General features: G+C 38.4%; 3 protein-coding genes across 3 annotated transcripts; 1 reads left to right on the top strand and 2 right to left on the bottom strand.

Annotated features, from left to right (window-relative positions):
- Positions 1–63,837: 63,837 nt before the first annotated feature.
- Positions 63,838–127,116, bottom strand: LMBRD1 (LMBR1 domain containing 1). The gene is made up of 16 exons (XM_059468712.1): positions 127,047–127,116; positions 126,426–126,602; positions 118,304–118,364; positions 113,750–113,847; positions 112,712–112,779; positions 108,195–108,283; positions 104,182–104,255; positions 90,348–90,473; positions 87,806–87,958; positions 83,296–83,360; positions 82,429–82,531; positions 81,314–81,418; positions 80,730–80,879; positions 75,592–75,667; positions 64,992–65,083; positions 63,838–64,831 (listed from the first exon to the last, which is right to left on the bottom strand). Exons 1-16 carry the CDS (start codon positions 127,104–127,106, stop codon positions 64,712–64,714), a joined length of 1,617 nt encoding a protein of 538 aa, XP_059324695.1. The 5' UTR covers positions 127,107–127,116; the 3' UTR covers positions 63,838–64,711.
- Positions 127,117–149,874: 22,758 nt separating this feature from the next.
- On the top strand, positions 149,875–329,311 carry COL19A1 (collagen type XIX alpha 1 chain). Its single transcript, XM_059468666.1, has 50 exons — positions 149,875–149,956; positions 151,927–152,053; positions 160,474–160,548; positions 161,058–161,157; positions 181,106–181,229; positions 181,612–181,887; positions 183,631–183,711; positions 185,928–186,053; positions 186,531–186,593; positions 194,115–194,168; positions 216,895–216,939; positions 235,153–235,206; positions 242,344–242,397; positions 243,085–243,120; positions 255,144–255,191; positions 269,108–269,161; positions 276,370–276,423; positions 280,869–280,931; positions 281,707–281,751; positions 282,688–282,723; positions 283,623–283,658; positions 283,766–283,819; positions 285,770–285,823; positions 287,417–287,470; positions 288,689–288,778; positions 289,431–289,475; positions 289,601–289,678; positions 290,582–290,617; positions 290,719–290,772; positions 290,862–290,915; positions 293,176–293,217; positions 294,279–294,332; positions 295,166–295,219; positions 298,071–298,124; positions 299,046–299,099; positions 301,225–301,269; positions 301,878–301,928; positions 302,011–302,055; positions 302,893–302,919; positions 303,418–303,471; positions 306,635–306,679; positions 308,798–308,842; positions 308,952–309,014; positions 310,499–310,534; positions 310,682–310,726; positions 313,051–313,221; positions 314,154–314,220; positions 316,042–316,197; positions 322,341–322,418; positions 322,643–329,311. Exons 2-50 carry the CDS (start codon positions 151,963–151,965, stop codon positions 322,777–322,779), a joined length of 3,357 nt encoding a protein of 1,118 aa, XP_059324649.1. The 5' UTR covers positions 149,875–149,956; positions 151,927–151,962; the 3' UTR covers positions 322,780–329,311.
- Positions 329,312–332,693: 3,382 nt separating this feature from the next.
- On the bottom strand, positions 332,694–394,782 carry COL9A1 (collagen type IX alpha 1 chain). Its single transcript, XM_059468854.1, has 38 exons — positions 394,769–394,782; positions 394,364–394,437; positions 392,922–392,999; positions 392,655–392,787; positions 385,348–385,744; positions 380,303–380,380; positions 379,533–379,553; positions 378,465–378,539; positions 377,866–377,901; positions 377,694–377,756; positions 375,725–375,778; positions 374,461–374,496; positions 369,622–369,645; positions 369,253–369,306; positions 367,644–367,697; positions 366,045–366,077; positions 365,894–365,950; positions 365,124–365,177; positions 363,887–363,940; positions 361,665–361,718; positions 360,243–360,296; positions 359,520–359,573; positions 359,284–359,337; positions 359,123–359,176; positions 358,857–358,910; positions 357,715–357,759; positions 356,846–356,899; positions 356,697–356,750; positions 348,059–348,112; positions 347,239–347,310; positions 343,323–343,358; positions 343,175–343,219; positions 341,378–341,410; positions 338,589–338,735; positions 337,340–337,394; positions 336,203–336,391; positions 334,100–334,177; positions 332,694–332,878 (listed from the first exon to the last, which is right to left on the bottom strand). The coding sequence occupies exons 1-38, from the start codon at positions 394,780–394,782 to the stop codon at positions 332,694–332,696; spliced, it is 2,760 nt and encodes a 919-aa protein (XP_059324837.1).
- Positions 394,783–457,926: the final 63,144 nt, after the last annotated feature.

Below are 457,926 nucleotides of genomic sequence, written 5' to 3'. Positions count from 1 at the left end.
ACTGTGCTTTTGTTACAGTTGCCACATTGTCTTATATTATATTCCAATAAAATTGTACTCCTGAGATGATAATCTTTTAGGGGAAAAGAGAGCAGCCATGTGTTGTGTTGTGTTCTTGCACATCCAAAGCTATCAGCGCAGGCACAGCAGCTTACATCCTGTGGTGTAAATCTGGCACCACCATTAAAGTACACACAGTTATGAATTGGCATTAGAGTAAGCAGAATTTGGGCACAATGCATATTCATTTTTATTAAAACTCTAAAACATTTTGAAAGCCCTCAGGTAAGAAGTACTGAAAGAAATGCAAAGCATATTAACAGTTATCGATGTGCGCACTTTCACACATAGAAAGTCTGAGTACAAACTGCAAAGGACTATAGAAAGGGAATACTGGATCCTGTGAGAAACATAGCACAAGCCAGTTCAAATGCTCCAACATACACCTGGCTCAGCTCAGACACCCTCTGTGGCTCTATACATCTAAACTGGAGCTGAAAATCTGGTAGTCATCTATCAATTTAAAGCACGTGATGCCTGACTTGTGATCTCAAAGGTGCACACACTGGCAATGACTGATATGGCCTCTGTTTTTATGTTTATTCAAACAATATGAATATTCAAGCACATCGAATTTACAGAGCACAGAGGAACAATCCCCACACCTGCTATGCCCTTGCCATTGTAAGCAGTGGAGCTGGGATACAGGTCACTAAAGCACACCCAGCTCATGGCTCCCAGCTCCCTCTCCAGTCCACACAAGTGTGTGAGTGAGCAAGTGCACGGATCACTGCACTTTGGGTTGTGAAAATACCCAAATCTTCCTATTCATGTCACTTCACACTTACCACAGGGAATTATTTCCTGTAATTGTTTAGAGATGAACATTAATCATATTTTCTAGCCAGAGCAATTGCTTGAATGGAGTCCTAGTAATTTTTTTTACTCTATCTTGCTTTTCCCCCTCACTTTTTTTCCTTACATTCTACTGTTTCTTTTCTTTTCTTATATCACACTATGCCTCTCATCATGAAGTTCATTCCACCCTCTCCTATTAGTAAATTTGGGGGATTGTAATCCTTTTTTTTCCCAGCTGCTTCCCAGAGCTGCCAGCTAGGGTGGCTCCATCACTCACCTGCAGATCCCTTGTCAGTTCCAGTGGGCTCCAGCAGTCCCTTCAGCTCCATGTGTCATGCTAAGCAACATGCCTATTGGTAGAGCTTTTTATTATTGTTATTATTGTTGTTGCTGTTATTAGGAGAGGTAAAGTGTTTGTTATACTGCAACCATTTTAAACACACTTTCATTGCATAATTCACTTCAGTTCAAAATACAGGAAAATGCTGTTCAGGGGAGTGAAGGAGCAAAGCAGATGAATTCTGCTGTGGTACAGAGATAACGTGAAGTTTGTCTGCATGGGTACTGCTATACAAAAAAAGAAAAAAGATAGGTGTAACAACACAGCCTTATGTTTTGTCACTTGGAAAGCCCTGCAAAAAGAACCTCACCCTGATACTCTCATCACATTCTTTGCCAAGTGACTGGAGGGGGACAGATTGACATTAGCTTTAGAAGCTAAGGAAACAGTGGGAATATTAATGTTCTAATTAAAATAAAGGAATCTTGCATACCCAGTGAAGCTTCTCTGTAGACCAGGTCCTTGAAAGGAAGTTGCAACAGATGGGTACTAAAGAGACTTCTTTACTACTACTACTACTACTACTATTATTATTATTATTATTATTACTACATTTCCTAATATGATTAGAGCAAAGCAGTTAATTCCATTTCAAAAAAGGTTATTTTACTATAAGTAGTTATTTCTATTTATAGGGAAAGCAGTTATTTAAATTTATAGGGAAAGGCTAACAAGACAAAGACTTGTGAACCTGATTTTTAATCTGATCCATCAGTAGCTTTCTATGTAACATTAGGTAAGTGATTCATGCTCTTTTCTTGATTCTCCTCATCTAAACTTTAGGTGTTTCCTTCCTAGTTCTTAGGATTCACCACAGGAGAATCAACTAGCATTTCCAAAAATATAGAGTTCTTTCAGTGGGAAGTGCTACATAAATATAAATTGATATTTTAAAGGAACAGTAGTTCCTACAGAAATATTTTCTGACTCATACATGGTGCTTTTGCTCTCCACTTGAAAGATTATTTTTAGACTGTTTCAGCCCTCCTCCAGGTGTACAACTGAAAGAATCCAAGTATGTACATGGCTTTTATGTTTATGAGAAATTCTTGTTTGAAAGGTACAAAGATGGAAGCAATCTAACCACAGAGGGGATCCAAAGTCCATGTTAAAGAGGCATGAAGCCAGTGATTATGCCTAACAGACAATGCTGCTCCTAATCCCCACACAGTAGTTTTCCCCATGTTTGTATAATTATCCCTTTTAATCCAGACATTTAGACACTTGCTTCATTCAAATGTAAGGTCTTAGGCATCTCTAAGGGACTGTTTCTCTGCTTAGATTTAAGCATGTAAGGAGCAAGGATGAAGAAGATTACAGTCTGTCAAACAGGATTTATTTCTTCTATGAGAAAAATACATTTCAAGAAATATTAAAGGAATTCCCTTGCTGTCAAGAAGTTAAAGGATCAGAAAAAAAGAACAATGGCAAGTGATGCAGAAAATGTTTATATTCTGGGCTTCACTCCTCCCAAAATTAGTTTGTTGAAGCTTAATGAAATTAAATTTAACAACCAGCAGGAAACTAAGCCAAAAAAAGAGGTTCAATGTTTAGTAAATAAATTTATTCAATTCAGTAGGGTCTTATGATACTCACCAAAAGCACTAGGGAAAAGGAATTAGGACAAACCACTTTCATCCCTTTGGATTTAAGAACATTATCAGAAGTCTACCTAGTTTTAACCACAGAAGTCCCAAAGGACTAGAAATAGGAAACTTTGAAAATGGGAAGGTGTGGGGTATGTGGGCAGAGGGGTTAAGGGAAGGATCCAGAGAATTACAGAGCACTTGACTTCAATTCCCAGAAATATTCTGGAACAAACTCTTAACCAATCAATCCAAAAGCAGCAGTAGACAGTAAGATGATAAAAGACAGCTCACTTGAGTCTGTTAAGAACTGATGATGTCAAACCTACCTAATGTCCTTGTCTGCCAATATAATTGGCATAATGGATTAAAGGGAAGCACTAGATGTAATGTATCTTGCTTTAGCAAGGACTTAGCAACTGTCTGGAGACACATTGTTCTGGAAAGGCTGAAGAAATATGACCTGGATCGATTGTTCTCACACCATAAACACAAACAGCAGGGCTGCATGAGCCACTTCCAGGCTGCGCTCAGCAGCAGCTGCTCGGGCACCAAAGGCAGGAGGCTTCTGGGAGAAGAATCCTGGGCAAGATTTTTCAGAAAATATGACAATGACACCTAGTTTACTTCAGTGGCAACATACATAAACTTTTATCTAGTGGTTCAGAGACGTTGATTAATAAATAAAAGTCAATGCACCAGTGGAAACAATTTTCCTCTCCTTTCCCCAGCTTCAGCCCAAACTTCCCCTCCCTTCAGCAGCTCTCCTTCACCCTTACTTATCCCAGCTCCCACATTTTCAGTATGCTCGCACTCTGGCCCTCCTAAGCCCTTGGTTGAGGGGATGGATGGAGCAGGAGTTTGGAGTCTGGATGTGATGGCTCTCTCTGCCCCTCCTTTCTTCTTAGTCATTTTCTCCTGACTGCCCCTCTACTCATCCATGACTGGACCCTCAGGAGTTTCCCTGCTCTGGCATGGGCCACCCATGGCCACAGTCCCTCAGAGGCACCCTAGCTCGGTCACCGAGCACTCCTTTCCGTGAGGGAATCTCCAGCTGTGTCCCCATCTGCACCTCTCCTTGTGTGTCTCCCAGATGTGTCCTCATGTAACTCCTCAGGTGAGCTCACAGGTATCTCTCGCCTCTGTCAGCTCCCAGCCTTTCTTGGTCACCTCCAAGGATCATGCTGCTCCAACTGGCTGCAGTTTTGGGGTGCTGTGTGGTGTTTCAAGCTGCGGCCAAGCCATATGGAACTACCCATGACCTCCCCAGGCACACACTCCACCAGCTATGCTGAATGCAACCTCTAATAGGAAAATTAATGTTCAAGAAAAACCAACATGTCACAAGAAAAAAAGAAATGGGCTTCAGGAGACATCATGGGCTGTGAATTGACATAAAAACAGGAAAAGGGTCCCCTGTGTGGGCCCCCTGAGCTTGCTCTAAACATAGAAATCAAGTGGTTCCCAGACAAAATTGCATAGGATTCCAGTTCTGAAGCACTGAGGACTGAAAATGAGGTTAAGGGTGGTTAAGAGCAACAGAGCAAAGTTCCTTTAATAATCTGGAATTTATAATTTTTCTCTTTTTTGAAGTTTTGTGAAACATTCTACTGCTACAGTCCAGACTCTGAATTCTTTCTTCAAATATTGCAGATACTTGGCATGACGTTTTTTATTAGTCAGTCTTTATATACTGAGCAGAACAACCACTTGAAACTGGCATAGCATAGCTTATTTTTTGAAAAAAAAATCTGCTAATAATGCCCATATACATTCTTTAAAAGAAAATTAATCCTTTATAATAGCAAAAGTCTATATAATTAGGAGAAATGGAATCCAATTAGGTGGGAAAAAATCAAGGAACCAGCAAATATCTCTGACACTGACATCTATTTGGCTGGGAAATGACATCCAAAGGAAAATGTGTGCACTCCATCTTTATTCACTCTGAATTTAAATGACCAGAACCTGAATGACTGTTCAATATAAAACAACCCTGCACAGAGTGTGAGTTGCAGCCTTACTTCATCTAACCTGTGTTTGTATATCATATTTCTTGAATTCAGAAAAGAGAGGGTATCACATAAAGCATAAAAGTCATTATTTATATTCTCAATATAGATTAGACTTCAGTCAGAAAGAAATAGTTATAGCTATCTATAGTGATTTAGGGCCTTTTTTGTATTGATTTATTGATGGCTACTCAAGATTTCAACTGCATTAAAAGATGCAAATTTTCACCCAAGATTGCAGTTATTGCTTTCAAATCACCAGATATGTTCCATCAATGTTTGTGGATATTGCCTTCATAAAAATAAAAAAAAAAAATCACAATGTAGGCATTGAATCAAAAGCTACACTAGCTAATACCTTCCTTATGGCATACACTGAAATGATCATTTGTTGTTTCTATAAATTAAAGCTGTGTCAGTCAATCATTTTTTTTTAAATTACTGCCTCCAACCTGCTGGCAATTCTTTAGAAATGGGTGGTTTCAGCCGCTCTCAAGGGACAATCTGTGCTCACTATCTCACCAATTTATTCTCACCCACAGCCAATGAGGCAAATGATTTTCCTGCTGGGTTAATGACCTCTGATTGTGCTGTTCCTACAGTCCCACTAGCCTGGCCTCACAATAGGCTGTGGTCTGATGCAGATGCTGTCAAGATAAGGAATCCAGATTAGATTCAGCATTTGTTTTGACAAACAAAACCCAAGGATATTTAAAAGTGGAATAAAAAGAACAAACATACCACTCATAAAGTGTTGTTGAATAACAGAGGGTAATTTTTAAATTATATGAATAGACAATATGGTCTTCAAGGGTCAATTCCTTCATCTGTAGCTTTGTAGGGGGGAAGGGAAGGGAAGGGAAGGGAAGGGAAGGGAAGGGAAGGGAAGGGAAGGGAAGGGAAGGGAAGGGAAGGGAAGGGAAGGGAAGGGAAGGGAAGGGAAGGGAAGGGAAGGGAAGGGAAGGGAAGGGAAGGGAAGGGAAGGGAAGGGAAGGGAAGGGAAGGGAAGGGAAGGGAAGGGAAGGGAATCTATATAATGGATCAATTAGTCTGGTAAAATAGAATACTAACCATCAGAGTTTACAGCCATTTTATATTTCCCATAGCCTCATCTGAGCAGAGCAAGGACATTTTGGTTGAAAGATCATGGAGAAAAACAAAGTTATTTGAAAGACATTACCAGCAGTAAAATCCCTTCTTGGTCTGAAAATGAGGATTTATTTCCACTAAGAATACCCTTAATTTTATCTAAAGATCATTGTGCAGAATCTGGGGCAAATGTAACATATGTCTGTAAGAAAGACCTTGAAATCTGAAGACACATATATAAGTTAACAGGCTGCAGTTAGAAATCTGTTATAATTAAGAGATGGTTGAGGAACACAGCTCATGTTTATAGGCTGAGACTTATCTTGAAACACCTTGGAAAATATGCCATATGCATCAAATGGCAGTGGAAATAATGGTATGTTTACTTACAAAAAGTCCCTGGTTCTCAGGAACTTATTGGGCACTTTAGAAAAAGAGAACAGAACGTTTCTATATAACCACAGTAAATTATCATCTTTATTGTTCCACCAGCATTTTTCCCTCCTTTACCTGGTCTTATTCCACACTGTGCATTAATTAATCACCATTATATAAAACTTAAATCACATTGCAGAGTACTTAGGATTCGGCCCATTGGTTAGTAATTAACCTACCTTGCCTTTAGCCATAAACCTTTACATTGCAGCCCTGCTTTTGATATATGAATCAACAAGTCCGAAAGTCTTAAACTCTGTTCAGATTAATAGCTGACCAACTATAAGATAGATTTTTCCATTTAAAGACACCTTTTCATCTTTGAAACTCACTGCTTTCTCAAAGGTAGGTTAATGTGACACATAACTGTGACTTAAGGTACCATGAAATTTAAGATTTCACACACGAATGACAGTGATAGGATTCCTACTGATTTGCCACCACTTGCAAGTTGGTATGTTTGGTATATTCCTGCCAGGAAAGCTCTGCAGGTCTCTGCTGATCTGTTAGGGTAGCTCAAGGCAACCATCTGCATCTCCTATTTGCCTCTGTGGGTACAACTTCTCAGTGTAAGAAAGAACAGGGCACCAACCATGTGCATGACATCCTTTCATGGCAATGGGACTCATGTTCTCACTCATGTCTCAGCCATCCCCCTGCACTCTGAGCACCCCTGGGAGCACCTCTGGTCCTTTCAGGGTGTTGGTGTTACTGAGACCAAGTAAGGTTCAGTTCGGATCACTTCCATTCTGCCTTGCCTCAAATCTGGTAACTGCGTTTGCACCGTTCCTCCTTCCACTTCCTACCTGGCTCTTGCCTCTTACTTCCATTCCAGAAACCTCTCACTTCTGGTAGCACAAGAAGAAGTTCTTCCTTGCTTCCTTCTTCTCAACATGGGGCTGACCTTCCCTAGGAGAGGCTGAGCCATTTTTGCTGTTGAATTTTACTGACTCTCTATACTGGGCAGTGTGCATGCAGCACCTCACTGTTTTTCACAAGGCAGTGTTGATGGAAGCAGAGCTGCATATGGAATTACTGGCACCTGATTTCAGGAATAATCATACCTGTTTGGGCAGTAGGGGACAGAACTGGAATGAAAATTATATTTTTTCTGGGCCACTTGGTTTTTTTGTCCCCTCCCTTTGTTGCAAAATAGGATTCTGGTCTTCGGAAGCACTGGCTAAACTAAACAAGGTGAGGAGGAAAAGAGAGGGAAGGAGAGAGGAAGAGAGGGAGAGGGAAAAGAAGAGACAGGGAGAAAGGATTAGGGGAAAAAAGTGGAACTTCAGCTCAAAACATTAGGTAGATGTCACAGTAGCAATCCCTAAGAAAGGGAAAATCAAAGTATAATCACCAATCTTGTAATTATATTTCTGAAACAAGAAAGTTTGGGGACCTATGCAGATCTGGATGAAACGCCCCTCTCTTTCTTTATTAGTCAAACTTCAGAAAGAGATTTGTGGCCCATTTAAATTACTTAAATTTCAATTGCATTTAATTCCCAGTTGATTACAAGCAATTGATTTGGTTTCATCATAAGGAAATTACTAAGATTAATTGGGAAAAAAAAAGAATATGGAAAGACTTCTTGGCTCCTGCACAAAAACTGAGGGGAAATAAGGACATTACAGCCTGTAAACAGTTACTATCTTATCAGTTATTATCTTTCTCCTAAAGTGAAATATTTTAGGAAAAAAAATAACTGCTTGCATAACTAGGAATATTTCCACAAAATCAGAATGACCTTAAAACAAGATCACGCCTAAGATTATTTATTTAACTATGTCCCTTTAAAAGAAAAAATCTCATGCTATGAAATAGGAGCTCATTAGATCATTGCTTAAATCAGCTCTTTTGGACTCTTTATTGATATTTTTTACCTCCCACAGCATCATTAACAGACTGAAAAGGTTCTTGCTTATTTTTCTTATTCCTTGTGGAATACATAGATTTCAGATCATTTTTATCCTTATTTTCTATGCTGGAATTAATATTTTTTTTCACACACTTGAAAAGCTAGAAAAATGCACCACCTCAGATTTAATTTAAAATAATTACCTTCAGTATGATTAATAAAAGAGTGCATTACTGACATGTGGAGGTGGTTTTATTTATTTGATATTCTTTGTCTGACCAGCAGTAGCATAATAGCAGGAATATTAAAAAGCAACAGGGAACTGACATCATCCTACTTTCACAGGACAATATTCTTATGGAAAAAGAGGAAAGTTTCCCTGAAGGGAAAGCACGTTCTTGGCAAGGCCTTGAGCTGTGACTCAGGGTATCAAAAGTCATTTTCCCATTCTACCACAGATTTTCTCCGTTATCTTGCACAAGACTGCTTAAGCGGAGCAGAAGTTAAAAATATCTTCCTTCCTTTGACTGCTGTCATTACTATTTATCACATGCTCCTCTATTTCAATTTCCCCTCTCTGCGCATGTCTCTGCAGGGAGGGGCTGAGCTGCTGGGAAGCACACACAGCTTGTAGAGCTCCCTCTGCCCATCACAGGGGGAGCACAATATCCAGAATGCTCACTACAGTGGCTTATGGTAGATTTTGGAGATGAGTCCATACAGATTCCTGACTGTAGGAGCACTTAACCAGCAAACTGATGACACTTAACAGAGAAGTTATTGGTTTCTATATTGTGACACGTCAGTCTAATATATTTCTCCAAAATACTAATTGGAAAAAACAACAATGATTAGTTATTAGGAAACTATGCCTAATTATATAAAGATTTAGAGATAGGTATGTCTACATATATGCTTCTCAAATACAGGCTTATTATTGCTGTTAATTTCACAAGCTGAAATGAATTATTTCTTGCTTTAATAGTTAAGCTTAAATTCAGAATTTTCCAATTTGAGTTAAAGAATACAAACACACACAGTTAAACAAGTAGTTAGAAATACTACTTTTGCTTGGACTTCTTACGGTGCCCACTAAAGGACATGTCTTTCCAAACATATGGAATTTCACTGGACACAGGATATTCTAAATCTGAAACTGAAAAATAAGCTTAGGAAAAATAAAAGCCGAACTTAAAAGCCTTTATTTTTCTTGGTAAAGGTTAATGCCTGTTATACTCTCTGTACCGTAACAGTACATGAACCAAAAAGGCAAAGTGTGATTAGACATCAGACTAGAACACCTACCTTACACAGCTGTCTACAAGTACACAAGGTGTCCAAGTTCCTACTATGGCCAAGGAAGATCTATCCAGTAGAGTCAGTGGTGACTCAGGATTAGTTCAAATCAATTAGACATCTGAACTTGGTTAGATAAATTGCATTTTAAACTTTGTTAACTGTACTGATTTGATTTCCAATAATCTGGGCAGAATCCTGCCTTTTTTATCTCCAGTTGACTACTCACACACAGTGTGCGTTCTGTTAGAGAAAACTGATATCTTGCAATCCCCTGGAAACCACCAAACAGTTTTGGTAGCCTTGTAATAAGCAGCACTTCAAGGCTCTGCTTCATGGGTGAGCTGCACCTGTCATAGCTGTTTATGTTTTTGAGAAAGTTAAACTTGTAGTTACAGCTCCAGAGCTAAGGAAGCCTTGAAATGGTTGATTTAATTGTTGATGGCTCAGGGGCAAGTTCTACACACAGAAAACAGAATAGTGCCCATAAAATCCTATCCTGGGTGCTGCAAAATGATTATCCAAGAGAAAATAAGGATTCAGTATTGCAGCCACAATCAAACATGCAACATCAAATCACAAGTCTTGTCCAAAAGGTGTCAGAAGTATCATCTCAGCCTCTTCTCCCTGACTGATGCTTTATCCGAGCCGCTAGCATGAGCACAGTATGGTCCCTGCCTGGCTGGCTGCCAAAAGTGCCTCCATCATCCCTGGACAATGGCCTCAGCATTTATTCTCTTAGGTTGGCATGGTAATAGAAAGCTGAGTGTCAGTAGAACATCAAAATCACTGCAGTTTTTTCCATTGTTACCTGTTCTTGTGGCCCAACAGGGAGATGGAATGTTCAGCACACAGCTTGGTAGAAATGGATAAATTATAAATAAAACTGCTGGGGACATTAATAAACCGTGCTGTGAGAAAAGCCTCACCAGCCGTGTAAAATGACTTTAATATTGTCAGTAATAAACTGTCCATGCACTCTGCAACTCCCACATGAAATATCCCCAGCCAACCTCACAACAAGACAACGTAAGTTGAAATTCTTCAAGGATGTAGGAAATTGAGAGGTACTTCTCATTCTGGTGTGAGTTTTGCCACTGTTTTTTCATAAGAAAAGATCATGAAGGCCCAATAATCAGGTGGACATGAAGGAAAGCCCTGATTATCAAGTTTAAGGATTAAAGAGCCGAGAAGACAAATCTAATAATTGTTTCTTACAACTCGATGTTTTCCTTGGCATGCTTACAGAATTGCTGTGGTCTCCTACTGAACATTCAAAGCTTGAGCACTTCCCATCTGTTGCTGATAGCTGGGGTCCCAACTGTTCACATTTTCAGGAGTGTGCCAAAGCACTGAGTCACTCCTTTATTATCTCCAGCATACCGTTTTCAAAAGTGTTCAGGACACTCAGTCTCACAAAGTCATTGCTGAGGTAAATTTTTGATAGTGGTTGTTGTATTCATATTGTAGTGCATATTTCTCAAGTCCCATATTCTTGTGATGATATTCTTAAAGTCCATACCTTCTTGCTGGTCCTATTATGCAGCTCCTCTCTGCTGTGCAGTTCCTCATGGCTTCACAGGGGCTCCTCCTGGGCTCTCGGCCCACCCCTTTTATCCCAGAGGCCTTCATGAACTACAGCTGCTACCCAACCAAGGATCCCACAGCTGTAGCTCATCCAGAGCAACAGGACCCACCTATCTAATACATAGGACTCTCACTACATATATATATTCACAAGGACTCCTTTATAACAATACATATATTCAGGCCCCTACAAGTGGTGAGGATTTTAAAAAGGAAGTTTGTGGGGGGGGTTTTGTGGCTATTTATCTTTGTAGGAAGAGATAGGGCTATGTGTAAGTCATGTTCATAAAAGTTATGTTTCCATTCTTTACAATTAATTTATTTAATCTTGCCAAGCAACTAGTCATAAACTTACCTTCTCATTTTACTCATTTGTCCTCAGGAAATGGTCTTTTAGGACTATCATGGAATATTATGAATTGTAATTTATATTAATTATATGTTTATGATGCCAACAAATGTTCATTCTTCAGTACATTACTCAGCCTCTTACAGCATTTTTTGGGTCTGTTTATTATAGTACTCCTTAAAGTCTACTTTCTTGCAAACTGGCACTTAGTAATAGTAACTTAACACCTGAAGTGTACCTGCAAGATCAAATATGAAATACAGAGAAATACAATCCAAGTAAAAATATAAATATTTTCAATATTCAATATTTTAATATTCAATATCACCCATATTATTATACTTCATTAATACTTCAAAAATAATATGCATCAAAGTCGGTTATATATGATGGGATAAAACTAGAATCATCTTTCAGGAAATCTTTCTTCATTTTAAAGGAGATTGGAATCTATTCCCTTGTAATCCAGGTCAGGCTAACACTGCTCAATGCATAGACATAAAAAAAATTTCACTTGCTTTCATCTGTGAAGAGTGAGGCAAAGATCCCTGCACCAAGGAAGAAAAAGGCTGTCATCCTATATGGTACAATTGAAATATAATATGGACATCCAACCAAGATCTGAAGATAGAATAAACCATCTGACACTCGATCTAAATCAACAGGCAGTCTCAGCTTGGATGTCCATTCTGCATAAAAAGAGATACAGGATTTCTAGATCCCAGCCGGCTCTTGCAGTGCCAGTTTGGATTTGCCTTTACTGCACTTCACAAGGTTACTCTATACATATAAACTTGAATAGTGGGGTTGGAATACCTGATTTTGAGAATATTTATGTCTCATTACCATAGTATGGTATTTCAATCTTTAATTAAGCAAATACATTTGTGCCTTTTTGAAACTGAAGAACTGAGACAGTAGTACAGAAGATCTGAAGTTATTGCATAACTCGAGCTATTGGTCTATCACCATATAACTCATTTTTCTCACCATATATCTTTACAAGAAGAATTCAATTTTACATGAAAATGTGAAGCATTCTAGGTAGTCTGGTAAAGGCTATCAGGAATTATTTATTTTGACTGTGAAGTTTTTCCAATCATTACAGTCAAAGGAACTGTTTCATCCGTGTAACATGGTCCTCAGACCTTGAAATACTTACAAATCTATTATTTTATGAGACTAACGCATTATAGCCAAAAATGTTATCAGAAATATGGCATTATGCACATCTGTGGGATTGGTCACAAACCCTTCAAGCAATCCTACTCTCCTCCAAAATATTCTGCTGGCAATCAAGATTGGTGCCAAAAGCTTTGTGTCACAGGCCCACCTCAGTCCTTTCACCCAGTGTGCCACATGTCCTTGTTTGACAAGGTATCTGTCTAAAATGATATGATTGTGGCCTTCCTGTCTCCCATTTGCATCAAGACACATCTAGCCCATACGATCCACAAGAACTCATGTGACAGAAAAAAGAAAAAACCACAAACCAATGCTGAAAACATACGGGACTAGAATGGTAAAAATGTAACAATGTGGTGAGCAAAGACACAGTGGGCATGTGCTGTAAAGCAGTTACTGCCACATCATGAGGTGAACAGCTTATGGAGCAAGAAAGATTTCAAAATTAACACCTCTCCAGCCCCTCAAGTGTAGGACTTGGGAGGTCAAAGGCTGCTTCCATATGTTGCAGGGAAAATAATAATTTAACTTCTTGACATTACCATATTTATTTTGCATCTCTACCCCATCAACTAAAGTTGAGTGAAAACTACTGATGAGGCTGCACAAAATAGAGCATTAACCTGAATAACACACGATAATTTTGGTACTATCTGCCACTTCCCAATGCAAAAAACGTTTGGTCTATATTACCTTAGTTACTTTCATTGACTTAGTTTTCTAAATAAAATAGTAAAGAATACCCTTCTTCAGGTTCTTCTTTGTTTCTCAGCAGTGATGACAAAATAATTTTTGCTTTTAAATTTCCTTCACACATATTCGTAGCTCTGTAGACTACTGCTGTATAGTTATATAGCTACTAGCTACTCCAGTACTTTTCCTACCCTGACAGGCAGAAAAACCCAAAACACATTCCAAAAGCTCCTCTCCTATCTTGCCTCCTCTGGGAACCAAGGTAAAAACCAGCTTCTTGAGATATTTTTTCATAAACAAAGAACAACCAATACAGCTAGTAGCAAGAAAGGGGGAGTTCCAGAGGACGTGGAGCCAAGGAGAGGGTTTACCTCATTACTTGTGCTTCTAATTGGGAATTCTTGTCAATTATGCTAATTTGCTACACTCATAAAACAGTACTCACCCTATGTGGGGCAGGCACTTTTCCATATCTGGCCCCGGAAGCCTCCAATTAATGAACAGATTTTATATTATCTCCTATACTAATATTGTCTCAGAAGTGTGTTGTTTTATTTCTAGGTCATTATGGTCTTTAAGGCCTATTTCTATGCATGATTCAAAATCACATGGCAGGAAATTTTGCCTGGACTTTGCACTAAAATGCTGTTGGTCTTGACTCTTTGACCAAATAGGGACAGAGCCTAAATCAGGATGAGATGCCTTCCCAAGCAAAGAGAGGGAGCAGGGGAATGAGGAAACAGGGAAGTCTGCCATCCATAAATAAGAGAGAAGGGCTCCCAAGCAGCAGGAATGGGAGTCTCTGTTCTATAGCACAGGGGGCCACCACCCTGCATTTTAGGTAATCAGGTGCTTTCAATTGCCCATAATCCATCAAGACCTTCATCTGGTCTCTGTGAACATAGCGCCGTCAGATTCAGAGACAAGGCAATTCATCCAGCTAAAGATCTGGCTTAAATTCAACCAAAAGGGGGTTTTAAACATGTCCTCTGATGATATAACTGAATAGCACATTACTAGAAGAGCCAATTCCTTTGCTCTAAATTGAAATTGTGGTTCTGCATAGGGAAGAGAGAACATTGCCTTTGCTCCAGGACAAATGCAGACCTGAATGCAGCATTCTAATTCTAACTTGTTTCTTACAAATTTCTGGGTTTGGAGGTCATGTCTAATTGCCAGCCTCATGTGCATGTAAGGGAGAGGTATTTCAGCTATAATTAGTATAAATAATTATGGGTACACAAAAAGGCAAAACACAAAAACGTCTCATAAGAAAACATTCTTTGTGCCATGTGTTTCTGTGTACCAAATTGATTTTCAGTCCACACAACCTCTTTCATTTTTCCAATTATGAACCTCAGCCTAATTTGGAGCAAACATAAACAGCAGGTGAAAATGCAAAAAGGGCACTTGCTTCTGACAAACATTGTGAATCTCCCTTTTATTTTTAATACTGAACCATAATCTGCACAGATGATAAGGTAATTAAAGCATAATGGATGTAGGATAAATTATAATGACTTATATGGCTTAGGATAAAGATGCTTCAGAGTAATGTATTAATGCCTGAGAACAGAAAATAGTCATTATGCATTACCAGGCCACTGACAGATGGCTACAAATTATAAACTGTTAAAGAATTTTTAAACTGAATCAGACATAGTGATCTTCATAAAAGAACCAAAAAGAAAACTTTTTATCATAAATAAAACAAAGGCAAACTTGTGACCTAAGCTGCAAGATGGGATTGTCTAGGTGTGGGGAAAATTTCATCTTCTATCAAAACACTGAATATCTTCCTAAATATGATCCTCAGTACACTCAAGAATATATCAGTTGCTTTATGTTAACCCCTGTCATGGTGGCCATTAAATTTCAAATGAGTTTGAAACAGCCATCCATTTCTTAAACTCCACAATGACTCAGAACCAACAGCCTGAGACAAACCAACAGTGCACGAGACAAAGCATGGGGACAGTGCATGTGTGTCATGCTGGCTCTGCTGCTGCTGTCTAAGCCCTTGTGCAGACTGAGAGGTGCCCACATCCAACTCTGAAGCCATCCTCTGAGTGGAGGCTTGTAGAACAAGCACAGAAGACTTCAGTTTAGCAAACCTAATGGTGGAATAAAGGCTTGGGAAGTGGACAAGGGAGTTAATGCATCTGTTCGATCTTACTCATTTAAAAACTGTGGCTAAATGAAGAGCTCCACAAAATGGTTTCAGATATGCATAATTGAGCCTAATAAATGTTTCAGTGTTTTATTAGTAATTCTTTGGGTAGAACTCCACTGAAATGTAATATTACAGTCTTCAATCTTGTCTAGTAAAATTTAGCTGACAATTCAATTTCACTTTTTCCTTTGGCACCTTGTTTAGATTTCCATCTTAAGTACAACTTTAGGATACACTTTGGCAGAAATCTTCTTCACACAGAACATCCCATTAAAAAATTAATACCTTGCAGGCTCGGCTAATCAAACCTGGAAGAATTTACATTAGTGTTTTAAAACCAGAGTTCATGGTTCATTAAAAATACCAGCTTCACCGAGCTTAAAAGAGAGGTGAAGGCAAATGGGTGCAAGGGAGATTGAGCTATTGCTTTTATTTCTTCTCTACTCCTGTAGAATCTGATTCATTTACACTGCAACCTATAAACCTGACCTTTTTAATTTGGCCTACAGCAAAGTTATCTCAGCTGGTGTATACGTTCCCATGCTAAAGGAGAATTCAAGAGACTCAAGGGCTTTTCTTTAAATTAATGCTATTCTGCTTTGATTGTGTCATGCCATTCTGCTAGACTCTAAAACTAGTGCAAGCCATGATCCAATATAAAAAATTATATAAAACAAGGTTGTAATATACCTAGCCTAAGAGATACAGATCATATACTAGAGAATATTATGAAGATATAAATTCCCCCACTTAAACTTTAGCAGATCATTTCTGAATTTGGCTCATAAGTCCAGAAATATCACTCCTAATGTACAGATCTATGATACTACTTTCACCACTGTAGATTATCATGTTTCTTCCATGTATTTCTAACTCACCACATGAAACTCCATTCTACATATATTAAAGCTGAAATAACTATTCTTTGCAAGCATCCTGTTGACATCAATAAAAGGCTCAGCTAAACTACCTCGAGATTGCCTCTGAAAACAAAATCAGCACAAACCACAACTATGTAGGACTCTGATTTACCTTTGTCAGTGCAGTTATCTACTACACAATCCTTGTCCATCCTGCAATAATTCCACCCCTTTAGGCAGCCTTCAATTTCCTAAACAAGGAGCATGGTTGGATCAAGTCACCTGCTCACTGTTCAGCCCTCAGAGCTGCCTCCACATTCAATCTGCCACCACCACCCTGTAGCTGCTTTGGCTATACAGATTTACTTACAAGACCTAGGATGCTCCTAGATTAGGAGGAGACTCTCCCTCTGCTGTGTTCCAACTAGAATGGGGTTAGACAGGGCTCACACAACATCAATTACACCAGATGGATTTGTCACTGACAGTGCAGAATAAAGTCATTGCAAGCACTGCAGGAATCAAGAACCTAATTTACTGCTCAGTGTCTGTTGTGGTGTGCTGTATTGTCCCATTTTGGCCTTCCAGGTCACTTTCCCAGGTGTGCCTATACTCTCTCCCTTCCCCCTTACCCCCATGCTGAGTGAGTCCTGTCACTCAGACTTAACATTCCAGCAAGGCGTCGTGTGGTTGGTCAAGTTCAAAGGATGCCCCTCAGGCCTGGAGGTCATTGGCCTGTCTGGGTGTCATCTTCCCCTGAGACCCTGCCCCTCTCACCTGGTTGGTGGCTCACCTGTCCCTCCCCTCCCCCTGTCCCTGAGCTTAAAAAGGTGATCAGACCATGCGGTCAGCGTTCTGTTGGAGCAGGTCCTCATGTTCAGACCTCTGTAACCATGGAATAAACCTCTGGACATTAAACCTTCCAGCAGAATCCTCTCCTTTTTCTCTTCACCATCGCCTGAAGCTATTCCTCTTGAGGTAACGGGGTTCCAACAAGCCTGGACTTGTTCAGTGCCCAGCTGCAACCACCAGCAAGCCAAGGTATCTCTGGGGTGATACACCGCAGTTGCTGCCTTTGGCCCAGCAGCGAGGGTCAGACTGGCCCAGGCACAATCCAACTGGTAATATTGGGAGCCTTTTTTTCCAATAAGTGTCTAGATCTGACTCCCTATTTTACCTTAACATGTTATAGCAGAAAGAATTCACAACAATCAGGAGCACTAATGGTAGAAGAACTCTTAAAAACCACTTCATTTTGCATAGTTTTTCATTTTAATTTGTCTACCTAATGTGTTAATATAAGAATTATATGATTAATTATGGAAATTGTCTTCACCAAGCTGGTGTCAACACATTAATTTGTTGCCATGTCAATATTCCCTTTGCAATTTCCCCATATGCAAACAATTTTTGCAAAATCAAACACAAATATAGGGGTTTTATTTGTCTTTAACTAAAGTTGCCAGCTTATTCTAGAAGACAAGGTGACTTATGTTTCAGCATACTTAGTATGCAACTCACATCAGGTGTGGTTCTCAGGTCTACATTTTTTCTGGCTGCATTTCTGTAAAGTTAAGACTTGAGTTTCTCATTAAAGCTCCCTGACTCAATTGGGCAAATTGTGATATAGACCCTTTGCCAGATGAACCTTTTATTCTTTTGGTAACCAGCATGAACAAAAACTACTTTATTATTCCAAAGGCAAAATAAGTGTCTTACAAAACTTTCTAAACCTTATCTAACTTTACTTCAAATGGGATTTGTGCTAGAGAAGGGGTTCCCTCTCCAGTGAAAACTGCCTCCTTTAATGCTCCAGCAGCCTTGATCCTCTTTCTTTCCATAAAAGAAGTGCCAATGGTTTGCGCTGCCATCCAGAAGGACCCAAACAGGCAGGAGAAATGGGCTAACAGAGCTCACCACGTGAAGAGCAAAGGGAGATACAAAATCCTCCAGCTGGGAAGAAACAATCCCTGGTACCACCATCAGGAAAACCACCTTGCAGGAAAGGCTCTGGAGGGCGTGGTGGACACCTCGCTGAGCACAGGCCAGCAATGCACCCTTGTGGCAAAGAAGGCTGGTGGCATCTGAGAGACATCAGGAGGAGTGCTACCAGCAGGTCCTTGGAGGTGATCCTTCCACTCCACTCAGCACAGGGGATGCAAGACCTGAGACACTGTGCGCAGGTGTGGGCTGCCCTTCACGTGGGAGATACAATGGAAAGTCTAGCAAGGGTTTGTAAAGATAATGAAGGGACTGGAGCATGTCCTCTGTGAGGAAGAGCAGGGAGCTGTGCATGTTTAGCCCGGAGAAGAGGAGCCTCAGCAGGGAATCTCATCAGTGAATATGAATGTCTGAAGGGAGAGTGTACAGAAGATGAGCCAGGCTCTTTTCTGTGGTGCTCAGAGACAGGACCAGAGGCAATAGGCACAAACTGAAACACAGGAGGTACTATCTGGACATAAGGAAAAAATTCTCCTGTGAGAGTGACCAAGCAGGCTGCCCAATGAGGTTGGGGCATCTCCTCCTACTTGGAGATGTTCAAAAGTTGTCTGCATACAGTTCTGGGCAAGCAGCTGTAGGGGAAGCTTCTTGAGCAGAGATGTTGGACCAGATGACCTCCAGAGGTCCCTTCCTACCTCAGCCATCCTATGATTCTGTGAAAAAAGTCTCAGTGACCTCTTCCCTCGCTGCTCAGAATTCAAACTGGATTTCCACACGCAGTCATGACAAACTGATGGAGAGGTAAGATTAACAGAGCTTTTGCAGGACATCAAGTTCTGACTCCAGCTACTAAAGGTAAGAAAGAATTATTAAAGCAGGTATGAAATTAAACTGTGTGGGGGATTAGCCTTGGCTAAGCCAAACCTCCACCCAGCTTCTCACCCTCCTGCTTCCCTTCCAGTCAGCAGAACGGAGGAAAAAATAAGGACATTAAAACAACACCCTTCACCTGGCCCCTTGCCCCCCATTCCCAGGCTGACTCCACATCTACAGTTACCTCCTTCCCTCTCAAATTTTACACCTTTCCTTTATCCTGAACCACACAGGAGAACAGGGAATGATGTTTGGGGTCAGACCCTAACATCTCCTCTTAGCTACTCCTTCCTTGTCTCTCTTTTCTCTGCTGCAGTTAGGGCTTTGCATGGCTTGCAGCTGATTTAGGTCATATCCCCCTGCTTTGGCAAAGGGCTGCAGCCTGGATAATGCTCTGCCATGAAGAACCTTCTCTTCCTCCCCCTTTCCCTGGGGCACTTTTTGCCCTTTCTTAGATATGTTTTCCTCAAGGCATCAACACCTCGGCTGCAGGCTTAGCTGTGCCCAGCAGCTCCAGCCTTTCCTCGCAGGGGCCCCGACACAGCCCCTACTGCTGGCAGTCTGGCCTCATTTACATAATTTTAGATTTTACCCCTTTTGACCTCCAACTTTTCAATTATTTTTTTTTCATAAGAATTACTCCTAAAATGTGACACACTGTTGAATCCAGACATCAAGGTTTGTAGTTGTCTGGTTCTATTGTTTCTTCTTTCTTTAAGAATAGTTCAAAAGCACAAAAGATAGAGTTATGGAATAGCTATAAGCAACTAGGGACAGAAATAACATTTACAAGGGGACAGTCTTGCTCAGACATCTGTCATGGTACTATCTTAAGAAGCTGGGACAGACCATCAGTGTGTAAGCCCAGAGCATCAGCGCTGTGAACAGAACACAGCAGAATGCTTTGGGAAGGGACCTCACAGACTGTCTGATCCCAACCCTCTACCATGGGCAGGGACACCTTCCACTACACTGGGTTGCTCAAAGCCCCATCCAACCTGGCCTTGAAGACTTTCAGGGATGAGGCATCCGCAACTTCTTCTCTGTTCTAGTGCCCCACGCTACTCCCAGTAAAGAATTTCTTCCTAATATCTCACCTAAACCTACCCTTGTTATTAGAATACTGTTCTAAGTTTACTTACTCTTCTAAGTTTTAAGTGAGTCAGAAACAATCCTTTGCAGAAAAACAACCCATTAGTAATGGATGTTATTTAACTGTATAACGCAGGGGGAGAAAGGAAGGTTCTCTGTTGCAGGAAGAGATTAATCCTTTAGAAATTGACAACTCTAATTACTAGTTTCACTTCATAGTAGTCTTGCAAAAGTCAATAGAACTATTTGCACAGGAAAATGAGAAAGTTTTGTTATTAAATCTCATTTGATTGTTCAGGTTTCACTCTTTTTTTTAATATCCATCAGTGTATTTTTTTCCACCCAAAATGCAGAATTCCGGGGCTCAGAACATTCTACCAGTTACCGCAGTGATTGATCTGCAATAGCAAGATTAACAATGAAGAGAAATCAGTAAATTAAATCATCTCTTTTCAGCTTAATCCCTATTTATTTGGTCACATAAAACTGTTGATTGAAGATGTACTTTATTACTTTATGAACTTAATATCAATGTAGACCAAGAAAAATGGATGGAGGTGGTTTTACACACCATATATATATATAGATAGATAGATAGATATCCCTATGACTGATTTCCATTGGTTCAGGTTTGTGATTTCTGATGTTTATTACATATTTCAAATAAGCATACAAAAAATAAAGACCTTTTTTTGTGTCTGTAGGTCTCTCTATTAATTTCATGGTGAATGTTCTATAAACATATTATCCACCCAGCTGCAGAGGTCAAAGCTAGAACTTCTCCCACACAGAGGGAGCTGTGCAAACCAGGTAGGATACACACTGTGCCACACTTGGAGGCACAAGGATTCGAGTACTTATGTCAGTGACAGAACTTCTAGGGCAGAGAATTGAATTCCTTTTCTCAGCCCCTAAAGTCCAGCAGTGAGACATTCTCCAACAAGGTGGGACTGAGAAGAGATGAAATTGAAATCCTTTTCCTTGAGAAAGTAGAACCAAGTCTTCTGCATCCTGGATGAGTGCCTTACATGCAACATGGAATACACGAAGGAGGAAACCTAGCTAGGTCTTTCTCTGCCATGAAGCAGAAAAATCTTTAAATTGTTTGATTTTCATTATTTGGAAGTAGTTAATTAAGTTTCTCTCTTCAGAACATGGTTTCCAAGTCAGTGAAGTTCCCAGGAGAGGCAATTTAAGATACATAGAGTTAGACTGAAAATCTTGAAGATAGAAGAAAATACACCCTCTATATGGAAATAAAAGTTTTTCCTTAGTCCAGAAGGCGCAAACAAGGAGATAATTTTGAACGTTAATATGGTATAAAGGACTGTGTCAATCCTATTGCAGAAAATAGATAGAAGGATAAGATCAGGTGATCACATTTGTTGTCAGGATCATCTGATAGTGTCCCTGGAGCCACCCTAGGGCAGACCCTCAGGGGCAGCCCTGGCCAGTGCTTCTCATCAGGCCCAGTGCTCTCAGCAGCACCTTGGTATCTCGCTTTCCTGCACTGTGACAGCACAGCTCAAAGATAACCATGGCCTTTCCCTCGTGTGACCTGCTGCAAGCACAGGTGAGGCTTCGAGGCTCTGCAGCTATTTCAGTGCCCTCCTGCCCAGCCTGACTCCCTGTGAGCACCCAGCTGTCAAATGAAAACTTCCTGATGAGTTCTGGATTCCACTGAAGTTGTTCCTAGAGGAAGGACACTATCACATACCTGTGATTAAAACTTTCATTTTGAGGTGACAGGCACTGAACTGTTCATGTTAGAAACATGATCTTTAGTTTTTATGTTATGGCTATCACTTGTCATATATTTTGAGCTACCTAAGCTGTGCTTGTGCTTTTCAAGCCAGTCTTGACAGCATTTAAATCATACAATGAAATAAACATTGCTGTTGCCAAACAAGAGACTGGCCAGAAGTATAAGCTTAGATCAGCAAAACTTGAATTAATCACAAATCTGTGGCTCACTTCCAAGTCTACTAGTAAAAAGCTAACTAGTGAATAACTTAAAGAGAAATGAGGAGAACCTGATCAGTGTTGCAGGTTTAAGCCCTGGCTGGGGGCAGGGACTGCTGCCTCCCCAGCCGCAGCCCTGGCGATGGCCCTGCTGGGGAGGAGGTGACACACACAGCCCCTGTCCCCAGCCACTGCCTGACAAACCACAGCCTCTTGTGTGTGCTGGGGGTGCTGCCAGGCTGCAGCTGGCAGCTCAGGAGAAGGAAACCACTGAGGAGAAGAAAGCCCCACCATGGCCATCACTCTCCTCCTGCTGAGGACAGCAGGATGCTGGCACTTTGTCACAACACGTTCTGCCCCTCTGCTCCAGGAGGCAGGAAGCTGTCAGCCTGCATTGGCCAAGCTGCATTGGAAGGATAAGCATGATACTCAAGCAAAAAGATCTACATTTCAAGCATTCCTTATGTAAGTGTGTTAGAAAAGCTTTTTTTTCAACTTTTTCAATGAATGTGGACAATGAGTGTTGGTATTCTGCAGCTGGACTAATAGTACATGCTTGGTGTATTTTGGTTAAACTTTAAAAGTATTCACCAGCATCACAATAAATTTTAAGTTCCATATACATATATATGCATGTATAATGTCTTCCCTTTTGGCAAAAAAGAAAATAAATTTGAGTGCATCATCTGCTGCTTCTTGCTTGGGGGAGTTTTCTGTAGCTTTTTGGCCTTTCTAAGGGATCTTATTTCATCTTCCTGACTACTTCTGTGAAAAACACCTTCATGAGGGCAGTGGTCTATTACAGGGACCAGACACAAAGACCTGAGTCTAAATAAATTACCTGTAACTACTTGGGAAGGGTCCAAAAGAAGCAGGAATTGGACTGAGATCATGTCTGCATTCAACATAAATTCACCCTAACTGTCAGAGTAGTACTTCTCCATAGCACTTTTCATCCCTGGGGTTTCCAAGGCACTTTACCTATGAAATCTGTGTGTTAATTATTCATTAAATTCTGGATTCATTTTCTTGATCTTTGATACACAGTATTTGTTCTACAGGGTACCCAGTCTGGGTACAGAAATTGTTAATTACACTGTAAGGGAATCATAAGGCAGAACATAGTTACCAGGCTGAATGTATTTTCCAGCTTAAAAAACATCACCTTCAGCAACATAATGCCTGTGAAATTGTCCCATATATCAATTTGTTAATAAAAAACTGTGTCCTAATGAATCACTGGGACTTCTTACAGTACATTGTACTTGATAGCCATAAAGCTCTTAAGGGCTGTGACCTACCAGTAAAACCCCACAATGAAAATAATCTTTCCCTTAGATAAATTCATAATGAAACTCTTCTATTTTGACATTTTGAAGTAATTTTGATACCTGGAATTGGGAACTAACTGAAACTTTCTCAGGGGCTACAAATTTCCATTACAGAGACAAACTTTCAAGAACAGTAATGAATCCTTGGCATTTAGTACAACTGCATTTCAGTATGATTGGACATGCTCTGGAAGAAGAAAAGTATCATTTTCCTCTCCTCAGCTGGAAGAAAAATGACAAAGGAGAAAGCTGCAGAAGAAGCCCACAATGCCAGCTTTGTCAGGGAAAATTTACATCTCTACAGAAAATTTACATCTTTTCCTTTTAAAGGAAAAGGCTTTCTGCATTCTTCCATTTCTGACTTTCATGTCTGAGTTGGCAATTTGCCTGAAGGACTGATCCTCTGACAGAACTATTGTCAGGGAGGTCAGCTGTAAATTTCAATCAGTCAGTACAGGGCATGAGGAAAACATTGTCAGGAGTATTTTTCTGCAACTTGGCATCAGATATAAACACTGAATGTATGGCTCTAAGCATAAATCTTCAAATAAAAATTTACCCTGAAAATCAATAATTTTTAATTCTAACCACAGTCTGCTAATTATGTACAAAATCTCCACTGATAGAGCTGCTTTTCTGGGCTGTGGAGAAAACTTTGGCTACATTTACTGGAGCAAATGAACATCCCAGAAAAGAGAAAGCAAACATTATTTTATTACAGATATTAAGGCCAGGAATTATTGGGATAATCACTTGCTAAACAGTAAATTAAGAGGAACCATTATTATAGACATAAGAATTATATTGGACATCCATATAATTTATATCTAAAGTAAGACTAAATTACAACGTTTGTATCCAATTTTTTGTGTTGACAGTACATAGATTTTAATCATGGGGTTTTATCTTAAAACTTTAGATTTGTTACTGTCTGAAGATACTAGAACATTACTACCAATTTAAATTAAGTTTTAAAAGAAATGCCAGGGGAAAAAGCAAAACAAAACAAAACAAAACAGACAAACCAAACCAAACAAAAACCAAAACAACAATGACAACAAACAAACCAAAACCAAAACAAATATAATCAAACAAAACAAAAAACCAAAACAAAACAAAAATCAACAAACACACTTTATATTCCTGACCCTTCTGCTTACAGGGAGAAGCTTGAAAATGGGCCACAAAGGCAGAAGTGCCAAAAGGATATTGTCAGAGAGCATGTATTCTGACACATCTAAATGTATCATCATAAGTTACTCAATACCAACCTCATGTCATAATTTTCTGAGTCCTGACAGGGTATTAAACAGGTGAGTCCTATTCTGCTTTCTGCAAGTTTTCAGTGCCAAACACTGTGAGTGCTGGCTGAGCTGGGACCTTGGTTCAACCGTGTAGTGTCATCTCTACGTGCCTTTGAGAAGACACAGCCTCAAACAGGAGAATTGGAATTGACAATTCTGGTTTAAGCTGGGTGAGAAATTGTTACCAAACTTCCTAGCAGAGGCCCCCGTTGCAGGCAGCAGTATATTCCTCTGACCCCTGTAACCCTGAGGTACAGCCATCATCTTTTAGCTGCTTATGCACATTCTCACTCAAAGACTGGAAGGACAGCAGCCAAAAGCAGCTCGGGCAGAAAGGCAAAGGCAGTGCATGTAAATCCTCACAGGTTCAAACACAGCCCTCCCAGGGCAAGGGAGCTCAGAATCAGGTTCACACAAGGTCTGGATGTCAGTGTTTGAAAGAAGTTCTCAGGGTTTTCATGTGGGTTCCCATGGTACTGTACAGTGAACTTCAGTCCTGCTCTGCTGACATAAACTCAAGTCTTCTGTTAGCAGGATAAGCAAAGTGTTTTCACTTCTACTTACCACTTGAGACAAAAATAACTTCTGTGGTTCATTCTGTCCTCTGGCTACAAAAAATCTTGTCTTACTTGGTGCTTTGAGGATTCAGAAAACACAAACTGAAACAGAAGGACTGTTGCTATTGCAATAAAAGAACTTTTACATCCTCTGCTGTTTTCTAAGAAATAATCAGTTATTACTGGATGTGTACAAGAGCTAGGACACAAGCTCCAAGCCTAAGTTTCTCTATACCAACAAAAAATGTGCAGACAGGATGGGAAAAAGGAGATACTTTCTTAAAGGATCATCTTCCTCCTTCAGGGCTGGGGACATAGAGGGGACTTTGCAGAATTGGGGCAGGGTCTTCAACAGGCCAAAGACTTGAAATTAAATTATGCCCTTTCTTCCACTGTGCGCCTCCTGGAGACACAAAACCTTATTAGGACACAATTAAAGTATAACTATTAGTAGTAAAAATTCATCTAGAGAAGGGAAAAAATATTTTACTAAGTCTGCCAACAATACATTTCTATGGAGAGCATTCACAGTAGGGTCCTCATGTTGGTTCTCCCAGCCCATCCTGCCCTACACTCCCAGCGTGTTCTCTGAGTGCTTGGCTCAAGCTGTTCAGGAGAAAGACACAGATTATTTCTTCCCTCCTTAGGATTCCCATTTTTAACAGCAGCAAAATACCTTTTTCTTCTCCAGTACATCAAGGTAGGGGAGGGCTGTTGTTGTTTTTATTTGTTTATTTCTCTTTTTTTTTTCCGTAAGAAAAATAAAAATTAGTTTTTGCAATTACCAGGAAACACAAAGGGGACGAGCTGGTACTTCTCACACCAGTGGGGAGACAGAGAGGTCCCAAATAATTAGTCTCATGCTGGATCCCAGCCTCAGGACAGCTTTTAAGTGGAACAGGGGTCCACTTTTTACAGCAGGGTGCCATGGATTGCTAGTGACAATATTGCTATATGCAGTACTTGAATTAAACAAATTAAACTGCTTCACCCTTTTGTGTGACTAAGTTCATGAAAAATCACTGAAAAAGCCATCACAAAGCAGGCAAATTTTTCTGAAGAATGCTTTCCCTGTGCTTTCAAGGTGAAAGCAAGCGTGGTAGCAAAATAATAGTTGTATTATTTTCTTATTGCTAAGGGGCTCAATCATTAAAGTTGTTCTAATAAAGTTCACTTCAAACATCTGATTAGCGTCCTAATAAATCTGTTAAGGGACTAATTTATCACAGTGCCATTTTTCCACTTAGCCAAGTGGCAACAGAAGACAAAAACATTTCAGTGAATAACAGGAAAAACCTGCAGCACTGACTCCTTTTTGTTTCCTTTGCATCACTATAAAGATGACTTCATGTATTTTAATTTTAAACAATTTTTTTCTCTTCTTCTTACCTTAAATGCTAAGTGATTGTGACAAGGTTAAGTCCTAGAGGACAAGGTGAGGTTTTGCTGTTAAACTTCTACCACAGTATTCAGGCAGTCAGGGGTGCACAGGCTGTGATTTACTCTTAAAAGGACACCTGAAAAATGGTTAGTTCTAATCAAATATGGCTTGGAGAAAGGAATCATGCCTCCTGTGTTCATTCCTCCTTTAACAGTAAGCAAACAAACCAGACAGAAACAGAGATTTGGCAGGATATATCTCCATTGAAAAGTAGCTCTGTGCAACAGGATGGATTTGTAGAATCCCTACAGTTCAAATTTGTAAAATTTTAATTATTTGGCACCTAAGAACATACTTGTTCCCAGTACCAGAATTTTGAAGATTTTGATTCAGTCTGCTTCTGATGTGGTCAACAGAGTGAACACTTCCTCATGGCTGAGACACACCTTGGATTCCATTTCTGTTAACACAGGCCAAAACTTCTCCACAGTGCAACTCCAAGCCTGGTAGGTAGGAACTTAACACATTTGGATTCACTTCCAAAGTCTGTTCTTTGTTTGAAGTCAAACATTAATATAGTTGCTGCCTTTGAGTCTCTTAACTAAGAGGTTCTGGCATGCATGGGAATTTCTCGGCCATCTCCATGGCATGGCCAAAGCTACTTTCCCTTTGCAATCTAGTCTTCCTACTGTGGTAGGATTGAGGGTTATTAAAAACTCATGCTTGCAGAGATTACAGGTGGGTGGGTTTCTGCATCTGTGCAACACATTATGTTCCTGAAAGAGAGAATTTACAGCCAAGTCTACAGGATTGCAATGCACAGGTGTGAAAAAATAGCTGCATCCAGGGTTATGGAAATCTAGGATGTTATTTAGACACTGAAATAAATAAATTGAATATTTAAATGTCCAGTGTTAATACCATTTTGGCAAAAGTATAAGTTGTGAAGTAGATATAGCTGAGAAGATTAGTCATTGCAAAGTTTAAAGAAGCAATTAGACTGTAAACACAATTTCAATGATTTTTTTAAATATAAGAAAACATAAAGACAAAAAAAAATTTAGAAATTAAGTGAAATGTTGCAAAGTTGGAAAAATAGTGTCATATGTAGTGTTTCTACACTGTATGTTCTGAAAAAAAAAGGACAGTAGGTATTTTTAAATACTACCTTAAGAAGAACTTTCAACCTGCCTTTTTTTTTTTTAATTTCTAAGATAATAGGGAAAAAATAATCACAAAAAAATATAAAAGGCTGTCCACACCCAGGGATTTAAGAATAAGGTATCTCTTTATTGGACCAAAGTGTGGACCAAAGTAAAAAAACAGATCAGAGTCCATTTCTACCTGAAATACTTTTTTTCTGCACCAAAGGCCTCAGCGTTCAGTGACAGGTTATTTAAATCACAAAAATTCAATTAAATATTTTTACTTCTACAATTTTACATTGCTTGTCATTTCCTATTTCTGTCCACACCACTCACCTCCTACATGCTGCACATCTTGCTTTTGAATCCTCCTGAAACGTTCCAATTAATTTATTCATTGTTGTTAGTACTGTATATATCTTCAAGTTTAAAATGCATAAAGACTCAAAATTTAATTTGAATTTGCCTTAATCTTGTCATCTTTGGATCTTATAATCAAGCTGCAGAGTAAGGATTTAATCAAATCATCTGTAGCTTCACTAGAGAAGTAGTCTTGACTGCAGGAGTATTGTCTTACAGAGAATATTACTTTACTCTGAGAGAAGACTCCTACACTTATGTCCATCAGTAATGCCCGTTCTTCCTTTCTCTTCTCCCTAATACTGTCACAAAAGTCATGGTGTCTCTGAGAACCTCTTTTCATGCACAGTTGCTACAGAAGTTGGGTTATATAGCACAGGATTTGTAGCAGAAATGTGCAATCAGTTTGACTTCCCGGACATGCCTGCAAAGATAAAGAATATAAATCCAAGGTCACCACATTTGAGTTTCAAGCACTTTTATGTACTTCATCCATTTCTTTTTACCCATGAGAAACTGTGATGTTTGGGCTACAGACCGTCAAGAATAAAAAGAGGAAACATCCCTAGGAAATAATCTGATCCTTGAAGCAGAAGACAGATAAGACAACCCCTCAAGTTTTCTTCCAGCATACATCCTGTGGTCATGCATTCAGTTTTGCACTGAATACTCAGCTCTGGAAAAATTGCCATTATTGTGATTTTATCAATACATGTCCATGGGAAGTTTAATTATTAGTCAATTATGATATTATGATTCACTAATCAACAACTTGTGTCCTTAGCAGTTGGAGAGGGATGGGTCAGAATTTCTTTTGTTCTTTAGAATGTATTTGAAAGAGGAAGCCAAAATCACAACATTTTATTATATTGCCTATTTTGGCACTTTTTTTAGAGATATATTGCCTAGGTCAATAGCTTAAAAAGAGGCTACTTACAAATACAAAAAAAGATACATCTGCAAATATTTCTTCTTGACCTCAATGATAAAGTATTTCAGTTGGAATTTATGAACATTTTATACATCAAGATTTTGTTCATGTAAAGGCTTAAGAAAAGTCTCGAAGCTTACATTTGCTCATCAAAGAATACAAGGGGAAAAGAACAAAGCTATATTAAAAAAATCTTATCACTATGGTAAACACAAGCTAATTTTGTAACCAAATTTAACTGTGAGGACAGAATAGATCATTACCTCTATATCATTTAATCAGCGATTAAGAAAACCCCTAATAAATGATTTCTCAATAAACAATAATTACCTGAATACAGAAATCTTAAAAAATTCATGAAAAGACAGTTTCAGGCACATTTATATGATATCATCAAACAAGTTTTCAGACAAGTCCCTTTGTTTTAAAACTTTTAGAGGTTATTGGCAAAGAAGAAAACATATTTACTTAATGTTTACTTTGCTTTCAAAGAAGAGTATAATGTCTAAAGGCTAACTACCTGTGCTATTGAATATATTCCCCCAAAGTTTTTTGGACAGGATCAAAATTGTACCCAGTGTTCTGCACTGAGAAAGAAGCAGGAGATGTGTTTGATGGGCAGAAGTGCACAATGAGTGATGAGCTGCTCACCTTACCCATGCACTGCCTACCCGAACTCCAATCGTAGGAGAATTTACAGGGGACATGAATCTTTTAAAATGCCACAGAGTTCAAACACCTCAGATCAGCAAAGGGACAAAATAGATCCATCAGACTAATTACTATCAGCAGGCAAGAAAGAAATGTCAGATTAATTTCTTTGTCCATTTAGGATTTGACCTTTCATCTGAAGCTACCAACAAAGGTTTCCATCTAATGGCAATTTTGGTGGCACTTTTTGTGACGTGCCCATCCATCTACAGCCTCCTACTACTTGCATCTTCCCAATAACTGAATACCCACTTCATTATTAGGACCTGGATTGTACTGAGGAACACATTTTTATGAGTTAACACCTATGCAGCCCTCACAGAAAGCCTGGACGTCTCTAGTTCACTATAATATATTGCCTGCTGTCCTGTACTTTATGGAGCAAAATATTAATGTGCAGTATAACAAGTTCCCCACCGAAATAACTTAGTTTAGTGATCATCACTTCAGAGCACACTGCAAATGTCCCTATTCCTTTTTGAAGATTTAATCTGCTATTTAATATGCAGAATCTCTTTACAGTGCTGGTATGGACAAAGCTATTCTAAATGAGAAGAGGGGGTTTTGTGAGGTTTTTTGTTTATTTTGTTTTGTTTTGTTTGTTTGCGGGGTTTCTGTCTGTTATTATATTGTTTTTAATAATTATTCTGGTTTAATATTATAATATTATATTAATTTATATAATTATATAAATATACATTATATATAATTTATAATATGTATAATTTATATAATTATATAAATTATATTATTATATTAAAAATATTATGGTTTTAATAATTTTTTGTATGGTCCCATCAGGCCTGATAGAACAGAAATAAGTTACATATCTTACATTATAACAATTATACATCACCTTCAACTCCTGATAAAAGCCCATTAAAACATTTCTCAATAGCACTGTCAGCAAGTTTTCTTTCAATACTTCCTAACAGCCAGCTAGTTATATGCTATGTCAGATGCTGGACATTTTTTTCCCTCAGGCTCATTGTAAGATTGCCTTAATTTAAACTTCATGTTACGTCTTATGTGGTCAGATACCATTTCCACTTACCAATGAATATTTCAGTATTTTACATTAAGTATTCATTGGAGCAGGCAATCAAATGATGCTGTTTTGCTTCCCTAGCAGGTAGCCTAACTACTGGCCTGGACAGCCCCAGCCTTTCCTGCTTTCTGTCTTTCACTTAATGAATTTTTAAGTAGTGTGTACAAAGTGGATTTATTACAAGACAATAAAACTTAAGGACTGGTAGAAAAACTTCACAGTCCCTGATTCTAAAATCAATGGTCTCTAAAAGAAGAAGGGGGTTGGGGAGATATGCACTTAATCTCGTTAAATGACATCTGAACGTGTATTGGGACATCTGTGTTCCAAAAGCAAATGTCTGTCTTGTCAATTCTGCCAGTACTGTTATATGATAGAAACTAAGTGATTTGAAGGTACCAGAGTTTAGGCAATGATGAGTCAAATTTAGTTGCAGAGTCAGGTTCAGTGGCTGCAAGCCTAATGGATATTCTGTGAACATTAGTGGGAGCTAAGTGCTACACTGAAGCACTTGGAGGAGCACGCAAGTACATCATTTTTGATGTATCCACAACTGGGTATCCAGACTCCACAGGATTTATCTGATTGCTACAGAGACAGCAAATAGTTTTCTGTTTCTTAAACAACCTCAGCATGAAAGTCATCCTTAGAAGCTCTGGGGAATTAATTTTCCACATTTCACTCATTCTTTCATGGGTGGTTTCCAACTCTAGATGAAGTACAAGTGAGTAAGAACTAAGGAAATATACAGAACTCTTGAATGAAAAGGAATTTTCTCTGGGTTTAATTATTTCTAATTTTGATGACAAAAATAATGTCAAGTGAAGCATGTTAAGAATTCAAAACCATTTACTGAGAAAGTGCTGTCATAATTCAAATCCATGCAATCCATGAAACAATGCCAGCATCATCTCACTTTACAATAGCAAGCCATTTTAGCTCAGCACTTCAGAGGTTCTATTACAATCTCCAAGAAGAAATAAACATCTTGAGTGACATTAAGAAAAGGAAGATTTGAATTGGTTCTCTCACTGCAGCCTCACCTCAGTGGATAAGGGTACAATGACACAGGCAGGATAGGAAACACTCCAATTTTCCTTACTGCACAACTGAAACATGGGGCTGGGAGAGAGAGACTATCCTGAATCAAACCCACCCTGCATATTATAAGGGACTGTTGATAAGAAGACAGTAGGTTGAGTAAACCTACTGGTTGGTTTTACAAACAGAAGAGGAAACACCCATGGATTCACCACACAAATCTACTAACACAGCACTCAGTAACTGATAGTTATTCCAAAAGCCTACTTGGTTGCCTAACTACCATAAGGATAACAAATATGGAGAGCTAAAACTTCGCGGACAGATGATTCTGGAAAAGCCTTCACATATTTGAAACAAGAGATCTGCAAGAAGTCAGTTCAGCCTTACCCTATTTATTGCCAAGAGGCAAGCCTCTTAAGAAGTGGAAGACTTCTTAAGAGACAATGAACACCTCATTCTCTATCTCTGCACAAAGCCAGACAGCCAGGAAGCATCTTTGCATCAACAGAAAAGATAGCACTAATGAAAGAGGTAAAAGATTACTAATGAAAGAGGTAAAAGAGCTCCAATAGAGTGCACTCACAGAGTACACAAGTTTAATAAAAAATTGACCTTATCCTGATTGAACAGAGAAAGCAAGGAAATGCATCCCAAATGCAGATATATGGCATTTAATGCCATTTATCTTTAAGAGGACAAGGGGAAAAAAAGACAACATGGCACACCATTTCTCCCTAGAAATCAAAAGAACTGGATCTGGAAAGGAAGCTGGAGGTCTAAGCAAGTGTAAGGGAAGTGAAGAGAGACAGCCATCAGGCAAGTTCAGTTCTCAACTGCTGTATGAAAAGGATTAAATGGTGTCTCTCCAGCTCAGGGCAGGCATGCCTGGAACACCTGACTAGCCTGGCTGAAACAAACAGCACCCAAAAAGAGAAGTGATGAGGAAGAAGTCTTGCAGAAAAGAACTTGACACTGCATGGTCTAGTCTTTCTTTTCTTGTATGCAGAGGTGTAGTAAACCCCTCAGGTTTAGCCAGGGCCCCTTGGAGAATAGAATGCTGACACAGCAGCAAAGAAGTTTCCTGTCTCCAGGGACATCCGCCTTGTACCCTATCCCTATAGCCATGTAAGGCAATACGTTGTTAACCCTACTGTTGGTCACTTATGGTCACTCTAACACCTTTGCCATTGGTCAGGATTGGATCCGGGCCAAGGGTATAAAAGTAGCATACTGTACCCCTACTAACTCAGAAGAAGAAGAGCTGAGACCCTTCACGGACCCTCCAATAAAGCCATACTCGTGGAACAGCCGGCGTCTTCTCCTTCTCCTCTCTCTACCGTCTGCTGGAGCCTTAGGCCAAGGGAAAAAGCTACCTAGCGAGCAAAGCTGAAATCACAAGAGCTGCCTAATCACTAAGAGCTGAATATTCCCTGCTTGCTAGAGGGCTGTCCTGCGGCCTTGGTCTGAGAGCGAGCTGGCTTCTGGCACCCAGTCCCCTTGGGGACTGAGCTCTGGAGCTGTAATAGCTTGCATAGGATAAGACCAAGTAAGGCTCATTTACAGAGGCAGACTCACCCTGTGAGAAACCTGACAAAAATATAAAGGGCAACCTCTCCATGCTCAGGTAAAAGTAAAACATTTACGATGCCATGAGTTTCTCTATTTCTGGCAGTCAAGGACTGGATACGTTCTCCTGGATCAATATCAGACTTCTATTGCACATTGTGAGTAGTACCAAGAATATGGCTTTTCTTTCAGAACACCATACATTTTCATTATAAAAATGCCACTTGTGGGTTATACCTGCTGTTTTAGCCTGAAAACATGAATGGATTCATAAAGCTAATACTGCTGTTAATCTAGCCCTACAAACTATTTAAAAAATGGTACAGACATCTTCTAAAATGTTCATCCAAGTAATGTCTTTATTTATTGCTGTTGGTTAAGTTCTGTAGTTCCTAAATTATTAAGTCCTACAGTTCTAAATTATTCCTTTGTCTAAATCACAGCCTAAAAGCCATTTTAATTTTCTCACTTAAGTCTTAGGTGGCCTTTCTCATTCCCTTTTGAAATAAACAAAGGCCAGGAGAATTCTTCTCCTTTTTAATGCCTTTCTTAAAAGTGATCAGCTCAGGATTGGGCGGCTCAACGAGTCTGCAGCGTCCGTCGTCTCTCCCAAAGTGACTCAGAGGAGGAGGATATGCACAGCTCTGTCTGCAAGGGGCACAGCTGGGGATCAGATCCTCTTGGGAGCCTTTAGGGCCTGCTGATCCCGTCAGATGGTGCCCCTCCCACTCAGTCGGCCTGGTCTCACCGCCGGGGTCAACTCCCGTGGTCAGGGCGAGAGGGTCCGAAGGTGTTCCGCGTCTCTGCAGGCTCAGCACTCGGCTCCTCACGTCCAGACATCACTCCAGTCTCTCAACTCTTAGGTGGCTCATTGTTTTTGGGGTTTCTCCATGAGTTTGGAGATGGGGGTCCCACAAAGCATTCTGGTCTTGGGAGTCACTTTGCATAACCCCCCCCACCTTCTCAGGTGTCTCCCCTATTCTGAGAAAGGTAAAACTTAGCCTCGGGCAAGGTTCCCACCCAGGAGAAGGGCCATTACCTCGCCCCAGCCAGGGCTTTTACTAATACAAAAACAACCATTAACGACAACGACCCGTGATTACAATAACAAAGGCAGCAGCCCAGCAGTAGTGGTAACTTTTTCTCACAGAAAAAAATATTAACCGAATTTTTGTTCATAACACCTTTCCTACTCAGATATATGGTCTAATAGAGCATCCAAAAAAGTAAGCAAACAGCCCTCACAGAAAAAAGTATTTAACACAGCTTTTTTTTATATTTCAGTACAGATAGGAAAAATTTCTATTTTACTTTTCAAAAAATATACTTAGCTGAAAGGAATTTTCTTTCTGGCACCTTCCTTATCTGCACTATCCAGGTATTCCTAAAAGCTTACACACATGCAGACAAGCAAAGAATTCTTTTTCTTTTGTATGTCAGTAAACAAAACGTTAAGACAGAAAGGGGAGATGAAGGAAGACTTATGACATGAGATAACAGGATGTGCAAACACTTCACATCTTTCTGCTTTTGTATCTGTGAATAGGAATTACTCCTACAAGTGCTGCAGTTAATGCTAGACTCTAAGTTGATGAGCTTAGGGGACAAAGAGGAAGCATTCCAAGGTTGATAGCTTATAGTGATGGCATTACCTTTCTTCCTCAAGATAACTCCAGTTGTGTGCCAGGGCTTGAATCTTCCCTCTAATTACTTCCTGACCCAGTGAACAAAACACATTGGTCACACATCCAAGTCTTTCATGCTGTGATTTACTCTTCTTTGCAGCACTGTGCTGGGCCATTAGACAAATCATCCATAGCACTTTCTAAGACCATGAGTCAATGAGTTGGATTGCTGCCAATTCACAAAAGTCCTGCTAAAACTAGCTGTTAAAAGTTACTCAGCAGAGGTCCCGAATTTCTAAAATTATCAGGACCAGAATTTAAAGGTCCACATAATTTGCAATGGCCTTTGGCACCTTTTTGGAAAGGAACAAAAAAAATTACACTTTAAATAACCCCTATAAGAAATCTTTGCTACATATAAGGTATCTCCCTTTTCATGGCCCCCCCTGGCAGCCAGGAGAGCCAACCCTGTCCTGGGGGCATCAGGCCCAGCATCACCACCTGGGCAAGGGAGGGGATTGTCCTGCTCTGCTCTGCACTGGGGCAGCCTCACCTCCAGTGCTGGGGGCAGCTCTGGGCACCACAATGTAAGAAAGACATTAAACTATCAGAGAGTGTCCAAGGAAGGCAACAAAGATGGGGAAGGGCCTTGAGGGGAAGCTGTGTGAGGAGCAGCTGAGGGCACTGGGTCTGTTCAGCCTGGAGGAGACTGAGGGGAGACCTCACTGCAGTGACAGCTTCCTTGTGAGGGGACAAGAAAGGGCAGGCACTGATCTCTGCTCTGTGTGACAGTGACAGGACCTGAGGGAATGGCCTGAAGCTGTGTCAGGGGAGGTTTAGGTTGGATATCAAGATAAGGTTCTTCACCCAGGGAGTGGGCACTGAACAGGCTCTGCAGGGAAGTGCTCCCAGCCCCAAGCCTGACAGAGTTCAAGTGTTTGGACAATGCACTCAGGCACGGGGTGTGGCTCTTGGGAATGGTCCTGTGCAGGGCCAGAAGCTGGAGTCAATAATCCTTGTGGGTACCTTCCAACTCAGCATATTCTGTGATTCATGACAAAAGTTACCATTTTTACTTGCAAACAAGACCATCTGCAACTCTAGATATAGCTAATCTTCACTTTTTTTGGCCTGTTTCATTGCCATTGGGGCAGAGAAGGAGACATGCCTGCATAAACTACTAAGGCTATAAAAGGAAATCGTGGTTCATTTACTGTGGCTTGATCCTTGCAAGTGCTCAAATAGTCTTTTGAAAAGAGAACTGATGAATTTATTATATACATACCACTTATTGCAATCAAAAAAAAAAAAAATCCAGGCCTCCTAAAGTCTCATGTGGCATTCAGTAAAAAGAAGGATTAATTCTCCAAAGTCAATACTATTCTTAACATTCAGAAGTTCTGCTGCAATGATGGAGATACAAAGTGTGGCTGTAGGCACAAAGAGCCAAACCTGTGATAGAAAAGCAAAGCTGGGCTATTCTTTTTTTTAATCTAGGCAGTAGTTTAGACTGAAATTATATTCTCAATAGAATTTAAATCAGTATTCATGTGAAGTTCTTCAGCATGACTATAGTGCTCTCACACATGGTTTCTAAGGAGCTGTTACAAATAGATTTTTGCAAGGTACCACATTTTTGTATCACTTCTTCTGAATACCTTAAATACCCAACTGTATCATTAATACCTCAGTGTAAAGCCTAGGATAATCTTTAACAATGAACGATATAAAAATGGGAAGAAAAAAGCATTTAAATAACAAATGTGTCATTTTGTAATGAGCAAATATATGAGGACTTCTGCTTAATTTCTGCTTGAAAATACAATTCCCCACAGTGTGAGACTGAGCAATATTGGAGCAGAAACCATCTGTCTGTGCTACAGGAATCCCAAGAGATGTAGATCATGATTGAACTCCATTATTGCTGACATTTAACAAAGCCATTAAAAGAGAGTGTTCTCATTCCTACCACTTACAGTCAACTATTGAGTAAATCTAGTTAAGGTGAAGAGGACAAATTTGAAAGGGGATGAGGGCAGGAAGGTTGTAAGGGCATTTGGGCCAACATGAAGCATGTGTAATGGCTAAGAGAAACATGAATGCATATATATGCCTGCATGTATGTGTAGATGCTACTATAGGCAAACAAAAGCATAATGGCACTTGTCATGATCCCTCCACAGCAAGCCGTGGGTTCCTCACTCATTCCATCAAGGTCAGCAAGGGAAGATTGACTTTGAGTGTGAAGACATTAGCACTTAAGGAGACTGTGTATCTCAAGTAGATGGCAAAACCTGAGACTGAACAGATAATGAATCAAGCTGAAAGTGAGAACTGACACAAAATGTGAGCAGACAAAAGAAAGGGATTTTCAAGAGCCTTACTGCAATGTAGAAAAGGGTGATACATTAAGAAAAGTAATTTCCAGCTTGTACCCACTGTCTCTGCTTTTGCCACTGGGCACCACTGGAAAGAGCCTCCCTTTGTCCTCTTTTGCAACCTTCCTTCAGGTATTTCTATACATTGATGAGATCCTCCTGAGCCTTCTCTTCTCCCAGCTCTGTCAGTCCTTTCTCACATGAAAAACATCCTTATCTTACACATTTCTGTGGGCTTTCAGCCATGTGGCCACTTCAATCATTAGTGTTTCACTTTTCCTGTACTCTTTTGCAAATACCGGGATTTTTGTCTCTATCTTTTTGAAAACTGAAGCTTTTCAGCCAGTGAAATTGCTACGCTATTTTCCTGTTAGACGATCAAGGAAAATTATCTTCATTACAGATGTTCTGATGATTCCTGGTCTTGTGATGTACAACATCCCTTCCCAAACAGATTTGAAATTCGCTAGAGAATACAATTATTCCACACTCTTCATACTTCAAAGCCTTGTCCAAAGCCCAGGGTATACATAGGAGCTCAAGCACATTTGATTTCCTGATTCTATGAGGAGGAGCTGGGGTTTACTTTTGCATCTAGAAACTAGAGCAGAAACAGCTGCTGGGAGTTGCATTTCATTTGCAGGACATTTCTGCACAAACTCTGTGTAGAATAATGCTGGATGACATTTTAAGATCAATGTGAATCTTTGAATCAGAGCAGTGCCTTCAGGAAAAGAACTGACACTCAGGAGACACAAAAGCCAGGCTTATTTTCTCTTTTCATAGTGATAATTTTGTATTGTCATTATACTTCTTGAAATAAACAAAGGGCCAGGAGACTTCTTCTCCTGTTTAATGCCTTTATTAAAAGTGATCAGCTCAGGATTGGGTAGCTCGGCGGGGCTGCAGTCTCCCGTCGTCTCTCCCAGGGCGACTCAGAGGAGGAGGATATGCACAGCTCTGTCCACCAGGGGCAGAGCTGGGGATCAGATCCTCTTGGGAGCCTTTAGGGCTTGATCCCATAAGATGTTGCTCGGTCCGGGTCTCCAGACCCCCCCAGTCCTGGCTCGGGGGATCTCGAGGACAGGGTGAGGAACGATGAAGGTTTCCCGCATCTCTGCAGGCTCAGCACTTGGTTCCTCACGTCCAGACATCACTCCAGTCTCTTAACTCTTAGGTGGCTCGTTGTTTTTGGGGTTTCTCCACGAGTTTGGAGATGGGGGTCCCACAAAGCATTCTGGTCTTGCGAGTCACTTTGCATAACCCCCCCCACCTTCTCAGGTATCTTCCCTATTCTGAGAAAGGTAAAACTTAGCCTTGGGCAAGGTCCCCACCCAGGAGAAGGGCCATTACCTCGCCCCAGCCAGGGCTTTTACCAATACAAAGACAACCATTAACGACAACGACCCGTGATTACAATAACAAAACACACAGAACTTGGGCAGGGCCAGTGGTCTGGCTGCCTTTTTGAAACTTTTTCTCATAAAAAATATTAACCGAGTTTTTGTTCATAACAGTCCCCCCTCTTTTTCTTTGATCGAGCTTAAACTCTAAGCTCGCATCAACTCTCGATTTTTGTTTTGAATCTACTATAAATCTCTTGTGCACTTTGGTAATCATGGTTACTTAACCTTGTTACTCCCCTTGGTTTCTTCAGGTTTGTCTTCATGGCAAACACTATTTTACTGAAACAGATAAATAAGCATAGTAAAAATAGCAATCCTCCAAGTACACACACAGCGAGAAAAACTACCTTTTCCCACACATCCTTTTTGAAAATCTCCAGGTTCTCTCACCCACTGGGATCAAGTGTAGGAGTTTGATCTTCATTATTTACACATGCTAACCTTTTTATTTCGTTTGAAATGTTCTTAATAATTGAATTCTTTATTTTTAATACTGCCTGGAGCCGAATAACTTTGTTTAACATAGATATTGGGATACGAATTTGGCTTTTACAATTTTGGATTTTCTCAATTTCTATTTCACTGTGCCTGTTCTGTTTAATTTCTCCCAAATCATTATATATAGGAACTCCCAAACTTGATCCAGTTTCTTTGGGTAATAAGAAAATTGGTTTTATCACTCCAGCGGTGCAGCTGCCAGACAAGATCAAATCTAGGGGTTTAAGGCTCCCCTGAAATGTGTTCTTAAAGGGGTTTATCTCTTTTCCAGTACACTCATATAAATACTTGTAACAAACAATTTTTCTTACCATTTTCACCATTTCTTTGCTTTTTACTAGATCTGCTGAGCTTGTTTCAGCAGTATCCCATTCAAAACACAACCAGGCTTCCTCTATAGGGCACTCTCCTAGGAGTGGCTGCCTAAAAGTGGCAGTATTGTATACTATCCAATACACTCTCTTATTTTTTTGATAAAAGACCAATTGGGAGAGGCTAACACAATGAGGGTTAGAACTGATGTGGACTCTCGACAAGGAGCTCACTTCCTCCTCACAGAGGGGTTGGTAGCATTCATTGCACGGCTCAGCTGGGCTCCCCTGAGCACCACCAGCAATCAGAGCCATCAGCACTACCCTTCCCAAGAGTCCGGTATGGGTCATCTTGCACAGCCTGCCCACCCGGCCTTGCCTCTTGGGGAACTTTACTGAAGAAAAGCTTCCAAGCTCTTTAGAGTCCCTTCTACCCGTTTCTCTGGTTAAACCTCTCTTGGTCTGTTCCCTACCAATTTTGGTTTCCCCTCCCAGGGGAGTGTTCTGTAGAGGATTAACCTGGAGTCTTTAGAAATAAATTGGGGAACTTAACTAGAATTACTTATTTACAGTCTTAAACTTTTTACCAACATAGTTTACACAGAACAGTCTTAAAACATTTTAAGCAATATTAGAACTCTTAAACAATTTTTTTCCCACACAGTTCAGTCTTTTTGACTCTTCCTTCTGAGAGTCAACTTTAAATCCTTTGGTCCTTTTACCACAGTGTACTCAGATGATTTAGCTTGTGAAGCAGATGAATCTCGTCCAGCGCCGGGGGGTGAGAGTGGTGTGGACTCTGGTCCAATGCCAGAGGGGGAAGCTGATGTTGGATCCAGTCCTGTACCTGGGGGTGAGACTGGCCCTTTTATTCTTGTGATATGAGTCCAACCTTTTTCTTTGGTCCGCACAGCTGAATTTGTGATCAGGAGCACCTGGAAGGGGCCTTCAAATTTAGGCATTAATGTTCTTGTAGTCCATGATTTTATCAAAACCCAATCTCCTGGACTAATGTTGTGAACTTTTGTGTCGAGAGGGGAAGTTTGAGGAAGGTATCCTTTCTTTCTAAGTCCCTCCAGAGTTCTTCCAATTATTTCTAAATACTTTCTGGTAGCTTCTTCCCCTTCCAGATAGTCTCCTGTGCTATAAGGTGTTAACAAGAATGGCAACCCAAACATCATTTCATAAGGTGAAATTCTTATGTCAGCCCGAGGTCTTGTTCTGATGCGCAACAGCGCTAGGGGCAAACACTTCAGCCAATTCATCTTTGTTTCTTCAATCAATTTAGTTAATACATTTTTGAGAGTTTTGTTCATTCGCTCCACCCTCCCAGAACTCTGGGGGTGCCACGGAGTATGCAACCTCCATTTCATTCCTAAAGCCTCAATTATATTTTGTAATGTTTGGGACACAAAATGTGGACCTCGGTCTGAGTCTATGGTGTTCACAATACCATATCTGGGGATAATATTCTCTAGGATTGCTTTTGCCACGACTTGAGCTGTTTCCCTCCTGGTCGGGAAGGCTTCTACCCAGTGCGTGAGATGATCAACTATAACCAGTAAATATCTGTATCCTTGCACTGGGGGCATTTCAGTGAAATCTATCTGTATGCTTTGGAAGGGTCTCAAGGCTAATTCCCTTCCTCCAGGTGCTACTTTTCTCATAACTTTTTGGTTCACTTTTTGACAAATGATACACCCTCTGGTAACAGCTTTAGCCAGGCTATATACCCCGATGCATAGGTTATTTCTTAGGAAATGATCACATAGTCCTTGGACTCCCCAGTGAGTTAATTTATGTAGTTCTGTTAGCACTGTCCGAGCCAGTGCTTTCCCTTTGAACTTAAATACCCACGTTCCTCCCATATTTTCCCAAATGTATGAACTGTCCCATATGCATATTGGGAGTCCGTATAAATGGTTCCCCGGTCCCCCTCCAGTAAGTCCAGTCCCCTTTTCAGGGCATATATTTCACAACTTTGGGCTGACCAGCTTGGGGATAGTTTCCCTTTTTCTGCAATTTGTAATGTTTCTCCATCTATAATGGCATAACCTGAAGCTCTTTTTCCATTTACTACCCTCGAAGAGCCATCTATGAATAAGCTTCTTCCAGTTGCTAGAGGCTGATCTTCCAAATCTTCTCTTACTTTTGTTTGGAGATAAACCAATTCTAGACAGTCATGTTCTAAATTCTCTATAGGCTCTCCCATTAGGAATTGTGCTGGATTGAGGGCATTTGATGTGATAAATTCTAAGTCTTCTGTATTCATTAGTATTATCTCATATTTTAATATTCTAGCATCGGTTAACCACTGCGGAGCTCTCTGTCTCAGTACTGCCTTAAGATCATGAGGAGTATGCACTTTAATTTTTCCTTGTAAGGTCAATTTTTGAGTCTCCTCTATCAGGATTGCAGTTGCTGCTACTGCCTGTATACAAACTGGCCAGCCTCTAGCCACTGGATCTAACAATTTGGAGATGTATGCCACAGGTTTCCTGCACCCTCCCCACTCCTGAGTTAATACTCCATAGGCTATACCTCCTTCTGCACTCACAAACAGGTCAAAGCCCTTTCTGAGATCTGGTAAGCTTAGGACCGGGGCAGAAGACAATTTGTCTTTTAAGTTTTCCAATTGTTGATCATCTTCAACTGTCCAAATTAGGGGTTCTGGATCTACTAGTTTATTATACAGAAATTTCACACTCTGTGTGTATTGATCCAACCATAACTTACAATATCCAAACAAGCCCAGGAGTTTTCTCACATCTCTTTTCGTTTTTGGGGCCGGGAGAGCTAAAATACCTGAAATCCTGTCAGGGCTTAGTTTCTTATACCCTCCCCCTATTATGTGCCCCAAGTATGTTACTTCTGATTGCACAAATTGTAGTTTCCCTTGGGAAACTTTTAGTCCTTTCTCCCCCAGAAAATTCAAAAGTTTAATACTAGTTTGTCTGACCTGATCTTTTTCCTTTCCTGATACCATCAGGTCATCAACATACTGCAAGATCTGCACTTCTTGTTCAGGGACAAATTGTTCCAACAAACTCTCTAAAGCTTGTCCAAAGAGATTGGGGGATTCAGTGAACCCCTGTGGTAATCGGGTCCACCTTAGCTGTTGCCTCCTTTTCGTACTCGGGTCCTCCCATTCAAAGGCAAACCAATCCCTACATTCTGTTGCCAGAGGACACGCCCAGAAAGCATCCTTCAAATCTATGACAGTGAACCAAGCATGTTCTCTTGGAATTCTGCTTAGGAGACTATATGGGTTGGGCACAACTGGATGTCTGGCAATGGTTCTTTTGTTGACTTCCCTCAAATCTTGTACCAGCCTATATTTCCCTTCAGCCTTTTTAACTGCCAGTATAGGGGTATTATGTGGTGACATGCAGGGTTCTAAAATTCCCTCCTGCAACAGTTGCTCGATGACTACAGCAAGCCCCTTCTTTCCTTCTAGGGAAATCGGATACTGTTTAACCCGTATGGGTGAGGTATCATCCTGCATTTTTATTGTTATCGGTGGAATGTCTAATAAGCCTCTCTTTCCCCCCTCAGCCCATACCTCAGGATTTATTTCTGCAACATCTCCTTGAGACAGCTTCATCACTTGTACTACCATTCTCCCTTCCCTTGGAACAATCCCAACCCCCAAATGGACTTGCAGATCCCTTCCTAACAAACTTTTTTCTAAGTTAGGCAGATAAAGAAAATTAGCTTTACATTGCCTTGAGTTTCCAATTATTTTCACTTCTTCAATCACAGATGCTCTAAATGGTCTCCCTTCTGCACCCAATACTTCACAAAATTGTCTCCCAATTTCCATACCTTGTGGTATTTTGTTGAGACAGGACTTATCTGCCCCTGTATCAACCAAAAATTCAAATTCTTCATTTAGGGGTCCCACTTCAAAATTTACCAAGGGCTCTTCTAGATGTTTCATCGGGTCCCCTATAGTAAAAAGCCCTTGACACCCCTAGTCCTCCCCCTTAAGAATTCTTCCTAAATTGTCCTGTTCCTTGGCTATTGCCTCATCGAGACTGAGCTTTTTACAAAACCTTCTGATGTGTCCTGCCTCCCCACAGTAATAACACTGTCGTACTCTCAAAGGGACTTCCTGAGGTCTCACCACCCTTCGTGCACCGGTCAGTACTGGCCTATCCTTGCCTCCTCCTGGTGGTGGACCTGCCCACCCTGCACTTTCTCTAGCTACAGCAACCATGATCTTAGCCTTGGCCTTTGCTTTATCTTCCTCTCTTCTTAAATACACCTTCAATGCCTCTTTTAATAACTCATTAATGTCCTTCTCTTGCCAATCTTCCATCTTTTCCAGTTTTCTCCGTATATCAGGCCAAGATTTGGTAACAAATTGGACTTTTAGTAGCATTTGACCTTCTGGGGTGTCTGGGTCTATTCTAGAGTACAACTGGAAATTCCGCCTTAGGCGATTAAGCCAGGCAGCAGGAGCTTCATCTTTCTCCTGTGTACCCTCAAATGCCAATTGGGTATTGGTTCCTTTGGGAACTGACTCTTTGATCCCCCGTATTATCAAAGACCTATATTCCCTCATGGCCTTCCTCCCCTCCTCCTGATTAGGGTTCCAGTTGGGCTCTGTTAGTGGCAACTTCTGTTCACCTGTTGGCACCTGGGGTCCTGGACTGTTATCTTTCTCCCAAATTTTTATGCCAGCCGCCCTAATCATCTGGACCTCTTCTGGGGAAAATAATATACTCAGGATGGAATTCATCTCCCCCCAAGTGTAGATATTCGGACCTAGAAATTGATCCACTTGCTTGGCTATGCCCACTGGGTCCTCAACTAAATGCCCCAACTCTTTCTTGAATCCTCTCACCTCAGAAGCAGTTAGGGGAGCATTCACAAAGCCAACACCTCCCGCTATTCCTCCCATAGGAACCTCTCTGAGGGGAAAGAGTTTCTCTGCCTTGGAGGTCTTGGATCTGGTGCTACAGTAAGGCCCATCTTCAGATGCCAAGCTACTTTGAGGGTTCTCTGGGTTACCCTGAATGTTCTGCCCATCAGCAGGTGTATTTGCTGATAGCTGTTTATCGGGTGAGGAGACATTTGTGTCCCAACTAGGAGGAGGTAAAGGGACAGCAATAGGAGGGGGAGAAGAGCCTGAGTAGATATTAAGCGGAGCTGGAGAAGGGGTGGAGAATGCAGCAGGTGGAGTATGCACTCGTGGTGGTGCAGAAGGAACTGGAGGAGATACTGAGTTTGTCATAGCTGAAGCTGAAGAGGTAGAAGAAGGAATTTGAGCAGGTGGTAATGAGATGGCAGCCGGGGGAGGAACCGGACCTGCCATTTGAGGTGCTTGAAGAAGAGGATTATAAGGTGGAGGGGCAGAAGGAGGCAAATAATCCAGGGGGTCCCATTTTTTACTAGTTCTATCATCCCCTCCTTCATTCCCCTCTTTCTTCCTCTGTACCTTACAAATTCGCACCCCTTCATCCTCAACAGCACTCTTTAACCAGCAAGCCACATACAGTAATTGCTCAGGATCAGTATCGCCTCGAGCTGTCAGATAATTATTTAATTGTTGGCACATCCACTTATCCTTTGTCCCACACCAAGGCCATCCTCCTTGCACCTCTAATTCTGGCCACACTTCCATACAATAATGGATCATTTTCACTTTATCTAATCCCTCCGTGGCCTCTATAAAATCCCATTTCACTAACAGTTCCCCTAAGGGACTACTAGGAGGTATATCTCTCAGTCTCTTGCCAGTCTTTTTACTACTACAACATCCCATTTTTCAGGTCTCAATAAAAAAATCCCAAAGGTGCCTCTACTGACCGAGAAACCCTTCTTTGAGGAGCCCCAGCCTCCTCCACTGAACTTCAAATTTCTGCCTGACGCTCAGGACTTTATAATGAAACAACTGCCCAATCTCTTGATTGCCCAACTTCCCAGCGTCAGGTCTTACATCTATCGGGACTTAAGCACACGAAGCCCCGGCCAAGAATCCGGGTCGTGCCTGACACCCTCAGTCAGGAAAAACAACTGCCTGATTTTTAGTTCGCCTAACCCGCCAATTTTTAGGCTTCACCGTATCAGGACTTAAAAGCAAACCGCAGCCTCCTTCGCTGGGGTTTGTGCCTGACTCCCTCTGTCAGGACTTACTTTGCCTGCAGGGCTTGTGAAACACCCGAATCCTTCTCGGGACTGACAAATCTTACTCAAATCCTTCTCGAGCCTTACAAAAGTGCCTGACCTCCCTTTGTCAGGACTTTGGGGTGCGTGCCACTCATACACAGTAATTCACTCCGCACGCCCGGAGTGGGGGGTCCCTTTATTCCCCCTTGGGAGACGACTCACTTGCGCTAATTCCACTCGCGTCCCCCTGTTCCTGGCCGCTTTTCTCGCGAAAAGCCGGAACCGCAGTACTGAGGGGTCCACTCTCGCTTCGAAGGTCCGGCTGCCGGCCCTCGTCTCACTCACACACACATGCGCACGTCTCCCACTCCCGCCACCGGATTTCTCACCAGTCCAGTGCTCCGGTGCTCCTCTGCGTCGCTGTCCTGAGCCGGTCCCTCTGGTCCTGGTAGCCAGCTGTCCTCTGAAGATCCAAGATGGCCAGTCCTGAGTCCTCTTGCGGCGTGGCTATCCCGGACGAGAGCCCCCAGCTGAAATAACCAAAGGGCCAGGAGACTTCTTCTCCTGTTTAATGCCTTTATTAAAAGTGATCAGCTCAGGATTGGGTAGCTCGGCGGGGCTGCAGTCTCCCGTCGTCTCTCCCAGGGCGACTCAGAGGAGGAGGATATGCACAGCTCTGTCCACCAGGGGCAGAGCTGGGGATCAGATCCTCTTGGGAGCCTTTAGGGCTTGATCCCATAAGATGTTGCTCGGTCCGGGTCTCCAGACCCCCCCAGTCCTGGCTCGGGGGATCTCGAGGACAGGGTGAGGAACGATGAAGGTTTCCCGCATCTCTGCAGGCTCAGCACTTGGTTCCTCACGTCCAGACATCACTCCAGTCTCTTAACTCTTAGGTGGCTCGTTGTTTTTGGGGTTTCTCCACGAGTTTGGAGATGGGGGTCCCACAAAGCATTCTGGTCTTGCGAGTCACTTTGCATAACCCCCCCCACCTTCTCAGGTATCTTCCCTATTCTGAGAAAGGTAAAACTTAGCCTTGGGCAAGGTCCCCACCCAGGAGAAGGGCCATTACCTCGCCCCAGCCAGGGCTTTTACCAATACAAAGACAACCATTAACGACAACGACCCGTGATTACAATAACAAAACACACAGAACTTGGGCAGGGCCAGTGGTCTGGCTGCCTTTTTGAAACTTTTTCTCATAAAAAATATTAACCGAGTTTTTGTTCATAACACTTCTTAGGAGAAATGAAGCTGGCCTGTTTTCCTGACCCTTCAGACAATATTTTCTGGAGTCAAAACATTAGCTCGCTTCCTCTTCAAATAAAATGGGATTACAAAAAGACATTAAAGGTTTTTAGAATTATAAAATAGTCTTCTGCTACTCATGAATTCCTACAGTAACAGGAACTGAGCGCATTTGACATCTTTTCAGTATAATGTATTTCACTTGAGAGCAAGAATTTTAGTTATAACATCCCTTGAAACAAAGCAACTAATACTAGTCTTCAGAGTGAATCTTCATAAAGCAATGAGGAAAACTTAATGAGAATTTTATTAGTCATCCTGCACAAATACTTCAAATGGCTCAAGGAAGAGAAATTATGAAGAAGGTGCTCTGTATATGCCACGGCTTTGAAAGGAATATTGGATCTTCATTTGCACTGATAAAATTCCATACAAATAGAAGAAATTATGACAAGTACTGTTTTTCACCCCTCATCACTTTAGCAGCTCAAAACAGAGTTAAATTGCTCTGCAGCACTGAGCAGCACTTGAGACACAGGAATGGTCAGGCTGCTAGCAAAACAGGCTTCATTTTGTCTGGTGCTTAATTTCTGCATTGTTGGTCCTGACCCTTCAGTAAATGATGCTCTGAAATTGTGCTGGGAGCTGCATCAAAAGGATGTGGCCACTCATCTGTTTCTTCACAAACTAGTAAAATCCTTGATGGTGCAGTCCAGAGAATGAAATCATTATATCCAAGCATTCCATCACCCAATACTCAGTGTGGGTTTATACAGGCTTGAATTACACACTTTAGACCCCTGCAAAGTGAATAGGGGCAGGAAGGTAGGAGTGGAACACACAGCTGGCTTGCTTTCTAATTAGGATCAAGGCAGGTATCCATAAGTAGTGACAAAGTCAGTCATATACAACATAGCATGTCTTCCTGAAATTTCAGGGTGCCTGTGGGAAACAGTTCCAGAACCTGACACACTTTAAGACATATAAAAAGATTTTAGCCACAGCAACCTAGGGCAAAAGAAAAAGTATTTGTGTCAGCATCATAAGGTAATAAATTAATTCAGGCAGGACACAGCAGACATGGTGTCAGTTCTTTCCTCAGACTTCTCCCACTTCCTCAGCAGTTCTCTAAGCCCAGCATCACTGTGTGACTGTGGAAGGGTAAAGGGAGAAGCACTTTTTGTCCATCCTGTTAGCAGTAAGACACCATGCAGAAAGTTACAATACAGAAAGGTAAAAAAAAAAAACAGTTAAAGGGCTCCTGTAAGCCTCACAAATTCTTGGAGCCTGACCCCAGAGAAGCTGGGAACAGTTCAAACACCAACTGTCTCACCCCACATGTGAAATGGTCAAGCAATGCTTTACTGCCAGCACAAGTTTTATCACACTGCCATTGCACAGGACATTCTATTGACAGCCAGGTAAATATGCTTGCACCAACACCAGCCCCTTTAAGTCTTTCATAGGTATCAGACCTCTCAGAAATGAACATGTCACTTTTATCATTAATTTCAGAAATAAATGATGCAAATAGTCTACTGTTCCAATTAGGACCTGAAGTACATGATCACTTGCATTTGTGACTTGGAGCCCAGATCACTGCCCCGTGCTGTGGCTGTGCTGTGCCATACTTGCAGAGCACCAAGGCTACCTCTGCTCCTCATGCTGCTCCCCACTCAGCAGGCTGGGGGTGAGCCAGGAATCTGGGAGGAGACAGGACAGCTGACCCCAACTGACCAAAGGGATATTCCATATGGTATGACATTGGAATTAACCCAAAAACTTGGGCAAAGAGGAGGAGGTAGCAGCAATCAGGACACTCCTGGTTATGGCTTTTGTCTTTCTAAGTAACCATTACACATGATGGAGCTGTGCTGTCTGGGAAGCATCTGAACATCTGCCTGCTGAGAGGAAGCAGTTAATAAATTCCTTATTTTGCTTTGCTTGGGTGCACAGATTGTTTGACTTATTAAACAAGCCACAAGTTCTCCTGGTTTTGCTCTTCTCTCCTCCATCCTGCTGTGGGGGAGAGGGGAAGAAAGTGGGCAGGCAGCTGGGTGGGAGCTCAGCTGCTGGCCCTGCTCAGCCCACTGAGGCCAGAAGAATGGTATTTTATCAGTGGCCATGGACACTACTGAAACAGGAGTGTGTACAGCTCTCCTTCAATAGCTACTGGCTTTGATACAGTTGAGTAACTTCAGAGAGCACAGGCTGAAATGCTGACTGAGACTGTCACCAGCCTGAAAGACAGAGCACACAGCTGGGATAGCTGAGGACAAGGCTACAGTGAAAGCAAGACCAAAGGAAAGCCAAACCCAAATCTTCCAGGTAAGGTCTTCACCTACAGTCATACCCAATCGATATCAGCATGCATCTCCCTCCAGTTACTATTACTCATGTCTAAGAAGTAGATGAATCTGTCTAGGCTGCAAACCAATTAAATATCAAACAGCTACATTGGATTGGCATTGTGTCCAAACCAATACAACTAGAGGACATGAAGGGAAGGAAAAGAAAAATCAAAAACCTGAGCCCTTCATGATGATATAGGGACTATTTTAGAGCACCAAACCATGAAGACCAGACAAGTCAAGGTTTTGGGTTTTTTTTAATACCTGTTGAAAAATTCTGAAGTGCTCAACATAGTGATACTCCAGTATCTAGATCTCCATTGTGGAAACAAGTACAATACAATACAGATTCTTCATCAATGTCTTAGAATAAAAAAATAGTGGACTACCTCTTCCAAGCTGGAGAAAAATATTTTCCTATAGTTTATTCATATAAATTAGAAAAGTTAGTTGAAAAGATAACAGTAAGAGGCAAATCTTGTACACAAGTGGCTGTGGAATGATACTAATGCATCTTTAGTTAGGCAACAAAGGAAGAGCAGAGATTTTAAGAACATAGTTTTCAAGACAAATTTGATGGCTAGGATAGCTAGGACACAAGGATAGGGTGGGGCAGAGGGAGATTTTTCCAATTACTACAGAATGATAGTAAAAACACAGGTAGAAAAAAAATAATTCTTTAGCAGACAAAGGACAAGAATTCATGAGCAGCCTGAAACTTGAAAAAAATCAGTACATGAAATAAAAATAGGTTCAAGTTACCAAATGTAGAAGACTCAAATGAGAAAGTCTAGGATAAAGTGAGAGACATGCTGTTTCTTGATAATTATCACAAAAAAATTTCAGTACATGAGAGTCACAAGAGGAAGCACAAAGAAAGGGAAAAGAAAAGGAAGGCAAGAATTCTGTGTGGAAAAGAAGAAAGGCAACACCCAACTGAATCAGTGGGTATTGAAATGTTTTAGAAAGCATCAGACATTATTATCATCATCTCTGAGTTTTCAAAATTCTGGCCTAGAAAAGTGTTTGGTGTGACCCACACTACAACTCTCACTGTGTTCTTTACCTTTCTTCTGCATTAGAACTGATGAAATTCAGGGGCCTGAAGAGAAGGAACTCCAGAAAAGATGGAAAGTGTCATTATCTGCCTTTCACAGGGGTACAACAGAGTCAAATCCCCCCCTAAAATACCTTGAAGTCAATTTCAAAGAAAAGACTGGAACATATAATCAAACCTATATTCAAGCAATGCACAGACAGTGAAGATGAATATTTAACCTGTCAAGAGTAAGTCATTGAATCAGTTGCATTTTCTTCCACAGCATTTTTCTGTACTTTTCTTGTACACTTGGTTCTGTGGATAACATCATCTTGGTATCTTAATTGAATAGCACTTAGGATCAGTGCTGTAATGTAAAAACAGGAACACGGCGCTAATTAACAGGGGGCTGGGGAGGGAGGGGGATGGGTACACCTCTTAAGTGTTGCACATTCTCACATTTTGACTTGCTCTACATTATTTTCTTAACTTTCAGAAATTCTGTCACAAAACAGCCTGTTTCCACGAGTGATTTTTTTGTCACTGAAATTGATTTACAGCTTTCGAAAGATTTATTTTTGCCCCAATTTATCTTGGCAGTCACCAGCAGTGGATATTCAGCCTTGCTTTTCCTTCTTAAAGAGAAATCAGTGGAAGTCACAGTTGCAATCTTTTCTTCATTTGCTCCTTGACAATATTTGAAAAAAAGATAAATTTCTTTTTGAATAAACCAGTAGAATGAGGCATTAATGTCAAATGGGCCACTTCTTTTTTCTATAAATGCTTTAAATCCCCATGAAAATACTTCTGTGCTATAAATTATAGCCCAACGCTTCTGGTTCCAATCTCCTTTTGTCGTGGTTTGTCACTGGCCCAGCACCAGGCACCCTCGAGAGTCGCCTGCTCACCCTCCCCTGCCACAGCTGGGCAACAGAGGGAAAGGAAAAGAGAAAAGTTAACAAAGGCTTATCTCACTTCATGAGTGAGATAAGGACCATGAGAAAAATTTCAAGGGGAAAACAGGTTCAGGTTAAGTTGCCAAGTGAAATTTATTACTAACAGAATCAGAGGAAGATAGGAAGTAAAATAAGCTCTTATAACACCTTTTTCCCCCCCAGCCCCTCTCTCCTTCCCACCGACATTGCAGGAAGACAGAGCATGGTTGTTTGGTCAGTTCATCACTGAAATTTTCTTCTGCTGCTCTGGGAGAGCAGTCCTTCCCCTGTGAGGCCGTGGTGTCTCTCCCATGAGAGGCAGTTCTCAGTGAACTCCTCCAGTGTGGGTCCAACCTCACGAGCAGCAGCCAGACCTCACCTGCTGTAAAAGTGAGTCCCTCCCACGGGCACACAGTCCTCCCAAACCTGCTGTGACCTGGGTCTCTCTTCCACAGGGTGCAGTCCTCCAAGGACAGGCTGCTCCAGCCTGGAACAAGGGCCCTCTCCCTCCACTGGGTCTGCCACTGGATCAGAGCCTCCTCCAGGCCTCCACCCGCTCCGGCATGGGCACCTTCCCTGTGGGCTGCAGGTGGGTCTCTGCATCCCCCATGGATCCCCACCGGCTGCAGGGGCACAGCTGCCTCAGCAAGGTCTCACCATGGCCTGCAGAGGAACCTGGGCTCTGGAGCCTGGAGCACCTCCTGCCCCTCCTTCTGCACTGACCTGGGTGTTGCCATGTAGTTATTCTCACATGTTCTCACCTCCTCCTCTTCTCTGACTAGAAGCAAAACCTATGACTTTTTTTTGTTTTGATTTTCTTCTTAAATATGTCATCACAGAGCCATTACCAACCTCTCTCATTGGCCCAGCTTTGGCCAGCAGCATGTCCATCCTCAGAGCCATCAGGGATTGGCTCTGCCTGACATGGTGGGAAGCTTCCAGCAGCTTCCCACAGGAGCCATCTTCGTTGCCCCCCTGCTACCAAAAACCAGGCCATGCCAAACTAATACACCTTTATACTATCACCTGTAAGGAGTAACAGAGACTACCAGAAAATTTTGAACACCAGGTTAGAAGCATTGTTCACAAAGAAGAGACCTTCACAGACATGTTAGTTAGAGATACAGGCTCTAATGTGTGCTGGGCAGCATGTTTGCAAGCCTGTCTTTAACAGCATGAGCATTTGGAAGCATAATACAGGATTTTGCAGTGCCTTGAGACCCCCACCTTCGTTCTAAAAAAAGCATAAGAACAGGTTAGACACAGGTCATCCATGACTTTCCTAAACAACATGTTCCAAAAGTTCACAGTTCTTGCTATTAGAACAGTTATTCTAGAAGTTCATCCGGCCTGTGTCTCCAAATCATGTCTTGACACCTAATCACTCCTGTTACCATCACACGAATTTTATCTGATTTGCTCTCAAGCTTCTTAAAGGCCGTACCCAGAGCAGCAGGATGTATTCCTCCTGGTCAAGTCTTAACATTTTTAAGTGGAAAAATGATTTCACAGTTCTTGAAGGTCAGCTACCCATTTATGTGTTCCCATAAATTTACTGAGGGCTGTAAAAACCTGTAGCCTCAAACTGTACTTGTTCATCTTGTAATGCACAGTAATTTTCAGAGAAATTTCTAAGCTAAACCCAGTAGCCATTTGTTCTTTATTTTGGCTTTGTCTGGTCACATCAACCATTCTTTTAATTTTTCAGAACACCTAAAAATTCATTCTTTTATTCTACAGTGCTTGTATTCCTCCTAAAACTTAAAATATTTGCAGGCTTATTAAATCTATTCTACATTTCATCATCCTGGTCCAATCATAATGTTACTATAGTATAACACTGAATACAAGGAAGACAAAAATACCCAACCTAACACATTTTTCTGGGTTTATTAACGATCAGTTAACACCTTTTGAGTGCAGTTCTCCAATCACTTCCACATTTAGGCTCCAGGAGGTTTCCCAAGATTGCTTATCAAAATACGATCAGGACTGTCAAAATGCCCTTCCCTGTCCACAGTGCCCATACCTTTCTCAGGGTAGGAAACTGATTTCACTAAATCTATGGCAATTATGACTTATCTGCTGGGAAGCTTACAGGTACCTACCAACGATTCAACCATTTTTTTCTTGGAAGCTGATGGAGCTGGCTTTTTCTGAATACTACTTTCAGCTCTACAAGTGAAAGAAACACTCACCTTGCCCTTTTTTTCAGTCTTGAAAAAAATCATCATCACTGACATACCCAAAAGAACTGAAAGAGTATGATATTTCATCAGCCTTTTTTGGGGCAGGATGGGGAGGTGGGACAGGTTTTGGGCAGGCAGCAGCAGAAGAATCTGGTCAATTTTAGGACAAAGTTCAACAGGCTTAACCCAACTGGTAGTATCTTACTGAAGTTCCTTTTTAGTATGTCTATCTTAATACAAAGCTAAATTTTACCTTTTCATCACTGGATTAAATGTTTCAGGCACCAGCTCACAGGAGTCTGCTAACTGACCTTTTCATTGAAGACTGGCTCAACAAAAATTTAGTAAATCCTCTGATGGCCTTAGGCAATGCATGTTGAGATTCCTGAGTCACCAGAGATTCTAGAGGAGTCCTTCCCTGTTTTCTGATGTTCACAGGATTCTTTTTTACTGTAAATAAAGCCCTTCTCTTTTAGTTTTGTCTCAAAGATGAGTCTAAGCTCCCCCTTTAGGCATGTAATTGAGCCTGACTTGCTCCATAAAGAATTCTGAGCCCATGTGCTCAAGCAGTGCAAACACACTCACATTCCAAGGAACTGGCAGGCATGACAAGTCAGTCACTTCACCTATCTCATCAGTTCCTTGTGGACCCTCAAGGATCAAATGTGCACTGCAGTGCTTCAGCACAACTCAAAAACCCCTTTGTGGTGACCTGTCAAAAAAACCTGGCTTTTCTCTCTGCAGGTGACAGCTGTTCCCTAGTCCATGCAAGTCTGTTGTTCTCTGGATACCTGAACAACATGGAAGGGATCTGGGCATAGCCAAGGCATTGCAGAGATCTGCTGCACCTTCAGCTGACAAATGTCATGTTATCAACTTGCCATTCATACCATTTTTATTTCAACTCACGGTACAGCAAAACATTCCAGAAAGATTTTTAAAAAAGGCCAAAAGGACACCATATATTAGCAGTATATAAATACAAATTATGTAAAATGACAAAATGATGACAGGCAGAGGTAGACAAAGAGAAGGGGCAAGAAAAGAAGCCCTTGGCAAACTAGGGCATAGATATCCCTTAGCTAACCAAGTGACCTCCAGCATGGCTAAGACAGCATCACATCCACCTTAATATCCAAGTCTGCTGTTCTGACACAGATATTTCTCTTTTTCTGGTAAAGCACCTTAGTTCTTACAGCTGTCTTTCTGGAGTCTTACACAGATGGAAAATCTTCTTTCAAGAGCCTTACAATGTGATCACTTGCTGGCTGACCTGAGATCAGTCACTATACTTTCCCAGTTCATCACCCCACTCCACTTATGCTTAGTGCTCCCTCCTTTCTGCTCTCTAGCTGCTGTTTATTTTTGCTATTACAGTAGCAGACTGAGTGAGCTCTCAAACAGATTAAGCAAGCACTACATGCTGCAGGAATATGCAGAGACAGTCCCTTTTGGCAGCAAGCTACTAAAGCAGTTCAGCATGACTCAATTTCATACTCATCCTATTGTTTCCTTACCTAAGGGACAATGTATGATTACTCTTAAGACAAACAGGCACTGTTTCACTCCTGAATATATACTTTTGTATTTCACTAGTTAAAAAATTGAGAGTGAGAACTCCCGTTTTTTATAACTGCCACTTCTGAGAATTCTGTATAAATACAACATAACTGACTAAGCTTTATATTCTACACCAAACAACACATTTTATTAATATTACAGAAGTGTCCACATTATGAAAATTATGCTTCACATTCCTATCTCTGGGGCAAGATGAGACATAATGGAAGTTATTTCAATACTTTGGCACAACCATTCCCACCCTAGGAACTTTTTAAAATTAAACTTCATTGCTGTGGAAGAGCATTTTTCATAACTAAGAACTAACCACATGAACACATAATATGCAAACAATATGACTCATTACTTCCTCTTGGAAGATAATAACTCCACAGCAAAGAACTAGAAGCGCTTTAAGGATAGTTAAAAACTGGCTATGGCTTGCTGGAACTAGGCAGATTCAGAGAGAATCTGACAAACTCCCGAGTGGAGCACATTAGAGAGTTTTATTTTTTCCTTCATATTGATCACTACCACTGTAGGTGCCTACAGAGCAGGATCCTCTTCAGCACAGCAGGAATGAGAGCAGCCAGCTGAATGCATTTTAGTATGGAGAACAGCTCTCATCCATGCAATTTAACACTCAAGGCCAACATGTAAATTTTTATAACTGCAATGTTGTAAAACTCACATAGGAGCACTACAGATTTAGGAGTACTGGCATATTTCGAAAAATAATGATGCTGTATGAGCTGTGATGAAATGTAAGGGAAATTTAAAAAGTACATCTGTCAACTAGCAGCATAATCTTTGCAGTTAAAGAGCTCAGCATCTGCAAAAGACTCATCAGGAATGGTTTTGGAAAGAGTCCAAACAATACACAGAGAGCAACAATGGGGCACAAGGTACAACCAGATCATATAGTTTATTTTATCCATGAGAAGATCATGACTTAGGAGAATTCAACTACACAACCAGATTATTTAAGTGGAGCTCCAACACTACTTGAGGATAAATTTCGCAATGTTATTACATTGAGTGGATTTCTCAAGGCACTTAAAGATCATTTGCCCACAGGATTGGATTAGAGTCCTGAAAAAGCATTTTAAAATATAGGCTGAAAAACAAATGGAAAATGTTATATGGAAAAGCTTAAAAAATTGTTATTGGAGAACAGTGAGTTAAGTCCTATATTTAATTTAAATGGAATAGATAAATCTAAATAAAACCTGTCAGAAACACATGGAATAAGATTAAATGTAACAGTACCAGGAGTAATACACTACATTTTTTTGAGATGAGCTCTTCAATTCAAAACATCCCCATCGTATGAGACAACTCAGAGTTGCTGCTACAAAGATTTTTTCAGGCACTGGCCTAAAACAGGACACTAATATGAAAACATTTCTATTTCAGTACATTCCTTAAGACAGAAATTCACATGCATGAAGAGCAGCCCTTCTCCACATTATTCATCCAGCCCAATGATAGATTTGCCAAATCTGAATGACGTTATTATCACCATGTCTTTGGCATGGGACCTGGGAGCCTTACTGGGAACTGTGAACACACATCCAGCAAGCCTGTCAAAACAGGGCCTGTTCACACATTGCTAAGAGGATGAGACAGAACCATCCTCACATGATTTCTACCGTGGCACCGGAAATCTGTGGAAGCAGTTTAAAGGCATTAAAACAGCTCCTTGCTCCACCGTAGGAGGATGCCAGCTTGTCAGGATGCTGATCTTGAGCTTTTCCAAAAACAAAAAATAGACATGCTTCATCTCCAGAAGACAGGAGTCCTGTTGGTAGGATGTGGATTTCTACTGTTACCACTTGGAACTGGCACCATTTGTCTGCTCAGCAAGCCTTGCACATCAGTGCTGGCTCCACACACCTCACGTGGTAGTACTGGTCCCACAGCATGAAAAACCTTTTGTTCAGCAGGACAAGATAGTCGGATGAGCAATGAATGTACTTTTAGGTTGAACTATGCCACAATACAGCTTTTTTTCAAGCCTGGAGGACCAATCTAGCTATTCTTGGAATGCCTCCAAGACCAGAAAAACTCTAATTTGCTGCCAGCCAGATGCACCACTTTCTGGTCAAACCACCACCACCACCACCACCCTTGCCTTGTGGACACGCCACAGAGCAATAGGTCATAGAAGCTGCTGTTTCTACTCTCCTTTTTGATGTCAAGAGATGTTTAGAAGTCTGTAATACATCCAATTGAACAGCAGGGACAAAGTTCTCCCTCAGAGCACAGTGATGAGGATTCTTTTGCAGGTGTGAAAACAAGTTTGCTTCACCCCAAATGTGGACAGTGTAATGATGTAGCAGTACTGAGTAAGTATTGCAGCCAGCCTGCACAAAATAGTCAGATGTCAGATAATATGATATCTGCAGAGAAAGACATCTCTGAATATACAAGGGACCTTAACTATAGAGATTATCTAGAAAGTTTGGTAACCCAAACCATGAACTAAGCTTTAAAAATACCTAGAATAAATTTGTTCAAATTAAATGGCTCAGTTTTCAGATAGGACTTGCTCAGACTAAATTCTGCCCACATGTTTTAATCTACTTTGCTATGAATGTGAAAGAACTAAAGTGGAAGGTCTAATCATCCAGGATCAACACCCACTCAGCTGCTACCAAATGTTCCTCTTTGCCACATTCCAAAAGAGGTGATACAGCTCTTGAGATCTAACTCATCAAGAATATGATTCTATGACTCCATGAAGAGAATCACAGAATGGTTTGGATCAGAAGGGAACTGAAAGGTCATCTAGTCTAACCTCCTTTGCAATGAGCAGGGACAACTTCAACCAGATCATCTGCCCAGTGATGGACTGGAGAAATCTGATTCTCTGTCAGCAATGAAAGCCTTCTTGTAAACCAAAATTTAGAAACGCACAGATCAGGTTGAGGTCCTGCACACCTGTAACAGCAAGCTCCTTTCTCAGCACTCAGCTTTGCTTTACACCACCCTGCAGCAAAAAGACTCTCCACAATGCAAATCAGCCTGGAGTGAAGCAGCACTGAGCTGTTAGATAGCAGACTGTCTGAAGTGTGGATTTCTGGGGTGCAAGCTTTAAATGCTGTGGATCTAGCACATGCAAGAGTCTTTTCTCTCAACCTTTGTCTTTTCTATGAACAATTGCTTCCTAGAGCTGTCAGTCCCTTCCAGAATACTGTCAGGTACCATTTGGACAAGCTGTGAAGCAGAACAGCACAGGACTAAGAGACAGACATTAAAAAGTCTCCACAAAAAACCCCATTCTCTATTATTAAGTCCCTTAACTTTATGCTCAAAGATAGTTCAGGAACGATTACAATTGATCTATAATCAATTCTGACAGTACCTTCTGCTGCCTCTCAGAACCAGGGACAAGACCAGGTAAGTCTGAAACCTGTTCTGCAGTGATTGAATTAGTCAAATATTACCTTTTCAGGAATGTAGTTTCAAATACCTAAAACTGATAGCATTTTAAACTCCATTCATTAGAACTATGTTTTTAATATATTTAATTACTTTATGAACAGACAGGAAAACAGTTGGGTTTATATTTTCCCTAAGTTCTACAAGCACAAAGCAGCATGTTCCAAAACCCCTTGATGTTTTCAGTAGGAGCTGCCCTCAACATTTTTGAAAATCATACCCTAGAATATTCTGATATCAGTCTCTACACAACTAAAAAGGCATTATCTTTCTACACAAGGAAATTAATAAAAATATTATTACTTTGATACAAATTTCTGAAAAGGTAAAGTAGTGTCTCCTAGCTGGGAAAATGAGGAATCCTCTAGAGTTCATATTTTCTAGTTATGATTTCTTTTTTCTCCATGCAAAGATACATCCATTGTTAAGAAATTAACTTCCAAGTTTAAAAAAAAGCTGTTCTAGATTCAGGACTTTGCACCACTTTTTTTTCAATAAACAGAAGTTTTCTTCTTTAGTCCATTCCAAAAGAACACTCCATGCAAATCAGATATACTTGCAAACAGCATCTTACCATTTTTATTTGGAAAGATTGTAAAGATACCATACAATAAGGATGTAGATTTGCACTTTCTAATTTAAAAGTTTAAAGAAGACTAAGTAAAACTCAGAGAATTCAAAAACATGTAGATGTGATGCTTAGGGATATGGTTTACTGGTGGACTTGGCAGCATTAAATTTACTGTTGGACCTGATATGGTATCTTTAACTTACATACTAAGTGTCAGAATCAAATATATTTATGTCCCAGGACACTCCTTCAAAAGCCTAATATAGTGATAAGTCCACAGGCTGTAAGTTTGGGAAGGGGCTTATGTGTGTGAGAAATTTCCTAGTCATTCACATCAAGTCCTTGCTGTCCTGACTCTGAAGTACTCTTGGCTGAAGAAATACTTTCCACAAGTGGTAATGTCATGATTAATGTTTAGGCAGCGTAGCAGAAGCAGAGGTATTAATCTGTATTTTACTTCCTTGCAGGAAGTTCCACACATTCTAGTGAAAAGCACCATATCCAGACTGGAATTTCAGTAGGAACTACGCACTTGTTCAGCTTAGCATTTACTTTGAATGTCCCACAATCTCCATTTTTATGCAAGACTTGGATTCTCATAATAAGGATTTTGAAATTGTCCTGCAAAAATGCTCAAAAAAAATTAAGCTGTTTTATTTCATAGGCAACCTACAATATTTTCTTTACGAAAAAACACAGATGTTTATAACATACAAAATAAGGACTCAACATCAATACAGAAGGATCACAAAACTTACATCTGTGGCTTACCACTATTACCAGTCCTCTACAAACCCAAATTCTTCTGTCTGACCTCCTGAATACACCACATTTCTAGAGGTAAATCTGGAAGACAGCTGTAAATACAGCTTGTTAAACGTGCTTAAACTGTCTGTTTATTTAAAAGAAATAACCCTCTTTATAGCTATAAATTTGACACAAGTGCTATCACTCATGCAACCTCTCTGAATAGAAGGAAGTTAAAAATAGCCCAGCTTCCAGATAATTCTTGTAATAACCACATCTCACTGAAGCTGAAGAATTTCTGATCCATTTAATTATCCAGAATTGGCAAGTGTCTTAATTTAGAAGCAGAATTTGGTTTAGAGTATTAATAGAAAATTGTATCTTGCCACAATCAAAACAAGGCTTTTATTTCTTTTGGGAAGTACATACAAAATACACATTTGCAGGAGAAGAGATAGTAATTCTCAATTTCATTTCTTTGCTTTATCTGCAAGAACAGTGACCTTGCAGAAGGTTAAAAGAGAACAGATCTACACAAATGGAAGAAGTACTTTCAATATGAACTATAATCTCTGCCCTGAGATTCTGAAAAATGTTACAGCTTGAGTATTTCAAATTATTTTGATAATTTTAGAAAGTGATATATATTTTTTCTTTTGCTTTATCACTGAAGCAAGGCTTTATTTTCCTGCCTGTGCCCAGAACTGTGTCAGTGCAGTCACAAGGGATGAATGAGTATCTGCTTAGTTATTGAAAAAGAAGTTACCTGGTACACCTCACCAGTTACCTTAAACACTTCAACCTTAAACACTTCAACAAACACTTCATTCCTCTGCTATGCATAACAGCACTTTGCATTATTTTAGGACAAACCACACAATAGTTTCTACAGGGGGGCAATGCTTTTCAAAACTCTGTTGTAGGCCAACTCAAACTGTCCAACTAACTTGTGTTGACAAAGCCAAATAACAGCTGACAATCCAAGAAATACAGTTTCTAAGCAGTAGAAGACATCTCAAAAAACTGCATAGTTATGTCTACACTGATTATTCAGAAGCAAATCATAAGCATTGAAAAGGTTCATTAGCTTTCAGCTTAAATAGTCAAATTTTCTGAGCATGCAATTACCATCCTTTGCAGCGTGGCTCTTGTACAGGTACACTCTACCCAGAAGTACATTAAAATATTCAGTGCAAAAATCTCATGCCTACCCTGCAATCATTTTCCTGAAATTAAAGCAGAAAATACAAAAAAGTTAGCAGGTATTTCTTTTCATCTTTACCAGGAAAGGCTTTTCACTTATTTCTGACAATCAGCAGGAAATCTGCAGCACACTCTCAGCTTCAGATATGAAACAAGCAAACAATTACAGGCTTTATCATACTTATGACCTGGAACTCTGAATAAACTAGCAGTCACTGCAGTCCAAATAGCAAAATGAGAAACTATTTGGCACATGTTGTTGAATTCTATCCAACATACTCTGAGTAATCTTGCTTTATTTGACATGTCTGCAAGATTTAAGGCTCTCTAGTTTGTAAATGGTCATGAACCTCCAACATGGTAGAATCTAACTAGAGAAGTGCAACAACAAAGGTAACTTAAGGCAGGTCTGACAACAGCACTACAGAAGTTTTGAAACCTCACATTTCAGAGGTGGACTTGAAATATCACTCATTTAAAGAAAGTAGTGAAAAATTTCTGATGTCTTTTAGTGACTTTAGTTCAGAAAACAGATCTCAGAAGACTCAGTTGAAGATATTAAATGTTTGCTTGCAAGGTAGAACACTATTGTAACATGACTGCAAAGTTCAAATTTGCTCCTAAAACTGCAGAAAACTGGATTATCATTTCATATTTAACAGCTAAATGAGTAGATGTGCTGCTATAGTAGCACTTTGTGGATGAAAAGTAATGAATTGTTCTAACTGCAAGTATTAAAGACCACACAAGAGACAACTAGAATGAAAACATACTGGAAGTTCTGTTTCTTGGAAGTATTGATCAAAGCCAAGTATTTTAGGTCACAGCTGTCTTAAACTTCACTGCTAGGTTTCTTGACTGGGTGATAATGGATGTAGAAAAACAGAGTTCACTCAGTAAACTTCAAAAACACCTCTAGTTCATTTTAAAGGCACAGCACAGCTAAAACATCAAGTTTCCATCACATGAAGTATTTAGAGATGAGTTCTTGAGTGGATATTCATTACAATTACATTAGTGCATGGAAAATCTTTTGAAACCTTGTCAGTCAAATGGTTCATTGAACTCCTGAAAAATTTAAGTGAGGAAGTGGCAGGTGACGAATAATTCTGATTATGAATGCTGGCAGTTATTTACTGCTTCTATGACTGAGGGTGACAGCAGATGTCTGAAGTAACTTTTGAACTCTCCTAGAGAAGCCTGCTTCTTGATAGCTGCAATTAACAAGGGGCTGCTTATAAATCTGATTAATATGTGGATAAAAAGATCTGATACTTAGTGAGTCTTCCAATTAAAAAGACAGTCACCATTTCAAAGGCAGATCACTGTATTACTGCATATAGATTATTTAGACAGGAAACAGAACTGGAGACTGGGGAGAATTTGCAGGAAATTAAGGAAATGCTAGAAACATAAGAGACCTATAACAAAATGTACCTAGGCAGTGGCCAGGCATCTTGGTCAGTGATCCCCTAGGCCTGCACACAGCAGGAAGCAGCTGCATGGCACAAAACCAACACCTTCCCAACAATCTTCCCCAAATGAGCAGTGATCTCCCCAGGGCAAAGTTAGGGCAGAATGGATATAACTCTGCAAAGCTGTGTTTCAAACAAACCTGTAAGTAGGAAGTGACAATTTTTGGTTAAAATGGAAGATGGCAAATTAATAAAACCCAGAAAGAAAGGAGGACATCTGAGCATTTAACTTTATTTAAATTGTCACATGTAAGCTTTCCACTAGGGCATCTACAAATAAGTATACTCCAGGTTCTTGCTATGCTCTTGATGCAGCTTCCAGACAGTCAACATCACATTCTATCTTCTGTTTGAATTACTTGAACTCCTTATAACTAATTCCTTGCAAGCTTCTCCAGTTGTCATGTTTAAATAATATTCAGCTAATTCTAGTCAGACAGCTCAGACTGCCTAGTCAAATTTCAGTACCTACTCTCAGTGTTTGAATACATTTCTGTCCTTTCAAATGTCACATTGATAGCAAACAGACTGATTGACATCAGTTGAGCAGACCTGACTATGTATTTTCAGCTTATGAGCCACCTGCAACACCAGGAGATGGACTCCAGATCCATGTGGGTCCCTTCCAACTCTGATTATTCTGTGTGTGATTCTTCCACATTGCCACATCAACATTTATATTACTGGAGCAGTTGGCACACAGGGCTTGTTAAAAGATATCAGGTTTTGTTGTTCCTATAGTTCAAACATCGGTTCCTTGTGTTCCTGCATGACCTACAAAACTCACCCAAAATCTTCTCCAATAGTGAAACTAAATTAGAATTCAGAAGTTCTTGAGAGCCTGCTGTTCTGAAATACTGCAGAAATAGGCAGATTGTTCTTGAGATAACTTTAGTGTTTGCAAACATGAAAGCAGGACATAATATTGATAACTACCCTACATTCTAATAACTATTTAACGATTAGTCTTACAAAAAAGACTAATAACCTTTCCATGTGCTTGCATAGACTGTAATGTCCCTCAGGTAGCATTAGAAGCTTAAAAGTCTGTCCTTGTAAACATTTTCTCTTTCAGGGTCCGTCAAAGGATATATGAAGATTTTTTTCATCCTTAGAAATATAGCTCAGTAACTATATAGCTAAAATAGGATTAATTTACAAAGACAACACAAATGACAAAAATATTTCTGAACTGTGTTTATATAAACATATTGGTTTGTAAACAAATTGACAACTTTTACTTTAAATATTGAAAGAACTTCAAACTAGACAATTTGCATTAAAGAGAAAAATAAGTTAAAAATTAATCACATCTTAATTATTCCATTGGTTATGACTAGATCAGGCACCTGGAAGTTTCAGAACTTAACCATACTAAAACAATGCATCAGTGCTGAATATTGTATTTTACACTATGATTTCCTTTGAGAGACCAAAAGCCACCTCATAGTTACCAGTGGATTTCCATGGTAACTCATTGGAAATCACAGCATGAAAATTACTTATTTTTCACAGATTGGAAACTCACCATTTAAACAATATTTTTGGCATACTTTAATGGAAAGTCTCTTGTTAGCTCTAGTTTTATACAGAAGTTACAGCAAAACTAATGTAGAAGTTAAGTCCTTCTGAAAATGTAAACTTCATCCAAATCTTTCCTGCACTATTTGTACTGTTTTGCAGGATTTTAGTTGTATTTATGAATAAAAAAGTCCTACAAGTTAAGCATGAAAGTATTTAAGAAAACCTAAGTGAACAGAAAAGCATTGTGAATTATGAAATAGTTACAACAGTTCATCAAATTATACATCAGAAGGTTACATATATGTTTCATCATAAAACAATATTTTCTATATATCACTCCAAGTCAGCTTCAACATTTGTTTTCATTTAACAGTGATACTCAAAGTGATATTCAGGTTTTTTATCCCTTTAAGTGAGTACAGTCATTTCATTTATTTTTACAGGTGCAAAGATGCTTATCTGGATACAAGTTCCACATGGGCATGACTCTCAACGTAATTTTACATTTTTTCATCTTGAAGGTAAATGGCTGTCAATGGTAATAAACAGACAGTTCATCATCACTCATATCTGAATCATCATCATCTACTTCACCTTCAATGACTGATTTCTTGCCTTTGCAGCATGAAACAATTAATCCAATTAAAAAGACCTGCAAATTGAAAATAAAAAGTGTTACTGTTATTGAGTTCAGGGGCATATAAATGCAATATAAGTAAAACAAATTGTAGTGTAGTGATGCAAATGATGCAATGGCAATTACTGTAAATTACCCAACTCGATTCAGAGGTCTCCAAATTCCAAGTACTTACTGCAATGAATGCCCAGTTCCCAAAGTAATAGGCTGCACTGAAGAACCAAAATTTATGAAGGAAGAGGTACGTCCGAGTGACAATACACTGATCTAAATTGAAAGGAAATAGTACTGATTAACACAGACCAACAAAACCAGCTTAATACCATATAATAGAGTAATATTTTAGCAATATTTAACTCTGCAGAACAATTACACTCTATTACATCTAATTCACTCTCCTACCAAGGAGGAGGAGCATTTACCACCAAGAATGTACACAAAAAGGACACTTGTTACAGGATAGTGACCATGACAGGTTACACAAAGCTACAAGTTACATAGGTAACCCTATTACTACTCGGGACAATTTCCCATGCAGATGTGTCAATTATTAATTAGAATTGGTCCAAAAGGGAACTCACTTTCCATTTTATATAAATCACAGCCATACAAAGTGGGTTCTGGATTAAAACACACATTTTAGGACTTTGAAAAACTGAGCTGCTACCAGGATTACATAAGCTTTGTAAAAAATCAAATATCAATTAATTACATGTACACAAAAAAACTCCAACATGAACTGGGCCTTTTGCAACCCAGATAACAGAAGTCTTATTTGTACACAAGACCTGATTGTACTGGTTAAACCTTACTTCTCTAATAACAAGAATATTAAAGTAGGATTTTCTGATGCGGGTGTATCATCCTTCATTTCTAACTGGGAGGTTTTAAAATTAAGAATCAAATTTCCAAGGAATTTTCATGACACAGATAGAGAGAGTAAAGGCTTCTACAGGACACTGAACCTATGGCATTCAAGGGGTCATGCTAGAGGATGGCCAGCAGCACATACAAGCCAGTTCATTCATCTCTCAAATGCAAGGAAGGGCATGCACTGAGTTCAGGCTAAGCTAAAATATCAATTCCTGGTTGGTCATCTTGTTTTTTTATACTGTGCTTACTATGCTTCAAACCCCACCTAAAGGTCATCTCAGAGCAGGAACTGGTGTGCAAACATGTTGAACACCAGAGAAAGTAAGCAACCCAGAAACTGCCTGTTTGTCCCTGAGTTCAGACCCCAGGTTGGGAAATATTCCTAAGGAGCAGCTGAAGTAAAGATTTCCTGCCTTCTAAAGCTCTGAGTGATACACTACTTTTATAATTACATAGCTCACTTCCCACAGCCATCTAAGGAAGAAATGCCAGTGAAGTGAAGATACTTCAGAATTAAAGATAATATTGTCAGTACCATCTGCAGCTCTCCAGCTGGTTGCTTGAATTAAAAAACAACTAAAAGATCTTCAGATGGCACTTCATAATAATTGGATTAAATAGATTATGATAAATATTTTGGAATAGTTTGACCTTGCAAGAATATTTCTGTGCAACATTACAAGAGACGATAACTAAATTTTAGCTATTGTTTCTGAACAACTGTTACTTAATAGGCTGACATGACATTTTTCATTAACTGATTCCTCCATATGACTCAATGTAGAATAAGTTATAATGAATAGCCTAAATTAAGATAGCTACTTACTATCCAGAATGATCAATGTGAGTATTAGATGTCTCTTGATCATGTGGAACAAAAGTGCACATGGAAAGCTACCAAGCCTCCACCAGATACTGTGGTTTTTTGTTTTTTTTTTGCATTTTTAAAATGTCACCATTTAAAAAATATAGTATCTTCTATGTACATATGTAGTGCTGATCAAGGAACAAAGCTAAACAGCCAGGATTCAAGACAAAAGAATTTTAAAATGAAGAATGACAACTACAAATAATCATTACTACTAGAAGAGTCAACTATTTTTTTGTTTTGAGTCCACTGATGAAGTTTTTCATTACAGTAAGAAATAGTTACATTTAATGTGCTATTTTCAAATTAAGGCTTCTTTCAGGAAGTGAATTAGCTAGCTTATGATGAATTACAATGATAATTCTGTTCAAAGCCAAATATTACAGTCTAAAACATGATTGTGTGCACAGAAAATTCAAATTGTGAGAACTTACTGCTGATGTCAGTCTTTTACACATCTCAAAATACAATAAGCTTTCACAAAAGTATGTAGTAGGAAATGGTTTCTTAGGGAAGAGTTAAAAATTGTTGTGAACAATGTAATTTATAAACATTGGCATTATGTGAAAGTCAATACTGTACACTTGTTTTACTTGTTTATTAATCAACTAGACAATGAAACAGATTATACCCTCTGTAAATCCATAGATCAAACTGGGGAGAAATAAAGAGCAGAGGTCCAACATACTAGATGGTCAGATTTAGGAAAGGGCTGTTTTCAAGCCCCTTGAAGCAGGTGTGTCTTACTGCTGTATCTGCTGCCTAGTAGAGACTTAATGTATTAAATGAGATTCCTCCTAGAGCTGCATAACAGTACAACAGATGACAGAGCTGCACCAAGAAATAGTAGGAGAGGCAATCAGCATAGGCAAACATTGAAGCAGGCAGTCCCTCAGAAATTCAAAGCTGGATGGATGTGAGCAACCTGCACTCCTTGCCCCTTGCTGGGAGGCTGGACCAGACGACCTCTTAGGTCATCCTGTGTGTATTCAAAGTCATCACATGAAGGTAGATATTGAGACATCACAAATCTAAATAACAATGGTATTTTTGGATGGAGAACCCCAGAGTGAGAACGTTATCCAAAGACAGATGAAGTCCATGTCCCCAGATTCAAGCAGAACTCAGTTTTACTTAAAACACACTCAAAACTACTTCCAAAGGACAAGCTGCATCCTTACTGTGCTTGAACATCTAAGCACTGCAAAATTTCAGACCCTAGAAGCATTGAAGGCATAGCTTCAGGTATCCAAGAATACTTATTTCATACAGCCTTGCTTCCAAAAAATCCAAACCTTCCTGTCAATAAATCAAGCTTTTTGCAAATCATAGCAAAAAGGAGCTGCTCTTTGAAGGTTCTAGGTATGGCTTTGTATTACAGATGAAATTGCTGAGACAAAGCAAGCTTCAGGAGTCTCTACAGGAGGATATTAACAGGTATATTAAGAATTTCCCCATTTCGTACCTATCATCTCACAACTAACATCTTGATTAATATTCATAGTATTCAGGTCACTCCAGTAATTCGAAAGTCCACAGAAATTTATGGTAAAGACTACTCACATATCACTTCCTCATTTCTCTGGAAATAGATTCATGGAATGACAGCAACAGCTCTCCCAGCCACAAATACGGGATTTTTTTTCTTTTTTTGTTGGCTAAACAGCAAAAAATTATTACTACATTCTTAATTGCCCCTTTGTCATTAGTTTCTACAAGTGTTTTTTTTAATATACTATTTGAGCATATCCCCACTTATTCCATATTCTTCTCTGATGTGATATATATGCCCACACACATATACACACAGAATTAATAGTAGCCTCATTCAGTTGCTGAGCCTGTGTTTGCACTTGGCAATCCAGCCCCTCCACTGTTGCTACTTCTCTGGTTTCACAAGCTAAAATTAATCACCTAAACAAAGCTTTCATAACTTTTGGGTTGTGGCATCCTATACCAGTTATCTTTCTCTCAGCTAACTTCTCCCAGAAACTGTTTAAATTTCAATTCATTGCTCATTCAGCTTTCACAATAATGCCAGTATTAAACAGCTTCTGCACCACTTGCTTCAAGGTTAACTTTGCAATAAAATTACACCTTTGATCCCTTATCAGACTGAAAAGCATATTGGAACACATACTACTCACATATAGCAGGGATTTGAAAATATTTCGCAACTGGTTGTAAGTAGCTACAATAAGTCCCCACTTAGGGATGTGAATCACTAAGCTTTGAACACTTCAAGCTGACAGCACTTTGAAGTACTACAGAGCACAACAGAAGCATGAGTATCAAATCACTCAGATGTTAAACAACAGTTTGCAGCTATCTAAAATCTTCTAAAATCTAGGTCTAACATACAAGCAAAAAAAGCTGCCTGCTGTTTCATCCCAGTTGTCTGGCTTTGGTGCAGCTTTTTCTTGTTCAGCTGGAAGTGGTAGTGAGATGGCACCTAAATGAGACCTGTAGAGACCAAAAGTCTAGCCAGATAAGCCTAGTCCAAAAAGCTCTTATTCGACAGAAGCTGCTCAGTAGGTCTGGAATCAAATCCTGACAAAGGAAAGTATTTAGCAGGCTAAGGAGGAGCCAGAAACCTGGAAACCAGGAACTAATAAGGAGCAGGAAAAAGCTATTTGGGACAAATTATTTAGAGAGCAAACTGTGTTTTTTCAGTGCTTCAAGCTACAGGTAAATTGTGTATGGTACTTCTCACGGTCTATCTGCAAATCAATCACAACCTCATATAAAACTAGACAGACAGAAAAAATGATGTAATCCATGTGAATCAGTCTGGTTTTATAACAAATAGATCTGATTTTGTAACAAAAGTTACAAGTCTGGATAACCAATAGCTATTTGGAGTTATTTTACAGTAAATGAACAACTGCAGCAGTCACAAAATTTCTTAATGATAATTACACATTATAAATGTTTACATTAAATGGCTCAAGAATTTTTAAGTCACATCAGTGCTATGGCAGGGCTTTACAGCATAAGGAGGCTTCCAGTAGGATCCTCCAAAATTCTGTGCTGAAAGAAGAAAAAAGTCACTAATCAAAGTAACTTAATGCTAAATAATAAAAATAATATCCTATTGAATGATCTGAGTGTCACATTTTTTCCCCAACAGTCAAATTTAAATGAAGTGACATGCAGGAACAGAATTTGCATTTATGTATGAATGAAGGATTTAGCTGTAGTAAGAAGGTTCTGCATCTTACGACCAAGCAGAAACAAACTTGATCCAAACATAGCAAGAGTTTTCACTACTTCCCTCTATACATTCAGAGAGTCTATCAGTCCTTTTTTGGCTGTTTTTGATTTGGAGTTCATCCTAGCACAGTTATGGCATTATAATGTTAAATTTCATCCAGGTATAAGGTTTCTATTTCACTTTGGTTACAGAGGATCTGTGAGGGTGCTAAGATTTGCATGTATTAACAGACTAGGTGAAAAACATTTAATGAGATTTGAAGAGCTAAACCTGTTAATCTCATTTTGCATAAGTTTAAAAGATGGCTTGATTTTAATGTTTATTAAGTACCCTCAAGTGAGGAAAATACTAATGCTACAAGTCCATGTATAAAGTGAAAAGGTACAGCATTTGCCAAAAGCTAAATCTGAAGTCACTTTAATTCCAAAGAGATAATACCCAGTTTCTACAGGGAAGCAATAAACCATTGGATCAGCCTGCTGATGCAAAGAGTATTCTCAGTACTTTTGTTGAAAGTAGAGATCCTTTGAAACATTGTGTACAACTGAGGTTAATTACAAGCACTGGCCACATGGGTTTTAATACAAGCCATAATTGTTACTTCACACCTATGAACTGCCACCTTAAACTTCAAGTTCTTCAAGAAGCATTTTCTGAGTCTCCCTTGAAAACCTTATTTTAAAGTAACTAGAGGCAAACAACTCTTATTATAAAGATGTAGCCAGTGATAAACATCAAAGCCAATACTCTAGGGATGAACACAGATGGAAAACTCTACAAAGGAAGCAGCAATCAGCCTAACCTACTTATGTTCATTCTTCCCAAAACCTCCTCCTTTAGGAAAAATAATTGTTGGAATTGACATATTTAGACCTCCATGTCAGTGAACAACCTACTGCAAAAAGATATTTATAGCAGTCTTAGCTGTTCATATTGTTTACAGGTGCCAAAAAGGGCTTTCTGTGTTTAGATATGCAACACTGTGCTTATCTATAAGGAGTTCTTATGGTAATAGAGGACTTAAAGTGTTAGGTTTAAGTAAAGATTCAGGATAAAGTACTAGGGAAGTCATTCACAAAGCAACAGGAAAATCTAAAGTAATCACTAAAATCCTAACTTTATGTTAAGCATTCCGTAACTTTTCAAATTAATTAATTTAGAACGACAGTTTGGAAGTGATAACCTATAGTCATACAACTCTTCATACAAAATTACTAATACAATAATAATAGAGGCTTCTAAGAAACTTGTTTGTGGTTTCCCTCTGCACATCTGCATTTCTCTAGAAGAGAAACAGAATATGCTCCTGTTTTGCCATTTGTATTTGGGCCTCCTTTCCAGCTTGAGTAATGTCTATATCCAGTCAAAATATTCTATATTCAGGCAAAAATAAAAGCCTGAGTTCCTGAGCACTTTGACTTCTACCAATAAGTGTGTCTAAAAAGGCAACACAGATCAAGTAATTTCAAAGCCTAAGAAATGAGATTTTTTTTTTTCTCACTTCACATGTAGCTCCAAATCAGCTTGGGTCTATGAAAAAGGCCAAGCAGATAGACTGCACCCAGCATGTAACAGGCCTTGGGCAGGGCTCACTGCCTCAATGAAAGAAGAGAATCCAAGGGGGATTCAGAGCAAGTTATACATTTAAAGTGAGTGATGCTTAAAAACTAGATCTTTTAATCTAGAAAGAGGAAGATAGTGTTTGTCAGATCTCATAGTTCAGGCTTCCAGCTGAGTCATTGCTCATTTACATTAAATCCCATTAACCTGTTAAGGCAAACCTATACCAAGTTTTCAACACATTAATCCTGCTGCCAAGAGGTTTAATCAAATAATTGAACTTCTTTGCTTTACCTTATATTCAAGTGAATTGTGGACCCAGCATTTCAGCTGTCATTAGCCTTGAGAACAGTCATCAAATGATATTTTTGCCCAACTGTATTGAACATGGAAAACTAAAGCTTGTTTTGCCTGTAACAAATATAACTTAGAACAAAAATAATTTGCTGCCCCCGAAAGACTACTTAAAGAGCCTTTTAAGTTAACCAAAACACAAACTTGTTGTGCAAGATGATGAACTAAAAAAAGGTACTTGACTTAAAAGATGTACCCTGCTCTATTATTTTTTGTCTTTATTCTGTTTCATGTAGTTACACTATTATGGCCCTTATCTGAGTATAAAACAGATTTACCTCCTGCATATCAGGAGTAAATAGAGACAAGCTTTGCTGAATGAAAGCAGATAACAATGCTAAAACATATATATAACTGTAAATACTCAAGAATGTGTTTTCTGTAAGATTGCATTTTAACTGCTTTGTGTTTCTCCAGGAAGTGAAATTGTCCTTTGGACCAAGCAAAACATTTGTTTGAAACAAATCTACAGGAAACACTGCCCAATACAGCCTGAAGTATTAGCTGTTACAACTTGATCAGGTCTCTTCTACCATCTCAGACAAAAACCAATAATTTACTTCGTAACAGTAAGTAGAGATCATATCTCCAACATCTGAGCGTTCAGTAAGACAGCAGATTGCTTTAAGCTTATCTATCAGCACAGCCATTAAAAGGTCATTGCTTGCTTTATGTTTAAGGAAAAACACCTGTTAGAATTAAATCAGGTAAAGTGGAACAAAATTGAGGAGACAAATGAATGTTTGCATGTAGTTATAGTTCACTGGTTTACACAAAACCCTAGTACCAAAGAAGGCAATTCAAACTGAAAGTACTTGACCAATCTTTCTTTATCTTAAAGTTATTGGCATCTATTTTTGCCCACATCTACTATCCTTAAAAATAAGAGAAATTGTATTTAAGTTTAGTTCCTACCTTTGAAATAAATCTGACTTGTCAAGATGCTCTGTCTGATCACAGAAAAGAGTAGCATCTACTTTTCACTAGTTTTGTTACCAGCTATTAAAAATTGCAGGTATTCCAAGGTAAGGATTATATCTTCAGTTTCTAAAACTGACTAGATTAAACAATCATTGAAGTGTTTTCACTGATGCAACTTTTTTAAAAAAGTTGATTGTTACAAAATAAACTTTTCTTTCAGTTATAAAAATACCTGAATGGCCTGAATGTATTACCTACAGTTAACACAACTCTACTTAAGCCTTTTGATCACATTGATATTCACATTTAAAAAATATCCACCCATTTTCTACTTATACCAGCTCAGCACAGAGCAGCATATCAACATGTTCAGCTCTCTTCTATTAAGAAAGGAGACCATGACTCAGAGATAGCCACTGCAACAACATGATGACAAACCAAAGCCATCATTTACACAAACCAACTTCTGTTCAGTACATCAGAAGATTAGTTTTAAGCATCAGCATATTGTTTCCATTGATGAAAGTAAACTAAGAAAGAAAATCATGTAAAATATTACAAATGTTCAAAAAAATTCAAGTATGGGTGGAATTGAGCAAGTTTATTTAAATCTAACCCCAGTTTCTATAATTAAGCAAAGTCTGAAGAAATCAGACTACTTTAATTTCTTTCACAAAGGTCAAGACTAACAAGCTTATCAATGCCAGTGAGTATATTCTGCTTTCAGCAGATACGGGCCAAGTCAAGAAGCTGCTTACAAGAAACAAACATCTGTACAATTTGGACAAAAGTGATCTCATTTTGAAAGGCAACAAATTTGTTCTTCTAAATTTTGCCAGAGTTTCCCTATTTAATCACAAAAACAGGACAGCTTAAACATTAATTGAACAATTATATTTGTCAAAGTATCTAAATACTTGAAACTGCATTACATCTAAAAACAGCCATTAAAAAAAAAAGAATGTTTTAATTAAGGGAAAAAAACAGGAAAACATCCTGCTATGAACCACCAGGAACATGACTAACATATGTATAAATTTGAAGATACACACAATAAATTGGAAGATTAATACAAGGGAATGCCTTGCAGAGGAGACCTGGCTTGACAGACTCAGAACAAAGAACTAATGGTCCAGTTACCTCTTCTAGAACAAAAATAAATTAAGTTCCATACTTTCCAATAACAAAAGTCGAGAAAAACTGAGTGGGTATTAAGAACTCCAAGAAGCAGTCAAAAAATCAGGTGTTACAGAATACTGATAATAAGAGGAGAACACAGTGCTACGGCACCTATTTACAATCAAACGGAGACGGGGCAGATCCAGACCAGTGACATGAGCCATTTATTCAGCACATCAGTCTCAGAACATTGTTAGGACAATGGAGACCGGATGTTAACAGCTTGCTGATCCACAGGAAATGCCAAGGGGGTGTGACATTACAGCATAGCATAAAACCATCTTGGCCTAGATTTCAGCTAATCACATATAGAGCAAAACACATTGACCAGAATTCTATCCAATCATATGAAACACACATAATGGTAGTTAAAACAAAGACTTGTTCATAAGAGACAAGGCACAGAGATCCATTCATACTAACCTTCTATAGATACACATTAAATAACCTTGTTGCAATCAATAAGGCCAGTTCTACAGAGGTCTATTGTGCTATTTGTCACATCCACTCTACTGCTCAGAAAACTTTTCGCTGTATTTGCAATGTTAACAAAACTTCTGCCTGAGGCCTGCCCTTTTTAACCATTCTCTCAAAACCCTTTAACTTTATGAATCCCAGGACAGCTATTTATCTTTTCTATTAAATAACCAACACTGTAAAGCATTTTCAGCTTTACATACAGATGACTTTCAGCTCCTCTGTATGAACAGCAATTGTATTATGAGTGCATAATACAATTGCTGTTCATACAGAGGAGCTGAAAGTTGGCCAGAGTAAGAACAATTGAAGGCTTGGGTTCAAAAAAGTCTGGACCATTCTGAAGGGTACAAATCTTATGCTGAGATCAGTGTTAGCAATCAACATGTTTGTGATCTTAAAGAGTACTATCAGTATTGCAATACCTTCTGCAATTCAAACTGTGAAAAAACCGTATATATGCAGAAGGAAAGGAAGTGTAAAGGAACACTGCAAAAAATAAAACCAGCATGATTTCAATTAGCTTGGTTTTTTAATAAAACCAGGCTAGAAGTCACTCACAACCTTACTCAAGTTCCACAGAGGAATAAGCACTAAATAAAATGTTACTAGTCTCAAAAAATAAAAATCAGCCACTAAGGTCTGCATAGATAGAAAGTCAAGGAACACTCCAGCACTATCCAGCTGCTTGCTAGTCATTACTTAACTCCAGAACAACCATAATACATCTTCTGCCCAAGTAACAGTCAAAAAGGGGGCATTTAGTAATACAGCTGAGAAAATTTATCATTCCCTATTATCCCCAGCATACCTCTAAGAGAATTAGAGAAAAATAGTCTAAGATTTCTAATTCTACTGCTATTGTTGCTCATGGAAGAGCCCACATTTACATCTCATTAAAAATTATGTAGTTCTCTTATCTGTAAGTTTCCACTGAGAATCTCAAGTTCCACTGAGAAGCTCAGACCTTTGTTTTTCTGAGTACCTTGAGAGACCAAATAGAATACTTGTCTGCATGTTTGTATGATAAACAGACTCAGTGAAGTGCACTTTCAATGCTAAGCTATTCACCAGCTGGGATTTATTTTTAAGATCTTCTACATACACATTAAAGCAAATGTGAGATTTTAAATTTAACTGGAATGCTTTGTTACCCATGGTTTCTACTAAAAATAGTCATTCCTTCAAATGAATAAAGTAAGCTTTAACTTAACTATACATCAAAGCTTCATGTTAGGCAAATGAAAGCCATCAAGACAGATTAAGCTGCTTATTACAGCTGAGCATGTACCTATCACAATAGAAATAAAAGCAACTAATTTATCTTACCTTCAGGTGCATCTGCATCACAGTCTTTAGACACAAGTGTCACATTCCTTGGCTGACCATCAATTGTCTTATTACTCTGCATTGTAAATATGGAAAATTAGTACATTAGTCTTCACGAAGTGGTCTTCCATAGACAATGATAACGCAGAAACCAAATATATTTTCCAGTGAATTAATTTAAAAAAACCCTAAGTCTTGTAGACTAATCAAAAGTATTATTTTTGAACAGCATAAGCACAGTAAGCTGTGAGCCGTAAAACAAGAACATTTTTAAGTATGACTTCATTAACAGAACAATTAATAGCTTGTGTTCTTTTTGAAGACTTGTAAAAAATATACTTGAGGTCTGAAAAGAAACCTTTTAACTGTGCATAAAATTAATCGGAAAATCAACTTTGGCGATGAAGACATCACAGAATTGTTAGAAATGATAGTGATAATGAATACAGTTTACTTCTGGTCTAAAAGGCAGATGGTAGCATGCAACATACTTGGACTGCCCGAGTGGAAGAAGAAAAATTATGCTTGAGTGAACTATTGAAAACCCAAATGTACCTGCTTAAATGTCCCAAATCTTTGGAAAACTGACCCTTTCAGGGAACATGAACTCTGTGTTCCACATTTTTGAACAATCAGTGAATAATTTTAGCAGAGTGCAATGTAAATCCTTTGCTCTACAATGATTTTTTATACCTTGATTCACTTTAAAGGGTCATATACCTACTTGTACTTCCTTGCACCCTCATGATTTCCCAAACAGAAAATCCTCTAAAGAAAGCAGTAAGACTCAACACCTTTTCTTCAGACTGAAAGAAGTTCCTTAAAACATATCAGCAATCAGTACAAGCTGGCACATAAAACTAAGCTCTAACTTCTCTGAGGAAGTCTATCAATATTAAGCAAATTCAGCTTTCACTTTGAACAGTCAAGAGAAACAACTCGGTGTCTGTACAAAAAAGTAGCAATTTGTACATGCAGCTAATTTTGTTTCATGCAAGGCCATGAAAGTGGGGAGACTGCCGTAAAAAATGGATCTAAATTGAATATGACTCAGTCACAGGGATCGGGAACACAAGAGAACGTGTAGACAAACAACAGGGTAAGAACAGAACACATGAAATTTCCATCATTAAGTGTGCATTTAGCAGTTTCCCATCTCCAGAATGTATTCCAGCTGACTGTCACTATTCCAGCTTACACTGCTGTCACAGCCAGCACTTCTTTCAGAAGAACAGTATCATATCTTGTAAAATTCCATGGACACACCAAAAGCACAAAACAACCAAAACATAGCCATTTCAAAGTTTTGCCTTCCTTATCCTCATTCACTTTACCATATTAACAGAACTTTAAATACAGCAATAGCTAGACCTATGGACTTTTTTAGACAACATCTATGCCTTTTTTCAGGTCTTATATCACTATCATCCATGAACACTCCTATAAGTTCAGACATTTTTAGTATAAGTATTGCCAGAGGAAAACTTTAGTGGTCAGTTATCCCATCTACTCCAAAGCAGAAAGCAGGATGCATCAAGGCCAAGCATGAGACAAAAACTAAGGACAATAACTCAGTATGTGCTTCAAGGGCTGACACATTTTGGACACCTCAGAAAATAGCAAGCTATTATATAAAGGGTTTGCATACAGCCTGTTACACCTACATGATTAGTTTCTGCTTATGTTAAGAACTTGAAAAGATCTGTTTCCATACTTAGCCATCCAAGGCATGATACTTCTGGATTCCTGCTGCTGACAATGGAGAGACTGAGTCCTGCAATTTAGCTCCACTCCTCCAAATTATCTATGTGATGACTGAAGAAAGAAAGTGATCATTGCTATTCTGGAAAAGTATCCACGTTGCTTATGGCAAGTACTGGCTTTTAAATTCCTGTCTGGGTCAATCAAGTCTTAAAAGGTCCACTGGCTACAAATATCAGCAAGCAGTGGTCTGTCTTTCAGACAAAGGCAAGTAACCCTTGGCCTTATTGAATAGAAATAGGAATAATACCTCAAGTATTTCCGGCTAGAAAGCTAAGGAGGTAACCTAGAAGTGGATACAATTCTTTCTTTGTGAAAGGTTATAAAGAGTCATTGCTGATTAACAGTTAAGACAAATTGCTTCAAGAGGTGAAACTAAGCTATTCTTGGTGTCTGAAGAGCTATGAAAGTTGAACAAATTCCTGCAGAGGGATTCAGTTGGTATGGGCACAACATCCAGAAGAAATTTTCAAAAGTTTCCTACAGACACCAGAGCTGAAGACACTTTTGATGAATTGGGGTCACATGCTTTGAACACACCAGTGCTCAGAGTTAATAAAGCAAGTAGCCCAGGTCTATTTAATGATAATTGCCTCACAAAAGCTCCACTTTCACATATATATATATATATTCAGTTAAAAGGAAAGTTACCAGCACTTCCAAATTAAAAATTAAAAGCTTTTGCCAAGAGTAACAGTCTCCAAAGGAAACAGTCCAAGATTCAAACAGGAACCTAACCTATCCTATGCATTACTATGGATTGTGATAACAACCTAGCTTTACGCATCACTAGATTTGGAATTACTGTAGAGCAAAGCAGAGGGGGGAAGTGCTCCTTTCACACAGTCTATGAGCCACCAGACTGTCATACACATGTTTGTCAGCCCATCCATCCACTAAGCTTTCCTGGAATAATGCTCATTTATTGCTTTGTTCTTACACACTGTTGGTTACCAGTGGTGAATTCTAAAGGATGAAATCAACTGTAGTGTGAGAGCACAATGAAAACCTGGACTGTCAAAGTGAGCTGGTGCATCGGGTTCTATGGTTCTCATCATCAGGAAGCCTGCTATGCCTAGTTCACATGCCCTGCTTCTGGTTGTGTTCCTGGACATTCCTAAATCCATAATCACCAATTCAATAACTCTTAAGAACCTCTTCATTACTACCTCCACAGAAAAATACCTTGCTTCTCTTCATTCCCAGACTCCATCTCTCCCCACTTCAAAATCTCACAATTTAACATCCAACTTTCCAAGGTAGTCAGACACAGAAAATGTTTCTGATACATTCTGAAATACTCTTGGAGAGGATGTTCTCAGAAAACCTTGTATCTATCTGGTATGCCAGAGAAGCCCAGGTGTAATTTACCAGCACATTCTTTATGTCTCAGGTTATTTTAACAATAAAACCAGTTTCTACTCAGATTATGTACTTAAAACACAGCTCTTTGAAATGAGACATAACCTGAATACTCAGGATGGCTACCTTGACCAGAACATTTTGTAATCCTTTAAACAGAAAGTTACAGCTCTTCTCAACCATTGCAGCTAATCCTTCTTGCAGTGCTGATCAGGATTATATTGCAATAGCTGCAAGAATGACAAGAGCCTGTCTACTGATGTGCTCTATTCTCTTGACCTTTTTTCCTCAGAAATTATGTATTTTTCTGCAGATACCTCTTGTCATAAACAGCTAACATGCAAGTGTTTAAATCTCAATCCTTCTGCCTCCTGTAATATACACACATTTTATTTTATTCATAAAGCAAAACAAACTGCAAGCTAACTGCCTTTATTATTTTCTCTTCAAATCTTCCATGCTATCTACAAACTTTATGATAAAGCTCTGTGTAAACACACCTAAACTGACTTTCATCTTAGTTTCATGCTACTACTACCCTAATTTAGACAAGTTGAGCCAATGCACATCTAAGCATGTTTATTTTGTGTTAGGTATATTTAGCATAAAATCTAATAAAATGAATTATGTTTCCTAAACACCAAATATTCACATTCGCTACAGTGATTCTATTACTGTGCTTGGATTGGTATCAGGATGACCAATTGCCCATTACCAGAGAATTCAAATGTAAAGACAGCAGTGAGTAGCATTTACTGAGACCTCCACTTCCTGCAGTGACAATCCTACCACACCAACACATTAAGTTGAGCAAGTTCCTCTTCTCTAGCCTATTTAACACTGTTCCAATTTCAATTTCTCTTGTAATCCTTTTGCCCCAAGAATTCTGTATCCACTGTTTAAACTAAGAGAATTGATAGTAATAAAGTACAAAAACTACTAATTTGTGGCAGCTGAAGGATGTCAGCAGGTGCTTGGTGTGTAAAGCAGGTGTGTTGTCCTCCCACAGGAACACCCTCCCAGAGAATTACAGAAATATTCCAAAAGCTCAAAGCAGCATCCAATCACTTCAATCTCATTTAAATCTTTTCTTTTGACCACTCCAGCTCAACTGTTTTGTCTTTGTGACACTTAAACATCAAACAGCACACCAAGGGATCTTGACTTCATTGTGTCTGAATAAGCAACCAGTTCATAACCTGGTTATTTGTCTACATTGGCAATATCAGATCTAATGAACTCTACCCCTGTAAGATACCAGACCTTAATAAACAGCCATCCATGAAACCTCTCAAGATGCTTCTGATATGCAACTTTGAACTTCCCCATAAATATGCAGGCTGCCACTCAAACTAAGACGTAATACAATAATTTAATTCTTCAGGTACAGAAGATGAAATACTTAAATCAAAACCTTGAAATACACAAAAGTACAATAACTAAGTCAGAGGTTTAAATTTTAATTGCTTAATTCTGTAGAATTTTTTACAGTGCAAGAACTGCTTGGAGTTTCATTAAGGTGGACAGTCCAAAGTGCCTGAAATGTGATGAATGTGCACACACTTAGCTCCACTCAGTTTATTATTTTCTACTGTACCAATTCTATTCTACTGTCATGATAAAAAATCATCAACCGTGGAACAGTATTGATTTCATTCTGTACACAGCTTTACACATTCAAAATAATCATCCCTGCAGTCACTCAGCAACCTAAGCAGACCAGCACAAGATCTAGTGGAAGTTATCAACTGTCTTATCAGAAGGAGTAAAACAAACCTCAGTTTCACACTAAGTCTTGAGATGACTAAGTCACAATTTCTTGGGAAATTAAGCTGTGTCATATATAGTGCAATCAGTTTCTGGCTTGTGTATTACCAAGAGCCCTTCTAGTATTTAAGAAAATGCCTACCAAAATCTCTTTGAAAATTGAAAATGCATCTGACTTTCAGAGTTTCTGTAAACAGTACATTCTTAATACACAAAATAAAAGTTAAACAAAAAAAAAGGCATCTCACCTGTACCAGGTATTTCTGGCTTCCATACATTACATACTGTGGGGCAAGACTGTAAATCATGTAACTTGTATGAAGAACTATCAACAGAAGTATCATACAGAGAAACAAGAGTGCTTGAGGTCGAGTTTTTCCTCGTCTGATTTTATAAAGCTAAAATCAGAAAAACAAATGTTAATACAATGAAATAGCTTTTTTTTTCTGAAGGCATTCAGAAAGCTCTTTAGTTCAAATAAGTTTTAAATCTACTGCCAGAAGTGGGAGGTTGCTAAAATTATCTTCTGGCAACTTAATTCCAGTGGTTCAAAGCAGGTTTTCAGGTGTATTTACCTAAATTGCAAAGCACAGCTACTCAACCAAATTAAGTTCTATTTGTATTAATGGCCCAGAAGTCTGATAACTTGGTAAAATGAAACACTTCCCAAAAGCAGTGCAAATGGTACAACAGGCTTTTAACACTCATTAGACATACAGACAATGCTATTGGAAACACCCCACATTCATGAAGCAATACAAAAATCTTAAATATATTCAAGAGCACATATTTTTTAAATATCTGAGTATTAGAAACAAACTCTTTAATTTACCCTTGTCCAGAAGAACCATATTCCCATATTTCGAATCCCTGCCATTGAAGTGAAGATAAAATACATAACAATGGTTGTGATAAGAATATAATCAAGCGGAAAAACCTAAAACAAGAACACAAGCAGTTAAAAAGGAAAAAAGCTCTTCTCCCACTCAAAACTAAGTAGCTTCTACTTCTATAGCTTATATCTGAGGTTGTCAGAGTCCTATTTTACATAGCTGACTCCAAATATAGCTAACACAGCTTGCTGCTAATAGAGCTTAGACAATCTGGAAAAGCATTAAGCATTTTTATTAATTTAAGACATGCCTTAATTTTGAAGTGTTATGCATTTTTAGACCAAGAAATACTTAATTATTTTAAATACACCCACAGAATGACACGTCCACAGTGGCAACAATTATTTTAGGACTGCATATTTGTGACTATTTTTCTGATCATATTTGCATACAAAACTTATATTTACATTAATAAAAGCTTGACATAATATTGCTGCTGAACACACTTTTCTCAGTGAACTACAAGCTTAGATGTTCAACAGTTTTAAAACCTATGAGGAAGCAATGCATTGTGCTGACCCATTACACCAACAATACAGGAATACCTCAACTGGAGGGGGAATAAAGCACTAGCTTAATACCAAAGCTTTTCTTTTCTCAGTTTACTCATGACAAACTCAAATTTGTACGTGTACTTGTTGCCATTCAACTCTACTAAAGTTAGCTGCTGCATGGTTTTACATTGGGTTTGCTTCCAAGACTAATGCCTCACTATAATATAGCCAATGTTGCATTTTTTTCAGTGTGCAATATATTAAAAAGTGAAAAGTAGCATTTACTTGACTAAAAAGGCCTAAGTGATAGCAGTTGTCATTCTCTGTTGCCACTGTAGTCTCATCACATTGATATCAGTTTCAAGCACCACCTTCCTTGCCCAAACTAGATTTCACTCACCCAAGATTTTCATATCAGTAGATAGTAACTAATAACAAGTTACCTTGCTTTTACTGAACACACATTTAGACAATATTGTTTTAATGAATTACTTGGGGAGAAGTTGAAAAGGAAATGGAAGAGCATCCCTACATATGCACATCACCACTTCTTTACTTACCCTTTGAAGAACTGGTAACAGCATATTCAATGGATTGGTCAGATTGGTTCCCAGAATTATAAATCCTGAGTCGAAGCCAGCTGAATGCAGAGCTTTGTCCAAACTGCAGTAATTAGAAAAACTGGTTAAGTACCGTGGCTCTCTCAGAGCTTTGTTTTTAGTTTTGCAAGGGCAACTCAAAAGAAAAAAAAAACAAAAACAAAACAACAAACTGAACTAATCCCAGAGATGACAGCTGTCTAACATCTATACAGACACATGCTTTGCTTTACCACACTCAGGGCACTTGTTCTGTGAAAGATATATGGATTTCTGCATCTCCTCAGCATTTTTGCTTTTCACTGGTTTGGGTCATAAAGCATATTTTCCCAGTCTAACAGATGAAAAATGCCAATATTTGAGACCTTTGGTTAGTGTCAATCCACACTGACATCTACCAGATTTGCAGCTGGGTATGTTGCTTTTGACACTCTAAAACTATTTCTGTGTGTAATGCACATCAAAATGGATTAAACATGTAATTTACTGCAAGATTTTAAGCAACTGTTAACTAGTCAAAGTAACTGCAATAAGACTCATACAAGCAAGCAAAATACTTCTGTCATCTGAATTCAAACTTCCTGAACATATATACTTAATTTCTCTGCTGAACCAGAACTGTTCCCCACCTAAAAAAATGTTCTTTCTTCAGTTTGCTTTGGTACATTTTGCTCCATTTCAATATAAACTATTATAATGAGAAGTGCAACTCTATTGACAGAAATGTAATATTGAAAAGAAGGGGGTTGAGGCAACCATCCAAATTTTTCTATTAGAGTAGAAACTAGGTAATTTAAATGGTCAAGGAAAATGCTGAAATGCACTTACTTTGACAAGAACAGGGAGACAGTGAAGAGCAAGGCCACAATGATGAAGAACACTCCCCACACAATCTACAAGTAAAAAATTTAGAACAATTTAACTGAAAGTGTCGGCAGTTGATGCAAGAAGTGAACACTTGCCTTTGTTTCAATAACAAACTAATGATCTTGGAGCACTTCACAGCTTAAATACACTTGAAACAGTAACTTTTTGGTAAATACTTGAGAGAAGTGCTCCATGTTAAACACAGTTTGTCAAGTACTGATATCACATGCTCTAGTGTAATACAAAAATCTACCCCAATGTCAAAAGTGACATTAAGAGAAGAGATGACACATTACATTTAACAAAAATAGCATTTAGTAGAATTCACAACCTGTATTCTCTTTATTATCTGGAAAGCCTTGACCACCCCATGCGTGCCCACCTTCCAACAGGAGGCAACCCGTGCACAGCTTACAAGGAACATCTCACCCTTCCTGAGTAACAGCTCCCTTCTGTAGCACTATTCTGAAATGCACAATGACCAAGACACTTGGGAGTGATGAAAAACTCAACCAATCCCAAATGCCAGGTCTTCATTAAAACAGAGAAGTGTTTTTGTTATGCCTAACAAATACAGCACTCCCCCCAAGAATTGATTCTCCAAGCCATCTCAACCAGAACACCACCGACTGTGTTTCCTGGATTAGCAGCTAGTTCAGGAAACTATTCTCCCTCCTGACAGGTTTTCTCCCTCACAATCTTCTCCCCTGAGTTTAGGGGATGATACACAGAAGAGAGCCCAGATAGGAAACTCATTCAGTTACAGTTCCAACAGTTTCACCGTATTTTCCTAGAAACCCTAGTCATGGAATACAATCAGGTAAGTGCACTGAACTTCCCAAAACAACATTTTCAGATTGCTAGACCTGAGACCTCAACAAAGTCATTTCAAAATTCTAAATGCAGGTGCACAATGCATGGTCTTCCACGTGAATGAGGGAGTTTCACAGTTTTATTAGCCTCAAAACTTGGCACACAACCATCATGAAAAGGTTAACAACTTTATTACAGCTACTCATTAAAGACTCTCAGAGATACAATACTATTATTGTTCATTAAATTCTGAAGATAAACTTCCATCTGCAAACTCTAACACAATATTAGAACATCACTTACAGAACCCCTCAAATTATGTAGGTCTTATTAGATATAGATTTAGAGATCAATATCAAGGTAAGTATGAAGTTTTGCATTTCCACATAATTAAATGTACTAAGATTTTACCTTTCCACAGCAAATCCTACTAGGTATTAGCTGTATGGGAAATAGATATTGAAAACCAATAGAGACCAAGAGTCTGAATCTCATAATTCTTCATTACCTTCTGCCAGCTATGCCCACTAGACAGGTATTTGTATCACCTCTGGAATATGCCTGTCTTATGAAGTGACATCTAACATTAAGAAATCCACAAACAGTTGGTACTTGTTTAAAAAGCCTCAAAAATAACTTCCAAAAATTGTTAATATTCATCCTGTATACAGACACCAAGCTCAGCAAAAGAGGTGCTGCTCCAGAGAATGGAGTAAGACATTTCTACTCCAGCCTGTTGAGAGGACTATGCAGGAGCAAATAGCCACACTTGGCCCATGGAGAGCCCCAGATCAGAACAAGAGGATATTTTCTAAAGGAAGCTGCAGCCTACAGAAATCCCACACGTGCTTCTGAGAGGAACTACAGTTCATGGAGTCCACTCACACTGGAATAGAAACAAAATGTGAAGAGGAAGCAAAGGCAGAGTAGAGTTTTATGGACTGATGGCAACTCCCTATTTCCCCTCTGTGCCACTCCAGAGTCAGGACAAAAGGAGTTGAGTCTTGGAAAGAGTGGGCATCTCTGCTCATGGAGATCTCAAAACAGAGCACTTGACTTCCTTATATTACCTTAGGCATTTCCAGTTTGCTCCAAACAGCTGTGAATTACACCATGAAAACACAGATGCAATACTGCAAACATTATTTTTGAGCAGACTTCCATGTTTCATATCCTATAGTTTTGTTCACATATTGAGCAAACATATCTACGTGCTCTGGAGGTTGTTTTCCCTAAAAACAATTTTAAAACTCCTGTAGAATAACACATTTCTCTTGTTGCTGAGAGTATCAGATGAAAGTGTAATAATCCATAAAAAAGGAAAGGACACATTTTGTAGAAAGAAATTAGACTGATTTAACATTACTCAACCACCTCATGTTGGCCAATACTCAATTCCCTGGGATCTTAAGATGTGAAGCTTTTGACTGAATTGAAAAACTAACAGCTTCATCTTTGAGTAAGCTTTGAATAAAATAATCCTCAAAAGAGGCTTTCTACTTAAAGAAAAAGTTTTGCCTTTAACAACAAATCACATGCTCATAGATATTTAGCAGTAGTAAAACAATTAAAGCAAGAACACTTGAGGACACAATACAAAGACATATGATAACAGAAGTTTGAATGTAGACACTATGCTAACATGGTAAAAGACCTTGAAGATTAAATGCAATTCCTGAACATGTTATTCTGTTTTGTCAGTCCCAATAAGAGCCAGTCATAAACTGACCATCCCAAATATAAAGCAGAAAAAGGATTCTCCATCTAGTACTTGCTTCACAGGAAACAGAATTTTTCTTGAAGTCTGAGAAGCAGTCACATAATTGAACAGTAATATCCAAATTGAAGGCACTGAAGGTAAAAATGTTGTAGAACAGTAAGCAAAGCTCCAAGATACTTTCTGCACTTCTACATTGAACAGAAGTACTACATATGGATATCAAACAGATTTTCACCTTTTCTTAAAGCCCAACTGAACAATTCAAAAGTTATATATCTGCAAAGACATCCCAAAGGCTCTTCAAGCAACACTAAAACAGCTCTGAAAGAGTTAACATGCAATTAAGTGATGGACATTACCACCTTCACAGGACAGCTCTAGTCAAAGTAAACAAGTTCTCTGACATGCTTCATAACACAACCATAGTCTAAGAAAAATCTGTCAGGAAAAATTATCCACCTGCAACTCTGCTTTAGACTGTGATTCATGAGTCAACAACTCACAGTGACTGTCACAGTTACTGAGTGAACACAAAGCTTTCAAACCATGAAAACAAGGAGACACTGGAATACCATCCAGACTGTAGGTGATAAGCTGTAACTAATGTTATTGTATGCTTTCCTGTGAGAACACAATGAAATGTTCAAGTCCCAGAGACAAAATATACGGCCAACATATTTCTCAAATTTGAGCTTTATGTGAAAAGTTGTAGAAGCTTAATACCTTATACACAAGCTGTATTAAGTATTTTTAAATCAAAAGGAAGTCTCCAAACTGTTAAGATGAATAGTTAGGGATATTTGTCCTTTCAATGAAAGACTCAGTCTATATTTGTAATGTATCATAGCAAGATAACTGCACTAAGAATTGCACACTGAAAGCTTTTGTTCAGTGGCAATTTCAGCCCAGCACTCAGCATTAACAGCAGCAATGACAGAAGAAATGGTTTACCCACCCCCCCCCCAGCTTTCCCAAAAGCAGCCTACAGTTGAAAGTAATGCTGAAATTTCTTCCTACATCTAGTTGGCAAGAAATACTTTATATGGGAATACTGTTCATAAAGATACTAGTCTTCAAAACCAGGTATCTACTGAAAATCAAAGTCCTAAGATCAAAGAGAGCAAGATAAAAGCTTTACCCCAGTAACCATCTCCTTTGCATCGGTTAAGTATCACGACATTACATTCTACTCAGGTAGCTTGCTATTTATCAAGTAATTCCTTGGCAAGATGCTTGTTCCAAATGCATATATTATCAAAGTGTCTCATTTCTGCTGGATACATGTAATTTAGATTAATCTAAACTAACTGACAGCCATAGAATTCTTCCTTCTTCCCATTTTCATATTTTTGATTAAAAAAGTAAGACATTCAGGTTTTCTATGGCAGAAGCACCAAAGTAAATCAGCTAAGATTTGTTAATTTTTAATCTTAATCAGAGCTGAGACAAAGTAGAAGGTTTTCCAACAGCTCAGAGTTCACTATTGTTGTAATAGGACACAAAATAAAACAAGACACATGCTGGAACATCTAAGGTAAAAAGAAGGGCAGTTTATTTTCGAACTCCAATACTGATAAACTTTCAAAAGTGACAGTGGATTGGAGGATGAAATTGCCACCTCTCCAATGACACTGGTCAAACAAACAGTTTGTCAACTTTCTCCTATTCAAGAAAAGAATGCAAAACCAATCATTATTTACATGAAAGTGTGTGAAAACTCCATTGCAAAAAATGTAAACATCAGAGGGCTTTGAAGAACTTAGAAGAACAGGGCAACACACTATAGGGCTACCATCGTGTAGTACTGGAGTAAATTTAAAAAACAAAAGTGTAGTTGATATTCAGGGTGGTAATTCATAAACTTCACCTGTGATTTATGTGGAAAAAAGGAAGTTGGAAGTTATTTCAATTTAAGTACCTAAAAGTGAGAAGTTTTACCTTTAGAGGTCGAATAGCTTCACAAGCTTTTGTCCACCAGCTTTTCTCAATAGATTCCAGATGCCTCTCTCTCCTTCGAAGTGTCCTTAACCTCTCTTCCAGTTGCTGCAATGTCCGTCTATCCCTTGATGACAGAGGACGTCCATCTCTGCACTGGTAACAAAAGAGTGCAAAAGATCAAGAGCCACCAAGGCAAGAAAATAGACTTGACAGCTACTTAAATTATTTACAACAACTCTTAAAGAATTACTAGTATATAATTCATGCATGTATAATTTCTATGACTATCAAGAGCATGAAGCACAAAAGTCAGAAGCTGCAACAGAGGGATTCCTATTAGGTGGCAGAAACTACTTTTCATAATAAAAGTTTTCAAAAACTTTAACAAGGTGGAGAGTCTCCATTGTTAGAAATAGTTTAAAAGCACAGTCATTATCTAAATAACCTGATCTAGCCTGAAAGAGATGCATATTTTGTGTGGAGGATTGAACAGGGGGATTTTCAGGTCACTTCCCATTAAATTCCACAATTAAGCCCATATATCCAACTCAGCACTTCTTATTTTCTTTCCAATACTCCACTTGATACTCAGTTATGTTTCTTGAGCAAGAAACATAGGTGAGATAAGAGGAAGCATCACCCCAAGAATTAGGTGAATGTACCAGATAGTTTGTTTGATTATTATGTTTAGGAAAGTACTTTAATTTTGAGCCTTTACACTGAACAGGAACCCTTACACTGCTGTGAAGTGAGTAGCACAGCCTCACATCTCAGTTATTTAGTATAAGCAAAAGCAACAAAATGGGCATTAGGGAGCTGAACCAAAATTGTTTCTAACATTGATGCTTGTGTATTACAAACTCATACTTGGCAAAAAAGATTCTTTTATAGTAGGAAGCGCACTAAAATGATATTTTCAAGTCGTGAAATTCCTTATCAATTTTATTCTTATTTTAAAGGATCATTCCTACAAATAATCTAACAGTTTGTAACACTGAAGAAAAAAAATGAAATAAATTCTTCAAAAAGATTATGACCACATCATAGCTGTACATAATACTTAAATTGGAGATTACAATGTACTTTTAACAGGAACACAATACTATACCCTGTATGGCACCTCTGTGACTTAAAAAGGACTTTCTGACAACAGTTCAATTTCCCAATCTACAAGTTCAAGCTTCAATTACTTAAGACTAATGAAATAAACCTACCAGATGCACTAACAATACAAGAACATACTACATATTGAATCTCAGTAGCATACCTTCATACTTCTAGTTTTTACTGTATAGTAGTCTCAGTAACACTTTATTCACAACTTAATGCATACATAACTGAAGATTTCCATTACAGAATGCAGAAGAATCCTGACAAGAATGCATAAACCAAGAAAAATTACTTTGCACTAAACGTCATGTTACAATACAGACAAACTAAGAACTTCCAAGTTGTTGAACCTGAAGTTTTGCCAGACCAAACAGTAAGACCAGTTCCATGCCAATTATCATGATCAACAAGGTCTTGTATAACAAGTAATGATCCATTTGTCACAGCTTTCTCATTTTTCTCATATTGATTCCAGTAAGGGATGCCTTTGTGCTGCAGTACTTTGTGCAAAACCAAAACACGATCATTTGAACAGACAAAGTGTCTAGAACACTGAAGATGCCCACACTGTAGAGGTAAGCCAAGTATCCAGGGAAGACTGTTGGAACTGCTTCAACATCTCTAAGGTCTACTATCACAGAGCATATAACAGCACAGATGGACTGCCAGGAGGGAAGGGAGGCACCTCAATGTCACTTTTCTCAATCAAGGCTGCAAAAACACTGGTCAATCTGAAATGGGTTGAAAAAAAGAGGTGCGAGATTCTCCCCCATCATCTTTTATGTAAAGAAATCTTACCCTCCTTTGGCTTGCACTCAGATTGTTAAAAGTGTCTTGCTTATATGAGGCACAGCATTCCCATTAGCTGCAAAACCATTATGGGTTTACAAATGGTGTTCACATCCTAGGGATATTTAGGACTCAGAACAGCTTTCCATCTGTATGCTTTTCCTAAAGAAATTATTTATAACAGCAAGGTACATTAACTGGGAAGCAAGAATATCTGGAGCTGTTATTTATTCATAAAGATGATTAATAGTTTGATGAATCTAAATCATGACAGCTCTTTGTAGCAAGTATCCAGTGTTAACTGTACTGCATTGAGTAAATCAACAAACTGGATGCTGTTTCTGGTAGCGGACTAAATGAGGTTAATATCTACAAAGCATCTCTTCCATCCAAGCAGGCCTGGAGAAGCTTGAGTTTAATTTGTTAACACTTATTAGCTAGACAGAAATAACTACTGCTGCAGGACTGACATGAAGAATGTAATCCCTGCTACACAAGCCACCACACGTGTTTCAAAGTAACTCAAATAACTGCAAGCTATTAACTTCTGACTTGCTATTCTTTCTGGAACAGACTCTACAGCATGCCCATAGTTAGCAAGGAAAAAAAATCATTAAGAAAGTGAGAACAATGAAGATCTTACCTTTGATTTAATCCTCAATAAATGTTGTTCCACTTCTTCAATATCTTCAGTGTTCTCCAAACGTTCATAAGATGCACTGGTAGTTCCTTTAATCAAGTTCAGAGGCAAAGCTGACATACCATAAGCCTTAAATAAAAAGGAAACACACAAACTCAAATTTTCTGCCATATATTTTCATCTGATAAGGCTGATCAATGTTGTACAGCTATGAGGCAGCACAAATGGGTGTTTTTTTCATCCCATCTCTTACGAAGGCATCCAATTTCCTTCCTCTTTTGCGCAAAACAAACATGCCATGCAAATTCCAGCATCCCACATCATTCCAGTGGTACTTAAGTGTCTCATGACTGCTCAGACATCTATTAAGATTTCATATAAGCACAGTACATTGATAATTTATTAAACTAGCCCTTGTTTTTTGTAAATCACATAGCTTCCAGAAATCTTAACCTTCCCACTTTAGATCAAAATCAACATTTTGTGCAATACAGAAACTTCTAGAAAATGAACATTAGTAGTTTTAGAAGCAAAGCATAAACAAATTCTTTGCAGCCAGGAGTGTTCAAGTTGCTTTTGAATAAAATTGAGTTGAAAGTACTGAATTTACTAAAACCAAAATTCTGCAGTTAAAAGGCAGTAAAAGCTATGTGAACATCTGAACTCAGCTATATTCCAAGACTGCTCAGACAACCATCCATAAATTTCCTCAGAATTTACTCGTCATTATAAATTCTATGTCATTCAATGTGTTTTGCCAGCTTCTACATCAACAGTACACCCAGATTTTTCCAATGCAAAGTCCATAAGCTTTCCTCTAACAAAAAGAAACATATTTGAGGCAAGGTAAACAAGAAAATGGCATTACTTTCTCTCTGTTACCCTACGATTCTTACACATCAAGGCCAAGATCAGAAGTTACTCCAGGCAGTTTAGAGACATTAGCCATAAGCTTGTAATTTGTTTATTGTGGATGATATGTTGCTCTTAGTGAAGAGCTCAGCAGGAAGGTTCTTCCCTCCCTCAGCAATTAACACACACAATTTTACTAGAGTCTTTGACATCTGAACACTTGCTAACTTCAGAGAATTGTTTAGGTTAAAAAAGACCTCTAAGATTATCCAGTTCAACCAGTAAGCTAACGCTGCAAAGTCCACCACTAAACCATGTCTCTAAGAGTCATGTCCACAAGTCTTTTCAATATTTCCGGAAGTTTGAAGAGCAGTTTTCTAGATATTCACAGAAATACCACTTCCTCCTTCAAGCACAGCTTTACATTTTCTACTGAGAACAGATCTAACACAAATGCTAGTGTGTTAAAAATGTCACCATACATGCTGTCACATCATGAGTTTTCTGTACACAAGACATGATTTGACCTGCTTAGAAACCTACTTCGACATACTAAAGTCTCATGCTGAGCCCAGAGCAAGGCACTGCCCATTTCTGATTGTATCTTTGAATATGCCATAACTTAGCCTGGGCTTGACAACTGTCAGTGTGCCAGCTCTCCCTTTAGACCATCTCCTCTGAAAGTATTTAAGTATATAAGATGTCTTGCCACCCACATGAGGCTGCAGATATTGTCTACCTAGACTTCAGCAAAGCCTTCAACACCATATCCCACTCTGCACTCTGTTGGAAAAGCCAGCAGCCCACAGCTTGGACAGAAGCACTCTGCTGGGTTAACAACTGGCTGGATGGCCAGGCCCAGAGAGTGGTGGTGAATGGTGCTGCATCCAGCTGGCAGCCATGGTGACCCCCCAGGAATTTGTGTTGTCCCCAGTTCTGTTTAATGTCTTTACTAATGATCTGGGTGAGGGGAGTTAGTCAACCATTAGCAAATTTGCAAGTGACAAGCTGGGGGAGAGTATTCATCTTCTGAAGGGTAGGAGAGCTCTGCAGAGGGACCTGGAAAGGCTGGATCAATGGGCTCAATCCAATGACAGGAGGTTTAACAACACCAGGTTCCAGGTCCTGCACTTTGGCCACAACAAACCCCTGCAGTGCTACAGGCTGGGGGAGTGATTGGACAGTGGCCAGGCAGAAAGGGACATGGAGATACTGATGGACAGCCAGCTGAACATGAGCCAGGGTGTGCCCAGGTGGCCAAGCAGGCCAACGGCATCCTGGCCTGTGCCACAAGAGTGTGGCCAGCAGGGCCAGGGCTGTGATTGTACCCCTGTACTCAGCAGTGGTGAGGCTGCACCTCCAGTGTTGTATCCAGTTCTGGGCACCCAATTTAGGAAGGCTGCTGAGATGCTGAAATGTGTCAGGGAAGGGCAACAAAGCTGTTGAAGGGTCTGGAACATACATCCTATGAGGAACATCTGAGGGAGCTGGGGCTGTTCAGCCTAGAGAGAAGGAGATTCAGGGGAGACCTTATCCCTCTCTACAACTCCCTGAAAGGAGGCTGTAGCCAGGCGAGGATCATCTCTCTTCTCCCTGACCAGCGTCAGGCCAAGAGGATACTGCACCAAGGAAGGTTTAGGACATAAGGAAGAAGTTCTTCACAGGAAGGGTGATTGGGCATTGGAATGGGCTGCCCAGGGAGGTGGAGTGACTGTACCCTGGAGGTGTTCAAGAAAGGACTTGATGTGGCGCTTGGTGCTATGGTCTAGTTGACAAGGTGGTATTAGGTCATGGGTTGGACTTGATCTCAAAGGTCTTTTCCAACCTAGCTGATTCTGTAAAAAGCCCTCTCCTACAATTCTCTTCTCTAGACCAAACAAATTCCTTCAGTTTTCATTTATGGGTTGCTTTCTACAACTTCGTAATCATGTCCATAAGTGTTCATTGGGGCCTCTGTTTCATAATCTAGGGGACCAAAACCAGACAATTTTCAGATGTGGCTTTGGAAGCGACAAGTACAATGACAATGTCTACTCTCTTGCTGAGGCAAGCTCTGGACACTATTTGTATTTCTGCTGCAAGGCACACTGCAGGATCATGCTCACCTTGCTGCCCACTAGGACTTCCAGGTCATTTCCAGCAGAACTATCTCCCAGCTGATCAGACCCAAGCACTAACTGCTGCTTGCAATAAACCCCCTTAAGATCTGCTAAACCTGATGTCATTCTTGTTGGCCCAATTCTCTTATCAGTCAACATCTCTATGGTGGCTCTTTGTTCTATCTACTTCTCCAAGTCTGGCATATTTCTCAAACTATATGATTACTCGACCCCATCACCCAGATCATTTGTGAGGACTCAACAGTATTGGGCCCATACTGACCCCAAGGAGCTCACTCAGGTCACTAGCAGTGTAACTACAGAATTCAGGGGACATGTGAACACTGTCAACTAAAAGGCAAGTCACAATTTACCTGAGGTCCCTCTCTGGAACACAAAACACTTCTAGCCAGTGCCAGTATGCAGAAACATGTAAGACATCACTATGAAAATGCACCTGAACAATTTTACAAACCTGAGCTTAGAAGTAAATAGATATGAACATCTGAGGTTTCTACCTGTTCTTCAAACAACTAACATATCAATTAACATAGCAAGTATTCACTCTATGAAATAGTTAAGAAATAAAATCCAGGGCTTTAAAGCTTAGTTTAAGTTTCTACAAGGAAAAATAGAACTCTCAAAGTGATGCATTGTTTTTGCTAATGTGAACTACATACTTGAACATCAAGTGTGCTCCAGTGATAAAGGCTGTCTAAGGTCCTTCCCTGCATACAGAAGATGCTAATAGTAACATGATTATGCAAGTAAGGCTCCCATCATCAGTGTGGGAAAAGAACACATTGGTCGTTCAAGATAACAATATATAGAATGAAGGACAGAAAAATGAGTAATCCCATGTGATGTGTCACAGGTCTGAACAGAAGCTGTATTAGCTCATTTTCAGGGCTGCATTTCCCTTCAGGCTGATAAAGAAGTTCAAAGTTGCCCTGGACAAAGTTTTAATCCCTTGGGTTAGTACAAGTGTCAAATTATTCAAGGGCTATTATGTTAGGCATCTGCAACTTAACCAGCAAACAATGTATTGAGGATAGCCAAGTAAAACAAACCAGAGATGCACACTCCAGCCAAGAGAGGTCTTAGTCCTGAAACAAACTGTGGGTTCAAAGTTTGAAATATGAATCAAAATATATCAAAATGAGCCTTTAAAGCAGTTAACACAAGTTAATCGATGTACATAAACTTACATAAAACAAATAATTAATTCTTGACATATTTATACCACTGAAACAACAGATTCCAGGACTTATTCTCAGACAATTTTTTGGTCTAGAATTGTTAAATCAAATGAGAGACACTACCAAAGAGTAAGTAACCAGACATCCAAATGTACAGTCATTTACAGTGTACATGTAGTTTTGTAACACAGGCTCTTAAAAATGAACTGAGTCTGGTACCAAACACCAAGTGTTCAAGCTGGTATCTGATAACACGCGTTGCAAGGGTTCATCTCTAAGGCCTAAGGCTCTATCTCTGCTCTTGCTTGAATGCCAGATCAGCTTCATTGAAACCACATTTTTGAGTAGAAAAATAATTTCAATTTATAGTTAAACCAATTTATTTTAGAGACATCGCCTGTCTCTCGAATTACCACAAGTGCTCAATGTAAGAGACCACCACTATCATTTAGCTTAAGGGCTGGAAAGCCAAATCCTTAGAGCTCACTACCTATTAACTACAAGTTAGAAGCATCATCCATGAGAAGCTGTCTTGTTCTCACTTGAGTTTCTGTCCACAGGCACCTCTGGATAGATGAGGTTTTTACTTATAGACCTTTTGAAGCATAAGGCCTTCTATGCTAAAGGATAAGAAGAAAAAGACAACAACATACTGCAACAGAAAACCCAGCTTCTCAACCCTATGAGAACAGTCTAAACAAAGCTTTTGAGATTCCTGTCTTATTTGTTACTCATGGAAGTAGTAGTTCAGTCAGACAGTAATCTGAAAATAAATCCATCTACAGGAAGAGCATGTCACTCCCATGAATGCCACAAATAGATCAGTACCTTCATGCAGTACCAGCTGGCACTGAAGAGCAGCAAGAAGCGTGCTCTACCTGTTCTCTGAACATGGCACTGAACCCAAATAAAATCCATGCTCCAGACAGAGTATTCAATACCTTATGAGAAACCACATAAGCATTGTGTCTAATTTGCTTAATCTCCACTTTTCCCAGGTCCCTTTCCTTCTCATCCTGCAGCAGATTCGGCCACTCTCGTGTCATTCACAGTTGGGATTTAGAAGGAAGAGTTACTGTTCTGATTCTTAGTCTTGCAGACTCAGCACATCACAACACTTGAGACTTGCCACACTCACATAACCCATGGGCAGATGAGGGAAGTCTTTCTTATTAGCTGCCTTCCATGCTGATAATAGTCACTCAGAAACAGAAAACAGAACATAAGTGAGGTTGCAAGAAGTTGCAAAATCATGTTTTACTGACACTGTTGCATCAAGCAACTACTTCAGGGATAAACTCTTGAGTATTAAAAAGATCCAGAAAGGTTTTCCACTGGAAACTATAACCTCTAGTGTAAGATTTCAAAATTGCACAAACTATGAAAGAATATCACTTAAAGGGTATGTTAAGGTGGGAACACCTAATTATCAGCCACATCAGCCATAAGCACATAGATCAGTTGAGAGGAAGACAGCAAACCACACTAAAATTAATATACTAAATCACTTTAAAATAGAGTTAAATGACTTAAAGCTGAACACCTACCACAAAAAAGCCTGAAGCCATCAGGGATTATAATTTAACTGGAAGCTGATTATGTTTCATTTTCTAATCTGCTATGTTCAGCTAGTAAGATATGGTCAAATGATTAACCTGTGGCCCAAACAGAATAATCACTCCTTGTTAGAGATCAAGCAGAACAAGTAAATATTTTCTCATCAGCTTGGTGCACAACCAGAACTAAAAATAAAGATAGCTTAACAGCTCTTTCTGGTTAAAGATATTTAAGAAATAAACTTGTGATTTCAGTAAATTATTGAAAAATGCTTGTGTAGCATATCAGAAAGACTTCCTACTACATTTATTATTAGGAAGTCTATATATCATGCAAGTGGTTTTAAAGTGGTTATTACTAAGGTTTTTAAAAGACATCTATCTAATCTTGGGCAAGAGGTGCAGAAATAAATATTGACAAACATTTCTTGCACAGCAGTGCCCTCTAGCGAAGTCACATAAAAAAGCCAAATTAAAAAGAGAATTCTTATAATCACCGTGTAAAAGACAACAAAAATGTTCTCAGCTTTAGACACAAATATTCATATTCCTATTTTCTTACAACAGCTTATTTCAATGCTTCACCTCAAAGTGTGCCCATGAAAGACAAAATGTTCAGTTCTACCAACTGGACTGACAAAAATGCATCTATTCAAGTTAGAACCACCTAAACTATTTTAATATACGCAGGACTTAGGAAATACAGTCAAGTATGAGCTAATTTTCTTTAATACAAATGCCCCAGTTAAAAACCCCCTCCATTTAAATTGTTATTTTGGTATAGAAGATGCTTTTATATACTAGTAGCCTAATCAGCTTTTTATTTCAATTATGCTAGCCACGAGGGAAGTCACAGGATACCTTTTACCCTTCACAACAACCAACACAATTCAGTTGCTTATGCTGAACAGTTTCCTATGGACACAAGGCATTCTTGCCAGCACTGCTTCTGACTGAGCACACTGCTCAGTCCAATTAAATAGCCTCAAGGGAGGTGCACTTTCAGGTGTCACACCAACCCAAGCAACACTGAGTTTGTGAAAGAGGAACTGGGACTCCACTTGGATTGAAACTGGACCTCCTCCGTGCAGCTTGATTGCACAGCTCTTCTGAAAAGTTACCTGACCTTGCAAGGATTCATCACCTGCTTTCTTCTAAAGCCACCTGTCCCATCTCTGACTACCAACTCATACTACCATTCAAAAATAAAAATTGGAATTTAACAACCTTACTTTCAGAACATCATTAAGCATGGCAAATAATAACAACAGTTTATATATCTTCCCTTAAATTATGAGGGCTAAAGGAGAAAGACTATTAAATGCATCTGAAGATGGCAAGCTCTCTCATGGACAGTTGGCTATTTGCTTCCTCTAAAAATTTCATGCCATGCATCTTCAAAAGTCATTCAACATGTTATCTGGTAAAAAATCAGTTTTTCATAAGAAGTTCTAGCATCCAGTCTTCAGTTGCTATTAGAGCACATAACTTTTGAATAACATTGTTGTAAAAAACATCTCAAAGGGTGGAACAGATTGACCAAACAGGTTCACTACGGCAATTCCTGCATGATCCGCAGTACTCAACATGAATATTGCACTGAGCACATTTCTCTATTCTTCATCCCGACCATATCCTGCTATACACTCACCTTCATTTCTCATAGTAGTGTTCTCTCTCCACTATACAGACTCATTGTTTGCCAGTGTTCAAGTGGACAAAAAGTGCTGTCAAAGTTTATAGGATACAGAAGCCAAATACAACAGCCTCTACATTACAGCTGTTCTACTACACATGGTGAACTTGTGCTTGCTGGACAAAACATCCGTGAAAGAATTAATTCTGCTTCAGTTACAATACTGATCAGAATTATTTTGCCTAGCAGTCACCTTCTATACTGCCCCATCAGGCTTAGAAAAGCATTAACAACCAAAAGATTAACCTACTTTCCAATTCTAAGATTTGCAAGTACAAAACAATTTACCCACCAGTTTCATATCTACAGTTCTCCAACAGTGTAGTAGGAATCAGGCTGTTAAAACAACCATCAAACTGGTTTGTTATTTTGGTTATTTACTACTTCACAGAGAAGTGAACATAATGAAAGAATTACATTTCTATTTCAGAATTGGCATTGAAGTTATTAAATAGTAGTGACGATGAATTGATGAATCTCAATTTCTCAATAGCTGTTTGACATCTGCTTAAAAGATCACTCATGAATGAGTGCTTTTAAGGTTAGGCAGATTCTAAAAGGTTTTAAGCTCTTTGATTGTTAATAACATCAACTGCAGAAAAGTAAATCATAATCCAGATAAAAATTAGGTGTGAAAAGGTCATCACATTTGTGAGTAGACAAGCTAAGCTTTCTAACATTTCCTCTTTCAGGATGGAGAAAAAAATGAGCACTTTATAGTTCCATAAGAAATCAAATAATGCTTATTAAATGTTCGGAAAAATTACAAAGCCAATTATAATCATCCTTCAAGGACATGCTAAGTGAGATGCACAAGATCACTCAAAAATTAATCTGCCTACTGTTGTATGAGCAACTCATTATTCTGTCTCAAATTCAAATAGCTACCTGGAGCTGACAACAACTATTGTTTTAATACCTAAGGCCATGTAGAACCATCTCAATGAAAAACACATTAATGAAAGAATAGATGCAAACTACATCATCTGTGAAACTGTTTCAAATTCTCCCCCAGCCAAAACCAGCATAGCACTGCAGGCCTAATTTATCATTTTCTTGTTACTATTCCATATTTATAGACATAGAAAGCTGTCAGTATAAATCATCAAGGTCATGGACTTGCAGAGCCCACTTGAAGATCACCTATTCACATGTCTTACAAAACAATTTTAAGTATCAAGCATTGTACATCAGTACTATACATTACATAATACCAAAAAAGTAGACTTGGGGATAAAGGTTGAAAACAGATAAGTGACTACCAATTAAGAATTGTGTTGAGAATTAAGACATATTAAGACATACCTAAATAATGTTGTTCATTTAAACATTGCATGTACTTGAGAAAATGAAATATGTTTATGCTCTTGCCAGTAATATTAATGTATCAAGTGAACATTTGTAGACTTCATCTACATTATTCACCTATGCTACTTTACTTTTTACCCCTTAAAAAGTTAAAAATCTAGCATACACAAGTTGCATCTTTTTTGTCCCTTCCTGATCTTCCAAACAGTCAATTAAAATCAAGAAAAGATTATTCTTTGGTATATTCAGCAGGGAAACCCAACTTGAAGTTTTAGTATTATATTCTAAAAAGACATACTAAAAAGTATCAGTCCAAAGTCAGTCAAAAGAAACATAACTGCAGCTTTTATATTTTTACATCCATTCACAGAAAGAAGCAACTTTGCTTTTCATCCAACCAAGTTGCAAAGTTACAAAACAAAGGAAAAAGAAATTTGTATTACTTGGATTAAGAACAGGTATTAAAAGTTTGGTTGTTCCCCTACTCTGAATTGGCAGTCTCCCTTTCATTTACCCAATGAGCTTCTGAAAATTGCCACCTATCAAAGTACTTCAAAGCTCTTACTATCTTCTGACAGAATCATCTTGCACAAACTAGCACTAGTTATTAACACGTAACTACTTATTTTCTGACACGGCGTAGTTTTACAAAGAGCCCAGCACAGTTTTTGAAACACTAGTTGTACTGAGGTGAATAAATCATAGTAAGAATCTCTAATAAATCTTTTATTTTTTCCACAAATTAACAGCTGTGATGGAATAAATAGCTGTCCAACACGAGCTAAATGAGGTTCTAACAGTAAAACCAGTATTGTAGAAAAAATTAATCCAATAAAGAACCAATCTTATTGCCAACCACTGTCACCTCAACCCTTTCATAGGCAAGACCCAAACTTAAAGAGAAGACACCTCACACCATGAGGTACAATGCGACCCATTGGTACCACTGTAAACTCTGCAAATTCACACAGCAGAATGCCTGAGGTTTGGATGGACTCTGGAGGTCATCCAGTCCAACACCTCTGCCCAAGCAGGGTCCCCTAGAGCTGCTTGTCCAGGACCATGTACGTATGGCTCCTGAGTATCTGCAAGGAGAAGACTCCACAATTCTGTTCTTCATTGCATTAACAGCTCACCATGTACTTCAGAGTAATGTAACAAACCAATCAGGGCCTTGAGAGGCCCCAAACACTGGACTTATGGCTAAAAAAATAGGTTTTAACTACATTAGTCCTTGGGGTAAATTTGTTAGTTCCATAATTGAAACTGAAGCCATTTACAGTCTCAGTAACACCACCCTGCTGTATCCCTGCTCCTGTGGAAGCAGGAGGATCTGCTTTCATAAAGGAAGCCTGGGCACATACACATGCTGAAGTGAGCTTTTGCTCTCTATTTCTACTCGAATTCAAAGCTACCTGCTGACAGTGCCAAAGCCTTTTCCCCCCAACTTCTCACATTATTGTATATTGCCACAACACAAATTCAATTTTAGAGTAGCCATAATCTAATTCTTCATGCTGAAGGCCACACAAAGCAGTACTCTTAACATACATTTAACTAATTGCAGAATGGATAAATTGCACTGCCAGAGACTTTAATAAAATCACTTGATTCATCTCTTTCATGGTTTCTTCCATAAATAACATTTTAAGATGAAATCAGTCAACTGCAGTCACAGCACTCCTATTTATTTTTAGTGTTTTCTGTTAAAGTAGGCATTCAATGTAAGGCCATTTTTAATTAGGTATGAAGGGATTTGCTATCATATTACAAAACAACCTTTATTAGGCAAGCATTTAGCATTAAGATTTTTTTCTTTACTGTGAATGAGTACATAGAAGACCAGATATACCTGTTCCTAATCTCCCTTTAAGAATGGAATAGCAAACTCTGGCACTGAAACAGGTTGAGGATATGCAGTAAGTCAGGGGAAAATAAAATTTCAGTTACATCTATACCACAAATCCTGAACTCTTCACTGTGTAAACCACAGATCTGAGATCACCTCTGTCCAGAGACACAGGAACTCAGACCACACATGGTGTCCCTATCCTTTTTTCCATCATCTACTAAGCATTTGTGGAAAATTTTGAAATAGGTGTCTTAATTCTTGTGTTCACACTTACATAACAATGTTCTCTTTCTGTGCTTAAAAACAACAACTAACACCAATGATCAAAGAGTGGTTTGATGACTAAGCACAAAGATCTCCCACCTTTGGAAACTAGCATAAATGATTTGATAGACAGCAGAAGGCTACCTGAAAAACAAAGACTTGTCTGTGCACTCATGTCTGTCTCACCTAGAGGTGATTTTTTTATACAAGGCTAATATGGCAAAAAAAGAAAAAAACACCCCACAACACAAAGACATGGGAAACTACCAAGAGAAAAGAGTCACTCCTTCCAGAATTGTGTTCTGCTCTGAAGTAGAGCAAGTGCAGTAATCCAAACTGGCAAAGACAGACTACACTCTGAGCCAACCACTCCCTGAAGTTCAGGCAAGTACAACAGCCCAGAAACTTTTCATTCCTAAAGCAATTTCTGCATTATGTCATACCACAGGGATAAGTCCAGCCCATGCTGCTGCAGGTGAAAAGAGCTTAAATATGGAAGCCTGATCATCACTGCTGGTGGGAAAGGTGCCATGAAAGCTCTAAAGCTTTCATAAAAAAAAACCAAAAAAAACCAAAGAAAACACTGTTCCAGGTAGGAAAACAGACCTTCTAATAGGTGTTTTTCACTGTCTGTGACACATTTGTACTTCAGTCCACCCATACATCAAAGCCAGCTCACTGCTAAGATTCTACAACTGCCTGCAAACAATGAAATAAACCTCACATCAGACATACACAACAACCCACTCCTGTGTGAGCTCATGCCCAAAACCTCTGTAAAATAACTCCTCCATTTCTCCCACTCTCCCTTAACACCTACTGTAAAACAGAACAGAGTTACAGAAGAACGAAATACAACAGTTAAAAATAAAGGAAATCAATTTCACACTCCAGACATTTGCATAAACAGCTCAGCTGAAGTTTACAAAGCAACAAATTAGCACAAAAGTCTTAGTAATTAAGGCATTCAGATAAGAGTTCTCATGCCTGATGTTTCACCTCATTTATCACTCAGTATTTATATAAGTTGTAAATACATTGACACTAAAGCAACAGTATTGAAGATTTAGGTATTTTCTTCATCTGAGAAAATACAGACAATACAGAACACTGGAATTATTGAACATGGATTTCCAGGTTCCACATATTTCCAGGTTCAGCTAGTGTTGAAGACAGAAGCATACTGTGATACTCAGCTGAATGGTGCCTACAACCAGTATGGGTTCAAAAATAAGTAGGCAATAACACTGGAAGTAGGAAATATTAGCAGTAAATTGAAAAAAAAATCCAAGAATCACATAATCATTAAGGTTGGAAAAGACCTCCCAAGATATTCAAGCCCAACTTTTGATGGAACACCACCATGCCCACTAAACCATACCACAAAGTGCCACATTTGCTAAGGTTTTTGTTGTACATTGTGAAAATAAAGCCACTTTATTCCTGACTGAAGTGTAAACAATCTCACATTTTAGATGTTTGCAGTTATAAAACCATACTTGGTTTTTGAACAAAACACTCATATTATTCTCTCAGCTAAGGTGTTTTTTTCTTTTGTTAGTATCATAGCTAAAATAATACAGTATGTGCTCTTCAGCAATTCAAACAAGAAATGGATCTTTTCTTCATAATTAAGGAAAACTAATTAAAATCTAGCACATTATTACAGACTAAGTGGAGGTCTAGATCTTTTTTGACCATTACATGATCCAGATGTCAGCAAGCTAGCTTGAATAATTTAATGACCCATGTCACTTTAAGAAAAGGCTTAAAGTAATAAAATTTATCATCTTGATCAGGTTAAAGGACTTCACCAATGGGGCTGAGAGTAATTCAGCTCACCTAAAATACCCACTAGTTCATCCACCCAGTTGCTCTCCTACCTACTGCACAGACCCTGATGGCCACTAAGCTGTCAGGGTTCTGACACATCTGTGAACCTGTACTGAACTGCCCTCCATAATTCTGCTGTAACTTACACCAGCTGGAGAGACAGAAAATCATTAGCTCCACTTTTTACTCATTTAACATTCTAAAGGTAGTATTTCACAAGCACTTACCCCCTTCCCTCTTTCTTAAATCCTTTTTCAAGTTTTATAGATTTATAGTTTGCCTGAAACAGACACCTTCTTGGGTACCAATGCTTCAAAATAATTTACTGCACAAGCTATGGCTACAAAGGCACTTAAAGTTCACTAGCAAACCTAGATAGGAACAACTATGTTAGAGTCAGCTTCCAATGGAAGAAAACATTATCCTAGCAAGGACATGAATCTAAAGATAAAAACCTGTCAGAAAAACAGTAATTTCTGAGAAACTTTAAAGCTTTGTCTGTTATCAGCCACTTATCTTAAGCTTTTAAGCTGCTTCATTGTTGCAAAATTTTACCTTGACAACAAATTAAAACATGTAGCATTACAAACATGCTGATTATTCACTGAATGAAGAAATAGAGTAAATTGGAAAAGCAAATGACCACATAAGCATTAAATGTTGACCAATGTCAGTAAGTTAAAACAGTTCCTTTTCTTTCTATGTAAAAGCAAGAGTCAAGCAGTTAAACTAACATAACCTTAATCATACCATTTACAATTGGTTACAGAATGAACCCTTCAAAATTCCTCTCATAAGGAACTGCAGTACCTTAGCTCCATATCAACTCTAGGTTATGCCACAGTTCAATGAATAAAAAAAGTGCAACATTTAATTCCTAATGTCAGAGTGGAGAAATAAAATAAAGTCAGTGACTGTTACAAGTCACAAGTGATGTGACACCCCCTTCCATAAACACATCAGAATTAAGTCTGATCTCTGCTCACTACCAAAACAGCAGTCCTTAAATTTGCAGCAAAAAATTTAGAACTTAGAATGACTACTACAAACCATGAAAATCCAGAGCTAAAGACACTGCTGAATCTTTTCAGTATGACAAGTTTTCCACACAGGTAGAGACTGTGATAACCACAAGTATCATGAAAGTAAAAATCTGAAAATGCTGCATAACAACTTACTGTGTAAGTGATGGCTGCCAACATTCCAATCACAGTCAAGGAGCTAATGGAAAATGAAAGTGCAGTCAAGCCATCTGCAAAAAAAAAAAACAAAAAAACCCCCAAAAACTTGTTGAAAATACAGTAGATGTGTAAGAACAGTTCTTCCTAAATTAGTTTCCAGAACAGATTTAAGCTCATGACAAAGATGAAAACATAGTTAGAAGTTATAACTCAGATGAAAAACTTACCTAAAAGAGCTTTTTTACCAGAACAGATCTTTATATGAAATTGCAGGATCCAGGAGACACTCTTGTCATTTTCACAAGCTCACAGAAGTTCCATTGACCCAATTGGTTGAAAACACACTAATGAACTTGCTCCCGTAAGTTTCTAATACCCCTTTCAAGACCTATTTCTGGCCTCCCAGGGTGCTGTGGTAACTTGCACAACTTTCATGTGCATTCTGGATAGTTCATCTTAGTTTTGTTTGCTACCACCTGATTCCTCCTACTAATAGTATTATCCAGAATCAGACAAGCATGGATCCTCTAACCAACCAAAAAAGCCTCAGCTTCACTCAATGTATATACAGACCAACAAACTGGACAAAGCTCAGAGGACTACAGAGTTAATGTAGCCTCATAACTCTAGTAATTTTGAGAGACAGTAAAAGAGTGACCAAATAAAAAGGCATTTAACTCACTAAAATCTTGTGCATAATTCTCCAGAACAGGTCTGTCCCTGACCTCACCACACAAGACATCACAAGTGGCTTTGGTCACTTAGTAACACTGAAACTTATAGTAAATTACAGAAATTGACTTTCAGCAAACAATTTCATGTTTATGCTGAGTCATAACCAGAGTTTACTGTTTTCCCCCATGCCCTCCCCTCTACTTAATTAAAAAATCTACAGTAACTTTTATTTCTACTCACAGATATACTAGCCTGTTTTCATTCATTGGCTACTTTCCATTCTTATTTACTGAACACAGCACTAAGCAGTTGCCAACTGAGAAATCATAACCTTACTCTATGGGAAACTGCACCCCTCTTCTGACCAACCCTACAGACCTCCTTCCAAAACCACCAAAAACTAATAGAATAGCACAACCAAATCCAACTTCACTGCTCAAATCTCTCCTTTACTGTTTTTGCTAGATAATATCAAACAACTTCCCCAGAGTTAAAAGCAATGTGTTCCTGTGTTTCAAACACTACAGCTAAGTTCAAAACTTATTAAAAAACCCAAAAACCTACCAAAAACCACCTAGCACTATTTTTCCTTCAGTAGCTGTGAAAATTTGAGTTGTTTTTGAAATTTAGGGGGCAAAAAATACCCCTCAAGTGGCCCCTATTTGTAACATATCACACAATGTATTTACACACTGTATTCAATGATCCTCCTGTATTTGAAGTATTTGAAACCAACATTTAATATCCACTTTAGAAGTCTGAACTGTGCTCAATGCAACATTAAGAAACTAACTGGCTGAAAAATTGTAATTGTATACCAGCAGTATCTTATCAGGCTGTGCCTCAGTGGATGAGTTTGCATCTCTTTCATAACTGCACAACCAACTACCAAGTGCTGACTGGATGTTTGTTCTATGTCTCAAGATCTTTGTATTTCTTGGGCCACTACAGACAGACAAAGGAAAGGGGTAAATTAATATAAAAACAGGACAACAGGCACAAGTAACAACAACAGACGAGCATTTTGTCCTTATTTCTGCAGCACCTGGAACACAAAAGAACCCTTTTCAGAGAGTTGCTGTCTGTGGAGTAGCTCAATGAAAACACAAGGGATCCCTGCATGGGGGTCTTGGGAGACAGCAAGCTGAAGGTAAGCCAGCAGCATGCCGTGCCAGCACGGAAGTCCCACAGCATCCCAGACTGCATCAACAGCAGCATGTCCATCTATTAAAGGAAGGGACCATACAGTGCAACCAGTTCTGAGGCCCCTGCTGCAGGTTAAGACTGATAAACGTGAGCAAGCTAAGGGAAGAATTACAGTGGCTGGAAGCTGGAGCACATGCTGTGCAAAGCAGCTGAGGGAGTCAGGCTTGTTTGGCCTGGAACAGAGACAGGTTTGGAGACCCCCAATACAGCCTGTCTGCTTAGCAAACAGGGGGAGCCCAGGTTCTTCAGTGGTGCACAGCTGTCAAGTGTGAGACAGCTGGGTGACAGCAAGTATATCCACAACAGGTGACAGATTTTTCCAGAATGAGTTCAGTCTACAAACTTGGGGGGTTTTGAAGAGCTAGGTGATGAAGCCCTGAGCAATCCAGTCTGATCTTACAACTTCCTTCTTGGTGCTATCTATTCCTATCTATTCCGATTTGAATAGATAACCTGAGGTCTATTCAATCTGAATTATCCTATGAAATTACACATCACAAGAGAATGCTGATAGAAAACAAAATCAGACTTTCACATCCCAACCCAGCATCTTAATCAGTTTACTTTCCTAGAAAAAAACATAGGCTATACTGTATTTCATAGCAAAAGCAGCCAAATACTTTGTTACAGTCATATCAAGGTCACCTGGAAACATTAGCTTACATCTCAGCTCAACCATTATCACAACCTGTACAAACACTTTAAGCAGCATTTTATCCTGAGCTGTTATAATCTTTGCAAAGCAAGAGGAACATCAGCAAGCAGACAGCCAAAACATTCAATAAGCTATGGATTTGTCCCCCCCATCTCCTACGTTTACAAGCACAGATTACAGCACAGAACATATTATGATTAAAGACCCTGCAAGGACGTTACAGCAAACAAGGGCCTTGAGTATTCAAGTGGCAAGAGGAAAAAGAGGCAAAATAGGGGCTTGTTGCTGAGTGGGGCAGGGGACCTGGTGAGACAGGACTTTTCAATGACAAGTCTGAGCTACTGAATGCTTTCTTTACCTCAGTCTTTTACTAGAAAGACTAGACTTCAGGAAATCCAGGCCAGGGAGCAGAGTGAGAAAAACTGGAAGAATATTTACCCTTGGTGGAAGAGGATCAGGTTGGAGAATACTTAAGCAAACTGTACATATAAAGTTGATGGGCCCTGTCAGTGCTTGGTATATGTCATTGCAGGGAACTTTATTCAGTACAGAACTCCTATACTAATGCAGAATATGACTTGATGAAGGCTTCTATGATTATAGCCTAAAACATTCACACAGACACCAATACTCTGATTGACATCAAGAATGAAACACAAAGTAATGGAGCACTTATGCACTGAGATGAATGTCTGTTAAACAACTTTTAGTTACCCTTTCTTGAATGTATTTGAAAAGTGACATCAAGTCTGTTTTAGCTCACCTATAAAACACTTCCCTCACACCTTTACCCTGAAAACATACCCTGACTAAGCACATGAACTACACCACAAGTGTTAAACACTATTCCATGGAGTTTGGTCTTCTCAACAGCTCTTTACAGCCCTACTGTAAAGTATAACAACTGCTAACAACAATTTTAGAAGAGGTCAGTACTGTAAGAGCAAAGGGAAGAAACTGTAACACCCACAAGACTTTCCCATCCAATTAGACAGAACAACTCATCTCATTTTTACAGTGAACAGCAGCACTGCATTTCATTGGGTAAATGAATGAAGGCCATCACAACCCAATGGTCTTCACAACCATCACACACTCACCATACCCTCAGAGTCAGTGAACTTCAGCATCCAAGCAGCATTTAAGAGCTAAGTGAAGTCTATGGAAGCAAGTATCCTCTCTCCCCACCATAAATATCAGTGGACACAACAGTGGAGTCCTTGCTGTCAAATGGGGACTTGTATTCAAAGAACAGAGACAAGATGCTGGCAGTGTCTGCTTTCACAACAGTCCTAATTTTTGTTTTTCTCTGAACAGGAAGTCTTATGGTAAAGACTTACTGTAGGTAAGCAGCCAGAGAAAACTTAGAAAACTGCCACCAAGGAAGTTAATTATCTCGTTCAGTCAATGAACAAGTGGCAGAGGTTAGTAGAGTACCAACTCATGCAAAGCTCAGAACAAATCTCAAACTTACGACTACTTCCAAATTCTTCAAACAGGAGCTTCACTTTCTCCCACTCTGTGGAATTCTTCTTGTTGGGAATATCCAAAGGAACAAAAGCACTGTAATACAGAAAAAAAAAATTTCTTACCCTAGTTATTGAAAAATAGGAAGAATTCTATTTCTAAATTAAGAAAATAGAAACCCATTCATTCCTGAAGAAAAGACAGTGTTCTATTTTATTCACATTCTCCTCTGCATTTAGATCAGCAGAGTACATGCATATGTGTGTACAGTCAGGTCTGCAGTCAATGAACAAGTGATTTTCTATTTACCCATCCTAAAAGAGGTAAGGACTCCACACTCAAGTAAAATTAAAAGACATATTAATGTGATTTACTATCCTGATTTGACTCATATGCAGAGAAGCAAATCAACTTTAAGCATCAATTGAGACAAATTCTCATATAAATATACACTTCTGAAAGCCAAAATAAAATAATGAATGATTCTTTAAACAAGCATTGAAATATAAAGGGACATGTATATCATCCATTATTACAACTAAACACATCTGCTCCATTCCATTCTTTGTTCTGTACTTGGCCCAGAGAACTGAGCTGCAGGGAACTTCACTAAGTTGTTTTGTACTTCCAATAAGCCCACTAGGAAAGAATGCTCAGAGTGCAATGTCAGGTAAAACAGTCCCCTAGCTGAAAGCTTCCTGTTGTCAGGCTCACCATCTAAAGTCAACTAATAAGAATAACTCTTCAGCACCTGTACAGACAAAACAGCTGAGTTTGTAATAGCTGCAAAAACAGTGCCTCCATACCAAAAACCACTGTGACTGTAGCTTTGAGACATGAAATAGAATGTCTACAAGTCACAGGGAAGACAGATTTAGAGGGAAACACTTTAGGCAAAGAATGAAAGAACTCACACATAAGTCCATCAAGAATGTTCTTAAGTATCATTTGGACTGGGGTGAGAAATTGCTATTATTTGTACGACATGATTAGACCCCACCTTGAAGTCCCAAACAAATACATATATTCCAGGAGCAGTCTCAAAATACAAAACATGCTTTTGCTTCCAAGGCTGGGGCTAAACCAACTGTGTGCACATATAATCAACACATCAAAACCAAACTGATACTTGGCCAAAAAAAAAGTTCACATTTTAAAAATCAACATTTTAATTTCTAAAGAAAGCTTCTTGGCTGCACAAGAGGCAGATTGAGGGCTAGCATTTGCTTAAGTTGACACATGCTTGTTGACTTAGGATTTAGCTCTTCTATCTGCCTCTTGTAGTAATGCTTTCTGTACAACAGCATCCAGACAAAATGAAGACAGGTATTAAAACCAAGTTAGGCAACATTTCTACTTATAAATAATAAAAATAAATAACTGGAGGTTTATTTGGTAAAAATGGTTAGAAGAGACCGAGAACATAGCTCAAGTTCTTTTTATTTTAACATGACTATGGATTTGCTATTTGTGGACCACATGCAGGAAACAAGCAAGATGGAAGAACATTTTAGGATATTTATAACTTGTGTGCTTTTTTTTTTCCCACTAAGAACAACAGGATTCCTTTTTTTTTTTTGGTTGAACCAGCATGTCAAAGGACACTAACCAGAGCAGGGGCTACTGAATACATTATACTCTTAAATCAGTACTCAGATAAACCTTGACTGAAGGAGATGGACATCTGACTCTGCTCCTGCTCAAGTTCCATGCACCAAAGGCCCCAGAAAGGAATACAGGAGTTATAAATTTAGGTAATGCAAGCAAACAAAACAGCTCAGCTGTGGTGTCTGATACTTGGAGTTTTGGACACAAATCAAATTATTAACTGTGGTAATTTTAAGAATAGAAGCAAATTGCTACACTGTTCAAAACACATCCTGGGTAAATTATGATTAAAATCTAGATCAATATCTAGGCTGCAGAACAAGGAAAGTAAATGCAAGACAAGCAGTTTAAAAGTATTCACTCTTGGCAGGGCTAATACACAAGTGTAGATGGATAAAGTTGATTCTTAAATCAGAGTGCCATTAACTGTCATCCTTAGAAAATTATTTTTCAACACACCAGATTTAGACTCATTTCCTTAAGTGTATTCTGCTGTCATATAATTTGCATAACTATTTATAGGATAATTAGATACATTCATAGCTTTTTTTTTAAGAGCTAATGGTTCTAAAAAATCTAAGGTAACCTGTTTAATTCTAAACACTGACAGCCAGAGAAGCATGCATTTTGGAACCAAATGTTCATTAGCCTCAAAACCAGCCTTTTTTTCATACTAGACTGCTTCAGTGTTCCTTAATGTAAATTGCAGTATGTCAAGCCCCTTGACAAGCACGTGACATTTAGAGACAGTAGAGGAAAAGTGCCTAACTTATGGGAAGGGAAAGTTATGATAAGTAAAAACTAGTTCTGAGCATCCCAGTATAAATTTGCCCTATACTTTGTTTTTCATGGTAGTCTGTATAAGGTTTTTTGTGTGCAGAGGATTTAAGTATTTCAGACATGCACATTTTTGCCAGACAACTGTTTTGTAACAGACAAGTAAAGTAAGTAGTACAAACACTGCTCCTGATAACAATGTGGACAACAACATCCTGCTCACTGAGCTGTGTTATCAAGTCAGAAAAACCTCCAATACTATGTGGCACTAAACACATTTGTTTCCCAAAAAAGTCACAATGATCTCTAGTGGAGCAAGGGCAACATCCCAGTAAGAAAAAGACACTCAAACTTTGAGCTTAATATAGCTTTTATAATTAATTTCAGGACAGCCAACCAGGGAAGAGGCAAAAAATTCCTTATGTAGACCTTAAACTATTTATTGACCTTTTTTAATCATACAGATTACTTCCTAAACCAATCAGAATGGAGGTTGTCTGGCCATGAGACACCAGCCATGTAAGCACAGGAAAAAGACTATTTGTTAGGCACTCAGCAGGAAATATTCCTATCCCACTCAGTCTCAACTTGTGTGCAGCAGCACTCTAGTTCATTAAGCCTAGACACCTAGCGTCAAACCCAGGACATAAAATTCCAGTCTATTTTAACATTACTCTGATCCTAACCACTAGTGAGAGAATCCCCCACTACTGCAAGACTGATCTTCACTACAGTCAAACCACTCAGATGGAAGCTTCAGCTCCAACATGTTTATCTCTTTCTGGTCACAATGCAACTCTGTGGCCACTTCCTTGCTATGAAAACAGCTGACTAAGACAGGTAACTTCTTCAGAAAAAACATATACATAAACACTGAGACATATGCTACTTAATCTAGAATAAAACTATACTGGAAACAGAGTTGACATTTTTCTTCAGCACAGACACCTCAGTTGCCTCCTGAAACAGCCTTTTCCCCTTGAAGGGAGTCTTGCAGCTTCTCTTAAACGGGAAATACAAGAATTACCACCTTCTGTCTTACTGGGAGGGAGGGAGGAAGAAACATGCCTTCAGTTACTGAGGATTCAGCTGACACCTACTAGAGACACTACCACGATTTCTCAACTGGATGTGTAATACATCTATGTATACCTATGATGTGAGCTAACTGTCAGAAACTGCTTTTGCCAGAAATTTTAGCAATATTTCTAGACAATGATTAAGGTAATAAACTCCTGCAATCTCTTATAAGAGCAAATACCTTACTTTCACTTAAAAGGACAAGAGACTTGATAGAAACATGCCTTTAATTTTTATCAAAACTAAAACAATATTCCAGTAAGATGGTGTACAACTGGAAGCATTAATTTCACTCTAGTTTCTACTTCACACCCAGTACTCTGATATGCATCATTTTAGCATACATTTTGCAATTTTTACCAACTTTATTGCTGAGGTCAAAATGCTAAAAAGCTTATGACACCAGGCATGAGAAAGATTCAGTATTGGTGTGCACATGTCATGCTTAATGGTGATCAGAAATCAATTTTCTGCTACTACTTGGAGTTTCAGAGCAACAGCACTTGCTGCAAACAGGTTACTCACTTCAGTAATATTTGCCTTCTAAACAAAGGCCAGCAAAAGCTTTATCATACAAGGCACAATTAAGTCAAGTATAACCTCATACTAACATTCTTCAGACAACATTTCTATTTAGCAAAGTATAAGCACATAACATCTAATTTTCCTAAGAAACTGTTTTGCAATGTCCATTTCAGAAAAATCACTTGAGAAAAGCAAAAAGCTATTTGATGAACATAGATTAGGACAAATTTTTTACTCCTGCTGTACTCTGAAGCATTAATGTAGTTGTGTCAAAGCCACCATGTCCTTGATACCAATTTGCACTGCACATTCAATCAGCTTGGAAGCACAAGCACCCCCATAATTAAGAAAACCATTTTATCTTCCAGTTAAACTCTTATTTTTCAGGTACATAATTCTCAGGATACTTAAGCCCTATTAGTGATTAAGCTGATGTTGATTATACAGATTGAGTGTATCATAATTTACCTCTTAGAAGCACAGAACTCTGATAAACAAATCTTGCATAGAACAGTGCTCAATACAAATACTTACCCAATTAACAGAAGAACTGCACAAACTGTGATGAATCCCAGAGTGTATTTGAGTGCAGTTTTAACCTGCTGAATATTAAAGAGAAAGTTGATACATTGACATAAAATGAATATAAAGGGATTTGTGCAAACGATGAAGTATTATACTTAGCATAAACAGGTATTGTACAAAAAACCTCCATAAAGAGCATGAGTAGTTTTATACATAACTCATAAGCATACATTCTTGAAACATCTCATAGCTTGAGAGCTGTGAACAATGACATAGAATTCTGCTTCCACCATAAGCAATGCATCCCAGCAGCTGTGGATGGAAGCCTGGATATATTCACTGCAAATGCACTAAAAGAAAATATATACTCCTAATACTCTATATTGTGGCTATTATTAGAAGTCTTCTTATGTTAAGGTTACAACTAAACAGAAGGGATAAAAATCATGATTAACTGATCAAAAGATTATTTAGAAAAGTATTTTCATTTGAAACATAGTACCTTACTGGCATGCAGTTACTGTATTCCCTGGCAGGTCTCAAACCAGAGCATTACAAAAGTAAACACCTTAGCTTCAGGTAAATTACTACCGCCTACTTCAAGAAAAAAAAGCAAACACTACAGTAGAAAGACAAAATTTGAGTACCTATTTCAGAATCAGAACCACCTTCTTATTCTCTGCTTTAAAAGCAGTCACTATATATGGTTTTTATTCTATGGAGTCTCACATAAGAAGTTTTAAATTCCTGTGCACGACATTCTCCTCAAAAGAATTTTTAGAAAGTTTAAAGACTTCACAAAAATACAGACATTAATTACTTATCTCACTAAAGTTTCATTTCATGTGAGACCACAGTGCTTAGACTAGACAATGCCAGACTATGTCTTACTAAGAACTGCTCCAGGATTTTTATGGAACTATAGTAATAGATTTAAATATCACAATGTTAATACCATTTGTAAATTAAAAATCATTGTTGCTTTCATGTTTTGGCAATAGTAATTTGCCTTTTCATTGCTTGGTGTATTTACTAGAGTAAACTTACTGAGCATGTGTTGCCATCATCTTCTTCCTTCTCCTCATAGTAGAAATAGACAAAGGGAATCCACAGAAAGACGCAGAACAGAATGATCGAGTACAGAGCTAGGAGGAAGAATTAAATTAAGAGACAGTTACATTGGCACTTCATTTACCACAGAGTAATTCAAAGGAAAGAGTAAAACATTCATTTCCTCTCATTGTAGCTCTTAATTTCAAGCATTGAAAAGTCAAAGTCACTAGCCAGCATACAAGCTATTACCGTTTTGTGAACTCCAAAGAACTTTAAAGTGAACCCTTTCAGACTAAGGATTTCAGATCTATCTTGAATTCAGCAATAACAAAAGACTAGAAATAATCAACTGCATGCAAGTGATATACAATACTAGCACATTAGCTTAAAGCATAGTGAATAAAAGCAAGCTAAGCCACCCAATTATTGTTCAAAAAACTGTATATCAAATGAAATTAATTTAAAGGTATTTTGATCACTGGACTCTGTACCAGATTCTCCTATTAACTAAGTACATCATGGATGAAAGACAAGGCTGTTACTGACCTCAATTAACAACACAAAACAAGCTGTAGCGGTGTAGTATCATCACTTCATGCTCCCTTTTTAAGAGGACTAATTGGAGATTGCAACAGATATTTAACTGTGTAGCCACTAAACCAACCAGTCCTTCTGTCATGTCACTTTGATGCTCAGGTGATCATAAGAAAGTAAAAGGCTTAACACGTCTTTACAAATACTGTCAAGTTTTGAAGACACTAAGACAGCTGGTCAAAATCAATTAGATTGATTAGCCAGTGGCTAAAAGACCAACTTCAAGTAGACAACTTGAAGTTTAAATCTTCAGCTGTCTGTATTATAAGCTGAACATGCTTTAGAACATGATTATTTAGGAAAACCTTTTAATACTCTACATTATCTTATACTATGAACATTGCAGAAGTCCATTAGGAAACTAAAAACTGTGAAAGCAGTATGTTACAGTATTTGCACCCCACAAGAAAAGTGTTCTAGAATAACTTACTAAGACTTAAAAACATCAGAACTGCTACACAACCAAGACTGCTTGTGCCAGCACATAATTGCACCTTTGAAGGAATAAATAAGAGTACTCAGGACTACACAAGTCCTGTAATGTTTGTCTATTTTTCATCTTTGCCCCATTTTGCATGACTAACACCTTTCCACATATACATAAAAATGTAATTAACACCTTTCTATGAATACATTAATTCCCAACTTCAGTTTGTGACCTCTTATCTTGGCTGGTGCACTCCTCACAGTGCCCACATGCCCCAAAGAAATCCACCTTAGCCTTTTTTCCTGAAGCTGGTATAGAAGCCAAATAAGTTTCAACATCTAGAATCTAAATATGAATCTCTAATTATATCTAAACAGAAATCATTCTTTGGAAAAATATTTCAAATTGTTAAAGGTATCTACTGCTTGTTGTATTTAGTATGGCAATGCAAGAAGAGAAACAAGTTCTCAGTTAGTTCATGAACTCCTACATTTGCCAAGAGCAAATTCAGTGCTATATAACACCTTGAAAACTCAAATTTGAAAAAGAAGCCTTCCTAGGCATTCTACAGCAGCAGTCATACTACTTCAATATTGTGAATAAGTGTGACTTTCCATTTATGTTCTAGCACATTGCTCTCAGAAACATTACCCTATTTAGGAAAGTGTTTCTGTAGATCAACTCCACAGTATTTGTCAACCACAGCTACAGATCTCTCAGAGTATTGAGAATGGCTTCTCCTAGAACCAGACCACAAAAATATGAAGTCATATTTGATTTGCACTTCATTCCCAGAAGTCCAAATTCTTGTGTCAATGACTTACCAAACACTTGCAGTAAGCAGAAAAAACTCCAAGTAAAAATCATCCAAGTAATACCACTTGCCCTTTTGGATAAATTCTTACTCAAATTTTAACCTAGGAATCATCAGACTTTAGCTGACTCAAAAAGAAAATGGAAAATCTCAATTTTAGCATACACCTCAAAGCACACAGGAAGACACCCCATAAAATTTAGCATACAGTCCTTGTCACACTGTAGCTGGGATTCACCTAACACATGTAGGTCAAGATCTTGGTCTATCTCACAAGCAGATTAGAATCTACCAATAATACCCTGTCACCATACACAAAATTTCATCAAAGGACACTGGACATTGAGGTGACTCCAACAGGTAGTATTTACTCACTACAGGAAGAGCTACACAACACATCTCCAGGCTACTGTTAGTTGTTTCAACCTCACTCTTTGTGATACAAAGCAAACTGTGTTGGACAGTTTTCAATTACAACACTTTCTGCAAGAGAGTTTTCCTTCCATACAAACTGACATGCTTTTTTAGAGCATTTGCCAACCATTGATCATTGTTCAATCACTAAAGTACTGTGAGGCATGTTCTATTACATTTGGGGTTAGAAATAGTAACACACTAAGCCACTATGGTTTCAAAGCAATTATTAGACTGATTTCCTAAGAAAAGCTTTTAGGCTGCTGAAATCCCACTTCAAGACACAGCTATTTCAAGCTTCGCTCTGAGAGGTACCTCACTTATCATTCTACAAATACAAACTCATTCTACTTTTGTATCAGTCTAGTCAAGAAACCAGGTGAGAATGAGAAACAGAACACTTTTCATGGGGGCTAACACCTACTCAAAAAACCAAAAAAGCTTTTCTATGTTTAGTTACAGCTTTATCAGTAAAAAGCAATGCAAGTAGCAAAGTAATGACTAATATTCTAAAACATCAGTTAAATCCCAGTCTCCACATTCTTGCTACAATTACAAGTGACTTGGATTGAAGGACCATGACCTAAGCCCACTAATTATTAATACCATAAATTGTCAATACAACTACACAAGTCAAGTAGGATATATATAGTTATTCTCCATTTTCAGGAGACACAAGAAAATACTGGTATTCATGTTCTAAGTACAAAAGAGTACTTCACTTCTGCTCATCCTGTCTGTTAAAAAAATCAAAAACAAAAACACTACCAAATACTTTCCTAAGAAGATAGCAAAAAAAAAGTGGAATAGTATTCCAATGGAAGAGTTCCTTAACTTTCTCCTTCTCAGCTGTTATGGCACTATGCCAGGCAACAGCAGCAGGGCACTAGATGTAGGAGAGGCATTGTGTTTTTATATATGATTTTTAGAGACCTCTGAAAAACAAGTTACTATTACTGTTCACTTCAACACAGCTCTAGTTATAAAACCAGTTTTGAAAAAGTATCTACTCAAATTAAGATAGCAAGAGAAAAAAGTTTTAAAGCCATGTTTAAATCTCTACCACCATCTGGAGGATATGCTATGAAATAAGACATTTTCCTATAGTATTTCAAGTAGATCTGTCCAGAAAGGCCAAAAACAACAGCAGTTTTCCCAATTTAAGTTTTTATCTTTTCCAAAAATTAGTTCAAGATTTACCAAAACATTCAGCTAGCCCAAAACACCTTACAGAAGTTCATCAATCAATCGGTCTCACAAATCTACAGCAAACAGACCACAGAAGAGCTTGAAGATTATTCCACCATTTGAGTTGTGAAATATTTCATCTATTAAACAAGACTTTGGTAAACTACAAAGAAAAGAAATCAAATACATATCAATTCCACTATTATAAAGTGAAGAATCTCTGTGTTAAAAGTTTTGTGAAAACAGAAGCCTTCTTACTCCTTTTGACTTTATTCATTTTTATGCTGAGTGAAGTCAATTCTAGTTTGTTACTATCACTGGTAGGCAATAATTAATTTAATTTAATGAACTAAGTCCACTATTTTAAATCATCTCCTGAACTAAAAAATATTTTCAAAAGAACACAATCTAAAAGAAAAAACTTCAAGTCTTTGGAAATGTGACCAAAAGCAGGCAACCACCTCAGAGCTTGCACCATTAACTGAAACAAGCATTTTATTCAAACTGTGCTGAGCACATTTCTACACCCACTACATACATCCAGTAGTAGTAAAACTTCTCATAAGTTTCATAAGGACTGCTAAAAAACTGATATAAGACTATGCAGAGCTTTGGTAAACAGTTATTTTATTTCAGTCACTTTTTAAAATATCAGTTCTATTTAGGATTAGCACTTTCAAATTAACTCCTTTATGCTCCTGCACAGTAACTGCTACTTGGAACACAGTAGTTGCTGAATCTGAACACTTAAAAGTGTTGCACTCATGGTTGCATGAACTTTATACATGGTAGATGAGTTTCACACTGCTGCATATGTTAAATGCCATAAAAGCTACAGCAAAACCACGTGTTCCCCTTAAGGGACCACTAAATACACACACAGGAAACATGTGAACCACAGATGACACAATAGCAACCATTAGCCTTTTCATGAACTGGCTTCAGTATATTTGCAGTTTTAGGGGGCTTTTGAAGATAAAAAATATTCTCTGAAGAGCACTGAATATAAGACTCATGTTTAACCAAAAAGGGATAACCCTATACGACCTCTAAAAACTTCAATACTTCACTTGAAGGTCCTATTACTTGAAAAAAAAGCTAAAATACTTACTGTAATATCCATAAAGTACAGTGTCTTCAATTTGCCTTGAAACATTAGCATCAGCCCAGACCTAGCAATAAAGGATAGAAGCATTTATTAGCAAATGCAATAAAAGAAGACTACATGAGAATCAACCACTAAACAAAAATAAAGAATTCCATGCTAGAGTGCTAGCAACAGTGAAAACCACTGGGCAAACAGGAATAAGCATAGGACAGTTTCACAAAAGGAGGGTTATAGACTCAAAGGATCATTAAGCAGTTTTGGCAGCTCCCACATATGTTCTGCTAATTTCCACAGTATCTTTATAAGAGTCTGGGAAGATAATCATAGAATGATCTGGGTTGAAAGGGACCATCAAACATCATCTAGTCCATCCATCCTGCCATGAGAGGAACACCAGGTTGCTCAAAGCCCCATTCAACCTGACCTTGGAATGTTTCTGGTGATGGGCATCCCCAACTCCTCTGGGAACGCTGTTCCAGAGAACCATCAACCTCACCATACATTTCTTCTTTATAGCTGAATCCACACCCTCAGTTTAAAGCTGTTACATTTTCTTCTGTGTCCACAGGCCCTGGTCAAAACTGTTTCTACATCTTTCTTATAAGCTCTCTCTATATTGAAAGGCTGCAACAACAGCCCCACAGAACCTTCTCCTCTCCACACTGAACAACCCCAACTCTTTCAGACTGTCTTCACAGGAGAGGTGTTCCACAACTCTGACCATTTTTGTGGCCTTGTTTCAATAGATTTCTTGTTAAAACAAGGCCACAAAAATGGGCCACACAGTTGGACAAAGTACACAATGTACACAATATCTCCATTATAGAATAGCTTTGTTTAAAATTTGCAGACACAGATGCAACAATACTTAGACATAAGAATACAAAAGAAGTTATTATTATGCTCAGTTATATATAATTCAATAACTTTTACTTTTGTTAGTTATTACATCAGTTTAAGCTATCATCTCCTTTTTCAGAAGTACAAGACTTCACTTTTTTGTTTCACAAAGACTTGAATTACATGAATATTCAACTTAGCAATATCTAATTTCACAAGTCAAATTCCAAGAGCACTTATATCCCTTATTTCAACAAGAGCAAAAGTAACTGCAGTACTCAGTCCCAGGGAATGGTGAGGAGAATAGAAACGAAGTGAAAATACAACTCTTAACTATGTTGGAAACTGCAGTCAGCCAGATGGATGAAATCAAGTTCTTGTGCCCACTCCCTCTCCTCCAAGAGAGAAACTATTGGTTTAACGAAGCTAAATGTTTTATGACAATCATTGACAGAAACTCAGGGGTTGAAAAAAATGGTCCAATGCTGCCCATACAGGTTAAACATATTTCAGAATTGTTTTAGTTTTGTGGGATCCAATCTACATGTGGTCAAGAGCAAGAAAGTAGTTATCCACAAGTACAATTCTTTAAAAGCTAGAGAACACACCAACATAACTGAATTGGTGACAAAAAAAATCCAGTACTGCCAAAGCCTGCATACAGAAGTGAAAAAGGGCTTTCTTCAAACCAGTAAGGTCAATCCCTTTCAGTTGTAAAGACATTAACAGGGAGACATGAAAATGCAAATGAGCACACTACTTAAATATTGCTCCCCTAAGACATAAAGACACTTTGGCATTTGGTTTTTCAGTTCCCTCAGAACTGCATAGAGTCATCTGGAATATGGGCTTGATGACATACCACGAACACTTTTTCAAATCTCTCAGAAAATCAGCACCAGCTTCCTTTTTCTTACTATACTAAGACTTCCAGTAGATCAGTTTACATTAAGCTTTTAAAATTCACTGTATGAACTGTATTAGATTATCATCCAGCTGGAATTTGAGCAGAAAAATACATATTCATTTTGACATCTAAGCAGCAAAAAAAAGGGATGAAAAATATTACAGCAGAAGGGGCAGAAGCAACACCTGAAGTATCTGTCAGGTACACAATAAGCTCAGTCTTTGAAGACTGCCAGGCTCACACCCAACAGCATTTTAAAAAAGAAATTTCTATGCATTTGTATTAAAATATACCACAAAAGAATTTGAATACAATAAGAACAGATACAGAACATTTAAATTGCCTCATGTTATATATTAAGAAAATGCTTACTTTAATCAAGGCTAAGGGAAAATCAAGACTGAACTGGACTGTTTGCATTACTTGATTCCAAGTAGCTATTAGAAAAAAGGTCTCTCCTATGAGCAATGGAGACATTTAAAACCACAAAAGCCAAGAACAAGCAAGAAAAGCAACAGTGAGACCCAAAGCTTAAGAGAGGTTAAGAGACACAGCCATTGTACAGAAGAGGTAGCTAGTAAAGGAAATACAAAATGGCTTAGCTGCCCAAGAACTGCTCTCCTTCAGCTACAGAGAAGCATTTTTAACACAATACAGATGAAGAACTTTAAACATTGCAATTGCTTTTCATTTTGTTTTCCAAATTAAGTTGCACACAGGACCAGAGTAGTATACTAGGAAACATACCCTACACCATAGTAAAATAGTGAGATGCTATATTACACCAAACAAACCCAAATTGCAAATGTGTGCATTTCACCATTACTTACCTGTGCCTCAGAATACAAACTTTGCATTACTCTGCACAAGAAGAATACATAATGCAAGCCAATTTAATGGTATATCATAATTATTATGTTAGCTTTCAGTCAGCTGCCAAAGCCCAAATTTAAACAAACCACAAAGCAAAATGCTTAATTGTAACGGGCAGATTATCCATATGCACACACCATCAGCAGCTCAAAGGCAGTAACCAGTCCATCTGAGCTGTTCCAAAGGCTACTGACAGCAGCACTGTCTTGTCAAAAGCAAGCACTGCTACCTAATGAGTATGAGAGCTCCAACAGCCTTAACATCTCTGGTGACACACTAAGCTGCTAGGTATAGCAATTAACTCAACTAGCATATCCAGGACTCAGCTGAGAACTCATCTGAGCAGCCTCCTAGATCTAGTCTTTTTCTTTTCCATTCATTACAACCCAAGCTTACAGTATATACAGTGAATGGCTTAGAAGCACAATAGATTAGGGAGCTGAAAATCCATACTGCCTTCAACAAACAGTTTAAGGTGGTCAAAATGGGACCACAAATTCTCTAAGGACCTGCAGAACTCAGGCAATCCACACTGTTGTGCTGTACCTCACTTCGTTCCATGCAGTCCAGCAAACACATATCACCTTTAAAACACCTGTACCAATGCATTGTACTGAGAGACAAGGGAAACTACAAATTGTAATATGTGCAATGAGCATAATGACCCATATTAAACTATTATGCTTAAGTATTTTGTAATGTAGGTCATGTTAAAAACTAGTGTAAAAAGTACATATGCTCATAACATGTTGCTATTTAAGTAAAGATATAAAATAAGCAGCTTAAGACACTAAGTTTACCTAAATGCTAAACCCAAAGCAAAGCTCCCTTAGAAGATTAATTTTATAATTATATTAATGGAAAATTAGTTACAAAGAACACTTGCTCCTGTGTTAATCACTGAGCAGAGTCTTTCTCCCAGCAACTCTGTTCAGGTAGTGACTCATGTTAACATATTTTAACAGAACAGTACTATTTGAACTCTACTGATAACTTCCACAGATAAAACCATTGCAAGTTAATCTGACTTTCCATCGTTTTTGATGAGGAACAGCCATGAATTTCATTCTTTTGTCCCCATTAATTTTGACATTTTTACTGTCACTGCTGCACCCTGTAAGACTTTCATGAGTACCCAGGGAAGCTAGCTCCCAATCTCTGCAAATGTCCCTTAACAGAGCTTAAAGTTATGCAACACTACAGGTCTCAGTATTTGTGATGTTTCATCAAATGCAGATGAAGCACTCACTCTTCTGATTAGCCTCTCCCAAAGCTTAGGCAACAAAAGGAAGATGCAGTATGAAAGACTGGAGACTGAGTCACAGCATGGTTAGATATGATTTCATACCCAGATCTCAGATTTTCCAGCCTGTTACCTCGAAAATGGGACAGTGCCAGGATTCTGACTGCCAGATGGAAAGCAGCATCCAGAAACATACACATCTAAGCCTCATCTGCCTAGCAACAAAATTCTGGCCAAGTATTATTGCTTCACAAGTAGTAATTGTTACTCGGGAAGGAGGCATGGTCTCAGTCAATAATAACTTCTCAGTTAGCATCTTTCTAAAAATAAAAACCCTGGACATTTCTAGTGGTTTTGTATTCTGAGCATCTACATAATGAGTTGTTCCCCTCTCACCCTAGTAAGATGCAAAAAACCTTAAATGGTCTACACCAAGTACCTCCCATCAAGCAGATGCTACTCTTTGAATCATTAAGAGGACCACTGGCTTTTAACAGCTCACAAAGACACCCAGGGCTTGCGACACATTCAGTCTTAATCAGACTGAAAGAAGCCACTGGCTTTTAACTTCATGCACTAGCAAGAATTCATACATTTCAAAAAGGAAATGAAAGGTTTCATTACCTTCTCTGCCTTCTGCAAGAACAGTGGGAAAAGAGACAGAAAAGGAAGCATCCTTGTTTCAAGCAGTCTTCCTGCTGCAAGACAGCATCAGCTATGCTTTAAATATTTATGAGACTTGTAGGTCAGACTCAGAGAACTTGGGTTCCAGCAAAAATATTATGTTTTTAAGCTATGGCAAGCTTTTCTGTTCCTGTGTGCTTGTTGTAAGCCCAACAAGTTTTCAGATCAAACAGATCAGATGAAACTGGATGCATTTGAAATCCTTTGAAACAATCCAAAGCACTGACAGTGCTCACAGTCAAAACCTTTGAGCTGAAATGCTGCTGCTGAGCATTATCAGGACTTCACTTGCAAGGTAATACTCAAGTTTTCATCAGTATTAAACCAAAATCCTCCTTTCCTACTTAACAGTACTAGGAATCAAAGTAATCCTACCCTCCAAAAAAGGTGTTACAGTGAATTCTACTGTGTATCTGCTGTGTAACTACTGTGCAAAACTTGCCAGTACCAAACCTGCTCAATTCAAACAGTATAAAAACTTTAAAATAATATTTGTTAAGTGTCAAAACGTGGTGAGATACACCATTATGTGCTAAATACTACAGGCCAATTTCACCATAAACCATTATTTGTAGTAACTGAAAGATGTAGAAACATTATCTTAACAGTCCTGTTGAAATGAACAAAACCTCAAGTTAACAAAGGCTGACCAAGGCACACCATACAGCCCTTGCCAAGGAAGGCACTTTAGAACACATGATGGAAAAGGGCTACACAACACTTTAAAGAGAATTCCTCCAGAAAGCAGCATAATATTCATAAATTTCAGAAAAAGATACTCTGCTTGGGTATTACAGTTCAGCCAATCTTTGTGGCCAGGACATACCACCTTCCCTTGTCACAGGACACACACACAATTCCCAATGAGAACTTTGAACCTTCAAAGCCTTCAATTTAACCTCTGCTGTTAGTGTAATGTGATTCTCCCTAGGTTTACAAGCTTATTCATCTTGTAAACCTTCAGCTATATCCACAAGTTGACAGTAGGGTCAGATACATCAAAAGTGAACTGGAAGTTCACATATAGTACCTCTTTCAAGTTGAGCACCCTTGTTTCTCATGACTCTCACCACTTATACCAGGAATTACAGCTGGGACATAGAGGAAAAGCATACACACAGAAGAAGAATTTTTTACTAAGAATCTGGATAACTGCCACTACTCTTTTGGCATCAGCTCTGAAATCATCCTGTTGGAGTTTTTTGATGAACTACTAATTTATCTATAGAGAATATTATCCACATCTGCTACCTGGATCTCCCTCAAAAAGTCACTGAGCAGATTAAAGACTTAACTCACTCTGCCCATCCAAAGCAATGAAGGTTTCTTGCCAGAGCCATAGCCCTTCAGACCCCAGCATCATTTACAGGGTCTTGGAAGTGTTGGATTTGAAAGAATGGTCCAGAGAAAGGCCAGTAATCTTCAGGAAATATTCCAAACACAAATCAGTCTATCCCACTTGAAAGCAATGGCAGGAAAGAAGCACATGTTACTGAGGGCCGTTTAAAAGCTTTAACAATTCATGAAGACCACAGAATCATAGAAATACTGAATTGGAAGGGACCATCAGGATCCATCAGAATCACCACTCCCAGTCCTGTGCAGGACACCATGTGCCTCATTTTAAGATGCTGTCAGCCTCCTACATCATTACCCCTTGAACTGGAATTACCAAATCAATAAAGCTGTGTTTACCTACGGGTTTGTAGGTTCTGACTGATTTCAGATTCACTCCACTTAGAAGGCCACATTAATATTTCTATACCATAATTTCAACACCTGTGTTTGGATGAAATGCAGTAACGTCAGTAAATCTCATGTTATTTCTGCAAAGCTAGAAACTCAATTCAGCTGAGACTTAAAAGACACAGAAGAATGCTTCTTTAAGGCAGTATGGAGCAATTGTATTTTAACAAGCCATAAGAAGTACCTACCAACATTAGGAACTAAGCAGAACAAATAAGCCTCAAAAGCACAGGCAAAAAAGTACTTTACAAAAAAAGTGTTCACCACAAGCATGAATGCTTGCTCTCAGTAGAATTTTTAAATAGCACCTATCCACCTCACCATATCACAACATGTGTCCATTAACAAGGAATTCTAGCCCACAAAAAACAGTATTATAAGTAGTTTTCCTTAAGTAACTGTATTTCCTTAAGTAAAAATTTGTAGCGACTGCATAATCACCTTTGATGACCTGTTCTCACAGGTTTGTTTCTAATCAAGCAAAGTACACATTAGCAAAATGTGTCCTTTGCAGCACAGAATTCTGCTTAGTCCCCATTAGATATGTATTTTTCAGCTGGACCTAGTTGCACCATGGTTATTTCTCTAGATAGTCAAGCTCAATGTATTTAAGACTACTGTTTTCATTGAATTGCTACAACCCTGACACGTGAAACATCTCTTCCATCATCTAGAATGTCTTTAATTCCAAACAAGCAAGGCCTGAAAACACAAACTTTTCTGAATAGCATTGAGTAACAACTTAATTTATTCTGTATTCACCATGAACAATAAAGATGACAAAAAACACATCACAGCTCAATTCTAAAGGCTTCTCATAACTTGCACCATACCAAAATCACTGTATGAGCTGCAAGCTAGTTTTGAAGCATTACACAGATCAGGCAAGCCCTATATGTTCCTTTGGAAGTAAGGCTGAAAAGCAGTACAATCTGGTGAGCAGGCATTTACCTTTCTCCCACTCTATCACTTGTTTCAGGATCATAACTTTTACAAGAGACCCAGTTAAGCTCCAAACCCAAGTAAGTTATTATTGAAGTTAGCTACATGCTCCAGTTCGACCTCTTGTTACTCACAATGTGCTCACAAAGACACTGGGTCAGTATCTTCAAGAACTCTGCTTGAAAATTCAAGCAATACTTGAAGCATTGGGAAGATCTGTTACAGAAATACTTAGAGCAGATGACAGCAAGTACTCATCTCATTAGGAACTCATTTTGCACAGCAACCCCCTACAGTTTATAAATGCAGGAGTTCAGTTAAGGCTTTATCAGCCAAAAAGAGATACTACAGCATTCCCCTCTGCCAAGGGTTCCTGCAGCTTTCAAAATGCTTAATTCAAGCTCTACATTGCAGGTAGATTACCACAGTAAATCTTTATAAATCTTTAAATGTTCCAGCACTAAATTTTTTTGCTGACTAAAAAGACAAATAAAACAATCCTAAGTTACAAAGGGGCTATACAGTCTATTTTTGACCAAAAGTGCAACAAGTTTTATTCTACAATGCCCCATCATGAAGCACTAAAAAGCAACCCTTAAGCAATTTATTTATATCTTCCGGACAGTACATTCACTCTAATGCACAACAGAAGGAACAAGCACTTGGAAATGAGCAGAGTATCTGAGAAAGCATAGAAGTCAAAATCGAAATCCAGTTCAAATACCAGATATGAGTGTTTAATCACAGTACTAGTACCCAGCTTTGAGAAAAGTCAAGTCACTAAAACAGGTATTAGCACTGGTTCCAAACACTTTCACAACCCAGGAGCATCCTTTTGCAACACAAGCGCTTGTTTTGAAGAGGCAATTAACATTTTTTAAAGTCCATACCTTAAATGTACCATTTTGGTTTTTCATATATGAGACCAAAAATATGTCCACTGGCAGGAGTGCAGATGTGATAAGAGCAACGGCCAAGGCAAAAATTGCTGTTATGGTAGAAACCACTTCGCTTTCCCGCCGACTCTGATACTTGCGCACATAAACCCAGCAGAAAATTAAAATCGCCTGAAACATATGGGAAAAACACTTATGAGTTGTATAGTAACAACGTCCGCAAGTAGGTACTGATGTTAGACCCTGTACGGACGGCTGGCATAGCATCAGCACACTTTTACCTGAACACTCAGCACCTGGGTTATACTGACCACACAAAAGTCATTCTTCCTTAAGAGCAGCTCGAGCAACGCCACCAGCGCTCACCCACGGAACCCGCGACAACACAAACAGCGCGGCTCGCCGGGCGGAGGGGCAGGGCAGCCCCCGCTCCAGCTCCGGGCTCTGCCCTGCGGCACCACCGCCGAGCACTCGCGGCCGGGGCAGCCCCAGGGGCACGGGCGAGGAGACCAAGCACTAGAACAGCGAGCGGCCGAAGAGGGAGCAGCAGCCGGCCCAGGGAAGGGGAGGGGATGTGTGAGGGGGCCGCGGCAGGGCGGGAGAGCCGCCTCTCACCAGCAGCGCCAGGCCGAAGAGGCACCATCCCGTCAGCAGGTCAGACGCCGCCGCCGCCATCTTCACTTCCGTCAGCGGCAGCGCGGCCGCCCCGCCGAGGCGGCGCTTAAAGCGGGGCGGGCTCGCGTCACCGCGGCAACGGCCCCACGCCGCGTGACGTCACGCGCCCCCGCCCGCCCCGCCCGCGCTGCTGACGGGAGAGCGGCGCTGCTCCGAGGGCTGAAGTGACCGGAGCCGGGAGTTCCCCGGCCCCGTCCCGTGGCAGAGCGCTACCGTCGGGGGGCAGGAAGGGGAAAGCGGGGTGATGAAGAGCTGTCCTCACCTCTTGCTCCCGAGAAGGGTTTCCTGTCTTCCCTCCTGGGGCCGGGAGTCTGACAGGGCAACGCTCGGTCCGAGCGGACTCTTGCCTGAGGGACGGCGGGAGGGTAGGAAGGGGTTTGAGGAAAGGTAAAAGGTGCGCTAGGAGGTATCAAGCACTTTCAATCCTTTTGGTTTTGTTTCTTGCTGTAAAAGTATCTAAACCATCTCCCTGCGTGCCCTGCCGCGCCCGTGTGCGGGCGGTGGCGGCGGGTCGGGGCCGCTCCGTCAGGGCAGTGCCGGGAGGGTGTGCGGGAGCCCCGCACCTCGGTGCCCTTGGCCCGGGCTCTGTTCAACCGCGATAGTGCCAAACTGCGGGCTCGATCCCGGCCTGGTGGGAAGCCACGCTTCGGGACGCCGTGCCCGCTGTGAGGGCAGCCGTGGGCCGGGAAGGGTGCGGGGTTAGGAGGTGCCTTGCGGAGCTCTCGTTCCCGAGAGTGTGGATTTGGTGGCACGGGGAGTGGGAGACCCTCATGTGCAAGGTGCTGCCGTGTGTCTTAGTCGCTACTTTGCTCTAAGTGCTGCACGCATACAATCATGGAATCATCAGGTTGGAAGAGATCTTTTAAACTCGTCCAGTCCGACCGTCCGCACGGCACTTGCCACTGTAGCCCCTAAACCACGAAACCGCATCACCCAGCACCAGACCCGGACACCTCGTGTTGCACTTCCAGGGATTGGGAGTCCACCACCTCCCTGGGCCACCTATTCCAATGCCTGACCGCCCTAACAGTGACTTTTTCCCCAATATCTAATCTGAACCTTCCCTTTCCCAGTTTAAGACTGTGAGGTTGGATTCAAAGGGCTCTGTCTGTCTGCAGGAGGGCCCAGGGATAGCCCGGAGCCCCGTCTGGAGCGTGGGCTGCTGTCCTGCATGGTGCACAGGCAGCTGAGGGATGGAAATGTTTAAGAGCCTTGCTCGATCTTCAGCCTTGGTACAAGGGGCTCGGAGACCTAAGCAGGCAGGCAGGGGTGGCCACATTCATGTCCTGAAACAATAGATACATTTTCTGTGTTTCCATTTGCTGTGAGAACAAATGTACTCGTGCCAAGCAAGAGGGAGTTGAAATTCAGACTGTTTTGTTTGTAGCCTTGAGAGAAGAGATTGATTTGAGCAAGGAGAGCTCAGCCTGGGAGGGATGAACTTTCAGGTGCTGTGAGGCCAGTGGGGTGATGGGAGCTCCTGATATCAACAGTGTTCATTTACCAAGTGTGAGGTCGGGTAAATGGAAGGACTTCTTGTGGGCTCATAACCTTGAGAAATCTGTTGATGAAAGGGCTGTGAGAGCCTTACCCAGACTGGTTTTTGACCCTGCTAAGACTTAATTGATATGGGGGACCATTTATGTGCGACAATAGTGTGTGGTGGTGCCTGTGAGCTATATCCAGGGCATCTGAGGTGTGTGCTCAGGTGGACCAGTTCTCGCGTGGTGGAGCAGCTTTGTTACAAAGTGGCTGATAAGTTTGCTGGGTTGACAGTGTTGTGACAGCGCTCACAGGCTATGTGTGGGGTGGTTTGGACCGCAGGAGTTGGGATAGGCTTGCAGCTTTGCAAGAAAGGGTCCTGCGCTTGGGAGGACAGGAGAATTGGAAGCTGTGCCCCAGAGCACAGATGCGTGCTGTAATTCTCAGTTTGTCGTCAGGGCAGTGTGGAATGCATGCCATGCATATGGCAGCATCCATTAAACCAGCGATAATGGAGCTGAGGAGGGTTCTGGAGAGCTTGCAAACCTTGCAGGGAGGTACCTGCAGGGGCTGTGCTGACTCATGGAGGGAAATGTTGCGTGCAGGGGCAAATACCTGTGCCAAAAGCTCCTGTGAGGACAGTGCAGGTGGGAGCACAGTGAGGTGAATATTCACAAGGTGCTTGGATGGTTGGTTATGGGTGCAGTTTTTAGGTGAGCTTGTAGCATTGCAATGAAGGGTCTGCTGGTGGAGAGGTATTTTTTGGGAGGCTCGTTCTGGAGGGGCAGGTGTTTGTGCTGTGTCTTGTAAGGTGTGAGGCAGGGCAGTAAGCAGGTGGCTGTGCAGTGGCTGTGCAGCTCACGAGCTGAATGGATAGTTCATGACAATCCAGGTGACCTTGTAGTCAGATAAGAAAAGCAGCAGGTACTATATAACTATAATTAGTTACAGGTCAGTAAGCATATTGTGTATGTCCTTTTGGTTGTTGGAGATTTAGGGGTTTTTCTTTGTATATTTTACTATTAATGCGTGTGTATTATCTCCACCACAGAAAATATTTCCCTGGATGTCATTACTATTAAATATGTATGTTGTAATTCAAAATTGCCTAAGAACCCATGAAGAATTAAAGCCCTCAAAGAACTACATTAAAAATAAACTACTCCCAAGAGGGAAGGGAAGTAATTTGCCCTTGGAGTATATAAAGTTTTTATGTTTTGTACAGCACACCTTTACCAATAAAATATTGATATACCAAACATCAGGGACCTGTAGCTGTTTAAGGCTGCTGTTAAAATAATAATAATAAAAAAAGAAATGCTATAGCTCTATGCTAGCAGAGTCCTTTTTGTTTTGAATCAAAAGGTAACATGAATATTTAACTTGCTACAGTAAATAAGCTTTAAGTGTACTTCAACATGATCAAAAAATCTTTTTTCATTCTAAACAGCTGAGTTCATATAGTTTAACAAGGACTAAAAAAAAAAAAATTTAAAAATCAACCACGCAGAATTATAGCATTTCCACTAACAGAAAATCCAATCTTTGAGTCTTTTGCTAAAATCTTCCCATATTTTATTCCCATACTGCAGCACCTTGCAGTAAATGGTAATATTAAATTCCCATCATTCTGTCAAATCTATTATTTTTTGGTAAATATGGTTGATAACCTAGGTTTAATTGGATAGTGGGCAAGGTTTTCAAGGTTTCAGTAAAAAATGCCATGTCCCTGTGTGTTAAATGGTTAGTGGTAATTCATAGTTTAAAGGAAGAACTCCGGTTTTTGTTGGAATGGAAGTAATGCTTTTAAGTACAGGAAGTGAAGAAGTGTACAGGCAAAATGGAAATTTTTCTTATGTTACCACTACGGTATCTGAATATGTTTGTGTTTTTCAATACCATGTTACCACTAGCATTCTGAATGTTTTTTTCTTATTCCATAAAGTTCAGGATTTATAAATTAAAATTATTTTATCCCTTATTTTAATAAAATTAGAAAATCTTTATCTCAGGGGTTATCTACAAATAAAATTTAGAGGATCAATTTACTTTGTTCCCCAGTTTAACGGCAAGGCTTGTGTTTTTTTTTTTTTAAATGTTCACATAATGACCTTTGTCTATACCCATTGTACGAACAAAAGTCCTAGAAACATAAGTCTTAAAAATGGTATTCAGTTGGTGTGTTGGCTCTAGTGAGGAGGTGGAAATTTCATCCATTGTCGCTGTTCCTGAGGAACCTAAGACTAGCATTTTTCATGCCTGCATTCACACAGCTCTTTATGTAAGAGGGTGTTCATGGATAAATTGGAGATCAGACTCCTGAGTACTCACATTGTCTATTGGCAGCACTACACTTGAGGGTAAATTGATTAGATGTTTCTTGGCATATCAGGGCTGTGTTTGTGTTTCTCAGTCACTGTAGACAGCTTCTAGGATGGCTGGATGTAGTGTCCCAAACCTACCTGCATTTTACTCAATAGCAGTGTTATGTCATGGGGTGAAAATGAGCAAGGGCAGAACAAAATTATATAAGGCAGTGGGTCAGTAAGACTAATCAATGTGAGACCATGGGTCAAGAAATAAGAAATGAGGCAACTGCTCACCAGCACAGAAGAAATATTTCCACTCTCTACAAATGGAAGAGGAGATGAGAAGAACAAATGTACTTTTTTCTGCAGAAGCTTAGTGCTTGAGAGAAGGTAGATGGTTGTGATGTGAGCCAGCCAGTGAAGCAGCATCATTAATACCAAAGTTTATTGATCACCTACAAGCTGAAAGCCAGTGTGGTGCCACATTGAGTGCCTGGGATCCTCACGATCAGCAGTGCTACTGTTGGCTGCAGTGCTGTTTCCAACAGCCAGGTTAAGCTCACATGGCTTGTAGTAAGACCTCAGTAGCAGCCCCTGTTGTGCTGTTCTCTCCTACACTTCAGTAGTGGATGTGCCTCTTTTTCTGCCCACACACAGAAATTTGTCTTGTGCTCTTTCATGCTTCTTTGCTCCTGCTAATGAAAGCTTTTCATCAGGATGCCATCATGTGCAGCAAGATCAGTGAATGCTCTAAAGAGTGATGGTGGATAGAAGTACTCGTGTAGGGAATCGTGTATGGAGTCAAGAGTGAGAAGAGTACAAAAAATTGTTTCTGTAAAGGTTTTCTGGGTATATTTGTAGCAGGGGTTGATAACTGCAAACTAATAATTAATTATCTCTTTAAAGATGTTCACTGTATGTAAAAAATGGGGAGGATTTAGTGAGTCATTGAGATAATGTGTGAATGAAAATAAAATAAGTCTGAAGAGAATGCTGTGTTCCTCAACAAAACCTTATAGGCATTGTGGTGGTAGTAGCCATAGTATGAAAAAATAAAGAATTATATCAGTGGACTTCCCTAAATACCATTCTCCTTTCTCACGCAATATGGTTGCACAATGCCAAAAAAAAGATTACAATTTTGTGTTATAATAAAAGCACATAGTTTTAAAAGAAACTTTAATTATATTGATTTCAAAATAAAATCTTTGTCTAAAAAGAACTGTTATAGTAATTCTTATGTATATTGGAAATAAATTCAAACTAGAGAAAATGTCTTAGGTGCTACTTAATAACTTGTGGAATTTACTTTTACTAAAGTATTCATGTGGTAAAAAGACAGAGAAAGAAGATGAATGGTATTATAGAAGTTAAAGTATATGAAACAAGACACCATCTTCACTTGGACCAGGACAAGGGATTAGAATCATGCTTGAACTGGATAGTGTACATACCAACAGGGAGCAGGTGCTGCTTCTCACTTGCCTGAGCTGCTCGTGTCACCACTTGATAATCCCCCAAGTTTCAAGGGGGCTGGAAGTGTGTGGGCTAATAGCAATGCCATAATTTAAAATTCTCTTATTAACTCTACTTGTTTTATTTTTTTCTCTCATGTTAAAAGAGAAGATAGTGAAACTGGGTTTAACAATATTTCACAAAATATGTCATAATCTTATACTTGAAGGTGTAATTCTTCTTTATGTTATGTGGCTGAATCCAGTAAAACCTGATGGCACAGAACACATTGGACCTGGTGCTCTCCAAGTACACACAATTAACCATTGGGAACAATAACAACTTTTTTTCAAGTGCTTCAAGTTCTATGAATAAAATTGACTATAACTTCTTGAAATGTCTTTTGTTTGATGTGATGCTGTAATTCATTTACTACTACTGCAGATCAAGCTAGATTTCAGATTTCTGGTGTGTCACGCATCTCTCTTCCATCACTGTACTTCAGTGCTTACTTAGTCTTATTTAACCAGTAGCACACCTTTAGGTTTCTTCATAAATGCCAGTAAAAGTTAATTTTCACTCTGTGAGTATGATTTTCTGCTGTACCCACAAACTTGGATGTTATTTATTGCTAGTTTAATACAGAAAGAACAACGTGATGCCACCTTCACATCTTTGCTGCTTGTATTTCCTTATCCTAAATTGTTCCTTGTTTCAAGATCCTCAGTCATACCTGTTTTCAGAGTGCTTGGATTTAGTGCAGTCTATCATTCTTTTTCACTAAGAGAAACCTCATTTTCTCTTTAAACCTTTTCAATATCAGTATTTTATAGTGATGTATCAGTGACTCAACATTTCATGAACATTTCAGTTTGACTTTATTTTGGTTTAAATCAACTCAATTCTTATTTTGGGTAAGAAGAGGGAAGAAAAGAGTTTTCAAAAGAAATAGTGATGTAATGATGAGGAAAAGAGATGGTTCCATTGGTTTGGGAATAAGGTTTTCTCAATATTTAGTAGAATTGAGGGAAAAAATGCATGTAGTGGGTAAGTATACAGTGGTGTTCTCCCCAGCATACACATCAGCACTGGACATTGGTTTTGGGTAGCCCAAGTCAAAGGTTGAGTCACCATTTTCAGAGCCTAAAGGCAGGCTGTCTGTGCCATCAGTTCACTTTTTGTGTCTATTTAGCATGGCCTTCTCAACAACAGTTTTATAATAAAGTCAATGAAATAACTTATATAAATAATTTCTATAACTTTGTATAATCAATATATATATTAGTTGAAGTACTTAAAATGGCAAAGTCCAGTCCCCAAAACACGTGACTTTCTAACATGTAAAGAAAATCTGGCATAGTTTGAGACTAGTAAACTCTTAATGAAAGCACAGAACTGTCACAAGGTGGAGAGGAATAGCTAATCTGCTATTAGCTATCTGCTAAGATGTGTGTGTATTTTCTTGCTTTGGTATTATTGAAGAAGGGTAAAAGAGTTTTTTCTTTAAGTTTTCATTTATTTTGGAGCAAAGGTCATCCTTCTAAAGGTCACAACATGCAAATAAAAATAAGAAGTTCAGCCAGAAATTTAGAATTAATCTATGGAAGACTTTAGAGTGATTTTCTTTTAATGAATTACCGACAACTGCATGTTAATGTTTATGGAGGTTCTTTTTTTTTATTCTTGGTTCCTTAGTTTGTTTACTGGAACAAAACCAGAATTTTAAAATAGGATTCTGAAGGCAGAAGAGGTGATTAATTTCTCCAGGACATAGAGAGTGTAGGTTATTTTCTTTAAGAAGGTCTGTAAAAACAATTGAAGCCTTCAAAGCTCATTTTTTTTCTCAATAATTAAAAGCTTTTCTGAATGTAAATTATAGTTCTTTATGAGGTGTTAAGAACAAAAGTAATGTGAACTTCCACTACAGAAGTGTGTGAACATTCTCACAACAAAAATGAGTGTGAATGTTGTCTTCCCATGAAACTTTCAGCCTGCAGTTTTCAGAGGAAAAAAGAGAATACCACAGAAGAGAATACCACAGTATTTTTATCATGGCACTAATCAAACAATGAACTGACTCCTTCATCATATTAGAACATCCAAAGTACTGTTTTCTGCATGTTTGTCTGAAATTATTAGATACTGCTAGTCTTTCACACATGGGAAAATTACAACCAAGGCATAAACTTGGAAGGAAAATATCTGGAGATCTTCCCAGGATACACTGAAGAAACAAGATAGAAGGTAAGCAAAACAATGCATTAAATTCTGAGCCCCTGAACTTAATGGAAAAGCTGCCACTAAGTTTAGCTAAGTATTGATAGTACTGGGAAGGGCACAGTGTAATTGTCAGTATGCTCCATGGACAGTGAGCTGCTTTGGTATCAGTGTCAAAAAGTTATCCAGAATTTTTGATAGTACAGGGGATGACAAGTGTGAGCAAAGTGAGGAGTACCTTCTTTTGTACAGAAAACAGTAAGTAATTTGGAATCACCATCTTGGAAAAGATGCTGCTCAAGGAGAAGTGATAGCATTTTTAAGGTTCTGACTGGCACGAGGAACAGAGAATAGAGAACAATTAGCCATACTCATATGAAAAGAAAATGGGCACAAAATAAATCAACAAGCAGCAGACTTAAAAAGAGAGTGCTTCATGAGATTTAAACCAAAAGATACTCTTAACATAGGATGATTTGAATGCCAAGTATGCATATATTAAAATTTAATAGAGAAATTCATGGATGAGAGGTCTGTCAAGCAGTGTTAAGCACTAGCACAGAGAAGCAGCCTCCAGCTCAGAAGGCCCCTAAGCAGGGGAGTGCCAGAACGGACAGGATTTGGAAGGGGAGATTGTTAAGCTTTCCCTGTGTTCCAAAGGGTTTGCTGTTGGCACTAAAAGTCAATATAAGAAGCTGTACAGTTTTTCAGTCATTTCACTTGCTATCTCTGAGATAGTTCAGCTCAGCATGCCTGTTCTAGGACATCAACAAAGGCTGGGGTTTGTCACTTTGATGGAGTTAGATGGTAATCTTCATGATAAAGGTGAACTTCTTCTGGCTCAGAAGACTGATTCAAAGCCTTCTACATTATTTAAACCCAACATATGGACTGCATAAAGAATCCTGGGCATCAAGGGCTGTCTAGCAGCATAGAAGTGGTTATTTTTATAATGAACAGTACAAACAGGTGAGCCTCCTCTCTCAAAATAGGCCTCAAGCCCATATCCAGGAGCACAAGAAGTTGCCTGTTATTTCAAAACAGGGGAAAAAACAGGCTTAATGCTTCCATGTGTAAAGAGACAGTTGATGAATCTAATTTTCTCAGTTCAAGAAACAGACAGATAAACTGGAGTGGGTTCAGGGGAGGGTCACCAGGGTGTTGGACTGTGTAGTACTTGTTTTGTGTGGAGAGGGGAGGAAGCTGGGCTTGTTCAGCCCACAGAAGAGATGGCTGTGGGACCTGAACAGCAGGCTGGCAGGGAGGCTGGCAGACAGTGCAGTCAGTGGGGCACAGTAGGAGAAGTGGCAGTAGACATACATTAAAATAGGAGGATCTGACTGAATATGCAGGGAAAAAAAGTAAGGATAATTAACCTTAAGGATTTGCAACATCTATTCTAGGTGGTTTATAAAATTTGACTGATAAAACCTTGAGCAATCTGGTCTGGATTAATTGTGACCCTGTTTTGGGTGTGAGGTTGGACAAGCAGTGTGCTGAGAGTCATTTCCAACCTGAACATTTCAGTGATTAATGCCACTGACACATCAACTGTATTTAGATAGAAGATAATGTTTTGGAGAATACAAAGGAAATCATTATTCTCAGTACTTGCACCAGGAATTGGATAGTAGGGCAGTAGTACAAAGCAATATCCTAGAGAGGAAGAAAGGCATGGGATTATAGCTACTGACTGAAGATTTATCATTTAAAACTTTTTGATCAGTAGTGGCATAGCAGTAGTTACCTCTGTAGTTTTGACTTCACAAAAGAGCAAATAATTCTACTTTCTGCCATTTCTGTCCTATCTGAAATGTATGCTCCATAATGATGTGGATCATTATCTGTTAGTTTTCAGTGAATATGGATGCAAGCATACATACTCTGCATATGCCTGTAACCTGACGCAAAAACTTCAAGCAGATGAGTCAAAATAGCTGATTCTGGCACTGGAAAAGGTTTCCTAGAGAAGTTGTGGATGCCACAATGCTGGCAGTGTTCAAGACCAGGCTGGATGGAGCTTTGAGCAGCCTGGTCTAGTGCAAGGTGTCCCTGTCCATGGCAGGATGATGGGAGCTAGATGACCTTTAATGTCCCTTTACACCCAAACCATTCTATGATTATAAATCAGCTTTGCAGAGACAGGCATGTGTATGTACATAGTGAGGAGCAATCTCAGAGTCTTGATTCAATATTGAAAGTTCTGGCTTGTATAATGTTTATTCTACAAGACCCAAAGGAATGCTGGGGCTTCAAGCTACCACTAAGGCTTAATCTTCCCTGTACCCGGTAAGGGAAACAGCAGAGATGGATGCATGTTATAGCAATATTTCTTCTTCTATGTTTTTGGCAAGGATTTAGTTTAAAGAACTCCTCCTGTTTCATTATTTCCTACAGGCGAACTGCTTTCCTCTTTGGGTTGCAGTTGAATAATCATAGAAGGATGTAAGGGAAACAGATGATATTAACAGAGGAAGAGTGATATCGAAACTCACATTTTTTTTAATCGGTGATTCAAATAAATATTTTTAATCAATTTACAGCCAGGAACCGCGGCGGTTCCAGGCGAGGATCCCGTGTGGGCGGCAGAAGCCTCGCGGGGCCGGCCGGGGCATCTCCGCTCTCCGCCAGCAGAGGGCGCGCGCGGCGCGGCTCCAGAGCCGCCTCGGGCACAGCCACAGCTCCCAAACATCGCTCGCAGAAAGTTCGCATTCCCGTCCAAATCTTAGCACAGCAAGAGCTTCGGGACTTGGTGCGTAATATGTGAATTATTTATCTTTTTAAAGCTAAGTATGTGTCAGTTTTAAATCAAGTTTTTCAAAACTAAAATGGATTGTTCCAAATCTTGCTTTTTTTGTCAAGCTCTGTCACTATTGATGGCACCATTGCTTTCTAAAGCATTCAAGCCTATGATTCAGTGCCATCATAAAAAATATCCAATTCTGTAGATATGCACAGCTAGAACTTACCTAAACTCTGCTATTTCTTCACTATATATTCAAGAAAGAATTCTTTTCTATCAATGTATGACTAACTTACCTAAAACATTCTTTCCAATACTGGCAGCCACAGCATTTTCATTCTGAACTCTGATGAACTTGGTAATTCAAGAACAGATAGAAAGTCATAATAAATATCATCCTGTTAATCTTTTCACCTTAATCTTCCAGTCTCTGTTGGTCTTTTATTTGAGCAACCTGACCTAGTGCAAGGTGTCCCTGTCCATGACAGACAAGGTGTCCCTTGTTACATGACAGACACACTAACAGGAGTTTGTACAATCCTGTATCTCTTCTACGTATTGACAGACCCCAGTGACTGTTCTCCTTCCCTTATTTCAGCAACTATCAACTATTCTGCTTTGTCACAGAGCACTCAGTTCATTTGCTGGATTTTGTCCCCATTTTTTGGCACAAAAACAAAGTGATATGGATAGTATTTTTCAGTGCAAAATACTAGAAATGCACATATTTTTTGTAAAATGACACATGGCAAGTTTTCACTTAAATTATTATGTGCTTGTATTTGTTTTGTGCATATATTTGTTTTGATGTTATAAACCTTTCCACTTCTATTTTTCACTGGGTTATTATTTGCTTTCTTATAGTCAACAAATTAAACAAGTCTACCAGAAATTTTGTCTATTTAAGGTAAGTGTTTGCTACAACGTCTCCAAAGTTTTAACCAGAGGAAAGACCAGTGCCCAAAAGAACCACGTGCACAAGCTGTACTTTCTGTAGAAACCGAGGACATCAAAATACCCCACAAAGCTTGTTTTTAGTCACTCCAAGAAGACAAACCCTGGGAATCTGGTATGAAGAAGAGTTGAAAATAAACCCAGATGTGTTGGTAGCCAAATTTTTTGACCTCCATTTTGTTGCTAACATTTTCCTGCTTTTTCCATGTTGGCTGCATAAGAGATTTAGAGCAGTACAGTCTGCAGGAAAGACACAGTTTGCTTTCTGTGTCAGCAAACTTGCTATTCTAGGAGGGTATTTTTTTTTGGCATGGGACTGATCTTTGATTAGCACAGAAAAGTCTTCAGGACACCTAATAGCAGCCTACACACAGGGCAAGGTCACTGAGAAAAATGAAGCTGAGAGGTTTGAAAGTACATGACAGGAGGATGCCAGCTGGGCACAAGTGGAAACAAGAGAGGTTCCAAGTGGATGTGAAGAGAAATTTCTTCACCATGAGGACAGTCAGACAGAGGAGCAGGATGTCTGCAGAGATGTAGCCTTCCCCCTTGGAGGCTTTCAAGCCCTGACTTGCTTCACTACCTGCTGCTGATTACTATTTTTGTAGCACTTCACACCAGTACTCTTACACTGGTAAAGTCATTCTGCTGTAGAAATTGCTTAAATTTCGCCCTGCCTTACCTGGTGTAATCAGTTAATTTCCAGTTTCTTTGTTACATTCAGTGTCAGTTCAACTTTGCCATGTTTGTGCACAGTCTCCATTGTGTAAACTCCATAATGTTACAATATAAATGTCATTCAGCAGGTATGTAAGTTTTGCCCTGTTTTCTACAATGACAACAACATAACTTATACTTGTTGGTCTTTCATGAATTAGTTCATTTGTATTTTTGTGCTCTTTTAAGTTCAGAGTGTGTGTGATATTCTCTAGCATTCTACAGGTTGATTTTCCAATGTGTAAGTATTTGTATTATGACTTTTAATATAGTCACCATCATCTTTGCTCATGTGTGGTTTCATGTTGATGACCTTTGAAGTTCTAGCCATTGCAGATGTTATCAGGTTTTATTCCATTTGGGTTTTACTTGTGTTGACTTTTGGTATCATTCAAAAAATAATACACTACATCAATTGAAAACATGAGCACTTTCTAAAACACACCTGGCATCCAAAGGATAGCTTTCTAAATTAATCATTCATTTTGGTTGTTACTATCTACTTTCTCCTCAACAACAGGGTTCTCTAGCAATATCTATATTGGTTTTTGAGAGAATTCCTATGCCTGCCACTGAACTTGGACTGGTTTTATAAGCAAAGCAGGTCTGCAAGCAAGGTCTCAATGCACATTTTTGTATGACAGAAAGCAGCTCTGAATGATAGTAGTATACTATCCTACTTGATAGTAGTGAGTAATCAAATATTTTTGAAAAACAAGCAGTTACAAGTTAGATCAGGCATTGCTAAGCAATTTCAAAATTTGTTTCAATCCTACTTTTCCTATTCCAGTTTTCCAGTTGTCAGAAAAATAATGTTCTCACATGTACTTAGAACATTCCCTTAAAATTTGGAGATTGCTCAGCTGGCTTGCTGCAAAACTATCGCATTACTGTGAGATAAACATCATTAAATTGAGTGCAAGGCTTTGCTTTCCCTGGCTAGAAAACATTGTGAACAGCTTGCTGTGGACACGAAAATGATTGAGTAGGAAATAATGGTACATCCATTATTGTAGGGCCGTTAAGATTGCCCAGGAAAAAGGTAATACAGTGAAATCAAATATCAGATTTTATTTGTGGGAGCAAATACTGCAGGGGTAACCTTACTGAGCAGCATACAGCATCTTGGAAAGTTGAAACTTTTTAAGAGAGGTAATAATAGCTTCACACACACTGGGATGGTTTTAAAAAAGTTGGGATCTAGCAGTAAGAAATGCTAAGTAGCAGTAATGTAGCTGTGTTGCTGCTTTATATGGTATTGATTGTGTGGCTCTGCCATTGTGTTAGCTTCCACTGTCCAAGCATTCTTCTTGCTAATTGATGTCAATGAGCAGGAATGGTTCCAGAAAAAGACTCAAACCAACCAAAGAAAAAACCTACCTACCACAAAACCACAGTGCTTCGTAGCAAAAAGCAGATGAAATAAAACAAAAGCTCCTCAGCCCATCTTTGTTATTCAGAAAGAGTTGAATGGCCTAAATTTGTACGTAGAAAAAAGACTTCTGATGCCATAACACTATTTAACAGAAAAAGGCTTATCATAATCCAAGCAAGCAGCCTCTTTCTGGTATATTTATTTCTTAATTGTGCTCTCTCTGAGGATGACAGCAAGCACTGGTCATACTTTGTGCTTAGAGTGAGATCCTGGTTTCACTGAGGTCTCCAACACTCCTAACTCACAGCAACAGCTGCTGAGGGGAGGTCACAGAAAGCAGGTGTGACATTCTGGCCCAAACTAAGTTTATGCCAGAGAATACTCTAACTTTGTGAATTCAAAATTTCACTTTAAGTAAAAAATCTACCAAACTTCCATGCTCAGCAGAAAAACAGAGGTGGTTTACTTGCACTGACGTTTTAGCTCTCTTTTTCTCATTTTTTCCAGTGATATCCTGGAGTGGAGCTATATAGCACTGGCATCCTGCAAGCAGCACAGGAGAGAACAAACATGTGCTAAATAAGCAAATCTCACAGCAGAAGGCAAGGTCATTAATGGAACTGGGGTCATTCCTGTGGGAGAAAGTTTATTTCAGGAAAAACAGTAAGAAAAGGAATTACAAAAATTTATTTCTACATGAGGATTTTTTAATATGTTTAAAAATGTTTCTGTTTTTAAATGAACCATGCTAAGATTTCTTTTTAAGTGTTATTTAAGCAGAAATTAAGTTAATGAAGCTATTTTCAGGAGGGTTTCTCATTGTGTTATTCTAATAGTGAAGGGTATTTTTTCTATTTTCATTTTTTCCTGACTTGTGGCGTTCTTGGTCTTAATGCTGATAAGTTTATATAGGTGAGCAGTGTTAGCCTCCCATGTGCTAAATGTCATCCTGCCTCCTGCCCCTTTTCCTTCTATGGTTTTCCTTGCCTTGTCTCTCCAGTCTAGAGACAGCTGTCATCATGCAGGAAGGCAGAGGACTGGGGAGTTTGATGGGACAATTTTTGAACTCAAAGTGATGGCAATGACATAGACTGAGAAGTATTTAAGACTTCTGAATTAACTTTTGACACGAGAAATTATAGTAAGGTAGGGATCTGAGAAGTTATGATTACCTCTCAGTACTGCCTGGATCTAAAATGCAAGTAGAGAATGCTCTTTTACAAATTTTAATGTTCATCTTGAATAAATCACAGGAGTGGAAGTCCTCCACTAAAAATACTACTTAAATTTTTATCATCTCCTACATAACAAAGTTAGATTATATTTAAAAAGGATATGCACACCTTTGCTACAGGCCAAGGTGAGTTTGTGTTAATGAAACTCTTGAGGAGACCTGGTCCAAGAGTAAATGGAAGGTCTTTATGTAGATGTAACTGAAAATTCTTATTCAACCATGTCTTCTGCAGGCAATGCTTGTGGAATATTCCTTTAAGTCCTCTGAACATAGAATTTGACTCATTTATTAATATCAGTCCAATTTACATTGTGAACAATTTACATAATTGTAAAATGTGTTGCAGTAGTGTAGCTCATTTTTGTAGTTAACTTTCAGCCATAAAAGGAGTATAAATATTTCTAAGTACACAAAACTACCTTATCTAAAGATATCTAAAAGCTGTGCTGGTCATAAAAGTCCACAGATTCTATAAAACCTTTAATCACACCCAGATTCAGTTCAGAAACTGAGGTGTCATGTTGAATTTAAGAACACTCTCACTCTAAAATCAAGAGACAGAACAGTTAACCCCAAATCTGTATTTTCCAAGGGAAATTACACCTTTAGACATCTCAGTAGCCTCACATGACTTGCATTCAGGTTTCAGCCCACTTGCTGTTTGCTTACACGTGTAGACAGAAGCACAGCTCCCTTCTATAATTCCTTTGGCCTGAACTAACAATGCTTAAATCTGGATTTAAACTTGTGATTAAACTACTTTTGCATTATTAACTCAGTGGTCTTCACACTGCAGGAACACAGAAAATCAAATGAAAGTGTGTGTAATCCTGTGTCTTGCTGTAATTCAGAAGTGTGCTTGGATATAGACCGCTTCTTTGTGCACTGGTAACCCTTCTCCAGAGGTTTGCTGGGATGTGCCCCAGGCAGACATGGGACACACTCAGATTCCCACTGATTTATGCAGTAAAGCTCAGTATGAGGGAGGACTCTGAAGGAGGCTTGCCAGATTTGTCATTTGGAACCAGGCTAGTCTAATTTGGCAGTCAAACCCAGGTTCTGATTGCAAGAAGTAATTCTGTGGGAATGATAAACCCTGTGTAACAGCAAATGTGTGCCTCATTTTTGGTCATGTATTCTCCTTACAGGCCTTCTGTGGTTAGGAGTTTTTTTGGTTTTGTTTATTTGATTTGGTTTGGGGTTTTTTTCCCACTCCTGCCCAACAGGCTTAGTGTATTCTGTTTCAACCTATTCTTTTTTTCTAATTTTATTCTCCAGGCTTCAAATCATCCATTGAAGTAAACTTTAAAGTTCCCTAAAGACCAGTGAAATATCTGTAACATATTAACAGTTCCTTAAAGAAGTAACCTCTATTCTAAGTCCTAGGAAATGGAGCAATATTCAAAGAGGAGAGATAGGCTCAATGTCACTGATGAATCTTTGAGCAACTCAGTCCTAGAACAGTTTGCAAGTTCTTATTTTTAAACAAATTTGACCTTTTATTTTTAACACATGAACTTCTTCACACATAGGTTTGAAAGCATGTCAAGCTATGATTGTTCATGCTAAAAAAATTGGACAAACACAATTTTATTACAAAAAAGTTGTTTCTTTGTGAAAAGTATCTCCCCTTGTAGAAGGCCAGAAGATAAAGAGCTGATGTGTATGTCTCATGCACTGATGGGGTGGAGCCAATCAAGGATTGCTGGAAATAATGCACTGTGAGAAAGAACAAGATGTGGCTGGAGAAAAGGGGGAAACATATGGACGTGAGGCAGCACTTTCCTGGGGAAAATGTCCTTGTTTGGACTCCTGGAGATAGATGCAATGCAGCACAGCACTGGAAGGAGGTGGAGAAACTGGCATGGACTGTAAGGGAGGATCAAAACCACCCAGGATCCCTGAAGCCCTCCAACCCATTTCCAGAAAAGTCAAGAAGAATGAATTGTACATGCTAACTGACTTACTAGAGAGAAAGAAACTTAACTCTAGGCCTACAAGGGCAACAAAAAAGCATCTCCGTGAACTCTTGGAGCATCAGCTGGATCAACACTAGAGCCAGGACTGCCCTCCCTTCCTCTCCTTCCTCTCTTCCTTCCTCTCCTTCCTCTCCTTCCTTTCCTTCCTTCCTCTTCATCATGTGCTTACCCTAGGAGGTCAGGATGTGAAAATGTTTGTCATGTAAAAATATAACCTCACTAAACAGTTGCAGGATGCCAGTCTAAGCTGTTTGAACATAGCTTGTTCCAGCATGAATAATTGGTTCCAACACAATTATTCGATGCCTAATTGGCAAGATTAAGTACACAGTTTACTAACAGGATTTATCTGGGTTCCACTTACCAGGAAAGGGAAGAAACCAAAGCAGTTTGTAGCAACTCCAGGCTTCATCAAAATGGCATTTTCATGCTAAATCACTTGGCCTTGTTCCAAAATTAAATTTCTCCATTGTGTACAAACCAGTTTTGACATGCCAAAAATAAACAATGTAGAGATTGAGGCAAATGGTACTCTTGATACATTACATGGCTACATTTATTTTAAGAACCTTCCATTTATTTAAACAGTGGCCTTTCTAGGAGGTAGCACTGGAATTTTCATTCCTAGTAAACAGGAAAATTTATGTGAATCGCAGTGCATAAAAACACAAGTAGGTGTGCAAACATGGCCTAATAGGTTCTCCCTTTGGACTGTCATCTTCTGTTAGTGCTGAAATCATCAGCTCCCAAAAATACATAAATACACAGGGTGATACAGGACATTGATTGCAATACGTATAGGTCAGTAGGCTGGTTTAGAGGGCATCTAACAGCCAGATCTTTTTTTCTCTTTTTGCATGTACTTCAGTCTTCTAGCTGCAGTCTTTTAGACACTATTGAATTCATGGTTCTCTTACATCAGAGACCATAACAAGATAGCTCTAGGCTTACACATCAAGCTTACATAAATCTACAAAACTACTTTCTTAAAAGTATAATGGTTAAACCCTGAGACTATTACTTCAAGATGAGAGGCAAATAAAGTATATGAATGCAGAGATACAGATTAAATATGCACTTATTATGAATTTTTAGATTATCGTGCCTATTTATTCAGCAATAAATGTATATAAAATACTTGTCATTTTAATATTTCATTTTTATGTTGCTTGGCAGCACTGAAATAGCATAATAGTAAATAGCTCTGCATGAACTCCAAATCCTGGATGGGTGAATATAATTGTAGCTACTGTGTGTTGATAAAACTGATGGTCACTGTATATCAGTTAGTACGGCATATGCAAATTTAAAGGAGTTACTTTCTGAAAATTTGAAACTCTTTATAACTGGACCCAAAAAGTGGGTTATTTATCATAGTAGTATTCCATTTTTAAATACTATTTGGGCAAATTTGCTGGCTAGAAAGGATACAACAGTAGGAGACACCGGCTAATACTGAGACTTGAGAACTCTTACACATATTTGTTACAATTTAAAATCTCGGCTTTGTCTTGCTGAAGTTGAAAGAAAACAGGCATAGAGTATTCTCTGAGCTGAAATAATTCTGCCCATTAAACCTGCAGGTTTTATACAGCCTAATCTATTTGTAGGATTTTTAATTTTGCTGATATCTTTTTTTTTGCTCTTCAACTTCCTTTTCCTAATATTTGCACTGTATAAATTTACAAACTTCAATTTTATATTAAATTAACACATTTTACTGATTTATAGTTGCTTTCAGACTGTGTGTAGGATTTTACCATATTCATATAGAAATATTGGGCAAATTGCTACACTTCCCAGCAAAGCTGTCTAAAACCTGGCTATGACCTTTTCATTATATATAATGACTTTTAAAAACAAATGGATACTTCAATCTAAAACAAGCCAGAAGATGTGCTTTCATTTGTTTTAGAAAATTGCCTTTCAGCTCTTCTTTTCCATAATCAGCTGTTTGACCACTTATTTTTTTCTTGTGCAATACAAAAGCCACCATAATGCATGTATTTTCTGCTTTACATGTAGGAGGGCAGATTCCATATGAAGGCAAGAAGAGGAAGAAGAACTGTGGTGAACTTTAATTTTTTTTGTGTATCTTTGGTTCATGAAACAATAGAACTTGTTGCAAGTTGTTTAGGGTATGACTATATGTATATATATATATATCCATAGGAAGAAAAGGGAAAGTGTGCCTTTCACTAGATAAGGAACATTTTATTGCTATTAATCTTAGCATTGTTTCTCTAAGCCTGGACTGATGTTTTACTGAATTCTACAAATCCAGAAGTATTTCAGGTTTGAATACCTTAGCTTTTGAATTTTTGAACTAAAACTTTAAAGAGTAGTATATACTACATTTCTCAGTATATACTGAGAAATGTAATTTTTTTGAATAATAATGAATGCTGTTCAAAGCATATGATACTGCTACACAGCTTTTGGCATGTTTGTGACTGGTAAATATAAACAATATATCACAACATTGCTTTATTTACTTTGAAATGTGTATATTTTGAATTTAAATGCAAATGAATTTAAATAACACGAAACATTGTGAATGATTATATTTTTGAGATTGGGTTTATCAGTAGCATTGGAATCCAAGATAAAGAATGTACCTTTTTTTCTTTCTTTCTTTCTTTCTTTCTTTCTTTCTTTCTTTCTTTCTTTCTTTCTTTCTTTCTTTCTTTCTTTCTTTCTTTCTTTCTTTCTTTCTTTCTTTCTTTCTTTCTTTCTTTCTTTCTTTCTTTCTTTCTTTCTTTCTTTCTTTCTTTTTTTTTGGTTGCTGTGCCATTATATTTACTACCAATTGGTTATTTTAGGACACATTGTAAAGTGTCAAAGAGTAGCGAAAAGGCCTGAGCTAAGACAACAAATACCACAAAACTATAATGGTAAGTATTCTGTCTGTATTTTTTTTTGAGTTATTTTGGCCCCTCTACTGAAAATCTGAGACCTGCTTAAGTATGCAGTAGAAGAAGTAGCAGTTGGGTTTTTTCCTTTTTGTCTCCAATAGCAGAAACGAAGTGACATCCAGCTTTTCTGTTGGCTTTGCTGCTTAGGAGCGCTTAGTATGTGTGCACATGCATATAAATAATTCCCTTTTCATGTAGTTTTTGCCAAAGTGCCCTCATTTGAGTGACATTTTTGCTCCATTTACATCAATGTTAAAATTTCCATTAACTTCCCCAGGGCTGGGATTCCACCTGTTTCGTCTAAGTTCACCATAGTTCAGTCTCATGTATTTAAAAGCATTTATATTTTAATTGCTTCAGTGGAATGCAGTTGTCGTGACCGGGAAATCTTGCAGAGGGCAGAAAGGATCATCTGGCAAGGAACAATGCCACATAAGGCTTACTCAACAGAACAGAAACACTGAGCACTACATTCAGCGAGAAATTGCGTGGTAAGGGGCATTTCAAATTAATCTCCTTTTACAAAACTTTTTTCAAGTAGGATAGTGCTGCCTTTAAAGACTTTTGTCCAAGTTTACAGCTTCATTCCTGCATGCGTGTTGTTGTAAGCAACAGTTTAAAACGTGGGTCTAACGACATGGAGACAAATCTGTTACCACGCAGAGAGCGAATTATGCAACTTGGCTGGTTTGGATAACTAATCATGACAAGAAAAGAAACAAAGGGTGAAAGTGAGTGTTAGCAATAAAGAAAAGTTTTATATAAAAAAAGTCAGTGCTTTAGCCCACTGATTCTCTCACCTTTTCCCTCTGCATCTTGCCTGCAACTGTAGTTGTAGTAAAAGCTGTTCAGTGGAGCAGTTTTGCCTTGGCACAGGAGATGGAATGTTCTCTGCATGTCTGTGCTAAGTATGGCTTCAAACCTAAATTTCTCTACTTTCTGCTTCTTGGTGTATTTTCCTTGACTCTTTCCTGGATCCAGGTCTAATTCTGCCTTCTGTGTGCTTTAGCTAAACTCTGAGATAGCTGGAAAAATATGTTGCTGCAAAGACAAGATGGGATATCATCCTTTGGCTGCTGCTGCTTCAGCTTATCAGTTTTTCCAGTACTTCCTGGATTTAAAGAAGATAAGACAATGTATTGATATTTTCTCTGGAGTGCATCAGTAACTGCAGGTGAGAAAGTGTTTGGGATTTCTAAGCTGTTACTGGGAACAACAGATACGTCACCAGTTGTGGCTTTCCTTCCTATATTATGGGAGACACAGAGAAACCAGGTTTTGGAGGTCGTGACAGAGGTTTTTAAACAGTAAGGTTTTTCTTTTCCCCAATTTTCATGTCACAAGTCATTCAAACTGTTTTTAATAATGTCAACAGTGTTGTCCATAAATACATATGGCAGTCCCTAACGTGGTGCTCCTCAACTAGTATAAATCCCTGTAATTCCTTTGATTTATGCGAACTGGAATAATCCTGTTTAGTTGAAGATGTGGCCCAGAGTACAGGAAGTGTATGTATTAGCCAGAGAAGGTTGTAGCAGTTTCTAATTCTTCTACTTATTGCTTTCATACAGATGTAAAGTATTTTTTTAAGTTTACATGGTCCAAATGAGGTATTTAGTTTTCTATTTGTAGTGTTAGTATTTTGCAAGGGAAGCAACATCCTTGCTTTACAGGAAATAAAGGTCATATTTGGGTCTGTACCTTGAAGCATTACTGAAATTTTAGAAGAAGAAATATTTCTTTAAAGGATAAACTGATTGTATGTGCAAACTCTTATGCAATTAAAATGCTTAGCAACTTCAGAGCTTATATTTGATTGAAATTAATGAGACTGTTTATATTAATGTAAAGTAGATGAATCCAGGTATTTAGGACATGTAGAAAGAAGTAAAGAAATTAGAATCTTGTAGCTTGAAAGAGCAATGAGAAATGCAGTTCTTCTCAAATTAAAAAAAAAAAAGATGATGCCTTTTATTATGGGCACGCTTTTTACAAAGGGTGTTTCAACTGAGGATCTCACAACTCTGAAACACAGAATTAGAGCTTAACATTGAGGCCTTTATCAAATGAACAGTCTGAAGGAGAAGAAGAATGCTCCGATGGTTTGTCAGCTGCAGGATTGGGCTCTTACACCTCACCCTGAGAGGTAAGACAGCTTTACTTTCTGTAATTTTCAGAATGAGCAAGCAAGAAGTGTGACTTGCCTAAAGTTACACCACAAGCCTGTGGCAAGCCGTGGAATAAAACACCCCAGCAGATGTGTACGTAAGCTGCAATTTCATCTTTCTCTCGTGATTCTAAGTTGGGAAGAACAACAACTGTTTTGAAATTCAAACCAGGAAGATAATCATGTCTTTCCATGTGATTTGTTGGTTATACTGGCTAGTTATCTTGATTGAAATGAGGAAACACTGAGGAAACAAAATCTGCTGAGTGGGTGGGAGGATTTGGGGTATGGGAGCTGGGGGTAGAAGAAAGTTTACCCTATATATTTTCTGATCTGAAGACCAATTGGCTAAATTGATGTTAAGCTGATAAATTTTCATATGACCACCTTCCTTTTTTTCTCCCATCAGAATAATTCAACTAGAAAAAGGTAAAATATGTCTTGGATATAAATAAATAAATGGATAAATAAATAGATAAAATACTGAGGCCCTACTCTCTGTCTTCTATATATCTGTTTCTAGTTTTACTTCTCTTTGTCCTTCTATCTGGTTCACATCTTTAAAGTGCAATTCAGAAAACTGCCACAAGCACACTTGGAGAACCTGACAAAAGTGCAGTTTGGCAAATTCAGCTAAGAGCCAGTGGCAGTGCTCAGTCTCACCATGCCATCACTGACAGATGATATTACAAGTGCAAGAACATTCGGGTTTGTAAATGATAGATTTTAAAAGGCAGAACAAAATTCTGTAATTCACTGTGCATTGCAGCATCAGTGCCATAAATAGGCGTACTCTCTTGGTTGCTTGCATGGCTGATTTTTAAATTTATGGTGAAGTATATAAAAGTATCTAAAATTAATGTATGCTTACACTTAAAAGATAAAAGCTAGTTTCTGCCAGTATAATAATGTACATAATTGGTTCTTCACAGCTAGAAACCAGATACTCTTTCATTCATGCATTCATACCACGGCTGTCTAATTTATGGAACTGCTGAGAGGGTGCTTTTAGAGAGGTAGGGGGAAGGAGAAAAAAACTCCAAACATTTCTTACATTGTTACCTGACTTGGGATGCACACATATAATTATGTAAAATCTGTGTCTGGGTGGCTGTTTGTTCTTTCTTGCAGAGTATTCTGTGCTCACTGAGTGGGAGGGTCACACTGTGAGACTAATAAGGACAGAGCTGCATCCCCCTCTACCACTCTTTGGAGACTCACTCTAGCAACTCCTCGGCACTACAGCAGCTCTGTACAGGCATTTTCAGTGCTTCTGGGGGACACACCAATAAAAAAATTAAAGGTAAGCCACTCACTATGTGTAGTCAATTATCTAGACATCTTACATGTGCACACTCACACACGCTACACCATTCCTGACTTGTTTTGAGTTTTTTTTGTTCAAGGGTTTTTGGTTTTGATTTCCAAAACTGTCATTTAAGTTTATCATTGCTAATATTAACTATGTCTTATATAAACATGATGTATACGGTAAGTTTTTAATGTACTGTAATCAGCCTGTGCCATAGTATTCTACTCATGATTGTGTAAATACATTGTATATGCTAGTGGGTGACAATAGGTGTACGCTAAGATATGCAAATAAAAACAGCCCTGCTAAATGAGCAGTAATTTACAAAACTGATTAAACTGTTGCGAATTGCCACTGTGCTGATTGTGCATATATTTACGTTTAAAAGCCTACCTTGTAGCGAGCACGCGTGCCGGTGGCCTGCCCGCAGCGTGAGGGAGCGCGCGGGTGAGGGAGCGGGCTCGGGCGGGCAGTGCCCGGCGGGGAGGGGGCACCGCGCCGCCCGCGGCTCTGGGGCACAGCCCGGCCCAGGCCCGGCCCCGTGGGGCCGATGCCGCCCCGGCCGGGGCAGCCCTCACCTGCTGGCCCGGGCAGGTGCCGCCGCCGCCCCGGGGCTGCCCCGCTCGCAGGCGCCGCCGGCCGGGCGGGCTCCGGCCCCGCTCCGCCCCGGGGCTGCGGAGGAAGCGGCGGCGGCCGCCTGCCCTCGCTCGCTGCCCGGGTCCCGGCGGCCGGGCCGGGGGGACGGGGCGGGCGGCGGAGGGAGCCCGGGGCCGGGGGCCGGAGAGCGGCTCCGGCAGCGGGGCGGGGGCGCTGCCCGGCTGGGAGAGCTGCCCGCTCGCCTTCCCGCCCGGGGGCTGAGCCCTCCCTCCGGCAAGCGCGGCTCGATCCGAGGGACACGGCGCTGCCGGGCTGGAGTCCGCGCTGCCGGGGGCTCGCGTGGTGCACGGGCGCCCCGGGGGTGCGAGGGAGCGGAGCCTCCCGGAGCTGCCGGCGGAGAGGACCCGAGCCCGGAGGTGCGGCGGCAGCGAGGGGGTGGCGGTGCTGGTGATCAGAGCCCTTCAGAAAAGCAGAGCTCCGGAGAGGCAGCTCTGCTGAGATCCCGATGCCTGCTTGTAAAGCAGGTGCAGGAAATTAAATGATAATTCATTTGAACATGCATTCGCTTTGCTGCTGGTGGGAAGGCTAGAAAAGTTAATCATGATGTAGTTGCTGTCAGTATAGGACAGAATAGCTTTCATGATAAATAAGGTGCCTTGCGAAAATAATTATAACAATTGCATCTTAGGTATGTGATTTCCTTTTCTTACAGAAGATGTGATTAGAAAAATATTAGATATTTTCTGTGTTTCATTAAATTCATGTGTATTTATATGTCGCAGTTGGCTTAGAAAAGCTTTTGTCCTCTAATGACAGTACCAGTTTGTGTTGTTGAAGCCTGTACTTTTGTGAGATTTAAACTAGAAATTCAGTATAGGCTGCTCTCGGCACTTTGTAAGGTGGAGAAATACTGCATTTTGGTTTCTTTTGTGGTTAAACAATTGCATGTTGCCTTTGTTCCATTTGAGGACTACCTTAGCAGTCACTGTAAGTGTTGTGACACCAAACAGTTTAACTAATATATTGAATATTGAAAAATAATTTGCTGAGAAATATAAAAGAAAATTAGTAATTATTAATGAAATGAACATTCAGTGCCTTTACAATTAATATATCCAAGTTAGTATTTCTAAGGTGTTACTTCTGTGTTCATTAATAAAGAACTAAAAAGGAGTGTATTTATCATTTATTTCCAAACTGGCATAAACCTTTTTTGTAGCTCCTTAAACAGATAAATTATACACTTGTATATGACTAGCAACTTCCTCTTCACAGTTTAGAAGTTCTTGTTTGCAGCATTCTGACAAGGTGAGGTGAGAAGAATAAGACGAGATTGTTCTGAATATGCTTATTTTTTGTTTCAGATTTGTGGCTGTTTGTTCACATGTGTCCAGGGGGAGATGAAGTACATTGGATCCTGCATAGTTTGGCTTTGTATGGCAGTCTTCCTCCTTCCTGTTTCTACTTCTCTGGCTGTCAGTGACCACACAGGTACTTCCATTTTTCTTGTCCATCAGAGGCGTAAATCTCAGTACTGAAAAATTTTTAGCAAATAACAAGAGGACATAGAAAATAAACAATATGAACAAATAAAATTATACAAGGTTGTTTTAATCTCTTTTCTGAAATGAACTTTGAAGCAGCTCCAGAGCAGCCTTTTGGCTTCCTGTGCTTGGAAGATTCATGTTTGGAGGTAATTGTAGTTCCTAGGAGTTTCATTTTGTACTTTTCTTTTCCTACCATACAAAAACAGGATTATAAATCAGAGTTTGCAAAACTTTTGTGAACAAAATCATGTGGCTTTATTAGTGCAGACCAGTTATCACATTAACCTAAACAGTCTAATGCTCATGTTAACTGCGCCTCTACTTAATCCCTAAACTGGGTCATATATTTCACACAGAGTGAAAAAAACCCTTTTTTTCCTAAGAAGATGGGGGAAAGAAGTAAAAAGATATTGTTTAACTTAAAAGCTGTTTCCCATCTTCTGCAAATTTTCTCATATTTCTCTGTTTTCCTCTTTCTTTTACTTTCCACATGTTATCTAGTGTTCTCACTTAAACTCTACATTACCTCTCCAGAATGTGGTAAATTCTGTCTTAAAGACACATCATATGTGCTTGTCAAATATGGAACATTAGTTTTATAGAATTACTCAGCCTCAGCAAGTACTTCAACTTATTATAATTTTCTACAATTATTAGCAAGGAGAACATGTTTATTGCCATTTAAATTGACTTGGGCTTTTTCTCAAAAATAAAATTAACTCTTAGTAACGTTGCTCCTTTCCAGAAATCTTATGAAAGATAATAGAAACTATACACACAACAACAACTTTGAATTTCAATAACTCATTTATAACTCAGGCCCAAGAAATTTAAAAGTCCATGACTAGGAAAATAATCCTTTTACTACCCTTGGAAAATATAAACAGTAATAATGAATAAATAATAAGTGTAATGTGTGGGCTCTGAGGTAATAACAATGCATTGTGAAGAGCCAGAATTTAAGTCAAAGTCTTTTTCCCCTTGTATTTTTAGGGCAGTGAGGCTAAGTGCTCTGCTGATGAATTATTCTTAACCCCTCTGAGAGAGCAAGCCTACATCATAGCTGTGAAATCATTCTGTCTGAAAGATGATAAATAGGTTTTACTCTGTTATTGCTAGGTAGTGGGTTGCAGAAGGGAAGTTTTTAAAGTGTTAAAATGGTGCGAGTACAGAAGGTTCCCAAGCGATATAGACTGAAAACTGTTAACATAAAATTCCAGGAAGCATTGTCTCTTTTCTTTTATATTTTTTTTCCTAATGAAATGATGCCTTAGTAAAAGTTGGGCCAGCCACAGAAGATGTAGCAGGTACACTGAACTGTGAATAAACAGTGTATCTGAACTGAGGAGTACATTCTGTTAGAAGTTTGTAGCTAAGCCACCCATGGTGAAGTTGCAGTTTTCCTTAGCCTGATTGCCACAAATAGATCAAATATGGGTCCAATTGAACTGTGAGGAAGAAAAGGAGAGGTTGAACCTCTCCTGTGAATAACTCAGGGTGTGCAATTGAAAGAGGCTTCTTTGGTTTGTGGAGGTACAGGCAGATGGTGAGGAATAACAAGCTGATAGCTGCCAGCTTGAGCGGCTCTGCCAACAGCAGGTGTGTGAGTTAAGCCCAGAGATAAACTCCAGTTAATAAGAGGAAAGAGACTCTAGTAGAGTTTGCAGGAATGGTTACCATTAACAAAAGAAATGTGAGTTATAGACCAGAAAGCAGTAGTTGGGAATGGACCCAGGAGCAGAGCAGTGATAAAAGTGGTACAGATCCTTCTGCCAACCTTTTGTTACTCCCCTCTGTTCAGCTGAACTGAGTCCTCTGTGTGGCAAAGTTGTCTTGCTCCAGTTTTATAATTTGTATGCAAGTGAATGTGTTACAGATTTGAAATCTGCTTTCTTCATGGAGAGATTAATATCTAAAAGTTTGGGGTTTTTTTTCCTGTCTTGTATTCAGTTATTCTTTCTTGGGCCTTTGTTCCCTCCCATGTACAAGTTCTGTTTAAATCAGCATCTGTCCTTCAATATCTGCCTAGACAATCTTTTTGGTTTTCTTCCTTCAACAACATATGCATAGCATTTATTTATCTGGGCTAAAATGGAAACTTTTCCAGCAAAGCACGTTTAGGTAGAATCTGAAATTATTATATTTACATCTTGATATTTCTCACCCAATCTACTTGAATCTAAAGGAATGGCTTCAAATACATGGAAAAGTGCAGACTAGAATTAATTTGAGGGTGGTGAGAGAAGGAAGTGGGTTAGGGGAAGGAGTGATTTGAGCTTTCTGAGCAGACATGCTGAATATACTTTGACTTATTCATTGGACCAATATTGTAATGAATAAATAGCAGAATTGAAAAAAGAGTCAGAGGCTGAGAGAGTATGCTGGATCTTCTTGGAGCAGTCCTCCTTAGGCTCTGAGGGTGCCAGTAAGCATTAGATTCACATAGAAGATTTCTTTCAGTGGTCATGTTTTGATATGCTTCGTGTTCATTAGAAGGAAGCACTCGCTTCCCATGATGGGGTATAGCAAATCTGAGGGGAGAGAGTTCAGGAGTTTTCCAGAGGCATATTTTTGATCTGACTGCAAGCATACTTTCTTCATGTTGTCAACTTATTATTATTGGGAATACTTGGGGTTTGAGTGTGGACATTAGCTCTTTCTGTAGTGACATGTGAAGTTCTAACTTGATCATTCCTGACAGTTTTATATTAAGAATACTACTATTCTGTCTCATTCCCAGATCATTGCTTCTTTTTCAACTTTCTTTTACAATTAGAGTTTTTAAAGCCACTTGCTGATCCATGAAAAATGTAGTATAAACAGAGTCCTGAGACTAATAGGCATGGTGAATTTTCCTTGTCTTTTGACATGGAACGTGCTATGAAAAGTATTGGCTGTGGATCATGATTTTAGATAGGCGCTTTAGCCCAAATACAGTGAGTGATTTCAAGTATGTAAATCAGTCCAGCTTTTTGCTTTTAATGTTTTAGTACAGCTAGATACTTCTCCAAATCAATATAATGACCCTACAGTATCTCTCATATACAATGTCTTCATTTTCCTGATATTCCCATCTGACCTGGCCTTGAATGTTTCCAGGGATGGGCCATCTACCACATCTCTGGGCAACCTATTCCAGTGTTTCACCACCATTATTGTCAAGTCTAGTCTAAATCTAACTTCTTTTATTTATAACCATTAGGCCTTGTCCTGTCACAACAGGTCCTGATGACAAGTCTGTACCCATCTTTCTTACGGGCCCACTGGCTAGAAGGATGTAGTGAGGTCCCCCTGGAGCCTTCTCTTCTCCAGGCTGAAAACCTTAGTTCTCAGGAGAGATGCCCCAGCTCTCTGATTGTTTTTGTGGCCTTCCTTTGCACCTGTTCCAGCAGGTCCATGTCTTTCTTGTGCTGGGGCCCTGGAGTTGGATGCAGTAGTCAGGGTGGGGGACTTTTCATGAGAGCTGATGGGCAGAATCACTTCTCTTGGTCTGTTAGCCATGCTTCTTTAGATGTAGCCCAGGGTATGATTGGCTTTCTGGGATGTGAGCACACATTGTCAGCTCATCTCCAGCTTTTCATCCATCAGTATTCTCAAAGCCTTCTTGTCAGGGCTGCTCGCAATTCCTTCAACCCTCAGTCTGTTTTGATACTGAGTATTTCCCAGGTGCAGCATCTCATGAGGTTGTTGAACCTCACAAGATTCCTATGAGCCCAATTCTCAAACTTGTCCAGGTCCCTCTGGATGACATCCTGTCCTTCAGGTGTGTCAACTGCACCATTCAGCTTGGTGTCATCTGCAAATATGCTGAGGGTGCACTCAATCCTTTCATCTATGTCATTAATTAATTAAATAACATTGATCCCAAACGGGACACCGCTTGCCACTGTTTTCCATCTGGAGATTGAGGAGTTGACCACTCCACTCTGGATGTGACTGTCCAAACAATTAATCATTCTCTGAGCAGTCCACACAGCAAATCCCAACCTTTACAATTCAGAGATATTGTGGGGACCATGTCAAAGGCCTTGCAGAAATCCAGATGACGTGCATAGCTCTTCCCTTGTCCACTGATGCAGTCACTCCATTGTGCAAGGCCACTGAGTTAGTCATGCAAGACTTGCCCTTGGTGAAGTGGTGCTGGTTGTCTCAATGAAGTTGAGAGGAGTGTTGAATGTGTTCAAGTTGAGAAGTTGAAGTTGAGTGGTGCTGGTTGTCTCAAATAGTATGAAGACCTGCTTTTCACTACTTACTTCACTACTTCACTGCTACTTTCACTACTTTCTCTCTTCTTCATGGGAGAATATAGTTCCCCAGGGGCCTAGTGTGAATATCCTAATCCTTGAACTCTGTTTCTTGGATTTCTTATTTCTGCCTGCCAATGCTGTTACGTTACTTCATAACCATCTAAATAGTCACCAGACTTGAAATTGACTTCTTTACTGTATCACATTCCCTTCGTTCTTCCCACCCTTGTCTTAATTAACATATACATTTTAATGTAATATAATCTTCTTTACAGAGTAAAATAACAGAATACAAAAAAATCACATGCCTGTATACTTGAGGCTAGAGATATGTAAGAAATCTGAATTCTTGACCTTGAAAGCAAGCCAGCTGGATCTGCTTATTTTCATTACGAATATGTTTGAGGTGGGCTTACTGGATATCATTGCTGATATTTGCAAGTGTGTGGCTAGCTCTGAAGAGGTTGCCTGTATCTGTGTGTTTATGAAGCCTGATCCATGTATGGGAAGTATGAGAAAAATCTTAGGTAATATGGGTTTCTGCTTGAAGCTTAAGTCGACACAGGACGTGGATATACATTAGGTTGGGCTTTGGTGTTTGGCCACTTTCATTGGTGTGGTCGTGGTTACTGATGGAAGCTTCAGTGCCTTTGCAATGTGCACGTCAGTGGTGGTAGATGGCAGCTAAAAACTTCACCTGAATGTGAAGTTTGGTTATAAAGTAGCAGATGGGTACTTGTGATGTGAATCTAGCCATTACAGGTTATACTAATCTGGAGAAGCCAAGACTGCTCGTTGGAAGTTTCAGTTCCCACTCAGGAAGTGCACACAAGAGATATCTATCTGTAAGAGGGAGACTGAGGCACACACCACAGTCTCTTTTGTCCTTGTTTGCATGGAATGGAAAGCTGAGCATGGTGCCTAGATGGAAGTTGCAGTGTGCTTCAACAGGTGTCCTGATCATTCCAGGAATTTGGAAAGCGCCATTGCACATTGCAACAGATATATCTACATGCAATGCCTTTTCTTTTTTTTTTTTTTAATTATGCAATTAGAAAAAAAACCCAAAAAATTCTTATTAATCTTAGTAATGAGGGAGATGACAATGATCTGTGATGTACCTGCTTGGTCTGAATAAATCAATATTTTCAAGATTATTGTATTGATTTTATATTAATAAGCTCATAGCTGGAACTCATTGATTTATAAAGATCCAGGCCAACTTTTTTTTATGGATAGGTAAAGATATCATTAATTTAAAGATACGTTAACTTGACCTATGATATCACTGGTTTAATATGAATTTTTTATTTCAGTCTACACAGATGCAGTTTTATCATGTGCAGGGCAATCTAGTGCATAAATGTAAGCTTATTCTTCTTACTATTTCATGAATTTTATAATAATGTATTTTAACAGGCCAGGTAGATTCATGATTTCCCACTGGATTAAGAGCAAGTGTTTATCTTGTTCTTTTTCTTTCCTGAATGTCTTCATGTAGACCTTGTCGTTCAGCTGCCCACATGTTGAATGGGCAAACTGCCTGTTTTGTCTCAGGCTAAAGAAAATTTAAGGATCTTCTAGCAGTTTAAAAATCGTGGAAGAGGTTAACTATACAAGCTGTAACTGCAGAAAGAGTTTTCATCACTCTGTAGTAATGAAAGTTGTCAGTCATGGTATGGAGAGAGTTTGGTCTTGTTATTTGAGAGTTTTCCCTTAGCTCTCTGGTAGAAGGAATAGCACTGAACTAAAGGAGTGCAATAGAAGATTCGTGTAACTCTTTCAGTTCTTTTGGGGATGTGGAATACAAATAAATAACTAACACTTAAATGGCCTGTCTATGCTGTGACTCTTGTGCCACTGATAAAAATAGGTCCACGGTCCAGTCTGTGGCATGTGAGGAATCATCGCTATCATCTGGATAGCACAAAAATTAAGGCTTGAGTCTTTATTTGGAAGAAAGTGGCTGTGGGGAATAGGCTCAAACTTTCTAGTCTTTCACTGCTCAATGCTCATCTAAGTTAATGCTGGGGAAAAAAAAAAAGCACACTTGTGTCCCAAGTTCTCAAAAGCTTACATCAGTTTAGGGTAAAATCAGCAATAAATACTCTTTGTCTGCTCTTATAAGTACTGCCAAGAATTTAACCAAAAAGAGAATCTACCTTGAAATTTATTGAATATTTTTGAAAAAGGCCCTTAGGAAACCTGCTGATTTAAGAAAAAACATCTGTCCATGTATGTCTGACATTCTTTTGTGACTTCAGCCATAAATGGCTTCCTTTATGTCAGCTTATTTCTTAGAGCTATAGTTATGTAAATGTACCCTAACAGCATTCATTGGTTTAGAGTGGCTGTGTATAGAATTCTATAGTTCAATGATCTGTATTTGATTGAAGCTTGAGGTTTGTAAACTAAAGGGTATCTAAGGTGAACCTGTTTCTGTGCCATGTGTGTATACATCAACTGGTGTATTGAAATTGCTATGTTACTGTGTAATTCCAGCAAATGCTTTTCTCACTGTATAAAACTTCCTGCTAACCAAGAATGATGAAAGATTTCACTTCAGAGTTTTCAACATGAATATTCTTTACAGTTTGGTGTCTTTTCTGGGGAATGGGAATTTACAGAGTTTTTCATGCATATATTTCATCTCTTTTATCATGAAACTCTATCTGTACAGGGAAAAACATGCATATCCATGTATTTATGGATCTGTATGAGGGAAAGAAAAAAATTATTCTCTGAGAGCCTTAGAAGTAAATTAATTTATCTGTGATGTTCCTTGTAGTAGTTAATTGTTAGTTGTAACTGTAATTTTACATGTGAAGCACATGGAACTTAATGAATCTTACAAAAAAAAAAAAAAATAAAAGTGTTTCATCCAGTCTGTTCTTTATATAGTTGACATAGTTTTCATTAAGCATATTATCAGGGCATGTCTTTATGTCTGCATTATATGATATATTGTCACTTTTACTAGTTATTTCCAACTAGCCATTCTTAATTGAGATCAAATTCTGAAATATATTTAATAGCATTTAAGAGTTTTGAAGGAAAATATGCTGTCTACATAACTACAGAATGAATGACAAATTTCACATGCTTTAAGATTACAAATTTAGCTATTTTTAATACCATTGTTTGTTCTGGATGCTCTCATGAAACATTCAAATATAGATAATTTCCAGGTTAATGATAGGACATTCCTTACTTTTTTAATTGAACTAATGGTATAGAAGGTGCCTTGACCTTCACTGCTCAGCAGCTTCAGATACACCTTGGACATCTTTTCAGTTGCATCAGCTCACAAAGCTCTGTGCTTGATAAGTTGACAGGCCAAATATCACAATTTGTCATCTTTGATTTACTAGGGGTTTTTTTTAGAATTTAGCAGGGCTATTTGCAAAACTCGTTAAATAGCAAGCCTTATTTCAGACTCCTGCACAAAAGTGACATTTTCCTGTATTTCCTTCTTAAAAGTGGACATCCTTGTATATCTATTAAAAAAAAAGGAGCATAAATGACTTAATGCAAATAAGAAGTAATAATAATTAATATTGCATATTAATAATACAGTGTCTTATCTAAGGGTTCAGTTAGATTTAACCTCAGTTTACCATGTTCCAAATTTTAGAACATTCTGTTTGCTTACCAAAATACCTTGGTCCAGACTACTCCCCTACTTAATTTTTGTGCTTTTTTTCCCCCAAATACAATATTGTTTCATATTCATGAATGGGGGAAAATATTTTCTAGTAACACAGTGAGAAATACAAAAAGAACTTGGAACAGATAGTACTGCTTTATAGAGTGTTATAAATGGAAACAGCATGGTAAGAATTTAATGGTTTTCTTCTGGCTATTGTTTATATGAACTTTAACCACAGGCAGCTGAATTAAAATGTGATAAAAATTCTATCTGCTTATATTATTGGAAGTGTAGTATAAAATTTGCTTTTGATTAGATTTTGTAATTTGTTTTATTGCTGCTTTTCATATCCTAAAGCGACAAAAAGAAACATTCCTGTCAATATTACCATAACTACCATGACAGTTTGTTCAATTCTGTTAGTTTGATACCATTTTACTGTAAATACTAAACTGTGTTCTCTTGAAGGTGCTGTGTGTCCTTTAATGAAAACTGTTTCCCGTCATCTCAAACAAATTAACAGAGACAGTCGTGGTGTATCAGGTAAATGACCAAGCTAATATGGATATCTGTATTAATTAGCTGCTAATGTTTGCTGGATGTAATTATAGTCTGACTGAAGCTGGCTTTAAAATTGAAAGGTTAGTACAGAATGCCATCCCCAAGCACCAAAAGCTGCTGCTCCTCCCAGGAAGGTGGCAGCATCCCAGAACTTTTATCCCCTAAAATATTGGTTCAAGTTTGGCAGCCATGCTAATTTCCATGTTTTTTTTCCAATCATCCTGCATTCTTATCAATTCAGATGATAAAAGAACTAGAAAATTCATTTTTCAGGTTTTAAAGTCATCTACCCAAGTGAATTTTGTATGAATAGTTCTAATAAAATAAATATTGAAAGTTTTTCTGACTTCAAGTCCTACTTTTCTAAATATCTTGTCAGTCAATATTCTAGAAATGCTAATATGCTTGCATTCAAGTATGCTAAAAATTATTTTTTACTTACAGTATTTAAATTCCATTATAATTGCATTGTTTTGTGTTCTATTTTACAGGGTTTGATCTGGCAGAAAGCTTTTCTTTAAGGCAAACATCTTGTGGTGGGGAAAAGATTTGCTTTAAACTGGGAAGTGCACCTCTCATTAGAGATACAAGGTAAGACACTATTTTCATGCTTAGCTTTTAAAAGATAGAGCTCAGCCTCAATGCTACTAATTAACTGGTTCGCTGAACATGCATCCAAAGAATGCCACAGAAAGCAGTAGGGCTGTTTTTAAGCTTTTTTTCAGTTTTTTTCTGTGGGAAGCATTTTGATTTTGGTGTGCTATCCTTCTGGAATCTGGGAGTACATAGGTAGTAAGTTAATTGTAAATAGCACTTTCTCAAATCATTATTCTAATACTGAAAAGTCCACTGTTAATACATTAATATTTATAAAACAAAGGAAACCTATAACTTTCATGGTATGACAGGAAGTATTATACTAATCTCCTCTCAGTGAAGTTGTCTGTCCTCTCTCTCACTACTGCTGGCAAGATTAAAAAGAGAGAGAGTATCACCATTTCCTTGAATGGTATTTTTTTTATTTTCCTGGTATTCAAATTTTGCCTTTGAACAGCAACAGAATAGTGGGCATTAGGTGTAGAGGAGAAAATAGGCAAAATCCTATTCTGGCACAGGGTGGGATGAAAAGCAGAGACTGCACGAAAAATCAAAAGGAGAGTGAAAGAGAGCAGGGCACAATTGGATTGGATGGCCTTCAGTTTGCACAGGGACAAGGAAATGTCAAGAAGCAGTTAGGAATGTAGTTTCAAGTTCCCTGAGCTCAGTGGAGAGAGAGGATCATCTCAGAGCTTCTTGGTTGAGATGTGCTCTGAGTCATGGGACTGTGGTTTCTGTACAGCGTGTTCCTGCGATGACGAGGGAAGCAACTGTAATCCCATGTCTTCAGGTTGGGTATTTTCTGTTGCAAGAGGTCTGGCTCCAGCTTGCCTGGTAAAAAACACACCTGGCCCTTGGACTTCCCCTTTGCTTGGATCCTGGGCATAGCACAGAGGGACTGTGAGCAGCGTGAGGCCAGGGGGAAGGAAGAAGAGCAGAGCTGGAGGCAACCAGACACAAAACAAATGATCTTTGTGGGAGGAGTGTGACTACGGAAAGAATTTATCTAGTAATTTAGAACGTTTACGTTCTCTAAGTTTTTCTGATATATTAGATACTGTAAGTGCAAATTTTTGTGCTTGTGTAATTGTGCAAAATTTAACTAATCACTATCTCTTTTTAAAAATACATTGGATGCTATGGAAGGAAAATTGACTGGACAAAATTACTTGAGACAAAGAGTGCTCTTCTTTTATTAGGACCTTTCCAATATCATCCAGATTGTCTTTAGAAGAGTAACAGGACATAGTAGGTACCACCCATAAATGTTTTTACTAAAAATTATTTTGAGAGATTTTTAGTAAGAAAACTTTCCTTTAAAAAATATTAATTTTTCCTTTTTTTTACAAGCCTTTTTATCCAATTTGTGGGAATTTGAGGGAAACATTAAACTACAGAAACGTAGAAAATTGAAGCAATAACAAAAAATGTGGAGCAATTTTCCTTTAGGAATAAGAAGCTAAGTAGGGCTCAGAAATGCATCTTGTGAGCCGACTTTATTTTGAAACACTGAGAAAATTAGTGCCAAAAATGGAACAGAGAGGAGATAGAAATTGCAAAAGGGTTAATTATTTAAAATTCATATTACTTTGAGGTAAAATTCTTGATTCAAAGTATTGATTTCTAAGAATTTCTGAGTGGTTTCAGAAGTGGTCTGAGAGGTCATGTTGAGGTTAAAAAACATAAAGCTTTTTTCTTAGCTTTATTTAGTGGGCCTGAATACTACTGTCTTTTTTTCTTCTTCTTTTGAAAACAGTTTATTAATGAAGGCAAGGAAAATGGGGAATTCACACCATGGCTGATAGCTGTGACCTAGCAAAGCCCTAACTACCAGCTATTGCAAGGAAAGTCACAATGGTTGTTTTGTTTGGCTTATTTTTTTTTTACTATATATTTTTTCCTATATTTTATGTCATCATAAAGGAGATGATGACATAAAATATAGGAAAAAAAATATAGTAAAGGAGAGAAAGGAGAGAAAAATGGCTATCTGGTTTTTCCCCATTTTCAGTGTAACTTGGGCAGGGGCTAAAGAATTTCAGTTAGGGGTAAACCTGGGAGGGAAGTGGCTTGGTTTTCATGGTCTCTTGGTTCTCACATTCCTCACTGTCCCTGTTATTTTATTCTGTGTATCCCCATTAAAGTAAAATGAAAGAGAAAATCTTTCTAGTTTTCCCTAGAAATATGCATCTCTAATGGATGAAAAATTTAGCTGAATGAAGCAACTGAGAGGATGATTAATAAAATGCATATCAGTGCTAATATATTAATAAAATTAGGCAGAAAAATGAATATAGTTAGGCAGAAAATTAATACTGTGTTATTGATGATAATGAGGTACGAGATAAGATTTTCAGTCAGCTTGCTGTGTAAGTAAGTAGTACCTCATACATATACCTTCCTGAACAATGAAAGGGTTAAAATGGTTTTCAATAACATGCAAGCACTGCAGAATTTCTAAAATTAAATCCTTGTTATTCATGGCAATAATCTTGCTCATCCTTTATTAACCTTTCTTCACACAAATGCATGTCATTAAAAGATGAATTCTGTTCTTAATTATTTCAGTTTGTTGAATATAAAATGTTTTTCTGGTATTGAGAGAATACTTCGGACAAATAGTTTTTTAAAATTTTGTTTTAAGTGTGTTGCTTTTTAAACTTTTCTGAACTTTTAGGATGGTTCTTTAAAATAAGGGCAGATGGCACTGAGGAGCACAAAATTGAGTTTTGGGTTTTTACGTGGTAGGGTTACAATAAAGGATAGTCAGAAACTTGGGTATCTGTCATCATAACCTTATAATTTACTATCTCAGTTACCCATGTACAAGATCTTTTAATTAATTATTTTTATTTAAACCTACTTCTCTTACATTATGTCGGGTTGCATGGTTCCAGACCCCTTGTGTTATTAGACGGCTTTAGGGATCATTCTGCCTCAGAAAATATTTCAGCAGACGTGGTGTGCAGTAAGCAGCAGAACAGTGTTTGTTATCCATCCTGCAGGAAATTGAGAGTATCTGATTAAGCTGACTAGCAAGTATCAAGTAACTTGGCACATCTCCTCTTGCATTTCATTCATTCAGTTGTAGTGTGGGTAATAGAAAGCTATGCTGTGCCATTTTTCTTCTCTGATGCCATTTTGGTTTTTTTCAATGGACCTGGAGTAGTGTTTCACCTATTTATATGTTGTAAATAATTTACAATGCACTGTCAGCTTGGTAAATTGATTATGTTTATTTATGTTGGACTTCAGCTGTAGGTCTTTCTCTTTTTTTGTGGCACAGTTCTGTATATATTTTGTCTTGTGATAGCAGATTGATAGCTCTTATGCTTTATGTAAATGACTGTAAAATATTAATGGAATGCCAGTAATACTTTTCTTATTAAAACTTTGAATTGCTTATTGAAGTTCTCAGTGAACTTTAACAGAACTTACTCCTGAGGAAAGCAGTGTAACAGAGCTTTTGAGTCATAAACTTGTAGTCAAGTACTGTTGGGCAGACAGTCTAATTATATAGTCATAATCACACCACAGAATCATAGAAAAATAGTAACTGTATAAAGGTTTAGTCTTATCTCAACAAATACGTTATAGAGTCATATTTCTTCTCCAGACTTTAACATGTTCTGCCCATGTAGTGTATTCCAGTGTGGCACAGAGTTTGCTGATAAAGGAGAACAGGGCTCTGTGCTGGTAGCATTCCTTTAGACCTGCCAGCAGTATTCAGTACTTCTGGACATGAAACCTTTTAGGCTAATCTTTGTTCTTCAGCTGCCTTAAATAGCTCTATGGTAAATTAATTTCACTGTCTTTCTCCAAAGATGTATCAGACATCAGTTACTCCTCATTTGCAATTTTCTGAGGTGCTGCTGGGCCATTTTTTTTTCCTTTTCTTAAAGCACCAATAAAGGAGATAATAAGCTGGTTTCGGCTGAGTTTCAGAATGTTTTTGAAATGGATGTTTATGATTAGCAAATCTTCATGGCACAGTTACAGCTTTCTTATTTTGTAGTTTGTTTGGCTTGACAAACCATATTAATTTGCTGAGGAGATTATCATAGCTGGCTGTTAAATGATCTGGGTTACAGCAGTTGGGATTACTCTCACGACTCTTTTAGGAATTCTTCCCCTTTCTTTGTAAGATACTACAAAGGAGCTTGGATTTTGACTGTATTTGGACTATGAGCTCCACCAGCAAAGTTGTTACTCACTACTGCCAGAAGAGCTGTGTCTTGGGCCATATTTCAGAGAAAGTGTTTTACCTCCTTGGGATGTCTTGTTTCTGGAGGAAGAAATACTTTTCCCACTTGCCTCAGTAAATTCCAGGCAGGAGGATTCTTTCTGCTAAGAACAGAAATTGGTGATGAATAATATTTATGTGGGGTTTTCTGATTGTTTTCAGTGCTAAGCTTTTTAATTGCAAAAAAAATGTGGAGGGAATTCCATTTTCCTAGAGCACAGCTGGCATCAGGTGAGGAGGTTTCTGTGCTCACTGTTAGAAGCCTTTTCACAGACAGCGATTTGCTTTCCCAAAGCCACATATCTCTATGTGATTTTGCAACCATTTGCTTTGCTGTCTGTTCTCTGGCTGTATCTGCTGAGACCACTCTCTTCACCAAACTAAAAAATATTGGCTTCCTTTCATAAACTTCAGCTCTCCATGAAGATCCTCATGGGCATGACTTTTTATTATTTTTGTACATGGCATTTGTTTTGAACATCAGAGTTAGTTTCAACAGTCTTCTTGAAAAACATTTTAAGACACATTTTAGGAAGTTTGATACATTTTTCTTATAAATGATATAGAATAGATACACATGATAATCACTGATTTCCAAAACAATTAATTGAAGACTTTTAAAGTGTGACTGAAAATGGCAATGAGGTATTATCCCTCAGCAGCTACAATTATTCAAACCAGCTTTTATCTGTGCTCACACAAAATCCTGCCGACCTTTGGTCTATTAAAATATTAGATGGTTATACAAGGAAACACCTCTCCTTTACTATATCACACATTTATCTGAGGTCATTTGAGCAGTTGGAGCAAACAATGCTAAGACTGAAATGTCTGGTATTTTAGTTGCAGGGTATTTTCAAGAAAAAGGCCTTGCCTTTGGAATTTGCTTCCTGAGTGTGGGAGCCTGAATGTAGTACAATTTCTGATGTTTCTTCAGGTCTTTTAAAGCAGTGGATCAGAAACTGTAGTGATTCAAAATTTGTTTTATCCTGAAATAGTATATTTTGTGTTTATTTCTAGAAACTTCAACACTTACTCTATTTCAGAAATTAAAATGAAGGAAAATACAGTGATTGCTGTTGAAAGATCAAATTGGTGTTGTACCCACCTTGTAAATACCAATTATTTAATTTCACAGCTAAGGAGAAAAATGGGGCTTCTTACCATGTAAAATGACAGACCAATACTCCTTTTAAAGAATAATCACCTGTCAATGTCTTTCTGCATTTGGGGCCTTGTTTCTACCTGAAAATGTACAAGAAACATGGCAATTTTTATAAAATTCAGCATTCAGGTACTAATGGATTTTGATGTCCATATTAGTTTGAATCATCCTACAATATAACATGTAATTTACTATGCAGAAAGAATTGGGGAAACAAAGGCAGAGGTGGCAGAGGGGAAGAGTACATTTAAAAATGTATAGCACTTACATTAAAAGCACACTGTGAGAGAACAGAGAGTTAGAAAATCTTTTTAAATCAAGCTACTGACCGTAACAATTAGAATTCTTTGATCTGTAGTGTGTTCCCCTGAGAGTGGAACACTTAGTGGAGCAGTGTCACACCAGCTGAACTGGTAAAACATTGTTGTATGAAGCAGTGTTCATCCTTTTATTTCCTAGTGATGATGTTCTTGCTGTAAAGCACTTGCAAATAAAGGGAAGAGGCTTTTGTGAGGTGTGTGCTTTAAGGGCACTGCTCCACAGCCAGAGTGGGCAGGAGACAAGCAGTGTTTGTGTGGAATCCCATGAGCCTCATGGCAGGCCATAAAAAAAACCAAATAAACAAAGCCAAAAATATTATTTGGAAGAGAATAAAATTAGGAGCTTGCTTTCACAGCATCCATCTCCATCTCTCAGCCTCATCTCACTTCCTCCACATCAGCATCAGCCTCTCTGTTCAGCGAGGCTGGCGGCTGATCCCTGTGGCTGTGCCATCTGAGCAGCCACAGTGGGGAAGGAGCAGGAGAGGCTGCCCCCAGCCCCAGCAGCACTGCCTTTAGCTTAAACAAACCCTGAAACTCTACCTTGAGTTTTTAATGGTTTAACCTGCCCTGTGGAAAACAATCCCAGTGTTCCGATTGAAACAGCGGCATCTGCAATTTCACTTTTGCTATGTATTCCTGTAGGGAATTCCTTTCTATTTTCATCTGAAATGGATGCCAAAACTATGTTTCAGTTTTCTAAAGCATAGATTTTCATAGATACTGCAATTGCAAGACAAAGTTGTTGTGTTATTTGATTTCTAGATTCAGCAGGAGAAATTCATCTAGATGCTTTTCAATGTCCCTTGTTCAAAAACTTGGACACAAATGCTGAAGAAGGTTGTTCAATTTACCAGTACATTAACTGAAGGAACCTTAAGTGATTCCAGAGTGTGGGGAACTTTCAGAAAAGTTTACATGCCTCTTACTCCCTGCCAAACATGCTGATTTTTAAGATCTTTGCAGTGTTTTCTTGGTTTGTCTTGGCCACCTTTTTTGAAGAAAAATCTGTTAAAAACGAGTACAAGGAGGATGCAGATCTAAGTCTTTAATAAGGTCTGCGTTTGATAGTCTTAGAACAAAAGCATGGTTGCAAGATCAGTGCAGATAAAGTTTTCTGGAAAACCAGAATAGCTGTGGGTATCTGCAGCCATGCAATAAGCAACCACACAGAATTCAATGATATGTACTGGGCATAATGCACACAGCTGAGGATGCACTGCAGCCCCATTATGTTGTATATAGAAACTGAATGATCATTTATCAGTTTTGCTGATTGAGCTGAGAGGATTCAAGTGTCTTTATAAAATGCATATAATTTTTCTAGCTGAAGCAATGGTGCCACATGCTTCAGAAGTAATTTATCAGCAGGCGGAGGGGAAAAAAAACCAAAACAACAAACAACTCTGTAATAAATCAGATCTTTCTTTTCCTGGCTTTTATGATTTAATGCTGTGTAATCTAGTTTGCTTTAGCTATGCTGTCAGGCATTTCTCCTCTTAACTAAAGTTCCACCTAGAAAAATACGTTTGTGCTGCTATATCTGTGTTTATACTGGGGCTTTTTGTTTAAACATGTCATAGAGATATCATACCCTTCCCCCATCTTGCCTCTGAGTTTTTAGGTTTTATATCTAAAAATAGTTCATGGTCTGTCTCACAGTGAAACTGCCTGGTGTTTTTTTCATTACCCTGATTTTCATTTATTTTCATTTGGTTCTGAAATATTTTTGGCCTCTAGCGTTTCTATGTGGTTTGCTCTTTGCAGTTTTTATCATCATTCTATGAAGTATTTTTTTTTGTTTATGGAGATAAATTAACAATTTTTTAAAAATACTTCTTGGATTTTGAATGGACAGTACAGTCCATGTTCTGGGTTTTTCACTTAGAGGTCTGGGTATCAATTTGAGTTCAATCCTAAGCATTGAGAGTTTGCTGATTGCAGTCTTGCCTGTCTCAAGTGAATATTTGTCATGCCGCAAACTCATTTCAAAACTTGGAATGATTTAATAAACTTCAACTTGAGAAACAATCTGTAATCTATAGAAACAAGATGTACAGTTATTGGTATATTAACAGAACCACATGCAAGAGATCATGTTATTTTTGGATTTAGTCAGTGTGACTAGTTCCAGTATCTCAAAATTCTATTAAAAAACAAATCCTAAAAATACTCTGGGATTGGGCATGACAGTTTAGGCTTTGAATAACTTATTGATTATTGTTCCTAATATGGCATTGTGCTTCTAATTTTCATAAGAAAATTCATGTATCTTTCATTTTAGGGATTAGACTACTAATTTTTGATACACCTATATTAAAAATGTTAATGTTGAAGCTCTTGATCAACTTCAGTTTCCCTCCTTTACTCAGTTTTCTTTGTGAACTCTGCTGAGAGTTCTGCTTAGATTAGATGTGCGGAATTTTTTTTTCACTGAAAGTTTTGTAAAGGGTTGAAACAGACTGCCCAGGATGTGGTGAAGTCCCTATCCTCGGAAGTGTACAAAGGCAAATGGCTATGGCACTTGAGAACATATGTTATTGTGGACATGGTGGTGGTGCTGGGTTGGACTTGATGAGCTTGGAGGTCTTTTCCAGCCTTAACAATTCTTTGAGTCTATGATTCTGTGAGAGTTTGGTAAGAAATTTGTGAGCTCATAATCTATGGTGAGCAGTACTAATTTACTCAAATACTTTTGAATGCATATCCCAAAAATATTAATTGGTTAAAGCACGTGAGGTTTGCTTTGCACCACTCCTGAGAAATAACAACACAAATAACATTATTGAGGGGCCATGACTCTACACACCTTTTTTCCTGTTACTGGATCTGTCTATTACAGGAGCAGTTCAGAATGCTAGGTGACTGCCAGTTTAAATTAATCTATGAAATAAACAAAAAGTATAGTAGTATTCACCAGGAGTGTATACAATAACGAGAACTGATTGCCAAGGCTTGCAGGGAAGAAGTGCCATTCCAGCCCAGTTCTTGCACTGAGGACCCTCTGTGGGGGGATGCACTTTGAAGTGCAGCATGTGCAATTGCAGCGTGAAATTACTGCTCTTGCTCAGGATGGGCATCTAGCAGTGACTTGTACAGAATTAGTAGATAATGCTAACTCATTTTAAGGGTAAAAGTGGTATTTGAAAACAGGAAGATTTGGGGTGTGAGTCTTCTATTGCAGTAGTTTGTTTGACTTTTAAAATATCTCCTGTGAGAATAAGTTGCTGAGAATTAGAATGTTTAGCATATGGCATTATATTCTAATATGAACTGTGAACAATATAGGATAAGGACGGTAACTAATAAGATAATCATGGATAGAGGCATTGGAAGAAAATGTATCAGAAAAGGACTAAATATAAAATGTAAGTTCTAGCAGTACTTTAGTAATGAGGCTGTATATGATGATTTGAATGTCTGAAAAGGAAATGCCATCAGTTATCTGTTAAGTCAAAAAGGAGTAAAACTTTGAAATAATTTCTTTTTTTAATAGTCTATTTTTCTTTCCAGAGAACTTCTTTTAAATTTAGAAAGTGATAAATAATTGCATTACTGTTAGTATGTGGAGATACGCTATGCTACCAGGAAATTACATAAGCTTAAGATTGGTTTATTGTGAAAGTGTTAGGAGGACTGAAAAAACACTTCGTGATTCAAGATAGCTGAAATGATTTCATGGAAAGGAAAGTCATGACTCATTAACCAATTAGAGTCTTGAAAGATCAAAGAGTTATAACATACCCTTGCTTCTTTTTTTCTCCCTAAAAATAAGTTAGAGATACTCATATGAATTCATATTATGCCTAAGAATATATTTCTTCCAACACCCTAACTTTTTTAATCACAATTAAGTTTAAGTGTCATCTCTTCAAAAAGCTTGTGCTGATTTTGTTCTACCACACAAATGAGTGTTTACTCCTACCCAGCTACCTCTAGGTGATCCTGTGAGAGCAGGGGCCTTGGAACAGATGATCTCTAGAAGTTCCTTCCAACCTCAGCCATTCTGGGGTTCTGTGATTGTATTATAAACTATTCTGTAAATAGTTTCTTTTCCTTAGGAATATATTTTTCCATAGTATTGGGTATGTAATTTCATTGTCAACCATGTAAATTATAGGGTAAGAGTGAATTCATCAAAATGCAGGTTTTGTAATGGGGTAATGAGAGAACCAAATACTTCCTTTTTAAAACTTGCAAAATATTTTTTTCATCTCATTGCATGCTTAAATGTTACAATTTTATTTAATGAAAAATATTGGTGATAATAGCAATATTTTCTTTACTGATATAACTTTTTTTATTTTTTTTGTCTACTAGTCTGATATATACACTAGATAATATACTGTTCTTAGAATTTTCATCAGCAGTACAGACTCTAATCTCAGTCTTACTGTTGAAAGAGATGATAATGGCTCATTCTGTTTCTGTTATTTTGCGCGAAAACTACATGGATGATTTAACCTCAAGTTGCTGTAGCTGATGCATTGGTTTAATGCACAGTTCTTTTCTGCTGTGGAGCAGTGAGCTTTCCTCACTGTTTTGAGGAAAGTTTATGAATTCCTACTATATTAAGCTTCCTTGCTTGGATATAAGACATCTAGCCTAATTCCCCAGTCTGAGAAGGGCTCCTGGTCATATTCAGTGTTCTTTCAAGTTTGATGTGAAGCTTAGAATTCACCTAAATAAAATGTTTCGTGACTTATCTGTATCACTACTTGAGGTATCCTCTCAACACCTCTGTCTCGAGTCAGATGCAAGGCCCCAGCTCTCTTTATAAGCTTTGATTTTTGTTTCTCTCCTAGCGCTTTAAAGGGAATACCTGGACACTCCCCAGCTGGATCTGACAGTAACAGGGTTAGCAAGTGCCCATCACTGGGGATGGTCTTTGGTCCATCCTGTTAAATATAGTTATGACTCAGCAGATAGCAATGTGGGTATTTTTAAACTGCGTTTATTTTTAACCCCATTTAATCTGTAACTTAAAAAAATCTCATTATTAGAGAAATTGTGAGAGTTGCAGGCTAAGCTGTACATACTCTTTGTTTTTTGGGATTTTTTTTTTGTTTTGGTTTTTTTAAACTGGACATTAATTATACAGTCTAAGTCCTGAGACTTAATAAAAATTATTTCCAGTTTCTGAAAATGCTAATAAGTCTTCTGATGTGGTTTTTGATCATTTCTTTTCCATACTCTTTCACTAAAAATTTGTGAATGTTCACAGTTTTTATATACTGTAAAAGAGAGCCTTATTTATCTAATTATCCTTTTAAGTGTAAGCAGAACACCAGGCTTAAATATGCATAAACTAGTCATGCTGTGTGTAGGGGGTGTTAAAGCAAAAGCATGTTCTCACTGTAGCTTCACTCTTGCAGCTGACAGCTACTTTTTCAGGTCGGACCCTGCTATCTGGTGTCATTAACCTTCTTTCTTACTCGGATCAGATCTCTTCTGTTGGTAACTCAATCTTCACTACTCACACCTTCTTTTTTGGGGAGATCAACTGGAACTAAGGCAGGTAGATATACCAATTTGTAACAGAGTTGTAGGCTCTAGTGCCTTTGGTTTTGCCTGTGCTGTTTTTCTCATGCACTACTTAGCACAGCTTGCTTGCAACTTTAGCCAGGAATGAGTTTGTTTATTTATAGGCAGTCCTGGATGATGAAGAGGAGGAGGCTAGTTATCCAGACAATTATTTGGGGTTAGCAAAAAAAACACCTCATAGTTTGGTGCAGCTGCACTCCAGACAGCAGTCCTGGCTCTCCCTTTCCACTGCCAGCCATGCTGTTAGCACTGTGAGTGCTCAGCATTTTCATATGAGGGACTCTGGCCTGTGAGATGGTTTGCCCTTTATCATCAGCCAGGGTTGTCTAGGACTTGGCAGAATGAACCCGGGCAGGAAAGGGAGAGCCTGTTCCAAGTGTAATCAGCAGTTCACTTCGCTAGTACTTGTTCCATTGGTTCATTGTAAAAAGCTACCCGAAGTTTGGGATGGGGATGAGGGGAGACTAAACAGGAAGAAATTGAGTGTTCTATGGAAATAATGTTTTTAGGTTGGGTAGCATGATGTCATGCAGAAACACACAAGGTGCCTTCCAAAACCCCAGCGTGAGAAGTAAAAGGGTGTGAGTCTCTCAGCATGGAGCTCTGCTGAAGCTGAGTCACCCTCCTCTGTACCCAACTAAAGAGACCATTGTGCAATCAGTTAGTGTCTCTAGGTATCTGGACAAGTGGGTGCTTAGATTTCTTCCTCCTACAGGGAAGGTTGTATGGATATATAAGCTAAGTAATTCCTGATGTCACCCCTCCTTTCCATAATATGACATGCATTTTATCTCAGTGTTCATGGCCTCCGGTAGACAAATTGTCTATTATAGTTTGAATTTTCTTCACTTTTCCAGGCAACCACTTAAATGCACAAATATTGAATACTGTACAGTAGGTCTTGCTTCCTACTATAGGGTAGGAAGCATATAAAAATGCATGCAGAGAAATTTTCTCTGTCAGTTGCCTGCCATAGGTTACCATAATTTTTTTCATTAACATCATCAGAAGGTTTCTTGATCAGCTGAATAATTTCATTCCACTGTAGATAATCATATTTAGCACAAGAACTTAATATCTCATTGACTTCAGAGTCTGACAAATAACAGACCACTCTAATAACTAGACCTGTTGTGTTTGTTCCATTTCTGGTAGCTAACCAGAAGGACCATGTGAGTTAGAAAACAGTTCCTAAAATGTCAAAATAAATGTAGGGGTGGATGTTGAAAGAAATAGCCAGAGTTCCTCTGAAACTATTTAAGTTCTTGTCCTCTTCTCCTGATGGTTGCCATCCACAGTTTGATTTTAGGATATTTAGGACAGAAAAGTAACATTTTTGCATAATCTCTAAAGGCCAAAAATATTGATGCAAGTCTTGAATGAGCTGAAGACAATTTAAATCTCTGCCATTCTCTTAAGCACATCTTACTTTTAAATTTTTAACAAAGACTATCTTTGGAGACAGTCACAAACCCACTGAAGAAAAGGACACATCATCACACTCGTCTGGATTCTGCCATAATCCCCAAAGAGGAAAATTTAGTTTGATTTTTTTTTGTGTGTTCCTTGTGAGGAATGTCAGACCCTAAGGACATTTTCCTATAGGGTCAATCAATTTACTAGTGTGGTTCTGAGTGAGGAAAAGCACTGAAGCTTTCTGGGATGTTCATGCTGAACAACAAAACCAGGTTTTCATGAGTGCAGGCTGGTTTCAGTCCCTACAGGGAATCACAGAAGTAGAAACCTATTACGAAACTGGGGATGGGATGCACGTGTGTGAAGTTCTACACGTCATTACTAAAGGGAAAGCAGAATGAGGCCTTCCTATATCTAGGAGGACCATAATTCTCAACGGGAAATGATTGGAGTTCAAAACAGATGATTTTCTCTTGGTTATTTTTATATTTTCAGTGTAGATGGATCTTGTGTTCAGAGTGTTTCTTTTACTTAGATGACCAGAGAACAAACAAATTGAGAGATGGGGAACAAAGAAAGAAAGACATGGGTCTCTAGTTTTTTCACACAGGGGAAAACATCTCCTCTCCACCCTGAATCATGGAATTGAACAACACTTTCTGATATCCCTCTGCCCCATGCTGCTCAAACCAGCAAGTGTGTAACTTCATCAGAAGTGCTGAAAGCTGCCTTCCACAACATAAAACTCCAAAATTCTTTGTTGACTTGAAATTTCTAAAAACTTCATCAAAATTCAGCAAAATTCTACTTAAGGAAAAAGAGAAGAAAAAATGTTGTATTTTCAATATCTGTTATTATATATTACTGCTTTTAATTGTCTTGTTCTTATTACTGCTGATTTTTTTTCCAGAAAACTTAAAATACACAGAAAAAGGCTAAAATTGGAAAGCAGACAGTTAGTCTGACATCTTTAAAATCAGAGGAAGACTGGCCTTTGACTTCTTTAGGGCCAGGAGCTTACCAATAATTCCTGTAAATAAGGGTTCAGAATAATGCTGGAAACCCTAGGGTAAAAGCACAGGCATAACCGTTTTGGTATTTCTGTGACTCTTTAAAACCAATGTTTTTTCAAATGCTCTTTAAAATTTTGATATCAATACAATTTACTTTCACTCCAAAAAAATTCCTGAACAACCTGTACATTAACAGTCAGCTAATCTATACCTGTTCTGTAAATGAAAGCAGAGACGTGCCGAAGTATATGAAATATTAGGTAAATCCCTCTTCTCGATGTTAAAATAAAACAGCAGCTTTGCTTTCAGCAGTACATTTCATGAGTGGGTCGAGCTCTCCCTAAGTAATTAATAACTCTTAAGCTGTCTGAATAGTTTCCCTTGAGTTGCATCATATAATGTGTCGTATGAAAACAACTTGAGGCCTAATGTAACATGAAACTATATAGTGCATCTTAAAGTGATTTGAGGAAGATGGATGGGAAGGAAATTATTTCTTATTCTGACAGAAAAGACAGCTGTTCTTAGCTTTTATTTGAAAAGAATTTGAAATACATTTTCTAGGATGGGTTTGGTAAATTGTTCTAGTTAGTTGATTCTTGTTCTCCTTTTGTACCAATCAAGTTAGGTAAAAAAACTGAGAATCAAAAATATAGCAATTTGTTGTAGAAATATTAATAATAATGTGGAGACTTTTGTATTTGGTCCACCTCAGCACCTGAGCTTTACTTTTTTATTCATAACAGGTCTGAGTTTAAGCCCTGTGCAAACATTAGGAAGTTAACACTTCAGTGTCTCCATCAATGAAATATGAAATAAATCATTACCCAATACAGGAAAGTTTTTTAAACCAACTCCTTGAGCTCTGGTCACCAAATTATTGTAACATTGTCATGTTACAAGTGACATATACCAGGTAATGGTATATGTCAGCTGGAAAAGATATGTCTTGCCATAAACTCAAAACATCTCTCACTTCACTCTCAGGAAATGCAAGTTGGCTTATCTTTCTCTTCTTGGAAGATATACAGCAAGCTGGAGGCTTCATTGGTACTTGTAAATACGGAAGTTTATCATATACTGTAGTGTATTCTCATTTGATATGGAACAATTGGTGTTCATAAGATTCAAAAATAGATGCTGCTTTTCCATTAGTGCTTTTTTTAAAAATAAAAACAAAAGGTAAATAAAGGATTGCCTTACTAAATTTGATATGGGTAACTCAATGCTGTATTACAAAGATAGAACTAAAACTGTTTATAGCACAGTGAATACACAGTTAATTCATTCATAATTACTTCTTTTAGTATGCTAGCACTAGGAATTCCAGCTGGTATCTGCACTTCAGAACTTTTGAGGAAACAAATTAATAAATAAAATATTTTGCCAAAAATCCTTCTATACTTAACCTTTATAAACAGTGGAAGGTATGAACAAATGCAGTGGTAATGTTCACGCAACTTTCCTATAACTGTTCTTCTGGTAACCTCATAATGTATAGTCATAGTATACAGCTGCTTTTAGGAAAAATTATGGCTACATTTGATGCAGTATAAAGAAGGAGAATGCAGCAAAAGCCTTTGCAATTCTGTGCATACATGTGCTTTGATAGAGTGGCACACAGTTGTTGCAAGAACATGTGTGTTTGTTACCAATCTGGCTGCATCTGCCTCGTGTTTCAACCCGTGAAACATTAAGAAAGACCTGAATGTATGGATTTGTAACATATCTATGTACAATCTAAAACCTTGTATTGTTGGAAATGTTCGTGCTGGCTATTGATGTTCTTCTCAACTTTACCAGCTGAGGCTTCTGTAAGTTGCAGTACATCTCAGTCCAGCAGCCCAGGCTGGTGTAAATTCAAACCTCTGTATTCAGTTCATGTGCTTCAATTCCTGCTATTGTTTTCAGTAGTTTCCACCAAGGGTGTGCTTTGCTTTGAGAAAACAGTGCTCCATTCGTCAACTTGAATTTTTTATTATATATTACTGACAATATGGACAGAGGGAGAGAATCAAACTACTGAAATTCCACGTAAAGTATAATTTAATCAGACTCTGGGCGCCTGAGTCTGAGAATAATTCAAATTGCCCACTCTCAAGCACCACCCAAGCCCTAGTGGCACCTAAAATGAATAATTTTGGACAACTGATTTCCCCTGGCGTCTGGGCATAAATTCCAGGCATGCTTAGAAGCACCATGGCTTAAGCAGACAGGCATGTAACTCCCACCCAAGTTCCATTGTGACTCAAAGATGTGTGCAGAGGTGCCAGAACATTGCCCATGTCCCTAGAGGAGCCTAAGCCATTGACTGTGCTTCAATCACACATAGTAAGCTTGGACAGCATTGAATTCAACACAAACCACAGCAGACATGAGTGTTTGAGTACAGAAGAAGAAGAGGGAACCTTTTTAATATACTTAAAAGTTTGAGCAGTTATCTGGGAAGGATGTCTTGTTTGGTAAGGAAACTAAACAAAAATAGGAGAACTTAATTGTTGTCCCACTGAAAAGGATATTTGCTTTTCATGGAGACCTCAATTTTTTGCTCCCAAGTCTGATGATGTAATTTTGTTCAGACACTGTTGTCCAAAAAGGCATCTGGTTGAGAGATCAGATGTCAAGGATATCCTCATCTGCTTGTCTGTGTTAATTTCTAAGTTCTTTTGTCTTGTCTTTACAGATAAATTTGCACACTTAACAGTTGCTACCCATATTTCTGTAACATTATAACTCGCTTAAAACCTGTCATCTCTCTTACTGCTTTTGGTGTAGACACCATGATTTACTACCCTTAGTTCATGTTCTCTGTTTGTACTGTGTGTACATCTGTAGACTTTGAGGTGAGCTTGGTGTAGGTTTCCTTCACCCTTTTTGTCTCTTCTTTTCTTATTGTTTTTATACTATGCCATGTGGAAAGGTTAAATACTCTGTGTTGGAGTACTTTTTGAGTTGTGGATATTGGGTTGTGGGATTTTTGGGTTGAGGAACAACTTGCTTTTGAATTTTTTTATTAATGTTTGATGCCATTCCTTTATTGTTTTCACCCTGTACAAAATACCTCATAAATTTTCTCAGGTTTTAAATGTTTGTAGACATAAGCAGGTGAAACAATATACTAAACATTCAAACTTCTGAATTTCAAATTCAGTATGCCATGAAATTTTGGTTTGGCTTTTCTCATGTTCGAACATGAGGTTTTATGTTCATTTTTCTGTTTGTTCTTTTATTTTTCTCATCAAAAATCATTATATTTATTCTTTAAAACATGTACATACTTTGCCCAATTTTGAGGATTTTTAACTGATTTTACAGAGTAGAAGATGCCATGGTAATAATACTTAAATATCACTGAAGTATCTTGTTAATCATCTGTACCTAAGTCACTTCAGTGCTCAATGCATGCTTTTATATTCTGTTACAGTCACTTGAAGCCAATTAGGGAGGAAGAGCATAGGGGAAATTGTGTATGGTAGCAGACAGCCAGACAGCAGACAGGTTTTCTGCATATTTCATCCCATTATTTTGTTCCTTTTCATGTTCACCATCTAGCTAGAAGGGTTGACTGTGAAGTGTATACTTTAAAGCATCTGTTAATGATTTTTTGGTCACCAAGAAGTCTTCATATAGGCACCAATGATAACTCTTCTCAAAATAAAGATACTGCTTCTGTTAAGTTAAATCTCTGGTATATGGTGGTTGTATATTAAATTTGTGCTGTTTGTTGGCCAGATAGCAGAACGAGTTTCCCAAAGAGTTTTGGAATAATTTCCATTTTAGATACTTCCAAAACTCAGCAGGACTGTACTTACAGTAACCTGATATAATTTTCAGATTGTCCCTCCTTTAAGCCCCGGGTTAAATCAATTGACTTCCAGAAGTACTTTCCTATCTAAGTTATTTTGTGAAACTAACTGAATTTATCCTTGGTCCAATTCTGCTTAAATCTTGCCTCTTTAGTTGACTTCACTGAAATTGTTCATGTCCTTAGGAATTAATTTGATGTTGTCTGCTTTTCTCACTTCTCTCAATACAGTTTTCTTTGTCAGCTCAAAGGTAAGGGAAGTTAAGAGTGAGCTCCTGTTGGTTTTTGTAACACTGGCCCATACATTAGCTCTTCTTTTGTTTCCTGAATCGTTTGGTAAACAGTTAAGGAAGGTAAATTTATATCACGTGTACTCACACAACCAAACTTATTTGAGAAAATTCTGAAAGAAACGCAATTTTAGAAGACTTAATACTGTCATACATCTAGATGGCTGTGAAAGCATTAGGAAGACATGCAGTGAAAAGCAGTGGAGTGGAGGGTGGGTGTGGGAGTGCAGAAAATAGTGCCACCTTGCCCAAAGACTGCTTCTCCTTGTCTTCCAGACCTACAGTAACAATCACGGTTCCCCTCTTTTCATTTGATGAAGAGTTCCGATCATTTCTTTTCCACAGCTGTCTGTCCTTTGTCCATAAATGTGAATTCCCCAGTGTCCCCAATATGGGACTTAGCTGGGAAAGTTAATTGATTTTGGAGAGCTAATCAGATGCTCCCATCCACATCAGATGCCAGATATCCTGTCTAGCTTACAGCTGTAAACCTGAGATACCATCTCCTTAGCCTGCCTGGGGTGCAGGAAATCATAGGGCTGATCCCATGTCCAGATAGTTTATTGTTCTGCAGTCACACACTCATGCCTGGTGAAGGTATTTTTTTTATAAATCATGAAACATGTTCTTTATGCTGTATTTGAAATACAAACTATGAAATCTAGGTCTAAGTACAGCCAAGCCTATTCTCTTTTGCCTTGCCTCTTGACATTTCAACGTCTATAGCTGTATAACAGCATATGGGTCCACTAACAATGTGGGACAGCAGCCAATTTGGTCCGAGGATAAAACAGGAATCAGCTGTGGGAAATAAGCCAAAGAAGTGTGATTCCCACATGAGAAACTTAAATAGGTGCTAGTCCTTAAAGAAGCTGTTTGGCAGGATTTACAGCAGGCTTCTCTGCACAGGAGGCATTTTTCCTGAGCTCCTAAGTACAACAATGTCTAGGAGGGTTGTGGGGCTATTGTTTCATCAGCTGTAGTGCTTTGCTCTTTCTTTGCCCCCACCTTTATTGTTTGTTTTATTTTGTTTTGTTTTTAAGAAAAGCTTTATAGCACATTGCTCTATAATTGTAATCCCATCAGTATTTTTTTAGAATTAAACCATTTGCTTCATGTGATTGTGGGAAATAAAATGGAGGAAATTTTTCTGCTGCGTAGGGGGGTCCACAGCTTTCCTGAACTCTGATCAGGGAATGCTTTTTGCACCATGGCTAGCTGATTGCAAACAGCAATGTGAACGCTTTTGCTACTCCTGTGCTGTGTACAGATCTGTGGTTTTAATTTTCTTACCTCTGTCTTAAAAAAGAAATAATTTGAAATGCAGAAGCTTCAAATTAAATAAGTTGATTGTACCATCCTAATTTATTTAGTAGAGGATTAGTGTATATTTAATGCTTACCAAAGTCTGCAGAGTTGAGGTACAGATTTCATTTTTTGTGAAATGCAGACTTTTCAAAGAGTTCATGGAAGTGGTCTTGAGCTGCATTCTGTGATATAGGTCAGACTTTTTTGAGACATTGATGCATCTTAGGCGAGAAAGTAATAACAAAATCAAACAACACTAAATAATTTGTTCTAAAACACATTCCTTATTTGTTTTCAAGCTTGCTAAAAGTCCAACTGTTCTGATGCTCAAGATGTCCGAGTCATTGCCCATGGAGGTCACTGGATCAAATCCCTGCTCAAAGCAGGACCAACTTGAAAGTTAGAGCAGGTTATTATGAGCCCTGTCCAGCTCTGTTTTAAAAGTCTCCAAGGATGGAGATTATTCCACAAATCTTCTACAAAACTTATTTAAGTATCCCAAGCAATAAACTGGAAAAAGAAGTATTTTAAAATACTTTCATGTGGAATATTCACTTTGCATCATTTCTTTTTAGACTCCTATTTATATTAATCAGAGATGCTAAAAAATTTAGAATGAAAATGAATTTAAAAACTTTCAGTCATTTATTCTTATAAAAAGACTGAATTGTACTTTTGAGAAGAAACACTTCTGAATGCTGAGGCCTGTGAATTTATATGAGTGGGAGCAAGTGTTTGGCTTCTTGTTTTTGCCAGGTATTATTTCTGTTCATTCCTTTTAAGCAGTGCTTGTTTGTATAAGAATAACAAGAGATGTTTTTCCTCCCTCCTGTTCCAGGCAAGTATTTCCAAATGGGCTTCCTGAAGAATACTCTCTGGTTGCTACGTTCCGTGTACGGCGAAATACCAAGAAAGAGCGTTGGTATATATGGCAAGTTTTAAATCAGTATGACACACCTGAGGTTAGAGTCATCTTTGATTTATTCCTTCAAAAAGTTTCTTTTTTCCTGCACGTAATATGGCACACGTAATAATGGATGATTCATTAATGGATTTAGCTAAAGTTTATGTGAAATAGACAGACTGCTCTGAAATAATTGATAATTTGTGGCAGGAATTACAGAAATTTAGCAAAATCTATTCAGTTTAGACTGCAAAATAAAATAAATGCGTGTTTTGATTTATAGCTGATATGTATTTACCAAGTTACGTCAAAGAATGCTTCATAACATAATTCTTGCCCAGTATATGTAGTTGAAATATTTTTGTTATGTATGGTTTATATATGTACTTCTTTATTATAACTTTTAAATAGCCACTTATCTTATTTTGTCTTGCTTTCAGATCTCTGTCCTCCTGGATGGTACAAAAAAGGTGGTGGAGTATATGACCAAATCCTCTCAGGGAAATATACTGCACTACACTTTTAAGAGTCGAGAAATTTATCCATTGTTTGATCGGCAGTGGCATAAGCTTGGTATTAGCGTGCAGTCAGGGATCATTTCCCTCTATTTGGATTGTAATTTAATTGAGAGAAAGCAGACTGATGAAAAATTCACCATTGACTTGCAGGGAAGGACACTGATTGCTTCTCGTGCTGCGGATGATAAGCCTGTAGATGTGAGTAGTGTGAAAGGACAAACACTTAACTTGAAGTAATGTTTCAGCCACGCTTTTACTAACACAGTTGTATAGAATCACATAGATAAAATCTTCAAACCCAGTCATTATTTTTGAGTGTGTATTCTTAATTTGAAGTCCTTAAGTGTTTTTCTCTAAACATTATTCAATTATGTAGCATCTGCTAAGACAAAGCTGTTGCCAAAGTAACTGCATAGAACTCAGTCCTGGTTTAAGGAGTCTGTTTTTCTGTATTTAATTTGGAGAAAGAGCCACCGAATTACCACAGATATAGTGTTTCTGTGTTTAAAGGTAACTTGCAGTCCTAATTATTTTATTTCATTTTTAGTAAGATTTATTTATAGGTTTGTATCAGTCATCTGTTGCACTTTGTCTGTCTTTGATAAAGGGGGCACACAAAATTATTAAGGATTACCTCTGTATTGAGGTCTTCTGGAGTAATTCGGCTATTTAGAAATAGGGGCACATTGTTCATAGTTGTCTCTCCCTTATCCAAAAGAGAGGGATTAGGAAGTGGCCAGAGGTGTGTTTCCTGCAGCCTTTGGTGCAAGAATTACTCAAGGAAACCCCATGATATTCTGGGGTATTTTTTGTCCTGGAATGCTCTCTTCTGTTTCCTCATGCAGGGAGGAAAGTAATTTGAAAGCACAGCAAGTAATTTGAAATCTTCAGGAAATATCAGTTTAAGTACAGTGACATGGGGCTACCAGGTTTAAAGCATCTGCCTTGGGGTTTATAGTGACCATCAGAAAGCTTCAGCGATGTTATGTACTCTGTAGGGCTCCAGAGGAAAATAGCACATTTTAACTGCAAGCTAACATTGCAGGAGTCATCATTCTTGTGGGGCACTAAGCTCTTTGGCCAGGACTCAGATCTCTTATTTCATGGAGCCAAACTCATGCTTTGTTTTATTTTCTCAGACTTGAGTTCAACGTTATTTGAAATGTGTGCTCTGTGATCTCATTTCCAAATAGCATGCAGCAGAAAAAGCAGGTTTTTTCTGCTGGTTGCATGGTATGAGCTGGATAATTCTGAGTGGAAGTTGTGAATTGGGATTTCCACATTTGCAGGAAAACATTGCGGGCTTAAAGCTGATGAAGGCAGCAGAGCAGATCCTATACCACTGGTCACTTTTCTCAATACCAAGTGCAAAAGGGAGATTAAAGGATATAAAACTGATGCAAAAAGAGGAATATTATGACAAGAATATCTAGTTAGAATTTTACTTGCTTCTCGTCTTTCTAATCCACCCAAAGTCTCTGAAACAAAAGCTGTACATAAAGAATTTGTGATTTTTGCTCTTCAGGTGATTTAGTGGCAATGTCCAGGAAAAGGTCTGTCCAAAGCAATGGATGCATGTGATAGAGAGTTTATCAAACCTTTATTTTAGTTTCCTGCAGAGGAAAATTACCTTTCCTGAAAAGGTTGTAGAGGATGTCTACAAGGCTAAAATTCTTGTGTAATATAGCAAACCAATACAGATGGATGCAACTTAAATGAAAATAAATGAAATCTAAAATGTGATTTACATCAAAGTAATAGACTGCATAATTTGTTCCTTAAATGAGGAGCTGTGTAATTGTTTTGGATTTGTCTTTCTCTAGCATTTCAGAAATATGCAGTGTTTCAAAGAGAAAGTTTACTACCTCAAGATAAGAAAAAGCATGCCATGACACATATTTTTTTACACCTCATATTAATCTCTTTTGTATTCCTTAATAGATTGAACTTCACCACATAGCAGTTTATTGTAATTCACAACTTGCAGTAGAAGATACATGTTGTGAAATATCTGCAGACTTGGTAAGTTATCTGTTAAAATTCAAATGTTAATACAAAAGAAATTGCATTATTGTTTCCTGCTAAAGAGCTGTAAAAATTTTTCAACACAGGTGATAATTTAATTACCTCCTAAAAATGAATTCCATATCTGGAGTCATGGTACATAGTTTTTTGCTGCCTAAATAAATGGTACAATGGAACATCAACAAAAGGCACTAGGTGCTGCTAGTGCCTTTTAAATGCATTCCTTAACATTGATTAATTTCTAATTAGTAACTGAAGAAGCCTCACAGTGTAGGAAACAAATCACTGTGATGGCTTGAGAATGGTTTCCAACAACAGAGGCCATTTCAGTAACAGTTGCATCTTGTGAAGCTTTACAGATAAAATAAGCAAAGCCCATGAAAGAGTCTGCATGACAGTGGAAGAGAAGGAAAATAGGGTGGTGTTGAGTTTTCTTTACTTTAATATACTGAAATGGAGGAATGGGTCTTTAATAACTGGAAAGTTGTAGTGGTAGGTTGATGGTTGGACTTCATCCTTCAGGTCTCTTCCAACTTTGATGATTCTATGAAATACTTTCTTCTTTAGAATGCACATGCTGAAGTGTATATATTGTTTAATATGAGGGAAAAAATTGATTTAGTTTAAAGGGTTCACTTTTCCCTCTTGTTTTGATTGACAATGTAAACTGGAAGACAGTAGAACCATAACTTGAAGTTTTAGATGTAATTGTTTTGCTCAATCTAGCCCATAAAAGCAAACAAACAAAAAACCCAAACCAAAACAAAAAAAAGCCAAAACAGAACACCCCCCCCCCCAAAAAAAAACCACAAAAAACCCAACCAGACTATAAATAGCCTCAGAAAGACATTGTGTTAAATTATTGGCCTGCTAGTCATAAGTGCTCCGTAAGATCAGGCTCCTCTGAGGCAGTGGACAGTGCCATCACCACCAAGGTATAGACAGCAAGAAAAACCTTGAGCATGTAGGAGGAGTGATTGGTTACGTCCACAAAGAGATAGGGGAAGGTGTACCTGGATGGGAGAGAGAAATCTGCCCAAGAACAGAAGAGCACAAGACTGCTTGGTGTTCAGAAGCATGAAAGAAGCATGGTGTAATTTCAGGGGGCAAATTTCAATTTTAAACAATGACTAATAGTTCAAATATATTTCTAAATATAGTCCTGATGGAAATGCAGACTTTCTCTTGAATGTATAAGCTAATGAAAAAGTGGAATTAATTACATTCCTGTATGTTCTCCTTAATGCTTGGAAATACAATTTATTGAGCAGTTATGACACAATAGCAAAAAAAGCAAGAACAAAACAAACCCTAATTATATATGAAGACAAAAAGCTCAACAATAGGCTTTATCAATAACACATAAATATTCACTCCTCTATGCAGCTAAAAGCACTATCATTTTCATTTGTACATCTTATAGTCTCATATGTATGTTTAAGATGTAAGAAAAGGTGGACTACTTGTTAATGACTTTCATATTAAAACTAGCATTACATTTTCTGACTTATTTTTTTCACAACTTCCTTACCCAATATAACAGCCACATTTTCAGTAATTTAAGGGAAGGAATTTATACTTGGATATAAATTTCTATGCTAAGCAGTAAATCCTGTGGGAATTTCTCTGACAGAAGGCTTGAAAAAAACTTCATTACATCTTAATGAGACTTACTGAAGTTTAGCAGGTTCTGTTGACTTGTCCTGAAGTATCTCTTCAGGTTGGCTCAGGAGTCACAGACAGGTAAATCTTGGCTTCAGGGCTTTTTTGTTTGTTTCCAAACTATCTATACCAGAAGTATTTTACTACAAGGAAATAAAAAAGTTTTCCTTTGCACTATTATATTTTGCACTTAGGGGCAGGGCAGAGGACAGGATGAGACTGTGCCAGTACTATATTTTTTATTTCTCCTCATGGATATTTTCTGTTTCACTACTTCTGATTTTGGGAGACTTTATTCCTCTTTATTCTTCTGTCTTTGGAAGAAAGAAATGGGACAGTCATATCAGTTTTAACTGGCATCAATTTTAGAACAGAAGGATCTAAATATCTAGAATTGTTTTTTTACAGCTTTTTTCTCTCTTTGTAAGTTGTTTTCACTTTCCATGTATGGTTTGTACAGGAGTATTAAAACAGAAGATAGAACAGAAGGTTGGATGGTATTTACCTGTTAACCAAAGTGGACCAAAAACCAAAAAATCTTTTTTTTTCAGTGCTCACATGAGGAGAGGTTACTGGCTACGACTTTATCACCAGTGACTGCTCATGCCAGCAAAATATACACACTTCCAGGGATGCAGCAAGAATCTACACAGAGATGCTACTGCTTTCCAAATAAAGTATAAAGTTTTCCTGTTGTTTTTTAATGCATCATGCTGTTTAATCCTGTTGGATATAAAAACAGTTGGGTTTGGTTTTCTTTGCAGTCATGAAAAAATCTTACTGATTTGTAGTATTGTAACGTATTTACATTGTATTTCCCAGTTAAGAACCAGTACATTTTGAATTTAGTTAAATCCAAAAAGTAAAGTAAAATTAGAGATGTCAGTAAGGTTTAATTGTTTGAATATACACCCAAAAAAGTACCATGGTAAAACTGAGAATAATATTTAGGCATTATATTTAGTGTAAATGTTTTCACTTGAGAATGAATTATATTCTACACAATGTTTGTTTTCTTTTAATACTTCTCCTGGGTGTTGCACTATATTTATTGAGTCATTTGCTTTGTTAGGCATTTGTGACAAAGACAGGAAACCTAACCAAATATAATTTGGATCTGCTTTGTTGACTTTTTTTATTTCTTTTAAAATCAGGGAGAAGCAGGATTACCAGGAGTAGCTGGTTTGCCAGGCCACAAAGGAGAGAAAGGTGAAAAGGTAAAATATCACTCGAATTCTCTTTTTCAAGCCTTGTCGTTGGCTTATCTTTCTGAAGTAGGAATTACATGGATTCTGCTATTCCATGAAGGAATCTGTCTGAACACAGAGTGGATCCTTTATCAGTCAGTGTCTGGCTGTGTGTGTGAGCTCCCTGCCAGGCATTTTACAGCTGCCCCACTTTGGGGTCACCCCATCACTCTGTGGAGCACAGTTTACCTGCCTGGGAAGCACATGCCTCCCCAGGCCTGTCACCATGCCCTGTACAGAAGGCATGTATATATTCTGACAAGAATTGTTCCATCTCCTGTGTGTACATCACTGCTGATGGACAGAATCCCATGTGGTGGAATCATCCTTGCAATCATCAGTAGGAGGATATGAAATATGACCTCCATATATTCTTTGACAATGCTCGTACTTGAAGCTGTTTATTGTGAAGAGAGAACAATCTGAGATTGGCAAGTCTCTAGGACAGGCCAGTTGGTCCTTTCCTTGGCCTTTTCTGAATTTTCCTGTAATGCTTACCATGATATTCTTATGCTATGTAGCTTGAAATTTCCTAATAGTATGGGTCAACATATCAAATGTTTTCCTTTCACACTCCATTCCTTAAATTTTGTTGGAGGATGCTGAATTAAGACACAGCTGGGAATGTGTTTTCCATGTGCTACTAGAGGGGGCAAAATGAATAAACTATTGTAAATCTGCCACAAAACAGTGAGATAGGAAATGAGGTCAGGGAATGCAGTTTGTATGAGAGCAAGATGCCTAGACTGTCCTAATCCAGAGGTTAGACGGAGGTATCCTAACCCAACATCCTACCTTGCAGCACACCATTTAATATGTGATCTGAAATAGTTTGTGAAGACAGACAGTGCTGTTCCTATAGCTGTAGTGTCTGGCTGAAAAGGGTCCAGTTCTGAGAAGGCTTATCTACACAGCTGGTTGAAATTAAGAACATTTCTTGACAGTATAATTCTTCCCACCATAACTCCTCCCCTCCAGTATATATTTCACTTTTTGACACAAGCTGTATTTTTAGATGAAAAAAAAAGTTCAGTCACATTAGTTTCTATTGTCAGCTGAACCTAGAGGGACTGCTGTCAGTTTTCAGACCTAATCATGAAGTTTTAATCTGGAGTGTATTAAACAATTGTCAGTTCTTAGTTTTAGCTTATGCTACCAGCACAGGGAGTTTCCTAGCATTTGTTTGGGGAGCAGTTCTTCTGCTCCTGACCTGATTCATTTAGACCATTATTGTTACTAAGCTGGGAAAGCAGACTTCACAAGTCTGATTTTTTTAACATTTAATCTCCCAGCAAATTAGCAGTATTTACCATGCTAAGCATACTACCTCTAAACAAAACATGTAAGGTTCTGTTCTCCCACTTGTTTTTCAAAAAGAGCTTCATTGCATGGATTCTCTGTGCATGGAACTGTCTGAGAGTCAATGAACCCCATTGTACCCAGAAGTTTAACCTAAAGAAAGTATATTGACATTTATGAATGTCCTTTCACAAAATTGAATGAATCAGCAGGTTAAAGTCAGGGGTAGAACACCAAACAGGTAGAAAGCTACTTAATTTGAACTTTTCTTACAATTGACCAGTACTTGTTACTTCCTGGCTTTAGAGTGGGTGGGGTTTTTTTCTTTTTTGGGGGGATGGGGAAGGGGGTTGGATGGAGGGCACAGTATGACTGTATGACTGTGACCAGGATTGGCTCACTGACCTTTGGGAGCAAACAAATCTTGTGTTAAATAGTGCCTGCCATGATGGAGCTGAAAGCAACATTCTCTGAGATTTTAATACCATTTTTCTCACTGACTCTGCATTTACGCAAGTTTTCAGTAAGACTCATTCTCAATGACGGCCTTGTTACATCAATAATTAGACCTGAAGAGGCAGAAAGGCTCCAGAACATTCCAGTCATGTAGGATACATGACTTATTGTCAGATTATGTAAAGGAAACTAACAGACTCTGGCTGAGTGTCTTGTAATGTAATATACACAAAATATGCAGCTTCTTGATAACTTTGCTGGCCAGTACAAAAAACAGGTCTTATCTGAGTTCTGTGGTTCCTAAGCACATGTTCCCCCTTTGCTTGTGTTCAGCTTCTCATTTTATTGTTTCTTTTGTTTCTAAATCCTCCTAATATAGGCATCCAACTAACTGTATTTAAATGTCTGTGCCATTGCAGCATCCAAGTGAAAATGTTAATTTTTTATGTCTTTTTTTGTTGCTATGGGATTGAAAAGGAAGTCTCTACTGACACAGATTGATATTAGGCTACGTTCAAGCCCCTCAAAATTGCCCTTCTCTTCAGTCTAAAATCACTGTTCCCTAAGGTCAGACTATTCAGGAACATCTAAGCTATCAGTAGTGTAAAGTATGTAATTTATAAGCCATTTTAGGCATTTTGAATGTAATTATTAGCCTGTATCCACTCCATTCCTGTACTCTTGGCTCGTCTTAGTACCTCTGAACAGGTCTGAGCCAAAATTCAAAGTATGTTGCAGGCCCAAAGGACTGGAGTGCCATATTTTCACTGGAACCAGCATTCATGCAAATATTGATATATCCCTGGCAAGCTGTGCATCTGAATGCACAGGAGCATCACTGATCAAAATTATGCCATTTCTGTGAATGACCTTCCTGTTTGTATACCTGGCCTCCCATTATGACTTCATGAGGACAGTTCTTCACTCAAAACTTTTATCTCCTATACTTTGGGCATGGAATAGTTGATTTGCTCTGCAGGATATTTTTACTGGGAGATCAGCTTCTGCAGCAAGGGACCAACTGGTTTTTAATTTCTCAATAATTAAGACTGGAAAAATTGCCTGAAACAACTTTTTTTGCTGCTTACTAAGTGCACATTTTGGACTGTTCCTAAATAATATGCTGTATATTCTCATGGCAGCTTGATTCTTAGCACAGTGTATCTAACAAGTTGCAAGTGGACACAAATCAGGTGGAAGTCCTCTGTGATTTTAACACATTTTGATATCTGCTATGAAGTTGGGTTTTTTTCTTCTGCTGATCTGAGTGAGATATTTAATCTGGTTTTTATTTGGTTGCAATTTGTACTACTTCAGCATCGTATTTAGCTACTCAGTATCTTGCAAACATATTTGTTGTTAGCAAATGTCTTTTAATAATGTTGTAAAGGTTCTGTTTTGTCCTCAGTATGTAGAAATTCTTCAGAAAGACAGAATATGTGTGACCATAATTGGAATGATTGCATATATGCTGAATATATAAACTGATTTTCTCTCTCAAGGAGGCTAAAAAAAAAGTTTTCTACTTTTATTTCTTTTAAGCAGACTAAGTGCCCATGGAATATTTTAAATTGAAATCTAAACAGAATTAAATATTTTGAGATAATGTTAAGCCAATGTTTTCTGTGTTAATACGTCGTTAGTTAATGCTGTAAGTGAAGTAGGGACCAAAAAGCCAGAGGCAGATTGCTTTCAAATATTAAAATGCCTGTTGATGTACACCATGGAGAAATTTTTTGCTGTTCAACTTCATTACTTTAAATTTTACTTAAGGAAAAAGACATTTAAAAGGCTATTTTGGGATTGGTAGAGATAGGTATATGCAATGTATTATTGCACTAGGAAAATATTTGTAATAGAATGATATGAAAAAAAGATCTCCTGGAGAACAAATGAAATTTCTGACCTGTTCTTTCTCTGCATTTTCCTTGCTAGTCTTTCTTTCCTCTACTCTGACTTTCCTCTTAAAATCCAGTCAACTTGATTCCACCTAAAGCATATCTATTGTACTATGCAGCCTTGAGAATGGCTCCTTTCTGGCCCAGTCTTTGTTGCTGAGGTTATTGATAGGGACCTAGAAGCTGGAATTCAAGAAAAAGAAGAAAATTGAGCAAAATATGGCTGGCTTTCAGTTATGACAAAGTCAGGAATTGCCAGTACACTTAGTAGAATAAAATCTTACAATAAGCAGAATGAAACACCGTGCTTACCAACCTAAGAATTTATGGATTGTCCCACTTATGTTTTACCATCTAATTGTCCAAGTTATCAAACTAAAAAGGGAAAATATCATTAGCAAGGCAACCATTTTTTCTTATTAAAAGTTCTGAAATGTGACTTACTGTCTTTATTACTATATTTGCCATTCCAATGCTCATCTCAGCCCTGAGTTTAAGTCTTTCTGAGGAGTGGAGATGGTGGCAGCAAGTCCTTGGGGCAGTGTTCACAGGGGTCTCAGGCTGAGGGAAGAGATGAGGATCTCTCTCTGTGTTTCAGAAGGCTTGATTTATTATTTTATATTTTACATTAAAACTATACTAAAAGAATAGAAGAAAGGATTTCATCAGAAGGCTAGCTAAGCTAAGAATAGAATAAGAAAGAATGATAACAAAGGTTTATGGCTTGGCTCTCTGTCCGAGCCAGCTGGGCTGTGATTGGCCATTAATTTTTTAATTGTAAACATCCAAGATGGGCCAATCACAGATGCACCTGTTGCATTCCACAGCAGCAGATAATGAATGTTTACATTTTGTTCCTGGGGCCTCTTGGCTTCTCAGGAGGAAAAATCCTAAGGAAAGTATTTTCCATAAAAGATGTCTGTGACAGTCCTCACCACTCTGAGGTGCTCAGGGTGTGGGAGAATGTCACACTTCCCCAGTGGGGTCCATTCCAGAGCTGAAGCAGGAGCAGGGGAGCCAGCAGTCACTGTCACTGGTGCAGGAGTTAAACCAGTGACACCCAGCTCAGGCCTTGGTGAGCTGAGCTCCTGCTCTGATGGGACAGAACACAGCTGGGGGCTTCTGCTGGGAATAACAGGAATGATACTTCCTTATCTGTATACTCCCTGCTGCTCCCACAGTACCAGGGAAACCCTGGAGTGATGCTGCCTTTGGGATGAGTTTTCTTTCTCCTAACATATTCCCTGAATGTGAATTCTTTTTTTTTTCCTTCTTGCTAATAGACACTTTTTTGTTTTCTGGGGGTTTTTGGGGGTTTTTTTGTGGTTTTTTTTTTTTAAACCTAGACATTTCTGCTGATGTGTCCTGGTTTTAGTTGGGACAGAGTTCATTTTAATCCCAGTAGCCAGTATGAGGATGTGTTTCGGTTTAGTGCTGTAAACAGTTGATAACACAGGGATGTTTTCATTATTGCCAAGCAGCGCTTGCACAGCGTCAAAGCCTTTTCTGCCCCCTACCCCACCCCACCAGTGAGGAGCTGGCAGAGCACAAGGAGCTGGGAGAGGACACAGCCAGGACAGTGAACCAACTACCAAAGGGATATTCCATGCCTTACACATGGTGCCATGATCAGTATATAAAGCAGTGGGAAGGAGGAGGAAGCGGGGGGATGTGGAGTGACACCATTTCTTCCCGAGTCACCACTATATATGATGGAGCTCTGCTTTCCTGGGGATGGCTGAACACCTGCCCTCCCACGAGAAGCTCAGTTAAAAAGGATTTTCATTGTCACCCTTTGTAAATACTGACAGTAGATTTACAGCTCATGGTTCTACCTTTGGCTGTTACACTGTGTGTACCTCATAACCTGTAAATGCCAGTCTTGTACTACTGCTGTTCATCGCCTTACAAAGCTGTTTTCCCAGCAACTTATCTTTCACTTTTGTGAAGGACTATAAGGCCTGCAGAAGGAAAAGAAAATACCATTAAGAAAAATACAAAAATATTAATGATGCATTTCCTATATTTCTGGTTTTAGTCTGTGGTACTGTTACTATGAATACTGTTAGATACCTATAGTATCTGATATTTATATCCATAAAGGCATGAAAAACTACCACCTTTCCACCTGTGGTTATTAAAATCACAACTAGAAGGTAGAAGCATAACTTGCAGATCTAATTTGCAGTGGAAAATTGTCTTCAAGACGGGGAGTCTGTCTGCAGTTAGTGGAACAGTAGTGTAAACATACCTTGGTTAATTGGTGAGTAAGTCACACAGGCTAAAGGTTTCCTGGCATGTAGCAGGCTGTGTAATTTTAGACTACTCAGTGTATAAAAATACACCACTGAAGGTAACAAAGTGGTACTGGTCTATTGAAATACTGGCAAGTGGCAGAAGGGAACAGAGGATGCATAGATAAGAGAATGACTCTGTGGGTGATTAGATAAGGTAACCTTTACCTCTCACAGTGCCAGTGGATTCATGCTATTCATGCATACAGGATTTTGGTCTATTTTTGAGACAGAGCTGTTTAATATCTTTATCCATGGTCTGGGTGAGGGCATACAGTGCATACTCAGTAAGAACAAGTCCTGTGAGGAGTGACTGAGGGAGCTGAGGGTATTTTGGCTGGAGAAAAGAAGTCTCAGGGGTGACCTTACTGTTCTCTACCAGTGGCTGAAAGGAGGTTGTAGGCAGGTGGGAGTCAGGCAGGCAGCAAATGACAGGACAAGAAGAAATGGCCTCAAGCTGTGCGACAGAAGGTTCAAGTTGGACATCAGGAAGAATTTCTTTGTTGAAAAGCTGCTCAGTCCTTGCAATGAGTTGCCCAGGGAAGTAGTGGAGTCACTCTCCCTGGAGGCATTCAGGAAACAACTGGACATGGCACTCAGTGCTATGGTCTCATTGGCATGGTGGTGGTCAGTTAAAGGTTGGGCTTGATGATCTTGAAGGAGTTTTTTAACCTTTATGATCCTGATACAACTCTTGTTGTGTACTTCTGACCAATCTTACTGCTCCTTTCTCAACTTCAGAAAGATTAATAATCTCAGACCAGAGTTATAATGTTATTCTTGCTGGAGAATGTTCTTTTCTTGATAGAAGTAGACACACCTAATGTTTGTTTTGTTTTTAAATGAACACTACATGGTTTCAGTGCTTTTGTTGTATTCCTCTGGCATCCAAATAATTTTTATTTTAATTTTTTTAAACCTTATACTTTACATTATTTGGCAACATTTCTGGGTTTGATGTTTTCTTATGTAATTTTTAAGACTTATGGTCCAATTTATGGTCCAGTCCCTGCTGGGACCTTCCATAACTCTCTCGACCAATCAGGAGAGTTTTGGAAGAGAGTCAGTTTTTCTCTCAAAACTAAGATTTTCTAATAGATTGCTTATGATATGGGGTTTGGTTTCTCTAAAGGGAGAAAAGGGAGGGAGAGAGAAATTTTAATAATGCCTTTCAAAAATATTGAGGGCGCATGACTTTGTACAAATCTGTATTACACATTGAGCTTTCTCAGTGTAGAACTGAAAATGGACCCTCTTGGTTTCTGTCTTCTGTTGCAATGAATTCCTTTAAAATTAGTTGCTTTTATGGAACTGTGGACATGCAAGCATTTGTATGATGAAGGACTTAATTGATGTTATAAGTGTTCAAAATGCATTTATTTTGCTGATTTTAGTATGACACGTAAGGCATCCTCCTCCACAGTAGCTGCATTACTAAAAAAATCAGATAGAAGATGCTTTTCTATTGAGTCTGATATGACCTGAGTAGTTGTTGTTAATGTCAGAAGTCTGTGGAGTTTCTAATTGATCAATTTGTGTTGTAGGGAGAGATGGGTGTGAAAGGACCAGACGGTGTTGCAGGTCTGCCTGGTGAAAAGGTAAGTTCCTGTTTCTTGAGTTGTGATTTAACTCATGAGAAGTGTTCATTGTGTCAGTGGCTTCTCTGTAATTGTTTACAGAAATAGGAGGATAGAACATTTCTGTTAGAACATTAATGTCTTACCTGCGCTGCCATGTTTTTGTAGCACACAGAAAAAGCTGTTCAGATCTGCTGATATGTGTGTTTTGTGGGTTTTTTCCCAAGAAGTGGGGTTATATACAGAGCTAAAGGAAGCTTCTTGTTCCACCTGCTCAGTTTGTGGTCTGCAAGCTTAGATAAGAGCTCTTGTGCACTCAGCAGTCTGCTTGGTGGAGCTTGAGATAAACACCACTGACTTCTTAATCAAAGGTTTGGAATAGCCATGGTTAAGAAGGCATGCCAGCCTACTGGTGTATTCAAGGATAAGTTTCACTTCATTTCAGAATGTTAGCGTGCAAAGACAGTTGTATGCACTTATTGGGTTCGGTGCTACTTACCTGTATTAGAGGAAGTCTATAAGTCTAATATCTGGAATCTTCAGTATAGAGACACCCCTCATAACACTGAGGAAACAGCTTGCTGCTGTCAGGCTTAAAACCTGCGGGTTTACAGGACATAAAATCATGAAATTGTCTTTTATTTTTACTTATTATTTCTGTCTCAAATTGTGATTTTTTAAAAATGGGAGGTAGATGTATGTGAGCAAAGTTAAGAGTAAAAATCAAAGTATTTGTTGCTGACGTTAAGTTATATTGGTAGAAAAACGGAGAACAGGCTGCAAAGATGTTCAAAGGAATTTGCAACATTGAAGAACTGAATTGCCAAGTGGTATGTAAGACTCAGAGGAAGCAATAGACAAGTGATGCAGATGAAGAGGAAAACAAAGGAAGCATTATGCATTTCATGCCAGACTGGACTAGCTATTACTGCTCAGGAGGCAATCTTGGAATTAAAGATTAAGGAAAACATGGACTCACTGTTTAGCACTAGTCAAATTACTAGGAAAAGAATAGGGAACAAAGCAAAAGGGTTTTAATGTCACCATTTTTAATGAATCCGTCTGCAACTTGAATGATGTATACAGTTCTGGTTCTCACACCTCCGTGTGAATCTAATAATACCAGAAAAGATTCAGAGGTGTCAAGAGTGATCAAGAGCACCAGACATCTTCCAATTAAAGTCTGACAATGTGGACTTCAATCTGGAAAAGGCACAATTAAGAAAGAACCTGTCATGTTCTGTTCTCTGTGCAGTGCTGAATGGAGCAGAAGAGATTAATAGGGATTGATTTATTTATTTTATTCTTTATTGTGCGAATTTTAGAGCATCAAACCTATCTGATAGGAGGTTCAAAAAGGATAAAAAGAAAAGATAGACTCCTTCTTCCTGCTACAATAGTACAGTTTGAACACTACACAGAACTTGGAAAGTCTGAAAATGTATTAGAAGATTAGTGGAGTAAAATTCAATTGATTGTGTCAGTCTGCTTGTACTTTAAGAGGCTGGAATCTGGGAAAGCCACAGGAGGAGTCTTTGTGGCTGCCCTCTTATATTTTTCTGTAGACATATGTTGTTGCCATAATTGTAGTCCTGTAATTGACTGGAGGAACCTTTGTTTTGATCCAGATAGACAGTGTTTTACTTTACTGTGCTCCTAAATGTGAATTAATGGAAAGAGTTATTGTAAAGCATTGTAGATTGAGATTGATCTAGAATGAAGCTGTGTTTTCCCTTGGCTCTTTCCATAGCTCCTACTCTGATGTTATCTTGCTATAAACTTACCAGGCTAGGTTACTTTTCCAGTCCAAGTTATTATTATTGCAGTTTCCATGGTTAATATTGTTTGGGTTTTTTTGCTAAGCGCCTTGCAAATTCATTGTCAGGCCAAATCCCAAAGCTCCTGTTAGTTTACATGAAGCTCAACAGTCAGATCTTATTTAATGTCCAGACATTGTACTTTTTCTGAACATTATAATTCTTTTAATTCAGCCTATATAAAATACAAATTACAAATGAACTGTGAATTAAAAATGAACTACCATGAAATACAAAACTGTGTTAGCTCCTTCCTGGAGCTGGAATGAATATTTTCCTTGTGCTGTGGAAGGTGCTAAAGTGATCTCACCCAGATGATGCATCAAGAACTATATACATTTGTAGACTCTTTTATTTTTTGTGCTCCCCTAAGTGTAGTATTCCAGATGCTAACATTGTACGTAGTTAAAGACAAGGAAGTGAAGGAGCAGCACCAAACCTGAGGTGAAGAAGCATTTGGACAAAACACCCTCAGGCACATTATGGGATTCTTGGGGTGTTCTGTGCAGGGCCAGGAACTGGACTTAAATATTCTGATGACTCCCTTGCAACTCAACATACTCTATGATAAAAATACCCCAAGCACTGTTGTTTGCAAAGGCATCTCCAACCTTTCAGGCTGTTGAAGTGCAGACTGTGCAGTGCTGGGAAAGCGTTCTGAGGAGCTACTGCTGTTTGTATATCTTCTTAAATCTGTCAGCATGCATTAAGTATTGCTGGAGATGTTAAATTGCTTAGTATGGATTTTCTTATGTTTTTGCACTATGTGTTTCTGAGCATTGTGCAGATGTGCTCCTGAGTCACTAGCTAGAAACAGGAAGAAGGAAAAAAATTATACTCTTTTTAAAAATTTAACTGAAGATTGAGGCTTCAAAGAACAGGAGTGCTCTTGATAGTACTCCCAAAACCTATCCACTGCAATACTCCTTTGCTTAGACTTCATTCCCTGGGAAAAGGTTCAGAGAATAAATAAGCAATAGATTTTACTCATGTTGCTATGCACAAGCAACAATATCAATTCATTTGACCTACTTTAGATGTTTACCTTAGAATGAAATAAACTTGGCCGTTGAAAATTCTGTTTCTTTAGATTTATTATCTCAAACATACCTGATACAGTGAAAAACCAAACTTAGAATAATACTATCAATGGGCTTTATTACTTGAGAGAATCTTAACAGGAGAATCTCCCAGAACAGTGCTGGATGCTCATATACTTAATTTTCAAGATGTAGGTAAATGGTGAGGCATCTGTGAGTCTTCATAAACGCCCTTGACTTTCAGGCATCTTAAGTGTGAAAATTGTTCAGTCTGTCTTCAAATGTGACACTTTGCCTTCTGTCACTTTCAAGACATACTGTTACTGACAAGATAATTTCCCATTCGCTAAATGCTGCAGTGGTTTTGCCACAGTCTGCTGGCTAATGGGTGCACAAGTGAGTGGTGTAGACTTCTAGGAGGCTCTTGCCTTTTAAGAGGTTGGATCTGCTGAAGGCTAATACAGAGAACAGAGTTTAAGGCTTGATGACTCTATGGTAACATAAGAATAACCTTAACACTCTAAAGAAAGCAGAGGAATGTTCTGGCCATAATTCACTAAGTTTTTTTTATTTTTCTGACGCAGTTCTTGTAAGCTGCCAAAGTAAAAAATTAGGTTTTCATTGACTGGTGGCACACCACAAGATGCCTGCTGTCTCATCTGCCTTTGGGTTAAAAGAAGTCAGTGTCATGGTGCTTATGACTAATCTGGAGAGTCAAGAATCTAACACAGATCCTGTGGAGCCCTACCTCAGGCCCCCAAAGTCACAAAACAGTAGATAGCACCATTACATATGTGACTGTCTATTTGATGTCCACCTATCTAGTTCCTTCTCCCCATCCTTTTTCAGGAAAATGTCTGAAGAGATTTTTCTTTTAAATAGTAAAACCTGCTTAGGGCAACAGGACAAACTCTTGAGATTATCAGAGGAGATAGTTCTGAGGTACTTGTTTATAATTCTGAAATAAGAGGGTAGGAGGCTTCCCTTGGAGGGAAATTTGCTTCCATTGTGGACTATCAGAAGAGATGGAATACAGTGACATGATCCCTTTCTTGCAATGGGGACTGATTTGTAGCTCAGCCTTCTAGGCACACTTCTTCAATGTATCTGTCAAACCATGATACAAGAACAACTGGAAGTTGTGGTTGATCAGAATCCCTACATGTGTGAGACCTTAGGCTCTGTCCTTCTGGCAATGTTCAGCAAAGGCTGTGAGTACAGAAGAAATGTGTTGAAGGAAGCACTGTTAGCCTACTTTTTGGTGATTAACAAGTGAAACTGCCTCTGGATACAGTTCTGAAGTCATTTAGTGTAACTGGATTATAGCCAGAGTGCTGGTTATGGCATGAGAAATTAAATCTGTCCCTGAAGTGGAGGTTTGAGGTGACTGGACTGCTTTAAGATATAATATGACAGTCACCTATCTGCTCTAGAAATCAAGCAATCCTGATCTAGCAGTTAGATTCATTATGGCAACAAAAATTGATTGCTCAGCCATTAAGAAAGGGCTTCACCTCTCACTGCTGTGTACAGGGTCACATCACTGGCATAACCTGAGAAACGTCATTGTATTGCTGTAAAATATTTCTGTTTTAAAAACTTTAATTATTTTCCTAGTTTTCCTGTACTACTGAAATGGAGAGAAAACATTCCTGTTGTGTGGCCCACAGGCTTCTCCCTAACTGAAGTCATAACATCATCTTATTTCCATACAGGTCAAATGCAGGTCCTTTCCTCAGCACCCACTGGGGGATTGTTACAGACCTCCATGACGTGTTTTGTGTTGTGGCTCTGCACAAAGCATGTCATGGGATGGATCCTTCCACTACTTACAGGGGGCTTATAAAAGAGAGAGAGCGACATTTTACAAGGGCAGATAATGATAGGACAAGGGGGGATGGTTTTAAACTTAAATGTGAGAGCTCTAGATAAAATGTCAGGAAGAAATTCCTTACTCAGAGGGTGGTGAGGCACTGGAACAGGTTGCCCAGAGAAGTTGTAAATGCCCCATTCCTGGAAGTGTTTAAGGTCAGGTTGCATGGGGTCCTGAGCAACCTGGTCTAATGGGTGGCATCCCTGCCCATGGCAGTGGGGTAGGAACTAGATGATTTTCAAGATCTGTTTCAACCCAAGCCTTTCTATGATTCTGTGATCCTCCCTATATGGGGTATTTCCAGGCTTTCCAAACAGTTTGACAGCACTTTGAACCATGATTAGAAGATCAAGTCCTCAAGCCTTAAAAATGTGTTGGACATTTTCTGAGGATAAGGGGGGGGGAAAATTCCACCAACCACCTGATCTCAGTGTTCTCACTTACAGGGAGCTCATTTCTTTACTTTCCTTCATAGCTTTTTGTAAACTTGAAACAAGCTGGGTTTAATTTTCCTGTGTATAGGTGAGACTTTCCTTCTTCCTGCACTTCTTGTGTCACTGATCCAAATAAGTTAAATCCTTTCCTTCTCTTTGCTTCTAGCTCTATAATGCCATGGCAATGAAGCTTGAAACTGAAAGTTTATTTGAGTTCTGGATGCTAAGTGATGGTGTCCTGTTTGGGTTAGAGGTTTAGTTTTTGCTGGTCTGTGATGCCTTGACAGTCATGGTGCATTTCTCAAGCATTTTGGCATATACATTTTAGAGGGTAGACCATCTCTGCATGCTTAAGAAGTTTAGCAGGAGTTCATGATTCTGAGATAAGCAGCCACCTGGGGCAGAATTTTGATACAAAGTATTAAGCCTCTTGGTGAGTTGGACCTTATGGTTCCCTCCAGTTACCAGAGAGGACATTGGAGTGAGTGTTGGTTTCTTCTCCCATGAAGAAGTTAAAGGATAAGAGGAAATGGCCTCAAGTCATGCCAGGGGATGTTTAGATTTCATATTAGGAAAAACTTCTTCACCAAAAGGGTGATCAGGCTTTGGAATGGGCTGTCCATGGAAGAGGTCTGAGTCAACATCTCTCTAAACGTTCCAAAAATGTGGCATTTTGTGACATGGTTCACTGGTGGAGAGGTCAGTGTTAGGTTAATGGTTGGACTCAATCCTAGAGCTCTTCTCCAACCTTAAGGATTCTGTGGCTTGTGTGTGTTATGGGTCCTGCTAGCCAGAAACGCCTTTTGCTTCTGAGAATGGGCTGCTGGCAGTAAGGCTCAAAGGACTCAAAGGACTCAATGGTTTTCCCATTTTTCTATTATGAAAATATTTTTTCTTCTTTATCAATGACTACATTCTGAAAAATAAAATTGATGTAGGCAGTAAGATAATTCAGAAAATTCAGATTTACTGAACTAAACTGGATTTGTCCATTTCCCTTTATCCAAACCTCTATAGTAAGTCCTTCCTCGTGATACAATGATAGAATTAATACACCACAAACTCCAGTTTGTTAAATACTTGTGACAACATTCACTTTGAATATTTGACTTTCAAATGGCTTAACTTTACTGTTTTAACTTTTTGCATTGATTTTTTGCAATCTGATTATGAACACTATTCCTAAAATATTAAATACATTGAATAAGCTTTTTAGAATATCTGGTCTTGCATATAAGTGTGAAGCAAAGAGATATGCTGTGCGTTTGCTACTACACTCCATAGATCCTTCTGCAGTATATTAATAAAACAGTTTAGACTAAAAAGAGAAAGACATACTTATGTAAATCAAAAAGTGTTTATTTCTACACAGATTTATATTCAGAATATTTACCAAATTAAACTGGGTTTGTCCAATCCCCTTTATCCAAACCTCTACAGTAATTGCTTTCTAATGATCCATAGTATAAAATTCACAGTATAGAACTCATAGTGACAGAGATCATGTAAAATCACATGTAAAATATGATGGAGATCAAAGTCAGACCAGAGGAAAAAACAAGAGTACATTTCAAGAGCTCTACCAACTCTATGAGTGCTATTTGTAGTTTGGATATTGAAAATGAGATTTACATGAAATAAGTTTTACGTGAAACCGTTCAGCAGGTATTTGTAAAAGGATTAGCCCTTTGTTTTCAAGCACATGTATGTGTGACGATTAACCAACAAAATGTACATGAACTCACATATTTTGTGAGCTAGAAGATAATAGTACTGGTATAAATAATGCTGCTTGTAGTCTTGTTTTTCTTAATTTAACTGTGTCCTCTGGTACTTCAGTTTTCTCAAGTCCGATATCACTGTGCTGTCTTCAATTTTAGCTGACTTGGAAACCAGACTGTTGATTTCAGTTTTGATAAATTTGAATATCCTTTTAGAGTAGGGTTCTCTTTATATTTGGAACAGGTAAGGAAATAATTAGAAAAAGGCTACTTGAAATGTGATATAGATACTGTTTGTGGTATGAATGCTATCAAGACAGCTTCCTGAAACATCCACTGCCTGGTGGGAAGAGTTCTCCTTTCCCTTAGTGTACCTGAGAAAATGAGTTTGAAAATGGTTGCATTAGAAGATTTTTCTTTTCTTAATATAAAATGTGACTTAGAAATGTCCAGTGGTCTGTTTTCCAATATGATTTAATTTAAATACATGAACTTAAAATTTTGAAAAAAAAAAACCCCAATGTTATATGCTAGTGTAGCATGTGACTTCAAATTGCTTTCAGAAATGTTTTTAATACCCATCTCCATACTGAGTTACCTCAGGGTCAGGGTTTCAGGGCCAGCTGTGTCATGAAATCCACAACTGAAAACTTGTTTTAAATGTACATCCAAATCAAAACCTCATAATGAACATCCTTGTGACCATTGTTCAGCTTTGCCCATTGCTCCAGCTAGACCATGCAAACTCTAGAATTTTCCAGGGCATATTTGACTTTGCAGAAGAGCCATGGATATTTGGCCTGTTGTGTCAGTTCAGCGTATGCTTTTGGGGCATTAGTCACTCATGCAAGTGTACAAATCTGAGGAGACATTGGTGTTGAGTTTTCAGTAATGCAGTCTTTTCCTTGCAGCTGTCTTGAAAGATCTCTGGGCATATTGCCTTCCACATTTCAAGTCCTGTACAGATTCTTGACAGGGATCAGGATATTACCAAAGTAGCTCATCAGCATCTTTGAGAAAACTTCCAAAATGCGGGTGGGGCACTGGATAGGTACTGCTTAAAGCCATCGTACTCAGTTTATCTGTCTTTATTCAGTGCCATCCAATTTATGAGCTCCCATCACTGCTAATCAGTTATATTTCAATATTCTTAGATCATATATGGACATAAATTGTGTTAGTTATTCAACTTTTGAAAGATCTTTGTGCTGCTTTGCTCTGGAGTTTCTAAAAGAAACAAAATAACATAACCAGGAACATAGGAAAAATATTTGACATCAGAAATCTTTTCAAAGAGAGTTGTGGGCTGTAAGAATGTGATACAATTGGTAACTTTATTACCACTGTGTTTAAAGCCTTGAGTTTGAGAAATGCTGGTGATGGTAAATCAGGCAGTTGGATGCCATCTATAGCAGCAACAAGTTTTCTACAAGGTTTGTATTCTTTTTGTGTTTTCAGTGATATCTTAGTGTGACATTAATATACATCTGATTTTAAGAGATAGACACATGTGAAAATAGTAGGTCTCAATAGATTTGTGATACATATATATGCTTAAAAATAAAATAAATTATCTTACTTGGAAAATAGACTTTAGATCATTATGCTTTCCAAAACTTGTTTCATTGCTTCAGCATGTATGGTTCTTGCCTTCTTGCTCTCTCCTTAGCATTACAAGAAAGTGTTTTGAATAGCCTTTGATCATAAATTTGATTCCAGAGAGCTGTCTGCTGTGCTGACTTATTTTTGCCTTATTAGGTGATTTTTGCAGTTCACAACTCCAGGAACTGTCGGGCTCCTTGGTTTTTCAATTCCTGAAGCTAAACGACAGCAGTTCAGCTCAGTTCTCCAGAGAAAGCTCTGTGGAATCAAATTACCTGGCATGCAGTGACACTGCTTGGGCGTTATTTCCATTCTGCAGGGAAGGGTGCTGGTGACTGCTGTAGGTGTTGGTGAGCAAAGACTTCATTTTTTAATTAAGGAATCATTGCTTTTTGAGGGAAAGGAAATATGCTTCAGTCCCATCTGAGGAAAGTTACAGCATTGTCTTCTGTGCTCTCATGGGTTCCCTCAAAAACAGATTAGTATGTCTCAGTAGAGCAGAAGTACAAATGTGATTTTGGAGCCAGACATTACTTGTATTGCTTGGCATCAAAGCCGTGCTCTCCTGCAGGCGGGTGGCAGTGGTGAGATAAGAGTGGGAGGAATATGTACCCTCTGGGATTTGCACTGCAGCTGCCATAATCAGCAGAGCCTGGCTGCTCCTGGGCCTGGAGCGCAGCAGCCGCCTTTGTGATGTGATGTGAGGTGTGGCCAAAGCCACCAAAGGTCACCATTCATTTTCCAGGGGTCTGGGATGCAGGGAGCAAAGCAGACCGTGGCATGGTGCCATGCAGGGCTGGCCTTTGTTAGCCCCTTATGTAACGTGGAAGTAAAACATAATGCAGTTGTTAAATAATGCAGTCATTAAATGCAGCCCTTTGTCCCTTAATCAGAGTCATGAATACTCTAGCTGTGAGTCTGCTTGGCTCTGGGGCTCTTAACTGTGTTTGAAAAGCTTCAGTCAGGACCTTACAGAGCTTGAAAGGGCAGGGGAGGCTTGAGGATCATTCTTCAATTGTTCATAAATTGTATTTGTTGGATTCTTTCTGGAAGGTTTCTGTGGCACATAGATTTTAATCTTCTCTGATTTTCCCCTTCTTTTTTGAGGGCTAGAGACTGTAGTTTTATGAAACTGATATTCTGAACTTTCCACATCTCATCAGAATGCAGAGCTTTAAGTACCCATTATTGCACTGTAAAAGTTGGCAGCAGTGTGTTGCAGGAAATGGGCTAATTGGGGAGGAAGGAACTTTCTCACTGTACTGCCACATTGTACATCTTGTCTCACACATTTTACTTTGTTTTCTTTGTCTTCTTTTAAGGCACTTGGTATTGAACTTCACACAATACTAGATCTTTTGATCTGATGAATCATTAATCTATATTAGGATAATTATGGATTACTTGTGTTATTGTGCTTCATTTAAATTATATATAAGAGTATTTTCTGCCTGGTTAATAACTGCTATTATGAGCAGCACATTAGATTTTTAAAAAAAATTCTTTGTTTCATACAGTAAAAAATTTATACACAGTACAAATTATACGGAGGTTGTAGATAATACTGTTGACTGCTGTGACTTGTGGCCTGTTAACTCTCCTTTGCCCTTTTTTTAGTGGGTGAGTTATATTATTAAAATTTAAATAAATGCAGCTCATATGTACATTTTTAATGTCAATGAATATATTTCTTGCCCCCAAACACACTAAAATTGTAGCACAGTTTTTATATTCTAAATTCAATGTAAATTGCTTTTTTAAATTCACAGATACCAAATTGTTGGAAAGAAAAATTCCATTTTATTAGTATAGTAAAATCATTCACAGGTATTGCAAACCAGAAGGTATTTTTATTTTTTTAGTTCTCACTGCTAGCCCATATTTATAAACACCTAAGATCCATACTGCATGTTTCAAGCCTGAACCGATTAAATTAATGTGACATGCTGAGGCTGGGCCAAGTCTTGTCTAATCAGCAGTCAGCACTGTTTCTCTGGCATGAGGCTCCCAAAAATAGTAACACAAGAAGTCAAACAAGTAAGTGGAAGGGCACTAAAAGAAAAAGTGCTGCTAATTCCACTGTTGACTTTTTGTCTAATGGATTCTTGTTCCCAGGCCACACTAAGTAAAGCAACTGGCACGGAGTGTGTTCCTGCAGATGTCTCAGCAGTGACACACGTGGCCCAGCTGGGTGACAGGTGTTTGATTTGTGTTTAACAAGTACCTCACACAAGACAGATTTTTTTTTTTTACAGAGACTGAGGAGCTAGTCAACTAATGCTTTTTCTTCAGAATCACCACCCCTTTCACTATGCTCCCGTTCTTTTGTGAATGACAGTTCTTCTGATTGTCCCACACACATGAAAATAACATCATGTTACTTTGAAATAAGACTCTAAACAGGAAAAATTAATTCATAATTAACTTTGTTTTATACTTGTAACCTGTTACGTTTACGCAAGGAAGATGCACAGCAATTATTTGTAGCCATTGACAATGATATCTCAAGAAATAATTATTTAGCTGTCCACCTCACAGCATGAAAATTCACTTTAAAAGTATGAATGGAAGGAGAGTGCCAGGCTTCTGGGCTGTGGCCATATACTCTGTGTTAGTGTGTATTCCTGTAACATGACAAGGTTTTGGGACTTTCTCAGACAGAGTAGCACAAACCTGGAGTAAAATAAACTCCCTGTCCAGGGGAGCATACAGTATTGATAGAGGTGCACGCAAGGCCACAATAGAAGAGCAAAGGTAGGAAACTATTTAACAGGTGGGAATTGTGTACAATGTGGACAGTGCTATTCCTTAATGAATTTTTGAAGCTTTGCTGTAAGCTGCATTACAGCACATGGCATAAATGGAGAGAGATTGTCTCGGTGGCAGTCTCGGGGGTGGGAAGGGATTGGTTTTGTTTTAATGAGAAGAAGGCATTTGTTAGTCAGTGCCATGATAGCAGCTCTTCTAGCCAAGGCAGCAATTAAAACAGAAGAGTAGCAGGATGATTTTGCCAATCACCTTTGATTAATGGGAACCTAAGCAGGTAGGATACGTAATGTAAGACCAGCTGTGGCCAGTTTGTCCTCCACCCCCATTTCTCCATACTTTGGTCTGAACATTTTTGTCTTCTGGTATCAAATCCATGAGTTGGAAAGAGGTAAGACTTCAGGATCTATTAAGAAAAATGCATGACTCTCTGTGGTGACAGGGTTATACTGCCAGTGTTGTCAGCCAGGAGAAATACCACCCTCTAGAATACACTGTACTGGCAGAACTTCTGCTGAACCACAGAATGAGAAAGGAATGCAGCTGCAGAAATGGGTATCAGAGTAGTGTTGATTCTCTAAATAAACATTAGGCTTTAATGGAGAATGGTTAAAAAACTCACGCAAAAATTTGTGTCCCTCAGATAGCGGACAAGTTGCTTTCAGTCAGGCATCCCAGATGTGGTATGCAGAGTAGGGAAATAAGCCTCAAAGAGGTTAAGAAAAGGCCTGAAAGGGAAAATTACAACCCTACTAGGCTGAGATGTCATCATTACCCACAGAACCGCTCAGAATTTATGGAAATGGTGACTTACCTTTAGGGAGCAGCTCCAGGGCTCCTGTGCTGACAGTAGATCTGCTGATTCCGGGGTTAGTCTTAATATATCCGGTTAGTCTTAATAATATAGCAATTGCCTATTATTATATAGGTTGGTATATCCTCTTAATCTGTCTCCAAAAGTCTGTCTTTTGACAGTAAATGTCAAAATCACTGTTTTGGAAGTGAGGAGAGACATTTCTTGGAAAAGCCTTAAAAATCTATGTGGAAGTGGAGACATGAAAAGTGTACCTTGTTTTATTTATCAGTGGTTCAAAAGAGGTTTGCAGCTACAAACACACTGATAATACGGCATTTCAGGAAAAATGATGATAGGAATTAGTTCTTAGACTAGAAATTTCAGTCTGTCTGCAGTTCTATTTGTCTCTGGTTCGGCCTAAATAATTGCTTTTTCTACTGTTTTTTTTTGCATTCATATCTGTATGGTTAAACATTGAAGTTAATATTTAATGGTCTGTGGGTCTGAATTTTTTTAGTTAAACTTGCATTTGTAGCAGCTGACAATCTGCCTCCTGCCTCCTTCAGATTATGGAACTGTATACTGATGAAGATGATGTTGATGATAGTTCTCTTATAAAGAATAGCTTCTGAGGTGTAAGAGATTGACCAATGCTGTTTACATTCCTATAAACCTGAGGGTCCAACTATTATGTTCAGAATAATAGTCATATTATATTATTTTTGAAAGTCCTCAGCAACATGTTCATATTGAATAATGCTTTTTAACATACATTTAGTATTATTACATTTCAAATATTATTTGAGCAAGACCAATTAGAATACTTTCCAGCTCTGTTGAAACTTTAATAGGATTTGGATTTGCTTTAATGTTATGTTATGGTTGGATTAGCAGTAAATTAATAGATGGTGTAGGTCAGGCAATTTTCCTTTTGACAGAGCTGCTGTAAGGGGAAAAAACATAGTTGCAATAAACTATCAGTTGCCCTTGACTAAAAGATAGCTTCAAACTTTTTTCAATGGTATTACTTCACATAATGGAAATATTCAACTGGCTAGACTCAATTTTTAAACTGTTCATCTATAGGAACTTCTAAGTCTTTGAGAATTTTTTCAGCCAGAATCCTATTTGCATATTCTCACTACTCTACAGGAAATGTTCTTGTGAAATTTATTTGCATTTTTTTAATGTTCTGTGTATGATGTTGTAGATCAAATTAACTGCATTGTCATCCAGCCCATGTTTAATTGTGTTTGCACTGTATTTTTAAGTTGTCCCCTCTTCAAGGACATGCAATAGCAGTGAATACCACTTGTAATTGGCAAAGGCAGAAAGAAGACCTACTGATAGCAGAGGCTCTGCTTCTGCTGATACTTTTTTGATGGCACGTAAACCACTCCTTGACATATGTCCCAAAGACTTCAGTCTGTTAATTACCAAAGAAAAAAGGAAAAAAAATAAAAAAGGAAAAAGGCAGTATACCTGGCTGTAGTTGTGCATGTCAATTAATGGTGTGATCCTTTCATCTTTGGTTTTTCAGAGCAATTTCTCTGACTTCTTCTTTTGGGTGGAAATAGTTTTTGAGGAAAAATATAGGAACAAACTTTTGACTTACGTACTTTATGTATGAAAATATGTTTTATGTATTTGAGTATAGATATGCTTTATGTATTTGAATATAGATATTGTGTGATTTGCATGGTTTTTGAGACATGCTCATAGCAAAAAAAGGAAACAATGCCAACTAAGGAGAGTGCAGTCTGGAGTAAGAAGCCCTGTGGCGATGTTGTCTGATGCTCTGAGCTGCCTACAACTGCTGATTCTTTAGTCTGAATATAAAGCATCAAAATCTAGATTTTCAAGTGTCATTTAATTTGGAGTATATTAACATCCAATTGCCTGAATGAATAGGCAAGTCAGTCTTGTCCCAAAGATGGGTAACAGAAAGTGATGGGAATGAGGAATTGGTGCCTTCTGAACTCAGTCTGTGTTATAATATGCAAATAAGACAGTAGGGTTATTGCCATTTGCCTTTCTCTTGGGCAGTTACTTAACATGAGCCCCCTGACCTGCCCTGACCCCCGTGGCCCAACCACAGTGTATGTGCTCCACTGTGGAAGCAGGACAGAGCAAAGGAAATGAACTATTTACCTGTCACAAGCCCTTCTTCATCAGGTTATTTTAAGGAAGGATCTTATTCTTGCTCACACGGATCAAGTTTGCAACAAGGATAGCAGTGAGCAAGAACTCAGGAAGTGCTGGTAGCTCAGCAGTAACCAAGAGGGAATGAAAGGCTTGGTAGATGCAGTGAAGCCAAAATGTCATAATGTTCAGCAGAAACTTTTTGACATGAGTAATCCAGGAAATTCATGGAGCAAGTTTAAAATATGTTTTGAATACATTTTTACATAGCTAATATTCTACCAGGTGATCCAGACCATTAACAAGAGCCTGTTTAAATAAACAAGGAAATATTCCAGTAGGCTAAGAAAGGTGTCATATAATGGACTGTAATTGGTGTGGGATTTTTATCTGTTGAAGGCAAAGCTCTGTCCCTGCTGGTGGCTCTGCACTGGCTGGGTACGTGCTCCACAGGGGAGGATGCTGCTCAAGCCCACTGACAGTAAATTGTTGAACATTCCGCTCCATTTCTGCAATGCTAAAAATAGTTGTCCTCATTTTAAAACACCAGGCTATTAGATTATTCCAAGGGTCTGGCATACTTAGACTAATGGAAGGCACATATCCATAAATTATCAAAACACTACTTAGTGTTTGACCGTGCTGATTTTACTTCTATTAAGATGAGTTTCCTTGCTAGTAACCCTGGAGTGTCAAGGCTATTTAGTAAATCAAGCTACTGGCAGTGCCCCAGTAAATTTAAAAATAAAAATGTGTGGTTTTCATATTGAGAATGGAGAAACATCTGACTGCTTCTTGGTGGCTTTTTTTTTCTGGGTTTCTTTTTTGTTTGTTTTTAATTTCATAGAACCATGTCTGAAAAATACTTAAAGTATTTTACAGTAATTGTTTCTCTTTCCCAGCCTTGAAAAGAATCTCATGAAGTTCCAGTATGTTTGCCATTATAAATCTTGTTAGTGCCTAAAATAGTCCAAATAGCAAAACGCATTCCAAGTAATTGATAAAAGTTTCTTTCAACACTTGTTCTTTTTTTGGTTTCTTTTTTTTTTTTGTGTGTGTGTGTGTTTAGGTAATGTGATTCCTAATTAATTTTTTGCTCCAATATTATTTCACAGTGCAGATAAGACTCCTGATAAAGTTCATATACCTGTATGTTAAGATAGCCTCTGCTTTTATTGTTTTCAATGTTTTAGTGTGGAAATTCTTTATTTGGGAGGGAGAAATAGCTAAATGTGGAAATCAAGGTATAAAAACTGATGTAAATCTATTCTAAGAATGTTGTTATGTACACACATACAAAGTAACAAAGCATTTTACTCTGCCTTCAGAATTCTTCTCTAATTTTATAAGTTGTTGCAGTGTAATTATAAACTGAAAAACTCAATAAATTATAAGTATATTAAGGACTATGTATATAAATACATTACACATTTCCAAAACAGTTAAAGCAGTTACAACATCAATCATTTTAGATTTAATAAGAACCAATACTGATGGTATTGATGTAAAAGTGATTTTTGCATGAAGAAATAATAATCTGTAGAGCACTGATTAAACAATGCAAGACAAAAGATCTATGGCTTCTTTTCATTAAAAAATCTGTGATTGTATTTTGGGGGTGTTCTTCTAGTTTACAGTGATCTAGTATAGCAGGGAAGGTGAAATTTTATTATCTGGTAGCAGACTATGAAGAATTTTTCACAATCCATTTTGTAAATCTAGAGAAAATGAAGTGCTAACAATTACTTGTAATGATTAATTAGATTTTTTTCCCCTCTACTTTTTCCCATGTATTGTTATAGACAGGAGCTGGAAAGAAAAAGTTGGAAATTGTGCCATAAGTGGAGTTACAAAAATGTCATTTTAGCAAGCTATTTTAAGATTTATTTTAGTTGTTGTATGTCATGAGGGCTTTGTATTTATTTGCTTAATTACTTGCATCATTCTGATGAATGCTCGTTCTTTTATTGGCTCTTTCTGTTTTTAAGAGAGCTTGGAGTTTTTCCTTTGTCTTTGTTCTTTTTGTGTCTCTGAGTCATTTGTCTCCTGCTTGGCTTGGAATCAAGCAAGTGAACTTTCAAAACTTTCTTTTGTTGGTGAATTTTGGCGTGAACAGAAAACTCAACTGGGTGGTGTACAAGTTACTAGGGCCAACTGCTGTCAAGGACATCAGATCCATGAATGGAATGGATAAAGGATTTCATTTTAGATTCTTTTAATAAGACTTCTAAGTTCCTATTAGAAGCCATATGAGCAGAAATGAATTCTACCAGAATTCAGTTCAGTAACTATAGTTTAATTATGACAAAAAATTTAATGTACTCATGGTGGTGTATTTCATGAATCTGTAAATGGAGGGTGATTCTTTGCTTTGAGTGGCAGAGCCAGGTTCTCACTGAGTCTGTAATTATTTAATACACTTTGCTAAGAAGGAATGGAAAAGGAAATTACTGCAATTTTTTATGTTTTAATTCGAAATGAGATATCACTAGGCTTTTAAGTATAGCTTTTCCTTGTAAAGCTATATATTAAATGCAGAATTGAATTGTCTAGCTCTCAACTCAAAGTTCGTGATTTAAGGTTTGCTTTTCTTCAAATACTCCTTATTCAAATATTGAGGAGAAAGTTTACTGTGTTGCTCAGTTTGAACAGTAACCTTTTAAAAATATTTTTGGTTAACTAGATGTATGGTTTTACTTATGCTCAGTTTCTGTATGTAACTTTTAAGCATCTTGTTTCCCTGAATGGAATTTGCAAGTTCAAGTCAGATCCTTAATTTTCATGGGCAGTGTAAGGAGAAAGTAATTTGGGAGCCAGGGGTCACAGTCAACTGTACAGATGACTTACTTTACTCTTTTTTTAAGACATGGGTTAGAGGACACAGTAAATTAACAGCCTGTATAGAACATTCACTTGGGAAGTAGGGCAAGCCTGCCTGGTTGCAGAGGATCAAGATTTGCCTTTCTCCCTGCTGTGTAAGTTGGGCACTTGGAGATGAAGGATAGCTCTGGAATGGCCCTTTGAGCAGAGCCTGGAAACCAGCAGCCTGCCTTGTGCATGCAGCTCCTTGTTGGACCTAATGGTCTAAGGGTAGATCCTTGTGTGCTCTAGTGCCTAATAGGTACTGGGGAGACAGAGGAAGCCTTTGCACACTTGTTGGGGTTTTAAATACTTGGGTAGCATGCAATTGCCTTTTGGACTGTGTTCTTCAGAACAGGGCCTGAAATGAAGCTTGAGAAAGCTTTTCATGTGATCAAAATTCTCTAAATTCTGTTGTCTAGTTGTCTGAAGCAACCTACAGCTGTATCTGCTACAGAATTAGATAACCTGTAATTGTTAATGGACTATTATTTTAAAAGTGAAAAACATATTAACCAAATACAAGATAGGAGAAAAATATAACTCTTGAAATTAATTCAGCTATTCCATAGAAAAGGAATGAGAGGCAATACATGTCCAGATGCCCTTTTCTCTTAATTTAGCTCAGTCATGAGACAGGCCTGTAAAATGATGTCTGTGTACAGTTTGTTTCAGGGGGAAACTGCCTTAGTATGTGCTCCTGGCAAACCCAGTATTACTGGCTCCAAGGTAGAAGAGAAACCAAACAAATACCCGAACAAATAAAAAAAGTTTCCTTCTAACCATTTGCAGTCTCAACATCCTTTTTGTCAGCTGTCCAGTATCTACATAAATGGTACTTGAATTACATATCCAGTTTCTCAGTTATATAATGTGACAGAGGAACTTTACTATTTATTTCTCTTTCAAAAGAGAAAGGACATGTGGTGCTGTGGTACAAACCTGCCCAGCAGTATTATTTTGCATTAATACCAGTTGCTCAATTCTTCAAACTGTACAGGGCTTTTCTTCCACTCTTCCATTTTGCTCCTTTCCAGAAGTGGAATATTGTAGGAAGGCTAGAACCTGCAAAAAGAGACATGTTTATTATAGACCTTGCTGTAATACTTGTTAAAATTGCCTCTTTTCACGGTCGGATTTTTTGTTGGTTGCAGGTGCTTTTAATTGCAAATATTTGGAATTAAATCTTAATGGCTGTCCAGCTAATTCCTTTTAGAAAATTGTAGGGGAAATAGTTCTGCTGCTTCAACAAGTTAAGAGACCAAACAAAAAAAATCCCCATTATTTTGTTGTTATTAAAATTTTGAGAAAATGTTCTGCAACATGACCTTGATGCAATTTGTGTATCTTTAGGGCAGACACTTCCTGTAATATAGCACAAGGGGAAGGAAGGAAGGAAGGAAGGAAGGAAGGAAGGAACTTATTTTCTGCAGATGAGGTAGCCAGCATTTTGTTCAGCAACAAGATTACCACAGTCTATCCATTTCTACACTCAAAGCCAGGATCCCACTGGCTTGTACTGCAGGCATATTTAAAACACTGAAAATGATATCAGCAATCCTTCAGTGATATCAGGACAAGCAATCAATGATTGTCCATGAAAGATCTGTGTAAAATGTTTTGCTTAACTTAATATGAGAATCTGGCCACATAAAGGAGAATTTAAGTCAGCCATAAATGTGCTACTTCTTAAATTTCACTTTTTTATTTGTATTCTTTGAATTAAGTTACTAGTGGCTAATACTGTTATATTTTTTATACTGTCAAGTGGAAATTTCCTAAACTTCTTTACCTACATTTTGCTGTCTATATTTCTTATTTTCTCTAATTTGGATTTTTTTTTTAATTCACGTACGTGCAGAAAAATCTGGGCTATTTATGAAACATAAGGCATTGTTGATCACTAATATTGCTATAGGCAAGAACTGACTTGTTGAACGGCAACATTGCTGAAAATTATGGGGATGTAGACGTGAGACTGAATTATGAGCTAACAGTGTTCCCCTACTTATATAGTCCCTATATTGGATTATATGATTAAAATTGCACCTAGCAGATCAGGGGCAGATATTTTCACTTCTTTGCTTGGTGGTGCTGCACCTGGTAGGCTGTGTAATGTTTGGGGGAGTCCCTCACCCTCACTTCCATAAGAGATGTGGAGAAACCAGAGAGGGTCCAGCAGGGAATTAGTTTATGTTCAGGGGCCTAGAAAACAAGACATCTGAGGAAAGTATCAAGGAGAAAAATTTTTTGAGTCTGGCAAAGAGGAAGCCAAGGAATGGTAGAAACTGTCCTGCAAATCTGCAGAGTCCAGCTGGTTAATCTTCAAGGACAGCTTCCTAAAACCCCAAGAGCACTCCCTGTTGTTATGCAGGGAGTTGAGTGAGTATGGCAGAAGGCCAGCATGGCTGAACAAGATGCTTCTGGCTGACCTCAGACAGAAAAGAAAGTAAGCAGTGGCAGCACGGGTGAGCTACCCAGTAGGAACATAGAGAGACTGCCAGAGCATGTGGTGATGGAGTTAGGAAACCAGAAACTCCTCTGGAATTGAAATGAGTAAAAGAGTTTTAAGAGCTTCTGTTAACTGCATCCACAGCAAAAACAAAGCTGAAGAAAAGGTTGACCTGCTGCTTAGTGGGTGGGGGATGTGGAAAAGGCTGAGACTACCCAATTATTCTTCACCTTGTGTTTTTCCCTAATAAGTTTTGCCCTCAGGCCTCCCGCATGTTAGCAGAGAATGTGATGATGAACCTCTGGCCACAGAAGTGTTAAGGAGCACTTGAGCCACTGGGATGCTTACACAATGCCAAACGTTATGCATCCAGAGGTGCTGGGGCAGCTGCCTGATGTGACTGCAGGGTTGCCCTCTGTCATTATCAAAAACTTATAATTACTAGGGAAGGTCATTGATGACTGGAAACAAGCAAATATCATGCCCATCTTCAAGGATCCATTGAACTGCAGGCCAGTCACCCCCATCTCTGTCCCTGGAAAAATGATGTAGCAAATCCTGGAAAGCATGTCTGAACAGAGGAAGGACTAGAAGGTCAGTGCGAACAGCCAGCATGGATTTACCAAGGATAAATCACACTGACCAACCTGATTGCCTACTCTGATAAAATGGCTGTCAGTGTGGATTAGGGGAGAGCAGTGGGTGTTGTATCCCTTGATTCCAGCCAGGCTTTTGGCCTAGTCTTCAGACACATAATTACACTAGAATCTGTGAGGTTCTGACTGGATAAATGAACAACAGAGTGGGTGGAAGATTGGAGTCAAAGGTGGAATGATGCTATGCAGTCTGACTGCTCCCTAATAACAAGAGTCATACCCATGAGGCAATACTGGATGTTATTTAATGTCCTTATTAATAACATGCATGATAGGATTCTCAGAAAGTTTATGGATGTTATCAAATGCAGGGAAGTAGTCTCAGTGTGCTGGAAGGTAGGGAAGGAACAATATTGAGAAATGAGCTATCACAGAACTCTTAAAGTTAAGCATAGAAAAACATGTGGGCCTGCCTCTGAGAAGGAATACCCTTATGCCACAGTAGAGGCCAGGTGCCACATTTCTAGAAAGCAGCTCCACAGAAAGGGAGTTGGGAGTTCTGCTGGACACCCTTTGTTTGCACAAGGCCAGAGGCATCTTGGGCTGCCTTAGCAGGGGCATGTCCAGCAGACCAGGAAGAGTGATTGGTGAGTGCTTGTGCTGCCACATCTGGAGCTCTGCATCCACTCTGGAGCTCACTGGAGAGGGTAAAGAGCAGCTCCTTGGGATGAGCCCACAGAGGCCCACCGAGATCACCAGGGCTTGAAGCCCGTGATGTAAGGGGGGAGGCTGAGGGAGCTGGGCTTGTTCAGCCTTAAGGTGAGATGATTTGGAAAGTGAGGGGTGGTGGGTGGTGTGCAGACTCATGGCTGTCTGCAAATTCTGGGTGGGTGTGGAAAAGCAAGAGTCGACTCCTATCAGAGGTGAGCAATGAAAGGATGAGAGGCAATGAATACAAGCTAAAATTAGAGAAATTTTGACTCGATCTCATATAATGAATTTGGGATTGAGTAAAAACACAAATGGGAAAGCTAAATGAAGAAAACACTTCCACAAATTTTTTAGAGTGTTTGTGTTGTGTGTCCAGCATTTGGGGAGGAATGGGAATCATAGAACAACGCAGGTTGGAAGGGGCTTCAAAAGAATATCTGACATGACTTTTCACAAAAAAAAAGGAAACTAGATGAACCTAACAGAAGTCATATACATTTGTAAATTATTTCAGGAATTAGCTTCTCATTTTTAGGTGAGGACATGCAGAAGTTTATTTCACTAGATACCATTTTGTATGCTTGTCCATGGGCTCGCTTCTAAAATTGAGCTGTTGATTGTATAAGCCACCCCCTCCAAAAGAAAAAAGTAAAAGGCAGCCACTGTAGGAAGTGATGAAAACTCCAGAACTATTTGATAATTTATATGTCTGTACACCTCCAAAGCTTTGAATTCAATTCCCAGGTGTGTAGTATATGATCAGTACATGATATGTTACTTGAAAGATTTGACAAAATGCTGCTACAAATTTTGCAAGTTATAGCCAGCTGTTCTAGTTAACCTCACTTAAACCTTAAACTTCTATTTAAGGAAATTATACTCTCTGAAGGGTGAAAGATGTTTAGACATTGCTCTAATTTTTTTAAAGGAATTTTAAAAACACCATAAGCTTTCCTTTGGATATTTTCCACTCTTTTCGTCTACAGATGTATAAATAACGTGTGTTGCACTGAGGCCATGAGACTGAATTCTGGAGGCTGGAAATGACATGCAAACTATCTCCTGCTAGATGATTTGAGAGAGAAAGAAAAAGTTTTCATTTTCTTAATTAGGTCATTTTTGTGCTGTCTGTATATGATTTTGCCCATCTGTCTTCTGTATGTCTCACAAAACATGCAAGTATACATTAATAAAAACCTAGAGCCGGTGTTATTTTTGTATAATATAGACAGACTGCAGATTGCATTTGATGAAGATGTTAACATAGTAACATTGTGCACTGTGATCCTTTTCTGAGCTTAAAGTTAGGAAATTAGAGCTGGAAAGACCATTATAATAGGCCTTTTTTTTGAAATACCATCAAACAAAGAATTCAATCTGCTAAAATAACCTGAGGTTGAGTTAATAGTTTAAAACTCACCCCTTCTGTGTTTTCTCTTTCTTTGTTTTGGTTTGTTTTTAATACTTGGGTAATTTCATACGCTTTTCAAAGTGAAAGAAATTAGTTTTCTTTTCATAAATCATATCTGTATATTTTTTCAGTTTATCTGGGTAGGAGACCTTCACAGTCAACTAGTTATATTTAAAAATTAAAATGAAGGTATTAATAGGAATAAATGTATTAAAATTGGTTCTGCAGATGAATAGAAGTACCTTAATAAGCAGGTATAGAGTCAATAAATAGTTGAGAATTTTTAAATCTGAGTAAATCCCTTCGGATTAATGGAAAAATAAATGTCTCCTATTAACTGACAAAACTATGGAAAGCCATATCATTTTTTTGTAGACATTTCACACCTTTTTGAATGAGAGATAATCAGGATCCAAATTACTTCATTTTTGTCTCATAAAACTTCACTGCAGTTAAATTATTTTAAAGAATACAATTACTTGAACAATATTTGTTTGAGATTTGTATTTTATCCTTTTGTGTTCCAGGGTGAACGTGGCTTTCCAGGTAGTAAAGGTGAAGAAGGTGAAAAGGTAAATTATTCTGTCCGTGTAATTTATTGGTTTAACAATATGATATATGGCCAACCACGTAGAGCTTTGTTCTGGCTGTCTACCTTAACCCTTTAATTCATAAAATTCTTACATTTTTGACATGTAAATGCTGAAGAAAGAAGTTCTTTATGTATTTGCTGAATGTCATCAGGGCTTCATTTAGATATTTTTTTTCTCTAAGAAAAAGTTTTTGGAGGAACAAACAGAACCTCTCCAGTGGCAGGAAATAGTTCAATAGCCTGTACTAAAATGGGAGCTAAACTGGCCTTGTGGAAGGCTGTCTTGGCTGATAGAATGCCAGCGTTGGGTGGTATCAGATGATGCAACCCAATCTTCTCATGTTATCTCTGACAGGTAAGTTTTCCTAGGTCATCAATCAAAGGCAAAAAAGTGTGTTAGGTACAAATGGAAGGAAGAGCCAGACACCAGCTTGTCTAATGGGAATTAAAGTAACAGTGGTGATACTTTGTGGTTGTAACTTCAGTTCTTAACCATGTTCATGCCTAGTTACTGGTTTCTCACTAGTTTTGTCTGGTCTGGATTAGGCAACCTGAAATAAGAATCTTTTCTTGAAACAAGCAGTTTCTCTGTGCTTCAGCCCACTGTCTAAAAAGGGTGCAGAAAAGCATTTCTGCTGAATTTATATATTATAAAGATGAAGAATGACAGAAGCTGCTATTCTGGCAATATTCAGACTGATGAAAACAGAGAGTAGATGGCAGCTTCTGAATTTAAAAAAGTGTAATATATTTGTGAGTTAGGCTGCTTTGAACATGGATATATTCACTCACCCACCATACCTCTTCAGAAGTGTCAGACAGCTTTCCAGTGTTCATATTTTAAAGAAAGCATCCTATGGATTAACAGAATTGAAGCAGATTTAAAATGTGGATTTTTTTTAAGAGGTAGTATCCCAGTAGCCAAGAAGGAAGAAGTATTAGAAGTAAAAACCAGCATCCATAGCAACTAACATTTATAATGTGGGGATTCAGCCTCTGAAAAAACCCACTTGTTAAGCTTGAGTGTTTCTGACTCCAATGACAGATCTTATTTCCTTGGTAGTATCATCATTCATCAGTTCTGAAGGGTTTGTAGATTTTTTTTTTTAATTTTTTTTCCCCTCCTCATAATTGCTCTGCAGCTGTGCTGTGCTCTCCTTGAGTTTTATGAATAAATTGTTTTTGAGCACAGGCACATGGTTCCAGCTGTTGCTGCCACTCTCTTTGCTTGATTTCCCTTATTTTAAAGGAGAAATAAAATGACCCAACCACTGGTAGTTACATTTTTCTTATGTGGAAACTAAACCAGTATGCTTAGACTATTTTGTTTCTTTCTGTCTCATAAACTCAAATGATAATTAAAAGGTCCCATTTAAAAATACTCCCAGTGTTTATTATTATGTTTACTGTTATTTCTTATTAATGCTGCATTCAACTGCCCTTCAAATTAAAGGAAATATAAGTGGAAGGTTCTTTGTTTACCAGTCATCACTCAAAATTAATTTGGGCTATCTCATCAGAAGGTACACATGATATTTGTGTGGGAAGCATGTGTTTTAAGGCTATGGGAAGTAGGTCTTCAGCAGTTATTCAGTTCAGCTTTAATTCAAATAATTTTTTAAGAATAACAATGTAGAGTTTCAGCTACTAAACTCCAGTATAAAAAAAATTTTCAACACGTTTGCATTTTTACATAGCAACACAAAATGAAATAGCTATATTACTTTGTGTGTAACAAACATGATTACAAAGCCTGAAATGGAAAATTTTCCTATTACCCAAAATTTTACCTAGTATTGCGTATTAAGGAACAAAATTTTTGCGCACACTATTTTGTATATCACCGAGGGTGGGGCACAGCTACCTCAGCCTGGGGTATTTGCCATTCCAGACTCCCTGCAGAGGTACATGGAAATGAACCATCCTCTCTCTACTTTTGGTTCAGTGACCCCATAATTTCTTAGGATTGGATACTTGAAACCAACCCAGCCTTATACCTTGTTTTATCAAATGAAAATAGTTGGGTTTTTGTATTAGGTTCTGCTTTGGAAGAGCAAGCCTTGGGGACACCAGAGAGACAGAGACAGCTGAGGTGACAGTGCATGATCCTTTGTACATTACACTTATGGGAAGCATCCATAATGTAAATTATTGAGGGAGATTTCTTTATGCTTTTTAAGGGTTTCTCTGCCACACTTGGTTCTTCTTGAGGAATCCAAAAGTCTTGTTCTGCTTTTAGTCATGGCTGAACTTGGTTCTCTCTTACAAAAGCCAACAGTGGTTCAAGAAGTGCAGGTGTTATGTTGCAAGTTTTCCCTCCAAGGGAAATATGCTCTCACTATGAATTTATTTTAGTTCTCCTTTGTATTCTGTTTTCTTTGTGTTACATAGATAATGACACTCTTATGTGATAGTCTTGTAACTGCAACAAAAACATTGGTTTACCCTTTTATAGCATGACTGAAAACGTATATGCTGAGAGCAATTTTAATTGGTTTGCTGCCAAGTAGGCAAACTCTATCATGGGGATCTGTTCTCCTTCTAATACTGCTTAGAATTTTAATTTTACAGTATGGGATAGAAAATATGACTATTACATTTCATGATGATAGGAATCAGAAGGTACTGATATTAACTAGAACAAAGTTTTAAAATACAGAATGTTCTTGGTAAGTCAGAGATGTAGCCTGAAAATAAAAATGAAATTGCAACTGAAAGACTAAGATGTTCTAAAGTGAAGTATTGTCCACAACACTAATTAAAAAGTCCTATTAAAAAGTGCTATTTGGTGTTGATATGGCATCAGTTGGAAGGCAAGCACTGGGAATGATTGGTGTTCAGGAATACAGAACCTTTGAGGAAGGACTGCATGATTTACTCTTAGTGTAGAGTCAGCTGAAAATATGTGAACAGCCTTCAAATACATGACATTGCTGCAAAGGAGGAAGGAAATGGTCTGTTTGTGTGTCTGTAGCGCATGCAGGGCAGTGGGCTGGAAATGCAGCAAGGAAGATGCTGTGTAGCCATTAGGAAAGGGTTTTCAATTTTAACACTGTTGTTTATTACAGAAGTAATTTCCTCTTCCAGTGGTATGCACTTTTTATCCTGGTAACACAAAAGGGAATAAATTAAAGGCTTGCTTCATGAAAACACACGAGATGAGATTATCTGAAGTGACTTAGTAATTTTCTGTTATTAGCATCAAAATTATGCAAAGTATCCCTTACATTTATTTCTAATTCAATAAGCATAGAGATTAGCAAGACCATTTCTTTTTGAACATACATACTTGTTTGGTTTTAATGTCCAGTTAATAGTTTTCTGTGATAAGACCGTAAAGCTCTGGAACAAGTTGCCCAAGGTGGTTTTCCAGCAGCAACTTTTCCTTGAGGTTTTCAAGGCAAGCCCTGAGCAATCTGGCCTGATAAATAGGTTTGGGTCTGGATTTTAACCTCTGCAGGTTTCAGGATCTCAGACCTATCTTGAAATTGCACAGGATGAAATCTTATTTATTATAACTTATTTTGATATTAGAAATATGTGCATCACTTGGGGGTTGGAACCGGCCCAGTGCCTGTTAGCTAGGTGGGAAAAGTCCTTTGAGGCCAGCGAGTCCAACCTATGTCCTAGCGCTACCTTATTAACTGGATCATGGCAGTAAGTACCACATCCAGTCCTTTTTTAAACATTTCCAGGACAGTGACTCCACCACCTTTCTAGACAGCCCATTCCAATGTCCAGTCACTCCTTCTGTGAAGAACTTGTCTAATGTCCACCCTAAACACCCAAATTAGACAAATAACCTCTAAGATACCTTTTTCCTATTTTTAAATCTGTAATTAATTCTCTTTGCTCCTGGTTATTGCTTCCTTTGGTCATTCCAGTTAGTACTCTTTAACCAGGTCCCCCACTTTTTCTGTCGTCTTGTGTACAATTTTGGTTAGAATATGTATTTTCATTAGTACACTTCACAGATATGATTATTTATGTAAATGAGCTAGAACCCTGAGAGTTCAATTTTCTGGGACACATGAAACGTGAACTCCATATAGATTTCAATAGCATTTAGCATTCAGTATATGTGGAACAAATTTGAATTTTATTTGAAAAAGTGGTGATAGAAAAGCCAAAACATTTACATGTTGATTAAGCTGAGCAAACATGACTTGTTTGTCACTAATAGATACTGGTAATTTCACAGAGCTGGGAGTCATTTCAGAGAGCAAGGCTAAATTCTTTGCCTTGTTTAACTATTTCAAAATGCTAGTATAAAATCCCTCTTTGTGTTTTAAGTCGGAGAGGCAAGGTGTGCTGTTATATAATGAAATCACAGGATTCGCTGATATCTCAGAAGACTTGGAAGATTTTTTCCTTCATTAAACATATTCCCTTTTTTCTCACACTTGAGGATTTCAAAACTGAATGTCATTGGACATGAGCTATGTTGCAGTTTTGTGTGCTGTGATATGTACTTGTAAGCACTTGATCTCTGGTAAAGTTATTATTTTACTATAATTCTGTGTTTAATATTTCTCAGTAAAGTGATATTAATTAAAGAGTTATATGTATTTGAATAAGGGAAACTTTGAGAATGAAACTATAAATATAGTTGTTTATTATTTCCAAAGTTCCATCCTTTTTACATTACATATTGCATGTCTTAATTGTGCTTTAGCCTGTGTATACATATGAGAAGAGAGGAGGAGTCTGGGGCTTGTCCAGCCTAAATGTCGAAAAAAATTTCATCTGCCCAATTTTCTTCTAAACGCAGGATGTTCTTTGTATATATTTACTATTTTCCGAAGTACAATTTGAATTATCCCCCAGGAAATAGGGCTTCATCTATTTCCTTTAGAAGACAATTCCTAATAGATCTTAGTGTCAAGAAGATTTCCCGGAGGTTCAACATTTTCTACTTCATTCTGTCACACCTAATAAAATACTCCTCTGTCTACCTTCGATCCCTCCAGAACATAGAGGGCTATAAACTTCCAGGGTGTCCCCAGGTGTAGTCTTTTGTTTCAGTCTTCAATATGCTTTTCCTAAATAAGCATAAGGAAATGAGAAAGAGTCACCTTTCCTAGGTCTAGCATGCTGGTTTGAAGCTAGCCATTATTTTTCTAGTATTCTAATGTCTGTAACATAAATTTCAGTGATAAAACCAGACGGCTCAAGTACTGGGGAAGCTTCCAATTTACTTGAAAAATAGAAGCTATTTTGCATAGATGGAAGACAAAGGTCTATGATTAAAAATGCTAAAAAATACAATTAAGCAGTTAGTAACACTGTGTATTAGTAGAGTGCTTCTATTTATGAGCTGTAGTTTCTGCTAGAAATGCTTCAGTCTGAGCAAAAGATTAGAAGAGTAAATTCCATAAACTGCAAATCTTGGTGTAACCATGGACTACCCGGTCTTAATGTCCTTGGAGTAATGGAAGAATGTGCAATTTACATTATAGACTTAGGGTCCTGTTCCCTGGTTTGTTTGGAGGTGAGTGGAGTTTGTGCCATTGTGCTTAAAATTTGTCTCTTACCTGTGCTAACCATCAGTGCAGATGCTTTATTGGGGCAGGGAGAAGAATATTTGAAATCCTTGAAATCCTGTTTCATGCAGGTAAGACTGAGTGCTACACTAGCTGAATATAAATGTGAAAAAAGACTCTTCATACTTGTCTCCTAATGCTGTAAAGAGAAGTATACAAGATTTTCTCATCTTGTAACAATTTAGATACCTCTTTGCACTTTCTTTTATTTCTCTCCCTGAAATAAATGCAGGCTCATTGGCATCCTAGTAAGCTAAACATCACCAGGGCTTATCAAGTAGCTCTGTGATATTCAGCATGATATGGCCATCTTCCTGTTGTTTAATGCTCTTGCCCTTTGAAACGGGCTTAATCAAAAGTGTCTGCTGGAAATTGTCCCTAGCTTTTGAACTCTGCCTGGGAATTATATCAGGAAATGCTAATTGGACTCATTGAAATGTCTGCAAAAAACCTTCACAGCTGGGGTCTATCAATTAAATGATATAGATGACCAAGTTCCAGGTCCCAAGATCTATCACTGTTTAATTTACTTACACATGCCCATTTGGTCAGATTAAAGGTTCATCAGGCTCAGCATCCTGTTCTAATGATAACCTGAAGTGGTGCCCTGGGGACAAGAGTAAGGACAAAGTAAGCAAGTACAGTACTCTTCCAGCCTTCACTTATTTGAGACTGCATCTCAGCAGATGTGTTTTCAGTGAATTTAGTAGTTTTCAATGGACTTTTCTCCCACTAGAAAGAACAATTTTCTCCTGGATTCATGTAAACTTTAAACATCTGCAATGTCCTCTGGTGAGGAATTACACTGTTTATCTTTGTGTTTGAAGAAACACTTCCTTTTGTTTATTTGAAACCGGCTTCCTCTTAATTTGATTTGGTGTCCCCTACTTTCAGAAGGTTCCTGTTCTCCTTTTCAGTATCAATTGAGAATCAATAAGTTTCTGTTACACATTCCTGAGCTGTCTCTTTCAAATTGAAGAACAGCAATTAGTGTCTCCCACTATGAAATATGTTCTCTGTTGGATCCTCCCTTATCATATATCCTTGCTTCTGGATATTACTGAGTTCTGCTCCAGTGTGTAAAGGTGGAAAAGACAAGAACTTCAGTCTATGTAATACTACAGTGAAATTCTTTGGTTTATCCTCTGTGCCTTCTTGTCTCCTCACAGGGACTTTTCTATGCTCTCTTTAGCTTTGAGTGGGGTCTCAAGATCTCATTCTTGATCCTTTTGAACTGGTCAATAACAATCACTCCATTTAGTAAGTTGTGTTTGCATTGTACTTTACTTTGGTCCACAAAGCTCTCCGAATTCCAGTTTCACCCAGTTTCACCCACAGTGTAGGAAGCTTCTTGCTTGGTAGGCCCAGATGTGGATCTCTGGGCAAGACAGCTCACGCAGTGCTCTGCACAAACAGCCATGCCTGTTCTCATGAGCTATCTGGGGTACCAGAAGCCCTGCGGCTTCCTTAGGGGGAATTCTGTTGAGATATGAGGTTTAACAGTGTGAGCAGAGTGCTGAGTCCTTTGAATGTACTGCTTCCAGTACATTCTGTGCCTTCTGTGCCACTTTTGGAGATTTCTGTGAAGACATATCCAGAGATGGAAGACTGGATGTTATTACAGCTGTAATGCCTAGAGAAAGCACTTGCTAGTTTGGAAACAAACCTGTAAGCTTTTTGACTGGTAGCTAATAAATGGTAATTAATTTTAAATTAATGTAAAAATTTTAACCTGTAACACATGGTGCACATTTAGCACATTTAGCAACTGAGAAACTGTTTCAGCGGATACTGACAGGTATCTAATGAGAAGAAAAAATAGGATAATTTAATAAAGAGTATTGATGCTGCAATATTTGAAAATAACATTTAGCATAAATTGCACACATGGTTATGGAGCCTTGCAGTTCCTATAGTTTAGCCTCATACTTTGAGATCTCTTTTAAAATTCTTTTATTTAATATTTATAAAATAGGCATGAATGCAAGGATGAAAATTTGTAGATGAAATCACAGAATCTTGGAATGGTTTGATTTGGAAGGAACCTTAAATCATATTTAGTTCCAATCTTCCTGCTATAGGCAAGGATACCTAGATTGTAGGTTGCTCAAAGCCCCATTCAAACTGGTCTTGAACACTTGCAGGGACTGGGCAGATTCTCTGGGCAGCCTGTTCCAGTCCCTCACTACCCTGACAGCAAACAATTTCTTTCTTTTATGTCATCTTAATCTATCCTCTTTTTCTTAAGCAAGTTTAAGTCAATGGACTCTGTATGTGAGCTTTTGCAACTTTGAGTGAGAGTTGTTTTCAATGAGGAAAAGGATTAGAACTCATGAACAATGTGATGAAAGAAGAAACAACAAAATGGTCATAGACATTGGTCACTGTAGAAGAGGAGATGACAGAACTGTTTTCATTAATATACTAAAAATAGAACTCAGTGTGCGCATATGAGCAGGGGAATCTTTCTACAACCTGCAAAGACAGATGTGGATGTTACTACTGAAAAGCCAGCAATATACATAATAAAGTATATTTAAGTTCCAAAGCACTTTTTTTCCCTCCACTTAGCAGTAGTTGATGTTTATTAAAGTAGTACTGTCAATGATAAAAGCGGTCTTCCTCCCAATCTCCTCCTTTCCAGTTGCTTCTTGCTATCCCCAGTGTCCCTGTGCACTGCTATTGCAACTGTTTGTGTGATTCCTAGTAAAAGAAACAAGTCAGGGAACTGTTTAGACCAAGAAAGTGTCTCTGTTTACTGGGTTTATATCCCAGCACATTCTGTTTCTCCAGACTGGTATGTGGCTATTCTTCAGCAACCAATGTGATTCAGAAGAATAGGCATATTTAAGTGACTAAAAGGTGCTGCAGACCTATATGGATGACTTTTGAGGTTGGAGAACAATATGATTCTTTTTGGATGAAACTACTCTGAAAGATGTGTGTTGGGAATAAGCCTAAGGTGCTGCAATTTCTAATGGCTCTTGAATTCACACTTGAGCTACTTCAGTGTGGGTTTGGAATGAGTCCAACACAATACAGTGTTAACATCTAGTAGTCTGTGCCATTTTCTCCACAAATCATGTCTTTTGTGCCACACTCTATGCTCATCTGGACATAAATAAAAAATACTTTGAGGAAGACCTGACATAACACAGCATGGAAGTCAAGGGTAAAAAGGTTGTTATAGAGGATCTGCACAAAAGTTCAAGAATGGTAAATTGTACAGAAGGATGTGCTAATGTAGCTAACTCAGTCAGCAGCTTTATGATGCTACTTTTTACAGTATGCACATTTGTCATCTAGTGTGTTGTTAAATTTCAGTTTGAGAAACTAAAGAAGCTGGATTAGAAGAGCAGCTAATTTGCAACACCTGCTGAGAGTTTCTGTGACAGTAGGTGAAAAGTAGGTGAAGACTGAGTTGTCTTAGATGTCTGCAGGAAACATATTACTGATCTTTCTGATATGCTGAGGCAAGTATATATTGTGCACAGAGAAAGAAAAAGGCTTTATCCTGGTAACATTTTATGTACTTATTGAAGGCTAGCACTGAGTTAAACTCCTCTTGTTGGTAGCTGGCTGTAGATACAGTTCAGATTTTCCAGGATGACCTTTCTAAAGATAACTCCTCCCATTCAGCAGCAGAATATTGTCCCACCTATTTATTCTAGACCCATTAGTTTTCCACCCTTCAGTGCACAGTGGTTCAGCTGGAAGAGAAATGTAATTGTTCTATGATGGTACCCATAGAACCTCTATAGGCTGATTGTATGGACAGTTGCCAGGAAGGTGGGAGCTGTTTATTTTGATCCTCTCAAAAGGGGAGAAAACTTCTATTAAATCTCTATTTACTAAGTTTTGTGCAAAAGGCAGAAATTTCCTACTTTTCTAATTACATTTTGAACTGACCTTAGTGAAGTCTGACTGAGCAAGGTGGGTGTATTTTGAACAGATCAAGTCTCCACCTCAGATAAATACCCATTAGGAGACTGAACGTGCCACATCTTTAAACTCTACCAGGGTTTGTGAGAGCTTTATTGAAACACCAGTTTCCTGGATACAAAGGATGGATTTCTGTGACATTAATAAACTATTTATTGTAGTCTAAGAAAATAGAGAAAACTGATACTGCTCTCTGTGTAGGCCTGATGAAAATGGTTAATAGTCACAGCTACAGAAAAGGCTTTTGTTATGGTTATCATGTGACAGAAATCAAGCTAGAGGTGCAGCCTTTGGCAGGAAAGACGTAGCAGTCCATCAGCTTGTGCAAACACTTGATGTGGCTTTAACCATCTGCAGAACATCTTTTGGAGTATAAATAACAATAGTAATCCCCTGCCAAAGCCATGAAAGCATGTGTGTCTAAAAAATACTACGTTCTGTGAAAGCAATACTATTTGTCAACTGATGTGAAGAACAGATTGGCTTTCGGTTGCCTTAGGAGACAAGCTCTGAAAAGAAACTAGTTTATTCCTCCTACGGAAAAATCTTCATTCAACACTAACACCAACCCGCTATAAACAGAAACCTCCCCACTAAAAGGCAGATAGAATTTTAAACAATTGTAGCTGCAAGTCAAATCCATTTCTAGTATTTACTTAAGAAATGGAAAAATAATCTGCTCATTATTGAGACAGTTTTTTCTTTTGAGGTTTTAATCTATTGATAGATACACAAGGTTAAAATTACTGGGAAGATCCGAGGGGGGAAGCAGAGCCAAATTCAGCTATTAGTTTTGTTCTGGAGCGATATAAGAACAAAACTCTGTAATAACTCAGGGATTTGTGCAAGCTGAGACATGTATTATGAATCCCCTGTGTTATGCAATGTACAAAGACAGAGTGGACCATTTATTTAATACAAGGGTTATTATAACTAAAATGTAAGAATTAAGACAGAAGATGGACACCTGCAGAGACACCAGACCTGACTGGCTAATTAAAAAATTGATAATACAAAAAATGATGCAGATATTATGTTCATAAAACTAGAGGAAAATTGAGTTGAAGGGAGCAGTTACTGTATGAAAATAAATGGTATGACCTTATGTAAGCCCTGCAATGCCGAACTGTGCACTGAATTCTACACTTAAATGTCCTGGTATTTAAGTGTGTGTGCATGAGAACCGTCAAAGAAGAAGATAATGATGACTGGAGTTTTAACTATGACAATCCTAATGGGTAGGTGAGAGCGGGATGAGGGAGTATTTGTGAAAATAGCCTGGATCAAAGTGGAAGCTGTGTAGAGGGATGAAAAATATTTTGTCTGTGGTCTGGATGTGGATTGTATCTGAGAGACCCACTTCAAGATAATTCCAGTTCTTCCTGACCCAGAGAATTAGTGTTTTTCACAGTGACAAAAAGAGGAAACTTCCTCAAGTAAAAAATGTTGAAAGAAATATTTAAAACAATTCAAACATAGATTAGATATGAAGCACTGGAAAGTTAAGATGTGCTCTTGGCGAGTAGTCAAGTCTGGATGTAACTGATGACTCACAGAAATGATTGTTGATTTTATATTTGCAGATGAGATTAGCCAGAGACACTGTAGAAGGAGAGAAAGACTGGACCATGAGTGTTCCCTTTATGGCCTCTGCATGGAAAGATACATATATGAGTTGTCTGACTGAATTCAGGAGTCTTTATAGTTTAGAAAGGCTTTTGCTTTTGGGTTATGAGGAAAGGTATAGCACAATAAATTATATGTAGTACACCAATTTTTAAACTGGAATGGTATTCGGTGTGTGAAATTTATTGCAGAGCTCAGCGAGATGGAGTGAGTAAAGAATAGAATATTCATTAATATTCAGAATGATGGATTTTGAGTTTTAAAATATATTCTGGGTTTTTCTGAGGAGTTGGACTACTGTTTGCACCCGCTGAAGTTTTTGCACAGAAGTACAAAGTATGGTTTGAAAATTAAGATCACCATGAAAAAGCTTTGTGACTCTTCCTTATAAACACATTTTGCTTGACTGATGATACTTTCTGAAGAGAGTATTAATATATTCAAGTGAATGTTAAGAATACTTATTATCTAGGAGATTGAAACTCTGCTTTCAGATTCTTTCATGCTTTAGGTTGTAATATTTTTCTTATTTCTATGAATAAAGCTTTAATATTGGGTTAAGAATTTTTCTATCAAGTTAGGGCTGGGAATAGATGATCAAATAATTACCATAAAGAATGGAGTTTTGGTTGTTGATTTTATTAGAATTTTTCTCCTTGACATTGAAAGGTTTAAAGGAAAAGAAAAAAGAAATTGAAATGGTCATGACAGCATGAGCTGTGGCAGGATAGCATGCAAAGGAAAGTTTGCAAAATAAAAAATCTAAATTTCATGTGGCAGAAAGAAAAGCCAGTGTGAGCATCTTAAGCATGATTAGGTCATTAATTATTTATGTTGGGACATTTATTATTGAAAAAAACTAAATATGTGATTGTGATTAGATTTGCATACATTGTAGCAAGCAAGAGTTAGCCAGAATCTCAGTATTTTTTTTCTTATGCTGGCTAGTATCTATTACCCAGAGGAATGAAGTTGTGTCTTTATGTTTCTTTTACCTTACCAAATCTCTTAGATGAAAAGGTGTTCTGTGTATCTTATCTTTTCCACTTGCCACAGTACATTTGAATCCCTTTTAGTATTCATTTTGTTAGTGATCTTCAATGGCTCTGGTCAGCCCTAGGGAATGTTAGGCAATCTCTTAGATTTTCCCAGGAGAGAGTTACACTGAAGATAATAACCAAGATGAGATTTAGTAAGGAACACATTAAGAGATCATAGGAATCTTCACCTGTCTTTTCAATAAGGCATTGCTGGTAGCCTTGCTGTGGCATTTTCTAGTTGTGAAATAATAAAATTGGACATTACTTAAGGCTTGGTTCTCAAGCATAGTTCTGTGGCCTATGTTATAAGAGTTTTCAATAGGACTGTGACTGAGGCACTTAATTGCCTGTCAGGGTGCCATGGAATTAATAGACTGTTTTAGAAATCAGTGTTTGTGGATGCTGCCATGGGAGAGTTGAACTTTCATAAGGAATGTGTGAGAAAGAATGTATACCTAAACTACTTGAATGAATGTGCATGCAGTCCTTCAATACAAAGAGATTGCTAGCTCTTCAGAATATTTTTATCAGTGTACTCCTGTTTTTGCCAGTGTTATTTGGTTTAATTTTAATTGCTGTTCTGTGTCTCTGAACTCATTCAGTCATTGTGCTTGGCAGTAATGGCTCATGGACAGAGCAAACATCTCGATCATATTGTTATTTTGTATATTGTGACATTTGTATTAATGTTTGTCTCTCTTTCAACATCTTTATGATAAAAGGAGACATTGCTAAATGAGAGAGCTTTGACTCCTTAAGACAGGTACCTGCAAACACTGTAATCTTCACTCAGCAAGGACATCATCCTAAGAAAAGCCAAAACTATTTCAGCATGTGACTTTGACACATTTTTAAGAGAGAGCAATCATAGCAGAACCCTGGAGCAGTGGGGATGAGTGGGGAGGAAATGTTATCCTGAAATAGTGTTCAGGGCTGTATCTGCCTCACCTACAGGAAGATGCACATACAATGCATGGAGAATCATCAAGTCTGCTTAGAGCATTCTCAAGCAAAATCTACAGTTTAGGCAAATTCATTCTAATCTTAGGTCATTACAGTACTTCTTTGCCTTTTTAACACAAATTCCACCCCCCGCACCCCATTTGAAATGAAATCTATTATTTGTATTGTCAGTATAGAAACCTTGATGTCCCACTTAGAACATTTTTTCCCATACTTGAGATCCATCAGCATGTCCTGTGTTCATTCTTACCTCCTAACTATTTTTCACACTTTCTGTCATTCTAGCTTGGAGAAGAGCAGAAAAATGTGATGCCCTGAACTAGGTGTTATTTTTCACTTTTCTCATCAGTGGCAAGTAAGCCAGAATAGCTGGGTTTTTTCAGCTTACATTCTACAAATGGAGAATGGAGTTTAGCCTTTTAAAAATGTCTTTGTGTTACAGATTTCCATGTATTATGTGATCCACGACAATATCCAGATACTTTTCTGCAGTATTGCTCCAGGGGTTATTCTTGTTCTCTGTGCATTGGATATCTCCATTGGAGAGCACTACACTGAAACTTCTACTTAGGGTTTGAGTTGGGGTTTTTTGGGTTGGTTTTTTCTTTGTTTGCTGTTCTAACTGATCCAAATAATTTTGCATTTTAAGGTTTTACTACAAAGAATAAAAACGGATGGCTGCCTTATTCCTGCTGACAGAATGAGGCAGTTCATTGGTGCAGCTTTGGATCCTTGGGCTGGCCTGAATTCAGATTGTTCTGTGCCTAAGGTTTTGCCTTTAGTTGAGGTGGTTATTTGCCTTTATATGGCCTCTCTGGTTAAAAGTGCTTAGAGCTTGTTAAGGAATGTGACATGTGACAACAAGCAGTAATTAACCATTGTGAATATTGTCAGTATTGCTCAGTCTATGTAAAAAAAGCAGGATGGAAAGATCTTTTTCCTGACATGGTATCCAGTATGTTCAGGCACAACACTTATTTAGGACTCTGGTACAAGACAGCAAAGGCAGAGTTTGGAATCAGCAGATTTTTGGTCATTGTTTCTTGATAAGTGTGTCTACTGAGCTGTCTGATCTCTATGAAGTTTGGGATCTCCTGATTTATTGCTTTGTCTGATTATCCTAAATATATGGGCTTGGGAAGACACGGGCTTCAAGGTGACATCCTTCCTGATCATCTCTGTTGATTTTTGTTTTCTATAATAGAAGTGTATTTCTGCAATGTATTATGCTGTCCCCTTCTGATCCTGCTTAAGAAATACTCCTATGTGCTACAGGGTTACAGTCTTTGGAAATGAGCTTCATGTGTCACTCTTCTATTTCCTTGCATAGTACCTCCCAGACTAAACTGAGTCAAAATCATTAGTTTGCCTTGCTTTCCACTCCTTTTAAATGGTATAATCTCTCAGCATTCCTGAGGTGCTTCACCCTGTGTATTGCCCCTTTCCTAAAGCATACCACCCCATATTCTGTGAAGATTTACACATCAGGCAGTAAGATTATTATTGGGGTGGAGCTCTTCATAACCCTAGCTCTTCAGACATCTGTCAGAAAATCAGAAAGAAACAAAGGCTGGGTTTGTTATAACTGAAGGTGTAGATTCTTTTTCATTCATAACTTATTCAAGAAAAATCAATAAGCATTATTATGAGCTGAGATCAGTTTAAAACAAGCTATGGAAAAGTGGTCACAAGAAAATAAAATTCATGTAGAACATTCTGCTGAGACCGATCTGTAACATAACAGGAAAAAAAGTATTACAAAATGACAAATCATAACTGTCTTAAAGATATGTAGGTAAAATCATGGAGTTTCAGAGGCTAAAAATTATAAGGTGTCCACACTGACTTTGTGGTATTATATAGCTTGTGTACTTTGGAGAGTAATTCAGCAAGTGTTAATTAACAATGGCACTTTAAAATTCTTCCAAAAACTGATACCAGGAATTCCTTATTTATATAATTAACAGTGCACTGTTGCAGAAAAATGTTTATCTTTTTAGTTCAATTTTTAGGTCTTAATGTATTTTATTTCCAAATCTATTTCTTTGCCATTCTAACATGGGGGAAATAGTGTGCAAGGAAAATGGGGCAATCTTAAAGTGGACAAGTGAGTTGGAGGCTGGTACTCTCATTTTGCAGAGGCTGTGGATGTACCCCTGGCCCTAATTAAAGAATGCTATCACTGAATTCAGTGCATCCACCATTACACACAGCAGAGTGAATCCCTCCCAGCAGTTGTTCTGGAGCAACCCTGTCAGCTTGTTCCATCGGGGTAATGGAATGCAGAATTCACCCGAAGAAAAAAAATAATTCAGTGTTACACTGGGTTTGTTTTAGTTAACTAATAAAAAAGGTTTGATGCTTTCATAGTTTTGTCATCCTGTTTTTGCAATAAATAGTCTTTAATTGTCTCATCTGAATGTAGTATAAGCAGGCAGGAGCACTTCATATAAAGTGACATTAACACATTTTTCTCTCTTTTTGGTAATCTGTAAGGTACATTGCCACAAAGCCATAATGTTGATTATTAACAGCCTCTTCTACACTGCAGAGTGGCTTCAGCAACTCTGCAAATTGGCTAGATTTGAAGCTGGTAATTATGCAGTATAGTGTGCTTCATAAAGACAGAAATGAATATGACTTGGCTCAGATCTTGTGAGAATAAATTGTAGAAATTGGACCTCTGTTTGGCTTGCATTCTGGCTTCACAGAGAACATGGACATTCCATATGATAGGCTTGGCAAGTACAAATTGTGTACTCCATTAAAAAATTGGTATGTTCATGTAAAGTTGCATACCTGGCAGAAAGCCAGAGCCTCTGCAGAGGTCCAAGGCTCATTAACAGGGGGTGCTTTTTATCATTTTGTCAAAGAAACTGAGAAACATCTTAAACCCAAATATTGTGTAAACCATAAGGAATGGGGGGTTTCTTTCTTCCCTGCACTCACCAGCCACACTTGTGTGTCTAGAGCTGCCTGGTGGCATTTTGAAGTCACTGTCTGCCTGCTGGAGAGGAAAAGGCACGTTCACCAACACGTACTGCTCATCTCACAGCCAGGCAAATGATAACTGAGGCTGAGGAAACAGGCATCTTTTAGCTAGGCTCTCTGTTTAGCTTTTTATGGCAATGAAGATGTTACATTAAAAATTATGACAAGAAACTTTCTCCGTAGGTTTCCACCTATGCATCAAGGCATTTACAGGATGCTACTACTTCTGAAGCAAATCTGTACATATTTGCATCATTCTTCTTAAAGTGAAAGCAGATATACAAGCCATAGGATAAAAAACTAGCTCCATAAATTTATAAATCTTCTAAAAATGCATTCACATAAGGACATATTATGTCAAATATGTGAGTGTACCTTTATAACTGTTGCAAGATTGCAGCAGTGTAACTGATTCTAGTTGAAATACCATGAAAGCAGTATTAAGTGTTCAGTATGTCACGGTGATGAAAAGTAAAATGTCACTTTTGCAGTTCTAAAAGTTTAAGTGAGCTATTTAAAAAGAACAGTACGCCTGGGATTTCAACTGGGTTTTTTTTTAAACTGACAGTGAAAGAAAATTACTCTCTCAACCAGTGTCTTAATCCATAGAACAAAGAGGACTCTATAGTTTAAACATACTAAAATAATAAGTGTTAAATTCCTATAACTGTTTGGTGTCATTTGAACTTTGCAGTAAATGCACAGATTTATGTGGTGGAGGTTTTTTTTGACCAGTAAGAAAGGGAATACTTGAGGGAAAACCTCATGTATATATATGATTCAAACTATCATGTAGCATTAAGTTTCTTATCAACAAGATGTATTAAAATGGAAAAAATGAATCAGCAAAGCCATCTTGGGAGTGGGATTATTAAATTCACAGTTTGCTGCTGCTAATTTGTTAGGAGGCTTCAGTTGTTCAACAAAGCTCATACACTCATTTTGCAAAACTGATTATTAGATGAAAAGCCCTCTGTCATTGCCATGGGAGAAATAGCTCTGAATCAGGGCTGTGTCACAAATGCAGTTAGCTGAACGATCTCAGCTCAATGCCATTTACCTAACAGAGTTAGGAAGACGATGCTGATATAATGAATAGGTTCTGCTCAGACAAATGTAGTCCCCTGGAGATAATGGAAATTTGGTGAAGAGCTCTTTGTTTTCTTTGGTTTATGTGAAGAGTTTAGACTCTAATTAAGTCAGTCCTTGCACTTCCATCAGAATTATGTTACTTTATGGTTACTTATTTTGATTTGACAAGCTTCATTTTAGGGTCAGAGATTCAATTGTAGAGCTCTTCAAGCTTGTTGCTTCTGGGAGGTATTTTCTCTTAAATTATCCTTCTTTAGCAGGTGTATTTTATTCACTTTGATAAAATATGTCTTAACTAGGATAGTATGGCTGTTAGAGTTAATATGGAACTGAATTCTTTCATGTATTCTAAAAAGATTATTGTGTTTTATAGTCAGTGTTTCATGAGCAAACTCAGGAACCAGCTATAGTCAATACTGAAGGAACCTTCCCACCATTTTTTTTCTTTTGATTAATCATGTTGTTCATATTCATACTTGTAAGAAAATTTTCAGAACAAAAGTTTTTTCCATTTTTCATATGCAAATAGTGAACCATATACCAGATGGGTCAAAGACAAATAATAATATTGAGGACCTTGTAAATAAACACTTACTTTAAGCATCTGATAAGAAAACTGCATCTCAGAATGAAAAAAATAATGCAATATTAAGATTATGATTTTCAAAAACTAAACTGTTTCCTTGTGTAAATTTTTGTTTCACCACCATCTTTTTGAAAAACAACAAGAAACAACAAGACACTGTGGGGAGTCTTTATGGATGTTCAATGACACGATGAAGTACAGAGAACTGTACCTATCAGAGTGCTAGACATTTTTTTGGGACATTTCTTTGGAAAGAATTTCTTTTGGAATGTGAGGAATAGATTTGCTTGTGCATCCAGAAATATACATGTAGAACAGACCAGAATGGTAAAATATTTTTGCTGTTAAAAGTATTGTGGGTTATTATGTGCCATGAGTATATATAATAAAATAAATATTAATTCTTTTAGGGTGAAAAAGGAGATAAAGGAGAACCAGGACCAGAAGGCCTTCCTGGAGCAGAGGTAAATGGAACAATAGTGAAACAGTCAAGTCACAAACTTCTGGATGGGTGGGTAAGAAATGCAATTCAGACTTTATGTAGGTAGAGTGATGGATTTAGAAATTGGGTATTCCTGTTGATGAAGTTTGCTTTATACCCTCTTCCTGTCCTTCTCCCTCTTGGCCTTGATGGGGGTTACCCTGGCTTTAGGTTTTAATGCTGGATGATATTGGCTCTACAGGTGCAAAGCATTTCTGTTGAAGGCAGAGAGCATCTCCCAGATGGGGAATGACTGACATTAGAAGTAGAATCCAGATACAGGAGTTGGAAAAAACATTCAGTAATACTTTTTAAAGCAGCTTTTCCAAAGGAATATAAGGGTCAGCATTTAACACAAAAATACTATGGCAGTCTAGATGGAGGTACTGAAAATGCAGTAACATGGGCTATGAAATTATGACACTCTTTACATCACCTGACTTTCCATGCACACTGTAACCATAAAATATTTTTCCTGTTTTAGGTAATTATAATTTAATCCTGGGTAAATCAGGCTATTTTTAAGTGGATGTCCTTCATGTGACAACATGCACTGTGTACTAAGCTGAAACTACATTTAGGTATTTGTAGAGGTATTCTCTTGTAGCCTGTCTGTCTGTAAAGGTGAACCATATCCTTCTCTCATACATACATATATGCTGACAGCATGGAAAAAACACATCTGTGTTTCTTTCCATAGCTCTAGTGACATTTCTGTGTTGTTCTTACATGATCTTCTTTACTACATGAGATCTTGTTCCATCAACCTTTTAGGAAGAGTAAGGTATACCAAGGATCTAATTAACTCTTGGGCATATTTAACATAGTGGCACTATGAAAGTGAAAAATACTGAACATTCATATTTTTGAATATTTACTGAACTGTTGCAATGTGTCAGTAAATGGTAGATTATTATTATGGAAACTGTCATTAAAACATTAAAACTGAAGTAAAACTGCATATGGCAGTATAACATTGTATTGTTTGAAACCACACATAATTCTCTTTTAGTAATGCTTACATAAGATGCTTTGAATTCAGTTATCACTCTACATAGAGATATCAGTCTTTAAATTTACAGGTCTATGTATCATTGACTCTTACTTTCTAAGTGTCTCTCTAACTTGCTCTGCAAGCAGAAATGTAGCATCTGATATTTCTGCAATAATCAAGTAAATCTACTTACATTGGTATAATTTGCAGTGCTGTATAAAAGCAGCCTGAAAACACTTAAAGCTAGAGGCACTGCCTTCTGGCAGGTGTTGTCTCTGCCTGGGGGAGTGAGGGTTTCCATCCTCTAAAGAACTTGAAGATAATGACTGAACATTTTTTTCTTGAACAAATGGTAGAAACATATTTGAATGTATTTTAATCAAAATCAGAAAAGTAGGTGTCACAGAAAACTTTTGCTTGCTGTTGCTAAGTTGTGTTTTCTTAGCTGTACAGAAAGTTCTTGCTAGAAAGAAGTAGCATGACAGAGGGGAAGCCAGACCTGGTTTGGAGTCTAGGCTGTAGTGATGAAATACCTAGAAAGTTTTAATTTCCTCTTCTCTCACTCATGCTAACTGGCTCAGTTAATCTCATTGAGAACCAGGTTTTGAGGCGGGAACTGTGAATATATCTGAATGTTCTGCACATCTCCCAGTTTATCTCTCCAGTAATCTGAGCCAAGTTCTACAATGCTGTGTCCCAGCCTGGGACATTATTCAAAATCCATCTGACAACATGAATACTTGCTATAAATACTACGACTGTGGTTGCCATTGTTTTTAGTTTCCTAAGGAGTAGCTATAAATAACTTAATATATTACTAATAGAGTTCCTGTAGTACATGTCCATGTCTCTAAGCAGGTATTGAATAGTATCTCTTTCATCCTTGAGACTCTTTTAGCCACTTGACATTAAACTCAGGTGACACATTGCTGCCACTAAAATCCTGTGATTTTTTTAAGATGTTGTTTCCCTTCAACATTCTTGTGGATATTTTGTTTTACAGTTGGGTGTGTGACTTGTCTGCTTTTATAACTGAGGAGTTATGAGTTGTCTGGTCGAGTTGACAAGGTGGTTATCAGTGAAAGGTTGGACTTGATGATCTTGGAAGTCTTTTCAAACCTTAATGATTCTGTGATTTGGTAATAATGCTGTCCACTGTAACAGGTGGACAGCACCTATAGAGACACTATCTGGAAAAATATTTTAAAAACACACATAGCCTGTGTGGAATGAGGATAAATTTGCAATATAGATATCCATGAAGCTATCTGTGGAATATGTTCTCTGTTATATCCATATGTCTGCCTGTTGATCTGAAGTGAAAAGAAGATCTTTATCACAGAAACTTTTAGACTTTTTTTGAGTCATGTTGTTTCCTTGATCACTGGTGCAGGTAGGAATGAATGCCATGGGATACTGCCAATTACTATTTTCTGACATAAATTAAATCCTTCAGCAAAAGTAAGTCAAAACAGCAAGTTTTATCATATCTGTCAGCATGTGTCATGCATAGCTGGTAGAGGAATAGTGTCTTTCTTGTAAGTGGGGAAAAAAAAGTTAAATCTAAAATTAAAATCTAGTATATATATTAAAGCAAGTGTTTAACTGATTATTTTTATGTCTCTTGCTGGGGGAGGTAATACCATAAGTGACTTCTCTAAAACTTTCCTACATAAAATTTAATTCTTTACATACCTGATGTCAAAAGATGAAGCTCTTAAGTTCAATAAGCAATAAAAGAATCCCAGGTTTTCCATGGAAAGATGGAAAACATAATAGACCTTTTTAATTTTTATGCTTGTGGGAAAAGGTAATCAGAAGTATGATAATTTTTAAAGGGATCCTGCATCTTGTAATAGCAATAGTTGTTTACCTTCACACCCTCAGGACCTGTCTGTTTAATCTTGAACTCTCTTAGTATTAGCATTGCAAGGAAATACCTGAATAGGAAGAGAATTATCCTATTGTTTAAAAATGCGAAGTTGGTTATGATTTTTGTTTATATCTAGAGTCTGAGAATTCTGCTAGGAACAAAAGTATTAGAAGATAGTAGATTTAATTTAGGGTCCAGTGAATTCTAGTAATATATAACTTTGAAGTTTTGGAATTCCATTAATGAGAAAAGAGCACTGTCAGTATTTTAAATACCTGAGACATAAACTGAAAAAAAGTATATTGTTTGGAGCTATGAAAACACTTTGCTAAATTAGGAAAGTTATCCCAGCATATCCAGGTTGGCATTGTGCACCTGACTTTGAAGATGTTGTTAACTTAGATTTTAAGGCTGGTCTGTGCATGAAATGTATTTCTGCTCTTAGAGTATTCCCAAGCTCTGTTACTCAGTAGAGATAACTGATCTGATCTGTAATAATGGGGTTCACATTGTTGTTAAATTGTTGGGTTGTGTACTCTATTTCCAGTACATTAGATAATATGTATTGTTCTAGGAGATTTCCCCCTGATGTGACATTGAACCATTCTAATGAAGGCCACGGGATTGCAAATAACAAATTATGTTTTCCCCAAAAGGTATCTTTTAGAGTTGAAAACCTGTTCTCCTGAATATATGATTGCAGTCTGACTGCATTTTCCATTGCCACATGTGTGCAGCACAGTTTATGCTGTACAAATAGGTGCAATTCCAATAGGCAACATTTGGCTCCTGCAAGGAGCCGCTGGAGTCCTCTGGTTGGGGTTCAGCTGATCTTTGCAATTTTTCATTGAGAAAAGTACCTGGTGTCAGCTGGTGATACATTTTACCTGTTTTATCAGTTTTTCATTCATTCCACCAGAAGAAGTACCATTGTCATCCTCTCCAAACAAAAACACTGCCTCTAATTTAATCTTTCCCTTATTGACCCCAACTCACACCCTTACAGATATTTGTGATATACTTGTCCCAGTAATTTCTCTGTTGGTTGGAAATTGCATTACATTTATCAGTCTTATTTTATATACGTATTTAGAACATTTCTCATTTTTGCTATTTCCAGTATTGTTATCTTTTTAGCTTGAATTGGCCTTGTATATACATATTCTAATGCTTGCTTTACATTTTGGTTTCCTCCTTCATAAAGGAGCCATAATGTAAATTTATCATGATCTGTAAAAAGACCAAGCTGTAGTCCTTTCAGAGGATAAAATGCTTCAGCTGAAGACTGTTCATGAACTCATAAATGTATATTCTTATATCGGTCCCAAAAAGCTAGAATTAGACTGGGATAGAATTCAATACCCAATTAATTAACTCTCTGTTATAGGAGGAATTTTTAATCTGTTCCTAAATGTCTGGCAAATCTGGTAACCCCCTTAGATCACTAGAAATTTGTTTGTTTTTAAAACTGACCTTGTTCTCCTAAAATATTGCAGAAAATGAGCTTTTCTAACTTAAGGGGTCAATAGACCCCTTAGATCAATAGAAATTTGTTTCTTTTTAAAACTGATCTTGTTCTCCTAAAACATTGCAGAAAATGAGCTTTTCTAACTTAAGGCTTGATGTAAAATCATCCAAATTGTATCTGTTTAGATAACCACATTCATTTTACTGAAGCATCCTGTTCTGGCCTCTGCCAGAGACAGGATACCCTACTGTACTGTGTTAAAGGGGGTGCAGATTTGACTTAGCACAGGAATCCTTTCTTCTTATGGCATTTCAGGGACAGTGAGCCAGCAGCTGAACCTCTCAGCAGCTTCAAAAGGGTGACTGAAGGGAAGAATAGGCATTCCCAGATGTGTTTTTTTGCAAGCATTCACTGTGTCTGGAACTTACTAAGTCTATAATATTTTTACATGCATATATAATGTCTAGGCAAACCAGAAATACTTATAATGGGCCTATAACACTGGGTCCTTTAAAATCCTCCTTCAAACACTGTAAGGTTTTCTGTAAAACATGTAGTTTCCCCTTGTCCTTTTTATTTGAGGTCAATTGTATTTGTTTGAGGTCATCATCTCTGCAGTAGCTGCCAGACTGCACACCTCACTAAGGTGCCCTTGCAGATACACTGCCAAAAGCTTTAAACACAGCAATTAGAAAAAAATAAGGTTCGTAGTTTGAAAGTGCATGGCTCAGGCTCAGCATCTTTCATCTGCAGTTGCATTTTCTATTCAGTAGAGACACACAGATATATGTCACCATCTGTGAGTTGCAGATTTTTTTTAGCCTTATCTTTTATCTTCTGTAAACATAGAGCCTAAGAGCTAATTCCTAAACTCATAACTATTGTTCCATGGCAGATTTGCTAGTATTGATTTTGAACCAAATCCATACAGTTTGCATACCTGAAAAATCCCTTAAATGGCTTTAAATATATGGATTGGTTGTGTTTTATGCATTCTTTCAGAAGGAGGTTGAAAGTAAAATGTAGCAAATGGAGACAATATTAAAGCTATGTCATAAATATGCAGATTGTAAAAAGAAAGCAATTTTTTGGCTTGGCTTTTGAATCCATCTGCCTATTACATTTTTTAAGTTCAAACAGCAAAACTACTTCTGATTTAACTATTACATATTTGGCAAGCTTAATAAAGAACAAATCAAAGCTAAATCAGGGGTATTTACAACAACCACAAATTTAATCCAAAGTGGGTACTTAAATGCTCATATAGTTCTAAATGATGTTCCTTCCAGATGGTGAATTAATGTAATTTTAGCAGGAAGTGAAGTTGCACAAATACGCAGTATTTAGAACACTCATTGATTTCATGTTTCTGTACCCACCAAGGCACAGATGTTAGTTACCATTTTCGTGCCAGTTGTCTCTATCTTCCTAATAATTGCAAACTGAGGAAGAGAGTTTGCAAGGACAAAAAGGGAGCTGGGAAGAACTTTAGTTTGTAAACCCTAATTCAGATGTAAATGACTTTTTTCTACCCGTGACCTATTTAACCTCCAGAATAATAAATATGGTGGTCTATTTGTGGAGCATCTTATTATAATTTGGTCTTGTATTCTCCATTGTTGCCATTTCATTTCTAAGTAAAATCTTTGAACTTGTAGAGGTGTCTCTGACTTTCAATATACACAGTCTCTCATGCCACTAAAGCAGCGGTCAGAGAGAAGACACAAGACAAATCTCTTAGCTTAAATAAAAATGAATTCCTGATAGCGTGGTACAGCATGATAATTAAGTTCATTCATTGCTGTAGAATGGCTTGAATTTGCTGGGCCTATTTTGAAATCCCTCATTTTCCCATTTGTTCTGCAGCAAGGAGAAGACAATAAAGATTGTGTGCTGGGTACTAAAGATATTTTGTGGGGATTTTTTGGGTGCTTCTGGTGAGAACTTCTTAGTCGAAGAGTTGTATAGGAGATATTGTAGAGGGTAGATTCAGACTAGGCGTAAGTAGGAAACAGTTTACAGTGAAAATGGTGAACACTGGAAAAGGTTTCTCAGAGAGGCTGTAGATCCCTGGAAACATTAATGAGTGGGTTGGATAGGACTCTGAGCAGCCTGATCCAGTTGCCAATGTCCCTGTTTGAGGAGTCCGTCCCAACCCAAACCACTCTGATCCTGGGAGTGTGAAATGGCTGTGTATGCAAGGTGTAAGGCTGGGCAGTACTAATTGCTTGTCTCTTGAAGGCAGAACTGAAGAAGGAGGTATGAAGGAAATCAATTATTTCTCCAATTGCCTTTGTGAACACTGGTGAAAATGAGTGTTGGAAGATGTGCAGCAGCTCTGAGCTGTACTTTCCTGGAGCTCATCAGTTTAGCACTGCTACTTAAAACATAAAATCTGCAGGTCTCTGTCCACCTCTGCCTCTTTCCCAATTTTAGCAGAGTTCAAGTGAATGTACTAGCACCTTCTCTGATATTCTATTTTATAATTTTTGGCCATGCAAGACTGCAGAACAACTTTGCATTTCCTCTCACTACTTACCAAAATGGGGCACAATAAAGTAGAATGGCTCTGTATGTTTAATTATGTATTGAAGACACATGTGGTCTCTGATAGATATGTGTCTGTTGACAAAATAATGAAAATAAAGAATTTTGAGATAGCATTAATAATGTGATAGAATTCTAAGGCCTATTTGTTTAGTGTATATTACTTCACAGTGCTACAGGATTTCATCCCAGAATTTTTCACAGATAACAACAAATATGCATTTCTCGTTTTGCCCAGGGACTGAAAGGCGACCCTGGTAGTCCTGGTGTGGCTGGTCCCAAAGGAGAAAAGGTACATTTTTAAATCTATTAAGTTGTATGTTTATGTAAGTGTGCATGATATTCTTCAGTTTTGCTCATGTTGCCGTTACTATGTGTGGCAAACACCCAGTGCTGCCATTTGTGCAACTTAAGGGTTAAAGAATATGAGTACAGGCTAACTGTACATGCAAAAGATGAGTACCCTTTATCACAATGAATTTTAAAAGAAGGTCTGACCAAGAGCCTAAATTTGGTGTTCTGAATTGCTCTCTGGCTGCACTAATTTGCTCCCATGAACTAAACCTGATGGTCTCAGATGTGATTTGTACCTCAGTGACCTAATTCTGTGAATATTCACACAGTCAGATTTCTTTACATATGTGAGCTGTCACACTGGCTTCAGTAGCCACCTTGTACATGTAAGCTGCAGCTTGTAACTTGACATATGGAAATGTGTTTTGAAGGATTGCTTTTTTTAAGCTGTGATTCATTTATGCAGAGGCCTGGCACATTTTTCTCTTTAACCTGTGGTGAACTGTGTATATGTCTGCCATTACTGGAGAAGAATATCTCTTTGCTCACATATTTTCATAATCAACATGTTTAATGATTGTACTGAAATAATTTCTGCAGTGCTGCATATTCTCTAAGAGGTCTAGAGATTAAATATGTATAACTAAAGAGATTGTTGATTTACTTCCTCTGCTGTTTTAACCAGGGAGATGCAGGACCTCCAGGACCAGCTGCCTTGAGTGTGAGTACATGTAAAGTACAGCCAAAAGAAAATCCCTAAGAAATGCTGCATGTTTTTCACTCATTTGCAATGTGAATACTCCCCTTAATAAGTCTAAAAGTCCCTTTCATCAGAGTGCCTCTGCATTTTCTGTACGACTTGTGTAGGTAATTCTGTAAATATAAATAAAAATAAGCAGGTTTAAAACATCTTCTTTCCTCCCAAATGCTAACAAGGATATTATCTTGTTTATTCCATGTATAAATAGTATAGACTTGTTCTTGTGAAGGCGTTCCCTTGTTATTTTAAGGAAAGTTATTTTTCAGTAGAAGGTTGCAAAAATGATCAATGCTTTTAGGGTATTGTATTCTGGCTAGACACTGCTGTATGGATGGTGGAAAATGTTCTTTATTTCCTTGCAATCCAGGCCTCAAGCATGTACAAAGCCTGAAGAAAAGTGTCCCCAAAACTCTGCAGGGTGTGTCTTGTTTACTTCATAAAAGTAATAAATTCTGTCTGAATTCTATGAATTCTAGTGGTTTTGCTCATGAGCTGAAATGAAAAGCCCTTCCCTTCTGAACAGTCTATTTGGGCAAAACCAATTCCAAATGGTGCAAAAGAGTATGGCAAAAATGTAAAAAGGAAAAAGATGAGAAAAGGTTCCAAATTCCCAGGCTGTAGTTTCACAACATGAGTAGCTCTTCTCCCAGACTCAGTGTTATGAGCCACATCTATACTGTTCATATTACCCATGTAATCCTAAATAAACTTCAAAAGAACTGTCATTTATAGTGTAAATAGTTTATACATGGTCTTTTCCCTCTCTTAATTTCCAACACTGTAGCAGCAGGATCTCCATTAGAGCTTACAAACATGGAAGGATATAACAGAGAACCATATGACAAAAATAAATTCTACTCTTTAGGTGTCAAAATTAAGTTGCTGTGTTTTAGACTTCTTGTTTTTTGGATTATGAATTATAATATCCCGTATCTCTATTTCCTGGGAAGAAGTTAGTGTTTTGTCCCAAGATCAGTGGCTCTTTGCTGCAGTTCATATCTTACTGGAGGCAAACAGGTCCATTTATGTATTTTAGTTCTTGAATATACAAACTGTGTGTTGGAAGAGTTCATATATTATTAAAATATTATTGGTAACCTGAAATTTTTCTGTAGTAGATGCATTGGAGTTTGTCTTGCTTTAGATAGATTCTTGCAGGCCTTGAAGGGATCATAAGAACGGGAATCAGACACATCTGAAGATAAGACAGGGAAAAAACCTGAGGATATCTGTTTTGTGTGTGCTCTAACACCACAGAAGAGTCTTTTTGAGGTTTTTTATGTAAATGATTGAAAAATTAGTACATCTGTTCTGATAGAAGTACCTGGATATGTTAAATCTCTTTTTTTTTGTGTGTGTTCATTGTCTTAAATTGCAGTTGTGGTCACTTAGCTTTCCTAAGAATCATACTCAGAGGTCAGTAGTATGATACCAAGAATCAGAGAATATGCTGAGTTAGAAAGGACACACAAGTTGGAAGGGATCATCAAGTCCAACTCCCTGCCCTGCACAGACCCATCCCCAAGAGTCACACCACACGCCCAAGAGCATTATCCAAATGCTTCTGGAAATTCATCAGGCTGGTGCTGTCACCATGTCCTTGTGGAGCCTGTTCCAGTGCCCAACCACCCTCTGGGTGAAGAACCTTTTCCTGATACCCAAACTCAACTTCCCTTGACACAGTTTCATTCCCTTGGTCCTGTCACTGTCACCACAGAGCAGAGATCAGTGCCTGCCCTTTCTTGTCCCCTCCCAAGGAAGCTGTCACTGCAGTGAGGTCTCCCCTCAGTCTCCTCCAGGCTGAACAGACCCAGTGCCCTCAGCTGCTCTTCCGTGGGAGGCCCTTCTTTCTCACTGTGGCCCCCATTTGGACACTTTCTAGGAACTTTATATCTTTCTTATATTGTGGTGTCCAAAACTGCCCACAATATACAAGGTGAGGCTGTTCCAGTGCAGAGCAGAGCAGGACAATCTCCTCCCTTGCCCAGCTGGCCATGCTGTGCCCAATGCCCCCCAGAACAGTTTTATCCCTCCTGGCTGCCGGGGGACACTGCTTTCAGGTGACTGGACTTGCTCCTTCTGTACCTGAAGTGATCCAATTTCATAAAATGGATGTCAAAGAATTGCCTTTCTTTGATTACAAAATGCTTTGCAAATGCTTCAGTTCATTGATTCCACCACAGCAAGGTGTCTTTGTGTTGGTACATTTACTGATGGTCGCCTTTACACTTCTAAAAAGAAAAGATTTAAATTTTAGGAAAGCAGACATAGTCTTCAGAGGGATGTTACTAAGTGATGTAGACAAGAGTGAGTGTGAATGGGTTTAGCAGTTTGAAGACAGATTACAGCAGAGTGGGAATGCACAGCCCAGCAGGAAGGCTTTCTCTCTTGGCCACTGTAAATCGTTGTGTGTTTCTCTTGGCAAGAGCTAAAAGAATATTAATTACATGAGTGATTGTGGCTAAGGGAAAATTCAGTTTTCAGAGTGGTTTTATTTGTGTGGCTTCTGTGTGGCTGTGATTCTTTTGATATATAATCATGAAAGGAAGATGTCATATCTCACTGTGAATAAATAGTAAGTCAGATAATATCACCGTTCATATGTCACTTAATGAGAACTTACTGTGTCAGAACCATTCATGCTGTTATAGCCAAAATATGATGTAAGTGTTTCAATTATGAGTCCTGTTAAAGTTTTAAAATGTTCCATTCATTTGGGATGAAAGCATAATGTCATAAATTTATCCCCTGCTTCCAGTAATTTGTATTTTTTTCTAATGTGAAAATTACTTATTTTTATCTGAAAGATAAATTAATTATGCTGGGGGGCAGGGAGAGAAGAGAAGTGAAAATGATGACACACTGTTAGAACTAAGTCCTAAGTATGACTCTTGGGCAGGGAGGAAGGGAACATTAAAAGGGACCAGCTTTTGCTCAAACTAGACAACTGGGCCTGGGTCATCGACCTTCTGCCCCAGTGCCACTGCACACAGAGACAGGTGGTAAATGATGGCATCATGCAGAGCTCTACTGCCCTGTGCAGCCTTTCCATTCCTGTGTATTTCCATAGAAATCGTACATCAGTGGAGCAAGCTGTATGAGGTCTATCATATATTCTTATTTCAGTATAAAGTAGACCATCAGTAGTCTTGTTCAGGGTCAGAATGTTCTTCCCATACACAGACCTGTTCCATGCTTCTATCCTTAGCACAGGGAGTGTGAAAGTAACAAAAAACTGCAGCAGCTGGTTGGTCCAGGGAGAGTTGCCTGTAGGTAATCTATACAAGTATGTAACAGCATGCAGTAGAAATTCTTGGGTTTGTTGGGTTTTTTTTCTGTCTGTGCTACTGGCACCTGCAAAAGTCTAAAAGATGTCAGTGACTCTGTGTCTAAAAGTGTTTGTGCGACCCTGATGAGTAGGAAGTCCCACATAGCTCAGAAGCATGAGCAACATAGGAACATGAGAAAATAGAGAAGAGAATGAAGGAATTGGTACCTTGAGGGCAAAAATATATTTTACGTGTTCAACTGACAGATATAGACATTATAGTATGGAATGAGGGAAACTTCAAGGCAGTATGTATGGCAGAATTCAGCTGCCAACAGCTGTAGCAACCTATTAGATAGATGAGCATATGCCAAACTGCAAAATAGGCAAAACAATACCACTGCTTTTTAAGATGCAAAAATTATTTTATGAGTTTGAAATTGAAATTTCATAGCTCAGAAAGTGCATCTGAAAAATAAAGTAGAGCTCTGGATCTTCCTGTTTGATGTGAGTTAACAGAAATTTCACACTTTAATCCCAACAACATTAACGTTTAACAAAACTTCTCACTTGTAGCAATAGGACAGAATTCAGAAAGAGATGGGATTAGAATTCCATGTGTTTCTGCGCATTTATTTAAAGTCGATACATAATCTTAATACAATTTCATCAATCATGCATGAAGAATTAGAGAAAAGAAAGAGCATTGTGATGCAAAATATGCTAATCTGTAAGAAGAAATATGTGCTAAATTTTATAGGATTTCCATAGAACCCTGTTGAAATCAGCAATTTCAGTAGTTCTAAGTACATTTGTTTGACTGGGGCATTATTCATACAAATACATTTTTTGTAAATTTGACATATATATGTGAATATTTGAGCCCTTTTATTAAGGGCGTAAAGTTTTCCTGTGTTTCTATGAGTCAGTTAACACTCCCCAAGTCCAGATATATGTATGTATTTTTTTCCTCATTTATGGTGGTATTTTTATGGGAGCAGTCCAAAATCATGATTGATTCTCAGCCTTTTTTATGCTGTGTCTAATTTCTCTGGTATGCTCTGAATTGCTCTGTGAGTAGTAGATGTCTCTTTCCTTTAGTACTTTTCAGGTGTCTAGTGAATAAATGCTGCGATTAAATTTTGAACTTTTCTCCTCTATTATGTCAACTTTATGAAGCAATATGGGGGATGTTTAAAGCTTAAGTTCCCTGATAAATTGCACTGTAGCTGGTGAACCTTCAGTGAGTAGAAAGGAGGGATTGTACTGCTCTGTAGTGTGGTTTTGCCTAGATGTGGGAGTCAGAGGCAGAAGCTGGGGGCTGTGCTCTGCAGGGTCACAGCTGGCTCCGCAGCTTGCCCGCTCTGGTATCCCAGCTTAAGCCTGTGCGTGCCGTGTCACAAGAGTGACAGGTGAGGGAAGGTGGCACAGCCATCCCTTGTAAAATATACGAGAACTATTCCCCTCGACACTCGATACGCTGCCTTTAGTTCCTGGGGAAAATGAGCGTCCGTCCGTACGTTCCTGCGAACCTATCCCTTTCAGGAGTTATAAAATAGTCACCCAGATGGCACCAAGTGTTTACTCAGAAGCCAAGGCTTAAGTCGGTCACAGACAGAAGTCCTCAGGACTTGCTTACTAAACAGATATTTGGAATGTTGGCTCCTGGCTCTGGTTAAAGCGATCCCAAGGAAGCTGGTGCACAAGTGCCGTGTGGAGGCGGCTGTGGGAGGAAGCTGCAGATTCAGGTCTGGGCAAGCTCCACTGTAACTTTTGGCTCTCCCCTTTCTAAACAAACATCAGCTACAGATTGCACAGCTTTCTCCTCAGTTATTCATGTGAAGTTAAAGAAATGGATATGTGCTCTCCAGTAGTAAGCAGTCAAATAATATTACCTTCACTTTCTTTCCATGTAATGATGTGAAGGAAAGTAATCCTATTTAACTAAAGAAAGTATAGATTGCAAATTACATTTTCAGTCTAAATCTCTTCTTTTCATACATTTACTTTAAGAAAAATCTGAAGTTTATCTGTCTGAGCTTTTTAAATGAGGTGTATTAATTTCCTGAAAATACTAAACTGTTTAGTTGTTTTTCATTAAATACAGTGCTCATTTAACTTCCACAGTATAACTTAGAAATATCCTCTTCTTCAAAAAGCACTTTTTCATTATGGGAGCAGGTGCTATTAAGATTACCCATTTGCTGAAATAGAAGATTATTTATTAGTTACAGTGAGGTTTTGATCTTCTTTATGCAGTAATACTGATAGTGAAGGCACAAGTGATGATTGAAGCCTTAACCTTACAGTAAATTTGTTTTTCAAAAATTCTTACTCTGATAGATTGGCATGAATGTGATTTCTATGTCCTTCATTAGAATAATGATTTGAAAATTGTCCCATATGCGGTAGACATCAAGGTAATGAATAATTTTGATTTACTCTTCAGGATTTTAGTTATACTTTTTTTTGCTTAGCAAATAAACCTATGTTGATAAAAGTACTCAGTTCATGAATGTAAACTTAGGTGAAATTACCCTTTCAATTTCAATTTCAAATTATTGTCTCTGAAGGAAAGTATATTTTAAGGTTAATTAACAGAGAGAGCTAAAGAAATGGCCAAATCCAAAGAATAATGATGTCAGTGAGGAACATATTTTCTGTTCACTCCAGTAAAAAAAGGTGAAGAAAATGTAGCTTATCATGTTTTCTGGCAGACTGAAATACTTCTGCTAAATGCTGTCTCCTTTTCTGTAGAAGTAAATGGATTGAAAGCAGTTTAGAAAGAAAAGTGGTGTAACAGCAGAACAGTATGGTCACTGCCGTAAATTTAAGGGGCCCAGCAGGTGTAGAAATCTTTCCACTTGCTGTCTCAAGGTACTTCAGTAAGGATGTGACTGAGATCAGGTCATGTTTGGAAATGCTTAAGATAGAGGTAGTTTAATTTCCCTCATAAATGGTAATACAACAGGAAATTAGTCATCCTCCTCTGATTTTCCTGTGCCGTTTTCCCCATTGTAGCAGATTTGTAACAGTGAGGTGTGTCTGCAAGCTCTGTGGGCTTCCGTGTGGGTGGTGGTGGACAATCTTTTGGGCAAGAGGAGGAAACTATGGTAATTGAATTTTAAGGTCTCTCACTTCCTCATCCTCCTGTTTGGGGTTCAAGATAGGGCTGCATCACTATTGCAGCAAGCAAACTGCCTTGAGGATAGCAGAGAAACCAACACTTTGACCATCTTGACTGGAGGAAAGTTATTCATATTTGAGTTCCTTTGCTTGCTGAGTGTGATTGTCTGTTTTTAGCTGAGAGGAAGCCAGTCATTTACTCTCAATATGTAAAGGCCAAAGAGAAAAATAATCTCAGAATAGGGTAGAAGGATCACAGTGACCTGCACAGTAGAACTTGTTCTCTACAAACATCTCCAGACTAAGTGGATGCCTTTAAGACCTCTTGAACTGCATCTTGTTGCATCCTGTGTGGGATGCTGTGCCACTCTTACATCAGTGCAGCCACAGCAGTACCACACACCCCACAAGCAGTATTTGGGTGGCTGGAGAGTGCTCTTCAAGTCAGTCATGCTGCAGTTCTTCACCGTGATCACCCATTGTGCTATGTCAGGAGTTTGGAAGTCTGTGGTCACTTTTTACCTGAATGCTGATTACCGTGATTCCGTGCTGCTCTACTTGGGGAGTTTACAGAGGCATCATTGAAAATTTAGTTCGACAATGTGACAGCTTTTCTTAATCCTGAACAAGGACTGTGTTTAAAAGAACTACATCAATTTCTTGCAATGGGAACTGCCACCAGTTTGCTTTTAAAAATGTTTCAGCAGTGATGCTGTATCAGTGGAACTACACCTTTCTATTTATCATCATAATGTTTTGAAATTGCATGGCAAAATCATATCTATTATAGCTGGGTCTTTCTGAAGTAGCAAGTGTTATCAGTATAAAAGCTTGCATATTCAAATTATTAAAAAATTATCTATTTTTACATTATCACAAGGCATTTCTGCATGCCTAATTTAAACTTTGTTTCTGTCTTTGTTTGACTTATCTCACTAAACTACATACATTTGCTCCCCATCTAATAGCATTTATTCTGTAAAAACTGAGGTCATGTGTTTGCTGGAATTCATAGTGAGAAAACACTGGATGAAAGTAGCTTGTGTATAGAACACACAAACCAGTCAATAAATGAAATAAATTTTGTGCCTTAATTAGACCTGCATTATTATTGCTAACTTTTGTATTATATTTAATATATGTTGAAAAGGAAACTTATTCCGGCTCAGAATGTATTCCAGCAACACTATCTACAAGTACATAAGGCAGCTGTCTACCCTTCTGCTTCAAAAACTATCAGCTATGTTTTGAAGCAACTTACAAGATCCCAAAAATATATGTAATTGTCTAATATTTTGCTCTCTTGGCATCAACCATAATCTTCTGGGAGAAGTAGCATGAATAACAGCTTTAAGTAACCTCACTATTCTATTTCAGCTGGGTTTTTTTCTTTTTTTTTTTAACATTCTTTGTTTCACCATGGAGTCACAATAAAAACTTGGCTTTTTTGAGAATATGTTCTTAGGCACTTTCTCTGAGTTATTACATTTATGAACAGTGTCTCCACTATGTCTCTGCAGATGCTTGTTTTGATGTATCAGGTATTTAAAAATGCTTTTTTACCTGCAGAGTCACATGACAGGATTTTAGCCCTTCTACAGTAAGTGGCAGAGATGTTCACTGATTTTTCTGTAACTTCCTAACATATTTTTCTTCTACTGTGTCAAGTTAAATAATTTTATTAGTTTTTATCACCTGATACTTTCAAAAAATATTAGCTGTTAAAGTACTAAAATTGTATATCCTACAGATATTTTCAATACAAATTCTTTTAAAAACTCACTATTGCAGCATTTTTTAAACCTGTTGTTTTTTCCTAGTTTCCATCAACTTACACTAAGTTTTGATGATATTTCCTTTAAATATCTGCCCATGTGTTCTTCACAGTGTGGTTGCTTTTTCAATTCTCTGCGCTAACCAGCATATTTTCCCTTGTCATTAATACTTCCCTTTATGGTTTACCTCTTATAAAAAGATTCACAAGTTTCTGCTCTTCATTTCCAAGATTTTGTACCACCCTCTTGTGCCTACCAGTGCATCATGTATCATCTCTCTTCACAGCCACCCTGACAGATTTTCTAAGTTTCAGTTGCACTTAGGAGCATCTCCATTTTACTGGTTTTAATTTTCCCCAAGCTACATGGTAATGTTGTAGAGGTTTCTACTTCATGTTCCTCAAGCTCCTTCAGGTATGTTACTCCAAGGGGCTTGCTTGTCCATGGCAGGAACAGGCTTTATAGACTGTATATGTTATATTAATCGACTGCTCCACAAGGTGGGTAGAAGGCTGGCACCTTTCAGCCTCAAAGGTGGCCTGGCAGAGTCAGGAAAAGCCCATGTGTGTTAGGTGACCTCAAAGGATGCAGCATATCTTCCTGCCAGCCTGATGTCACACGAATAGGCTGGTTTTATACCTCACAGTGCCTTGTGCTGTTCCTAGGCATTGTTCTGTTCATCACCATAGCCATGCTCTTGCCAGGTCAAAAGTATCGAAGTGACAGTGACACATAGTGAATGACTTTAATTGCCTTGCAATACCTGAAGGGTATAAGAAAGGTGGGAGCAGACTTTAGCTGAGCCTGTTGAAATAGGATAAGGGATAAAACTGAAGGAGGTATTAAACTGAAGGAGGGTAAATTTAGATTAGATACAAGAATGAGGTTTTTTGACAATGAGGTTGATGAAACACTGGAACAGTTTGCCCGTAGAGTTGGTGGATTCTCCATCCCTGAAAACATTCAAGTCCAGGTTGGTTAGGACTCTGAGAAATTTGGTCTGGTTGAAGATGTCCCTGCTCATTGCGGGAGGCTTGGACTAGATGACCTTTAAATGTCCCTTCCAACCCAAACCATTCTGTGGTTCTATGATCTTAATTGCTTTGGCTGTTGCTTACTGGAGACTTTATACTTGAGGAATAGATTGCCTTCTGACATAAATGTGGATATACTGTTTAGAACACAATCCTCAGTATATCCCATATACCATAGATTGGATGGATGATAGATAGCTATAGATACGTATATTCAGTGTATATTCTATCCCTTTACCTGTGGTGTGGGCTCCTCTGACCAACTGTGCTATCCATGGCTGGTGGCAGTCAAATCTGATCTTTGATCTCCAAAGGAAGATCTCCAGAAATTAAATAGGAATGCAACCTAAGTAGATAGTTTAGTCTGCCTTCCTACAAACATGTATTTCTGTTCATTGCCAAGTCCTGTAGGATTTCAGTGGTAGATCTTTTATTCATCCCTTTAGAGAGAATTCACTGTAGAAGGTATTTTTTTTTCATTTCTCCTGCAGGTTTCCTCTGCAGTTTTTTTCCATGATCTCTTTCAGTGAATGTTGAGCAGGGATAGCACTGCTAAGGCATTACTTTGGCCAAGTTGCTACAGTTTTAGAGCTAGTTAATATGGTTAACAGGGCCCATGTTGTCCTATCAATTTTTAAACGGAAGATCCCACTGAGGTTGGTGTGAACTTTTACCTCAGTTTCAATATCAGGATGTGGCTCCTTGTACAGGGGAGTCCTCCCTGCCTAGTTACCAATTGTACACAGCTCTCCTCCCTTTCCTTGAAGATAAATCTCCTTATCTGGTTCCTTTTTCTTGACAATAATATTGTAGAGAGAAGAAAAAGAATAAAAGTACTCCTTGGATAAAAATGTTGGCTATTAATTATCACTATTGTGCAGTTGCATTCTTGTGTAATTCTTGTCCCCTTGGAGCCTTATTGTACAGATCTAGGAGGCTAAGAATTTCCTCCCCATAAAATGGACATTACAGGTTTTCATCTCATTCCCCTGCATAAAGTTGTCACTAAAATGAAAAATTAACAAAACAAAATTCCACCTCTTCCTGAATTCTCAGAATTTCTTCACAGACTTAGAATACTGCTAACCATTAGACAGAACACTGCAAGTTCCACACTACCTAGATGAGAAAGTAAAGAAGCTTTACAGAGGTCACATTGACATGCTCCTTTATGGGTTTGTGAATGTATAAGCTACATAACTTGCACTGTAATTAACTTACCATGATATTATTTGTTGGACACACGTTCTCATGCATATTTTAGTTACATAAACTTATGGTGAAAGATGGACATGGTGTGCATCAGTTTTGTAAAAGATCCTGCACCTTATCCTGTTTACATTATAAACTGAAATGATAAGAGAAATATCCTGTAGTGAAATACTGTCTAACATATATTTTTAGCTTCAGTGTTTGGAAACAGAGAAATGGTAGAAATGGAAAAGCTCTTGAAGTGACCACTTCATTTTAAAATTGAAGTCAGACTACATTCTAATCAATTTAAAACATTACTTGAAAATGTATGAGCTAGTAGCTTTGGAATGCCTATTTACTTTCTCAAGTTTATTTTGGGAATTAGAGATCATAAACGAACTTCTTAAATTCCTTTCTAGAAATCTGGGTACTTAAAAAAATTATGGTAGTCAAGGCACCTCAATTCACCCTTATTGGGTCACTAAATGTGTGTCACTGATTCTAAGTAAGTTGTTTGAATTTGACCAAAGATATAAATCATGCTGAAGCAACACATGAGTCTGAGTAATTTTAAAGATTTTTAAATATTAGTATTTAAAATTCTTAAATAAAACATAAGTTCTTTAATTGTGTGACATCTATAAGAATATAACATGCAAGGCTTTTGTTTTTTGATTATACAATGCAGAACTGTTACATATTCTTTGCTGATTACATTTAAAATTATTTCACATTTCTTGTTGCTATAATGGAAATTGGATTGCTTCCTCAATGTAATTTTTTAAATTGTTTTCCAAGGTGACTCATGAAGAAAAGGGAGAGTGGGGGGAATGACTGTTCTAAGTTGTTCTGAGATGTTATTTGAAGGCTTTATGATTACATTGTACAGTAATCAGATATAAAATTAAATCCCCAAAGCATCAGAACTGCTCTGTGATTTGGTGTCTGGCTGAAAAAGGCAGATCCTTGCATTGAGTTCAGAAGGAATCTCACGAGTCAAGGATATATTCAAAACACTCAAAGCTCCAGCGCCTGTTCAGGAGAGAGAGAGAGGAAAAAAAGAGACCCTGAAGTGTTTTGAAAAGCCAAGCCAGAATTGCAGAGGAAGCAGCACAGGGCTGGTTCTTAGGATGCAGTGAGCATAAGGCCTTCTGCTATATTTAGTTCCCTCTCCCTGCCTTTCCCTCCCCCTTCAGTGCCTATATTTGAATTTCTGTTGTAGAGTAAGTTGTCTTTCATTTAAAATAACTTTTTTGGTCAATTTTTATGGCATCCTAACTTAACAAGATAAGTCACTTTTCAAGTAATATTGTAGTTAAATACAACTATGCTTAATTAGTGCCGAGTTACCTCTTCTTTTCCAAAGGATACCGCCTTTATATGATGGCATGTGATTAATAATTATTGTTTGTGCTTTTTCTTGCACCTTAATATAACAGTAAAGGAATTGTTAGGAAAAGGCAATTCTTATTATTAGAAATAAATGCCTTGTCTTGCCATCTGGATCTTTGGTCTAGTGTTACTTCTGTAGAAAAGAGGATGAGAATAGCACTGAATGTTATAATTGTTTAATGTTTGTATTTTCAGGGTTTGCTGGAGGGTCCCCAAGGTCCACCTGGCAAAGAAGGTCAGAGGGTGAGTAAACTTGGTGAACAACTGGTCAGTGTGCTAACAGCTTGATGTGTGACTTCTGCCTAGCACTAATAAAAACTGGTGAGGTAGCAGCTGAGTATGAAGCATGCTGACAACAAACTGAGCCTTGACACTTGAGGTTTCTCTTCAGTTGAAGGAGATTTAACAATTTCAACTATCTAAAGTGTTTTAATGACTGGCAGAACAGATGTATTGTATTGTGTTTTGTGCAGTATGTTTCTGCTGTAATTTTAACTGAAGTAATATTAAAACTTCAGTTTTCCCTTTTTAGTAGGGGTGAACTATACTTTGCAACATCTAAGATATATAAAGATGAATTTAGGGTCATTATCTAAGATATTAGTAGAAACCAGTAATACTGACCCAGGTCTTTTAATGCCATTATGCAAGTGTCAGCACCCAACATATGTGTACAAATGACACAGTAAAGGGGACTGGAGGGGGAGGTGCAGAATATGCCAAATACATTAAATAAACCTTTGCTTTTTTATAATTTTAATATGATTAAGTAATGAACTGACTGGTTTCTCCATGTTGTTTTTATTTTCCCCGACTTACTGAATTTGATAATTCATTAGAGCAGATAACAAATAGTTATGATTGTGGTATCACAAGAATTAATTCACTGTTGTAAATTTATAATCTAGTATGTTCCTAAAAGTTTGGAAAAGTATTAAGACTCAAGCATTTCAATATTTTTACAAATTAAGTGTGTGGCCAGTTTGCAGTTCTGAAGTTGGGTCTCAATAATTCTTGGTTTATTTAGGCATCTTGATATTCAATATCACAGTTAAAATATCTGAAGTAAAAAGATTAAGTGTTTCTCATCATTGATCTTAGTAAACTACAGTGAATTTTTAAAGGCTAATTGAATGATTCCAATAATAGTAATAAAACCAACAGAAGACTAGCCCTTGAACAAAATGAGTAATGGCATGTAGACCTCAAAGCTATGTTTTATGTTGGTTGTAAAGTTTTAAAAATAGTACTAAATTCCATTTAAGCTGAACATGAAGACATGAAAGCTGAGTTTATGTATGTTTCTCACTAAGGATTGAGAATCTGATCAGAAAAACTCAGTGTAGTAATGCAGAATTCAAAGTTGTGTGATGACAATGTTATTAAAGTGCACTTAATAGCATATTGACGTCCTTATTAAGAATTTTATAATTACTATTACTATCACAGTTAAGCAATTAAATATATAGGATACTGTGAAAAAATAGTTGTATCCTGTTTTAGTATATTTTAGAGTTGTTCTGTAGAGTATTGAATCTGCAAAAAGACTGATTCTTCTTTAGGAACTGTTATAAAGATTCTTGTGTTTTAGAATCTTCACTCTTGGAACTTCATTTTGTATGCAAAAGTTCAGAGTTAACACACTGTGTTGTATTTAATGGTGGATAAATTGATTTGGAAATACTTTTAATTTTTTTTTTTTCATTTTGCAGTAGGAATTAGTGGGTTGACACTTTCATCATGGACATTTTCCTACTCACACATAAAATTGAGCTGCTGTCACACTCCAGCCCCTATAAAAATGGGAGCACTGATGGTTTTGTAATCTCACCATGCACACAGCTGCCATGAGCCAAACAATGGGAACAGCAGACTGGGGAGTCTCAGCATCTGTCTTTATCTTTCTAGCAGTGAGATGCTCACAACAATTCTCCTTCTGCTGGCCACTCCCGCCCCAGCATTAACAACAGTGTTGGCAGGCATAATCCAACTCCCATGTGCTCTTGCATTTCCAATACATTTAATTACACAATAACATACCATTTGTAACAAGATCTCTGCTCTGTTTAACGACAAACAGGACAGTGCACATCTAATGGCTATTAAATGCTCCTTTGTATTCAATTATAGATGTCATGTTCCTCTGTTCTACTTTCAGCAGATCCTTCAAATCTTTCACATTATATGAAGTTATTGCTTTTCTCATGGGCTGTCTTTTGAAGATTAAAGCATATTATTGAGTGTGTAACAAGCTAATATTTTTTTCTCCCACAAATTATTCAGACCTAAAACAATATTGTGTCCATTCTGAAGACTGGAACTGTAACATATTAGGGGGAAAAAAGCCATTCCAGAAACACTTGAAAGTATCTATTCACTTTGAGAACATGAACTTTTATTTTAAGTTGCCATTCATATGGTACTTGCTATATTCAAAATTTAACCTACCTGCATCTGGAGCATTTTTAAATGCTCCTTTGAAAATTGGTCTTAGATGAATAAGAAGTTGAGAGGACAATCATATAGTGTGTAACTTACAGACCTCGGAATACACGTTGAAGCAAGGAGAATTAACAGTGTTAATGGCCATATTGAAGAAACATATAGAAGGCTCAGGTTAGAGCTAGTGACAGGTAAATGGCAATAGAAAATGAGTGGAAAAGCAAGGAAAACAGCATGCATTTTCATTTTCAGAGTGTTTTAAGTGAGGTTTTATTATATCAACAGAGATCAGGGTTTAATACTAGAGCTACTAAGAAATACCAAAGGTGTCCTGTCCCAGAGTGGGCACCCATCTCCCTGCATTCACTGAAGAGGGAACTAGGAAAATTATGCCCCTAGTGAGAGGAATAAGTCTGAATAGTAGTATTTCTTTCATCTCACAGGAATAATCTGCACAAAAAATCACATCATAAAAATAGATATAGTAATTATTATAGAAATAGAGTAAATGTTGCTATTATTATAATAAACATAAAGATAACTGTAGTTTTTGAGTTCAAACTTATGTCAACCTTAAAATGCTTGTTGACATGTACATCAAATAGGCTTAGGAATGCAAATTTACATCATTACTTAATTAGATTAGTGGTGCATTTATTTCAAGTGTAAAGGGGGATCAATACATTTTTTCAGATAAGGTGGTAGCAGTTTTTTCTGATAGATGCACTGTAGACCAGAGTTACTGGTGTCATTTGAGCCCATGCATAATTATTAAAACACTGAATATGTCACTTTGTGTGTCTTTGATATATTATGCTGTATATATAATATAGTAATATAGTATATTACTACTGTATGGTCATACTGGGTTATCATCTTACTCCCACATCAAAGAGCAGTTTAGGTTCTTACTTGTTTAGATGATGGTCAGCAATGGAAATTGATGACAGAAGTGTGTTAAATATCTTCTATCTTAGTTGGTCTTGCTGGATGCTTTCCAGATCTCCTAAAGAATAAAAAGGTTTGCAGAAAGCAGTACACTAGTGTGATATGTTCACAGAAATGTAGTATGGGGAGATCATTTGGAAGGAGAGAGAAGCCCTGAAAATTCTAGTTTTGTACAGCATTAAAGGGCCCTGTATCAGGATGACCAGGCTATTTTTTAGCTTTATTTAACAGAAAATTGCAGATTTACTACAGGGTTTCAAGTAATGAAGTAATGGAGAGCAATGAATGTGATGATAAATAAAATTTGGATTCATAATCATATTACTTCTCTTATACTATTCTAGTACCAAAATGCATAAATATTTATTTTCTGAATAAACAACTGGATTAATAGTCTAGCATTTATCACAAGTATTGGTTGTGTCTCTAAGAGTAGACTCATCAGTTCCCATTCTTTCCTCACTTGTTGTGACACCTTTCCCTCTCATCCCCATTATCTCCTCTCATTGTGACTGGCTTATGCAGGAGAGCAGCCTTTGTGAGCAATGGGTACAAATAATGACCTTCAGACTTACATATCTTGTTTTCTTTACACAGCACTAAAAAGGGAGGAGCAGAGTTTTGAGATGAAGAGAAGGAATTTGTTTTCAATTTTGCATGGTTTACTACCGAGCTTCATATACACAAAAGAAACTTCCTAGAATTTTCATTAGCTCTACAAAAAATATTAAAATATATTCAATGATTCATCACATATTTTCCATCCTTAATTAGACTGTTACTCTGAAAGCAAATGTAATTGTCATGGAAGAAGACATCATAACCTGGTTATATCACAACCTGGCCAAATTCAAAGAGCACACAGTGAACTTATTTCTGATTCTTCGATCAACCTGAGACTTATATAAAACTCATTTAAAGGGCTGTAATAATGTCATCAGAGAATGTAGTTAAATTTTGTGTGAGCATGTAGAGACTTGTGTTTCTCCTTTTGCCAAGATACCCCTGACACTTACCATTCACATTTGTTATCAATGTTGTGTTTTCCTGTGAGCTCAAGGAGTCCTCAAATGTTTGCTCTTCTTAAAAAGGTCTGGTGTTTCCTCTTGTTCTACAAGTAGTGACTTTGAATAACATTTTTTAGGGTTTTTGATCCTAAATGAAGTGTTTTGTGTTAGACGTGAGACCTTATTCAGCAGGAGTTTTGGGTTTTAGTTCTGGTCACTGAAAGAAAAGGGCCAGTAGAAACAGCTACTCATTCCTGCATGAGGAACACTAGACTGCTCTGTGGGCAGGCATTGCATTCATACATCATTTTTCAGTGTCCATCACATTGGCTTCAGGCATGTTACTGCTGCAGCAACCTGATACTATTATACAACTGCTCAGAATTACATCAGGAGCTTCAGAAGGTAATTACACATTGCTCAGAAAAGTCCCTGGTCCAGCATTACCAACCCACAAACAATACTGAGATTGGCTACTAACCTAGCATTGCGTGGAATTTAATCACAGTGGACTACCACACCATCTTCCTGGATTCCTGTGTTGTGCAGACCTATTACTTTTCTCAGTCATCTTGCACTTTCTAGGTAAGCTCATCTTTTGCAGAAGTCCAGTTTTCACTTCAAAGAATATCAACAACAGACTCTTTGCAAATCTCCTTGAATTCTGACTTCCAGTGCTTCTTGTCAATCACACATTTCAAAATATGCATTTTATTTTACACTTAGCATGTATCTAATCTTCCATTAGCCTCTAGCAACTGGGTTTTTAAATGTCTTCTTTATATTGAAGAGGTATTTAGAGTTTTTCTCCACAATCAAATCACTATTCCATTAATTTCTGAAAAAATTCCACTGGGGCCTTCAGTTCCCATGCAAAGAATTTTCTGAAGTCTTCAAATAATTTTGCTATGTTGCTGTGTATTCTTAAAAATTTCTACTACCTATAGTTTACAGGCCACATGAAGCTTTCCAGACTCTGGCTGGAATTTTATATTTCCAAAATAATATTCCAAATGTTTTGAGAAGTAATGCTTCATTTCAGTTGGATATCTTTGTAGAAGGGACTTTCCCTGAACTTGGTGCATTTTTTATAAATACCATTTTTTTCTGAAAGTTACTCCGTTTTAAAAATATAATACCTCAGGGAATTCCAAGAATTTTCTTAATGTGAAGGATCAAGGCAATTTTATTAGATAGCTGTACTGTGAAATCTAGACAGGATGATTTTTGCATTCTCAGCTGGCCTCTAGAAGAGCCAGGCCCAGCACACAGCTGAAACACACAGCAGTTTGTGCAGCAGTTTCTGCTTCTTTACAATCCTCTTGCTGCCTTCTTGAGCTCCTGTGGCTGCATTTCTCTTCACAGAGAAAAGCAAGTCACAACTTCCCAAGGATTTTCTGAGATCCACATTCTCTGAACCTCAGAGAAAGAAAAAACAATTCTTATCTCATTTACTGCTCCTGTATTCTAGAACAAGTGAAATGCATTGTGGAAGATTGTTTACCTGAAGGGAATAGGTAATTGGATTCTGGTGTGTTTTGATTCCTTGACCAATTGAATCCAGGTGTGTGTGTCAGGACTGTGGGTGACCAGTCACAAGATTTTGTGCAGTTGAGTGGAGTTGAAGTTTGTGCAGATTCAGTGTAATACAGTGTAATATAGTATCGAATAATATAATATAATGAAGTAATTAATTAACTTTCTGATATCCATGGAGTCAGATGCATCATTTCTCCCCAGATATCGGGGATGCCCTGCTTTACTATAAGCTTCTAGGCACTTTTTCTGGGATTTGGGCACTTTTGGGAAGCCACTGAGGATGCCTGCTGCTTCCAGGTGAGGCTCAGGTAAGGGTGGCTCTGGCAGCTTCTGACAAGCTCTGTCCTTGAGCAGCAGTGCCACAGCAGGGAGGTCAGGCCCCTGCTGGCCGGTGCCAGGATGAGGCCTCTGTAGGAGCAGTTTGTGCAGCCATGGCAGAGGCAGCCAGGAGATGCAGCAGGTGGCTCAGCAGTTCGTGCAGGAGGGCACAAAGAGGCCAGCAAACCTTCTCTGTCCAGCATGCACACCCTTAGGGATGGTGCTTACAAGGCACAGGACCCAAGCGCTATGGAAGGAGCAGTGACAGCTGTTTGCTGCCAGACTTTCGTACCCAGATGGAGGACACAGCTGTCTGTCCATAGGGCTCACACAATACAATCCTCTCTTGGTTATTTTGAATGGTCATGGTGACTGGGAGAGGCTCCTGAAGACTGGAAAAGAGCAAATATCACTTCTGTCTTCGCAAAGGAAGGTGCAAGGAACTACAGGCAAATAGGCTTCAATCCCTGGCAATGTGAAAGAAGAAATCTTCCTGAAAACCATTTCCAAATATATGGAGGACAAGAAGGTGATTGGGATAGTCTCCATGGATTTATGAAAGGAAAATTTTGCTTGATGAAATACCTTGCTTTTTAACATGATGTGGCTAACTAGGTGGATGAGATGTGAGCAGTGAATGCCAACCTCAGCTTTAGCAAAGCCTTTGACATAATCTCCCATTATCTTCATAGCCAAGCTGACAAAGTACAGGTTAGATGGGTGGATGGTGAGGGGGATTGAAAATCATATGAAAAACAAGGTCCAGAAGTTTTTCATTAGGGGCACAATGTCCACTTGGAGATGAGTGTACCCCACTAACGGGGCTGCTCCTAGAGCCAGTAGTGTCCAGTGTCCTCATTAACAGCCTGGACAATGGGGCAGAAGAAACCGAGAGCTAATCAAGTTGAACAAGAGCTAATGCAAAATTCAGCATCTTGGGAGGAATAACCCCAGATATGAGCATACACTGAAAACAAACTGTCTGGAGGAAAGCTTTGTGTAGAAGAACTCTTTGGACATTAAGCAGACCATGAGCCAGCAGCACATCCTTGTGGCATAAAACAGGCCAACAATATCTTGGCCTGCATTTGAAAGAGCACGGCCAACAGGTCAGGGGAAATATCCTTCCCCTTTGCTAAGCTCTGGTGAGACCACCTCAAGGAAGACACAGATTTCCTCAGGGGTGTCAAGGTGCAACTGGAGAAACTTCTGTGGAAGGAGAGACTGAGAGCTGGGACTCTTCCGCCTGGAGGAGGCTCAGTGGGAATCTAATCAGTGTGTAAATGTCTGATGTGAGGGAATAAAGGAGAAAGACACATTCTCCTCAGTAATAGCTGGTGACAGGACAAGAGGCAAGGGGTAAGAAATCTTTTAAAAAGGAAAAAAAAACCAAAGCCCAAAAAATTCTATCTCAACACAAGAAAGAATGTGAAGTTCATCAAATACTGATGCAGGCTGCCCAGAGAGGTTGTGGAGTCTCCATCTGTGGAGATACTCAAAAGCTGAGTAGACACAGTCCTGGACAATTGATCCTGCTTGAGGACAGGTATTATACTGAGTGATCTCGAGACTTTCCTCCAACCCAGACAATTCAGTGGTTTTTATGTGACTAGCTCTAGTTTATTCTCAGCATAGCTACAAACAACTTCATTCTTATGGATTAATGCAAATTTTTTAAAGTCTTTTATATGTATTTAAACAGATTATTTCTCCATCATGGTGGTTTCCCTGGTTCCAGTGGTGAATTGGGTTAAAGCATTTAAAAATATTCTGCAATATCACAGCCATATCCTTGACTTTAAATTCCTTGGGATTGGTGTCCTTGGGTTGCAGGTGTCCTGAAGTAAATATTTTTGAAAGAACTTCCTTATTTCCAATAGTTGTGTTTATAATACCAAATACTTCACTTAAGAGGAAGTTATTTTAGCATTATCTTAGTAATAAATTAAATACCTCATAAAACTAAGAATCTGTTGTCATATCTAGTATTTCAACATTGATTTTACTAAAATTACATATTTGGAGGGACTCTGTGGAATTACAATATTTGCCTTATGTTAATAATCAGCTTATTCTCTGAGATTACAAGTTTTTCTAATCAAGCATGAACAAAGTTAGTTTGACAGAGTGGAAAATCTTCATAAATAAATGAATGGAGAGCTGTTAGATTTTCTTAACATAATCATTTAGAGTGGCATCAAAATGAATTTAAATTCAGATTGCATTTATCTGATTTATAGAACATTAATATTTCTTTGACATAATTTCTTTTCTAGTTCAGTGAACAAATGTTGTACTTAACCAATTATAAAACAAACCTTACAGAACAATGATAATATCTGCATTGCAGGTCAGCCTCCTGCCACAATGTAAAACATTTTCTTCACAGCTAAAGCTCTGGAGTTTTGGAATCTCTTTTCATCTTCTCAGTCCCTGACTTTGATGTAAGTTGTTTTTAAACAGGCAAAGCTCCAATCTGATTTCATCTTTAAGTTAGAGTTCTGTATGTTCCTTCACTCTGACATTTAACAGTCCAAAAATGCTTAATGTAAAACAGTTTTTCTCCCAGAATGTCTCCACATTGAAATACATATCCAGTAAATTAGGATACAGCTTAAAAATATTTATTTTTTCCACTTTGGCATTTAAAAATGGAATGAAACAGTTGTGATTTAGAAAGCTGAAAATAGATTTTTCAATCGGAAAAATTCTTTTTTTTCCATTGTCAATTGCCACTGTAGAAATTAAAACCTAACTTTTACTGGAATGGCAGAAATGGTGTAACTACTTCTAAGAGGTTCTTTTAGAATTTCAGACTCTCTTCCAAATACTGTATTTTTAATATTTCTTTTCATGTCTATTAGCCAAAGGTGTAGAAATATGAGAGAATAAGAAATTATATCTAATAATGAAAATTAAGGTATAAACTATGTAAGTATAGTTGAAAATTATTTCTTTCTGGTTTTGAAATGAAATTGAATTTTTATGGATACACTTGAAAAAGTGTGATGCATTTCATCTAGTGATTTTTTGGCAAAAGAGGTCATGGCATTTGACTTCTTGGCATTGCTGTGCCTGTTTAGGGACTTAGTTTTGTTAGTTAAACTCATTTCAATTTTATGTAGCCTGGCTAAGCATTCCCTTTAAGCATTTTAATAATGTCACAATGAAGAAACTAGAGATTTTGTAAATCATTCCTAAAATGAATTTGGAAACCCAAGACTGAGTTCAGGAAGGCTTCTGCATCAGTGAGGAGCTCCCTACTGACTTTTCTCCCAAAGAGGGGATTGGGCTCTGTGTGCTCTATTCTTCTGTGAGCCACATTTCTGTGAAAGGTTCTAGTGGGGTATGGTGAACAGTCTTGCACTTGAGTTCTGTAAATGTTTTAATTTCTTGCCTTCTGGCCTTATTTCCTGTGATTTTTGTTCAGGTTTATCATCTCATACAGAGGTTAATTTGTAATATGCTGGTTGCCATCGTATGTCCTCAAGGCCAAAGTTAATAGGATTGAAGAAGGGATTGTACAGTCAAATCCTAACAGTGTATTGCTGAAGTTAATGAGGTTTCATTGTCTGCAACATGGATTTTCAATTTAGGGGAGAGACTATCCCAACTCTTGCTGTAATCTGAGATAATGTGGGCACTGGAACTGGCACTTGGCATCTGTAGGTCAGGCACTGTGAGACAGGGGTCTTTAACTCCCCACTCACCTCCTGTTTTGGTTATATCTGTGCCTTTTTAAGGCTGGTTTTGAGGATTAACCAAGAGAATCATAGTGTAACTTGGCAAAAAAATTACATAAACCTCATTAATTTTGCATAACAACTACAGTAGTTAAGACTTTAAAGCCCAGATTTTTCCTTTCCCTAGAACTATTTCTTGTTTTGAAATGTGATGATGTGTTTCAAGAACCACTAATTAGCACTTCCCCTTGAAAATTCACATGGGTTTATTCTAAGAACTTTTACCTTCATACTAAAGTGTAGAGTCTTTAAATTATTAACTCCATAAATCATGTCAGTGTTCCTACATAACTGCTTGATTTTATCCTTAAATAATCCACAGTTTATTTTTAAACACTAGGATTAGAGATCTTACTCCTCTAAAGTTAGAGAGATGTGAGTAGACGGATATGGCATGGTACAGCAGGGGGTTACAATACAGATTTTGAATTCTTGTTTGAATTCTTGCACTGTGTGCTGGACCTGCAGCAGTGCCCAGGGGCAGCAGTCAGAACCAGAGCACAAATCCTATGGGAGGATGGCCAGAGCTCTCTTCTGAACAGCTTTCCATCTCATGTCAGGCAAAGCTCATCAAGTCATTTCAATTCACAGAAGGGGTGAAGGAAAAGAGAAGTAAAGAATGCAGCTGACCACATACTTCAGCTAGGCACTCAGCTGGGTTTCCTGAAGCATATAATCTCTCATTTACTTTATTTTTAGTATTTTATCTTTTTTTGCCCCTAACCAAGCAGTTATTATTTGAATGATTTGTCATTTGAATGATCCAGCTGAAGTCTGTCCTTTGGGAAAGAGGAAAGTAGCCTGCTGTACAAATTAGTTGGGGCAGGAGTCAAGGGAGCAGCATACAATAGCAGGAACATTTGGAAAACTTCTTATCACTTTGATTAGCAGCAAAGATTCATGCAGCACAAAGGAAATAGCCAGCAACTGTTTTGGTCTCTTTCAGGTATTCTAAGTAGGATTAGACAACTTGTTGACACCACATATCGTTTTTAAGTGAATGTAGGTGGTAATGCATTTTTTATTTAGTTAAAGGAACAATATGATGCCTAGGACATTTATTTATAATTTGAGTGGGTTTAGAACCTCAATATTTGCTCAGTGATCTAAGCTAAATGAAGGTAACAGCCCTCCTGTGTGGGCTGTCAGCCCTCTGCACAGGGGCAATAAATACAGCTCTCATGGGGCTAGCAAGACCCACAGCTGAGCAGGAGATGGGAACTGTGGCTCTCTGCTAAGCCCACTCTATAAACAGAGAGGGCACTGAGATGTTTTTCACTTCTTTCTTGCCAGAAGGATGACTCAAAATCAAAATGTAAATATTTAGTCATGGTCTGGCTCATGGTCTGCCCAAGGCAGCATCATAATGGGCTCGTCAAAAACATTGTTCTAATTGTTTTAATTACTCTAAACAAAAACATAAACCAATATTTTCTACTTACACTCCTACTATAGTAAAATATATATGTTTATTTCCCCTGCTGATGCTGAGAAGTCATAGAGAAGCAGGAGTGCTGACAAGTAGGGGGAGTTTTGGGTATTCCTGACATTGAAGTCTCTGTATCTGAATGACATTGCTGAAAGGTAGTGGCCTTTCATGCATTTCTGTATTAAATTTAAAATACCAGACAGGTTACAAAGGTGCTTGGATGCAAAAAAAAGGACTTTTATTACTCTATAAAAAGCTTATGCCTCATACTGATCTGTGTGGTTGTTTTACATGCAACATTGTATAATGGCTAATAATATAATGATGGGATAAAAAGTGGGACAGATGTTTCCTCTGTGTTTCACTGGGTATGTGTTTTAGTAACTAATAAATGGTGAAAAACAACTATCCCCATTTTTTTTTATAACTGGGTTGGTTTTTTTTTCAGAAAATTAATCAAGTTTTGTCTTTGTTATGTCATAAATCATATTTTAGTCCATCTTGTAAACAGAGATAAAATTGCCTTCCCAACATATTCCCTGTTTTCCTGTGTAATTAACACCTCATTCACAGTTGTGTCTGCCAGTCAAAGCCCTGTCTTCTTCATCCTGACACTTCCTTGATACTTTGTTTAGACTGCTGTGACTTTAAGTGTCATCCTCAGGATACTTTAGATAAGTTCAAACAGGAAAAGGAAGGTGCTTCAAGAAGTCAACACTGTAGATCATTATAACTCGGAGGGACTATTTTAAAAGTATGGAGTAATTTATCTTTGTTTATTACATTATTACCTCTCAGTCTGTTTTTCCTTCTTTCTAAGGGAAGTTTATTGTTGGTTGGATTTTTTTTTTCAAGTCAGGAAATATCAGTTTCCACCTGTATTTCCGGAGTAGAGATGATTCCAAGAGTACAGATGTAGCTCTGCAGCCTCCTGTGCTTGTGCATGTGTGCCCTGGCAGGCCAGGCAAGCTCCTCAGCTGCTGGGTGAGCAGTATCAGTGAGTGACCAAAGCCAAAACCTGCCCCATCTGCAGTTCTCCTGCTCCACCAAAGCCAAAACCTGCTGGCTGAGCTGCCAGCCTAGCTGGTCCTGGGGCTGCAGGGTCAGTGTTGCCAGCACAGAAGAGGATGTGCTGGGGGTGGGTAGTGAGGGCCAGCAGAGCCTTGAGCCCAGCCTAGGCACCTAGGACTGTATTCTGGCTCTAAAAATTTACCCTTAGCTGCCCCAGTTAGAGCTCTGCATGTGCAAGTACTGGTGGGATTAAACAGCTCAGCACATGACACATGTCTCAGCTAGTTAAGACCCAGGAATTTGGCACTCCAAAAATGCTGAGGTGGTTTTGTTTCACTCTGACTGGCTGAGGATGATGATAAAACCATGGTGGCAGTGTACATGTTGTGTGGCACAACGCAATGGCTGAAACACATCCACACAATCTTGGTTCTGTTTCTTCTTCTGCTTGAAGGGCTTGAGATACCTACCACTGCCAGGAGAGTCCCTGGCTTCTGGGCAAGAGGTTGCCCTGGAGAGCTGCAGGGTGGGAGGGAGAGGGATTTTCCACCCTTGCTGACATCCCCTCGACACAGATCAAGATTAATGAAATGCACAGCATGAGAGTGCTTTCCTACAGATCAAGGCTCTCACCTGGAAATAGCAAAACTGGATTTCTTTCTCTTCCTGAGAATACTGCTGCAGCCTATGTGACAGTTATTTAAGAAACTGCAGAAGCAGACTTAGTAGTAAGGAGCAGAGATTACTGAAATATGCCTATGTGTTAATTGTGAACCATCAGCCAGAATTTTATTTTTTTCACTTTTTAAGCCAAGTTTTCACCAGGACACTCCCCCTAATGCTTAACATTAATTTACGTTTTCCAAATGCAAGGGAAAAGTTTACTCTTAATGGATATAACATTTTTTTTCTTTGCCATTTGCACTTGGATATTAGTTGTTCTCAGCTGTTGTTTCTAAAAAATGTGCATCAGATTTCAGCTTGGCAATAAAGATGTTAATTCCTGCAAATTACTTCCATTTTTATGTTGATCTTCCTATAAAAAAGCATATGTGAAAACAGTTGTTCAAGCAAACTCTGTACTAAAAAATGTAATAGTTACATATGCATGTGTTTTTTAGGAACTGAGTGCAAAGTCTCCCTTAAGTAGACTTTTATGAACTTTATGTTTTAATGCAAATGATTTTGCTTGTGCATTATATATATACAGATGGTAGTAATTGCACAAAGAAGGTGAGTTGTGTTTGCAAATAAATCTCTGGCTTTTGTGCTCATTATCACATCCCAGAGAAGAAGGTATGTGTGTTTGTTAATTGGGTTATGTAGCACATACGTACTCACTGTGCTGCAGCGCAGTTTTACATCCCAAGCTCCAGTGTATTCATACAAATGTGATTTCCTTATGCCTCATCAAGGTACTTTGTTAATAACCCTATCAATGCACTCATATTTGAGACAAAGCTTTAAAATGTGACATTGTTACTGGGATGGAGATACAAATATAGTTTGTTATAACTATTAAAAACAATCCTAGAAATACTCATATAGTATTGCAGTGACTGATAGAGAGTATTCATTTTGGATGGATTTTGTTGTTGTTGTTTTTGGGTTTTTTTTTTTGGTTAATATATAAGGCAACAAATCTTTTCTTAAAATTCTTATTTCAAATCAGTCCCTACCCACAGCATTTATAAATGTCTGTTGTAATTTTTTTGTTTCCAGGGCAGACGAGGCAAACCAGGCCTTCCAGGAAAACCAGGGCCACCAGGACCTCCTGTGAGTAACTAATGAGGGGAATGGGAAATTTTCACTCTTCCTTGGACTTTGTTAACTCTTTTATAGCAGGTTACTGGATCATAATTATAGTTTAAATTAATTGATCTGTGTGTACTCTGCTGTATCAAACACCTACTACTGGTAGCCTGTTGTTGCAGCATTAATAAAAGGACTGGGTCCACAAGTAGGAGGGACTACACAGGAGGGAAAGAACAAGATGGAAACTTCAGCAGAGAAAGCAGAAATGGGCATTTCAAAGAAAGACTGGCCATGTATGCTAGCTGTGAATACTGTGCTTTCATTCCCTTTGCAAAATGCATGATGCTCTGTAAAAGGGATAATTTCTGTCTCAGAGGGGTAATTTGAAAGATGAAGGACTGTGTGAAGCATGTGCCAACTGTCTGAATGATGGGGAGGATTATACCCAGCACTGGAATGAGCACTCAGCTGTAGTTCAAATGAGTTGACTGAAGAATTAAAAAGATTAAGAAATACATGACTTTATGAAAGGATTTGTAATATGGAGAACTAAAGGGTTTAGCTCAGATCTAAGAGGTTTGGGATTTTCTTTTTCTTCTCTATTTTTTTTTTTTTTTGAAAGAGAAAGGATTTAAAATTCAAGTCAGGCATGAATGTATACTAGTCTTTAATGAAAGCAGCCCTTTTTGTTAGGGGAAGACTTGATCATATTTGTAAAATTCTCTGTACATTGTATTGTAAAAATGCTGTCATGCACAAATGCAAAACAGCTATTTGTGGATTAAGTAAACTTCTGCTGCTTTACATTCTTAATATAAAACAAAAAACATTATAATTCCTTCTTTTACTTACCTGGATAAAGGCTAGTGGTTTATGTATCTGAACATTTGATTCAAATGTTTCAACCTGGTCTTATATGTAGAGCAGAGAATAATGCACTGCTGCATGGGATACAATGACTAAAATGAAACAGATGTCATCTACCCTCATCCAAAACAAAAACTGCATACATTTCATAAATAATTTTTTCTTGCAAAATGTGTTCAGAAAGAGGTGTTTATGATGGAATTCGTTTATCCTGCATAAAACCAGTTTAAAATCCCTCCCTTTCACTCTTTCCGCCGGCATACAGTCATATTGAAGCCTTGCTTGTTTGAGTCCTTTGCACAGTGCTAATGCTGAAATGGTATTGCAGATTGCAGGAGGCCAAACAGAGGGAAGGACTGATGCAGAATCTTTCTTAATACAAGTGCCAAATATAACCTTTAAAGGATAAAAAAGCAAACCATAGCAGAGGTCAATGTTAGACCTAATCTACTTAGCATTTTGTGAGCTAGTGAAAAGCTGTTTCTGCGTTACGGATTTCTGCCATCCTAGATTTGCTGGCAGGTCAGGCTTGTGAAGATGTATGATCCTTGACAGATATACCAGAAATCTTGAGAGGAAGCTAAATTGCACTTCTATTACTGAGATGTAGCTCAGATTTTCTTACAGCAAGTGGAAAGCTCAACTTTGTGAGCATGGCAACATCACTACAAGGAGCTCTGTGTTGGGTACTGTAGCCTAGGACTACATACAGAGAAGCATTCCTTAAACAGCCATGGCCTAAATATTGGTTTGAAGTATTTGTTTCTGATATAACTCTCTTGATGCACTCCTTGCTTTGAATACAGCCATACCACCATCTTGTGTTCCTCTTCCAAGGCTGGGAAGATAACACATAGAAAAGGCATACTCTAAAAGCAGTAATGCCTGCTAACATGCATTGGCAGGATCCCCATACTTCAAGTGCCACAGCTTGTATGCACCAAAAAAACTTCAACAGGATCCATCATTCCCCCTCTCTTTCTCAAGGCTCAAACTATATTCAGTTTTGCTGTGCTTCCAGGTGCCCTTCTCTCCCAACAGTAAGTAGATTCTCCATGCACATGGATGCATGGTTAGCCCTTTCTTTGGCTTTCCCAAAGTGCAACAGAGCACTCACACCTGCAGGGTGCTTGCTGTCATAACTTTGGCCTACACAGCACAGAGTGCTTAAAAGATTGGCTGAATATGTAAAAATTAGACTCTCCAGCATAAAAAAAAAAGGGTTTTGGCTGGCGTTCAAAAATATAGGAAATTTGTTTTTGAGAAAAAGGAGATTCAGTCATTAATTGTTAGGGTAGCTACAGCATGAAGTGTGTGTTTGAAATCAATAAGTTTACCTAATTTATTTATCAGTTTATGCCATGATGTTAGGTATTTCATTTATATATTAGAACAGTCAAAAAAAACCCACAAAAATTGTGATAAGAAAATACAATACTCAGGGTATTTATTATAAAGGACAGTCCTAATAACAATGTGCACATACAGGGATTTGTGGGAAAAGATTGTGGTAAAATTAAAGAAAACTGGAAAGCTGCAAAAATTGCAATCAGCATACATGCTGTGCTTTCATGTGACAGGAGTGTAAAAGCACCTGCTAACAGTCAAAAATCTACTTGTAGCATGGCAGCATTTTTGACTTTTCTAACCTTCTGCCAATATCTCATCTTTTTTTCTTTTTTTTTCCCTAACCTAATTTCTGGGGACTTTTTTCAGTAAAATTAATGCTTGGTGTAAGTTTCCAATCCCTTAACATCATCTGCATGGCTTTGGTTAAAAACTATCACTGTCAGAAACATAGATTGATTGGCATCTAGTAATGAAACTGTTCAGTTAAAGTGGGACTTCCTATGAAATTTCTTCCCGATATAATTTCTTTTGTGTAATTTTTTCCTTGTCCTTTCTTTTATGTTATTTTTTTTTCTCTTTGGAACAAGTCCTGTGCCCATAAAAAGGCAAGGAGTCAATGAGGAATTTTATTGATCAGCTATAAAAAATATTTTTGTAAACTTATGGAATATATTCCTCCTTTGTATTAGTTTAAAGTCCATTACATATTATAGACTTCTAAGGTGTTCTTTGATTCCCTACTGGTTCAGAATTGGTAGTATGCATCCTTGATGTCTGCTGTTGGTTTTGATTACTGTCCTGTTATTTCAGTACAGGAGAGCCCAGATATGAGCTCACAGCGTCTCAATACAGCAGGTAGCAATTTCTGCTGAATACAAGAATCCAAGTGGAGCAGCAGCTCCCTCTAGTGCTTTTTGACCTTTTCTCCACTTTAAAGGCTCCTGGATAGCAGTGAAAATCTTCTGTTAAACACACTATTCACTTTGCCCTCACAAGCATTCTGAAAATTGTGATTGTAAAATCAATATCTCTGTACCCTTCAAATGTATTTTATGTATTTGCCTACTTCCATTTTTCTTCTAAAGTCTTCTGAAAGAGAGACTGTCACATGCTGTTACCGTGCTCAGCATGGCTCTCCACTGAAATTGAAATGCAAATTTTATGAAACAAAAGAATTACTATGATAATAGGATGCTTTAAGGTTGTAAGAACAGCATTTTGATCTGAGTGCAGAACTGAGCTGGTTGCTTTCTTCTTCCATAGCTGCTAACTAAAATTCCATAGGATTCAGCAACACAGGATGGGGTCCCTGATGTCTGTCACTGTTGAGGTTGGGGGTTTATTGATTATTTATTTTTGCCTTGACATGAATCATCAGGTATAGCTATTTATATAGATGGGCTAGAGAACAGACAATAGGAGATTTACTCATTTCTCTATTGAGAGTTAACTTTATCTTTCCTAATTTTCTCTGTCTCTACTGGAACTCTTATGACTGGAGTAATTCCATTTCTTAATAAGCTTCCATTTTAGTGGATTAACTTGTTTTTAAAATCAAGAGTGATAAGCTAGAGTTGTGCTACAGACTTGCACCAGTATAAAAAAAAATTATTTGAGATGAGTCTGACTTCTGCCCAATTAATCTTTAGCAGAAGTGAAATGTTATCAGTGCTGGCTTGTAAAGGTTAGAAACATGAGGGCTGCCTGTTCTGGGCAAACACAATCTTGTCCAGTGTTGCTACCCGTGGCAGAGGTGGGAAAGCAACCTAGGTTGTGTTAAATCACTGGCTAGGAAACTGTAATTACAATTATTCATTCCCTTAAACTGATACTTCCAAAGCTAAGCTATTGTTTTCAACCGATAGATATAATTGATTCATTTCACATTGCTATAGCTTTTGAAGCTCATCATTCAGGTTATCATTTACCTTTGCAAGAGGCTGAACTTCATATTTTTTATCAATATGTTTACTTGTAAGATGAGCTTTGTGTTACTCCCTAAAGTTTTAAATTAAAACAGGGTTTAATTTTTGTCTGCATTGCATGTGATGCAGTAGAGGAGTTCACTTGAACTTCTCCATTTAATTACATGCACTTTTGTTGCTGTGATTCAATACATATGTCAGTGCCCCCAAACTAGTTATCTTAAGTAGCCAGCAGTTCACCTTGGAAATTTCATTTCCTCTGCCTCAGGAAATACTGTCATTCCTCTACCAATATTTTGGGAGTGAGTGAATGTTATCACTTAATTAAAATAAAGAAGAAATCAAAGCAATGATAAGTGAAAATTGTCAGTAGCATTTCTGGTTCTCCTGGACTTTCAGCTGCTTCTTAGAAGAATATTGGAAACACTTCCATTTTAGTATGGGAAAGGCTGGCAAAGGTTGGTCATATTGCTTGTTTCTATGCATAAAGTTTTTTTTATCCATATCAAAATGTAATTTCTTTCTTATGTCCTATTGTGAGAGACACCATGTTTTCATCATTCTTTCCATTTGCTCTTTGGAATAGTTATGCAATATTGTACATCTGCCCTGATGAGTTTCATGAGGTTTTGCATTAAAATAAACAGAAAAACTGGGTCTTATTTTAATGGGCAGACACCAAAGTGAAATACAGGGATAAAGTAACTGCACTGAGTCACTTGCAGACTGTGTTCTCTGAAATGGCCTATTTTTGAGATGCAACCAATGCAATTTCCTTGTTATCCATTTTATGCATGGACTGTGAGATTGGGTAGATTTTTTCAACAGTCTCATCTTTACAGAAATGCAGGTGAACTATAAAAGTTAAGGGAGGAAAATATGTTGTAAACCTCAGTAATTTCACAGTTTGGAGCTATTTCCCTTTAAGCACCTGTGTTTCTATTCCTGCCTTGTCTGTAGAAATAACATCTGAAACCTGTTTGCAATTTTGGGAAACAATCAGGACACATTTTCAGTTCTTTTCTTATTCATACAACTCTACTCTGTGTGCTTCGCTTTTCTCAATTACACAACTTGATATTAGAAAAAAAGGAAATCCTGCTCAAGTGAGCTTCAAAGTGGCAGATGTGCAAAATTCTCATTCTAAAGCTAGAAACTTCTGGTAGAATAATTCTTCAACTGTTGTTAATTTCATTGCTTCTCCACGTTCAAACCAATGCTGCTGGGGTTTTTTAGTCTGTAGATACTTCAGAGTAGACTGTGCAACTATATTAGTGTAGTGAAACTGTGGAAGAAAAGAGACTGGGATTTGGGAAAAAGTCTTGAATAAAAATATCTTCTGTTGTTGTACACTTATTTTACTAGTTTTTTATTATAGAAAAAATCTAGAAATATAAAATTATTAAATTTATATCAATTTTTGGAAAACAGAAATACTAAACTGGTAATGCAAAGGCTGTGGCATAGTCAAGAATGCAACCCCAATGCCTAAAGTTCTCCTTGACTGTCTTAGTCATGAGACAATCTGTGAATTTTTGAGGATATACTTGTTTTTCATAACTGTGCCAATGTACTTTTCGTCCTGTCAAAAATTATTTATTTATGTACAAATAATATCTGAGAGTTTGGGGTTGATGGCAGCATTCATTTCTTCCTGGGTTGTGTGGCTGCAGCAGTTTGAGTTGTGGAAAAACTGTAAAAGAAGCATGATACGTGATGTCAAATGCAAAGGGAGAGTAAGTTCTTATTTTTGACTCTTTGCAGGATTTCAGATTTCTCCAGGAATCCTGGGTTAAAGGATTCAGTACAGCAGGTTTACAGCGTTGATGTTGAGATGTCTAGGCAGTGCCATTATGCTTCAGTCCCAGTTCTGAATTGCCAGCTTTATTATGGATAGCAAAGTAAAAATTCTGTCCTTAACATCAGAAATCAGAGTGGAGTGAGATCTTAGTGAAGACATCACGACCAAATTGATCTTAATTTTAACATAAATTTGAAGTGACAATTCACTTCAAACTAACAGGAAGACACTTTTGTCTCTTCCAGTTTAGGGAAGAAAGAGGGAATGAAACACCTGAGATGTTTCAAGTGGCCTCCAAGTTTTCCTAGTACCCACACTAAAACAAAAGATGCAGAGGATAAATTGTAATTATAAAAAGCCCCAGAGGAGGAGAGTTGCTTTTGCACCCTGTCTGTTTTACATCCAGGTCAATCAGGCTAAATTACTTACTTGATATTTTGTAATCTTATAAATACAGTCAAATGTTTCTTACAGCCATCATGAGTGGTTGTTGTTCATATTGCTTTATGTGAAAGCTTCAACTCAAAGAGAATAGCTACACTAACTTGTAAATTTAATTGAGGCCTAAGAACTGATGGTACTTTCTGTGTTCTGCTCCATCTATCAAACTTAAAAATCTCATTGAGGGCATGCTTTTTGGCAGAATATGCCTAAAAATGGGCAGGTTTAATGTCCAAAAATGCTTTTTCCCGAGCACATTTTTCAGTGTTTCTGTCCTAAATGTTAATTTGATCAGGAAGTTCCTTTTACAGTGTTTAATTTCTTGATGAAACATGTGTTTAAGTAAAAATTTGCAATGCTAATAAAACTAGAGACTTAATATTCCGGAGAATTCTCACTTTCCTCAATTTCACTTGCTGTACTCCCAGGTTAAACTCCTAGCTGTTCACTCACACTAGGAGCTGCTTTACATCAAAACTTGTGCTTCGAGTTAGTGGAGAAGAGCTTTAAAATGCTGCAGAACAAGAATATTGTTCATACCAGAAGGAACTTGTATTAAAATTTATATGGATTTAATTGCTGCCAGGTCTGACTGACCAGTTCACTTGAAAATAAGTTGCTGGTTTTCAAAATTCAGAGATTTAAAAACTAACTTTCTTCTTCCTCTGTGCCAGAAAAAAGAAATAATGAAGTTACAGAAGATAATTTACTGTACACCCCCCCCCCCAAAAAAAAAAAAAACCAACAACTTTTACATCTCCACTGCTTTTTAAAAAAAGATAAGCAAACAAACATAAAATTTGTTAAATTAAAATGACCTTCTGATGCATATTTTTTCCATATAGGGCCCATCTGGACTAAAAGGAATCCTGGATTCATTGAACAAGCATTATAATGAGGTATGGAGATTTGATTTGGTGTCTGTGTGGGTTTATGACTAAGTAGTATCTAAGGGAGAAATGATGAAAGTTTTGGTTCCTCATTCCAAACCACTTTCCAAACCTAATTTCAAATTAATTCAAAAGGTAGTTTCTTTCCGGTTCCCTTTCTGCATCCCTCTACAAGTTTCAGTCCACACTCCAGTCACATTCCTGCCTTGTCATCTATCCTGCTGCCATGTGTCTTGCCTCCCATCCATCTTCTCATTGCTTGGTTTTGACTGGTGAAACTCAGAAAGGAAATGTGGGGACCACCTGGCTGTTAGTGTGATGCACCAGCTCCCCATTTCTAAACTTATTTGCTTTAAACTGAATTTGACATTTCTTTCTTGACCAACTCTACCATGATTCTAAAAGTAAAATAGAAAGACAAGGAGGCATAATTTAAAAAATATCTGCCAGCAGTCCATGAGAATTGTCCTTATGTTTGTATTACAGACTAATAAAAATACTGTGTCAATTATAAAACCACCTGCAGCAAAAAGAAATTAAAAGACTAAAAATGTTAAAATTGCATAGGATTGTGTTCACCTTGACAAAGCTTTTACATTCCTATTTCAGGTATTTCAAGTCATTTAAGCTGTGGTAGTGTCTGCCATTGTATGAGAATGGAGAAGTTCGCTTAATTGATTTGGGAGTATGCAACCTCTCTGATCAGAAAACCATTTTGTTCAAAAATTCAAGATGCACTATTCCAGCATTATTTCCCCAGTACAGTGGTTAATGTGTGTATCACAACTTAAGTCATGCAGGTCAAGCCTGGAGGGAATGAATTTATTTTAATATTAGAATGCATTAACTATACATGAATAGAATGCACATGTATTCAGGGTACTTTTCTTATTTAGCATTCCCAGATGAGTGCTAAAATCTTTCCTTGAACAGGGATTCTGGAGTTAAATTCATGTCAAACATACCTTTCCAGCTGCTTTTATCACTAAAGTGATTTCTTTGATATTAATTATAATATTTAATCCATCCCAAATCAGTATATCACCTTAGAAGCATGTATTAGGAGTTAAGCATAGAGCATTTTTTATGCCTAGAGACTTAGTTTCTGTATTGATCTCCTGTTTCATGTACATGCATTGAAGTTTTACATATTTTGGCTTTCACGTTTGGTTTCCTTACCAGATTCTTTTTCCTGCCAAAAAGCTTTCACTGATACCAGCAATGTTTTCTCTATTGGTACCATATTTTTTGTAACTCATTCCCCACCTCTGCCTTATCAATCTCTTTAATCGTGATAGTCTCTTTAAGGTTACTTCTGCAAGAGGAAATACAAACAGTGATGATCTCCAGGAAATGACACACCTCTGTCTCCAAAAGTTGTGTTTCTTATAACTATAATGCTCTAAGTAATCTGAAGGTGGATAATATTTCCTAACTAACAATCTTCTGGAAAAAATGTAGACCAGATGGTATGTGTCTATAAATTAATTATCTTTTACATCCTGGATAACTTATCAACTTTCTTCTTACTTCAGCTGTCTAGTTTGAAGATTTTAATGACTCTGTCTTAAGCAATTAACTGTTCAACAAGGAAATGCTGTTTGATTCCAGATGAAAGAGGAGTTGATTTTGTGATTCAAGTAGAAGGTTCTAAATATACAAACTTCTAGTTAAAGTTGACTCTTACAGTCAGCTTAAGTCTACAACAACAAACCTATTAATTCCTATACATTTTAGGATGGGATTGAGATAATCCCACTAAGGACAAGACAAAGAGGTCTTCAAAGAAAAAACAGCTTCTCTGCTTTCCTATTGATGCACTTAGGCAGATGTATGCACCAGTAACTTGTTTTTTCTCCATGCTGTTACATATTGTGACAGAAGCCGATTTTGTCCACAGCACCTTGGAGACATCAAGCAGTCTTTCACATTCCAGTATTGAATTTGCAGTGTGCCTCAGTTATCATTAGTGAAATGATATTTGAGTGATACTCTGAGGTTTTTGAGGTTCCCTACAGCACAGGGAATGGTGGTGTCATCTTCCATCATTTTATCCAAGTTTTCAAGGATGTCACAAGGTATTCTTTCGGTTGGGTGTTTAAAGTGTTCAGGTATTGGCCACATTTTAGTTGTTATAAGTATTTTCACACCTTTCTTTTTTTTATCCTAAGAATATTAGTATGGCTTCTTTGTGTTAGTATTTCTAGGAACCATGAGAAACTGATACCAAGAAATGTGTTGGCTCTTAAGGCCCATCATAAATAACAATGGTTTTTTCTGTTTTTCTAATTTCTCTGTTTATTATCTGATTGTTTGCAAATTTTCTAATTGCTGTATGGCAATTTCTGATTGCTGTAATAAGTATTGGTAATTGCACAATGTATTTAAATAATTTATTGCAAGCAGGATTTTTCTGGGTCAGCATCAATCACTTTATCAGAGTGATTTTTAAGGAGGCTGGAGTGCAAGCCTTTGGAAGCATAATTTACTTGATCCATGTATACAGTGAAAGAGCACTATAAATACAACTGCTGATTGCAGCAGCAAATTGTGCTGAACAGCAAACCAAGATCAGCAGTCTTCCCTTAATGAAGGTGAGAGGAACCTGCTGAGGATAAGTAGTAGCATTGATCCATAATGGGGTGGGAGACAGTGCTGGAGCATTGCTGCCCTCATTCTTCCTGTGTGCCTGTCTTTACAGGTGACTGTTTTTATATTCCTTCTTGTTAAGTCTTTTGGATTTTCAGCATGAATCAGATGCTTCACATGTGTTCAATAAACGCATTTTGTTCTCTTCTTTTTGCCAAGAAACTAGTTCTGCCCTGTATGTAACATTCCTTCAGAGATGGATACACAATGCCTCATGATTTGCACTTTTATACTCTCAGACCTTGTTATCCTTTGCTTGGGTCTTCAAGGTCTCTGTCATCCTTCATACTTACCAGTTTTCCATATGTAGATATAAGGTTGTTTAGCTGAACTGGCTTCTAAATATCTTTGGAAAGGGCATGTAAATCAGTTTCATCAACAATGTTCTACAATACATAAAAATAGAAAATTAAATCAAAACACAAAGAAATTGAAACTATAACATAATCTGGTCAGGAAATGTTTTGGAATCACTATAATTTGTAGTAGTTTTAGACTATTATGGGATAATTCAGCATTAACTTTCTAAGATTTTTTTTGCTTTGGTGTATTTTACCAACATTTGGTTTTAAAGAGCAAATTACCTATAAAAATGCAAAGAATATAAGAGTAATTGTTTGGTCTAAAAGACTTTTCCCCTTTTTTTCTCTTCATATATACAAAAAAAGAAACCACAACAGAGTATAAATCATAATTTTTAGTGTACTCACAGTAACAGACACCTGGATTCTCAGCCCAGTGGTGGTCAACTACTTCTCATCAGTACTCAGGTATCTGGGTTTTTGCATCTTGTTCTGAAGGTGATTTTGATAATTAGTATACTCACAGTGTTACAAACCCTAAACACCAAGGAGAATCCATCAGGAAATTAGCATTTCTAAAATAATTATTGATTTTTTTCAATTTATATTCAGTTACCATGTTCTGAAAATATTAACACAGTGTAAATGGCACACTTATTCATTGTGATATTTTCCCATTTTAGAACTATGGAAGCTGGGATATGACAAGGGGAGTTGGCTTACTCAGGGTTCCTGCTCACCCCAGTGGCATGTGTTCTAGGATTGGGATTCCCTGCTCTTGACAGGAGCTCATTTTTCAGGGTTATTGGGTTTTGGTTTTTTTTCCATTGTCATTGCAAAGAAACATGTTCCCCTTAGGATGTCTGACTTTGTGAAAAGGAAACCATTTGCTTTGTGTTTTATTGTGTCTTTACCTTGTACAGAAGAGTAAATAAATGCAGTGCAATAAAGCTGAGCAAGTATAGAACCTGAACCTTCTGGTCTTTAAGTCTGTCTTCCTTGAGAAGCAATGTAAGGAGCCTGTTCCCTGTCCTTTGTCTTTCTACTGGAGTAGACTTAAATTAGATCTACGTTTTTTTACATTTCATGGTACTCAAATGTAAAAAGCTTTTGGTTCTTTTTCATAGAAGTTGGGGGTTTTCTTCTTTTCTAACATGCTTGAGAAATGCTTTGTAACAATGACCATAAAAATATGTTATATGTGTTGAACTTTAAAAAAAATCATAGATTTGCATAGCAATAGGTAATATAGACATTTGTCTTTTATGCTTTTGTTCATTTTCTGCTAGTGTGGCAGGAATGTGAATGCGTGATAAAGGATGTGGTCTGCAACACATTACCTACTTGTACTGCATGGGCATTTATTATTATTCCCTTTCTAGTGGTAAATTAGGACTTCTGAATTTACAGCTGGTTAATTACAATAAATTGTTATGGTAAACAAGTTGTTACTGGAACTAAATGGTGGCATTTTCTAATATTTGTGGTAATATTTCTTTCCAGAGTGACACAAGACTACTGGGAATACTTGGGACCCCTGGACTTAAAGGCCAGAAAGGAGACATTGTAAGCATTTGGGATGAATTTGGAGAAGTTTCAAAGGGCCTACCCAACCTGTCCCTGCCACCCTCAACACAGTGCATTTTATTTGATTTATCCCAATGGGCTTTGAAGGAATAGATTTTTGAGATGACTGGCACTTTAATCTGTGTAGACCAATATTCAACTCACCGTGTTATCCTGCAGAGGCAGCATGTGATCCTTTCTCCTTTAGTATAAATAGAAAGGGGAAATGCTGAAGGAATTATGTATGGTTTCTATAATGCCATCTGAGAAGTCAAATGAGCTGCCCTGCCAGTTATGTGGGAAAGACTCAATCAAAAAGTTGAAATTCAGAAAATATTTTGGATAGTAAATAATGAATATTTAAAGCAGTTTCTCTGTAGCGATGAGGCTTTCTATACCAAAAATACTCACAGACAGCCTCTAAAAATTACATGGAAATCTAATTCTGAATGCATACTTTATTGTTTATAGGTATCTGTCCTGTATAAAGAGCTCACTGATATTTTAACAATTGCATGCCTTTCAGACTTTTAAGAGAAGAGACAAGGGCTCTGGATATGTGACACAATTGACAACACTTTATTGAGAAGCCTGCAGATCTTCTATAGAAAACAGCCATTTAAATTCATTTGCAGATGTTTAAGCTTGATTTCCATTGTAATAATCGTTAAGATTTTGTAGCCCACACAGAAAAAAGTACATTTAAAGAAGAGGATGGGGTTATTTACATTTGCCAGAATACAAAGATTTTAAATATAATTAATTTTATTAAAAGGGTCAAAAAGGAGAATTGGGCATGACTGGTGCAAAAGGAGAAAAGGTGAGTTAATTCCTTACTTCTGTGCTCATGTGCTAGAAGTTGATGCAATGTACTGATTTTGAATGAAATCTTGTAAAATATACGGGAGATCAAGGAAAAATATGTGGGTATGGGAAAAGTTGTCCATCTCTAAATGTCCTTAGACTTTATTCAAGCCCCTTATTGGAGGGTATTTACATAGGCAAGTAAATTTCCCTGTTTTACCACCTCACCAAACCTTTAGCTTTAATAGCATTCAGACTGTTACTTAATACCTATTTAAAATTATTTTTATATATATTTATGATCAGAGGCTGCCTCATTAATTAGATGACAGTCATACTTTTTCAAGTTATGATCTTCAATATCTATATGAAAAAACAGGAAGCTTTAAATTATTAAAATTTGCACATTAACATGCTTATTTAGTATTTTTAGTTTAAGCATAAATTTTACAGTATGATTCAGAAGGTATTACTTGGGAACAGAAGTGTATTTCGCTTTTCTAGGAACATGTGCTGTACATAGTTCTACTGATTAATAGTTGTTTTCCCATTCATCTGTGAGGCTTCTTGATTTCTTTGGTCATACCTATATATTACTATATAATTTTCATGCAGGCAGAAACAGTATTTTTACTCCATTGATAGAACAGATTTATGATTCTGTGTGTTATAAAGCACCTGTGCTTGAGAATTTTTCAGATTTGGATGCATGATTGCTCTCTTTAGTTCACGTTCTTGACCCTCCCTTGTGCTCCTGCTTGAAGGGATCATGAATATCATGGTCTTGGCATTAAATCAACATCATCTCTCAAGCAAACTTTCTAATACATATATTTGTATTTCAGACAGTTTTAAAATAGCCACATTTTCCAGGACTCTTCAGCAAAACTAGACATATGTGCTATTTACCATTTCAAATAAATCTGTTAACGTCTTTTCTACTTTTCCTTAGGGAGAGCCTTCTGAAAAAGGGGACAAAGGAGACCCAGTAAGTATAACATATTTTGAATATTCACTGCTGTGAATAATACACAGTTGAGATTACTGTCACACCATATTCATTCTGTAATTCTTTTCTTTGTAGACATCCACTAGATGCAGGGATTATGTGGAATAGCATATGTATTGTCTCCTTCTTACATATCCATCAAGGTCTCCCAGGTTATAAATAAAAAACAGAAGTGCCCTGATTTTCAGCATTTCTGTTGCTGGTACTGTCCATGAACTGAGTTTAGAGCACATGCTTTTTTTTTTATTCCCTGAAGGTTCTTTCTTTCAGCTTTTCCAGAAAGTTTTATGTGGCCTGATCTGTGCTGTTTTGATGCCACTAGTGTGGCAATTAACATCAGGCTGTTCTCATACAGCTGTTTAATGTGTGCATAACTTTTTTCTTATTTTGAGACAAATTTTCAAACACTCATTCTGTAAGACTCTCTTTACCTATGTTCCGTGTTTGTAATTAGTTTTTTGTCCTCTCTTACGATATTTGATCAAAACTAGTTGTGCTTTTAAATATAAAACTCAAGGTTACTGAGACTTTTTATTAACATATTATAATAATCAGAATAAGTCCTACTGTAATAATATGTGGGCTTGGAGGTGAATATTGGTTACCAGAAGAGATGTAGTGGTGATGAATAGACTGGAAATGCTGCTAAGGAAATGTAGTGTTTTCAAACATTTTTCCTTTAAAACATTGGGAAAACTTGCAGAAGAAATTAGGTTGCTATGTCTTTCAGAGTTTGCAAAAGGCATCAGAAATTATTTTATATTTTCTCAATATTTAAGTCTGCAAACTGCATAACAATATTTTAAGGTAGCAAAATAAGCTCTTATTTGATCCTACTTTAATTTCTAACTTCTTATAGTTGCATTTACTATTTTCAGGGAGAGACTGGAATGGAGGGATCAAAAGGAAATAAGGTATTTTTGGACTTGTACATACTGTATACATTGCCAGTATACTTAGCTGATACTGGGAGACATAGCAGTAAACTTGGATTTCTTTTTTTCTCAAACAAAATCATTAGGGTGAAATGGGAGATCCTGGACCACCTGGTCTTATTGGAAATCCAGGATCAAAGGTAAGTGAAAGTTATTTCATCCAATAACAATTGCATTCTATGCTGTTATATAACAGGACTCTGAAGCTATCAACTCTTTAGCTAGTATTAATGGGCAAAGAATGCAAATAATTTATATCAAAAGTTCGTGCTTGGATCATGACTATTTTACATAAAATTTACGTTATACATTAAGTTCTTGTTGCTCTCAGCGTCACACAGAAAGGAATATTCAAGCAACACTCAGGTGTTATTTTGTCACTTGAGGATATGAGCACCCATTTTGCAATTAGAAATCCTCTGGTAGCTGGGTGAATTCTCTTTATGCTTAGTGAGGCAAGGAGCAATCACTGCCAGTACTTGAGCAGCTCCTTTGTTCAGTCCTGTGAGGCAGCAGGTAATGTTACAGCAGTCATGGCCTGGCTTTGAGTCTGTCCTCACAGGCAAACCTCAGGAAGTGTGGCCTGCATGAGTGGACAGCGAGGTGGATTCAGAACTGAACAGCAAATACCAGAGGCTCATAATCATGGCACAGGGTCTGGCTGGAGGCCTGTCACTGGTGGTGTCCCCCAGGGTTCAGTACTGGGCCCAGTCTTGTTTAGTTGGTTCATCAAGGATTTGGATGAAGGAACAAAGGCATCCTCAGCAAGTTCCCTACAACACAAAGTCTGGGAGGAGAGGCCAATACCCCAGAGGGCTGTGCAGCCCTTCAGAGGGACCATGACAGGTTTGAGAGATGGGCAGAGAACTGTCTGAAACTCAACAGAGGAAAGTGTAGGGTCCTGTACCTGGGGAGGAATACCCATAGGGGACAACTTGCTGGAGAGCTGCTCTTTGGAGAAGGACCTGCAGACCCTGGTGGACAACACCATGAGCCAGCAGTGTTCTTGTGGACAAGAAGGCCAATGGTGTCCTGGGGTGCATTAGGAAAAGCATGGTCAGCAGGGTGAGGCAGGTGATCTTGCCCTTCTGTTCAGCCCTGGTGAGGCACATCTGGAGTGCTGTGTCCAGTTCTGGGCTCCTCAGAACAAAAGGGACATGGAGTTCTTGGAGCAGATCCAGTGGAGAGCAAAGATGATTAAGGGATTGGAACATCTCCCTTACATGGAAAGACTGAGGGAGATGGACTTGTTCAGCCTTGAGAAAAGAAGTACACCTCATCACTGTTTATTAGTGGTGATGAGGTGATGAGGTTTCCAGGCTCTTACCAGTGGTGCCAAGCAATAGAACAAGAGGCAATGGGCAGAAACTGATGCATAGGAAATTCCACCTGAGCATGAGGAAGAACTTCTTTACTCTGTGGGTGACTGAGCAATGGAACAAATTGCTCAGGGAGGTTGTGGAGTCTCCCTCATTGAAAGAAACTGCAATGTGATCTAGAATGACCCTGCTTGAGCAAGAAGGTTGAACCAGACAACCCACTGTGGTTGCTTCCAACTTCACCCATTCTACAATTGTGTAATTCCATGAAAAAAGTAACTGAAGCACAAATGTTCTTGAGAATCTCTCATGATGCCTTGAATTGTATGAAACACAGATAGAATTAGAAATATTAAATCTAACTGCCACCCAACAGTATTCATGTTGGATAATATTTTAATTTTTAGATCATGAAAAGAAGACCCAGTGAGAATGGATGTGGCTATAGAAGCCTCAAAATTGTTGTCATAAAAATTATTCTTGAAATCTTGATCTGTTCTTTTTTTATGTCTTTCCCTTTAGGTATTCCCTTTGTATTTACTTGTATTTGCTTTATATACATACTTTGGATTTTGTACGTATCCGTCCACAAGACTTACAGAACTAAATGTTAGAGTAAGGGAGAATGAGCAAACTCTCTACTTCTTACTCCATGTGGAAGACAATTCTAAATGCCTGATGTTTTAATATATTTACACATAAGAATGCTTTACACCATATTGCAGTAGTTGATTGACTCTTACCTCAGGTGTGTATTATATCATTTCACAGGGACTGCAAGGCCCTCCAGGACCTGTTGGACCCAGGGGACTGCCAGGAGAAGCTGTATGTATTGGGCCGTTTCTCCAGCTGTAGCTGGGGTGTGTGCACAGTGAAGCAGTGCCGCAGAAGTCACCATAGCTGCTCCTTTGTGGGTGGTGCTGCAGCTATCAGAGGTTGAAGCACAGTAGGATGGGATGCCTCCCTCAACAGGCCATTATCTTGAGTTTCATTAAACCATCTATATCGTGCTTCTTACACTGTTTGATAGCCTGGAGTGGATGTGGATATTGGGGTTACTTTTTACATTAAATTACATTGTCAAAGAGTCATCTAGCAGATAAGGATTACTTCTTTCTTTCCTAAGAAACCACTTGAGCTTGGCCCAACTAAAAAAAAAATTTGGGAAATCCTTAGAAGAGAAGAGAGAGGAGAGGCTGTATGTATTTTATACCAATATCAAAAATGGATAGGGTAGGCCATGATCAGTAAGCATAAATTTTCATTTCCATAATGATTTTGTGTTGGTATAAGCAGAATATTCTTCATTAGGGTACTTTCTTTCTTATGCTTCTAGTTTGGATGCCTGGGTGAAACGAGTAGCTGTCTGTACTAAGTACAGAATGCAGCAGAGAAAGCAAACACAGCTGCTGAACATTCACTACCGGCATGAAAATGTTGTCATCTGTCATATGTCAGTGTATACAAAACTGTGTACTTTCTTCTCTTCACTGAGAAGAAAAATTAAAACAATATGTGTTTCCTTGTCTTTTTCTTAGAGAGTTCATTTTCCAGTCCAGCTTAAGTTTCATACTAAGATTTTACTGTTCAGTTTGGGCAATTTTATCCTTTACTGTGAAAATTACTGGTATTCTTAACAAAATGCTTGACTAAATAGTTGGTTGAATAACATTGAACGGTCATGGAAAAAAAATTCTGTATTTGTTGCAGTATTGTGAAAGAACCCAATTAAGCCTTACTTGTTATTTAATAGTTTCTATTTAGATTTTAATCTTTTTCATTTATCTTCATTTCTCTGCATTTATAAAAATCCTTCATGAAAAGGAAAAGGGAAAATACTGAAGTTAAAATCAAAATGTGAAAGATGAGAAGATTTAGACAAAAGAAAGGCTGGAACATACTTTATTTAGTGAAAATGTTCGACTGTCCATTACATATCTAAAACATTTAAAAGGAATTGTTGGATTAACTAATGTGAAGTATTAGAAATTAATTGAGGCTTTTAAGATACCAGTTTGAATAATTAACTAGTACAAGAAATCATGCAGCCCTCCATGGGCAAAAGAGATGAGACACTTACTTAAAATTCAAGTTTTTATGTGCTACTTCTTTCCTTGAAAAAACAGTTGATTTTCAAGACTTGGAATTACTTTGAAATAGAAGAAATAAACCGTTTTGTCTCTGCAATTCTCCCCAGTAGGGTCCAGAAAATAATCTTGATTATTACATTTTAACTTAAAGAAAAATGATTTATATATTTAATTATGGAGGCATTAATTAACTTATAGTCTTTAACATTTGGAGTCATTACTAATGCACAGTAAATATTCCAGTGTAAACTGTTTTTCATCTGTGCTTTTATATAACCATTAAGGGAATAGCTATAAAAATGTACAGTTATATTTTTATTGATTCCAGGGCTTACCAGGAGATCCTGGGGTACCAGGAAACCCAGGAATTAAAGGAGACAAGGTATGTCTTAAGTGTTTTTCATTAAGCTTGATATGTTAAAGCATTTTAAATTTTCACTTTGAGAGAAACCTTCCATTCTTCTGTAGTGCATCTGTGTGGCTGCTGTGTGAAGTGATTTTAAAATGTACCAGCAGCAACCTCCTGTGTCTTGGAGAAGAAATATCTCTGCACTTGGAGATGGTTCAGGCCAGTTTGGCAACCCAGCTGCTCTTTAGATGAATAATTCAAGTAATATTTCAAAGAGATTGGACTGTGCCCTTAGATCTGGGCTGTGCAGAAATGTCACTTCAGGTCCTGACTACAGAACAACCTTTGCAGGGTAGTGTCCTACCCCACTAAAATCCCACTTCACAGTCAGACATATTCATCTTGGCAGAGCTCTAGGGCAGCTACACTGGCTCACATGTAAGCTAAGGCTGGATCTCCTTAGGACATTGTATTTTGCTGTGTAGAAATCCCTTAGTTAGAATTCATCTCCATCAGCAAGGACTAAAAATTATGTGTGTGCATATACTAAATGTAAAGAAGGAGAAAAAATGAGGATATACAGGTGTGCTCTGAGCTATGGGATATGTTGTGGTATTTATACATTATGGGGTACCAGGGAAACCAATAAACTGTAGTCTGAAGTGAGCTGAAAGAAAGGCAAAAGAAATAACTGGAACAAGGACAAAAATATACTCATTTTGCAAAATGGGACATGGTGGTTCAGAAAAAATCAGAAAGGGTGTTGCAGGAGCCTGCAAGGGACAAGAGGCCAGCATAACAAAAGGCTCAATTTTACTGCATAAACAGCAGAGTTTAGCCATGGGGAACAAGAGACATTGCTTGTATTGAAATAAGAGCAGAGGTGTAAAGAGGAATACACTCAAGACCCCAGTGGTTGATAGCTGGGAGAGACAGCTGTTGTTTCAGCTGTTGTTATGAATTAGTTGGCAGAGTTTAATGACAACTTGCATATTAGGAGCCTGGAGAACAAGAAATGTAGATCAGATGCATTGCAAGCATGGAAAACCAAGAGAATGCTGGTTATTGTTGATGGTTCTATGACCCATGTCTCCAATTCTGTAACTTTTTGAAGGAAAATATGAGGGTATTTTTTATTCTCTATATCTTTTCAGGTACTGGCACTTTCTATGATAAACTTGATAATATTTAGAGATTTTTCATAGGGGAAAATCCTCACATTTCAGTTAGTGATTCAAATTTATATTGTAGGGTGACCCTGGTGGGATTATGGGACCACCTGGACATCCAGGTCCTAAAGGTGATATGGGGCCTCCTGGACCAAGTCTGCCTGGAACACCAGTAAGTCCATAATCTGAAAAGTCTCTCCCGACTTTATTTTCTGCAGGGGCAACTGGGAAAGAATTCTCACTGTGCAATGAAAGAAATCACAGAATGGTTTGTGTTAGAAAATACTTGAAAATTCATCTAGTTCCAACCCCCTTCCATAGGCAGGGCACATCTCTCCCTAGAGCAGGCTGTCCAAAGCCCCATCCAACCTGGCCTTGAACATTTCCAGGGATGAGACATCCACAACTTCTCTCAGCAACCTGTTCCAGTGCCTCCACCCTCATAGTAAAGAATTTCTTCCTAGTAACTAGTCTAAACTTAGTCACTTCCAGTTAAAATCCACAAAGCAAGTATTTTTTAATTGTAATTTCAAAATCAAAATATATTTTACAGTGGTATTATAAGTGCACTAAAATATAGAAATAGTGTAAGTCTATTAGTCTGTTAGTGTGGTCTAGAGATAGTGTAAGTATCACAAATGATCCTAGTGACACTGGCACTAACAAGGAAGATATATAAACTTGTCACAGTTTATTTCTAAGGGCTTGCTAATTTTGGCCATTAAATTTATCTAGTCTCTTGGATTTCAAAACATAATTTTGTTTTTTTTTTTTGTCTTGGTTTTTTCCCTGTTTTGTTTTGTTTTGTTTTGGGTTTCTTTTAGGGTCCCACTGGTGTTCCTGGAAACCCCGGTCCAAGGGGTCCAAAGGTATGCCAAATACATTATTTCTGTTTCTAAAAATATTTTAAAATTTTATTTTATTTTATAAAAAGATAATATGATAGTTTGCATTTTCAGAGCTTTTGTGATGGAAAGCCTTGTACCTTTCACAGGGAGAAAGAGGACTACCTGGTGTACAGGGAGCACCTGGAGAGATGGGGCCCCCTGGAATAGGCATCCGGGGATCACCAGTAAGTAAACCAGCACCCAGAATTTGGGCTTCTTGCTGTTCATCACTGAGCAACTGCAATGGGCAAACAGAGCGCAATAAAAAGCCATGAACTCTCTTCTGGCCTGACTCCCAGCTCCCAGTTTGCTTCAAGGGTTGCTCTGCAGTTTAAGTTCAAACATGCAGCAAGTTGACACAAACATCTGAGGCATTCATAGTAAATCATTTTACTGCAATAACTGTTTCAGTTATTCTGCTTGTTTCCCAGGTTTCTTTCTTTTTAATGCCTTTAAATAAAGCCACCTGCAGTGCCTTCAGAGTTTGCAGTAAAAAGAATTGCTGATGTTGATGGTGTACCTGGTAGGAGGTACATGTTATTGCAGGAGTTTTACTCCAGTGAAACAATCTCTGCCTCTCCACTGAGGCAATCTCTCTTCAGTCAACCAATGTGTATCACCTGATACAATTCAGTTTATGGACAGTGCTCTGGTATAAAGGGAAAATATTTGTGAAAGGTGACTAGGCATTCACCCTGAATGTCTTAATCTAAAATAATAATACTTAAAGATAATATTTTCAGTTACAATATTTTCTAATCTGAATTTTTAAAATTACCCATTTATATGTAAATTATCTGTTTCTATTCAACTGCTCATTAGCTTTTTTAATGAATCTTCTTGCTAAATACCAAGTTTCACTACAGATCATTAATTTTTGGAAATGCTTGCCCTAAAAAATGGGCATTTGCAAAGTCTTGAGGTCTCTAACTTTGGCAAAATTACATGTGGATCTAAAGCCAAATCTTAAAGTAAGCCTTTCTCAAAGTGAAAACTGCACAAACATCCCACATTCAGCATTTTTAGATGAAGTTCATCTCTCTTATCCCAGAAAGTGTAACTACTGATTATTTGGAGTTTTCTTACAGGGTCCTATAGGTCCAACTGGATCAGCAGGTGTGCAGGTAGGGTATAAGTTTTCTCTTTGATTCAAAAACAGTACTTCAGTTCAAGAGTTTTGCAGGAAAAGTATTCTTATATCCTAAATTACCTTTCATGCTCTTAGGGCCCTAGGGGACCTCCAGGATTGCCAGGAGCTCCAGGTACCCCTGGTATTAATGTAAGTGACAGTTTTATATATATATACAAGAAAAAGTAATGTGTGCCTCATCAAGGAGTTACGCCCTCAAGTTTTCCATTTGTTTCTAGGGCACTCCAGGAAGAGATGGAAAGCCAGGACTACCAGGCCCTCCAGGTGATCCTGTACGTATACAGGGAAAGCTTTTGCATTTGCTTTGGTGCAAATATATTAAGTTTTTATGAGGTGAGATAGCACAGCAAGCCTAGAAGAACCAGTGATGTGAAGATAAAGTTGAAATACTTACTTGGGAAAGACAGAAAACAGCCATGTTATGTACTTGGGCTCAGTAAAACCGAGACTGTCATCATGATGTTTCCTTAAGCTTAGAATTAATTACCATGTAGTTAATGCTTATCAAAAATCACGGAGCTGAGTGCCACTTAGCAGATTATTCTCAAACTTGAAAAGAGAGGTCTCCCCCATTCTCAGTTCTTGTCAGTGATTTCATTTCATTTGGGTAAGTAGATAAAATTCTGAATTTGGAGTGGGAAAGATTGCTTGCTTTTTGAAGATGTAATCAAAATTCAGAGGCTGTCTGAAGTCAATAAGATTTAACTCAAGAGAGATGAGGATAAAGTGCTTAATAATGAAAGCCAAAATCCATAAGTAGAATAAGTCTGGAATGCACAGCACATTGTAAACTAAATGTAAGTAAAATGTTTGATGCTGCTATTAAACAGACAGGTCTAAATGGTAAAACTCACATATTTACCACAAATGGTAAAACTCAAAATTATTGCCTTTTGCTCTCTTGAAATACTCTTCTCTTTGGAAAAAAACATTTTTTCCAGGGAGATGTAGCAAGCAGGAGTGAATCTGGAGAATTAAGACCATTTTAACACTCCCAAAATCCCAGCATAATTCATACACTTATTCAGAGAACAACACACAGATGTGTGGCTCTGGAGAGTGTGTTTGCAGCCAGGCTGGACGTGCCTTACACCCAGAGCAGGGGAGCTGTGTGGCACAAATGCACTTGGTTTGGTCTCGTAAATGTGTGCCCTTTGCAGCTGGGGTGAGGACCCTTCCACACTCAGGGTTTGGGGTCTGTGCCAGACATTGATAGAGCAGCTAAAATAAAATTAGAAAAGGGGAGAGGCTGGGGAAATTACACTTCTAGTCCAGTAGGAGGATCAACAGGTGATATGGTAATAGCCTGCCTAGCTGAAAAAGGTCCTGAGGAGAAGGGTGAAAAGTCAGGCCATGTAGGATTTTGCTTTCAAGTCTTGTCAAATGGTTTTTAAGAGCAGCTGATCCTGTACAGTTTACCTCTGTGCAGAGGATAGACTCACACCTTACACAACAATGTCCTCAACTTGTGCTAGGTGGTGTTGTCTCACCCTAACAAACAACTTGGCACGCTTTCAAAGGTGGTTATGCCACCCTACAGACAGCGTGCTGATTATATTTCTGGTTAATTATATTCAGCAGTGCATCTCTTGAGCTGATCTTTGACACTCATTGCTTTTAACTGACAGTCTTTGGAATATGCAAAAGAAAGTGCTTATATTTTATTTTTATTCTTTAAGATTGAAAGAATTGAAACATGCTAAACAAAAAAAAAGTTAACTTATTTTGAATGTGTCTAATTTTATCGTATGCCCAGGATAGATATGATTTTAGATTTAGGAATTGTCAGAAAAAAGAGAATTAGTAATTGGAGAGTCTGTGAATGAAGCTGATGACAACCATGGCAATGAGTTTTTAACAGGGAGTCTTTAAAGATAAATTTAATGGCAGATGTTGGAAATCTGGGATCTGTTTCAGTACAGTATAAATCCACTGACTGATATTTAAATGGCTCAGCTTTAGTATTGGTAGCAATTTAGCAGTGGCACCAAGGAGTTACACACTAATTATTAATGCTTAAATGCAGGGAAAATATTACATATGTTGCTTTTGTTGCTGTAGCTGGATTATTTCCAGTATCTGAGCTAATTTATTGAAGTTAGCTTTGGCATCTCCAGAATTTGTACTACAGATGACAGTAGAGTCAAAGCCTAGGAGAAAGGAGGAGGAAAGCAATTGAAGATAATCAGGTGAGAGTACAAGGCATTCCAGTAACATTGAGCTGTTGCTGATGTGCTACAAAAACAATATTAGTATGTTCAGGAGTTAGGCTGTTGTCATGGTTTGAGACATTTCATTGCATTTACAGTTAAGAATTACAATCAGTAAGTTGGGTTGACTGTGATATTTACTATATCTGAAAACCTGTTTTTTCTTTTGACTTTTCATTAAAAAGTAGATTAAACCAACATATATATATATGTATAAAATCAGCTCTATGTGTAATGATACAAAGTTTAGAAGCAATGAAAACACATCAGAATCAATAGCGCTTTGTAAAACATTAACTGCAGATGCCTTTTTAAATTTCAGGTTGCACTTCCACTTGTGGGAGACATGGGTGCTGTACTGAAGGTAAATTTTTCAGAGATGAAATGTCTTTTTTTGCTATAAACATGCTTTTTAAACAAACGTGAACTTGAGAGCTTCTGTAGGTTCAGTTCTGACTTACAGGGCTAGCCTAAAATAGCATTGTGATATTTTTTAAAATTTTTTGTTTTCTTGTTAAAAATACTTCAGAAATGAATTTTATAGAAATTTTGCAAAATAGTGTTAGAACAGCAAGGGAGATGGTAGCCAGCAAAGGCCTATTCAGCATATCCAGCCCACAGTATGAATTGCTACAAATATACTTTGTTCTTCACTTTAGTTTGTAGCATTAATTTCAGTAATATACAAATGGGGAAAATAGTCTAGAATTTCTAAGATATTATTTTGAAAATAATGAAATTTGGAGTGTTCTGCAATAGTTCAAAATGAAAACTGTGCTCAGGAGAATTTCAATGTGAAAAGCTCACATCATTTCTTCTTTCCTTTATTAATACATCTGCTTAGGGTTTATTGACTTTCTCGTTTCCAAATCTGATTTATTTTAAGTCTTTCCTTTTGATTGTAATTGTGCTGCCTTTCTGCTGTACATGCTTTTCTTGTCAGAGCTCTCTCTCTTGCTGCTTCTTTAAGCTTCATTCTTCATTTCTCAGGGTTTTGGGTTAGCACTTCTGTATACTGCAATTTAGCTGGCAAATGCTTCTCTCAGCATTGCAGGGGTCATTTACTTTTAAATAACTAGAGATTTGAAGCTGGAGAGAGTAACAAGTAGCCTTCATCTCTAACTAGTCCTTGAAAGGAAGATGCTCAAAGCTAAACACAGGTGTGTCTGGGGCTATCCAAAGTAAAGCTAAAAATGTGTTAGCATGGTTTGAGTAGAGTGTGAGAGATGGGGAGGAAAACAAGGAATTCTCCCCGAGCAAGTAAATGGTTTAGAAGAGAGCAAGGACTGAAGAAAGCTTTGGGTTAAAAACAGAGGCTTGGTCAGAAGGACAGGAAGGAAGCAGTATGCATGGATCAGTCTGCATGGATCAGATCTATGTCATAAAAACATTTATTTGTCACTTCATCTTCTGTCTGCTCCACAGGGTGATCCTGGCACAAGAGGTCCTCCAGGCATTCCTGGCAGAGAAGGACCAAAAGTAAGTTTTGAAGAGTGTATTTTTCATTGGTTTGGATCTTGTTAAAAGCAAAAAGACAGATTCTTACCTTTGTGAGACTTGACTTTTTTGTCTCACCCGTGTCCCTGTGGCATTGGCCAACTTAAAAGTTCAAATGATTTTTATGTTTCAGGCCTCTTCATGTGTCAGTTTGCCTTTTGTCTAAGTTGAGTGAGCAAAATAGCCTGAGTTGAGTCCCAGGCCCAGACAGCTTTTCTGTGTCATGCCTCCATTAAAGCTGGCTCAGATCTGAGTGCCCAGCAGTGCTTTGCTATCTCTGGACTCATTTTGGGTGAGAATCCTGCAGTGAAGAGGCAAACTTCCCCTGTCTCCCTCGTGTGCAACACAGCTGGGCCACCCTGTGCCCTTGCCCCTGTTCCCCTGGGAGCAGCACAGCCATTTCCCTGGCCTTGAAGGGTCACTGGCATCAATCAAAATCCTGCTTCTCTGGAATCAGATAAAAAGCCACATGGTTTGAGATATAGATAGTTCCTGTCATCGAGACTAATTCCATGGAAGTGAACTTTCTCCATTTCAGCAAGCACTCAAGCTCTTTGGTGCTTGGTGACTCAAAAGACTCTAAGGTCTTTTGAGTATTTTGCCTCCTAGGAACAAACCACTCATTTTTTTTCACCTTGTGGGGAGGTTTATTTGGAAGTTTTCAGATGGTTTTGATCCTTTGCTTTATGTTTTATGTACTATGGTTGTAAGGGCATCCTGCTAGCATTTATTGAGTGTATATAAAATGCCCTACAGAGCATGAAATTCATTGTTCTGTAATAGAAAATATTTGTTTGAATGTTATGTTTTCATAGGGAAGCAAAGGTGAACGTGGATTTCCTGGGCTTGTGGGGGAAAAGGGCGATGAGGTAAAATTACTTCATTTCTACATTCTTATCTGAACCTGAGTAAAGACCTAGACTGAAAATTAAATGCACAGAATGTTAGCAATAAATAGGCTAATGCCAAATATTTTCAGAAAATACTTCATGTCTATAACGTATTTGCTTTCATTTTGGTAGTTCCCCTTTAGAATTCACTTTTGAAAACTTCCCATTAAGCAAATAATCTGATGTGAACAGTAATAGCAGCAACTACTATTAAGTGGAAACTGAAAAATATTTTAATAGGCTGAATTTAAAGTATTTACAATATTTTTCATCTTATATTACATTCTTAGAGTTATTTTTATGTCTTTATGGAGAAGGAAAAAAAGCCAAATGACTTGTGGTGCCAAATACAAAATAGCTGCTATAGCTTTCATTTTCAATTGAAATATTTGCAGTTAACATTTGAAGAACACTATCAGTGCAAAAGAAGAAAAAAAAAAGAGAGGTCACCACAGCAGAAGCCATTAAGGAAATTAATCTGGATAAATAAATGAATTTCTTAGTGGCCTTAGCCAACTGAGGAGTTAAGTAAGCCATTAAAAAGTATGTGGTGAGCACTTTGAAACTCCAGACTACTTAACTGGGATTAAACATGTCTATTTTAATTTAGGAGTGCTGGTTACAAGACACAGCACCTGGAAAATACAAGAGGAATTTAGAGTGTATTGATTGAGGGGTTTGTAATTCTTTATAAGCATTTCACATTTCTTCAGTGCTAAGACCATGATATCTTAAGAATTTTTAAAGAGTAGTAGAATAAGAGAATATTTTCCCAAAAGAATGTGTTTATCAGTATTCTTGGCTTACAAAAGTACACAGTTGTATGTGGAAAAAAAAGATGCAGCTCCTGCTACTGTTTTGCCCCAGAATTTAGCATGTTGTCAGCCTAAAGTATCCTGCTTATTTTTTTCTTTGGTTTTATATGATACACATAGAGCTCATTACATATATATTTTACATATATATTTGGTTTTAGGTGACAATATATAGACCTCACACCTCATGTGCCCCCTGAGGTGGAATTCAGAACATATTCCCTAAAAGGATGGGGCAGCCAAAAGCAAATTTCATTCATAATTTTACTTAAAAAATAAATGGAAGGGTAACACATACTTTGTGTGCCATATGGGATACCTTTAACAGTCAGCCCTAGGAGGAATGAGGCATTACAAAACAATTTTGACAATTCAAATACTATTAAACAGATGAGACATAAATAAGATATTGCAGGGAATTAAGAAGTTATAAGGTAACAGCAACTTTATGTCTGGCAGATTTTTTCAAAGGAGTCTAGAGCAAATTCATTGTATATTTTTCATTAATGCTATGTTCATCATTCATATGTTTCTTCACCTTTTAAGAGCTGGTGAGCTTTGATATTTTCAATGTTTTGCAGCAACTTTTGGATATCACATGAGGGTGAAAGTGAAACTTCTTTTCAGAAACATGTATGAAAACATTTTAAAAGTAACTTCTTTTTACAAATTTCAATACTTTATTTTGATCATTTATTGTAATGGGAAGAAATGGGAAGAAAGAGAGAGAGGCCTACCTGAAGCCCTTTGAAATATGCTCATTAACTTCCATAGGCTTTCCAATCACCCTTTAATCTTTGGTGAACTTGTTATCTTCATTTTCAAAGCACTTCTTTTTTTCAGGAGAGGTTTTTTTAATATCAATAGTAAGAATTACAGAAGATGTTCCTTTGGTTTCATATTAATTTTTCATGTAAATGTACCATCAGAGTAAAGGAGTTCAAAAGGAGCAGAGAGCACATTAGCTTTTACCTTGCCACTCTGAAAAGCTGCAGAAGTGGATCAATGTTCTCTGTGTGTAGGAGCAAGAAAGAAAAATCAATATCTCTCCATCTCTACATTTTTGCTGATCTATTTCTCGCCAAATTTCTTCCCTCAGTCTCCCCCTCAGAGCACCAATTTCAGGGTTCCTGACCACTGTGGCTTTCTAGGCTGCCTCCTTCACCATTTCTTCTTAAACACTGCATTTCAAATGAGAAATGCACTTTTTCTGAGGGGATTTTTCTTGTCAGAGGATGGACAGATGAAATCAATCACTGCTTGGAAGAATCCATTTCTCTTTGTGGATTATAGGGAGAACCAAGAGTGTTAGCTCTCATTAGTACATCACTTTCACATGTCTAAAATCACACCTGAGCCTGGTGTGGCAGAGGAAAGACACTCAGTGCCACACAGGCTTGTCTCAAATCCCACCTCCATCCACTGCAGTGAGTTGCACAGCTGTTATGTTTAGTAAGTGGATACTAGAGTCCATTGATTTTCAGACAATCAAATAGAATACAAGCAGGAAAGGAGATCATTAAATACTATGTAAAATGTCATGTTCAATTACCAAAAAGCCAAACCAAAAATGAGGCAGAAAGTACCATTTCATTTCGATAGCATCAGGTAATAGTGACAAGCCTGCTTAAGTGTCTTCTCACCAGAAAAAAAAAGGCACCTTTTAATAAAAGAAAATAGAATATTAATCTCTAAGGAAAAGCTTGACATCTGTTCTTATCTGCACAACTAAGGACAAAACTATTTACAAAATATCGGCTAAAAAGGTGAAAGTTTGAAGGACAAGTGGTGTTTATCACTCAAGAAAGAAGTTGCCTCTAACCTGGTTCAATGATAACCTGATTCTCTTCCCCACCTGGTGGGGTGGTTATTTTATAGACATTACTAAAAATAAGGCCTACATTTTAGAAGAAAATACACTGTAATGCAGGTACGGTACTGCTGGACATGCTGAATATAAGTATTTTTGAAGTATAAGTGGAGAGGAACTAGACATGTGCTCTTTTAATCTCCAGGGTCTCCAAGGTGCTCCTGGACTGCCAGGTGTGTCAGGACCCAGTGGCCCATCCGTAAGTGTGTGGTATCACCTGTGATCTCATTTGTTTCTGTAGGGCTTGCTATAACTGCCTAGATCTAGTCCTTTCTTTTCTCTTTTAGGAGATTAATAATAAAATCTTACCCATTCTGACACTAGTGAAGTAAACTACACTGCTGTTGATGTTACTGAAAATACCATAATTGTCTGGACTCAAAGTTTATGGAACTTAAATAGATTTGAAGTTTTGACATTACTAGAGAATCTGTGAAGTTACATGATTTATGATGTGCAAACGTGCAGTTAAATGTGTATTTTTACCCAAGTTAGAGTCATGTTAGTAATAAAACCTAAAAATAATTCCAGCTACTCATTCTGAAAAAAAACTTAGTGCAAAAGCAAAGTAATTACTTGGTTTCACAATTCAAAACCAAAGAATGAGAAAAAGCTGACAATATTTAAAGACACTGAAATATATCATTAAAATTGTTGGAATTAATGGGAGAGGTCCTCTTTGAAATGTTTTCAAATGTTCTTTTCTACATATGGGAATGACATTAGTTAGTATGATCATTATTCATTCCTAGGCTTCATGACAATACTAATACTTCTTTCAAAAATTGTAGCACATTTAAGAAGTTTAATGTGGAATACATAAATTGGCATTTAGCAGTAAAATGCGATTCTCAGCTGGATCAAGATGTGCCAGTTAGGGTCACCACATTTAATTTGTCAAGGTGAAAATGCAATGGTCAAGACGTGTTTTACCCTTCAAAGGACTTATCAGGAGGACACAGCTGTTGTATCAAAGAGAAGAGAAATATTTAAACCTGAAGGAGAAGTACAATTAGGTTTAAACTGCCTCCAGAAAGCATGTTTTAAAAACTTAGTGCCCCTGCAAAAATATTGTGTGTCATTGTTTCCTAACTTATACAAACAATTCTGTGTTGTGCAGGGAGTCCCAGGAAGACCTGGACATCCCGGTCCAGCTGGAGCAAAAGGAGAAAAGGTATTCCTTCTTTTTAACCTTGGTACAGGTCTGTGAAGGTTTTGCAATCCCATTACACTGTGTTTTGGGAGTGTTTTAAACAAGTATAAGAATGTAACGAAAATGTTTCAAATTTCAAATTTTTATTTGTGTTTCACTACAACTTTCCCTAAGCAGTTCTGTGCATATGGGCTTATACTTCAAAGTACGGTCCTTGTGTATTTTATTTGCAGAGAATTTTCTTTAGGCAAAACACAATATATAAGGTTTAGGAAAGTGAAAATATATTTCTGACATACAATATGACTAGTGAATTCTTGCTGTACTTCTTATTCTTTTATGAATATTATATTCAAAAGCAGTTGTACAAGAACTGAAAGTTATTGGGTGTTACTTATTCTGAAAAATTATGTGAGCTGACTTTATACTTATATTACACTCTTTTATATATGCATATAATATGTATATATATGTGTGTGTGTGTGTGTGTATATATACATACACACATATATATAAAGAACTGCTTTTTCCAAAATTTTTTATGTTCTTGTATCAGAAACTTGATATTATGAGGTCAAATTCAATTTCATGATTACTTCAAATCAGAGCAATACTGCAGAGCCAAACTTCGCTGCAAAATCTTTTCTGGGTCAAGTTCTACATTTTGTGTAGGAATACAGCTTTTCTTTCAGTAGTACTCTGGGCTTTTCCAGGCATAGCACTGCCACATCCACATGTGGGATTCTAATTCCCCACAAAACTTTGGTATGACTAAGAAAGAAAACTGTTTTGTAAAGCTCTGAAATTATTTCAGTATAAAATTTGAATGAGAGTTGTCTCCTTGCAGATCACGGTAACAGAAATTTACCCCGCTTCTTTTCTTTTTATCTAACTGAATGCAAAACACATATCTTTGATAGCTCCTTGTTCACAACTCACACACAGGTGGGAGTGAGAAGCCCCTGCTCTACAGCTCGTGTCTCATCATTCTAAAAGTGGAAAAAGTGACATGGCTGAAGAGTAATGAAGTAAACTGAAATAAAGCCCCAGTAAATTTCTCCTCTGTCCTTCATCTGGGACACACTTGAGAATTGATCACATAATGTGCTTTCTGAAGTAATAGGATTTTAATTCCCCATGAAGTTCTTCAAACCACTCTTGGGAGGCTGACAATTTCTAACAATTAACAGGGCCATTTGTAAATTATCCTAGTATAAATGTTCAGTAAGAATTATATTTTTCTGCTGAGCTAATTATTGGCATTGAGCACTTAGCTTGATTTTTGCCACTTCAGTAATTTTAAATTTGTGACTTAAGTGTATCACTGACATACATTAAATAAGATCCAACAAAGCCAGTGAAAAATTCTGACAGACTTGTTCCAAGTTGTACAGTGTATTTATCTGAATTGTGGTGATGGTATTTTGAAAAGTTTGTTTGGGAAATTTTATGTTGAAAACTTTGCAGCTCTACTATCCACAGACCCCATGATTCTGCTGGGTAAAAATCTCAGCAGCTATGCCCTGTATAATATAAGCAATTCAGTACACAATAGCAGAACAGGCTAGAGATACAGGTAACAATGGATGAATATTTTACAGTAAAAACCAAAAAAATATTAATTATATCTCTTAGTAAGGAAGATTATTTAAAAAAAATCTTAATTTATATTCAATATGTTTCTACGTAAACTGAATTTCTGAAACTGTAGCTCTTCTTTATTTACATATGAATGATCAGCTGAGGACTGGCTTTTGCAAAATAATAAACAAAGCATAAAATTCATGTTAACTTTTATCTGCCAGTTGTTTAGAAATTCATATTAACAACTCTTTTTTTTTCCTTCTTCTCTCTCCTGGTACACATGAAATGATTCCCAACCCAGGTTACCACTGTTATTTTGCCATAAGAAAGTTTCTACACATAAAGCAGCAAGTAACTAACAAAATAAAAACTAGTAAAAAGTAACGATTCATGCCTTCCCTAAAGCTAAAACAGGAACACTGCAGGAGAATTTATTCTTGATATTACCTGCTCTTATTGACTGTATCTCTTGTTTGTTGTCATTGTGGTCATCATGGCTTGAGTGTGGAATAGATGTGGCCAGTTACAGTAAATGAGTTACATCAATCTCTTGCTGTACTAGGGTAGTGAAGGTTCTCCTGGGAAACCTGGACCACCTGGGCCTCCGGTGAGACATTTTGTTTTATATCTTGAATTCATATTAGGAACAATGTGTGGGTAAAATGTAATGCAATATAAAGAACTGAGTGTTGGTCTAATAAAAATTAATATTGCAGGAAGGTAACAGTGTCTTTTTTCGAAAGGTTTCCAACTCCATTTTTTTTCCTCTCAATTCATCACTGAGTAAGTTCAGATCACTAGAGCCCTCTAAGAAACCTGTTCAAATTACTTAACCAGTCCAATATTATTAGAGTAAAATTGACAGCTTGGATCTCTTGAGATCAGAGAGCCCAGGCAACCTAGGGAAAGTCTGTGGAGCTCACTGGACTCTAAGTTAAGTGGAATAGTACCTAACACAAAATTTATTATGGAGAATTATAATAATAAAAATCAAAATATGATGCACACTGATTTACAGGTTTCTTGGTTTATAATTTTTAAAAAAGCCCCAAGTTGTGGTGGTGTGTATCTTATGTTCTTCTGGTATGTGGAATCTTTGGCAGATTGAGAACAAAAAGGATACCACAGCTTTGCTGAACTACAGGACTTGAACAGGGCAATAGTTCTGCCTTTATAATTCATAAGTGACACTTACTTGGTTTTTATGCTTTAAAGGGTATGCCTTACAATGAAAGAAATGGAATGAGCAGCTTATATAAACTGCAGGTATTTCTCTTTAATGTTAATTGCTTTTTTTCAATCCCCACCCAATTTTAGCCCAACTCAACTTTTAAACTTGCTGTTACAGGGAGGAGTGAGTGTCGCGAGTTATCCCGGTCCACCAGGACCTCCAGTAAGTGCTACCAGAAATCTCATTTCTAGCAGCTAAGGGCATAGAAACAGAGGAGGGTTAGTTGCATGGAATTGCATTTTATTTGTGAAAGATTTCATTAACAAGGATTGGTATGTAGCATACATACTGTGATTTTATGTTTGCCAAGCATTTTAGCCCATTTTGGAGAGTGGTTTATTTTGAATAAATCATTTCATCCTAGCAAGTAAAGGCTGCAGAAATGGTACATAATTTGGTATTGGAGCCTTTATTGAAAGTATTCTTATACTAAAAATGTGTAATTTTGTATTTATAGTTCATGGAGGCATAGTTCTGTAGTGAAATTTGGTGCCAGAAATGAGAAGCTCAGGAATTCTGATCTGAGTTCTGCCACCGATTCACTACATGTTGCTACAGTGCAGGAAAATGTGTAAAACTTAGAATTAGATTGTGGAAGTAATACAGGGCTGGTGTCTTCCGCACTGCATGCAGTACCTTGCAGCTGGACAGTGTTGCTTTGGTTCCATGAATCTAAAGATGCTGTGCATTTATTTACATTCTCCTCCTTTTTAGCACCAGAGGCAAGTTCTGTTTAGAGATGATTGTCTCTTTAGTAACCACAGTTATGGGCTGGCACCAAGCAACAGAGCTGTCTTTGTCTGTATGCTGGAACAGCAAAACAAACCCAAAATATTACTAAGATTTTGTACTAAATTAATCAGCTGGGACTGGGATGAATAATGATTCTTAAGGCACTGCATTAGCAAACTATACTCTACTGCAGTCATTTGAAAAAACCATCTTATCATGGAACTGCTCTTCTTTAAATGTAGCTTGGTTTTTTGGGTTTTTTTGCAGGGTCCAAAAGGGGATCCTGGAACAGTGGTATGTATGTATGTATTTTTTGGTTTTGATAGAGAATTCTCCAAGTAGTTTGACACATGGTACTTCTGAAGGACAATAAGAAATCCAAACCAAAACCTCTTAGCAGTGACAGCCAAACATGGAGTTGTGAGACAGTTTTCTAAAACAGTTTAATAATTTGTTTTCAAAAAAATTCACAAAACTTCTTTTTTTGTTTCACCATAATGCCTGGAAGCTGAATACATCTTTCTGTACCAGCACCTAGTTCTGTAATTCTGTATTACATCTTTCATCAAAATTAAATCATTGACCCAAATACTCACACAGGGACTCTGGGAAAAGCTTAATTTGTAAATCAGTAAACGAGATATAACAAAATCTGTTTACCTAATAACTGGTTAGCTGTTACAGTAATCTCAAGTTAAATAATCTGCTATTGCTTGCTCTTCAACATTTCCCATGTTGAGTAAAGAAATTCTAACGTATGCAATCTTTTAATTTAAAAAAACTAAAAAACAGGGAGACCCAGGACCAATGGGATTACCAGGATTGGAAGGACTCCCAGGGGAAAAGGTAGGACTCCTTAAAAAAAGGCATGATTTCTTAGTCGCCACTATCTGCAGCTAAATGTTTTCTGAAGCCTTGTTTGGTTTATTTTTCATGTGTAAGTTAATGTTTCTATGAGAAAAATCTTTGCATACTTATTTGTATTTTCTGGTTTTTTGCTTTAAACAAGCAAAAAACATGCTTTGCATAGGTGTAAATAATATACTCACTGAACATAAAATTTCATTTTCTGCAAATGGAAAATTGTGTGTAGGAGGCCTTGTAAAATGCTTGGTAGAATACTACTATAATTGAGGGTAATATTGTATGGCTCTTGTTCCCCTTGAATGTCGTCTTTTGTTTACAGTCCATCTGTTTTGTTCTCAGCCTTTTACTTTCTAATTGTGGAGACTGATTAGGAATGTAAAGAAAAGCTTTTATAAAAGGCTAAAATAGTCAAGATAAAAAAGTATTCATTTCTAAATATAGCAAAGTATAAAACATTTAGCAGAGAAATGAAAAAAATCTGTAAATATGTTTTCTGTCAGCAAAACCAGTTTGATTTTCCCCATATTTTCTAATTTAGGAAGAAAAAAGAGTAAATTTTTTTGCAAATGAAATGTTTTTTAGCTTTTTTGAATTATGCTATTAAATGACTTCATGCAAAAGTACTTTACTGAAACTTATTTTTCATCACAAAGAAATGTAAATTTAAAGTTTCCCTCTCAAAATCACTGTGCATTCCTCCTACTTGCTCAGTCAGTGACAAGATCTAAGATCTTGTGAAAGATTTAAATAATGACAAGATCTAAGATCTGTACTAGATGCTTAAATTACATGACAAGGTTCTTGCTTTGGAATTCTACAATTTACAAGCAATTAAAGACTAGTCTGGTTGCAAAATGAACAAACACAGGGAGACATTACAGGTCTAACAGAGACAAAGTGGGGACAGGAATTAAATAAAGGGAATAAGCAATGGATCAGATCATATAAACCAGCTGAGTGAGTGTTTGGCCCTCTCCCAAAGTAGAAATATTGTTTCCTTAACTAAATTTGGTCAGAATTTCATATTTGTGGTGCAAATAAGTGAAAATAGAAATGCCTAACAGAATCTCAGAGCCTGACAATCCCAGCAGTATAGTGCATGCTGGGTTTTAATTTAGAGCCATGATGCTCCTCTGTGTAGCAGAATGCCATCTTCTACAGACAACATTGGCTGTAATTTCTTGGTGATTTCATGAACTGCTCATGTCCTCTGGATAAAATGTCCCCTACCTCAGGCTTGCTGACAGTGGCTGGTGCAGCTGTGCTTAAAGCCAGACTGCTGAAAGGACCAGAAGAAAGGAAAGGAAAGGAAAGGAAAGGAAAGGAAAGGAAAGGAAAGGAAAGGAAAGGAAAGGAAAGGAAAGGAAAGGAAAGGAAAGGAAAGGAAAGGAAAGGAAAGGAAAGGAAAGGAAAGGAAAGGAAAGGAAAGGAAAGGAAAGGAAAGGAAAGGAAAGGAAAGGAAAGGAAAGGAAAGGAAAGGAAAGGAAAGGAAAGAAGGAAGGAAGGAAGGAAAGAAAGGAAAGAAAGGAAAGGAAGGAAGTGTCGGAAGGAAGTGTCGGAAGGAAGTGTCGGAAGGAAGTGTCGGAAGGAAGTGTTGGAAGTGTCGGAAGGAAGGAAGGGAGAAAGAAAGAAAGAAAGAAAGAAAGAAAGAAAGAGAGAGAGAGAGAGAGAGAGAGAGAGAGAGAGAGAGAGAGAGAAAGAAAGAAAGAAAGAAAGAAAGAAAGAGAGAGAGAGAGAGAGAGAGAGAGAGAGAGAGAGAGAGAGAGAGAGAGAGAGAGAAAGAAAGAAAGAAAGAAAGAAAGAAAGAAAGAAAGAAAGAAAGAAAGAAAGAAAGAAAGAAAGAAAGAAAGAAAGAAAGAAAGAAAGAAAGAAAGATAGATAGATTGCAAGGGAAGTGTTAGGCATTTCTACTTTCATATCATAGCCCGCCTATAGGGAGAATACCACAAGTCCTGGGTGTGGAGTAAGCACTGGGGCAGAGTGGAGGGCTCCAGGGAGCGTGTCCTGCCTGCTGCAGGCACTCAGTGCTCCCCAGCTGCTGTCCCAGAGGTGGATGCTGTGCTCCTCACTGGGTCACTGCTGCCAGGGCAGGACAGGCTGAGCTGTGTCCTCGGAGCTGCTTCCTCCCCACTCCAGTCAGACATGTAACTTGTCACCTGCCACACTGTGTGTAAGGGAGCTGAGTGTTTCTGATCAACAGCCATATCACTGTGCACCTCAACAGAATGATGAGGATGAGACAAACCATCATTGCTTATAAGAATAAAAACCAGAAATCCCGAAACTTCCTGGGGCTCTTATGCAGAACACAACGTGGCTGTAGCTATGTTTACTGAGCTTTAGTGCATCTGCTCCAGGTAACATAAACCCATCTCAGAAAAATACTGTTATGTTAGTATGGTTTCATCAGTGCCAGGGGTTTTCTGACATAAATTCAGAAAAGAGGAGCCTGAGTTTTTCACATTTGTAACCAACATTACAGTAACAGGGCACAGACCAACACTTCAGCAGTGGGGAAACACCTCTGGGTAGAGTTTTACCACTTGCTGAGCTCTGTCTGTCTGCTTTGGATTACAGTCCTGTCAAGAAAGATGAATTTGTCCCTGTAGCTCATCAGTTCCAGCCAAAACCACAGCACTGTCCTAGCTTAAAGCACAGATGGAGGTGGCTGTGTGCTGTAAGGAGAACCCTTGCCCTGAAAGGGCCGTGGCACAAGCAGAGGACATTAGCTTGTAGTGAAGGGATAACTGGGCAGCAGGAAAGCAAAAACTTCTTTGGAAGGTATATTTTAAATATGGGTATGTTGATAGGAAAGTGAATTACCCTGTGTAAATTTTGGTCATTGCCATGACCACAAATTATAATTACTTGGAGAACACCAGATAAGTCAAGGACTTTCCATCCCTTTTCAAGGGAGGTCTTGTGCAGAAACAAAGGGAAACATTATATGAGAGAACCTAAACAGAGGATTTTGGTTACTTGCTCAAGTCTGTATAATGAGCCAGTGGCACAGATAAATATTAGCATTTAACCTGGCTCTTGTCCTCATTTTCATTTCACTTCCTTGGGTTTTAATGGGAATCCACCAAGAAACTTCTGGTTTGATTGTTATGGTTTAAACATAAATTTGACTTTTCTTTAGGGTGACCGTGGACCAGCTGGAGCACCAGGAGTGTCAGGGACACCGGTATGTATATTCTTTAAAGAAAACTCTGGTTTTAGAAGCTGAAAAAACAGGTCAAGCAAGGTGCTGAGCTGTAGTCTCAGTCACTGTGGGACACCAGTGCTTGGTTTGTGCTTTATGTGTAGGTATGATTATGGGTTTTCCCTAAATAAATTAGAGTTTTAATAGCAGCAAGGGTTCATATTATTATTAAAATGACAGAGTGAAGTGAATGCATGATAAAGCTGGAATTCAAAGCTGCATATGCTTAGTTAAGAAACGTGAGATCCTTCCCATTGCCTCTGTTTAATATAGATAAAGACATTTTTTGTGTTCCTGGGCATGCACAAATTTCTGAGCATCTTTCTATCACAAAGGAAAATCATGAACATTATTTATTGCAGCCCACAGGGATCTGCATATCAAGTCAATCAAACATTTGCTCTAGGAGAATGCTTTGTCAGCTATTTACATATGATATTCAGAGGAGTTTCTGAAAGTCATAGAGGAACTTTGTTGTAGGTGAAAGTAAAAGTAACTAATAATAAATTGAAATTATAATTATTCATTTATGTTCCTAAAGGAAATGAAGATATTAGATTTCATTTACTGTTTAATAAAAAAGTTTATCCATATTTCAGGAGGCAATACAGAGTTATTTATATGCAAATAGATTTATTATTAAATTTTGGCAGCTACCAATACATTCAGGAACTGTTTAAATTATAAATGTGTTTCATGAAATAAAAGAGAAGTATGTGTCTACACATTCCCATTTCCATTAGCCACTGATTTAGTCTATTTACTGTGAGTTCCAAGAGAACATCATCTTAAATAGCCTAATTTCATTGAGTTTTCCTAAAAGAATTGCACATTTAAGGGGGAAAGTATTTCTCTGAGCTTTATAGCAGATGTAAGAATTTCAAAGCTTGTTGTTCTGAAAGAGATTTTGCACTGTTAATAATGACACTGCACAGTTGTGCATTTCCTGTGAATTTCCCACTGTTATGAATTTCCCAAGTTATTGGATGTTCTCTATTCAAGTTGGATAAGAAATATTTAATGAGTCCCCTTCTTCAGGGGTGAAGCTACATTCTGTTGACTATATTTAGTTCTGATAGAATCCAGTGGAATAAAATATTTTCCCCTGAAATAAATTGGATTTTTTCACAATTATGTTAAGGAGTTTTAATCAACAAACTAGTAGATATGAGAGACAAATTTTTTTTCAGTAGTCTAGGAGGATTTTGAGACATATCCACATATCTTGCTGGAAAAGAATTTGTCTTCTGTACCTGTCATCATTCCCTAGATTGAATAGTGAACCCTCTTCCCCATCTGGGAATGGAAACCTCTTATTTTCACTTTGGTGTTTTGCTGAGATTGCTGAGATTGTCAGGGCAGCTTGGACTGAGATCCTGCAAGCATTGCCCCCAGTGCCCATTTCAGCACAAACCCTCAGTGCTGCTGTTCCCAGAGTTGTCCCTGGTGCTGATGGGTTTGGTCTCTCACTTGTACAAAGTCACCTGAGGATCTGCTCTAAGGATACTTCAGGAAATGTAGGTCCAAGTTGTTAAAAGAAGGGCATCTGTGGTGGTTTGCCAAAACCATAACAGCATCCTAAAGGGACACTTAAAATCAACATTTAAATGATGTCATAAGAGAGGATTGTGAATTCTGGCAGGGTAAACATGAAATGACAATAGAAATGATCAAAACAACAAGAAAATTTGCAAAAGGTGTTAAGTGAGTAATAAAGTCATATACAAAAAAAAAAAAAAATTGGGACTAGAAATTACCTGAAGGAAAAAACCTTGATTTTACATACACACTAAAAAACCTTGATCTGACTATGACTTCTCAAGATGAAAATCATGGTGGTGTAAAAAAAATTTCATAAAAGCATCTTAGTATTCAAGAAGGATAAGCAAAACCAAGTGACTAAGTAACATTTAAAACAAGAGCCTGTTCATTAAATATGACAAAAATCTGGTGAAATATTTCTTTTTCCTTTCTTAAAGCATTAATGAGCAATACCTTGAATATTTCTCCCACATATATATACTCTCTTATTTTTTTATATAGAGATACATTTCATTTGGCTTCCTAATAATATGAATGTGTAATATTCTCTTTTTGCAGGGAAAGCCAGGATCTCCTGGGTCCCCAGGCTTGCCAGGAGAACCTGTAAGTACACATTTGAGTTCTGGATTCTTACAATAGCAAACAAATATTTCAAACACCTAATGCAAGGTTTTTCATGCAGTGTTTTCATGTGTGTTTTCTTCTTCCTTAGGGTGAAAGAGGACCTATAGGAGATATAGGCTTCCCTGGTCCAGAAGGGCCACAAGGAAAACCAGTAAGAAATTTTATACTGAATTTATAACTTGCTACAAAAAGAGGTGGATTAGTTTATCAGAAGTTACAAAAGAAAGGACATTGCATCTTGCTTTGTGTTAGAGTAGGTAACATGTGAAGAACACACAGAGCTGCACTGCTTAATATTAACCATCTAAAAAAGAATTATTCCTGGTATTGTGGTGTTTTAATAGTTAATCTTACTAAGATGTTGCCTTTAAAGGTCTTATGAAGGTCATTTGGATCTTGCTGACATAAAGTTTCCTCTTGTACTTTTTCCAGGGGGAGAATGTGAACCCAGACACTCAGCACAGTCAGTAAAGGATGGGGTGACAGAACAGGTTCTCAGTTTCAGTTTAGACAGAGAAGCGTGGGCTTCATGACTGAATAAACTTTGAGACTCTTCTGTATATAGGTGATGCAGCACAGCATCACTGTGGCAGCTGAGGCATTTACTGTTCACTTAGGAGATGTCTAATCTGCTCCCTTTATGTAATAAAAGTGTGACAGCAGTGTAGCCAGCCCTGTCTGAGCTGGTTGAACAAACCTAGTTTATATTCCAGAAGGGGTTCAGCCAGGGTAGTGCAGGACTCATTATCTCCCCTGAACCTTGGTGTTTTGGGGATGAGCATGAGCAGCAGAGCTTTGCAGCTTGTCAGCACATCTCCACTTTACACTTCTGCCTGCAAAGTGGACACAGTTTCTGTAGTTACAGCAGCAAATTAGCCCAAGGTGCCTAATCTGTGCCAAGCTCCACTTTGCAGTATATGAGGAGAAAGAAATATTCCTGCTGTCTCTGCTCATACAAGTCATCCTTTCTCACTCACAGCTGTGAGTTTGCTACATGTGCAGACCCATAAATATCCTACTAAATTAAACACTGCCAGAGTCTTTATCTTGCAATTATCTGGCATTGTACAATTGTTAATATACTCTCTGACATTATCTTGGCCCATACCACCCAGGACTCTCAGATCATGCCACATTCCAGTCTGGAAGATAATGTGGGCCTGGAACAGTTTCCAGCAGTTGCTATGAGTGCAGCCACCTTCTCAGGGGAAGGAAATGGCTTTAACCCATGAGACCAAAACTGTGCTATGCTGCAAGTCCTGACAACCAAAGAATGGTTCTGGATTTGTAATAGTAAGGCATAATCTCTGCAAGAGCAGAAGGGTAATTCAGCACCAGGGCTAATATCTAGAATAAAAGAACTCTCTCCCATGGTTGTATTATGGCTAGCTGCTACTGAAAAAGTGCATGTGCATGTACAAATATTCCAAATTTGCAAAGTTTCCCTATAATTTGTTATTTAAAGTTGGATGATCATTAGATTTGGTGCACATCATGATGCTCTTTGTATTTCTATATTGTAGCCACACAAACTGCTTCTTCTGAAGCTTCGGAGCATTTACTGATATGGCACTAAACACTGAGCTTTACCCTTTATACTTTAAAAACACATAAACATATTAATTTTTTTCCTAGGGAATCAATGGAAAAGATGGATTGCCAGGTCCTCCGGTAAGAAAACATGTGTTTATTCATTTTATTCCTCACAGAAACCACAGCTGTTAATCTTAGGCAGTTGCTTTGCATTCTGCTAACACATGAATACACAATAAAGCCTTTAACTGATAAGTTTACCTTTTTTCAAAAACCACATTTCAGGGTGCTGTGGGGAGACCAGGAGACAGAGGACCCAAAGGAGAACGTGTAAGTCCCTGTTATGATAACTTTTCTCTTTTCACTGAGCATATAAACATCTCATCAGCACCTATCTTATAGGCAAAATCAAGAAATTAGTTCTCTGTGAACTTCAAGCAGTCACCTAAAAATCTAAGAGGTTTAGGTCCTAGACACCACTTCAAGGAATTAGAGTTGATTTGGCTTCTGCATTTAGAGTAAAAACGCATTTTACAGACTTTCTAACACAGTTGGCCTGGACACTGTAAATTGATCAATAGGCTGAAAATGGAAAGCAGATAATCCAGTTATGCTGTTGTCAGATTTTACAAAAGCCATGAACTTGCCCTGTTGTCCTCCTTTCTATGTCACAGACACAAATCATGTTTTATGTAAAACAAGCTTGTCACACTTAGGCAGCAGGAATGCCAGTGCAATACCTGACTGCTTCCCAAACTCTTCAGACAGTTCTGATTGTGGGAACAAGGCCATGGTGGGCAGGAATGATTATGGGAGGTGAGAGGTGTGTTTATATATATATATATGAAACACAGTCTTCTTATAACATTCCCAAAGTCCTGATGTCCTAATCACATGGCTGCCACATTTATGCTTTATGACACTGAAGAGACATGAGGATTTAACAATTACTACAACTATCCCTTAAAAAATTAACTGTTTGCAAGGTTCTGGTTTTGCCTTTAAGGACACAGGCCTGCATTTGTGATAGAGATTGTAATGAGTACAGAAAATATAGTCAAGGTTTTCTTGCAGCCATTATTATTATTAGTGCTGTACAGCATGCTCCTTCAGTTTGAGACCAGCTGTTGTAGTAACAGAAAAGAGAAGCATCAAAATTGGAAGGACAGAACATAACTCCTGAATTTTTCTTTTCTGATATAAGAATGTCCTTATAGAATTCATTTTAAGAAGGAATAAGCCACCTGGGCTGAAATAGTTTTATAGATCCTTTGAGTGACTAAACACTACTGTTATGACTACTTTATAAACTGAGTGACAAACTAGATTGAAAACATGTTTTATACCAACCTGTTTCCTAGAGATTTCAACAGATACAAGTGCTAGTGGCTTGCTTGTTTTTGTTGCTATCTCCAGACCTTGATCACAGATTGTGAACCTGGTGGAGGAGAGCAGGTACAAACACAGGAAAAACAGCAGTTCCTTCTGCACAGAATTTGGTACAAGATAAAATACAAGAGATAGGAGAATGCTAGAAAGGAGAAAGGCTGAATAAAGCAGCACCTTAGGCAGAGATCACAAAACTCAAATGTCCTGAATTTTATACAATTCATGGTGTACAATTTAATTTTGTACAATTAAAGAGGAGTCTGGAGGAATATATGACCTATTTTATGAATTTTTACAAGGACCTTTTTCAAAACATGAAGAAAACACTGGAGGCAGTTAAAAAACACTTGTAATATTTGATTTGCCTCCTACACACTGGCAGCCTGTAAAACATGGATTGTTTATAAGAAAAGGATCAGCTTCACACTGGCACAGTACCATGATTCTAGAGAAACTTGCCTTTTTCTTTATCTCTGGTAGAAGAGCTATCTGTAGCTACTCTGCAGGGTTATAAACCTGACAACTTATCTATCACAGAATCACAGAAAGGCGTGGGCTGGAAGGTATCTCTAAAGATCATCAAGTTCCAGCCACCTTGCCATGGACCTTTCATCAGACCAGGTTGCTCTAAGCCCCATCCCACCTGGCCTTAATATATTTCCTTGCTTCTCTGGACAGCTTGTTCCAGTGCCTCAGCATCTCACAGTAAAGAATTTCTTCCTAATATCTCATCTAAACTGACTCTCTTTCAGTCTGAAGCCATTACCCCTTGTCCTGTCACTAAATGTCCTTCTTAAAAATTCCTCTCCAGCTTCCTCCTAGTATGTTTGAGTACTGGAAATAACTTGGATTAAGTATAATTTTGTGTAAATGAAGACATAAAATAGTAGACTTCTAAGGAAAGTTACAGGAGATTTCTTGGTGTCTTTTGCTTGTGTGAATCTGAGCACCTGAATTATACCTATGACATAATTGACATTCCTAGATCCTTCTATAAGGGCTAAAACCTTTCTATGCTCAAGTTCTGTCCTTGAAAAGTGGGCTACAGAGTCAAGCTATTATTTTTTGTAGTCGACTTCAACATCAAAAGTGCAAGAAAACAAAATATATTTTCAGAGACAAGGTTCAGCCTGGAAAATCATCTTTCCTGCATGACTCAGTCTGTTTCTGAACAGGCAAGAATTTTCTCTTTAGCATTCTCAGGTGGCTGTTCAGGTTTGTTCCACGATGTGCAATGGTTTTCCTTCTGCTTTTATTTTTCACAGGGAGATCAGGGTATTCCAGGGGACAGAGGTCCCCAGGGGGAACGAGGGAAGCCTGGCCCATCAGGAGAAAAGGGGGATGTGGGTCCTGTTGGCCCTCCAGGAGACAGAGGCTATCCAGGATCACCAGGTCATCAAGGTCCCCCAGGCTCACCAGGACCCCCAGGGTTTCCAGTAAGCTAATATAAGTTTATCTTGGTTGTTTGTGTATTCAGACAAGTTATGAAGATAACATGAGCTGAGCAGTGGAAATTCAACTGAGAAATAGCACAGTATTAGAAAAACTAAGGATTTCTCTCAGATCATTTCAGTGTTCATTTAAGGTGAAAAAAATATACCCACATGATCAGGCAGTTATTTTTAATTATTTTTTAAAACATCTGCTATGGATAAGCTTTAATTATTTATTTCTTTAGTTCCTGCATACCAATATGGCTACTCAGTACTGTTAATTTTCACATTTTCCATAAGATTAAGAGCTGCAGTCTGAGCCTTTGCAACTGGGAAAGAAAAGGAGGTGGCCAAAATTGATTCTCGATAGAAGAGAAATCAGCATTTCGAAAGACAATAAAATTCTGCTTGCCAATTGTAGATAACTTGATTTTTCTGCATGAGCACACAGGCACACACATCCATACTATGGGTTCTTTTTAACCTCAATCATGTAAGGTAAAGCTCTAAAACACTTTTCCAGTGAAGTTACTGGGACCATGGTTCTGTTCTGGTCAGCGGTGCATCAGAGCAAGTAGTCCCCAGGGCAGGTGAGAAGTTGGAAGATGCCATGCAAAAGTAAAGCAGATTTTTGCTCCTGATCATCCTTGCTGTCTTGTGCAAGATAACTTCCATACTCATCACATCCTGGTCATCTTGGCAGCTGGGAGTGCTTCTCCCACTTCATGCCACTAGTATCTTTACAATATTATAATGTATTTGCAGTAAAGTGGCCTTTGCAGTAAAATAAATAACAAAAAAAATTAAAACACTTATCTGTTGGTGAAAGGTTTATACTGGTAGTGCTAATTTGAGCATTTCTTATTTTTGTAGCATCATAAGTTGTCCTCTGCATATTCCTTCTGATACATATCACCTTTCTTTTTCCTCATCAGGCTGATGCAATTTCACTTGAAGAAATAAAGAAATATATCAAACAAGAGGTTCTTAAGGTATTTGAAGGTAAGAATAGGAAATATTATACAACTAAATCTGAAATTCTGCTCTAAATTTCTTTACATGTCATCTAACTTACATTGGACTTAGCAGGTACCTTGTTGCTGTAGCTGTGTTTAGCAAGTCTACCTTGCATGATTCTGTTCAAGCAAGGAGAGGTTAGAGTATCTGTTAAACAGAGTATTTCCTATGTAAAAGATCAGCACTGAAGAGTAGTCTTCTCCAAATCATAACAGCAAACATAAGTGTCATTGTAGGTACATATATGCGTCATGTATCACTGCAGATACTGTTTATCTACTACATACCATTAAGGTATTGAAATGTTACTAAAGCAGAGACCACAGATGTACCTAATTATTTTGGCCACTTAGTGGCAGACTGTCTACATAAGAGAAAGGTTCAACAGCCTTCAGTCACATAGGTCTAAGCTCCTCTGCAGTTTTCTCAGCAAATATCCCTGCTGAGTTCCAGAGCTCCCTGCCAGACCACCGTCATCTGGCACAGTTTTAGGCAAGTACCAGATTCAGCCAAGGCCTTTGTATTATGTAAGATTTCTTAGATGAGTCCTTACTCTGAAAAGGGAATATTTTTCTTCCCCAGCATTCCTTTAGTCATGGTAGAAAAGCTGTGACTCCAGTTTCTGAAACAAGCTTCTTCATGAACACCCCTTAACAGTAGCTTCTCTTCCATAGCAAAATGCATTTCTTATGTCCTCAATATGCTTTGTTATTCTGTCATTAATATTTGTGGGCAAATCTATCTTTTAGAGATAAAAGAAATTATATAAAGCTTGAGACTTCTTAACCTGTTCAGGCAGTTTTTCGCTTTGTAACAAGGCTATCACTTTGTGCATTATCACCTTTCCCCAGGGTGCTACCCCTCAGAGTTCAACCTATAATGTATTTCAAGAGCAATTTGAGTGAAGTCACTTCCTTTTCCCATTCAGATAGAATGGTAACAAATATTTAGTCTATTCACAAAAAGAAGGCATTATAAGGTGCCCTGCCTACAGGGAATAAAGTAGTTATGTCTTTATAGCTATTCCCTTTTCTACACCTCGCTACTGTTCCCACAGATCTTCCAGTTTTGGTATTGCTTCATTTTGTTTACTTTCTATCACCTTCCTTCTTTTTTGTTTGATGCCCACTCTTCTCTAATTTTATTCTTATATCTTAAAACTCTACCACTGTAAATACCCACTAAATTGTGGCATGCTTAGGGCTTTAATCTGGTGTAAGTGATACAGAGCCAAGATTAGTACCTATGTTACCTACCTCTAAGGAACAGTAAAATATTACCAAGGACACTTTATCTCACCAGCATGAAAATTTCTATTCTGAAATATCTGCAATTAGCAATTTTTGCTGAGTGCTTTCAGGTTTTTTACAACAGTTTTCAGGTTCCAGCACATTCCAAGAACTGTTCACAGGATTTAATCTCTACTTTGCAGCTTAATATGAGTTACAAAAATAGAAGGTAGCCCTCCATCAGTGTGTTAAGTACTAATTATTCTGTCTATGTGTTTTAAGTGCTTCCATGAACAGCAGTCAGAAATAATTTGAAATATTGGAATATGTTAGTAATGGAGAGTAGTCACAGAAAATTTTAGACAAATTAATTCTGATTATTTCAAAGGGTAAAGACTCAGACATGAATCTGAGTTGGAACTGAAGGTCTCAGTGCTTATTGGAGCATTTAATACCTTGACTTTAAGAAGAATTAAAAACCCTACTTACAGAAAGTTTAGCTGGGGCTTTGGGATTTTTTCCCCTTTTTTGCTAGCAGACTTCTTACCAACTTTTCCTGTGTCTTTGATTAATGAAGAAAGGATGGGTCAATTTGTATCCCAGCTGAAGCTGCCTGCTGCAATGCTTGCCTCCCAAGCTCATGGAAAACCAGGGCCCCCAGGAAAAGATGGATCACCAGGGCCACCAGGAAAGGATGGTTTGCCAGGGCCACCAGGAGAACGTGGAATTCAAGGTAGGCATTCCAAAAAATGTTCCTTTTAGCTGTATCTTGAAATCCTTATACACTTGCTAATGTTTATTAAATAAGCCAGGACTAGCTATCTAGCTTTCTAATGATTAACTGTTAAACTTATGTACTTATGTTTTTCCAGACCACATCTAAATATTAACCCATAGTAAATGTGTGGATTTTACTGATTAAAAACTCCTAATCAGTGCATTTTATTCTAATCAGTTATAAATTTAATTATTGACAGATATCTAAATCTGACAGAAATACTGTAGCAGGTATTTTTTCCTACAAAATACTTGAATAAGTAAGAAAAACAATGCCAACACTCTTGCTATTTAGAGTCAGCTTCATATTTAGAGGCCATCATTTTAAGAAAAAAAATCGTTCTGTCTCCTGGTCCAACTGCTCTCAGCTCATATCCTGAGAAAATACAGGGCATAAAAAACTGAAGAAGCAGTGAAAACTGAAATATTACTAAATTAGTTTTTCTTATGGTGTAGGAACCTATTTTCATAAAAGAAGAAATCAGAGTAATCAGTTTTTCACTAACTTAAGGCATCAACTGTACCCCAAACAGTAATTTGTGCATTGCAATGCACTTGGACAGTATCGGACTCTCATTTCTGTGAGCTACTTTTACCACAAAAGTGTCATTTAGTGCAAAATTAGCTCTGAGGGATCCAGGATCATTGTAGTTGTGCTCTACTGTAGAGCCAGCCTTTCAGAGATTAAAAGAAAGACGAGAAGAGACTAGAAAGAAAAAAGAATTTATAGATGAATAATATTTTGTGGGTGGGTAACATGTCATTTGCAGTTTATCTGTAGGTAGTTCTTTATTATCTTTTGTTAGTTTGGTCTGCTCTGGAGTCAGAGCAAGTCAGACTGGAATGAAGAACATGCCAGCAAAGCTGAAGATGTGTGGATCCTAAAGCTATCAGAAGAATAAGGACTTACTAACACTGATAAGCGCAAACCACTGACAGAAGCTTGAAAAATGTGATGAGCTCAGAATGAGAAGAACAAGAATAAAGCATCAAGGAAAACAATAAAAGGCTTAGAATCTTACAACACTGACTTCATCGTTACCTAAATATTCAGACCACTGCAAATAGTCACCTTCAATGTCAGTGCCAGATTGTTCAATAATGATGGATGTACTGGATAATCTCAAACACTTCTGGGAAGAGAAACGCTGCACTAGGTTTCATTTCCAGCTAGTGAGCATCAAGACTAAAAGATGATAGCTATGCTTGAAAAAAAACAAACAAAAAAAAGCTGCTTTTCCATATCTTATAGTTAAGTAAAATAGTGCCCCATGTACACAGGATTTCCATTTATTTTACCAATATGCTCAATACTTGTTTTTAATTAGTAAAAGGTAAGCTAAGTGTAAAGCCTTTAATTCTCTGATACATAAAAAGATACAAAAATTTACACTTCCAAGGAAAGAAAACCAGAAGTTTACCTTGCCTCTTTTTTATACTGTGAATAAGAGACTGTCCTGTAAGAGGTACACACTTACACACACCCTTCAAACCTTCCTCAGTTGTGCTTGTGCATGTTAATAGCTTTGTGCCAAGAGTAAAAAGAAATTCAAATCTCTGAGCAGATTGAAAAGTATCTTTTTATATTCCAGCTTGTCTTCAGCCATAAAATACATAGCAAACAAGACTTCTTGGTGAAGCACATTACGTGCATGTGTGGCTGGGTCCTTTAAGGTAGCATGCTGTGTGCACAAGTCCTGATACAGGCTGATAGACACTTCTTATTCTATTTCTCACTTGGGAGTAGCCCAGACTGCCAACTCCAGGGATTTGCTGTGTGCAGTAATACGTGGCAGAGGGAATCACTTGTCCCCCACAGGCAGTGAGAAGTGGATGCTTGTGGCAAGCAATTAACAGGACCTCTGTGATATGTCCTGTTTGTGATGCTGCATGCAGAGCCTGCTAGAGCCAGCCAGATGCTGCTGGGTGTCTGGAGCGGTGTTTAACTTCATCTGAGGATTCACAGGGGTCCCTCCATACACCTTGAGTGTGGTGTTGGTTCCCCTGGAAACTGGTCAGGAATTATTTGGGTGGATTCCAACAGAATCTCCTTCTGCACAGCAAACTAATAGGTAGTGGGTTAGTCTTAGAAGCAAAAAAGAAAGATATTGACTTTTGGACTTACAGGCATGGTTTTCAAAAAGTGTATTTGAGGAATTGCTAGACTCTTATACAGAGATTCATTCCCTTCTAACGAAGTCCAGAATTTTTACCTGCTGGCCTTCAGCAAGGTTGTTCATGGTGTTCCTCACAACCTTCCCAGTGGTTCAGGTAGATATAATTTATAGGATGGTCTCATTAGAAATATAGCATGCAAGCAAAATAGAATTGCAACTGAAATTGTGAAACACATAATTGGTATTCAGATAGCCAATGGAAGATTTTTTATAGACATATATGTATATATTCATTTCAAAAACTATGCACCTGCAAGCTGATGCTCTGAGGCAGGGCTAATGGTAAAAAGTACAGCATGTCCTTAAGGGAGAACAGAGGGACTTTACTCTGCATGAGTTTTAAGGTATGTTTATACCTTAAAACCTCCTACAGAATTAGAAAGTTTATTTCAAGTCTTTACAAACAAGATATATCAGTGTCATCCATCTGTAAACAGACAGCTTGTCATGTGTAAGAGGATCTAGCTCAATTAACTCCACTGACTTAATTGGATTTTTAAAATTGTAATAGTAAGGGAATTTTGGTCCATTAGATGAACTGCACCTTGTGATAACTTAACAATCCAGAGATTCCTTATGTTAATATTACTTGATTTCTTTTTTCAATAGAGAAAAGATTCTATCCTAGTTAAAATTCATTCTTTCTGTCAAATTGAGGAAAATATTTTTATAGGTCCTCATAACTTATGGTAGCCTCAAGGAATCAAAAAAAAAAATAGCTCAGCTCAGAAAATAAAAATGCCATGCAATGAATAGTGAAAGCTCCTTATCTTTATTGGTAATCTCTGTTGTAAAGTTTATGTCTCTTATGAAAATTACTTATTTGTATGGTGGAAGCCTGTAGAAACCTTGGCTGACATCAGGAGCCCATTGTAGTGAATGTTGTCTATAGACAGTCATTCCTCTGAAATGGCTGCACTGGCTTCAAGATACCTCCTGCAAATTGTTCTCTGCTGTGGAGGTTAAAGTTAACCTGTTTTACTTTGATTTGAAACCCAGCTGCTCCCTCAGCTAGACAGCTGTAACATACAGGAGGAAGTCAGAACATGTACTGGGGGCTGGATGAGGGGGCTTCGTCTTGGCACCCTCTCTGTTGCTTTGCAGTTTTTTTAAGGACACAGAGTATTTGCACAGTAAAGCACAGTGGGTACTTTGGTCTCATTGTTCCCTGTGGGGGCCATCTCTTTGCCTTGTATTTGTATTAAAGAACCTCAGATTTCTCAGATACTTGACATGTTAGTTTCAGGTGCTGCATTGTCCATGCTGATGGAAGAGGGTCTCCATGATGTGGGTGCATTAGCTTCTGGAGCAGTTTAAATACCTTTCACCTCTGAGTTCATGGACATGAACTTCTGTCATTTCCATGTAGAGCTGAGGCTGTAGCAGTAGTGACACTTCTGATTGTGCTGTTTGTGGCAAGCACCAAACTGAGAGCGGAATTCCAGCTGTGACTCCTCATCTATGAGCAAAAGCTTATCTGTATGAACACAAACTTGCTATATACTGCTACCAAGTGTTTACTGTACTGCCCACGTTGGGTATGTGTTTGTAACATTTGGGGTTACAGAAATCACAACAAAACTTCTAGGACCTGAGTGAAAGGTTCTGCTAAAACAGTTACTTTTTTAATTAAGCAGGTGCCTCTTACTGAAATTTTAATTCTACCAGGAAAAGTAGATAGCATCTTATATGTGCCTTTACATTAAAAATGATAAATCTGTTTGGTGTGTATGGTAATATTTTCCTTTGACTGTGTGTGAGTTTGTCAGTCTAAGCTCAGAAAGAAGGTGATATTATCCTCTAGAGGTGTAATCATGGCCTTGCTTCTGAGCAAAATATACCTCATTAAAAATCAAATATTTTTCTGCCAGAATTACACCTTACATTGTTCACATTGTTTACATATAAGTCTGTTTATTAAAATTCTTGCGTTCTATCAAATAAAGCCTTATTGTTAGACAAGGTATTTGGGAATTTTTGTATTAAACTTCAGTGCTAGCAGAACTTACCTGCCACCATGTAAAAACTACACCCTTGCATGTGTATTTGGATACAGTGAATAAGGGTTTATCACTAAACCATGCTGCTCTTTGTCCTATTGTAGCGGCTTTTTTCCTTATTTTCTTGTGTTCCAGTGATGTTTACAGAATCATTCAGTCTATCTCAGTTGTTTTCAATTATGGTGTGTCAAAGACCTGCAGTAATGTTTATCATGGAGATTGTAAATGTGATGTATAGTACCTTTGATTTCTCTCTCTTCTCCATAACTAAAGAAATGCAAAACAAATCATTAGTGGCAGAAGTCCACTGTAAAATTAGAGTTAACTGGATTTGTAGTGGGAAATGCATTGTAACTGTTGACTGTAAATTAAAAAACATTGAGAAATATAAAATAAATAGGGCATGTAATGGATTCTGTAGTTGTATTATTGAGCTTTGCAAAAAGCAGCAATACTAGAAGTTGCACAAGATTTTTCAGAACAAACCAACTTGGTGTAGTTATAAATATTACTGTGGTCATTGGAGAGTAAATCCAAGATTCAAAATCCAATACAAATACCTCCATATTCCTTTTTCTTAGTCTTTATAGCTTGTGTGTGTGTATGCCTTGTACAATTCTGCTTAACATAACTCAGTGACCAGAATGCATGGTTAATTTGAATTTGGGTTTCTGTGAGATTTTAAACTGTTGATTTCCTTTAGTTGTGTTATGTATAGCACCCTGCATGCATTTTATAACATTCTTGCCTCACTGTAATTTCCTTGTTGTGGTGCTGAGAGGAGTAAGATGATTGATGCTCTGTTTTGCATGCTGGAATGATTGCAACAGATAGCAGACTTTCTACTGAAGTGTATAATGAGCTTGTGTGTAACAGAAAGCTTGAATGCTCCGTGTACCATTCCTGCTGCATTGTGTCTGTTGTGGCAACCCTGAATTGGTACCCACAGCCCTCAAAGTAATTTCCTTCTGGAATATCCTGTAAGGTAGCAGTGTTGCATAGACCATACCACACTGGAAAGAGAGCCTTTGCCATCCACCTGTCAGTGCCAGTTAATCTTCATGGGACATCAGGTGGATTGGCATGGCTGTGCTCTTCTCTTTTAATTCAAACTAAGTAACAGTTCTTCACAAGAGGAGGAACTCAATAGTTTATTGTATGGCATAGGTGATGCTAAAAATATACTGGTCCTTGAAGCAGGAAGATTTTCATTCCAAATGTGACCAGAAATCAGCAAATTAACCCTAAACTTTTGTCACCTTACATGCCAGCATCTGAAGTGCTGGGTACAGAAGTGTTTCCTTGTAAGCCCTTTTGAAGTAAGGGTTTGTGGCAGGTGTCTCCTCTAAAAATGCCTTCATCCTTTCTCCTGCATAATAAAGGTACACTCTTAACTTAAAATAATCGGGAAAATATTTTACTGTGGCAATAAGTCCTCTGCTCTAAAGATTCCAACTAATAAAACTTTTAAAAACAGTTCAAGGAAAAAGAAGTGGCCAGGGAGTGGGACTTCTCTCACATACAGGAGAATGTCTAATCATAAAACTACCACTTTACAAAAAGTCCTAAAAGTGCAAGTGTAAGGATTTATGCAGAACAGAGAGAGTAAAATCTGCATTTGGCTCTTTATTAGAGGAATTTCAGGTAACTTAAAATCTTGGGGAAGGGTCAAGCTAGTGAACAAAGCAAGAGCCCTTTGACAGATGATGTAACAGTTAGAGCTAGAAATGCTCATATTTTCCAGAAGGAACTTATAAACTTAAGAGTGGTTTCGAAAAAAAAAAAAGAATTCTGAAGAAGAGAACTGAGCATGTGCTTTCTCAATTATATTTGTCTTGGTAATTTCATGTCAACAAGATATACAGAAAATTCCTACCTAAAATAAGAGGGTGCTCTTATCTTCATATCTTTATTCTGTGTAGGTTATAGAGGACAGAAAGGGGAAAGAGGCGAGCCTGGAATTGGACTGCCTGGTAACCCTGGACCGCCTGGCCCTGCAGGTACAAGTCTCCAGATCTATTTCTGCTATTGTTATTTATGAACTAACAGGCCTTTCTCCTGGTTTTGCACTCCTGCTTTTCCTCCCGAGCCGGATCGCAGCGTGAGGTCAGCCCCACCTGCCTCCTTGCGGATGTGCTGGAGCGCACCTGATGTGGGTGATGGAAAGCAGGGCACTGCTCGTGCTCTGGTGAGGACCCTGCTAATTGTAGCTTTGTTTTGCCAGCTGCAGGCCTGCCAGGCCCACCAGGAGCATCGGGCTCCCCGGGACCGCAGGGGCCGCCTGGAGCCAGCGGGAGGTGCAACCCGGCGGATTGCTACTACCATGTGTCACAGACTCGCTCACGCACCAGCAGAAAATAAAATCCCTCCCCCTGACACTTGGGTTCACGGTCACTTTTCACTCTTTCCAATAAGTTTATTTAATTTTTTGAAATATTTGGTGCATTATTTTTTTTCTCTCGACACTGCATGGTATATAGATAATTTGTAAGGCACAAAATTGAGCCTTTTTCTATGTTATTTGCAGTGTCATAATGATGACATGATGTCATGTATTTTCCAGAGTGCATTCCATGTGTTGTTTCTCTTATTTATTTTGCTTAGAACAGAAAATAGGCCCAAATAATTTTCATAAACTTCTTTCTTCAAAAAAAAAAAAATTTTATTATAACTTAAGACATTATGTATGCCTTCATATGTAAGCTGGCTTTATTTTTCTTGCTGGTGGTGAATTTTCAATGGAAAAAATAGATTTCTGAAGTCACAAAGAGTACTCGTTCACGGCGAATGCAGGACCTGAGCTGGAGCACTGGGAACTCTGTTCAGACTCAACATTCATGTTCCCCAAGGAGGCTCCAACACACCTTCTGAAAAGGGTCTGCCTTGCTCCAGGAATGCTGCCCACCATTACAGGCACATCCAAGATGGCAAAAAAGGAAACAAAGATGTGTTTGTGGTCTCCTTATCCCGTCCTACAGGGAGCTTCAGACTGACTGGAAGATCACCGGCTGTAGCTCCAGAAGTGTCTCTCCTGACTGGAATTAGTCCCAGCTGGGGGCTTGTGTGTTCCTTCAGTCGTGGTTACACACACCCCAGATATTAAATGCAAGAGGCTGCTGACAGTGCTCTGGACTGAGAGCTGGCACACCTTCTAACCATTAGGTGGACTGAATAAGGCTACTAAGGTCTGGAATCAAGCTACTCTGCTATTAAGTCTGCTACAGCAAAGGTGACCCCTTGCTTTAGAGCAGAGGCTGGTGAGTGCATATTCCAACAATGGAACTTCACAAGCCTCTAATCTTGGTGATGGCACTGTTTTCTTCTTCCTCCTGCAATAGTCACATGCTGAAATCAGCTTGAGAAGAACATGGAATCTGTACAGTACACAATTCACAGATCCTATTTACTGGTGACACAAAATTTTTTGAGTTCAAGAGAAATTCGGAAAAAAATACAAAACTCTCCTAGAAAGGTGTACTGCTGAGAGCAACAGCATCCAGTTTTCAGTCATTTAGTAAAGGCTGCAGTAACAGAAAATGTCAATGATGAACGAAACAGAACAATGTATAAATCATGTAGAGTTCAAATGGTTGAGCAAAAGAAAATCTGAAGAAAATTGATCACACAGATGATCCTGAAAAGGAGTGAGTAGGAGTGGCCAAAATTTCACTTCTGGTTATTAGGAAACAGATGACCCTAAGTTAGTCCTGTGGAATTTTGTACAGGGCAATAGAAAGCGAAGGTGCTGCTTAGAGAACACAAACATCTATAGCCCACAACTGCAAAATGCTCCTGTAGTACAAAGCCATACTGAGGGCTTTTATCCCATTGTTTGGAAGGCAGTCACTCTCCCACATTAGGCAGGGAAGTAGTTTTGATAACTGTGCTTGAGCAGTACTGAGCTACCAGGGAAGTATTGTCAAATTGAAAGTCCTGGCTTCCAGAGAAGCTGTTGTGATACATGAATCTGGCTGAATTCTGGGTTTTGCTCAAAAGCAGTTAAGGAATGACTGGTGGGATTCTCTAGCAAGAGATGCACATTGGCATTTGTTCTAAATAGTTCCTAGCACTTGCGTCCAGAGCAGAGGAACAAGATGAGAGCAAGAAGTGACCGAATTAACTCAGGCAGCAGCTGGGGCACTCAGGACACTTTCTGAAAGGGAAAGCACAGATCCCTGACATGTTCATCAGTTAGGTGTTTGGAGGAGAGAAGGTGCTTGCTACAAAAGGACGTTAAAGGAAACACAGGGATGGAAGGCTGAGAGTAAGCACCTGGGACAGGAGAGGGCAGCAGGAATGAAGATGGCAGAAAACCTGTGGCACACCATGAAACTATTTCCTGAAGGAGCTGCACTACACCCTGCAGCTGGGGACGCCTTGGGGAGTCAGGGTGCTTTATCTTTCCTTGTGAGAATGGGGTCTAAAGCCCACAGGCAAACCCAGTCCTTACACCTCCTGTTCTTCTTAGCCCTCACTCCTCAGGATGTCTGTCCAATGGCTGTCCCTTTTCCAGGCCAGCACAGCCCCTGCTCTGTGGGCAGCACTGTCCTTCTGGGGTGAAGGTGCATTTGGGACACATGGTCCTGCCTGAGCTCAGCTCAACACAAGCTGCTCCCACTGCAGAGCTGCTGTGCCCATGGAGCATGTTCTGGTTTGCCCTGTGGAACCGATCACCCTTCCAGTCCTGGTCCTCAGAGCTCTGGGGCTGTGGGAGGGCTGGGAATGGTGAGGCAGCTTGAGACAGGGCACTGAGGCACCGACTGCTGCCATGGCCCAACCAGAGAGCACAGCCTGGCACCAGCACATCCCAGTGTCTAAACATGGACACCAGAGGAGCAGCCCCACATACTGGTGTCCATTCTCTGAAAGGAACTGCTGGTCAGGTATCTTGCATAAACATTTTCTGTTTCTTTTTGGTTTTGGTTTTTTTGGGTTTTTGGTTTTTTTTTTTTTTTTGTTACTTCTCTAGTAATTCCAATATATGTATAATCTAAACATTTTTTACTTCAGAAGGTAATTTTGAACTTCATTTTCTGTGATAATATTGAAAAGGGTGCTGTCTTGAATTAGTACTTGAGTGACTTAGAGGTTCCCAAGCAGCCCCATCCTGGAAGGCTGTACATAGACCATTGCACCACTTTGGTGGTATCTGTATATTTTGGGGCTTTTAGCTTGCTGAAACCCAGCATCTGTTATCTGCCAGATGCAATTGCTGTATTTTAATTTACTTGAAATTATTGGGAAGCAGAACACTTTTTATATTTGAGGAAGTTTTATTTTTTCATCTATGTTTCCTACAGATGCCTTTTTCTTTTTATAGGCTTAAAGAGAAAGGTCTTTCTAAAATGTATTTGAATGCTTTCAGTTGATTTTCAGGTAACTTTGGTAATTATCTTGTTGCATTATTTTTATTTTTATTTTGCTAAAAAGCCCACTTTAATTTTCTCATGTGAGAAAACGGGTAATTTTTTATATGGGCTATCTGAGTACCTATTTTAAGATGCCACTTTCTTCACTAGGGTAGAGCAGAGCTAATCCCTGCTTAACTTTACTTCACACTGGTTTGCTCCTAATTCACATTTTTAGAATTGAAAGTGGAAAGTAGCTGGAAACATGTGTCTGCATGCTTTTCAGGTTTGGCCCCTGAAATTTCTTTGCAGTTTCAGACTGATGTTGTCTTAGTTTTTGGGCAGGAGGCCAGGGAGGGAAGAGGGGATGCTAATCTCTTTTGCAATTTGCTTATCAGTTTTATATCTGTTTTGAGCAGTTCATGCTGCAGTAAGCACTGCAAGGAAATAAACACGAGGGATTATTTTTTTTTCCAGTAGCATAAGGCCTTTTATTCTGCTTTGGGTTTGTTTACATGCAACAAGACTCAGAAGTGAAATAACTTTGACAATTTTTTTTAAACCTTTTTTAAAAGCTCTTTAAGCTTTATCCTAGTTCCGGGTCAGACTTTTATATTTTATGTCAAGTTGCTTTATCACCTATTAAGCACATGTTGGGATTTTCTTTAAATAGCAACGTAGAGAACTACTCAGTTTGCCTAAAGAGAGTACAGAAACTTCCTCAGAGGGAAGCTTTCCCGAGGCTGCAGCAGATCTCCTGCTGTCCACATGGTGGAGTGCAAAACATCCTTTCAGTACAAGGATTACAGCCCAGGCATAACTGGCCCAGCAGAACAAGAGCTGACCCAGCCATGTGTATTCTCACAGCACAACAGTCTGTGTTTCTGATTTTGTTCTTGAGAGTTACTTTTTTCTATTTTCTTTCTTCAAATCTCTTTCGTTTGCATGGTGGTATTTGCAGAAATACTGCCTTTCTTGGATAATTATTGTAAGATAATATTGCTAAGATTTTGTGTTTATTATTATATTGTGTTTTATGTATGTTATAAAAGAATGTGTTGTGGTAACATCTCATTTTCAGGCACCATTCATGTCCCCTGCAATGATGTTTGTCCCCAGGGGAGGAGGGACTCACCTGTGGTTAGTAAAAGCTTCAGCAGCATCCCAGGTACAATTGGGCAGCAGTGCAGCCTGGCAATGTTTTGAGAACCAATTTTCTTACCTTAAGCTGGATCTGGTTTCAATGTTAAAAGAGCACTGTGATACAGAAACAGGATTGATTATCTATCCTTCCCTTACATTTTATGATTGTGGGCTATGACAGATGTTAGGTATGCATAACTTTGTTAAATAAGTGGGGGTTTTAATTAATGGATAATCACACAAAGTATTTTGGATCTTCTTTTTTGCAAGGGTGAAATGTTATTTTTCATTTCTATGTACATTCAATTTTTTTCTTTTTTTTCTGAAATGTTTATCTTGTAAATATTTTGTAAAATCTTGTAAACATTTTGTAAAATCTTGTAAAAACCCCACTGGCTAAATTAGCATTTTATAAACTTGTTTCTCCACACAGACTACATAAAATCAGTTCTTAATCTTGCGTTTTACCAATGCAGTAGTAATACTGCTTCAATGTGAAATGTTAGAACAAGAAAAGTAACTGAGAAATCAAAACATTGCTGATTTGGGGTGTGTTCATATTGAGTTTTTCATAGATTCCGGATGTACCAAGTCATGCAAATTTTTCCTGAAACCTGATATGTCCACTACAATTTGATTGTACTGGATGGATGTTTAAATCACCTCTGTGCACATAGGTGGGTGTAAGCCATGGAGAACAAGTTTAAACCTGACTTTGTGATGGTTGGTATTTAAGTGGAAAATTCAAGCTTCAGGATACTGTAAGGAAATGTGGTTTTCAAATATTAATTGCTAACAAATATTACAGATTCTAAACCAAAATAAGGTTGTAGCCAAAAAGATTGGAGTCTACATGTCTTTTAGCAGTTTTCTTTTAGTCTGCTATTCTATAAACACGAATGCATTTAATTGCTTACTGCAGTTTTAATGTAAATATATTCTGTCTCCAGTCTGAATGTTTGAAGGATTCTCAATGACATACCTTGGTGTTTTGTATTCTTTCATTTCTGAATTGTATGCAGCTGTCACTGAATGAATCACAGAACATGATGACTGGTTGCTTTCTTCCTTCCTTATATTTTTGGTTTGCAGCATTTAAGGTTCAGTTCAATGGAAATGTATTAAGTGGATGAAAAATAACTTTTTACATTATTGTGTGGCCATGTACATCTGAAACAGGATGGATGGAAATGGAAATATTTTGCATACTTTCTGTTTGTGGCTCTGTCAAAAATGTCAGCCTTTCATTCTGTGTCAAATCACGAGAGGGAGGATGCAGCTGCAGACAGGAGACAGGAGAGGCACAAAGCAAAGCCACTGCAGTGGGCTCTGGGGAGAAGTCAGGGTGGGTTGGCTGAATTTGGGGGGTTGGATTTTAACCCCAGCTGAAGTCAGGCTTGTGCTTCCTAAACCTGGAGCTCTACAATCTGGATTAAAAAACAAACAAACAAAGCCAACTAAATGCAAAACCTTGGTCTTAATATGTATATAATTTATGGAAATTAATGCATTCTCTGAATGCAGATAAACTTACCGCCCAAGTAGGAGTTAATCACTTTTATTCAAGAAATGTTTCCCTGAACTTTAGGAACTGTAGGAATTTTCATTTTTCTCTTCCTCTCTAACTCTCCCAGGAGGAAAAAGGCTGATGGCATTCTAAAGGACTCTAGGTAATAATTTCACCACTTACTTGATTTTCTTTCTTCCAGTTTCATAGTGACTCCAGAAATTTTGTTTTGTTCATTGTCTGAAGCTGTCAGGTTTACTCATGCTTTTGAATGCACAGAGAGCAGGCAAAAGAGAACAGGAGTAACAAAAAATTGAAGGGAGGGAATAAAACTGAAGCTGTAGGAAATCCCACAGGAGGAACCTGCCCTACAAAATATAGATATTTTTTCTCTACCTGTGGCCCGTGAGCAGAGGAGATGCAGCAACTGCATTTTTTAAGTATAAAGGAAGCAGAGGTTACATGGCCAAAAAATAATACAGTGATGAGCAGGTCAAGCAAACACATTTCACACAATTATCTAAGCAATTTAACAACATTTGCAAAAATGCAGCCTTTGTATGTAAAGCTCAACTTCTGTGTTTTGCCAGGATGAATTAACACTGCTGTCTCTGAAACAAATGTTTCTTGGGAAACTTGGTTTCTTTTTCCTTCTGTCCTTCAAGTAACCTTCAAAATACCATCTGCTGACACTTTTCATATTTGAAGGAAAACAAATTTTGTTGTATATCTTTGCTTGGCTCTGGATGAGCTCAGATCATGACGAAGTATTCAAGGACACAAAATGTAGTGTAATCCTCCTTAGCCTTGGTTTCATACATAATTTGGGAGCTCCAAATAGTGCTCTAGAGCTTCTTTGGCTATAGAGACTTCGGCCTTTGTGAAACATTCAAGATTTTTTGGCAGCAGTTCATACTAACTTGCTTGAACCCAGTGATGGCTGAGGCAAAAAACATATATAAACTCTTATATTAATTATATGTGTACATAATCTATAGCTGTGTAATACATCTATCTCCTAGCTCAATATTTGGCAGCAGTGTTATGAATTCTTGCTAATAGAGTGATGGTGAATGGTGTAAATCCAGCTGGCCTCTGGTCACTAGTGGGGTTCCCCAAGGCTCAGAATTGGGGTTGATCCTGTTCAGTGTCTTTATCAGTGACCTGAATGAGGGGATTGAGGGCACCCTCAGTCAATTGCAGACAACACCAAGCTGGGTGAGAGTGTTCATCTGCTGGAGGATAGGAAGGCTCTGTAAACTGGGGAGTCTGGATGGATGGATGGATGGATGGATGGATGGATGGATGGATGGATGGATGGATGGATGGATGGATGGATGCTGAGGATTATCCCAACCCATCACCAGTCCCAGGCGCAGGACCTTGGCCTTGCTGAAGCTCATGAGGTTCCCATGAACTCGCTTCTCGAGCCTCTGTCCCATCCCTTCCCCCAGCACGTTGATCCCACCACACAGCTTGGTGTCGTTGGCAAACTTGCTGAGGATGCACCTGATCCCATGGTCCATGGCACCAGCAAAGACTAAACAGTCCCAATATGGACCCTTGAGGAACTGGCCTCCACTTGGATATTGAGTCAGTGACCTCAACTCTTTTAGTGTGGTCTGTCTGTCTGTCTGTCAAATCCACATCTCTCCAGTTTACAGGCAAGGATGTGTAGGACAGTGTCAAATTCTTTGTCCAGATAGATGATGTCATTTCCTCTTCCTTCCTCCATCACCACTACAACCCTGCCAGAAGGCCACCAAATTTGTTGGCAGTGCCAGGTTAAGAGTCAGACTCAATGATCTTGAAGTTCTTGTCCAACCAAAAAAAGTCTATAAACTGGTTCTCATTATGATTTTCTCTGGGTTCCTGCCTATACTGAAGTAACTGAGGAGTTAAAATATATATTTATCACCCTGCAATTAAACCTCCAGAACTAGAAGTGATGACAGAGATCATGGTGGGTAAAAGATTTTCACTAGTCTTCTGCTCAATAAATCTCACAGAATTTTATGATGCTGAACCTGAAGGAGATGAGAACAAGATTTACTTGGGATTTCACCAAGATTTCAGGAGCATCTGGTTAAAATTGTTGGCACACTGACAGTGGCTTGTGAAACCTCTCAGTCTCTTTGCACTGTATCTTCTAGCTTTATTCAAAATCTTTTTTCTGTATCACCATAGTCAATACATCTTTATTTTAAATTCATAATCCTGTCTTTATTTTCCAAATCTTTATTTTACTTGAATGTGCTGTTACTAAAAATCCAATCTCTGGTATGTTCCAGTGTACAGTCTACCATTTGTCAAGTACCTCTTTTCCATTCTTGTGTAAGATTTGGAATTGAGAATTAAATTAACCTATGCATCCCATAAGGAATTACAATGGGCCTGAGAAGTTTTTCTTCTGTTCTTTAAGTTAAAACTTGTGAGTCAGCTCGAAAGCAGAAAATCTGTCACAATCTTAAAATGTCCACTTATAGAGATTCTGCATTGAATTGACTCTCAATGTTGGAATTTGTTTGATTGTAATAATTCTTATTTGAATTTTGCATATGCATATTTTTGCTCCTACATGAATTTCCTTCTATTGTAGAATTTTATGCATTTTTCAGACTATATTTTCTAAAGCACTTCACAGTTATATTTAAATGTGGGGGGGGGTTTGCTTCTTTTGATTCATATGTTTATGCATTACGTACAGAAAACAATATTTTCATTCTGTTATCAGGTGAGATTTTTTCCTTTTCAGCAGTTTTACACACTTTATAGTCAAAATAAAAGTTTGCTGGTGAAACTACAGTTTTTTTACTAGTGTTTTATTTGTTCCACTACCTAAGGAGTACTTTTGAGGACTCTGCTCCAAGTCAGTAGAAACCGACCTAATTCAAAAACTTTTGAAAATCCCTTTATGTGTTCCCAAGCCGCTCACCTTGTGTGGCATCTTCTGGATTTGTTCACAAATGCAATTCTTTGCACTTGCCAATTTTGGTGACTTTGGTTTGAGGTAGGTTTAACTACTATTTTTTTCAAGAACTCCTTTTGAAGCAAACATTATACTTTTACTTTTTCCTTTAGTGTTATCTTACATGTTACATGCAAAACGAAATTCTCCATGGATCTTGTTATTTCTCTCTGTGGTCACATGGCATCAAGTGTTTGAAGCATGAGCACACAGTTAAGGGCTAGGAGAAAAATCAGTGCTTAAAACAAATGTGCCAAAGCTTGTATAGGAAAATTTGGACAGCCAATAATGAGAAAAAAAGAAATATCATAGGGTGGTTTCATCATTGTCTTGAAGAGAGAATAAAGTTCAGAGAGGTAAAGTCAAACCAAAATTAATTTAATTTATAAAGAGAGGAACAGAATACCCACATTGCACATTTTCCTCTAAAAACTAAGTATCTTAAAAAAGACAACTTGGGCCACCTAATGGCTGCCTTCTGCTGTTCTGGCCATCAGCCATATATTTTAAAAAATTATTAATTTGGGGACTTGTAATCTTTTATAGGAAAACTGCATATTTATAGGACTTAAAATTCTGCTGACAGTGGCTACTAGCCTTTTATTTTAATGTGACATATAACAAGGCAAGCTGCAATGGGCTTCATATGGAATTACAAATGCAACACAAATTGAAGTCAAAAAATGAAGTGGTTATTCCTCATGAGTTATTCATGGTGAGCCTGTGATTTTACCTTTAGAGATACTGGCAGCATAAACAGTGCCAGGGGTGGCAGGTTTTCATAGGAACCTCCCACCTGGGTTTCTGTGATTGAATTGAAGAGCTGAAGGAGGTTTAGCATATTTCATGCAAGACACGTGTGAAGTGACTGTGCATGAAGAGTATGTGCTAGAATTTAGAAGTATGAAAGAATAGATCCAGCTGCAGTAAATAAAACTATCCTTTTTTTTATTTGATGACTGAAGACATTATTTCACTGTACATCATACAGGGACATAGGGATTAAGTAGGGGAGGAGGAAAAATCACAGAAAATCTTTCTTAAACAAAATCAAAAATAAAAATAGACAAGTACCTTTTATTTCCCCCCAAAAGGAGAAGGCAGCACCTGTGTATTTCTGAAAGCACCATTGTTCCAGCTTGTATTGCTAAGCACTCCTTTTGGAAGAATGTACAACCACTGTGTTAAAAACACCTTACTGAAACCTTGGTTGAAAGGTTTGTACATGTCTGCATTTCTCCTTCGTTCGTGACTTCGTCCTCAGCTGTCCGTGCGGGATGTGAGCCGATGGCGACACACGGTGGCACTCTCAGGGCCCTTTCACGTTCTTCCCTGCTCTCTGTCCCGCCTGCATCCTGCAGGAGGCTGGCTCGCAGTACCCAGGAGGGCCAGGAGGGCCCGGGGGCCCGGGGACCCCCGGCTGCCCGGCCACCCCAGGGGGACCTCGGTCACCGTCACGGCCCTCCTGCCCGTAGCTGGCTTTGCCTGGTTCACCTGCAAAAGTGGATGCGGGGCTAAACTCGGCAGCGTAGGACTTGCATAGCATAATTAGCACCCTGTCCTTAAAAGCTGGATGAGGATGGTTTTTCACTGCTCTCAGGGGATTCCCAAGAGGGGTGCCAGCTTACAGGGACAATTTTCCTCTACCTGACACCCAATCTGTGATTACACAGCTACAGCAATGAAATTTCAGTCCCAGTGCTCTCCAGGGGTACTAGTGCAGGTCTGCTGCTGTACAAAGCTCTGCAGGGTGCTCTACTCAGCCAACCCTGCTGCCAAGACCTAGGGCAGGGTAGATGCTACTTGCTAACACAGAATTTCATTAGCTCTCTGGAAAAAGAAATACCAATTTTTTTTTTTTCACTCAGATGGTTGGGGAAATATATGTAAAGATTTGAACTGCTGAGCACTGAAGTAGTTTTGCCTTCTAAATCTTCAAAGAAGAAAGGAAAAACAGTGATTTCAAGAAGCCTCTTCCAATGATAAATTTCTACAGAAAACACCTCTGAGTTACACAGACATCCGTGGGATCAGTAAATACTCAACTTTTTTTTTTTTCCTTTTTCACAAGAGAACAAATATGACTAGTTTGTCTTGCTAGATAAACACAGAAATTTACTGTAGAAATACTGGTGCAAATAACATATTTATGTTCATTCGCTGGCCACTAGAGGCCAGCTGTGCTTCAGCCATCAGCAGGAATCTCTCCTGGAGCCATGTTATATAACACTGCAATTAATTACCTCAGAAATAAAATAATCTCCTAAATTATGACTGAAAATTTTAAAGACTGTTGTGCCTGCCAGTGAGATAATCTGGTGGTTATGGCCTTTTTTGTTTATTTTCATATATAATAGTATGTGTACATAATATATAAAAGATACATTAAAAGAGGCAATTTTTTCATGTGTAGGTTTTTTAAATGCTTTCTTTACAATTTTTCTAATCTTTCATTTCATTTTTTCTAATCTTTCTTTACATTTTTCAGTGATTATTCTAATCACTGAAATAAATGAGGAGGTGGCTTTTTGTTTTGTAGTTTTTAAGCCTGATTTCTGACTGAATCACCACCTATGAAGTAAAAATTACAAAGAACTGTAATTTCAGAGTTTATTGCTTAATGGACTCCTTTTATCTTTTCAAGACAGCTTGTAGTATCAGTTCTGAGCAAATTTTTACTATTTATCTTCTCTATCTTCACTCTCTTATATTTACCTGGAAGACCTCTTGGTCCAGGATAACCTTTCAGTCCTCTGCCTGGAAATCCTCTTTCTCCTCTTTCTCCTGGTTCACCTAAAGCAAATTCATGTCACATTAGTTACAGTCTGCCTGGAGTATCATTTTTGTAAATCCCCTTTCAGAAGTGAACAGCAGAGAATTCAGCTGGCTGTATGTTTTCTTAGCATCTTTCAATGATGTCCTGGCACGTATCTGTGTAAAATGTTTAGGATTTGATTAGGTTTTTTCACCCATTTGAGTCACACTAAGAAGGAGACAGGTTGGGCGCGAAAGAAACCACCTAGAGCTGGGACAGTAAGTACCACATGAAATATGTCACAGCCCATATGACAGAAATAAACCAAAGTCCCAGGATTTCAGGATATTTGGGATACAGACTGACACTACTGGCTTCTGCAAAACTGTACAAGCTCAGTTAAGAAGTAAAAATTCTCAAGTGTTGATCCTCGAGACAGCCAGTGCAGAGGAGACAAAAGGTGGCTACAGAGACGACAGTATTCTGTTGATATTCACATAAGGCATAGCTTTACCTTCACAAAATAATTTCTTTTCTCATATAATAATGTCATGGAGACTTTCCTTCAGTAGACACCCTGAGTTTCTTCAAGCCCATATCTTGCTCCAAACCTGAATCATCTTAGTAATAGGAAGCGGTTTTTTTGCTTAGGTTGTAAAGTTCAAATTCTGTTCACCGTTATCTATGAATCTATCAGAACCAGGAACTCAAAGTGAGGCACAGAGAGTTTTCAGGTTGGCTGCCATGTACCATCATTATAGCTCTTGCACATGACAGCATTCACCACTTCCCTTGTATCTGTAATGGTATTGCAAGGTTTACTCTAAGGTAACTCAGAATTTGATGACAGCTATGAGAGCTTTTTGTTAGTTATGATAAGTATTTTGCTTGTTTGGGGAGAGTTAAATGCTCTGTTTATTTATTTTTCTTTTAATATTATTACAGTGTACCCTGCTGTGTGTTGAATCAAATTTTGCATATCCCATACATCACCTTTGTATTTCTTATTTTTGTTTCTTCTGCAGATGACATTACATTGAATTAAGACAGCAACAAAGCTCCAGAAATGATGCTGTTAAGTTTTGCTTTGTTTGTATTCTGTTCCTTCTCTTAAAGGTTTTCCAAATTTCACTTTCAAATAAACCTTGAATCAAAAGTAAACACCCTACTCCAGCAACAGCCCAGCTTTTTGCAGAAAGACAATTTTAAATAAGTCCTTTTTGGAAAACAAATCAAAACCACTGCTGAATAGAAACTAATACATACATGGTTGCCATAAGACTTTGCAGAAAATTCTACCCTGTAATTCTCTGGAGGAGAATAGAACCTCTCAGTCATGAACAAAACAGATTTACCTAGATCAAAGATTTTGTATAAAATGTAAGTCAATTTTATTATGGATTTGTCCTTTCCAAAGAATCAATACACTCTGGCACCTGGTGAAATAATGTTAAATGGCTCAAGTATTATATGCAAATAAAAAGTAGATTAGTATCAGTCCTTTGCAATGTGATAAACTGGGTGTGCTTAGAAAAGTAGACTGGATTTTAGTGAAGTAATCTGACTGCTTACATCAGCTCTTGGGACCATGAATCTTAGAGATGTTAGGTCAACAGCCAGGCTGAATGGGGCAAAGAGAACCAGTGCTGGAATCACATGTGGTGTTTGTCATCAATGACTTGTACAATGTGAGAAGGGACAGGCGTCTGCCCTGAACTAGAAGGAAGCAGCTGAGTCCTAATATTGATTCTCACTCTCATGGACTTCTGAGGTTTTGTGGGTTTTTAGGTGCTGAAAAGCAGATTTCTAAACAAGTCTTGCTGAAGGCAATGAGCCCTTTAATCACTGTGGTAACTGACACACCAATAACCAATAGCTTATATTCCTAACTCAGGATCCTCTTTGGAGCTCCAATGTGTACAGCATACATCCACAACCTGTAAACCAAGGAAGGGGGCAACAACGGCAGCAAGACCAAAACAAACAAAAAAAAAACCCAAATAACCACCAAAAACCAAAACTAATGCAGTCGCCAAGTGAAAGCCAGCTGGAGAATTTCTTACCTTTAGGACCTTTACGACCAATGTCACCAGGGGGACCTTTCAGGCCAGGCAGGCCACGGGGGCCAAGCTGGCCTGGGAAACCATTTTCACCAGCAGGGCCTGGAGCACCTGGAGGCCCTGGTCGGCCAGGAAGACCTGGAGCACCAAATTCTGGCCTCCTAAGGCTGGCTGCCAGCTGAGCCAATTGTTCTGCAATGAGCAGGAGGACAGAGTTATGGAGGAAGTGAACAAGAATGAAGAGATTCCCATGATCACTGAAGAAAATGTATGTTCACTGCTACAGGAATTGACAGATTACACTATAGCACCTTCCTTTTTTTACTTTGCTATTTACAAAGTTCATTACATATAAGGTATTCTCTTATTATAGAATAAGATATTCATCCTTTTTATAGAGGGTCTTTTTTAAATACCCTGCTGAGCATTATCAAGAACAGTGACAACTACTGAAATTTTTTAAAACATGAGCAGCAATTTCATTCAGTAAACTCTTAACATTACAGAGGCATAATAACACAAAAGATATCTTCAATAGCAAGTAGTGAAAAATTTCTTCTGTGTTTATAGTGCAGCATAAATTTCTTATCTCAGTAATATCCATGCACCCAAACATATTAGAAAAGCTTTAAACTTCTGTGTGTGTCAAGAACTCAGCAAATTAGGATTAATTTAGAGTATCTTTGCATTGCTTTAATTTTAAAGTGTGTTATCTCCAGAAACCTCTCTTTGCACTCCTCTTCACCTATTTTGCACAGTTTGTTTGCTGAAATCTAATAGCAAATACAAAAGGCTAAAGATCTTTTAGTGAAGCTTGTACTTTTATGTATGTAAACACAGCAAGTGATTTGAATACAAAATGTATTTATTTCACACAGCTACACTGGACTATGGCCTGCTTAAAACAGCAGTAGTGTGCAATCAACAGGCATTTTAATGAGGCTACAAAATATATATAAAGAAGGAACTTCCTCCTACTGCATCCACATTCACGTGTGGAAAAGTTTTCCACCATGTCCCCTGCTGAGGCCATGCAATTTGCTCTGGGTAAGCATGGAGAAAATCTTGGTTGCCTCCACAGAAACAGGTGATCCCAATTTAAATTCACAAGAAACATCAAATAGTTTTTAGCCTATTTACCTTGCATGACTCTCATGCAAACCTGCTTTATATGCTGATCACTTGGTTCTTTTCCCTAGGATTAAAAAAAAGAGGATTTTAATAAAACAGTTGTTGTCAAACTTACATTTTATGAGTGTGCCTGATTCAAAAAAATGCTGTCAATAAACAGTTGTCACACTTTAACCCCAGCTGCCAAACACCACACAGCTGCTCACACCCACAGTCAACACCCGTGGAACAGGGGAAGAAAAAGAAGGTTAATAAAAGGAAAGAAAGAAGAAGAGGAAAGGGTAGGAAAAAGGGGAAGATGAAGAAGAATAAGAAAATAAAATACAAAAGAGACAATGATAGTTCAAGTGGTACAAATGAAAGCAGTTGCTCACCACTCCCACAAGTTTTCCCTGGTTATGTGGCCAAGTGTGATGCTACATGGTATGGGATATCCCTTTGGCCAATTATAGTCAGCTCTCCCAGCTGTGCCCCTCCCAGTTTTTTGTGCACCTTCAACCCACTCACTGATGGTGCAGTGTAAGGAGCAGGAGAGGCTTTGATTCTATGCAGTGTTCATGAGTAACTGAAACATCACAGAATGGCTTGGGTTGAAAGGGACCTTTGAAACCATCTAGTTCCAACACTCCTTCTCAGGTCCCCCTTTTAACCTGGCCTTGAACTCTTCAGGGACAGAGCATCCACAACTTCTCTGGGTGTCCTATTAGTACCTCTCCATTCTTGCAGTGAAGAATTTCTTCCTAGTATCTAATCTAAAACCATGCTCTTTCACTTTGAAACCATTACCCTTTTTCTTGCTCCCATCAGCATGCTACAAAAATTATTTTCAGCACAAATCCAAAATATAACTCCATGCAAGCCACTATGAAGAAATTTAACTGTATGCCAAGTAAAAACAATCCATGAGTCACTAAAAGGTGTTCCAGTTCCTGCAAGTGCAACTATTTCAGCTGATGTCAACTTAACTAGTAAGGTAAAGTCTGAGTGATGCTCCTTTGAATCAAACACAGTTTGGTTTCATGCACACTACAGGGGTGAGGTGGGCATGAGAAACAGAGCTGAACTGAAAGCTGGGGCCCCAAGGATGTAGCTGTTCAACCCAGGACTGCTCTGGTGTACACCTGTGTCTGATGAGGGGCACGCTGTACTTCAGCCTGCTGTGGCACTTCAGTTTGGCACACGCACATGCGAAACAAGGAGCGGTGTGAGTGAGAGATTAAGGTTCAGAAGATACCAATTTCATGAAAACAGTACTTACAGCTGGACCTTCACTGCCAGGCAGGCCTGGGGCACCCTGCTCACCCTGCAAGCCTCGTGGTCCAGGTGAGCCACGTGGCCCTTCCATGCCAGGCAGCCCCCGACTCCCCTCAGGCCCGCGGGAACCGGGGTCTCCAGGATTACCAACCTGACAAGGAAAGAGAGGAATTTCAATAGAATGCTGTACTATGATAGACTCATTCTCACATATCAAAATGGTGACAGGAGCTATTCACAAATGCAAAGAAACGACTGCTGAAATGCAGCTGTTCAACAGAACTTCTTTTTAAAGTAAGCAACTAGTGTCAGCAGTTGCATGTTTTTTAAGAGGTTCTGTACTCTTACAGGGGAGAAGTGGAAAAATAATCTATCCTGTCAAAACAGGTAAATCAGATAGTAACATAGGTAAATCAAATAGTGGCATGCTCAAGATGGCTCTCTGCCCTTGTGTATGTCAACGTGGAACATTTCTAGACATTAAGTGCTGCTTAAGGTATGAAAATTCCAGGTCCCTTCTTGCTCCAAATGCCTTTCACATCCTTCTCTAGAGAGTACCACGGTGTGAGCCTCTACTGTGTAGCCCAAGGCTGTTTGGGAACACACATTTTTGCTTTGTTTACTCTGCCAGAGCTAGTTCTAGTGCCTGCACTGGAGTTTGCTGGCAGAGGGGAAGGAACATCCTCCCACCAACTGACATTGACAAACTGCCTGAACAGATGCAGTGCTGCCTTATTTCACTCAGGGAAGGGGTAAAAAGCTATTCCTGCCCCTGGGGAATGGAAGGATTGATGTGACTATGTCAACATATCCACTTCAGTACACTGAGAAAACAAAGCTATTGCTTCTGCTCCAGTAATTTTACAAAGAGTTATTAAATACCATGCAGAGGGTGACCTATTCCAGCAGGCACCTCTGAATTACTGTATTGGGTTTGAGCAGCAATGTTCTTATAGCAGGGGGCCTACAGGTGTGGCTTTTCTAAGAAGCTGCCAAAAGCTTCCCCCATGTTCAGCAGAGCCAACACGAGCCAGCTCTGAAACAGACCTACTGGCCAATGCCAAGCCAAGCAGTGATGTTAATAAAGCCTCTGGGACAACATATTTAAGGAAGAAAAAATTATTGCCCAGAAATAATAACAGCTAGGGCAGAGCAGGGTGAGAATATGTGAAATTAACAGCTCTGAAGACACCAAGGTCAGTGCAGAAGGAGGGGACAGAGGTGCTCCCCTTTTGTTTTACTTCCCATTTCCTGCTCTGACTCTGATTGGTAATAAATCGGTTAATTTCCCCAGGTCTGTTTTGGCCATGACTGTAACAGGGATCTCTCCCTGGCCCCTTATCTGGGCCCATGAGCTCTTTTTGTATTTTCTCTTCCTTGGCCAGTTTTAAGGAAGGGAGTGGCAGTATGGTTTTGTTGCACACCTGATGTCCAGTCAAGGTCAAACCACCACAGTTGCTTTCAGTACAAGTTAATTTACTCCTAATAACCAATAGTAATAATAACAACGAAAAATATGGCAGAAAAGAAGAAAAAAATTCCACCTAAAAAGCCCAAAACAGGCAGGAAAAAAAAAAAAAAAACCTACATACTTACAACTTCCCAAATCTACTGGGGGAAAAAAAAGAGAGAGTAACATCCTCTGAAAGAGTTGCTAAACAACAAATTACTCAGCTGTGGTATATCAGTTAAATCCACAAGGCGGGACCATTTTGGTTCCAGCTGTGCTGCATCCCAGACAGCCGATGGCTGCCCCTATCAGAAAAAAACCCAAAGAGCATGCTTTGATAGATACATTAAGGAGACAGAATAATTGCTTTTATGGACTACACAACTGGGAAGCCATCATTCCTTTCTTCCCAGCCTGGTGAGTTATCAGGTTCCCAGACAGATTACTCATTCTTGTGAGGGTGCTCACTGAGATACAAGCACTCTAGGCTCTCATCAAGACAAGAGGATTTGAAAAATATAAGTGGATAAAATTGTGGATTTCTCTTCTAATCTATCTCTTCCTCATGTCCTTCTTGTAGGATCTTCATCAGCAGTAAATACTCTTTAGCTTGCATTTGCTTAGCCCAAAAGTTACCCAGAACACTAATAACACAAGCACAGGATTTTTTGTTATGCTCAGACTCAGTTCCCCATAGGGAGAACTGTTGGTATTTTAAAATCACAGCTCATACTGTCAGATGCTGTAACAATCCAACTCTTCAGTGATCCTGAAATAAAAGAATTAATTCAGCCCTCTGGTTATTTTTTATGTGACATACAAATCCCACTCACCTTCCACATCAAAGTCATCATTTTGCAGTAAAATAAAACAAAACAAATAAAAATAAGATAAAAACACAATAAAAATAAAATAAAGGAAGCTGGGCCATAAATACTTCTAGGGTCACAGACATCACAATCCTGCTGCCAGCTTTTTAACAGTGGCACACAGCCACTGCACTGAGCCTCCTTTCTATCCAACACCTACTGTACAAAGGGTGCCTTCATCTTCTTGAAAAAAGGATTTGTTGGCCAGAAAACTGCTGCTGAATGATGCTTCTCTTTTATGGAGTTAGAATCCAGGAAACTAATTCCTTTTCAAAGCTAATTCATTTTAATATTAACTGTATTCAAAATTTAAACAGAAGAAAATCTGCTAAAACACATTCCATTTAACTGGAATAATAATAAAATAAAGAGGTCAGCTTGTTACTTGCATTTTTCTTTCCTTAAATGAGAAAACCATCTATATGATCTACTAGATCTCTACATTTCTGTAGCAATGCTATTCATTGTACTTACAGCTCCCTTTGCTCCTGGTAATCCCATGTCACCCTAAAAAGAAGACAAACTATATTAGAAGAGAGTCTCCTTACCACAGACTTTACAAAAGCAGTAAATGTGACACAATGTTTTTTCAATAAAAAAGAAGTTTCATATATTGAATTGATTTATGCAAAATTGCCCCACAAATAATTACAATTCCTTTGAGAATAAAACCTTTATTTTGAGTGGGTTTCATACAATTCCTTTCTCAAAAACTTTTCTGTAAGGTTCAAATGAGAAAGCATGTTCGTTATAATTGGTTTTGTATTGCTTCTCTTGGAATTAGACATGTGGCTCTAACCTCTCAAACACAGAAGACAATCTTAGATAGATTTATTGGAAACCATTAGAAGTAGCATTTTTTTAACCAGGATTTTCTAGTTTCTACAAAGCGACAGAACTATGGATATTGGGACTGTGTAGTGCTGAAAAAATTGCAACAGAAACTACCTAAAGTTCTGTGAAGAAGCCAAACCCCTACAAGTTCCTATTTCCAGCAATCTTTCTCCTGGCCTCAATGATACAAAAATCCCTTGATCATCTGACTGAGAATAGCAATCCCACTATTTCAGTAATTTTTAGGTTTTCCTCTCAACTTGAAAAAAAAAAACTTTCAAAATATTTTAATTACCTGGGAAATAGATTAGCATAACACTGCAGAAACTTTGAGTAATTTCTGTACACTGTACTTTCCCAGTTCCTAAATGCCATTGGTGAAATAACTGGTTTCCAGTCAAGGGCCTGTTTGTTAATAAATGTGAAATAATTTAAATAGAAATAATTTTTATCAATTTAGAACCAGACTAGCTGGCAGCACACTTAAACAATCTATACTATTTCTTCCAGGGAATCTGTACAGTGATTGTAATGCTGACTAAGGCTTTCAAAATTGCAGCCTGTGGGAAAAATACATTCATTTCCAGCCTACAACCTGGCTGCCATTCTTTGAATAGGGAGCAGTTTATGTCCCTTGGAAAGATTAGGTCTGGCTTTGCTGGTTGAGGCCCCATGGGAGCCACTGGACCAGAAGTTTTCTCTTTTGGCAGAGAAACAAACCCACTTTACCCAAGAGGACTTGACCCAGACATTACTCATGTCAATTCACAACATGCCATACTCCTGCAGCAGATTAGATAGATAGATAGACAGATAGATAGATAGATAGATAGATAGATGCAATATCACAGTGCCACAGCCTCTTCCCAGTCCATTTTTCCTCTAACAGCTTGTTGCAAATCATATTTCCAAAGATAAAGACAATACAAAATACTACCTTTAAGTGTGATTAATTAAGGATATTCATTAACTCTCCTCCTGTTTCATCTGAATTAAACTACTTGCTCATCCTCACTGCCTCAAACATCAAGAATTTATGTGCCTGTGTATGCATGTATATATATATTTTTATATATAAACACTTTTATACATATATATCTCATATATATATATATATATATGTGTGTGTGTGTGTGTGTGTGTGTGTGTGTATGTATATACAAACAAACACAGACACATCCTTTTTTCTTCAAGGCAGTCTGTACTACACTGTACACCTAACAGAACCTGTATATTTCAGTGTTTTCCAAATAGCAGGAAAAGAGTAATTAGGCAAATAGAACTGCTGTGCTCTGCAAGGGCCAGTTGGTATAAAACTGAAATGTGCCTTTCAGTGATGCAAACATAATGCTTGAAGCACTCCAACAATACTTTGTATTTTTAATTTGAAATAAAAACATAGTATTATATCAAGTAAAGGAAAAAAAAGTGCCTTACTAAGTCACCCTTTTCTCCTCCATCTCCTTCTGCTCCAGGTACACCCTATATCAAAGAAAGACAGACTGTCAAGACTTCAGATTAAGTTAACATTATGTAACATTTGGTACTGTGATTTTGAAGTCCCATGATCTTTAACATGACTTACCTGTTCACCCTTAGGTCCTGGTTCACCCACCGAACCCTAAAACATTAAAGATTAAAAATAAAAAGAGAAGAAGTCTTCAGAATTTTAAAGTTCAGATTCTAAAAGCACACTAAATGTTATTTGAGCCTAAATTTCATATTCATGCAAGAGACTTTTAAAGTTGCAAATTTTTAAGAATTACAATGAAAGCACTTAAATCTTACGATGTAATTTATGTGACAGAGTGAAGGCAAGTACTAGTATGGAACATATAATCCACTACCACACTGTACAGTACAGATTCTGACTGTCCAATGGTACATCTCCCCTTTACAGGACAAATGCTCTTGCAGCTGCTACAGATTTGCTCTGAGAATTGCTTAGAAGCTACAAGTAAATAAATCCAGTAAGTGCATCACTTTTTCTAGCACCATTATATATTCCATATTGCTGTAGGCTATACTAGCCCTGCTAATGTGAGAAAAGCAGAGAGACATCCACAAGTACAGCCACAATCTCGTCCTGCATGCTGTTTAATTCTCAATGTCTTTTAGCAAACCTGTGTCTAAAATTTTGATCATTGTAGTCAAAGCTGAAGGGTTTGTATCTTAAAGGTAATATTCCTTTTTAAAAAGAAATTTGATTATATTTCATCTTAGAATCCTCTAACAAAACATACCCATGTGGACAGGCAGGAAACAAAGAGAAATAAATTAATGACCCAATTAATTTCAAACATAAGCAACTTTTATCTAGAGCAAAACTACTACATTTTTTGAACAGTATATCATTTAGGAAAATCTTTTTCTATTTGTATTCTGTTAGAAAACCAGTCACACCATCCTTTTAATATTCTTTCCAGTCTGTGCATGTTTAAGGATATGCATTACAAATGAACTATAACTGTGTCCGATAATCCTGTTTTTTGTAAAACAGACAGAGATGCAGCAGTTTCTCTCCCATTTCAGAGATCCATTTAATTCACATAAGATATAGGCATACAGACTGGTATAGCTTTCACAGCTTTTACAGAATTTAATGAATTCTGACACATTCTCATGTTCTTGAGGATGAAGAGCTAATACTAAATTATCCACAAAGCTAAGCAGTATAAATGACAGAACTATTTAACATTCCAACTTTGTCAAACAACACTGAAACTATTTTGTCTGAAGTGTTCTCAACATTGTGTCTTGTTAAGGTTTCCCAATTACATGAAAAAGACATTGGTTTCCAACCTAACATTATCTTGGGGGTTCTTTTTCTCCCCTTACTCTTCCTTATAGCAATAAAACTGCCAATAGATAAAGCTGACATAGAAGAATCTATTGCTTTTGTGAGCCTGTCCTGCAGTGTTTGTATATGCAAATATAAAAATCACAACTGAAACTACTGGAATCAATTCTACGCTGACTCCAAAAATTGCAATGGAGGTAATAAGGCAAGATGTTAAACTATGAAAATACTCACTTTTATTGACATAATGCCTATCAATTTTGCAAAAATCCCTCTCAAATAATACACAAAAACTCTTTGGAAAACTGCCTGACAGCATGATCCAAAACTGTACCAGGGGCTCCTTTAACTACTTAGCAGCACAAAGGATCATGTTGCAGTGCCAAGGTCTGGCACTTAGCTCAGTGCTGTTTATCTGACTAAAATAGACAGAACCCAAGTGTATGAAACCAATCCAAAATACATGAATCAGAAGCAGCCTAAGCGGTGAATGCTGGGTCTGGTTCAGGCTCCAAAAGAGGCAAAGGCCTAGGCTGTGACCTCATTTTCCAACCTGATAACCCACCCAGGCACAGGGTGACATGGTGAGGATTGGTCCATGTGGGCTTGGAACACCAACCCTGCTGTTAGCATGTGATATTACCCTTGTAATATTCAATCATTATTATATCCATTGAATTTTGTCAGCTCTCACTTTTACATATTACTTCAGTAAAAAAAATTCTGGTGCTATCTTTGGTGGTGATTTATTCCTCAGGTGGAATAAATCCTGCACGTAGACAAGATGTCAACAGATAGTACACAATATTTAACAGCTTTGGGATCAAGAATAACTACTGATACATCAAATTCATGAATTCTACAGGCTTCTGGCTGCTATTTACATCAACTCTTACCATGCATATATAGCTATGTAACAGAACTTTATAGGATTCCTGTGTACAAAACCATGAAGTTTTGAAATCAGAAAGTGAAAAAAGGTTACTTCAGCCTAGAACTTACTCCTAGGAGGGGCTGACCCAAAGGCTGGGGTTAACAGGCTACAGAGATGCCTATTTCCAACCTGACAAGGTTGTTCGTGTAAGACTGATGCAGTTGCAAAAGCTGAAGGGAAGAGGAAGGATAGAGTGGCACAATGCTCTCCAGGCTTGTGACAGAAGAGATACTGCAAGTCAGTGCTGCTGGCAAGGCTGCAGCCATGCTAAATATGTTCCAGAAAATTCACTACAACCTCCATGCAACTGGAAAATAGAATATGAATCAAGGATACAAGCAGAGAGCTAAAAAGCAATTATAGGATGAAATAATTCCTAGCACTTTGGACTTTAAGGTATTTGCACAGAGCATTAAATTGACCTCAGGTTTTTTAAAAAGTTCCAGGCATAAGTTACTGTCATCTGCCAGTTAGATACTCAGAAACCTCCTGGCTGTAGCCTGGATCTCTCTAGGTCTGTTTACAGTATCAACATTCTAATTTTTATCCTAGAGATCCAGATGTTTTATATGGCAAATGAGGAAAATCAAACACCTTTGGAGGGAGGTTGTCAGCACTGCAACAAATGTTAGGGATTTTCCTTCTACCTTTGCCTCCTCAGTACCTTCAATCTCCCTCTGGAGAAGTCTCAAATATGAATCATTACCAATCTAATAAAAAGAGACTGCTTTATGTCAATACTTACATTTGACTAGAACATCTCCTCATCTCAGCATTAAAAGAAAACCAAACAAACATGAAAAAAATACCTCACCAACATCAAAGACTTAGAAGATTACTTTTAAGTACTTGAATAGCTTTTTTTTAAAAAGCTGCCAAAAACAAGAGCAAACCCTATCCAGAAACCCTATGATGTACACTGGGAGCATACCAAGGGCAGGATTTCTCTGTTCAGACATTTTACAGCAGTTATACCCACATCTGACTAGCAGTCCAATAGTGCCCTGGTTGTCAGGAGGATGTAAGAGGCACTGCACAAGTGTAATTCATTTGATACTCATGTAGACATGCCTCGAGTAAGGCACAGTAGAGAATAATTTTATATCAAAGATGTCAGAAGATAGGCAAATGAATTCCATCCTTTGCAGTCTCCTATAGCCAAGAGAAGATAAGAAGCATCTCTGGCTTTATGCACTGTCTTCACTAACATATATTGAGCAAAGCAAGATATATTCTGCAGTTATTGGGCCCTGGGGCTCAATCCTTCCTTCTCAACAAAATACTTGAAGAAGTATTTATATCGTGTAATTCTGCATGGAGGCATAGGTGTCTCAATATTTGCATTAGCATGTGCATTTCCATAGGAGGCCCCAAGACATGTAACAGGCATCACTACTACTGTAGGTGAGAGCTGAAGCTGCAAAGCTCTATAGTGACCACAGATCCTGACTGACCACTTCATATCTGGCTGTGTCAATGATTTGCAGTACAATTTAAGTCTTTGAATTATTCAAATTTAAAAAACCAAAATAATTTATATATCACTAATCTTATTTCAGTCCCCTAAGTGGCACTGTCAAGACTTTTCCTTCACACATTTATGAGCTACAAGCAGTTAATGGGCACAGAGAGCACCACTTTCAAGCAGTTAAATATCTACATACAAAACAAGAAAACAGATATTAATTCATGGAAAAACTGAAAACAGTGCTCAACTTGTTGTGTTTACTCCTGACACCAAGCTGCATGTACAAGTGCATTTCTTACCCGGTCACCTTTACCACCAGGAAGGCCTGGAGGACCAGGCAGTCCAGGAAGTCCAATACTACCCTGGGGACCCTGTGAAAAAAAGCCAAGGATGTAAACTTAGCCAATCTTGTTTAGAATTAACAACTAAGGGTCATACCCTGAAGCAGATAGGGCAGAACCTTATTCCCAGAACAGACTTAACTTGATGAAAGAGGATTATCTGATGCAAATTGGGTTGATCCAAAGTACGGCACTTTAAACAGAATCTTACTATGAATTTATTGCTGACAATCCCAACAGAAATGACTTACAGAGTTTTCTACCCTCCAGTCCCTCAAAGACAGACTGGTTCTCTTAAAAATCCTTCCCAAGATCTTGCACTCTGCGATTTGCACATTCCTCTGTAACAGTAGGCTCTTTCAGCCAAGACCTCCCCAGCTATGCTTCTGACTGATTCTGTGTAAATACTGCTGGAGCTCTGGTAAAAGGTGGCATTCATAATGTGCTCCATTCATTAGTTTCACTTAGCTGCTAGCAGAAAGGCAGTCTCTCACTGCTCCCAGGAGCCCACACAGCAGTGTGCCGCTCAGCTTTGCATGTCATAGGATTTATGGGCTTATCAAGTAGAAGAAAAAAGTCACACACATCTCCATGCAATTTAAAACAGCATTTTCTAATATTAGCACAGTCACAGAGGACTGAAAAAGAAACTGAACCACCACTCATTTCAATGTTATTTTCAGTTCCCTGCATGGATAAATGGGTAAGTGTAGTTCAGATGATACTATAGCTCCTTAAAAGTAAACATGAATACTGAATATAGAAATAAACTGCTTACCAACTTCCCTGGTAAACCTGGAGGACCTGCAGGACCTGTCTCCCCTCTGCTACCCTGGAAGCAAAAACAGAGGGACAATATTATTTCCTGGAATTCTTCTTGTGATCTGGGAATAAAGTATAATTATTTTTTTTTCCTTAATATTAAGTGATTTACACTACTTAGCTGTTGGGTTTAATTGAGATTTCTTTTTCTTAGTGCAAAAATACCATAGGCATTAAAACCAGTGAAACTTTCTGAGTAAACATTTTTATTTAACTATGGCATATAACCTTTATTTGGCATTAAATGATTCAAGTAAATAATTTTGCTGAGTGATTAAGCAAAATGAAGTTCACTTCATGGAATCACACCTGAGAGTTACCTATCACAAACACAATCACTTCACTCTGACAACTCTGGCAGGCATGTATAACTTTAGGCTTTTGCTTAGTTTCATCGCCTGAGCTCCTACACGACTACATATTTAAAGCACCTGATCCCTAATACACAAATGTGAAAAGTGAATACAGAAGTAATGCTTAACAAACTCATTCAGGTTTAAAAAAAGTCTAGAGTGTTAGAGGGAGAGGTAATTTTTAAAATTCACTATTTATAATAGTGATAAGCATAAATATGTGCTTTACTGCATCTTTATATCTTCACTTCAGACATGTTTATCCATTCAGATCATCATATTCACATTAGTGCTACAACTCTATTTCTTAAGGCAGCCACTGGAATACACACTCTGGGTAAATCTGACATTGAGCCAAACTTGCAAAGATTTTAAATAATTTTCAAACTAAAGTACCTTTCTCAAAAGATTTTGTCTCTTATGATTAAACTTTTCAGAACAACTCAATAAGTTTTATAGCTTTACTCTCACATGTACAGACATATCCCTGGACAGATAAATTCAAACAATCTCCCAACACAAGCTTAGGTCTCACTTATGAAACTCTTCTTAAATTCACAGTGTGACTATGTAAGTGCTATTTGCAATAAAAGAAAGATACATTTAAGATCACAAAATGTCAAGAATTTATGTTATTAGTTATTCAACTTAATAAAATATTATACAATGACATAGACAATTTTAGATTAAATCAAAACTTAGCCTTCTAGGGCTGCATGCAATGGATAGTTTTAAATACAGGGGATTTTTTCCTAACAAGGACAATACTGTGAAATGTTGTGGCATACTAAATAAAACGAGATGGCAGACATGGCCTTTTACATTAGGTCATAAATGCAATGACAACTTCTCACACAAGCTTAGGAAAGCTAATTCTACAATTCAAGAAATAATTAGGTACCCTGGAGAGATCACAGAACCAAACTTTTCAATTAATTTCCTTCAAAATATCCTATGGTGTTAAAATACCTATTACTTTAAAGCACTTTGCATAATTTCTAGAAGCTTTTTTATGTTAAAAAAAAGAAAGAAAGGAAAAATGTCTCCTAACTCACCTTCATCTTACAACCCAGAAAATGCATTACAATTTTATTTAATCACAAAATTCTGAACTACATCTCTGACCTGAAATGCTGCTATATTTCTGATGCAGAAAGGTGACGACTAAAATTATGATCAACATTAGAAACTTGTTTCTCATATCATTCTCATGAAACCCATAACATTCATTCATTACCCATAACAGTCATTGCTATGCAGAGATGAAACAAAAGCAGCATAATCCTTAGACAGTTAAAATCTTATAATAAACCTCTTAAGCATATCAAAAGTCCTGCTGTTCACACAAAATTCAAGAAAAAAACTTTCATTTTATTTCAAATGAGGAAAAAATCTTTTGTCAAATGTCTGCCACAGGCATTTTGTCAAACAAAATGCTTTTCTAAGGAGGCAAAGAAGGAGGTTAGTTTACAGAAGACCAGAATACAAATGCATAGGTAGTATTTCCTTGTAAACACCAACATAATGTCTGTAAGGACTGATTATTTCAAACTATGGGCCACCACTGCAAGATCTGCAGCAGTGTTTTAGCAAGTAAGAGAGTAACTGGAACCCAAAAAATGAGGAATCCTATCCCTGGCATAACTAGAAAGACTCTAATGCTTCCTCCAAGTTATATCAGACTGAAATGGCCCTAGGATAGGTTATACAAGTAAGCTCCTTGCTCATAATTCTGAAGGAAAAAAAGGCATCTTGAAATGTCTTCATGTAAACATTTAAAATGCAACTTAAGTCACGTCTTAGAAGCACCTAACTTTCCCCACAGCCTATAGGAGGGTTTCTGAAACAGATGGTTCAGGTGTTGACATCTGTTTTTGGCCAGATGAAATGTTCCTCTGTGCTGTAAGTCACTATGGACAGGAATTAGAGCAGAAGGCAGTCTGGCCATGTCCTCAGCCCACCTTTCCTATACAGCAGCCCTCTGTGTAACAGTACATAGCTTCAGGCCACCCACAAACCAACAGGCATGCTGCACTCGATTTAACAAAAAGACTGCCAGAATCTGTATGGTTTCATGCACTTTTGACACACTTCAGAATCTGTGCTTTTCCTAGAGGTGAAATGCTTAAGGAGGGAAAGAAGCCACTCTAGTTCAGAGTGAGCTGAGACAGACAGACTTGCATCCATGCTGGTGAACATTCCATGCCTCTAGGAAAAGGCACATGCAAAATGGTAAGTGTGAAATGGTGGCACAGCACTGCAATCTGAACACCACCAAGATGCAGCCCTTCCACCGCTCCTGTGCTAGATTTTGTGGTTAGCACAAAATTTACCCCCTTGTTTCAAGGCACGACAGCTGAACCACTCAATATGTTTAAAGATTTGATGCCTTTCTCACAGATCTGTTATATTCAGCCTTTTAATGTAACATACATAAGAAGACCTTACAGTATTTACAGCTGATCTTCCTTTAAGTTGTCTGGGATGGTTTTCATCCTCACTCAAATTTTGAAGACTTGATCCTTTTGTAGAATTCTCACAAACAGTTACAGAATGGATTTGCATGCTAAGAGAGTTTCAGTGTCTTATTGATTTCCTGTTCATCAATTAAGTGGAACAATAATAAGAATGAGAATACATTCCAGGTAATTTGCATCTCACTTGGTTAGCCAGATAACTGAAACACTAAGTAGAATCAAATGAGAGGTAATCCACAGCACATACTGTAATAACTCTTTACTTAAGAGTTTTTCCTTTAAAAATGTGTCATTAATTATAAGTAATTTATTACATATTATTAAATATATATCATTGGACATATATTGAATAATATGTTGGCCAAGCAAATTAAATCTGTGCAGAATAAAGAATAATAAAGTACATTTTGGATTTTTTAAACTTCATATTCAAAGTTTTTTGCAAAATGTAACCCACTTATCAACTATATACTTATGAGACTTAAGCTCACCAAAAGATCTCAGAGGAAATACTCATTTAAGTTCAAGGATTTATCCACAGAAGCATCAACAGGACTCTGACCCTCAATACAGTATTGAAAAGCATCCAAGTATGAAAACTAATGTTTGATAGAAGAGTAAACATACAAGCAACTTTCTCTGAGACTTTACTTAAATGTAACTTTGCCATAATTAAATTGTACTGCTCAGGATAATGGTAAGAGCTAGATGTAGCATGAAATGTTCTCTCCTCTTAACAAAGCCATGCTTAGGGCAGAAGCAGCAACTCACTAGCCATCTTTTCCTTCATAAGTGATACTGTGGCCAATTGTAGAGGGCAAAGACCTTTCATTCTGACTGTGTCTGCAGTGTTAGCTGAAGTCCAGGACAGCTTTAGTACACTAGCTCCACAACAAATCCATTTTTTTACCCAGGTTACTGTCTACACTGCTGAGGAGAAGCCAACACTGTGATATCCGCTGACATCCAGAGGTCTACCATGCCCAAAACTCAAAGAAAGTTGTTGTTGGAGGTGGAGGGGTAAACAAAGAGGTATCAGACAAGAACCTGGCCATGCCGTTTAGGAAGACAGGGGTGGATACCAGGAGAGCTGTACAGGGAGCTTACGAAGTTTTACTGGGATATGTAGTCTGCAAGCATGACAGAAAAAATGCTACCCTGTACAGACCATGCTGCAGAATTGGGCAGGGGCAAAAAGTTTTGTCACATTCATCTAGAGACTTTGGTTTACTGGATAACAAGTAACTGCCAAGATGGAAACGTGCTCTGCCCTTCTGACTCTGCTATAAACACTCTAATGTTAACTAACTCCTTTAGCTCTACCTTGAATGTAAACTATGATACCACTTTTGGAACATGTCTGAAATTATGTATAAAAAACATGTCCACTAATACATAAACAGGGCATATAAACTGAGACAAGAACATTTCATCCTACCATGAAGAGTTACAGAAAGTGACACGTTATTTCCCTTGCAGTCATGTAAAAGGAATATGACAGAAAATCGACATTTTAGTTACTATAACTAAACTACATAGGGTAACCAAAGTTACATTTCAGCATAGGCAGGATAGAAATACCTTTAAAGACCAGAAAGTTCTTTAGCTGAAAGCAACTTAAGAGCATTCTCCTATAACTTTGGGTTGTGTGACATTTCAGTAGTAAATCCAAGGTACTCTCCAGGTTTTCTCTTTATAGTGACACAACCTCCAGAGAGAAAGCCAGTCCAACTGACCTGGAAGTCTCTCAGAGGGGCTATGGTATCAAATCTTGGGATACTGGATACTCAGCCTATGTTGGTAATGCTGGGAAAACATGTATGATTTCCTAATTACAAAGCAACATGTATGAATGCTGGCCTGCATATACATGAAGTTTGCTCAGATTGCTAGACACGTATTGAACTTTAAGTGATTACTTCAATATTACAAGCTCTCTGCAAAACCACAGGGTGCAATACAGGCTCTCAAAATGTTAGCAATTTATAGGTTAAATAATTGAAGAAAAGCAAGGGATGAAAAAGCAGAGGCAGGGGTCAGTATTTTCTGGAGAAACTAAATTAGATTACTAAATCTCCACAAATATGAAAGAAAATGGTTAAGCAGCTTAGGGAGCATGACTAAATTCCACTGATTAGAAATGACACTCCCACATTTGATAATTCCTTCCCTTGGCCCACCTGCCATGATGACTGACTTAGAAAGGTTTAAATCACAAATGAGTTTGGTAATTACTTGGATTGGTTAAAACAATGTGAAGCAAACATAAGGTTAACCAAGAGTGGAGAGGAGAATATATTTCATTTAGAAATAAAATGCAAAATTTCCACGTTGCTCCAGTTGTTTTTCTAGTTAACTGAACACATGAATAGCAAAAGGGAGTTTTTTTCCCCTACCCACTCAAATGCAAGTTGAAGTTTTTTGAAGGAAAAGCAATAATAGACTAAAATGATACTTTTTAAAGCAAGTTTCTCCTAGAGATCTATGTCAGAGGTGAGGGAAAAGCCTCCTAATGCATGAGTTTGCCATGAGTTTTTAACTAGAGCTAGTAATCTTCTATTCAAGTATTTAGTATTTCAAATATTTAGTATCTGCCCTGTGAAACTGTGAAAGTTTACAGAGTCATAGAAGGCCAAATTTTGAATCTTCTGTTTAGTAACAATATCTTCCATCTACATTCCAACAGCTGTTTAAAAATACAATACACTGAAATAACATGGTTTATGACAGGTTATTTGGCAAGTTATTTGGCAAACAGTACAAAAGTATTATTTGTCCCACAGAGCCACTGATGACAATGCTCCCTTGTGTAACCTTTCAAAAAACACTTATGATAGAGCTCTCCTGTGTAACCTTTCAAAAAACTAGTTGAAGTAAAAAATTTCTCTCAAAAAATGTCTTTTGTGAGTAGAAAAAGCTGAAAAGCCCCATGATTTTTAAATATAACACAAAGGTGGGCATGTAGGTTTCCCCTAATGCAAATACCAGTCTGCTGGCCATTTTAGCAGAGTCAGCTTTGTTATGCTCCCACAGATCTTGCCCCGGCGTCTTTTTCTCTGGAGTTCTGGCCCTTCTGGAGCTGCCAGCCATGATGTCTCACACAGTTGCAATGCAAAGAACAGGGGTAAGTGAAATAGGGGAGGGAAAAGGATTTCATGTGGCTGTTGCTGTGCAACCAACATACTAGGGGACTACAATTCCCCATATCCTGCAAAATATCAAGGTCTTTTCTTTCTCCAAGGAACAAGCCCAACCCTTCCCCGACTTCTACCTGAGTCTTCTATAGCAAAAATAAAATGAAGCAAAGGAGAGAGAGGAAAAAGGAAAGAACTGCAGATAATTATAAAGTGGATAATTCAAAATAAGAAGAACTAGGCCAAGAAAAATACCTGAAGGGTAACCATAAATTCCTCAGGCTTTGAAAGCATTTGGTTGTGCAACTTTGGTCTAAAACAAGCAAGTGTTAAAACTGTGAAAAAAATTCAAATTAGGAAAGCAATGAAAAAAAAATTATATATGAAAAATTCTCTTTAGAACAATTACAATTGAAATATAATTGCTTTTTCTCAACTTATTGCCAAATTGTCTAGTTTTAGAAGTTTGAAAATCATGCCACGTAGAATTATTTAACCAGCAGATTTATTTTTTTTTTCCCTAAAAATAGAAGGGCAGAATCTTAAAAGCTGAAGTTCAAATGTATCTGCTACATGTACATGCTGCAGAAGAAAGAGAAAACCTTCTTTATTCTGCCCTGGAAATAAATATTGACTCAGATTAGACCAAAGCTCTCTGAAGTTCAGTAGTTCAACACTATGTCCTTCCTAAACAAAAAAACCCTTTGTGTGTAGGTAAAGTGTTCCTAAAAAAACTAAAATTAAATTAGAGAGTTACTCCAGTCATATGCTGCCTGTAGTCTAAAGCTGCCTCTGATGAGAGTCAACATTAGTTATTATCCAAGACTTCATAGCTTTAAGAACTACAGATGAGAAGCAGCTTACTATTTGATGGAACACATACAAGCTTACTTCATCATCAATAATTTACTTCCTTTCTCCAAGTTGTATTGACCAAAAGTTTTCTTTCTATGCTTTAGTTCTAATTTTTACATGTTTTCCAAAATGAGTGCACTTTGTAAACACAGGGAAAATAAAGGCAAGGAATCCAGATATCTTGTTGGTCTCTAGAGTGATAAAAAGAAAAATCACTGTATTTAATGTGCTTTAAGAATTTTTGTTCATCTACAGGGTTACTAATAATTAACCTTGTGTGTCAACCCCTGTTCTATGGACTGCTGGTTTTGTAAATTCATGTTCACATTGAAAGGATTAAAAGAATAGTTCAGCAGATTACAGTGCATTATCAGAGTGGGCAATTACTTTAGTCTGATTCAATTATAATTCTTGTTCCTGTCACAAGTGTACAGTATCAGCCTAAGAACAGAGTTGAAAACCTTTTCAAGTGTACCCAACACTTTTAAATATAAAGAATAAAAATTAAGACAAAAACAAAAACATTTTGCAAGTTGAGTGTTTGGTAGGCTGAAGGTGTATTCCATCCTAGTAAATGCCCTTATAATCCCCTTTCTGTATCATCCTTAGGCAGCTGTGGACACATCAGCAATGCAAAAACTGTCCAAAATAAATGTGATCTCATTAATACATATAGCACCTGAGAGCATAAACCACAGGGAAAAAAAAAAAAAAAAAGAAGCAGAAGAGAATGGAATCTGTTACTTGGGTGACTGCAGGTGCATGTTTAGGAGCTAGTTCAGAAAAGATATTCCTGACCCTTACAAATATATCACAGACAGTACCTCACTAAACCTTGAATGAGAATAATTCTACAACTGCATGAGCAAAACTTGTGCCATTGTATTATAGCAGAAGCTCAGGAAATTCCAGGAAATCATCCCCTGGGTATCAGGGGCAAGAGGGAAGCCTGGAAAGGCAATTGCTTACAGAGCCTGAAGCCTGGTTAATGTCATCAGAGTGAATATTTGTGCATGAAAATTTCCTTCAAATCACTGATCCTCTCATCCCTCTCCACCCAGAAGGATTAACAGCAAAGGGAAATTAGATCAGCCTTATGCAGCTTCAAACTATGTCAGGTCCCCTCTAGAGAGAATCAGAAAGCAGTACCCAACACTCTCCAGTATCCAGTTGTTCTTTGTCCTCAAAACCGAGCCTTAACAAATACCATCAGTTCATTTTTCTTAGCAGATTTATTTCCTGCAGCAAGCTACCTGCCCAGCAGCAATTTCTCCAGTCTTCCAAATCTTTCTAGTGTCAAGGAAAATCTCCAGGGAAAGAAATTACAACAGCAGTGTTTCCAATGAAAGATAAATGTTATTCTTCACACCACTATATCAATGTTAATAATGCCAACCAGACTGTTGCAGTGGAAGAACAGGAGTTTTTTTCCAGCTTTTAATAAGTGTGTCACAAAACACACTTATTCCCTCTCTTTTGGCTTTTACTCAGAACATTTAAATATAAAGACAAGAAGAATATAAACTAAGGTTAAAATTTTAACTTGTTACCAAAACCAAAAACAACCACAGGACATTACTGGATATATATAGGACTGTATTTCTCTGTGTGGCAATGCACATTCCCTTGGTAAGGAAGGTAAAGAACTGGTATTTACCTCAAAATTAGAACATCAGATAAATAATAATTTTACCTTGTGGCTATAGCTTCAGCAAGCCTATCTTGAGACATTGCAATTTTATACATGCTCAATTAGAAATTTTTTCCATACTTACCGGTGGTCCCCGGGGTCCTGTTGGACCTGCTTCTCCCTCTGGGCCCTGCTGACCCTGTTTTGGGGAACAAATTTGAAATGCAACAAACTGGAAAAGTGATTTTTTTTACACATTTTTCTAGATCTTTTGTATAAGATTAATGGCTTTACCTGTTTACCTGGATTTCCCATTAACCCTGGCACCCCAGGAGGACCTTTATTACCCTGTTGGGCAGAAGATGAAAAATATTAGCAGAGCCAATGGTTTGCATTTCTATTTTGAAATCAAAAATTAAAATAAGCAAAGCCGTAAGGTCTAAACACAATCAGCCTGTGTTAATGTTATAACTTCTGCCTTATTTTTAGTGTTCTTTTAACTTTGACCAAAACTTCCTAATTTTTCAAAAGATAAATTTCAGTTCCTTTGCTGTTTATGTGCTGACAAATCCCAAATAGATTTGATTGCTGCTTTCAAATCACAGAAGGCAATATCACTCCATGTAATTTCAGACAAAAATCATGTCTCAGTCTAGTTTTCTTTTTCAATCACTTACAGCTAAACTCAAGCATCATTGTCTGAAACATTCCTCCGTCTCAATCCTACAACAATTTTTTAAACTACATTGGAATTGATGCTGCAAGTTGGTGCTACCTAAATAGAGATAACAACCCCCGTGACTGAATCAGCTTAGGGTGGCTATGAATGAGCCATCTTATTACAAGCTGGTTCATTTCAAGATGAAGTGAGGTAGGCACATGAAAATCTTTCTCTAGCAACAATCTCCACAAATTTAAAAGGAAATGGCCTTCTTAGGGTATTACTTAATGCCTAGAATAATGAAAACCACATAATGTAGCACAAGAATCATGAAAATGTACAGGCAAAAATTGAATAAAAACTGTATTTAATTCCTTCAGCCTAAGGTTTGTCTCTTAACACGAGAAGGTTAGTACAATTTCATTGAATATTTTAGAACTTTAGATACTTTAGCACTTTATTTGTGCTTTAGATAAGAAAGACAATACCCAAGATGTTTTACCTTTGGGCCAGGAATGCCTTTCATACCTGGAGAGCCTGGGAAACCCTGAAAGAAAAAAGATTTACATTTATTTGTTGTTAATGTGATTGGAAATGGTATTTTTTTAAAAAAATTCTCATGCTTGAGTATTTCTAATCCTTTTATTTGATATTAAAACACTTATTCAATAAGGGACCAAGCTTGTATTCTTTCTGTTTACAAAGTAACAGATAAAAAGTATTATTCTTTCTTCATAAATTGCAAAAGTAGCATGGATAGGCAAGGAGGTGTGACTTTTTCTGTCTTAGACTAGAAATACATGCTTGTCCCAGTGTGCTGAGACTGGAGATGCAGAGTTTTACAGATACCTTTGGACATTTTTCATTCACTCCTCACTGCTCTGCAACAGCTCATAGCAAGTATGCTTTTACTAAATTGTCTTCCAGGCTTAGGATTTCACTTATTATTACAAATTTATGTCCAGTTCTGTCTTAAAATATCTCCATCACTATTCCTCACAGGAATTACTCCTATAGCAAAGTGTTTTAAAGAGGTTTCTATTTAGCTTTTGACAACTGGTACAGTTTTCAGACTTAGTTACTGCATGAGGATTACCTTCTGCAAGAGCCATAAAGCACCAGTGATTCCCTGTAAGTTCCCCACAGGGAATTCACTGGAGACCTCCAAGCCACCCACAGAAAGAAGCACGAGTGTGATGCATTCCAGATGTTCTGAGCCAGCAGAATATCAAAGGATGATTGTTCATGGAAGGTATGTCAGACTTGCAGCTCAGCTTTTCCTGCCCAGTTTGGGAATAGCTGGGCCCCAGCCAATATTAAGAGACCAGCCCTAATTATGGGGTCACACCATAGGATCCAGGGAGTCTCAGGTAGGAGAAACACAAGAAGAGTCACATCCTGACCACAAGTGTATTGCGAGGCCAAGCTCCCCACAATGGCATCCTAAGGAGATTTAGACCGTTGTGCAAAGGTTTTGCATACACACAGCAGAATTTCCCCTTGCATTACACACACTGTCCCCTGAGCCTTCTGCTTAGATTTTCACTAGAATTACTCCAACATCAGAATCAAATCAACCAATGCACAGCCTTTCTATGATTTGAACTGAGCCTACCTTTCAAAGGTAAAATACTCAATACTTACTGGCAATCCCTGGAGCCCTGCATCACCTGGAGCTCCAGGTTTTCCTGGTTCACCCTGTAAAACATTTTAAGTTGTAATTTATGCAAATGAAACATGACGAAAATTTTATTTCTGGAACACAGAATTGACATACTTTTGGATCTGTAGTACAGAAATGTTAATTCAATTACCCTAATAATGTGCATAAATCCATGAGCAGCAGCCACAAATTAATGAACAAATCTAGGGCACTACCAAAGCTCATAAACATGTCAATTGTGTCTTACTTTAGCTCCAGGCATGCCAGGGATCCCTTCACGGCCATCAACTCCTGGTAAACCCTGGAAAAAAGAAAAAAAAATTATTGTAATATTGAAAAGATTTTGCCTAAGTCCTAACATGCAAAGTAGCATTGAATGAAGCAAATAAATTAATTAAATATACATACAGGCTCTCCTTTAGGCCCAGGGAGGCCATTTATTCCTCTTGTACCTTGAGGACCCTAAGAATAATAACAATATTTAAAAATTAAGCTGAAGACAATGAAAGGGCAGCTGAAAAGAATGTCAATATCTACTCATTCAGATACACATTATTTGGAGAGTATCAGTTATGCAATGTTTATATGCTATTAAGTAATTAATGTTTGCAAGTCAGCAAGAGTCAAAATTTGTCTGTGCTCACCCTTTCTCCCTTCGGACCTGCCTCTCCTAGTGGACCTCTCTGTCCTTGATCTCCCTACAGAAAAAAAAAAAAATAGAAATAAAATCAGAATAAACTTCCTTGTATTTTTTAACTAAAACTCTCAGAAAACCAATAAATATAATTCACATTTGGTGAAAGTAGACAACTCAAAGTCACACTATATTTAAAAATGCTGTTTTTTAAAACTGCAGTTGACAGATATATTTTAAAAAACACAGCTCAAGCCATCATCACCTGAGCATTCAGGAGTGTCAAAGCAAACTATGTTGCACTTTTTAACACAGAGTTACAAGCACAGATTCTAGCTATGGAAGCAGAGAGCAAGGAAGAATTTAAGAAAAAAAATCAACTAACCAACCAAGTACCCCAAACAAATAAAACACAAACACACTAAAAACCTCCAACAAAAAATTGCCCAAATCACCCTGTATGAGTTTTGTTCTGGTTTGATACCTGAAAAATTCCAAGCCACCCTAATGCACAGCAGGAAGAGGAAACCATAACATACTAAGAAGTTAAAATGGGTTCATCTACCTCAAATTCTTTGGGAACATTAAGACATTACTGACTTGATATCACTGTAATATCATTTATTCACCTGTGGGGAATCAACAGAATTGGATTAATCAGAGGCTTCTTTGATTCACAGCTGCAAAGCTGCACTAACTGGGAAGTGCTGGGAGAACACCACACTCTACTTACAGGTGCACCAGGAAGACCTTGGGGACCAGGATCACCATCAAGACCACGAGCTCCCTACCAAACAAATAGATAACACAAGACAGATATTAAAGTGAGCTGCTGGAGCGCTAACAACTTATATGTCCTCCTGCTTTGCTAGGAGCTACAAAGCCTCTACAGATGAGAGGGCTTTGTGTCTCCAATTTAAAAAAAAATCCATTTTTTTCTTTTTTTTCAATGGAGATATGAAATCAAATATATTTAAATATTAAAAAATATCAGTCAAAAAACAACATTCAGATAATTCTCTAAAAATCTAGGAAGGAGGTAGACCTTTACATGCTACTTCAAAAAAATCTCTGTGTCTTCTTTAAATATACCAGATCCTTCACCACATAATAGAATAACACCAAAATATGCAGGGAAATCATCAAGTGCACTGCTGCTATTTTTATTGCATATGTTTCAAGGAAACAATGCAATCAATACCCTGTAAATAAAGGTAAATGGAGAGAAAAAATGTTTTAAAAAAGATTTAGAGAGAACATGGAACTCATTAGTCATACAGACGTAGTAAATGTTTAAAGTAGACAAAACATTACAGAAAATATAGGCAAATAACTGCAAAGAATTAGAACACACAAAGGCCAGAAGAGTGAAGTACAAGATAGTAATAGCTTAGCCAACACATCAAAGATGTTAGGAAGGATCAATCATGAGAAGATTCATAATCAGGAGAAATTTGATGTTGCCTCTAAGGACAGATGATCACAAGATTTACATGATTTGACTTCTGGAGAAGGAGACAATGGCAGGATTGCGGTGTTCTACTCCTTCCAGAAATTTTTATTATATAGCTTTAACAAGATCATGAGAATAGAAATGTAGCACCCAGGTTTGAAGTAACAGACAGAAACACTTAGACAAACAAAAGGAAAATTGTCCAGCAAAGTAAGAACCCAATAAATATTAATCCCACTGGCAGCAATTTAAGACACAGGGATGTCAAAGAAAGAATGGGAAAAATAACAAACTCTCAATAAAAAGTCCTGACAAAAACTCAGATGATGATGGAAGTAAAGGGCTTTAGGAAGATACAAATCACAGGGGGACTACTTAATAAATTTTAGCTTTAATTAAAATGTGTGATGGTTTATAATTGTTATAACTTGCTATCTTGCTAACTACAGACTTGCATATGTGCAAAACTACCATAAATGCAAGCAGTGGGGGCAAGGAGTAAAGACTACATGTCTTTCATCAATCAGAAAGACTGAGCTACCTTTCTTTTTAACAAGAAGTGCAGTAGCTATGGAAATATAGCTGGCAGGAGAAAGAAAATACAGGCGAAATAAAGAAGCTTAAATAAGCTTTTAAAACACTCAGAGGTGTACATTTTTTTTAAATATAGGCAATTTTATAGAAAGAAAAGTTAATACTCACTTTGGTACCTTTAGGTCCCATTATACCAGTTATACCTCTGATACCTAGAATGCCCTGAAATAGAAAAGTATATTCAAATTATGCTTAATTCTTCTCATCAGAACTGTCCTAGTTTTCAGACAGAAGACTCAAGAGTTCTACACTCTTTCTTTACAATGATTTTAACTATTTTCTTAGTATTAAAGGAGAACTGTAACTACTGCTGTATTAGAATTCTTAACTTATATAGTAATTTGATATTTTACTAATTTTGAATTTTAAAAAGAGTAACAGAACTATCAGGCTGTATTATAAAACTACAAATACACCACAAGGACGGAAAAAACCCACTAATTTTTCTTCTTGGTTACCTCAGAGTTGAAGCATTCTCACCTGCAGCTTGTGTGAAAGGAACATGGCCAAATTTGCAAAAGTGCTAAGTTGTCCTAAGTGGGGGATTGGACAGATGAAGGAGATTTTACAGAGCCCCGGGGGCAGATAAAAAAAGAGCAAGGCTTTTCAGAGTACAAGTGCTAAGTTTATATGTTCACTAAGAGGCTAAATTGAGTAGACATCCTAATGCAGCAGGATGTATCATAACTATCATCACAGCTGTCATCACTTTCTCTCTATCCCTTTCCTTCAAAAAGAGTCTTGTTTTGGCTTCACTATCTTCCTCTTCCCAAGAGACTGACACTGCCTGAGATGTCTCCTTCCTGCAGAGACCAAACCCCTAGGCATAACATGCTTGTCCTGCAGCTGCATTACTGAAACAGCTACAGGCCATTCCCCACAGCTTGGGCAAACCCAGTCCTTGAGCAGGTTCTACATTGGCAGCCTCTACTTGCTCCTCACAAAACTGGCTGGAATCTTGCACAGATCACTTGAAGCCTTGTCAGCCCAAAAGGTGGGAAAAATCATGGTAATGCAACTACAGCAGCCCCGCAAGGGAGATGAACACAGCTTACTCCTGCTCCTCAGATCACAGATGGAAGTAAGCACACTGTGGTATCCAATACTTTCTATCAAAAACAACAACTCTCCCAGGGGTGGCTGCCTTATGCAGACCATGTCAGTAGAATACACTGGTTGGATTGCAGGTGGAGACTGGATACTCAACCCCTTTCATTCATTTATGTAAGGAGCATATAAGGAGATACAGCAGAGTCTACAGACTCTCCATCTGTGCCTCTAAAGCATTCTCTGTCCTTTTTCACATGGATTATCTATCTGATATTACTTTCTGCATATTATGAATCATAAATTTTAATAAAAATTAGAAAAATGAATTGGTCCCCACAGTCCTTTCAGACAGCAGAAGCTGCCTCTTACCCAAGCACTTTGTCTGCATCAGGGCCCCAGGGATACCTTTTCAGGATCAATCATCAGAAGGAATGGACCCTTTGCTTTATTTAGCCTGTTCTTTACCTTTTTCTAGTGATAATCCAGAGGTTTACGTTGTCATATGTTTATGTTCATAGAGAATTTTGTAATTTAGCATTTAGATGTCATGTGCATTAAGGTAAGTTCCTGTATAGCATCAAATCAGGACAGCAATGGCATTAAATAAATACTTTAACACCTAAGAAAAAAGCATGAGATCCCATCAGAAAATAAACCATAGAAATTAAAGGTGTTATGCCTGTTTCTCCTCTTTAGAATGATCCCTTTATTCTGTTCCCTTGTCCTTTCCAGTCACAGTAACCCTAAGAGCTCCTCATAGGGAACAAGCTGAAGAGCCTATGTGTCATAATGAAGCACAGTTAGTCAGGACAATAAAATAACTAGATATGATTGAAGGATACTTCCTGTGCAAAAGGCAAAAAACATCAGGGAGAAAAAAACCCTGTTCTTCAGTGGTCACAACTTCATCCTCAAATCTTAGCTAAGTCTGAATTTCAGAGCTGATTGTGTTTCAAACACAATGAAGTCAGAGTCGTCCAAATTGTGAAAAAGAAGGTGAAAAAATGCAACTATTTTCACAATCTAAGCAGAACACAAAATTGAGGACATGAAATAGTTTTTAAAGATAGCCTTTCCATAGAACTATATGGAGCTTTGTGCCAAGCAATAATGTAGATTTGGAGTGACATAAATAATTCTACTTTGATCCATACACAATAATGCAGAATAAAGAGAAAAGTGTATGGAAGTTTTGTAATATTTTTTTTCTGACAATAATAAGAAAAAAATATATGTCATTAGGAAGAAAATTAGTAAGATTTTAAAAGGAAATACTTTACTGGAGGGCCTTGAGCTCCCACTTCACCACTGGGTCCTTGGTCCCCTTCTTCACCCTGGGAAAACAAAAGGAATGAATCTGTAGCCAATCCATACCATGCATATTGCTCTGTCATGGTACGAGGTGTATGTCCTACTTAATGTTTCCTGTCACCATGTCCCACTTGAAAGTAATCCAAATGAAGTCATACCACTTCCTCAGAAAGACACTCATTCAGGTTCACATTCCATTTAATTATGAGTCAAAGGGTGATTTTAAAGAAACCTCAGTACAAAGAATAATGATATTTTACCCTTAATCTGTCATTCCATTTTTCTTGGCATTAATGCCTTTAGGATTTTGTCAGGAACTGCAGTAACGGGACAAGAAGTAAAGGGTACAAACTGCAAGAGGGGAAATTTAATTCTTTACTGTGAGGGTAGTGAGACACTGGGACAGTTGCCCAGGGGGTTGTGGATGGCCCAGCCCTGGCAGTGCTCAAGGCCAGGCTGGGTAAGGCCTTGAGAAACTTGCACTAGTGAGAGGTGTCCCTGCACATGGCAGAGGGGTTGGAACAAGATGATCTTTAAGGTCTATTCCAACCTCTTAATATTCTAGGATTCTACGAATTCTTGTTTTTCCAGACTAAAAGTGCAAAAAGTTTTCTCTAATGGTTTTCCCTGCAACATTGAAGCATGGACAGAGGCAGGGCAAATCTGAAAATTTCTTGTAAATATTTCAATATTAAAGAGGTTTAATAAAAAGTTTAATTCAAATGAAACACCTGGAGAGAGTTAACATTTCAGTTTTCAAGATGAAGCAGATTTGGCCTCTCTTTATGAACTTACACTATGTCCTTTCCCTCTCAAATGTATTTTTCCATCTTATTCATTTAAGTACTCTTAATATCTGTGCTGCAGCTAACTTGGTAAATAAAGGGAATTATCCTGCATTTATATGTTTGAAAGTTTTTCAATTAATAAACTTAGCTTTAATTTTCTTTATGAGTTCTACAATAATTAAACTGAACAATCAAAATCAAAAGCAAGAGAAGTATGACTTGTGCATCATAATAAATAGATTGTACAGGTGAATAAAGAATAGAGAAGTGCCTTTGGTTACTCTGTAGTATCACTTCATGCATTCTGTTAGAACAATTAATACTTCTAACAGAATATAATACTGTTTTTGAAAATGAGGCTAAATTACTATAAATTTGCTAAAAACAACCGCATTTTTTTCCTCTTTTTTTATTTTACCTTATAACCTTGTTTTCCTGGTTCACCAGACTCTCCTTTTGAACCTTTTTGCCCCTAAAATAAACACAAAAAATGAAAATAAATTAATAAATAGAGACTATTCAAAATTAAAATACAGATTTCCCAAGCAGACATAGACTGCTGAGAGCTGTCTTGCTGTTCCCTCTCAAGCCCCATTCACTCCTCCTTCCTCACCTGTCTAGGAAACACTACTTATCAAGTACCATGCTCAAAATCTCTGCTTCTGGATCTAACAAGGCTGCATTTCTTGGCAGGTTAGTATTACTTCTTATGTTATCCCACAAAAATTTCCTGAGTCCAACAGTATTTCTGGAAACTAGCAAAGAATATCTTTTAAAAAAATCTTAGCTAAAATGAGACTCAAAACATGCTAATTTCAATTCAGTATGTTACAGGTCTCCCAGGAAGAGAAAAAGAAGTCAAAAAGATCAAGGATTTGGGGAAGTATTTAGAGTTTCTGGAGTCAGACCACAAATTATCCAGGAAGTGAATGAAGCAATCCTTCTCACACTTTAATCCTCTCAGGACCACGCATAAATTTTACAGTGAAGGTTAGAGGAGTAGCAAGAGATTTCAACAAGATGATGTTGTTTTGGCAGTCAAGAGCTGAATAACCATAAGCAACCACAGTGATGCAATCTTTTTTGAAATTAACAGGGAAATGTCCTTTTTCAAGTCAGTAATTACCCTCCCTAGTACCTTGAGACAGCACCTCTGGAAGGAATGCTGGAACAAACAAGCTCTCTTACCTTCATACCCATTAAGCCAGCATGTCCTGGACGGCCAGGAGGACAAGCACTGGGACACTGGAAAAGCATTCACATAGTTATTACCATATAGCTGAAATAAGACTGTCTGAGATTACTTAAAAAGAAATAAAAACATGGACAATTATCTTACCAACAGGTCACCATCTTGCAGGCCAATCGTTCCCTAAATTAAATTAAATTTATCAAAGTCAGCAATACAGAAATAATAAGACATGAGTCATTAGGCAACACAGTGATTAGACAAAACTACTATCCAAAATGGAATCAGAAATACAATCAACCAAAGCATCTCTCACATGGAAAGCACCTTAACCTTATTATAGGACTGCAGGTCCCATCCTTTATCTTAGAACAGCTTTTCAAAAAAACCCAAAATATCTCTCTTGCTTTTTAAACCACATCAAATATACCTTCAGTTAAATATAGAACAAATATATCCAAACCCCATTAGTTTCCTAGAGAAACCAAGGCAATTTCTACAATAAGAATAACTTTGTGCCATTCACCAAAAGATTCAGGTCTTTACAGAGAAAATTATTTTTACAGGGAAAACAATTTTCCCAAAAGTATTGGTAGATGACAGTTGCAATAAACTAGATGTCAGTGTACAATGAGGTTGACTCAGTGGGGGGAAGGCCTTTTCTCATATTAAATCAAATACTTGATGGAAGCTAACAGGAGGTTTATGAGGCACAACAGGGAGAAAGATTATTTCACAGCAGCTGCTGGATTCTCTGAAGCACTGTGGGAGCGAGCACACTGTTTCAGAGAAAAGCACAGGAGAGTTTAAGGAATAAGCTCCTAAAGAATGGTCTTGTATGCACAAGGATTTTTGAAAAGCCAAGAGTATTTGGGTGGCAATGTTATCAACTGGAGTGGGACTGTGGCACTCCAGAAACCTAAACCAGACAAAACTTAAAGGACTAGAAGCACTATACACCACTGACTACTCTTCTCCAATTTACCATTCACGTTTTTTGAAATGCTGCCTTCAATTCTCTGGCAACTGGCATTAAAACAAGAAACATAGCATAAATAAAGCATATGTATTTAGGATCTGTCCCAAAAGTGGGGAGAGAAGGTTCCCAGCAGAGGAAGACATCAGCACAACACCTTTCCCAGTGGTTTGCATTTCCCAGCCCCCAGACTGAGATGTGTCTGCCAAACTCTCAATTTTATTTCCCTGGGCAGGTAAATTGCCACAAGATAGAGGCATAACACACATCCCTCCTCCCCAGAGGTTAAAAACAGATAGCTGTTCCTCTGGAGAGGCAAAGCACCGCTATAAAGCTTTCTTTTATTCCCTGCAAGCAGATCTGATTGCAAGAAAGACATTAGAACTCAACCCACCTGCAAGCGTGTATTTCTGTCTCATGAGCCAAATATTTTTTTCTTCTCCTAACAGAGAAAAGCCTGCCTCTGCTGAGGTAATACCAGTGAGGCCCAACAAAGACTACATTTACAGTATTATGATTCACAGGGGAATTTAAAACCCGTGAATTTGCAGTTTACAGAAATAGGAAGGCATCCTGACAGAAGCTACAAAATTTGCATTTCAAACTGCCTTTTTTTTACAATAAAAAGTGGAAACTTGCTTTCTAAGTAGAAGATCAAAATCTTTCTGATATCCTAAAATCAGTATTAAGCTGTAGAACTTGGGGAGAAGATTTGTTCAAGCAGCAACAACACAAAATTCAGATGTAAGCACATATTAATCATATTCACTTACAGGAGGACCTGGAGGTCCTGGTAGTCCTGGTGGCCCTCTTTTTCCTGGATCTCCCTTAAAAAGGGTAAAATATTTTAGTTGATTGACAGTAATAATAACAAACAGCAGTCACAAAATCAGAGCGCACAACAACAGTGAGAAATTAGGTAGCTACAGAAGGACAGACTGGGTAGGCAGTTAAAACATCAGCTCAACACAAATCCCAGAACAGAATGGAAAAACTATTTTTTCCAGTAGAACGGCAGCCATGTTGGGAAACAGGAGTCACAAGAAAAGTAAAACATTTTCACCTGCTTTAGAAAACTGAAACATCTGACCACAGGACTATCTATGCACTCCTCCTCTATAACTGCTATTAAGTTATAAATAAAAAGAATTGTAGTAACTGGCAAAAGGAGAGAGAGGAGAAAATCCACTTTTTCAGAGCACAAGAGGAATTAACCAAGTTAGAATTTTTTCCCGTTTGTGAAATTTTGATGCTGAGTGCTCTTATAAGTAAAGCGAATGTGGAACCTCTGCAAATTATTTTTTGAAGGTTTTTAATTAAAATAGATCTAATAATTGGGCAGAGAACATATTTTAACTTAATATTGTCATTTCAATATTAATTTTACATTTCACTAAGTCATAAATGCAATAAACAAGATTAATATAGAAAAGGTATTAAATCTCAAAACATGAGAACTATGGAGCCATTCCTTTCCATGCAATGCATAATTATATCATGGGATTCATCATTACAATGTATTATGGAGGCTTGGGATATAAAAGGATTCAGATGCTGACTGCATTAATGGAGAATAGGCTCACATGCAGCTTTTGAAAAGGCATCACAGGTGCAATTTCTGATTCAGGCAGTCTCTGAACTACCACTGACTGACAGAATGTGTGACAGTATGACAGAAAAATGCCATTTTATAAATAGCCTGTCCACTTCCCTTGGTATCCATTCTTGCCCTTCCTACAGACAAGACAGTGAGCTAGATGAATCATCTTCTGAAGCAAATTTGCAGTTTTTAATATTCTTTTTTAAATTCATTTATATAATTGCATTTAAAAGTAGGTTTTATTAAATAAAATTGTAATACTATTTCAGATTTCAAGTAGAAAAGTACCAATTGGTTCCAGCTTCCATTTCAGTTAAGTGTGGTGTCAAAACAGGAGTCTGGTGAAACTGAGTGCACAGTTCAGCAGTAAGGTCAATAGATGGAGCCACACTTAGAGAGAGACAGAGAAGAAACACTGAACTGCCATGTGCACTGGTGCGCAAATGAAAATCAGTAGTCTGAGTAGTTAAGGTTTACATTTCCTGTACTTCTGTCAGGTTTGCTTTTTTATTTCAGCTTTCCTTGAATAAGAGAATTAGAGTATGGGACACTCTGAAATATTTAATTCTAATCTGACAGGTGGCCCTGACTTTGTGCTACATGTTGTTCTTATTTCTGATGAGCTTCAAACATAATCCTTCTTCTACCATTGATCACTGCAGAGAAAAACAAATTGGAAATGCTGTAATAGCCCAAATATTATTTAGATGGCCCATTTTTTCTTTAAGTACCTTCTATTAATGGAATAAACCTGCATTTTCAGCAAACACAGCAGTACTTACAGGTGGACCAGCAAGACCTACTTCCCCGGGAAGTCCTGCTGCACCAGCTGGACCCTGCAACAACCAAGGTAAATATTATTTCTATACCATATAACACCAATGTAACAAACATCCAAGGACTGGGAACATGGAATTCTCACAAACAACAAACCATCCCTTCAGACATCAATATTCTTGCCCCATATACCACAGACCTACACAACACTTCAGGGGTAGCGGAAGAAAACATACATAATAGCCATAGAACATCAGGATTAAACCCATCTCTTTTTTCACTGAATTACTTTTAATTGCAGTCTAATAGCTTTATTAAATATTCAAACAGATTCATTGAACAGTATATTTATGAATTGTAAAACTGATACTTACAGGTGGCCCAAGAAGCCCCTTGCCCTGTGAAATATGGAAAAAAGAGATCAGAAATATGGGGAGGATTCCAAACTTAGTAAAGCTCTTTTCCAAGAACAGAGTCTTTCAGATTAAAAAAGGTGTAAAAAAGCCCCTGTTTGTTTCTGCAAAATTGTTTTGAAAACTTGTTTAACTACTGTTAATAATCAATTTTATTATTAGGTAGTCGGTATCAGCAGAGAATATTAAATTACTGATTAACTTGCCTTGCAGTACCATTACACATATTTATAAACATATATACATCCACAAGGGAATGAAGACATTAAAGGCTTTGTGTTTAGCTAATTATAAGGTACCACGATAAATATATCTATGCTATAATAATTTCCTTCTAAAGGTACATCTGAATTTATAATAAAAGTGAACTTTTTTCCCCACATGCTTCCCTGAGGCCTAAATCCATTGAATTTATGGGTTTTGGTTATGAGAAAGAACACCAAACTTCTCCTGTTTATATTTTCCATCAGTGTTGTTCTGAATCATTTTAACGAGAAATGCCCAAGATATAATTGTGTTTTTGCCTATTTGGATGATATACTCCCTCTAAGAAAACAGATCCCTTGGTCTTGCATTACTAAAGCAAATGGAAAATTTTATGGAGAACAGTGTTGGTGATATATATGAAACACTAAAATGCAAAATCCCAAATATACTTAAATATTCAGGAGATTTGATGTAGTAAGGCAACTGGGCTGAATGTCAATCCAGAGTTGTATTTGTAATCCTGTTTAGAAAAGTCAGTATAACACGGAGAAAATTTCAAACATTCATCAGAATCATTCTATTTTAACCATTTAATACACAGCAGAAAATAAGCTTGCATAACCTACATAATGCCTTGCTACAATTCATCACATATATATCTATATTTGACTGTACAAATCAAACTTTCACTGCATCAAATATTCAGTATTATAATATCCCCTGTCTCTGAAAGAAGGAAACCACCTGCTTGCAGGTCTCATTGGAGTAGCCCTTGCTAACACACCCCCTATCAAAGGCAGGGAAGGTCAATGACACCAGAAGAAGCAGCTACAGCTACTGTGACCAGCCCGCACAGGGGCCCAGGAGAAGGCTCTCCCCTCCTCTGACCACTCCACTGCATCTCCTCACCTTCCTAGCAAAATGCAGGGACTCTGGCCAGCAACCCAGAGTCTGCGATCCCCGGTCTCAGAGGCACCTAGCCTGTAATCTGGTAAGAACCTCTGCTATCCACCACAAAGAGCCCAGTGTTTGCAAGTGTATCCTGTGCTGGACACTGTGTTTTAATAGACCTTAAAATATTTTCAAATTCTCTGTCACTAAATACACACAGTCCTCCCCATATGCCACATCAAATATCAGCTCATAGAAAAGTAGGAGGGAACTAAAAGAGAGAATGGACTGAAGAGTGCAATAGATGCACTTAATGTAGCAGCCCCAGCTCCATCTACCAGGACAGGTCAGAGACACCAGCATATTTAAATTACTTGAATAAAAAAGTTACTTGAATTAATCACAAGAATTCTAAGAACTTTTTAACCTTGTCATTTAAAAGATTATCCACCAAAGAGATGAGACAAAGAGAATAAATTAAAACAAAATTATGAAGCAGGAAAAAATGTAAAAAATGGGGATGATAACTGAAGATTGACAGGGTACATTCTGGGGAAGAAGAGGTGACAGAAGCAGAGAAGCAAATGCTGTATATAAAACTTTATGTCCTTAATATTCATTCTTGAAGATACCCAGAAGTCCTAACTTGGCTGATAAATATCACTAGAGGAGCATGAAAAACAGTGATAATAATTTAAAACTAATTAGCCTTGTACCCAAGGATTCTGATTTTCTGTTTGTACTGAGCATTTTAACAACTTAGTTTTTGTGAAAAATGAAGTCTTTGCATAACTATCTAGGGACTACTCCACTTGCAAAAAGCCACTGACAGTATTCAAAGCAGTGCATAATTACACCAAAGCACTCCATTAATCATGTAGGCGGTATGCAGATTCATAATTGTGCTCACTATGTTTCTGGTAAATGAGGTTTCATGGATCAAACCAAAGAAGTGCAAAGGTTAAACAGCCCCATTACTTCACATTGGCAGAAAGAGCTTCTCCAAAAGTCTCTGAATCTGAAAATTAGAACCATTGCACTCTGGCACTACCATTTCTACTTGGGTTTGTTGGGGTTTTTTTTCTGTTTTGTTTTTACAGTAGGTGGGTTCTGTTGGGATTCTACAGTGGGGTCTTTTGTTTGTTTAGGTAACAGGGTTGTGGGGATTGTTGTTGTTGCTGGTTTGTTTTTTTTTGTTTTCGTGGATTTTGTTAGTAGGTACAATCTCACTAAAGGTCAGATGACCAGTACTGGTCATTTTGAGAATCTTCCAGTAGCATACAGCCATTCACCAGAAGGAAAACTGCATTTATACAGGCTTCCCTAGGAGATTTATTTTGAGTATTAATCTCTCTATATGGACTCAGCATGTATGGGTTAACATCAATGAAGCTACAAAATCAATCACTAGGCTTCTTCCTAACATGTGAGGTCTAAGGATAAATCTTAATAAGTACGAGGGAAATTACATGAGTTGACTAAGCATATCCATCTTTTCTCTTTTTAAAATAAATTGGAATTCTCCTTTCCTCATTATAAATATTCCTGTGGATTCACCTGAAAATACAAGCTTCAGTTGCTTATTAAGCAGAAGCAGAACAACTCCAAAGGCATTCCCTACTGAGGTTCACTGAAGCGTTATCACTTTAGGATTGAAAGTCTCAGGGCAAACAAAATCACTCAGCTTTGAACAATGTTCCAAAATCTTATCAGATTTATTGCTTTTACAGTTTCAAAACATGGTGACAAAAGTCCTGCTGCTCTGAAAAGAATCAGCATTCTACCTTGACAAGTTGGACCGGTTTCCTGCCTTCCCAAATTAACATCTCTACCTCCGAATTGAGATTAACCCTCTTTGTACATGTTTTATGCATTCACTTATTCTGGAGGGTTTTAAATTACTTATTCTTGCATTATTCTGCAAATGGTGAGCTAAAACCATGTATGTTTCCCCCAGCTTAGTTTTTCTTTTGGTTGACAGGCTAAAATGCCACAGTACTTTAACCAAGTATTTCAGTAAATCAGTTTTATTTTCCCATTTTTTCCTATCATAGAAGCACAGAATGGCTTGGTTTGGAAGGGAGATTAAAGATCACCTAGCTGATATTGCCATGAGCAGGGACACCTTCCATTAGACCAGGGTGCTCAGAGCCCCATACAGCTTGGCCTTAACACTTCCAAGGATGGGCAACCAAATCTTCTCTGGGCAACCTGTTCCAGCACCTCACGACCCCCACAGCAAAGAATTTCTTCCTAATATCTAATCTAAATCTACTCTCTTTCAGCTTGAAGCCATTCCCCCTTGTCTTGCCACCACATGCCCTTGTAAAATGTTCCTCTCCAGCTCTCTGGTAGGGTCCCTTCAGGTACTGGAAGGCTGCAATTAGGTCAGCCTCAAACCATGTCTTTTCCAGGCTGAACAATCACAATTTTCTCAGCCTTTCCTCATAGGACAGGTGGTCCATCCCTCTGATCATTTTTTCCCATGTGATCTGAGCAAACACACCTGACAGAGTTTAACTACCTCTTCTTTTCAGCTAGATTGTATCTAGTAATATACATTGCCTACAACCCAGAAATTACTTCCCCATCTAGTTGGCATAAAAAAAACGAACAAAACAAAACAAAAAACCCTCTCTAACAGAAAAATCTAGGGGTTTCAGTCTACCTAGAACCTACCTCAGTTCTGCCGTTTTCTGTGACTAAATTCAGCTCATATATTGAGCCTGCAGACCAGCCAGCCATTATATTAACTATTTACCAAATTTTCAGGTAAGAATGAGCATTCATGAAAAATAAAGTGTCCACAAAGTGATTCATCTTGAGTTTGAACAGGTCTATAATGTCACATCTTCAAGAAAAACTTTATAATTTTCTCTCTGGCCAACTATCAAAATAATTGTTAAATATAAATCTAATGAAAGTTAATAGGAAAAGGTCAAAAATACAAATACACAAGGAGTGTTATACTAGAATACCATACGTCTTCTATTTAATTGAAATAATTTCTCCAAATTAAATCTAATTTTTAATTAACTTTTAATTATATGCTGTCTTATTATAATTTACTCTAGCCATGTTATTATTTACTCATCTTCCTTGAGGTTTTTCCTAAGCTAAATTCCTACATGCCAACCATCATTCACTTTTTCTACCAGCAAAATTCCTAAAACTTACAATTATTTTCAGCCCCTAAAAATGGATATCAGATCCATCTGCATGCTAACTGGAACAGTACTCTTTTCATGTCCTTTCTCATATTTTGGCCTGTTTTCATACAGAACTGCAAAACAGTACAAGGAGTCTCACAGAATTTACACTTCAGTGATGCCATTTAAACACATGGCAAGAAGTTGAAAACAGGAATAGCTGCAGACTCCCTTATGCAAATGAAATTTGGGCTCTCTGGTCTCCATAGCATTTTCACAAAGAGATGGAAAAGAATGGTAAAACTTGGGAATACATCGCACATGCTCCTTTCTTTTCTACAGCATTCAAACCAAATATAACCTTTCAGTAATATTTGCACACTTAGATATAAAGACAAAACTGTTTCTTAAAGTACTGCTTTTGTAACTTCTGAGATTTTTGAAACCTCAGAAATAGTTTTGGGCTTTTCTTCACTACATTTAATGGTAAGAAGCCTTCATAATAATACTTAAGATGCAAATATCCTCTTTGAACACTAAATGCATTACTTACTGGAAGTCCACGAGCACCTGGCAGTCCTGGCTCCCCCTTTAAAAGAACAAAAAAGAGTTTTTAAGAGGCATTAGCATCAAGTTTTTTAAGCAATATACAGGAAAATGTTCTCTCGCCTTTTGAAGGGTATCATTTAGTGGACATAGTCTGCAAGTATTATTAATTTCATTAATGCTATGCTGGTTTCAGTAAGACTTGCTAGAAAGGAAAGACTCTCTCAGTATTAAAAAGAAACAGCCTCTGGCCTTTTATTCCCCCACCCCCCAAAACTCAAGCATTCTTCCTACTCTGACTTCTGATTTATATTTCATTTGTTTAACTGATGATGAAGTCAGGTTTCACTTTGCTGGTTCCCACTGCACATTACAATGGCACAATTGTAATACAAGATGGAAAGGGCCTCAACTTTACTGAAGATGCTCAACCTTAATGTCAACAACGTAATGCCAGCCAGCATTCCTTACTGCTGGCTGTGGCAATGGAACCTCCTTTGTGCTGTGTGGAAAGGGCCCAGTACATATGTATTCTATAGCTATGTTAGGATTGTAAGAAAGGTTGCAGCACCTTATCAGTCACATAGAAACAAACAAATATGCTGCTTTAAATAAAAATCCATCATTATATGTGGGAACTCAGCACACCAGTCCTGATGTGCAGAGTCACCGAGACAACCCTTGGGGGGGCTCGGAGGTCCTGGAATGTTGCCAGAAGTGTTTGGTGGTTGGATTTTGATCCTGCACAGGACATAACAGCTGTATGAGGATGGGAGGATCACACGGGGATAAATGGTGAAGAGATAGATTAATTATAGTGTGAAACACAGGTTTTGGAATTTCGGTACAGGGGGGTTTTTAGGGGACAAGATGGAGGAATTAGGGCGTGTCCTGTCCTTCTTCTTCTTCTTCTTGTCATCCATCTTCAGTGGTGGTGGTGGCACTTTGGGATTGGTTCTTACTGAATGTGCACTTGTCAATAAGGGTGAAAGGTATTGGGGGGAAAAGGTAAATATCTTATACATAGTTTTTAGTATAAAGATAAGTGACCGCCCCGAGGGCAGTCAGTGCACTCGTGGCTGACTTGCTGTGCTGACCTCTGTCGGGCCGAGAGAAAATATTGTAGATAAGAATTAATAAACAACACTGAAGACCGAAAAACCTGAAGACTCCTTTCGTCCTTTGGAGCGTGGGCTGCCCCAAGGCCATCCCGAGCCTTTCCAGGCCATTGGAACAGCCGAGGACAATTATATGCATAATTTTGTTCCTACCTTCTGTCCTTTTGGTCCTGGGGCTCCACGTGAGCCATCGGGTCCTGTGAATCCCTTTGGAAGTAAGTTATCTAATGTTAATTCAAGGGTTATATGTTTTTCTTAATCACAACAAAAAACATTATACAACATAGAAAAATGAGGCTATTAAATGAAATTAGTAACTGCAGGAGCCTTGCAATCCAAATATTTATTTACATGTACGGATAGAACTGCACAAGTTTAAAGTGCTAGCTTCTAGTGACAAACATCAGTGCCTGTGATATGTATCTTCAAGAATCACTCAGTTAAATCACAGTTAAATAAAGCATGTGATCTCACATGATCTTGTTTCCTCCTAATGGGAGATTGATGAATTTATTTCACAGCTAAGGTTAAAAGCAAAAACTTTCAATGTTGTGTGTTTCAAATAAAAGTTTCATTGACAACAACAACACAAAACAAAACCCCAGAAAGCCACCAGGCTGAATTTAAATTTACCCTTTGAATTTGTCTATCTGGCTAAAATTAAAAACTAACTATGATACCATAACCAGGAATTCATTTAGAGTTCTTATTTTTCCTTTTGTTTCCAATTTTGTAGTCAGTTTATATGGCTTAGAAATTTCCTGACATCCAGGAGAGCTTTTCTTGTATATTTATCTATTACTTTTATTTTTTTGGTACACTTCCACTTTTTTGGTACACTTCCAGCAATTCAGTGTTCACACAATTCTTCCAACAATTTGATTTTGAAAGCTTACATGATCATTACAAGCAACTAATGTACAGTACCTTTTTACAATCTATTAAACCTGACACTGAAATAATTTTTTAAATAAATGAGATTTTAAAAGTCAAAACTGCCTCACCAATTAAACACAGAAGGCATTATAAATCATAAACACCAATTAAAGTTTGAATAGACAGTGGAAGTACAGTCAGGTCTCTTTTTTCTTCAAGTGAAAAAAAGGTTCAATATTTCAAAAGACTGTACTCTGGTATTAAATTTTCACTCATCCACTAATATGAGGGAATATACAAGCGTGAACAGATAGCAAAAGCTGAGCTGAGTTTAGTGCATTCTGTTTCATGTGATTGTGTTTGCATTAATTTTGGCAAGGAAAATAAAACTATGCCTTAAGTGAAAATTGTAAGAGGCAATGCCTTTTAAAAGATGTGCTTATAGGGTTTTGACATGTACAAATGGGTTGTGGGCCTGTATTTTTTCAAGAAGATGTGAAGTGGCATGAGATTTCACTCACAAAGCCCATTTCCTCTTACAGATATGAAATTTGAACAGTTTAGTTAAACACTCTTCCAGCTCTATGTCCACTAATTCTCTTCCCAAAGCAAATGAAATATTAACATTTAACAGCACTGCAACCTTAAATAGATACTAGGCTTTTTCATTTATATAATTTGCAATACCCTCTCACACGCTGGTTTATGGTATATAATCTTTATTTATGGTATTTTAAATTTTTAAAGTTTTAAAAGTTTTTGTAAATTAAACATAAACTTGCCTCCCTCCTGGCATAACATCTAAGTTCTAATGCAAAAATCTTGCTTCATAACAAGAAGTGCTTTTTAACAGTTCTCTCAAGAGAGAGAAATATGAAGCTTCCAAAAAATGTTTGAAGGCATTTTTATAGCCACAAATTTATTCAAGGCATTTTTATAGCCACAAATTTATTCAAGACCTAATAGGCCATCAACACTAGATGACGTTGAAACTTTTCTCTATTATTTTCCACAGGATGGGAAGATGCAGCAGCAGACTTTCCTCATGCCCTTGCTGCTCTGCCCTTTGATCAGAGGTGGCTTCCAGAGGCCACAGCACTATCAACTGATCCCTGAGATCACTGCCCAGTGCCCTTTCCAGGGCAGGTGGCAGCACCGACAGCCCCCGTGCTTTATTTACTTTTTTTCTTGAAGAAAACAAACAAACAAACAAACACGGAAATTCTAGAAAATCAAATGTACTCACATCAGCTCCCGGCTCTCCTGGCAACCCAGGGGATCCTGGTTTGCCTGCATCCCCATCTGGACCCTTCAGGATTTAAATGGACAGTTTAACATGTTTCATAGAGAGAAGTAGAAACAAAACTCAGAATTTCTTCTCTAGCAGAAGCAAAGGAAAAGCAGCTGCAATCTCTTACCGGTGGACCAGGGGGGCCCTTTGGGCCTCTCTCTCCCTACCAAGATATGAAAAGGAAGGTATTAGTCAGAACTGCAATAACCTTTTACAGTCTTTCATGAAAATCACTGATTTACAGATTACCAGAAAAAATCCTGAACTGACTCTTATTGTAGAAAATAAATATTAAATCTATATCATTTCTATTACAGACTAACAGAAATCATCAGAGAAACTTCTGACAGGAATCAAGGAAACATATGTAGTAGCTCCTATCAGGAATAATGCCACAAATCCTTATCAGAATTTCATATAAGTGGGCATCAATACGTAATCTCTTTTGAGATTAGATTTATAAAACACTTTCACCCCATTAATGGCAGATAATCCCAGCATATGATGCTGATTACACAAAATAAATAATCCTGAGTTTTCTATACCAAAGATAATCTGAAAATCTGCTTCCTCCACTCACTCCAGCCCACTACAGAGCATGAGACCCATCAATTTTTCTTGTATCTGCAGCCAGATTCAAACTCCTGAAGATCAAAGGCTGACAGAAAACGCAGAGCCAGCTCAGAGCATTTCCTGTTTCCTAGGCAGGGCATGGGAAACACTTACATCAATGCCATCAATACCGGGAACTCCTGGTGGCCCTGGTGGACCTGGGGGGCCTGGTGGACCTGGGGGGCCTCTCTGACAAGGAGTAAAAGAAAGGAGCAATTAGAGCCTGGCAAGCCATGGAGCCGTTCTGGGGGAACACAGCTAGAGGCTATGGGTTAGTCAGGAGGTCACAGCTGTGACAAGGACCTGCATCCTCACCCCATGTATATCACTGGCCCTGTATCCTACTTTGACTATCACTATCAGGACTGGCAACACTGCCCTCACCAAAGGAATGGGGAAGGTGTTAAACCCCCCTCCCTGGGCCCAGCCACTCTCCTGTGCCCACAACGCTGCCAGGGCCAGGTGGGGTCCACTCCCCACAAAGCAGGATCTGAATGTCCCCTGGCAATGACAGCATGGCAGAAATAAAAGTGATCTTTGCGGATCGAACACCAAAATGCACTACACTAATTACTTTCTTTCAACACAAAGGAGACAGTTTTCCTGAGAGCTCATACTAGCAAGGGAAGTTTAAATCACCCGTGCTTCACTGACAGCCTCAGCGGTTTCCCCTGGTTCCTCGGGATTACATTAACATCTACAGAGGCGCTTTCTCAAAGCGCCGGGCTCCCTGGGGGAGGCAGCAGGCGCCGCCAGCCTCTGGAAACTCAGGGAAAGGCAGTTCCACATCTGCGTGCCTATAATGGGGGGCTCTGTTCTCCCTGCAGTCAGCTCTGCCCGCGGCCCCACGACGGGGCTCTGTGAGCAGGAAGCTGCTCCGGGCCCTGAGCCTGGACCCTTGGTCCCCACAGCGCTGCTGCTCTGGACACTTTTCCTCCACATACCAGAGTTCCCAGAAATATTCCGTCCAGCGGCAGTGGCATGTGGAGCTCAGCCCCGCCGGTGCCACCTGCCCTGTGCTCGCCAGGTAGGGCACAGGCGGTGTCACTGCCCTGCCTCGGCCGTGTCATCCGCAGCTGCTGGGGGGACCCTGCACGAACACCCTCCGGGGGTCGGCAAGGATGCCTTCGGTCCCTCCCTCTGCACCGGCACCCCGAGCTCCGTCCGCTCCCTCGCACTTACCTCGATTCCCGTCTGGGTTACCTGCGAGGGAGGAAAAATAAAAAACAACAAAGCAGAGTCAAAGTCAGAACAAACTTACTTGAGCCAGGCCGAGGCAAAGCGCCTGCAGGAAGAGCCCCAGGGGCAGCAGGCGCCGGGCCATGGATGGAGGGAGCAGCCTGCGGCTGCCGGGGCGGGCGGGCAAGGTGAGCGCGGCCGGAGCCCCTCCCGGCTGCGGCCCGGCCCGGGGCAGGGTGGCGGGGATTGGAGGAGGGCTGGCGGCCGGGCAGGCGAGCACGGAGCGCCAGCAGCTCCTTAACCCTTTGCCCTGCGGCTGCCGGGTCGGACACGGACCCCGCGGTGCCCCTGGGCCTTCCGCCGCCAGGCCCCGGTGCGGCGGCGGAGCCGGGGGCGGCCGCGACAGCCCCTGAGGGCAGGGCAGGCACAGCGCCCGCAGGGAGCAGGCGAGCAACTCGCCAGAGGAGAGGCAGAAACAGAGTCACTGAAGGGTTAAAATGAGGCAGTGGCTGCTGCTGCTGCTCTGGGGCGTTGGATTGCTAAAAGCACCGAACACCGGGCAGGTATGGTAAAAAAGAGCATCGGTGGCCAGGAGGGGGGAGAGATAATGAGACTCCCGTGGGCTGCAGCGGCGGGCAGGGCGGGACAGGACAGCACAGGACCGGGCAGGACAGCACAGCACGGCACAGCACAGGGCAGGACAGCACAGCCCAGCACGGCACAGCACAGCGCAGGAGAGGACAGCACGGCACGGCACGGCACAGGTGTCTCACCCGAGCGGGCAGCTCGCCGCAGCCTTCGCGCTGGGGGCGCAGGGGGTCGCAGTGGATCACCATCCACTGGATCTCGAACTGGCAAAGGAGAAAAGATCATGTTTATTCGGGTCAGGGGTCACGCTGACCGAGCGTCTAAGAGGTGGAATACTGGCACACCAGGCAGAGGATTAAACGCTAGGTATTTCATGTCAATAGCTACAGGTGGAGCAGGGCTTTGCCCTGCATTCCCCCATCCCTAACTGTGGAGGTATGTTAAAGAAGGGGCATAAACCGGCCGAGATGCTGCCACTCCTGAAATCCTCTTTATCACATCTCTACTGTTCTGTTTGTTTGCAGCCATCACGGTTTCCAGAGTGCTGAGACTGGAACACAACAGAAGGAATACCCTTGTTTCTTTTACCTGTTAACTGACACCATCATTTGTGAGCCAATTCTTTCCCTCCTTTATCCACTTCTCATTTTTAAACCATCATAATAATAGCCAATTGAGTGCCATAATACACATATAAAAGAACTAATACTAATTTAATACTACAAGGCAGCCATACAATAGCAACAACCCAAACAGGAGTAAGTTGTAAACAGTATCCTCACACTAAATCCAAAATACAGCTCTGTACCACCTATGAAAAGAAGAGAGCTAACTCTGTCTGCCTTGAGGCTGTGTAAAACAAATGTTGATAGGAAACATCTCTAACTTTAAAAAAATTTTAAAATAAAACTCTTATGGTGGCAACATAGTAAAATATGTGACTGGCTTCCCATTGATTAAGGAGAGGTGAGAGAAGGGCAAATATGTTCCAGCATTGCTGTCAAGACATCTTTTCCCTTGCCAGTATTTCACAATGATCTTGTTGATTAAGTTAAGATGATTTAAAGGATGCCATTATTTTGAAGATGTCTCATGTAGGTATTATGCTGTTATCAATATACAGTGTTATTAAGGAGTAAGTGCAGTCATAAAGTTTTCAGAAATGAATCTCAGATAATTTAGGGGTAATCATAAAGCAAAGATATTAAAATGTAACCTTTTAAACCCAAAGATGGTGTGCTAGTTTTGCCTGAGGTAGAGCTTATTTTCCCCACAGTAACTGGTATGGAGCTGTGTTTTGGATTTGTGTTGGGAGCAGAGTTGATAGCACAGGGGTGATTTTGTTATTGCTGAGCAGTGCTTGGATGGAGTCAAGGCCTTTTCTGCCCCTGACCCCACCCCATCAGTGAGGAAGCTGGGGGTGCACAAGGACTTGGGAGAGGACACAGCCAGGATAGCTGATCCCACTGACTAAAGGGATATCCCAGACCCCAACAACATTCTCAGAATATAAAGTTGGGAGAAGAAGGAAAGGGCAGGGGGAGTTTGAAGTGATGCTCTTGGTCTTCCCAAGTCACTGCTACATGTGATGGAGTCCTGCTTTCCTGGAGATGGCTGAACATCCGCCTACCATTGGGAAGTGGTGAATTAATTCCTTGTTTTGCTTTGCCTATGTGCATGGCTTGAGCTTTACCTATTAAAATGTCTTTATCTCAATCCACAAGTTTCCTTACTTTTACTTTTACAATTCCCATCCCACCGTGGGATAGAGTGAGCAAGTGGCCCTGTGGGGCTTAGTTGCTATCTAGATGTAACTACAAGGAATGTTTAAAGCCCATAGATCAGTATTCCTGACACACATTTGGCAGGATTCCTACAGAATTTCTGTTTCATGTTTATTTCTTAGTCAGCACAGATATGATTAACTGTGTCTGACTGTTCACTGTTTTGTCATCTTAAGTTCTACAGAAATTCCTGCAAATGCCCACCACCTTGGCACATCTCAATATCAACCTCGTATTTCAGTTGTCTTATCAGTATTGATCAGCTGATCAGTTGAGAGAGGTGAAGTTTAGGTAAAATGCAAATGAGACCTACATATGTAGGGTAGTATTTTCAGTATAAAATCAACCACAGGAATGCATTTAGCAGCACCACTGTGGCTATTGCTGGCTTGGTGGTGATCCATAGGAAGTCACCCCTCCTGGGGAAGCACAACTGAGCTAAGCAATTTTCCATCTGGAGATTATCTACAATACCTTGTCAAGGACATCTACGTTTCTCCTAAGAGAAGACTGCTGTCAACTGTTTGTACATTTGTTAAGTGACCAAGAATAAACTACATACATTTAATTGCAACTCATTCCAGAGCTATTTTAAACATGTTTTATCCATTTTTCAACATCTCTGAAACAGGCTTTTAGAGCTTCTTTCTCCTTGCACCTCTTTTTAAAACCTTTGAACATTACAGCCAATTCCAGTGTTATTTGGCTTTCCATAGCTAGAGTTCAGCCTTCTGGATGTGAAATTTCACAGGGTGAAAAAAAAACAAGATGTGACTTTTTACAGCATACAGACACAATCTGTTCTGTGGTGTAAATTAATCCCTGTGAAACAAATATTGACAAGCAGCTTCCTCTTAGATGCTACAAGTCATGTAGCTTCCCTGAGCTAGTTAGCAGCATGAAATGTCAATTAAATAATGACCAAGAGTCACTTCTAGCAAAGTGTTTGGTATCTATTATGAAAAAAACATGGTAATGCCTCTGAAATCACAGTAATTAAGGCAATTATGTAATCTCACAGAAGTTATAATTTGAGCAGTAAGAAATTAATTCCCTTACCTTCCTATTATAGACATGTAATTTAGAAAGTAAATTCCTTTTCACTTTTGAAATTATGCTAAATCTCATATTGTTTAGAGTTTATAATGTATTATATTAATTACTTTTCAATACAAAGACAAAACTTTTTGATACTTTTCTCTAAAAAATAAAAGATAAAATGCAGCTGTGAATCTGTGTAAAAATTTGTCCTCCATAAAGCATTCCAGAAATCCTGGAATAAATCTTTGTAAGGGCTGAAGGCAAGATGGAGTTTCTAATGGAGCTGTATCTATTATTCTCCTAGGCACTCATTGTAATAACAAGCAATAAAGAACCTCTTTTAAAATTGTATGTGTTACAGTGCACCTCTGAGAAGTTGACCTATTCTGCAAGATAAATAGGGCCCTCACCAGAATGCTGCAAAAACGAATGGGAAACACATAATTTATGTCCTTTTAAAATTCTACCACTGGAAGTAATATACTTTAACAATGCCTGGGAGTAAATTAAAAGCTGTGCCTAGGGCATATAAAATAGCCAAGTCTTTTGAGATATTTAAACTTACAGTCAAGCAAGTTAAAGACTAGAATAGGCCCAAACATAGATTTATTTACTCAATTTAAAGAAAAATAAAGTACACAGGCTAAAACGGAAATTTCTGTAATATAAATAGACATTTTAAAATTACTAGTCCATCTGACTGTGTAATTCCTTTATCATCATCTCAGAGGTTATGGGGTTCCTAAATCTACATTATTGTAATATCAGGTTGAACCACTACCATTGCCTTTTTGGGCTTCCCAGCACAGGCCATGCAATTCAGTCAAGTGAGTCCTAAGTCAGCTCTGTCTAAAATAAAGTGTAATTTTAGGCATCCAAACTCAGTTTAAGAATATGGTGTCCTGCTTACTTTCTGTCTTCCCTGATAATTTCTTACAGTGTTTCATTATTCTTTTTGTCCAGAAGTGTGCATCATACTCCTGTTTTAAAGCCTAACTCATGCAAAGATTTTACTTTTTTTCATAAAATATACTTCATATGACCAAATCTTCCCAGAAACATGCTAAAGTTATAAACAGATATTTTGCATTATAAATGGTGAATTATAGAAATTCCTTAATTCCATTTTGTCCTTTCATCCTTGAAGGAGGTTGTCCTATAATTAATGTAGCCCCACACTGGTGCCTGAAGATGTACAGTCTTAAACACTGGCCAGGCAGAACTTAATGCCAGACAGTTTTCCCTAGCAAATGCCTGGAGAGCCCTGGGTGATCAAAGCTGCTCAGTTGTATACCTGGCTGAAAAGAGAAAGTCTCTGCAAAACACAGGCTGGAGAGGAAAGTGGATAAGATTCCAAGAAGATTTCTCTTCTGCTTTTCCTCACTTCTTCAGTCCTGGCCAAAGGTCAGTCAGAGCCCCAACAGAAGGCCAAGATGGCCTTGATATCACATCTCTCTCCTCACTTGTCAGCTGCCATTTGGAATCACTACTTCAAGAGGCAAAGGAACCTTCCTTGTTTCTAAAGGGATGACTCTGTGTGTAATTGGAGGGCACAGTTTGCTCTAGCACTGTGTACCAGGTGCTGTAAAATTATTGCACTAATACCAATAGATTTCTCTGCATTTAATCTACTTTTCCAAAGAGGAAAACAATATTGGCATTTCATCCTACTAACATGCGTAGAATATATGTAATGTGTAATATTTTCATCATCCCACCTATCCAGGCATCCATCAGTATTGCTCAGAGCAGTTAGCAAAGCTAAGATACATATGCTAATTTGTAATATGCTAATTGCCACATTATCAGCTCCAGCTGATTATTTTAATGACATTTTCAAAGACTAACTCTTGTTTTCAACAGAATTAGTGACTTTTCAGCTATTGAAATTTCCTCTTCCACATCTACAACAGCATGTTAGATTGATCTCTTCAGACACATGGGGCAGCTTTCTGCTGGCATTCTCATGTAAAACTGATTTCAATCCAGGGCAATACTGCAACTAAACATACAGAGGTGATGAAATATGAGATGCTTCTTTTGTTGCAATGTTTTCCCTTTCAGTTTTACACAACAGTGGTTAACCCATGTCCACGGGATTTTTTGCAAACAGTGTGAGATACAGTTTAAAATTATGTCTCACTTCACTCTTTTACTTCAAAGTTGTAACAAGTACAGGGATGTCTAGGAATTTTCATTTCTGAAATCTAGGCATAACCTGGGTCATCTCTTAACTTACAAGGTATAAGTGCAAAATTAAAAAAAAAAAGTTAATACTTACCTGCCAATGAGTTATTTTCTGCCATTTCTGCTTTCAGAAATAACTTAAACATGCATTCCACAAAACAAAACCCCATATTTAATGTAAAACACTTTTTGAAGAAATAAAAAATTTTGAAACTTACCGGAACTGAAATTTGAGGATTATTTTTAAGTTTTCCAAGCACAGCAAAGCCATCAGTGTTGATTTTCCCTTTTGGTTTTATGTTTAAGGACTCTATTTTAATACAGTCAATAAAAAGTGTGACACTGTTTGCTTCCACAATTATCATAAGCTTGTGCCATTGGGAGTCAAACAAGAAAGGCAAATGTAAAAATGATGCTGTTTGGTGTCTTCCATCTGCTCCTTTATAAGAAAACTCAACACTTTTCATTTGACCATTGAGATTCACTCCAACTTGTTCTTTTCCTGAAGAATCCTGAATTTGCCAAATAGTCCAGTATTTCTGAAGTGTGGCCCCAGTCATCCGAAAAGTAGTTAGAAAGGAATATTCATCAGGCAATCCGTTGGAATATATGGCACTGTGTAGAATTAAAATACAGTACATTTGTTCTGTATTTGTTCTGAAAAGCTCCACATATCACCATAGACTAATGAGAAACCATTACTCAGTGGAACCATATCTCAACCATTCTTGTATCAGTGCACTCCTGCATGCTGAGCCCCAAAAGAAGGTGTTACTAATGGCAAAAGAACTGGTTCGGAAGTGTGGGTTCTTCCAATGTTTCACAATTTTTATGATAAACCTTTCTAAGAATAATGGATGGAGCAACAACTAACTCCTACTTTAGAGATAGAAAGTATATCCTACAATTATCCTGTTTCCCACTGTTAGACTTACAAAGTCGGTCAACAGTTTAGGACTTTGCAATGACCAGGGAGAAAGTGCAGATCTGATTTGATTTTGAAGGCATAAGAATGTCTTTTGGAAATGCATTTTCTTGTTCTCCCTGCCAATAATCCTTTTGTTAAGGTATAAGCTATCACTTCAACAGAAATCATTGACAAATATGTGGTGAGAACCCTCACTCAGAGTGTACTATGTCCTGTGACATTAAACCACAAGACTACAAGTAGCAGGGAACAGATTTGTCACATATAAAATATCCCATATTTTAGCAACTCCTATAAGGTGAGCTTTGGAAACACAGGTAGCACTGGCTGTGTCACTGTGCAAAACGGTCAAGTCCTTTTTTATTTCAAATGTATCACAGTACAATATTTAAGAAATTGGACTTTCCATATTTATTCTATGGATCATAAAACTCTAGTGTCATATCCAGTCAACATCAATACATTACTTGCCATCTACCCACATTTAAGGATAAGTTTAAATAAATTTCTTGAGCATGAAGACATGCCGAGCTATTTTGTCCCAGCTTTCATTAGGATAACTTCTCAAACAAGTAGACATCTTGAAAAAAGATGATTTTTGAGTGGCAGATCAATCCTATCTCAGCAACTATTTATATAGCATTAGTGAATCTCAGAATCTAGGCTATGGGGGAAAAAAAGCAAAAAAACTATGAGCTCTTATTCTGTATGCTTGATGACTATTGATTTAGAAAGAGAGTACTTCCAGAAGCAATCTCCCTAGTTTGTAGTGTCCCAAGCTGCAGTGCAGCTGTGCTCCAGCAGGCAGCGGCACAGCCTCAGCAGATTTCAGGGAGGATGCAGCAAGCCTGGCAGCAGCAGCAGCTTCGGCTTAAAATAAAGTACCCGCAGTGCTGGTGTCTCTCCTTTTCCCCAGGAGCCTTTGCACACACCTGAGAGCTGGGGTATAAGGCAGGGAAATGTTTAGCTCATTATAAAAGGTGTGGAGACATACAAAGCTGGAAGAGGGGGCTCCTTGCCAGTACCTTAATCTGTCTATGCTTTGCTCTGAATTGTGTCTCTTGACTGAGGATGAAGTCCTGCCCCACCTGGTTTTGTTAGATAGGATTTTATCTAACTCATTGTTTTCTGTCATCATTTATTTTCAGTTTTTATACTGCCCTCTCAGATGTAAATGTCACCTTGTGGATATTGTAGCTTGCCTTCAGTTCTGAGCCCTTTGCAGTGTTTACTGTGCCCTATTCCTCTTTGTCTTACGTTTCTGGCCTACGCAATAAGCATATATGTTCTTTTCTTCTCCAGGAAGATAGTTCTTCTCCCTATTCAGACATACCTTCACTCTTACTAAGCTTCTGATCCAGTTCAACATGTGTCCTTCCTCTATAAAGTCTCTTTTAAAAATCTCCTCTACTGCTAAAACTTTAGCTCAGCTGGGTCATTTATCTCTTCAGATGCTGAATCTCATTTGTTCTTGCAGAAGAGCTGGTTTTTCTACTACCACACTGAAAGTGGTATTGTTAGGTAATTTTTAAATAGCCTCATTGTGACATTCAACTTTCCCTGTTAAGTTCAGTGACACCAGGGTGTCTGATACACTGAGCCTAAAAGAAGCAGTACTAATCCCAGATCCTCTGTGAAGAGGTTTTCAGCATCTCTCTGCACTGCTAAGTTTTGTTGTCATGGCAATACTCGTTAAACTATCACACACATTCTCATTCGACCTCAGCTGACACAACTCTACTGCCAAAAAAACAAAACAAGAAAAGAAACAAAAACCCCTAGTACATGTACAAATTTTTTTATTAGAAGGTTGTTTATGCCAGATTGACAAATGAATTCTTTGCACTGTATTTAGCTATAGACTTAGTATTTTTCAAGACATTTCATGGGTTCTCCTTTTATAAGACATTAAAATAGGAAAGAAATATGTTCAGTTTTTCAGAAGATATGCAAAGAAGAGAAATAATGTAAGAGCTTCTGACGTTGGTAAGAGAAAATCAGATTATAAGAAACATATATCAAACCCTAAAGATAAATATTCAGAGCACAAACATGGAAAAGTATTCCCATTTTAAAAAAGACTAAAAACCAATCAGAAGAACTGCTGCCTTTAGACTAAAGACTCAGTATGGGTAACATGATTCAACACAGTGAAGCATGACCCATCACCAGAAAGGTACTCTGCAGGGGACTGTTACTGTGTAAGATTTATACCTATAATTCTACAAGCAAATCAGAGACATATGCTCATCTCAGCTACTCCAACAGTAATGATCCTATAGTGGTTTAATTGTATTTCAGAACACATTTCTTTCCAAAGCCTGTAATCCTTATATAGGCAAAACCCTTCCAAAATCAGCAACTTAAAATGCTAAATATTTGGAAACCATGGCAAATTTAGCATGATATTTAAATAAGCAATTGTAGAGAAGCTATTCCTCCATCTTACTGCCAAGTGAAGAGTGGTGGATGCTGTAACTTTATTGAACAGCTGAAAGCTGTATAAGCACTCAAATTCTTTCTGGAAATTGTTTTTAACACAGATGTTTCAATTCCACTGATTAATGGAAGAGAACCAATGCATTTTAAACAGATTCAGGTAAATGAGCAAAGAAAGAATTTATATGGAAACATATTTAAAGGCTAAAATCCAGATTTATTCCTAATCTATTTCCTATCCATTTAAAATTGTTCAGGATATGAGCCATCAGATCTTTTTCTTTAATTTAATTTTTTTCTTCAGTTTGTAAGAAAGCATTCCAGTCCTGCTTTTCTTGTATACTCCTACTATTATTAACTGCTTCAGTTGTTTTATGAATACAAGATTAGGTCAATTTTTTTTATCGGATATTCGACTATTTGCCTAATATTTTAAAGTATTGGAGGGTGGGAAGTTTGAAACATTTGTAGTTCATCTAGGGGAACTTCTGAAGCACTACTATTTCTTTTAAATATTTTTAAATAAATACCTAACATTTTCACTAATCCTGTATTATGAATACTTAACAAGAAGATTTCTTTGAGATTTCAAAGCTAAGTCCTACCCAGGCTTCAATACAACCAAAGTAAGTCATCTGACAATGGTGAGGAAAGACCTGACCCATCCCAGTGAGCCCAGGATTAACCAAGAGCAGAAGACTTATGTTAGAAGCTCAACTATATACCTATTTAAGTTCTACAGAGTAACTGTTTATTTTATTAGATTTGGGGGTTTTTGAGTTAATTTCTTAGGTGAACTCCATTGCTCACTGACTTAACTTAGTCTTTGCTAAATAAAGATTTTAGAAATGTTAGCACAACCCACTGGAGGTGGCTGTGGAAATTGCTGTGGCCGTTCTCATGATAATGCAGTATCACGTGCCCAGGGTTGAGGTTCTTTTGGTCAATCTGGAGACACTCATGCTGCCTCTCCTGGAGCTGCCTGGACTCACAGCTGACCTGGCACACCCTGCCTGGCAGCAACTGAACAAGCAATAACAATAAAACTTAGCTCAGCACTTTTAAAAGCATCTGTCCTAAGTCATTAACCAGAAGCCATTTGTTAGGACTCGTTACCCTCAGCTGATCTTTATTATTCAGAAACAGCCACTTCCGAGCTAATTAATTCTCTTATGACCTAATTAGCTTCCTAGCCACATTTTGTCTTTTCTATTTCAGCATCCTCATCAATATCTGGATGGGATACACCTGAAGAGCTTTGGTGGCTGAATGTAAAAAAACCCAGATCTTTGAGCACATTCACTTGAGGAGTGCTGATTCACAGAAAAGCAATATTCCCAAAGGGGGGGAAAAGCACCAGAAAATAGGCCTTTGAAATTCTCTGGATATTTCCAGTAACTGATAAAGCTTTATAAACTTCCTCCCTATTTTGTTTGGGGTTTTGTGTGTGTGTGCTATGACAGTTGCATTCATGAAGTCAAAGGTTTAGGATTTCATCCAATGCACAATGATAATTAGCCCTTTTCCCACATATAAAAAAAGTGTCATGAACATATTTCTTTGTGTCAATATATATCTTTTTTAAAGATTTCCATTAAAAATAACCAATTATTATCCAAATCAACAGGATTAATTTTGTACTTCCTAACTGGTGGGCGCCTAAACACATACACAGATTAAATTCAAAAATGATGGGTTCACCACATCCAGTGAAAACAGCTATATGTCATGGCAGATCCACACCAAGTTATTACACCATGCCATTACATGGAGAACACTGGATTGAACCTTCAGCAGATTTTACTCTAGAAGAAGCACTGGCCAATGGAAATTTATTTTGATGAATGGAGAAGCTAAGTTATGACTTGTGTGCAATCCTTTTGGTTCATTTTGGGATATACTTCTGGGCAAGCACACAAAGCAGCAAAAAGACCAAGCTACAACTCGGTAGCATTTTAAGGAAGTTCTGTGAGTTTTTCAAGGCATAAGCTATTGCTACATCAGAGACTGAATGCTGAGCCATGCCCATCCAATTGAGCTCTCACTGCCATACCGTATAGCCACTAAAATGGGCTCTTCTGCCCTAGTATTAATCATCATGTGTTAGCCAAAAAATTATTTCCCTGTTGCCAACGTGTTTGATGAGGGTCCCACCCCATTGCTCCCATGGCACTTGGGCTATATCAGCCAGCCAGCTCGGGAAAGCCAGACTGGCCATTTTTCCCAAACTCATTCTATTTTTCCCTGCCCCGACTCTGGATGCAGCAGGGGCGCTCAGGCCGGAGGGTGAGCCCGGCGTGTGAGCCCGGCCCGCGGCGGCGCCGCTTCAGCACCGCGGGCAGGGACAGCTCCGGGAGCCGGGGCGGGCCGGGCAGCTCCGCTCAGCTCAGCCATGCCCTGCCCTGCCCTGCCCTGCCCCGCCCAGCTCTGCCCTGCCCTGCCCTGTTCTTCTCTGCCCTGCCCTGCCCAGCTCTGCCCCGCCCTGCCCCGCTCCGCCCTGCCATGCCCTGCCCAGCCCAGCCCAGCCCTGCCCTGCCCCGCTCTGCCCTGCCCTGCCCCGCTCCGCCCTGCCCTGTCCTGTCATTCTCTGCCCTGCCCCGCCCTGCCCTGTCCTGTCCTTCTCTGCCCTGCCCAGCTCTGCCCTGCTCTGCCCTGCCATGCCCTGCCCAGCCCAGCCCTGCCCTGCCCAGCTCTGCCCTGCCCTGTCCAGCTCTGCCCTGCCCTGCCCTTCCTTCTCTGCCCTGCCCTTCGTTCTCTCCCTTTCCCTCCTCTTCCCGCCCACTGAGGGGGCCACGCTGTAAAATAACTCTGGAGCAGAGCAGTGAGCTCTGCCCCGGGACAGAGGAGCATCTCACTGAGGAACTGGAGCACGGTCGGGGCTCAAACCTTCAATTAATTTCCTGGGCCAATGACCCCAATGGCAGGAGTCAGCTCAGATGCTGGAGTAACACAGTCGACATAGGTTTGTTCAGGGGTAACTTGTGTATATCAAGCACATATTTCACTAGAACCATAGCAAAAAGCTTAAATGTCGGAATCCAGGATATTCCTCTGGCTGCCCTGGAGGACTTGAGACTCTGGCATGGGGCTCAGAAACCATGGCACGGAGTCAAAAACTCCTGTGCCTTTGATTCTAGCCCATGGAAAGTGAAAATATTGCTGCTTTCATCTGAGAATCTCCCATTTTTAGTGATGATCCCATTTGCTGTCTGTGTTTGGATTCACATTCATGCACCAGCAGTCCTGATTTGTGTTTCAGAGTGAAAGTAGCCACGAGCCCAAGGTAACCAAACACTTAAGCTCTAAAGTAGCTTAATCTGGTGGCAATGAAGGTAGGAGCCAGGGAGGATTGCAGCTAGAAAAGTTGTTAGTGATAGGTGGAGTAAGACAGAAACACTTCACAATCCAATTATTCCAAGCTGCAACAGTAGTCCAGTTAATGGTCTTGCCACTTAATTGCTGAATTGAGGCATTCTTAATTACATAAGGTGCTGGAAAAGAATCCAGACTTGCCTAAATTTGGCAAAGACATCTCTATCCTGCTGTACTGTCTCTATTCCTTCACCAGCAGCAAGTCTGGCCTGTAAAGCACTAACACAATTTGATCCTTAAATCCTGACTTCTATCACAAATTCACTGTAACATGCTAAATAATAATTTTCAACTTTTATAGATTAAGTGACCACCTAACCCTAACCCTAACCCTAACCTGTTACCTAAAAGAAGCACACAATGAAAAACCCCCTCACCTCAGAATCAGTGAGTTCTTATCCTACCTCATCTCTGCAATCCTCACATGCTGAGAAATCCCTTTGTGTCAATATTTTAAGAAAACTTTTTCTCTCTCCTCCTGTTACATTTTTTTGCCTCCCTATTTCAAATCATCAGCAACTTCTGACATTGCTTTCTAGAGGTGAATCCCTTAGCATAAGCAAATCTTGAGGCACTTTGAGCAATATCAGTGGTTAGAGGGAAATCCCTGAAATTGCTGCTACAGAATTAGTCTGATCTGGTGGTAGCAATGAAAAAAAAATTCAATTCCTCTTTCCTCTTCTGAAAACTTTTTAAATTAGGTGATCTAGCTGGTGGGAGATCTACCACTTAAAAGATAAGATTGCAAAATATCTATATTTTAAAGCCAAACAAGGAAGGCATTACCTGGTTGGTATCCTGAAGTCTACATTGGGTCCCAATTTATAAGCTACTTGTAGAGAAGTGGATCCCACTACTCTCTCGATAATCCCTTGAGAAGCAGCTTTTTCTATTTGAAACTGAGAAATCAGGTCAAAGCCTGTAAGAAAAAAATATACATATCCATAATGTAACTTTCATTTTATTTCAGAATTGTGCTGTCACAGAGAAGACTATAACCTGATTTTTTTTTTAACAGCAGCTTTTTCCTGAAAAAGTCATGCTGCTACTTGCCTGGTAGGTCATCTTGGCCAATCCTGATTGTCGGGCAGATATCAATTCTGTGACTGGCACCCAGAATAGCTGGTAGTCCTGCAAAAAATGGTGAAGTTACTAACCATGCACCTGCACTTTGCCACAGATCACCTTATAAAATCAATGGGAGCAACTGTAAGATTATTATTAATTAAACAGAGCTATAAATAGAGCTAATAATTAGAGGTATATAATAATTTAAACTGTACTCAGTAAAGTAAGAGGTATAAGAAAATAATAATCTTTTTCTAGAGAGCTCCAAATTAAAAACAGGAACTTGATATGGTATTTGATCTTTTTTCAAGCCTTTAAATGAGAGTGTTATAATAATTCTTCTCTAGCAGAGCTGTTGAGAAATAGTAATAGTGTAAGAAGGACTGCTGTGTAAGGAGGTTTTGGGTTGTAACTTTTAGTGGTTCAAGCAAACTTAAAAAAAAAAAAGGCCAGTTACCTAAATCAACAGTCTCTCTACTCCCAAGGAAACTTAAACAAACCTCATGTCAACTAAAGAAGTTGTTGTGAATCAGTTGGCATCTTTTCCATCCTCTCTGGTATTCCAAGCTTTCCCACTTTCCTCTGTGGCAGATTTGATCAGAAAATGAACATTCATGAAATGAACATTCATGAAATGTAATGTGGTGGCAAGAAGACCTTATAGACCTTTTTGTTTACCAAATTTGTTTGAGGAAACTAAATCTAAAAATCCTATTTTTCAGAATATTATATATCAAAAAACCTTGTCATGGCCATAAGACCTACAAGATACCCAGAATCAAAGAAGGAAAAACAAGTATTTATTTGAAGAGTTTAAGAGCCATGTACAAGTCTAGTACCAAGTCAATCTGGAAAATGTTAGCAGAGTGTGGGTAGGGAAAAATGAAGAGTGGAAGCTGGAAGGAGAAGCATTTCTAACCTACAGAGAGCCTCTTGTGTGCTGCAAAGGCTCAACCCTAAATGTGGGTTTCCTTCTGACAACATAGGCTTAAAGAGAACATTCAGGTTGACACATTGCACCTTAGAAAAGACTTCATTCTATATTCTTTGATGAGACATATGGCTGACATCCAGCCATTTACATTTTATGCCCAGTTTATTGCCACATGTAGCAGAATATCTAACTAGAAGCGCTGAAAGACAGGCAAGGTTTGTGTCCTGTATTTGCCATCTACATCCAGATTTTAATCCTTACCTTAAAAATACATCTAGTAGCAAATTTAAAGCAACACACACAGCTCTTGCTTTTTTCCTGGTTTTCATATATATCCTTCTACCCATTCATGCATATATAAATGCACATAGACAGGTCTCACTTTGTGTGATGGCTAGTTACAGAGGATTTTAGTTTTGAATAAACACAGAATAATTCTTTTGACATTCAAAATTACACAAAGATAAAATGTAGATAAAATCTGTCCCCTTACTTGATTGGTGCTGGATGGTGGCTGAGATGAAAGACCACAGAAAACTACACAGGTAAAAGAAAGCTGTAATTTTCCTGTAAACAGAAAGAAAACTCCAGCATGAATCTATGGTTTCTGACAGGTTCTGTTATTAAATTTCTCCCCCAAGCCATGCATATTAAACATATAAAATACCACCTAAGGATAAAATACCACCTAAGGATCTGCTAACAGATTTGACAAGACAATTTCTTTGGCAAGATAATTTCTTTACATGACAACATTTTATTTTTGCCTTATAATAAAATATGTCAAGAAAGCTCTTTCTGTTGTAGTCCACTCGTATAATGCTGGCAAGGACAGCTTTCACTGTTCTATAATAATCTCTTATTTACAGATGTCTCCAAATCCCACTTGTTCTCTTACCAGTGGCTTTTCATCTTCACTGCTGGATTTCTTCACTTTCTTCACTTCTCTCATGTGAATTTGCAGGGTAAATCGTCACACTGCCTGCTTCCCTCTCATTAGTCCAACGGGGAGTGCAGCAGAGGGTGCAGACAGCAGCTCCTGCCCCACCAGGACCCTGCAGAGAGGGAGGTGCAGGCTGCTGGGCTGGTTTTAATCTCTCTAAGGGAAGGAGGTGGAGGCTGGACAGACATGTGGGTCCTGGTGGGCTCTGAGGGCGGACCTCTGGAGCCAGCTGAATATAAAGAAGCCAAGAGAGCAAATTAAAGTCTGCTTCTTTCAGCAGCACAAGGGCAGGGAGATACAGAAAATGTGAGTTCACTCACATTTCACTCACAGTTTGGAAAATGTGAGTCTCTGGATGATGAGATCTGCTGTCCAGCCAGGCAGGGGAAAGAACTATATGTAACAGGAGGTGTGAGGAAGCTGGTGACCCTGATAGGGTGTTAAGACTAAAAGTCTGAGAAGAAGAAAATCCCCGCCCTATAAAGAAGGTATTTCCATTTCTCACTGTTTTACTTATCAGGAGAAACCTGTCTGGTGAGGTCCCAGTTGGTTTTTCTGAATAAAACAGGTTATGTAAAAGGGTTTTCATTGCTCAGATTCTAACCTCCAAGGCATACACATAGGTACTATTATTAAGCAGCCTCCTGTTCTGTTGCCATTGATAAAGCACTCCCTTTCCAATGAGACTATTGCATATGCTTGGACACACAAAGACATTTACTCATATTTGTTCTCCCAGATACAAAAAGAGAGAGAGAAACTGAAATCTGTATGCATGCAAAGATCAAGGAAATTATAATAAAAAGCCAGAAGGTCCTCACAGGAACCACAGTCATGTATGTATGGAAAAGTATGATAGGTTGTTCTTATACATCACATTTGTAAGGTTTCATCTTCTCTAGACTACTGATATTGTGGTTAATAACAGCCTAAATTTCCAGATCTTTCAAAGTGTGGAATATAGGAAATGCAATAACCTCTGCTGTCTGATAAGTGTCTGGATAAATAACTGGGTAGTGAACTATCCCCTCCATCCCAATTTGCTGTAAATCACATTCCCAGTATTGGTAATTTCAATGTTAATGTGGTTTACAATTTTAAATCTATTTTTAGAAAGGGTGAGGCTGGATCACACACATGAACAGTTTGCCATGAATGTCTGATTTTGATGCGTAAGGCAGTGAAGCTTTAGTGATACCATTTTTTCACCCTTCAAGGGAAAGATACACCCAGGGACCCTTGTGGTCCAGCACAATTGTGAACATTGCATATCAGCACCAGGGTTGTCACATGAAACCTCTGTCAATTCAAAAACAAAAAATGTGAAATATCAATTTGATCTCACAAGAAGTTTCCCCAAATCACCACACACCCGAGTGCCTGATTTCCCTTGCAGATATTTCCATTGTGGCATCCAATGGTACCCATAGGGCCTGAAAGGAGTCCATAGGGAGCTGGAGGAAGGACAGTTCATGGATGTCACTTGAAGCTGTAACAAAGGGGAACCTGGCATGTGAAGGAATGACAGAGAGCACCCAGGACTTAAAAAGAACACCAGAAACTCTGTGAAGGAATGGAAAAGAGTCAGGTGCCAAACCATCTCTTTTGCTGTCTATAAGCTGTGGCATTTCCTTTGCCTTTGAGACTGCTTAGAATTGCCAATTTATTTCAGGTGGTATTAGGAAGAAAAAGCCATTTCAGTAGTTAGATATGGAACTAATTAGTAGCATGTTACAGGAAGTTAGCAATGTTTTTTGGTAAGTGGTGTGAAGATGTCTGCCATCCATTGTGTCTGGGGTAATTCACACACCCATCATTCCTCTCCTAGAGGGGGAGTCTCATTCAGAGAAATTCAGAGAACATATACTCTGTTTCTGGGCAATCTATAATCTAATTTTGCTTGCATTTCATTGCAACAATTCTCAAGGGTGGAACTTCTTTTATGTCTGGAGCATTTTTCCAATACAGGATCTTCAGAAAACGTTTTTACTGAAATAAAACATGGGAGATAGTACGTAACTAAAGCTGGGAAAATACATTTACTATTCTGTTTGTGGGCAAAAGAAAAATTCTTTAGAAGACTGATAGCCTCTCTTTGCCCTCTGTACATTTTGATGTCTTGCTCTTGAAGGAAAGCTCAAAGTCTGAGATGAAATTCCTGATTAGATGCTCTACTAATAATTATCACATCACCTTGAAAGAGCCAGAAAAATACTAATTGACAGACTAGTGGCAGCAAATTTAATAGCCCCATGACCTAGCCAATATTATTCCCATTTCAAAAAAATGTAAAGTGGGATAGATGGAGTATGTATCTCACATATCTTACTGTCACAGAGACAGTCCCCAAGCAACTAACACTCATGTTTAGCTGATCTATTTCGATGTCACTTGATAGTTTTCTCTTATTATGAATTGGGCCAGTACAGTTATTTTCAGAAAACCTCAGTGTGCAGTTATTGCTGTTTAGCCACTTGCTCAGGGATTCATCATCTAAACACTAACTGCTCATCTCTTGAACATGGATGAATTAAACAGTGGTGACTTTGCTCAAATACTGACTCCTGAACATAAGCTATGTAGGAAGGTCATCACCTCACTAGCATGTGGAGAATTTCTTACACACCTGACTTCACATTCCATTCCTCAAATATCTGATTCCATATTCATTCCATACTCCTGTTCTTCTATGTGGCTTGAATTGGAGAACAGGTATTCACACAGCTGTCTCTGAGAATGTGGCTGGAGAGAAATAGCAAATGTGTAGACCCAGTTTCTCTTGCAGATACAAAGCTTGCTCTCTGTGATGAAAAGGTTTGCAGCAAGGTGGCTGCGGTTGGACTTTCAGAAGCTGCAATCCAGCTAAAAACAAAAAAGGCATGATTTAGAGAAGACCACGTGGCAAATAAGAAGGTTTCTCAGTTGAAGGTTGGATTTACAGCAATTTAGGATGACTAAATTAAGGGGTAAATCCTTTCCTGATGTGTATTTTCTGTCTGGGCTTGAAGCAGCTCAATGTCACCGGCTTACACTTTTGAGCAGGACTTTTAGAAGGACCTAGGCCAGTTTGTTCTTCCCCTGAGGTATCTGTGACACATATGCAGGTACTGGGGTCTCAAGAACAAGCTTTGGAACTGGAGGAAGTCTAGTTTGTGCCCCTGTTTAAAAGGAGCCTCTGCCTGTGTGAGTGATCCCATAAAGGACCAAGTGGTTCATGCTTCCAGCCCTTCATGGCTCCTCGAGAGGAGAGGAGAGGAATTACTTCTTATTTGTTGCCTATCTCCTGGAGACAGACACTCCTCTCCCATGTGGTCTTCTCTAAATTGTGCCTTCGGTCTTTTCATGTGACTTCAGCCTCTTATGGCCGCATTCTCTGTTCAGTTTACAATTTAAAAAATCCACTTTATACATTCCAACCTTCGTAGGGGTCACTGCTCTCTCTGAAGTTTACCAGACCCCAGGATAAGCACATAGCACACTCCCAACATGAGTAGGTTTGTTGTCATGTTGTGTTTGGCTCTCTCAGTTTGAGATTAACTGGGTGGGTGGCTGTAAATGATGGCATTTCTGAAACACCTACTCTTAATTAATCATGCTAAGACTTAAGGTAACTTGGACCTGGGACTGATCTCATTGACATCAGGGGCAAAACTTGGACTGACTTAAGCGCCTTTTAATTAAACCAACAAAAAATAATTAAACCAGCTTCCTCAAGTGTAGAGTAATTGAATTGACAGCAAAACTATAATCCTTGTCAGGTTCCAACACATCATTGGAATCTAACAAATAATCTATTATCCAATAAATTCTTACCTTCATCATAAAAATGTACTTTTCTGTCCAGAATTTTGTGAATTTTTGCATGGGAAGAAAAACAGCTTTTCTTTCCAAGCTGTCAGATGCTGTTTTGCATAAAGACCAAACAGCTTCTTTCTAGTAGAGGTCACTCAAAGAAACCTGGGAATTCTTGGGGCCAGATTCTCATCTCACAGAATCACAGAATCACAGAATTTTCAAGACTGGAAGAGACCTATAAGATCATCTAGTCCAGCCGATGTTCTAACTGTTCAACTAGATCATGGCAGCAAGTGCCACATCCAGTCTTTTTTTAAATTCTTCAAGGGATGATGCCTCTACCACCTCACTGGGTAAATGATTCCAGTTTCTGACCACTCTTTCTGTGAAGTATTTCCTTCTTACTTCTAACTTACATCTAGCTTGACGCAACTTGAGACTGTGTCCTCTTGTTCTATCCGTTGTCGCCCGGAGAAAGAGGCCGACCCCCAGCTCACTACAGCCACCCTTCAGGAAGTTGTAGAGAGTGATGAGGTCACCCCTTAGTCTCCTTTTCTCCAGGCTGAACAACCCCAGCTCCCTCAGTCGCTCTTCATATGGCTTGTGTTCCAAGCCCCTTATTAGTTTCGTTGCTCTCCTCTGGACACGCTCAAGTAACTCAACGTCCCTCTTAAAGTGAGGGGCCCAGAACTGGATACAGTACTCCAAGTGAGGCCTCACCAGTGCCGAGTACAGGGGAAGAATGACCTCTCTGCTCCTGCTGGCCATACCATTTCTGATACTGGCCAGGATGGCATTGGCCCTCTTGGCTACCTGGGCACACTGCTGGCTCATATTCAATCGACTGTCAACCAGCACCCCCAGGTCCCTTTCCACCTGGGCACTATCCAGCCACTCCATCCCCAGCTTGTATCGGTACAGGGGGTTATTGTGGCCGAAGTGCAGGACTCGGCACTTGGACTTATTGAAGTTCATCCCATTTGATTCTGTCCATATGTCCAGCCGTTCCAAGTCTCTCTGCAGAGCCCTACACCCCTCTAGTTGATCTACACTCATACCCAGTTTGGTATCATCAGCGAAACTACTAATAAAAGACTCTAAGCCCTCATCCATATCATCAATAAAAATATTGAACAAAACTGGTCCCAACACAGAACCCTGAGGGACACCACTGGTGACTGGTCGCCAGCTAGATGTGACACCATTCACCAGCACTCTTTGGGCCCGGCCATCCAGCCAGTTTTGAACCCAGCAAAGGGTATTCCCATCCAGACCACGGCCAGCTAGCTTGTGTAGGAGTATGCTATGGGAAACAGTGTCGAAGGCCTTTCTGAAATCCAGAAAAACAACATCTACAGCCTTCCCTGCATCCACTAGCCGGGTTACCTGATCATAAAAAGTGATCAGGTTAGTTAGACATGATCTACCCCTCCTAAATCCGTGCTGGCTAGGTCTGATACCCTGGCCATCCTGCAAGTCTTGCATGATGGCACGTAATATGAACTGTTCCATTATTTTGCCAGGTATAGATGTCAGACTGACTGGTCTATAATTGCCAGGATCATCCTTTGCGCCCTTTTTGTGAATAGGTATCACATTGGCCAGCTTCCAGTCATCTGGAATCTCACCAGTAATCCACGACTGTTGGTAAATGATAGAGAGTGGCTTTGCAATCTCACTCGCCAACTCTCTCATCACCCTGGGGTGGATCCCGTCTGGTCCCATAGATTTGTGAATGTCCAGGCATTTCAATAGTTCTATAACTGCCTCTTCCTGGATAATGTGGGGACCATTCTGTTCCCTAAAACCATCTACCAGTCCAGACGGACGGGAGTCTTGAGGGCAAGTTATCCTCTCATTAAAAACCGAGGTAAAATAGGCATTGAACACTTCTGCCTTCTCCTCGTCTGTAAATACTAAATTACCACCTGTGTCCATTAAGGAACAAAGGCTGGTCTTACCTTTTTTCCTACTATTAATATATTTATAAAAACATTTTTTGTTATCCTTAACAGCAGTCGCTATCCTGAGTTCAAACTGGGCTTTGGCCTCCCTAATTTTTTTCCTGCATACTCTAGCAGCCCTCTTGAATACATCCTTGGAGACCTGACCCTTTTTCCAACTCTGATACGTCCTCTTTTTATTCCTAAGCTCTTCCAAGGTCTCCTTACCCAGCCAGGCTGGACGTTTGGCCCGTTGACTGATCTTTCGGGATACAGGAATGGTTTGTTCCTGTGCCTTCAAGATCTCTGCCTTGAAGTAAGCCCACCCTTCCTGAACTCCTTTATTTTTAAGGGCGGCTTCCCAAGGGACACTCTGAATTAATCTCTTAAACAGGCCAAAGTCCGCCCTCCGGAAGTCCAATGTACGAGTTTTACTCGTGCTCCTCCTAATATCGCCAAGTATTGAAAACTCTATTATTTCATGATCACTCTGCCCTAAACGACCTCCAACCATCACATCCCCCACCAGCCCATCCCTGTTTGTAAATAACAAATCTAATGTAGTCCCTTCCCTGGTGGGTTGATCTACCAGCTGTAACAAAAAGTTATCTTCTATAGTTTCTAAGAATTTTCTTGATTGCCTCTTTACTGCTGTGTTAAATTCCCAGCAGATATCTGGTAGATTAAAGTCACCAACAAGAACAAGGGTTGATGCTCTTGAAACGTTGCACAACTGCTTATAGAGTAAATCATCTACTTCTTCTTCTTGATCAGGTGGACGATAACAGACTCCCAGTATGATGTCGGTGTAGTTGGCCTTCCCCTTGATTCTTATCCATAAACATTCGACCCCTTCTTCCTTTGTTTCAATTTCAATGGCATCGAAGGTTTGCTTAACATAAAGAACTACGCCACCTCCTCTTCTTCCTTTTCTATCTCTCCTGAAGAGTCTGTATCCAGCCAATGTAGTACTCCAGTTATACGAGTCATCCCACCACGTTTCCGTGATGGCAACTACACCATAACTTTGCAGTTGTACCATGGCCTCCAGCTCTTCTTGTTTATTGCCCAAACTGCGTGCATTTGTATACATGCACTTCATCTGGGCAACTGAGTTCACCCCTATCTTACGTTTACAATTCTTGGGGCTGCTTCCAGTTAGCTCAGCTGGTTCCCATTCCCCCTTCAAGCTTAGTTTAAAGCTCGCTCAATGAGGTCTGCCAGTTCATGAGCTAAAATCCTTTTGCCCTTAACGGAGAGGTGTACCCCATCTGATTCCAGCAGAGAAGATGCTGTAAAAGTTTCGCCATGGTCATAAAATCCAAAATTATGTCGATGACACCAACCCTTAAGCCACTTGTTAATGATACGAATTTTCCTATTTCTTCCATCTTTATCTTCCGCCACCAAAGGGACTGAGCACATCACTACCTGTGCTCCTGCCTTGTCAATTACCTGACCCAGTACCCTGAAGTCCTTCCTGATTACCTTAATGCTCCTCTTCTCGATCTCATCACTGCCAGCCTGAATTATCAGCAGTGGATAATAATCAGAGGGCTGAATCAGTTCAGGAAGTCTCTCAGTAATATTTTGTACCCGGGCCCCAGGGAGGCAACAGACTTCCCTGTGGGATGGGTCTGGTCGACATATAGGACCTTCAGTTCCTTTCAGGAGGGAATCACCTACGACGATTACCCTTCTTTTCTTTTTGGTACTAGAGGTAATAACTCGTGTTGCAGGTGAAACATAATTAGGAGGTTCACTAGGTAGACAATTCTCTCCTAAACCATCTAGTTGTATCTCTGGATCCAATATCTCGTACCTGTTCTGTAGTGGTACTTGGCTGGATGATGGAGGGGGTCAGATTTTTCCATTTTTACCCCTTACAGGGACCCATTCCCATTCCTCTTCGTCCACCAAGTGCCCTTCTAGCGTCTGAGAGTGGGAGGCATATAAATCCTCAGTCTCTTGATTAGTAACCTCCTTTAAAGATGATAGGGCTGAACTCCACCAATCTATTTCCCTTTCACTTTCCCTAATACTCCTTAATCTTTCTACTTCCTCCCTAAGCTCAGCCACCATTAAAAGGAGGTCATTCACTTGTTCGCAGCGTAAACAGTTCTCCTCCACAGCACTCCCTGATGCCACCAATAAACTCAAACATTCTGGGCAGGGGTGCGTCTGTACACTCACGTCCTTTTTGGAGGGCCCAACTTGATCACTTATACCAGCCACAGCTTTTGATCTTGTAGAAACCATTGTTAACAAACACCCAGAAACAACCAGACGGCAGGGGATTCAAAATCCGGAGGTTCAGGAATCCGGGGATTCAGGAAATCCGAGAGTTTAGGAATCCAAGGATTCTAAAATCCGAGATTACAGGAGTCTAGGGGTTTAAAAATACAGAGATTTGGAAATTAAGGATTTAAAAATCCAGGGTTTCAGAGTTCCAGGAATTCTCCAGCAGCAAGTTGGCACCACAGAGCTGCTAAGGTAGTAACACAGACTCTTCAAGGGATGCAGAATGCAGGGAAGGGAGCAAGGCACAGCTCCACAGAACAGCTCCACGACACGACTCCGCGGTACAGCTCCGAAGCTCACCTGCGCAGCACAACTCCGCGGCACACCCCCACGGCACAGCTACACGGCCTAGCTCCGCGGCCTAGTTCTGCGGCACAGCTCCGCGGCCCAGCTCTGAGGCCCGGCTCCGCGGCACAGCTCCGCAGCACAACTCCGCGGCCCAGCTCCGAGGCCCGGCTCCGCGGCTCGGCTCCGCGGCTCAGCTCCGCAGCACAACTCCGCGGCCTAGCTCCGAGGCCTGGCTCCGCGGCTCGGCTCTGCGGCTCAGCTCCGCAGCACAGCTCCGAGGCCCGGCTCCGAGGTCCGGCTCCTCGGCACAATCCTCTTTACAGGTGAACCTCACTGTACTGGCCCTGCAGCCAATTTGTGAACACCTAGGCTGTCCAATGTAGAGTACAAAATTCAACAAATCCCTCAGGAGTGTTCTTGGAGCACAAATAGAGATGGTCTCTGTATGAAGCCAGACAAACTTCCACCTTAGCTCTATGTCCCCTTGCCGTAATAATTCTTTCTGTGGATGAGGCTTGCAGTTCCCATTACCTTTGGATCAAAGTCTATATTGTGGCATCGTTCCTATTTTTATTTCTTTCTAGGTCAGAAGATTTGTATGTTGTCTCCAGGGGTGTCAGACAGCAATTTTTCCCAAATGTTACAGTCAGTGTTTCAGATTATCCTAAATACAGGAGAATTTATTTTCTAGCGGAACAGCAAAGAAAGAGAAAAGTTAAACGGATTTCAAGTGTAACTATGCTAATATTGCCATGAACACTGTTGTGTTTCAGCTGAGATTATTACTCTAACCTCACTTACACATCTACTGATCACATGCATTCTCAAAAACTACAATGAAATCAGAAATGGGCTCTGCTGTTATTTATTAATTTGTTGAGTATAAAATGTAGTGAAATTTTCTCATTTATAATAGGAAATACTACTACCAAGAGTTAGATCCAAATTTCATGTAACTAAAAACAAAACAAAAAGCCACCCCAAATTTGGAAGTATTTTCAGTCAGAGTTTAATGAGTCTTGATAATATTCTTCTATATTGTTCTCTCTTCTAATACCCCTAAATATATTAAGATTCTTTTCTAGCCAAAATTACATTAATTGAACTTTTTGTAATTGTTGACATGATGGTACTTACTTCTGTTGACATTTATCTCTAAATACTGCAGCAAGCATAATTTCTTTCATTGTCATCAAATACCCTTTGAAAGAGATCATGATACCAGTAAGAAAATATTTGAAATGGGATCAGGTTTTTCCTCTCTTACACCAGCACATGAACATCACGACATCAGCTCATAGGTAAAAATACTCATAAAAATAAAATTAGTGTTTGATTACTTGAGGCAGAAACCAGGCTTTCTCCCTACCTCTCTGCCTGCCTCCCCTGGCCAGACTCAGCATCCTGCCTCCTGTCCTCAGCCCAGTTGAGCTCCAGCTGCCTGGACCCAAAGATAGGACAGGTTCCCCCCCACTATCCATCATGATCTCTCAGAATGAAAGACCCTGACAGGGTGGGAAAGAAAAGAAATATGCATATATGGCTACTTGTTTACACAAAATAGCCAATTCTATGGCACAAGTTCTGATTTTTATGGCCTAAGGGGGGAGGAAAAGCTATTTTACACTGTCGATGACCATGAGGATTCTGTAAGAATTTTTTCTAAAATGGCAAAGTCCTCGGATTTTCCCAAAGTAATTTCAGGATTTTCACAGATCAGGACATCACTGTATAGTTTCATGCTTATTTCAGGACTACCTGAACAGCTCTGGGATGGGGACAGTAGGGTGCTCTGTTCATTTTGAAATGAAAGATGTGATTCAACAAAGTGTGGTGTTAAGACCACAGAAAACTGGCACACACAGACCTCTATATAGAATTGATGACATTTAGAATATATATTTTCATCTTCAAGACATGTTCTGTATCAAAAGAACTGTTCCAAATTTTAAAAATGGTTATTTTCTCTCTTACAAGAAACATAAAGGACATAAATATATAACAATAACACAATAATTAAATAATTGAAGTATAATATTCAAAGCTTGTAAGTATTTAAATCTATATAATTAAGTTTGCAATTTCATTGCACTGATTTTGTACTTCCAGTTACACCTGGTTATTGACTTCAACAGAGCTACTGAGTTGCAAAAAATCTTCTGGACAGGAATTCATTGAGAAAAAACTAAGAACCACAAATTTTTTTTAACATTATTCCTTTTGTTTTCTCCCAGTGAACCCAACATTATGCCACAATGGGAACAGTGTGCTGCCAAAATGAAAACCACAAAGAAGAAATCAAAGGGCAAATTTCATGATAATTTTCAAAGCAGAGGGAAGCTTATTAGTGAAGTCCCACAGAGACTTGTACAAAAGCTTGTGCCATTCAAAATATTCATAAATGTGATCTGGAAGGCAGGTATATAATGGAGAGGTTACATCTGCAGATAAAGGAAGTTACCTGAGCAATAAAAATGAACATTTGAAATTTACCCAAGCAATAAAAATTGAGCTGGCAGTGTGCCCTTATGTCCAGGCTGGCCAAGTACCCTGGGGTGCATCAGGAGAGTGTGGCCAACAGGTCCAGGGAGGTGATTGTCCCCCTCTGCTCTGCCCTAGTGAGGCCACAGCTGGAGTATTGTGCTCAATTCTGGTCTCCACTGTTCAAGAAAAACAAGGAGCTACTGGAAAAGATCCACTGGAGAGCCCTAAATACAATGGGGGGTCTGGAGCATCTCTCTTATGAGAAGAGACTGCTGGAGCTGGACCTGCTTAGTCTAGAGGCAAGAGTGAGAGAGGATTTTATTGATACATGGACACAGCTCAAATGCAAGTGCCAAGGTGTTGGTTCCAGACTCTTTTCAATGGTGCCCAGTTACAGGAGGAGAAACAATGGCCATAAACCAAAACACAAGAAGATCCACCTCAACATGAGGAAGAACTTCTTTACCTTGAGGGTGGCATAGCACTGAGCAAGCTGTCCAGGGAGGCTGTGGAGTGTCCCTCTCTGGAGACATTCAAAACCCACCTGGAGGCGCTCCTGTGTCACCTGCTCTAGGTGACCCTGCCTTGGCAGGAGTGTTGGACCCGATGATCTCCAGAGATCCCTTCCAACCCTAGCAGTTCTGTGATTCAGTAGTTCTGTGATTCAGTGTAAGCTGATGGTATAAATTGTTGGAAGTTCTCAAAATACCTTGTAAACTTTTCACAAAATAGCAGGTCAAATCCCATATAAATAATTAAGAAATAATAGTGAACAAGTAATCCTAAATTTATGGCGGTTTCTACTGTTGTAGAAAGTTATGTGTCAGCTGTGAGAGGCAGAGCTATGAAAGCATACCTTAGTGCTCAGCAAGGGGCAAAAAACACACTGTATGTTAGGAGAAATTAGGGAAACAATAGTGAACAAAGCAGAAACCATCAAACTGCTGTGGTGTAAAGCATGGTCAGCAGGGATGATCAAAGGTTCAAACTGGTTTTAGTAGGGAGAAAATTAAATGGATGAGGATTCTTCAAGCCTAAAATCTAAGATCTAATGAAGTCTAAGCACTATGGTAAAGTGAGTAAAGGATAGTTGTCACTCTGTTGCAGAACAATGACTAAGTTTACAAAGAGAGATGGAAGCCAGAATTTTTAAAACAAGCAACAAACAGCACTTCCCCATACCACTCATAGGTGAGGGGTGAGATTTTTTTCCACTACTTTTAGTATTCACCATTGAAAATGCTAAAATTTTTATGGGACCAAAAAGAGATACTGGCTGGGAAAACACATGGGAGAAATGTTCCTGTGTACTTGTGCTACATTTACCTGCTTCTCTAGGCATCCACTGTTACCTTGACCAGAGAAATTATACTGGACCAGATGGACCTTTGATCTGACATGATACAGCTGCTCTTCTCCTTCAATACTTAAACAATTTGGAATACTGAAAATTCAAAAGGGAAAGACTGCCCTTTTAATGCCAGAACACATTTCAGAGGACTTAGACATAGTAGTACACTTAAAAAAAAAAAAAGCCAAGCAAGGTCTGAGAAGGAAAGGAATATTTTACTTATGTTTCCTAATATTTTCAGAGTGCAAGATACTGGGATGGAAGTTTTGTTCTTGTATCCAGAGAGGATTCTCAAAGATCACCTCACAGACTGGATGTTAGAGAAGAACCCCAAAATGTAGAAGCGTAGAAGGAATGACCCAGGGATACCACCTGGTCCAGCCTCCTGCCAATGCAGAGTCACACTCAGAGCCAGAGCAGGTTGCTCAGAGCCTTAGCAGGCTGGGACCAGAGTATCTCCAAGGCCAGAGACTCCAGAACTTCTCAGGATGACTGCACTCTTTGTTCAAGCAGATTTCCACTTCTACATCTGAAGAGCACCTTGGAACCTCCATCTGCCTCATTCCTCCTTCTCTTGCCCTTGAGAATAAATGTGAGAAGGAGTTTCACTACCACAAACAAGTGATTTGATAGTTTTTTTCCATCTAGTTTGTGTGGTTGTAAGTAGGTGTTTTCTGCTGCAAGAGTGTGAGGAATCTTGTGCTCACTTTAAGAGAAATGTTTAAGAGACATGCAAGACCACATGAATTCAGAAAAAAACCCCAACATTTTACAGTGATATCTGGAAGATATTTCTTCTGGAAAATACATGAGAATCTTTTCTTAAAAAAAAAAAAAAAAAAAAAAAAAAAAGAGTCTGAGCAGAAAAGTGTTTACTATCTCTTCATCTTGATTCATATCTTTTACTGTAACTCACTGAAGGAGGAAGGTGGCCTCCTATAAATAAATACATGATGTTGATTATGTAGTGGTATAAATTTCTCTGTCTCCCATGTTACTGATGCAATTCTCTGAACTGCATCTCATACATGATTAGATATTTCCTGTTGTCATGTGTAAATTAGTCACTCACTCCTGCAAATGTCACAGAACTTGTTTTGTTTCTTTCCTATTTATTTTGTTATGTTCTATAGCTGGATTGCACAAAACAACTGTTGTTACTACCTTTTTTAATTCATATTTTTTTGCCACCAGTGGGCTCCATGTACAACAAAGCTTAATAAGTCTGATTATCCAAAGATGCTATGCTTTCTGGGTGTCTTTTGGTTAAATTTCTGTATGTAAGGTTGAAGTAAATATTTTTAACAGTAAAACTTCATGTGAAGCACCTCAAGATTCCTTACCTTTGCTTACAGTTGAGATGGTACGGTGTTCTTATGCCTTCCTAAACTAAGTATCAATCTAAAACAAGCCCTCCAGCAAAGGTATTAGGAAGATGAACATTGAAATCTAGCTGCTATTATGGTTTACAAATCAAGAATCAGGAGCCTTGCCACAAAAACCAAGTAGGAATGTCTCCTGTGTACAGGATTCTCATCTCCATCCAAAGGAACTATGCACACACAAAAAAAAAGGGAATAAAAATAACCTCACTACAATGCTCTGAACCATCAAACATATTTCTTCACAAAACTTGAGATCTTGCTTGGATTATGCAGACTGTGTTGCATGCTGCAGCCACTCTAGAAAGCAGCCACTTGCTGCAAAGATTTACAGCACACTTTAAATAGTTGAAAGGGAAGATGCATGTTCAAGGGGGATTAGCTATGGGAGAGGACTTCTGCCTCTTCTAGATCAGCACTCAGCCTTACTCAGAACCAAATAAAAGTTGTTAGCATCTCCTATCTACTAGTCCATGTGAAATGAATTAATGATCCCAGGCCAATCCTTGGCAGACAAAAACCCCACTGCAAAATCACTCTCCCTTCTGAAAGCTTTGTAAGAAAAACAAGAACTAATTGGACGCAGAAAATTAACTACCTTGTCTCTTCTAACCAAAGTCTTTCCAGGCTAAGAATAAAACCAGGTAGTGGGAAAGAGTGAGCAAGTAGCTGCTTGCCTGGAATTAACAGTTTTGAGGATAATCAGATGATTTCCAGCAGTATCTCTCAAGGCCTTGTGAATCCATCTGGAAAACACAGGTACATGTGAGCAGCACTCTATTGGGTACTATACTCTATTTGAGACAGAGGGTTATGTTTAAATTGTTAAGAATATTTAAATTTGTGTTAGCAATTTAAAGGATCATTTTAGGTCTGAGTTCTCTTGAGCCAAATCTTAGAATAATGAAGGTACTGGACAGAAGAGCACAAACATCCTGCTTGTGGTGAGTTTGCCAAAGGTGTGACAGAGACTCATACACTAGTTCAGCTTCACAGGGGTTTCTGCAGTTCCTCCAGTCCCTCCCCAGCCCAGAGGAGGGCTGATCTCAGGTGCTGAAGACCTGTCAAGTTTTGTTATTTCCAAGGATGTACAACTTGTTCCACCATTCAATTACTGTCTCATGTGGATACTTCATAAATATGCTTAGTTCCAGCTTTGCAGCTGAACTACTTAGCAGTCCTGGAGCACAGAACTACCAGCAAACTGCTCGACACAGTCAGCATATAAATATGGGAGAGAGCCTTTTCCACATTCACTGTCAGTCAGGCTGTCTCCTGTAGCTCTAGGACATTTCTCAGAGTATTGCAGATGCTTTGATGTAATTGAGAATAATGCTCTAGGGCACTGAACACAATTTTCAAGGTAATGCAGCTCAAATTTGACACACAGTGTCCTCTGGTTCTGTGAAATTGCCATAGGTTTTTTCAGGAAATTTCCTATTTTCAAGTTATCTGTGTCTTTAAGCCTCCTCCATAAACTCATTTAATGCCGCCTGTGGAAAACTTTTTTTAGGATGAGTTCAGGTCTATATTGGAAAAGCCTTTCCTGGCATAATAATGACAGAGTGTGGGATTTCTTGTGACATTTTTATACTGGAAAAGTTTTAGCGTGTATATATAGATGTACACACACCATTATACCAGATAAATGGGCTTTCATCAGAACTGGCATAAGTGAGTCCAAGAAAAGCAGAGCTTCATTGCAAGGAAGCTATCCAAACTGAGAAATTTTTTTCCAGTGTGAAGAGGGCACAAATAACCTGCCTGTGGCAACCCAATTTGTGAACTGATCTATCTGTCCAACAGATGGAGTTTTACAATCACCAATGCTCAGATTCTCACACCATGCTATTCATTCATTATAAATTAAATTATTTCTAGCCACAAATTATTACTGCTTGATATTGATAATTCCAGATGGATATATTCAGACATGAATTAATGATTGGCCATTTTCATCATTATGAGTATTTAGGTTGTTAAAACACACTAAGTCAGTTTTTATCTTTAGTTATACTGCTGAGGTATTCAAGAAATGTGATTTTTTTAATTTTTGCTTTCAAGTACTCTAATATTACCTACACCTTGCTCAAAGACAGTTTTGCTGCAAAAATATCAGAACAATTAATTCTGTCAAACACTAGTAAGCTATACATTCTTATGTTAACTATTACACATCCGATGTAGATGACCTTTCATTCTTTTCTGCACTCACTGCATATTTGGAAGGAATAATAAAAGCATGTCAATGATTGCCCACCCTTTAATTACAAAAAAAATATTTAGTTAATTTTGCCATAGTGATCCCATATTTTCTATAAGCTGACATCTCTTATTGGCTTAATACTGTGGATTTTGAAGAATTTCCATTTGCTTTGCAACACAGTAATAGCCTTATCACAAGTGAAAAACTCTGAAAAACAAATGCAAGTGCAACAGCCAGGAGAGTGATCATGGACTGACCTGGGATAGCTGGATAAAGAGCTGTGGGCTGATGGCCATTCCCAGCCTTACCAATGGAACAAGATCCATTTCTTTGGGATTTAGTTCCAAATTCTCATGGTTAAGCCATGATCCTTTATTTGTCTTCTGCCCTGATGAATCCTGAATCTCTCTCTGCATACAGTGAGCCAGGAGCACACATGGAATGGCTGGACTTCAATGACTCCCTATAGATGGAAGTAGAAATTGAAGCTTGATCCCATACATGCTGGACATCTGGGCAGACTTGAGGGCTATTGCTTACAAAATAGGTGTGGTGGTAACATCACCTGTAACTACACCAATTGTTGATTTGAAAAGGCTGGAACTGATTATTCTTCCCAAGGTGAGGTGTGGAGGCCTGGTTACCAGGGTGGACTCCATGTCTTGGATGTCGAAGGTAGGGAGGAAATTTCCTCAGGTCTTGAGGCAGATACTTGAGCTGTAGGTGAGGATTTTAAGCATATTCCTGTTGGTTCCCCACAGGCATTAAGCCATGTCTATTTCTCTTGATGCTCACTGACTAATTCTACAACCTGGATCCTTTTTGAGGAGGAGAGCTACAAAATTAGGATTCTGAGTATGCATGCAATTAAATCTCTTGCTTTCTGTATTCTTTTTAAAAAAACTTGCTGGGCATTTCAGTTGTTACATAATCTTAACATTTACCCTAGGAATTTCCTGGGAGCGTTATCTAATGCTACTTTTTGTACAAATGCTTCAAACCCGTATGAAAAAAAGGAAACACACTGAAATGAGCTTGATGGAACACATTAGTTGTGCAAGAGTCTCCAGACTTTCCCAATGCCCTCTGCTGAGTTAATCCTGAAAATTTATTCAACCAGCTATCATAAACTGGTAAAAAAGCTAAAGAAAAGAATTATTTGACTAGCATCACCCATTACTGACCACATCTTTCTGTTTTGCAACCAGGGTTGAGACACTGCAGCTTTAGCAGATTTTTTCTTTGCTGGGGGTTTTTCTCTTAGGTATATTGCACTGGATGGAAGCCAAAGGTAGAAGTGTCTGTAAATTATCACGTGTTCCAGAGCAGTAATAATCTCAGAGTGTCCTTGACATTCAGAAATAGAAAGATATTACTTGGATAGAAATGTGCATCTCACAGGAAAGAGGCCAAGAAAATGCTGTAAATGCTGCAGGTGTAAGGAAATGAGTGAGTACATACCATGTTGTATGCACATTCAAATTCTATGGTCTGACATGTTCTTAAAAGTGGTAAAAAAGAGATAGAGTTAGGTTTTCTTCACTGAATTGTAACTGCATTTATTGATACTTATAAAATCTCTCAAAAATAAATTTCAGGGATGTTGAATTCATCATTTCTTACTCAGTGAAATAGTGTATTGATAACTGAGGGCCACCCAGTATTCTGAAATGCAGATCTATACCATTTTTCTTGCTGGGTAAATATGGAGTATTACACTGTGAATAAATACACACTCAGGACTAGTGTGTATCTACATACAATGCAAGTTTTCTCCAGTAGTTCCTGGAAGTCACTTTTCTACCATTCTGAAATGTATTTGAGGCCTGAACAAAGTGCACACCTGGCACGTAGGGTTGGACTAGAGTTTATGTTCACAGTGCACATTGTAGGCACATAATGTAAATCCCCCAAGCACTGGTACATCTCCATCTTTTACCTTTTGGATGTAACCATCCAAAGACATTGAACAGTTGGGCAAGATCAGCGGACGTTGTTCCTTACCTCATTACCAGCCACCTTAAAACAGGTGTCCCAAAGAACACACACCACATTACATGATTCAGCTGAGATTTCCATTTCTCTGGACATCTGGAAATGAAGTGAAATGAAAATGATAAGTGCTAAATGTTGGACTGTGACCTTTGCTTGCAGCTCTCAGCCCAGAATACCAAATGCAGGTGAAGGGACTACAGTCTCCAGAGAGAGCAGATTCCTTTAGGGCATCTGCCCATCTCTGTACCAGCAGCAATGAGAAATGTATTATCTTCTCTTATCCTTTAAACACTCAGGGCTAGAACAAATTTTATACTTATTGTTCAAACTGCTTTGTAGAAACCATAAAAAATGCAACTCCTATTCCAAAAGGCTAAGATTAAAATGGAAGAAAATATTGGTGGTGATGAGTATTTAATGAGTTGCAACTTTATATAGCTGCTTTGGAGAGGGTAGATACTCAATACAGTTTAGGGAACAGGGCCTTGGAAGGAGTCTGCCTGGAGCAAGGACTGACCAAGGACTGACAACCCCCTGGAGGTTCCCCAGGACAGGGCTGGCACCGCTGGGCCTTTGCTGGGGAGGGGCCTGATGGCCCCAAGGGTCTGACATGGACTCCTGAGCCAGGGTAGGGGGGAGGGAAGCCAGGCTGGGACAGTATCAGAAGAGAAGTAACTCCCAGGATGAGGGAAGTGATTCTTCCCCTCTCCTTCACTCTGGTGAGACCTCACCTGCAGGGTTGCATCCGCTCTGTGGCCCCAACATAAGAGGAATGTGCACCTGTGTACAGGATGTGAAAAGCCCAGAGCAGGACCCTGAGGATGATCAGAGAGCTGGAGTACTCAGGTGTGAGGACAAACTGAGATAGCTGGGGCTGTTGGGCCTGAAGAAGAGAAGGGTCCAGGGACACCTTAGAGCCACCCTCCAGCAAGGGGATGGATGGGGCTGTGAGCAACCTGGGCTACTGGAAGGTGTCCCTGCCCATGGCAGACAGTTGGAACTAGCTGGCCTTTAAGGTCCCATGATGATGATGATGATGACGATGATGATGATGAAGTATGGCCCCCACTAGAGGCCTCTGATTTTTAGGTGATACATCCAGAGTCACCAGATCTCCCTGAAAAAACCTTAATGCCAAACCCCGCAAAACAATTTTAACATGCAAAGGAAGATACTGTGTCCGCAGGGAATAGCTTGTCTGAGAGTGACATTGGCTGCAGTTATGCCTGGTGATTTAATAATTGCTACATCATGAGAGTATGCAGTCTTTTTGCTATTTAAAGCCCAGAAAATGAGAAGTTTGAACATGTAGTTCAATAATAGTTATGGGAAGTCACTCCAAAAAGGGCTAGCGTTCTGGAAACAAAACACGAAGCTTCAGGATCTGAGATGGATGGTGATGGGTGGGGTAATTCCTGGTATTAAAAAGATTAGGAGATGGAAACTGCAAAATCACAAAAATAGAGAGATCAGGAGATGGTAGATTTAAGAGCAACCTTTTTTTCCCTTTTCTAAAGAAAAATCCCAGACTTTTGTCAGGGCACAAATATGAGAGAAGTAAAGGAGAGGGAAAGTTTAATGATTCCTAGGATGTGATCCATGTTAGTGAACAGAGCCTTGGAAAAAGGGTATTTTCACTCTGTGTGAAACCTTGAGTCTAAGAAGTTTGTGTGCTACCCAGACTGTGATGGAAACTACCCCTCTATACTTTCTAAGATCACTGTCTTAGAAGAGCATCTACACTAATGTAACTGTGCACTAACGTCCATGAGCTGCCTACAAAGCAATGGGAACAAAAATCAAGCTCAGAGGGATGCTAAGAAAGATTGAAAGAATAGCTGGGGATGGAAGAGGAGACCCAGGTGAACAGCCTGGGAAACGTACAAAGACAGAAAATCAAGAAACAAAATCCATCCAGAATTTAAAAGTCAACAAATATGAAAGGAAGACAACATAAAGCACTTGAAGCAGCCAGGAAGATGGGTGTTCAGATTTGCACTGTTTCTGCTGCAGTTGTTCTGTGAAGAAATACCAGTGTTTGGCAAAACCAAGCATGTTTATGACATTTAACAGATTTATACATTTCCAAGCATGCAACTAGACATTTCACTACTGCTCTCTTTTATTCTCTTCCCCAGTTAGTCCCCATGATTTCCATAGAAATCAATGGAAGTATCTCAATTTTTAGAGATGTAGACAAGACTAGGATCTTGCCCAGGAACATTTATTTCAAAATAGCTGATTGACACATTGATATGAAAGCCCCCTGAATAAGTAATGGATTCTTTCATGTGCCTGCTTGGTCTGTGTGTGTTCTGCCTGCTGCTTGCACAACAGATGCTGTAAGAGCTGCTGGAGGGAAGACAGAGAGAGCAGACATGTAGGTTAAACATAAGCAGTGATGCTAACAGGGTTTGGGCAGCACCTATTCAGTGAGCCCATTAGCTGTGAAAGGCACTCTGGTGTGAGACAAGCTTATGTCTGACCAAATTTTTTTCTCACTGAACATAGAGATATATTAGAATTTTTTATATTGTTCCCATGGAAACTTTCCCTATGTCACTCACATTTTTCTTGCTGCAGGTCACATCCTATTTCATCTTCAGTTATCATTATTATTATTATTATTATTATTATTAATGTAGATGGCAGTTGCTTTATGACTGCCTTGCAGATTGCATACTCCTATAGTCACCCTTTAAGATAAAGATATAATTGTCATAATTGCTAGGATTCAGCTGTCATTCACTTCCTGTATACAATGTGGCAAGGAAAAGATCCTCATGGGCTTTGTTTGCCAAAGCAGCCTGTTTCAAGTACAATGGTCCAAAATAGCATCGGATGTGGTTTGCATAGGATACTCCTATTCCAATGTCTGTAATGTTCTGATCCTCTATACAACTTGTGAAAGGTCATTAATTATACTCAGATGGGCCTATTATAGGGTAAAATCCACAAGTCATTTTGCTGCTTAGTGTTGTAAAAACCGGTATTTGTGGGAAAAAACAGGCCAGTTGTGCTTTTCTTCATTTTGACTAGCAATATTCTAGCTGTAAACATTTTCAGAGAGATGCTGAAGTGCTCCAATTAGGTTCTTCTTTTTTCCCTTTATTAATTCCAGAAGATTTTTGCCTGTTGATGCCAGTGACTGTAGCCCATGATAAAGCAATTATGGATCTTAAATGAGTAAAGAAACATATTGTAATTATTTTTGTGTATGTGTACATATGTATGTTTTCGAATAGATGCAGTTCTGCAATTGCTTGCCTAGAAAATAGTTTAGCAAAATATCCCTCAGAGAGGAAAATTATATTAATCTGTTGATGAAAATCGGTTTAGATCTGGCCAAGTTACAGCTTGTTGGAAATAACTTCTTTCTATAAAAACAATCTTTTTCTTTAGAATGAGTACTTAAAATTGAAAAATAATGCACAAGTGCACACCTAAGAGAGTCACCTATTTTTTCCAATAGCAGCTGTTTCTGTAACAACTCACTGTAATACACAGCTTTTTGCTGCAGGCCTTCCCAGTTCTTCCTAATAAACAGCACCCTGTGTTTCTGTATACCAAATATGTAATATGACAGGAAAAAATTGTATACATTTATATTCAAATATAGAAACAGCATGTCAGAGTGTGAATGTGCAATCCTAATGGATCAGACTGAGATTTGGTCAGGGCTGATGCCCTGTTTCCTCCAGTTTCTACAGAGGTATTTACCCTGGCTCCTTTGTAACTTTAAGTGGATAGAAAACTCTGCTTATTGACAATGCACTATTGTCAGTCGTCTGCTACAATTCCTTATCACCCACAACAGAGCATGAGACACTGACAGGCAAGGAATAAGGAGTAAGGCAGCAACTCCCACAAAGCTGCTTTTCCTGTGCTGAGCTGGAAAGGGGGGAATTAAATAGTAAATTATCTTCTTGTTCTTTCACTATCTTGCAGCAAGAGTAGTCCTGACACATCTCCCTTTTACATGTGCTTTTAAGATATTTTTTATCATGTATCCTTGTCTTCTTGCTAAAATATGCAGTGCCAGTATTTTCAGCCTCTCTTCAGTGCAGAGATATTGCTTCACTTTTGTCATTTTTCTCATTCTTACATAAGGTACAGACTCTCTGAGTTAGGTTGATCTGCATCATACAGAATATGCATGTCAAACTGCAACACTCATTTGGCTAATAGCTGCCTTTTCTTCTTATTGAAATATTTTTCCTCCTGCATCTTAACATGGCTTTGTTTCTCCGTGCTTGGATGCTTGTGAGTACCATACAACTATTGCTACAATTTGCTCTTTTCACACAGGATATGAGAGCTCTTTTTCTGGGTTTGTAGGAAACAGGAGGCAAGTCTGGGAGTGAGAGCACTTTTCAACCTGCAGCCGCAGAAAGCATCCATATTGACAATTACCACTTAATTCTAGCGGCTTCATTGTCAGATGTATTTTTTTCTAGCATTCACTAAATGTATTTTTGTAACAATACAGAAGTTATCAGAGTGGAAGAAAAAATATTTTTGAGAGAGCTCTACTTTTTGGAATTTATGCTTTATTGAAATTATCAAAATTAGAACATCAGAATGGGACACATCTCTCCTCCCAGCATTTCATGTATGCATTCTCCTTCTAGGTATCTTCAATCATCTAAATGATTTAGTGAAAGAGCATATTCATTATCCTATGCTCTTTTTGAAATGGTAATAAATTAAAACAACATTTTTTAAAAATCCATCTCAGACAGAAAGCAGGCAATAACACATCACCGACTGTACGTTCTATTCTCCTAAAGCAATGACTAGACAAGACACACCTTTGTTAGATCTCTTTCTGACTGTAGTAGAATTAAGAATATACCTTTTTTATACCTCCTGGTTCAGAGAAGCACCCAAAGAGTATCTCTGATTTCCCCATAATATAATGTCCACAAAACATGAAACCATGTCCTACATTAGGATGCACAACTCATCATGCAAGATAGGACAGAGATACATAATTACAAACTGTTCTATTTGATAAATATAGTGTCCCCACTGTGCTACCTTTAAATACTCCTCTTTATTGGGACTTAAGACAAGATCAGACACAGATCCAACAAGTTAATTTTAGTGTTACTGCAATTGCCACAGACTCCACAGTATTGTAAGAGGAATTTATTTAAACAAATGTTTACTCTAATGAAAGACCCAGGGGACACAAATCTATGCTTTCTTGGAGGTCTCCCTATGGAATAAGTGACCCTATAGAGTGTCCAGGAAAGGAAAATATATTCAGAAATAAACTAGGATTCTTTTAAGAACAATTCACTTAATGAAAACAAGAAGGTTCCTGAGCCATTTAATTTCCATTAACTCTAATTAATCAGAATGGATTTTTCATCATTCTCTAACATATTTCAAAGTTAGGTTTTCCTTTTAAATGTATTTTTAAATCCAATCTATTTATCTTAGATGCCCAGATCCTGCCAGCTCTCTGTATTCACTCCAGATCTACCGTGGCTCTCTCCATTGACATATCCCATACATTGGGTTTAGATTGTAACATCCTCCAGTAAATTTCACAAAAACAATTTGTACAGACTTGCATGGCCCAGGGCCCTTATCATCTATGCATGACCATCTAAGCTAATTTTAACTTGCACAGTTTCTGCAAACCCTTAGTTGCCATGGAAACCCCTGCACCTCCGTGTGCACATATAAAACTTCCACAAAGAAATCCACACGGGGAAATAGTGCCGGGTTTTGGGTTAAATGCTAGTTAGAGGTTGAGAATATTACAGATCTCTAAATCACCAGTATCTATGCATTTCAGAAAATGATGAGGTTTCACCCATCACATATTGGGTGAAATGGTGCTGTGTGAATGTCCTGCAAATTAAAAAGAAAACCACTTTCTGCTATTGTCAGCCTGGATAACAGAATAAAAGATTTGTAAAATTTCTCTTAAAAAATGACCACTTCTTGTAAAAGTCGTCTTGTCCACCATTATCATGCTAAGGATAAGCATTAAACAGAATAATGTTGCTTTCACTTGGCTGTGTAAGAAGTAACTTTTCTGAGGCAAATAGGCAGCTGGAATTTTGAAATTATGTCTTAATAATAAACGCTTCAATAAACATTTTCATACTGATCTGAAAAAAATCATCTGCTGAAATAAAAATGCAAATAGAACCACAAAAAAGCATTACTCAGTGGCCATAAATATGTGTTGTTTCTGGTGGCTTTTTTAGCAAGGCCAGACTAGAGATAAGCAGCAGAGACATACCCGTGAAAAAGGGGAGAGAGGAGGAATGTGAGGCAACAAATGTAGGTAGCACTCTTCCAGATGTAGATTATCATGGGGGGGACCATTTTAGTGTGTTTTTATTCTTTCTGTATTGATCGTATCAAATGGTTAGGTCTGTGTTTTTCCTGCCTTCACTTTATATTGGAATATATTAAAACATATATTCTGGAATATTATAAGCAGAAAAAATTACTTAACCAATGTAAAGGTCACAAAGACTGTCCCTTATGTTCCCACTGCACTGGTTATAGATAATATTGCTTAAACTGTTTTACCTTTTACCACCCCTCTGGACTTGGCCAATGTTGCAGTTCATTAAATCTAGATTAAAATTGATGCATGCCTGACTTCTGTCCCTGGTATTTTCTGGCTGTTTCAGAGAATTCATTTAACCCTTCTCTCTTTTATTTCTACATTTATGCATGGGAGACCACATAACCTATTTCCAATGGCTACTTTTGGTATAAAGTAATTGTAAAGCATTGCAAGCAGATAAAACAATGTCTACTAAGCATTATTGCAATGAATGGTTATGAAAATTATGGCTAAATCAAAAAATGAATTAGTGTTTTTCTTTGTTTTTTATGGTTTTGATCCCAGCTTACATTACTTTGTAATTACTTTGTATCATATGAATCAGAATTATTGTAAATCTTTTTTATGTAAAATAAATAAATATCTGTGGTGCAGAACTCACTGGAGTCCATTAAGAAATAACACAAGAGATAATCCTCTATCAATTTCAGAAGATTATCTCTTCCTGATAAGATACTTCTTTATTGATTTCCTGCTTACTGAACTCCCCAGGGTCTTTGCATAAGAGATGCTTACCAGCTTTTAACTAATGGCATTACAACATCACTTCCACCTTCTCTTCCAACAACAAAATGTAACAAAACAAATTATCTGTGAGAGAACATTTGCTGCAGAATATGGGACTGCTCTGTTCACCTTTGTGTTAATGGACAGAGGTCATTAAAAATGGATAACTAAAGCCTTTAGCACTTTTAATATATATCCAACCTGATTTGAAAATGAGCTCACTGTTCTGAAAGTATTTGGTATCCTGCATATGGGATGGATTTATACAGCTGTTTTTCAGTCCATAGGCTGACGGTGACATCAAATGCAGTAAAAACAGAACACACCTCAATATCATCATCTCTTTCTTATAATTAAAACTTTAATTCCATTCTCAACCCCAAACAGAGATGTAAGAAGAGCATTATGAGATGCTAAACATATCATGTGTCCTTTTAGAAGTAAGACTTGATTAAAAGTCCTTATTCAGGTCAGTTGCTCTCTTAGCCATAATGCTACAAATTCAATCGTCTAGCTGAAAATGCACTATGCATTATAAATGTATAAGCCTTATGAAGTTCTTTTTAGAAAAGAAATGTGACTAACATGCAGAGGCCTGAATCCTGACTTGACAAGGGTCACACTTGATTTCTTTGCTATTAACTTTCCAGTGAAGGAGGGTGACTCACTAAGTCCTTTGACAAAAGCAGCAATGTATAGCACAGTCCCAAAAACTCCATCCAAAACCATGAAGAGATGTTCCAAGTAATAACAAACCATAACAGTATAATTATATGACATGGAGATGTATTTCATTTTGGTTTTACAGGTGAAAAAACTTTGGGAAACAAGTGTATCAAAGATCAGGCAGTGCAACAGCAGCAACAAAACTAATACAGGAGCCCACAGTCCTGATGACTGCAGTTCCAAGAAATGAAATTTTGTATTTGCATCATGCCCATGTAAGATGTGAAGTTGACTTGCTGAACAATGCTAAGAAGATGCAATTTACAACATTTTTGAAACAAAGTGTTAGGGCATTTGGCCTTTGTGCTGAAGAGACTGACTTCCTGAATAGTTTGTAAGATTTTTAAAGTGATAAAACACCAAAGGATTTGTCAGATGATATCCTAGTAGCTCATGGACATAAAACTCTTTTCAAGGGGTGTGAACATCAGTTTTGTCTTTTCTCATGTGTCTGTGCCTCAACCTGCATCTGGATTCATGATGCAAAAGAAAAATAACAGGTGAGGAAAAGTTGTCCCATAAATTCTTGTTTGATACAAAGAGATTAAGTGTAAAAAGAAAGCACATGCAGTATTTCCTTTATGATGGCTATTTTGTTAACTTTCCTAGTCTTTTTCTCAATGGTTTAATCATTTTTTCTCTGTGGGTCTTGGAATTTTGGGGGGGGGGATTTGGGGACTTTGTTTGTTTGTGTGGTGTGTTGTTTTGTTTTGTTTTGTTTTGTTTTGTTTTGTTTTGTTAGAATCACTTTGCAGAGGAGGGAATGGAAGGACGGAAGATGTCAATGGAAATCATGTTATCATGCTGCATTAAATGTAGCTGCTGTATTGGACAGGTTTTGCTGAACTGGGACCAAAGTGAATCCATTTGCAGGACTTAATCTTTATTTCTTTATCTTCTGACAATCTTTATTTCTTTATCTTCTGACAAACAATTATACTGCTGCCAGTGTCAATTTGAATGTTAGCCTATGTTTTTGCTCTCAATGCCACTTAGATTCAGGTATTTTTTCACTGTCTAGGGAGACAATATTGAGCCCTCAAACACCTGAGTGATTCTCTGACCCAGAAACAGTTATGTGCCAAATAGTATTTAATAACTGCTACCACAGAATCACAGAGCATCACAGAGCATCTAAACCTCAGCATTTCAGCCTGCAGCTCTTGGGATGCTCATTCCAAGCAAAGGGGGGAAAGTTGGGCTGGTGGCTCCAGGGCAGGCGGGGTGTGAAGGAGGGTAAGGCTGCACGATCAGAGCATGCCAGAGGACAAGCAGCTTCTCACACACTCCAAATGCAGCAACTTCCACAAAACCCTTCACTCTACACCAGTAAACTTCTTCTTGCCACTTTAGCCCCAAGAGCTCTTGGATGTGCTTTGCACACCAGTAATTACAAGGGGTTTTGAGACTCTGCACCCAGTCTAGATTGTAGATGTTTTTCTCCACAGCCCTCTCTGTTAAGTCATTAATCATTATGACATTCTCACCCTCTCTCATTCTTCCATTGTTCTTTCCTTTTATCCTTCTTCATGCAAGGATAAAACTTTCTAATTTTCGTATTAAATCTTCTTTATTCACATCCAGATACCAACATACATTTTTTGCAAATGGTTTTCTCATCTTCTCTCCATCATGCCTAATTAAGACTTCAGGTCCCAGAAGCAGAAATTGCTCATGGGTGTCGAAAACCTAACTGGGAGGAATCAGCACTGCTCTAAAACTGCTGCTAAAAGGACATTTGTAACAGTGATGCTCAGAGATCGTAATTGAGTAAATTTGTTGGGGATTTGCAAACATATTACTGAAAAAAAAACCAAGGCAAGAGTGGCAAAACTTAAGACTTAACAAGTTGCTGAATGATACACTGACACATTACAACATGCAAAGATAAGAAAAATTTGAAATATTGAACAAACAAAAATATGACAGATTTCAGTGCTGAGGTGTTCAGTTAAAACACATACTGATCTTTCTCGTTAAAAATTTTGGTTATCTTGTAATAAAACCTACCTCAAGCAAAACTCGGCCTACAAAATGTGTGTCTCTGAGAAGAAAAACCACTCCTGTCAAGTAGAGTAAGGCTGATAAAGCTCAGCTGTGGCTTCTCACACTGAATAGATGCTGTGGACTGAGACATGAGACAGCAGATTAGATGGATGAAGCAAACACTTTGATTGTTATTGTATGCACAAGGTTTGCCAAAAGACCAGGGCAGCTCCTTTGTAGCAGCTCACAGTTCCTGTAGCCTGTGTACCTGTTAATGAGAAACACTGAGGTGGTAAGAGTAGTCTGTTGCTTCTACAGAAATGATTTCAAACATTTACTGATGTTTCACTTACATCAAAAGCAAGTAAATGGCATACAGAAGAACAGTGAATTATGTCCTCAGAAACTACCTGGGTTTAGATTATCTTTAAACACAGGCTTTTGTTCATGTCCTATTGTCTTGTACTGCAAACTACATTCTCAGCAGCTGTGATGTGTCACAGCCTCACCTGATCATAGATGCTTAAAGAGAAATAGATGTCTCTCAATTCACATTTTAACTTTACATTTTTTTCTCTATCTCTTCTACCCAGTCTTACTGCACAGCCTCACTGCCTTGTCCTCATGATTGCCACCTTCCTCCTGTCATGGATTTTGGCCTTCCTGCAGCCTCAACATTGGACTGACCTGAAAGTCTGGGCACAGCTGGGTGTAGGCAGGAGCAGGCAGTCCCACGCAGCAGGCACACAGCTCTGGGAGAGGAGGAATGTGCTGCATGGCCATGGGCTTCTACTGCAAAAAAGGCAGTGTCCCCAGACCAGGGAAATTCAACCACGTGTGAGTAAATACAGAGAGCAGCCTCCTTCACAACAGACACTGGGAATGACATTCAATATTTTTGATTTTTACTGTTTACATTTTAATGTATGCTGGCTGTTAACTATAAGAAAGGTTTCCAGATACTTTATTCACATTTTCCTTAAACCACATCAGTTCAAATATCCTCAGCATTACTTCTTTGTTACCTTCCTCTCCTCTGGCCTATTTACTCTTTTTTTTTCCCCTATATTTATCTTTCTGTCCATTAATTTTGTTCTTAAAAAGTCAGCCTCAGGAACCGAAACATCCTTTCATTTACTTCATGGAAAAGAAATTTAAAATTTTGGAATAGCAGGGTATTTTCAGAGAGTTCCTCTGCTTGTATGATTTATTCTTTCCTCAAATGGTTTCTCTCTCTCTTGACTATTTTGTTTGTAAAAACTTAAGAAAATAGGAGTTTTTCCTAAGGTGTTTTGCATGATGATGGCATTTGGTGATAAAGGCCATTCAGAGTGGCCTATAATGCACTGCAATATGCTCTTCCTGTTGTTGTTTTTCAACAGTGCAATCCTTAGAATATAAAGATTACATTAGAGATAAATAAAGCTGTGTCATAGGCACCGCTCCAGTTAAAAGGTGATGAAGGTGTGAATAGAGTCCAGCTCATTGCTTACCAGAGTGGGATAGAAACTTTTAGGCACCTGATGATCATGGGATGTATTACTCATAAATACATGGTATGGCATAAGGTAATTGTTTAAGGTGTGCTGATGGTTGATGCCTTTCATAAAGTGTGATCAAGTAATTTAGAGGAGGAAAGCAGATGTTGAAAAGGGCAAAGAAAATATGGATACTGACACTGAGCACCTGAACATTTTGTGTTAATTGGTGAAGGTAGAATTTCCAGCAGGTTTCATTAGTAGTGCTGCTCCAAGCATCATTGATGTTTTCCTTTTTTATTTCAGTTTCCATGCAGCTTAGAAAGAAAGAATTCTCCATCAATAGCAGCAAATTAAATAAAACAATAAGAGTGGATAAGATCTTTCCTTATGTGAACAGATGACCATCAAATGCTTTAGTGGAAGGGCATCTGATATAAGAATTGTGAATCTGTCCAATTCCTCCAGGGCTGAGCTCAGTGTTGCAAAACAGCCACTTTTTGTCTTCCATCTCCTGCACACTGCCTCACAGATAACACAGCAGCCACACTGCTGGTGGATTTCAAATTGCTTATTGGGTGCAGATTTATAAGATGAAAAGCAAGAAAAAAAAGCACAGCTACCACAGGCTGCAGAATGTGCAGCACAGCTGGAGGTGGGCATTTTAAGGGAAACCGTGGAGTAAAAGCCAGCTGCTGCAGGGTGCAGATGGCAAAGCCCAAGCCAGAGTCCAGGTTGCCTTTGTGGCAGCTGTCACACAATACTCTGCAGCTGTTTCCTACTCCAGCTTCTCAGATTACCACAGAATGCATAGCCCAGCTGATAAATATCTTTAGAGGAAAATTAATTATTTGTTTACAAGATAAGACATGCTTGCCAAGTTTGTATTCGGTAAATTATGAAGTCTGTTTTGTCATACTCTGGTTTTGTGGTTACAAAGTAAGTTTTAGTAACTAAAGAAGAAGTGTTGCAAAACAGTGTCATTAGGCAATCCTGAATTCAGAGTGTACAAATACAGACCAATTCCTGTTTAGTTTTAGGTAAGTACATAAAGTGAAGGAATACCATTAGCTGAAGTTTTCATGCTGTTGCAGATGTCGTAAGTTCATGGGAAAAATGGATCACTACTTGTACCATGTCAAGAAAACATGGCAAATAAGGGGTTCAGACAGTGCTCACTTGGTTTATGGAATCATTTCATGCTCAGATCTGCTATGGAGCCAGAAATCCTGGCCTGTACTGATTGCCTGGCTGGTAGAGCACACAGCCCCAGCACTCTGAGCTGGGATACTCTAACATATTGATGTTCCTTTCAGTACAGGAGCAGCATGTTTTCCCCTCATCTCTTCTTTTGTGCCTGCAGCTTTTAGCGAGGTCATTTTGGGGATCAGGGAGGTAGGAGGTGTACCTCAAGGTGCTGGGATTTAGTTTGTTCACAACAAGGACTTTATTTGGGAATTCCATTGCTCTCTTCTAGATCTCAGGAAAAACGAGGTTTTCCATGAGTGGAAGAATGGGTGAGAAGAGGGAAGATGTGGTGAATAAAGAGATCTCATTCTGACATGGAGGTGACCCATGAGGATCAGATGTGGGTGGAGTTCACGAGGCTGAAAACATCCCCAAGTTCCCCAGGACAGACAGAACCCTGACTTGCTCTTAGAGTTTCAGTTTATCCCAGGCCTGGGACCATTCTGTTTCCGGTGCTGTAACAGTCCTTTGGATAAAATCCTGGTTTTACTGAAACCTACTAACTCCTCCAGGCCTCAGCAGGACTAGAGTTTTAACCTTTATTGTTTTTTCTCCTAAATACATATATGTGTGCATACAAAAGAAAGAAATGAAAGATATTGCTGTTCTATGACCATCAAGTCACTGAACATAAATACAATGAGTTTGTTTTCCTTTACTCAAACCAAGAACTGAGGCCAAGTGTTCTTTTTATGTAAACTGAATACTGCGACTTTCAAAAAAAAAATAAAAATGTGACATTTTTTCATCAATTGGTATGTCATTTTTGAAAAATATATGGTACAATCAAAGTTCTTTTTTCAGAGTTACTTACAGTTACTTCTTTCTGAATGTCAGTATTTGTGTCCCAGCTGAGGTAGAGAACCACAGAAGCAAATACAAAATATAATATGAACAATACATTTGCTGTGCTAGCAATCTTTCAGAGTGAGTAGATGCATAAAAGTGTTTGGAGAAGGATCTCACCACTATATATTGTATATATTCACTAATTATAAATGTCTATTACCAGATTCCTAAGAATCCATCTGAGATTCACACCCCCACACACTTTTTTTCCTACCTCTTCCAGTGCTCTTTGTATTTTACCTGAATGCGAAGGTGAATACATTACCATTTTCACAGATGACAACAGTGAAATATATTTGCTATTCCTCATCTTTTTTCCATAGTCTGCCCCCTTAATTAACCAGATGAATTACACTTAGTTCAAAAATTCTAAAAAGCCCTGATGGTTAGCTTTATTTTTTAAAGTATGAAGCCAAGTCTGTTGTGAAAAATAAATTATGGATCTCTGAAAGTAATTTCTTCCCATTTTAAAATAAATATTGAATTTATTTTAAAACCTTGAATATTAAATTATTCTTTAAAATTAAGAAATATGTTGTATTTTAATAGTCCTGATTCTAACTTCTGATTTCCTTCCATTTATTTTAAATCTTATAAAATACATAATTTTTTTCAAAGTCAAACCCTTCATTTACATAGTAAGGAAATAGTGTATCAATATTATAAAATCCATACACTGTATCCTTCTGAAGGCAATATGTCTTTGCAGTGCTGGTTTCACTATGCACACACTTTAATGCCAGAAAATATTAACATGATAATAGCTGCAAGTATGTGATAAAATTTAGGTTATAAAATATGAGTATGTATTACTAAAATATTTACAAAAAGTCTTATACACATATTCCTTGTAAGAAATTAAACAATATGATGTAACCCTGCAGGTTATTGGGAGACTGCATTTAATGCCTTTGCTGTCTCAAATAGATCTTGATACCTGTTCAATCCAGTCTGCCTTTCAGACATTTCTAGGGATACTTAAAATCTCTGCACATATATAATGCTTTCTGGGTGAAAATGAAACCATTACCACGCTGAGTTTTCAAAACTACTGAAGTTTTAGACATTCATGTGGCCTGCAGTACTTTGAGGAAAAGTCACATTAGTTGTGAAAAGCTCAAGAGGATTTTGTGAACACTGAAATACACAAAATGTACATATCTGTAATACTCAAAGCATGGAAGTACAAGGAAGATAGACTAGAGCCCATATGCTAGTTCCTCTTTGTTTATATTGCATATAATTGTATTTGTTAGTATTTAGTTATTTGATTATTTGTTAGTAGTTGCTTGTATTTGTTAGTAGCACTGCACTCAATCTATAAAATCTTAAAATCAATGTGATGAGACAGCACAGCTTTATCCTGTGTTGTAACCACACACACACAGACGCACTCTGGGCCTCCTAATATCTTCATTTATTGGAGGCATAAAGGAGCTGACCTTTTAAATTCACAATGTAAAAAGATCTTCAGAGTATGTCAGAAATTCTGATTATGTTTTTCTGAAAAACACCCGTCAAACCTTAGAATGTGACGTATATTGCTGTTATAATGTATTCTTTCTATATTAGCATAATCACAGTTCTGATATTAATTTTTTTTTCCTTTAAGTACAATTCTTTTTAAAAAACATACCTGAGGGAGTTTTAGGTTCAAATCTCCTTTTTACTACTGTTTTTGCACAGTGTGATATTCATACATACAGGATCTGTCCTGAAGATTGCCAACCAGTCAACTCTTGCTGGATCTTCTTTTTACCTTCTAATTCAGTCACACTCTAAAGCTTTCTTTATTATACCAATATTTGACATGCACAACTCATGGCACTGATATTTTCCTCCTTTCCTTTAAGGTGGGATATCACATGATACTGTTGCTATACCATAGTGGTCATCCATTAGGGCTGTGCTCCTCTTTCCTTTGGTAGAACATTTCTCCCTGTTTCTAGAACTGAGATTTGGTTGGCACTCCAGATCCTACATAATATTTTCCAGGAATGTTTAGAACATTATGCAACTGGTCAGGGAAAATTCATGCCAAGCACTGCCAGGCATGCTAATTTCTGTCAAACACAACCTTTTATCTGTCAGCTCATTGCAAGCCCTGAGAAGTCACTACAAAGAAGGAGCCCCTGTTGGCTGGAGACTTGAACTTTGGAGCCTGTGCAAAGCGTGAAGGAACATATTTGTTTTCATACTGAGACGGATGCTCATGTAAATCACAAAGCAAACAGGGAAAGACTGAAAAATAGCTGGTTTATTGGAAGAGACTTGGAGTCATTTCCTGCTATTACCAAACTTGTTCTCTGTGAAGCTTGTATTTATAATCTTGATGCTGGCACTCAAAGCAGGCTGTTAAGAGGTTTGAAAGATCTGTTGTCATGTTTGCTCATATTCCATAATATGCTTTGGATGGATGATTCCCACAGGTTTAATCCATTTTTCTCACTCAAAGAAAGGGTGGGATTACCTGCTTGAGCCAAAAAGGATACTCAGCACAGAGATGTTAGAAAACAAATTATTATTGTGCTGATGATCCTGTTACTGCTGTAATGAAGCTGGCATTACAATTTTTACCTGAGCCAAGAAGCTGAAATAATTTTCCATAAACTGAGATGAGAAAGTTCACAACACACTTATGTTCCAAAAAAGAGATTTTTTCCCCCCAAGTTCGCTTGTTAAGTGTCTAATTTCTAAGTTTACCCATAATAATGAGACATTGATTAATCTCAGTAATAAATTCTGAGACAGTGGGTCTGGGAGATAGGTTTCTTGAAATTGCCGACCAAATTATTACAGAATTTGTAGTTGAAATTTTGAGCATGCCTTATGCAGAGGACAATTACCATTTTATTTGGCAGTGTATTGAAATAAAACTGCTACACAGAGAAACTTTTCTTCTCATTTAAATAATTACAGACCTACCTTTTTATTTTTTTAGTGAACCTGATGGCAACAATGCACACTGTCAGTAACACAAGGTTATCTTTCTGCGCAAAGTTATTGGCTGCATTTTAATCAAGAAATTAAAAGAGTTCAGAGGAAATCTGACAAAAAGTTGTGGAAAAGTTACAAAAGTAATTAGACTCAAGAAAATACTTCCATATGAATAAAAATTGAAAAGTTTGAGTTCTAATGGACATGAATAAGAAGAGACATGAAGTAGACTGTTAAGGATAGGATATTTGCCAACTGCAAGCTGTGGGGATTCTCCCACCCTCCCTACTCTTGAAGATCTTTGTTAGACCCCAGAAACTGGAAAAAATATTCAGTCAGTTGCCTAACTCTGCTGTGCCACTCCAAAATTTGCCTGAGTCTTTTTAACTTAAAATGCATACACAGTCTGTACCTTTTACCCCACATAATCTGGAAGCACCTTTTTATCCCTTCATAAACACTTTCCATGCTTTAAAAGTTCACAGCTATAATTAGGGAGAACCACTGAGACCCCTCAGAAGTGTTTGGCAGAGCCTGCAGTTTACATCTAACCTGCCTGAGAAGTGACCACAGCCTTGTAACAGCTGCTCTCCCCTCCTTCTCCTTTGACTGCACATGAAGGTGATGCCATTGAGAAAACAGGAGCAGGAAAGGGAGAAGTGAGTCTCAGCTTACCCAGTGTGGAAGGAGCCCAAGGATCTTTCTTCCTGACACATTGGCATGGGCACTGCTCCCTCTGCCAGGGAAAATCCCCCATTTTAGTCTCCAGTTGCTGCAGAGTTAGTGGCACAGGGCCTGTAGGTATGTGGGTAAGCACATTGACCTTTTTATAGGATTTCATGGTGGATATGGAAAGGGATGACTGATGATGGATGCACCTGAGCTAAGGGTTTCTGCACCACATTTTTCAAGTCTCTTGCTCTGCTTAAGAGACAATATGGATATAACTATTTTCTATTTTTTACTGTTAATATAATACTTGCATGCAGTCAGTTATTTTCTGAACTTGCACAAGTCTTCTTTCACTTGGAATATATGAATGACCTTTGAGGATATATATGCTGTATGAAAAACTGAGGCACTAACACTAGAACACTCTTTTAAAGTACTATAAAAGTCAAAAAATAAGCTTTGTTACCCCAAGAGAAAAGACCTTTCTGGCCTGAACTGCTACTGTAGAAACGCCTCAATGTGAATGTTCCACTTCAATCATCATATTGGTGCAAACAAAGTACAGAAACCTTTTTATATCAGCATTTTTCTTATTTCTTTAAAATACTATGTTCTGTGCAAGACAGTGTTTAAGAAAATACAGCACAGAAAAGCAGGTGTGGAAAGGTATGTGTGTGAAGGAGGTGAATGCAGCTCCTCATCCCTACACCACCAGCATTTTTAGTTCTTCCACAATGTCCACACTTCCTCTGTCTCTATCAGGCTACCAAGGAATACCAGGCCACCTCACATCATGCACAAATGCATGCACACAAATAGGTGTGGCTGCATGGGTGAGCAGGAAGCAACCAGGATGAAGTAGGACAGTTGTGTTGATAGCAATAGCAGGTTTGTGTGGCTGAAATCAGGCACATTTAGAAATCTAGGACAACAAGAAACAATGGTTCATGAAAGCCATAGGTAAGAACAGGCAGCTCATCTCTTAAGTCATGATTCATTCATGTGACACAGCCCCATATCAGAACTCAGAGTAATTACTGTTGAGTCATGCAGACAAGGAGACCAGCTTGGAGCTGGCACAGGCATTGCCAAGAAGTGATACAGCAGCAATCACCTGGGTGGGGAGAAGGGAGGTGCCGCTTCAAAATCCTGGGCAAGGCCAAAGGCCACAGAATGAGATCAAGCTACCTATGTGTATTTTAAAAGAAAACATTTTAAATTCTGTCTGGATTAAAGAAAACCTCAAAAATATTACAGGCTACCTGCTTTTTGCTGTGCAGCCTGATAGATTAGCTTAATTTGGAATAAGCTGTCCTGCCACATCTCTCTCTGATACTTGCTTCCAGCTAAAGAAGGAACATGTACTGTAGGAATAAGCAGAAGCAGAAGTGAGAAGGTGAGATAGGCCAAACTTTACATGAAACTTTCTCTGGCTCTGGAGAGGCCCTGTCAGTTCTGGGCATGATGATATTCATGCAGAAACCTATCTGCTCACATTTTCTTGCTCTGCTTTGCATGGTAACTTTGCAAAAGTATGAGAAGAGGATTTATGCATGACGTACAAGAGGGCTGGCTATGAGTCACAGTCAAAATGCACAAGTTCATTCAATGGAATGTTCCACACTACACCAGTTATTATTCACTGCCCTGGTTAAAAATTGCCCCCCTGCTTTGCACAGCAAACAAATAAAGCACAGAGGTAACTAAGCTGCCTAAGTTAGCTGGGAACGCAGCCACGTGTCTTTGGGAGGCTTGTCCTGACACAGAGAGGGATGAAGTGAAGCTGCTTTGGGGAGCTGGTAGCCCTCAGGAGTGCAGGATGTCAAAGTGCTCTGTCAGCACTGATGAATTGAGTGTTTCCAGGCGTGCCCTGCACAGCAGAGGCTCAAAGCTGATGCAGCCACAAGGCAGGGGAACCTCATTCCCAGGCTGGAGGGGCTGCCCTTCCTCCTCAGCCTGTTGCTGCTCCTGTGTGCCAGGATGGAGTCTGCCACTGTAGACCAGATTTTTGTGGATTTTCAGCATCTGTTCCTTCCTCTATCAGGAGTGAGACATTCCTGTTGGCTATTCAAACCAAGACTGACAGGCAGCCAGGTTCCTCCCACGTATATTTATTGTGAGGGCTCCTCATTTTCCTCTTTAAAATGCACAGAATTCATAGAAATGCATATACCTTAACACAATCATTTAAGTAAAAAAAATTAATACTCACTAAATATATAACACATTGGGAATAGAAAAGGTTTAGTAAGATTTTTTTCTTGTTAGTACCTTAATGATTGTGGGATCTCAGCACCTCAGGATGGAGGTGCAGAGTGGCCGAGACCACCCTTGCGGGGCTCGGGAGTCCTGGAATGTTGCCAGAAGTGTCTGGTGGCAGGACTTTGATCCTACACAGGAGATGAGACCTGTATGAGGACTGGGAGGAATTCACTGGGTGAATGGTGAAGGGATAAGTTAGTTAAAGTGTAAAACACAGGGTTTAGGATTTTGGTACAGGGGGGTCTAAAGAAGTAAGATGGAGGAATTGGGGCGTGTCCTGTCCTTCTTCTTCTTCTTCTTGGCCTCCATCTTCTGTGGTGATGGTGGCACTTTGGGATCGGTTATTACTAGAAGTGCACCGGTTAATAAGGGTAGAAGGTATTGGGGAAAAATGATAAATATTGTACACGTAACTTTGGCTATAAAGATAAGTGACCGCCCCGGGGGCTCGCAGTGTGCCCATGGCTGACTTGCTGTGCAGACCTCTGTCGGGCTGAAAGAAAATCTTTTAGATAAACAATTAATAAACACCAAGACCGAGACAAGATCAGAAGTCTCTCCTCGTCCTTTGAAGCGCCGGGCTCTTCAAGGCCATCCCTGGGCCTTTCCAAACAGCCTAAACAGCACCAAAAACTTACAAATTATTAAATACATTTTTGGGGTAATAGGTTTCCATTATTGTGCTGAAAGAAAAATTAAAATTTTCAGTCCTTAGCCAAAATAATACTGGTATTGTTATTTTGCAAGTAACTCTGGCCTCACAATCCTTGCTTAGGGAGTACTGATTCAAGATTTTGAGAATCTGGAAATGAAAAAAATGCAAAATAAAATAATTCATTAAGAAGGCCTTGTGATTAGCTTTCCTTACCCCTCCGTAGAAAGTTTATGCTGCTGCTGGTGGCTTTGCAAATGAGTTTGTTCTTGGAGGAGCCTAAAAAATCTTGATCTCAAATGGAGACAAGGAGTTAAAAGCTGTAAAGCTGAGGGTAGGACAGAAATCCATTTATTGGCTACTCTAGACTTCTAATCTATTTTTCCCTTAATAAATAGAAAAGTCTAATTTGAACATATCAGAAATACCTGAAAATATGGTAGAAGGACTGTGGAAAGATAGATTATCTTTGCCATATTACAGACAATTGATGCAGTATATTACCTGTATATTGCTTTTCGTCTGTGCATATTATCTATGAAAGTGGTAGCTAAGAGAAGTTATGAGGATAAATTTTTCAATAAACCCTCTCCATTTAAACTGTATTCAAAACAGTAACTTTTTATATTTTCAGTACTTGAAATGTGTTTCAAATAAACCCAAATAACATTGCTCATGAAAATCTTTCATCTCACTAAATTAATGAAGAGTTTCTGACTTTTAAGTAGCTATTCAAGAATGCATTCTCTTGGTTTCATAATCTTTTTTCTTTTGGAAAAGTGGGTGCCATGTGAGTCATTTCTTTTTGAGTTGCATAAGCCAAAGACTTGTGTATGACAGCTGGCCAAATTTACTTCCCAATTAATATAAATAACACAAATAGCTCCTTTCCTTAGTTAAAAAAAACACCTTGCTACACAGTACACAATATGCACTCAGATAATAAGGGCACTAAAAATTGCTACCTAGAGTGAGTTAAGATATACAGCATTTCACATGTAATCTGAAAAGAGAAATACTATCTCAAACATTGAAATAAACAAGGTTTTCATCCAAGAAAGAGATGACAAATTATACAAACAACCTTGGCAGAAAATTTGGAGTGGTCAATGCTTGTTTCAAGATGAAAGCCATCAAAATGTTACCAATAGGAAGAAAGTTTCCAGTAAGAAGAAATTTCAACAACCTTTTAAAAAATGGAAAATTCTTGCAATGGAAGAATCATGGTCCTGAGAGCTGCCCACCTCCCTGGATGTCCCTGCCCAGCACCCCCTGTCACCCCCATTCCCCATGCAGTGATGTTGTGGCAGGGCTGCTCTCCAGCCCCCCAGCCCTGCCATGGGCCCAGCTGAGCTGGGTCCTGTTGTATTCTTGTTGTATTCATATTTCTCAAGCCCATTCCTGTACCAAGCTGTTCTTCTCAGCAGCACAGCCCCTCCCAACTTCTCAAGAACTCCCCACCAGGCTCTCGACCCACCCCTATTTATTCCAGGTACCGTCATGAGCCACAGCTGCTGCCCAACTAAGGACTTTGCAGCTGTAGCTCGTTTGGAGTAACTCGGACCACACAGATCTTACAGCGACTCTCTCCATAAGGACCCACTTATTTAATACATAGATCTTAGAGGGACTCTCTCCATAGGGTCCCACACCCTGCCCTGGCCAAGCCCATCCCCACGGAGGTGCCCGGGGCTGGGGCTGCCTCACTCCCCGCTGCTCCTGGCTGGGCGCTGGGGTGGCCCTGGCTGCCAGACCCTGCCCTGCCAGGCCCCTGGGCACTGCCTGCCACTCCATCCCCAGAGAGCTGCCCCAGCTGCTGGGATAGCATGGCAGCACCACAGGGCTGCTTTCAGTCCTGCAAAAACATACACCTACATTCCTCAGCCAGATTTCTTTACAGTGCCTTTGGTTTTTTTTTTAATCAACTAATTTATGTTTAAAACACAAACACATTAGAAAGCCTGCCTTTCTGAGGTAAAGAGCACATACATGCCAGTGCTGGAAAGGCAGAGATTTCCCATCCTTTTTCTCAATCAGAGAGCAGCTGTCAGATTTTTGAGCAGCATCTCAACTGCTGTCAGATTTTGTGGACAATTTCCTGACTATTCCCAATATCAGGCACCTTCACAATCTGTGGTTATTAATGTATTTTTAACTTCCAACAGAAAACTTCCAGTAGGTATGTCAAATGAATCACAATGTTCAAGGCTTGCCTAGTGCTTTTAACAGATTAGAAAGAACTACAGGAAAAAGCTGAAGCAAGTAAAAACTGCAAAACAGAAGAACACCTGCTGCCCCAGAAGCAGCCTTGGGAGTGGAAGGAAGCCCTCCCACATCTGCTCTCCATGCTCTGGCCAGTGTTGCACAGCACATCTTCATCCCATAGGTTAACATTTGACTCCAGCTCAACCTCTTGTCAGATGGTCAGAGGTTCCCTTCTGCACACCTCTTTTCCACCCAGTCAGTGTCCCAGTTGCAAGACTGTGCAATATTTTCACATCCTGGGTGCAAGACACTGCATTTATTTTTTGTGAGCTCCATGAGGTTTCTCTTTGTGAGGAACATTCCTTTTCAAGGCAACCCTGTACTCCAGCACACAGACTGTTCCTCCCACTTTGGTGCTGTCTGCCAACTTGTTGAGGGTGTGTTCCACCCTATCATCCCAGTCATCAATAGATGTCAAAGTAGAACAATTTTGACCCCAGTATCAGTCCCTGGGAAACACCATTAATAACTAGACACCAACTTGACTACAAACACCATGAGCTCATTTCTGCACCCGTGTTACAGTCCACCTGTCTGGAAGAAACCTCCTCAGTTTGTCTGTTAAGATGTTATCAGAGAATGTAGCAAAAATCTTGCTCAAGTCAAGGTCAATTACAATCTCCTGCTCTCCAGTTGTTCACAAGGCCAGCCATTTCATCACAGAAGATACTCCTGAGTGTCCTGTAGCTGTCCTGTAGGCAGAGCTTCCTTTGTGCACTTCTGAAAGTGCCTTTTCCTTGTCACTGGGAAACTCCCCTAGTTATCCCTGTTTTCAAAGCTGATGGAGCTTGGTTCTCCAACACAGCTGGCCAGTTCCCTCAGCATGAGATCTGCACCTCTGGATATCTTTACATCCAAAGTGCTTTAGCAGGCCATATTTAGATCCTCTTTCAGTATGATAGTGTGCCTCTCCCTCATACTCAGTCAGTCAGCAGAGACCCAGAGATGTCTGGAGAAATACCTTAGCAAAGACTGAGGTGAAGAAGGTTCTTATCTGTGATTTTCATGTTCTTTTTCAACCACCACATTCAACAGTCAGTCTTGCTGACAAGATATCTACAGAAAATGTTTTTTTACATTTCTCACCAGTTTTAAATCCAGCTGAGCTTTGGTTTTTCCCTGCATGCCTGGGAAATGCCTCTGCACTCCTCCCATGTAACCTGGCCCCACTACCACCTTGTGTACACTTTAGCCTCAGTGATGTGCCCTGCTTTCAACCAAGCTGGCTCCCAGTCATGCTGGCTAAATTCCCTGCTTAAATATATTAAGGAGTTTTGGACAAATCCAAACTATTAACTTATTTTATACAAGCCTTTTGTTTATAAAACATATAGATATTAGCAGCAGCTATTTGGAATAGCTTTGATGTGCACAAGCCAAGAATGTATCTTCTTTGTCTTCCAGATTCATCAATAACAATAATTCTAAAAAAAAATGAAAATTCCTATCTAAAAATTTTCCTCTTCCTAGATTTCTCATACTTATTTCTTACTGCCAAGTATCTAAGAGTCTTTTCTACTTCCTGTGTGTATAGATGTATAGATAAAGTGACATGCCATCAGCTTGTGTAAGTAAAACACAGTAAATCATCCAACAAGTAACACACCTCCACAATAGTCATCTCAACTATTTTACTGACTATTAGAAATTCAAATTGCTTAATTGTTTTATCTTCATAAGTCATCTATTTAATTTTATTTTTGTAAGTCTTTTATTCTAGTACATCTTGTATTCTAATACACCTAATGTGTTTTTATATACCTAATATGTTCTAATGCACCATAGTACAGATACAAGAGTTGTGCTCATAAAAGCTATTGAGTCACTGATTGGTAGAATCATGCACACTTTCGTGCTTCATTACAACATCATAAGTCAAACACAAATGACATCCTCTCATTTACTGCTTTGACTGCCATGTAAAATGAAAAAATCATGAAGAAACTTACCCCCCAAAAAAATTCCAAAGCATTTTCCTACAAGGATTGGAAAAATCCATAGAAACCAAATCAAATGAGTCATGAGATAGCACATAATTATCTTTCAGCTTTCTTATTGTCTGTATTTATAGTATGAAGGTTTTTCCCCCTATGAACTGTAAATCTCTAACCATGCATTCTGCCTTCCATCACCTCCTCACATCTCACAGACCGAGCAGGAGGAGGATGTGTCCCTGTGAAAGCTACACAGGTAGCATTAAAGTAAGGAAAGCAATTGGGAGGATTAATTTTTCATAAGTGATGTGTGGTGACTCAGTGCTTCTGTTTGGAACTACTCCACCTTTGAGATGGGAGCATGACAGGGAAACTGTCTCTCCCATCCAAGTGCCCATGGCCAGACTTGCATTCTGCTTTTGGCTCTGCTGTGTCACATTGACCCCAACCCCAACAGCCCTAGAGATGTAAAGGAAGCGTTTCAGCCTGACCACCCCACTCCCACGACTGACAGCAATTTATGAATGTGTCAGATGTAATTTCTTTAAAAGATACATAGAATAAATGGGTTGCAAAATGTTACAAAATGCAGATAGTTTCACAATGTAAGCTGTAGCTGCGAGTCAAGTCTGTACCTGAGCTAAAAGACACACGGATGCAGCAGTCCAGGATCCAGTCTCCTCAGCCCCCTGGGCTTGTGTCAAGGCAGGGTCACTGCCAGTCAGCCTGGAGATGCCTCACTGGGACTCCCATTGCAGGCCTTGAGGCATAAATGTAAACTGTTTAGTAAATTGGTAAATCCAGTCTTTCACCCCTGGATGTGCTTTCATAAAGATCATAAAGATGTATAAAACACAGAGGTAGAACTGGATTATCATCAGATGCATTAATGGCTGAGTCTTTGAAATTAAAATCTCAAAAAAGAAAGAAGAAAATGTATATGTTTGTCAGCTGCAGTGGGTATCTGAGACTGACCAACAAGGACAAGATTTTTCCCACCTACTCTTGAAAAATGTATGGAGCAATTATTTCTGGAGTGTTAGCTACATATTGTATTTATGATTATTGAGGCTACTGAAACTGTAAGGTATGTTCCTCACATCTTCTTCTACTTTCTCACACTGATGCATCCCAGATCTCATCACTCACTACACACAGAGCTGGGGGACACCAGCCCAAGCTGTGGATTTTCCTGGAGGAGCCAAGGACATGAAGGCTCAATGCTAGCACTATTTTATAGAAATCATGATCCTAAATAATGCCAAAGTCCACATATGCTTTAGGGATCACAGGGTGGACTCATGTTATGAAACTCAGGACAAATGTTCATGTATATATGGTCCAGCAGGAATGTGGATTCCCTGAAAATGCATGAAGTAGAAGTAAGGTGAATTTCTAGTCTCCTTGTCCTCTTTGCAGGATTCATACTCCACTTCTTCTTCCAGGTGTTGAAGTGGGAGCCCCATATCCATAACTTCCCAGGGTTGGATCAGCAGAGCTTATGCTGGTTGCTCACTGGAGGTTGACAATGGGACATTGGCACCACATGCCTGTCACCTGGTGCAGATGAGAAGCAGATGCCAGGATGTCACACAAAGCCCAGGTGCCTGGACCCTCAACCTGCACCAGCACATGTTGGGTATTTGGTTCTCTCCTGCTACTCCTTGGTTCCTAAAACCCTCATCTGTTTTTCACCTTGGATTCAGTGTGCTTCACATTGCTCAGAAAGCCAGATATTTCCAGGGAAGGCTGATCCTGCTGTGCCTGTGCAGGACCAAGAACATGCATGAACAGTACAGCTGCTGATCCCAGGAAGTGCCAGAGTGATGATGTGCTCAGTTAGCTCATCCTGCTGAAAGACTGAGGATGGTGTGGAGCATCTTGGCTGGGATGGTGCTGTGCCCTATGGCAGGAGAGCCAAGGGCCAAGTTTACCTTGCAGACTGACTTGCACCCTGACTGAATGCCCCCAGAGACATAATCTTGATACTCATCAATTATTTATCAGGAAAAAATTTATAAGCTATTCCACAAAATCACACTCTTCACTACAAAAATCAATTATTAAACAAAACAAGAAAGATCTCTGGCTATTGTTGTTAGGGTGCTGCATAGAGCACTTAAAAGTCTGCTGTAGTTTTGGCTCTGGCCATTCACTAACACTGTTGAGGTACAGAGGAGGTAGCAGCCAGTCTGAACCCAATGCTGAGTGAGACTAACAGTATTTTCTATAATTCAGATTTTTAAGCAAGTTATGGACCCAAAACCTGCTCAAAGTCAATTGAAAGGTTTCCTTTGTTAGGATTTTAATTTGCTTTGTTTGGAGAATTAAAATCAAGGTGTAGCTAATCTCCACCAATGCTTTTATTTGTCCTAAAGTCTTTGGGCATGTCTGTTTTTACCAGAACAATTCTTGGGGCACCTAGAATTGTTATTTTTTGTGGACTAAAGTGGGCTTCTCATTACCTAAAACTGTTTGTTTTAGTTAATTGTTGTTGTTGTAAGAGTGCTGCTAGTAGTCTTTCCATCCAAGTCCCAGTCCAGTGTGCAGGTACAGAAGATGTTTACTGGAATCATGTATTTATCTTACACCAAATGTTATTAAAAGTTGCACTACAAAGAGTTTTTCTGTGGCTCTGAGCTCTGATTTCTCAGACATCAGTAGTTTTCTTGTCCAGACTATGTTTTTTAATATTAGAAAAATGTGCTTTTGTCATGTCCTTAGTCTTGATTTTCTTGCATAATTTGGCTTCCAGAGAACAACTGGCAACCAGAAAGCAATGTTTCAAGTATAAATATTTCTCATAAAATGATGTTCTTTCTTCATTGCTTCTTTCTCTTTTACATCCTTCAGATTCATTATTTTCCCCTTTTCTTGATTTTCCTTTAAATACATTTTCCTGAAAACATGGCAGTACTGCCAAGAGAATCTTTGCTTTTCTTGACATCGCATTTTACCTCTGATTTAGCTATTCTCATAAAAAAAGAGAGAATATTTGTGCTGAAGAGCAGAGACCAACAGAAACATGAATATCAAAACGGGGAATAGAAATATCACCAGAAATCAAATCTTCCTTTAAATGCTCTTGGTATGAGGAACAACACACTGAATGAGGACAAAAATTCCTATTGTCTAACCATGTATGCAGGCAGAGAAGGTTAAAATTAGATGGGCTGTTTGCTACTTGTCACATGCTGGTTTAGATTGCATCGGCAGCTCCATGCATGCTATTCTCTAAAAAGATTAGTCAAAGCCAACGAAAGGAAAACATTGAAATTGCAACACACTGGAAAGGAAAAAGAAAAATAACTGTGTACCATTAACAGTCCAAATATTTACCCTCAAGCATTTTTTTTTAAATCGCTTTATTGGTGTTTTGCCCACTTTAAAACAATTATGAAGTTACAGTATTTAATTATAGGCCAAAAGAAAAAAAGAAAATAAAATATATTACAGTACAATATATTGTACAATGCTTCCACAGAAAGGATAAATAGTTAAAATTAGCATGTGTGATGATCCATGTGATCATCCAAACCTATGTTTGAATCACTGATTCTAGTAAAAGAGCAAGACAAACCACAGTGACACATGGCTACCTTAAACAGACAGCAAATCTCTCACAGCACCTATAGTTTATAACTCAAAGAACTGGGAGAGACTGGGGCAGAATCTTAACCTGACAGAATTCCAACTGCTTGATAAGGTTGATTCAGTTAGAAAATAATTCCAAATATTAGGGAGAATATTTCCCATTCCCGTTCTATATGTAAAAAATAAAGCAAACAAAAAAGTGTTTTCTGATCATAGCTTTATCTAATTTTCTATCTTCACTGAATTAAAAAGTCTAGCATTACATTGTGAATCTTGCAATACATGGATTTTATTAACATTTTGATTAACACATCAAAAAATGAAGAGTAACTTCTTTGATTATTGGATGATATTTCAGAAATCAAGTCTTAAATTATCTGTGATAGTTACCTATAAGATTTTTTAAATTATTAATTTTCACTTCTGCAGGAAAAAATGGTGGGTCAAATGTTTTAATGAAAAGTTTTTGCCAAAAGAGATGAGTGTTTTTTTGATGGAAAAAACCCCTAGTAGTTAATTCAGAAATACAGAATCATTTTGCATAAGCATTTTAAAATTATTTAATATCTTGCTAACTCTTAATTTTCAAAACCCTTCTTTCTTTAAGTATGTTTTCTGTATTTTTCTTTCCACAAAGATAAATCAGTTATTTTAAAAAACTATCTTACTACTTTTAATAATAAGTTACAAGTAAACTTTATTTATGCATTTAATTCTGGCTTTTTCTAGGAGGTGGAAATAGCCAAATATTTCTATGTAAAGTTCACATTTAATCAAAATCTATAGCCAAAAGAAAGGTCCACTGTACTTAGTGTAGTGAAAATTCAATTTCAAAATTGAATCAGCTCATATTTCAGTAAGTGAGCATAAATAAATTAGTTTCACGTCAAAACAAAACAAAACTAATAAAGCAGGCTGGGAATTCATTACTGGCTGCACCAAATCCCCTTGTAAAGAGTTTTCCATGAATAAAAGTTGTAGGTCTTGTCTGAACAGTTAGAAACTTTAGGGACAAGACAGAAAAGGAGTCACAGTGAGAAGAAGAAATTGTAAAAGGTCAGATCAGTATTGTTTTGAATAAAAAGAGTTTAATGAATTTGCATAATTTGACAGAAGAGACAAGTTTTTTTTTTCTACAATATTCAGACAGTGGAGGGAAATGGTAGAGGATATTACAGATTGTTCCCACTACCCTTTTTGGAAGCTATGAAGCCAAATCCTTACTCATGGGGACTCTTTGGAGGAGGAAGGTGGGGTCTAAAGATGAATAATATCTAACATAGACTTCAAAGTGAACTCCTTACCTGCTGAGTGGTTGCTACTACTTAAATGGGCAATGAAAATAGCCTGAAAATATACTCTAAGTCATAAATACATACAGCATTTTTTAAATTTGAAAGTAATAAACTGTTAAAGGGATTAAAATAATAAACAGAGGAATAGTTACTCTGTTTATGAGGGTACAGTGTACTCTTTCTAAAACATCCTGCCTTGAATAGCAAACACTTTCAGAAGCTTCAAAAATATCTAAATAAGAAATGGGAAATCTCCAAGATTTAGAAAGGGGAAATGGTAAGAAATTACTTAAATAGTTATTGACCAACAAACTGATAACACAGTCTTCAAATGCATATATCAGGTTCCCTATTTACAATTCCATTACACAATTTAATCAACATATCTTAAAATATGTGCATGGTCAAGATTAGCAGATGGCCATCTTTCTCTGCTCAGAAATATCTCCAAAAGCTGGTCTCTGAATAGCAGTTGGCAGGAAAAATATGCAGATGGCTGAAGTAACTTTAATATACATCCATTACTGATACTGAATTAAATAGGTAATTACACATCATAAGCACTGATGATTAATTACAAACAACAGACATAAAATATATATGTTTCATATGTTAGTTCTTCAAGTGGACTGCTGGGCATTGAATGAAAATATTAAAAGCCAAAATAGATATGCTGCTGGCCAAAACAAAACCTAGGAAAAAATCCATAACTAGTCAATACAACAGATATCTCTCACTGTAGCCTGAAGGTCAGTCATCTGTGACTCTGATGGCATGTCAAGAAGAGTGATTTGCTTCAGCTGAAAAGAAGTCTGACCATAATTGAAATATAACCAGTCTGCATTAAATTTAGATCCCTTTTTTCCCTCAGAAAACCAGGAGACAATCTTTATTGTGTACCCACAGGCATAATAAAGAACACAAAAATTGAGCATGAATTAGAGAGCTGAAATAGCTTTAGGCTACCTATGGTTGGACTACAAAGATATAGCAGTGGTTCCTAAAACGATTCAAAACAGTCATGGACATTATCAAATTACAAGTTGTATTCTGGACTGGTGTATCATCTATAGCACTGCAGAACAAATAGATTTTTATCCTTTACCTTGGCCTACTGGCCTCCACACCAATGCTACTCAATGCCAACATCACACACGGCTTTTGGGTCCTCTGAATCCTCCTTCAGGCTGCTATTAGTGGTGCCAGAGTTTGTGTGTCCCTTTAATGTAATGGAATTCTTCCCCAAAATTGCTGAATCTACACATAGATCAAACACAGCATCAGCATCGAGGTGATGCTTCTGCTAAAATAATTTCCTGTTTTGATGAGAGACTCTTACTGTATTACCTACGTCCTTACTGAAATACATGTTAATAGAGAACAAGGGAAAGCATGGGGATAAAAAACAATGTCTTTCACTCAACTCTTATTAGAGGAAGTTTCAAAAGAATTTGCCATGTTTCCTTTTTCAGTGAAGATGCTCCCCTTTTCTTTTAACAAGCAAACATCAATTATGCTCATCAAAAAGGGATCTAATGTGTCTGCACCACCTTGGTTATTGCATCAGTTTGTCTGTGGTGTAGTAATTACTGTAGCATCTGAGCACAGCATCAGCAATGACAGCTTTACCCTAGTGTGATGAACAGCACATTGATCCTTCACATGAACCTCAGGCCAAGTCCATTTCAAATGTTTGCTCACATCTTCCTGGTCACCAGCCTCAATTATTAATTATATTTTCATGACCTCCTGCAGGCACTGAATATTTTTCAACAAATAACCCTATCCATAGGATTCCCAAGTCTGAGTTTGAGATTCTTTTTTCAGTTAAAACTCTGAAAAGGTAGAGGAGTGGATTAAGATAGTACACACGGGAGCTGCCAGAAGGAAAAGACAGCTGGGTACAAAGAGCCATGGTACTTACCTGTCTACTGACAATATGTTTTTCCTATGGGAAAAATCAAGTTTCAGTAATTGTAACACCATCAAACTGTTCTAAAGAGTATTAAAGACGAAGACTACGCCCTGCTTCAGGTTTAATCATGTTTTGGTTTTGTTTAATTGTAGTTTCTAGGCATACCTATTTTGAAAGGATGTTTTTAAAGTATTTGGAAAACAGAGAAATATCTTCACTTTCTCAACTTACCATGTTTCACAGCCTTTTTATTTCTATTATTGCTTTCCATTCCCCATCAGTCCACTCAGAATAAAATTTCCTTGGGAAACTTCACTTGTGAAACACCAGGAAGATTGAATGTACCCAGCTACTCAATAGAGTAAGATTAAACCATCTCCACTAAGCTGATACAACTCCAGTTGAGAAGGTCATAATTTTAAAACCAGGTGTCTCATTGAACAATTTTACGCTAAAATGCTGGATTGATGAGTTTGATATATGATTTCAGTGACTAACTGGACCCATGACTTATACCAATATTGCATAAGAGTACTTGTACATGAATGGCAGATTTTTCTGATGTACTTTTGTAGTGTTCCAATTCAACTGCCAGATGATAGAAAAATAAAAATGGGGGTATGGAGAGAAGAAACTGAAATGGGTATTTAAATGCCTTGGACTGTATTATCATTCTGACATTTTAAGACAATGTATAATTGTGAAATCTTAATTTCATGAATGTTACAAGATTTTTGCAATTTAATTTAATCTTTACAAGGCATGTTACCAAATATATTTAGTTGTCAGTGATTTATATTATGTGACTTCTCTATATAAAGAAGAGATATAAATTTTGTTTATGGACCTGAAACAAAACTTCCTGTATTTATCTTGAGAACAAAATACACTTTAGACTATTTAGCATCTATCATTTTTTAAAATGGCTCATTATATTATGTCTTTTGTATTATACCTTTACATAATTTTGCCCCTGAAATTTATAATACATTCAAATTTCCATTAAAAATTTTATTAAAAATATAGGATAACCTTTGTGATGGATAGCCAGTTTCACTAAAAAGTATTAATTATTTTCTGCAGAAACAAAGAGCAGTGATCAAGTGTAATTTAAAAAAAAATTAATTAATCATTAGGAGTTAGCCTTAGCCGTGCAGAATTTTGAAGCAAGAACTCCATTTGGGAAGTGCATTGATTTAATTGCACTTTTTATACTCTTCGGCAAAATGTCAAAGGTATGCTCTGAATTGTATATTATCTGATGGCTTGATTACTTGCTTGTTAATAATTGCATCACTCATCTGGAAATACTCTTCTGACATTTAGCTTTACTCTGTTTGCTTTTTAACGTGAGACATGATTCAGCTGAGTCAAGGAAAAGAACATGAAGTAGGGAGCATATGGAATTAATTATTTACTGTGTAAATGTACATTTACATTTGACAGTGTTAGATCAGATCAGCTGGGGTTTTAAAACTCCTACTAGCTATGGATGTGGATGATGCCCTTTTTGGATTCATCTGCCTTCTGCCTGCCCTCTGCACTTGCTCCCACAGCTGCTGATCTACCAAGAGATCTCCTCACATTTAGAAGTTCCAGCTCAGCACTGATGGTTTGGATAGCCAGGCTAACAGTTTTGTCACTGTCATATTTTCTGGAAAAATCCCCTTGCCCAGGATTCTTCTTCTGGGAAGCTGAGAAAGCCTCAGAGAAAAAGGAAAACAACATTATCTCATTTGCTTCTCCTGTGTTTTGCTGCTTTGGAATATGGTTGGAGATTGTTTATCCAACATGTGAATTGTTTTTATGTATTGACCAATGACGGCCAAGCTGTGTCAGACACTGGAGAGAGAGTCACGAGTTTTTCTTTAGTATCTTTTAGCCTTCTGTCTGTATCCTTTCTCTATTCTTTAGTATGGTTTAGTTTAGTATTTAATTATTATTTAATTAATTGTATTGAATCATTATTTAATTAAATTATAATTTAATATCATATAGATCATAAAATAATAGATTAGCCTTCTAAGAACATGGAGTCAGATTTATCATTCCTCCCAATGACGGGGGACCCAGAAAATACCACACAGTTTTTAGGTCACTGCACTGTCCAGATCAATAAAAAGATGCAGTGCTAATAACATATTACAGAAGCTAAGACATGCCACTGCAGATGAGAAGTCCTCGTGGGAGCTATTGCTGCAAAGCATGGCAATACATGGCCTTACACAGAGGCTTTGGAAATGATGCATACCCACAGCTAAACTTTTATGTAGTCTTCAGGATTTAGTGTGGGCAGGTCATAATCTGGCTGAATTGCACCTTTCAGTGATGATGTTCCCATCCAGACATAAAATGCTTTGGTCATACAAACCCTGACAATGTTGTGCAAGATCTAGGTGGGAGCTAGCTCTCAATAGAAGAGCAGAGCACAAATCCTAATATGCTCTGAGCTCTGCACTGATGGCTAACCATGCTGGATCTAAGCTAGTATCTACTTTGACCTGTCTAGGCTTGTTCAGCAAACAGGAAAACTGGCCTGCAGGCCTGCTGACAGTGCAAAGGAAATTTCAAAGATGGATTTGGTTGCAACAAATACTTTGTTTGGGGTAATATCTTCAACATAATAACCAGTCTGGAGAAGACAAGGGTTTAGGAGATCATATAGAAGCCTTCTAGTATCTAAAGAGAGCATAAAAGAGAGCTAGAAAGGGACTTTGCACAAGGACGTGTAATGATAAGACAAGGTGGAATTACTTTAAATTGAAAGACAGTAGGTTTAAATTAGATATTAGGGGGAAATTCTTTACTGCAAGGGTGGTGAGGCACTGGAACATGTTGCCCAGAGAAGTTGTTGATGCTCCTCCCTGGAAGTGTTCAAAGCCAGGTCAAATGGGGCTTTGAGCAGCCTGGTCCAGTGGAAGGTATCCTTGCCCATGGTAGGGGGCTTAGCAGTTGATGATCTTTAAGGTCCTTTCCAACCCCAAAAATTCTATGCTTCTATAATAAGGTAGTTTTATTTTGTATTACAGAGTGGACTTTCAGCAGTTATTATTGGGCATGGATAGACCATTTTCCAAAACAATTTCTTATCAGGTTACAAACACACTGCATTCTATTAATTTCACTGTTTAGTGGTTAAGAATAGCAAATAGTTTCCATTTCCAAGGCAATTGGGGGGGGAAAGTGATTGTAACATCATATTTCCTGTCACAGCTACTTGTTCCTGTATGGATGGACATGATAGAGGAGAAACATTACACTCATGTCCTTAAAAATATTATGTCTAATATATTATGTCGCAAATTATAAAAATTAATAAATTGTCTCAAGTAAGTGAATTGAGACTCTTCCAACTCTTTAAGTCATACCTCACTTCCCACAAGATCTCAGTGGATCAGGGATTCAAGTTTCACTGTGGTGCATGCCGTCCAAGTCCAAGCAGGGAGCTTGGAACTGCCCCTGCAGAGCTCCTCATTACAGCACCATGCCTCAAGATCTGAGAGGTGCAGAACTAATGAACTGTTTTCCAGTAATGTTTAGACACATCAGAGCAAATGATTGCAATTTAAATATTTCCTATTGTTATACTGAACAGTATGTAAAGCAGACAACAGATGTGCTGATTCTCCTCCTCCAGCAAGCTGAATTAACATTCATCCATCTCCCGTTGCAAGAGACTGGTGCTGCATTACTGCAGCCTACTCAGATAATTTAAATGCTGTCAGAACCAAGATAAGATAAGAAAATGGGCAGTCATGTTTCCAGTTGCTGCTTTGCAAATCAGAAAGAAGAATCTCTCATTCAAAAGGAAAAAAATAGAAAAAAAACCCAAAGTAAAAAACAGCAAAGCAATTAAAATGCAAAGGGATAGCTAGAACAGGAACTGGTGCACCCCAGAATTAATGTGTCTGTCTGAGTTCAAATGTCAAGTTTGCTACTTGAATGGTGTCTCAGAGGTGCTGTATACCACCTAGTAATTTCTGTACTGCTTTCTCCTGCCACCTTCTACCAAGAGCACGTGTCAGAAAATTAGGCACAAGGTTTTATTGAGATAAATACAGGACAATGTATATTAGACCGATGAAAGACATAATATATTGTTCCATCTTTTCATCTACACTCAATGCACCAAAGTTATTGTTAAAGAACTTGAAATAAACTTATCCAACATGAATAAAATTTGCTGCCAGTACTGTGATGCTTGAGGATTTTAAAATATATTTTAGTTGCTGAAAATGTATGTGCTTTTTGAGTGCATAAAATAAATTTTTCCTGTTAATGGATGTTAACCTCCATAGCAGGAATAATTAAAAATACACTGTGATCATGATCCATGAGAAAACAAATAGAACAACTAAAATAACCCATGAAAAGTGAGAAATTAAGTGGATATGTTAATTTCTGTATGTTTTATATATGAGTTTAATGTACTGTCCTCCTGTATATCTTTAACATATCCTGTATTTGTAATAATGTAAAACTTTCAGAAGATCTTTATCGGTTTTTAAAGAAAAAGATATTACTAGAAATGGCATCCTATAAAATATAGAGCCATAGAGTCACAGAATCACATTAGGTTGGAAGAACCTTAAATATTGTCTAGTCCAACCCCTTGCCTTTCATGATCATTGTAATCAAGTGGTTTGGGCTGGAAGGGACATTTACTTTCTTCTAGTTCCAACTCCCTGCTGAGGACAGGGAAATCTTCCACTGGATCAGGTTGCTCAAAACTCCATCCTACCTGGCCTTGAAGACTTCCAGGGTTGAAGCATCCACAGATGACTGCTGGTTCTTAAGCATGCTAAGAAAAATGTAGTTTATAATGGAAAAACCTGTAATTCCCAACAGTTTGTATTTATTATTAGGAGTTGCCAAATGGGAAGTCCAGAAGAGGCAAGGCTGTCTCAGTCCCACATCCATGGGGGACTGCCAACAGTGGCACTGAGCATATACACCCACATGCTGCTAGGTGTGCATGCACATTTAGATGTAAAAACCAGGCATCAGAGGTGAAGAATTACATAACTGGTACTTGTGTGTGTATTTCACTGACTTGGGTTCACTATGTGAAATGCCAAGGTGCTCTAGCTGGCACTAAAGCCATTTTCACTCTCATCTCTTCTGGTACCTTTTCTGATCCTTTTCTCCTGTCTTACCTGGTGGTTTCACTCATGAAGTCATGACAATCTCACCTTCTACTCGCAGTAGAGTAGGCTGCTTGTGGCTTTGGTGTTACAGATGTAAGCTGGAAGAAGTGACTTCTAAAGATTCCAAACCTGGGGGAAAAGGTTAATATAGCAATAGATTATTTTGGTAAAGACAGCACTTTTTAAAGCTCAGTAATGGTAATTTGGAAAACATGTATTTAAGGAAGAAAACAAAGGGTTTCTTCTTTCCTTCCTCACAATTTCCATATATAACAGTCAGTAAAGAGGCTGAGGTGTAGCATACATGAGATATATTTTTCATAGGCATGGAAGAAACCATAGCACTTCGGAGCAGATATCAGAAAATTAATTGAACTGGTGACAGAGGCAGGAGAGAGGGAACACCTTACAGAAGAATTAAATCTCTGCTAATGATTGCAGGCCATATGTATTTGGGTGTCTGTTCTCCTTTGGTTTTTAAACATTGTGTTCTTGGTCACCTCACTCCAAAGTGAAGATGACCTTACACAGTAGGACACAGAGAGGGCATCAGCTCTGAAGAGAAAGTAACTGACAATCTTCTCCCATTCCCTCCCTCTCCTTCCCTCCTTTCTCCCTTTCTTCCTCAGAAGACATTTTCATGCTGTCTGAGTGAGGTTCTGATAACAGGCCTCCCCCTCAGAACTTCAATGATAATGCATGCTAAAAGTTTTTTAATACTAATTGCGCATTATTTAAGGCATAGAGGTCTGATCCACTGCAGAAGCATCACATCATTAATGTAAGTGCAGTGATTGATAGCTGCACTCTGTATCTGCATTTGGCTGTAACAAGCAGTTCAGCTAAGAGAATGCCTGTTCTCTAACCCTTGGTGTCATCACTCACTGCTCTGTGGAATGCTCTCAGCCAATGTATAGTGAACATTAAAATATGAAACAGTCTAACACTTAGAAACATTCCCTAGCACAACTCAAGCTGACGTGGCAGAGAAGGCACACAGAAGGTCTGTACTCTTTCCTATTTCACCAATTTCTTTCAGAAATAACACAGTGAAAATGGGATACAAGCAGCAGTGGGGTCATGAAATTTCTGCCATGCTGAGATTTTGGGGGGGGTTTAAACATTGTGTCATCACTGCTCAGAACTGTGCTGCTTTTGCTCTGGAGCTTGGCAAAACAGAATGAAATGAATTGGCCAAGAATTGAGTGTTGGCAATTCAACCGTTGGCCCAGCAGTCACAGATGTTTTCAAGGCAGCTCATGTTGTGCTGTTCACCAGCACAGTAAAAACTAGAAATATTCCCCAAACAGTTGTCTTTAATTGGGTTTAAATGGATGGGTTCTGGACTGAACGCATACGTATCACCAGATATTAAACTAGCAAGCACAATAATAGAAAACCCTTCAGAAACTTGGGGGCTACTGTTCTGTGTGAAGGAATTAATGGAATACATGATGCCTTCAATAGCCAGAGATCTGTTATTAGGTTCATGCCAATACTTTGTTCTCTGCAGCATCATAAATGATGTGTCATGCCAACCCTGCTTTTAGGCAACCCAAAGAACCATCTGCTGCCCTGATTGCAGAAGCCTTGTCCTGACATGTGCCAGCAGGACAAGTGGCAGCATAATGGTGCTCAGAGTACCGTGCTGGAATGTGATCCTGGACAACTGACAACAAACTGGGTCTGTTTGCTTTCTTGTTTGGATACTGAGCATGATTTCCCCTTAACAATATCTTTGTGAACAAAGAAAAAGCTTTGCAGCCACCGAATACTTAAATCTGTCAAAGGTGCATTGTCTGTCTCAGCAAAGATGATAAGGAACACCTGTATTTTAATTCCCCAGTAACATGTTGAAACACATTCAATGATCTTAAAGTTCACTGGTGCACTTGCCTTGTATTTAAATACAGCATTTTTGCAGGCATCCAATGTGAGTGAAATAGCTGTCTGACTGTGGTGAAAAATGAAAATGTTGTATATAACTTTGTCACATTCTGATTTTACATTACTTTGACCTTGTTTTTAGAAGAATATCACTAGCATTGAAGGAATAAATCCTGTTGTACATGAACCTGATGGGGGGAAATAGAGTTTTATAAAGTATAATGTAATTCCCTGCTTGCAGTACACAGCCATAACTGAGAAGTAATGACTTTTATCTAAAAAAGGAATCCATTGTGCTAGCTGAATCTCTGAGACAGTCAACTTCTGCATATAGTAAAATTCTGGAATTGAATTGTTTTCTACTGGAAAGAAATTGGAAAGTTGATTATTAATTATCTGTACATTATCTTTCAAAAATATATACAAATGTAAGGACAGGGTCCCAGCAGGAAGCGCAGTGTTTTAAATCCTTTTCAATAGGCTAAAAATTCATAAATGTGATGAATTTTTGTGATGTTCAGACATAAGCATGGAGAAAAAATCTTCCTGAAGAAAGGAAGCCATCCACATGTGCAAGCAAAATGTTCCCATCTCTTGTAATATATTGCATTCAACCACTGTCTGCTGCTACGCTGAAAGGCTGAAAGGTTTTCCCATCACTACAAGCAGAATAACAGCATGAGCAAGGAATAAAGGCTGACCAGAATTGGCCTGTAGCATGGGAAAAATATCCTCTGAGCACTGCTGCAGAAGTAAGGAATTGTATGACAAAACCCACCCAGAAATTTTGCATTCTTTGTGCAAAAGAAATACAGGCAAACCAATCATACCCCATACTAATGATCACTTTCCTCTTCTCTCTCAAACTCAGTTTCATCCTTCCTTGTCCAAAGTGAGGAAAAGGTAATTTGAACTAAGAATGGCCCCCTAAGCCAGTATGGGGGGTTGCATGAAGGGGACTGGCACGTGATGTGCCTTTGCACACAGGCCAGTTTTGAACACGTGCTCATTGTTACGTGAGGCTCTTGCTCACAGTGCAGTACAGCCTGTGGCCTGAGCCCCATTGCCAAGGCTCTATGGGTTTCCAAAGGCAGATCTATTGGCAGCAGGTGACACATTCATGTTGACTCAGAGCACAGTGCATTAGTCCCATCAATACTAGCTCACAGCTCTCTGCACCACACAGCAGCAAGCAGTACCACTGTACCTTTGATTGTGTCATACTTTGCATCCTCTTAACCCAATTCTTGCACTCATATCTAGCTATCTCAACACTATGATAAGCTCCTCAGTGTGTAGACTGAATACTGGACAATTCAGTGTTGTGCTTTGAAGAATTAAAATGTTTTCTTTCTTGCTGTTGTCCAAAGTTGTATCTCAGGGTCATTTTGCAGCTCAGTAGTTGCATGGTATTGTCCTGGCTCCCTACACCAGCACATGGGATGGATATAAAACAACTTGTGTAAAACATCATTTTGATCTGACTTTAACAACAGTTAATTTGATTTAGCAGTGGCAGGATAAGCTCCTTCAGTGTTTGATTTGTGTACACAATGGTAAAGTATCTTTGCAGGCATTCAGGAAAAGCTCTGTTAAAGCAGACTATTCTCTGAGATGTTAATGGCAGCTTGCTTTGGATTTGTACCAGCTGTAAAGACAGACACCTGCTTCTGCCTCTGTTGCTCTGGACAGGGAGTGGGATGGGAAGAGCCAAGTTATTGTCTGTCACCCTTGAGCCAAGAATGACACAAGAACAGATGAGAGGCCCAATTGCAAGAGGAGAAAAAGAAGCTTTAATGCAAAGGATTTCTGGGGTTATATAGACTGCTACGATACATTCTATTTGATTGGCTAGTTAATGAAAAACATCTTTCTCACTCACTGTCCTTGAGAAGAACAGGAAAACAAAGTGGAAAAACACCACCTGCAGATTGTTTATACCAACAAGTTATCACACACCTACAACTCCCTAAAATTCTCAAGTCACTGTGAGAAATGATTGCTGTTTCTCTCTCCCTGAGCAGGCTGGCATCCACAATTGCCCATTTCAGCTCCACCTGTTATGGTGAAACTATAAAGATTAGCCCCAGTGTACAGGCAACCACAAACAGAAAACCAATTACTCTTACTGTCTTGACCAGATAGTAGTAAAAACCACTATCTTGACTGGAACTCTTTTGTTTACCTAAATAAATGTACTGTTTTTTTCATAGCAACACTTCAATAATCCAAAAGATCTGGCAGTTAAAAAAACCTGAATTAATGGATGAGTTTCACTGGCTTTGTAACTGTCTCAGTTCCTGGCTCTCCTGTTTTCCAGCCTATAAGTCTAAGAGCAGCAATGCAGCATTTCAAATCCCAGACAATGTGAGACTTATGATAAAAAAATAAGAAAAAAATATTTTATAGCAGACATGGTAGATGATGAGGATTTTTCTTTCATTTTATTAGTGAGCTGCAAAATTTATTTTGTGCCAGAACTGGCTGAAGTAATACAGTAGCATAAAACTGAACAATAATGTGAAAAACACTTTTTTTTTCTGTAAGTGGCAGTATTTGTATGACTCTTGGTTTTGAGTAGAATGTGTGATGCTTTCACTCATTCTTCTTCATAAACAGAGTATTACATCTTTCCACTTTGGCAGATACCTGAACCAGCTCATATGTGAGGTGGCTGAAGAGAAAAACAAATAAATGTTCTTCTGTTGGAGATACAAAATGGCCTGACCTAGACACATCATCTCACTTTTCTCCAGGGCAATCAAAATCTAAAACACTTTCAGATTCAGTGGAGAGGAGATGGCTTTGATGGTTAGTGAAATTTGAAAGCAGACTGACCGCAGTAATAATGAAAGTATTTGCCCTCAGATGCAACTTTCTTTTCACCTTGGAATGGCATTTAATGCTATGCAAGGGCCAGAAACCTTCAGAATATTCTTTCTCATATATTAACTTGGAAACCCACAGTATTTTATTGCAAAAACTTTATTTCCACTGACTCTGTACAAGTGCTTGCCTGATATTAGAAAAACAAAATGTCTCTTTGGACTCTGCTGTTTCAGAATGGCATTTCACCGGTATATTTCCATTTTCATACCTTTCAAATTATAATGATCATTAGGATCTTAAAATCTCAGCATTTCAGAAGTTCCTATCTAATCAACTTTTTCTATTTCAAGATAGTATTTTTTAATCCAAAATATATGTACAGCTGTGGTATATTTAAACAAATGATCTGACAGTACTGAAATCGTGCAATACCATTTAAATTTAGCAAGGATGCATTGTTTTAACAGTTGAGGTTGTAAACTTAACAGAAGATTTGGAAAGATCAATTAAAAGACCATCAATAAAAGACCACTCTTAGTGATTTTCATATCCTAACTAAATATTAAATACAACAGTTCAAATAAAAAATAACACACAGTTGTTTGTATTACTACTAACCTCCTACTAATATATTCAAAACCAAAAATATCATAGATTTGAGATTATCTACACTACATACTTTTGTACTCCCGTGCTTTAGAAACTTCACTGTTGACTGACACCAAAGATGTACACAAAGCTTTTAAAACATTTCTGCTAACAAATGTGCATTTTCAGGAAACTGAGTAAATAAACGAGACTTATGCTTTAATTCACCTTCAAATCTCAACAAAGTCTTTTTTTTCTCCATTCTTCTTAGGTTTTGTTTGGCTTTTTGGGGGGATATTTCTGCAGGTTTTGTTTTTTGGGTTTTTTTTTTTTTTTTTTTTTTTTTTTTTATTTGGTTGTTTGGGTTTTTTTGTAATCACAATGGTGGGGATCTCTTGTGGCAGTCCTATAGCAAACCAGTAGAGGACTCACGCTCTTTAAGCTCTGGCCTCGGGGCATACATGACTGTTTATGTCCTTGACAAACACAAAAGAGCAAAGGAGTGAGTAAAACAGGGTTGAATCCCAAAAGGTTTTTCTTGTCTTTCCTTCCATCTTGTCACACCACCCTTCTCTGTCTCTCTCTCTCCTCTTTTCAAGCTTATTATGAGAGCTGAGTGATCATTTGAACCATCAGTCACATGCTGTAGAATAAATCCATATGGATTTATTGTATTGCTGTGCTTCCCAGCTCTCAGAAGGATACACTCTCATTTTAAAAAGAATGGTAAATCTTATACCACATAATCAAACACAAGGTTGGGAAAGACACTACACAAAAGACAATGATAAATAGCAACATAGAAAGTGGAGGGAAAGCATCTAGTTGAATATTTTAACTGTTGTTTTTAGGTTTGGTCTCAAAAAATTTCATTTGTATTTCAGTAGCAAAATCAAACAATACATTAATTAATCTTAGACATTATATCCAAATTGTGCAAAAAAAAAATCAGCAGAAAGAAAGCATAGCTCCAGAGAAACTCGATAAAATAAACTGTCCCTGACCTCAGAAAAATGCAGCCAAATAACACAAGAGAGAAAATACTCCAAAAGATCAATTGGAGCTGATATTGCATATAAAATTGTTTGCAGAAATATAATTTCATATTGCAAAAACACAAATTAAAAATTTGTGGGGCATTTGACTTGAATATTCAGACTGACCCATCACTACATGCAGTGGTCTTGCTCCACCTGGCACCAGCCAGATTATACTTCAAGTACTGTGTTTTCCTCCATATTAATTCTGCAGAATATTAGAATTAATTCAGAAACCAGTTACCAAGTGAAGTTACCTTATGGGAAGAGCTGGTAACCCTAAACTTGTGAAGTTCAACATGCTAAACAGAGATTTCTGGTGGAAACATCAGTGTATGGTGCTATTCAGGGAAGCAGGTTGCCCTGAGAAGTCATGAAGCCACCATCCCTGGAAGTGTTCAAAAGATGTGTAGATGTGGCACTTGGGGACATGGTTTAGTAGTGAACATGGCAGTCCTGGGTTAACAAATGAACTTGATGATTTTAGAGGCTTTTTCTAACCTTGACAATTCTATTATTCTATGATCTAGGCTATTCAATGCACAGCATAAGAGAACTGTTTATGTTAAGTGCAACCTAGGATAAAGCAAAATGTGATTTCAGTATAAGAAAACACTTAGCATTAAGGTCTGATCTGCTGGGCTATGGAATATCCTTCCAACAGCCAGGGCAGAAGGCCCCAAGGCAGAAATCCCTTGACGCGAGACCAGACCACTGCTGGGTGTTAGCAGGAGCAGCCCTGGGCAGCACTGAGAGGAGGGTGCAATTTCAGTGTGGGTGCAGCTGTGACCAGAGACACAAGGTCCCAGCCCTCCCACGACAGGGCAAGGGAACAACTTGGAGAAAACAGTTTTCAGAGACTCCACAGAAGAGTCCACCCAGTACCCTGCAAACAGGACACGCTCCATCTCTTCGCTGCCTAGGAGAATTGCTCAAACATATTGCTGCTGCACTGGGGAAGGTGTAATTACTTTCTATTGCTGCCTTCCCAGAAAGGGTGAGAACTGAAATTGTTAGATGTTGACATGATTATTAAGTATTACTGCATTGAGATATTTAGGTTTGATACATGGGAACTTGCTAAAGAGCAATGACAGTAAATGCAAATTTATTTCCAGTAACTTCTCTTGGCGTTAGAGTTTTTAAACAAATCTTCAAGTAGATTACTTTTTTAAATCCTAGCCAAAGGACTCAGAAATGTTTTTTTTTTACATCTTCTTCCCTCATTCTCCTTCCCTTCTGCCTTTCATTTGATGAACACTAATATCAAATGAAAGCACATATGCTGTGCCCTTGATGCTTGCAGTTCTTTCTTATGTAAAGAAAATGCAGTTTTCTCTGCAGAATCTGTCTTTCTCAGCATTTCTAACTGACTATTGGTGCTTTGTTCTAACATCCTATGGACTATATTTCTTCCATATCTTTGTTTCTTCTTTTTTTTTTTAGAAGGGTAATTAACATGCTGTATTTTAAATCCTGTTTTTTTCTGCAAGCCTGCATTGCAGTCTTCTAGTGAGTTCTCTGCTTCCCTTTTTCATTTTGAATGTGCTTCCACCTTTGGATCATCACCTGTACAACTACAACTTCACAACTGATCAATTGATCTCCTTGCATTAATTCTGTTCCCATCTTTACTTGCACAGTTCCAGCACCTAACCTGTGTTTGTTCATTTAATCCCGCCTCCAGCCACTTTAGAGATCCCTTATTTAAAGTCAGGGCATCTAAACTGAAACTCCTGTGGCTGTGTCTGAAACCACTGACAACAACAATGGTGAAGGTTTCTCTATATCACTCTTAGCATGCTGTCAAAAAAGCCAGTTCCTTATTTTTGCATCAACCTCTTAACATGCAAGCTGAAGGTGGCTATAGCACTGAGTTCCCAATCTTGAGCAGCCTTTAGAGAGCCTCTGCAGACAAGAGGAAGCTGACCTTTTAATTTCTATTGCTGTATTTTTATACCTCTTATTTAGTCTCCATACACAATTTATTTTTCCCCTATTTGCTTTGAAATTCCCAAACAACCAAAAAATTATCACGATTTGTCATATGAGGAAAAGTAGCTTTTAACCAATCTTCTGTGAATCCTGTAAGTATTGCATTTGTTTATTAAGTAATAAAGTTTAAAAGCTACTTTAGATTGTTTTGACCATATTATTTAAAGCAAAAAAAATTGTAAGTAAAATGCTTTCTATTTTAGTAACATACCAGCTTAATTATGATTTTGTAATTATATATTCTAATTAGAACTTTGCAATCCCTTGCAGTACACAGAAGCATCTTTTCATTCACTGTTTTCAACACACAGTTATCAAAATAGTCTGGAAATGTAATTAGTTTCTATGTTTTCTTATGATTAAAGCCATTGCAGAGAAGTTTCACACAAATCTGTTATCCAAAAATGAACGTGCTTAGTGCTGTGTATCCTATATCTGGATATTTATTTAGGGCACACAGCCAAATTTGGCAGTTGTCTAGAATTGTGTTTTTATTGAGCAATCAGTTGAACGTTCATTCAGCATTTTTCCATATTTTGACAGCTAACAAACACAATCAACAGCTGCTTCTCTGACAGGAATCATTCCTCCACTCATACTTACCCAGTTTTAAATCCTAGACACAGTAATACACGAACCATCCCTGTGATACAATGTTCACTCCAAATCTGGCAATCTTTATGGTTCTACTCTACACCCTCTATTTTCTCCTCTGACAATTTTTCTGAGATTCAAGCTTTCTCTTTGTCCACCTATATAAACTTCTCAGAAAAACTGTTTATTTACTCCACACTCTTCTTGAATGGCCTCCTGATACACACTTGTGCACAGTTACCAAGCTTTCTTGCCAGAGTATCTATTGTGGGTTTTTTTTTTTTTCCAGGAATCAGGATGGAGCCTCACAGATTATTCCCAGACTGGTGGTTCCACTTGGCTTCACTAGCCTTTTACCACATTATTTCCACAG

This window comes from Ammospiza nelsoni, chromosome 3, assembly GCF_027579445.1.
Source record: "Ammospiza nelsoni isolate bAmmNel1 chromosome 3, bAmmNel1.pri, whole genome shotgun sequence".
Classification (NCBI taxonomy): domain Eukaryota; kingdom Metazoa; phylum Chordata; class Aves; order Passeriformes; family Passerellidae; genus Ammospiza; species Ammospiza nelsoni.
The sequence above is the reverse complement of the archived record's forward strand: the minus strand, read 5'-3'. Positions and strand labels throughout refer to the sequence as shown.

Excerpts from the sequence above, each read along its gene's own strand:
- COL9A1 (XM_059468854.1), bottom strand. Across the intron at positions 365,178-365,893 it reads CTGGCTTAATGGGTATGAAG|GGGCAAAAAGGTTCAAAAGG; the intron begins GTAAGAGAGCTT and ends TGTTTATTTTAG. Across the intron at positions 359,177-359,283 it reads CTGGGCCTAAAGGAGAGCCT|GGTTTACCAGGAGTTGATGG; the intron begins GTATGTATATTT and ends TCTTTTTTCCAG.
- COL19A1 (XM_059468666.1), top strand. The coding sequence starts at position 151,963 with ATGAAGTACATTGGATCCTGCATAGTTTGGCTTTGTATGGCAGTCTTC. Across the intron at positions 283,659-283,765 it reads AGGGATCAAAAGGAAATAAG|GGTGAAATGGGAGATCCTGG; the intron begins GTATTTTTGGAC and ends CAAAATCATTAG. Across the intron at positions 302,056-302,892 it reads CCGGTCCACCAGGACCTCCA|GGTCCAAAAGGGGATCCTGG; the intron begins GTAAGTGCTACC and ends GTTTTTTTGCAG.
- LMBRD1 (XM_059468712.1), bottom strand. The coding sequence starts at position 127,106 with ATGGCGGCGGCGGCGTCTGACCTGCTGACGGGATGGTGCCTCTTCGGC. Across the intron at positions 126,603-127,046 it reads TCTTCGGCCTGGCGCTGCTG|GCGATTTTAATTTTCTGCTG; the intron begins GTGAGAGGCGGC and ends CATATGTTTCAG. Across the intron at positions 82,532-83,295 it reads GTCTCCCTGTTCTTGTCAAA|TTTGGACAAAGCTCTGCATT; the intron begins GTAAGTGCATTT and ends TAATTACTGCAG.